The sequence below is a fragment of the Hyperoodon ampullatus genome (assembly GCF_949752795.1).
Source record: "Hyperoodon ampullatus genome assembly, chromosome: 4".
Classification (NCBI taxonomy): Eukaryota; Metazoa; Chordata; class Mammalia; order Artiodactyla; family Ziphiidae; genus Hyperoodon; species Hyperoodon ampullatus.
This window is the reverse complement of record NC_136917.1, coordinates 68,686,827-69,177,647: the sequence shown is the minus strand read 5'-3', so window position 1 is coordinate 69,177,647 and position 490,821 is coordinate 68,686,827. Positions and strand designations below refer to the sequence as shown.

The following is a 490,821-nucleotide window of genomic DNA, read 5'->3' as shown; positions in this document are numbered from 1 at the left end:
CCAATAAGCTGCTGTTCAGACCAGTTTGCTCACTTCTTTGTGTATGTGTATGGGGTGTTTAAGAGAATTCAAAGGCAGCTATGAATGTGGCATTTACCATCAGAGCATCCAGTAGTTTTCAAAACAGGAATGTAATTACATATTTGAGCCAGCAGGGTTTTTTTGTTCTTTCACTGGGAATAAAAGATAAATGCTTTGATACACTTCTGTCTTTGTTTATGTATCAATAGGATGTCTGTAGGATCAGAGAAAGTAGATGGTAGTTTAACTATTTGAGTAAAGACAGCACAAGTCCTAGGATGCACTCATCAGAAAGTACTTTTTAGCTAGTTCAGATAGTAGATATATAAAAGGTATTGGTGGGTTAATCAGTTAGACATACATTTTTTTGTAGACTACTAAAATACCTGAAGAACTCATAGAGTCTGAAGGCAATGGTTATAGACCTGTTTTACGTGTGGCATAGGAGTTTCAGGTAGGCTATTAAATGGTAGCATTAAGAACTTCAGCCCATTTTTTCCCCTTGAAGCTACAACTGAATTTTGTGTTAGACAAGGTTAAGAGTTAGAAACTACTGTTTTAGAGGAAAATGTGAAGACTTCTGAATATGTCTCCTCCTGCAGCCTTACTTGTGGCTGCTGTCCTCACAGATCAGGAACTCATTCCCAAAAATGATGGTGTCTTGTTAACAAATATCCTTTGTTCCACTTTTCTGGGATATGAATGCCAAATAGCAAGATACTCTGCCCACAGAAACAAATGAAATTTACTTGTTTGATCCACAGAATAGGATCAGTGATCCATGGATACTGAATGCAAAAACAGACGTCCCAGACTCGGTACTTGTCAGAATTTCATTAGAATACTGCTAATTAAGCTTTGGGGGTAGAGAGTTGTGGAGATTTTATTCTGGAAGTGTTAACTTAGTCTGAAAAAGGGAAGTAGTTTACAGGATAATTTCATATCCAGCTCATATCTCTAATAACAGAGCAAAAACATTTAAAAGTAAGGAGGCAGTGTGGTTTTGATTTACATATAGTACACATAAGGCATATAACAACTACTACTGTAAGATATGATTGCATTTGCTCTTTTAAAATTAAGTCCCAAGTAACCCATTTTTAAAAGGAGGTCATCACAATTTGGAAAGGAGTGAGCTTTAAGAGTTTATCTGTATGAACAATATAACACAGGTTATTTTTATTTCAAGCACATATTTTTGCTTAAGCCATGAAAACTCCTTTGAGGTTTCTAGAAGTGTTACTAGTCAAGACATTTAAAAGATGACAAGGACTATTTGGGAATTGGGGTGGGGATAGTAGGATGGAAAGTTCCACTCCAAGAAAGGTTCATGGATTGTGAAAGACTGCTTTTATGGCTAAAAGTCTTGCATTCATTCTTCCTTCTGGGAAACAGTGAATTGTGAAGAATGGAAGTTAGTTTTTTTTCCTGAATTTTAAAATCTGTTGATTTTAATCAGCATCTCCTATTAGCTACGTGGTACTAATCTCAGAGGTATGACCTAACTCTTTCAGGTAGTCTTTCTCTATGGCTGTTCCATCGGTAAAGATAATCCCTTGTTTAATCCATGCACCTGTGAGTTTAGCAGTCTTGACATAAATTTCACAGTTGGTGTTTTTCAGAAAATTGAAGATAGGGAAGCACAGATATATTATGTATTGAAACACTCACTAGAAGAGTGGTTCTCAAACTTTAGTGCATCAGATTCACCTGGAGAGTTTGTTAAAACCTAATTGCTCCTGCCAAACAATCTCTGTTCTGAGTGAAATTCCTCCCCTTCACAAATGCAGCTTCCCAGTATAACCCTCTCTTTATGGTGGCCTTTGTCCTTTACTCATGCCTTATCTATTGAGTTTCTTCCACAGGGTACACTTATTTCCATGTCCTCAGATATGAATTCAGATAATGACCTCCCTTCCACATTCCTCAGTGTTTTCCTTTTATGTTAGATCTTCTTCAGTGGTAGGAATAGAACCTAAAGCACACTAACAGAAAAAGAAGTCCAGGAAGACAGCTCAGTTCAGGGACTCAAGTTTGTGTAAAAGCAGAGACTCTAAGGTTCTGTCTCTACCTTTCCTTCTCTCTCCTTTGCCTCTCTTGGCTTGACTTGATTCTTCAGGTAAGACTGTCACTGCATAGTGTGCTCTATGGCTTCTGAAAAAAACAACTCAATCCCAGTAGTTCAACAACGACTGTAGTAAAAAGGTGGTATGTTGATGGCTACAATAACCTCATTAGTTTTCAGGAGCCATGCCCTCTTCTTTGGGTTTGCCCTGAGTCTGGGGTTTATGTAGCCCAGGAAATTAGGGAAGGGCCTCAGCTCTTTGGTCTACATCAGTGGCTGGTTCCTTCTCCAGGTGCTGGCTTGCCCAGGTTCCAGAGGTTGATTCAAAGGTGAACAGCTCGCAGGCCAACCCAAGCCACTGACAGCTTTACTAGCTGTCCAAGCTCTGCAGCCAAATGCTTCATATCCACTCCCCTCCCTGTCTTCCAACCCAGCCATCCCTGACTCAAAGTTTCTGTTCACAGGGTATTTGGCAGTGGATTCCTGATTCCCTAGTCTGCAGCAACTCCATTTGCACACCATCCTGTCCCTTCTCCTTAGGGAAGTATCTCTCCAGAACTCCCTCCCACCCCAGTCCCTGCCCACACTGGGGGGTCAGCCTCCCCCAACCCCAGAACAAGAACCAGCCTTTCCCTTTCCCTTTCCCTGACAATGGTCTTCATGGGAAAATTCAGAAAAGCTCAGTTAGTAGGCTCCAGATCACAGAAGATTCTGCTTTTCCTACAGTATCTAGAAATGCAATAGCCATTTAGAAATGCATTTGGAATGGTAATAGAGTTACCCTCACCAAAATAGGCAGACTACTATACTTTTTCTAAAGAAACTGAAAGCAGTTTGGTTGATTTTTCCTACTATGTTGCACTAAATTCTCAGCAGCTCACCCTGTTACCCTTGAACCATGCCCATGCAATGATAAGCCCCAAAAAGATTTAAAAAGTGTAGTGCAGAATTAACTTCTCTGGAGAAGACATACATTACCCCCAGCCTACAGTAGAGGGAGCCAGTGGGCACTGGTGGTATCGTATCAGATGGAGGGTCATTACAATAGTTCTAGACAGAGATGTCAGGGGAGTGGAGGGTATTGAACCAAGTGAGTAGCAGGAAGAATTGAAAGAGTTTAGATTCAGAAAACATACTGGGAAAGAGTTTTTAAAGACAATAGGACGTAGTGTGGTTAGGAGGAGAGACTAGGGGATGAGGTGAGGATGACATCGAGGTTTCTGGATTGGGCCACGGGTGGATGGTGAAATTGAAACAGGAAGCCGAGCAAGTCCGGGGAAAGGTGTGCATGCGGAAGGAAGATAAAGGAGCTGTTTAGAACATGAGCTTAAGATAAGTTTTAGGGTCTGGAACCCAACACGGCAATTAGCTATTGAACACTGAAATAATTTACCAACACAATCGGGACTAGAGCCTTCTTTAGAAGCAATACTTAAATTATGCTGATTTCGTTCCACAGTTACTGTTTACTTAGGTTTTCTATTTCTTGCTGTGTCAGTTTTAATAATCCTTCATTAAATGTTTATTCCTATGTATTGAAATTTCTAGCAATTCGAGAATGATTTGATAATCTCAAACTTTATACACTTGATATATTCATTTTCTTTTTTACATTTTTTTTTCTCCTTTCTCAACTGGATTTGTTTCTGATCCTTAGAAGAGACACACTTTTGGATTTATCACTTCCATTAATTTTCTCAGGTGTCATGGCTAAAGAAACAAAAATAGAGAAGCAATGCTCTACATTTAATTCTCCCCTTCCTAAATCACATGGAATATGAGTTTTTTCCCTCTTAATCCCAGAAAAGTACACTCTAAGATACAAATCTATGGAAATAATCATTAGTTTCCAAAAGGTATCACTATCTTGCAAATAGCAGGATGTAGATAAAGGAAAAGTCATGCTCCTATCTCCAACAGGCTTAAGTATTCCAAAATATCAAAGATACTCTTCTATTTCTAAAACCATGGCACAACATTAGCTCCTTGGCAGAAAGCTGCACATGAGCTCAGGTTGCACAGAGAGCTGACATGTTCTGTTGGATGAACTTGTTGTACTGGAATAGCTGATAAACAAGAGCCATCTCTTGAACTTAAAAAAATGTTGAAGAAGAAAGTCACCAGTATAGTACAGTGAAAGGAATATTATTTTCTGCTCACTGCAGGAGACCATATTTTTTCGGGGAAGTTGAGTGTAAATATACTGGAAGGTCCTCTTGTGAGAGGAAATAGAAGTGTAGACATGGCTTTCCAGAGAGACTGACCCGGGTTCTCGTCCTGACTCTGCTATTTACTGTGATCACAGCCCCTCTAAGCCTTGCTCCTCGACTCTACTATGAGGATACTATTCACTTCAGAGAGGGGTTGTGAAATTTAAATAAGTTAAAATATGTAAATAGGTGACATATGGACAGTGTTCAGTTGATGTGAGCTCCTTCTCCCCCATCTCTTCTGAATTAGAAATAAGAAAATACTCAACCACTCAGGGCACCGTGAGTGACTCCATCTTCTTGCTCACCCCTCAGGATAATCCATCACCCAATCTTATTGATGTTTTCCTCCTAAGCAACACAAATTTCTACCTCTCTCCAACCAACAGATTAGCTATGACATCAGTTCTGATTTCCAACACTGTGAGACTGACCACGTCAGGCCTGCTCTAATCCTAACGTGATGGTAATAAAGAGTTCGGGATTATAAAGTCAGGGCAGAGGAATGATTCCTGCACCTGGAGGAGGTGGACTCTTCCTTGGGTACTGATGTGGGCCACGCTTTTGGGCTCCTCTCTCCCGAAGGCTCTCTCCCTCCATATCCCCTGAACGTGGTGGGTGCATTCCTGAGGAACTAGAGGGCCACCTCAGAGCTACATCCACTGACTTGTATCCTTTGCACTGTTTCTTTGCTAAGTTCTTCAGCACACCCAAGTGAAGGCCACTTAAAACTAAGTCCAAATCTTTATTCTCTTCTAGTCCTCTAACTCAGACTCGGATTTTGTGGATTAGCCAAAATGATCATATAGCTCACATTATTACAACAGGTTTCTCATTTGTCTCTTTGCCTCTCATATTAATTACGTCATTCTGAAAATGAACCTCTTTAGGTTCATTTTCAGCTCCCACTGTCCTGTGTCTTTAACTCTCTACTCCAGCCAGATTAACCATCTGCACAGAGCTTTTGCTTCCAAGCAGTTGAACATCTCAGTTTCATGGGCTGGTCTGTCCTTGACCTTCCTCTTCAAGAGGAAGCTCAGAATCAACTGCTCTGGGAAGTTTCCTCTGGTGCCACCAGGCTGCATTAGGGGTCCCTACTCTCTGCTGTGCTCACCCACTTGCCCCTGCCATAGCCTCACCACCTACACTGGAGTTACTTGCTTTGTTCTGTGTTTTACACCATTCTGGGAGCACCCTAGGAGCAGTGACTTTAAGCAGGGCTTACAACATAGTGGGCACTTAATGTTGCTGAATGTCTGAATAAATGAAATGAATGATGAACAAAAGAACTGGTTTTTTTTATCTTATGAACCCTATGGACCATGTAGTTTATTTTGTTTTCCATTTAACCTTGACTGATAGGTGAAGTATTAATACTATTAGGAGTATATAGTGCATATTCAAATTATTAGGGCTACCCCTGGATTTTCGCATCCTTTCTCTTTTCCACTCCACTCCAACTTCTTCACCGATACTGTAGTATCAGTACATTTTTGGAACTAAGTGGGAGTGGTGAAATATTTAAAAACTGAACGAATTTGTTTTATCATTGTGAAAAAGCATCTGCCATCAATGCCTTGTCTTGTCAAGTGTCTGAGGACCAACTGCCTCCCAAACCCATGCTCTTATACATACTTTATGAATGAGAAAATGTTATGTAAATATTACTCATGACTTTTCCCAACTGGCAAAATTCTGCTCTTTCTTTATGACACAGCTCAAAAGTCAACTTCTCTGTGAAACTTCTCTGACACCCGTTGCCAAACTCCTTCTGCAGCCCTCTCATCTTTTTTCTTGGGCCACTGGCATTGTTATATATTTGATTTCCCTATTAGTTTAACTGACATACTCATTTTCGTATCTCCAATGGCTTATCTCAGCTGTGAACAGCTAGGAGGTTTCAATATAGGATTTTGGAATTAATTAATTAGTGAAAAAATTAATTATATAGAGAGGAAGGCTGATGATAACAGGAGAATGGATGAATGAAATTACAAGAAAGGGAGCCTTATTAGGACTGGAGCTTTCTGAAATGGGTGATTTGATTTAGTGCTGTAGTGGTAACAACTACACAGTAATAATATGCATAAGATGTATGCCTGAATTCTTGAGACCTAACCTGCAACAACTACTATTTCAATTCAAGAATTTGTTTCCTTCATGCTAATCACTAGGCTATCATTATTTGCAGAAGGGGTCATTTAATAAGTGGTTATTGGTGGCTGTATCCCTAATACTTAGCACAGTGCCTGGGACATAAGAGGTCCTCAGTAAATATAAAGGAGTAGAATCGTGTAAGGGGAGGGAGTGGAAGAGAAGAACGCAGGACGACACCCAAGGACACCGGGGGCTGGGCAGCTGGGAGAGCGCGCCCTCCTTTAAGGCATTTTTTAAAGGTCGGTTCCAGGCGATTTGACCCCCAAACTCGGCGCGAGAAGCAAGTTGGGGGAAAGCGTGTCAGGAGCAGCCCTGGGGCTCCAGCCCACCCTTGACAGAGGACGATAGGGCTGGGGGTGAAATGCTCGAAAAGTCGAAGAGGAAAAGGAGCCAGTGTTTAGTTAGGTGTCAAAGTACTTGGCTTAAGAAATTAGTCACCCGTTTGGCCAAGTCCAGGCACTGTCTGTTATCTCAACTGCCCTTTAAACGCTTTTCTCGGTGTCTTTTGTTCTTTGAGGATTACTGAACAATTCGAACCCACAGGTGCCCACTGTTTTGAGAAAACTTTGTGTCGAAAATTACACAAATTGAAGCAAAACCTCATTTGTTGTTAAACCTGCAGTCTTTTGAGAGGTCCTTTTTCTGAGACAGAAGACTGAGGGTTGACATACTCCTCCATTTAGAGGTCCTAAATGGAGCGGGGGATTTTCCTGTTTAACCCGGGTCACGCCTAACTCTGGCGCAGACCAACTGAAGAAACCTTGATAATTCAGCCCGCCCTCCTCTCCTCGTTCCCTTCTCTCTCTCTCCTTGTCTGCGCCCCCTTCTTACAGTTAGTACAAGTGTTATTATGACTTAGGTCGTACCCTTCAGTCTTCTTTTTGACAGTTCTCAAATTTCACCATTTATTTAATTGGAGGGGGAGGGTCTTGAAAATAAGAACTTAACTTTAACACCTTTTATAGTTTTAAAAACATCTTTCTTCCTTATTTTGACTTCAGTTTTATCAAATGCCAGTCAGAGCGCAGAGAAGACTGGCTGGGGGGAACCTCGTCAGCTCTCTGCGGTTTAGAGGAGAGGCAAGACAGATCTCGCCCTCACGTGGAGCCCCCACCTCACTGAGCAGCGTGCACCTAGCCCTCACGTGGAGACCCCACGTCACTGAGCAGCGCGCGCCTCGCGCTCCGGGGGAGACCCTGCCCCACGGGGCAGCGTGTGCCTTACCCTCACGTGGAGGCCCCGCACCACAAGGCAGCGCTCGCCTGTCCTCACGTGGAGACCACACCTCACTGAGCAGCGCTCGCCTCGCCCTCACGTGGAGACCCCGCCCCATGGGGCAGCGTGTGCCTTACCCTCACGTGGAGGCCCCGCTCCACCAAGGCAGCGTTCGCCTCGCCCTCACGTGGAGACCGCACCTCACTGAGCAGCGCGCGCCTCGCCCTCACGTGAAGGCCCCGCACCACAAGGCAACGGTCGCCTGTCCTCACGTGGAGACCGCACCTCACTGAGCAGCGCGCGCCTCGCCCTCACGTGGAGACCCCGCCCCACGGGGCAGCGTGCGCCTTACGCTCACGTGGAGGCCCCGCCCCACAAGGCAGCGCGCGCCTCGCCCTCACGTGGAGACCGCGCCTCACTGAGCAGCGCGCGCCTAGCCCGCAGAGGAGCGCTTGGGGCCGGGGAATCCGTGTTTATCCTGACAGGGGCTCCCCCGTGTGGCTCCTGTGGGCGGTGAAGTCTGTGACTTGAATGTTTATACTTCCATTCTGTTTTGAGGATGGAAGAAGTTCAGGGTCTTGCCCTCCGGAGCAGAGGAGATACTCTTGTTTTCTTTTTAGCACATTTTTGTCTCTCTCAGAGTAGAAAAAGTTTCCAGGTTTTCTCAGACTAACGTGGACTCTGGCAGAGGAATTCAGTAACATCCATTTTCGAGTAACTGAACTCCTGCCTGGGAAAGCATTTGGGGTAGAATTACCGCAGGAAACCCCAAGGCTGCTGCTGTCACGCGGATGAGGGAAAGGGGAGGTTAAGACCTTGATTAACTGAATACCCACTAGGTGCCAGGCATTTTACGTCATTATTTAATCTTAGAATATCTTAAGTAGGAATTATCCCCATTTTTAAAATTGAAGTATAGTTGATTTACAATTTTAGTTTCAGGTGTACAGCATTGTGATTTGGTTTTTTTTACAGATTATACACCATTAAAAGTTATTACAAGATAATGGCTATAATTCCCTGTGCTGTACAATATATCCTTGTTGTTTATACATTAAAAAATATGGCGTTTTCCTGACATCCTTGCACAGGGGCCATGCTAATCTTCTCTGTATCTGTCCAATCTCAGTATATGTGCTGCCAAAGTGAACACTGCCATCCCCATTTTATAGACAAGGAAGAAGATTCTCGGAAGCACAAGGTCTCAAAATGATGTAGCGAGGGTCCAAACTGTGACCTAAGTCCAGAGCTTTGCACTAATGAGACCACTTACAAGAAGGCAGCATTTCCTGCTCAATTTCTTCTCCTTAGAGATGTCACATTCCAGAGAAATTTCCTTATGTTACAACTCCAATATCCTTATATCTGTATGGCTCATCTGAGTTATGTGTGAGTGTGTCACTTCTGCCTCTGCATTTGTAAAGTGTGTTGCGTTTGCAGATTTCATCTCAAGAATAGTTTTTATGAGTTTTTTTATTTCAGTTTTACTGATGTGTAATTGACAACTAAAATTGCAAGATATCTCAAATGTACATAGTGATGATAAACACTATGAAGGGATTCTCCCCAACTAGTTAATTAATACATCCATTATTATTATTATTATTAGTTAATTCATATAATAAAGTGAGGCCAAGGGAGATGAAGTGACATGCTTAAAATTATTACAACTAGCAAATGGATTTCATTAAGTCTAGTGATGTGAAAGCCATTTTGATTCTCATATCAGGCTGTCTTACATCTGCTTTTATACAGTAGATTTTTAAACATGCGTCAAGTGAGAGCATCACTAAGGTTCCTCCTAACCCTCCAGTTCTGGGAGTTCTGATTTTCTGATTCTTAAGGACTTTCACGTCTTGTCTCCCCTTATCTTCAATGCTCTGGTCTGGGGATGTTAAGGCCATAGAGAGGTTTAAGACTTGCCCTTGGTCACAGAGACAGCCTCTGCCCCACCCAAGCCTGGCATGCAGACTCTCTGACTTGTAGCCTTGCACTGTGGGGTAGGCATTAGCATTTATTTGGCCTCAGTTTACCCCTTTTCTTTGATGAGTGCTTAGAATTTCCTTCTTTTCTTGTCTTGTTTTAGAGAGGCTAACCCCATCCTGGCTTTTGGGGTAGACACCTGACTCTGGCCTGGCTAGTCAAAGTGATTGTTACAAAAACAAGCTATGGTCCAAATTGGGCCAATAGCAGGCAGCTGTAGGTTTCACTAGCACCTTTGAGTGAAAACTGTGTCTTTCATCTGGGCTTGCAAAAGGGGTTTTTATGGACTGAATGCCTGTGCCTCCTCCAAAATTCATATGATGGAGCTCTAACTTCCAGTGTATTTGGAGATTGGGCCTTTAGGGAAGTAACTAAGTTTAAACGAGGTCATAAAAGTGGACATCAAATCCTATAGGATTAGGGTCCTTGTGAGAAGAAGAGACACTAAAATGTGTTATTCCCCCCAGCCCCCAACACATGCACGTACTGAGGAAAGGCCATGGGAGGACACAGAGAGGAAGTGACCATCTGTAAGCCAAGGAGAGAGTCCTTACCTGAACTGAATCCTGCTGAAGCGTTTCTCTTTGACTTCCCAACCTCCAGAACCATGAGAAATAAATCTCTGTTGTTTAAGCCACCCAGCCTATGGTGTTTTGTTATGGCAGCCTGAACTGGGTAGCATAGTGGTAAAAGACCAGCTGGGAGCCACTGGTCATCATCTCTGCCGCCAAGTGAGAAGGCCAACAGAGGGAGGAAGAGCTGTGAACGGGAGAGAGAGTGGGTCTGGACCCTAGACTGTCCAGTATGTGAGCCACTATCTTTGTTTAAACAGCTGCATTGAGGCATAATTCAGATATCATACAATTCGCCCATTTAGAGCACGTAATTCAGTGGATTTTAGTACACTGAGAGATATGTGCAACCATCACCAGCGTCAATTTTAGAATATTTTCATCACTTCAAAAAGAAACCCCATCCCCTTTAGTTATCACACCCCTTCTCCCCAGTCCTAAGAAACCATGAATCCTTTCTGTCTCTGTAGAATTGCCCATTATGATTATTTCATATAAATGGAATCATATAATATATGGTATTTTGTGCCTTCTCACTTAGCATAATGTTTCCAAGGTTAATTCATGTTATGGCATGTATAATTTCTTTCCATGGTGAAATAATATTCTGTTGTACACATATACCACATTTTGTTAACCCACTCATCAATCTGAGTTATCAGCTTTTGCTTATTATAAATTATGCTTCTATAAACATTCATGTGCAAGTTTTAGGGTAGACTTATGTTTTCATTTATTTTGAGTATATATACCTAGGAGTGGAACAGCTGGGTTATATGATAACACTGTTTAATTGTTTGAGGAACTGCCAAACTGTTTTTCAAAGTGGCTACACTGTTTTACATTCTATCAGCAGTGAGTGTTCTCATTTCTTTGCCAACACTTATTATCATCTGACTTTTAAATTCTAGCCATACGAGTGGGTGTGTGAAGTAATATCTCATTGTGGTTTTGATTTGCATTTCTCTGGTGAATAATGATGTCACGCATCTTTCCTTGTGTTTACTGGCCACTATATATCTTTCTAGGAGAAATATCTACTTGGATCCTTTGCCCATTTTTAAATTGAAGTATTTGCCTTTTTATTATTGAGTTGTAAGAGTGTTTATATATCTTAGATACAAGTCCCTTATCAGATATAATAATACTGAAAAAGTTTGAAATGTTGCAAGTTACTGAAATATGACACAGAGACACAAAGTGAGCAAATGCTGGTGGAAAAATAGCACCAATAGACTTGTTTAACTCAGTGTTGCCACAAACCTTCAATTTGTAAAAAGTGCAGTACCTGCAAAGTGCAATAAGGTGAAGCATGATAAGACAAGGTATGCCAGTATTTGAAATTCAGTTCATTTTTGCATATTGAACCAATATATTTTTGTTAACCTTAATCCTGCTTAAATTGTACTTTTAGTACTTGGAACTGAAAGAACGCTAACCAATATTTTTCTCTAGACTTCACCATAACTGGCTTCCCCAAAGTTTGGGATTTAGAAATATATTTAAGCTTTTACATGACGTTATTTGATCCCTGCTCACCTTGGGAGGTGTGCAAAGTGGATATTTTCATCTGAATTTTAAAGGTAAGGAAACTGAGGCTTGAAAGGCTAAATGACTAATCCAGACTTCAGCTTAGTAAAGAGGCATATCTGGAACCAGGAGACGATTAAATTCTAGTGCCCACCCTAAGGAAAAATGATTACTTGTCAACCACAGAAACTTTTTTTTAAAGTCATAATTCTAAAAAGTATGGAAAATAAAATCTCACCCCCCCCCCAAATGGTTTGGAATATTTGTGGTAGATAATTTACTATCTTAGGAACTATACAAACTCTTTAAACTGCAAGGCCAACATCTAAGGAAGCCAATTTGGCATTGCATTTGTAAAAGAAACATAATTATAATGAAAGTTGAAGCAAAGGAAATTAAGTAGAGTGTGTGCTGTACTTGGCATGTATCTAAACACCAAGTTAGGGCCAGTGAGGAAGGTCCATTACTTGGCTTGAGTGTTGAAAAATTTCTTTGTAATTGCTCTCCACTGTAGGTCGTTATTTTTTTACTTAAAAACTGTCTCAACCACGTTTTCACACGTCAGTTGGGTGCCGACAAACATACTTATATGCATTAATAGTGTCAACTTAAAAGGAAGAATTATTTCAAAATTCTCCATCTTACTCTAAACTGAGTCAAAATAAAATAGCTCCACTTAAAAGATAAATGCATTTTCTTTTCATCCTTACTTAAAGGATAAATGTATTTTCTTTTCATCCTTATTCATCTGTGCATTCATCTGTGCATGTTGGATAGTGATGGAAAGTGAGTAGGCAGTGCCAACAGTACTGTTTTGGTCGTCAAATCTCCTGTTAAGGGCATGGTTCACCACTGGCATGCAGTCTACTTGTGGCTCACCCAAAGGAGTGGTAGTGATGGAGGTGGAGGGCTGTAATCTGTTTTATAATAATTTGTAGTAGGAAGGGGTTAGGAAATTCCTCATTCATTAGAGTCCTCCCCTATTACAACTAAAAATATTTTCTAATGACTCCATCTCTATTTGAGAACTAAAAATCCTGTTTATGAGTACGGATTATTGCATATGAAGATTACAAAGTAGAAAGCTTTTTGTATTATTTAGAAATATGTGTAGATACATGTTCATCTATGAACCATTTAGGATGATGGCAGAGAAGGCAGAGATAAAAATGTTAAACCCAAGTTGAAGGCCAAGCTGGCATTCAGAGGGACAATCAACTAAGTGAAGAGGTCCAGCATTCAAAGCAGAAAGGGGAAGTAGGAAAAATAGCTCATGCTTAGTCCACAGGATGGCAAATACAGTATATACTCCTTACCATCACTATCCCATGTCACAGTGACACTTAACGAAATGGGTAAAAAGCTTCCAGGAAGACCCCCAAACTGGAGTGCTTTCCCAGCTTGCTGTCATCTGAGAGTTCTGTGGATGACAGAGCTACTGCTGGGTGTGGGTCAGAACAGCTCAGTCACCAGTTACCACCACTGGGGAACTCCCTTCTTCACTGGTGCTAGGGAACGTAGCCAGCCCCTAGTTGGTCTCCTCCCTTTCCCTTTCTATCACACTTCTATCTTATGGGCTGGGAAAGGAACCAGAAAAAAACATCTGTCTTTATTTTCCTTAGGTCATCCTCCTCTTTCTCCTGCCATACACCAAAGACTGTAAGCTCCTACTTCCCCCTTGCCTTAGGACAGACAGTTCCTGCCCAAAATGGATTCTCAATGGATTTTGTTAAAATGAATTGAATCTGCAATCCATTTTACTGAAATTGTGGCTCTGTTTAGCTCAACGGTAGTGACAATGCAGGACGGTTTTGTGGTAGTTTTTTCTACTGGAGTGTCCACCTCTCTGTTTCTGCTTTTGAAGATCCAGAAGTTGTTTCTTGCCTGCTCTAGCTGAGGCCTTGAGTGTGGATTAAGTGTCTATTTGGCCATTGAAATATGTTTGGTTCAAGTAGCAGTGGCCATTTTCTTGAAAGATCACAAAAGTCTAAGCCAATATAAAGATCACTCAAAAATTTTTAAATGCCCGTTTATAACAAAAAGGAAATGCAAATATTTATCCAGGAAAAATGGCCTCTCCAGTGCAAATTCAAAGAAATACAAATTAAAGCAAATGTGAGGTGCCATTTACAACTACTAAATTAGGAAATATCTGAACATGATAATCAAATAAGCTAATGTGAATCAGATTTATTTTTACAGCTACCTGGGGAAGCAATATGACAATATTAATCAATGTCTACCAATAGGATTTTAGTGAGCACAACTCTACAATGGAAATGGTGGCCCTGAACATAAAAATGTTTATCTTGTAGTCTTTGCTCCTGGTTTTTTTTTTTTTTTTTTCCTGAAAGCATAATGGGAAAGAAATTTAAAACTGTATTTGAAGATGTTGAGAACTTCTAGTGCTGGTAGTGTTACAGACTTGGTTACCTGAAAATCTTCCCACTATAAACATCTTGAAATGATAGGTAAAATATAATAAATATAAGTTAAACTAAATGGATTAGAGTTACATGTGTCAACATGACTAAATTTCAAAAAAGTGATATTAACAAAAAATGTTTTACATACAATAGGATGACATTTATGAAAATTTTTAAATGCTAACTAACATTGCATATTGTTTTTTGACTCACACATCTATTTTTAAAAGTATAAATTCAACCCAGGAATAATACCAACTTCACATTACTGATTACCTCTTGGAGGGAACTGGGAATATTTTATCAAGAATGGGCCTTCGGGGGGCTTCCCTGGTGGTGCAGTGGTTGAGAGTCCACCTGCCGATGCAGGGGACACGGGTTCATGCCCCGGTCTGGGAAGATCCCACATGCCGCAGAGCGGCTGGGCCCGTGAGCCATGGCCACTAAGCCTGCGCGTCCGGAGCCTGTGCTCTGCAATGGGAGAGGCCACAACAGTGAGAGGCCCGTGCACCACAAAAAAAATAAAAATAAAATAAAAATGATCATTTGTAAGGCACATGATGTAATCAGAATAAAGCTAGGCAGTTCTGTAAACATAGATGCCATGGAGAGTCATTCAAAGAAATATCACTCTGAAATCTAACAAATTATTAGAGAATCAATCTAATTCTCTTCTGAGAGCTCTCAAAACGTTATTAAGAGCTCCTTCATTCTTTTTTTTTTTTTTTTTTTTTTTGCGGTACGCAGGCCTCTCACTGTTGTGACCTCTCCCGTTGCGGAGCACAGGCTCCGGACGCGCAGGCCCAGTGGCCATGGCTCAAGGGTACAGCCGCTCCGCGGCACGTGGGATCCTCCCGGACTGGGGCACGAACCCGCGTTCCCTGAATCGGCAGGCAGACTCTCAACCACTGCGCCACCAGGGAAGCCCATTCTTTTTATTTTTTTAACAGTTTTCTAATATCTTTATTTATATTTGGCTACACCGGGTCTTAGTTGCAGCACGCAGACTTCTCTCTAGTTGTGGCGTGAGGGCTCTATAGTTGTGGTGCACAGGCTACAGAACGTGTGGGCTCTGTAGTTGCGGCACGCGGGCTTAGTTGCAGTGTCGCATGTGGAATCTTAGTTCCCTGACCAGGGAATGATCCTGAGTCCCCTGCACTGGTAGTTGGATTTTTAACCACTGGACCACCAGGGAAGACCCAAGAGCTCCTTCATTCTTAAAGCACAGTAAAAGCTTTTAAGATTATCTTTCTGTATATCTTATTCTTACTGTCTCAGAGAATGGTTAGCTACCTGGGAAGCCTCTATTCTCCCTTCCTCCACATGTTTAACTTGACTCCAAGACCAGTCCCACAGACTATCTTTTCATCCCTTCTTTCTCACATTCTTAATTTTCTTTTTCTATTGCCAGTAACTCTAAGCCCTTTCCAATATAAACCACTCAAACATGTTCCAAAGCCTTTTCATTCTTCCTCCTCATTCATTGTCTCAATTCTGCAAATTAAAGGTCCTGGAACTGAATTGGCAAAGAAGGAATTCTTAACCAGTGGAGGAAAGGGAGTGGCTTTGAATACATGCATTAATAATTTATTTTCCTGCTAGTAAAAACAAGTGAAACGTTTATATCTATCTTCTAGGCAAAGAAAGTTATACTATAAAATTCATGTTTAGTATGACAACTATTGATTCAAACTGAAATGGTCCCTATTTCAATAATAAGGTGGGCTAAGTATTTGGATCTTCTTTCCCTACAAAAAACCCCACAAAATTCCATGATAAAATATTAAAAAGTTTTTTGGTTTTTTTTGCGGTACGCGGGCCTCTCACTGCTGTGGCCTCTCCCGTTGCGGAGCACAGGCTCCGGACACGCAGGCTCAGCGGCCATGGCTCACGGGCCCAGCCGCTCCGCAGCATGTGGGATCTTCCCAGACCGGGGCATGAACCCATGTCCCCTGCATCGGCAGGCGGACTCTCAACCACTGCGCCACCAGGGAAGCCCTAAAAATTATTTCTTTAAAGCAGCAGAATGCTGAATAGTAAGGAATTATTGGGCCAGTATCTAAGTGAAGGTGGGAACCAAAGAAGTTGAAACCACAGTGCCCAGAAGGCATTTTCCATATCTGCTCAACATGAGTTTCAGTTCTAGGACCTCAAGAGGCACATCAGACAGCAGACAAAGTTCATGGCCCACTCAGGGTGGGAGTCTAGCAGAAGATCTTCTCAGAAAATGCTGAGAACCTCAGAGAGCTTCACACTATCAAGTAAATTTCATCTGGAAATTGATGTGTCCAAACTCCTGACTTTAGGGCAGTGGTCCCCAACCTTTTTGGCACCAGGGACCAGTTTCGTGGAAGAAAATTTTTCCACGGACCGGTGGGTGGTGGGTGCAGGTTCAGGGGGTAAAGCGAGCAATGGGAGCGGCAGATGAAGCTTCGCGAGCTCGCCCACCGCTCACCTCCTGCTGTGCGGCCCGGTTCCTAACAGGCCATGGACCGGTACTGGTCAGCAGCCTGGGGGTTGGGGACCCCTTCTCTGGGGGGGTATAATGACAATTTCTTCAGTAGAGTAAAGGAAAACAAACAAGCATAAAACAACCTATAACTAGGATTTGCAACACAAATTACAACGTGGTCTAAAAAACTCTATGAGCCTAATTTATAATTGTCCCGGGATAGCAATATGTAGAGTCTAAAAGAATAATACCAAACCAAACCAAAACAAAAAAACAGGCTCATAGATACAGAGAATAGATCATTTATTAGTGTGGGGTGGGGTGAGGGGTGGGAGAAATGGGTGAAGGGAGTCAAAAGGTAAGGAAAAACCCAAAACTAATTAGTATATATAATTACAGTTGAACCAGAATCAGAGGAGCTGAGGTGAGGTTTCTGTGGCTTCCTGTCTTGAGGGACTATAGAAGCTGAGGTTACCTAATCTGTTCCTAAACATCTCGAGTCTGTGAGTGATTATGAACAGCAGGGGTGGGGCTGGGGGTGGGGTGTGTGGGTGGGTTTCCAACCCTTCCCCTTCCTGCTTTTCCCAATAACTTTAGTTTTGGAAAGCCCCTTGTCTGCACTAAAGTAAATCAAGCCTCCTCTTCCGGGGTGTATACCCTGGCCAGGCCATGGGCTTTGTCCACTTTGATCCCAATTTCAGGAGGGAAATGACCCCAAAAAGAGCTGGAATCTAAGAGCTAGCATCCAGTCCAGTGGTGGAGACGAACACACTTCCAAAAACGAGAAAAACTCCACTTGTTCTAAATCATTTTGCTTCCTGTCCAGGATGTGAACAGGGGTCCTTGTTCTCTGTGAGGGGTGTGCAGTTTATCCCGGTAGGAGGTAAAGACACTTTACATTATTTTATTGTTTGTGGAAAATGAACTGTTACCTTCCAGATTATTACACAGGAATCTTACAGTCTTGGTGTCTGAGGAACACACCCAGGGGCAGAAACAGTTCACCAGAGACTGAATTAACACCGAAGTGTACCGGGGCCAAGTGAGGTGATGGAAAAACAAAACGCCAGACAAGTATGTACATAAATGTGGAAAGGGTACCTTTTCTCCAACTTCATGAAGTACTTAGGACTTGATTTTGCAAAGTGCCTTTCATACAAACTGTTTCCAAAACCACTTTACAGTTAACAAAAAGCTCTGTATTAGCCATTTGTTGGTATGCAGTAATAAATCATGGTAGAGGCAGAGGAAAAAGTTACATCCAGGAGATGACATGGCTGTTAACTGTCTGTGGGGCGGGGCAGGTTGAGGATCTGGTGCTAGGGCACCACAGAGCTGATCTAGATAGCTGACTCCACTCTTCCCAGGTGTTATGCAGATCTGTCATGCAAGTATAACTACTTTTTGAGCAGTAACCACTGATTGGCCTCTCAATATTTCTCAGGTTTCTCTCACCTCCCAGTGCTCCCTGCCTGTACAATCTTCAAGGCAGAGGTACCAAACCACACACAATTTGCCACCCATTAGTCAGTTTTAAGTATAACTAAATTGAGGGTGAAGGCTTGAGGACAGATACACATGGTACAAAATTTGGGAAAAGAAATTTAACTAAATTTATCCAAGACCCATTCTCAATATCGAGCCACCTTCAGGCCCCAACAAGAGATTTTCAAACAGTGAAACTCTGTAAAACGGAGTTTTTTCTGGAAGCTGAAATAGAGACTGCATTATTAGTTATACAAGGAAGAAAACTTTTCCGAGCTTTACATTAAGACCAAGCAGTTTCTTTTCAGTGATTATGAAATGGAAACAGTAGATGGCGACGTTGCCCTTATTTTGGGGGGAAAAAGCTGCTTGTTAGAAGCTGGTGAACTGAGGCAAACACATTTAAAATCTAGGTTTAAAGTGTCGTTTCAGTTGTGTTAGAAATGCACACATTGTACCCACTAGAAGCTAGAGAGTTTCCCTCAACTTTTATTAGCTTTTCATATCTTTCTCTTGTTTTGAGGTTGTGCTTTTATATCCCAAGCTGTGGCCAGAGTAGTAGGTGTAGGGAAGGAATTACCCTAACCCCGGGCCATTTGCTCTGACGTCCAAAATACTCATCAAAGGAAGAAGTCAGGAGATGACGATCTATCAAATTATCAGTTTTGAAAAAAGTACTCCAGATATTTGTTTGGAAGAAATGGTAGACAAATCGTAGAGTTAATATACTTCTATGATAGCAAATTTCAGGAACAAATAAAAAAAGAAATGGTAATTACAAACAGATCCACCATTTATTGAGTTTTTGCTATGAGCCAGGCAGCGTGTCAAGTATTTTACGTCTGCCATTATGTAATTCTCAGAAAAATCTGTAAGGTAGGTATCATTACTCCCATTTTACAGAGGAGGCTTTCAGAAAGTTTAAGGATTTTTCCCGAGGTTTTGCAGTTAGTCACTGGATTGGTCAGAATTCAATTATAAGCTTGTCTGACTTTTTACTAACTTCCCTGGACTATGAAAAGAATTTATCTCACTTTTTCTAAAGCCAGTCAAGATAAAGACAAGTTTGCTGTTTCCAGAATGAGCTTTCAAAATTTATATATGAGATATATAAATATGTAAATCTCAAGAATGGGGAATAAAGAAACTTGTGGGGTTAGAGGAAATACTTTTTTCGTAATTGTTAGAACTTCGTGTATCCTACCCAAAACAATCAGATTAAGTTTGTGCGTGGGTGTAGGTGTGAGTGAGTACATACATATATAGCATTAGGGACTGAAAAGGCTGCCTGCTTATTTTTTAATGATATTGTTGCCAATTCAAAAGAGCTATGTGGTGCAAAAATAAGTTTTCACAAACCGCCCACCTCATAAATCAGTAAAAATGTTTCTTAATCATTCTTCTCTTAAGTGTAAATTCATGTCAAGGAAACACTTTTCCCACAGTGACACTAAGCAATAACCTTCCACTGTGGGGTTAAGAGTAACAATGGATAAGCTCACAACCAGTACAGGGAAGCTCATTCAGAGTCTCCGCAGTACAGAATACATGTACCTCCTTTGTGAAGTTAGAACTAATCAGAAGGATTAGAACTAATCAAATCCTTCTGAAATGTCAACATGATAGTACAAAATTCCTTGAGTATGTACTTGTGAAGTTAGTTACAATTCAGATAAGCACAATGAACAAAGTATTTAAAAAAGCCCTTTAAAAGTTGCCTTTGGAATATCTTGAATTTGGAAACATTGGAGAGGCAGAAAAAATGTGCCAATCTAATTCCCTAGTTGGGGTTTGCTCATGCCTTTTAACGTGCAGTCAAGGCCAACCAAACCACTCCACATATTCTTTAATTTACTTCAAGACAGTTTATGAGTCTTTATAGGAAAGGACACAAATCTGGATGGATACAAACCCCACACCTGATACAAGAGTACCGGCCCACCCCTCATGTTTACAAGGTTGGGGGCAAGAGTACAAATGGAAGCCCTGTACCGTATTATCTCATTTTAACGTTATAAATCAAGCTAAAAGCTGTTGAATAAAATATGTTCTATCATTCAAAGTTGACAAGTATACATTCCTAATGTCATGGAAGGAGTCTGGATTCTCATTGCCCTCAAGGTCCTGCCCTAGAACACACAGGGAGAGCCAACTCCTGGGCTGCTTAAGAGACCTTATGTGCATGGGTGTGCACAACTCATTCCGCGTGTCCATATTCTGTCCGTTCTTCTCACAAACACCTTCCCCTTGCCCTCCACCCCTAGGGCCTTATGAACATTGGAAGAAGGACCCAGAGGAGAAGCTGATATGGGTTCTAGAACCTGGCAGGGGCCAATGGGGTGGGAAATTTGGGGACCATGTTTGAGTTGTGGGTGGCTTGAGGGCTCTGGGTCATCATGCTCCCTTGACCCTGCCGACTTTCCACTGCATGGAGAGGAGCACAGCAGAGGACGGTCAGGGCAGGGCACACAAAGCACAGGGCCTGGCTGGGGCTCTCTTGCATGGATCTAAATGCACCGAGTATAAGATACTCCATAATTGTTCAAAAGTATATGTGAAGGTCAGCTTTCTCTGTAGGAAAGGAGATCGCAAGAGGAGACAGAAGACCAAGAGTAGGAAAAATGGCAGGAAGAAGAGTCAAGAGAACATCTCTCAGCAGAGGCAGGAGGCAGGGTAAGGTGATGACTTTGCATGCTCAAGCAAAGGAGTTCAGAGATGAGCCAGGTGACATGGTTTGAGGAAGAGTATCGACCCCTGAACTGTGGAAACAGCATTTTAGAACTCATCTCCTGTGGTCTCTTTTGGGGGTGTACATTTCCGTGACTTGATTCCATGTCCTGGGCTGCAGTTTTGTCTTATGGAGGGGAACGCTGAGCGTTCACTGATGCTGTTGTAGCACCATTCCCACGCAGTAACAGCCTGCTCTGCTTTCATAACCCCCTTGGAGCGAGGCGTCACCTCCCTGTCCTCTTTCCTCTAAGAACTCAGTTGTTTGCCAGACCTCAGGAGGTCATTTTCAAAATCCACATCTCAGAAAAAACACGGGCCTTTGGTGACCACAGTGTTGAGGGAGCCTGGCAGAGGCTTTGCCAGGAGCCAGGCTGTTGATCCTGGCAAGGTTTCTGCCCTGATGTGGACAGAGCACAGGAGACCAGCCTCCCCTCGCTCTCACTCTCCCTTCCTGCTCCCCTGCTGTGCAGTAGGCTTGGGTTTCTGAGACTCCCAGTGGGAGCCAAGCAGCTTGTCTCAGGCCAGGGGTTTGTGGTCTGTGCCCATGGCCTCCCAAGCTAGCCTTAATGTGCTCAGATGAGCTTCACCGCAGACCCACGGCTAGAAGATGACTTAGGGCCAGATGCAATCAGACTCTGGGCCAGTCAGGTCTTAATGAAAACTGGAATATCGCAGATCACACCTAAGGTGTATGTCATATAAAATGAATGTGGTAAGAGGACGTGAAGTATTAACTGGGGTTCTCCACCTCTTTCTACCACAATGCTCTTGCCAGTTGGCCTGAGACCAGAGCCTGGCATTGTCCCCCAGACTGGGAAGGAGTGTCAGGAATGAGCTGGAAAACAAAGACAGCAAGGTCTCAGCTCTTAATTTCAAAAGCCTTGGGTTCAGGTATTTTAGGAGTTTGAGAAAATCAGCCACAACTAGTACCACCTCATCTCCCACCCCCACTAGACAGAGGTGCCCTAGGCTGGGGGAAGGAGTTGTTGATGAGAGAAAGGAAACAAGAGTTTGAATTGACTGTGCACGTGATGATTGTTGAGGAGAGGGAGGACTCTGAACCCAAGCCTATCCTTGTATTTCCTGGGCCAGACCTGGAGAGGAGACACCAATATCCCCAGTAGGTTTCGTGGTCCCAGAGCAAAGTGACCCTGTGAGTTGATTCCCAGAGTTCGGCCTTGGGAAGAAACTCCATGTCCAGTGTGTGCTCTTTGAGGCCAGTAGACCAGGGGAAGTTCATGGAGCCTCCAGCAGGCCCAGGGTCATCCCTCAAAGTACTGTGAGACAGCACCCAAAAGTTTCAGTGGCTCTCTGACTGGGTGATGGAAGAGAGCAGAAAGAGAGCATGCAACCCCTGGGGGCCATGGGTGGCAGGTGAGGCAGGCACAGAGGAACCTGCATAGATCTGACAGATGGAGGCCAGAGGTCCCTGGAGATGCCCACAGGGCTGTGTGGAGGGCTGGCGGCCGTCAAGGGCAATGATAGGAGGAATGTAGGTATCAATGGGACAGTCAGTCATGTGGACTATTTTCCTCTCTGCCTGCCATGGCCTTAGGTACACTCCCCAGCTCTTCCCTCTCTCAGTGCCAGGGTTTTAGCAGTGAGTTTTTATGGGTAATCTTCTATTTATATGTGTGTAATCTTGTACTTTGTTTGTTTTGAAAATTATACTTTAGTATCTTAGAGTCCCTCTCCTAGACTTAATAACTCACTTGGCATAAACAAATAAGCAAACTTATCTGGATCTATCTAGCCTCTCTTATTAGAATGTGTGTGTGGGGGGGGTTCTTGTTGCCTTTTGTCCTTGGTTGCAGTTCCATGAGAAAAATATCCCATTTAATATCCTGTTTCAAGTAGGTGTTATTACTACCATATTACACACAAAGAAAGTGAGGTTCAGAGAAGTAAGGTACCTTCCCCAAGGCCACTCAGCTAGTGGTAGCAAAGGTGGGATTCATACTTCATACCTGCATGTTTCCCATCTTTGCTTTTCCATCACACCACACAAACTTCTCTACTACTAGCCTGAGTCAAACATCAATTTGTATATGAAGAAACAGTCCAACATAAAGTAACCTTTCAGTACACCTGTGCGCGTGCACACACATACACACACACACACACATATAAAATGAAAAGAGTGAATAGAAAGAAAAATCTCCACCCAATCCAAACCAAAACAAAACAGACTCTAACCCCATAAAATAATAACTGTTTCTTTCCATGCCTTTATCCAAAGGCATAATCCACATTGAGCTCTTGTCCTCTCTCCCACCCCTGTCTGCTCTACCTCCTGTATTTCTGAGCTTGGTTGGTGGCAATACCATCAACCACACAATATCCCCCTCAAGTTAGAACCGGGTTGTCATTTTTTCTTTTTTTCACTGCTTTCTTTCTAACTTTCCTCTCTACCAGTGTCAAATTATTAGCCTTCAGAGTTGAAATACTCTTCATAAAACCCTTTTTCTCTATTTCTTCTGTCGATACTTAAGAGAGGTCTTCAGAACTTTTCTTTTTTTGCCTGAATATTCCCCAAAATAATTTTGGAAAACGATGTAGCCCCCATATATTATCAAGCTTCCCTCTAAAATGTTTGTTATACATAAGACACAACACCATAAAACTCCTAGAAGAGAACACAGGCAAAACATTCTCTGCCATAAATTGTACCAATGTTTTCTTAGGTTAGTCTCCCAAGGCAATGAAAATAAACAAATGGGACCTAATCAAACTTGCAAGCTTCTGCACAGCAAAGGAGACCATAAACAAAACGAAAAGACAACCTACGGAATGGGAGAAAATATTTGCAAATGATGCGACCAACAAGGGCTTAATTTCCAAAATATACAAACAGTTCATACAACTCGACAACTAAAAAACAAACAACCCAATCAAAAAATGGGCAGACGACCTAAAGAGTCCTTTCTCCAAAGAAGAGATACAGGCCAATAGGCACATTAAGAGATGCTCAACATCACTAATTATTAGAGAAATGCAAATCAAAACTACAATGATGTATCACTTCACACCAGTCAGAATGGCCATGATTAAAACGTCTACAAATATGGGCTTCCCTGGTGGCTCAGTGGTTGAGAATCTGCCTGCCAATTCAGGGGACATGGGTTCGAGCCCTAGTCTGGGAAGATCCCACATGCCGCGGAGCAACTAGGCCCGTGAGCCACAACTACTGAGCCTGCGCATCTGGAGCCTGTGTTTCCGCAACAAGAGAGGCCGCGATAGTGAGAGGCCCGTGCACCACGATGAAGAGTGGCCCCCGCTTGCCGCAACTAGAGAAAGCCCTCGCACAGAAACGAAGACCCAACACAGTCAAAAATAAATAAATGAATAAATAATTTTTTTTTAAAAGTTGATTTAGAAAATGTTAAATTAAAAAAAAATGTCTACAAATAACAAATGCTGGAACGGATGTGGAGAAAAAGGCACCCTCCTACACTGTTGGTGGGAATGTAAGTTGGTGTAGCCACTGTGGAAAACAGTATGCAGGTTCCTCAGAAAACTAAAAATAGAATTACCATATGATCCAGCAATCCCACTCCTGGGCATATACCCAGACAAAACTATAATTCAAAAAGATACATGCCGGGCTTCCCTGGTGGCGCAGTGGTTGAGAGTCCGCCTGCCGATGCAGGGGACATGGGTTCGTGCCCCGGTCTGGGAAGATTCCACATGCCGCGGAATGTCTAGGCCCATGAGCCATGGTCGCTGGGCCTGCGCGTCCGGAGCCTGTGCTCTGCAATGGGAGAGGCCACAACAGTGAGAGGCCTGTGTACAGCAAAAAAAAAACAAAAAAACAAAAAAAAAGATACATGCCCTCCTACATTCATAGCAGCACTATTCACAATAGCAAAGTCATGGAAACAACCTAAATGTCCATCAACAGATGAATGGATAAAGAAGATGTGGTACATATATACAATGGAATACTACTCATCCATAAAAAAGAACAAAATAATGCCATTTACAGCAACATGGATGCAACTAGAGATTATCATACTAAGTGAAGTAAGTCAGAAAGACAAAGGCAAATACCTTATGATATCGCTTATATGTGGAATCTAAAATATAACACAAATGAACCTATCTATGAAACAGAAACAAAATCAGGATATAGAGAATAGACTGGTGGTTGCCACTGGGGAGGAAGGCAGTAGAGGGTAGGAGTGGGAATTTGGGATTAGCAGATGCAAATTGGTATATATAGAATGGGTAAACAACAAGGTCCTACTGTACAGCAGAGGGAACTATATTCAATATCCTGTGATAAACCATAATGGAAAAGAATATGAAAAAGAATGTGTGTGTATATATATATATTTATATATAAATATATATTTGTATATATATATATAAATATATATATTTATATATATAAATAACTGAATCACTTTACTGTAGAGCAGTAATTAACACAACACTGTAATTCAACTATACTTCAATAAAAAATAACTTAAAAAATAAAATGTTTTCTATAATTTCAAATATTTGCAAAGAATCTAACCCAGCATATTATGAATACTGACACATGGAAAGAAAAACATTTCATTCCTCATTATTACTCTTTAAAGGTATCCAGTAAAGTCTAAATACTAATGATCGATACCCACCATCATTCATGTTAAATAATACATGTTTCAACAAATGGTGTTGGTACAGTTGAATGTCCATGGTAAAAAATCTGAAGCTCAACCCATACCCCCTCATATTTTACACAAGAATTAATTCAAAATTATCGTAGACCTAAATTTAAAACCTAAAACCACAAAACTTCTAGGAGAAAACACAGGAACATTCTAATATTGTAAACCTGGGTTACTAAAGTGATTTCAGATGTAACACCAAAAGCGTAATCCATAAAAGAAAAAAATTGATAAAGTAGACCTTACCAAATTAAAACATTTTGCTCTGTGAAAGGCACTCCAAAGAGGATGAAAAGACAAGCCACTGACTGGGAAAAAATATTTGCAAATCGTATGTCTGGCAAAGGACTTGTAACTCTCAAAACCTAATAATAATAAACCAACCCAATAAAATTGTGACAAAACTATTTGGACACCATTAAAAAAGAAATAAGGATGGCAAATAAGCACATGAAAAGATGCTTTATGTTTTTAAGAAAATGCAAATTAAAACTATAATGTGATACCACTAAATACCTATTAGAACGGCTGAAACTAAAAAACAAAATACAGAAAATAATACCAAGTGCTGGTGAGGATGTGAAGCAAGTGGAACTCTTATGCATTGTAGGTGGGAATGGAAAATGGTACAGCCAACAGTTTGGCAGTTTCTTTAAAGTTAAACATGTACTTGCTGCATGGCTCAATAACCCACTTCTAAGTATTTAGCCACATGAGATGAAAACCTATGCTCACACAAAGACCTGTATGCAAATGTTTATAGACCCTTTATTCTAATGGCCAGAAACTGGAAAAAACCTCAAATGTCCTTCAACTGGTGATGGATAAACTGTGATCTAGCCACACAATGGAATACTACTGAGCAATGAAAAGGAATGAACTATTGGTAAGCACAGTAAAATGGTTGAAGTCAGACCCCCCAAAGGTTGCATGATTCCATTTATAAGAAATTTTGGAAAAGATGACACTACAATACTGTATCAAATATTGATACAGTGGTTACCGATGATTGAAACTGAGGGAAGGATAGACCCCAAAGGGGCAGCATGTGAGAATTTTGGGGGGTGAGGCAGCTGTTCTGAATTTTTTTTTTTTTTAATTTTTTTTTGATGTGGACCATTCCCAAAGTTTTTATTGAATTTGTCACAACGTTGCTTCTGTTCTATGTCCTGGTCCCTTGGCCACAAGGCATGTGGGATCCCAGCTCCCCAAACAGGGATTGAACCTGCACCCCCTGCATTGGAAGGTGAAGTCCCAACCACTGGACTGCCAGGGAAGTCCCTGTTCTGCATCTTGATTGTGATGGTGAATACATTTGCCAAAAACCCGTACAACAGTAACTCCAAAGAGGGACTTTTACTGTATGTAAATTTTAAACATTTATATATACATATATATGAATTACATCTTCTTTAATAATTGTAGATTTTTACACCATTCCTTTTTCTTTTTAAATTTTCATTTCCATTTTACCCCTCCAAGAATTTTATCCTAATGTAATATATTTTTATACTTGAAAGTCTATTATTGATAACCCCAATATACTTCTCATTTACAAAGTATATATAAATTCAAAATTAAGACATTAAAAAAATTCCTTTTGATCATAAGTCTATATGCAATTTAAAAATTCTGGTTGGAGTTATTTCCATCATTTATAGTAGTTCAAAATGGACCAAAACAGCAGAAATATATTTTAAATTTTGGTAATTAATGAATATAAATTTATATAAAAAGACATTTATGTAAAAAGTAAAATTTGGGGGAAAATGTATCTGTTAATAAGATGGATGTTTATATTTTGAATTGTCCCCTTGTTTTCAGCTTCTCTGTCCCCACCCCAAGTCTTTTTACTCTGGCACATTACACCATAGTAAGATTCTTGGTGGTGAGAGGTGCCTTTCTTTCATTATGTGGGAAAAGGATGAGTTGTGGAAGGAGAACCAGTCCAGCCACTGCAGGCATGTTCGAACAGTTTGAAGAAAGAAAGTATATGAAGATGAAAGCTCTGCCTGGGTAGCACTTACATTTGGATACCTGCTGCCTTTGAGTTCAGCCTTCCCTCTGCCTTGGCCATTTCAGCAGCTTTAACCCCCTGTCTCCCTTCTGATCTGTTCCCCACTCAACCATCAGCCTTATCTTTCTGAAGGACAAACTTGACCATTTTCCTCCTTGGCTCAGAAGTTCACTGCCCAAACCTTCCCTCTCCCCTCCCACCCTCCATAAATAGTACCCTCTTTATCTACTATATCCAAACTCCTGAGCTGCTCCTTTCATGATCTGGGTCATGAACACCCCCATTATATCCTTATCTGGCCCCACCTGCTCTTATCACCCTCTCTCCCTTCCAGTCTGAGCATTCTGAGAGCATGTTCCATACATTTCTCAGCTCTGAGCTCCTGAGCCTTGCAGAGTGCCTGTTGTGTAACAGGCTTTGAGGGAGTAGCAGAACACTGAAGTCAGAGAAAGGGAAAGAATACTGGTATTTCTTTCCAAATCACCATAAAATGTTTCAGTGTGGAATAGAAAGACACAGAGAGAACTTACACCTATCAAACATTAAGGTTTATAGGCCCATTTAAAAATGATTGGTTCATGCCTGTGTGGCATTTTAATATTTTTATGGAAAGGATATGCCAGATGTGAGCCTTGCCTTTTTGGGCTGTAAAGTCTGATTGGGAAGGGCCACGTGTGTGTTCTCCCCATTTCTTCACACAGGGTGGGCTCTAAGTATATATTAAATGACAATGAATTGCCAGAGGGTTAGGCTGGTTTGTTAATCTTGGCCCTGGGGTTAACCACGGTGATGTTAATAATGAAATTCCCTTTTTTTTAACCCAGCCCCTTTTCATCCACACTATGACCTAATGTGGCTTTGAAGTAATTTTATGAAGAGGAGAACAAAAAGAATGTTAGTGTTATAAAGTTCCAATACTGTGTTTCCCCTTAATGCATCTTTTAGCTGCACTTCCATTAAAAATGCTTGGTTTTGCAGCAGATGGGGACCTCTCCTGTTCTTCCAAGAAGGAAACCGAGAGGAGGGGGAAACTGCCAAGTCACTTGCAGCCTGTTGATTTGTACAACAGATTCAGCCTGCGTGGGAAGGCTGGACTGGGAATCAAGTTTGTGCCACCAGAAGGGGCCAGATGAGTCTCAGACGGAGGGCAATGTCATGTAGTCAAGTGACAGCATCAGTCACCAGCCCTCATAGTGGGACCAAGGTCCAACCACAGAATGCCAGTGAGCTCCCTTGAGAGGCTGACTGGCATCCTTACAATATTTCAGTTCCACTTATTGTAAAATCCCGTAAGTTTTTTATTCAATTTGGCATCTCCATGGCCCTTCCAGATAATGTGTCATGGGCACATTTGAGGCTTTTGGAAGCCCTGGGGTTTCTTGGCAAGGTGAGTAAAGAAAGCCATTAGCAGAAGCAGCAATAGGTCTGCGAGTTACTTGTCATCCATTGTCAGCCTGTCTTTTCCTTTGGGCTCAGACCCATAATTGCTCTATGACACACAGCTTTGTCAGATCTCCCAAATTACTGAGATTCCCAGCATCCTTAAAGGGCTCAGTGCATAAGAGTATAAATTCTGTTGATGGAATGGCTCTGAAAATTCAACACCCCCCCATTTGTTTGACTTCATCAAGACTCATTACCTGAATGAGCAGGTGCAACCCATCAAAGAATTGGGTGACCTCATAACCATCTTGTGCAAGATGGTGACCCCCGATTCTGGCATGGCAGAGTATCTCTTTGACAAACACACCAGGGAGATGGTGATAACCAGAGCTAAGTCTTAGGCTGCCTTCCATAGCCATGGGAGTGATTTCCCTGGTCACCAGAGCATGCATGTCGGGGTTAACTTTATCTTGTGTATAAGATGTATCAAAACATCTCCTTAGATACTTTCTTTTGTACCCTTCCTTCAAATAATGTGATTTGGTCACCCCACCCTCCCACCCCCCCAAAAGTAGATAAACTTGCTGAATTTTTAGCTGAAAGAAGACGGTGCTATGTACAGATGGGTGGAATCTGGGGAAGTGGTAGGAGTGTCACAGAGAAATAGATGAGTGCTCAGCAATGGAAAAAAAAAAAGACTGGTTCCCTCTCTCCTGTAGCCAGCTGGATATGGTGCAACTCTTAATTATTAAATGCCCTTAGAAGAAAGTGAAGGAAACATAGAGACTTTCTCACATCCTACTTTGACCTGGTGGTAGTGGCAGTTGGGAAGAAAGAGGTAGATTTGGAGAATGGGGGTTGCGGTGGGGAAGGGAGAAGGCTTTCAAAGGGTGGAGTTTCTGATGCCTTAGCCATTCAGGGCCCGGGTTCCTGGAAGTAGGGAGGACACTGCTTTTCTGGGAGAGGAATTGTGCTAAAGGGGACAGATGGGCCTAAATGTATGCCCAGTGGCCTAGGGGCATGTGGCCCATTGCCGTGGAGAAGAGGGAGTGAAGTATTTATTCTAGGGAGCTGTGATAGGAAGAGAACTCTGGCCTGGATCATACCTGTGCCTTCTCTACAATTTCCATCTCTGACCAGCAGGGGTTCCTTGAGAAAGAATTGTGGCCCCTTGAAGAATCACAGCACCATATGTATTGTATGTATTTCTTTAAACTTTCTCCCTTATTCACTCTGAATATCATAGTAAGACCTGGTTTGGTGAAGGAAGCTCCAAGAAGTTGTAAGCTTTTGAGTTAAGGAATAGAAGGCAAAAAATGAGCTGGGACAAGAAATAGACTCATAAACTCAGGTCAAGTTGAGAGGGACCACAGGAATGATCTGTATACAACACTATCACTGTACGAGTAAGGAAAACAACAATGAAAAGTTTCTAGCCTGGGTCACACAGCAGCCAAAGTAGTAGGAAAATCAGAACAAAAGTCCATGCTTAGTGATTGACAATTCAGCATAGTTTCTTCTTCACCAGGCTGTTTTAGCAAAGGGTCCATACTAACCTCTGTGTATGTGTGTGTGTGTGTGTATGTGTATGAGAGAAAGGCAGAGAGAGGTAGAGATCCGTACCCATGGGCCCACAGCATACCCACACACATACTTCTATGCTGAACTATATTAATCCTTAGCAATGACACACTTGGCCATTGGTGGGTTCTCTGATCTCATAACATACACATACCTCTATCCTGGCTCTGGTGATGGACAAATATAGCTACACCTGCTCTTTTGGCTCCTTTGGTGAGGCTGACTCACAGAGTTCACAAGCTGCTGGCTAGCTTAGGGAATGGTTTACTTCCCCAGGAAGAAGTCACTGACTCTTCATACATTTATGGCCCCTTGACTGTTGCTAGGAGAGACCCAGGCTTGTACCCATTCTGGGGCTATGTGTTACATGGTCTTGAGGGTGGGCAGCAATGCAAATTCCTGCTCTGAGTAGGACTGTACTTTTCTGAAACGCTGTTGACCATCTGACCTGCTCTGGCCCTACCAAATTCATTGCAGCAATGGATCTCATTTGGCACCATTCTTAGGGTCTCCTTGTCCTCCATAGACACCATAAAGAAAGATGTGAAATTAGCTTATTAAACACCAATCAGCTATACTATTTAAAAAGATAATTAAAAAAATTCTCCTATGAACATTTATTAGAGATTTTTTTTTTTTTTTTTTTTTTGCTGTACGCGGACCACTCACTGTTGTGGCCTCTCCTGTTGCGGAGCACAGGCTCCGGACGTGCAGGCTCAGCGGCCATGGCTCACGGGCCCAGCCGCTCCGCGGCATGTGGGATCCTCCTGGACCGGGGCACGAACCCGCGTCCCTTGCATCGGCAGGCAGATTCTCAACCACTGCGCCACCAGGGAAGCCCTATTAGAGATATTAATACCAGCCCAGGTACAATTAACACGTGCAGGACCTCACCACACTGCATCTTTTTTTTTTTTTGAATTTTATTTTATTTACTTTTTTATACAGCAGGTTCTTATTAGTTATCCATTTTATACACATCAGTGTATACATGTCAATCCCAATCTCCCAATTCATCCCACCACCACCACCACCACCACCCCACCACTTTCCCCCCCTGGTGTCCATACGTTTGTTCTCTACATCTGCGTCTCTATTTCTTCCCTGCAAACCGGTTACCACACTGCATCTTAATTGTGCTTCTTTTGTGCCAAGAAATTGAGATTTGATTCTTTCTAAACTCTACTATTGGCCGACCTTGCTGGGATTAGGTCATTAAACACCAGTAATTCTCACCTAGATTCTCTGCAGATGCTACACATTAGAGCACTCATTTGTTTTACTGTCCTTCTTTACTAAAGCATCTGTTGTAGGTGGCGTTGTTCCAATCCCACTACTCAACAAATTAAACTTTCCCAGGAGCAAAGAGTAGTTCTTAAAGTTTCCTGAACATCCTTGGCTTCCTCTGGGCACGCTTACTTGGAAACACATCCTGGTAAAAGCTGAAGGGTGACTAATGCTACCAAAAATGGGTGTTCTGAATCTTGCATGGTGGTCTCCCTGGTTTGCACTAAGGGCAGCAACCCACATACCACAAAGAATGTGATATACAGATCGGGATGCAAGAATGTCATGGCAAGGGCACTGTTAGATAATGCAAGAAACGCTAGGAAATTGTAACTATTTGAACCTCACATTGTTCCACCGTTAATTGCTAGAGCCCCAGAGCAAGCACTTCTTCTATTCCCCACAAGAAACATCATCATGGTTCTCAATATTAATGAGTCAGCCATGATGTCTTTATAAAATGTGCTTTTAAAAGTTAACCTCCCTGGGCTTCCCTGGTGGCGCAGTGGTTGAGAGTCCGCCTGCCGATGCAGGGGACACGGGTTCGTGCCCTGGTGCGGGAAGATCCCACATGCCGCGGAGCGGCTAGGCCTGTGAGCCATGGCCGCTGAGCCTGCGCGCCCGGAGCCTGTGCTCCACAACGGGAGAGGCCACAACAGTGAGAGGCCCGCGTACCGCAAAAAAAAAAAAAAAAAGTTAACCTCCCTTAGCCAAGGTCTCCCCGACTCTTTTTTTTTGTTTTTAACCAAGAGTGTTTTCTGACTCCAGCTCATATGTTAATATGACTGGCTTCATTCAGTGACACCTCACTTTCTAAGCTGATTATGCTGCTCAGGTATTGTACTTGGGCTTTTTATTGCATGTGACTTTTTTCCCCCACTGTATTAAGAGTGACAGGGAGAAAAATAACTCGCAATTCTGAAAAGTTACCCAAAATGAACTTTTGGAGAAGAAAGCCCAAACCAATCCTGGATCAGGGTAAAGCCCACAGGTTCCCAAGACTTATATTTTGCTTTCCTTTGATCAAGGTATATTCTAGGTGTGTTCCTGAAAACTTTACTTTTTCTAGAAGGTTTAGGGAGGGAGGGGCTGGTGTGACTAGTAAAAAAGAGCTGTCATTTCTGGGTTGGCAGGGATTAAGTGCTGTTTGGCAGCTATCTGATGATGGAGGTGTAGAAAAAAATCAGCCAAATCACTGAATAAATTAAGTTTGATGCATAACACTAAAGATAGTTGGAGTTCACACCAAAAGAATTTGTTCCACATCTTCTAACCTAGACTTTCTCCATATGGAGAGAAGAAGGAGAGACAATCAATCATCTGAGGGTCTTGACCTGAATATGGGAGAGTTTTACCTGCAGGAAAACCAACGTCAAGCAGGGAATGGAGGTAGACAGATGCTGAGCACCTTCTCTGTGCCTGACTTTGTGCTCAGAGATCTAAATGCCTTACTTCAGTTAACCCCTGCAGCAGTTTTGGGTAGGTCAATAGTAATCCCTACTTAGTCACTGAAGTGAGGTAATTTGCCAGAGTCATGGAAATAGTACACATCAGAGCAGGACCTCAAACCATTGTCTATTTCTGAAGCCCATTGTCTTTGTTCTTTCTTACACTGACTGGCGTTAGCCCAGATATGAAACAAGAAAGGTCTTTTCACATCCACTTGATAGAAACTTCTTCACTCAGGGATGAAGAACATTTAGAACTCATTTTTTTCCCCTAGAATGCCCAGAATTTACCCTCATGAAAACCACAAATCCAAATCATTCCCCCCCACCACCAAATTTAAATAAACCCTGTAAAATAAATAATTTCAAAAGCAGTTTTTATACTGAGAAATGATGATGAAATATTACCCCTTCCTCAAAGGTACTACTATAGACTGAATATTTGTGTCCATCTAATCCCTCCATCTGATGGCATTTGGAAGTGGGGCCTTTGGGAAGTGATTAGTGCCCTTATAAAAAAGACCTCAGAGAGCTCCCTTGCCTCTTCGACCATGTGAGGACACAGCAGCAAGACAGCCATCTATGAACCAGAAAGTGGATCCTCTGCTGCTGCCTTGATTTTGACCTTCTCAGCCTTCAGAACTGTGAGAAATAAATTCCTGCTGTTGATAGGTCACCAAGTCTATGGTATTTTTTTGTTTGTTTTTTATTTTTTTATTTTTATTTTTTTTTTGCATTACACGGGCTTCTCACTGCTGTGGCCTCTCCCGTTGCGGAGCACAGGCTGTGGACGCGCAGGCCCAGCAGCCATGGCTCACGGGCCTAGCCGCTCCGCGGCATGTGGGATCTTCCCAGACCGGGGCACGAACCCGTGTCCCCTGCATTGGCAGGTGGACTCTCAACCACTGCGCCACCAGGGAAGCCCTGTTTTTTATTTTTTTATTTTTATTGGAGTATAGTTGATTTACAATGTTGTGTTAGTTTCAGGCATACAGCACAATGAATCAGTTATACATATACATATATCCACTCTTTTAGATTCTTTTCCCATATAGGTCATTACAGAGTATTGAGTAGAGTTCCCTGTGCTATACAGTAGGTTCTTATTAGTTATCTATTTTATATACAGTAGTGTGTATATATCAGTCCCAATCTCCCAATTTATCCTTCCCCCTCTCCCCCTCTGGTAACCACAAGTTTGTTTTCTACATCTGTGGCTCAACTTCTGTTTTGTAAATAACTTCATTTGTACCCTTTTTTGTTTTTCAGATTCCACATATAAGTGATAATCATATGATATTTGTCTTTCTCTGTCTGACTTACTTCACTCAGTATAACAATCTCTAGGTCCATCCATTTTATGGTATTTTTGTTGTAGCTACCCCAACAGACTAAGACAGGCACATAAAATAAATTTTACCTTCCTCTGCCAATCAGGAGAGAACATTCTTCTAGACCTTGTGATGGGCTAAAGGGGAGCTATATTTTATTTCAGTCTTACAGTGACTTCTCCCTAGAGTTGCTAAGGAGTTCATATCTTTGTGCACAATTTTTTAACGGTTGACTCTGGCAGAAGAAAGAAAACCATAAAACCATCCAGGAGTCTTATGACAGGTGTTCCACTACCTTATTTAAGGATTATAATTTCCAAAGCTGATCTCTAATCAAGCCTTGGCAGAAGGGCCTCCCTCTGGCTGTCCCCCAGAGTGCCTTCCCATGCCTTTGGGGGAATCCTTCATCGATGAGCTGGGGATGCAGTCAGACTGCTAAGTTTTTTATAACATATCAGCCAAATGTTTCTTTCAGAGTTTGACAAATGATTTCTACTCTTTTTTGTACAGGTAGAATGCCCAGAGAAGTGTTCAGAGCCCCCATGAAAAAATCTTTCGGAACACCAAAACTCAAAAAAAAAAAAAAAAAAAGAAAGAAAAAAACAACACTTCAATGGAAAATATCATTGTCATCTGTTTCTTGTTATTTTCTTATCTGTGTCTCATCTTTCATTTTGATAAGTGTGGTTTTATTTTTAGACTCTTGTCTTTCTGACTTGAGTGCTCCTGCTGTTGTTTTCTATACGTTTTCACCACCATTCTTGTCAGTACGCTTTTAGTCGGGGATTGTTTGGGTTATTAACCTGGCTGCTCAAGTTTAAGTGCAGCTGGCATACATAGGGCTGGGTTCGTGCTTAAAGTACGTGTGTGGAGAGTGTTACGTTTGAAGTGGAGTTTGGGGGTTTGGTTGTTCCAGTTACCATTTCCCACGGGAAATGTTTTTGAATACTGTTGTTTTTTGAACCATCCTTGTGGCAGGTCTGATTCATGACTATCAGAACTAGATTGAATTTCTCATCTCCTCTTTTGGAGGAAGTGCCTTTTTATTTGGGAGCAGGTTGGAGGAAGGGTTCATTTTGCTGCTGGTTCCAGAACCAGGATTGGACAAGAGACACAGAAGGCTATAAGGATGTCTACTAATTGTTTTCCAATGCATGTCCTTTCTTTCTCCTGAAGTTACCAGTACTGTTTCCTATAACTTATCTTATTCTGTGTATTGCCAGATCTTTCTATTAGCCCTTTTCCTTTCCTTCTGTGAAAGGATAACCACATGGTGGTGATGTTTTACTGATGCAAATTTCTTGAATGTTTTTTTTCTCCTTGTACGAGGATATGGGGAACAAGATAAGTTGTGGCACTTTGTTTCTAAGAGCCTGGTTCACGCTCTGCACGTGGAATGGATGTGCAGAGCAGAGGAGGACTCTGAAAGCAAAGTGACCATTGGGGAAATCTTATGTTTGGGTTACATCTTCTTTGCTCGATAAAGCCCACATGACTTCTAAATATTATGCATCTTCATTGGAGATGGCAATTAGGAGAAAATATTTTTTCTATCCATTTATCAGATAATTTTGATGCCAAACCAAGCCATACTCTGGGGTAACAGCTTCCTGATGGGCAAACATGTCCCAACAGGACTCACATCAACCTGGAGGAAAAGACAATTTAAGTCTCTAGCTTGGAAGAAATGCATGGTGGCTTAAAGAAATTAATTCCAACAAACTCTATCTTTTGTGGGGCTCCTACCTGGGCAACTAAAAAGGGACACATTGAAATTGTCTGGTATTTTCATGATGTCATTGGTTCAATGACAGCAAAGGCTTTTCCCATGGGGCCAGCCTGTCCTGGCACAGAGGACAACAGTGGCAGTCTTTGTCAGGCTCAGTCATCATTCAGAGATGCTCCTTATTCCAACATGATCCTTTACTCCTTTATTTTTCCTTTAATATTCCATGCTTATCTCATCAATAAACTGTGTGGGCTCTACCTCAGACATATCTCCTTCCCACCACCTCCACCATATCTCCCCTGGATTACTGCTGTGACCTCCTCCAAAAAGGTGGTCTTTTTGCTTGTCCTCATATGGAGGAAGGAACAAGAAAGCTCTCTAGGGTTTCTTTTATAACGGCACTAGTCCCATTCAGGAAGGCTTCACTCTCATGACCCAATCACCTCTCGAAATTCCCACCTCCAAATACCATCACCTTGGGGGTTAGGATTTCAACAAATGAATTTGGTGGATATGGGCAAACACACAAAAATTCAGTTTATAGCAGATTTTCTGCTTTTAAGGACTCAAATGATTACATTGGGCCCACCTGAATAATTCAGGATATCTTCCCCATCTTAAGGTCCTTAGCTTTAATTACAGCTGCAAAGTCCCTTTTGCCATGTAAAGTAACATATTCACAGTTTCTTGGGATTAGAGTGGGGACATTTTGGGGGTGCCATCATAACTTATATTTTCTAAATATTCTATAGTGAATTTTAAAAATATTTTTTTAATTTAGAAATTTTAAAAAGTTATTTAAAAAATAAAAGATTCTCAGACTGAGTTAAAATAATGAGCCAAAAAACCCTCTTTCCAGGAAACATATAATATTAATAAGCACCAACCATGAAATTACTGTTTCTTTGTTGACTGGTTAATATATATGAACATTAATTTTAATTACAGTGTTTTGGTTTACTTATTCATGCATAGAAATGTTAAGTTTATGACAGATGGTTACTATAATTGGCCAAGCATATACTGCAGGATGCTGTTTACTTGTGCTAATTTTATAAATTTTCCTTATTTGATGGGCTGTACATCCAATAACTTTATTATGAATAAAGTACAGGTTTGGAGAAGTTACATTATCCTGAAATGACTTCAATCAATGATAACTTTGGTTTTTATAAAGGTCACCTGATAGAGGTGTAGTGTTTTTTTAAGGAAAATAAATTTAATAGGTTAAGTAATTATTCCTGCGGTATATCATAATTGCAAGTTTCTTACTATCTTTTTTTTTTTTTTCTTTTTTTTGCGGTACACGGACCACTCACTGTTGTGGCCTCTCCCGTTGCGGAGCACAGGCTCCGGACGCGCAGGCTCAGCGGCCATGGCTCACGGGCCCAGCCGCTCCGTGGCATGTGGGATCCTCCCGGACCGGGGCACGAACCAGCGTCCCCTGCATCGGCAGGCGGACTCCCAACCAGTGCGCCACCAGGGAAGCCCCTTACTATCTTTTAAAGATGCTTTTTAATAACCATTAAAAAAGCAACATGATGAGTGATTTCTCTGTTAAGATCATGAATATACATCAAAGGATGAATGAAAATAAGCAATTGTCCTAATACCATGCAAATGAGCACTTGTAGCTTGAGAAAAAAATTGCAGTACAGCCTCACTGGAAAAGTGCCGTATCTCAAAAGTTTAGGTGACCTATATGAGAAAAGAATCTAACAAAGAATGATTATATGTATAACTGAATCACTCTGCTGTACACTTGAAATTCACAACATTGTAAATCAACTATACTCCAATAAAACTAAAATAAAAAATAAAAAACAAACAAAGCCCCCAAACAAACAAAAAAACAGTTTAGGTGACATTGGAGATAGCATACTTTGGAAACCTATGTTAAACGATTTAAAAAGTGCAGCACATACAAAGGGCAAATATGCATGCAAGGAATGTAAATAAAATAGATTATAGGGCTTACCTGGTGGCACAGTGGTTGAGAGTCCGCCTGCTGATGCAGGGGAAACGGGTTCGTGCCCTGGTCCGGGAAGATCCCACATGCCGCAGAGCAGCTGGGCCCGTAAGCCATGGCCACTGAGCCTGCGCGTCCAGAGCCTGCGCTCTGCAACGGGAGAGGCCACAACAGTGAGAGGCCCGCGCCCGGCAAAAAAAAAAAAAAAAAGAAAAAAAATGTGAGTGTAGAGAAATAAAATATGTTAAATCAATATATTATTTAGATATTATACCATATTTAAATAGGTGAGTAACTAAATTGGAAAACAGAAAGTAAACGTTATTATTTTATACAGTTCCTAACATTTATAGATTCAATTTGGCCCTGCACTCACTCTCTCTCTCCCTTTTTAATAGTCTCAGTTGGGAAAATGGGAGCTTGCTTACACTTGGGATTGCCTGATATTCAGGCTTGTATGTTACATAGGAGGCATGATTTGTTTGAGGATTTGTCAGGGGACAGCTATTGGATGGAGTCAGGGCCAGGGGCTCAGCAACACAACTCCTCATCTTGGCTTTTTCTGATTCCAAAATGATTTCAGTTTCCTCTTTTGAAGAGGATCAAGCAATCAGGCAATTAGGTTCCTTGCGGCAGAAATGGCTGCTATTAAGAACACTCTGGAGAGATACCCATGTGTCAATGGCTTTCCCTTCCTTCATCAGCCTTCAAAAAAGACTTGAAGAAGTGAGGGAAGTGGATATTTATAGTTTGCGGACAAGATCTATGCTATAAAACAGAATTGCTTTTACTATCAACAGCAAAAGAGAACTTACAGATATATAAACCTTTGGGGCCTGGTTGATATTATTCCTCTATTTTGTTTTTGCTCTAAAACAAATATGAGGAAAAGGTAGAGACATCAAGTAGATAGAAACAAGTGTAGAACAGACACCGGAAAGCTTTTTTTTTTTTTTTTCTATTCTGAAAACCATTTGTGTGTAGCAGGACCAAGGAGACAAGGGTGAAGAATTAAATCGTTAGGTTGCTGGAGAAATAGTTAGCTGACATAACTGGCATTTGGAGAAGCTGGCTTTTTAAGATGTGAATTAGTTTTATTAGGCTAAATGCATTTATTCTTTCAAAAACATCTTGTGTAATTATTTATTCGACACAACATTTCACGTGCATGTCCTCAATCAGTTCATGAAACAGTTTAGCAGAATATTGCAGGAAAAGCAAAGGATGACAGCATGGAAAGAAACAATTAAAGTAGCTGACAGCATTTAATTTATCTCTTTTACTTAGCTGGGCTATATCCAGGCTTCTTGGGGCCGTTGGGCATAATCCTCGGGGATGATGAATGGTTCTTACTGCAGTTTTCCTTGGTCCTTTGTGAAATGTAAAAGTTTACCTCCTGGGCAGAGCAGACGCCAACGTGCACTTCAGAAACAAAGAGGCCTGGCTGTGGTTTCCCTCTTCTGGGATGGAGTCCAGTGTGCCCAACCCAACTCCATCCTGCCTAAACCAGAGAGATGGGGAGTATGCAAGAAATAATGAATGAAATTGGCAGAGCTCTTGTGAACAGCAAACCCAAGTTGGCTTAGATATTCATAGTAATAGAGGGCACCAGAGGTGGGACTGAGAAAAACTCAGTTCCTTCTTCTTGACATCATTAAAGCAGCTGTATTCTAGGTCCTATGCTTGGAGAGTTCCACAGTTCTAATCCTCATAATAATCCTAGGAGTACGGTAGATATTAGCATTCTTAAGATGAAAGCAACAACTTGTTCTAACAATTAAAGTAACTGATTGAAAGGAGAGCTCAGAGAATTTTGGGAAAACTGAAGAATCAGGCTTAGAAAGAAGATAGAAGGGAATAGTTCCTGGGATCTAGATTGCTGGAACTGACCCACACTGTCATTGGGGTACTGTTTGGATGAATGGAATAATGCTCTTGCATTATTCTGGTCAAGTCTCAAGTTTCGTGGAGAGAGAATCTAACGGGGGCAAGTGGAAATCCTTGAAGTCCTAATATGACTGTATGTGATGGTGGCTGGGTAGTTACCCAAAGTAAAATTGGTATGTTGTCACAAAGCACCGGGAAAGGATGCTGGAAAGGCAAAAAATGCAGATGTGCCACAAACGGAAACTTAGAAAACTTAACATAACTTGACTGATGCCACCCAGTGAATGAGTGGCAGCCAGGATACAAACGCAGTTCTTTTTTTTGCCTCAAAGGCTACCCTTTTCCCACGCTGCCATGCTACCTCTCAGATACCCAGGTGGACAAGGATCATGTAAACCATTTATTTTGTCATTGTTTGCAACAAAGTGACTAAAGTGAAGGAAGAGATGAAGATTGGAGGATGTGGTGAGTAGATATGGGTGGGAAAGGAGAAGATTTGATTTTCTTTTTAACATCTTTATTGGAGTATAACTGCTTTAAAATGGTGTGTTAGTTTCTGCTTTATAACGAAGTCAATCAGCTATACGTATACATATATCCCCATATCTCCTCCCTCTTGCATCTCCCTCCCACCCTTCCTATCCCTGGGACAAAGTGAGAGAGTGGCATGGACTTATAAATACTACCAAATGTAAAATGGATAGCTAGCGGGAAGCAGCCGCATAGAAGATTTGATTTTGTTAGCAAAAGATTTTCACGATACTTTTCTTAAATACCTTCCTATCTAGGTATCCTTGATACTCCTCTCTTCTGGTCTTTATCACTTCTCCTTTCTCTTTCTCCCAGATGCTCTGACAGCTCCTTATATTCTATTTCCCAGGGCTTGGTCCTAGGTCCTCTCTTCTCCATCAACTCTCATCCATACACCAATGACCATCACTAGCTATTGACTAAAGGATAAAGTCCAAATGGCTCAGCAAGTCCGTCAGGGTTCCTCATGTCTAAGCCCCATACTACCTAATAATCTTCTCTTTTGTTCTTTATGGTGCCATAATTCAAGACCCACTGGCCTATCTTTTCTTTGTGTTCCAATAGGCCATCCACGCTATCACTTCCAAGGTTAGTTCATCTTATTCTATACTCGAGAAAATCCTTCCAACTTTCTACCTTGTATCCAAATCTGCCTCATTCTACAAGGTCCAGCTCAATTCTCACCATCTCCAAAAGACCATCTCCAGTAGCTCTACATTTCAATGGCCACTTGCTTTTTCAAGGCAAAGTCTGGGGGACTTTCCAGGCAGTCCAGTGGTTGAGACTTCACCTTCCAGTGCAGGGGGTGCAGGATCAATCCCTGGTCCAGGAGCTAAGATCCCACCCACATGCCTCACAGCCAAAAAACCAAAACATAAAACAGAAGCAATATTGTAACAAATTCAATAAAGACTTAAAAAAAAAAAAAAAGTCTGGGGCATTTGTCTGGGCCCTTAACCACATACCACTTCATAATCTTACGTGGTTATCTTGTTTCCCTGAATTGACTGTAGGCTTTTGGAGGGAAAATCTTTTTAGGACTGGGTAATAACTACCCAACAAATATTCACACAATCAGTTTGTTTCAAAAACAAGAAGTGTGTAATATGTGTTTTACTAAAAGAAGTTATTGGGCCTCTTCTCCCACCCACGACACTACAGAAGCAACAGCAGCTTCAGTTCAGGTTTGGACGGGGGTGTCCCCTCATGTGACAAATCCAAATTATAGTCAGCCTTCCCAAAGAGCTTTCAATCTACTATCATCTTGGGTAAGATCTATGAAGCTCCCCAAGAAGGTGAAGAAAAGCAGCATAAATCAAGAAAGTCCTCCAGAGAGAAGGTAAGATACCTCCAGAGTGACCCCCAGAAATCTGTCCAGATGATGTCCAGTGAAATCATTACTGTGAAATCACCCATTCCTTGGACGAGGCCCAGCTCCCCAGGTGGTCCGTGGTGTTCTGTGGCCATCCACTACTACCCAAGACAGTAGATCTTATGGAGAGTCTTAGAATCCTCTCCCTTCTTTCATTTACTCATTGACTATTTTTTGGCCTTGGCTCTGTGAATTACCAGAATGACTAAGGTACAGATTCATCTCACATTGAGTTCTTAGGTGCTGATACATGACCATGGGTCTTAGACTCTGCCTCAGGCCTTACCTTCATGAATGCACAGGCCCGAGGCTCTAATTTCATCCCTGCATGAATGGGTTCCCTCAGTACAGGGGTGCTGGGGTGTGGAAGGAAGGTGGTAAACCCAGGAGCAGAAACCTAGGAGCTTGAGCAGGCCAAGGGGCTGCTTTTTTGACATGTTTCTCAGGAATTGGCCATTCACAGCCTTCACTGCTATTTCATTAATGGAACTCACACATGTAGCAGTAGTCGTCTGGGGAAGGCTAGTAGTGCTCACTTTCCCTATGGTTTGCTCTCAAAATCGTGTAAAGCGTTTTCCTGTTTTCCTTTGCAAAATGTCTACACTACATCCTGACATTTCATCTGCAGCCCTTACGGGGGTGACTAATATGAGCTGTTGGTTCTTGGCTCTTTCAAAAGTAAGCCAGCTTAATCTAGTAATATCTTTCTTAGGCTCACAGGAAAAGGAAAAGAATGACAATTAAGCAACACAAGCAACTAGTGTGCTTTCCTTAAGTGTTCTTACTGAAACAAAAGTGTATGTGTTTTTTTGCTTTTTTTTTTTAATGTTTTGAAGGTCTGGTTTAAATAAAACATTTAACCCTTTCAAAGTCAGAGCTCTAGTGTGCTTTTAAAGCAGTGCGTGGTTTAGGTGGGGTCTACTCTGTAGCAGCTAGTATCTTGGCATTCTAGTGTGTATACAAACCTCTGGTCTAGAGGAGTGGGTGCAGTTACACAGAGGGTGGGGTGGACAAAACAAAAAGCAGTGCTTGAATCGTGCTTGGAAAACATTTTTGGATTCAATGTGTGCCAAAACCATGGGAACTGGCCTATATCCTCAGGGTTTAAAAGAGATCCAAGCAGGCTGACCATGTAGTGGAAGTATGAATACAGACTACAACCGTGCAGCCAGGGTTCTGGTCTCACCTGGGTGGAAACTAGCAGTACAGTTAGCTCGGTTATGACTCTGGGCCTCAGTTTCCTCACATGTACATATGAGTAGGTTTCCAAAGACCTCTGTAGCTCTGACTTTCCATGGCACTACATCATTCTAAAAACGATTATTAGATGTCTGTGTTCTCCTTCATGTTTGGTTTCCTAGGCATCTGTAGATAGGAGGGCTCTGGCTGTGTTGGTGGCCTGACCTTCCAGGGCTGTAGCTGGTGACTCCAGTAAGTGAAGAGCACAGTGGAGACTATAAACTCTCATGACCACACCAGGACTTCTCCCTAGAGGTACAGACCACTTAGGGGACACGTCCTGGATGCTAGTTATCCCATGCAGTTCAGTGGGAAGGTAATTTCAGGGCCACACTTGGGAAGGAGTTTTATGTGAATATGGAGGTGAGCATATTGTGGCTGTAGGCACGGTGGGAGGAGGAAGAGGAAGAAGAACAGCTGACGGTTACTTCATGCTTGCTGCGTGCTCAGCCCTCCGCTGACTGCGCTGCCTGGACCATCTCACCCTGTTTTCTCAGCCACACTGCAGGGAAGCATCATCCTAGGAAAGAAACCAAGGTTCAGGGACATAGTGTAGCTTGTTGGATTGAGTCCTTCCTTTTAACTCCTCTTTCATTTACAACTAATTGGACATGAATAAAAGTGCCTTGCACATCACACGAGGACACCCAGGAGGCTTCTACCCACCCGTCTGTCCAAAAGTAGGGCAGATAGGATCTCAGAGGGGACAGCATATCCAAGGGAATTGGTGAGCTTGTCCTATCTCCCACTTGCTAAACTCAGGCCGGCCTGATCTGAAGATCTCTTTCTTTTACCTGCAAAGTGATACTGTCTCAGTGGCTGAAATGCTGAATTTAGTGAGCTGCTCATTGTGTTTCAGGACTCTCGCTCTGTACATCAAATGGATCTTCAAAGAGAACTAAGGTCAGAAACGCGTACTTCTTATTAAGCAAGAAAACCATGGCTTTGTATTTATTTGAGAAAGCTATCATGCTAAAAAAAATAAAATAAAATAGAACCATAAGCTAGATATCAAAGGCAGGCTTGGCTGAGATTGCAAAACAGCTGTCACCTTCACTTCCTGTGGGGTGTTAATGAATCACCATCTTTCCTGTCTCTTTAGAAGTAATGATTCCTAAAGTTTCCCCTTTATTTTTTTAAAAAACATGGGCTATATTTAACCTTTCCCAATGGATTTGTCTTTGTCTTTAAACAGTTTCCAGTAATCCCCTCAAGGCCCCAAAGATGTGTGATTTAGACTCTTTCCAAAGTCTTTGGAGCATGAAAGAAAGTGGCTGTTTGAATAAATTATGTACTTTCATTCTCTTGTGGACTATTGTAAATTAGAAGTTCAAATGAGCCACAAGCAGCATGGAAAGAAGTGAACAGAATTGATTCTTTCAAAGAGAAGGGAAATTTTCAGATTTCCAGCCTATTCTTGAGAAACATGAATATTTCTGAACTACTTATCTATCGAACCATGTGAAATTACCATTTTGTAAGTCAAACATGGCCAAATATTGGCAATTCCTCATGGTTCAATTTAACATATGAATTGACTCATTTCCCTTGAAGCATCAAGGATATGAACCAAAAGGTCTGTAGGTCTCAAACTGGTGTTCTGTAAATTTTAGTTGTGTTCCCCACCTTCTACCATAAGCATTTATTCTTGAACCAAGAAGGCAAAACAAAACCTTAGAAGGGACAGATCTATGAATTATCCTGTTTGATATTGTTAGATAATGAAATAGGGCAGATGTTAGAATTTACAGTAAAATCCTTATATATTACCTTAAATTATTTTCAATGTTCATGTGCAAATGTAACCAACATTCACCTACCACAAATAAGGAACAAAATAAAAAGTACTAAACTGGCCTAAATTTTTAAAAGCTCCAAATCTAAATGCTAGTGGAAAAGGAATTCATGTCAGCTGAAGGCCAAATTATTGCTTATTATTTTACTATTACATGTACCTGCTGGACTTGGTTCATATGTCTGGGCTTACATTATTAATTTAGTCTTGTGTGAAGTTTTCTGTAACTTAGCCAAGGTAATTTCTGAGGGGACAGTTAATGAGAAAGACCAAATGGTACAGGATATATCATTAGCATTTAGTTACCAGAGAGGCACAAACTAATCACAGCTGTGTCAGTGCTCACAATAACAGAGTTGCAATAAAGCTCTCAGACATGCCCAAAACGGTTCTTCTTGGAAGGAGCATCTTGAAGTAGTCATTTCCTTCTAGTACATTCTTCTGTGTAAAGCACCTAATGATTTTTTTTTTTTTTCTCTTCTGTGTAAAGCACCTAATGGTGTGGATTCTCGAACTTCCTCCAGAGCAGGTTAAAGCTAAACTAAGAGTGCTGTTGCTCAACATTCAGAGTCAAATTTGGTTCCAGGTAATTTCATATTACAGCACTCACGCTGTACCAGTAACAGATGCCAGATGAAACTGAAGACGCATGTTAAGTTTTAAAGGATGCCTCAAGGCAAATACTTCCCTTATTCCATGCAGCTAATTTCTGGTTGGCTAAGAACAGCATTAAGATCAGTCATAATATTTCCTTGTTTTCTTATTCCTTGGATGAAAAATTTCAGCGCACACATTCTCAAACTTTGTATGGAATTAACTTCAGAGACATGTCTGTTCTCATTTCAGCTGTGTATCAGAAGAGAGTCCCTGTTAAACGATTTCTCCTATCTATACACTTGTCCTGTGAGGACAGTGTACAACACTGCAAGAGACAGGAAGCTCTCTTCCTGTTATTTTTGGTGAAGGTGCCATTTGGCCTGGGGTATGCCTGCTGCATACTTTTGCCTAAAATCTCAAGTTCAGGAAAACCCTAAGAAGGAAGACTCTTTAAGAGAATGTTTCACTTCCTCACAGGTGTTTTAGGGTGCTTTAACACAATGGCACCCAAACCACAGGTGAGGATGAAGTGAAGAGATTCTGAGGTCTCTAGGAAGATGGGTCCTTGGAGGCTTAGAGTCTGCGCAGAAGTGAACAACCAACTGCCTTGACTATGTCCTTCAATTTGAATATGACCTTACATTGTAATTGTCAGTTGAACACTCCTGCCTACTTTTTGTCACAGACTTGACAGCAGTCGCTTGTTTTCTTGTAAATGTGCCTGGCTTTCCTTCTGGTACTTTCATACAGGTCCCTGTAAGCAAAGCCCCCAGCCCCTCCCACAAACAAAACAGGGGTTGTAGTCCCATAAAACTCTCAGTCGGAAAGCTACCCCAAAATAAGCTTTATTGCAAGAAAAGTGTCATATTTGATACACAGACCTACGAAAACAAACAAAACCAAAAGCCATAAGTTTTTCCTCATAAACACTTGATTACAAATTTACACTGTTTGTTTTTTTAGTTATTAGAAAACAAAACAAAGTCCCAAACTGGATCTAACTGGTGACTAATCTTTGGTCAGCACAGGTGTGAGAGGAACAACCCAGAGCCTGCATGTGCTTTGGCCATTTCACATATGAGGTTTGGTCACTGGTCCAGGGACAGGTTCTTGGGTTGAGAAGAACGCGGGGACGTACTCTTATTAGCACATCCTGGTACAATATCTTTTTAAATGACTAAAGCAAACTAAACATCAATTCATTGTACAAACATCTTTCATACACAATAGGCTATGATAAAACGAGACATATGGTGTATAACTACAGTATTAATGAAAATTCTAAAAAAATTGGATTTAAAAAAAAACAACATATATTCCTTGGCTGTACTGCATGATTTGTTTGCACATATGGCAATCCTGAAATAGCTTGAACATAATAAATGCACCATTAATCTAAGACAGCACCAAACACTACAGAACGCCAGGTGTTCCTTTCCGAAGGAACAGCAGTTCTTCAGCTGCCTACAGTACCACAAGTATGCAGCACGCCCTGGGTAAGAATGAGGTGTTGTGGGTAGCACATGTGCTTCCTTGAGGTTATGAGAAGGAAATACAGTACGGTTTGGCCTGCAATGCTACTGGTCTCACAAGCAGTCAAGGTATTTTGCTACAGTGGTTGTGCTTCATCTTCTGTTGCCTGGTGTGTCTGGTGATGTGAAATATCATCACAATGAGCTGCTCTGGCTTTGATCTCCTTTATAAAGGATCTAATGACACATTGATTACACTGCCCGTTCAGCTCTGTGAGGCTTCCTTTAAAACAATCAGATGTGTACCAGTTGGATGACTGGCAGAAAACCAACGGAAACACCTCTTGAATCTACTGAATTTTTTAAAAAGCACCTCTAAAAGAAATAGCTCAAATTTATAAATCTAAAGAAAAACAAGTGAGTTTCCCTTTTTGTTTACATAGTTTGTTCATTTCTCCATATATTACTGCATTAAAAATAAATAAACATCTATATTTTTTTAATTAGCAACTATAGCAAAATACCCAAAGTGTTACAGACTGCTAACAGGAAAAAAAAAGCTCACATTATTTTTGTGCATTTAGTGCCATATGCTGATCTCTTGAATATTTAGGTTTTTTTTTTAATATATTTTAAAGTGAAGTTATATAGAAAATACAGTAACCACGGTTGCCTCTGTACTCAAATCTTTGGCCATACCAGAGTCTAATTATCACTCCCTGTGAGGGTCAACATTCTAAAGTCTGAGACAGGGAGGAAAGAAATAAAAGTCTTTTTTTTTCCTCTTTAAAATTAGTCATTTATTTCTCAGAGGCTTCTGAAGGCTGGCTGTGCAGGGATTTGAGCCTGGAACCAAGTCTGCAAGGGGTTAATAGAGTTGAATCTGCAGCCTCATTCTGAGAGCCTCCCCGAGCTCCCCTAGGAGGTAGTCGTCCTCATTGCTGTCTCCCAGTTTCTTAAGCTCCTTTTTCTTGTAGAGAGGGATGCTAGTGACTTCCAGTGTGTATGTGCCAGGCACGAGCTTCCTCTTGGCCGTGTGCAAGTAGCTGAGCCCATTCCTTTGGTGGATGCGGAAGATGCCATCGTCATTCCCTTGGGAGATGACATAGCGGATGTGGTTGTTGAGTGGCTCAATGGCGGGCATGAGTTCTAGGATGTGCTCCTTAGAGCCAAGGCCGGAAAGGTTGAACTTCATTTTCACGGGGCTGTCCATGTCGACACTCTCCAGGCTGATCTGTTCAACCTGGAGAAAGAGCAGGAAACGATGTGGGAAGAGCTTCGACAGCACAGGTAGATGACTCGAAAGGAGCCTGTTGTCGGGGTGCAGCCACAAGGACGATGTATCTCTGCCCCTCTGCACTCTGCTTGTAACTTACTGTCGGCTGGGAGAAAAGGTCAATTCCACAGAGTATGCCCTGTAAATCTTTATGACTTCTCACTCAGCCTTATCCAGGTAAAGTTACAGGTCTGGGCCTATGGGGAGCACTCATATTTCAAGTTCTTTTTGTTGAGTTTATGGAATATCATGCTTATTAATAATAAACAAGATACAATTTAGGAAATGACTGTAATTTTTTTTTTTTTTCTGAAGTTAAAATGAGAAGTGCAGCTGTTATCTAACAGCAGGGACTGTCCCCAGAGGGCTCTTCACTCTGAAGGCCCAGGTTGATTTTATGGTCACAAACCATGAGTGAGTGTTTTTGCTGGGAGCTGTTAGTGCAGAGGGAGGGACCTGCAGAGTCGTCAGGGCTCAGGTTTGAACCAGCTTTGGTAAAAAGCCAATGGAGCACGGCCCAAATGAACCAAGTCTCCCTCAGTCAGCGGTACGGGAGGTTTAGGAATGCTATTTCAGTAAGACAGGCAAAAAAAAAAAATCAATGCATTGAGTGGGCGCCTGCCAAGAACTTGAGAAAAGTGGTGCAGAAGTGGCCCCATCAGTGTGCAGACAAAATCCTGTCCCCAGAACTATGATGGGAAGGTTTTATGAGCAGAATTTCTGGATTTGTAGTTTGGGATACTTGATGAATATCTCAGTTGCCATATTTAAATACCAGTTAGACACCTCCGTCTCTGCAAGGTAAATGTAATGCTGGCCTATTTATTATTATAAAATAGAACCAGAGACTTTCTGGCTAGCAAAGCCTATCTAGTCTTACAAATAAGGTTCTGAGGCCCAGAAAACTGAAACAAATTGCCCAATTCACACGGCCAGTGAGTTGAAGACTACATTTTTTGATGGGAAATTCTGCAGTAACACTAACTGACAAGGATGGTACTCTCCCTGATGTCTGGGGGAAAACATCTCCAGATACCGGGTACTGTTCAGAGAACATGTAGGATGCTTATGCCAGGCACCATTCCAGGAGCTTCACAGTAATCACTCAATCTTCTTGTCAGCCGTCAGAGGTAATTATTTTTATTCCCATTTCACAGGTGAAGAAATTGAGGTAGAGAGAGGTTAAGTAAAATGGCCCAGGTAACATGGGTAGTAAGTAGGGAGGATCAGGGAACATATTCAAAATCATGAAGTCTGTGGCCCGCCCCTTTAACCACTCTGATAACTACTATGAACAGCAAAGACATAGCAGCAGCAGGCAATTCAGATCTTCAGCTCCTTACAAAATATAAGTTAGGTGGAGATAAACTCTTTATGGGAGGAACACCTGTCTTATAAATATTACAATATAAGACCTAGTTGGCTTACTTACTGAAAATTAAAATCAGCCCAGTGTACTACATATGTACACAACAGAATTGGACAGATTCAAAATAATTTTGGTTTTTGAATCATTTCAAAATAGTTATTTCCTAGAAGGACATATTATTGCCTTCTGGCACAAATCAAAAAATGAAAACATATGATCTGAAACTGTGAATCTTAAAGTCCCCCAGTCCTTGTGTTTTGAGCTAAAAATGCCTCTAATTTTAATTTACTTGTCTCTGCCATAGTGTGTCCATGAATTTAGCCAATAAATTTCATGACAGTTTTAGCTTCACTGAGGCTGAAACCTACATAAAAGTTTACTGCAAAATATACGTGACTCCATATGGATAAAATCTGGTGACAAAACAAAGAGAGGTTACTCACAGCAGTGGGTTTGGGTTCATAAACACTTCTCTTCTGTCTGCTGTCTTTCTTAGAGTAGCCGTTGATTTTGCACTCATAGCATGCTTCCGGGGACAGAGCATTCTCTTCATCCACTTCTGCATCCATTGACAGGTACTGCCCTTTGTTAAATCCCATTCCTGAGACACAGTGGCTATTTGCAATAGGATGCAAGGTGATGTTAGACTTCATTATAATGTTGACTACTGTTTTCCAGAGGTAGAGCAGAGATTTTTCCAAAATAAGAAACCCACAAAGCAAACCCTAAGATCATAAATGTAAAAACCTAATAGTCTTGGTAACTCTCTTCTTTAACACTTAATACGTGAGATTCTCCTTTATTTTGAACAGCAAAATTCTTCTAAGAGTGAGCCCCAAGTTTCCCCAATTTTCTATCCTAATTAGACTGAAGCACTATGTGTAGTTAAATCAAGAAAATAAAAGTAAAGTATGAATTTCCAAAGAGAGTGCCAGAAGTTCTTTTGATTCAAAAGCCTGAAGCCTATGTTTGCTGCTCACAACAAAGCTCTCTGCTTTACCAACTTAGATTTCTGAACTCCAATCCTGGTTAGTGAAAGACTCAGCCAGTTGGCTCTAAATGACCCTTGTCTACACCAAGACTTTTGTTTCAAGCATTATTATGTACCCACAGTGGACATACTAGTCCACGACCCTCAGTGTCTGACTCACACACTGCTCCTTCTGAGGAGGGTGACCCTGACTGACTCCTAAACTCTTATCTTCTATGCTGCCGAGCACTGACTTCCTTGAAGGAAGGATGCAGGTGGCCAGCACCTCATCTGCAGCTGATAGGACTTGAGACAGCTGCACTTGGGAAAGTGTGACTAGCTGGAGGGAACCCAGCCTTGTGGAGACAGTGTCACCCCAACCAGGCGCATCCTCTCTGTGCAACAAAAAACCAGATGAGCAAAGACAGGAACAACTCCTTCCTCAGGGAGCATGGAGCTAGCACCTGCCAAAATTCACAGAAGAATCTGGGGTGAAGCCATTTCCATTTGTACTTCTTAACTCAGGTGTCTCTGACAACACATGAGCCATAGCATTTTTAGACAACTGCTTGTCTCTGGCCTTGAGGGATCCAACTGAATCCACTCAGGCCATTTTAAGAGGCAAGAGAATGATACCTGTACACATGTTCGAGTCTTATGCTCACCACAAAGGAGGTAATCCACATGCCTTCTTCTATGTGCTTCTTCTTCCATGTGCTTCCTCACATTCCCTAAGTGCCCTGATCAATGCTTTTCCCTTGTGGGCTTTTAATCACCGTGCACTCCCCTCCTGAGTGCCAGGCGGCCAGGCGGCCTGAACACAGGGAGGGCAGCCTGAGCTGGACCACGCTAGCCTTCCTGTGTGCGGGGAGGTGGAGGGCCTTACCCCTGTCCCACTCTGTAGTAGCCAGGTGGGCAGCCACAGAGGTAGCCCCCTTCCGTGTTGGAGCAGCCGTAATTGCACGGGTTCTTGGAAGACGAGCACTCGTTCACGTCGTGGCAGGCACTGGAGAACTGGTCGAAGGAGAACCCAGAGGGGCAGGCGCACTTGTAGCTCCCCAGGGTGTTGTAGCAGGAAGCAGAGCCACAGGCATTTGGATTGGAGCACTCATTCTCATCTATGAACATAAAGCAAGAGACTCTTACAAGGGGTAGGGGCAGTGGGGCAAAGAAGAGCCTGAGTTTCAAAGTACCTATGATTTTACAGGGGAGATAGCTCTAGAACCGTATTTTTAAAATGTTTACCCTCATGGTCGATTTGCAAAGCCTATGAAATTTAAAAAAACACAACAAGACCCAACAAATCTCCCTAAATTATGACTTAAACAAAACCTTGCCCCGCCCTTTTATATTCTGTTTGTACTAGCTTTTTCTGAATACCCTGGCAGCCTCTGGGGACAGATATTTGCAGGTTGACTACTGAAGAACTCTTCTATTCTCTTAGCAGAAGGTTACTTCAAAAGCCTATACTTCAGACAGATTCACAGAGACAGAAAGCAGATTACTAGTTGCCAGGAGTTGCGGGGAGGGAGAAATGGAGAATGACTTCTAATGGGTATGGGGTTTCTTTCTGGGGGAATGAAGATGTTGTGGTGTTGACGTTTGCACACTGCTGTGAGAATATACTAAAAACCACTGAACTGTACATTTTAAAAGGTGAATTTTATGGTATGTGAATTAGATGTCAATGTTTTAAAAGCTTCTATTTATATCTATATTTTTATCCATTCTCCCAGCAATTCCCAAAGCCTTCACTATATATGGAAAGAAAAACAGATAAAAAATTTAAATACCTTAAATGAAAATAACTGAAATAAACATTATTTAATTGAACCTTCTGAACCAATAACCTCGTACACTTTTAACACTTGAGAATGCATCAAGTGCAGACTTTGCCTTCTGACATGGGTTTGCACCAAGCCATCAGCTGACATAGGTTTTACTAGTTTAATGACTCACGTTATACCATAAATGGCTGACAGCAAGATAATTACAGGTTGATACTTTCAGCTGCTCTTATCATTTTTACAAATTCAAAGCTTGACTGTGCTTTTAACTTTGGAGATGATAATTTTGCTCTTAACTGTCTGGTTGATACCTATTTTGTGGCTTGACCCCTGTGGGCTTTACTATAATCCAAATGTCACCCTGGGCACCAGTCACATTTGGTCCGTGGAATTCTTTCAAATTCTCATGACTGCATTGGAGCATAGTGTGTCTGTTTACCTAATACCTGACAGGTCTATGTTTCAGCCCATGTGGGGAAACAGGCCCATTTGCAATTAGGTGTACCCTTGGGACACAGCAGCTACAGGGAAGTGCTTATCTGCAGGAGTTCAGTGAGATTACGGAAGATGCAGATACAGTCTCAGTGAAGAGGCCTCTCACACAGGAAATTAAACTTCATTAACTACGTTACAGAGGTTATTGAGAGGGCCGATGTTATTAGGCACATTTCTGTATCGTGATTATAGTTTCAGAATTAAACCAAACTGCCAAATGTAGAATTCTTAATTACTGGATATGAAATGTGCTATGATTGCCTAATATGTACAAGTTCTTAGCCTTCATTTCATGGGGAGAAAGTATATGAATAAATTCTTAATAACCAGGCTACCTATGACATAAATATAACTATTTTATTTCTACATACGAAAGACTTGGAATTCTGCCTCAACGGCTCATCTGCTTTTATAATTAAATCTGACAGTTATATGTGGTATTTCTCTCCTAATGGAGAATGTGAGTTAGGTTATAATTTAACAAAATGATCCTGCTATGAATATAGTATTCGACACTGTGTTAGGTAGAAAAATTACCAGGCAAAACCAATTAGTTGAATAAATTGCTTTTAAACATACCACTGACAAGAACATTTTTAAATAGGTAAAATTTTTGGAAGCACCAGGATAGACTTCACATTTATATGCTATAATCGTACATCACAGCATAATTCTATAGGCTTAGGTAATCTGACTTTGAAAATATGTTCCTGTTTGAGACCTACTTTGAGCTGACTCAAGCCTCACTAAACCATGTTCAAGTTATTTTGAAAAGGACATACAAGGAACTAGAAGTTGCTGACACCACATAACCCAAAGCTTCATATACTAAGAAGTAATCATATGCAAATGTTAATAATGTTCCCTTATTTTCAATTTGGAATAATCGTCATGCTTGCATATATTTGAGAATGTTACCTAAATCTGTACAGTCCACGTACCAGAATGTTATAAATGTTCTGTGGTAACTGGCTGGAAACTTCTGAAAGTATTCATTTGAATTAAAAAAATTTTTTCATTATTAACACTTACAAGAACTATCATTTTTTCTTAAATTGGTAGTAGTATTAACAACATTGTAGGTTTACAATTTAATATTACTTAAGTTATCTGATGCACTAACATTTTTGTCTTTTTACAAGGGACCCCACTTAAATCTGTCTGAAATACTTCATACTATATTCCCCCCTCAATCATATGAATAACTGAAGATATTTCATACCTATAGTGACAGATAAAAACGATTTGTGGCCTTTCGTTTTGCATTTTGTTAGAATGCTTGTTATTTTGCTAACTTGTTGCTTTTATTAGTTCCCAATGGGTTGTTTAATTCTCTTACTGCCATATATTTGAGTTAAAATTCCAACTGTGTTCTGTGGGTTCAAGGCAAGAAAATCAGCAGTTTTACTAGAGACCAGCTGGACTGCTCAACCCTGCACAGAAGAATCTCGAATCTTTCAAATTAAACCCCTGCTTCATCTTACTTACCAGGGGCCTGCTGCTTACAGAGGCCCATTTTAGCAGAGCAAGCTAACAAATTAATTCTTGCAGTTGGGGATATCTGCTTATGTATCTTTAGCTTTGAACTCATCTTTGAAACCACTTATCCCTCTGCCCATGGGGGTCTCTCCTGACTCGAAGGCACACTGGCCTCTGGCTGGACTCCAGCGTGAGCTGCTTTGGGGTGACTGCCTTGCCTGAGTGCCTATTCCAAGGATCCCAGCAAGAAGAACTGGGATACATCACATAGCCCTGACTTTAAGTCAGACCAAATTCAGTGAAAACCTGTGTGGCTATTTTCGCACTAAATGCTTACAGACAGAAACTCCAGGAAACTTAAAAACTTAGAAATTGAGTTGATACTCCATACATGTTCCTATTTCCACTTATGATCACTTTAAAAACAAGAATTTTAGTTAAGCTGACGTGTGTGAAATATTAGAGGATCATTCTTTTGCTTTAAGTTCTGTAGAATTAACCAAGAAGCCCGTGGTGTTAACCAAATAGAGGGTTGGGCCTCATATTTTATAAACAACACAATAAAATCTGTTTTAATCGCTATCTAAAAAAGTACCATTCCCTATGTTCTGAAGAGTGTGCCTACACTTTATCTCTGTTTATGAATCAGTAAATCAGGGCATTAACAACTTCTGTGACATTTTTTTTTCTATGAAGAGAAAAGAAGTAAACTAAACTTATGAAGTTATTTTGATTGACTGCCTAACTCATCATTTTGATAATCCTTTCAAACTCTGTCCTTAACTCCTAGATCATTAGTGGTTTTTGCATTTCCCCCACGAGTGTCTATCTGTGGTGTGGCTAAGCATCTGTCTTTAACCTGGCACAAGGCCACAGCAGACTTGCGATGACTTTCAGAGTTGCTTTCCCTCCTTTGAAATTTGTCTTGATTTTCTCAATTCACTAAACTGTCATTAGAAATTTCTTTTGAGAAGATCACCAAGGATAAAATCAGGTTAATTTATTTAGTGGATTGCTCACAGTAAAATATTTGAAATACACGTGGGGTAATTTAAATGACTACAGAGAAACAGGAAGTACCCCGCTGTTTCTCAGCAGGACCACTGTTCTCCTTTCTGTTCTGCTGTGCCAGCATCTAATGTCACACTGTGTTGGATGGTGCCTCTATGAAGGGCATTCAAATGGAGCCAAGAAATTAGGCATATGCTAACTAAGTTAGCCAGCTATTCAAGTAGAGAGTAAAGTTCTCTTTGATGAATCCCGCCTTAAAAGGAGAATTTCCATGACTCTATCAAGTGCAAGAAAGGGAGCTGAGTGCCTACAGATTTTATTTTATAAACACTTTTGTATGGAGTTTTCAATAGAATTTGCTGTAACTAGTACTTTTTCTACCTTAAAATCCTTTAGCCTCTTCATTAAATATGTGACTGGAGAGCACAGATGAATGGTGCTCATTAAGTTGATCTGAATCCCTTTAGATTTATATGAGGGGGATGGATGGGCAATCCTTCAACCCCAAATCAAAAGATACTAAATTACCGATAAAAACCCTCTGACCTTAGCATGTGAAGATGATGATTCTTGACACCATCTTCAGAAACTTAGAATTACACCTAGCAGAAAATTAAAATTATGAAAGCTCTAGTTGAGTTACCATTTAGGTACTTAACATTTTTACTATGTATATTTTCAAATACACACATGTACAGAGACTAGTTTAATGGATCCCCATGCATCAGTCCTAAGTACTGGTTTTTAAGTTCTAGGGTTTAAGGTCTACACTGAAATGCCAGTCTTTATTGTTTGTTCTTTTTACTCAAAGATACTTTAACGTGAGAAAAGCAGATGCTGTGTAACAAGCGAGTGCTCACCGACACACTGATTCCACTGGTAATGCTGAATATATCCTTGAGGGCAGCCACACCTGTAGCCTCCCAGGATGTTCTGGCAGCCATGCTGGCACCTATGGTTTCCATCACATTCATCAACATCTGCAAAAACAATCCCGGCAAGATCTTTACGTAACCTTTCTTCTACTATTCTTAAATGAACTCCAAACACAGCCTGGGGTAACTATTATCACAGGAACAAACAAATAAGACATACTGAGGGGCTGTGATTTTTCCAAGTCACATGGTTATTAATCAGTGGTGGCGCAGAGAACAGTTCTGAGATAAGAAACCACATCATTCTTATGCTATCCACCAGCCATGCCACGTCAGTGCTCTAAATAACAACTTAATGTCAGCAAATCAACCATAGCAACCACAAATGTTGTGCATTTTGGATGGATTAACTACATACGGTATGATTTATTTGGTAAATGATATAAATATCTTTGCATTATATATTCCAGTAGGTTCAAAAGTGATTGACATATAATCCTCATTTTTGGGAAGATACAAGCACTACAGAAATACCTAAAAAGTATAATGGTTTGCACACAAAAAATTTTATTACCATTCAAGATTAATTAGATGCAAATTTAAAGTATTCTAAATATGTTATTTTTAGACACGATATAGTATTATGACACATATGGAATAATTTCTTTGTTCAGACATGCATACTCTTCTGGAATGACAACTGAGGCTTTGAAACCTACCCATAAAAAGTGAAATGAAATTGGCATGTCTGATGTATGCGTAACAAATTTATATGGATAATTAATAAATGATATCTTATGTGGATGGTTACAAGCCAAACCCACACATGGCAAGCAGCTGTATGTTTAGAATACTTTCAAAGTCTCAATGACTTCGAATACAAAATATTAAAATAGAAAATTTTTAAATTGAATTTTTCTTGGAAAATTAGATACATATAAAAGTCCTATAATTCTTAGAGTATATTAAAAAACTTTGAGTAATTCTTAGAGAATAGTAACAATTTTGAATATATTTCTAGAATTCAAAATCATACATTTCTAAGAATAATTAATTAAAGAGTGACTAATATCAATAAAGACAAAAATTACAATTGTATATAAAAATAGAAAGGGGATGTATATGCTCTCAGAACCTCCGGCATGAGCATTTTGTAAAAGCTACCAATCCTAGTACATTTGTCTCATACGCTAGCACTTGCAATGGAAATACTGAAGAACAATATAATATTTTATTGACCACAGGCAAATTCTTATTTTATTCTCACTTAAATGTTCCCTTGGACTTAATAGGAAATACCTATTGTGACAGAGACTTTATAGGAAATGCCCTTTGTAGAAAAGAGAGTGAATCAGGAGTCTCAGACCAAATAAAATCGCCATCAGTTTTCCCCAGAGCTTTCTGTACATTTTTTCGGTTCTCTATAATTCGTTCTTTGTCTTACACATAACATTTACACATTCAAGTATCATGGAACAGACATCCAATTTTTTTCTGGTATACTCATACACTACTGTAAACTAAATTAGGTACAGAATACTTTTTCAGTTCAATTCTTTTGTAGATCAGTAATTAGGTAAACAGTTACTTTAGAAGCCAATTTGTACTCACAGAATTTTTGTTTCATCACATTAAGGTTTTCCTCTGCCCCCAAAATGATATATGAAAATTTATGAACAAAAAACTCAATTTCTGGGTTTTATTTTGTTAATTTTTTTTTCTTTTGAGATGATCTCAATTTCTTATTGAGTGGCTTGGAAGTTAAAAGAAAACAGTTTGCTCTATTAGAACAAGAATATTTGAGCAAATAAACTCACCTTCACAGTTCAGTCCCGTGGCATCAAGAGAGAACCCTCTTTGGCATTCGCAGCTGAAACTTCCAGGGGTGTTTTGACAGATTCCTTTTGCTCCACAAAGTGAAGGCTGAGACCCACATTCATTGTTGTCTAGCAAAGCACAAAGTGGGAGAGCGTCAAGCTTCCCACTTATTATATGACTCAAATTTTACTACATGAAGTAAAAAGTGAAGTATGAAAGCCTAAGTTTCATGATGTGAAAACAGAATTTTAGGGAAATGTATACCATTATTCATGGTCATGTTAAAGGCAAAAATGGTCAGAAAAAATATATTTCAAGAGATTTGAAATTAGAGCATATTTTGGGTCAATTGAGGACATGGTTTTCGATAGTACAGACTGAAAGTCTCTTAACCTGTGTGTCTTCTAACATAAAAAAAAAAAAAAACCCAGCATGTTCATTAGCATGTTCTAAATTATAGTGAGCCTTTAATCATATTTTATCTGAACAAACATGGTTATATTTAGAATGCAATATAAAGGCATTGCCTGGAATACACCTGGTGTGCATGTGCTTGGACTATACAGGATTTTTTCCTTTGGATATTGTTCTAGTGAAAAAAATATATATTATTAACAACATTTTTAGACCACTAATTATGAGGGATTGGTTTTAATGTAAATACTGAGCCATTATTCTACCATTTTTTAAGTACAGTTTTAGGCTTCTACTAAAAGTTTGCAAAATTTCCCTTTTGTAGTTTTGTCTTACCAATACAAGCAGTGTGATGCTGTGTGAAACCAGGTGGACATTTACAGGTAAAACCTCCCAAAGTATTGACACAGAGGAACTGGCAGTTGTGTTGTTTCGTTTGACATTCATCAAGGTCTGCAATGAAAGAGAAGCCTATGAAAATTGGAGGAAAGTTATCTGGCAAATCAGGAAGCCACCAGGAGTATTTTGTCTAGATTTCTGTTGGAAGCTTTGTAGATATCCATATGCATATGGCAAGGGGTTTCTTTTCACATACTTAAGCAGTATAAATATTATGGGCTACAATGATAGGATGGCTAAGGTGATACATACCACAAAGTTTTCTTAAAATAAAGAACTGAAAGGATGAATCATAATGGTCTTCGTGAACTGTTCTCAAAACTAATATCCAAAGGTTATAATTCTTGTATTTAATGCACAGTTTAGTACATGTCTGGTCACTTATTTCTATTAAAGAAGGGATTAAACAAAAATAAAACAGAATCTGAAAATTGATGAAGGTCTTAACACAAATGCTGAGTCAGGTTCTCAGGATCCAAATGAAAACACCATCATAAATACCAGAAGAAGCAAAAACACAGCATCTATAATTCTAGTCATAAATGGAACTAGTATTTGAACTATACTGACAGAAAACTCAAAATCTGATTTTGGTTGGATTGGAACTTTAAACAACGTGCAAAATTAAATTGACTCATAATGGTTCACTAAGTAGAGCCAAGAGAATAATATTGCTTCCTATTATTCTATTCTATTTGTTTTTTGGTATTTCTTGGAAATAAAACTTCATCTTCTTGAGAATAAACTGTATTTCGAAAATTTAATTAGACAGAAATTTCCTCAGTCCATTATTTTCATACCGATGAGGTTTACTATAAAATTGAACATATGAGTATAGTATTGAAGCTCTTTTAATTATCTAATTTAGTTTGATAATTACTACTAATACTATGTAAGCAAAAATTTAAATTTACCTATTCATTTTCAATCTTCTGCAGTAAACGTGTAATAAAGATAGTTTAGAGAAATGAAATCTCAAGTAAGCAACAAAATAAGTATTATTTTAGTTGTTCAATCTCTTCCTTCACTATAGCTTTCTGTATTATTTAATTTTTTTTTCAGTTTGTGTGGTTTGCTGTAAGAAGCAAACCACTGTAACCCAGGTTTTAATTCTCTCTGCCTCCTGGCATGTGTCCTTTGGTAGAATTTTCTATGAATCATAAAATGGTCACTAGGAAGATGTGCTTTAGTGAAGGTGAGACACACAGTATTATCCCTGATTAGCTGACTTTGAATCTGAAAAAAGAGAGGGTCACAAACGCAGACTCTTCACTCACCTTTGCATGTCTTTCCATCCTCCTGTAGGACATAGCCCCGAGGACAGGAGCACTGGTAACTCCCCTCGGTGTTCTTGCAGATGAAGTTGCAGGGTTTTGGGGACTGTGAACATTCATCAAGATCTAAGCAAAAGTGATGTGAGGATTAAATTATTGGTTAGAAGGAAAAACCAGTCCCTTTCCTCCTTCCATATTCTCACTTCATCTTTTTCTTTTCTTCTTCAACTTAAAATGGAAAATAGAAATGAGGCACAGAACAATTTTCTCTAAAGTAATTTACTGGTTTACTCTGTCGAGCGTGTCTTGGGCAAATATTATAATATCCGGAACAACTGTCTGGGTTCAAAAAAATACACTAGATTTTTTTAGATTGGTGTACTTTGGTTTACAGCTTGAGAATCATAAACTTAAAGGCTAGAGTTTCTTTCCTTTGACACGTGGATGTGGCAGAGATTCTCAAACTCTCTTAGCTGACACTCCCCTAAGAATCTTTTGGCATCACAGACTGTGCTGGAAGTCTTCCACTTCCCCCTTCAGATGCAGTCCTCAACTTGGTCCACCCCGTTTTCGGGCCCAGGAGGCTGAACTGCACAGACACCATTAGCAGGCTCTCCTGCCCTCTGTCTTCAGGCTGGTCCTTAATTCCTCAATTCCCTCCTCGCAAGGTGGGATCAGAGGTCACAGATGTTCTCAAGGCAGGTCTCTGGGCAAAACTTCTTCCCTCTTCTAAGTTTCAATCTTTCCCTCTATCTTTGGCCCAGAGGTGGTACAGCCCCAGCACTCAGCATTATCCCTTGTAGTTTCTGCCCACTCTGCCCACACGTTTATATACTGTCTCTTTGTCAAAAACAAGTCTCCATAAACTGTCCTCATTTGAATATGCCACCTTCTTTCTGCTAGGACTCTGATAGCAAATCACCTCCATTTCCCCCATAAAACACATTGATTGATGCCCACAGAATGTTAAAGCTCATGATTGATAGCCTAGTCTCTATCACTGTCTTGCCCAAACAAGTGAGCTGAATGTTTACTAAGATTTAGTTTGGTTTTTCTTAACCTTTTCATGCCAGGTATGCTTGTTATTAAAACAAGTTGATGAAATATGAAGGAGAAAAGTTTTTTTTCTCTAATGAAAACTAAATGCTTTGGAAAGACTCAGAAAGGCAAGCTACCAACCCCCTCCAATTGTCATAGAATGGTGTCGATGAGACAATAAAATAAATTAGAAAAAGAGATTGTAAAAATGTAGAAGGTCTCTGTACTGAGACTGCTTTGCAACTGGAAATTTTAGATGATGCTTAATTGGTATATTTTATGCAAAAAAACCACAATGAGAAACAAGCAAAAAGCACTCTCTCCATATGCAAACACACAATTTCACAATCAAAAGTCCTATTCTTTCATTAAAAGAATGACAAACAAACGTGCCTTTATACATTTTAAATTAAACATAAAATGTTGAAAATATATTTTTAATAATTTCTGTTTCCCTAATTGCACAGACTTTTTGATGAATTGAACAATTCTGTGTCTCACATTACTAGACAAGGCCTTGGACAACTCCTATGATATTAAGAACCACATTGCTAAAAGGAATGGCATTTTTTAACAAAATGTACATTCCAAAGCTCCATAATAAAGATACTCTGCTGACAGTAAATGACATGTAGGAAACCACCACCCAGATGCAGAGACACCTCGCCTCGCCTTACCTACACACGAGGTTCCGCTGATGTCCGTGGTGTAGCCAACCTTGCAGAAGCACCGGAAGGAGCCCATGGTATTGATGCACTGACCATTGGTGCAGAGATTTGGCATAACTTTGCATTCATCAATATCTGTGCGCCAAAAACCCCAAGGCAAAAACAAATGGAATTTAATACAGATGCAAGAATAAAACTGGTTAGAAACTAAGAGAAATTAAGGAATTGACAGATCACTAAGAACCAACATTCATAATTGTGCTGGTGTAACTTTTCATCATTCAGTCCAGTGGCAACATGGAAGGGAGAGAAAAAAGAGAATCTGAAGTGATAGGAAGAGGTAAACAAAAGGAAGGCTATGTTGAAAGCCCCACTGAAGTCTACTCGTTCTGCAATCTAAGTATGAATTATTTTTTTGGAATCTAGAAAGCTACCCCTCTGAAGTTCAACTAATTTGGAATTTGTGATAGTATACCATGGATTGGCTTTAAATTCATACTTGTATTAGACTGAAGAAAGGGTTTCATTAGCAAAGTAATCAAGCACAGGGTCGAGAATCTGTACAGTAATAGAGGAAAATGATATTTTTAGGACATTAGTATACTGATTGTACCAAAAAAATGGAAACTACTAATCATTTATGAGACTTGCTGGTTCGTAAATATGTTGCAAACAGAATGAGTTCCTGCGTACACTCAAACAAATGTGTTACACACAAACAAACAAGCAACCTTTATTTAAATGAAGCAAGTATAGTTCAGGGGTTATACATGGCCTTTGGGGTTAGACAGATATGTTCCATTCCTTGGTCCATCCCTTAAAAAGGCTGTGATCTTGGGAAAATGATTTATCGTTTAAGCTTTGTGCTTCAGTTTCTATCTTTTAAAATAGGAATAATAATAGATTCTGCCTTTTAGATTTGATATGAAGATTATACCTTTTAAAGTCTCTGAAGCATTAGTGAAAAGCATATACAACCACAACATACTCACACATATTTTAGCTATTATTTTACTTCCTTCAAATTAATCTGAATTAATGTTCACTGTGTTAATAATATGCATGAATTTCCTCAACTCCTTACCTCTTCCATCAGTGGTATATCCTGGGCCATGAGGACATATCTTTTTGTACTGGGCAGTTCCAGGAAGTGGGCAGAGCTCACACTGGTGACCCCAGCCTCGCCCCCCATCACAGCAGCATTCTGACTTTGTGACAAGGTTACGGCTGCTGGATGCCATCTGACACATGGTCTGCAATACCTCTGCAAAGCAGAGTCCCTGTCGATTGTCTGAAATGACAGTGTAGTTAATAGGCATCAATGTCAAGGAACTGACATCTTGGTCTTCAAATTAAATAGGACAATCAATGTTCTCCTTAGAAATACTTTCTTAAAAGCTAAATATTCTTTTAAGACAATGTTTAAGACACTGATTAGAAAGTTTTGTTGGAGATTAATTTCATGGAGTGCTCTTTCACTAAACACAGTTTATTAAATTTAATAATAAGTGAAACTATACTTAAGAAATAGATTTGGGATTTTTCTTTTTTTTTTCATCTGCAGCTAAGTGATAGTAAACTACCATTCCTGTAGAATCCAGATAAAAGGAAAATCAAAGAAAATTACTTCCCTTTAAATAAGCAAATGAGCAACAGGATTTGTTTTTGAAAAGCAAATTCTAGACTATGTTATAATTTTGGTACATATTCAATCTAATCTCCTGTATTTTAGACATCTAAAAGACTGCTCAAACATTGGATTAAGTAGTTTTTTTATTATAAATAAAGGGATTTCAATGATATAAGTAGGCAAAGAGACCTTTTATGTGGTTTTAAGAACCATCCTAATGAACTGTTAATATGAACAGAAAAGAACACTTTTTCTGTAGGTTATCTTTTCTATTTCCAGAAAGGTCTAGATTTAAGACAACAATAGCCAATTTCTTGACTAATAATTTCCTAGGATTTGAAGCAGATGACAGCATTTTGAGAACAATCTGATGTAGTTGAAATGTTCTATTTTTGCACCAAATCCAGTGATGAGTGCTGTTTCTCTGTTTGCCTTAAATTTTACTACTCCATACTTTTACACCTGCTCATAATTAACTAAAATGGTTTATGATGTATGCATGTTATCATTAAAATGTCTGAGACTTATATTTTCCAAAAGAAAATATTTTGTAAAACATTTTCCTGTACCATAAAATAAAAATCAACTTTCACTGAATTTCTGAAATGTGGCATATTCTTTAATATCATTAATATAGCAAAGCTTACCTTACATAGCAAATATTTTCTTTTGGAATTAAATCATCCCCTGATGTAAGTTTTACTAAAGTCACATTTTCCATAGAGCTTAATTAATCTTAATTTTGGAAAGACCATTTAAGATGGTTATTTACATTAAGCATAGATGTAGGTACAACACATACATATACAAATATGTCATTTTAATAGATGTCTACCTTTAAGGAAGAGGTACGTGGATTACTCAGATTGGGGAATCTGTTTAGCAGACAAGGATACATATGTAGAACTCTTCTGTGATGATGTCACAAAACAGATGTTTTATTTACCAAGTAAAATATACTCGTTTATCAACTTACCAAGGCATTCAGTGCCTGAAGAGCTTGACTGAAAGCCTTCATTACACTCGCACCTATAGCTCCCAATAGTGTTAACGCAACGCCCATTTTCACAGATTCCTGGCTTGGTCCTGCATTCATTTTCATCTTTAGAAAAGCAAATAATGTGAATCATGAGTAGACTATAAAATTATAATTTACAAATTTATCTTCTAATGGGTTATACCATATTTAAAACTTCCTCACCAAAATATTAATATGATAGAATACTAATTTATTTTTAAATTTACCTCATCCTTCCAAGATGGGTTCTTTGTTAACAAAGTGTTTTTTTTTCCCTTTCTTTCTTTTCCTCTTCCTCTTTTCGGGGAAGAGGTGATATTTGATAGACAATTAGAAAATTGGCCTCCAAAAGGGATTACTGACAAGGAGAGAAAGAACTTTGGGGAAGAGGATGCCAATTTATGTGATATGAGAGAGAGGCTGAGGGCAGGGGAGGGGGGTAGGTGTTAGGGAGAGCTGGAGAGTAGGGTAAAAGGGCACTTAGGCCACGGATAAAGGACAAGTTCCTAGACTGACTTTGAGTAAAATCACAGGAGCGGAGCAGTGTGTTAAGGGCAGCTAATGGAAGAAGGAATTTAGGCCGTACTGCTCTTTTGGTTGGTGATAAATAAATAAATATATTAGAGCCAAATTGTTTTATTAAAATCCCTATATACTTACTTATTGTGTTTATTTGATATTTTGTAAATTTTGTTTGAGGTATTTTTCAAATCAATGTTGTCAGAAGCATGAGAACTCATGACAATTAAATCCTTCTGATTAATTGCTCCTTTCATGTCTATACTTTTCAATCTTCAATCTGTTAATATTTATTTTGCATGTGCTTGCTTTTTATTAGCATTTTCCTTGAATATCTTGTCCTACCCCTTTATTTTCAATCTAGCTCACATTTTGATTTGGTACATTTCTTGTAAAAAACAATAAGCTGCACTGTAAAAGAATTTTTTAAAGTACATTTGCCTTTTAACAGAAATTTGAACTATTTCCAAACTGATATGTTTGGACTCTTGCCTGCCATTTTATATTATTTTATATTTACCATGCTATTGCCCCCTTCTCTCAATATTTCTTCGATCAGTCTAGTTTTCTCTGCCCTCCTCTCATCCCTAACTCATGTCTGGAAGTTGTAATCTTCTATTCTTCCAGTGGTAACCATGAAACAACTTCAACATATACTTTAATGAATATTTTTCTATTAATATCAAGAGGTATCTGTTTCAAAAGCTTCTGACCATAACGAGTACCTTGGTATGAGTTCTTTCTCTTCTCTCCCTGTGTCACCTGCCATGTTGATGTGGTCGAGAAATTTTGGTTTGTTATGCTTTTGTTTTTATGGACCACCAGCATCTATTTAAACCACATAATCAGGGTTACTGGTTTCTTGGCTTACCATTGTTTCACGTATACTACTACTTCCTCTTGAATTAACTTTAAAAAATATATTGGAATATAGTTTGGTAATCATTTCAGAGACGGTATGTGGGTGATAAATATTCTACAACACGTTTCTGACAATGTCATATTTTTGTTTGCTTTATCACTAGATTGGATATAAAATTTTAGTTCAAAATTATTTTTCCTTAGAATGTTTTGAAAATACTGATGCTCCATTGTTTTCTTTTACCCAGTATTAAGGTTCATTTGTAGGAAATCTGGTTTTGCCCTCTTGGGAGCTTTAAGGATTTTCACTTGTTCTTATTGTTCTGAAACTCACTGTGATATTTCTTGTTAAAGATGTTTTTTTTTCTTTTAGGAAAATTATTGCATAAAGTTTAAAGTATATGCAAACGTATTAAACTGAGTTATGGATTTAAAAAATTGTATAGTGTTTCTTATTTCTAGAATCTGAGGCTTCAAGGTCTACCTTCTTGATCTCATCCTGTCCCTAATGTTGATACCTTTATTTTATTTTATTTTATTTTTTTAATAAGGGTTTTCTACCCTGTGTTCTAGCTTTTTTTATTCATTCATTTATTCATTTATTTATTTTCAGCTGTGTTGGGTCTTCTTTGTTGCTGCGCACAGGCTTTCTCTAGTTGCGGCGAGCGGGAGCTACTCTTCGTTGCGGTGCGCGGACTTCTCATTGCGGTGGCTTCTCTTGTTGCAGAGCTCGGGCTCTAGGCGCGCGGGCTTCAGTAGTTGTGGCACGTGGGCTCAGTAGTTGTGGCTCACGGGCTCTAGAGCGCAGGCTCAGTAGTTGTGGCGCACGGGCTTAGCCGTTCCACGGCATGTGGGATCTTCCCAGACCAGGGCTGGAACCCGTGTCCCCTGCATTGGCAGGCGGATTCCCAACCACTGCACCACCAAGGAAGTCCGATACCTTTATTTTGATTAGTATTTTAGTTGTCTGATTTGAATTACTTTTTTCAAGAAGGGCTTTTGTTGGATATACTGAGTGAGTTCTGCCATGTTTGATGATATATAGTACAGCTTTTATACTTGAAAGATAACTTGATGTATCTTAAAGTCTTGAATTACTTTTCCTTTCACACCTTTGGCACTGAGAATCCCTGAGAGAACTTGACAAAAAGAAATTACAATGGGGACTTCCTTGGTGACGCAGTGATTAAGAATCTGCCTGTCAATGCAGGGAACATGGGTTCGATCCCTGGTCTGGGAAGATCCCACAGGCCGTAGAGCAACTAAGCCTGTGCGTCGCAACTACTGAAGCCCGCACGCTGCAACTACTGAGCCCACGTACTTCAACTACTGAAGCCTGTGTGCCTAGAGCCCGTGCTCTGCAACAGAGAAGCCACCGCAATAAGAAGCCTGTGCACTGCAACGAAGAGTAGCTCCCACTGGCCGCAACTAGAGAAAGCTCGCACGCAGCAACAAAGACCCAACACAACCAAAAAAAAAAAAAAAAAAAAGAAAATTACAACGGATCTCACGTGTAAGAAGTCAGAATTGTAACAGTGTCTTCCATACATGTTATTTCTACCCTTTCATACACTTTGAGAAACATATATTACTCTATAAACATGACTTAGGAGTCTAGGTTTAACTTAGTGTTCAGATCTTGTAAGAACAGTGTTTTCAGATCTTAGAAAAACAGTGTTTTTGAAAGAACCACTGCATAACCAAACCTCTAAGGTGATCTATTTTAACTTTATTAAGTAGTGGATTTTGAATGAAATATCTATTAGATTAAAAGAAACTATGAAATCCAATTATAATCTGATGGGTTGTTGCAGACATTTAAAAATTAATTTAATATTACATACGTAATTCAGGAATTCACTCTTTTGTAAAAAATTAAAATTGACACATAAAGTTGAATTCACTTCAGACCAGTAACCTCTAATCTCAATAGTGTCCCTGGATGTAATTCTTTTTCTACAAATTGGCGTTTATATCCTTTTTCTCTTAAATTTTTGCCCACTAATTTTAGTATCCATCTGGATCTTGTCTGCTTTAATGTTATATTTTTTGTAATTCAAAATGTATAACTGAAACATATCTAAAAAGACCTGATTGCTACAAATCTTAGATTTATTTTCTTTCTTTTTAAAAAATTTTCCTGACAATGCAAACAAATGTTGGGAAATTTCTCTTGAGCATAAGATTTTCCAAGTTGCCACAGAAACCTAGTAATGATAGAAAAGATTAATAATATTTTACAGTTTGCATATTGTATAATGAACCTAATAGAGTCTTTTAATTTTTAATCTATTTGGCTATTTGCAAAGAAAATAATACACCATATTTTTCCAGTTTGATAGCTAAAATTCAGATTTTTCTGGTTGCTGAATACAGTAAAATGATATAATTACCTTATATTCCTCTTGATTCTTGTTACATCATCGATCTTATTACTTTCAAATCATTTCTCTCTCCTAATAATATTCATTACACCAAATTTATTAAATATTCACAGTGCCTTAAGTCACACAAATCATATTTTGCTTTTGCATGCACATCTTGTAACTAATATATGTTATCAATAGTGAGAACTTGGAGTGTAATTTGTTGTGGAAGAAAGCACGCTGGCCTTGGGGAAAAGCTTTTGTATTCCAATATGATGTTGCAATATAAACACAAAAATAAAGAATTAATGGTTAAAAATAGATAAATAAATCAATCTTTTCCTGTGTATTTACTGGCTTGCATATGTACCTACAGAAAACATATTGTATGATTTACAGTTTTCTTTAAAATATGACACATTGTATATATTATTCTGTAACTAAATATTTAGAGGTATTTTTACTTCAGTACATACACATATCTATTTTATTCCTTTTAACTGCTCTGTAAGGTTTCATAGCATTGCCATGCCACATTTATTTAGCTGTCGTCCTGTGATGGGCATTTAGGTTGTTTCCTACTCTTTCTTTTTTTTTTTGGTGGTTACTACAATCAAAATTTAGTGGACATCCTCATGTTTCTTTTCCTATGGTAGATTCATTTTTATTTTTATATTTTTATTATTTTTTTTTGCGGTACGCGGGCCTCTCACTGTTGTGGCTTCTCCCGTTGCGGAGCACAGGCTCTGGATGCGCAGGCTCAGCGGCCATGGCTCACAGGCCCAGCCGCTCCGTGGCATGTGGGATCTTCCCGGACCGGGGCACGAACCCGTGTCCCCTGCATCGGCAGGTGGACTCTCAATCACTGCGCCACCAGGGAAGCCCGGTAGATTCATTTTTAAAAACAACTTTACTGAGGTATTATTTACCGGCTACAAAATTTCCATTTTTAAGTGTACACTTCAATGATTTTTAGTAAATTCCGGAGTCATACAGTCATTGCCACAATCCAGTTTTAAAACGTTTCCATTTCCCAAAAGGATCCCCAGTGACCGTTTACAGCCACTCTCCATTCTGACTCTTAGCACCAGGCAATCACTAATAGATTTAAGAAATACTATTATTATGTTATTTTTTCCCAAATGAGAAATTATTAGTAATCTTCAAATGTTCCTCCAAAAATATCCACATTTTTCCGGGTATTGGAGGTTAAAAAGGGAGCACAGCAGATTCTTAATTAAAGAAAGGGAGCCACTTATTCTCAAGGAGGAGGAAGACTGTGTCATGGGCTGCAGTGCCCCAGGTGACAACACTTTAGGGAATAAGTGCTGAGATACTGGATGGGGTGGCCATGACCAGCTTACATGGCGTGATACTTCAGTACACATCATAAAATCATAACATTTCAAATTCCTGAGGTCATCTTAGAGTCCCAGCCCTACCTCCTCCCTTTATAGATGAATTAACTGAGGTCCAAAAACATTAAAAAATATGGCTAAGTCACAGAAATACCCAGCCTGTAACAGAGTTCTGGAGATTACCTGCCTCATTACTCTTCTCATTCATGGAGTGACACAAAAGCGAGAATATTAACTCATACTTTTAATTTTGCTACATAAGTAAGTAGCATTGTTTCAAGGAGTTTTTCCACACTTCTAAATTTAATGATTTAGATTTACAAGACAGAGAATGATGATAAACAAGAGGGCATATATTCTAGGACAGGCATAATCTCCACTGTATTATCCAGAACCTATTGTATTAGCATGGACCCTGAGATCGAAGAAATCTAGCTATATAGCACAGCCTTGAAACAGCTGGAAAATAGCTGGCTTGCAGTTAGGATGATTTGGGAATAGCACTGTAAATCTGTCTTGGAGTAGGAGTATTAAATAAGAAGACACCATCCCATAAAGCCTTACCTACACAGCCTTCTCCGTCAGGCCTTCGGGTCATCCCAGGCGGGCAGATGCACATGAAGGTGCCAATCAGATTCTTACACATCATGCCCCTAGATTCACAGTCATGTAGCCCTTCAGCACATTCATCCAGGTCTATAAAATATTTTTAACAGGAAAAACATAGAAGTAAGAAATTTTCAGGAACAGGATATTTTTTAGTATTTTTAAGTCACTTTTTTGGTCTTCTGGCTCTTATTATGTAACAGAGGAAGGTGGAGCCCAGTCTTTTTCAACTGTTGGCTGTATTCTAGATTTATAAAATTTCAGCATTGGTCCTAAAGATAAGAAGTTCAGGAAAGGGCTATCTTTGCTTTAATAAGAGCTCAAGAGTGTGACATCTTATTTTTGACTTTATTGGACAGACCATCAAGTATCTTGTTATCTAGATATGGAAATCTACCAGCAATGTTGTCAGATACATTTCTCTAAAGCTCTAAAGAAGACAGCTGAGAACCATAAACTCATTAAAATATATTTCCAGCATGGCAAATAAAGTGCTAACTACTCCCCTGTCTGTGGCCTTACCTTTGCACATTTTCTGGTCTTCCCTGAGGGCATAGCCAATCGGGCATGTGCATTCGTAGGACCCGAAGGTGTTCATGCAGCGGAAAGCACACAGCAGTGGGTTCTGGGCACACTCATTGATATCTGATCAAGAAAAGAGGCAGGCATGTGCTCAGCCTAGAGTTCTAATTACTTGCTCAAATAAACACTGATGTATTTGCACCTAACTCATCCTCCAACAAATAATAACTATAAACTCTGAAAAAAATACAAAAACAACACCTCAAGTGGTTTTTAGTGGTGAGCTGAAAGTCAGCAAACAACAGGCAAAGAATAGGTTCTCAAGTATTTTTTTCCTGTGGATAGCACCAGTCCTGACAGCAGCACCTGGCAGCTAAATCTTCAGTAGAACCTTTCTGAGCCTCTGTCCAGGAGGATTCAGGTGAGGGAGCCTTGGGGCAACCAAGGCTGCTGAAGAATGAGGAGGAATCCCGGAAATGAGAGGACCAGAGGTAGAGAAATACCTTATTCATTTTTTTTGCATAAACACAGCCCAAGTTGCTGACTTAACCATGCATGTGTAGGCCAAAATCAAAGAAGCTAGCCACTAGGGTTTAAAGAGCAGAACTGAAATCTGAACCACTGTCTTCCATAGGTCTGACAGTCCACTTTTATGTTTATCCAAGTTAACTGCCTGCTAAGACAAAAGCATCAATATTCTTCAAAATAATATAACTGATTCCAGAAGACATCATTCACAATATCCAGGGCATAATCCAAAATTACTTAGGAACCAGGAAAATGTGACCCAATCTCATGGGAAAAGATAAGCAACTGACGCCAACTCTGAGAGGACCAAGATGCTGGAATTATCAGACAAGGGCTTTAAAGTAGCTTTTGTAACTATGCTCACTGAGATAAAGGAAAATATGTTTGTGATAAATATAATCATCAAGAGAATGTCAGAATAGTATAAATAAAAGCTGAGACATGAAAAACCCTTTCTATATCAAGAAGAAATAATACTAAAGAAAAGTATCACTTGCCTTCACAATTCATCATGGGCCCTGGCTCAAAGCCTTCGTTGCAGTTGCATTCAAAACTCCCAATAACATTGGTGCACGTCCCATTTCCACAGGGATTGCCAATTGAACATTCATCGGTATCTGAAAAAGAAGAATAAGAAAGTGCCACAAAATCTGGAGAAGGTTTAGTTTTATAGGAGTATGCCCATGAATATCCATCTGGCCTTCACACATGTCCCAGATCTGTGCAGGGCACACATGACTCTTGCAACCCCCCTTGGCCTTGACTGGCTGGCCTTTATGCAGGGCAGAGAACCCCGAGAGATCAAGTGTGCAGTGATCTGAGGCTTCAGACAGCTGTGGCTTGCCCTAAAAAAAAACACAAACCCAGGGAGGGATGTGGTCTTCTGCCACCAGAGCAGAAGTGGAAAGTCATAAAGTAAAATGGATCTCTTTCCCAGTTAGTGGTTTTGGCAATTGTAAATCTCTAGACACATCAGAGTTTGTATATTTGGTTGAAGGCAGAGGTTGGGCAACTCTCGCCATCTTCACATAAACCAGGTCAACTGGAAAATGTAGAATGGGAGAAGAAAGAGCAGTTACTAGCTACTTATCCTGGGTTTGTAAATCCCACTGCCACCCAGGGTGCCTGAGAGACCTTTTGCTGAATATAAGAAAGAAAACAGAACTTTCAAAGTGTGAAATGTGGAGTCAGCACTTACCCACACAGCGTACTCCAGTGTAATCAAGGTTGTAACCCATTGGACATTCACAGCGAAAAGACCCATCTGTGTTGATACACTGACCGTTTGAACAAATGCCAGGGCTCTCAAGACATTCATTGACATCTAAAATACAGAATCACCCATGAACTTTCTTACATAAAAAGATATGCCCAAACTGTATATATCTATTCAAAAGAGCCTTAAAAGTTTTTAAACATATAAACATTTCTTTTATCAGAGAAATATATAAGGTATTTCACATGTTACAACATAGTCTTATGATAAATATAGTGCATACGATAAATATATAATAAATATTGTATTTGTGCATTAAATGCAATATACTATGTTATACAGTAAAATCAGCAGGATTATAAAATAAATGTACAAAAATATACTTATGTAAGACTATAAAAATAAAATATATCAAACCACACCTTCACGGGTATCATGAAGACTAGGAACAGTTCCATGGCCATAGGGACACAAATCCTGGAACGCCACTACAGAGAAAAACACAAACTACCCATTATCAAAGAGCCTCAACTATCAGAGAACTTAACTGATTATTGATAATACATGAAATTAGGCTTACTTCTCCTCTACAAGGCTGTTTTTAATAAGAGTCTTTTTATTTTTATAATTTATTGCAAAAGCAACGCTGAGCATATTTAGAGGTCACCTGAGCTTGTCCAGCTTCTCCCAGAGTGCCACCTATGGAGGGTGTCTGATTCTGTCTGCTTGCTTGTTTAATGTTGGTCAGCCAAAGCGCCTCTCTGCCCATTACACACAGAAGCTACCTCTGGCCTACAGACCAGGCCAGTTCCAAGCCTGCTGGAACAATCGTACCGTTCAGCTGTGCTAACTAGATCTGTGAGGCTCTTGGTCTATTTCTGCAAATGGCTATTGTGTTGACTCAGCTTCTCAAAACTTCACATAAGAGACTGGGAGCCACAGCGTGGGATACAATACCCATGTGGTACTCCCACAGCAATCTGGAATATAATTTTCATCCCCTCCTTGGATCTCTTGCCCTGCACCTCTCAAATTCATTCCTTTCAAAACAAGTAATACTAGCCTTGGGGGGAGAAATGAAATAACGTGGTAACTCCCTGCATGTACACATGTTGAATACAAAAGCTGAAAGAAGTTCCTGAGACTAGGTTGCTCACTGAACCACTAAAGTTTATAAGTGAGGGGATAATTTCATCCTCAAAATATTCATAAATTACATAGTCCAACTGGGTTCTGCCAGACAGTCCCAAACTAGTGCAAACTGGCATTTTATGTAGTTGTTGCTCTTACCTTCATCATCTTTGGGGCACAGCTCACAGGGGTCCCCCCAGCCCTCTCCTGGCATCTTACTACAGCAGCATTTCGCCTTTGTGGTATTGAAAGCTTTGGGTACGGAACACTTTCCATTTTCAAAGTTTGTGAAACAGAAGCTCTGGCGAGTATCTAATCAAGAAAGCAAACATCACAGACCTCCTTACTGGTCATTTTAAAAGATGGAATAATTTGTACAAAACTCTGTTTCCGACAGAACATTTCTCATGGGCTGAACATGTGATGCAGATTAGATTAGCAGTTAAAAGATAGGTCTGGAAATCCTCAATTGCTGATAACACTTGCCAGTTTAAACTGATCGCTCTGTAAAATTATATTTAATTTTTTAAAATATTTACAATATTTTAATAATGTGCTTAGGAAATTTGACAAATTATGCTCAATATTAAAATGATTTCCATGTCTTTTTTTCCCCCACTGTTACATTATAGCCTAACAAAATCAATCTAGGTAATTTTCAGTAGGTTACATCATATCAGAAGCAACTCCTCACCAATGTACAAAAAATCTATGCCAACAACAGAATGAAAATGATGAAACAAGATAACAATTTTTCTTTTAGTATGAAGTTTTTTAAAATGTAGAAATAGAGCCAATAATTCAAAGTACCTTAAAAATTGTACAGTGCATATACATCTGAGACCTACATTTTAAACTTACAGATGATGTATTTGCCAGAGACATATATTTTTAGTGACAAACACTGAATCATGGCTTACTGTCTAGCTTTGAAGTTTAAGGGCCAATTATGACAGAGAAGCCATTTCAAAACTTACCGAAGCATCTCCGTCCATTATCAGACAATACAAAACCAGGGGGACAGATGCACTGGAAGCCCCCAGGAGTATTGGTGCAGGAACCAAAAAGACAGATGTTGGGATCTTCATCACATTCATTTATATCTGCAGAAGAGCAGGATAATTTATTGATTTAATCAAATCAAAACATTGTTTAATATTTGAAAATAAATAATCTGTCCACACTTTAACAGTTCACTAGCCATTGGATATTTAATATGAAACAATACATTGTATTATGTATACGTTTAACTTATCTTTAAAAAATAAAGTGTTACTGCCTCAAAAGTCAAAGATTACATCCAGTTTTAATCAACCTTATGCCCCAGACTCCCAAGTCGGTCTCTAGCTCTCCAGACTTGACCGCTGGGGGTGTTTTTACATCCACCTGCCTACCTGACAGGACCACTTCAATGTCTCACAGGCATCGCATCCTCAGCAATGGTCCCCTTCTATGATGCCCCTCTCAGCAATCCACACTGGGGACCTGGAACCACATTTATTCCTCTCCCTGACCTTTCAACTTTCACATGCAAGCAGCATGTGGCCTGTAATTTCTATCTCCTCTCTACATTCAAACTCAACATCATTTGCCGCCTGGATTATCGCAAATCTCCCAGCTGGACTGCTGCATCTCCTTCTCTCCTCTTCACACTGCCACCAGGGCTGGTTTTCTAAAACACACACCTATTTGAAAATCTGTGCCTGTAGAACTAGTGGAACTCAGACACGTGTTGAGAATTTTATCATTTCCACCTGACCCCAGAATGGTTCCTTAAAATATACAAGGATTCCTTACCAGTGATGTTTGGCCTTTTTTCATTGGAAGTGCTTATTTAATAGGTTATTTTAACTAAATGAATAAACATTACACAATTTCAGGCACATTAGAACATAAGCTCCATGAGGACTTATGTGATGTGACTCTTATGTGATGTGTCTGTCTGTCTGGATCACTGCTGCACCCTCAGCTTAGTCTAGCACAGTGTCTGGCACATTCTACATTCTCAATTTATATTTGCAGAATTTTACTGAGTGAGTCGTACCACATCATTTCTAAAGCAACCTGCAGTGCTCCATACTGCCTGCAGCACAGAGTGCAATCTTCTGAGCTGGCCAATCGATGCCCCTTACCACGTCTGTTTTGCCTCTCTTTTCAAAATGCCTCTCTGTTCCATTTCCTTCTTTGATTAGTAAATTTCTGTCCAACTTTTCAGAGACACCTCAAATGTCACCAATCCTCTGTGACAGGCTTCCTGACATGTCATCCTCTCACCACCACCATCATTATTCACAGCCTCCTACTGTGATCCCACATCCTGAACAGACGGCAGTACAGTGTCTGTCACGCTGAATTGTAAGGATATCTTTACAAAATGGGGTTTCTTATGAAATATGTCTTTTCTCTTAGGCAGTAAGTTACCTGTAGGAAAAAACTTGCCTTTTGTGTTTCCAGCACCTAAAAGATGCTGTGTCCACTGTAATGTCCACTGAATGTCAGGATGGATTTATGTGTGTGTGTGTGTGTGTGAGTGTACATATAGTCACGTTAGGAAGCATTTCATCTAGGAAAGTTGATAGAAGAGATTCTATTGATAGGATGAAGGAAATATTCTTACAGTGAAGTAAGTTAGTTAAAAACCCATTCTTACGACATGTGAAATAGTGATGTTTTTTATCAGTGGATAAAGAAATACTCCTGAGGTTTAAAAAAATGTAAGTGAATCATAGATTTTTTTCACTAAGAAAAATGGTAGCTAAGTCTTTCTGATACAAGGAGACATATGCATTTCTATTTCCTCCTTATGGCTGACACACTGCTGCTGTCCTTGCTCCATAAAGAGATGAATCACAGGGATGTTGAAGAATTGAGATTAAATATAAACAAAGAAAATAAAAGAAAGGATCTTAAACTTTTCAAGGAAGTTTTTGCTAAGATGCTTCTAGTATTATTATTAATTATTTTTAAGTATTAAAAACACTAGACAATCTTACAAGGAACTATACAAATCAGACAAAAAAGGGACAAGATATAAACACCAAATTGGAATGACTAGGGATACCTATTATTTGTAATTATATGGTCTGAAAAGAAATTAAATTTAACTAAGTGAACTGTTTCCTTCAGTTCCATCTATATAAGTCCCTTGAGTGTGAACAGTAGAGCTACTTAGAATTTTTTTAAGAAACTGGGTAACTCAAAGGCAAAAAAAACTCTTAATCCGTTAGAAGAACCACACTAAGATGCTGGTGCTTCTGAATTTCAACAAAACTGTTAAAAATAATTTGTACAAAAGTGAAATAAAGTAACTGTAAAAAGGTCGGTCTTCATCATGTCCACCAGGCAATTCTGGGACTCACTTTTGATGTGGTTACAGCGTTCTTGTACACTAGGAGAGTTTCCACAGAAAAACATCTGTTCTGACAAATGGATTAATATTTTCTGTTTTGACATGTGGCCTTCCCAGGGAAAAAAATGTTTCAACAGCATTGTCAAGATTTTCTGCTTCACATTTCTAGGACTCCAGACACCTTTAATAGCTGTTTTAAAATTGGTTGCCAAAGATTACAATTTTTGTAGACACACTTTAAATTCAGTAAAAAGTCTCTGTTGACATTTGGAAAAAAGCTTAGAATGCACTGAAAATTCTTTGACTAGTATAAGATTTCTGTTAATGAAAAATCCCACATCCTTAAATTCTTTATTCTCACCACTCCACCTTCAAATCATTTCTGATGGTTCAATAAAACAGATGTAGGCAGCTATATGTTTAATTCCTTGGGTCAGCATGCTTACAGTGGTTTGGATTTAATATATTTCCACAGAGTCTATACCAGGTCTTATTATACTAAACAGCTCACGGACTCAAAATAAACGTTAGCCTTACCGATGCAATTCTCGCTTTTTACTTCATACCCTGGGGGACAGATGCATCTGAAGGATCCCTCCAAATTCTGACAGGTGCCAGGAGAGCAAGAGCCAGGAAGGGCAACACACTCATTAGTATCTTTAAAGAGAAACACGAAAAAAATGATTTAAAGATGAGACGATTGTTGCCAAAGGATATTAACATGAATTCAACTCAGGCCTTCTGATCTGCCACGTCACTCTGGGCAAATATGCCCTCAGAGACTTTTGACATATTGAGTATTACTCATTTGGCAAGAGGCTAATTTTCCTTTGTCTACGTTTACTGAGACACGGATAGCCTGAAGCTCTATCCCAATAAAAACACTGCATACGAGTCATTCCCAACTGTTGGCTTATACCTTTTACTAAAATTTCCCATGAAATTTATCTTGGTCATGTAATCAGATGACCAAATGAAATGCAAATGTGTCCCGAAGTTGGTGGGTGGGGGGGAATCACATCATTATTTTACGAAACAAAACAACATAAAGACTGTTTATTATGTACATACTTACCTATACAGTTCTTGCCATCTGGAGTAAGTTCATAGCCTTCATTACATAAACACTTGAAGGAGCCAATTTCATTAAAACACCGTCCATTTCTGCACACCTGACCAAAAAAGGAACTGCACTCATCTACGTCTGTAAGCAAACAGGAGTTAGCTTTTCAGAGAGAGCTCTTAACACATATTCTGTCACAAGTTGCAACTTAAAAACATATTCATTGGTAGACATTTACAAAACCCTACATTACAATTTCTCATCAACACAGAGAAAAATGGCTCATATCATAAAGATCAGGTGACTAATAAGGTCACACAGATCTCTCCTGTAGGCTTAAGGTGAAGCTTTCCATGCTTTCCAATTGAAAAATAGTTCTCATCCTGGAGGTAAGAGGATACCCGGATTTAACTGGACCGCCCGGTTTGCAGGTAACTTTACCTGGAGGTAAGCTGACTATATTTATATTCAAAGGAGAAATAACGAAGCATATCAAAAATACAGAAAAATCAATTATATGAGAAACACTCTAGAATTGCTGACACGTTTTTCCGTCAATTTGAAAAAGAAGTTCTTAAGTGGTAGGTTTTCATTTAAGCTTAGGGTTGATCCCGTTTGAGTAATTTTTTAGTTTGTTTGCAGATTATACTTTGATCAGAGCCATATTTGTATCTTTCATTCTCCCTGGCTGTACAAAGGGTCTGAGAAACTACAGACAAGAAGGTGGTTCAATAAAGTGTCTAGTTAGCTCTAAATTTTTTCACCGTTGCAGAATTTTATAAAATAAAGAAAGCTGAGAGGAATATATATTGGATTAAATTAGGAGGTGGGTTTGAGCTGTGACGGTTCCATTAAGGTAGAAGGCCTGAGTTACTTTCACATACCTTACAGGATAATGTGAATTAAGAGATGTTATGTAGTAAAGTACCAGTATAGTGTCTGGCACATGGTAAATGAAATATTGTCAGTGTTTGTTGTCATATCTTTTACTATCTTCTCCACCAACTACAGGACCCCCTCCTCCTCCTCGAGTCACTTTCAATTTTTATTTCAATCACTGTCTGTTAGAGGCAAAGGCTAAAATTCTGTGCCATGTAGAGAAGACAGTTTTATTTTCCACTGAAAGTTTACAGTTGTTCACAGAGATTAAATAGGTTTCTGAGGGCTGATTTGGAAACCTAGACACCACGCACTCTTTCTGTGGGAAAAGGCATCCCTTGCTTCAAAGGCTGACGGAAAATAAAATTTCAAAACACAACGGGTTTTTCAGTTGTAGATTGTCAGTGTTTGAATGTAAATCAAGAATGGATTTTATGAAATATGAAATAATAACAATGAAACCATAACAGGTCTAACTTTGATCCCATCCAAGGGGTAAAAATAACCCCAAACAATAAATCAGTCCCAATATATTTACTATCCTCTGCATGGCCTTTTCCCTTGAACCGACTGGTTGATTGACATAGTATTCAACCCAGCAGATGGTCTTGTGATTATTTAAGCCAAGAGTGTGACTTCAGTTAACCAGAAATTAGTTAATGATATTACATATCTTTTGGCACACATGTGCAATTTGAATAATAAACATATTTATTCTTTGGCTTTATTCTGTGTTTCAGGATATTGTGTAGAAATGAAAGAGAAGCAATAAAGGACTGAGTACTTACCCAGGCAATCATTATTATGAGTGAGTTCAAAGCCTGGGTAGCAGAGACAGTTATAGGATCCAACGGTGTTTTTACAAGTTCCATTTCCACATGGATGTCTCTCACATTCATCAACATCTACAAAGAAACACTGGCTCAAAGGAATTCAATTTTTTACTAGAAAAACGTAGCCTATTAAACTTTTAGATTTTTTCAAACTACTGGCTTACTTAGATTTTCCTCATTCAATACTAAGAACCCACATTTATTTAAGGAAAGTAAGTATGAGGTAGAGCTAACTCAGAAGTAGAAAATTATAGGAAAAAGTGTCACTTAGTGACTTACAGGAACATATACGACTCAGAAAAGAACTGGACTAATAAGCAAGCAACTATCTCCTTAGTGAGAGGTTTTAATGAATAGGTTCGCTTGTCAACTGTAAGGAAATCAATCTTTTGAAACACTAGAACAATTTGTTCTATTAAGCATTATAAATGCTCCCCCAGAAATTTTCATATCTTAATTTGATCAGCACAACAAAGGTAAACTGTAATTTCCTAAATTTTATGAATTAGTGGAATCTAAATTGAAGAAGTCTATTAGAGTTCAATTATTATCAGCCTTTGAAAAAATGGAATTAATATTTAGAAAGGTCATGGCATATAAGAGAGGAAATGCTAGACTATGAATTCCAGGATGCTGAAAAAAAAAAAAGAGGGTATTACTGTTCCTTAGGAAGGAAGCTTTGTTTAAGAGAGGTATTACCAAGGAGGCTAGCTGACTTTCATCATGGATGAATTGTTAAGACCAAGGACAGATTTTCACCAGATGAATTTCTGAACCATATAGCTCAGGGGGTTTTCTTAGCAAATCATATTCTCCCTTTCAGAGAGAACAGCCAGGAGAAGCATATGTAGGCAAGCAATCTCAGAAAGTTCATGCAAATAGGACTGCATCCTCCGTGTGTCCTTTGCACAAGCTTCCCTAGAGAATTTTTCCTTGGACCATGGGAAATGGCTGCAGGGGAGCTCTTAGGAGGCACTGCAAGAATGGAGACGTTCTCGAGGTGGTCCTCATTTATGGATACGCCATAAAGGATACTAGTTCTGCCGTTCTGCTGTACTGAAATCTGACCTTACGATTCACAAAGATAGTATCTTAAATACCAAAAGAGTAGATGCAATTTAGCTTTTTCTAAACTGAGAACATGATAATTATAAATAGCCAACTTTTAAATTTAATTTTCCTCCTGCAAGCGCAAAGTGCTTCAGTGGAGATGAGCCAGTGGCTGACATCAGATTTAAGTAGTTAAGCTGAGTTCCAAGGTGTCCAGCCCATCTGCTTTTGAAATATTAATCATCAGCTCAGCAAGTACTTACTGAACACAATTATTGCTTAACTAACTGTACATTAGCTACTGGGGCTTTTCAAAGTTCTACTATCTTTGCTTCTAAAAATTGTTTGTAAGAGTTAAAAAGCAAAACAAGCAGATAAATCTCATGTATTCAATGATTCGGGTGAAAGAAGCATATGTACGTATGTGTGTGTTTATATATTCATTTCAAAACTGTCACTCTGCTACTACTCCCTTGTATTCTTGCATTCCAAAAGGCTTTCTTGAGTGGGAATAGAGAGGGGTAAATGGGCAGCTGGTACTGTGGTGATCTCCACGTAACCTTGAGTATCCCAGAGCTCAGGTTAATAAGCATGTGAAAGTCACCTGGGGAAAAAGGCTGTAAACAATGAACCCAAGAACATATTGTGGTGTGTCCTATTTGCAAATTTTACATTGAATAAAACCATAAACAGTTTCACATAGCTCATTTTTTGTAAGACTGTTTCTGACAGAGACTTGGTAGTTACTTGTGGCAAGTGACCGAACTGTAATCTCTTCTGGAGTCTCAGCTCCACGTCACCCCCTGAAACTAATGTCCTCCTTCTTACCCATGCACATCGTCTGGTCCTGAGAAGCCTTAAAGCCATTGTGGCAGATACACTGGTAACTTCCTTGTAAATCCACACACAGGCCATGACTGCAAACATTAGGAATTTCTAAACATTCGTTGCGATCTAGCACAAAAAATAAAACACATGTTATACATATCTGATCTTTATTAAGATTCCTTCATTTTTTTCCACAGGCGCTGTTTCTATAATCTGCTATTAATTATTACAGACAGTCTGAAAATGAACCGTAACAACAGCTGAATCAAAATAAGCAAGGCTTTAAAAGTATCCAAACCTCTTTTCAAAAAATTTTAAATCATGCAATTTTTACATGCTGATTGGTATCTCAAGGACATTATTTTATTTTAGGTCCAATTCCAGGAAAATCCATTGAGAGACCTCTTCTTTTCCTAACAAAAGAATCTAAAAGATATGGTGAAATAGGTTCAATATGAATGAATAGATTTACTTAGAAAATCTTTTCAAAATTATCTTTTTTCTCTTTTTTTAAGTGGAGCATAATTGTTTTACAGTGTTGTATTAGTTCCTGCTGTACAGCAAAGTGAATCAGCCACATGTATACATATATCCCCTCTTCCTTGGATTTCCTTCCCATTTAGATCACCACAGAGCATTGAGTAGAGTTCCCTGTGCTATACAGCAGGTTCTCATTAGTTATCTATTTGTACATAGTAGTGTATATATGTCGATCCCAATCTCCCAATCCATTCTACCCTCCCTTCCCCCCTTGGTATCCATACATTTGGTCTCTACACCTGTGCCTCTATTTCTACTTTGCAAATAGGTTCATCTATACCATTTTCTAGATTACACATACATGTCCTAATAAAAATAACCAAGAGATCACTGAAAAACTCAAAGAGGAAATCAAAAAATACCTAGAAACAAATGACAATGAAAACACAATGACCCCAAACTTATGGGAGGCAGCAAAAGCAGTTCTAAGAGGGAAGTTTATAGCAATACAATCTTACCTCAAGAAACAAGAAAAATCTCAAGTAAACAACCTAACCTTACACCTAAAGCAACTAGAAAAAGAAGGACAAACAAAACCCAAAGTTAGTAGAAGGAAAGAAATAATAAAGATCAAAGCAGAAATAAATGAAATAGAAACGAAGAAAACAATAGCAAAGATTAATGAAACTAAAAGCTGATTCCTTGAGAAGATAAAATAGATAAACCTTTAGCCAAACTCATTGAGAAAAAAAGGGAGAGGACTCAAATCAATAAAATTAGAAATGAAAAAGGAGAAGTTACAACTGACACAGCAGAAATACAAAGGATCATGAGAGAATACTACAAGCAACTATATGCCAATAAAATGGACAACCTGGAAGAAATGGACAAATTCTTAGAAAGGTAAAACCTTCCCAGATTGAACCAGGAAGAAACAGAAAATATGAACAGGCCAATCACAAGCACTGAAATTGCTTAATCACTGAAAGTGATTAAAAATCTTCCAACAAACAAAAGTCCAGGACCAGATGGTTTCACAGGCAAATTCTATCAAACATTTAGAGAAGAGCTAACACCTATACTTCTCAAACTCTTCCAAAAAATTGCAGAGGGGGGAACACACCCCATCTCATTCTACAAGGCCACCATCATCCTGATACCAAAACCAGACAAAGAAAATACCTTTTTTGATAGGAAAGCATGGACAGTTTTTCAGTGCAGGAAGTGTAAAGAACATTGTGCTCAGTGTCAAAGAACGAGTCATTCTCTTTCTTACCTACACAGGCTCCGTTGGGTGAAAGTTTGAAACCTGCAGCGCACTCGCAGCGGTAGCTGCCGGGACTGTTGATGCAGTCGGCATTTCGCTGGCAGAGGTTATCACCGTTGCTGCACTCATCAATATCTGAAAGAGCAACAATTCCGTTTTTAAAACTTCATTATTGCATCAGTATTATATTCACTTAACCAATTGGGTGATCAACTCCCAAATGCTGTAGAAGAAACAGTAAAAATCAGAAAACTGTCTAAAAACCAGTTATGTCTGCCAAACTTTTTTGGATAAGGTCACACATCATTCAGATTACCTTCACAGACCAGGAGCAGGTCATTGTAGCTGAATCCCGTAGGGCATTCACAGCGGAAACTGCCAATCTGGTTAATACACACACCATTTGCACAAATGCCTGGAATCTCTTTACATTCATCAATGTCTGCAATTGAACAGATGTGATCAAATATACAGGGTTCTGCTTAATGTATTCACCATAAAACCTTGAATAATACTATGTGTACACTGGAGTGAAAACACACAGTGTCACAAAAATCAATTTTATATCAGTATGAATGATTTTGTGGGTTATGAAAGCATATAGACCATAAGATATTATATCCTTTGAACAGTGATGAAAAAAAATGAAGTAGCTGGTCAAATATACCAAGTGATATTAGTGTCAATATAGCAAATGAACTTCCTAGGGAATCAAACTTCCTCTTAAGTTACAGGTCAGGCTCCCCAAATTGCTATCAGTCATCTGATAAAGCCAGCTATGTTTTTTAAATTTTATGTCCTTTGTTATACATGCATTGATAATGGACACTTAAAATTATATTGTTTATTTAACCTTTGCGGAAGAAAAGTAGATTGTGCAACAGAAAGCACATTCAGGAGGAAGTGATTTATATAATTAATAATTCTGCAAATTCATAAGTAGATTGGGAGAAAGGAGTACTGTAAAAATACACCCAAAACTTAAACGTATACTTATGAAAACAGACGGTAAAGGTTAAAATAAAGTGGATTATTTACAGTCATGTAATACAATATTTATGAAGAGGAAAACTAAAGTTTCAGCTTGATATGTATGAAATCTTGAGATAGTCACATAACTATCATAACTCAATCACCAGACTATGTTGATGGACTAATCCCACTGTTAACACTTGGTTAGAGGCTGTAAACATGTTATTTCTTTCTTGTCTAACTATATTATATCCAAATACAGATTATTATATTTTATGGTACTTTAAAAACACTGAACAAATTTTTACAAAATGCTACGTGTATGTATTAAAATAAACATAATTTAGAAAAAACTCACCAACAGCTTTTCCAGTGTGAATGTCAAAAGTGAATCCAGGAATATTTCCACATATGGTTTTAAAGTCAGCTTTAAAATATAAACAAAGCAAATGCACTCTTAAAATTCTCAAACTCCTTCAAAATAACATTTTACATAGTATTACTTTTACTGACAGATACTTTTTTTTTTTTTGGCACGTGGGCCTCTCACTGCTGTGGCCTCTTCCGTTGAGGAGAACAGGCTCCGTATGCGCAGGCTCAGTGGCCATGGCTCACGGGCCCAGCCGCTCCGTGGCATGTGGGATCTTCCCGGACTGGGGCACGAACCTGTGTCCCCTGCATCGTCAGGCAGACTCTCAACCACTGCGCCACCAGGGAAGCCCTGACAGATACATTTTATATTATTCACAATGAGACATTTTAATTTCAATTATATTTATTTGATAACAATGCCAGCTTCTGCAAGGAGTGAATCTAGGCATACTTTATCATTATTATTGCTGTTATTCTTATTATTATCATCATTAACTTTTTACTGCTCTGATATTAGAAGTAAATCATTATGAGATTCAAAATATCTACTTTAGGCATTTAAATTCTTTTTTTTTGGATATGGAGGGCTTTAAAAATGATCCGATTTATGTAGATTGAAAAACCAGGTTAGCATACAAATTATAAAAGGGATTAGAATTGCACAAAGGCATAGGCATGCAAAAATAATTTTGTAGTGGTGAAACATGTTAACAATGAGTAATGAATGAGACATGAATTTTGTCTTTTTTTTAACATAAACGTCTATTTGTTAGAATGTGAAATTTGAGGCATCAAAAACAATGCATCAGGCTTCCCTGGTGGCGCAGTGGTTGACAGTCCACCTGGCGATGCAGAGGACATGGGTTCGTGCCCTGGTCCGGGAGGATCCCACATGCCGCGGAGCTGCTGGGCCCGTGAGCCATGGCCGCTGAGCCTGCGCGTCCGGAGCCTGTGCTCCTCAACGGGAGAGGCCACAGCAGTGAGAGGCCCACGTACCGCAAAAAAAAAAAACCGAAAACAACAACAACAAAAAAAACAGTATGGTGCTGGTACAAAAACAAACACATAAATCAATGGAACAGAATAGAGAGTCCAGAAGTAAACCCACACTTATGTGATCATTTAATTTATGACAAAGGAGCCCAGATTATACAGTGGGGAAAACACAGTCTCTTCAATAAATGGTGCTGGGAAAACTGTATAGACACTTGCAAAAGATTGAAACTGGCCACTTTCTTACACCTTATAAAAAAATAAACTCAGAATAGATTAGAGACTTAAATGTAAGACTGGAAACCATAAACTCCTAGTAGAAAACATAAGCAGTATGCTCTTTGACACTGGTCTTAGCAATATTTTTTTTTGAATCTGTCTCCTAAGGCAAGGGAAAGAAAAGCCCTCAGGCAAGGGAAAGAAAAGCAAAAATAAACAAATGGGACTACATCAAACGAAAAACCTTTTGCACAGTGAAGGAAATCATCTACAAAATGAAAAGGCAATCTACTGAATGGGAGAAGATATTTGCAAATGATATATCCAATAAGGGGTTAATATTGAAATATACAAAGAACGGTCACAACTCAATATAAAAAATACAAACAATCTAGTTAAAAATGGGCAGAGGACTTGAATAGACATTTTTCCAAGGAAGGCATACAGATGGCCAACAGACACATGAAAAGATGCTCTACGTCAGTGATCATCAGGGGAAGGCAAGTCAAAACCACAGTGAGATATCACCTCACACCTGTCAGAATGGTTATTATCAAAAAGACCACAAATAACAAGTGTTGGTGAGGATGAGGAGAAAAGGGAACCCTTGTGTACTGTTAGTGGGAATGTAAGTTGGTGCAGTCATTATGGAAAACAGTATGGAGGTTTCTCAAAAAATTAAAAATAAAACTGCCATACAATTCAGCAATTCCACCTCTGAGTATTTACGTGAAGAAAACAAAACACTAACTCAAAAAGATATATACATTTTTATGTTCTCTGCAGCATTATTTACAATAGCCAAGATATGGAAGCAACCTAAGTATCCACTGATGGATGAAGTGATAAACAAGATGTGATACATTGTATGTATATATACACACACACACATATATATACACAATGGAATATTACTCAGCCATAATAATGAATGAAATCTTGCCACTTTCAACAATATAGATGAATCTAGAGGGCATTTTGCTAAGTGAAATAAGTGAGACCAAGAAAGACAAGCAATGTATGACTTCACTTATATGTGGAATCTAAAAAACAAAACAAATGAACAAAACAAAACAGAAACAGAATCATAGTTATAAAGAAAAACTGGTGGTCACCAGAGGGGAAGGGAGTTGGGAGTTGGGCAAAATAGATGTGAGGGATTAAGAAGTACAGATTTCCAGCTATAAAATAAATAAGTCACAGGAAAGTAATGTATCCATAGGAATGGTCAATAAAATTGCAATAACTTTGTATGGGGACATATGGTTACTAGACTTATTGTGGAGATCAATCCATAATGTATATAAATGTCAAATCACTATGTTGTAATCCTGAAAATAATATTGTATATTAATTATACTTCAATTAAAAAAAAGAAAAAAAGAGAAAATCCATTTGCCCACTGAATTTGAGCCACTGAGAAAGGCCGCATATGTCACTTTTCACCATGTCTCTCCTTAATTTCATCATGTTAAATGAAACATTTTAATAAATATACCCTAAGTAATACTGTATTTGGTAACAAATGCATAACCATTGTTTCTTATTTGTCCTATTGGTTCAACTCTTAGTATCTACAACTATTAAGAGTGATCCCTTCTCAGGTCATAAAGGAACCTGAGTGGGCAACAATTTTAAGACGATGTTTTTGCTGTTGCCTTTATTATCGTTTAGTTTTTCTTTCAAAAGAATCTGTGCTTGGAGAAAAATTTTACTGTGTACAGACCAGCTCTCTTTTCTGCCTAAAAGTTTCAGGTAAGTTTGAGGGAAATGATGCATAAGGAAAACTTTGACACTACATTGCTTTTATGTTAAGTTTGTTCATCAAATCCATTTTTTGCATATTTTCCAAGGTTGAACTAAAAAGATACTCACTGAGCTTGCTGGACTTTATAAATGACCACAAATTTTTAAATCAAAATGACACCTTCTAAATATAGCACAATGACACACAATAGTTTCTCAATAAATACTTGTTTTATGAATAAAAGAATAATTAAGCAGCATGGTTTAAGATAATGAGTTTAAATGGGCTAGTGTTATAAATTTTAATTTCAGCAATGGGGCTTATTTTCAGGATCCAGACTCCTACTCAACAGACATTTCAGGAATTAGTGTTTGAATCCCAAGAGGGCTGCTTGAGAAACTGAGCCATATGAGCTCTTGGATATTTTCAGAACGGAGTGTGTCTGCTTTCCGTACTTTTTGCTTTTCCTCTACTGTTACATGTATACCTGTGTCACTGACTCGGCCTTCAGCAGAAGCAGGAGCTGTGTGCTTACCCGTTCCTGGCGTTGGGCATGGTTCACAAGGTTTGTTCCAGGCTTTGCCCACATTGTATGTGCAGCAGCACATCCTCTTTGTCACATTAAAAGGCAACTCATTCTCACAAGTGGTTCCATTATAGCTTCGGTAGCAGAAGCTTTTTCTCATGTCTACATAGAGAAAAACAAGTAAGCCAACCAACACTATCAGCAAGCAACTAATAGCAAACCCCACACACCTGGACACACCAAACTTCCTCGATTAACTCTGAAAATTTTCACGGTCGTTTGGAGGTATCTTAAAATAATTCCTTAAGCTGAACACAAATCGTTTTTAGATAAGCATCTTTCCTGTTTTTAAATAAGGGGTTTCATTTACAATTTTCTTGGGGGGACAAAGTTAATAGGTACTTCTCTATTCAAATGCACTTATTTAATTTAAAAAGGGTTACATGTTAAATTTTAAATGTTTTCTTATTCATAAAATAATGTTCACTTTACATGAATGGAAAATAAAAATTATTTAAGAATATATATTTGTAATATTTGATGAAATTTTCTACCTGACTCATGCTTTGTAACATGTAACTATGTAGCCAAAGTTCAAAAATATGGTACAGACCCAGAAGTTTATAAGACTTCGAAATACTTCACTATTCATAAAGATTTAACTTCCAAACTTTCTGAATAATAATTCTGAGATGTATCTGAGAGATAACTGTTGGCCAGGAAGCCAGCAACTGTGACCTAATCAATCTCAGAGACCTTTACCTACCCATACAGTTGTGGCCTCCATTGACCTGCATGTATTCAGGTGGGCAAATGCAGGTGTAATTTCCCAGGGTGTTGTAGCAAGTCCCAGGTCCACACACACCAGGATGTGCAAAACACTCATCAATATCTAGAGGATGCAAGAATATCCATTAATTAGTAAATATTTTCCCCATGAATTTATATCACTTAAACTACTGAACAAAGCATATGGCTGATTCCCCAAATTCATATTTTTATAGAATTTATCTTATTTTTATAAAATTTAGAATTTAAAGCAATTACATAGGAAATGCCCCCAAATATGCATTTACATGATATAAAATATGTCCTTCTTCTGAAGAATAAAAACCTAACATTCAAAAGTAAAGATGATCAAAATAAACTATTCCAAAGTGGCAAAAAATAACTTAAGTGGCACCTATACTTTTTAATTGAAATTTCATATTCTTCAAATGGAATTGCTTTAAAGCTACTTTCCTCTTATGTCATTGAAAACCAAATATTAGTGTCAACTTTAAACTGAATGCAGTTAGAAAAGCCTTTTTCTTTATAGCTCCTTTCAAAATAGTACCCATTCAGAGATTCTAGAAGTAGCACAGCTGCTGGGTAATTCTCCTTATTAAATCATTTCTTCCAGATGCATTTATCTAACATGTTCCAAAAGAAAGGTTATAATGGAAACAATTACATTACATGTTTAATGTTCATTTTTTAGAAGCATTCATTCATTCATTCCATAAATAAATACTGAGATTCTACTGTAAGCTAGAACTTGTAGCTATAAAGATGAAATAGATGTGGACCTTGCTTCAAGAAGCTCCCAGTCTAGTGGGGAGATAGGCCTCTAAAAGGATGATTACACCGCCATGTGAGAAGTTGGGGATGGAACCAAGAAAGGCATCTGCATAACCTTTGAACTGCTTCATACTATGTTGTCCAACATTTAAAAGTTACTGAAAATATTAGCCAAATGGTTGCATTTCAAACTTACCTATTTTGCTATATAAAATATAACTTATTGGTATTTGAACTAATAACTTATTTTGATACTGAATGTTTTCATACTATTCCAGCTTCCCCCACTTATTACCAACCCATTTACTCAGAGAAAAATAATAGTAAATTGTGGCAAATAATCTGTAAATTAATTTATCTATCATCATACAACTTAGCAGCACTGATAGGAAAAGAAAAAAGCTATGAACCAGTTTCAACATATCCTTTGATAAAATTTGAAGATGGACCCTTTTTCTCCAGGCCTGACCAGTAATTTTGTTTTAAATAGCACTAATAATTTTTAGGTATAAATTTATCTCACCTTCACAGATGCGGGTTTCCTCACTGAGGTAGTAGCCTTGAGGGCACTCACACTGGAAGCTCCCGAAAGTGTTGATACAGTTTCCACCCTGGCAGAGACCTGGTAACTCCTGGCATTCATCAATATCTGCAAAAGAGGAGACAGCTCAGATACCATCATGAAAGATAAGAGTTACTATGAGAGCTTTCAAATGTGTGATACTGTAAGACCTGCAGACTTCCACACATCCAAGTGAATGCACACTTAGATGGGAGGTTTATTCTGACCATGAATTTTCTTGGCTTTGTCATGGAACTTTGCTATAATCTGAGAAGAGTAATTACAGCAAGCTGAGGATGATTGAAGTTGGGGATAATTATAAAAAGAGTTTCTCTGCAGAACAATCACACATCAGGTCACTGCAATGGGTCAAATCTTTCTGATTTACAAATGGTTATTCATCAGACTGGTAATTGTCCATCTGTAATTTTGCAAAATAATCTTGTTGGGACTGTTCCACACTATCTTTTCTACCAGATTTTCTCTAAAGTAAGTTCTTTACCTTGTTTAAATCTGGTGACAATTAGAGGTATGCTTACCTTCTAAGATGATTGTGATGGGGTTAGGTCTGAAGCCTTCACCTCCAGGACACAAAGTGTAATATTCAGCTGCAAAACAATGGAAAAACAGAAATTTGATACCTGTGTGCAAGAGGCTGACAGTGAATTAGCACTTAACAACCGCCAGGCTCAAAGCGCATATCCTAAGGGGTGTATCCACATTTTCCTTAGTGCCTTTTCAAATACGTTATCTTTCAAAGTACATTACATTTTACTTGAAATATGATCATTACTTCATAAATTATATACAAAGTAGAATAACAAAACCCATTTGCTTTTAATTAAAGAAAAAAATTATTTTCAGACAATTTATATCACAACCTTTTTGGCTAGTAAATAAAAACTAAAAGACTCAACAATTCAAAAGTTTCACCTATGTTCATATCAAGACATACATTTCAATTTAAGACATAATATGACTGGACTTGAGGAATACAACTCATCTATGAACCTGAACTAAAACAACTGTGGAAAAGAAACAGGAATGTCCTTTACCTGTGACACCAGGGAGAACTGATATTATCATCATTCATATTGGATTGTGGTTAAAAACTGTTTTTTTCTTTTTAGCATTATCAAGAAAAACAGTAAAAAGAGAGGAATTCAGATTCCTTTTATATGACACACTCTTGGCTGGTTTCAGCACAATCATTGAAAGTAGTCCAGATTCAAAGTTTTGACCCTCACTACCTCCCTCACTCCCTAGCACCAGAAGAAAATGGTAGCTAGTGCTCAGCTACCAGTGTTTCTTTCCTCTTCTTCCGTTCCATACTCACTGCTATTGACAGGGGGGCAGGTCTCGCAGGGGTTCCCCCAGGCCTTCCCCAGAGAGCAGCAACAGGAGGAGCGGCTGACGCCCACCCCAATCTCAGTGTTGCAGGAGAGACTCCCGTCGCCCCGAGGACCGAACTTCAGGTAACAGTTTCCCACTCGATTGTCTGCAGGGCAACACAGGAGTTTAAAATTGTCCTTATCAGAGTAAGAATGCCTTTTTTGGAGAATGGTCACTCAGATGATCAAATTCAAATTCTGTACATTAATCCCCAGAACAGAATAATCTCTTGCTTTCAACTTTTTCAAGACTGAGTTGTAGGAATTAAATAAATTACACTTTGCTACATCTAGACATCCATATAGATCATGGACTAAACAAGATAGTAAGCAATTACTCATCTGGGACATTCTGGACCTTTAATAATATGATTGCAAAAAATGTTTCCTATAATCAATCTATAGCATGAGTTTATCAATAAAGGGAGTGAAATCCAATATGTTAATTTAAAGCAATGTATCCTATCACTGAAATATTGATAACGCCATCTCCTTCCTCTCCTCCCCATAATCTCCATTCTCCCACAGTTTAGTTTCAACTTGCACATTCAGTTTTGCAGGTTTTGGGAAAGCCAGTCTGTAACAACTTTAGGGAGGCTACTTAAGAGATCAATGAATCTCAGACTTTGTCTTGTCTCTATCCATAATTACCATCTAGATCACCTCATTAGTTCCATGACTTTAAATACTATCAAATTTGTGGTTCCATCTTTCACCTCTCCCCTGAACTCAGATCTTTCTGCCATGTGCCTAGTATTTGATTTCTCCTCTTAGATATCTAAGGTATCTTAGGGTTAACACGTCTAAAATCAAACACCTGATACTCTTTCCTCCACATACAAAACCTGCTCCAGGGCTTCCCTGGTGGCGCAGTGGTTGAGAGTCCGCCTGCCGATGCAGGGGACACGGGTTCGTGCCCCGGTCTGGGAAGATCCCACATGCCGCGGAGCGGCTAGGCCCGTGACCCATGGCTGCTGGGCCTGCGCGTCCGGAGCCTGTGCTCCGCAACGGGAGAGGCCACAGCAGTGAGAAGCCCATGTAATGCAAAAAAAAAAAAAAAAAAAAAAAAAACCTGCTCCAATCCTCTCCCAGGCTTCTGCGTTTTCAATAAACAGAAACCCCAATTTTTTAATTGCTCAGGCCCTATACCTTGCAGTCAAACTTTGAATCCTAACTATCATGCCTTATTCAATCCAGTAATGAGGTCTGTCAACCCTATCAAAATATATCTGGAATCTGATGACTTACCACTGCTTCCAAATCACTACAGCCTGAGTTCAAGCCACCATCATCTCTCACCTGGACTACTGCAATTGTTTCCTAACTCATCTCTGGACCCAACTCTAGTCTATTTTTCCCACCATAGCCAGAGTCATCCTTCAGAAGCATTACCTTAGGTCAGGCCAGGCCCAGTGGTGTCCCACCTCAATCAGAGTAAAATCCAAAGTCCTTATTACAGTCTACCAAGTAGTTTTCATCTCCAGCTGCACATTATAATCACTTGGGCAGCTTTTTATTATTTTACTTTTCTCATTCTTTTTTTTTTGTTTGGTTTTGTTTTTGTTGCTGACTCTGGTGCAGACAGAGGTGTTAACTCATGGTTCTGCTCTTACTAGGCCTGTATTCATTCATCCTTCCTTCCTCCTGCCCTCCCATTCTCTCTCTTTTATCCCTGCTCTCCATTCTCATTCCTCATCCCCTACGCAACCATATGAATGTGTTTAATATTAATTTTTTGGTCTGTGCTCCTGCAAAATTAGTATTTTTGTTTTCGTGTGCACATTTTAAATTTCTATAAATGGTATTTTGTCGTATACCTCATTCCATCTTTATAACATCCAATCCGTCAACTCCACAGTATTCAACTGTGATTCTTTTTCAATCTATCCACTGTCCAAATATGGATTCTAAATTCTTGCCGCTGCAAATAATGAGGCACTGAATATTTTTCCTAATGTTTCCGTATGGGCCTGTAAGTTACTTTATTTGATATCTAAAGCCCAGAGAGGAACTGCTGGTTCACAGAGTTTGCATATTCTTAGCCTTTGGTATCAGGAAAAACAGTCCTTGTTATCTGCCATATGCATCCAGTGAACCTTTTTAATTTTTTATATTTGTAAGTCAGTTTGAAAATAATTTTCAGAAGAAAAAGGCACAAAAAACCTTACTAGAGATTTTAATGGGAATTTAATCATAGCTAACTCAAATTTTATTCTATATTTTCTTGGTTTTGAAAAAATATATACCTGAAATGGTCCTATAAATGCCATTAACTGCTTGCCTGTCAGTTGTCACGCATAAACCTGAAACATATTCATTTTGTAAAACTGATTCCACATTTCAAACACATCTGTCCTGGCCAATGTACTGGACAGGGAGCCAGGCAACTCGGGACACTGCTTCAGCTCTGCCACTTGCAAGCTCTGAGACCTTGAACAAATGACTGCACCTCTAGGGCCCTGGTTCCCAAGTCTGTGAGAGGAGGTGGTGGGAGCAGAAGTCTCAAAAATTCCTGTTTCAAAATGTGACTTGGAAGATAAGCAGGATAAAAGTGACCATATATTTTGGTAATCTAGAGTTTCTTAAGGTAAAGGACTACTATTTTGTTCTCAAGTTAATTGTAGTAAATGGTCATCACAAGAGAGTATGAGTATTTAACTCTATGTACTTCTATTCATTTGTTTCATATAGCTTTTGCTTACCAACACAACCCACACCGGTGGGGTTCAGCTGGAAATCGGGTGGACAGTTACACTCATAGCGACCAGGAGTGTTGACACATAGTCCGTTCACACAGTTTATTGGATCTGCACATTCATCAATATCTAGGAAAAACATTTAAAATGCCCACATTAACATCTTTACTTTCCTTGTGCATACTGCTGTTCCAAAGAATTTGGTGGAAATTTTGCAAGTCAGTAGACTAAAAATCTTTAGGAGGAAGTCAGAACAATGAAATAAAAATGAAATACTTGTATACACCTAAAGCAATTTCCATAGATCAGTCACACAGTCACACAGTATTCATGATGATATCATTTAATATCCTTAATAAATAAATAATAATGAAACATTGCAATTCTGAAGAAAAACATTTTACCACTGTTTGCTTAATTAAACTTAAACATATGTATTATATATTTGTACATATATGTGGACATCATAAATATATACAAAGAAATACTTTACTAATTTCGTGTTGGATATTTAATATTAAGTTGTTTATATTACAATGGATCAATTCAATAGTTAAAAATAAATGTATCAGCCAAGGGGGAAAGGGGTGGGGTGTGAGGAATTGGGAGACTGGGATTGACACATATACATTATTGACACTATGTATAAAATAGACAACTGATGGGAACATATTGTATAGCACAGGGAGCTCTACCTAATGCACTGTGGTGACCTAAATGGGAGGGAAGTCCAAAAGGGAGGGGATATCTGTATGTGTATGGCTGATTCATTTTGTTGTGTAGTGGAGGCTAACACAACATTGTAAAGCAACCATACTCCAATAAAAATTAATAAAAAAATAATAAAACAATAAATGTATCAGAATGTAATTTTCTTTTTCAAAAAAATGCATAGCCCAAGGCATAGCAGGCTAAGCAGAAATTTGAGGAACTTCTATATCTAGCACAAAATGTTCAACTAATAAGAACACAATTAAGCCCTTAACTGGTCATACCTGTACAGTTCCCTCCGGTTCTGTCCAATTCGTAACCATCATCACAGATACAATGGAACATTCCAGGCAAATTATTACATGTTCCAAAGACACAAATATTTTGGAAGGAGCATTCATCGATATCTGGAGATTAAAAAAAATAGTAATCTCTTGATTACAAAGACATTTAGATTTACTGTATGACATTAATAAATTATTCTATCTCCTCAAATGTTTTTATGCAGCAAAAAATTTTCTTTTTCTTTGACCAGGGATGTCACATAAATGGCAAGCAACTAATGTTCATATGGGGCAGAAATATGAAAGAATATTATCTTATTTTATTGACAGTATTTTACTGTCTTGGGCTGTAAAATACTTCAGAAAAAAATTGGCCTAGGGCATAAAAACTTTTTAGAAATTAAATATGAACGTGTTAAAGGAATAAGATTGTAAAAAATTAAAGATAAAAACAAATTCAAAGATTATAATAATTAAGTGAAAACAGAAGATGTTTTATAAACATCTACAACATACAAAATATACAACATAAATATTTTAAATATTAAATATATCTTTTAAATTATTTAAGTTAAATTTTTTTTAAACTTTTCTTGTTATGTAATCTGATCTGTTATAATAAAGTCAGTTATAAACAGGGAAAGAAGTTTTTTCCCAGTAGTGTGTAATAAGATCATCCATTGCCCCACATTCCTCCAAATCTCATTAAGATATCCCTATTGGACTGAAATCATAAATTCAGTTTATGGAAGTCTTCCATGAAGCTTTAACTCAAAATAAACAAGAAGTTATTACTCCTCATTCGTATGAAAATGAAGGCATAGTGTGCCTGTACAGCTGTAGAAGTAATCTGTATTTCTACTCATAGGAAGAGGATGGACATTTTTGTACACAAATTACCTCATATCCTGAGAATGCAGACCAGGCATGCCATTTTAGGCTGGACTAGACAAGTCATTCTAAAATGCTGTCTTGAGACAGTTATATCTTAAGTATAAACGGGTCTTTTGGTCATTTATGATTGTCAAAATAAAGCATTGCAACTATCTTATATTTAAAGTATGGTTCAAATTGTGTCTAGAAGTTCAATTGATGTGTAAAGTTGTCTTTACTTGTATTGGGGCAATAAACAAAGTTATTCTTTTTATATAAATCAGTAAAGACTCAGTAAGTTAGTTTATAATTGAGTTGTGTTAATCTATAAATTGAAGTGGAATTGTATTATCAGCCTTCTGCATATGCATTTTACTTTTAAGTGAACTTTATTAGAAATAACTTCCATTTAAATAACGTAAAAGTTGCGTGGAATAAGGTATTTTAAGAGAATACTGTCTTGTTTTTATAAAATTGATGCATATTCAGAAATTTGAACAATACAGAAAAGTGGTGATAGGAAACAGAAAAGATAGAAAACACAGAAAATAAGATAGCAAGAACAAAAATCACTCCAAAATGCTTCTATCCAGAATTATCATTGTAATTGGATGAACACCATTCCAAATATTGATATTTCTCAGTGCATATTCACAGAGAGTAAAGCTGAAACAATTTCCATGCATTAGATCAATTTTTCATTATCTCAGTATCTTCTAAAATGTTTCCTAATGTTAAGAATTGATGAAAACACTAAAACTGTATCATCTTTTGGCTTTATGTTAAAATTCAAACACAATTTTAAGACAGTATTAATGGATTCTATACAATGATGATTAACAATTAGCATCCATATATGCTTCTAACTCATTTTTGTTATTCATATTATTTTCACTTTTTAAATGTTCATGGCATTTACCATAATCTCTACAGTATTTAGTACTAATTCTTTAAAGGAATCAATCATATTTTTATTGTCACTTCTCCATTTATTTCTTGATTAGCTGTTTTTCATTGCTGATAAGTTGTGTGCTTTTCTTGTTTTTGTTTTTGTTTTGTTTTTTTTTGCCCAAGACAAGAAGAGAGAGCCCACAGGTGGTTTCTTTCTGAATTATTTCACTTGTCAGGATATGTCTATTGTCTTTTTTTAAAAATAAATTTATTTATTTTATTTATTTATTTTTTGACTGTGTTGGGTCTTCATTGCTGTGCACAGGCTTTCTTTAGTCGCGGTGAGCGGGGGTTACTCTTCGTTGCGGTGCGTAGGCTTCTCATTGAGGTGGCCTCTCTTGTTGCGAAGCATGGGCTCTAGGCGCGAGGGCTTCAGCAGTTGTGGTGCGTGGGTTTCAGTAGTTGTGGCGCATGGGCTCTAGAGTACAGGCTCAGTTGCTGGCGCAACTGGCTGAGTTGCTCCTTGGCATGTGGAAGCTTCCCGGACCAGGGCTCGAACCCGTGTCCCCTGCACTGGCAGGAGGATTCTTAACCACTGCACCACCAGGGAAACCCTGTCTATTGTCTTTATAATTAACTAACTCTGAGGTATAAGATTCTTGTCACTGTGTCCTGATAACTGTGAGGGCAGCATTCTAATGTGTGTTGGTACTGAATGTTTGTTTTGTTCATGACTTGCCTTTTCTACCTGCAGTTTGAAGAATCTCTATTACTTAAGTTGACAAATTCAATAAGGCTAAATAAAAATGATTTACTTCTTTCTGTATATTCAGGTCCTTCTTCTATTTCAGGAAAATGTTTGGTTGTTTAATACTTTTTTTCTATTCAATTTTTAGGGACTCTTCACTTCAGAAACACCCATTATACTTAAGTTTATGGTCTTTGTCTTTTCTCTAATAGTGTTAATTTATCCTCTCCCCCTTTTTTTTCACTGTGATTATCTCACGTCCATTCTCTATGGTAGTAATTATATTTTCATCTCCTCTGTTCTTTGCTGTGTCTGTTTAATTGTTCTCTTATTTTGCTGCATTGGTCCACGTTTTTTGTCTCCCTTAACTCTGCAATATCTCTTTTTGTCTTTTTTTCTGTTTTTATAATCACTTTGAACTTGTTCAATCATATGTTTTCATTAAGGTTATCTGTGGTACAATATACCTATGCGAAACTGGCTCTTGTTCCTTGAGTAGTTTTCCTCTACTCTGGATTGATTATTTATCTGCTTTTTGTATGCTTTTTTTGTTATTGTTGTTTCCATAGAACACCTGCACAGTTGCTGTTTCAGTTTGTTTACACATTACTTGGTCAGCTCTTTCAAGAGTTTTATATACAGTTGATGCTTGAACAACATACATTTGAACTGTGCAGGTCCACTTGTACATGGATTTTTTTCAATAGTAAATACTACAGTGTATGTAGTACAACTACACTATCTGCAGTTGGTTAAATGTGTGGACATGGAACCGCGAATGCAGAGAACTTGTGAACACTGAGGGCCGACTACAAGTTATACACAGATTTCCCCCCCGTGCTGAGGGTAGGTGTCCCTAGCCCCCATGTTATTCAAGTGTCAACTGTACTCTGATACAGTTTAGATGGAGCTTCTTGACATCCTCCCTTCTTTTTTGATTTGGGCTTTCTATGGAAGACAGCTTGGGGTATGGGTTTCATTATAGCTTCTATTCTGTGGCCCAGAGTTTCATAAGGTGGGGGAAGAGGAGAAATATGGATGGGTGGACCTCCACTGGGCTCTGTGTGCTCTTTGTTGGTGAACCTGGCCCCTGCTCTCTCTTCAGAAATCATACTAAATGCTCTGTATCTGGGTTTACTCCATCTGATGGAGTCCTAACCTGTCCCTGAGGAGGTTCTTGCAGGTTCTGTACTTTCCCATTTTGGTGAAGAATACTGGGAAATGGCCAACTCCAGCAGTTTTTTAAACTCTATAGAAATTCTGAGAATTTATGATTAGAGGTAGATGCTGAGTGGAAAATGTTGATTAGAGGATCAATTCAAAGGGGCATCAATTTATAATAAGATGGGAAAATATCAAGTAATTAAAGTAATAAATTCAGGATAAACTGTCTAGATGTGCCAGATCTCATAGAAGAGAGAAGACAAAACCATGGAGAAACAGGCAGAACCATGGAATTACATTTTTGGGATCTCAAAAGTTGGCATCTGGTTAAATGGAGCAGACGGTGAGCTACATGTGTGCCACTCTCAGGTGCCCTGGCAACTGGGATTTCTCTCCATGGAAACATATTTTTGGAAAGCCAACATGAGAAGGAAGTACAGTAAACAGAAACTATTTAGCATCACCTTGAGGGAGGTTCTGCGAGAAGTTTTGGAAGGCCACAAGTAATGGAACAGAATTATGAAAGGGAAATGTTGTCTTATGTATAAAGGGTTAATTTTGAAATTTTATGTTGGTAAAAGTGTCTGGCTATTTCTAACTTATCCCTTTTCCCACCAATTCTTGTCACGCTGACATGGGTAATAAATCATGTAATTCCATAAACACATTGACTCACAGTTTCTACTAATTGACTTCAATGCTTAGAAGGAACCAGGACTAGGAAAAAAATAAAGCTCATTCTACAGCTGCCCTGTATAAAATGGTTTAGATTCTGCCCAACCTAGCAGGTCAAAGTAGAAGCATGAATACTTTCAGTTTCTAATATCATCTTCCCAGAGCCTACTATTCATTCTCTCATTCTGATTCTCTCCAAATTGGTAGATATCTATGGAAATTTCCATGATCTTTTAGGCACACTTTCTTTCTTCAGTGACACTTCTGGTGGTGGGGCAGAGTCAGGCTCTACTCCAAGCTATGCCAGATTGCATAATTTTTGTTTGGTTGATGCTGGTGAAGTGTGTGTGTGTGTGTGTGTCTGTGTGTGTGTGTGTCTGTGTGTGTGCGTGCGCTGGCATTTACTATTTCTGTTCATTTGATTAGATACTCATGTAGGGAAAGCCTGTAATCTGGTTTCATTTTATAATCTTTGCTAGCAGTTAGCCTGAGTTTTTTTTTAAGGTTTTCTATGAATCACTAATTTTGTTAAAACCTGATGGCATATGAATTGTTTTCAATCCTTTTCCTTTATTTACATTTTCATGTACTTTTATGAACACAATGATGGTCCAAACTCTATGTAATGTAAATTGAGTCTCTAATGTAAAAGAAAATCCAAATTCTTTTTCTTGGAAAGATATTACACTAGTCATGAAGTCCCATTTCTAGGAAAGGGGGTGATGTCATAACTTAGAGGCAGGAGACATGACTATTAAGCAAAAGGTGCAGTTCTTGATGAGTCCCTGAAGAGGACTTCCAGTCCCAGACATACAGACAGTTGACTAAAGCATAAAGGTAATGCCAAAAATGAGCTACTTAGATTTTGATAAACACATTAAATAGCAGTGATTGAGGTACACAATATATTTTAAAAGCTGAACAGTTTATCCACATCTCATTCATTTAGTGATAAAAAAAGAAATAGTTAAAAAAAAAGAAAAACGAATAAGCCAAAGTTCCAACTCTTGGCTCTTGGCCAGGAAAACTTCATAAGAGATGAAAGCCACCTTCATCATTATTCATTCGGCAAAATAATCCATGCTTAAACAAATGACTTTTATGTGTGCAGCATGTGCTGTGTATTCTGCTTCCAGGTGGAGCCTGTTCAGCCCTTTTTGTGGTTTCATTTGCTGTAGTTGATCCAACTTGGAAATGAGTTGGAATCCTGGTGACCCACCTTGGCAGGATCTGCTGTCTGAGGCTGGAGTGAAGCCCATCTCACACTCGCAGCGATATGCACCCGGGACGTTGAGGCATTGTCCATTCTCACAGAGATTTATGTTTTCTGCACACTCATCAACATCTGTTGAAGGAGCAAATTACATCTCTATTAAGTTCCAAATCTCATGACATTTTTTTCTTTGCTCTATAACTAAACCAGTCTCGCTGGCCTGAGTTAGTGCTCGTTAACATGAAACAACAATTATCCATATACACCTAAATAAGGGTATACAACTTGATAGCAGAGCTGTTTATGCCCTAACATTCAATTCCATTATGATGAACAGGAGGAAAGAGGTGTATCTCACATCTGTCTCAGTTCTCTTTAATGCTAATTTGATGCATCTGTGTTATGCCAACATCATTTAGATATAACCAAGAACATTGGAATTAATCTTAAAATGGTGTTATTTCACTTGAAAACATTACAGTATTAAAATGAACAACTTTTTCACTAGTTCAAGTATTTTTAAGCAAGTAAGGGACACTCTATGGGAGTGAGAAAAGTTTCTTTCATGCCATTACAATCTCAATAAAATATTCTATTTTAATTACACAAATGAGTATTATTCATAGAACTTAAAGACAATTTCTTTGATTCTATCAAATGGAAAAAGGGGGGAAGGGCAGAAATGTTTATTGAGGGCCTAACATTTGCCAGGGAGTGTGCTAGCTGCCTGACATTCATGTTTTCACTTAGTTCACCAACCCTGTGAGGTTTACAAGAGGAAGAACCTGAGGCTAAGAGGAGGCGACTGATGCCTGGGAGTCACAGTGATCTAATCTGCGGCTGAGCCAGGGTCTAGGTCCAGCTGTGTCTGATACCAAGGCCATGCCCCTGCCCTCACACCACGGTGCAGAGACATGTTAAGAAAGATGCAGTACCCGAGGTTTAAAAGTAACGAAGCTTTACAACTGAATAAACATGTTTTCTTTTTTTTTTTTTTTTTTGCGGTACACGGGCCTCTCACTGTTGTGGCCTCTCCCATTGCAGAGCACAGGCTCCGGACGCACAGGCTCAGTGGCCATGGCTCACGGGCCCAGCCGCTCCGCGGCATGTGGGATCTTCCCGGACTGGGGCACGACCCCGTGTCCCCTGCATCGGCAGGCAGACTCTCAACCACTGCGCCACCAGGGAAGCCCTAAACATGTTTTCTTAAAGAGGCATTAGAAAACTGTAAGTCTGTGTTTTTGATGTCAATAATTAGAAAGAACTATCTTTTAATTTGGGGTTTAAAGTGTGCACTGAAACTCAACTGAGAAACACCTATCTCTCAAGCTTAAAAGTATCATTCTTTATGTCCAGCAAGATGATCTAGTCTTTTACGTGAATATAATGAGTGGATGTTTTATCCTCAAGGAATGCAGAGTGAATTTACTCACATCCATTAAGCTCTTATGATGCATGTTTCTAAGCTCTTTACTTGTATTATTCCATTTAATCCTTTCAATACCATGTGATAAACTGAGATTTTGATCAACACAATAACTAGCAGTGATTGGGTAGGTCATAGATTTTATTTTAAGAAGCTGTATAGTTTTCCCAACATGTCATTCATTCAATGATATAAAAGAAAAAAGGAAATAGTATTTATTATTATTATTACCACCATGTCCATTTCAAAATGGAGAAACTAAGGACACACAGGTTAAGTCATCTACTTAAGGCTATATGGCCAGTAAGCAGCATAGGCAAGATCTGGATCCAGATGGTCTGACTCAGAGTCTGTATTTTTGACCATTATGTTAATTAATGAATAAAAGGAAATGACAGTCACTAAGAGTACATGATAGTAATAAATGCCATTATTTTAAAAAATTTCCAGGTTTTTGCGTTTAATATAAGCAAAAGATACATATTCACCTTAAGTCAAGTGTAAAAACAGGTAGTGATTTCAGCCTCCTTTACCTACAGTCTTCTTCTGATGATGAAAACATACAGAGTGTTGCATGAAAATCAGCACCTCACCCACCTGAGCAGGTAAATCCATCTCCAGTGAACCCTTCGGAGCAGGCACAGCGGTAGGAGCCTGGGGTATTGACACACTGAGCATTTATGCTGCACTGGTGGGTTCCATTAGAACATTCGTCCAGATCTGCATGTCAAGAGAGCATAGCAATAAAGTTCAGAAATGCAAGTGGAATATTTAAACACCCAGGAAGATTTTCATTTGTCTTAATTTAAATGTAAACTGGCCCCAAACTGGCCAAATGGAATGTATTTTAGTTTACTGGTCAAGTTGCAGTTCTATATAATTTTCTAAGACCTCAGACCTATGATCCAAAATGTTCATGCTACAAACATGGGCTAAAATAATTAGTTCAAGCGTTTTGTGAGCTGTCTAATCAACTAGAATTATAATGTTTAAAAGAAAACCAGGCCTAGATTTCCTTCTGATTTCTACTGAGGGTGAATTTTATCATTGGCTACCTTATCACTAAAAAGGGGGTCAATTTTCAAGATAATACTGAATTTCAGAGCAGGACAATTACCATCAAATTTTCAAGTTCATTTTATAGATGAGGAAACCAAGATATGATTCTTGACCTCATGGAGCCCCTAGTCTAGTGGAAAAGACAGATGTTAAACACAGAAAATTACATTAAATACTGTTATACATGTACCATGAAGAAAAGTTACAAGGTATAAGGAAATAAGGAGGGTGTCTAATTTGGATTGCAGGAATTAGGAAAGCTCCACTGAGGAAGTAATTTTTAGTTAACTTCACACCTGAAGGATGAGCAAGAGTTGACCTGCAAACAGAAGTAGGGATGGGTCTTCCTTGCAGAGGGAACAGCGCGTATAAAAACACTGAGAAGGACAAGAGCTTTGATGTGACAAAAATTAAAGGAGGTCAGAGTGACAAAGCACAATGTAGGAGACCAAGGATGAAGGAAAGTGAAGCTGGAGAGATAGTGGGAAGATGCCAGAGGGTCTTGTAAACCATGTGAAGGAAGCTGAATTTTATCCTAAATTTAATGGATTAAAATGACAATTGTGAAGAAATCAGATCCATGGTTTAAAAAATCTACCTGGCTGCAATGTGGAGAATGGATTGCGGGAGGACCAGAGAGGGAGTAAGCAAACATATGAGGAGGTTCTTTTAGCAGCTAACAGAGAGAAAGGGCTGGGGTGGGGGGCAGATTGAGAGAGAGAACAGTTGTGATGAGAGCAGGGGGATGGAGATGGAAAGGAGTGGATGGATTGGGATGCCATTTTGGAGTAGAGGTGCCTGGACATGGTTAAATCTTTTGTATTAGCGGCAGGCTATTTTTCGATAGCTGGCCAGAGTGATAGATGGACAAGAAGCACAAAAAACAGGAGGCTAGAGGAGAGAAAAACAGTAAACAAATGGGACTAGAAAAATGGGAATGGGGATATAGCTGAAAAGTTGTGAGATTAATGATAGAGAAATGGCTGGACTCAAGTGGGTAGCTAGTGGACTTAGTGACACCATGAGAGAACTTTCCTTAGCAAAGTTATTTAAAAACTATGTTAACTGAAATTCTGGAGTCAGCTCATAAACATTTGACAAATCTAAAACAATTGAGTAGGTAAGAAAGTACATTCAAATTAACTTATGTTATTAATAAGAGATCTTAAAATTATCCTTTAATTCTTGCTGCAGGCTTATCAGGTTTTAATGAGTAATCATGGGGAGGTCGGTTTTGCTTGCTTTAATTTGTAATTTAAATAGACCTGGATAATTTACGAGTTGCAACATGCCTTATTGTTGAGGCACATAAAACACTGAACGTATCAAGCAGCACTATGAATGACATCAAGGGTAAAATCCAGTTCCTTGCCTCACAGCTATAAAGGACTTATTAGACTCTGGTCAAGAACTATACAACTTGGAGAATGGCAACTGTCTTCACATTCTCCTTCTAATCTGGCTTCTTGGAATCCAAAACATTTAGATTTCTCTGGAAGAATAATTCTATTTTCTATTAAGAAGCTGGTATTGACCACTTACTATAGACCTAGGTTATCTGAAAAAAATCTTTTCATTCCCTTAATTTATTTCACTGGGTTTTAAATCTCACTGTTACTCTATGAAAAAACTGGAAAAATATATTAGTCATGTTTCATCCTACAGCTGTTTGGATTTCTGGCTGCACATCAAATAATTTTTACTGAACAACAACACATTAAAAAGCAGATGCCAAGGCATATTGTTGTAATTTGATCATTTATACCAAAGTTAAAGGAAACTCTTAGGCAAGAATTATCTTGCAACGAAAGACAGCCTTTAATTTTCAAGAGAATAAATAAAAATAAGAGGCATGTTCCTATTTAAGTATGTAGGTTAACAACTGTGCAAAGAAGAGCCTCTAGGGATTTTGTGTCTTAGCAAAGGTTATTTACATTTGCAAAATACTCACCAATACATTTGATGCCATTTCCAACCCAGCCTTCTCTGCAGCTACATTTGAAGCTTCCTGGGACGTTTAGACATGAGGCATGCATGTCACAGTTGTGGGCACCAATTTCACACTCATCCACATCTGAGAAACCATAGTTAATATGAAGATAAGATACAACCTAGTTAATTCTACTTCCAAGAGATTTCTGTATAGGCAAAATTTTAAAGTAAACACAGAGAAAACATTAACGTCACTTTTATTTTTAATATGTTTAGACTTCAACAGGATTTGGAAGTTCATGATCCAAATCAAACAAGGCCTTCCCTGAAAGAAACTGCCAGCCAGAATATATAAAAATAATCACTGGAAATGTTATCTGGAAAGTGACCAGATGCTTTTATCAGAATTATGTATATAGTGTCTGTGTATGTGGTACACATACATATGAACATGCAGAGTTCTTCTTTCATTACTTGCTCTTCCCTGGAGGTGTCAGCTTAAGGCCTAGGCTGCAGTCTAAGTCACCCACCACCTGGCTTGAGCAAAATACCACACTAGAGCCTTGAGCAATGATGGACATTTGGCCCAAAGCACTGACCTTGGAGGTTCAACCCCCATCCGCCCTTCAAAAGGCTAAAACTATTTCGTAGAGAACAGGAATAAGAGATAAAATGAATGGGGTGAACAAAGAAAAAAAGCGAAGAGAGGAAATTTGGGCAGGGAGAAGAGAAGACAAAAGCAAATGGAAAGAGAGGAGAGAAGAGCAGAGAAAAAGATGGGGGAAAGAAAGGAAGGAAAAGAGTCTAAATATAAGTTTAGATTAATTTTTGTTAGTTTAAAAGAACTGCAAAACTCAGCAAGCACCTGGGATTCCTCCAGGTCTTTTGGTGCTTCTTCCTTACGTATATCTCCTGTTTGGGCAGGAGAAAGTGAACGTTGCCCCAAGAGCTACCAGGAGCACATCAGAACCATGGGGGCCAGATTCCACACCCATTCTCCCACTCCATGACCAAGCACGCAGCCAGGTCTGCAGCTTGGTAGCTGAGACCATGCTCATCTACCACAGAGAAGAGACAAACGCATCACACATGCTCTGGGCCAGTTACTCATCACATAACTGTCACAACCTGGTGTGGGTGAAAGTACAAGAAATTCCAGGGAACAAATGATGTTGAAGGTTAACCTCTGAAATATAAGAAGCTGAAACACAGGGGATACAAGCTTGAGACCTACCTGTGCATCCTGTGGTCCCCTTCTTTACTGAATACCCCAGCTGACAGTGGCAAATGAAGGATCCCTTGGTGTTCTCACATTCCCCAAACATGCAGATGTTTGAATTTAAGTCACATTCATTCACGTCTAGGAAATTGATTTTCAACACCTTGGTTAATACTTGTTTATTCTAGTAATTCAAAAGCTATGTTTTAAACTGAATAGCGTACTAATGAGATACACAAATAACGTTTAAAATATTATGTATTTGCAGGACACAGTATTACAGATAAATATATTGTATTTAAGGATTTTTTTTTCAAATAATTCTTCCTTTTTGGCTTTCACATCTTCTAATACAATGGTTTGAATTTTAAAAATAACCAAAAAAGCCTTTTCTTCTTAGGTGTGCATGTGTGTGTGTGTGTGTGTGTGTGTGTGCATACTGTACATAAATATTTATCCTGTTCTTATGGTACCCACCAATGCATGTTTTCATGTCCATTGAAGCCATGAAGCCATCATAACACAGACAGCGATACTCTCCAGGAATGTTGGTACACTGCCCACCATCACAGATATCAGGATTATTTTCACATTCATCAATATCTGATGATACAAAATCAAAATCAAATGAAAAACAAGGATGACTTTTATTAAGCTCATGCATTTTTTTCCATCCAGTTCCACAGAAAATATGTGGAGCCAGATTTGTAAGATAAGATTAACCAGATGTACAAAGTCTGTGTATTTTCCTTCCTGTACCTGCGCACGATCTCCCATCTGGCATCAGGGCATAACCTTCACTGCAGCTACATTCATAGCTTCCTTCTGCATTAGTGCACTGGGTGTCACAGCCTCCGTTCATTATCATACATTCGTCAATATCTGTAAAAACATTGCCACCATGTTACTTGTCAGGGATACTTCCTTAAAAAAAAAAAAAAGAGAGTTTTTCTACTTCTTCTTAAGCAGACAATGCTTCAGTGGCTTTGGATTTTTCTCCCCACTATTCATGTTGATTGATCATTGTAACATTAGCCTTTCTTAGCTCCTCTCACTTCCTTTTAGACAGCATTTCATTTGACATTCAGCTCCAGTAACCTAAGATTAAAGAATTCAGATACACCATATAGGACTAAATATATATCTAGAGAGAAATATAGGATGTTTCTTATTATAAAACCAAAGGTTCCTCTGCAAAACCACCAAACCATGGCATCTGCCCCCATTCTTAGATTTGTTTTTAGGACAAAGGACTCCCATCGGCGTCATTATATATTCCGTGCCAGAAGCATTCCTCGACTGACTTGAGAAATACAACTTCCCGACCTGTCTGGCCTACCCTTACCTGTACAGCCCTGTCGGTCTGGCGTGGCCTGGTACCCAGCATTGCAGGAGCACTGATAAGTTCCGATCATGTTTACACATTTTCCATTTCTACAGAGATTGTCACTCAGGGAGCATTCATTAATATCTATAAAAAGATACACAGAGTTAATGTTTTATGAAATCACAACACCACTTAAACTATCAAGAACATGCAGCATCAGAGCAATGGTCTCCAAAGGGCTTTATTTACTTCAGGGGGAAGTAAGATGATCTCTTGCAACAATTCAAAGAAAACGCCAGAATCTATATTTCTCCTAGTTCTATCTACAACAGTGTTCTCCAGTGGAACTTTTTACATTGATGGAACTGTTACATATCTGTGCTGTCCAATATGTAGCTGTTACTGAGTGCTTGAAACATGGATACTGTGACTAAGGAACTGAATTTTTAACGTTATTTAATTTTGATAAAATTTAAATAACCACGTGTGGCTAGTGAGTACCACATTAAACCACATCCACCTAGCACATGCCCCAAATAAAGCTTAATACTTAATCTATGAATTTACACTGGAACCCTCAACTGGTCTTAATTGGATGGTTATGTGTTGTCTAAATAACATGAAGGTTCCTGAGGGAAGACAGCTGGTTCCACAAAACAGAGGGGCTGAAAATAGGGCCCTCAGTTTTTAAGTTTTCATGGCATTGTGTTCACAGGGCCTGGATAGGTGGATTACAGATTATATTGCCTGTTTTTAAGTAAACTAACCCTTATAAGATGGGCAGATGCCTTAAAGAAAACGCCTGCAAAGATCTGTGGAAGAAACTAGTACTAATAATGCAAAAAGAGAAGAGCAAGAAAATGGTAGAGTGACACTTCCTCACACAAGTTACCTGTCAAACACAGTCTAAGGTAAAAATCAGATATAACAAGAAATTCACCCCAAATTCTCAAAATAACTAAGAAGACAATGTGGCAGATTTATGTTTGTAATCATGAAATATTTATTTTGAACATGCAAAAATACGTATTTTATAATGTACATTATGTCATTGAGGGGAACTTTTTTTCCAGCTATAAAACCCATGAAAATTAATTAGCAAAATAAACTGAACTTAGAAACAGATCTCTGGATCACTGGTATCACAACCATGAATAAATATTCTGTAATTATCTGTGTGAAAAAGCTTTTTGAACTATTAAAGTGGAATTAAAAATATTTAAAACCTTTAAATTCACCTTTTAAAAATGTCTGTTTGAAAAAAGAAGCAGGCTCACAGATACAAAGAACAAACTAGTGGTTACCAGTGGGGAGAGGAAACGGCGGAGGGGCAAGATAGGGGTAGGGGTTAAAAAAAAAAAGGGTTATTATGGGATCATACAAAAACATGAATGCAAAACTTCTGAGAGTTGTAAAGCACGATAGAATTTAAAGAATCTTTCATTCAATAAAAAAATTAAAAATTAAAAAAATAAATAAAATGTCTGGTCTATGATTTAAGATTCACGTAATCATTAGCATAGTGATATAAATATGGGTTATAAATAAATACATGAGTAGTCGGGAGGTGTGCTCAAGTTATGTTTTTATTTGGGGGTGTGGGATCTGTCTATTTTAAACTGTTTTATTTGCTTACACTTTCAAGAAAGACTTACTGTGAGGAAAACAATTCCTGGCTAAATCAAAGCTTTAAAGCCTATGGAACGCTTCTTCAAGACCAGCCGTGGTCGCACCTACATCCTCCGCCCCCCATCCCCGAGCTCAGGGCCAGTAAAGAGGCCTCAGTGCTTCTGTGAGGAGGGGGTTGGAGCGTGAGCTCACACACAGGTGAGCAGGCCCTGTGACGACTGACACGGGGCACCGAGTGGGTTCTTGTGCACAGGTGTGTGCACAGGCAAACTATCAAACTTCCAAGGGGAGCAGCTGTCCCATTCCAGCCCACCCGGAGGAGGGAACTACAAGGCCTGACACAGGGTCCCTCCCACAGGGTCCTTTCCAGTGCGCTTGTAACGAAAAAGAGGGGAACTGGGGAAAGCATCTTCTAAAGACACAGCCTGAATCCAAATGTACGGACTCTGAATTCCCGAATTTTAATCTGTTAGATTTCACAGGCCAAAAACAACCAGTTCATGAGAATGACCTCTGATCTTTATGATCTTTACCAGTTGAACTGGGAGGGTTTACGTGCTGAGGAGACAAACTCACCCACACAGTCCTCACGTGACGGTGACAGCTCGTGTCCCAGTGGGCAGTCACACTGAAAGCTGCCCTCAGTGTTCACACAGGTGCCACCCCTACAAAGGAGAGGGTTACGTTCACATTCGTCAATGTCTGAAAGGTAAAAACGTGAGAGCCATTAAAGAACTCTGAGGAAAAAACGTTCACGCACACAGCATGGGAGAAAGATTCATTATCTGAGGCCGTTGTGACTCAAACATGAGACATGGGTTAATAGACGGGATAACGCTCTCCTCACTTTATGATCAGTAGATAAAAGGTTAAGGTTCTACTTTGAAAAGACAGTGAGCTATCAAGGCTTTTACTTGTATGAAATGAGCAGGCTTATGAGAGGTAAAAATAAACAATATTCGCTTTATATCACTCTAAACTCCAGACACCATAAGCCTCTATCTCTAATCAAAGTGAAAGAAAACTCTTAGACTGATCACTTTCTGTATCCCATGAGGTGAGTCCTATAAGTTGCTAAAAATAAAACGATGGGCTAAAAGGTGGGCAATGCCAAGAGTGTTTGTAATAACACACAAGTAAGGAAACGAACATGGGATTCGCATGACAATATAAATTTGGGGGTCACCACCCACTACCATACATTTTCAGTGACTCCCTCCTCAGCAGCTAGTCTGTGGTGACTTCAGATTCTATAAATAAGCAGAACCCAGTCTCAATATCTCACCGCCATTAAGGCACCAAGGGGCTGGGGCTCCCCAAGAGCTATCGAGGAGCGGATTTCCTGTCTGACACTTAGATCTGTTCTCTCTCTCGCCACAGCTCCTTGCCAAGCACGCTGTTCACAGCTCTGAGACAGGCGAAGGTCGCGCTAAGGATTCTGTGCTACACTGGTTTGCAGACCCGAGAGGCTTACCCATGCAGTTCTTCATCATCATGAACCCGCTCTCGTAGCCTTCGAAGCACTCACACTCAAAGCTGCCCGGCGTGTTGACACAGATCCCACTCCCACAGAGGTCAGGAGAAATCCTGCACTCGTCAATGTCTAGTTCACAGGGTTTAAAAGAAATTCAGAAAACCAGAGTGAGATGGGAAGGTGTTAACGAACAGAGAGATTTGGCCTTCCAAGCAAAGGTGCTGGAGGAAGCAGGGGCGAGCCGTAGAAGGATGCGTTTTCAGGAGGTCACCTCGAGGGGGACAGGGCTGCAGGCACATTCCTTTCCCCAACTGCCAAAACTGTCACAGCCAATGGGCAGGTGGGCCCTTTTTGTCCTTAAGAATTCTGGAATTGTGTATTTCTCTTTGTTGCTTAGAAATGATAACAGAAGGATGAACCAAGCAACTGTGATATGAGCCGACCAAGGCAGGTGGCAAACGAGGAAGCAGTGGCCATATGGATGGAGTCCCACACGTGATGCAAAGCCCACGCTGGTTCTGCTGCACTAGCCCACGTGCACCCCTGGTGCAGGCGTGTGAGGGCTGCTGCCTCTGAGCAGGGGTGGCTAGCCGGCCACAGAGACAGCCTCAGAGGCAGACGCGACCACTGAACCCTGAGCCGGAGAACGTGACTATATGGCAGGGCCGTGGAATATGCCCCAACTGTGTTTCTGTGTCATATTCAGACGGAAGAGCCTACTGATTTAATTTTAAAATTAAAAACAAACGATAATGATGGGCTTTTGCGTTTGTCAATTTTTACATACTACAGTAAATAAGAATCTTTAATAGCAGCACTTAGACTCTCAAAAATAGGATTCTCTGAGAAATCTCCCATTTCTGAAATCAAGATTTTCAATAGAGCAGTATGTCTGTAAAATAAGATTAAGAAAACATGACTTGCTTAAATATTTTTGTCAGAGTGGGAAGAATGTTTTTGCCAGCATCTGTTTATTCTCGTGAATTTAAATTTTTAAGTTTTTCTATCACAGGATTTATAAATGGCTAATTTGCATACGTTCTCTTGGGGGGGGGGGTAGTCTCAGCCCCTGCTTTCTCCCAGCTTTTGGTTTTTTTTCTATTGATTTTTCCCAATTGCAGGACATACTGAAAAAATGCAGGTACTTTCTTTTAAACAAAAGTCTTAACAAAATTGATTGATTCAATTAAGCAGGTAATAATACACACACTAATTCTCTTAATTTTTATCTATCAGTATCGAGGAACTGGTGATGAGAGCCGTATGAAGAACACAGAATAAGTTCAATGGAAGAGGAGGGACAGGTTTTGGCTGACGTGATGTGGTGGGAGCTGCATAGTGTAGATTATGAACTCTGGAACCAGATGACTGGGCACAAACCCCACTTCTGTCATCTTCTGGGTGTCGAGGCTTGGGAAAGCCACTTAATTTCTCTGTGCCTTCGTTTCTTTATCTGTAAAATGGGGCATGTAGTAGCACCTGCCTCATAGGAGTAAGTGAACCCATGTTTCTTAAGTGCTGAGAACAGTTCTTGTCTCATAAAGAGGGCAGTATATATGAAAGCTGTTTGCTGTTAAGAATTAGCGTTTTGGAGGAAGTGGCTTTTGAACTGATCCTAGAAGACTGCATAGATAGTCTAACTTTAAAGATGTAGAATAAATAGAAGGGCAAGAGATAAAATGCATAGATGAAGAAAACTAATGCATTTCAGAGAACATCAAGTTGTAGAGAGGCTGATAATGGGTGCAAGTACAGGTGAGATGGGTATGGTTACTGAGGGCGCCAGCGTGGGGAGCAGAAGATGGGCCTTACATGCTGTGAAGAAGGGCAGCCGACCGTGTCCCACTGTCCTTTCACATTGCATCCCACAACACCGCAGTGCTGTCAACAAACTTCTCTCTTATACAGTATAAACGAGGTGAGTTTCAGAGGCATTAAGTGACTTGGCTAATTTCACACCAAAAACAGGGCAGTCAGAACTGGAAAAGCTTCTTTACCTAGGTCTAGGATCATCTAAATCAATAGAAGTTGTTTTGCGGGAAGTTATACAATCCAAGCCCTGCTTTAGGATGAAAAACCTGGTGGTTGTGAAAATGAAGGATCTAATTGGAAACTTACTGGGGTGGGAGACGCTGGAGGAATCTGCAGTGTAGTAGAGACTGCGAGGTGCTGCCCAGGTCCCCCTTCAAGAAGGAAGGACTCACGCATCCTTGCCCTCAGCTGTCGGGACTGCGGCTGGCAGAAAGTCCTGAGGTGAGAACTATCCTCAGGAAGCGCCTCAGCTAAGCGGACCTTGCTCACAGTCACACCCCTTCTTGGGGCAGATGTATGCAAAGATTCATCATGCAGGTACGTAAACACCTAGCCCCTCTGCCCTAACTCAAGACAACTGTGATGTGCTTCCCAGATGCAGAGCTTGCGGGGTGGGTGGGCTGAGGACCACACTGGGACTGCATCACAGCCCACTTCTGCTTCCTTTCCCTCCCTCCCAAGACCAAGCCTTAATAACCTTCGTGCCTGCTAATCTCTGCTCAATCTGTTTCCTGAGGAGCTGAACCTACAGCAGCAATAGTGTAGAAGAAATAGTACAAGTACTTGAGATAGCCATTTTGATGGAAGAATATACATAACTTTTTCACTTGTCTATTGGGAGAGGGAGGTGTCAAAATTAAGTCTGAGGCTTCAATCCTGAGTGAAATGATACTATTAATATACCCAAGGAAGTCCCTAGGCAGAGGAAGGGGGATGGGACAAAGGGAGATGAAAACAAAGAGAAACTGTCCAGATGGAAGTTAGAAATGCAGGAGTGGAACTCAGGAGGACTAGAGAGCTAGAGATGGCACCTAGGAGTCAGCTCAACAGAGGCCATCCAAAAAGGCGTGATGGGGGCTCCCCTGGTGGTGCAGTGGTTGAGAGTACGCCTGCCAATGCAGGGGACACGGGTTCGTGCCCCGGTCTGGGAGGATCCTGCATGCCGCGGAGCAGCTAGGCCTGTGAGCCATGGCTGCTGGGCCTGCACATCCAGAGCCTGTGCTCCGCAACAAGAGAGGCCATAGCAGTGAGAGGCCCGCGTACCACAAAAACAAAACAAAACAAACAAACAAACAAAAAAGGCGTGATGGTAGATGCAATTCTGAGAGGCAGAATGTTGAGAGAGCAGAGGACTTTGGAAAATGCCCAAGGGATGGAAAATGCCAAAGGCAAGAAGAATCTGGGAAGATTAGAGACGGAACATCATAGTCATGATAGGACAACTGAGACGGGAAATACCAGAAGCTAAGAGAGAAGAAAATCAAGGAGGGGGTTGGCCAGAGGTCAAGGAGACTATGCACTGAGAGAAAGATTTTTTTGAACTTGGCAAAGGTTTTTTACAAGAGTATATATATGTGCCTGAAGGAGGGAGGTCAGCATTCAGGGGCTACAAAGCAAATGGTTACTTAAAAGGAATGAGAAGTGAAAGTAGGAAAAGAGTATGGTAGCCTGAGGGAAAAGGAGGGCTGAGGAGATGCTCTGCACTTGTTTACAGGTCTAGGGAAAGAAACCGGTAAAGACGGGGAGATGCCAGAGAGAGAGGAGTGAACTCTGCTAAGAAGGGCCTGGAGCAGAAAGAGGGAAGGAGAGTGAAAGCAGAGAGTTTCGCTGGAAAATTGCAGAAGAACATCACATTTCCTTCTCTGGAAGTGGAGGAGAGAGTAGGGCTGAAAAAGGACATTTTATACCAGAGAAGAGGGTGTGTGAGAAGGGTCCTGGCAATCAGGTTTGACTTCAATAAAGAAGAAAAGGAATGAATAGCGATACGAGAGGGTGTGTAAGTCATAAGAGGTTTAGAAGTGCTGCTAAGAGAAATTTATTAAGGGACGTAAAGAGGTGAATACAAGTATCGCTCAGCAGCTGCAAAGGCCTGGTTGAGGGTGAATGCAGGGACCTCGGTCACCTTTTCTCAGGCTCTCCCCGCCAAGTTCAGCAGCCCTGAGTGGAGAAAACAGTGGTGAGGGGGTTAGGAGTCGGGGATCAGCATGGAAGGCACGGCAGAAAGACAAGACGGCAGAACTCCACAAGACCAGATGGATAGTTCTGAAATGCTTAGGGGGACAGTCTAGGCTGGGTAGGGCCAGGAGTGAATCAGTAGGATCCTATGGAGTAGGAAGCTAGGAAAAAGTCAAGAGAGACACTTCAATGGAGATCATGAATGCGTAGTGGGGGCAGGAGAAAAGGGAAAATTCCAAAGAGAATATGAAAAACGAGAGTTCTGAAAATAAGACCTTGGAGACATACTTCAAGTGTTTGGAATAATTTGTTATATTACCTAATAGAAAAACTTGGAATTTTGTATATTTTCTTAGAGAGAATGGCTATGGATAAGGGTATGGATATGGATTGTGACTGAAGCATAATATTAAGAAAACTGTCCACAGATGAGGAAAATAAGTTACAACTTCTCTATTACAAACCTTAAAATTTGTAACAGAATGTCAAGTTTATACAAGTGTTGATTTAATGGCTATATTCTTTAGTACTCATATATTCTGAAAATCCTATTGTTATATTGTTCTTGTAGGTAGCACAGATATTATTTTCATGCTCTTTTGCAGCTCTCTCACAACAAGTTTGCTGGAGAAGTGGTTTAGGCATCGGGAAAAGGAAATAAAAAGAACAATGTACATATTCCTAGTGAGAAGATGGGCTTTTAAAGGCAGTACTTCCAAATAGCAAAAGAAAGAGAGCCAAGGTTTACCAGTACAACAGAAGAATAGTCTCACCTGTGCAGTTTCTTTCCTCCAAGTCTAGAGCAAAGCCACTATTGCAACGGCACTTGAAACTTCCAATTGTATTCCTGCACTTTCCATACGTGCACATCCCAGGGAATGCTTTGCATTCATTGATATCTGCAGGCAGAACAGAGCTGGAATGTAGAGCCGGTTGATAATAAAAGAGTAGGTCCAGCTTACCCTTAAGCTGAGATGAAGTGAGAGCGTGGCATGGACATATATACACTACCAAATGTAAAATAGATAGCTAGTGGGAAGCAGCTGCATAGCACAGGGAGATCAGCTCCGTGCTTTGTGACCACCTAGAGGGGTGGGATAATGAGGATGGGAGGGAGGGAGGCTCAAGAGGGATGGGATATGGGTATATATGTATACGTATAGCCGATTCACTTTGTTATACAGCAGAAACTAACACACCATTGTAAAGCAATTATACTCCAATAAAGATGTTAAAAAATAAAAGGGTAGGTTCATCATTTTAAGTTAAAAATCGAACATGATGGAAAAGAATGTACTCAAGTAAAAATGGGGGATATCAAATTTTTCAGTGATTATATTGATGCCACACAGGAAGTGTCAATTGTGAAAAAGATTCTGTATTTTTACTGAACAGTTCTGATCCCTTTATTTCTGACCATTTGTTTTGTAAAGTTTAAGGGAGACAGAGAACTTTTTGCAACATCAGGGCTGCATCTCGTCAGGCTGTGCTGAGGAAAGCAGCAGTACAGTAGAAGGCTGTAAGAAAAGTGAGATTAGCTGTCTTTTTTAGTATCTTCACTTCAATACCAACTTGTATAGGTGATTTATACTCCTGGGCCATAAGGCTGGTCACATGTTTTGTTTAACAAAGAAAATAAAGTGCGAAATCAAATGTTTAAGGCAAAATCAATCTTCAGAGAATGCGGAAGGTGAGCTTTAGTGCAAAGGGACCAAATGCGCTGCTGACGGTTACCTTTGTAAAATGGCCTCCCAGTAAGAACGTCCCCTCTGTTAGCAAAACCAGGCCCCCGGGGGCACAGGGTCTCGTACTCCGTGGTGCCAGGTTTGGGGCACTCCTCACACTCAGTGCCCCAAGCCGCCCCAACTGCACAGCAGCAGGCATCCATGCGGAACTTCCCAGGAACAGGATGGATGCATTCATCCTCATCCCACTTCAAGTAACACTGCTCCATGCGGATATCTACAGGGAGAGGGAACCACAGTTTGAGATTAAGCTGTAAGATGCACTGAACATTCACATACCAAACACCTGCTTAGGCCCTGGGATGAGGCCAGGCCCTGGAGACACACTAATGAGCAGGAGACAGAGTCCCTGACCTCCTGAAATGGATACCATAATGACAGTCATTTAAAGAGAGAACAGGTGGGCTCTCCTTCAGTGTTACCTAATTCTCACCTGACACCTTCAGGAAGACAAGGTTCCCTTGGGATAAGATTCCTTCTTATCATCAGCTATGATCCTTTTTTTGTATCACTGACATCAGAAAGAATAAATAACTTTAGCATACTTTAGGGCCACTGAAATATGAGCAATTCCGGGATTAGTGGGGGAAAAAAAGCATTTGAATTACATATGTAAAAAGTTATAAGAGCCTGGTAGAGTAAACCTGTGCCTTTACTACTGAGTTTCATAACAATATTTACATCAGGAATCAAAACATTGTCAACATACGGCCTGTGAATGTTTTGACTGGCTTACATACATTAAATTAAAATATTAATTTTGGAAACCTTTGGATAGTACATGTGCTTTACAGTTTGTTGCAGTCTCCACTACTCCTTATTACCACCTCACTCATTTATGTTAACTGCTTGGCCCCTGCAAGCATCTGAGTTTGGAACTCCTGATTTAGATCAACTTCTATCAGAGCAGTTTATCTCTTTTGTTCTCAGAATATTTTCCATTTTCATATGCCAATCTCTTGAAACCTTCTCACATTCACAGCCACGGTAAATTATTGTAGCAAAATTTAAGTAGTGACAAAAAGCATTTAACAATAAAGATGTTAAAAAAAAAGCATTTAACAAAAGTACAAGGATGAAGAATCCGATATATCCTCTTAGAATATTACAAAGGCATGATTTTGAGTGATGTTACTGAGAATTTATTTTGCTGAGTGATAATTTAAAATCAATGATATCAATTCATATATAGCATCATTTAGTTACTGAAGGCAATTTGATTTCATTAGTTATTTGACCATACTGATACTATTACTTTGTCATCTTCAAAAGATACTTTACGTTTTTCTAAACTTTGGAGATAATTTAAGAATAAAACTCCAAAAAGAAGTTTTCTTTATAATTGGACTTTGGATATTATACTTTCTAAACAATTCCATATGATTTTTTTCCATATGATTTTACAGTCATACTTTGTATCCAAATTTAAATATGCTATCAAAAATTAGTTTAAAATGAAATTTGTGTTAATTATAATAACTAAACTGTATGCTGTTGCAAACTTTTTTTCTTACTACTAATTTTAAAAATGCCTGTTTTTAAAATACCTTAAAGATCTTTGAATAGAATAATTTAAAAATATTTATTATATAGTTTTGGAATAATTTTTAATATATAATTTTTTGAATACTTAGTTAATATATAATTTTAGAATACCTATTTAAATACCTTGAAGATCTTGGAATATAATACTACCATTGCTCACACTTTGTCTACAAGCTTAAATTTCAAATACAAGCCTATGTAAAGTTATTTTACAAAACTAAAAACTTACTGTTTCATAAGATATTGGGAAAAAAATCCCTTAAGTAAATAAAAAATTGTTCAGAGACAACATAGAATCAATAGAAGTTTCTTTTTCAATCATGAAACTTAAGTTTAGTCAAGAATAACACTGATAAAAAAATAAAGTCAGCTAGGCATTTCTATAATACAATGCTGACAGAAATAGCTTCCTTATTTAAAATCTTTAGAAAATAAAGCATTAAGAACATTTAAATTCTGAAGATGGTAAAGGAAGGGGTAGGATCAGTCAATGTTTTCACACAGAAGCCACATAACTTTGCCATGACTTTCCCCACTGTCTTGTCAAGGAGCATAGCTGCAATGGGCTGGTAAATGTTAAACTTCAAACACGAGTCTCCAATTTTTCTTCTATGTCCAAAATATACATAGTTCTCTTCTTCCATTGACTCAGTGTGAAAGACTAAACAGCCTAAAATATCTGATTAAAGAACTTATAATTTTTGTGTGTCTGTGAAAGTAGGGACTCGAAAATATATTTGTACGCCCACGCTCACAGAAGCATTATTCACAACAGCCGAAAGGTGGAAGCCACCCAAGCGTCCATCGACAGATAAGTAGACAAATAAAATGTGGTACATACATACAATAGAACACCACTCAGCCTGAGAAAGGAGAGAAATACTGATACATGCTACAACATGGATGAACCTTTAAGACACCACACTAAGTGAAACAAGCCAGTCACAGGAGGACAAATATCATATGATTCCTTTCCTATAAGGCACTTAGAGTGGTCAAATTCATAGAGACAGAAAGTAGAAGCATGGATGCCAGGGGCTGGGAGAGGGATAAATGGGGTGTTAGTGTTTAATAGGTACAGCGTTTCAGTCGGGGAAGATGCATTTTTGAGATAAATTTGTGAGTATACTAACTTTCTGTATTATACAGAAACCATTTCATTTAAATTCATTCACTTTAAAAATATCCTCTGGTGAGTTTCCCCCAAATATTTCACTTAAAGCAAGTTTTCCAGCTATAGACCAAATAGTTTTGGTCAGGCCACTATCCAAAAAAATAAGAAAATTCATGCTTGGTTTCATGCATAAAACACAAGACAGCATGGACTTACCCAAACACACACGGCCAGTTCCATCCAACGTAAGGCCTTCAGGGCACTCACAATGAAAAGATCCTTTGCTGTTAACACAGCGTCCATTTGGGCAAACGCCAGGAAACACCTCACACTCATTAACGTCTGCAGGGAAATGAAGCAAGCAGAGAGAGAAAGATGTTACAAGTAGAAAAAGCATGTGTAGTCTTACTTCCTGTATAGCATATTCATTCTGCAATACAATGTGGATTATTACTTGAGTTAAGCAGAAATATTCCACAACGAAGCCACCGGGTTTCCTGGGTACCAGCTGTGAAAACTACCACAGCCTTGCCCGTCCATAAACACATCCCAGACATACACCTTTGCCAGCTGTTCTGTACCTTAAAGGCTAGTGATGTCCTCACAAAAATTCACCCAACAGCATAAAGAGGAGAAATGGGAAATTCTAAGCTGTTTCCTAAGAATATTATTCTAAAACATTTGTTGACTACATCTAGTATTTTTATTGAAATTCCAAGGTTTTTGAAAGTGATAAATATCTCCAAAGTGTGAGAGTGAATGTTAATTTTAAATACTGCTCTAAAGACTTACAATGTCATTCAAGAACGCACTCACCTTCACAAGTAACACCTTTAATCCTGGCAAACCCTCTTGGGCAAGCTGTATCTGTGAGAACAAAGGACACATTTTTACTTCATTACAAAAAACACAACTGTCTTAAGCTCAAGAAACAGTATAATGGAATCTAAATTGAACTAAATAAAAACCACAATCTGGGCTTTAGAGGCAAAAGACTCCAGCTGCCCTCTGTTCAATTCAGTGGAGCACATGACATGCTGTGGTAACTCTATCGGTGTTGACCCATATCGAGATTCTCATAATTTTTCCTACAATTTCCTTTTGCTTTCACACTGTCAACCAAATCACAAGTAAACAAAAGATTTAGAGAAAAGAGACATCATGCTCTACCGGGACACATGCAAATAAGAATATTGGAGGATACTGAGAGTCACCCAGTAGCTAAATTCTAGTTGATTCCCTTCCTTATCCAAACTATTCAGAAGGTCTGCTTATAGTAAAAGGATAAACCAAAAACATATTTCAAGAAGTGAATACATTTTACCAGAAAAGACAACATGTTGGGGAGGGTAATGATCTTATGATCTTCCTCATGATGGAAATATACAGAGAAAGAGATGCCTACTGAGGAAGAAGCTTTCTGATGAAAAGCCCAGAAGCCCGCTGGCCAGGCTCCTACCTAGTTCACACCGCTCACAGGGGCTCCCCCAGGCGGCCCCGAGGGTGGCGCAGCATTCGGATTTCAGAGTGGCTCCGTTGATGTTCACCTCACAGCGGTTGTCCTGAATGTTGAGCCAACATGTCCCTTTCAGGCTGTCTGAAAAGGAACAGGAAATAGTGGGGAGCTCTCATCTCTGAAGAAAATAGAACTCAGTTCTATACACCAAAGGCATTATTTAATAGTATTAAAAAACAAAACCATTATTTTAAAAACTTTTTTATAGACATTTACACATACATGCATTTAAATATAGCATATTACATACATGAAAATTAAATATGGTACTGTATATATTTCACATGATATGATAATTAATACAATTATATCTATGGGTATTCTAGGAGCAGCTGCTACTGCCCACGATTTCGTACTGGGATTTGCAAATACAGGGCGTTACTGTTATAAGATCATTACTTGTATGAAAAATATTCATAAGACTTATTCTTTATGGCAGATACTTTGATATTTAAGATTGTATCTAATAACATTCTCCAAATAATCTCCTTCTCTCCTAATTCCCCACCAAATAAACCACACACAATTTCCGTTCTGTTGGAGAGAAGCCAGCACCTCTCCAACTGAAGATAATTCTTTGATGAATAATTTGAAAAAAGAAATCTTAAAGATAAAAAAATAAACATTACTTATAAAACCACCATTAAGACACACCAGGGCTAATATTTGATGTATTTTCTTTCAGGCATCTTTCTATGATACATATGTATAGCCTTATCTCTAGTTCAAAACGTAACACATGTTTATGATAAACTACTTGAAGAAATAGCAGAGAAAATATAAAAATCACCTGTAATCCAACCATCCAGAGGCAACTACTCCTAACTTTTTATACTATGTTTCTACATCAGATTTAAGTTCTTCCTTAAATGCCCATTAAAAAACCAATTTTGAAGCAGAGAAAAGGAATCCAAAGTTGACATGGCAAATATTAATTGGGTAAAATAAATCATATGTGAAGTTTTCCTTGCAGTACTGTGGCTCTCAGTTTACTGTGCATAACATTACCAAGCATCTTGTTAAAATGCAGACTCATAAGTTTCCAGGTGTGTGGCCCAGGGGTCTGCATTTGACAAGCTCCTGAGGTGATCCCTCTGCAGGTGATGTGTAAAACAATTTAACAAAGCTTAATAGCGTAGTGTGGTCACAGTCTTGGAAAACAATAAAGAAAAAGCCTATTCCTACAGTATTTACTTTATTTTTTTTCATTTTTTAAAATAGAGTTTAATTTTTAGAGCAGTTGTAGGTTCACAGCAAAACTGAGCATAAAGTACAGAGTTCCCATATACTCCCTGTCCCCTCACACACACAGCCTTCCCCATTATCAATATCCCACATCAGAGTGGTACATTTTTTTACAGTCAACGACTCTATACTGCTATAAATATCGTGTACAGGTTTTTGGGTGGACATACATTTCAGGTCATTTGAATAAATACTAATGAGTGCAATTGCTGGGGTGTATGCTAAGAGTATGTTTAGTTTTATAAGAGACATCCAAACTGTCTCCAATGTGGCTGTACCATTTTGCAATCCCACCAACAATAAATAAGTTATTGTTGTTCTACATCCTTGTCAGCATTTGGTGTTCTCAGTGTTTTGGATTTTCACCATTCTAGTAGGTGTGTAGTGGTGTCTCATTGTTTTAACTTGCATTTCCCTAATGAAATATTATGTGGGCATTTTTTCATATGCTTATTTGCCATCTGCATATCTTCTTTGGTGAAGTATCTGTTAAGGTCTTTAGCTTATTTTCTAATTAGGTTGTTAGTTTTCTTATTGTTGAGTTTTAAGAGCTCTTTATATTTCAGATAACAGTCTTTTTATCGGATATGTTTTTTGCAAATATTTTCTCCCAGTTTGTGGCTTGGCTTCTCATTCTCTTGACCATATCTTTTGCAGAGCAGAAGTTTTTAATTTTAATGAAGTCTGATTTATTAATTACTTCTTTCATGACTCATGCTCTTGGTGTTGTATGCAAGTCACTATCAAACCTAAGGTCATAATAAATTAATATAAACACAGACATTACACTTTTCACAAAAATTAACTCAAAATGCATCACAGACCTAAATGTGAACTACAGTATTTACTTTAAAACTCATCTAATAATAAGGGCAAATAAAGCTATACTGCTAAAATCAACAATAAAAAAAAAAAAAATACAACCAGAAACACAGAAAGGGAATTGCAGTGAAACTGGCAGGCCCATGAAGGGAGACATTGTAATCTGATTCCCTATGGAACAAGGTAGTGGGTAAGAGGACATTACCTACAACCCAAGCCCTCTGGGACAGAAGATAAAACAAAACAAACAATTCTGTCCTTGACTGAATACAAAAAGTCATGGGGCAAGGATGTGGGGAAGAAATAGGCGGTCCATTTGCTTTTTTCTGTTTTGAGATCAGTTTGGATAAAAACTGTGTGCAAATGAAAAAGATTTGCTCATATGCATTTGTATCAGGTCTCAAATTACAGGTTTTTTATAGGCTTAAACCTGTACATTCCATAGCACAGAGGAAACAGAGATGCTTGTGTAAGACTACTGTGTATTTAAATGATCTTTTAAGGACTGGGTTAATTGCTGATTTATCACCTTGGCTGTAGTCATTTTAAGTAAGATATATTGTAATAATATTTGCTAATATTTATTGAGGTAGCAACAAGCACTATTAAAGGCTTTCCGTGTATTAGTTTATTTACCCATTAAAACAACCCTATAAGCTATGGACAACTTGCAGATGAGAAAACTGAGGCACAGGGGTCAACTAATTTACCCAAGTAAGTTCACCCAGCTAGGAGAGTGTCAGCATCAAGATTCAAACCTGCATTGTATGATTTCAGAGGCTTTACTCTGCTTCTGTAGGCTGGTATTGTATCAACACTGAAAAGTCCCCCAATCCATCCATACACACACATATACAATCCATCTCTATCTCCTGACTGTTTTTTCTCTTGTGTGTGTACCTATATACCTACACACACACACACACACACACACACAGTCACAATATAGACGTAGTTATATAGTCAGAGGTTGGTTAAGATCTCTGAAAAACAATAAAGCAGGGAAAGCAGATAAGCTAGAGGCTACAGTAAAAATCAAGAAGAGAAATAATGGTGGCTTGGACTGGGGGTTCTTGATCTTGGTGGTGAGAAGTGGTTGAAATATGGATAAACGTTAAGTACAATCAATAGGATTTACTGATGGATTAAATGTGCAGTTTGAGAGAAAGGCATCAAGGGTGACTCCAGGATTTTAGAGGCTGGCAATTGTAAGAATGGAGTTACCATTTGACAAGACAGAAATGATTCTAGGAGACACAGATTTAAGCTGAAAGATAGAAATTTGCTTTTAGATATGCTAAGTCTGAAATGTCAACTAGACACCCAAATGGAGACACTGTGCAGATAATTAGAAATACAAATCTGAAATTAGCAGACAGATTAAGGATGGAGAGAGAAATGTGAGTCAATGTAGAGGCCATCTAAGCATGAGTATAAGACAGAGAAGCAAAGAGGTCCAAGGACTGACCTGTGAGACATTTCAAATTGGAAAACAGGAGAAGATGAAAGATTTAACAAAGGAAACTGAGAAAACTGGCCAGAAAAGTGAAAGGAAAAGAAGAGGAGGCCATAAATGAAAAACTTCTTGAGAAGGGATGAGTGATGAACTGTGCTAAACACTGCTAATAGGCTAAGAGGAGGAGCATTGCCCCTGTCGTGTCCATGTAATTTAAGGACAGAACGCAGATCCAAGCCAAAGATGAGGGAAATTGGACTAGATTATGCAGAGCTATCAGATGTGAGCAGTGCAATGCAGCAAAGATTAACCAAATTTATTGTTCTATTATATTTAATCATTTCAACCAGCATACAGCAGTCTCTTCAAGCAGTTTATAGAACAGTTCAAGATTGGTTTATACTTAGGAAGTTTGCATAATATCTTCTAAATCCCTAAATATTCGTTGTATCTAACTAATTCATGTACGTTCGGACAAGTTAAAATTTTTAATTACATCAGGGAATTTTTATCCAGTTCTAAATTTAGAGATTTGGCCCCTACCAAGAACAGCTTGCAGGCTAATTGCTGATTAAAGCCGTTTGACAGTCCTATTAAAAAGTACATTCATAATACTTCCTAAGTATATTTTACTATTAACTCCCTTTTTAAAACTAGAATTCTGTTTTTAATAAAAAAAGAAGAGAAAATGATGTCTAAAATTTTAAAATATTAAGTAAATTTCTTTCTGAGCAGCTTTAGGCTGGGATCTTCAAATTTGATCACAATGAATGAAAACATGTAACACGTTGGCTGAGAAAAATATGGTGGTGTTTAGGTGTCCAACATAATGACTTGGAAATAAAAAGTCTTTGTTCCTTTTCATTAATAACTATAAGGGTAAAGGCCAAAATCATAGGCGTGTTTATGACAAAGCAAAAACTAAGATATCTTTGATGCCCAAGTGGCATACAAGTTAGTTTTCTGAGACATTAATTGACTAATGCTGAGTTCATTTCCTTTGCATAATAAAACGAGTCTATCTCAGTTGGAAACTGTGGCTTAGCAAAAATATTTCTGCCTTACCAGATCCAACCCACACGTCCTCCCCTCAAACCAGGAATTCTGTGAGAAAAAAAAGTAATGCCCTAGGCAGATGGCAGTCTATTTCCTAGTTTGGAGAGCTGAGCAAGGCTCAAATTTCACCAGCTGTACCTCACTGGGAGATGAAGAGTTGGCATTTCCAAAGGGAAGGTTTTCATTGAAACTTTGGACTTGGTGAGTTCTCCTCCTGTGACAAACAGGTACTCTAAGCATCCAGCTAAATATTGCTAGCATCAGACATAATACTGAAAATACTATTGTCTTTGGAAAATACTAAATTGAAAATTGATATTGAATAAAGAACAAACAAAAACAGCCAATTTATTTGGCACTATGTAAAACTGAAACATCTCCCTAACTACTTGGAAGTATATATTTAGTTCCCTTTAAAGGTGGATACTAGGTAATAATATGAAGTACGTATACCTAGCCAGTGTAGCCATAGACACTAGAAGCAGGAAAGGATGACTGGGATCGTTTTTTCCCTTACATATGCTGAATGGTTGCTTATAGTGATAGATCAGACTATTTCATTTTATATATCTCCTATCGTCTTTATCAAAAACTGACCTTATATGTTTTGAGATACATTGAAAGATGTCTTGGAAGTTTTGGAATCTTTCTCTCTTAGAGATTTCCCAAAGCAAGAAAACAGTTATCTTCTCTTCCTTGGAGGTCATAAATTTATGATTGATGGGAGAAATGAAAAAAAACAATAAATTCTTTCTATTTGTTTAAAGTTTAAACTCTTCAAATTCTTGTTAACTGAGTCCAAATGCGATCACATTTCTGTTTACCATTGAAGGTTGTTTATAAAAAGTATGCAGTAAGGATTTGATTGTATTGATGCCTAAGGCATTCCTGGGGAATGAATATAAATATGTGTGTGGTATGGAAATGCTTATAACATATAGCATAATATATATACTTATAAGAAAGGAACACTTCCCAGAATCTAACAAAATTTAAGAGCCTGTCCAGTTTATGCTATCATGTTGTACTCCTATCTTGATAACAAGAGAAAACAACTGAAGTAACTCCTAATTATTAGCTTCCTGTGATCGTGTTCTGTTTTTATCCACAGAAGTCCTGAGGTCTCTGCTTATCTTTGTAGTGAAACTGAAACATCAGCACCACGTATGAATCTTACCAATACAGATCAATCCTGTAGAGCTGAGTTTGCTGCCAGGAGAACATTCACAATTGAAAGATCCAAGGTTGTTCCTGCAGGCCCCATTGACACATGGGTTGCTTTCACATTCATTTATATCTACAATCCAGAAGGAAAAGATTCTGTTAGAGCTGCCATGTGTTTCTGGAAAATATTATTCCAACAAGCCACGCTATGCCAGAATGTCTGGTAAACTTGGCTCTTGTAATTTTAATATGGTTCTATGAGGCATAAAGTGAATGGGGAATGGAGAAGTGCATTTTACCGTGTGAATACACATGTGCACGGCCAGGGACTCAGTAAGACTACAGGAATCAGCTTATTTTGAAAGGGTTTAGCATCTAAATCTTCACTGTTTCACTACAACTTTACATAAATTGGATTCATTTTCTCCTATAATGAGATGTAATTTTCCTGTGGGAAATCTGAATTCTGATTCCATGGAAAGCAACATATTCCTGGGTGCAATGTGTGCTGTGCACAAAAGTGACTGTTTCTGTCATCTGTGGCTCCAAGAGGTTTTGGAAGAATTTTAAAAGCCTGTAGTAGAGATAACATATCACAATGCTGGCTTTAATTCCAAATTTCTGGATACAAATCAGGGAATAAGGGATGAAACTTTAATACTGGGTACAGCATTCTCCTCTAGCCCTTATCCACCTTCCCGTTCACATTTCCATGTTTGGTGTGAGACATTTTTGCGGGCCTCTCACTGTTGTGGCCTCTCCCGTTGTGGAGCACAGGCTCCGGATGCGCAGGCTCAGCAGCCATGGCTCACGGGCCCAGCCGCTCTGCGGCATGTGGGATCTTCCCGGACCGGGGCACGAACCTGTGTCCCCTGCATCGGCAGGCGGACTCTCAACCACTGTGCCACCAGGGAAGCCCCCTGGCGTGAGACATTTTTAAAGCACAACTGATTGTGCTAAAATTAAAAAGAGAAAAAAATCTTTTAATTGTTTTAAATAGACCTTTACCATCATTAATTTGATCTGAGTCTTAAATCAAATCATATACCATAATCTAAACAACTCCTGTTGACGGTCAGAAGTATGACGGTCAGAATTAGAGTATGCCTATGTTCTCAAGTGGTGACTAAACAAAATGTCAAGCCAATAAAGTTAAGTAGTTTAACATGAGTTAATTAAAAATAAATACAAGATTTAGCTAAAGTGTTTAGAAACAATATCAAAGACTGACCTTCAATATAAATTAAACCACTCAATTTAAGGAAGAGAGACATGGATTTCTTTCTGTATTTGGTTAACTATCTGAAACAGGTCAACATACCTCAAGATTTTTTTTGTTGAACACTACAGTTTCCGAGTTCACCATAATACTTATTTTTTTCTAAATACCTCTTTGAATTAAACATGAATACTATATATACCAAGGAAAACATGCAAATAAATAACTAGAAGATTGTAATGTTTACTCTTGAACATCTCAAGTCAAATATAAACTAAACTGGTTCTGAAAAGGCAGGGCTCACTGATTTTCAAGTCTATGGGCTTGAAATGCAAATTTAAAAATCCATGTGGAAAGCAGTTATGTTCCTTCTTTGCTATTTCAAAACTACTAAAGAAGTACCCAGGTATTAAATGAATTCTTCAAGTAGAAATTGTGTGAAGAAATATAAATGCATCTTTCTTTCAGGTCATTTGTAGCAAGAAAGCCTCTTAAAAGAAAAATACAAGAGCAGGTTTTATAAATATAGCACAGATTTGGAATGAAAACATCTATTCCAGAGTACTAAGATTCTTTCAATAAAAACACAATGTAAAAAAGAAATCAGCCAAAAAGCAGCAGATACCTAATCTGAAGACAGATGATATATTACCTACTAATTTTATTTGTAAGAAGCTCCCCCAAAAGAAAAATGTCAGTATCATATACTTTCAAAATCCCTATTTTATATTAAGCAATTATGAACTCAAAAACTATAAACACATGCCATGACAGCTACAAATATAAACTGTTTAATTTTTCTTTAAATACAATGTTTTTATGTTATAAATGTCGTGGAACCAGGAACTGAAACAGTTCACTGTACATTCCTGGAAATAAACTTCAAAGCACATCTGGTTTACATTTAACTAGTTATGTCACTGGAAACACAATCTAAACCACAGTGCTTGCTATAAAAATTTTAACTTTCACAGACTCTCAGAGCTCAAACAAAAAAAGTAAAATAAATTTTCGTAACTTCAGTTTGAAATATCAGAGAAACTTGATCACTGCTATTTATTACGTATTTAAAATAGCCTGTTGAAAACATGAATGACAAGCAAAATTAGTGAATATAGCAAATATATATAGAGAAAGCTAGAATCGGCAATGAATTGGCTGATAATTCCCTGCCTAGTTTTTGGAAATTAGTTTAGAAAGAATAGCATGCAGAGAACTGCTTCAGGCAGACAAATTTATTGTGTGAATGCAAGGCTGGAAATAAGGAGGACACCCAAGGGAAAAAGATATCCATGGCCGGCAGGTCTATTTCTTTTTTGCAAAACACTTAATAAAATGCAAATAACTTAATAGTGGGAAGAAAGTGTAGAAATAACAGTTATTTGGTTGGATTTCTCACAATAAATCATTTTTATTTCCACAAATGTCATAAGGCTAGAACCAAAATATTTCTCTATCATTTCTCTTTTATTTACATAATATTAACTTCTTTCTTATAAATGACAGATAATAAAACATATTTCGTATTAAAGAAAAGGCTCAGGTTTATCAGGAACAATTATCCTTTGGACAAAATAAGTAAAGACCATGTTTTCTAACCATCACTGTTGCCTGATTTGGTATTAATATGGCTTAATATTTATGTAATCATACAATGTCATACTATTAAACACCATTGGCTCCTACTCTTCACTTTTTCACGTAAGTAGGTGAATCCCTTTTATTTACCCTTTGGTATTTCACCTCTCAGTACCCTTCAACTTCATCTTACTCGTTAAAATGGAAGAAATATGCTGTAAATATTGATGATTTGGTATGCAAACCAAACTGAATCAGACACCAACCATTTAGTTCCCTGTTATGTGTCTCCCTCACAATAGCACCAAAGGGTACTGTCGCTATGGACAGGGAAACCAGTCCTAATAATCATCAGCTTCCCAGTTAAATCAAGATGATATCCTTAGCTATTCTTGCTTTCAGAGTTTCCTGACATTTAACAGAAGCTTATCTTCCAAGAGACAATAGATAAAACTGATAAAGGGCAGTGCGAAGGAAGTGTAGAAAGTCGGGAATAAAAACAAAATGGAAGGAAACACAATTCCTGAAATCCCTTCTCCCACCCTCCAAAAAACTCATGGAGTAAATATGGCTAGAATTTTTTTTCTTTTACAAAGTTTCTCATGGCAATTTTGAAGGATAAGAGGTGTTGAGGGGAGTGGGTGCTAGAAAATAAAGACTCGGGTTGAATACATTTAAGAAGCTTAGGCTAAACACATATTATGTGAAAATATTCAAAATTCTTAAGTGTGCCCCCTGTCATCTCCGCTCATCTAGGGACAGGATGAATCTTCAAGTACTTTAGTTGGGAATGGAAAGTGAGCTTTTCTTTGAGCAGCTCCTGCCACAGGTGGTGGATAGGAGGGGAACTCAACAGTTATCAGAACTAAGTTCAGAAAAACTGCATTTTATGCCGAGGTTTTCTTTTTTCTTCCCTTGTTTTCTTTCTTCAGGTTAATTACTGCTTTTCAGTGGTCCCTCAAATTCAATCCAAACTGAGAATTGCACTTTGTAATTGCATTTCATTGACTTCAGCTAAATCGTTTGTGTTCTGGCATCTTGTTTGAGTCCTAACTTGTTTCTGTTCATAAGAATGCTTTGGGGCTTCCCTGGTGGCGCAGTGGTTGAGAGTCCGCCTGCCGATGCAGGGGACACGGGTTCGTGCCCCGGTCTGGGAAGATCCCACGTGCCGCGGAGTGGCTGGGCCCGTGAGGCATGGCCGTTGAGCCTGCGCGTCCGGAGCCTGTGCTCCGCAACGGGAGAGGCCACAACAGTGAGAGGCCCACATACCGCAAAAAAAAAAAAAAAAAAAAAAAAAAAGAATGCTTTGAAGTTAAACAATAAGATGAAGAGAATGTTAACATCTTTTTGCATAATATTACTACTGCAGTTTTCTTGGCTATGAAGTCACTAGGAAACAAATACTTGAACAGATAAAAAAGGGCTACTCCAAATAACTAAAGATGAATTTTTTTTTGAAGAGGTTACTATTCGGAAGTAGTTATTGGATTTGAGAATGTCATGGGACACTTCTGTAGGCCCACACAGTGAGACTTAAAAGGAACAATGACTAGTAGTCATACAACAGAGTATTCTGAAATACACAGTACTTTGATCAAGAAACAAAAACATAATTGAAGGCACTCATTGCTTAGCTGGTATCTACTGAAAATGAGGCCTTTCCTAAGCATTTAACTCATTCATGTAACTTCCACTGAAGAAAAATGAGCTTAAAAGAAAAGGAAGACGTTTTTAAACAGTGATTCACGATCTTTAAGCCCAAATTATAACTTCAAAATTTTCAAATGCAAAGGACAATTTTCTTGGGCTATAAATTTAATTAAGGTGACCATTTTTACTCAAGCCCCAAATATTTTCTGGGCCAACCTCTGAGGTCTATCAATCATGTCATAAATAAAATGCCAAAGTGCTGACTTTGCCATTACAGTGCAGGTTCCCCCAGGCTAATGTGTCACAGTGGTTTTAAAAAGGGAAAAACAAACAAAAATCTGACATTTTATTAGCAAGTAAAACAAATTAACTCCTTTCACTTTTTTTTCCCATTAAATTCAAAATGTTTGTTGATATTTCATCTGAATGGGACAAAACTGATGGTTTTATAAACTGGGTTAGGTGCATGCTATTTCTAAAACTGGCAGATTAGCTGAAAGAGATTATAAAATTTAAAACATATTCAAACAACATTCTTTCTGCTCTATTGCTTCATAACGTACTTGTGGTTCACACATATTGAGGTGCTTACTGTTCACAACGAAGGAAGATGGCTCTTACCTTCACACGTCTCTGTCTCAGTCCTGAACACATAGCCAGGTGGGCAGGTGCAGCTGTAGCTCCCAGGTGTGTTTCGGCATAGGCCATTGTCACAGAGCAGTCTGTTTACCAGGCACTCATCAATGTCTGGAAGCAACCGTTAGAAGACAGGAGACACACACAGTGAAACAAACAGCACAGTGATCAAAATGTTTTATTTTTGTTGTTTGTTTTTTTCCTCACCCCATACCTTGACTCAGTCTCTTCGTATCCAAAGCACATTCCTGATCCTAAGCAAAATATATTTGGTTTTACTCATATGGAACATTCTTATTCTTGTGGCTACTTTTAAGATGTTTTGAAGTTCCCGGGAGGTGTGTAATGCTTTGGAAAAGGCACATTACTACTTTGTTCTTCATTTACTTACTGCCCCGCAGCGGTATTATATTTTAAGCATCACCATAATCTCCCTCATGATTGTACATTTTATCAAATGGGTGAATCACTATTTATTTATCCATTAGTCCATGCTACGGGTTGAAATGCGTCTCTCAAAAAATATTTTGAATCTCTAACCCACAGTACCTCAGAATGTGACCTTATTTAGAAATAGGATCATTATAGAGTAATCAAGTTAAAATAAGATCTTTCAGGTAGGTTGTATTCCAATATAGGTATGGACACCAATGACTGGAGTCCACATGAAAAAGGGCAAATTTTGACATAGGGACAGACACATACAGAGGGAAGCTGATGTGAAGACACACAGGGGAAAGATGGATGTGTGGCTAGAGTGACACATCTAAAAGCCTAGGAATGCTAAAGATTGCCAGCAAACACCAGAGACTAGAAGAGGAAAGGAAAGATTCTCCCCTAGAGCCATTAGAGAGAGTGTGGTCCTGCTGACACCTTGATTTTGGACTTCTGACTTCCCAAACTGTAACAATCAATTTCCATTGTTTTAAGCAACCCCGTTTTGTGTACTTTGTTAGGGCAGCCCCAGCAAACTAAAACTGGAATTTGGCTTCATTTTTATTTTTAAAATCTAGTTTTAATTTTATCAAAATTATGCACGTACCTACTTTAAAGAGTTGAGTAGTGCCATGAACCGTGTTCAATGTGTGAATGCTCACTGAATTTCCCTGTTTTCAGTAGGGTACTCATGTGCTCAACTGTACTTGGACACTATGCTGGAAGCAACTTTGCTTCTGGGGAATAAAAACTAGCTGGTTTGCATATTTTTATAAATGTTCAACAATCTCTGGCTGGTGCCCTTCCCAACAGATATCAAAATCTGTTATAAGTACATGATATTAAATATAGCTTTATATATCCATCTGTATGTATATCTTCAACCCAAGGTGAAATGGATATGTAATAACATAAATCAGTAATAAAACCCAGAGCCATAAACATAGAAAAATGTATTTATTTCTAATCATAATCATCAAGACTTGGATGTAAGAGTCATCAGTGGTTAGATGTAAAAATTATTATATATAATAATTGATGGAATAACATTCGTTTTATAAAAGTGAACTCAAGTGCTCCACGGGAAAATCTAGATTCTTCACAAATTCTTGAACATATGAACTACATATTTGAGTTTTTTCAAACATTCCCTTATAAATTACAAAAGGAAACACCCATCTCAGTTATCATGTTTGGATATGTTGCAGCAACTGATTCTTTATAAGTCAACCTGTAATATTTAATTTTCTTAACTTATTATTATCCACACTGCCTCATTAATTTTTGAATCCCACTTTCTAGTGAAAAATTATGGGATTAAGATATATGCAGATAGAACAGGCCAATAACTGACTCTGTGTCCATTCACTTGGGAAAAAATAATTTAAATATTAAATTGTGCCACTACAAAGTTTGTTACTATGTAACAGCATTTGTTTGGTTCCCATATTTTTATATCTCTGTACTAAAATGGAAACAAGAAAAACTGTAAGATCTCTAGTTTTACTCATTTATTTGTAGTTTGATTTCTCCTATAATCCATGGGATTAAACTATACAAAAGGCTCTTGTATAATAAAACAAATAACTTACCAATACAGTTTCTTCCAGAGGCATCTGGCTCATAGCCACTGTTGCAATTACAACGGTAACTACCACGTAAATTTTCACAAATTCCATTGGCACATATATCAGGATCCAGAGCACACTCATTGATATCTGCATTAAATGTTCAAAGTTTAATGCTCACAGCCACTTACTGTCTGTTGATACATGTATGTCTAGTAAAGATCACTCAAAATACGTAGTGTCTAACCCTGCAAACCCCCAATTTGTCTGCCTTTCAGAAAGGGAAAGGAAATGAAAATAAGGAGTGAGAATAAAATTGAGAGATATGGGACACTTTGTGGTAAGTCAAAAGAAAAATGAAGGGAACCGGCAGAAATTCAAAGCATTAAGCCATGTAATATGCTGGCATTTATGATAAAATTATTAAGAAATTTATAGACTGTTGGCTCAAAACCCAAAGGAAAACTCAACTTGATAGGTATTATAACCATCTAATTAAAAGGCAAAGATTTATTAGGGTGTCTGTATAATTTTATGGTCCTGAAGGCCTGGAATATTTTTATTTTATTATCATTTTTATAGTCAACTAAGTAATATGATACTTATTAAATGTTACTCATTGTTGATAAGTTGAAATTAATGGAGAGGACAGTTCAAATGTGGATGCTTGAGAACACAATGTTTTACAACAAGCCATGAACATGACTACTCTCTGTCACTCATGGGCCGTGGGACTTGAGGAATGATGTGCTTGTATGAGCAACCATCTAGTTGCAATGGGCAGCTGACTCTGTTGGGGAGGCCATATTGAAAGGGAATAAAAAAAGAGTCGGCATAAAATAAAATTTTGGTAACTATGCTCAAATTTTAATCCTAACTACTGTGTTCTAGAATTTGGGGAGCCTTAAATACTCCAGAAATGTCAGTCTTTTAATTTAATTTTTGGGAGAAACATCATTGTAAAAGTTTGCTCCTTTACTCTGGTTTCTGATGTTCTTTGCAAAAAAATGTGACATTTACTGTCAATTAATCTATAATTTGTCTAAAGTCTCCTCAAACATGAAAGTATTCGAATATATATGTAAACTAACGATTAATAGCACCCTACAATTTTATTTTAAAAAAACAAAGGACACTATTAACATATAAAATAACTTTATAAACACATATGTACTTAATATTCAAGTTCTATATCGTAATTTTGTTAATCATAGTGCTAAATTTAAAAAAAAGAAAACTTTAATGAAACCTTGTACTTCTTTGGTTGGACAGAAACATTTTAGTATTCTTAGTCATAAGTAGTCAATTTATTTTTAGGGCAGTATATCTCAAATATCTCTTAAAGATCCATATCAAATATCTCTTACAGATTGTTTTTGTTTAAACCATGTCAGCACCATTATTTAACATTTTTCTTTAAATTGTCTTGTTTTTCTTTTTTTTTTTTTTAACAAGCTCTAGATTCTTCTTCAGTGATGGTATCCGTAAAATCATGGTTGTAGTTTGTAAGTGACATTTTAAACAATACATATTTAACAGATAAATATTTATCTACTATGAAAAATGTACATCTACATACTGATTGATATCATCTAGCTTATAACCATTGTTCTAGGAGATAATTTATTTTATTACTTTATACTGATATATTTTTATAATATTAAATACATCTTATCTATAATATTATAATAATAAAGCTATAAAACTATATAATTATTATAAGATTGAGAATTGAATAGAGCTACCTCTTCCATCCACAGTGATACCTACTCCACTACTACAAAGACCGTGGAATTCAGCTGTAAGATAAAAACAAATAGAGAAATCAAAACCTTTAAACTATATCTGTTCCATACACAAGTCACTTACATAACTCCAAAACTATCATTAAGAATTACCTGCAATAACTTAAAATGAAAAAAGGACCATTTCCTAGCACAAAATTATTTTAAGAATTCCAAAATCACAGGTAAGCATAAAAAAGTAAATAAAAATAACTGTGATTATCACCCTGAATTTCATTAATATATTGATAAACATTACAAATATTTTCTACTTATGTAAACTTTAAAAAAATCTAAATTGTACAACAGAAATTGCTTTTTAGCTTTTCTTCTCCTCTCAATAATAAACTAACAGAAAACACTTATGTAATAAATAGCATTTACCACGTGATGTGCCTGGTGTTGTTCTAGCATTTTGCATCTAATAATTTATTTAATCCTCCCAATACCACAAACTAGATACTGTTATTTTTCCTCTTTTACTCCCAAGAGAGCTTGGATAGAGATGGGAAGTAACATGCTCAGGTCATAGAGATTGTAAGTGGGGAGCAGGCTTGGACTGTCTGTGCTCTACAATAGATATTTCATGTAATAGCCTATTTATAATAGATGATTTAACATCTTTTCTCAGTTATGTGGATCTACCACTCTCATTCAATCAATCTCTTATTGATGAAATTAGGTTTGTTCAACTTTCTGCAATTATAATAAAAAAATACAAAGTTCAATTCTATCACTAGGTTAATCTCTTGGAAGTAAAACTGCTCAAAGTTTATGTCTCTTTTAAGGTGTTTGATAGTCCCCCTCTCCCTAAATATCCCAGGTTACCCTTCTAGCACCAATGTAAGAGAGTACTCATTTCTGTATATTCTCCCCAACACTGGGGAAAATCAATCATTTGTATTTTACCAATCTAATAAATAAAAATGACACCTCTTAAAACTTTTCTTTTAATTTTAGATAGATTGGACATCTTTTTATATGGCACTCTACCATTTGCCTTTCTGCTTTGTGAAGTTCTGTGTACACTGTACTTTTTTCTATAGAGGATTTCAACTTTCCTTATTGATTAATGTAAATTCTTTATAAATTAAATAAAATATTTTTCTACTTTATATGTGTATTTTAGTCTTTGGGGTCTGTTTTGAGAGTCCTTTATCATTACAAGATAACAAAAAGTTTGTATCTTCTACAAAAATATTATTTTGTAACATTTAATGTAGGGAGCTAACTTCATATTTTTTCCAATATTTATCAACAATATTAATTACTTAGTTTAATTTGTTCTCACTGATCTCAATGCTATCTTTATTGTGTCCTACATTTCCACTTATATTCACAACTCATTTTATCAGTCACTAATCTTTTTACCTAGTCTTGTCATCAATTTTTGCACTTCTTTCATAATATGCATAATTCATTTAACATTTTAGGGGAAGACTTCCTTCATTAACTCCTCTTTTTAAAAAATGTCATGCTCAGTAATTCTTCCAGAGGGACTCTCACCATTTTGCTAAGGTTTAAACAGTCCATTTAGGACTTTTAACAGAATTACAAGCCATTTCCTTTGCTGGAATTCATTTCTTCCATCTTCTACCTGGGAAGTTCTTATTCCTTTTTTCAAGACCAAAGTAAGCCTCCACCCCTCTGTGCAGCCTTTCCCAGCCTCCCCAGGCAACTAACTGCTCCTTCCTTTGTGCTCTCCCAGTTCTTTATGTCCCTTTTAAGGCAGCAATCATATTAAACTGTAATTTATATGTTTGCCTACCTATATTTTCAACTATTCCCAACTTTAAAGGAAAAGAGATTGTGTTTATTTCTGATTCCCTACTGTACTTACATCTAGTCAATACAGTTTTCATAAAAATATGAATAAACAAGTCATAGAATAGTCAAAGAATTAAACTGTTTAATGTGCCTATAATTTATGACAACATTCAGAAGTAAATTTATGACTTTTTGGAACTACTGATAGATTCCTGATAGACTGGAACTTCTGATAGACTGCAGCCTAAGACCATTCTGTGTAAAGATTAAAAATAAATAAATAAAACCAGGTTCTCATGAACTTATTATAACCTTGAAAGTGATATGTAAATTTTATGCTATTTATCTTCAGAATGACAGAAGGGATGGAAGATTTTGAGGCTAACATATTCACGTAAAGAATCCATTGTAACAGTCATAATTGGATCATAAAATAAATAAATAATCATAAAATTCACCGTGTGTTCTCTCTGCCTAGAGATCATAAGTAAAAACAAGACAGATCTCTTTATTATATGCTTCACATATCAACACAGATTTGTGTTTCTTTTCTTCCATTAAAAATAAAGACAAAACACTTCAGAGCCGAGGTACTCTTTGGCCAAATATCTAATGTGATATTTCTAGATTCTTTATCAGGTGTGAAACTGGCGAAGGTGACTACCTGAATTTTTAGCAGGGCATGGCTGGCAGGGCTCTCCAAAACCATAGTCTGGATTGGCACAGCAGCATTCAGACTTGGTCACTGCGCCAGGGAAAGGACGGACACACACTCCCTTCTTGATTCCACCATAGCATGTACTGCGCATGTGAGTATCTAAAGGAAACAGAAGAACAATGATTTGAGACAGTGATAGAGACAAAGATTTCAAAACTGAAGGCTTCTTGTAACTTAAGTGGTCACTATATGGGAAGCTTCTAGAAGGCATCTGGCACTTTTCTTTTTCTTTGTATCTTTAGCATCTCATAGTGTTAAGAGATCAACAGATGTTTGTTGAGAGAGGAAAAGAATAAATGCATTATCAACAATTCTTTTTTTTTTCCTCCAAGAAGTTTTATGTGCTACACATGCATCAATTATCCCACTTTTCCTCACGGGCCTGTCATTGAGCCAGATATATTTCCAGAGTTATAAACAAGATTTAGAGCTCTAATCACTGACTACATTTAATATTATTTCTATTTTAGAAGTTCTTATGAACAATGAAGTGCAGTGCAGTTAAACTACCTTGAGATGATACTGCTTGGTCATGAACTTTCTTACTTAAATTCCTGAGTTAGGTGACCTTTCTCTTCAACCCCCAATTTACTGTTGTGACTATGTTTTAATCATTGCAGACTCTCAATAAATCCAGTTACACAAGTAATATTCAATAACTATCACTATGTATCTGTGGCATTGTGCGTGTTGCTTTACAGACATTATCTTGTTGAACATTCAGGTCAACAACTCCACAGGATAGTGATCATTATCCACTTTTTTTTTTTTTTTTGCGGTATGCGGGCCTCTCCCACTGCGGAGCACAGGCTCCGGACGTGCAGGCTCAGCGGCCATGGCTCACAGGCCCAGCCACTCCACGGCATGTGGGATCTTCCCGGACCGGGGCACGAACCCATGTCCCCTGCATCGGCAGGTGGACTCTCACCCACTGCGCCACCAGGGAAGCCCCATTATCCACTTTTTATAGATGAGGAGGTTGAGGTTAGAGGGGTTATATAAGTACCTCAAAGCTGTAGACTATCCACTGTCTGACCTGGGATTCAGACTCAGGCTTGTGTGACCTCCAAAACTTTTCCTCTTTCTACTATGTCCTGTTACACCCCAAAGAAGCATATCCTGCTTAGTTCTCTCATTCTAAATTCTCATAAAATATAATACAACTTTATGAGATGGTAAATGGTGAACTATAAAAAAACTCAGATCATCATACAGGCCAGAGAAGCAGTAGAGCTTTTAAGCAGTCTATTGATGTGGCAATTCCATCAAAGAGATAACCATTATTATAAATATCTATAATTATTCATAACTTGTTGGAAATAACTTTATCTGCTTGTTATGCAAAGTGAGTCACCTATGTCTTACGATGTGGTGATGTTTCCCGTTAAAACAATGAGTTGTGTGGCTGCATTAAACAATGAGATCTGTGTATGCTCAGATAGAAGAAGGTCATAAGATTTTACCACACCAACCCTGGGAAGGGGACGTGCTGTCCCTTTCTGCTTCTGCTATGGCCTGGTTTGGCAGTCAGCTCTGAGTTACACATAAGAATAGAACTCAACACAATGACAAATATGCACAAATACCACATAGTTCATGATTTTCAATAAGATTTTTGTGAGTTCTTAGCATGGTACCACTTATCTCAAAAGGCATCATAGAATGGTCAAAGTTATTTCTGTTTTCATGTTGAGAACATAAGCCAGGAACAATTTTTAGAAGCAAGTTGATAAAAAACCTATGGTACTCACTTCTATTTTTAATGAAGACAGTTGACTTTTTCCTTTTCAAAGACCCCACACTGCAACCTTAGTTCACATTATTCTCTTCAGTGTAACCAAGCCACTGTTCCCAGTGCACAGAATTAGAGGCACCGATACCAGCAGCACCATCAGAACATGCTCACATGAATATTTTGGTCGGTGACGGGACTTAATCCTAAGCTATACCTGTTCCATATGTTATCAAATTTCTCCATGTCTTTTCTTTCTTAAAAATTGGAATTGCTAAAGGATTTTTTCATGGAATTATCATACTTTATCTTTACCAAAGGTAAAATCGGTATGGACACAAGATGCTAGCTGTATTTTTCATTCTTTAGTATCAACTTTTCTTTATAGCTTAAAGCAGCAACTCTAAGACTATTTTTAATGTAACATCACTATTCCGATTTAACAAAACAGTAATAATTGTAATAGTTAACTTATTGGGCATGTTTTATGTGTCAGACATCATTCAAGTTTTACACAAATACATCTAATGTTAACGTATTTAATCTTCAAAAACAACTAGTGAGCAAAGGAGGCACAGAGAGGTAATGTATCTTGCCTAAGGCCTCATAGCTAGTAAATAGCAGAACTAGGGTAAAGAAAAAAATTAACCTTTTACCTGACAGAACTGTCAGTGTTCATGAAGATATTGAAATACTAACGTAACAGGATGTTAAGACGGAAATTTAAGCTGAAATCCCATGGTGCTAAATATCATATAACAAGGTGAATTTTGAGACTCCATCCTGAAGGAAGTAGAGATGGAAAATTGGTTGCCAGGTCCTTAAACCCCTCCCAATACCGAGGATACAGTTTGGAGAATAGCAATTAAGAGAAGAGTTTTTGAGGAGGATTTTTTTGGAAGAGCCAGATGACAAGTTGGGCATGCTTCCATCCTCACCCCTGGTCAAGAGAGCAGAGCTTCGCAGGGAGCAACTTGAAGAGCTTTGTACCCAACTCTGTCAGGGACACGTAGCGCACAGAGGAGAGTGGCTGCTATTCCCACTGTAGAACCTCTATTCACTCGGTTCAGAGGGCAAAGGGTGGCAGGTCCTATGGATGAGACATGGGCCACACTAAGAGAGGTTCCTAAAACAACTACATGGAGGGTGATGAGACACCATTAGATCTCTGTCTCAAGTGGACTGCAGAAAGACAAGACGTTGAGCCAGGAGTGGCCACCAGGAGAAAAATGCAGTGTCTGCATCTCGGCAAGGGCAGGCCAACGCCCCTGACAAAATCATGAAATCACCCACGAGGAAGAAATTGGCTTTAAACTCGTGTGAAGCCCAGAAGTCTTGAAGCCACCCTAGGACACTGTCACTGCTTCTGCCTTCTCACCTTTCCTCCTGCACTTGAGCCTGTGGAGTCAGAAATGTCTTCCTCACGAAGGTCTGAGCTTGGAAGTCATAACTTCAAATCAAGTTCGAATATTAACTATTATATGATGCTGGACATTCTAATTGCTAAATTCAGATTATTTTCATTACCTAAAGTAGTCATATAAATTTTTGCTATCTAAAAATAGTAAAGTAAGGGGGTGCCTGAGTTTTCTCCCTTACTTATTGGATAAACTGCTCCCATTGAATAGTTAAAAATGTATTTTTAAAGAATTGAAAAAAACAAAATACAGTTGCCTTTTGTTCATATTCTGCCTGTGAGTCATGCTTGTTCAACATACTAGTTACAATAGTAGTTTAATTTTCTGAAAATAAAAACCCACATCTCACTATCTAGGGAAATAAAAATGAACAAACAAAATCTAAAATTAAAGTGTTAACTCTAATAATAATTCATAGTAATGATTCATTTCTAACCTCAACAATCAATGCATCTGAAAGCATTTCAAAAGGCAGAAGACATGAAGAAAACATCTAACATGTTAAGGAAACAGTAATATATAATTTTACACACAGAACAAATAGTGTTTTTATTTTTAAAAGTTTAAGTAACCACAATTGTGAAAAACAGGAGGTTTCCCAAAAATTTCTAATGCTTCTTCTGTATGTGGACAAGAGAAGGAATATTTGTGTTTGAACACTGAATTCCTAACAACTACTTATATGTCAGTTGCTTAAAAGAAAAATCATTTCTCCCTCCAAAACTGGTTTTGTATTCACCATAGGTTTCAGCAAAATCATTTAGATAAAGGAAAAAAGCAACTGAAAATATTTTAGCTCTCTAAGCAGCAAGGAGCTACATTCTTCTAGTTACTGTATTTGAAATAGCCCTGAACAAGTGCTGACAATCTTGTAAGCTGAAATAAATCCTAGATTGGATAGAGTGGATGAAACTTTAAGTGGTCAGATTATTTCCATCTGCTGTTGCTTCTTTTTTTTTTAACCTTCAGAATCCAAATGTTTTGATTCCCATAGGTAAGAATAAAGTAAAACCAACTATGTCTGAGAAAGAATTTCATTTCTCTCAAATATACTTTTAAACCAGTGAGTATGTCTGCCTTCTACTATGTGACCTGAAAACAGATGGTGCACAATGGCTAATTCACCCTAGAAGTTTCATGAAAGTGCTTTGGAGAGAATACGGCATTCAACGTATTTTTACAACACAATCACTCTGCTCTTGCTATCATTAGGACACGCTGGTTGGGTTTCGAAATGCCAATGACATTTTCATTTTACCTGCCTCTTTAAAGCTGATGCCTGGCAACTCAAAAGTATCCAAGAGGAATTCTGAATGGTTTCAAATAAAATATACATTCTCTCTCATACTCTTCCCAGGTTTCTATCATTAGTTACACAGTGATGAAGAATAACTATTTAGAAACATTTCTAGCTTTTGATATACGTCGAAGTTCTATTGTATAAATTATTTACATTTAAAATTTTGTTTGGGAAAAAAAGCAGACTCACAGATATAGAGAACAAACTAGTGGTTACCAGGGGGGCAGGGGGAGAGGGCAATATAGGGGTAGAGGAGTGGGAGCTACAAACTGTTGGGTATAAGATAGGCTCAAGGATAATTGTACAACATGGGGAATATAGCCAATATTTTGTAATAACTGTAAATGGAAAGTAACCTTTAAAATTGTATAAAAATAAAATTAAAAAAATTTTTTAAACTCAGATGGAATAAATAAATAAATAAATAGATAGATTTTCTTGGGATAAAAACAAGAGTTTATTTAGATATAACTACAGTACCCATTTCAAGTCTTATTTGTTATTAATTATAAAATATAAATCCATTGTATTTAGAGATGTGGTTATCTAACACTATGAAGAATGCTGGTAAAGGACAATTTTTTTTTCCTTCTCCAGCATTTCTGACTTGCATCTCATCAGAGGCTTCTGAAGGGAGCTAGCCAGGTTCTTTGTCCATTTTTTTAAAACCATTTTATTGATATATAATTCACATACAAAGAATTCACCCATTTAGAGTGTACAATTCAATAGTTTTTAGCATATTCAGAGTTGATCATCATCCTAGATGATTTCAGAACATTTCACCACCTCAAAAATGCCTTTGGTGACCAACCCCTTCTCCCACCACCCTCACCCTCTCTGCTCTAAGCAACCACTAATCTGCTCTGTCTCCACAGATTTGACTTTCACAAATATTTCATTTGGAGTCGTACGCTATGTGGTCTTTTATGTGTGGTTTCTTTCACTTAGCGTAATGTTTTCAAGTTCATCCATGCTTTTGTATGTATCACTACTTTATTCCTTTTTACGGCTGAATATGATTCCATTGTATGGATATATCTTTATCCGTTTTTCAACGATCATTTGGTCAGTGGGGCCATTACAGAATGTTTCACTTACCAACACACACGCGTCCGTCCACACCCACAGCCAGGCCTGGGGGACAGTCACAGCGGAAGGACCCTTCATTGTTGATGCAATGCCCATTCATGCAGATTCCTGGGGTCTGGCACTCATCAATATCTGCCCAGAAGGAAACACAAGCCGGGCCATTACTGGGTAAATTTAACTTTACTACAGAGTTCACCTGTTGCCACCACTCTACATTATCAACATTTTGTTTTCAATTTTATAATTTGTGGATGAACACACAGATGTGACAACAAATCTTATACACAAATGCAATTCTTTCAAACATATTTTTCAGAAAGACTGAGTGAAAGTTGCCTCATTTTACCACTTAGAAGAGTCTCACAAATTCATTTTTCAGTATTTATTTGGCAATTCAGCTTAATATTAAATGATATTTAACTCAAATTAGTTAAGTGAAACAAATTCTTCAAACTGAGGTCAGTGTTTGTATTTAACTTTTAGTTACACACACATAAAATTCTAACTAGATGCTGTTTTAATTTTAATTCAATTAGTTCATAATAACAAAATAATTTGGGGTCTCCCTTGTAATTTTCAATTCAATTGCTTGAATTTATGAACTGTAACCCACCATTAAATGGTTTTCCCCCAAAGGGAAACAGCCTTCCAAACATGGGGCTGCCAAATCATGAGCATTCAAAATTTATGGATTACAGCATTTGTAATTAAAAAATTAATAAAAAGTTCAATAAAGCAGGAACTGGTGAGGTTTAGGTGATCTTTATATGTGTACTTAAGTTTCTTAAGAAATGTTAAAATGTTACATGCTGTAATGTCATGCTACACTCTGGAACAGAATGCTAATCTCATATCCTGTGATTAATCCAAGTCAGCTAACCTTGAGATGACATCCCATGCATGAGTTCAATCAGCAAAGCTATAATATTTCTATTTAATACTGAACTCCCCTTTCCTGAATAGTCAAGAAACTACTTTTATTCAGAAATACAAGAATTGGGCTTGATTTTTCACTCTCTACTGTCCCCAGAATTTCACTGAAATTACAGGGATTGGTTATGAGCATTATTTGGTATTCAGATAAGTTTGTATAATTGAAGGCAGAAAGCATTCATGGAGTTAATTTTGTCTAAAAGAAGAAAACTGTAAATAACTTGTTTTTAAGTAAAACTGCAAAATTTGTTCCATCTTACTAAATTCCAATTGTGAGTATAAACATAATACAGTCTTATTTATTTCCAAGAGTCATACATTTTGCTTCCTAAAGTTATCGCTAGAGCTTGGCCTTCAAAAGGGTTTTATAAACAAAACAATTGCTAGGAATATTCAAATTACTTCTTCACGAAATCAATCTAAGATTTTTAGGTAATGATATAGTAACAAATGATCCGTGGATTAGCTTATGGAAAAGATATAATGCAAAACCAGTAATGAATGACAGTGGAAAATCTAGCTCTGAGAACACAAGATTTTTTTCTTCCTCTTTTTTATTGAGGCAAAGAGTAGACAGAAATTATTTCTATATTGTCTTTCCCAGACTTGCGAGAACCAATCTGTTATTCCCTTAATTCTTCCTATGCCATTATTATTTTTGTAAAGATATTAGTGTTCCATAAACCACAATGTATGTTTTTCTAGGAAACTTCAGACACCTGCCGTACTGAATTAGCAAGAGATGTGAATAATACAAAATCCACATGAAGAAACTGAAGTAATTCTTGCATGATTGATTCAAATAAAAAAGATGGTTTCAATCATGGTTACTTTCCTATCTCAAAGCCATACATACCAGTGCAGTAACGCCCATTTGGAGCCAAGACAAATCCTGGTTTGCAGATGCACTTGAAGCTGCCATCTTCATTAATGCACATCCCATTCAAACACATGTTGGTAGTTGTACATTCATCATGATCTGCAGAAGGAGAATGTGAATTACACCACTGGCCTTGAGGAAACCAGTTCCCCCTCTTTCTACAAACAATCACTAGTCATATTCTACTGCATAAGTGAGGCATGTGGTCATGGATTTTTTTTCTTATGAATGCCAACTGACTGAGGGCAAATAGTGTAGAAAACGTGAAGGACCTTTAGTGTAAGGGACATAAAGAAAAAGAATTAAGGAGCCTTTGTGCTTAGTTTCTATTAAAACCACATGAGTAGTGTTTTATTTTGATTACCAAAAAAGTTAATATGATTTCAGGGGATGTTTATATTGTATGAGAGAATAAAGCAATGACAACCTCACTGCAAGTGAAATGATCTGGACTTTCATTAGTTGGTGAAATACATGTTGCTGTGCAAATAGAATATTTCTGTGGAGTATTGATATTTACTACACTGTTAGACATCACCAGGACCAAAATTTAGAGATTTGATTATCACATATGTCAAACATTTTTATGTTTCCCCAGATTGGAGGTGGGCCTTTTCTATTTTGTCAGTGTTATAACCCGAACATTCAAAATACAGTAGGTGCTAATAATTACAAAGAACAACTGCTACTTACAATTAAACATATGCCACACAGAAAATTTCCAGAAGTAGTAAATTATTCATTTGTTATGACATTTCCAAAAAACCTGTCCCTTCACTTTAACAGTCTTATGTTAAATGTATTTATATTTTACCTAAGTCATCTGAACAACTCTCACATATGTGTTGTGTGAGCTTTCATGAAAATAGTATATATGGTTCTAAATAAAAATGTATATCCTTTAAAAAATATTTTGCAAGGGAGCAGGCAATTTCCATACCAACACAGTTTTTTCCATCTGTAGTTAATTCAAAGCCAGCATTGCAAATGCACTGGAAACTTCCATCTGTGTTCACACATCGACCATTCTTACAAAGAACCCCATTCTGGATGCATTCATCAATGTCTGGGAAAATTAACAATAGCCAAATATTAGTCTTTTAAAATAATTATAGACAAAGACAATAAAACAATAAATGTAATTTTAAATATCTAGTTTATTTTTACATGTAATATTCAAGATCATGTTGCTTCTTCAGCAAAATTTTCATTTCTCACTATAGCTTTTTTCTTGGATACGTAGGTTTATGCAGTTTTACAGCCCTCACTTATAATAGCTGAAGAGGGAAAGAAAGAGAAAAATGAAATGGATGTGCAGTGAATGTCGGAGAGGGTGGACAGTGCAGCTGGAATTACCGGTGCAGTTGCTTCTGACATAGTGGTTGAAGACCTAAAAGTCAGAGCAAGTGATATCGCTTATATGTGGAATCCAAAAACAATATGGCACAAATGAACTTATTTACAAAACAGAAACAGAGTCACAGATGTAGAAAACAAACTGATGGTTACCAAGGGGGAAAGCAGGGGGAGGGATAAATTGGGAGATTGGGATTGACATATACATACTACTATATATAAAATAGATAAGTCGTAAGAACCTACTGTATAGCACAGGGAACTCTACTCAATACTGTGTAATGACCTATATGGGAAAAGAATCTAAAAAAAGAGTGGATATATGTATATATATAACTGATTCACTTTGCTGTACAGCAGAAACTAACATAGCATTGTAAATCAACTATACTCCAACAAAAATTAATTTAAAAAAAAGTCAGCAAGGATTTGAGTAAGAGTGAAGTAACTACAGAATATCTGGATTAAGAGCTACATGACAAAAATTGCTGGAATAAAGTGATTCAAGTAACTGCCAGGGGATGAATAGGAAATGAAAAAGAAGACAAGCAGAGTCATCTGCTAAAAGAATTCTGGGATGAATCAGCAGTGAGGGAGAGGTTTGGACGAGGATGGTGGGCATAGCAAGGAAACTGTGAATAAAGAACAGGTTAGGGGCTTCCCTGGTGGCACAGTGGTTGAGAGTCCGCCTGCCGATGCAGGGGACACGGGTTCGTGCCCCGGTCCGGGAAGATCCCACATGCCGCGGAGCAGCTGAGCCCGTGAGCCATGAACGCTGAGCCTGCGCATACGGAGCCTGTGCTCCGCAACGGGAGAGGCCACAATGGTGAGAGGCCCGCGTATCGCAAAAAAAAAAAAAGAGCAGGTTAGATTTGGTGTCCGACTATGTGTGAGGTACAAAGAAACAGTAGTTGAAAACGACAATAAATTTTAAGCTCCGTTAATCAGAGAGCAGTAATGCTACTGATGTTACTTGGAGAAAGGAAGCTGTGATCTAGGGAAGGAAGAGAAACCGAATTTTTTTTGTGAAGCCACATACCACGTTGCCTGTGTTACACATGCAAAAAGTGTTTATGTTTGAAGAGAGCACTTTGAGGGTAGCATAAAGTAAATCTGTAATAATGTAACAGCACTTATTTCGTTCCATGTCTTATTTTAATAAATTCATTTTTAACCTCAACAGCCTGGGTCACTATATTTCATGGAACATCATCATATGTGAAAGCAAACTGCCTTACCAATGCATGCTTGCTTGGTGGGAGTCCTCTGGAATCCAGCATGACATTTACAATAATAGGATCCAGGTGTGTTAACACAATCTCCATTAGTGCAGGGATTCGATGTGCATTCATCAACATCTGTGAGTAGCAAAAGAAACCATTATAGACTTCACTCCATTTCTAGAAATGTTTGTTTAAAGTACATTTAGGCCTCCCAAATTTGAGAGAAGGCCAGTCAGTGGTAATAGTCTAAATATCAGAGTATTTATAAATGAATAAAAATTCCTTTCTTCAACTACAGAGGCCAGTCTGGAGATTTACAAAAATAACACCTATTGGAGAGTACAAGGGAATTTGCTTTAATCAAGAAATAACAACTTTTCAATTTGAGTAATGCCCAATGATTAAAACCATGGACTTGGGAAAGACACAGCCACGGTTCCAATACGCTAGAAAATGCTTATTATCTAAGTAATCTGGGCAAGTTAATAGCCTCTTTAAAGCTTAGTACAGAGTCAGAAGATAATTAAAGGTTTTTAAAGATATATATTTATATTACATGTTGACACTTCTACTAGTTTTAAAAAAGAGACAAATTATGGAATTTTTTGTTAATTATTTTTTGTGAACTCAACTATATATATGTAACTATGTATCAAGGCTTGGATAATATTTTGAAGTAAAAAACAAAGGATGGGGTTAAAAAATGGAAATTAAGTAAAACAAAGTCTATTACATTCAGTAGCTTCTGGTTTCTTTAGGATCTTAAAATTGGCACAGGGATTTTTTTGTATGAAGCCAAGTTTTACGCAAATACTAGTTCTGGTCCCAAGTGTGAGAAACATCACTGCTTTCCTTCAGGTTCTCTAAGCCTTGATTAAATGCAAACCCATCACAGAATTCAAGGACTGCACAACCAAGCAACTGACTAGACAGTGAAGATTAGTCAAATCCCAGAGAAATCAAGTTTGCCAGTGTTAGAAAAAGTTTAATTCATCTTCTTTCAGCAATGCCCACTAAATATTATTTTGAATGCTGCAGAGTTAAAAACCTGGCTGACTGGTTAGGCATAGTGACTTGCCATTTCATATACATGAGAAGCCATTAACATATACAATTTCAGCTAAATTGGAGAACACAACAATAAAGTCAATTCACAGGTTTACCATTTTAATAGACAGATTACTCCTTTCACAGATGTTCTTAAAAGAGGAACTGTACTCTACCAAACTCACCAGCTTCACTGATATATACACTCAGACTGAATGCAATTAAACCCTCTCTGGTAAAGGAGGAAAAAAAAAATCTCATAGGAAATAAAAACGACAAAGGAAAACAGGATTAAATACTTTTTCAATTCATCCAAAGATGCCTTCAGCACATTAAGACTCACATTTATGCTTTTGGTTGATAAAATCAATTCACTGAGCCAAAGGAATGAAGCAATATGAGAAAAGACAGAGCTTAGAGCATTAGCAAGCATATCAAGCATAACTAATGGTCTGTCCAACTGGCAACATTACCTTCAATAGGCAATGCTGAAGATCCCTTAAATTCTCTGTGTACCCAACATCGAAATGCAACGATTAGAAAGGTGTCATAGATGTATCTTTCTAGAAGCGTCATTGTAAAGCTCTGTTCTAGTGAAGAACATGAGAGACCATGCACCCAACCCCCTCTTTTTAGGTAAAGCTTCTGGGAAGCAGGGTCACTTTACAGGACCTTTTCCTCCCCTTGAGAACCTGTTCCCAAGGTCCCTCGTTGCTATGACAGTTCTGCCAGTTATTTTGCCATTTACAGCCCTGATTCATTGTGGTTTCCTTAGCCCCTTAGGGACCTCACCAAGGTTACAGCACACAGAGAAGATATAGTACTTCACTTATTTATTTCTTCTTCGGAAGTGAAAACAATCACCAAAAACTATTAGTGACTTCACAATTCCATATGATTTTAAAATCCCATTTGTTTTTTTGTTTGTTTTGTTTCCCAGGATTATTTTAAGATTTTAAGTTTTAGGCTAATCACAAAAGACCACTGCCACATTCTGAAATGTATATTTCATGCTTTTCCTTTACTCTGAGTCTCAATGCCTATTACCTCCAAATGATCACCTTTGTTTTGTCTTGTATAGAGGAACAGAATTTAAATATTACAGTCTGTACACTTTGATTCCTTCCTCTGTTTTCACTGAGGACTGAATATTTTTAAGCAAAATTCATAAGGATTTTAAACTCCTAAAATAAATGAAGTAATTGAGAAACACTGATTAACAAAATGCTTAAATTCTCAGATACTACTGGGGTAAGAAATGTCTACCCTTGAAAAGTACTTTATATTCCAACTTAGAAAACACTTTTAATTTTCAAGGGCTGTAAGATTACCTTTGCTCAACAGAAACATATTATTTCTTACTATTCCAAAATAGAATTTGAGTTACAAACTCACCTGGGTACTAACATGAACTAAATGGAGGTCTTTGGCTAATTTTTACAGAAAATATTAAACTTATGGCCTATTTTTATTTGTTGGTTGATGAATCATGCAGCGATACATGAACAGCAAATATTAATAGCAAAACAAAAATAGTCAATCAAATTTCAGTTTGATAGATTGTAACTGCTTATGTATGTGCAAGAGGGGATGTTTTGTATGTTGTATACTTATAATCATATTTTCTGGCAGTAAAATCATTCTTAAGTCATATAAGTAGAATAAATATATTATGTCCTGGTGTTCCAAAAATAAACACGTGGTCTGTCACTTAAACAAGCTCCAAGTAGTATGTGCTAAGGCAGGACTGATGCATATGGTTAAACCCTGCACAACCCTGGGGTGTGCTATTTACTTAGATTATGTGAATGGTACCCTCTACAGTTGGGCGGTGCAAAACCTGTGCACCTGTATATAGGGACCCTGGGCTAAGCTTTATTTAATCATTCTGATCTTGTATCTCTGTACACAGTTTAGAATGATTGGTTTTTCCAAAGCATCATATTTGGCTTACATTTTTTTCACAGTCATAGTGCACTTAGATGTTTTCAATTTTACTTGGGAAAATTGTGATACTACCTGTCTCTGTTCCTGGCCTCTCATCTATATTTTATAACAGAAGACCTGAACCCAAATCTGGTATTTAGGGTTATGCTAATTACAAAACACATACATGATTATTTGCTAATAAGATGAATAAATAAAAGAATAACCTCAAAACGGTTCAATCCCCATGGTCCTAAAACTACCCTTAAAAGATCATCAAAACTCTCTTCATTGCCAAATACAACAGTGGTTTTGTCCTCATTGTATTTGATTTTCTTGCTGCACTTGACACTTGACACTCCTTTTCTCTTGAAAGCATACCGTTTCAAGGCTTCAGTGACATGTATTTTCAAGATTATTTTGCCACCTCTCCAACATTATTACTAATGTTGCTGGTACACAGGGTTCCAGCTGTACTACTCCTGTTATCTTTTTACTCTTCCTGTTGTTCAGCCTGGCTGACAATATTCACCCTCATGGTTCTAATAACCACCTGTATGTTACTGACTACTAAATCTCTAACTCTAGTCCTGAACACTCCTCTTAGCTTGAGACCTCTATAATTAAGTATCAGACACCTAAAACTCAACATGCTCAAAAAGAGACTCATCAACCGCTTCCTCCCAAACTCCACCTTCTCTTGCATGTTAATGATGCCACCGTATATCCAGTGTTGCTAGGCTAAGAAGGAGGGAAAGGGGGAAGCAGAGACAGAAATCACAACATTTAGGATCAGAAGGGGAAGGGGAGTCTTGAAGTGGTCCAGCTCAGCAGTAGGTTAAGGGAGCACATGGAAGAGCATGCACACAGGAGAGACCATTTGGAAATTAGCTTTACTTCAAAAGGCTTTTTAAAAATCATATTCAGCCCAACTTGTTCCTGTAGTCTAAAAGCTATTAGAAAACCAAGAATTAAAGAAGCATGAGCTTACCTATGCAATCCCCATTTGCATCCTGCTTGTAACCCATGTTGCATTCACATCGGTAGCTAGAAACAGTAGGTATGCAGCGTCCGTTTAAACAGAGATTAGCATGGTGCTTACATATATCTATTGTCTGGTTCAGAATAGCTATGGAAAATTAGAGCACAAATGATATTTCATCATTCCAACATGGATTACTTTTCTTAAAGTCGATTTTTAAGAGGATATTTAATAGTATATTATTTAGGTGTACATATCAAAAGCCCACATTATTCTATATTTTATTAAAACTTTAATGTTGAGAATCTAAAAACTATTCTTGAGACACATGGTTGTAACTTGCATTTGTTAAGCTACACATCTGGAAACTTTGCCCATAATGGTGTCTTTTTTAAATTTCAGGAATGTTCTACTGTACATTTGAATGCTTTCCATTTCTTTTTTTATTTTGTATTTGAATATTCAGATATAGTAAATAGGCAATATGCCAAAAAGAATAAACATAACACTGTAGGACATCATTAAATATTATTAGCAAGAACAGTTATTTTAAAAAGAATGAACTTAAATGTCAAGCACACCAATGCCAATTCTGGCAGTTCTCAATTTCTTAAGTTATTCAACGAAAGAGGGCGAAGAAAAGAAAGATATTTCATTATAATATTTGTATAGGCACAGAGCAAGACTTATTCAATTTATCTCAGTTGAGAGATGGTTCTGGAAAACAATTCAAAGGGTGTATGATCAGGGCAGCTGCAAGCACCAAATGAAATATACTGGAACCGAAAAACGTGATCTTTAATGGTGTCATCTGGACTTGGAATATTACCACGCTCTCATCTCTATTTTCAAAGAGAACCTGGGTCACTCATTCTTTTCTCCAATTTAGAAAGTTTATGGAGCATAAAAATAATACTTTCCTAAGATTCTGTTTTACTATATTATGTTTTAGACCTTGAAATAAGTTTCTGCACACACACACAGACACAAACATACTTTGGAAAAAAAGTTAGATATAAAATTACTTAAGGTGGAAAACCAAAGAGTCTACACACAAAGTGAACACTCACTTAGTCCAGTGATGATGGGCCCCTGTCCCCCGGCCCCTACACCGGCTCCCCCAACACCAGGAGAAAAGCCATTGCCTCCAGGAATGGGAATGAAGCCTGTCCCTCCTGGGCCATAGCCATTGCCATTGCCACTTGGAGCAAAGCCACTCCCCCCAGTGCCTCCAGGTCTGGAACCAGCACCCCCTGGAATCCCTCCTATTGGAAGTCCATCCATGCAAAGTCTGCGATATTCCTCTAAAAGAGAAGAAAGTACAGTTAACCATAAATAAATGGATTTCTGCATAATAAAGGCAATTTGTGTACTGTAATAATCATTTTAGGTTATCCTCACTTGATGATATGAATAAGTAAGTTATTATCTTAATAAACATTTTCAATGCTAGCAGTGGCAGAAAAAGATACAGATGTTTCAGAAAAAATTAAAATATGTATACCATATTTTAACTGAGTTGCATAACCAAAGAATTATCTACACATTTTGATTTTATGTCCCTAAGTGCAACTCATAAAATTCCAGATATAACTGTAAATGCAAGAAATTTACTTGAATGGATGAAAATTAAACCTTTAAGTAATTCATTCTGTATATTTGGTTTTACTTAAATCTCCATCAGTATTGTACCTACACATTTTTCCTACCTCTTCTCTTCTCTTTAAGGGATTAATATGGCTTCAGAATAATTTTTTTCTAATGTGGATTTTTAACAGAAGACAGTATTTAGTAAACTTTTAAATCTGCTCATTATTTGTCCGAGTATCAAAGCTGAGGGAAAAGAAGCAAGAATATAGTGATTGCCTTATTTCCTTAACCATTCTCAGAATTAGGGCACTATATAAGAAGAAGTGAAAACTATTTAGCTCAAGCAATTGTTTGAGTACTGACATTACTATTATATACTACTAGTGGAACGATGAGTTTCCAAAATTATATACTATGCATTAACTCTACTTTTAAAAATTTTTTACTATTCGATTTTGGAATTTCACAGCTTAGAGATTTAGGAAGAATGTGCCTTAATTTTTTTCTCCATAATAGTACATATAGATACATATCTTTATAAGCATATTTCAAAAAGTGTTATTATTTTTCATAGTATTTATAATATAACATGAAGATAATATAATAACATATTATCAACATACCTTTACGTGATAAACACTAAATGTACTTTACTATTCATATTATATTAACAAGAGGAACTACTTCTCATTCATCTTAATTTCGCAGTATAGCTTCAGGTATACAGCAGTTAATATAGCAAAGTGAACGAGACGTATCCTCCTACCCTTGTATTCTTAATTTTTAAGGTCATTAGAAAAGAGAGGACATATCTTTAAGGACTGGGACACTATAAGCTAAGGGCATTCCTGAAATAAAGTATAAATGAAGGCCAAGTTTTGTTATTCAAGCTTCAGATAGAAGATTAGGAGGTTTTAGAACTGAACTGAAATACTGACATTCCAGATAATTATTAAAACTTCTTGCTTAAAGTCAAGTAATGATCAGTTTTTAGGATTTTTTCTAATATTAACAAAATGGATATAATAAAAACTGATCCCAATAACCAATGCCACCCTAACCCTCACAAAAAAACACCCAAGTCATATTGAAGACACTAATAGGAATGCAAACATGACTTGTCTTTAAGGGAAACACTAAAGTACATTATTGTTACTAATTTTCCTAACACTGTCTGTCCTGAGGAACTTGCAGCCAGCAGCTCACCAGAGCCTCTGATGGGACAGGCTTCAGGAATGGTTCCAACACCCCAGCAGCGGCCGGGCTCACAGCAGCATTGCATTTTTGTCATTCTGCCTGGAAGCTCTTGTGCACAGCGACCATTCACCAGGCCGGAGAAACATGTGCCTGTTCTCTGATCTGAACATATGAAAATTAAATAGAAGACATGACAGAATTACCTGGGGTTCACATCAATTATTTCACATGTTAGGAGATGCTAAGCGAAGGGAATTATTTTACTTAATTTCTATTATATCTACTCATTCGTTTAATTTCTATCACATCTATTCATTCCTTTACTTATTTACCAAGCAAATATTCACTGAGCACCTATGCCATGGCATACAAAATGAAAGATGTGAAGCAGATATGAACCAACACTGCAGTGAGAAGCCACACCCAGACAGACCCAGAGCTTGAAGGAAAGCGACAACCCAGTCTCAGCCTAGACTGGTCAATTAGTCACCCAGCCAACCTGCAGACATGTACTGTTGTTCGCTACTGAGACTTTTGTGGTTATTTGTTACCCAGTAGTATCCACCTGATGCAGGTGCTATTTTAGAAAGGTTGAGCAGAACAGCTCCTCTGAGACAGTGACATCCGAGAAGAGACTTTAATAAGATGAGAGCATGAGCCACACAGTTACCTGAAAGAGGGGCATATGCGAAAAACGAGGAACCCATGTGACTGGAGAAGAGCAGGCAGAAGCGGGGGTGGAAGACCCTGAGTTCAGAGGCGTACAGAAGGCAAGAGTATGCACAGCCCTACAGACCATGAGGGAAGGACTTTCGGATTTTATTCAGAGAGTCAAAAAAATGTAAGTCTAGTTTCACTATATATTATTTAACTTTTATCTAGATGCTTCCAAGAAGTTTTGTCTGTGACAAGAAGAAAACAGGAGCTGCATGTCACTGATGAAGATGAAACCATTAATTACAAATAATGTTATTAATAGGGAAGGCCTAAATTTTTTACACTAGATATTGAGTTTAAAATAAATATATTATTTCCTCGAATGGTCCAAAGTATACCTCAGGTTGCTTCTACGTTATTGTTAAAGAATTGGTTTGAAAGTACTCCATGTAAGAATCAGAATGCCTTCCATTTCCCAAAAGAAACCCAGTATGCCCAAGAGCAAAGTACTAAATGTGATGTATGTGTGCATACTTAAAGGCACTGCAGACATTTCATAAACGTTACAAGCTGGGCTTGGATAGGCTGTCACTGGGAATAATTTCACAGAGAGGTTTCTACTCCCAAGAATGATCCAGGAAAATAGTTTTTAGGATATTCATTCCAGGAACTCAAAGTATCATATTCCTAGATTTACTTGATTGCTACACTCCTCAAGAATAGGATGCAAATTAAGATAAGAAAGTCCTAAGCTCTTTACAGTAATCACTCTTACAAAACACATTCAGGGCTACATGGTACATTTGACTGTATTGATCTCTTCAAGGCTCTGTAAGGAGGAGGCTGTACCATAAGATTTGGAAAAAAAAAAAAAAAAAGAAGAAGAGTCATCATGGCTTTTAGTCAGGATACCTAGGTTTACATCAAAATATTATTACTGTTGATTCTGTAACATATCTTTTCTTCTTTATGGAACGGGGCTGATGGGAGAATTAAATAAAACAATATATGTTCTGTTTCCAGCAGAATGGTGTATTAGCTACCCTGAGTGTCTCTCCCAATTGAAACACCCTGGATAAAATATGAGAAATTATTTTTAAAAATACATCATCTTGCTGACATCAAAGGAAAAAAACAGAGTCTCAAAATGAAGTGAAAACAGGAATCTGAGGAGGTAAGTGCACACCTAGCTTTCGGTTTAGGGCTTCTGCAAAACTCTGGAGATTTTGATTTTCAACTCTGATAATTTCACAGGGGGTTAGAGCCTAAGATATAAAAGCCCAGATTCACCTCGTTAATGCAAAATGTAATAGGAAACTCCCTCATAAAGTAGGAGTCCCAAACAGCTATATCCTTGTTATGTGGCTAATGTAGAGGAAGGCAGCTAAGAGACTTGCCTGTTTATACCTCAGTGCTGGGTGAAGGAAAAAAAAGATTCTTCGTAAAAATATGAAACCAAAAGCTCTTTCTTACATAGACAGCTTTGATGTCAAAACATTAAGTTTGTGTTCTGAAAAACTTCAAAGGAAGAATATAACATTAAAGAGGTCTCCAGGTAGGGATATTCCAAGTAACTCGCAAAAACCAATACAATTGAGGACTTAATACTGACATAGGTCTCAAAGAATTCCCATAGATAAAGTTCTAGGAAAAAAAGGAGTAGCTAACAGTAAAGTAGCTAAATAAGTAAGTAAATAACGCACAGAGAAACAAGGCTCAATGAACAAAAACTAGCTGAATAAACAGCAGGTTTCAGATACTGGAATGGTCAAACCAATTCTGAAAATCATTGTTTTTGATTAATGATGATTCATTAAATATTAATTAATAGTGAAATAATCTTTAATCTGTTTAAGGCAATTAAAAATCTAAAAATGAGAATAGTAAAAACAAGCCCATAAACAATGAAAGAAAAGATGTAAAAGACTTCAATGAAACTTCTATAAATGAAATGATCATAACTGAAATAAAATGCTTAGTGACTATATTAAGCAGTGTATTGCACATAGATGAAAAGAGAATTACTGAGCAGGAGGATATAGCTGAATATATTATTTTAGTGTTGTTCAGAGAGTCAAAGAGATGGAAAATGTTGAGAAGAGGTTAAGAAGTATGCAGGTGAGGGTGAAAAGGTAATTTGCATCTAATAAGAGTACTAGAAAGTGTCATACGCAGACAGTTGTGGGGAGGCAATAGTCAACAGATACTAGTTTACAACTTTCTAATGATGTTGCAGGACAACCTCAGATCTAGGAAGTCCAATAAATCCAAAGTAGGAAAAATAAAAATAAATCCACAGCTATCCATATCACTGTGAAACTGCAGAACAACAAAGAAAAGGTGAAGATCTTAAAAACAGCTAGGAAGAAAAGACAGATTATTGGCTAAGGAATGATATTTAAATCAATCACCGACTTCTTAATAGCACCAGTGGATGCTAGAACACAATAGAATAGTATCTTCTGTATGCTGTGATAAAATAACTGTCAACCTAAAATTCTGTACCCCAAGAAACCAAAGGGAAATTAAGTTCATTTTCAGGAAAACACAAACAGAGATAATTTTCTACCAAAAGGTTCTTGCTAAAGGAAATTTTAGAAGAGGTGTTTTAGGTAAAAAGGAAAATAATTCCAATGGAAGGTTTGAAATGTATGAAGGAATAAAGAGGGAAAATATTGTTAGATACATGGACAAGTACTAAAATATCAAACATTAATAATAATGATTAATTTGTTGCAAACGGGGAGTGACAATTGACTAGAATTTTTTAAATTGGAAGGGCAAGATCAAAGTGTAACCATTCTAATATTCTTTCATTTTTTAGATGTGGGTAAAAATACAGATTAATTCTAGGCTTTAAGTTACACATGCATCTTCATACAGCTAGGATAACCACTAAAACCACAGAAATAAACTACATATTTCTAAACAATAGAGGAAAAAGAATGGGGTGTGGAAGAATGGAAGGCAGGAAGCCTGAATAAATCCAAAAGAAAGCAAGAAAGAGAAAGTAACAAAAAGGCAAGATAAATGGGAAGCAAAAAAGAAGATAATAGAAATAAAAGCAAATATATCAGTTACTGTAATAAACACAAATGAATTTAAATCTCAATTTAAAAGACAAAGGCTTTAAGACTATGCCCCCAAAATTTAGATTTAGGCTGTTTAAAGAAGCACATTTAAGACAAAAGGAAGCAGAAAGATTGAGAGGAAACATATCCAAATGGAATATATTTAAACCTTCCTCTCCAACTCACAAAATGTGATGCCAAATAATATGAAATAAAATGAACCAAGAGAAAATATTTAGAAACAGACCAAGAAGAAAAGAAAAAAAACTTTAGAGAATCAATATACATCAATAAATGGTTCAATTCACCAGGAAAATATAATACTTTTAAACATTCATCAGCTTATAACATAGCATCAAAATACATAAAACAAAAGCTTAAAGGGCCACATGGAGAAACTGAGAAATCCACTACCAAGGTGGAACATTTATACAACTCTTTCAGTAACTGATAGACACAGTAGATAAAATCTAACAGCTCAAGAGGAAATTTGAACAGTACAATTAACAAGTTTGGCCTCATATCTATCCAACAACTGGAGAAAACACAAAACTTTTTCAAGCCAACATGAGAGATTTGCAAACCAGGTAAACTCCTTATACCTCTAAACAACTCATGTGTCAAATACAATACCATACTGAAAATAAGGTAATATGTTAAAAAAATGAGTAGGGGCTCATCAGGAATCTGTACCAGTCTCAGATTTTGGGAGTCTGCAATGTCACTGTGAGGGCTCCACAAATTTATACTTACACTGAACACTGCAATGCAAATGAAAATGCCTCATAATATATAGGCACTACTATGGTTCCCACTGATGGAGATTCCACTGTGACTAATAAAATACAAATTCATTTAAAATTATTACTAAATATCCAGTAGTTTTTTTTTCATTATGTATTTTCTCAAAGATATTGGGTTATCGTCATGTGGCTCTGAACACATTTTTGATATTAAAGAGGGGGTCTTCAAATTCAATAAACATAATTAACTTCTGTCCTACACAGTTTGGAAACCTCTACTCAGTCTTATAAGATGTGTTGGAGGAAACCATGTCATTGTTGAGAGGGTGGAGGGGCAGAAAGAGAAGACTGGAAAGTAAATCATAACTTTTCCCCATAAATTCTATAATTAGTCTCTTCTAATAACATCAGGGAGGTAAACAATCTACTTCCAATCCTTTGCATCAAAAACATATCAGGATGAGATACAGACACATGTAGTGTGATGTCTCACAATTAAGGTCTCTCCAAAAATACATTTCAAAAGGAAGACAGTGGCTGAGAGTTAGGTTCTTTCCTTTGCATATCTGAATTGCACGGTGCTTAGAAAGTACTGTGTTGGAAATGTGCCATATGGAAGAATAAAAAGGGGCACCCTATAGAACTAGCTAAGAGTTGTCTAGGCACATCATCCCTTGAAATAGGGAATTATTAGGGGCAAAGGCAGAAGAAGCATATTTATTATACCATTAGGAAAAATCCTTCTAATGCTTGGTATATATTTAACTGTAGAATTGATATGTCATAAGTAACAAAAACATGTCTAGTCCTCTAATAATCTCTCCTATCACCCTCGCTACACTCCCAGAAGAAGATTTACATCAAGTCTTATTTAAAGCCACACTGAGGAAGAGGAAGCAATCCGTCTCCTCTGATTAAAATATAAATCTATCTTGAAACAAAATAATGGTACTCTTATCAGAGTTTGTTTCATGTCTTGACATTTAGTCTAAACTTGATTTAAGTGAACTAACAGTTAATTATACAATGTGATGAAAACTTGGTAAAAGATGGGGGTGGGGCTTACCTTGAAAAAAATATGTCTCCTGTTGAATGAGCTTTGCTTATTAAAAATGAAGGGGTCAGCCAGAAAACCCTGATGAGGTTAGCTCAGGTCAGAAGACTAGCGATAGTAGGTGTTCAGTAAATAGAAACCATTGTCTCAGACATCAGCTCCTGATACTGGAGGCCTGAACTTGCCTTGCTGAGAGTCTGGCGCCAACCTAAGTTCCACTCGATTAATTCTGCAGATTGCTATTCCTAAAATACTTTCATGTTGCTTTTGTGTTTCTATCATACAAGACTAACTAGAACTAGGAACAATGAAAGAAAGAGAACGACTGTGGCTCCTAGGTTTACTTCTTCCTTTAAAATAGTGAAGTTTGTATTCCTCATTGTCTAACCTTCTCTTTCTAGGACATTCTTTCTTAATTAAAACTACTACCCCTGTTCCACCAGTTGCCTTTTATATGATTTTGTGGTTAAAACTTGAACACTATACAGTTTACTGTTTCATCCCTGTCTCCCTTCCTCCATTAGTTAAACATTTTTAGGAATTTTGGTTTATCCTTCAAGCACTTGTTGCAAATGCATGCACACACATGTAATCAACACCCATCATCACATAGAGTGCTGCACAAGGACAGCATATCCTGACCATCACTCTGTATCACTGTCAGAAGATCTTCCTCATTTCGCTTAAACAGTCTTCCCTCATTGTCTTTTGTCTCTGTGCTGCTCAAAATTCTTGATGGGCTCCACCATCCTCAGGATCAACCTGCTACTTCTTAGCACGGCAGTTAACGAGCCTCAGCAATAGAGTCTTCATCTTAACCCATCTGTCCTGTTTTGTCTCCAACTACTTTCTTACTCAGCTCTCTTTCCCAGACAAGCTCTCCTCACCGTCTCCAAGCCCCCTCACTTTCAGCATCTGTACTGCTGCTGACACCTTTCTCTTCGCTCAGTGCAGTCTTATGCCTTGTTTAGCTGCCATCCATCTTTCAACGTCTCTATCAGTACTCACTTCCTTGAGAATTTTAACTATAATAATCAGGACTTTCTTTTGGACTTACAGCATTTATTGGCTAAGAAATTATTTAGCAATTAACGACCCACTGCCTCAAACTTTCTCTTACGTTACTACTTTTCACATTATGTTTTCAGGTTTTGTTTTCTCAAGAATACTCCATGGCAATACTGTGCACTGAAACTTTTGTAAAGCTCAAGGAAATGCACAAGGATACTGTGGCAACATCACATTACCTTAAGGACTTCTAAATGCTTACTTTCATTTTCTGAACTTCACTTGCTGCTGACTGGCACTTTCCAGTCCCCCAAATAGGGTCCCTGCTAGTTCTGTGTGCACAACAGTAGCTGGTACATTAACCTGCATACAGAACTTGCTCACGGCTGCTTGTCAATCGTTACTGACAATCGTTACTGACTCGTTGACTGCCAGTCACTCTTCTTGCCTATATTGCAACGTGGAAATTAGGTATTAATAATGCCATGAATATTATAATGACACTGAATTACTAAATGATATAAGGGTCATTACGTTGTGCTATTAAAAATGCTTCTAAGAAAAAAAATATTAGGTAGGGGTTGACTCTTTTTCGAAATGACATATGTTAGTACTCTTTGTTAAAAAGGAGAGCTGTTTCTAGGGCTTCCCTGGTGGCGCAGTGGTTGAGAATCCGCCTGCCAATGCAGGGGACACGGGTTCGAGCCCTGGTCTGGGAGGATCCCACATGCCGCGGAGCAACTGGGCCCGTGAGCCACAACTACTGAGCCTGCGCATCTGGAGCCTGTGCTCCGCAACAAGAGAGGCCACGATAGTGAGAGGCCCGCGCACCGCGATGAAGAGTGGCCCCCGCTCGCCGCACCTAGAGAAAGTCCTCGCACAGAAACACAGCAAAAATAAATAAATAAGTAAATTAAAAAAAAAAAATTCTAAAAAAAAAGGAGAGCTGTTTCTAGAATATTTTTTAAAACTTGATGGAAAACAGGAGATAAAATCAAATTAAGAATTTGATTTTTATATTTAGCATAAAATGAAATGGGAAAACTATCCTCATTTATAATTAAAATGCCCCGCTAAACTCTCCTGCCATATAAAGCTATTTCCTACACATAAAAGAAAAAGGCAGTTTATTGATGCTTTATAATGTTGTATAGATTCAAGATGTTTTGATTAACTAGAATAAGGAATTAGGGCAGCATTCAGCATGTGCCACTCTTAAAATAAAGGTGCAGATAACATGCAGTTTCTTACTTAAGAAAAAGCTTTGAGTTCATCCAACTCATTATTGTTAGCATACATGTGGTTACAAAATAAACAGCATGGAAATATTTATGACATATATAATTCAATCATAAATAAATTCCATCTAAGAAAATACAGACTCAGATTTTAAAAAATCAAAACCAAAGATCTCTTACATATTAAAATGCTAGATTTATTTTTTTCATATGTGAAAAACACATACTTATTCCAAATGAAACATAGTTATTCAAAAAATTTTTAAGCTGCTTATTACTTAATTTTAACATTGGTTTTGCAATTTTGGAATGTCATTCTCCCCTCCTTAGGGGCTTTCCTCTATTCCTGGGTCAGGATATTGATACTGAAATGAATAGGGACTCATGGTTAGCAAAGAACTCACTGTGCCTCAGGCCTCTGGAGCTCAAGCAGGCTTTCTCACCTTCTGAGCATTGGGGACTGTAACTCAGTGCCATCATATCATGTCCAGCAGGATGCCAAATGATGCAAAGCAGTTATTAACCAACATTAAATTCTTACATTCAACGTCATCTCATTCATTCATTTGCTGGTTTGCCTATTCATTCAGAAAAGATTTACTGAGCCCAAACTTCTAAGGAAGGGACTACATAAGGCACAGGGGACAGAAAGCTGCATAAGGCAGGACCTAATGGCGCTCAGAGTCTAGCCAATGAGTAAAGCACAAACACCTGTGACACTGTGATAAACCCAGAAATGAAGGAAATAAAAAATATTATGGGAAGGGCGGATTGACTTTGCCTGACAAGAAAATGTGGGTTAAACAGGGATGGCTATAAAGAAATGTTATATCTAAGTGGGTACTTAAAGGATGAGTTGGGTTTTAACAAGCATAGAAGGGGGAAATCAAGATGCTTCAGGCAGAGGAAGTACTGTGGGCAGTGTGCTCATGTACTGCAATAAGAGAAACATGAGTGTGAGGTAATAAGTGGTTAGAGATGAGTCCTGAATACAGGCTGGGTCAGGCTCTAAAGGGCTTTGAAAGTCCAGTAAAGGCTGAGAACTTTATATAAAGAAGCAAGAGATAGAGTTTACCATGATTTAATGGTAAACCAAATATCTGACATTGAAGAAAACAACCTCAGAAAATCACTGGGGATCTTGATCATGATTATCTGAATATGATGAAGAATATGCTTCCTTTTCAATGCAAAAAACAATGCATTGGGCTTCCCTGGTGGCGCAGTGGTTGAGAGTCTGCCTGCCGATGCAGGGGACGCGGGTTCGTGCCCCGGTCCAGGAGGATCCCACATGCCGCGGAGCGGCTGGGCCCGTGAGCCATGGCCGCTGGGCCTGCGCGTCCGGAGCCTGTGCTCCGCAACGGGAGAGGCCGCAGCAGTGAGAGGCCCGTGTACCACAAAAAAAAAAAAAAAAAGAGCATGTGTTGACTAAAGAAAGACTTAGAAATTTAAGAAATGAGAGAGAAAGAAACAACTTAGAAATCTGATATAAAACACTAACATTTGTTAAGGCAAATTCTGCCTTCTTACTAGTTGGTCTAGTTGTACAGTTCATTCCCAAAGGCCTTCAATTACTCCACATTATCTACCAAATAAAATATATACATCTTATTTGGCATTTTCAGAACTTCATGGTGATAATCTCACTTATGTCTCCAGCCACATTTCTTCTAGCCATTTCTAGAATATAAGTTTCCTGAAGTCAGGGTCTATGGCATCCAGCCAGTGATGTTCAACGATGACTAGCAAACTGACATTTTCCCAACAGAGCTGAGTTCATGCCTATTTCAAGCTGATGACTGCACATATGTGTGTATGTGTATGCACATTCTTTTCCTATACAGTTTAAGAAAATTAAGCCAAGTATAGGTAGTTCTACTAATTTTCAATTCTGTTAAACTATGTTAAATGAATCAGACTTACTATGCAGTGAGCCAACTGGTAACACTGACCCTAAAAACAGTTAATTTGCTCAGTTTTATAGACTTAACGCCTCTATAATGTTTTACCTAGTGTAAGATAGAACTCTGATTCATTCGTGAAGAACAAATAATTGTTATTCAAATCTCATAATACTCCAACGGGAAAGGGAGGCTCCAAATGGACATTGTACTTTTCAAAGCAGACTGTCAGCGTGGTGGTAGAGAAACCACTCATGCTGGAGACCTTGATATCTAGGCACAGGGTCTCTGTCACCTTAAAGCAGATAAGGAGACAGTGTAGAACCATAGTAACACAGGTGCAGGGAGACCTGGATTCAAATCGTGGCTCCATTTGTCAGCCCTGAAACATCATGTAAGTCACTTTACCTCTCTAAACCTCAATTCCTTCATCTATAAATCAGAATAATTATGCCTATCACACAGGGCTATTTTAAGGAGTACATCCTCATTCTCCTATACCTCCTCCTTCCCCTAATGATAATAATAGAAGTAATAAGAAATATTTTATTGAACACTTACTAGAAGAAACTGAAGTACAGACAGGTCAGTAGCTTACCCAAGGCCCCACCACTATGTGATAATGAGGTGATACAGATGTCCAGTGCCTTACACGTGGTATGTATTTCATAAATGGCAGCTGTCAATTTTACTACCACTACCATAGCTTCTTCTTTGACTGCTATTGCTACTTTGCTATTACTATTTACGATGACACCATAGTATTCTGAAGGCAGGATCTCCATTTCTCATGTTTGCTGTTGCACGGCCATAGCATAGTGCTTGGCATATCAACACATTTTATCCAGTGAATTCAAGACTTTTTACTGGTGGCCTAGGACTTCTAGCTTACATCCTGAACCCTCTGTTATTTCCTCTCTTCAACCCAGTTCACTTGGACATCCTTTGGATTTACAAAGTCCCTGGAAGTTAGTTGCTCACACACCCTCCCAGTGGGGATGGGAGACAGTCATTGCCCAGACGGTCATCCTCCAGCAAACCAAGCAACTCCTGTCTTTGGGTGCTGGTTTTATTTCCCTAATTCCTGTACTATAGGAATCTTTAGTGCTCTTAAAGTTGAAGGCTTGTTCAAAAATAGATGACCTACACATGACTGTTTTATCTTTCTAAACAAAAGAGAACATGAAAATATATATGCCTTTAATTAAAATATGCTTAAAACAAAATTAAAGGTATTGATTTCTTTTTTGTAATAACTATTTTCACTAGAATAAACACATGCTAAGTAAATAAGACACTGACTACATTCATGATTCATAGCAATGAAAGAACCCTTAATTACTACATTTTGTCTCCCAAAGTAGATTTTTAAAAATCTTTCTCATGCCTTTGTGTCTGTAACACTTGGCAAGAGCAATGTCTTGAGGAAATCTTTCTTCATTTCAGAAATGGCTTTGACAACATAAAGCAAACTCAGATGGCTTCTGAAACTGAAGTTTTTGCAAAGAGCACCTGGTCGATCAGTCCCTCAATAGTGGTACCGTTTATTTTAAACAACTCTTCCAGCATTTTCCCAGTCATTTTATAATCGTTGCCATCTCCGTACCTGTTTGGGCTGTTCTGTCATTAGAAAGAAACAGTGTATTGTGCCTTCAAAACTACAAGGCTTACCGATGCACCGAGAGCCATCTGTTGAGGTTACATATCCACGTGGACAAATGCAAAAATAGCTTCCCACGGTGTTGGAACATTCGCCAGTTTCACATATCCCAGGAATGATGCTGCACTCATCAACGTCTAATCAGGGGAAGAAGGAGAAGATGACTGAGAAAGGCCTTCATTAAATAGCTTTTAAAAGGGATTTTTTAAAAAGAGTATGAGAGCACTCATGGTTGATTAGGTCAGATCATATAACCCTGAAGATACTCTTGTTTCAGGCCCTAAAGAATTTCTCACACATATCTATGGGAACTGAGATGAAAGTAAACTCCCATGGCAGTAAAACAAGGCCAACTAAAGCAAAACTCTATATCCTTTTTTTTTCCCCCAAATGCAATTTAAATTGGAAATAAGTAAAGATGTAAGTGTTTTAGTTTCCATTCTACATCAATTAGGGAATTATCCTACTAGAGACTTTAAAAAAAAACACGTGCATGGATGATATTTTAAAATATGAAATAACTACATTTAAAAATTTATAGCTAATTTTCACATTAATTATTTGAACCAATGGAGGGTGGCAAGCACTTTTTTTTTCTATTTGGCTTCAGGATACGTTTTTGTACTTACATGTGAATATCGGTATATTTGACATTCTGGAAATTAAGTTCAAACCTAAAATAATACAGTAAAATGGCAAAGGGCAAACTTGGGTGGCTTTGGGAAGTGTCCAGTTTCCCTATTGTGCCTCCCTGCACTTATCCATTCAGTTTACTCAATGTTAGGACTAGTCTACTCCCTTTCACATTAATGAAAGGTCTGCTTTCTTTTAAACCGTCCCCAAACCAGAAAACTTGTCCATTTATATAAGCTTTAATGTACTTTTCTTTAGTTCAATAAGCAGAGAGAGGTGGAAAGTCAACAAAGCTACAATTAGGTACACTGGAAGCTACTTGTTAATACATTTAAAAGGAAATGAGCCATTGTGAGGAGAATCCAGCCACAGATGCCTGGGAGTTAGCTGTCCTTTTTAAGGAACAGAGCTAGCAAAGATCAGTGAATACAGGGAACAATTATAAAAGTCATAAGCATAGATGATTACTGAAAAGTGAACCTGAGCTTTTAGTTTTTAGTTTTTTTAGATGCATATATATATATACACACACACATATATGTTTAAGTGTATCAACAGAAAGCAAAGGAAAAATTATATGCTAATTGTAAATTCAAGGAAATAAATTTTAAACCCCACAATTAAAGAATGGTTGACAATGCCTTTCTTAAATTCCTCTATTGCTCTATTCATTCTTTTTTCCCGCCGTTTACTGACAAGTCATTCTTGCCTACAAGCTGTATCATGAAATAACTATATGCTTGTGTCTTCTTGGAATGTTCTTAAAAAAAAGTTACCAGATTCAGACTTTTCTGAAATAATATCTTCATTAGAGGCTTAACAGTTAGCCACTGAAGGCACAGTGGTACAAATCATAATCTACCAATTCCCCTAGAGAGCTCAGAATTCTGACATGAATTGGTTACATGAGAAGCAAACATATAATGTGGTGAAAGAGTTACCATCAGATTTAATCCAACAAAATGAAACCATATGTGCAAAATTAGGGTCTGCTGCATCCTGTGTTGCTATCTTAGTGCAGGGCATCTTAATAAAACCGAATGTGGATTCAGAAGAGAAAGGAAACTAGAACAGCTATACTCTAATCACCAAATAAACTGATAATCACTTCTAGATAAGGAAGACAAAAAGAAAAAGAGAATAGCACACAGTAAAGCAGCAAGCTCTGCAAAAGTGAAGGACCAAAACTTTCCTACTGATCCTCTTACATCTAAAGTTATGCCAACAATCAAGGCACTTATGGAGCCCAGGACTGATCCAAATTCTTAAAAATTAGGAATCTTCATTTAGTCCTTAATTTAAGCATTTACTCTTATTTTCAGCCATTTCCTTTCATAATAAAGAACTTCTTTGTGCTCTACTTCCAAATAGCCTCCTGACAACAAAAAGAGTAGAAATTGAAAGATGTTTGCCATTTTTCTTTTTTAAGTGGAGAAAAATAACCCTGGAACATAGAAGAACACATGGAGTGATATTAAATTTGTGGGGCTTGTGTTAAATATTTTATTTACAAAACCTCCATGTTTCACAATTCTCCTTAGAAGTAAGTAAGAACCTTGAGAGGTTAGCTTCAAAATAATTATATGTAAAAGGTTCTCAGTAAAGTATTTAAGAATTCTATATGAACAATAGGAATATTTTTCATTTATTTTTGGGCTAGGCTCCCCCTCAAATTTTAATAATTAAAAAATTTGGTGTTTTGTTTTTTTACTGATCAAAAAACCCTGCCCTTCGATGTGCCCAATATTTATTCATCAATTTAAATTTAGCATTGACATTTATGTTAACAAGGATGCATGCATTTAGCTCTTTTGTAATAATAGTTTTTCAAGACCATAAGTCACAATCAGATTTGCAAGTAGTATCTTCACAAATACAAAGCATACATTGCCTATGTAGGTGCAAACAAGTAAGCCTAATAGGGACAAGGCTATTCACAGGAAAAGGCAGTCTTAATGGGAATTCATTTCATTCATGTTCTGCATACCTAATATGCTTCTGTCCATCTCCCCTTGAACTTTTTAAAAAAAGTTTATTTATTAGTTTGGAGGCTTTGGTCTGCAATAGAAAAACTGATCCAAACTGACATAAACCAGAAATTTAATAGCTTGCATATCTGGCAGTCCAGAAGTGGCAAGGATTTTAGGGTTGTTTTAAGGCAATGTCTCTTGCTCGGCTTCTCTGAGATCTGCTCACCTATCTCTCCTCTGTGCTTTGATGTCATACTTAAGGCTGACTTCCCTGATAGAAGCAAAATGGTTATAGCAGTCCTAGGCTAGATCTTTGACTGGGACATCTAGTGGAAGAGAGGGTGTCTCTTCCAGTGGTTCTCTTCTAAGAGGAGGATAACTTTTTCCCAGGAGCACCCAGCAAATCTTCCCTTTTCTCCTAATATCCTGAACTGAGTCGCATGTTAACTCTTTTGAATGATTCCTCTAGCCAGGAAAATGTGCTCATTGACTTAGGCCTGGAGTCCTGAACTAATTACTGCTGCAAGTGGAATACAGTTAGCTTTAGACTAATAAAAAACAACAAAAACAAAAATAAAAGCCAAAAATAGCATGGGTGAATGCATCTGAAAATACAGCATAGTTGAACAATGGAAAGTGTACCAGCACGGTTGGGAAACTGATGAAGATAAGCTTAGCTAGTCAGCCACATGCTGAATCCTGAATCCATATGAGAGCTTTCCCAAGAACTTTGGCTTTTTTTCTGAAATGATTTAAGGTGTCTATGAAGAGGTTTAAATTAAACAAGAACATTTCATAAGCAAATCAATATTTCAGAAAGACAATCCTTGTGTTTAATGTAGATAGACAATAAAGAGTCCAGTGATGAATGATGAGAGCCTGAAGTAAGCTTTACGATGAGGGAGAGAACTCATATTCAAGAGATTCTAGAGGGAGAATCCAACAGGACTTTGCCACTAGATAAATAGCTCAGACTTCTGGCTTGATTGAGAAGGGAGCTAATGGCAGTGCTATTAACAGGAAATGGGATACAGAGGGAAGAACACATTTTGAGGTTTGGGACATCTTGAACAAGACATGTTGAAGAGAAATAGGCAGAAATTCCAACTCTTCAGCTAAAAATTTGAAACTCAGTAAAAAAAGTAAGGGGTAAAGATGTATATTTGTGGTTTATCACCCACTCTGCAGATTGCTTTTGAAGTTGTAGCAATAAAAGAGATTTCCAAAGAAGACACATAAATGAAAAGAATTGCATTTAAGGAGGGAACTCTGAGAACCACCACCATCCAAGGGAAAGTCAAAGGAAGAGAAGCCAGTACAGGAGACTGGGAGGAAGAATCAGGGAAGGTAAAAGCAAGAGTATGATGACGGGATGGTAAGGAAGAACTCTGTCAAAAAAGAGGAAGCTTTAAGTGTGCCATGGAGGGTAAAGAAAGAGAAGGATTGGAAAGTGTTTGGTAATTTGAAGAAGTGGAATACAGGTTTTTTTGGGTTTTTTTTAAAGGAAAGTAGATCTAAGCAAAACCATCTGACAGATTTCTGACTGCCAAACCACATAACCTCATATTTGTCAACCAACATTTACAACATTCACTGTAACTCTTACTCTAAGCAGAATATAATGAATAATTTGGTAAGTAGTGCTAAGTGTGATCTCAGATATCACTGAATTCTAAGAACATTGCCCTAGAGATTCTGTCAATTCCAATATTTACATGTCATACATAAAAGCAGTCCATGTAACAATTATGTTACAGAGAACTTAGAAAAAATAAAATAAGAAATTTTGTTTTAAAAAAGTGCTCATAGAATATTTTCTTTCCATCCCATGCCAAGGAACCACATGTATTTGGCATATTCCATATAACATTTCTTTTGGTATAGAAAAAAAGTAAATATTATTTCTCTTCTATGTACACTGAATTTTTATGAATATACTATTTGAAACTAGGAAAACTTATGGCTAAATTTTAAATACAATAAGTTGCTGTTTCAAGCTTTTATAGGGACAACAGGCATTTTCAAAATGATAAAATAAGTTGTAATGGAAAAGTAATGTTTGCTTTACCCTTTTCAGATATTGAAAGAATAATGTATATCAATTGCACTCAGAATTTCACTGTATCTTTATAAAGAGCTTTATCAAAATATAATAATTGCACGGTAATACAGTCATCCACCTAAAGTACAAAATTCAACAATTTTTGGTATTTACAGGGTTGTACAAGTGTCACTACAATTTAATTTTAGAGCAATTTCATTCCTGCCAAAGTAATTGCACCCCATTAGTAGACACTCTCCCTACTTCCCTCTAAGCCCTAGGCAATAGCTAATCCATAACAAATAGATTTATGACTTATAATAGCTAAGCTGTATCTATATATTTGCCTATTCTGGACATTTCATATAAAGGAACCATAAAGTATATGGTCTTTCATGACGGGCTTCTTTCACTTAGCATGATGTTTTCAAAGTTCAACCATGTTGCTGCAAATGTCAAAACTTCATTCCTTTAATTGCTGAATAATATTCTATTGTATGGATATACCACATTTTATTTATCCATTCATCAGTTGATAGATATTTGAATTCTTTTCATTTTTTGGCTATTACGAGTAAAGCTGCTATGAACATTTGAGTACTACTTTTCTCTGGACATATGATTTCATCTCACTTGGTATGCACACCTAGAAGTAAAATGGCTGAGTCATATGATAACTCTATGTTTAACTTATTAAGGAACTGCCAAATTGTTTTCCAAAGCAGCTGTAATATTTAACATGCTCACTTGCAATGTATGAGGATTCCAATTTCTCCACATCCTGCCAACACTCATTATTACCTTTTCTATTTTAAGGATGTGAAGTGGTATCACATTATACTCTTGGTTTGCATTTCCCTAATGACTAATAATGTTGAGCACACTTTAACGTGCTTATTGATTGCTTTTATATGTCTTCTTTGGAGAAATATCTATTCAATTACTTTGCCAGCTTTTAATTAAGTTATTTGTCTTTTTAAAATTGAGTTGTAAGAGTTCTTTATATATATCCCATATCTGATACATGATTTGCATATAAATTTCCATATGAACCTTAGGATCAGATTGTCAATTTCTGCAAAAAAGCCAGTTGGGATTTTGACGGGGACTGTGTTGCATCTATATAGATCAATTTGAGGAATACTGCCATCTTAATATTTAGTCTTCCAATCTACAAACATGGGATATCTTTCCTTTCACTTAGATCTTCTTTAACTCCTTTCAACAAGGTTTTGTAGTTTTAAGTGTACAAGTCTTTCACTTCCTTTGTTAAATTTGTTCATAAGCATTTATTCTTTCGGTCCTATTGGATGAGGAATTCTTTTCTTAGTTTCATTTTCAGGATGTTCACTGCTAATGTATGGAAATACAATTTTTGTGTGTGTGTGTGTGCGGTACGCGGGCCTTTCACTGTTGTGGCCTCTCCCGTTGCGAAGCACAGGCTCCGGACGTGCAGGCTCAGCGGCCATGGCTCACGGTCCCAGCCGCTCCGCGGCATGTGGGATCTTCCCAGACCGGGGCACGAACCCGTGTCCCCTGCATCGGCAGGCGGACTCTCAACCACTGCGCCACCAGGGAAGCCCTACAATTCATTTTTATATGTTGACATTCTATAGCAGCAACCTTGCTGAACTGTTTATTGGGGCTAATTATAGCTTTTTAGAGGATATCTTCTCCACTTTAGTGGATACCTTACTCATTTTAGTCGATCCCTTATCCACTGAATGCGTGTCATCTGCAAATAGTTTTTCTTCCTTTCCAACCTGGATACTTTTTATTTCCTTTTCTTTCCTAACTGCCCTGGCTAGAACCTCCACTACAATGTTGAATAGAAGTTGTGAGAGTGAACATCTATTTTATTCCTGATCTTCAGGGAAGCATTGATTCTTTTGCCAGTTAGTATGATGTTAGCTATAGTTTTTTATATATGTCCTTTATCAGGTTGAGAATGTACCCTTCTATTCCTAATTTATTGATCATTTTTATCATGAAAGGGTGTCGTATTTTTTTCAAATATCTTTCCTGCATATATTTAGATGATCATATGGCTTTTGTCCTTTATTCTACTTATATGATATATTACATTACTTGATTTTCAGATGCTGAACCAACTTGCATTCCTGGGATAAATCCTAATTGATGATGTATAATCATTTTTATATGTGGCTGGATTTAGTGTGCTCATGTTTTCTTGAAGATGTTTGCATCTACATTCATAAGAAATATTAATGAAAATGCTATTCATTCTTTATAACTCTCAATTTTCTCTCTTTAAATCAAGTAACTAGATTTTAATTCAGCATCTACCATTCATTCATGAACTCATTAAGTAATTGCTGATTAAAGTCCTTTGATTTGTCATATAACGTGTATCAGCCATACATAATCTCTAATCATCATGAATTTATAATTTATTAAGTAGGTAAATTTAAAACAAGGCATGATATGATTGATTCCACCATATAAGATTAACAATATGCTACTTCAATTTAATTATGAGAAACAGGAAAAGTTCTTGGAGGACATAGTAGTTGATAAAAGACCTTAAAGAATGGGGCAGAATTTAAACAGGCAGAGAATATGGGAAAAATTATAAGCCAAAAACTATGGATGAGGAATGAAGAGTTTCCCATGAGCTGCGGGTATTTATAAGGAGTAGAAGATACAACTAGAAGGTTAGAATGATATTCTCAGGAATCTTTCCTTGCTCTGTAGCAATGAGGAGCAACCGAATCACTAAGCAGGAGAAAGGGAATAAGAATATTACTTTTGGGGGACTTCTTTGGTGGTCCAGTGGTTAAGAATCTGCCTTCCAATGCAGGAGACACGGGTTCGATTCCTGATTGGGGAACTAAGGTCCTACATGCTGTGGGGCAACTAAGCCTGCACACTGCAGCTACTGAGCCTGCGCACCACAACTAGAGAGCCCGTGTACTGCAACTAGAGAAGCCTGTGTGCCGCAATGAAGAGCCCACATGCCACAACGAAGACCCAGCACAGCCAAAAAAAAAAAAAAAAAAAAGAATTATTACTTTTGACAATGCTTTGTGCCAGTGTTGATAAAGAAGAAAGTGCTAGGATAAAAATGGGGTCAGAGACAGATATGGTCTAAGCTCCAGTTAATGAGGGTGGGACTAGGAGAAGAAAGAATAAATGAAAGGGAGACCTTCAAGATGGCAGAGGAGTAAGATGTAGAGATCACCTTCTTCCCCACAAATACATCAGAAATACATCTACATGTGGAACAGCTTCTACAGAACACCTATTGAACACTGGCAGAAGACCTCAGACTTCCCAAAAGCCGTGTGGCTGACAAGGTCTTGGTGCTCCAGAAGGTGTCAGGCCTTTGCCTCTGAGGTGGGAGAGCCGAGTTCAGGACTTTGGTACACCAGAGACCTCCCGGCTCCACGTAATATCAAATGGCAAAAGCTCTCCCAGATATCTCCATCTCAACACAAAGACCCAGCTCCACTCAACGACCAGCAAGCCACAGTACTGGACACGCTATGCCAAACAACTTGTAAGACAGGAACACAACCCCACCCATTAGCAGAGAGGCTGCCATAAATCATAATAAGGTCACAGACACCCCCAAACACACCACTGTACGCAGTCCTACCCACTCGAAAGACAAGATCCAGGCTCATCCATCAGAACACAGGCACTAGTTCCCTCCACCAGGAATCCTACAAAACCCACTGAACCAACCATAGCCACCGGGGGCAGACACCAAAAACAATGGGAACTCCAAACCTGCAGCCTGCAAAAAGGAGACCCAAACACAGTAAGATAAGCAAAATGAGAAGACAGAGAAACACAGAGCAGATGAAGGAGCAAGGTAAAAAGCCACCAGACCAAACAAATGAAGAGGAAATAGGCAGCTACCTGAAAAAGAATTTAGAGTAATGATAGTAAAGATGAGCCAAAATATTGGAAATAGAATGGAGAAAATACAAGAAACATTTAACAAGGACCTAAAAGAACTACAGAACAAGCAAACAATGATGAACAACACAAAAAATGAAATTAAAAATTCTCTAGAAGGAATCAATAGCAGAAAGACTGAGGCAGAAGAATGGATAAGTGACCTGGAAGATAAAAGAGTGGAAATTAACCACTGCAGAGCGGAATAAAGAAAAAAGAATGAAAAGAATTGAGGACAGTCTCAGAGACCTCTGGGACAACATTAAACGCAACAACATTCAAATTATAAGGGTTCCAGAAGAAGAATAGAAAAAGAAAGGGACTGAGAAAATATTTGAAGAGATTATAGTTGAAAACTTCCTTAATATGGGAAAGGAAATAGTCAATCAAGTCCAGGAAGCACAGAGAGTCCCATACAGGATAAAACCAAGGAGAAACACGTCAAGACACATATTAATCAAGCTATCAAAAATTAAATACAAAGAAAAAATAGTAAAAGCAGCGAGGGAAAAACAACAAATAACATGCAAGGGAATCCCCATAAGGTTAACAGCTGATCATTCAGCAGAAACTCTGCAAGCCAGAAGGGAGTGGCAGGACATACTTAAAGTGGTGAAAGGGAAAAACCTACAAGCAAGATTACTCTACCCAGCAAGGATCTCATTCAGATTCAATGGAGAAATTAAAATCTTTACAGACAAGCAAAAGCTAAGAGAATCCAGCACCACCAAACCAGCTTTACAACAAATGCTAAAGGAATTTCTCTAGGCAGGAAACACAAGAGAAGGAAAAGACATACAAAAACAAACCCAAAACAATTAAGAAAATGGTAATAGGAACATACATATCGATAATTACCTTAAATGTAAAAGGATTAAATGGTCCAACCAAAAGACACAGACTGGCTGAATGGATACAAAAACAAGACCCGTATATATGCTGTCTACAAGAGACCCACTTCAGACCTAGGGACACATACAGACTGAAAGTGAGGGGATGGAAAAAGGTATTCCATGCAAATGAAATCAAAAGAAAGCTGGAGTAGCAATTCTCATATCAGACAAAATAGACTTTAAAATAAAGCCTATTACAAGAGACAAAGAAGGACACTACATAATGATCAAGGGATACATACATAATGCACTACATAATGATCAAGGGATCAAGAAGAAGATATAACAATTGTAAATATTTATGCACCCAACATAGGAGCACCTCAATACATAAGGCAAATGCCAACAGCCATAAAAGGGGAAATTGACAGTGACACAATCATAGTAGGGGACTTTAACCCCCACTTTCACCGGTGGACTGATCATCCAAAATGAAAATAAATAAGCAAACACAAGTTTTAAACGACACATTAAACAAAATGGACTTAATTGATATTTATAGGACATTCCATCCCAAAACAACAGAATACACTTTCTTCTCACGTGCTCACGAAACATTCTCCAGGATAGATCATATCTTGGGTCACAAATCAAGCCTTGGTAAATTTAAGAAAATTGAAATCATATCAAGTATCTTTTCTGACCACAACGCTATAAGACTAGATATCAATTACAGGAAAAAAACTGTTAAAAATACAAACACATGGAGGCTAAACAATACACTACCAAGAGACCATGGTAGAAATCAAAGAGGAAATCAAGAAACTACCTAGAAACAAATGACAATGAAAACACGACGATGCAATACATATGGAATGCAGCAAAAGCAGTTCTAAGAGGGAACTTTTTAGCAATACAATCCTACCTCGAGAAACATGAAAAATCTCAAATAAACAACCTAACCTTACACCTAAAGCAATTAGAGAAAGAAGAACAAAAAAAGCCCAAAGTTAGCAGAAGGAAAGAAATCATAATGATCAGATTAGAAATCAATGAAAAAGAAATGAAGGAAACAATAGCAAAGATCAATAAACTAAAAGCTGGTTCTTTGAGAGGATAATCAAAATTGATAAACCATTAGCCAGACTCATCAAGAAAAACAGGGAGAAGACTCAAATCAATAGAATTAGAAATGAAAAAGGAGAAGTAACAACTGACACTGCAGAAATACAAAGGATCATGAGAGATTACTAAAAGCAACTATATGCCAATAAAATGGACAAACTGGAAGAAATGGACAAATTCTTAGAAAAGCACAACCTTCCGAGACTGAACCAGGAAGAAATAGAAAATATAAACAGACCAATCACAAGCACTGAAATTGAGACTGCTATTAAAAACCTTCCAAAAGACAAAAGCCCTGGATGAGATGGTTCACAGGCGAATTCTATCAAACGTTTAGAGAAGAGCTAACAACTATCCTTCTCAAACTCTTCAAAAACATAGGAGAGGGAGGAACACTCCCAAACTCATTCTACAAAGCCACCATCACCCTGATACCAAAACCAGACAAATATGTCACAAAGAAAGAAAAGTACAGGCCAATATCACTGATGAACATAGATGCAAAAATCCTCAAAAAATACTAGCAAACAGAATCCAACAGCACATTAAAAGGATCCTGCACCATGATCAAGGGGGTTTATCCCAGGAATGCAAGGATTCTTCAATATATGCAAATCAATCAGTGTGATACACCATGTTAACAAATTGAAGGAGAAAAACCATATGATATCCCCAATAGATGCAGAAAAAGATTTCAACAAAATTCAACACCCATTTATGATAAAAAACCTCTAGAAAGTAGGCATAGAGGGAACTTACCTCAACATAATAAAGGCCATATATGACAAACCCACAGCCAACACTGTTCTCAAAGGTGAAAAACTGAAACCATTTCCATTAATATTAGGACCAAGACAAGGCTGTCCACTCTCACCACTATTATTCAACACAGTTTTGGAAGTTTTAGCCACAGCAATCAGAGAAGAAAAAGAAATAAAAGGAATCCACATTGGAAAAGAAGAGTTAAAGCTGTCACTGTTTGCAGATGACATGAGACTATACATAGAGAATCCTAAAGATGCTACCAGAAAACTACGAGAGCTAATCAATGAATTTGGTAAAGTAGCAGGATACAAAATTAATGCACAGAAATCTCTAGCATTCCTATACACTAATGATGAAAAATCTGAAGGAGGTATTAAGGAAACACTCCCATTTACCATTGCAACAAAAAGAATAAAATACCTAGGAATCAACCTAAGGAGACAAAAGACCTGTATGCAGAAAACTATAAGACACTGATGAAACAAATTAAAGATGATACAAACAGATGGAGAGATATACCATGTTCTTGGACTGGAAGAATCAACATTGTGAAAATGACTATACTACCCAAAGCAATCTACAGATTCAATGCAATCTCTATCAAACTACCAATGGCATTTTTCACAGAACTAGAACAAAAAATTTCACAATTTGTATGGAAACACAAAAGACCCCAAATAGCCAAAGCAATCTTTTGTTTGTTTGTTTGTTTGTTTGTTTGTTTGTTTTGTGGTACGTGGGCCTCTCACTGTTGTGGCCTCTCCCGTTGCGGAGCACAGGCTCCGGATGTGCAGGCTCAGCGGCCATGGCTCACGGGCCCAGCTGCTCCGCGGCATGTGGGATCCTCCCTGACCGGGGCACAAACCCATATCCCCTGCATCGGCAGGCGGACTCTCAACCACTGCGCCACCAGGGAAGCCCCCCCAAAGCAATCTTGAGAAAGAAAAATGGAGCTGGAGGAATCAGGCTCCCTGACTTTAGACTATACTACAAGGCTACAGTAATCAAAACAGTATGGTACTGTCACAAAAACAAAATATAGACCAATGGAACAGGATAGAAAGCCCATAGATAAACCCATGCACATATGGTCACTTTATTTTTGATAAAGGAGGCAAGAATATACAATGGAGGAGAGACAGCCTCTTCAGTAAGTGGTGCTTGGAAAACTGGACGGCTACATGTGAAAGAATGAAATTAGAACACTCCCTAATGCCATACACAAAAATAAACTCGAAATGAATTAAAGGCCTAAATGTAAGGCTAGACTATATAAAACTCTTAGAGGAAAACATAGGCAGACATAAATCACAGTAAGCTCCTTTTTGACCCACATCCTAGAGAAATGGAAATAAAAACAAAAATAAACAAATGGGGCCTAATGAAACTTAAAAGATTTTGTACAGCAAAGGAAACCATAAACAAGACAAAAAGACCACCCTCAGACTGGGAGAAAATATCTGCAAACAAAGCAACTGACAAAGGATTAATCTCCAAAATATACAAGCAGCTCATGCAGCTCAATATCGAAAAAACAAACAACCCAATTTAAAAATGGGCAGAAGACCTAAACAGACATGTCTCCAAAGAAGATATACAGATTGCCAACAAACACATGAAAGGATGCCCAACATCAGTAATCATCAGAGAAATTCAAATCAAAACTACAATGAGGTATCACCTCACACCAGTCAGAATGGTCATCATCAAAAAATCTACAAACAATAAATGCTGGAGAGGGTGTGGAGGAAAGGGAACCCTCTTGCACTGTTGGTGGGAATGTAAATTGATACAGCCACTATGGAGAACAGTATGGAGCTTCCTTAAAAAACTAAAAATGGAACTACCATATGACCCAGCAATCCCACTACTGGGCATATACCCTGAGAAAACCATAATTCAAAAAGAGTCATGTACCACAATGTTCATTGCAGCTCTATGTACAATAGCCAGGACATGGAAGCAACCTAAGTGTCCATGGACAGAGGAATGGATAAAGAAGATGTGGCACATAGATACAATGGAATATTACTCAGCCATAAAAAGAAACGAAATTGAGTTATTTGTAGTGAGGTGGATGGACATAGAGTCTGTCATACAGAGTGAAGTAAGTCAGAAAGAGAAAAACAAATACCATATGCTAACGCATATATATGGAATCTAAAAAAGAAAAAAAATGTTTTTGGAGAACCTAGGGGCAGGACAGGAATAAAGATGCAAACGTACAGACGGACTTGAGGACATGGGAGGGGGAAGTGTAAGCTGGTACAAAGTGAGAGAGTGGCATGTACTTATATATACTACCATATGTAAAATAGATATTTAGTGGGAATCAGCCTCATAGCACAGGGAGATCAGCTCGGTGCTTTGTGACCACCTAGGGGGGTGGGATAGGGAAGGTGGGAGGGAGACGTAAGAGGCAGGAGATATGGGGATGTATGTATATGTATAGCTGGTTCACTTTGTTATAAAGCAGAAACTAACACACCATTGTAAAGCAATTATACTCCAATAAAGAAGTTTAAAAAAAAAAAAGAATAAATGAAATGAATATAGATCCTGAAAGTCAAAGCGAGAGTACAGGAAAGGAACAATAAGGCTTCATTACTGAGCTAATATTAATAAAGTCAGTGAAGTAAAGAAACTATATTTTTGGCAAAGTTGATGGTTTCAGCATTAACATTTCGAGCTAATAATATGTAGAAAGCAGCTGAAAATTCAGGCTAAATCTTCAGAAAGTTATTGGCATCTATCTATGGATAAAGACAGTTGAAACCATCAATGTGAATAAAATCAGTGAGATTAGAATATAAAGGGAAGAGAAGAGAACATAAGAGAGGGTGTTAAAGATAGTTACAGAGGAGGTATATTCACTTGAAGGAAGAAAATCAAGCAAGAATAAAGAAAAAGGAAAAAGAGGTCACCAGAATTATTGAAAGGCCATTTAAATTTTAATCAAGTCAAGTGTGGTAGGTAGAATAATAGCCCACCAATGACATCAGAGCCCCAATCCTGGAGACCTATGAATATGTTAGTTTACATGACAAAGGGGAATTAAGATTATTAAGTGATTGGTCTTGCAATGGGGAGAGGACTGTGGATTATCTTGTCCTGGCTGCAACATAATCAAGGGTCCTTTTGAACAGAAGAGGGAGGCAGAAATGTCAGATTCAGTGAGAGGTTTGAAGATGTCACACTGCTAGATTTGAAGAGAATGGAGGCCACTAGCCAAGGTATGAGGTCAGCTTCCAGAAGCTGGAAGTCAAGAAAATGGATTCCCCTCTAGGAACTCCAGAAGAAATGCAGTCCGGTCACCACCTTGATTTCAGCCCAGTGAGATCCATTTTAAACTTCTGATCTCCAGAACTGTAAGATAATAAATCCGTGTTGTTTTAAGCCACTAAGTTTATAGCAATATGTTACAGCAGCGATAGGAAACTAATACACCAAGGAATTATATTTAAGAAGAAACAGGGTAATCAAGAATAGCAAATGTTGGGGCTTCCCTGGTGGTGCAGTGGTTGAGAGTCCGCTTGCCGATGCAGGGTTCACAGGTTCGTGCCCCGGTCCGGGAAGATCCCACATGCCGCGGAGCGGCTGGGCCCGTGAGCCATGGCCGCCGAGCCTGCGCGCCTGGATCCTGTGCTCCACAAGGGAGAGGCCACAACAGTGAGAGGCCCGCGTACCGCAAAAAAAAAAAAAAAACCACACAAAAACAAAAAAAGGCGAATGTTATGAGGGATTCAAGAGAATAAAGGTAATTTTACGAAAGGATAAGAAACAGGTGCTACGGAACTTAAGACTGCTGGTACAAACTAAGCTTTTAGGCGACTGTAGTGAAGAAAGTCAGAAAAAAATGGTATAGTGAGAGGTGACCAAAGAGATGGAGGAGAGAGCTTTTGTGTTAATGTGGTTTAGGATGGTCTTGATTGTAGGTAAAGAGTAAGAGTCAAGAAAGAGAAGAGATGCAAGCTAGAAAATGAATTTATTAATAGCAAGAGTTAGAAGGAGTCTAGAAAGGTGATGGAATTAAGCATGGAGCTAGAACATTCTACTCTGGAAAGATGGGAAGACACTTCATCAAAGGCAGGGAAAATGGAAAATGAGGATGTAGTAATAAAGGGAATCTGAGGTTGAATAAGTTCATGTCAAATAGCTTCAGTCTACAGAATAAAATAGAGCACAGATGTTACAAAACTTTAATGTGCATAAGAATCACCTGGACAGCTTATTAATCATGCAGACTTTAACTTCTAGTCAGGATTTTTGGGTACTCCCCTTCTGCTCCAAACACAGAACAAAGACAGATAATATACAAAAAAGGACAAAACAAAAAGAGCCAGCTGGTTTCAAAATACAAGATGAAAATTTCCTTGGACCAGAAATAGCATTGCTAAGCTGTAACTACAGCTGAAACCAGGGGTTTGCTGGACTCCTTCCCCAGAAGCTGGCTGTGATGGGCAGGAGATCAGAATTATCCCTGATGACAATATGGTGTGATAAATACCAAAGCAGGAGTAGTGCAGAGTGACAAGGGAATGCAGAGGAGAAACGGGTCAGGAGAGACTTACACAGGAAAGTGACAGTTAAACTGAAACATAACAGGCAAATAGATCTAAAACAGGATACAAAAATGAAACAGAGTATTGTTATCCAAGCAGAGAGAAGAGGGCACAAAGACAAGGCAACAAAGAGCACGACTTGAAGAACAAGTAAATGTTAATGTGTCTGAATCACAGACTGCATAGAAAGAAACAAGCCTAGAGATGTAAGCAGAGGATGACATGCAGAAACTCTGTCTCGAGAACAGGAGACTCAGGAGGGATATGACCAAATCTGTGTTCTAGAGAAATCATCGTGGCTGCAATGTGGAAAAAAGATTGAGAAGAACAAGTAGGAGATAGGGAGACCTCAAAGAAAGCTGTCTCAGTAATCCAGAAAAGAGACCGTGGTGATAAAGGCAGAGTGAAGTGGATGGATTCAAAATATATTTAAGATGTGGAATCCATCCAAATTCTTGGTGATAAAATGGTTGTATCAGGAAAGGAAGGTATTAAGAGTGCTATCCAGATTTATGCCTTGGGCTAGAAAGTGGACAGTTGGGCCAATCACTGAGACAAGGGACTTGAGAAATGCTGGTAAGGTACACACAGTGAGTTTGAGATAACTGGGGGGCATCCAAAGCATACATGTCTGGTACGCAGCTGCATACAAAGGTGGGAAGCTCAGGAGAGATCTGGGTTCCATTTCTGGGAGCCAACTGCATATAGATGTTGTTGTTGGTTTTTTTGGGGGGCGGGAGCGGCGGGCAGGAATGTCGGGTAACATAAGAAATGGGGAAAGTCCACCTAGTGAGCTGGTTGAAATTAGCTTCACTTGATTGGTAGGGATATTTTCTAGGTTACAATGGGTTCTAGAGTAAGTCAGAAGAAACAAAGAATGACTGTAGATAATCCCTAAGTGTGATGTGAAAGGAAGGAAAAGAGAGGGCAGTGGCTCAAGGGAAAGATGGAAAGGAAAGGATATTTTTTTAGGATCATGGAAAACACCACGACCCACTGTACATCCAATGTATGGAGGATTAAAGCTTGTTATCTACTACGTAATATCAATATTTTTGTGTTATTTCAGGGTTTTACTATAGTATGATTATATATACCTTCTTTGTCCCTTTTCCTCTAGTTATTGATCTAGGGAAGTATATTTAAAATATTCTGGGGCTTCCCTGGTGGCGCAGTGGTTGAGAGTCCGCCTGCCGATGCAGGGGACACGGGTTCGTGCCCCGGACCGGGAAGATCCCACATGCCGCGGAGCGGCTGGGCCCGTGAGCCATGGCAGCTGAGCCTGCGCGTCCGGAGCCTGTGCTCCGCAGCGGGAGAGGCCACAACAGTGAGAGGCCCACGTACCGCAAAAAAAAAAAATAAATAAATAAAAATAAAAAATAAAATATTCTGTGTGATAACATTAATAGGCAGTAAAGGAACCTTTTAAATTAAGAGTTTTTTTGTCCACTTAGGCAAAATAATACATTTTCTTCTACAACTGTAGCAATGTAATGCATGGTTCCTTTTTGGCCTGAAACCAAGACTGCATCTTTCTAAATACTAATTTGGAGTAACTCAGGCATGAAGTAATGGCAGCAAGAGGCAATTCTATCATAGTGTTTTTAAGACTGCAACAACAATTGGAGAGCTATTTGTACTTCAAAATACATGAAAATTTCTGATAACATAGTCAAACAATATGAGTTTAAATTTTTGGTCTGCATCCCCAAATGATATCTCTTGGGAAGTGTAGCTATCTACCAGCAGTGGTTTTTCCTTTTCTTTCTATTTTCTTTTCTTTTTCTTTTTTTTAATTTACTCAGGGTGGCAATATTTTGTTACCTTTTGTTAGTCCAAGACAAAGAAGACCAAATTATTTAAAGGCTGCAAAATACTGAAGGCTTAAAAGGATGACATTGAGCTTCTGTAAAAGAATATTTCTAACAATTGAGTGATGAACTGTTTAAACCATGTCTTCTAAAATCTTTCTTTCTTCCAATTTTCTCTGCCCTCCACAATTACCTTAAAAATTTTAATATAGAAAAATTAAATTGAAAGGATCTTTTAATGTTGAGTAAAACCTACAATTTTAACAACATAAAAGTCAGGAAATTCCGAAGTTAAATTCACTATAACCATTTTGACTTGGCAAAGATACAAGCATTTAATATTTTCTGTTCCCATTTTTCCTTTTTAACATCAGTACATTAAGACATAATCATAAAACCCTCGGGGTTTTTAAATGTATTTTGGCATAATGTAGTAGGAACCTTAATTTAAGAAATCTTGATCTTTCATCAATAATTTGATGATGCATCAAGGCATTTATTTTGTATTTTCTAAATAAATGGCATTAAGAGAAAATGTGTCCTACCTTCCATTATAGAATTATTATATAAATATTCATTAGCCTCTGTGCTTTTCATACTTATTGCCATAAAAGGAAATAGATTCAGCAAAAATGGTATGCCCAGTTACTAAGACACATACTATATGCAATTCTTATAAAAAAAGTTAATCTTTGAATTGTTACAGTTGTATTTTCCTGGGTTTGGCTGATTTCCTTATTCCCCTGATAGATTTCATTCATATATATCCAGTTTAAATTCAATATGTAACTGTACATACACTGAACTGCACAGACATATCTGTGTATGTGCACAGATTGTATTGTGTAGGTGTAAGTATGCAGGGGTCACTCCTAAGGCTCACTCAGCCTGTAAAGCACACAATTTGATTTGCTCAAGGAGGTGATGGAGTTGCATAAATCCAACAACTCATCCACTAGCATTCTGTGTGCAAAGTGGCAACTTCAAAATGGCTCACTGGGAAAACTCACCAAGACTGATTGGACCTCACTGGGGTCACACTCTGGGCTGACAGAGCACAGACACATTTGCACAACATATTGAATGACTGCTTTATGGTACAAGACAGAACTGTCGCTTATCCACAGGAAGTAATCTGGACAATTCTCAAGGACACTGAAGCACCTCAGGGGTCTTCACTGAGATTCTGAAAGACCTTCATGTTTGGAATTCACTTTTCTTTAAATTACTCACAGGATCTGTCTGATGATTTATGCAAAAGTTAAACGTTTGCCTGTAGACTTACAACTATAAGTCATGAAGTTGAAATGTTTTCAAATAAACTGAGAATATATGTGGTAATGAGTATTTGAAACCATAAGGGTGCAAGCAGAAACCAACTTTTTATTTCTCCCACTGCCATTTTGCACATTTTCTTTTGACCAGTTCTTTCCTGACCCTAGGAAATTTCAGGCAGCTCCCTCAGGTTTTCCTACTCTTTTCAGATGAACAAAATGTCTGCTCAAATGCAACAAACCACATAGTTCTAATTTCTCATCCAGTTAACGCTTTTCCTCCTTCCCAGTTGGAGCCTGCGGAGGCTTAGAAGCCTTCAGCAGTGGAGGAGATGTGGTTGTCTTTTTTCCTTCTATTTTCCTATTCCTCCTTCCCAAGACAGCTGCTATTATGAGTTCTTTCAATGCTGTAGTGGGGAGGAGAGAGGACAGGTACTGGTAACAAAGATTTTACTTGGTTGGTGGAGATGTTATCTCACAGATTTTTCCTTCTCAATATCCTTTGCTGGTTCTTTCTCATCTCCTGGACCTCTAAGTGTTGAAATGTTCTAGGGCTCAGCCCTTGGATTCTTCTCTATCAAAATGTTCCCTTTATTATATCTATCTATTCTCGTGGCTTTAAACATCAGTTACAAGCTGAAGACTCCCAAATTTATATTGTGAGCCTCGACCTTGCTCTGGACCTTAACCCATATATGCAACTACAAATGGCTACCTGAATGTCTAACAGGTGCCTCAAATTAACCATCTAAAGCTGAGGTCATGGTATCTACCCCCCCACCCAACTATGTACCACCCACAGATGTTCATCTCATTAATGGGAACCGTGTGACCTCCCTTCCGAAAACCTTGGAACTACTCAATTCTTTTGTTTCCCCAGCTCACAAGTGACCCTCAACAAATTCTGTTGGTTCAACCTTCAAAATACATGAAATTCAACCATTTCTCATCACGTTTACCAATAAACTCCTGGTCTAAGCTATCATCAAATCTCACACTACTGCAATAGCTTTTTAATTGCTCCCCCTGCATCCACATGTTCCCTTATCATCTTTTTACCACCCAGCAGCTAGAGCAAATCTTTTTAAATGGAGGTCAGAATATTTCACTCCTCTGCTCAAAACTCTCCATTGACTCTCGTTTTGAGAACTCAAACTGAAGTCCAAAGTACTTACCTGGGCCTGCAAAGCCCCATAAAATCTGGCACCAGACTGCATCTCTAAACCTGTCACTTCCTAGTTACAGTCCTCCTTACCCCTGTGCTCCAGTCACACTGGCCTCTTTAACATTCTCTCCATCCCTCAGGCATGCCCCTGCTTCAGAGCCACTGCACTTGCTGGTCCCTGTCAGGCATCCACCTCCCCACACAGCCATGGTTTTCCCCTCACCTCCTTCACACCCTCATTCTCACCCAGCTTTGATTTTCTGATGGCTTTTTCACATCTGACAGACATGGTGTAGATTTTTACTTGTTTACTGTTTGTCCCTTGTTTTTATAATGTAACTTGCGCGAGAGAAAGGATTTTTATGTGCTTGTTCACTACTCTTTCCCCAGGGTCTAGTAGTGTGCTAGGAACTCAATAAATGTTTTTCTGAATGAATGATTCTGGCATCAGTGCCCTCTGGGCATGGTGGCTCCAAAGCCTAATACTTTTACTGATATTTTGGGAAACCTCTCAATGCTGAGGTCTCTCACTTCTCACCACTGATCCCAGGGATACCTCCTCTACCTGACCACTTGTAACTCTCTCATCAGCCCCAGTTTTCTGACAGTTTATCCCCAGGCTAGGATCACCCACCCTACAGGAATCCATGTGGCAAGAGCTCTTTTCAAGAACACTCAACCTATTTCCTTTCTGTGGGTCCTCACTTGGGAGGTGGGAAACTCATGTATCTTTTGCCTTTCAAACTCTAGAAATGCAGAGCAGAGACTCTTCAGATCTGAGTTGGGCTCCACTTCTTTTGTTCCCCCTCCTACACTCTAGTTCACGGGCAACACTTTCCAAAAAAATCCTCACTACTCTTCAACCTCTTTAAGGATTCTCTCTTTTTACACAGCCCGGAGTTGAGGGATGAAGCAATGAAGGCAGAACAATCTTCCCCTTTCTTTTCTCCCTCATCTCACTCCATTGTTCACAAGTTATGCAAATGATAAAGACAGTAGTTACATATAATATAGCAATATTCCTAAAAGAAAAACACAATCAAATTTTAATTAACTTCTTAAAGAGGAGCATGTCCTAGAATATATTTTACCATAAAATCCACATACTTTCTTGATTCCAGATAGAAATATTAATACTCGATTAACTAGTCACTACAAATAGAGTGTCCACACTAGTACACAAGATTTATATAAAATGCAACATCATACTATTTGGAAAAAAACCCATCAACATAAACAATCTTCTATCTTGAAGCTATAGGGAATATTTTTAAATGTAAAATCAAGTTTCAAACAAATGCCAAAATGCTATACTTCCTGTTTTTGTTAGTTAACTATAAAAAATATTTTTTCTATCATATGGTAAATTAAGGGGAAAATATTCCATGTGGTAGGAAAAGTTATAGTAATCTAATTTGTGATTAGCTGTATTCTATGAGTTTGTTAAGACGAATTAATTTTCTAAGCCAACAACTAAACATTCACAATATGGATTTACTAAAGTATTCGATGAGAAATTTTTAGCAAACTTCAAATGTTTTCTATTACAAAATACCTTCAATGGCTTCCAATCTGTTGTGCTTAGAACCCAACAAAACAAGAAAGCAACCTTTGATATTTTTTCCCAACATTATTGAAAGGATTTTCTTTCTTATATGCCTTCATGTTAAAACAGAACCTATTTATGTATAAGCATATAGCAGTAGTTTTAGAAGAAGTTTGCTCATATTTTTGTTTGAAATTTTTTATTTTAAAAATAAAATACTGGGCTTCCCTGGTGGCGCAGTGGTTGAGAGTCCGCCTGCCGATGCAGGGGACGTGGGTTCGGGCCCCGGTCTGGGAGGATCCCACATGCCGTGGAGCGGCTGGGCCCGTGAGCCATGGCTGCTGGGCCTGCGCATCCGGATCCTGTGCTCCGCAACGGGAGAGGCCACAACAGTGAGAGGCCCGCATATGGCAAAAAAAAAAATAATAATAAAAAAATAAAATAAAATAAAATAAAATACTAACTGCAGTAGCATACACATCCCTTCTTTTTGAGTGCTGCATTGATTCATAGACCACATACAGGTAGATGCTTAAGAGTAGAATGACCTGGAATGATGTTCATGATGTCGACAGAAATTTTCTTCTAATTTCAGGAATGACCAGGTTTCTAATTACAGTCTAGGTGACAGCAGAGAAGAATAGAAAAAGAGCAATACTATAAGAAAGGGTGGGAAGAAGAGGAGATAACAACTGGAGATAAGAAAGATAGACCTAGAAAGAAAGATAATAGAGCTAAATTTATTATGATCTTATTAGCAGCCCATTCCTTTCCTTTTGGAACTCTCTGGCAAACATAATGGTGACCCTGAGTTTCAGTTTGGAGAACACATTTTCGGAAGTAAAACAGCTTTGTGATAATAATACTAATAAATATAATGATGATAATAATAATAAATCTTACAATGTCATTTCTAAAATTCTAGTCATTAAAAATCACATCTCCATACCAACTGCTATATCCTTGAATCACTTATATTACTTTTTACTTAATGTATTTCTATACGCATACTCATTTAAAAAATTTAAATGAGAGGATTTTTAGGGCACTGAAAATAGTCTTTATGATACTGTAATGATGGATACATGTCAGTTTTCATTTGTCCAAATCCAATGTGCAATACCAAGAGTGAACCCTAAGGTAAACTACAGGCTTTCGGTGATTATCATGCATCCATATATGTTCATCAATGTAACAAAGGTACCACTCTGGTGGGGGATGTTGATAACGGGGGAGGCTCTCCAGTGCTGAGTCAAAGACTATAGGAGAAATGTCTATACCTTCTTCTCAATTTTGCTATGAGCCTAAAACCACTCTAAAAAATAAAGTCTCTACAAAAAATTTTAATTTGAACTTTGTTATAATGAATAATACTTTCAGGAATAACATTCATAAACACATAGTTTTGATGCATTAGTTATGGTTTTTTCCTTAAGACATTGTAATAGATTATAACTATTAAAATAAAACTTGTTTGTCCATGATCCACCTAAAATCATCTAACCAGTCACTAAGAAAATAGCTATAAAATTAGGTAAAGGGAAGACAATTTGAAATAGGGCAAGAATAGTGATAACCATGATAATCAAGAACAGGGGTTGGCAAACTGCAGCCTATTGCCTGTCTTTGTAATGAAAGTTTTATTAAAACACAGCCACACTCATTCATTTATGTATTTAATGTCTATGGCTGCTTTTGCATTAGGGTGGTAGAGTTGCATATCTGCAACAAAAAGTGACTTCCATCTCCAAAAATATTTATTATCTGGCCCTTTACAGAAAAAGTTTGTCAACCCGTGATCTAGAAGGATTCTGCACTCAAGAGTGCCTTGAGTTTGCTTTAATTTAAAGAAATGAAACTGGAAATCATAAGCATTTGGGTGAGGTTTATGAGACAATGAAAGTTCCTGAGGTCATTTGGGAAACCACTCTCAAAAAGAAGGCCCACTCCCTGTAATAGAAGATTGGAAAACGAAGGTCAACACAAAGTTTTAAGTTAAACTGAAATGTTAAAGGATGTATCACTTTTATTATCTTCTCTTTTCATTTTTTATTAACTAGCAAATAGTACTGATTTTGCTGGAGAAGAAAGTCTTCACCATAATCCCTAATACATATAAAAACAAAATGAAAAGCTGTTTACTTCTATGGGATATGAACTATTATGATATTCTATCACAAATTGGAGAAGGGAAATTTTGATTTATAGTCACATACTCCTGGTAGCATTTCCAAGAATTTGGAAGTTGAAACCTAAAGCTGAAAAATATGTTTATGCTTCAGATTAGCATCAGCTACAGCTGGTTAAATCAAGCCATACTAAATTTAGTATGATGGTGTACAGCTGTTAGTAAACATTGCCCAAATTGTCTTCTGCCAATCACCAGAATTCAGCCACGCTAGATTGTACAAATCCGCAACTTTGCCCTGCATTTGTCCTGTGTGCACTGCTGCTGGACTGGAACAAAAATATACCTCAGACAGCTTTCATAGTTAAACTGAAAAAGACATGTTAACATGTGAAATATGAAACCACCGTCCATCAGGAAAACCAAAGCTTAAACAGAAAACACAGTAACTCATCTAATATCCATATGATGACACTGAAAGAAACTTGCACATACTATAACTAAATTTATTCATTTGTTTGTTTATTTTAAATTTTGTGTCCTTGAAATAAGAGCTGCTTAAAATAGTTGTGTTCTGGAAGTAAGTAAAACAACAGGTACTTGGAGAAACAATTTACTTGACCTTTTGACCAATACAGCAGGAGACTATAGTTAAAATTTTCAAAATCATTCATATTATCCTTAAATATAATTAATTTACTAAAATCTAGCAAAGGCAGAGTATAGATGAGAAACCCTTTACACTGAAATATGAAAGGATTACATTTAAGAAAAAGAGAGATTCCTAATGTGGGACTATGAAAGAAACACAGCTTAAGCATTACCACAGCTTTGTTTATTTATATCTTGACTAAAATGGAAGCTCTAAAATTAATTAGCAGCTCATAAAAATTTTCACCAGTCCTTCATACATTTTTCCATGCCCGGGTGGTGAATGTAGTATACACAAGGTCAGTAACTGACAACACTTGTAAAAAATGCACTCATGGATCAAGGTATTATATTTCAAATTTTGTTACATTTTTACCTGACTACACAGGACATTTCTTTAGAGTAGACTAATTTCCTTCAGGCACTGAGCCATGGTAATTTGTGAGATAGCTTTTCTTTCTCTCTCTCTCTCTCTTTCTCTCTTTCAGTACAAGCTAAAGATACATATCGAGAATATTGTAAACCCAGCATTTTATTTTGTTTATTTTGGCCTGCATTATTGCCTTTACATTTCTACTATAAAACAGCAATGATTTAGTAAAATGAATAAATGAGCGAGTACATTTGAGTTTATATCTTTTTTTTTTCTAATGTCAAAGTTCAAACTGTTCACCTGATCCTTTCATTTCAGGGTGGAATAGATTTTTCTATCACTAACACACACCTACTTTTGTGGCTCTGAGAACGGTTTTTTGCAGGCTCTCAATTTTTTCAGTGATCTTCAGCAGAAAGTGAACCGCAAGAATCATGTAAATTACTTTACCATGTTTTTCATATTTTTTTTAAAAAGGGATTTAAATATACAATGGCACTGGGGAAACACTGGTTCCACCATTTGGGAAAATTTCCCTGAATCCTCTAAAATACAATTTCCTGACCATTGTGTTATGCTAAATAAATAAAAGTCCCCTGGGTCTCCAATATCCATTTCTGTAATTTGGGTGAAACTGGGGCTAGAGGAGTAAAAACTGGGTGAGATGTCAGGAATTAATGGATAATCTTAAATCCCCAGTTCCATGTTCCTTCATCATGATGATGGATTTGAGTCCATTTCATTGTTTGTTAATACTTTGGTCAGAGTAGGCAAATATATGCTCTAGTAGGTCAATTTTGTTTTGTTTTGTTTAAGATTAAAATAGTTTATTTATAGGAAACTGTACTACAAGTAATAACTGAAACATTATATTAGAACTCTTTTACAATTATTTTTTTAAGATCTCAAATCACATGGTTTATCAAATCTTTTATAATTAAATTGTCTGTGCTATATATCCCTGCCTTCTTTAACAAAGACCTAAAAAAGGCCAAATGCTTTCTTTATTTTATATAATACTCATAAAAACCTTATGTAGAAAAGACCATTATTATCTCTACTGTAAAGATAAAGGCATTAATTTGTTTGAGATCACACAGTCCCCACATGCTGCTGGAGCATAGACCCTGACATTTGGGCCCCAAATCTTGTACTATTTGCTCCTATGCTCTCTTTTCTCTCCACATTTATTTCCTGAATTGTACTTGAAACTTAAATTGTCATTTCTCTCTACAATTTTCCTCTTGTTCTTGTAATGAAAACTTTAAAAAATAAATTTCTTGTAAAAGAAAGTTAAATTGTAAAGCATTTATACTCCAATAAAGATGTTTAAAAAAATCACATAAAAAAAAGTTAAAATGTGACTTGAATATTTCTAATTTTGATTCAAAACCTAGATCACAAGCTAAAGAATATCTTTTTGTTAAATAATTTTCTTTTGGAATATGTATTTTTCACAGACTTCATGTCTGTAATGATGATGCTACCCATAATGCTGTAAATAAAGAACTCTTTCTCCTTCAGGCTTTCATGGAAAACTATGTGTGCAACTTTCCATGAAAACCATTTTATTTAGGTTTAAATTAAGGGAGAGATGTCACTTCAGTAACTCAGTATGAAATATTGCTGTGAGTTGCCTAAGATTGCCAAAGTAGTGCCCAAGTAACTTAATGCATGCATTTTAATAGCGGAAGTCATTTGTGGGAAGAAGCTGAAAGAGTTTAGACTGGCAACTTCTGATAAATACCCTAGAAAGTGATATGTGCTGATTTTGCCTCAAATGTCAGCCCCAGGCTGCTGTTTGGCTGCTCCTCTGGACTTCCTATCATTCTTGCCTGCTGGCCTCACTTTCTTGGATGTGACATTTCCATTCATGAGACACATGGGGGGCTTCTAAAGTCAAAATTGAAAACCCCACTGCTAACCTGGTCCATATGCCCTTCCCAAATGGTTATGAAAGCATAAATGCGTCAGATTTCCATTTTAGATTTTAACTCTTAATATATATGCAAAAAATTTCTAAGCCACTCAAGGCTCTGCCTCCCAAGATAAATGCATCATGAAAAGCAGATTCTTAGTGCAAAGAACTTTTACTATCTATTCATTTGATTACAAGTCACTGTCTACCTTCTATGGGGGGGCAGGGAGAAAGAGAGAGAGAGAGAGAGAGATAGAAACACAGTGACCCTGTTGGATGTCCTTAGCACACATAGGAAGCAATGGCAAGTTGAGCCAGGCTTTAATTCTCAAAGCTAGTAGTTCCATTTAAATAAAGTTTCCATTATTGTCCCTGTGTTATAAAATTAATACTTTTGTTTCCAGGGGAGAGGGTATGGGGAACTGGGATGAAGGAGGCTGGGGACTAAGATCAGGTTAACTTAGGACGATGAGCTTTAGCAATCTTTGTCAGTGTGCTGGCCTTGCCCAGAATTTAATCCTGTTCTCAAGGAGGAGTTTGGGTTGTTATAGGCTCCATCCCTTCTATTAATATGCCTTAAAAATGAGACTGAATATTGAAGGTTGTTGCCAGGAAAATGCTATGCTTAAGATGAGGTGATGCTTCAATAGCCAAGATACGGAAACAACCCAAGTGTCCATCAACATATGATGGATAAAGAAGATATAATGGAATATTACTCAGCCATAAAAAATGAAAATTTACCATTCGCAACAACATGGATGGAACTAGAGAGAACTATCCTTTCTGAAATTAGTCAGAGAAAGACAAATATTGTATGTTATCACTTATATGTGGAATCTAAAAAATAAAACAAATGAATGTATATGCAAAACAGAAGCAGACTCAGAGATATAGAAAACAAACCAGTGAATATCAGTGGAGAGAGGGAAGGTGGGAGGAGCAAGATAGGTGTACGGTACACAAACTACTATGTATAAAATAGATAAGCAACAGGATATATTGTAGAGCACAGAGAAATATAGCCATTATTTTGCAATAACTTTAAGTGGAGTATAACCTATAAAAATATCGAATCACTATGCTGTATACCTGAAACTAATTTAATATTCTAAGTGAAGTATATATCTCAATTTAAAAAAAAGAGTAGGTAATGCTTAATGCTGTGGGAAAATATAAATAAACTGTAACATGTGCAAAACAAAAACAAACAAGATATGGAAATGTTTGCAGTATCTTTGCTTCTCCTGTATGATTTCTTAATCTGTATTATGAGCTCAAAGCCTCGAGGAAAAGACCTAAGGAGTAATTTAGAAGATGGGAGTCTAGTCCTGTGAGCCACAGTGGGCTCACTGATCGCTCAGCAGATGTTTCTCTGAAAGGCAGCACACAGGCCTGGGATGAGGGGGGAGGCACCCTAACTGCAGAGTGTCAGGCTCTTTGTTCCCCAATCAGGCATCAAACAACAGTAGGTGGAAACAAGGCTCAGCATGCTAAGCCTTGTGACCTAAGCTGCCTACACAGACATCAATCCTAGTGGAAATGTGAATGAGTCACCCTTTGATAAATGAAGGGATCAAAAAGAGAGGTAGATATCCCTCCGGAAAATCAGCATATGTGTGTCTGCAAGTATGGTGACCACTACTCACAACAGGAAGAACCAGAAAACGATGCCCATCAGTGAGAAAGTGGATAAACACACTAAGATAAAACCACATAATGGAATATTATATCCTATTCTAAAGAATGAATTAGAACAACATGCAACTCTATAGATGAATCATTTCATTATAATAAAAGCTCCACACAGATCAAAATTTTTTTGTAAAATTTTAAAAACTGAAATAATAACTAACAATAATAAGTGAAATATCTATAGGTGTAATACAACCATCTAAAAAAAGCCAGAAAAATGTAGAACCCGGATACAAAGTGTGGTTGAGGGAGCACCATGATCGATACGGGTTATTATCCTGGCCCTGGCTTTTATTTTTGGTAGTTTCATGGGTGCTTATTACATTATCTAAAGCAACTAAAAAAAGCAGGCTATGACACCCGAACATTGGGAGGACCCTTGGACACAGGGTCTGAAATGACACTGACACCTGGAGGTGGCATCATGGTCCCACATTAGTATGAGGATACAGAAGAGCCAGGCAATGAATGAAGCTCTGGACCAGGTTCAGGTCACAGTGGGTCCACTGGGTGAACGGACCCAGCCAGTATTCACTTCCCAAGACCTCAAATGTCTAATTAGTCAGAACACACCTATTAATTGGCACAACTGGCACAGACAGCGCTTGGCCTGTAGGGCAAGAGCTATTATAGTGAGGAAGGCCAAGTGGAAGCCTCTGAAATTGCTCCACACTTTAAGATAGGGAATCAAAGAAAAAAAGAAAGCAGGGTTTGGGTGGAATAGTAGTGAGATTATGGCATGAAACAAATACTGTGATGAATAAAATTCTGTGCAACTGAGAGAGAGAGGGAGCATAGATATGTAGGTAGATGTGTGTGTAGAGAGAAAAGAAACCCTGAAATAGACAAATGCAATCACCATAAAGTAGAGCTAGATTGACCTGTTTCCTACTTTAAAAGTCCTAACCTACCTATTTACAAACGAGCAGCCTGTGTTTTGACTCCTGCATCAGCTGTGATTTCACTGGGCCAGGAAGCTCATTTGCAGTTGATGACCAGGATTTTTTCAGCTTTTTGTTTAAAGATGATTTAAGAACATCTTTCTTCACAATACAACTACCACATACACCCTTTAAAATAATACTTATATTTTTGCCAAAGCAAATTATAATCAGCTTCATTGTATTAACACCCTGACCTCTTCCTCTTTTACAATTAATTTCTCTAGACCTCTGCTATTGACTCCCTTCTGTGAATAAAGACAGAATTAGTTCGGTTCCACTTTTCCCTACTGTTGTTCTCCTTCCCCTGCAATTTCAATTCTAAAGTCATAAAGAATGGGTTATTTTAGCACAGTGGTACATAATAAACTTTCATTTTAATAAATAGAAAATATAGCAAAATCTCCACAGCCAGTACCAGGAGCACTTAAATGGGTCTAACTCTGGCCTTGCTGGATTGCAGGGCATGACCACAGAATGCAATGAGCAAACAGGTACCCCTGTTGCTGCTGCTGTCTTCATGAGTTTCCCCCTGTAAATACAGTCCATGGGCTGGAGTGTGTGCTGCCCGGTCACCCAACTTTGCTTGCTCAACAGAGCTTGCTGAGAGTGAAAGCTCTGGAATGAATCTAGCAGGTTGGAACCCTGGCTCCATGGTTTCCTAGCCACTAAACCTTGCAAAAGTCACTCAGACTCTCTGCGCCTCAGTCTCTTCTTCTGTAAAGTGGGTTAATAATAGTAACCAACCTCACAGCACTGTATTATGATTTAATAAGAAAACCCATGTAAAGTGGTTTAAGTATAGTCGAGAATAAATTAAGTGCTCCATAAATATTAGCTTTTATTAATATGTTATTTTGGTGCAAATTACCTGCAGGCAGACTCAGACAAAAAATTACTAATAATGCACAATAAAAAGTGTTGTGATAGAGGAATACCTTATTTGTTATGAGAGCAGAAAGTAGATCTGAGTTTAGCAGCATGGGCTTTCTTATTTAAGGGGGAGGGGATTTATGTTTTAACTACAGTGTTGCAAATTTCTTAAGAAGATTTAAAAGATCGTTCTGTGTTTTTTAAATTAATGACCTAAAACGTTTTCCAATGTTTACAGTCCCCTTATTTGAATCTCAATTTTTAATACGTAGTTTTCTTTGGGAGAAATAGTCAATGAATTTATTTATTATTTATTTTAAAGTTAATACACTTTTGGTAATATGAGTAAAAGTAAGTACCTTTCAGTTTAGCACAGACGTTTATTTTCCACGGTTTATCAGAGTTGGAACAGCAGCTAAGGATACTGTGCCAACAACTTTCATGAGTTTCATGAGCATAAGTAAATACATTTGTTGTCACAAATCCCAAACAACTAAATACTGTGGTAATGGAGCAAAGCTGAAGACTCTTCAGAATAAATCACAAACAACTATTTGACATGTAAAGGGCCACTGAGGGGAAACTTTCCAATACAATGATGCTATTTTCCTGCCTTCCATTTAAGCCAGGAAAGAATAAGTAGCTCAAGGAATGTCAGAGAAGGTATAGTCTGGAAGGAGGGATCATGCAAGGACATCTGGTACCTACTTGTGCTTTATCCAAGTGGACTGAAATTCAAAATAACATATTTTATTATAAAAAAGAAAAATGTGGACAGTCTTCTGATACACCATTTCATATTATATTGATATGTTCTGCTTTTCTTCTTCATTTAAATTAAACAGACATTTAGATGAATGAATCTTTGAAAAGAGTAAATAACTGGAACAACTTTCTTTCTGGATGTGAATAAATAGTTTATTCCACCAAAGAATAATTTTGCCCACTGTATGACAGAATTAAGAAAAGATTTTGTAGCCAATCTGGCCCAGGAGAAATAAGACATGACTTTTGTAGACATGAGAGGTTTTATTGAATCTGGGATACTAACTTAGTGATGGGGGAAAATAACTGATTCTTTTACAGACAAACAGAGAGAGAGAAACATATATTCCTTTCTGCTTTGGACTCAGATTCACTGCTCGGACAGTAGCCTATAACTGAACACAAGAAAAAACAATCCACCTGACTAATGATGTGAAACAAAACAGGCCTCACTGACAGATATAGAGTCACAGGTTTCAAACATTAAATTAGGAGATGAATGCTCCCTTACCATTTTTATTTTTCATTTTAGTATAAACTATATATGTTGAAACTTCCAGTAGAACAAGCCTTTTAGGATAAGATTTTAGTTAAGAAGATATCCCAATGAACAAGCAGAAGACAGCTCTTTCTTTTAAATAGAGAGTGAAGGTTCCTGACCTCAAAAGCATTTCCTGCAGGTGACGAAATAGGGACAATGACACAAAAATCTAAAAATGCTAAACTGCACTTAACGTTTGCGCTCTTGGTCTTTGAATTGCAACCAAAGTAAAATAAGATTATTAAGAAAGTGAAAAAAAAAGTCAGATGAAGGAAAAATTCCCATCATGAAGATCACTGGCCTCTTTCCAAATACAATTTCAACTCTGGCCCCGTATTTTCTTTTCTTTTGGACATTCAACCCAAGTAAAAGAACTTAACTTATTATCTAGCCTGTTCCCAATTAATCAATATAGCTTATGATATATCAGGCACTGTTCCAGGCTCTCTGGTACAGCATGAACCAAGACAGAGTTTTTGTCCGCAATGATCTTACTCAAGTGTTGAAGTGAGATGGTCAATAAACAAATACACATACAAAAAAATCAATAACACAATTTTTCAAAGTTATTAAGCTGACTTTGCAGTTTCTTGTTAATGCTACCACCACTCCCCTAATGACATATTCAAAGCTCTAGAGTTACCTTTCTTATTTCTGAACAGATCTAGTAACTTACAAACTAAAAAAGATTTCTTTGGAGAATTTCATTGCCATGTGAACAGAAATATAAAATGTGCTATAATAGAAATAGGGAGGGCATCATTTGAAACTAAATCTTTTAGTACTTCTATATTTACATTCATTGTAATCCACATAAAAAATTAAAATCTTACCTATGACAGTTGGTCAAAAGTAATTGCTATCATCATATTTTTATTTAGAACAAACAGTAACTTTAAACTTATGGCAACACTTTTGCATTGATACTACATAAACTATATGTAAACTGACTATAATTCAAAACCTGTAACCGAGTGTAGCAACAGTTTATAGTCTTTCCAGATATATTATGCCACCAATTACACTAAATAATTTTATGTAAGGAAATACCACTTGATCTTTTACATAAAGAAACACTAGAACCCAAAGAAAATTGATAATACTCACTTTTAAGATCTATTCAAATAAACATGACTTAGACACAAAGTAAAGGCTTCATAAAACCTTTAGCTTTCAAATTCTAATCACCACTTCCTCCAATCCTACTATTCCCCACCAATCCCAAGCATTAAATCACATAATTTTTTCTGGGCTTTGGTTAAATGGATTTGGCTGCCTGGGCAGGAAATAAGGAAAGAGACGACTGGATTCAGGGCTCCAGGTGGTGCCTACATTACATCAATAGCCCCCTTTCCTAAAGAACATAGACAAGTGCAAATAGAATTGCACTGACTTTCGCCAAACTGTGTCCTGGTTCTATATGTTGTTTTGACGAAACGTGCTGTAGGAAAGGCTCATTCCAATTCAACTAAGAAGTAGTACATTGTTGGATGATTAATGGAAATGTCACAACCACTCTCATCAATCGGTGGCTGTGTCTTCTCACCTATAATCAAACACTCTCTTTGTTCCTAGGAACTAGTCTCTACTCAATTTTAATGTTTGATATAATTTCATAAGTGAAATAGAAAACTATTTCATTAAGGAAAAAATATAAATGGCTGGATTACTCCCGTTCTCACTACAACATAGAACCTGAGATAACAAATGTAAAATGATCATTGGCTCTTTTTCCAAATCAACCCCATTAATTACACAAACTAATACAAAACTACTCTAAGGTTATTCCTTCACTTTCATATTAAAATAAATAATTAAAATTGTGATTAAATCCTCCAAAACTCAAAATGAAGTCATGTTTTTCTTGGATTCAGAGTCAACCATTAGACATGTCCTCAAAATAGAGACCCTTACCTTCACATTTCTGAGTAGTTTCACTCTGCTTGTGACCAGCAGGACATTTGCATTCAAAAGAGCCCACTGTATTGATGCAGTTTCCTCCCTGGCATATCCCAGGAATAGCCTGGCATTCATCAACATCTGTAAGAAGAAAGTATTTTCAATATAGATATCACTGATTTTCAGAATATCTATGTCTATTTGTACATACATATTTCTTGAATGCATAGAAGATGTTCGCTTGTTCTCAAGAGAATGAGGTGTGAGGAGTCAGGATCCTTTTGTATGCATGCATTTTTACTTACATAAATGGTATATGTTAAAGATCTCATTTTGTTTCTTGATTTTTTCTTTTAGAATTTTGTTTCTACAATATTGTTATGTGGGTAACCAATCCCTTGCTTTGATTTGCTGCAGAACACTTAGTGTGTTTACTCTCCCGGCAATGGGCACTCAGCATCCTCCAACTTCTCACCACCTCAGGTGAACAAACAGATAATATGACTAGACCTACATCTATTGAAGTAATTTAATTCATAGTTTAAAATCTTTCCCCAAAGAAAACTTCAGGTCTAGGTGGCTTTGCTGTTAAATTCTTTCAAACATTTAAGAAAGAAACAATACCAGTTGTACACAAATTCATACAGAAAAGAGAAGACACTGCCCAACCCATTTTATTGAGCTGGCATCACCCTGAAACCAAAGCCAGACAAAGACATCATAAGAAGGAAAACAAGAGAAGAATATCTTTTTGGAATAGGCACACAAAAATTATTAGCAAGTCAACTTTAGCAATATATAAAAAAGTTAATACATCATGACTAAGTGGAGTTTATCCCAGGAACTAGGTTGTATCAACATTCAAGCATAAATCAATTCATCATATTAACAGATTAAGGAAAAGAAAACATATGAGTATATCATAGATGTGAAAAAAGCAATGACAGAGTTCAACACTCATTCATTGTTTTAAAAATCATGGTAAACCAGAAATACATGGGAATGTCCTCAACCTGATAAAGGGCCTGTGCAAAAAAAACTAGAGCTAATATATTATAGGAGATTGGGAAAAATTCTTTTATTTAGAGTTTCTGAATCTTTCATTTTATATCTATGTAAATTTGCCTTAATTTCTCTTTGTGTAAAAGGTAATTCAGTATATTGTTATGATGAACACTGTATAAAAAGGAAATATAATATATAAGCTTATGCAAATTTACCTTACCTAGTCAAACTGACAGGCCAACATAACAGATTTATTAATATTACATATTTAATTACATAATAACATATACTCATTGTAATAAACATTAAAGATGCAGAAAAATAGAAAATTAAAGAGATAGCCATTGATATAAGTTAGTAGTCTGTTCTTTTAGACTTATTCATACACACATTCAGAGTGGTGGTCCATTTATTTCACAAGAATAAGATCACACTGTATGTGTTGTTCTGCATCGTTTTTTTTTCCATTAAAATATTTTGTCGGGCTTCCCTGGTGGCGCAGTGGTTGAGAGTCCGCCTGCCGATGCAGGGGAAATGGGTTCGTGCCCCAGTCTGGGAAGATCCCACATGCCGCAGAGTGGCTGGGCCCATGAGCCATGGCCACTGGGCCTGTGCGTCCGGAGCCTGTGCTCCGCAACGGGAGAGGCCACAACAGTGAGAGGCCCACATACCGCAAAAAAAAAAAAAAAAAAAAAAATATTTTGTGGATATATTTCTATGTCAGTATCTATTTATCCTATTATTTTTTTGGTAAGCCCACAAGTTTGGTGTATCTTAGTGTGTAAATTAGGGAATTTAAGTTTACAAAAGAGCTTAGCATCCTTATTATTTCTTCCTCACTTTAACTATCTGTCTATAAAACTAATTACAATAGTCCAAAGTATTTTTATCCTGAAATTAATGTAGATATCATTGTCTTATTAAAGGATAGCTGATCCAAACAGAAAGCAACTAGAATGAAATACATGACAGGAGGTTTATATCCTGAACAGTTTAATTTACATTTCAAACTGTATTATTTTTAAAATGTACTACATTTCCACCCTCATTACAGTGTGGTATAAAACATCCCTAGAAACCTCTTTTCCTGGCAGATAAATCAGAGAAAGAATATCTCGGTATAAGCTAAAAAATGAGGCCAAACCTATAAATCCCTTAATACTATTCATAAAAGCTTTGACTACATATTTAGTCGATTCAGTAATTTTTCAAAGGAAAAAGCAATCTGACTTTACAGGGTTTATTTTGTAATTGCCTAAAAAGTACTTTCCGAGAAAAAAATAAAACTTTTATTTTTGAAATACCCTAGAGTGAGCAGCTATACAGAATTAATTTCTTTTGGGTAGATCAAGTTAATCACTAAAATAAAAAAGAAAATTTTAAAGAAATCTTATAGAAATAATCAACATGAACCTAGAAGCACACATGAGTGCTCCCTATAAAAAGAAAAGAAGCCAGCCTCAGACCTCCAAATTATGCAAGAGTTTCTGCATCTTCCAAGTGCTAGCATAAGGAACTACTAACGTCTGATTAGTTTTCCACTGTCCAAGTTATACAGATGGGTTTCTGTTCCTCCCTTCAATTCAGGCACAAACTTACTATTTCTTTAAATGCTGGATAACTTCAAATCACATGTAAGGATTTTACAGAATAAAATTGAATCTTTTGAAACTTAAACCTTATATAATCCCTTCAGTCTATGTCTACTAAGGTTATAAATAATGTAGCAAAGCAATAGTAAGTCTAGTTTATGAACTCATTTATTCTCCAACTTCTTCAAATAAACTTGCCCTAAGAGATTAAACTGATTTTATTATATAAATTAGCATTAGATGGTATATTATTTTTAGTTGACATTAAAATGTGAAAAAATATGTGCCAGTGCTACAGGCATATAAAAATGGTTCATTTAATTTATATCTGTGGGAACTAAGGACCAATTCCTATTACTGTATTAATAGTGCATGATTTTTTAACTTGGCCTGTCCCCAAATTAGATACATTTTTAAAATTTAAGTTCTTATTCTACACTCCACAGATATTCATTCATAGTACTTCTACTTCTACAAAAACAAATGCCAATCTTTAAGTACAACAATTGAAGAATAGGTCTGTCTCTGACTGGAGCCTAAGACATACAGGGTGTCTTGGCAACCGTTCAATGTGGTTTGATTCGGCCAGAATACCTATTCATGTATTCACAAAATTCCAATGTTGAATAAATGATCATCCTAACAAGCAAATATTGGTAACTTACTACCTGTAGGACTCCGAACTAAAAAGAAAAACAGAGCATGGTTCTGTCTCAATCTTCCTTATCTCAACAAATGTCATCATTGTTTATCCCGATGTCAAAGTCAGAAACCTAAGAGATAAACTCGGCATCCTCTCACTTGTCTCACTTCATTCCATCAGTAACAAGTGCTTACTGCCCAGATATATCTCAAATCTTGGCCCTCTGCCTCTATTCTGGTCTCAACCTCCATGATATATCACCTGTACTGCTGCAGGAAACTTCTAACTGGTTTTTTTTGCTTCCACTCTGGCCCCCCAGAGTTGATTCTTTACAGAGCAACTAAAGTACTTTTATTTACATATGTGTAAATCAAAGACAGAAGTCTGTAGACACTGCCACACTGTTTTCTGGTCTATGAGTTGTTCTACAGAAGTTTGAGACCAGTTAGGATATTCCCTTTAACAAAGATATTTGCTTATTCTGTCTTATTATGCCCACAAATTTTTCCTTATCTTCTCTTTCTTATTGAACTTTTGTGCCTTCCAATCTGCAAACTGAAGCTTTTATCTCTTTTAGAAAATTTTTCTATATTATATTTATGCTTTTTTTCAGTTCCTTTCTTCAGCTTTCTTTACAACCTTTCTGCTGACTTCACTACCTTTCTGCTTCTTTACAATCATTATTTATTGTCCTCAGACATTGTGATTTGTGATTTCCTCAAGGTTAACCTTTGTCATTGAATTTTTTCAGTTTTATGTATGTTTGTATGTGTATGTGTAACATTTGCCTTTCATTAGGTAAAGTTTCAAATCCTTCTTCAGTTTCTTGAGTGCTACCAATGCACTATCTCTGATTGTCCTTTCTGAACTCTTAACAATGCTTCTTTGAGCACCTGTTAAGAGAAGAACCATATTATTTTTCACTTCCTTGAGATAAAAGAGTATATGAACTTTGTGTTTATTTAGGTAATTCTTCCATGAAGCATGTTCCTCTGCCTTTTCCTTATGTTACTTCTCTCCTTTTTAAGCTTTTATATGTAAGCCTTTTCTCTTTAGTACTCACCTTTAAATGGGGCATTTCCTGCTGAAGCAAAAGTGGAGAAAGCCAAGAAGAAACAGGTTGATTTGAGAACTTCTATAGGGACTCCTGCAGCTTCTTACCAAACCCTCTCCACTTTCTTTTCCTCCTGGGTATTAATTTTAAACTTTCAGGTAGTGGTGTAGCTCCCACCTCTGCCCTTTCAGATACAGACTCTGCAAGCTGCTCACTAGTGGCTCCCAAATCCTCTTTTCCTTCCCCCTCCTTTACCTAAAGGAGCGTCTCTGGGTTGGAAGGCTGGCTAGAGGATATTAGAAATGGCTTGCCACCAAAGACTCTCTTTCCATATGCCTTCAGTTACTCCGAGGGCCTGCAGTAGAATACCTCTCTTATGGGGATATACTCCTCCTCTCCAAGAGACCGTCCACAACCACTCAACAGCCTTTCAGGATGCTAATGCTCATAGCAAACACATAGAAGATTCTCCCTGTCCCCATGACTTCCCAACAACTGCCATGTATCCATCACTACTCTGACCTGGAGGTTGCAGAGTTTTATTTTAGAAGGGCTTGTTCTCTATTATTCCTTCCCTTGTTAGTTTTTGTTGAGTTAGAAGAAGGGCAATATCCTGCTATTTTCAATACGAGTTTCTATAATTGACTATGCTTTAGGTAAATTTTTTGGATTGTTTAGGAATGGCTTGTGTTCACATAGTGTGAACTACAGTTAAACTTTGCAATGATCTGGTTAACTTGGTCAATGCAGACAGACAAGATAAATTTGTGTTTAATAATTTATACTAATCAGATGAACCAAATCTCCTTTTCATTTTGTGCTATACAGAAGGCCTGCAAATAACATTCTACTGAGAGCATCTTCCTCTCAGGATACACCTGAGGAACTAGCCATGCCTGCCTGGTTTCAGATAAGATTCAACTTCTCTACATGATTCATGTGCAGTCTGATTGAAGGATTAAATATTTCTGAATACTAATCCCATTTGACAAGAACAGGTACGAATACTTGTTTTGCAGGGACTGACTCAGGGTCTATACTGCTCTTTCTTTATTTAAGTCCCTGTCTTATGTCCTAGGTAGGTCCTGACTCTGTCACATATGTCAGAATTTCCATGCCTCTCACACTGCTTGGAATGGAGCAGAGGCCCAGCATCAGTCTATTACTATTGTCTATAATAAAGCAAAAGCTGGATTTAAATAAGCAAATTTCTTCTGCCATACTTCCAGTTTTGAAACATCTGGAGTAGTTTAAAAGCCTAATTTCTAAAAATCAAGCAACATAAATTAATAATTATACAAATTTTAATATATTTTTAAAAATTTTAATTATACTCTATTTGAAAATCTAAAAGACCCAAAGTCAAGTACTATTCTTAAATAAAATACCCTTCTAAATAGAGTGAATGTGTAAGATAGTAAAGATTTAAAAAGAAGAACCTATTTGTAAAAAAATAATACAACATATGCACGTGACAGTTTATGACATATTTATTTAAAGTTTGTAGATATTCTTGGAAAAGAGCTTAATGCCACTTTTATTACCTTTAATTCACTCATTTTTATGCTAGCTTAAATTTTAAGGCTTATGTGAGCCAACTTTAGTCCTTCAATGTTTAATAAAGTGAAGAATGTACAAGACTAAATGTAGATTAGACTTAGGCATACGGGCTAGAACTGAAATGCTCTATATATGAAAGAAGTCAAGAATCATTATGATTGACCTCATAGTACCCTAGGAAGGTATACTCTTCTGACACTGCTTATTTGAGTACAGAAAGTCTTGACAGCAACAGTGAAACGTAAAAAAATTTACTAGTTTCCTCACAGCTTAGTTTTTTTGGGTTTTTTTTGCTGTTCGCGGGCCTCTCACTGTTGTGGCCTCTCCCGTCGCGGAGCACAGGCTCCGGACGCGCAGGCTCAGCGGCCATGGCTCACGGGCCCAGCCGCTCCGCGGCATGTGGGGTCTTCCAGGACCGGGCCACGAACCCGTGTCCCCTGCATCGGCAGGCTGACTCTCAACCACTGCACCACCAGGGAAGTCCCACAGCTTAGTTTTTTTTAAGTATCATCTTAATTTTCTGTTGGCCCTCATTTTTCACATTTATTTGGTTTACTACAAGACCTTATTTCATCCCCTCCGAAGCCATAGATAAAGTAATTCACTAATTGCATCAGCTACAGGATAATTTTATGTTTAGAACTTCAGAAATGTCCTCCCTTGGCTAATATAAACCATGTTTTAAAACCAATATTAAACTGGCTATCATCTGCACAGCTGAAATTTATTTTTAACTCCACAAAAATTTTCAGTTACCCTATAAAAAAGATCACTATTATAAAAAAAGTATGACATGTGTGTATCATGTTTTATTATCTTATTTTTTTACGCCCTATTATCTTCCAAATTAATTTGGCAGAGTATTTGGGAAACAGTCTAGGAATTTAAAGGAAAAAATGAAATCACAGTAAGATGGAGTCTTAAAATAGCCTGAACTGAGGATCAGTGTTTAATTGAGAACTTTCTGACGATGCCATGATTTTGAAATAAAGCAGAACTTTTTCAACTTTTCCAGACCTTTTAACAATGTGGCAAATTTCATTTTGCTCCTATAGCTGTATTAATCCATTATACTCTTGGGCAAATGGAGACCAAAACTTATCTCTACTACATAAACAAATTCAAACAAATAAGCCTTCAGACATTACTCAATCCTGAAGGACATTCAGGAAGTTTGAGATCAGATCACACACTTTTCGTAATTGTGTTCAGAAAAACTAGGCCTCTCTGACAAAATACCAAGGTAAAGAAGCCTAAGTACAAATATAGAAGACGAGGAGAGTCAATAATTTGCGATGTTTTGGCTGAAGTTGAGGGCTTTTCTCAACCTGGACTATTTCTACGAAACAGTGGTTTTGGGAAGTATTTTAATATCAATTCCATTTATTAATTCAAAAGATATTTACTGAGTATCTACTGCATGTTAGAATGCCTCAGACACATTAATGAATGAAACAGATTTCTGCCCAAATGGAGCTTACATTCTATCTGGGGGACAGTAAAAGCAATAAAGACCATAAGCAAGTGCGTTAGAAGGTGATAAGTGCTAGAGAATAAACAAAAATTATTACTCTGGTAAATCTAGTCAGTATTAATCTAGTAGATCTATACAGCGTTTTATCTTTAATAGTAATCCATTAAATTACATAAATTATACAGTAATCAATATCTAATCTAGGAATTCTATGTAGTATGGTAAATACTATATACTATATAGTATAGTGTATCTTTTATAGAAAAAACTTGCTTTATCAGGAACGTTATTATCCATAGACAGTGACAGATTCTCCCAGCACACTGAAAGGAGCCCAGACACATGGGTGACTCTGTACACACAGGCTGAAGGCTAACTCACCTTGGCAAGCTCCAGTGCGGATGTTGGGGATGAAGCCCCGCCGGCAGGGCTGAGGCTGGGCAGGACACATCTCACAGGGGTGGCCCCAGGCCCGTCCAATGGTGGCACAGCACAGAGTCTTTGTGCAGACAATGCCTGTCAGCTGCCCTTGGCACATCTGGTTGTTGACCTGAGTGAAACATGGGCCTGTCCTGTAATCTGGAATGTGAAAGAAGACAGAAAGACAGGTTTTATGATCACACACCAATCTTACACCAGGACCTCCAAATACATAAAACAGAGACTCTTCTGATGAAAACATCGTGCGACAAAAGGCCAATGTGTTTGATTTTGAAAATTCATAATTTTTCAATATTGAGAAGTGCATTACAAGAGTTCAATGTATTCTACCCTAGACACTGTAAATAGATGGCTCAAGGGCTGTGTCTGGGACACAGATGTGTTTTCTTGGCCGCCTAATGTTTTAAAAGAATTTAAATGAGTAGCCAACATTTTTAAATGGGGAAATTTCACATGAAATTTATATTTCTGGCTTTTCTTAAAAAGTTGGAAGTTCTGGCCATGCTAGGCCTGACATGTTGCATGGCAGTGGTGGAGTGAAGTGCGTCCCCTCTATGACACCACCACCACAGCCACCCAGCCCTCTCCACTCACTGGTGTGCACCACCTGTGCCCTGATGGCACCTGCTTTAATGACTCCTCTTTACCTAGAAAAATTTCTTCTTTGACTAGGTGGTCAAGAGTTCAGAAAATCAAAACAGAACCAATGAAGATATACCCTTCCATATCACATCTATATTTGGGCAGTCCAGATTGTCTATAATCATTTAGTTCTAACAATTGATTTGTTTCCTTGTCAGTCTGTTTAGTTCTATGTGTAGCTCAGCTTGGAAGACAGTACTAATAAGGCCCATGGTCATGGATTCTTTCCAAGTTAATATTATATGATCTCTATTCTCTAGAAGATGATTGTACAATTGTCCAGCTCGGTTATGATGATGATAAAAATGTTAGCAAATGTGTGTCACTTATGATTTACACGCAGACTCTTCTATGAATATTAAGGACAGCTATTATGACCCTTGGGTCACAAAGTGGTTCATGGACCAGCAACATATGCATCACTCAGAAGCTGGTTAGAAATGCAGACTCAGGCCTCATACCAGACACAATGACTTAGAATATGCATTTAACAAGATATTTAGGAGATCCATACACACCTTAAAGTTTAAGAAGGACTGATCCAGACTACAAGCAACTTGAAAGCTGGGCATTTCTATTATATCTCTCTTCCTGCTATAATTTACTTAAATGACTCTTTAAGATGATCAGTATATGTATACTATTTTAAGCAGAACTGAATTATTAATGGATTTTTAAGTTGTTGCTTGTGTTTTGAAAGACAGAAAATCAGAGAAAAGTCAGTTTCCTGAAGACTGACCAATTAAATGATTAACATTTGTTATAAACTTACAACAGAAATATGTGAAAAAGTTTTTCCCCTGTTTACAGAGATTTGTACGCATGCAGTTTATTAACTCTTGGGAATGTAAGAAGATAGTCAGGATTTCCTGATGAGCCTTAATGCGAATGACATAATTCCATCTGAAGGGGAAAGCCAGAACAAGTTTATTTCAGATTTTTGTAAGAACAAAACAATGTTACATTCAATGGAAGAACAGTCAATAATGTTGGTAAGATTTTTATGAAAAACTGTTACTGGGAAATATCAAACTTGGATATAATTTAACAGTCAAAATGCTAAACAAGAACAACTTAGATATCATCTAAATGCTACAGTATGACAAAAATACACCTTAGAGCCACATAAAATTTCTGTTTTTTAGTGAAGAATGAGGCTTTGTCAGATAGAAGAACGTTTTAAAAGCTCAATATAAAGGGAAAAAATCTAAAATAGGTAACTTTTTTAGCAAGCTGGTTTAACATTCTGTTACTCTGCAGCTGAACTTCAACAAAAATAGCTCATTTTAATCCATTACACAAGAACAACAGATGTGCTGGCTGCAAATCACGTTTTTGAAGAAGACAATCTTTGTATTATACATGTAGATATGTCAACCTTGTAAAGAAGCATGCTTCCCATACCACAAATTGCCAGGTCATAAATTTTTTAAACCTACTCTATTGTCCTTCAGGCAACATGTTATTTTGCCATTTTAAATAAATATTAGACTTACGATAAATTGTATCACGTTCTGAACAAGTAGGGAAAAGCCTACTTTTCACCAAGTTTCTTTTTCTGTTTTTTTTTTTTTGATAGATTCATGTATATATACCTACATTCACATTCTGTACCCTTTTAGGATTCCCAGAGAGAAGCCTGCATAGCCTCTCTCATAATCTCATTCTTAAGTAAACCAATTTGTCAGGAAATGCCTTCCTTCTAACTACAGCACCTTCTTAAAATTATGTCCTCTTAGTCTGATCTTCTTGGAGAAGAGGACTATCTGGACAAGGATAGCTGTTTGTCCCTGCAAACGACCTTTCATGTTAAAGGCCTTGATTAAGCCAACCCCAGACTCCCCTTCCTGGGAACAGAGTTTACCATTCCTTATTTCTTCTACCTATATTTCCCTTCATTAAGACTGTGCTTCAGAATCTATTTTCTTACATGGTTACACTTTGCTTTCTGGTTGGCAAGTGCTTACCTTAAAATTGAAACTTACAATGTAACCTATTTATTCCAGAATTACTCACATGTAAAATGTGAACAAATATTAGATACTGAAAAGAGATTTAAATTTCCTGATCAGATTAAAAAACATTCTGTCCCAGACATTACTAGCATTGTAATTATGGTCAAAGAGTACTAAGAGACCTTAATTAAATGTTATGATTGGCCATACACTCATCATGTTTTCACTTCGGGTAAAATATTATTGTATACCATGCTAACCATTCATAGGTCAGGACACACTTGCAGTGTGTAAACAAAGGATAAAAGGAGTGAAGTGCTTAACACGTGGTATGCTGGAACCAGTGGGTTGGAAACAGATATTTTCCTCATTACTATATGACCAAGAAAATTTTGTTAAAAATTATCCTGTGAAACACAAATAGTGCTATTTTGGTTTTCAAATATCTAACTGCAATACGGCATAGTAATTGGCTTTATATAATTTCACTTTTTTCACATGACGCAATTGGTATAATTAGCAAACTCATCAAAAACTTAAATTCATTAAGGTATAACTTATACATCATATATTCATCTGTTTTAAATGCACAATTCAATGATTTTTCATAAATTTTATTGAATTGTGCAACCATCACCACAATCCAACTTTAGGACATTTGCATCACCCCAAAAAGATTCCTTGTGCTCATTCCCAGCCCCCAGCAACCACTAATCTTTCTGTCACTATAAATCTGCTTTTTCTGGACAGTTTCATAGAAATGGAATCATAGGATAGGGGATCTTTTTTGTCTGGCTTCTTTTGGTTAGCATAACGTTCTTGAGGATCATCCATGCCATGGCATGGGTCAGTACTTCAATCCTTTTTACTGCTGAATACTATTCCACTCTATGGATATACCACATCTGATAACCAACCAGTGGCCTTTTGCTGGGCCGTATAGTGAGCACATGTTTAACTTTTAAAGAAACTGTCAAACTGTTTTCCAAAATGACCCCATGGTTCTATATTCCTACCAGTAATGAGTGAGAGTTCCAATTCCTCCACATCCATGCTAATATGTTCTAGTTTCTATCTTTATTATTATAGCCTATGTTACCATTTTACTTTAAATAAATACAATTGAACATAGTTGGGAATTTTGCTATATTTCACAAGTCCTCTTAATATAACTAGAGATGTTAAACAGTGATAGCTAACCAAAGATGAGCATTATTGTCATATGGACCAGAAAACCTTTGCAGAGGTTCCCAGAAGGTAAAGACAAAAACAGGTCTGCTGGGGATTTGGGATTGAGGGAGAATTTTTTTTTTTCTTATTTATTCTTTTTGTTTTGTTTTGTGGAAGAGACGAGGATTAGTAAAAGTCAATGGGAGACGCAAGAGGGAAGGGATGTGGGAACAGATGTATATGTATGTCTGATTCACTTTGTTATAAAGCAGAAACTAATAAAAAAAATAGCAAAAAAAAAAAAAAAAGTCAATGGGAATGACCTAGTTGAAAGGGAGGGTTTCTGATTACCATAGAGAATAATAATTTCTAGTATAAGACCCCTAAGGAGTCAGGCTGAGAGTGAAGCCAGAATTTGTGTGGAGTTATCCTTAGACAGAAGAAGAAAAGCACCGTTCTTGTAACCTGAGGGAGGAATGGCAGGATGCACAGAGATGTAGGCATGTTTATATAGTAGAGGAAAATGAGCAATGTCCTCTCGGATACCTTCTCTTTTCTTTGTAAAACAGGAGGTGGGACAGTAGGTCTTTGGCAGAGGTTGGCTGGGGTGTCAGATCTTGGAGGCTAACTGAGATGGACACTGCAGATACCAAGAAAGGGAGCTGACCTGAGAACCCAGCAGATTCCCAGGTGACAACAGCCCCTCTCTATGGTGGAAGAATAAGATGAACTTATAATGGGACCCATCTGTCTGTTTTGTGACTTTTTCCAACAGCTCTAGGCAGCTGAGAAGCTCACTCAGAGATAAGGCTTCATCTAGGATTAGGGTTTTGTCTGTCAGAGAAGAAAAAAATTCAGAATGGCAAGGGGGTGTAAGGTGTTGTTAGACATATTTTGAAATTATAGACTATGGAATCTAAGCTGGATAAGCTGGGAAGCGAAAAAAGGAATGGACTTACAGATTAAGAAGTGGGAGAAAGCAGTAAGATCAATAGACTAGGTGTTCCCAAGAAGCCCCACATGAGGTGGGAAATTAGTCACAGTGATAGCAATGCATCAGCTGTCCATGTGGCTGTAGTAGTATTTATTTAACTGTCCGCAGAATGCAGTTAAGGTTCACAGCTGCACAGATGTACACTCCATAATTTAGGAAAGCTACCCACAACTACTGTAATGTAAATGACATCCCCTGGAGCCGTGCAGTCAAATAATGCCATAAAGATATCCAAAATTCCATTCATCCCCACTTTAGTACACAAATAATTGCCTGATCCCAGAAGGCGTATGAAAATACGTGAGATTTCCCATCAAGCTGCACAGTCTTTGGACTTAAGCGAGGAGGCATTTCCATTCCTTCCATTCTCAGGAACCAAAGAAATGCAACACGCAATAAAGTGATCGTCTTGTGTGGGAGCTGCAGACATGAGTGAGTACAATGAAGAACTATGGAGGGGGCTTCCCTGGTGGCGCAGCGGTTGAGAGTCCGCCTGCCGATGCAGGGAACATGGGTTCGTGCCCCGGTCCGGGAAGGTCCCACATGCCGCGGAGCGGCTGGGCCCGTGAGCCATGGCCGCTGAGGCTGCGCGTCCAGAGCCTGTTGCTCCGCAACGGGAGAGGCCACAACAGTGAAAGGCCCGCGTACCGCAAAAAAAAAAAAAAAAAAGAACTATGGAATGTGTATAGTCTAAGTCTAATGATCCTGGCCATATGACAGCCTCCTTTGAGTAATGGAGTTTTTGACATAGCAATTACAAATAAGGTTTAGTGCATTCCATTATGGTTCTAATTGAGAATCTATCTAGTCAGTCTGCCAGCTGAAATATCTGATCACAGATATAACTGGAGCATGCAGAGAAGGCAGCCACTCTAATTATAGTTTCCTTAGTCTCAATAAAAATTGCTTAAATGTCTGCTGGTCCAGAATTCATGCCAGGTCTAAATATTCAGAGTTAAGTAAAGTGAAATAAGATAGCGATTGTCTTCCATGATGGAAAAACATCTGTCACCCTCAGGAAATTTTAGAATTAACTACAGAAATGTTTAAGAGAATCAAAGCCATTAATTTAATATTTTTGCTCTTAGGAACTTGTGCAAAAATTATGTACCTGTAATGTTTTGTTTTGTTTTGTTTTTTTTGCAGTACGCGGGCCTCTCACTGTTGTGGCCTCTCCCGTTGCGGAGCACAGGCTCCAGACGCGCAGGCTCAGCGGCCATGGCTCACGGGCCCAGCCGCTCCACGGCATGTGGGATCTTCCCGGACCAGGGCATGAACCCATGTCCCCTGCACCGGCAGGCGGACTCTCAACCACTGTGCCACCAGGGAAGCCCAGTACCTGTAATGTTTAATAGCATCTTGCCCATTCCATTAGATTGCCTTGTAACCAGAGTTTAAAATAAATAATTATGTAATTTATTTAGAGTTGTGATTTTTATGTTAAAATGTGACTATGCTTATACACACAACAGGATCATTTAAGTGAACTTCAGATTTTTATAAATTTGTAAGTTTGAGTACTTAGACATTTAGATCTTTATTAGGTTTATGAGAGTAACTTGAGTACTTACAAAGGTTTTTAAGTTGCACAACTGAAGTATTTAAGGGAGATATTAGGTGTACTTAATATATTAAAGCAGTTTAAAAGGTAGGGAGGTGTTTCATTAACTACATATGAAAATGGAACCAAATACTATTTAAAGACCTCTTAAAGTGACCACTAAAATCTGCTAGACTTATTAGTAGATGAGTGATATTTATACGCCGAATTTAAAAGCTCAAGGAATATACCCTAAAGAATTGAAATCAGGGATCTGAAGAGACATATGGACAACCATGTACACAGCACCATTATTCACAATAGTCAAGAGGTGGACACAACCCATGTGTCCATTGACTGATTAATGAATAAATGAAATACATACAATGGAATACTATTCAGTCTTAAAAAGTAAGGAAATTCTGACACATGCTACAACATGGGTGAACCTTAAGGACATTATTCTGAGTAAAGCAAACCAGCAACAAAAGGAAAAATACTGAATGATTCCACTTATATGAAATGTCTACAGTAGTCACACTCATAGAGACAGAAAGTAGAATGGTGCTTGTCAGAGGCTCGAGGGTAGATGTGGAGTTAAGTGTTTAATGGGCTCAGAGTTTCAGTTTTGTAAGACAAAAAAGTTCTGTGGATGGATGGTGGTGATGGTAGCACAACAATGTACATGTATTTAATGTCACTGAACTGTACACTTAAAAATGGTTAAGATGGTAAGTTTCACATTACATGTATTTTACACAATTAAAAAATATTTTTAAAAAGCTCCCGGAATGACCAGGGTTTTGAAAGTATACTTAAATAAAGCAAACCTGAATTTTTAACACCAAAACAAATAAACTTTGAGTCTTTTTCATATACAGAGTCACCACTGAGGGCACTGAAACATCCCCCTTCCACACTGCTCACCTGCTTTGGGATGGACATTTATGCTGTTTACAACTGAGCACAAGTGCACACAGTGCTGCATGGGTCTTCTTCACTACATAGCTTGGCAGATTTTCTGTAAGGTCAGTTCTGAGGTCTGGAATTGCTGGGTCAAGTAGCCACTTTGAAAAATATTACGGAATTGCTCTCTGAATAGGTGGTACCAATTTACACTCTATTATTTCCTCCCACTCCTTCCAACCCTGAGTAGAAGCAAACGGTTTAATTTTTATTAATTTAATGAGTGAAAAATGGTATCTCATTGTTTTCCCTGAATTATGACAGGGCAACTCATTGTCCCTACGTATTGACAATCAAGAGAAGAAAATTAACTCTGTGGCAGGCACTTTATAATGACCCTTTCTATAAACTATCTCACTTTATTTTGATGCACTAAAAAAGTATTTTTGTCATTTTTACACATGAAAAAACTAAAAATCAGACACTAAGTTATATGTGGAGAATCAAAGAGCTGGTAAAAAGAAATGTATGGATACCAAGGGGGAAAGGAGAGGGGAATGGGAGGAACTGGGAGATTGGGATTGACACATATACATTACTGATACTATGTATAAAATAGACAACTAATGAGAACCTACTGTATAGCACAGGGAACTCTACTTAATGCACTGTGGTAACCTAAATGGGAAGGAAATCCAAAAAAGAGGGGATATATGTGTATGTATAGCTGATTCATTTTGTTATACAGTAGAAACTAACACAACATTGTACAGCAACGATACTCCAACTAAAATTAATTTTAAAAAAAAGTGAAGCTGACATTGGACTTGGCCATCCACTTCATACCAAAGCACTGCACCATGCATGATACATTCATGAGACCCCAAGAGCGAACATCCACGGTCTCAGCTTTTGGTAGCTTTGCCTTCTCCTAACAGACCAAAGTCCTTTAGCATTTAAATGAATATTGTCACCTCTCCACAAATGCCTCCCCCCATCCAATGTACAATCTCCTAATTCCCAATGAGCAAGCCTGGTCTTGCTTTGTTTCTGATTTCTCCCAAAGATGAGTCTCCATCTAGCCAGATTAGGTTAGGGAGAAATTCTCTCTCTTACACTGAGAGAAACATTAAAGACTTCGCTTCTGCAAATAGATGAGTAACTATTTTAATTACCGCAGTTGCATTGCATTTTGTTTCTAACATAATACCGTTATTTAATATTTCAGTGGAATGTGGGCTCAGCAAATAAGGACCCCTTTCACCACCCTCTACAGTCTTTCAAAGCACAAGGCTACTGCTGACATCAAAGAGCACTTGAAGAATGAAGAGGCAGGAAAGATAATTAGGTACTGGCCAATGATGCAAACAAAATTGCTATCTTTGATGTCACGTTTCATAAGGATGAGGGCCATCAAAGATGTGGTCCTAAAACTCATGGCCTATGAACTTAAAGTGCACTCTCCCAAGAGCAAAGCCAATTAACTTACTTTAAGGATGACAAAAATTGCTTAAGATTATAAACTAGTAAGATTATTTAAGCAGAAAGATATTGTCACTTCTGAAAAAGAAAGTTAAAAAGACGGGCCTCCCTGGTGGCGCAGTGGTTGAGAGTCCGCCTGCTGATGCAGGGGATACGGGTTCGTGCCCCGGTCTGGGAGGATCCCATATGCCGCGGAGCGGCTGGGCCCGTGAGCCATGGCCGCTGAGCCTGCGCATCCAGAGCCTGTGCTCCGCAACGGGAGAGGCCACAACAGTGAGAGGCCCGCGTACCGCAAAAAAAAAAAAAAAAAAAAAAAAAAAAAAAAAAAAGACAAAAATATGTTATCATGAGTTAATAAGGGAACCACAGACATAAATGATTAACACAGAAGATGGATAATATGCAAGTCAAATCAACAAAGTACCAAATTTTATGGTAGCTAAGAAAAACCTATAGTATAATTAAGTAAGCCTGAATAATTTCAGGGAAAGGTAATATGGGCTCACAAAACATTTATCTATTATCAATAAAGTCAGAAACAGAATCAATGGAAACCAATGTTTGAACAGATCTTATACATCCCTTGCACCAAATACAGTGAGGTCATAAGACTGGATTAAAGCAGCAGTGAATAAAATATTAGGCACAGTTTGATGACAGAGTCTTTATGTAATAATATGGATGTAATGTACTGTTTTATTTCTGAAATTTCTGCCTAAATCAACTCCTCCTGAGCCATGTAGGCAGCTATATACATGCACTGAGTCAACCAAACGTCATAAATCACAGTTTTCCCAGGAAACATGTCGCACTATATGACTGGAAAACCAAAGCCCTTCTCTATGATTCTGCCCTGACATAGAACTTCCAGTATAACATCTAACCAGCCAGGGCGGGGCTGGGATTTCTCCTGAGAAGAGAGCAAATGCCATGTGATCCATTTAATGGGGTTTTAACTATTTGGGAGTTTTAGGGAAATGCTGAAGAGCAAAAAAGACCATAGGTCATAAGGCCTTCTAAAAGGACACAGGTAGCATCTATCATTAGATCCATTTGACTTGCAAAGGGGGAGGCCCTTCCTCTGGGACTAGCCACATGAAGAACAGCAGAGAGTCCCCAGACCCTGCTGGCAGGGGTGGTCCAGCATAGGTGGTGGTCTACACTGGTAAAGTGAATCATTCCTGGCTCTCTAGTTGGAGCCTGTACCTGTTCCTCGTACATCAGGACCAGGAGAGGCTCAAGAGCAAAAGATACCCCTGTGACCTCTCAGCAGGAAGGTTACAGTACTACAATAGCAGCTCAGTAAAATAAAAAGGACCATATCTTACACAGCCTGCAACTTTGTAACCGCTGGAGAAACCCAGGTAGCTTGACTGGTATAGGTATTAAGGGAATTTGCTTCATGAACAGACAAACACATGTTAAAAGACTCAAGTATTTTTTTGGTTCAAGAAAGTAAATCCTTTCAATATTCAGACTCAACCAAAGAACAGAAAAACAAATGGTCACTGTCTCAAGCTAAATTAGTTGTCTAGAAGATCAGACAGAAGAAATAGCTTACAGCACAGAGCAAAATTTCTAAGAAATTAATATCATAAGTAAAAGATGAGACTTGGAGGACAGAGATTGAAGACAAGAATGTAAATAATATGAATTCCAAACTAAGATTTTTAAAAACCCAGTAGAAAATAAAGAAATAATAGGAAAAAAAGAATCCCTAAGCTTAAGTGAAAAGTAGCTTTACATCTTTTGGTCACAGGGTGAAGTAAGTCAGAAAGAGAAAAACAAATATCGTATAATATCGCTTATATGTGGAATCTAGAAAAAGGATACAAATGAACTTATTTGCAAAGCAGAAATAGAGACACATAGAGAACGCACATATGGATACCAGGGGGAAGTGGGGATGGGATGAACTGGGAGATTGGATTGACATATACACACTACTATATATAAAATAGATAACTAATGAGAACCTACTGTATAGCACAGGGAACTCTATTCAGTGATCTGTGGTGACCTAAATGGGAAGGAAATCCAAATAAGAGGGAATATATGTATACGTATAGCTGATTCACTTTGTCGTACAGAAGAAACTAATACAACATTGTAAAGCAACTATACTCCAATAAAAATTTAAAAAATAAAAATAAATTGCTCATAGAGTCCTAGACAAGAATAATGGGAAAAAAAGATATATTAAAAAGAGCCTCACAAAATCTCTGAATATCTGAACCTTAAGACTAAAAGGAAAAAAAAATCTTTCCATCTCTAGAAAGAAAGAACAGGCTATCTACAAAGAAGATGGACTAGCCTAGCATTAGTCTTCCCATTTGTAGTATAGAGAGCTAAAATACAGTGAAACAACATTTACAGGTTATTAATTTATAATTTTTGAGAAAGAATTCTTGAAACAGAAGAGCTATATGGTAAGACAGTAGCCTAAAATAACAATGTCTGGAATTGGGGAATAGGAGAGGTACTTGCTATAATGAGGACTTGGAAATAAATTATTCCTAAGATCTCAACTTGGGACTGGGAGATGTGAACAAGTAAAATGTCTAGGAATGAGAGGAACAGGTATTTTTTAAATTTCTATACCACAGAAGAGTTGTAAGAGAGGAACAGATGTTTCAATACAATGGTAATCACTAGTTTAAAGAATACAGAATTTCTTAATTAAGGAACAAGGGCAGTGGAAGCAGAGGAATGAAATGTAAGTGATTAAGCCAAAAATGATAGCAAAGGGGAAAAAAGGAGAACTACAAAATATAATGACTTTTATACATAAAGTAAAATGATGGGAATAAACCAAATATACTGAAATCTCAATAAACACAAACATGCTTAGTTTTTAATCAAACAAAAAATCATTTGTAGATCTTATTAAAATAACAAAATTTAGCTCTATTCTGTCTATAAGAAAACCATCAAAATGAAATGATAAAAAGAGTAGAAAACAGGACAAAGAAAAATCAGGGAAAACATAAATGATATAAAGCTGAAGTAGTAATAATCAATATCAAATAGAATGGAATTCAAGCACAAAAAGCAATACCTGAGTCCAAAAAAGAATATTTACTTAAGGTTGAAAATTACAATTCATTAAGAGGATATAAGATTTATACACTAAAACTATAATGAAATATCAATAGCAAAGTTTCAGTAAAACAAGCATAAAGTTATAAGAGGAATATTTTCAAATCTGACAGAACAGACAAAAAATAAATAGGGATACAATCAAAAAGCTTGCCTCCATAGATGGATTTACAATTTTGTACCATATAAACAAAAAACGTGATTTTTTTTATTATTATGGGACATTGATTAAGGTAATCAAATACTTGGTCATAAGCACACCATCATTTCAGTGAAATGCGATACATCCTCGGGGGGTTACACTGAATATTTTCTCTTCCACAGTGTGAAAGTCTGAATCAGCTCCTTGCATAGGAGGATTTTAAGTAATGTGGCTGATGACATTCACAAGAAAAGAATACCTTGTGTGTTTTTTTTCTTAAAGGGATCACAACCAACTTTTTAAACTGTAGAATCTGTGACATGAAAAAGTACTTTAGAGAAAGAAACTTTAGCAGTTATAAATTGCATACCACTGTGGTTTGTTATAATCTGTAACTGTGCTGTCCAAAACAGTAGCCACTAGCCACATGTGGCTCTCTAAATTTAAACTTTATATTTAAATTAAATAAAGCAAACATTCAGTTCCTCAGTCACACTAGCCACATGTCAAGCGCTTAAGAGCCACATGCGGTTAGTGGCTACCATACTGGCAGCACAAAGAACATTTCCATCATCCCAGAAAGTTCTACTGATGCACACAGGAGTAGCTGTCTCCCAACACCATGAGGAAACAGAGAATGAGACAGCCTTTGGCGTTGAGGCAAGAGTTCTTTAAGAGGTTATGTTTGAAGCTATAAATCATTCCTATCCTTTTTCAGTGCCTACCATGAAGTCTGTGCAGTACATTATGCCCATCATTTAAAGTATCTGTACAATAACTTTATTTGGTTGGCATAAATAGCTTTTCTATACAGATGATGACAGTAGGCTCAGATAGGTTAAATAAAATAAAATAAAAATTAAGTAAAATTGCCCAGAGTCACAAGACAGTGCATGACAAAGCCAGAATTTAAATGACAAATGTATCTGATCCCCAAACCCATGTCCTTAGGCACCACAATCTGCTACCTCTCAGTGGCATCATCGTTGGGGGGCAGTGTCCTGTGTTTGTTCAGTGGTTCTCACTCTGCATTAAATGCTCTTTACTGTAGACATTTATTTTTTCCCCTGGTTTTAAGACTGTAACCCTTTTATTTAGCTAATAAGTGAAGTCCAGCTTACCAAATACTTCCCTGGACACTTTGATATGCCTCCAAAGAGAGCCACCATGTCTCAGATGGCTGCGTGTCCAACTGGATTTAGCCTTTCCACTACTCTCAGTGAGCAAGTACTTCTCAGCTATGGAAATTCTCTTTCAGCAGGCACTCTATGGCATGATGACCCAACCAACTTCAAGTCATACCAGCAGCTTCGCTTCTGTTCTCTGAGGAGGTGGACTATGAAGAAGTATCCCTTCAATGCTGAGACAGGCTGCAGTGCTGGAACTGTAGACATTGCTGGCCAAATGCCCAAGAAGCCACACACAGTATCTATAGAAGGTGAAACACTGCTCTGCAAACTTCCAAAATAATCTGCACTATTAGGTAGGTGCTGGGCTTTGCTGCCAGCTTCCCAAAAGGTTTCCAGGCCATTCTAGAGGAGGCATAGAAAAGTATTTTGAGAACTGTATAGCATTATTTAAATTTTAATTATTTTCAATAACAACTTTTAAAGATAGAACACCCTTAGAGATTATCTGATCATGTGATGAAGAGATGAGGAAATAAAGTCCAGAAAGTTTTGGCAACTAGCCCCAAGTCAAAAGGATTTGATGTAACAGCTTGAGCTTCCTGATTCATTCTCCTGCAGTACTCAACATCAAATTAGAGGCTTACAGTTGATGGAATCTGGGGTGTCAAGGGCTCTTCATGACAAAATACACCCACTGAGTTGAGATACAGAAATACGGTCTAACTCAATAATTCCCAAGATGTGGTCAATGGAACACCAGTTCCACAGAACATTCGGAGTATTTTGTCAAAAAAGAATTCTGTGATCAAATATATTTGATTTAAAAAAAGGAAAAATGTGTGTATGTGCAGGTGAGTGTGAAACTACATGATTTTCAGGAGCCCTCAGTGTACTTGTGTGCATTATTAACTGCCAAGAGGAGGGTATAACAGGCAGTGTTCAAAATTTATTTGCTCATAAAATACTTTCATTCAATAGCATTCCTCAAGACTAGAGTAGGGGGGCGCTTCCTGGGTGGTGCAGTGGTTAAGAATCCACCTGCCAATGCAGGGGACACAGGTTCGAGCCATGGTCCGGGAAGATCCCACATGCCATGGAGCAACTAAGCCCGTGTGCCACAACTACTGAGCCTGCTCTCTAGAGCCAACGAGCCACAACTACTGACCCCGCATGCCACAGTTACTGAAGTCCATGTGCCTAGAGCTCGTGCTTGGCAACAAGAGAAGCCACCGCAATGAGAAGCCTGCGCACCACAACGAAGAGTAGCCCCCCGCTCACTGTAACTGGAGAAAGCCCACACGTAGCAACAAAGACCCAACACAGCCAAAAATAAACTAGAGTGGGATGAAATAAATGCACTTTGGCAAACACTTATCTAACCTTATCAAAAGATGAGTCCCTTGTCGTATTCTCAAACATGACTGCCTGGAATAGATTTAATAAAATGGTATCTTTTGTGTAACTGGCTTTCCTCCAGATGACATCACTACTACCATAAATATCATGGAGAACTTTAGAAATTTATGACATGACTGTAGCATTCAAACTTTCTTAGCAGTTGCCAAACTATTGCCTAAACTGCTAATAATACTGAAATATTTATAAGTGATCATAGTTCAGAGATTCTGTGTTTCCTTGCATTATTGTTCTATACATCAAAGATCACATCTATTCTTCTAGAGCCTAAAATCTGATGTCCCATAATCAGTGGAAAGCACACAGTCCCACATTCCTGTGTAGGATGTCGTTGGCAATGTGAGGAAATACACATATAAATAGTGATATGAACAGAGGTATAAAGTACTATATCACTACTATAAATACGTTATATACTTTTTACTTTTCTGACCATCAAAACAACACCATGACTTAGGTACTATTATTATGCCCATTTTAGGGATGAGCATACCGTGGTACAGTAAAGTTAGGTAACTGGTCCAAGGTCACAAAGATAGTAAGTGGCTGAACCAGGAAAAAAAAAAAAGATGTGATAGAGTCACACAATTAGCTTTCTCACATTTCTTTTTAAAGCAACTAATGATAATGGGATAAAGTGTGTACACTTACTCCACACAGTATTGAGATTTTCAAGCAGTTTATCTTCTACCTGGAAACCTTCAAAGGTGAACTGTCATATTTTGGGGCTCTAGCATTATATGCATATAGAAGCACTTAACACACTAATTAAGAGCACAGGATTGCAGTCAGACAGCTCTGGATTCACAACCATTCACCTATGCTTCACAAACTACTCACCTATAGCCTTGAGTAAGTTACTTTAACTCAGTTTCCTTATTTGTAAAAATGTGTATAACAAGAGAACTTTACTTAGAGCTTATGATGTGGATGTCAGCCTGCCATGAGATAAAAACTTCCAGTACTTAACACAGTGCCTGGCTTTTAATAAATGCGCAGCTGCTGGTGGCTGGTCTCGTGACTGTGGCTATTGTGGCTATTAGTAAACAATTTTAGAGCACTCTCTAGTTTACAGCACACTTTTCTATGCTTTATTTCATTACGGCCAATACAGTGACATTGCAAGGTGAAGGATGAGGGAAGCAGAAAAGCCACCTCCACCTTTGCTCCTCATAATTATATATGGATACAATCTTCCTGGATGTGAAAGCTGGAAGAAACCACTTGTATGGATAGCAGGATCCTTCCAAGAAATAATATACTTCCTCACGGAGTTATTTTCTCTATTAAAGTTCCCTCTTTCCCAAAGATCTGTTTGAATCAAAGCCAGGTTTCACAGCCTGAAAATTAATACTGTGCAGCCAGAAATAAATTATTTTGAAAAGAGAAATACCAGACCCACATAATTTTACTCAGTGAAAAATAATCTCCCTTTTTACCTTGCCAGAGAGTACAATGGACAAATATAACAGCACAACGTTTATCCATTAATGTGGTCTGTAAAAGAAAGCACCCCTTTTGATTCCTGACTCCTAGCCATTATTCCAGCAGTACTGCTCCAGCCTGGCAACAAAAGCACCATCATCAATTTGTGATTATCCATGACATTATCTGGTTTTCAGATTATCCATTTCTACCTGCAGCCTCTACCTCCTTGCCAGGAGACTATGCCTCGTGCCACTGAGAGCAGGCCCTCGGTAGGGAGGAATCATGGCACAGAATACAATGAGATTGTCAGCATCTGAGCTTATGGGAGAGGCTCTGACTGACTAATGATGAAGATCAAAGAAAACCCCAGCTATATGTCCACATGTTTCCAAACTTCGCTAACATTCCAGATACAGAAACACATCCTGACACTTAAGTAAATTTTAAAATTTCCAACCAGATGTTTGCTAGGTTAAGTATGTGTCTCTGATTGACTTCAAAAATTAGAAGATTATGATTCCTATTTTATATTATCTATTTATATCTTCTGTCACTAATTAGTAAAGGAAATCAAACTTTAAATTTCCTACTAGAAAAAAACATCTTCCTTGAGTACTCACACATTTCATATTATCTTTTTTGGTATATAAGCATTGTGCTTATCAGATTTCTACTCAGTAAGCAAGTCGTTCTAATTCCTGGGTCATTACAGAATGTTTGTCATAATATATAGACAGGAAGTAATAAACCCCACAGGGTTTCCTTAATTAATCATACATTTTGAGGGCAACTAAACTGTTTAACAAAAAGGCTCTATTTTAATTCCTCATAAATTTGAATAGTTGAGATGGATTTATAGAGTTCATGAAAATCACGGTCAAAAGATATGATGAGCTATGTAGGGAAAATGTGAACCTATTTGGCTTGTTCTGCCTCCAAACCTATTTCCCGCTTAGGAGAAAGCTCTATTGTGTGAGTTTTGGTGGGAGAAATGATGCAAAGGTACATACATATTCAGAAATCTGTCTCAACAGCAGGAGGACAGGGGAGGCATCAAAGGACTAACTAGGTACTAACCAGCCAAGACCTCAGCTGATTTTTCTGCTGTCAGCTTCCCTTGGCTCTTACCTAGTCTCCAAGTTTCCTTCTCTAGACTGCCCATAGATTCTATATCTATCCTCTCCATACATACAATTTGTTATTATTTTTAATTAAATGAGCCAAATTTGGTTTTTGCGTTTTGCAGTTAAGACCTCTGTTTCAGGTAGCACGTTATTCATCGTGGAAAATATTAAATAAAATTAAATATGTTAACTAAAATTTAAGACTCCACATAATTTTTTCCATCTGTACTCTTGTAGGTAGGATGTGAAGTTCATGGGCAGCTATCATTCTTTGCGGGGATGTCCATGTTCTGATTAGAATTTTAGAACATGGCTATATTAATAATATGCCCTGGAGCTCCAAATCTTTAATCATTCCCATGTCACCTGCAAATATTAATAATTAAGATATTTAAATGATGCTTAACCCTTAAAAGGTACACATGCTTGTTTTAGTAAAGATTCTTCAAAATCATTATAATGTGAAAATCTGCTCTTGTCTAATTTATAATAACTTGCCAAGGTGTGGAAACAGCTAAGAGGTTTTTAAAAGACAGGAACAACAAATTAGACAGGCTGCACTGATTTAGGGTTGACAAGAATAAAAAGCACTTTATGAAAGGTGACATCCAACAAGTTATGGAGAGAAGGAATACCAGCTGAAAACGAGATCCAGCCTTTTGGAAAAACTACCTGGGACCGGCTAACTCTTTAACTTATCTTGGAAGAGACTCACAGTCCCTAAGCAATCTGTTAATTTGGGGCAGCAGACTTAAAGTCTGCCTGTTTCCAAGTTCTGAATTTTTACTAATTCTTTGTTAAAATTGTAATGAACAACCCAAGACAGGTAAGTCTGTGGGATACATAAAGTATAATGACTTTGAACCCATAAAAGTTTCCCAAGCATTGAAAAATAAGTTGCCTGGGGGAAAAGACCTCAGAAGATATTAATATTTTGTATGAATTGATGGTTCTTAAAACATTTTATTTTAACTGATAATAGCTGGAAAAATTTTTAAGTGTATAGTAATTTTCTTCAATAATATAATTCTTTTTATAGAGTAGATGAATCTGGTTGCCAGTAGAGGCTACTTAACAACATTTCAATCCTTCTGCTTTGTATGACTTGACTGCTATGAGGTAACATTTCCACCATATATGTGATGGAAGCCTGTGAGTGACTGGGCTGTCTAATATACTCCCAGAAACTGAACTGCATATGGAATGGGCAAGGAGGAGGGGTGCGAGAAAAACTAATTGTTTAATGTAAAACTTCGTTCAATTTTTATTTTTGTATTTTCATAGAATTACAGCTTTTTTCATGCCGTTGTATTATCTATACTTGAGCACATTCATGCTTGTTCATATTCTCTCTCTTTATGTATTCTAGGTCCTTTAAAGTTACTATTACTTAAGCATTAAGCAGATACAGAATATTAAATATTTTAGTATACCTACATATTAGATACTTTTAAGTAGAAATCATAAAAGAAGTTAGTAAAAGAGAATTAGTTAAAACTAAAATCTTATATATAAGAAAACTCACCATAACCAAAAATTCAAAAGCAAACAACAGTCTAAGAGCAGATAGCTGAGCCATATAAATGTAAAAATAAATAAATAAATATAAATATATATATATATATATATATATACACACACACACATATATAGACATTAATTCTGTTTATGGTTTATGTAGGTATGACATATGTACATGTACATATATATATCTATATGCCATAAACAAAGAATTAATATCCAGAATATATGAAGAATGCATGCAAATCAAAAAGTAAAGATGAACACCTCTAGAAAGATAGAGAAAAATGTTAATACACAACTCACAGAAGAGAATACAAATGGTTGATAAATAATGAAAAGATATGCAAACATACTGAGAGAAACAAAATTAAAATGAAGTATAATTGGACACACATCAGACAGGCCAAAAACTGTAGCAAGCACTGTTCCAAGCATCTTGCATATTTTGTGCTGTTTAGTCCTCATGAAAACTACAAGGTATGGCTATTATACCCTCATTTTCCAGAAGAGCAAAGTGAGGTACAGAGAGGTTGGGTCAATAAGCTAGTGAGTGGTAGTCCATGCAGCCCAACTTCTTAACTTGACAACACAAAGTATTGGATAATACTGGATAAGACAACTCTGGCTAAGAAAGGACCATGTTCATGGTCAAGTGAACTGTTGTGGAGAGAAGTCTAACAACGTGTAACAAGTTGAAGATGCATACATCCAATCTTGTTTAGTCAAGAGAAACTCTTACATACATGCACAAGGAAACACTTTAAAAGAAGTTCATCATAGCACTTTTTAATTAGGAAAAATGAGAAAGAATCTAAATGTTTATCAGTGAAAGAATAAGTAAACTGCTTTACAGTTACACAAATGGAATACTGCAGAATAGTTTAAATGAATAAACTAGTTCTGTATGTATTAACATGGGAAGATCTCAACAACAATGTTCAATGAAAATAAGTTAAAGGATACATGGAGTCTGATAGCATTTATGTTCATTAAACATGTAAAACAATGATATATATATATATAATTTGTGGAAACACTAAATGTAGTAAACGTATAAGGTGAATGGAGTAAATACACTATAAATTATGACAGTGATTACCTCTGGAAAAGCAAGAGAGAGGAAAAAAAAGAACAAAGGAGATTTCAATTTACCTGTAAAGATGTATTTCTTTTATAAAAGAGAGGGAGAAAGAGCAAGAAGTGATTTGAAGCAATTTTTTTAAAGTTAGTTTTCTTTTCATTTGGTGGTATGCACATGGAAGATTTCTTGAAATGTCTTTTGTTATATTCCAGACTTTAAAATTTTTCCATAGTATTACTCTTAAAAAGATTACTTAATTAAGAACAGAGCATTCCTGAGTGATTAGACAGAATTATGTCCAATTTCCAGGACTAAATCAAACTTATCATTTAAGTACAGAATCTATTTAGAGGCATTTCTCAGAGTTTATTTAACTGCAAGAGATCAGACATATCTCACTAATGCCCATATATAAAAATAACTTTAGGGTTAGAATGTTATGTTATCCGCCCTATATTCTTTTACCCTACAATTTTAATACTTAGACTTCTCTTCTGAGGGCTATCAGAGACAAGGCAAGTCATAGAAGAGAAAAACACAGTTGTTCTTATAAACCCAGAAGACATAACATCAAATGCAAGTCTTCTTAAGAAAAATTAGTATATCATGACTTTTTATTCCACACAACTGTACACCTACCATAAATGGAGTACAATAGGAAAAACTTTCACAATCTCAAGATAACCCTGCTGACAATGAAAGAAAAAGTTAAAGTAAATGATAAACAATTAGGAAAAATATTTCCTAAGTGGAAAAATGATTGGTCACTATTACCACATTAGTATTTTTAATGGAAGACAGATGATTATTCAAAACAATGACTCTCCTAAATAATATTTAGTCATATAAAAAATTATTGTTCACAACACTCCACTTCCGTTGTTCTTTTATCTTCAAAACACTCACCTCTTTCTTATTTCAGGGCTTTTTCCCGTGTAATCTCCTTTTCCAAGAACTTTATTCCTTCAGTTCTTAAAATGGCTAGTTCCTTTTCATCCTTAAGGCCTGTGCAAGTCACTAGTACCACTCATCAAAATCCAATTTTTCCCTCTTTTCAGGCACATAGAAAACTGTATATACCTGTATTTTTAAAAATTAGGTGTTGCTATGTCATGTGACCTTTTCTGGCCAATCATATAACAGATGTCACTTTCAGGCAAAAGCATTTAAGGGCCAGTCTTCAAGTCATCATATCTTCCTTCTTTGCTTTGGTGACCATGGAGACATGTTGAGATAGAGTCCCCTTCACTCTGAATCCCTGAGTAACTATGATGAACAAAGTTCCCCTGATACCTCACACTGGACACTTGGTTACATAGGGTGAAAAGAAATTAACCTTTTTTTACTAAGTAAACAAACCACAGAGACTTTAAGGTTGTTACCGTAACATAACCTAGGCCATCTGACTAATCCAAGGTCTCAAATTAAATGGCATCTCTAAAGAGTGGAATTTCTTACACAATCATTGAAATTGCTTTAATCCATTATCTCAGGAAACATTTTGTTTCCTTCAGAGAATTTATCACAATATATTTTTAAGTGTATTTTTTTTGTTGTTTTAAATTTTCCAAACAGACTGTAAGCACCATACAAAAGGTATTTTAAATGTCTTGGTTATAGTGGTTTCCCTAGTACTTAGCACAATGACTAGTAGATGATATCTTCTTAGTAAATATATGCTAAATGAATGAATGTTTCACTTTATTTTATTTAAAATAACATGTTAGGTACTTTACAAATTTTGATACACAGTTAACATGCTTGGGCAAGAAATTCCAATGACAACAAAGGTTAAAATGCACAAGAACTTCTCACAACACATATGAAAGTTCTGAATTTGCATATCCTATTACTTAAAAGCTATTTTACCTTTGGGACACCACTGCTCCAATTTAGACAACATCAGTTAGAGAAGACTTCTTGATTTATCAAAAAAATAAAAATAAAAAATAATTCCAGTTAAACTCAGATGCAGTTCATGTAAACAGAGTGTAGACTTAAACTTAACCAACATATTAAAAAGTCATAAAAGTTATAAAGATGACATTTTATTGAAGTTGTAAAGAACACATATACTAAGCTGGAGTCCTTACTCTCCTGCTAGAAATTTAATAAACGTTTCAGTCATATTTATGACCATTTCATTTTCCACATATCTTTTGTTGCCAGGATAAAACCTTAGGAGTTCATGCTTCAATAAACTCAGACTCAAGAATCTATTACAAAAATGAATTTTAGGCTGGCATCCACTGAAGCCCTAAATCTTCTCATTCAACTGCCAGGATGTAAGGTAAAAACGGTTGCTGTACTAACAGTCTTTGTCAGCTGCCATACTTTTGCCAGTGACTATCAAGCATGGATTGTCGGTAAGCTGCAACCTATCATAAATTTTGTGGGAGATTTTAACATGCCTGGAGGTCTCAACTCAGTAACATTTCAAGGTCTAGCTTCAGACAAGGCAAGATGCCACTGATAGGAAGCAAGTTTAAACTAAATATGGTAAAAAAGGAACATTTCTATACAATCATGCTAGATCAGAGTCAATAATGGCAAGTACACCTGTGGCAATTTAGCTGGATTTGTACTCATTAATAAGTATTTGACCAAGATAGCCCATGAAACACTTGACCAAATTTTATTTGGAATATTTGTTCTCATACATTTAGCTATATTTTCCCCGATTTGGATTTTAAATGCTTTTATACTCTTGTTTTCATATTCTTCCATTTAAAACATTTTTTTTCTTTTTATACTACATAAGAAATGTTTAATGCACTCAGGAGATACATCTCTCTAATACCATAATGAAGTTAAAAACTCTGGCTTTCTAGTAAATGTGTTTGTATCTATGCCTTGTAATCATGATTGATAAATAACAGATGAATTCATTTTTAAAAGGAAAATAATTATGGTTCTTAATAATAATAAAAATAGTAGCAAATTTACTCCTATACTCAATAGACACTTGAGGAAACAAATGTTCTATGAGGGTAGGTACTACGTCCAAAGCAATACAGCAGCATAAAAAACAGTAAGTGTGTGTGTGTTATTAGTTATAATGCATGACCAGGAGAACGATATAGTATACAGACTAGCAGTATAGCAGAGAGAATACACATTAGAGTCAGAAAGACCTGGGTTCAATCTCAGTGCCAACATTTGCTAGCTTCCTGACACTAATTTATTGAAAAAATTCATGGGAAGAGTCTTTCTACATAGTAGGTGCTCATTAAAAAATAGCTATTTACCATAACATTATTTAAACATGACTTCAATAATTTTCTGTTAATGGTCAGCATTGCCCAAGCATTGTATGATAAACATGCATTATTTCTATAAACAGAAAAAATAAATCATATAAAAAAAGTAATTTTATAATGTTGACAATTTGAGATTAGAGCCATAACTAGATCAAGTATTAAAAAGGAAAGCTGACCAATTTCGTATCAACTTTATTTCAACATATGTTAGCTGTATAGATGGTGAGAATGGCTTGTGAAAAAAAAGAGAGAGAGAGAGAGAGAGGTCAGGAGAACTTGCACTGGCATTTCTACTGAAGACAAAACCAACAAGGTTAGGATGAATCATGGAAACCTCAGTAAATGCAAAAAGAAACAAAATAGAGAATAATAAAAATCTCCAAACTTTTCCTTAAAATTCCACAACTTATTTTCTTAAACAGAAACTGGAAAACCAGAGTTTACTCCTTCATACTTGCAGGTATTGTATGTACTGTGAAGTGGAGATATCAATGCTAGTGCCCACATGGAGACATGAAGTATAGAGAATAATGCAGTGCAATCACATGGGTTGTGTATACATGTCCTTGCCACACTCTCACTTCGTCCCAGCTTAAATATACACTACCAAATGTAAAATAGACAGCTAGTGGGAAGCAGCCGCAGAGCACAAGGAGATCAGCTCCATGCTTTGTGACCAACTAGAGGGGTGGGATAGGGAGGGTGGGAGGGAGATGCAAGAGGGAGGAGATATGGGGATATATGTATATGTATAGCTGATTCACTTTGTTATAAAGCAGAAACTAACACACCCTTGTAAAGCAATTATACTCCAATAAAGATGTTAAAAAAAAAATCACATGGGTTTATGTAGCCAGGGGACACACATTATTTTTAAGTTCACCCATCTATAACCAGATATGCAAGTTTACATTAACAGTAACAAGCATATGAAAAATAGCAAGTTTTCTACTCCACTGATTACTGGCTTCTATGAAAAACAAACAAGTTACTCATCAATTCCTTAACCACTAATGCAGAAATCTTGGAATGCACTTTTTCCTTCCAAGTAGAGTGCTCCCGAGTTTTTGCTGATCTATTTCCATATTGATTTGGAAATAGATTTGATCCAATACTCAGAAAAACCTTTACCATATGTAATTTCTTCAAATGCTTAACTGATGAGGATAACACCCTACATCCAAAGAAAACGGTAACATGAGATAGACAGAGATAAACTCCTGTTATAAATTTTGAGTTAAGAAAAGGAGAAAATTGGGCTTCCCTGGTGGTGCAGTGGTTGAGCGTCCGCCTGCCGATGCAGGGGAAATGGGTTCGTGCCCCGGTCTGGGAAGATCCCACATGCCGCGGAGCGGCTAGGCCCGTGAGCCATGGCCGCTGGGCCTGTGCGTCCGGAGCCTGTGCTCCGCAACGGGAGAGGCCACAACAGTGAGAGGCCCACATACCGCAAAAAAAAAAAAAAAAAAAAAAAAAAAGAAAAGGAGAAAATTATCTTCAAAAAAAAAGGAAAGGCCTTTTTTTTGAAAGGATACATAGAGTCTGTACTAGTTTTTTTTAACATCTTTATTGGAGTATAATTGCTTAACAAAGGTGTGTTAGTTTCTGCTGTATAACAAAGTGAATCAGCTATACATATACATATATCCCCATATCTCCTCCCCCTTGCATCTCCCTCCCACCCTCCCTATCCCACCCCTCTAGGTGGACAGAAAGCACCGAGCTGATCTCCCTGTGCTATGCAGCTGCTTCCCACTAGCTGTCTATTTTACATTTGGTAGTGTATATATGTCCATGCCACTCTCACTTCATCCCAGCTTACCCTTCCCCCTCCCTGTGTCCTCAAGTCCATTCTCTACGTTTGAGTCTTTATTCCTGTCCTGCCCCTAGGTTCTTCAGAACATTTTTTTTTTTAGATTCCATATATATGTGTTAGCATACAGTATTTGTTTTCCTCTTTCTGACTTACTTCACTCTATATGACAGTCGCTAGGTCCATCCACCTCACTACAAATAACTCAATTTCGTTTCTTTTTATGGCTGAGTAATATTCCGTTGTATCTATGTGCCACATCTTCTTTATCCATTCATCTGTCCATGGACACTTAGGTTGCTTCTATGTCTTGGCTATTGTAAATAGAGCTGCAATGAACATTGTGGTACATGACTCTTTGTGAATTATGGTTTTCTCGGGTTATGTGCTCAGTAGTGGGATTTCTGGGTTGTATGGTAGTTCTATTTTTAGTTTTTTAAGGAACTTCCATACTGTTCTCCATAGTGGCTGTATCAATTTACATTCCCACCAACAGTGCAAGAGGGTTCCTTTTCCTCCACACCCTCTCCAGCATTTATTGTTTGTAGATAATTTGATGATGGCCATTCTGACCGGTGTGAGGTGATACCTCATTGTAGTTTTGATTTGCATTTCTCTAATGATTAGTGATGTTGACCATCCTTTCATGTGTTTGTTGGCAATCTGTGTATCTTCTTTGGGGAAATGTCTATTTAGGTCTTCTGCCTATTTTTAGATTGAGTTGTTTGTTTTTTTGATATTGAGCTGCATGAGCTGCTTGTATATTTTGGAGATTAATCCTTCATCAGTTGCTTCATTTGCAAATATTTTCTCCCATTCCGAGGGTTGTCCTTTCATCTTGTTTATGGTTTCCTTTGCTGTGCAAAAGCTTTTAAGTTTCATTAGGTCCCACTTATTTATTTTTGTTTTTATTTCCATTTCTCTAGGAGGTGGGTCAAAAAGGATCTTGCTGTGATTTATGTCATAGAGTGTTCTATGTTTTCCTCTAAGAGTGTTATAGTGTCTGGCCTTACATTTAGGTCTTTAATCCATTTTGAGCTTATTTTTGTGTAAGGTGTTAGGGAGTGCTCTAATTTCATTCTTTTACATGTAGCTGTCCAGTTTTCCCAGCACCATTTATTGAAGAGGCTGTCTTTTCTCCATTGTATACTCTTGCCACCTTTATCAAACATAAGGTGACCATATGTGCGTGGGTTTCTCTCTGGGCTTCCTATCCTGTTCCATTGATCTATATTTCTGTTTTTGTGCCAGTACCATACGTCTTGATTACTGTAGCTTTGTAAAATAGTCTGAAGTCAGGGAGCCTGATTCCTCCAGCTTCATTTTTCCTTTTCAGGATTGCTTTGGCTATTGGTGTCTTTTGTGTTTCCACAAAGATTGTGAAATATTTTATTCTCGTTCTGTGAAAAATGTCATTGGTAGTTTGATAGGGATTGCACTGATCTGTAGATTGCTTTGGGTAGTACAGTCATTTTCACAATGTTGATTTTTCCAATCCAAGAACATGGTATATCTCTCCATCTGTTTGTATCATCTTTAGTTTCTTTCATCAGTGTCCTGAAGTTTTCTGCATACAGGTCTTTGTCTCCTTAGGTAGGTTGATTCCTAAGTATTTTATTCTTTTTGTTGCAGTGGTAAATGGGAGTGTTTCCTTAATTTCTCTTTCAGATTTTTCATCATTAGTGTATAGGAATGCAAGAGATTTCTGTGCATTAATTTTGCATCCTGCTACTTTACCAAATGCATTGATTAGCTCTAGTAGTTTTCTGGTAGCATCTTTAGGATTCTCTATGTATAGTATCATGTCATCTGCAAACAGTGACAGCTTTATTTCTCCTTTTCCGATTTGGACTCCTTTTATTTCTTTTTCTTCTCTGATTGCTGTGGCTGAAACTTCCAAAACTATGTTGAATAAGAGTGGTGAGAGTGGGCAACCTTGTCTTGTTCCTGATCTTAGTGGAAATGGTTTCAGTTTTTCACCACTGAGAACAATGTTGGCTGTGGGTTTGTCATATACGACCTTTATTATGTTGAGGAAAGTTCCTTCTATGCCTACTTTCTGGAGGGTTTTTATCATAAATGGGTGTCCTAGTTTTAAAACTGACTTTTACCAATTTGAATAACCTTTAAAAAGGTCACTTTCTAAAATATACTGGAATTTTCTTAAGAAGACACTTGGTTTTTCTGCAATGCAATCAAATGTTCTCAGGACACTGAGAACTATGCTCCAAGCAGTGAGACCTTGAGATTCTACAATTTACTGAGAACAAAAGCAGGTTCCACTAGTAAAAGCACTGCTGGCATGCTTCCTTGCAAGATCGGGTGGTAACAGAGTTTAGGGAATAATCCCATTCTGTCCACACAGGAACTGGAACAAGTGAAGACTGCTAGAGCTACCATGTCACAATGCTACCAGAGCCAAGTACAAGCCACAAGCCTAATGATTTTGGCACAATACTGGCATTTATGTCATAGACAATGTTCTTACTCTTTAATAGAGCCAAAATTATTTCTTCCAAAATGGTTCCAATATCCGATGGGGGTAATTGTCTAATGTTTAACAAACACAGTGGGGAAAATGCAGCAACAATAACAAATCAAGAAAAAGCCCACCTTGATGAATAAAGAAATTTTGCCACTAGTTTTAAAAGTTAAAAAACCAATCTCTGAATGATGAGCATTTTTTTTCCTCAACCTGATTCTAATTAAATGATACTAATTAAATTCTATTGAGGGCATTGATGCCAAGTTTTTAGAGATATTCTTTTGAGCCATTCTCTCCTTGTCACAATCCCTTCTAATAAACACCATGATCACTTTGAATTTTGATCTATGACCTACAAATTCTCTGAAGAATTTGAATTTGAATGAAGTTTCTCCTCTCCTAATACCAGTAAAAGGTATTGAGATTCATGCCTAAATGACAGTCAACGTTTTCCCCCCATCTCATTTTGTCAAACTCAGAAATACTCAGAGACTTAAAACGGCTGTTTTTGAAAATATTTTTTAACAGTTACGGTTGTTAAAAAATAATGTTGGGGGGCTTCCCTGGTGGCGCAGTGGTTGAGAGTCCGCCTGCCGATGCAGGGGACACGGGTTCGTGCCCCGGTCCGGGAAGATCCCACATGCCATGGAGCAGCTGGGCCTGTGGGCCATGGCCGCTGAGCCTGTGCGTCCGGAGCCTGTGCTCCGCAACGGGAGAGGCCATGACAGTGAGAAGCCCGCGTACCGCAAAAACTAAATAAATAAATAAATAATGTTGGGGATCAGATTAACAGAGCTCTTCATGCTGCCATTCTCTTCTTGTGCATTCTATGCAGAGAAATTTGTCTTTTAAATATTTCATTTTCTAATTCATCAACTTTCTTCCTTTCTGGCCACTTTTTAAAGAAAGCATCTTTATCCATTAAATATTGTTATTCCCTCTCTGATTCTTTTCTTGGGCTAGTTCCTTCCTTTCAGCAATGTTACTCCATCCTTAGGCTTTACTTTTCACCTATTCTTCTGAAATCAGACCATTTTTGCTAATGTTTACTGGACAAAGTTGTCTGACTGTCTCATGGGTGTCTTAGGTATGACATGTCTTACCCTGAACCTCCTGTCATTTCCTAGAGCTCTGGTTTTCTCTCTGTGATCATCACATCAGATAAGGTCATCAGCATTCACACAGTCATCCAAGCTAAAACCCTTACAGTAATTCTTGACACTTCTCACTCTAGCCCCAGATCTGTCACTAAGTCTTGTCCATTCTGCTTTGGAAATGTCACTGGAATGCACAGCCTCCCCTTCAGTACAACTCTGATGCCTTAGTTGAGGCCCCCTGCTCTCTCCTAGACCATTTCAGCAGCCATCCTTCTTTCAGTGTCATTTGCCTTCAGAGTTTATTTTCTTCCACATCTAAGTTAAAATTTTCTAAAGTACCAACCTAACAAAATATTTTTGCTGGCTTCCTGTTAGTATATGATAAAGTCCACATTTCTTTTTTTTTTTAAATTAGTTTCTTCTTTATAACAAAGTCCACATTTCTTAACTTGACATAGAAGGCCCTTTTTGTATGACTGTACACCATTAATGTTTCTGAACCTTAGGCTGTAAGTAAGGATACCACTCATTAGAGTTGTGAGGTTTCAATGACATGATGCATGTCAAGTGTTTACCCAGTTCCTGAAAACTACTGAGTGTTCAAAAATGTTAGCTGTTATTGTTATCATTATTACCTTTTTCCTTCATAACTGATAAATTCCTCAACCTCCCATCCCCAAATTACACCCCACTCTAGCCATGGTGGACCAATTTTCTCTTCCCAAACATGCCCTTCCTTTTCATCTTGTGTCTGTGTACTTCATGTTCTCTCTGCCTGGATTTCCCACCATAGAACTTAATGGCTAGAATTCAGAGTTGAGAGATAGTCCCCCCTTTCTTATCCTCCTACCTTATTTACTATATACTCTATACAGTGTATACACATTACTATATATATTGTAAATACTGGCAGCTGCCCCTTCTGTATAGATATAATAGTTCTTGACTGAGAACTGAGAGGAAGAGGGAGCCCCATTTCATGAGCCATACCTGCATGGATTGGAGTTTCCATTACACTGCACTGAGGGGTGGGGAAGGAGGAAGCAAGTCATGGCTCAAGTGACACAGACCCTTGTTGTTTTTACCTAGATTTAATAGGTCTTCTTGAATAAGTGTGTCTTTGTTTGCTTGACTCTCATAAGACACTTCAAAAGGCAGGAATGCAAGGGAACTTCCTCAACATTTTATGACAACAGGTAACCTGTTGCAGGCCATCTACAAAAAACCCACAGCTACATCGTACTTAAGGGTGAAAGACTGGTTGCTTTCTTTTTCCTTAACATCAGGAATAAATAGGACAAGGGTGTCTGCTCTTGCCAATTCTATTCAGCACTGTAGTGTAGGTTCTAGTCAGGGCAATTAGGCAAGAAAAGGAAATAAAAGGCATGCATACTAGAAAGAAAGACATAAAACTATCTCCATTTGTAGATGACAAGATCTCATGTATATATAAAATTCTAAATTATCCACTAAAAAATTAATACATTCCTCAAGGTTGCAGAATACAAGATCATTACACAAAAATCAACTGTATTTCTATACACTAGCAATGAAAAATTAAAAAGTGAAATTAAGAAAACAGATCCATTTACAATGGCCTCAAAAAATAAAATACTTAGGAACAAATTTAACAAAATTTGACACAAGAAGTATAAAAATCATACTTCAAAAATACAAAGCATTGTTAGAATTAAAGAAGATATAAGTAAATAAAAAGATATTCCATAAAATAAAGGAGAAAAAAGAACAAATTAAGCAATTATTTTAAGACATTTTGGGATACCCTTTCCTAAATGTCTTCAACAAATGAGAGTAAGGTAGGGAAGGAGATTCCTTGCTTTATCTTACGCTGATAATCAGCCTGATGGGCAGGATTTCTAGGGCAGCCTGACGCCAACACCTAGAACACCAAACACCATACACAAAAACTTAACATATGACATGTGTGCATGTGTTATGGATGAACACACTCAAGAAATTCCAGATTCTCAGAGATTTGTGGGCCAGATTTCCTTGGAACTGTGAGTGGAATTTCCTAGATTTGGTTTGGTAATCACCATAAATCTAATCCAAAATGAATGAGGAATAAAGCAGAGGGCCAGATAGTTCACTCCAAACTTCTCATAAATGCCCTGAGTCAGGAACTACTATGCTTACTAGTTAAGTAACTACTGTGTTCAAGCTTTTGCTTTAGTGTCATCCTAACGGGCAATAAGATAGTCTGTGACATCCAGAGCCACTCTGTACAGAACAAGGTCACTGCAGCCCCCAGACAGGGTAATTCAAAGCACAGTAATTTAGAACTCTGCATTTATTACTGCAAATTTCTTTCAATACAGTGTTCAGAGAAAGAGATATGTTTTCTAGTTCATTATTATGTCTTTGGGCTAGCAAACAGGGTTAGAGCTATAGTTCAAGATCCTTTGTAATGTGATATTTACAATAAGTAACACAGAATCTCCTAAAAGCTTTTAATTGAATGATTGGATGTATATGTTTCATAATTCTAGTAATTAAATAATAGAAAATATTTTTAGGCATTTGTACCAAGCAATGTACCAAGTTCTTTATATATTGGAGTATACCTTGTGGACTAACCCATAATGCAGAGCTCCTTACTCCTAGACCAATCCCTACCTTTCCAGCATTCATCAGCACCAAACTGGCCATGCAGCTAGCATCTCAGGAAGAGGATAAGACCTAAGAAAGTCCTGTTAGGAAGGAAAAGCAAAAGGAAAGGCTGACCCCTCTGTGCTGAGGAGTACTGTCAGAGGCAGGCTGGAGAAGCACAGCATGAGAAGTCCAGGGCAGGGACAGTGTGTTAGATACAGTAAGGGGAATGCAGAGGGCACAGTACATCTGCCTTCTTTTGGGACTCCAGGAAGAGGTCACCTCCCAAATCCACACCAATCTGAGGATAACCAAAATGGCTCCTGCACGGCCCCACAAGGACCTTGAAATTATTGGAGAATTTGGCCAGGATGTTTGCAAAATCCTACACTCATGATCATACCTAACAGATAAGCAAAAACCCTTCAAACATCTTGCTGCAGAGTTGAGGATTTAACTGGGATTCCCCAAAGTCCTTTCCTCACCCCCTCAGCTCCTTGGCCATTATCTGCTCAGCTGCTCTTTCATCTTGTCTGGTTCCGGCTCTAGGTTTTTTCCTGAAGTGCCCTCTGCCTGAAAAATGCTGCCTGGTATTCCCCGGCCCTAGTCAAGCCCTTCAAACTGTCTGTTTATCAAACAGCGTTTCAGATACCAGCTCCTTCACAAATCATTCTTAAAACAATTACAAGTAAGAGATCAAGTTCCTTGGCTCCCACTCAAATACAGGGACAATAAACTATACTTTTTTAGTTTGCAGAGTCATAAGCAACAGGAAGTACATAGTTGTGTAGTGAGAAATAAATACTTATAAATGCCAGTAATTATTTTAAAAAGAGGAAATATTATAACGTATGATACGAAAAGTATGTGATATGTCTCTTTGTACATCTCGGTATAATCTACACTACTATAATCTCACTATGATCTACAAAACTATAATGGTATCTTTGAATAAGCTACAGAGTTTAAGCAAGATATGATGTCATAAGGTTGCTTCAAACAAGTGAGATTTTCCTTAAAAAAGACCTAGATAATGCTTTTCATTTTCTACTTATGATTTTTAAGGTATATTGGGTTTATTTCTTAGTTTACCACATAGTAACCAAGCCAAGATTATAAACATTATAATTGAAGCCATTTTAAACATTGTTGACTCAATCTTGCCCCCTGCAGGGAGTGTTAACATCTTACTGAGGTCACTGAGATTTAAAAATTTGTGAAATGGAGAAAACTTTAAGATAAAGTTGACTCTTTTCAAATCCAATTTTGCCACATCAGAGAGAGGGAAAGCCTATTCTAATATTGTTAAAACATTATAAATCTGTTCAAAATAACCCGATAGTAAGTTTTATTCAGAGTGGCTTTATTTGGGGCTCTAAATGTAAAAACTGAGTTGTTGATAAAATCTTGACTATATTTTAATAAATGATTTCTCAGACTTGTCATAAGAATATTCTGGGGTATTTTGTACCTACCTCACGCTAGACCAGTGTTCTACAAACTTCGCCTTACAGTGGAATTACTTTGGGAGCTTTAAGAAATAAATGCTGATCCTTGGGTGTGGGTCCCATTGTTCAAGATTCTTATGTAATTGATCTGGATGAAGCCTGGGTGTCAGGATTTTAAATGCTCCCTGGAAATGTAAATATGCCATGATGGTTGAAATTCATTGAATTTGGAGCACTAAATTTGAGTCTCCAAGGTATAGGCATAGGAATCAATATTTTGGAACAAAAAACTCCAGGTGATTCTTATTACCAACAAAGATAGGTAAACAGTGATCTAGCCCAGTGTCCTCACATTTCAAACAAGAAATTACTCATGAATTGACTTGCTTAAGAGCACAGTTAATCTGTCAAATTCTAATTAAAATCTCTCTGTGACAATCAGAACTTAATTCTTTTTTCTTAAGATGAAAACAGTCATGTTCAAAATTTGGAATGTGCCATGTATGCTATTTCTAAGTCAGATGAAGACATTCATATTCAGCTTTGTCCATATGGAAGAATTTTGCATGCATTAAACCATGACATTAAGTATGGTCATGGGAAACACAGTCTTTAATCCACAAAAGATGAGGCACCCATAGAACCAGTGTTTCTTGGTACAATAATGTGTACTTAATAAGCCACCACAATCTTACTTGTAAATGTCAACTGCAATATCACAAATCATATCATCTTCTATCAGAAACCCCTATAACCTGGCTTTCTCTGTGACTTTAGATTGATTTCAGATCAAAAACTTGTAAATGTGATATCAACTTCCTGGCAAACACAGGAGATTGAAACCATATCACAGAATCTCCCTTTCCCACTGCTAATATAAACAGCAATAAAAAAGGTAAAATCTAACAAAAAATTTCACTCTCAGCACCTAAAGTAGGAAATAGGCACAAACTCCTGCTATAATATTTGAAAATGGCAGCCAAGGAATGAAATAGGAGACTGCTCCTCCAAATAATACAGGGAATGAGAATGATTCATCAATATCCTATGAAGTCTCACTAATTCTCCCTTGAGAGCTACTGTGGGTTCAACTTATGGAGAAATTAGGGAAAGTTTGGAGGAGTAAAAGTCCCTACCAACCAACATAATAGCTCATCAGAAAGCAGAAAAACAGAGAGGAACCAGCCATTGTGATTTCTACCAGATGGGAGGAAACCAGACAGTGAAGACAGGATGATCCTCACCACACAGGGTCAATTATCCCGAGTACTCAACAGGAGAAGAGGAGACCCATGGACAATATGGAAAAAAGATTCTCAGGGAGCAGGAGGCTGGACTGAAGTCCCTTATGATGACAATAGCAAGGAGAAACTACTGCTGGAGAATGATAGGGCAAATGGGTGAAATCAGCACCAAGCACGATTCTCTGAAATCAAAGGTACACCAGGGACTATAGCTGAAATGGGAGGAATCACTCAAATTTCAGGGATATCCTCTTTGAAAAGAGAATATTCCCATGACCATACAGAGTGATCCTAGCACAAGTCATACAAAGAATATCCTCAGAAAGTGCAGAGCACAGATCCTTTCATCAAAGCTGCCCAAACCCCAGCTGAGGTCTTCCTCTCCTCTTCTGGGCTCAGAACACCAAGTACTTGAATCCCTGGCTCTCGAAAAGGAGCAAGGACAGGAAGACAACTCTTAGGTAATTTTGGAAGGGAGAAAAGGAAAATTCACTTTTACCAAGTTAGTGGAAATAGAAATTCTGGACAGAGCTGCCCATTTTAAGCAAGCATAAGATAAAAAGAAACGGGACAGGAACTTTCTAACATACTATAATTTTTTTTTAAGGCACAAAGCAGATTAAGAAAACAAGAATACTCCATTATAGGAAAGAAAGAATAATCAAGGAAATAGAAAATAGTTATGCATCATTAAGTATAACGTTAGCTACAGCTTTTTTGGAACTGCCCCTTTCTCACATTGAGGGAGATCTCTTACTCTCTAGTTTGTTGACAGTTTGTGTCAGGAATGGATTCTGGATTTCGTCAAATGTTTGTCTGCCTCTATTTAGATAATCATGTGATTTTTAAAAATTTGTTAATACGGTGACTTATACTGATTCTTTATTCTGGGATAAAACAATTGGTTATTATATACACTCTTTCAATATACTGTTGGTGCACTTTGCTGAAATTCAGAAATTTTGTATCATGAAAAATATTTGCAAGCTCTTTTCTTTTCCTGAAATGCCTTTCGCCGGTTTTGGTTTCAAAGTAATCTGGCCTCATAGAATGAGTTGGGAAGTTTTAACTCCTGTTTCTTTTCTAGAAAAATTTTTATAGGATTGGCATTATTTCCTTCTTAAATGTTCAGCAGAATTTACCAGTGAAGCTATCTGAGTCAGGATTTTTCTTTATAAGAAGGTTTTTAACTACAGGTTCAATTTCTTTAATTGATATAGGGATATCTATGTTATTTCTTCTTGAGTGAACTTTGTTGATTTACATCTTTCAAGAAATTACCCACTTCATTTTTATCAGCTTAAAGCTGTTCATGGTATTGCCTCATTATTCACTTATCAGTAAAATCTAGAGTGATGTTACCTCTCTCATTCTTGATATTGATAAGCTGTGTCTTTGCTTTTTCCCTGTCAGTGTGGATAGTGGCTTATCAATTTTATCTTTTCAGTGAACCAGCTTTTGGTTTCAATGATTTTCTCACTTCTTCTGTTTCCTACTTCATTTATTTTTACTCTGAACTTACTTCTTTTCTTCTGCTTATTTTGGTTTAATTTTTCTTTTAATTTTTTAATGAAAAAGCTGAGGTCCCTGATTTGAGATCTCTCTTCTTCTAATATAGACCTTTAGAGCTATAAAATTCCAAGTATTCCTTCAATGGCATCTCACAAATTCTGATATATTGTTTTCATTCATTCAGTTCAAAATGCTTTCTAATTTCCCTTTTGATCTCTTCTTTGATCCACGGATACCAGAAATGAGTTACACAGTTTCTGAATGTTTGGGTATCTTCCAGAGATCTTTCTGTTACTGCTTTCTGATTTAATTCCATTGTGAACTAAAAAGACACTTTGCATACAGCTTAAAGAATCTGTCAGGCTATGCCTGGGTTCTCTCTGCCCACAGCACAGCCTGGAAAAACTCTCAAGCAGCAACCTGGGAAAATCTAGCAGAGTCCTTTCACGGATCACTTTCTGTTGTTACTTGAGGTCCAATATCTCGAAACCCATTGTTTCATATATTTATTCTGTTTTTCAGTTCTTCTCAGGCAGGAGGGTTAATCTGGTTCCTGTTAGGCCATGTTGGCTGGAAATAGAAGTCTCAAATTTGTTTTAAGTATTATGAGTTTTGAATAAATATTTTACCACATCTTACACATAAAGAAACTCTGGGTATAAGCATTCAGAGGTATAATCAGAAATTTATATACCAAAAAGATTTCCCTAGGCCAGATAACAAAAGAACATAAAAATAGCAAGCCATCTCTTTCATTCTATTGGAAATGTGTACCTATCTATCATTCTCATACTTAACAATTGATACAATATATTTCTAAAGTGTAGAAATACATGACTTTTGCAATTTTGTGTTTCACTCGAAATAAAGTTGTAGTTAAGTGTGTGAGTTTTGAGGTTATACCACTGTATTCCAATCCTACTTTCTCCATTTATTAGCTGAGTGAATTTCAGCAAATTGTTTTACCTCCTCGTGCCTCAGTTTTCTCATTTGTAATATGATGTTAAAAAAATGATATCTTTGGGTTGCTATAAGTATTAATTTCTCTAAAAATCTTATCATAATCCCCAGTATTACATAATTTTCCATTTCAAATTAATACTACTTTAATTTATGCAGAGATAAATCATAATCTGACTGAAAACACTATACATACAAACATAATAGATTCATTGCTATTACCTACCTGACATGCAATGAATTCTCCTGAATGAGGTCTTTGCCTTCAGCCTCTCCACCCTCCATTTCTTTTTGTTTACCACTCCAGACTGACCTTTATAGGGAACTCCTTTCAAGATTAGAAGTCCTTCATAATCCCTCTCCCCAGAGCCTACTGCATAGAGGGCAGCCTCTTGACTTTGGCATTCCAGACTTTGGATATTAAGGTCCAAGTTTATTTTTCCAGCCTCATCTTCTACTCTTCCCTTTCACTGTATCTTAGAGCCACACTGATGAATAAGCATCCATGAACACTCAAGTACCTCAACTACATCTGTACATTTTTCATTCTATTTTTTCTACTTGGAACCGCTATTTTTATGTAGTCACATACACGGCCTGCCTTTTATATACTGTGTGGAGCAGAGGGAACACAAGCCAACTTAAGATTAAAATATCTGCTCTTAAAAAGCTCACAGCCAAAAAAGTAAGCAGTCACAATGCAATGATGAAGAGAGCTAGTCTAAAGGAATGGGATATATGGCAGGTATAGTAAAAAAGAAGAGCATGCCTAATTTTTGCACCAAAGGTAAGGTAAGGCAGGGAGGCAGGTGGTGGTCAAGGCAAGCTTCACATAGAAACTGTTCTCTGGACAGTCTGAAGACCCCTCTGACCTACTCGTATTAGATTTAGCAATATACTAGCCCATTGATTACAAGTACCTTGAGTGAAATAAACTACTATATATTAGTTATACTGTGAAATGCTTGGAACAAGACTTCGTGCATAGAGCAGGGGGAGAGTAAAGAGTCCAGTTAAATAGTGAGTAACTACTAATAGCAACACTGGTGCTTACAGTAGAAACATGTCAAAAAAAAGATGAGCAGGGTGTAAAAATTCAACTGCATAACGGGCAAGGCAGTGATTATGATATATAGTATTTTTCATTGACCTGTATTATCACAAAAAATCCACACAAAAATTACATTGTTCACAACGTATGCACTCTGACCTAAGACATTCTGAGTGATGCTGGGACAATCTTCCTCATCCATAAACACAATTTTGTGTAGGAGAGCATATCATATCTTGGTTTTATTTTTCATAATTATAGCTTATTATTTACTGAGCACTTACTCTGTGCCAGACACTCTCTAGGCACTTTATCTTTCATTTAATTCTCATACCAAGAATGCGAGCCACTCTTAAAACATGCTATTTATTCTGAGTCCTTACACTATCAATAAAAGCAGCATTAAACTTTATGTGTATGATTTAAATGGTTGACAAAATCTCTTTATTCCGTATCTGAAAATCCATTTTTGAATATTCCGCTGTTATCTTTTTGATAACTGGGGAGTTCAGTTAAAAGAGATTAGCATCAATAATGATCATTTATTGGGTGCCAAGTATTGTATCATTAAGTCTCAAAAATAATTCAAGGTTGACACAGTAGACACCTATTATATATTCAGAAACACAGATCAGAGAGGGCAATCACATTTCCAAGGCCACACAGGTCTTAATATTAAGGTTTGATTCTGGCTATACCCTGTGTTCCTAAAACACAGCAAATATCACTCAGTAGATGCCTACCATGTGCCAGGTGCTCTGCCTATTATGTGTTAAGAGCTTATTAACATAGTATTGCTTTTAATCTTCCCAACAACTCTATAAGGTAATTGCAGATCCATAATCTTTTATCTGAAACCTGTGCAGACAGGTGTTATTTAAGAATTTTTAGTATTTGAGAATTTTTTTTTAAATATACAGTGATATAACATAAACCCCTCTCCCCACCCATGCACATTTTGTTATTTATTGCTTTTGGCTAAATCCTATGTAATAACCTTTCATTATATTTAATTCATGTGTGTGTGGTAGCTTCACCTAGTTTCCATACCAGCTAAAACTCTAATGTCTTCGGACCTGATGCTGAAATAGGAGAACAGGAAAGTATTTATGGAGCTACACAAATATAAAATATTTGAATATTTTTATTTTGTATTGCAGGTTCCTCTGCCTCTAGGTAGACAAACCAAAAGCAAACAAAGATACACATAAATAAGGGCACTTAGAGCTGGAATAAATGAAAATACTCACTGGTTTAACTCAAAGGAGTTTTAGAAATAAAGCATCAGGGTCTAACAGGCTGCCAACACATTCAATCTTACTGCATAGAGCAAAAGAGCACAGGCTTAAATCGAAGAGTGAGAAACGGAAGCTTGGCCTCTCCCAGATCAGATTAATCAATGAACTGATTTTCTCCAAAACTTAAGAGCCGTCCTTTACACAGCCCAGCATCCCCACTCTGAGTTTTAGCTTTCCATCTCCCTTTGCTATCATTCTTCGTTCCGTTCTTCTTTTCCTTCCCTTCCACTTTCCACTGCCTGCTTTTTTTCTCTCTCATTTTCCTTCCCTTGTGTTCTTAATGGCATTCAAGATAAGGATGTCATCTGAGCTACTGCCAAAAAGTTCAGTTCCCACAGATCTTCTGGTATTTCTCTGATGCCCATTTAAGGCTAAGTTTAGCTTAGAGAGTGCAAGGTTATAAAACGTTCTTAACGACCTCAGGAGTGCAGAACTGTGTGTGTGTGTGATCGTGCAGGAGCGTGTGAGTTTGACATCTGCGGCTGGTAATGTTTTCTCTGTTCCTTGTAATTTCATTCTCACTAAATCTTCTGAGTGCAAGAAAAAGGGAGACCTCTTATTTCTATAAACCGACATCAGCTCAGTAACTGTGGTAACTGGTAATTAATTGTGGAGTTTAAATAATGTTATTCAGTACAAGATTCCATCATGCTATATCGTATAATATTAACACAGGAATTAGTCCGATACTGTTTTTCCCATTATAATGAGTGAGTTTGTTTCATTCAGATTAATTGCAGGAAAACTTCTGTAATTCTCCCTTAATCAGGAACCATTTCTGAGCTCTCACATAAATTTGTTACTACTCCCATTATAGTATTTACTATGTTGTATTTTATTTTACTGTTTTTTTTATTTTTTTTATTTTTTTTATTAGTTTCTGCTTTATAACAAAGTGAATCAGTCATACATATATATCTGTTCCCACATCCCTTCCCTCATGCATCTCCCTCCCTCCCACCCTCCCCATCCCACCCCTCCAGGCGGTCACAAAGCACCGAGCTGATCTCCCTGTGCTCTGCGGCTGCTTCCCACTATCTATCTACCTTACGTTTGGTAGTGTATATATGTCCATGCCTCTCTTTCGCTTTGTCACAGCTTTTTAAGCAGATGACTAGTTCTAGTCTTTAAACAGATAATTTGCTTCTCATTAACAGGGAGTATACATTGTTTGTAAGTTGAACTCCACATACTTGGCCTAATACTAAATAAGTACGTAATAGATATGTGATAAATAAATATTTATAAATAAATTTATTTTAGTTACCATCCTGTATGTTCTAACTTGTGGTTAAAAAAATAAAATTCCAATAGGAATTTTAGGAAATTCCTAGGAAAAAACTATAGATATTTATAATATTTGGAAATGGGGAAGACTTTTTAAACATAATACCAAAGGAATTAATCATAAAAAGCCTTTTTGGAGGGAAATGAACAGAACATATGAAAAGCTTTAAATTTTCACATATTCAATGACTCAGTAATTACATTTCTAGGATATATTCTAAGAATAAAATCAAAGATATAGATTTATCTACATAGATTTTTATCACAGCTTTGCTAAGAAACAAACCAATAAAATCACAAGAGAACCTGAAAATGACCTTAAATGTTAAATGTTAATTAATAAAAAATGTAATTACAGTAGACAGCTATATCACCATAATTGAATTTAAGGTCTGAAATCAGATGGTTGGAGATCCTCCTCCTGTTCTAATACCCCCAATGTTACCATAAGTTTGAAGTGGGCAAAACTTCCTCATCTGTGAGACAGAGAAAATAACTTTACAAATATCATACAGTTGTTTAGAATGTAGATACCTAGCCCTCATTATTACAACATGCAGTGTAACTATTACAATCCATAATCTAATACAATGTTGTTCATAACCTAAAAGAAGAAGCAGGACATAAGTACATTTCATGTTACAGAACGTGAAATATTCTTACAGTCGATTCCATAAGAATGGAAATAGCCCGTTCTTTGTAAGCAATATATGTGTGGTAGAAGAAAGGACTCAAAGTATAACCCAAATCTTAAAAGTAATTAATTCTGACTGGAGAAAAATCATAAATAATTGCATTTCTTGTTTTTCCTTGTCTTATTTTCTAAATTACCTTATAACAAACACGCGTTACCTTTAGATAAGAACATTACAATGGGAGGAATTTTTTCTAAAAGTACTGCCCATTCGTTTCTTGGAAGTATCAAATCCACTGCATATAGAATTCTGCAGAATTCCAGTCTGTTCTCTCACCACACTCCCCTGTATTCCTGGTCACATTATTAATTTACTATGCTACTTGAATGTCTATAGGCTAAACAAACCCACCCTGCATACTTTATAATAAATTCCAAGAGTATGGAATTAATGTTGATTAATAAATGTATAAATTATTTCTGCACAAAGTTTGGTCTGGTCTACATAATCCCCAGAATTCTGGAAAGCCCTAATTTGCCAATCTCCACGCTCGTTCTTGGAGAATCTGGATAAGGTCTCAGTAGGTTTAATAACAGTCATTGTTACTTTACCAACTGAAATGTGAGTGGATGAACAAAAATGTACAGAATAATTCAAGACTTTAAGGTGCCATCACACAATCCTGAGCAGTAAGTTATAACGGATGCCTTTAGAGAAGTCACCATCATCACGTTCCCCCTGAATTACACAGTAAGAGAGGCACTACACATCTGTTAAATGCCCGCTTAGGCAGGAGCATAATAACGCAGAGTTTAAACAGCCAGGACTGACAACGGAATTCCGTCTCACGATGGAGGGAGCGAGCGCACACCCTGTGACTGGAAGTATTCGAGCAGAAGCTGAGTTACTCCTCCTCAACATGTTTTTAGACACTGAGTTCATGCGTTAACTGGATGATTTTATGAAAGTTATCCTGAAGGGAAATCTGTCCATTTTACATTTCACATAAAGGCGTGATACTTTAGATTTTATAAACTTTAACATTTGCAACTTGATCTCACTTTTTTTTCTGATGCAGATTCAGATTAACAAAAGGAACTTTTCTTTAAAATATTAGTAGGTTAAAAGGTAAATTTCCTATCCTCCTTTTTAAGGTACGATTTACTGAAAGATGTACATTTTAAAGGAAACATCACTAAGCATAAGGGTATTTGAAATTTTACCAAATTTACACACTTTTTAAAAGGAAGTCATGTTTACATGTTTACTATTATAAACTGTTAAAAAACAATTGTTTAACAATTTGTAGTAGTAATTTATGCATAATTTAAAAGGGTCTAGGATATATTTCTAACAGATGGTCTTTATATAAATAAGCATCAAGGAAAATTCCATTACAAAATACGATTTCAACAACCATTTAAGGTATAGAAGTTGAAACAGGGACCTGGGGCAGGCCATGTTTATTTTTATTTTTTAAAAAATACTTATTTATTTGGCAGCATCAGGTCTTAGTTGTGACACGTGGTATCTTTCGTTGTGGTGCGAGGGCTCTAGAGCGCGCGCGCTTACTTGCTCCGCGGCATGTGGGATCTTAGTTCCCTGAACCAGGGATCGAACCCACATCCCCTGCATTGGAAAGTGGATTCTTAACCACTGGACCACCAGGGAAGTCTCCAGGCCACTGGAGTTTATAATAAGTAATCACTGTACTTAGTCCAGAAATCCCTCAGGTAATTTCATTTCTTGCCTGCCTGCCCCCTCCAAGTTTCTACTGATAAATAATAAGGTATATTTTAAGTGTTAGAGAAAAAACACCAAGTCTTGATATATAATGATGAATGCATGTCTATGTATTTTCAGGTTTATATTAAGTACAATATTTATCTTATTTCAAATGTCATCTTTATGGAGAGAGAAGCAAAAAAAATTGAATATTGTCATGTGCCTTGGACATAGCTAAGCTGTCTGCATTTTACAATCAGCATGGGACCACAAGAACTCTTTCTTCAATGTTAAGTATAAAAGGTCATTGTACATATCAGCAAGAATGAGGAAAGAACTCCAAAAAGGCTCAGCTTACCCAGCACCAAGACTCAAGTTAAATACCACAATCATGCCAGCCATTGGTTACCAGTCAGTCTCTGTCTCCAGTCCGGAAACCAGTCTGCCAGAAGCCCAGATAGCAGAAAAAGCTGCCATGTTTATCACACTACTGATCCCAAGAGACCAATTTAAACAGAAATTATATGTGTTCTACATTAAGAATGAAAAGTATCCCTAATTTTACAAAACAGTTTTTTCTAGGAGAACAAAGAACATATATTTTGAAAATTCAATCATTGAAAAAGACAATATGAACCATAAATGTAAACTGGGCACATGGGCCTATTCACTAACCTCAACATAAATAAATTATTCCTTTTGTAGCTAAGCAGACAATGTTTCTTGAGAAAAATTATGAACTCCACTTTCAGTGGGATTAGCTATTACACATTAAAAATTCAATTGAAAATATCTTTCAAAAGCGTTAAAGTTCAGAGTTGCAACCTAAGAGTGGAAATTGCTAATTTCTTCTTTGGAAGAAACAAAGTTTTAGAACTTTCATCTGAAGGTTAGTACTTAAAAAGATTTTTAAGAAACAAACCCATGTTTAAAAAAAAAATCCTTCAGGCCAATGCATTAACTAATAAATTTTGTAATTCTTCTGAAAACATGCTACTGTACATGTAAAATATATGTTAAGTCTTTACTGAATTTCCATAAATTTAGTAAGGACTAACAAACCCAATGAATGAATAACTGTTGCAGAATAACGATGTAATGCCTGGAAGGCTCTTTCTCGAAACTACACAATTCCTTTGCCAATTAGGAATTGAATTTGAAATCTGCTCAAGATAAAAGTGCTACAAAGTTTACATGACCTCCAGAAAAATGAACATCATCTCCACCAATTATAACTATGTTTGAAATTATAAATTTAACTATTTTCCATTCTATGGTGTTTAAATAAACTTATCATCTCGGAAACTTGTTTTATTCCATTCTCAACAACTTATCATTTTATGCTAACATTTCACAATTAATTTTTCTTCCCAAAATAAAAGCATCTGGTGAAGACGTTTAAATTTGTCCTAAGTGTAACTATAAACTCTGTCATTTGTGGAATGTACTTCGGTCCCAAGAAATCTCTATTACCTTAGGAATAATGTAAATATCTTAATGTACATATACATACAAGTGTATGTTAAAAGGCTGCATATATCTTACTTTTCAAACTTCACCATATAATTCTAATTTCTCAGCTTCTTCTCAAGCTTCAACCTGAATACCAGGATTAAGTTTTTGTCAGTGTAATGGATATAATTTTAAAAACACAAGGTTTCTTTGCAATTCAAAGCCTCTATACATATATAAACCATCACCACTACTTATCTGTAACATTTCAACGACATAGCTTCATATACTCAAAGTTTCACAACAAAGAAAGCACTATACAACTTTAGATGCTATGAAAGCCCTGGGAAAATCAATTGAGTATTATGTAATTATGAATGATTATGTAATATTGATTTTAGTTTAAGCTTATTTTACTTTTATGGTTCAGTGCTAAACAGTTATCACATTTTATAAAATTTACCTTCTTTGATATGCCCTTTTGCTATCAGAACATTATTAATAGTTCACTTATTGCATCAACACTGGGGATTTTCAGTAGTCTACAGGTCACGAGTTTAACTGCTATTTAAATTATGGTAAATTGGTTTCATATTGGCTTGACCGACAGTTTACATGGATAAGGTGGACAATGCTGGATGCCTACCCAGCAGCCATTCTCCTACCCCTTTCCTCCTGCCCAACACAACTTCTACTGGGTTGATACCAAACTCTCCTTTTCAGATAGATGACTTTGAGAGGCTTTCATCATCTCCTGCTCCAAAGACAGGTCCTGGTAAGTCTACATGGAACATATTAATACCATTCCTCTTACCAGGGACTGGTTCAAAAACTCAAGCTTAATCCAATCAGCATATGGAGTATTTCTGAAGGCTAGTATTGGCCCATGGTTAAAGGAGAGGTTTTCTCTCTCTAGATGTGAACAAGAAAGCATGTTCCCTTAGTTACTGCTGGCAGTCATTTCACAACCATAAAGAACTGGAGGGTAGGGCAAAACTGACAAAGGAAGGCAAGGCCAAGAGAAGTAGAACAACAGAATGAAAGCCTTGATCATGTCCTACCTGAAGCCCAGTGACTCTGGAATTTCTGTATGCAATGTAATATATTTCCTTGTTGGTTAGGGCAATTTATTTCAGATTTTTGTTGGTTTTGCAGCCAAGAACATGTTACATTTTTTTTTTTAACAGAGGCCGCACTGCCAACAGTGACTCCTAATTTGAATTAACTCCAGGTTATTAGGATCTGCCATCAGTCACTCACTCAGAATTACTCTAGAGCCGGAGTCCCAGAGTTGGCCTCCTGAACTGAGTTCACTCTGGTGGAAAAAAACTGAGACATTTTAACTGCTATTAGCTATATCTCAAAATCTGACCATGCAAGTTATAGACATAATCAAAGAAGAATGAAAATATTATTTCGTTAGAAGTTTTTTCATCAGGTAATAAAAAATTACACATTTACAACAAGATAAACTTCTCCGAAGGGAGGTTCTCTTTTCTCTTCTTACCTCTTTCACACTGTGGACCAGTGAATCCATAAACACAAGCACAGCGGTTGGGTCCAATACAACGTCCACCATTCTGACATCCATTTTCACAGACGGCTGCACACAAACACAACAAGAAGCTCACTGTACAGTAAATGTCCAAGTACAATGTAGTAGTGTAGAAATGTAGCAATAATGGATCTTACCTCTAAAACACGTCACATCATGCATTTAAGTAAATATATTTCAGTGTATGTTGAGACCAAAACCTACATAATTCATGTAAATCACGTTGTTAAGCAAGCATTTGGTAAAAGTTTTTTTTTTAATCAGAATCACAAGGATTGGCTGGCTCTAATGCCCATAAAGTCAGAATACAATGATTCAATCCACTATTTCAGTTCTATTAACACTATAATCTATTTTCATAGGTAAAAGGTGACTGAAATATGAAGGAAAATGATTGTAGATTTTAGAGAGCAGAGAGAGGGAGAAAAAGAAGCAGAGGAAAATGCAATATGAAAAAATAAAGAGGATATGGCAATAAAAAAGAAAAAAACAAAGAAAATGAAGCCCAAAAAGAAGGTAGAATAAATAATTAAAAGGCAAACCTAACACGAAAAATGGGGGAAAATACTATCAATTCAGCAGTAAAATACCAAGAGAAGTAACTAATGTGTCAACTTATACAAAGAAAGAAAGGGGAAAACCTCACTGTGTCAACACAAAAGGTTCTTTCTTATGAAATTAACCCACAGTTCAAAATCTGTAAGTAATGATGACAAACGCCTGCGGCACACACTTTCCCTCCTCTGGACTTGTGACAGGGAGACCAGAATTCCGAAGTCAGGTGGCCCAGAGGGAGCCAGAGAGTCAGAAAGGAATCTGAACTCTCTCCCCACTGCACCTCCCAAGGGGAGCAACTCAGCAGCCAGGACCCAAGACAAGAAAGTGTCCTAAAAAAATCACCCTTCAGATTACTTGAAAAATAAGTATTCCTGTGAAACATAATGAGGACAGCTGAATTCAAGAATCTCATCTCCTGCAAGAGAAAATACCAATACTACAAGCTGTGTCATAACCTACCCACCTGTTGAACAGATTAACACTGTCCTCACAGAAGTAGAAGAGGATTACATTCTATGACCGGTGCCTCCAAAACAGGACTTAAGACACGAAAGGGCAGTGACAAGGCAGAGCACATTTACGTGCACTTCAAGTGAGGGCCATATCAGAAATGGGAAGCTCAATAAATAAAGTGATATCTAAAGATGCAAGAGGGTTGCTATTTCCTTACCAGGAACATGCAGCTGGATTACCTACCATCATCCAGAGCACACAGAATGATTTCTCTTCTGCTCATAGTAGCAATACCAAAGCAAACTTTGAAACAAGACACCTTCGTCTTAAAGCATCAGTGTGCCAATGGTCTTAAAATTCTTTGTCTGCATCAGGCTTCGCACCAAAGCAGACTTCTTTGTATGTCTACACAGGAACGTCTCCCTAAGAACCACACCTTTCCGCTTCTTCACTTGTCCCAAGCTGAGTTTTACTAGAAAGTCCAATTCATCACTGCCTTGGAAAAACAGTTGGGCAGTAAGTTAGATGGATAGATACACAGGATAAAAGATGCGAAATAAAGGTCATGAGAAGCATGAGAAAGATGGAGGTGGACAGGAATGTGGAAGGAACAAAAATCTGTCAAGAGAACTCTCGGTAGGGTATAATTTCACAGAAACAACCATAAGGATTTGAATATTTTGATTGTTAAAGGTATACTGCAAATGGGTAACCTAATGTAATTAATGTAATCACCTAATGTAATTAATTAATATGAAAGGAATTTTCTTTAAATACTATCAAGGTGTAAGAAATGTAAATGAAAGTCACTGTCCCAGACACGTTCTCTCATTATGCATATGCTAACCCTTATAATGTGAATGGGAAAACCCATCCATGACTGTCACTCAGGATCTATCCCTCGGGAGGCGGAGGGCGGGCTTCTCTCAGGGTTTTCCAAGACAGAGCTTCCAAATGCCAGGGAGGAGAAGAGGGCTGGATGAGCCTGGAGCATCTCCTGGAGACAGATCGCCCAGTACACATGAAATCCAGGCTAACCTACACAGGTTAGACTAACAATGCCTCTCTTCTCACTGAATTTTTTTTTTGGTGTGGAAAACATAGTTATTATTCATAAAAAATTATGTTAACATGCAACATGGCTTTTTGTTACTTCAAATGAAAAAGATTTTTTAATTTATCAATTTTAATTTTTAATACAGTAAATATCAGCACGTATAACCCATTTAAACAAAAAATCTTTGGTGACTTCAATAATTTAAGGAAGTACCAAGGGTTCCTCTGAACAAGAAGGATGAGACCGGCCAATACAGCCATTTGCTTCTATTCCTACTCTCACCTGAGAGAGAGATCTTCCAGGAGAGGGACCATAAGGAGTTTGCCTTTGTTTCCCCCTCATTTACTGTAGTATTTGATGAACTGAAGATTCTCAAAAACTCCCAAAATATGTCAAAATCTCGCAGGATTCTTCCCACCTTTTTGGGAGGTGGAACAATGCAGGGAACAGATGAGGAGTTCTGCTGTGCTCAGCACATCCCAATCACGTCATCCTTCCGATTCTCAGCTTCCCTGCCTATAAAGTAGAGTTAATAGTCCCTACCCCAGAGGAGTTTGAGGATTAAATAAAATGGTGTAAAAAACAAAGTTCACAGTGGCTACACATTAAAGTGTTCTACAATCTTAATTCCCCTTCTTTTTTATACTGCAAAGAATCTGCATGAAAAATAAGACTTGTTCTACAGCAACCAAAGTTTACCCTGAAGAGCAATAGCCAAAGAAGAGAAGCAGGCAATGTAGATATAAAAGTGGACCAAAAGGAAAAAGAAGAGGTAAATTCCTTCTTTTGAATAAATTAGGATAAAAGTTATTTTATAAAGTAACAAGACATAATGGCAACAAATTTACCTTTCAACTGCAGTTGGAAAGAAACTTGTATAAGCCTAAATTTCCACCACGGAAAGAATGCTGACCACCCAGGAAGAAAAAAAAGTGCTTACACCTAGTGTGGGACAAAGCAAAAGGCAAGGAATTAGAAGACTATGGAAAGAAATATGAGCTGGTTTCTTAACTGCCTGCCATGATCTGGGGAGAAAGGAGAAGCAAACACTGTTTCAAGCTGGTCAGCCTGTCATATAGAACCCTGATCATGACTGCCAAAGCCTGAATATTTTTATTCAGTAAATATTTACTGAGCACCTACTCTGTGCTAGGTAATATGACAAGTGTCTGTTATTACTAGACGGACTCCTGTACCACTCAACATAGGTACAAACACTTGGACATAAGTCAAATCTGAAATTATGGTAGTCACTTCTACACAAACGTATGGGATAAAAACAGACGCTAAAGATGGCGGAAGAGTAAGACGCGGAGATCACCTTCCTCCCCACAGATGCACCAGAAATACAGCTACAAATGGAACAACTCCTACAGAACACCTATTGAACGCTGGCAGAAGACCTCAGACCTCCCAAAAGGCAAGAAACTCCCCCACGTACCTGGGTAGGGCAAAGCGGAGAGATTCCCGCACAGAGAATCGGTGCCGACCAGCACTCACCAGCCCGAGAGGCTTGTCTGCTCGCCCGCCGGGGCGGGCGGGGCTGGGAGCTGAGGCTCGGGCTTCGGTCAGAGCGCAGGGAGAGGACTGGGGCTGGCGGGGTGAACACAACCTGAAGGGGCTAATGCGCCACAGCTATACGGGAGGGAGCCCGGGAAAAAGTCTGGACCTGCTGAAGAGGCAAGAGACTTTTTCTTCCCTCTTTGTTTCCTGGTGCGCGAGGAGAGGGGATTAAGAGCGCTGCTTAAAGGAGTTCCAGAGGCGGGCGTGAGCCGCGGCTGAAAGCGCGGACCCCAGAGACGGGCGTGGGACGCTGGGCTGCTGCTGCCACCGCCAAGAGGTCTGTGTGCGAGCGCAGGTCACTGTCCACGCCCCCCTTCCAGAGAGCCTGAGCAGCCCGTCCCCGCGGGATCCAGGGTCGGCTTCCCCGGGAGAGCGCACGGCGCGCCTCGGGGAGGTGCAACGTCACGCCGGCCTCTGCCGCCGCACGCTAGCCCCCGCACTCCATGCCCTTCCCTCCCCCCGCCCCCCAGCCTGAGTGAGCCAGAGTCCCCGAAGCGGCTGCTCCTTTAACCCTGTCCTGTCTGAGCGAAGAACAGACGCCCTCCGGCGACCTACACGCAGAGGGGGGGCCAAATCCAAAGCTGAGACCCGGGAGCTGTGAGAACAAAGAGAAAGGGAAATCTCTCCCAGCAGCCTCAGAAGCAGCGGATTAAAGCTCCACAATCAACTTGATGTACCCTGCATCTGTGGAATACATGAATAGACAACAAATCATCCCAAATTGAGGAGCCAGGAGTCAGTGCTGTGCCTCTGAGGTGGGAGAGCCACGTTCACGACACTGGTCCACAAGAGACCTCCCAGCTCCACATAATATCAAATGGCGAAAATCTCCCAGAGATCTCCATCTCAACACCAGCACCCAGCTTCACTCAACGACCAGCAAGCTACAGTGCTGGACACCCTATGCCAAACAACTAGCAAGACAGGAACACAACGCCACCAATTAGCAGAGAGGCTGCCTAAAATCATAAAAAGTCCACAGACACCCCAAAACACACCACCAAACGTGGACCTGCCCACCAGAAAGACAAGATCCAGCCTCATCCACCAGAACACAGGCACTAATCCCCTCCACCAGGTAGCCTACACAACCCACTGAACCAAACTTAGCCACTGGGGACAGACACCAAAAACAACGGGAACTACGAACCTGCAGCCTGAAAAAAAGGAGACCCCAAAAACAGTAAGATAAGCAAAATTAGAAGACAGAAAAACACACAGCAGGAGAAGGAGCAAGATAAAAACCCACCAGACCTAACAAATGGAGAGGAAATAGGCAGTCTACCTGAAAAAGAATTCAGGATAATGATAGTAAAGATGATCCAAAATCCTGGAAATAGAATAGACAAAATGCAAGAAACAGTTAACAAGGACCTAGAAGAACTAAAGATAAATCAAGCAACAATTAGAAACACAATAAATGAAATTAAAAATACTCTAGATGGGATCAATAGCAGAATAACTGAGGCAGAAGAACGGATAAGTGACGTGGAAGATAAAAATAGTGGAAATAACTACTGCAGAGCAGAAGAAAGAAAAAAGAATGAAAAGAACTGAGGACAGTCTCAGAGACCTATGGGACAACATTAAACGCACCAACATTCGAATTATAGGGGTTCCAGAAGAAGAAGAGAAAAAGAAAGGGACTGAGAAAATATTTGAAGAGATTATAGTTGAAAACTTGCCTAATATGGGAAAGGAAATACTTAATCAAGTCCAGGGGGCAGGGAGAGTCCCATACAGGGTAAATCCAAGGAGAAATATGCCAAGACACATGTTAATCAAACTGTCAAAAATTAAAAACAAAGAAAACATATTAAAAGCAGCAAGGGAAAAACAACAAATAACACACAAGGGAATCCCCATTAGGTTAACAGCTGACCTTTCAGCAGAAACTCTGCAAGCCAGAAGGGACTGGCAGGACATATTTAAAGTGATGAAGGAGAAAAACCTGCAACAAAGATTACTCTACCCAGGAAGGATCTCATTCAGATTTGATGGAGAAATTAAAAAGTTTACAGACAAGCAAAAGCTGAGAGAGTTCAGCACCACCAAACCAGCTTTACAACAAATGCTAAAGGAACTTATCTAGGCAAGAAACACAACAGAAGGAAAAGACCTACAATAACGAACCCAAAACGATTAAGAAAATGGGAATAGCAACATACATATCAATAATTACCTTAAATGTAAATGGACTAAATGCTCCCACCAAAAGACACAGATTGGCTGAATGGATACAAAAACAAGACCCATATATCTGCTGTCTACAACAGACCCACTTCAGACCTAGAGACACATACAGACTCAAAGTGAGGGGATGGAAAAAGATATTCCATGCAAATGGAAACCAAAAGAAAGCTGGAGTAGCAATTCTCATATCAGACAAAATAGACTTTAAAATAAAGACTATTAGAAGAGACAAAGAAGGACACTACATAATGATCAAGGGATCAATCCAAGAAGAACATATAACAATTGTAAATATTTATGCACCCAACATAGGAGCACCTCAATACATAAGGCAAATACTAACAACCATAAAAGGGGAAATCGACAGTAACACATTCATAGTAGGGGACTTTAACACCCCACTTTCACCAATGGACAGATCATCCAAAATGAAAATAAATAAGGAAACACAAACTTTAAATGATACATTAAACAAGATGAACTTAATTGATATTTATAGGACATTCCATCCAAGAACAACAGAATACACATTTTTCTCAAGTGCTCATGGAACATTCTCCAGGATAGATCATATCTTCGGTCACAAATCAAGCCTTGGTAAATTTAAGAAAATTGAAATTGTATCAAGTATCTTTTCCGACCACAATGCTATGAGATTAGATATCAATTACAGGAAAAGATCTGTAAAAAATACAAACACATGGAGGCAAAGCAATAAACTACTTAATAACGAAGTGATCACTGAAGAAATCAAAGAGGAAATAAAAAAGTACCTAGAAACAAATGACAATGGAGACACGACGACCCAAAACCTATGGGATGCAGCAAAAGCAGTTCTAAGAGGGAAGTTTATAGCAGTAAAATCCCACCTTAAGAAACAGGAAACATCTTGAATACACAACGTAAACTTGCACCTAAAGCAATTAGAGAAGGAAGAACAAAAACACCCCAAAGTTAGCAGAAGGACAGAAATCATAAAAATCAGATCAGAAATAAATGAAATCAAATGAAGGAAACGATAGCAAACATCAATAAAACTAAAAGCTGGTTCTTTGAGAAGATAAACAAAATTGATAAACCATTAGGCAGACTCATCAAGAAATAAAGGGAGAAGACTCAAATCAATAGAATTAGAAATGAAAAAGGAGAAGTAACAACAGACACTGCAGAAATACAAAAGATCATGGGAGATTACTACAAGCAGCTCTATGCCAGTAAAATGGACAACCTGGAAGAAATGGACAAATTCTTAGAAATACACAACCTGCCAAGACTGAATCAGGAAGAAATAGAAAATATGAACAGACCAATCACAAGCACTGAAATTGAAACTGTGATAAAATATCTTCCAACAAACAAAAGCCCAGGACCAGATGGCTTCACAGGCGAATTCTATCAAACATTTAGAGAAGAGCTGACACCTATCCTTCTCAAACTCTTCTAAAATATAGCAGAGGGAGGAACACTCCCAAACTCATTTTATGAGGCCACCATCACCTTGATACCAAAACCAGACAAGGATGTCACAAAGAAAGAAAATTACAGGCCAATATCACTGATGAACATAGATGCAAAAATCCTCAACAAAATACTAGCAAACAGAATCCAACAGCACATTAAAAGGATCATACACCATGATCAAGTGGGGTTTATTCCAGGAATGCAAGGATTCTTCAATATACGCAAATCAATCAGTGTGATACACCATATTAACAAGTTGAAGGAGAAAAACCATATGATCATCTCAATAGATGCAGAGAAAGCTTTCGACAAAATTCAACACCCATTTATGATAAAAACCCTGCAAAAAGTAGGCATAGAGGGAACTTTCCTCAACATGATAAAGGCCATATATGACAAACCCACAGCCAACATTGTCCTCAATGTTGAAAAGCTGAAACCATTTCCACTAAGATCAGGAACAAGACAACGTTGCCCACTCTCACCACTCTTATTCAACATAGTTTTTGGAAGTTTTAGCCACAGCAATCAGAGAAGAAAAGGAAATAAAAGGAATCCAAATTGGAAATGAAGAAGTAAAGCTGTCACTGTTTGCAGATGACATGATACTATACATAGAGAATCCTAAAGATGCTACCAGAAAACTACTAGAGCTAATCAATGCATTTGGTAAAGTAGCAGGATACAAAATTAATGCACAGAAATCTCTGGCATTCCTATATACTAATGATGAAAAATCTGAAAGAGAAATCAAGAAAACACTCCCATTTACCACTGCAACAAAAAGAATAAAATATCTAGGAATAAACCTACCTAAGGGGACAAAAGACCTGTATGCAGAAAATTATAAGACGTTGATGAAAGAAATTAAAGATGATACAAATAGATGGAGAGATATACCATGTTCTTGGATTAGAAGAATGAACATTGTGAAAATGACTCTACTACCCAAAGCAATCTACAGATTCAATGCAATCCCTATCAAACTACCACTGGCATTTTTCACAGAGCTAGAACAAAAAATTTCACAATTTGCATGGAAACACAAAAGACCCCGAATAGCCAAAGCAATCTTGAGAACGAAAAACGGAGCTGGAGGAATCAGTCTCCCTGACTTCAGACTATACTACAAAGCTACAGTAATCAAGACAGTATGGTACTGGCACAAAAACAGAAAGATAGATCAATGGAACAGGATAGAAAGCCCAGAGATGAACCCACGCACATATGGTCACCTAATCTTTGATAAAGGAGGCAGGAATGTACAGTGGAGAAATGACAGCCTCTTCAATAAGTGGTCCTGGGAAAATTGGACAGGGACATGTAAAAGTATGAGATTAGATCACTCCCTAACACCATACACAAAAATAAGCTCAAAATGGATTAAAGACCTAAATGTAAGGCCAGAAACTATCAAACTCTTAGAGGAAAACATAGGCAGAACACTCTATGACATCAATCACAGCAAGATCCTTTTTGACCCACCTCCTAGAGAAATGGAAATAAAAACAAAAATAAACACATGGGACCTAATGAAACTTCAAAGCTTTTGCGCAGCAAAGGAAACCATAAACAAGACCAAAAGACAACCCTCAGAATGGGAGAAAATATTTGCAAATGAAGCAACTGACAAAGGCTTAATCTCCAAAATTTATAAGCAGCTCATGCAGCTCAATAACAAAAAAACAAACAACCCAATCCAAAAATGGGCAGAAGACCTAAATAGACATTTCTCCACAGAAGATATACAGACTGCCAACAAACACATGAAAGGATGCTCAACATCATTAATCATTAGAGAAATGCAAATCAAAACTACAATGAGATATCATCTCACACCAGTCAGAATGGCCATCATCAAAAAATCTAGAAACAATAAATGCTGGAGAGGGTGTGGAATAAAGGGTGTTCCTCTTGCACTGCTGGTGGGAATGTGAATTGGTACAGCCACTATGGAGAACAGTATGGTGGTTCCTTAAGAAACTACAAATAGAGCTACCATATGACCCAGCAATCCCACTACTGGGCATATACTGTGAGAAAACCATAATTCAAAAAGAGTCATGTACCAACATGTTCATAGCAGCCCTATTTACAATAGCCCGGAGTTGGAAACAACCTAAGTGTCCATCATCGGATGAATGGATAAAGAAGATGTGGCACATATATACAATGGAATATTAGCCATAAAAAGAAACGAAATTGAGCTATTTGTAATGAGGTGGATAGACCTAGAGTCTGTCATACAGAGTGAAGTAAGTCAGAAAGAGAAGGACAAATACCGTATGCTAACACATATATATGGAATTTAAGGGAAAAAATGTCATGAAGAACCTAGGGGTAAGACAGGAATAAAGACACAGACCTACTAGAGAATGGACTTGAGGATATGGGGAGGGGGAAGGATAAGCTGTGACAAAGCGAGAGAGAGGCATGGACATATATACACTACCAAACGTAAGGTAGATAGCTAGTGGGAAGCAGCCGCATAGCACAGGGAGATCAGCTTGGTGCTTTGTGACCGCCTGGAGGGGTGGGATAGGGAGGGTGGGAGGGAGACGCAAGAGGGAGGGGATATGGGAACATATGTATATGTATAACTGATTCATTTGGTTATAAAGCAGAAACTAACACACCATTGTTAAGCAATTATACTCCAATAAAGATGTAAAAAAAAAAGATGCTAAACCAGGTTAAAATGTTACAAAGAGGAAAGAAACAAAAGCCTATTTTTCTACATGAGATAATATAAATCTCTACTATGGCGCTACCTTTTTCCTCTGTCTTCCAGGTTACCCTGCTCTCCCAGTTTTCCTCCTGTCTCACTGTCTACTCTTTCTCACTCTTTGCTGGCTTCTCCTTTCTCTTCTCCACCTCAAAATGTTGGGCAGCAATCAAGGCTCTGGCTTCAGCCCACCTCTCTTCTCTACCTGCACCAACTTCCTAGTGATCTTTGTCTAGGCCTACAATTAAAAGATTAACCATATAAAAATTCAATCTATATGCTCCCAAAGTCATATCTCTATTTCTGAGCTCTCTCCTAAGAGCTGAGTTCATAGATCTTTTCACTTGGAAGTCTAACAAACTTCTTTAACTATCAAATCCAAAAGAGAACTCTTGATATCTCATGCTCTTAGCCCCACCTGACCCCAGTCCAACCCACTCCCCACTCAGTCTTTGGAATATCAGGAAATGGCATCACCATTCAGCCCAGAGCTCAACCCAAACCTTCTAGTTGTCATTATGGATCTTTGCTTTTTCTTTCAGTCTCATTCACCACACCCATTCCATCAGTACACACTTCCTTCCATAGATTCTACCTCCAATGCAAGCTTAATCCAAACACTTATCACATCCTCAGTTACTAGAGCATCATTTACCAGCACCACTGCACTAGCCTCCTAACTGGCCCCTTCATTTTCTCTCTTGCCTTTTCTACAATCCAGTTTCAACACAGCAGCCAGAGTGATTTTTTTTTTAATGTTAATCGGATTGTATCACTCCACTGCTCAAACTGCACCAATGGGTTCCCATAATATTTGGGGGATAGTCCAAATTTCTTTCCTTGGTTTATGAGGCCCTACACCTTTGTCTCTGAACTCATCCCCTGCCATTATTTCTTTCCCTCACTTCAGCCACATAAGTCTTCCTCTTGTTTCAAAAATGTATGTTCCCACCACAGGTCCTTCGTATTTGCTTTTCCCTCTTTCTAGAACACTTTTCCCATAGACCTAAAAGCACAGACTCAGGTCTGTGTTCAAAGTCACCTTCTCAGAGATTCCCCAGTTAAAAAATAGCAGAGAACTGCTTATTCTGACCCAGACTCTCTCCCCCTTACTCTCATTTATTGTTCTAGAACTTCTCATTCCCTAAATTTGTATTAGGCATTTCACTTTTCACCTACTTGTTACCTGTCTTCCCTACCAGAAGGCTCTAAGAAGTTGGGCATCATCTTGCTCGTCACTGATGTACTCCCAGCACCTTGCACAATGTGGGGCATACAATAGTTATTCAATAAACATTGCTGAAGGAAATGAAAGAGTACTTTCTAAAGAACATTTTCTACATTTCTGGGAAAACAGCTAAGCAATTTTAAGGTTTTTATAATCCTCATTTTTTTTTTTTTTTTTTTTTTTTTTTTGCGGTACGCGGGCCTCTCTCTGTTGTGGCCTCTCCCGTCGCGGAGCACAGGCTCCGGACGCGCAGGCTCAGCAGCCATGGCTCACGGGCCAAGCCGCTCCACGGCATGTGGGATCTTCCCGGACCGGGGCACGAACCCGTGTCCCCTGCATCGGCAAGCGGACTCTCAACCACTGCGCCACCAGGGAAGCCCTATAATCCTCATTTTAAAAAACATTTCCAGGACTTTTCTGGGTTCACAAGCTGACACTGTTACACCCTCCTCTTTACTCCCAGTAATACTCTCTCTATATAAGACAACTTAGAAAGCATCCTCCTTAAACCATTTCTTGAGCTGACATGTACCAGTTATCATACCATCACCTTCTTATTTGCTGGGACTAATGAATTTTTTAAGTTATATAACTTTCTTGAACCAAATGTTCTATTACCCATGAGTAAAGGTTAGGCAAGGATAGTTCCGTCCCATGAGATATCTAGGGAACAAATTTTCAGATGTATGATGGTCTTCTGGCCCAGTGCTTTTTTGCTTTCCCCTGCTGAAAAGTGTGGTGACATCAATATGGCTTGCCACAGGGGCAGAAGAACATAAAAGCACCTCCTACAGGATGGGGAAACTACTTTCCGTCACCTCATTTCCCATTTCTGTGTGAAGAGCAGGGAAGAGACATACCTACAAGAGCTCTTTCTGTAGAACTTTCAGGAAAATACATACATACATACACACACATATCCCAGACAGGTACAGCAGCTGAATTCAGGCAAAAGTGGCTAGTTTTAGGATAGGTTTGACGAAATACTCTGAAAGACCAGTTGAGACAAGGCTCTTCCCCTGCAATTCTAAAGGAATTACGATTTTTCTCCCTAAGGAGTAAAAGGTTGAGTTTCAAGAAGCCTAACAGTGCCTCTTCTCTGGCTATTGAATTCTATTAAATAGGGATACAATCAGATCTCCTAATGTTTTTGTAGGTGTAAAAAAAGGTATAAATCTGCTTTGTTATAAATAAAATAGACAAATTATGCTGTATAGCACAGGGAACTCTACCTAATGCACTGTGGTAACCTAAATGGGAGGGAATTCCAAAAGGGAGGGGATATCTGTCTGTGTATGGCTGATTCATTTTGGTGTGCAGTGGAGGCTAACACAACATTATAAAGCAACCGTACTCCAATAAAAATAAATAAATAAATAAATAAATATGGTGTTCATAGTAGACTTTTTTAAATAGTTATAATCTGGAGTCCATTGTATAAAATTTGGAAAATGCTTGAATGTATGAAAAAATACAGAAAAAAAATCTTTTACGAAAAAAGAAATTTTGTTACAATCACTGATCCACTGTTGTCCAGCTGTTTCCTGCTCTCACCTGGTCAACCCTAGCCTAAAAAAAGTTATTACATTGGCATCTTCTATTCTTGCAAAAAACTGGCCTCAGTGCACGGTGTTCTCTCAGATTCCTTAAGATTCCATTTCCCAGGCTCAATCTCAGGCTAGCTCAACAGCTTTTCCCATACCTGAGAACCACCTACACAAGGGGTCTGCAAACTATGGGCCACAGGACAGATCTGGCTCACTGCCAGTTTTTGTGCTGTCCATGAGTTAAGAAGGGTTTTTACAATTTTATATGGTTGAAAAATCAAAAGAAGAATAATATTTTTGTGACACATGGAAATTATATGAAATTCAAATTTCAGTGTCCAGAAAGTTTTGCTGAAACACAGCCAAGCTTTTTTATTTGCATATGGTTGCTTTTGCACTACAATGGCAGAGTTGAATAGTGACACGGATCACAAAGTGTAAAATATTTACTATCTGGCCTTTACAGAAAATGTTTGTCGACTCCTGACCTTAAGAGAATATTTTTCTTTAAATCAATTCACATGTTTATTTTAAATTATTTTAAAAGAAAACTTTATAGCACTTATAAATGGAAAACTAAAATTACCCAAACCTGAAGGCAACCTCAAAAATAACATCAAAAGCCACAAGGAGATACCACTTTGTATCCATTAAGATTGCTACCACCAAGAAAACAGAAAAAACAATTGTTGGTGAGGATGTGGAGAAATTGGAACCCTTGTGCACTGCTGGTTCCCACCTGTAGTAAAATATAAAACGGTGTAGCCACTATTGAAAACAGTATGACGGGCAGGTCTTCAAAAATGTAAAACAGAACTACCATATGATCCCTCAATTCCAGTTGTGGGTATATATCCACAAGACCTGAAGCAGGGACTTGAATGGATGTTTATCCACCCAGGTTCACCACAGTGTTATTCGTAACCAAAGGTGGAAGTATCTCAAGTGTCCATCAATGGACAAATAGATAAAAGCAAAATATGATATGTACACAAAATGGAATATTATTCAGCCTTAAAAAGGAAGAAAATTCTGACACAAGCTACAACATAAATGAACCATGAACGCATTATGCTAAGTGAAAGAAGCCAGCCACAAAAGGACAAATACTGTATGATTCCGCTTATATGTGGCACCTAGAGCTGTCAAATTCATGGAGACAGAAAGTAGAATGGTGCTTGCCAGGAGGTGGGGTGAGGGGAAATGGGGAGATGGCATTTAATGGGTACAGAGTTTCAGTCTTACAACACAAAAAATGTTCTGTGGATGGATGTTGGCGACAGTTGCACAACAATGTGAATGTACTTAATGCCACTGAACATATACTTAATAGTTAAAATGGTAAATTTTATATTATATATATATTTTATAATAATTTTAGAAGTTTTTTAGACTGCAACAAAAACAGAATAAGGTTAGTTTAAAACAAGCTAGATATTCTTGCACATCTAAGATGTGGTCTTGCTATGTTAAAATGGTTAATGAACAATTCTTAGGGAGGCCTTGATGATTAGCAGCAAACCTAGACTCTGCACCTGATGAAATGCAAACGGAGTGAAAAGGGACTTTCTTACTATTTATGATTCAACTTTTGTTAATATCATGTCCTTCTACTCATCCATACTTAAAAATATGGGGATTCCTGTAAGAGTCCCACAATTTTGGAAACACTAACCTAAAGTATTCCCCAGTGATAAGTCAAAATATAAGAGGTATCATCCTTACATTCTTGCTAAAAGGTTGTTTTTGATTATAATAGGATATTCTCCAGTGAGTAAAGAACTTTGCTGGATTAAAGCTCCCTCTTTCACAATGACATGATTTTTAAAAAATCACTTCACAGCCCTGTACTGTGGTATTAAATAATAAAATATATTTGAGAAAAGGACAATTTATAAGATTGGCTCTGCTAGGGTTAAGTTTGGGATATCCTAAAAAGAGAGAGAGATCACAGCGAACGTTACCATTTTTTTCAGAAAGGTATCCATGCTTTATGGAACTAGGTAAAAGAAAATCAAGTAAATATTTACCTGTGATATACGTCAAATTTGATAAAGCACTAGTAATATTCAACAACATCAATACTCTAAAACAAAAATTTTTAAAGAACTGGAAAAAATTAGGTATTCAGCTATAAGGTATGTCTTTTCTACATCAAAATATGTTTAGGGCTTCCCTGGTGGCGCAGTGGTTGAGAGTCCGCCTGCCGATGCAGGGGACACGGGTTCGTGCTCCGGTCCGGGAAGATCCCACATGCCGCGGAGCGGCTGGGCCCGTGAGCCATGGCCGCTGGGCCTGCGCGTCCGGAGCCTGTGCTCCGCAACGGGAGAGGCCACAACAGTGAGAGGCCCACGTAAGGCAAAAAAAAAAAAAAAAAAATGTTTAAAGGAATTTAAGATCCTTTACAAGACCTTAAGTTATGACTCAGTATCAAATGCCCACTCAATCAAATTATTTCTAATAAATCGAGTCTATCCCAATGTTGCTTACGTTGTCCACAATAAGTTCCAATATATCCTTTCTGGCACTGGCAATGGTCATCTGCACAGGTCCCACCGTTCATGCACCTAACGCTGCACTGCTGAACTGCAAAGAACAACAAAAAACATAAAATTATCGATCACTAGAATTATAGTGTCTGTGAGAGTTATAAAACTATACTAAATACCCAATTAATGACAAATGTATTCTACGGAAGTAAATGTTATGACCCAAGCATACCTTTATTTATTTGTAGTAAGTATGCACATGAGCATATCTGTTACAACATATGTTATTTAGTATATATTTAAAATCTATTACACTTTCAATGTTAAAAGAAGGAAATATAAGGTGACTAGAAGTGTAAGTTCTAGGATGCAGGAAGCACTCATGTATCCATTCAGAATGCGGTGGCTGAGGCCTGGCACTGCCATCACCCAGTGCTTAAGCAACTGCTTCTCTTTCTCTCACGTCAAGTGTTTTAACAAGGTCTGCAGGTTCCACTGGAAAATATATCTCAAATCCATCTTCTCCTTTCTGTCGCCATTGATACTGTGTGGTTCAGTATCATCTCTCACCTGGACTGTTGCAGTAACCTCCTGATAGGTTCCCTAGCTTCTACTCTTACCCTCTTCAAATTCTTTCTCTGCAGAGCAGCTACAGTAATCTTTTAATAATATAAATGGCATTGCTTCATTTTCTTATTGAAACCGTTTCAATGATTCCCTGTTGCATTTGGGATATAATGCAACCCTTCCATGACCAAGGAGGCTGTGTATTATCTCCACACATTGGTAGTAACTGAAGAGATATACGTAAACAAGTTCACCCAGGGTAGACAGAACTCTTGGGAATACCTAACTGTGACTGTAAGGCTAATAGAGAAGATACAGAAAGGAGACTAAGAAATAATATCAAGAAAAGGAGTATTGTGAGCCATGAATATTTTACAAGTGAAGGGAAAAGAAAGCATTTCAAGAAGATACTGATTCATGGTGCTAAATGCTTTGTGGAGCTGGAGCATCATGAGGACTGGAAAGGAGAGAAAAGTTCCTGATGGAAAGGCAGCCAGTATTACTCAAGGCCAAATGAATTCAGGGATCCCCTATTAAATTACGTACCATAAACTGAGGGTCAGCCAGTGATTGTTCAGCTGCCCAGGTAGAGGAATTAAGAAACTGAACTGTAAAAATATTTCTCCAGATTTGGGTTTTTTGCTGAGGGTGTAGTTGAGAAAACTAAGAGAACAGGATAATGAAGATATGGGGAATAGTATCGTCCAGGCAGTCAGACAAGGGAGGTTCAGGAAAGTACTGGAAGAAATTTGCTAATCAGGGTAGAAAGTCTTGATGAATTCTAAATAACAGGTTTTCAAAGGTCTGGAAAATGACAGATTATTTTCACAGAAAACGAAACTAGAGCATTAATCAGAAGTTTCATCATCAGACAATGACATTTGTTATATGAATCTTGAATCTTATATTCCTCAATCAGATAGATTATCTATTACCTTTTCTTAGGGAAAATTTGTAGAGAGAAGTATTAAAAATATACCAACTTCACACTAGTTTGAGGCAGACAAAGATTTAATTATTGAGCAATTAAATAAATAATATCTGCTTCCACCTTGCTATAAAATATTACCTTAAACACTGGCCTAAAAGATTAATTGTGGACCTTAAAGACCCAAAAATTTCTACTTAGGTCATGAAAAACACAATCTTAGCCCACTGTTATTGTGATCTTACAGAGCTGTTGGGAGTCAGTATGTGTAAAGCAAAATAGCTAATATATGTAAAACATCTGGTCAGTACACAATAAATATCTGTTGTCATCTCAATCCTCTTATCCTTTCCCTTTAGTTAACCCACAAAACAGGATATGAGCCACAGGAATTAAGCAAAGGCAAAAAACAGAGCTGAGGGTTTGAGACTACAGGCTTAGGCATCAGAATCCCTGGCTTCAAATCCATGTTACTTTGGGCTAGTTAAACTTATATGCCTCATTCTCCTTCTCTGTCAATCGGGTAATAATAGTATCTCATAATATTCATGTGAGAATTAAATAAAATGATATAGTTAAACACTTAAAACAGTACCTGCAACACGGTAAAAACCCAGTAAGTTATAGCTATTACTCGCAAAGAATTACTTCTCCACTAAATCCAGGCTCTTTTACTGAATAGACACATAGCTTCTGGACCAGTATGAAATTATTTTTCTTAATGAAAATCACTCCCCCATTACCCCTTAGTTGTTGGTGGCAACAACTAAGCCACCAAAGATTTTTACTCCAAAGATTACTACTGACCTAGTTAGTGAGGAAAATTATCATGGGTCTATATCCTCATTGAAAAGGACATTCAGTATTGACTCAAAAGCTTACGGATAATGCAGTAAATAAGGTCACATATTAAAAACGTACTTGATTTTGATCCACAGGTTGGTGATATTTGGCCGCTGGAACAAGTACACATGTTAGGACGGGAACAAAATCCATCTCCACAACTATTTCTACAAATTGCTGTAGAAAGCAAAACAGGGAAGTGAACGAACAATTAGGTAATAAACCATAGTTTACAAAATAAGAAAACTATAGTTAAAAACAATAAACCTGAAAAACTAAGATATAAAATATATGATATATTATATACAATGGAATATTACTCAGCCAAAAAAAGAAATGCAATTGAGTTATTTGTAATGAGGTGGATGGACCTAGAGCCTGTCATACAGAATGAGGTAAGTCAGAAAGAGACAAACAAATACCATATGCTAATATATATATATATGGAATCTAAAAAAAAAAAAAAAAGGTTCTAACGAACCTAGAGGCAGGACAGGAGTAAAGATGCAGATGTAGAGAATGAACTTGAGGACACGAGGAGGGGGAAGGGTAAGCTGGGACGAAGTGAGAGAATGGCATGGACATATATACACTACCAAATGTAAAATAGATAGCTAGTGGGAATCAGCCACATAGTACAGGGAGATAAGCTGGGTGCTTTGTGACCACCTAGAGGGGTGGGATAGGGAGGGTGGGACGGAGATGCAAAAGGGAGGGGATATGGGTATATATGTATACGTATAGCTGATTCACTTTGTTATACAGCAGAAACTAACACAACATTGTAAAGCTATTATACTCTAATAAAGATGTTAAAAAATGTTTTTAAATATGTGATATATAATGCCTAATTTCAGATATACAACAAAATTACCCATTGTAGACAAGCGAATAAGTCTCTTAAGTATCCTTATGATAATGTTCACACAAATGAAGCTACTTCAAGTTCCATAATCCTAATCATTCAACTCTTATCAATACAGGTCACCTTTTCCATTCAAGGGAAAGAGCTTATACTCAGAATTCACTGTGAGAAGACAGTCTTGGTCCTAGGAAGCTGGGAGGGTTGAGGAAACCTAGAGGTCCTGCATACCTTCAGAAAACACAGCCAACTCTGTAAAGGACCTTCACGGAGACAGAGAATGTGAAATTGGCTGAGCTGGAGACTCCACGCTCTAACTACTTGGCCAAGCCCCAGGGGTTCCATGCACATTCCTTCCCGGCTGGTATCTGACCTGCCCCATCATCAATCTTTGTTCCCCTTAATAATTCTCTCTCTCCTTCCTCCAGCCTTTCTTCTCCCATTTTACCTCCACAACCTAGCCTATTCCTGCTGCTCAGAAAAGCTGCTGCGACATTTTGATGGAGGGAGAGTCAAAGCCTCCTGCAGCTATGACCTCCAAGGTATGAGGGTCATCAGAGCAAAGAATGTTAGGCTCACTGACACAGCACATACCACAGATCCTCAAAATCGGTAGCCCAGTGCCTTCAAATGGGAAGTCTCTCCCATATTTAGAGCCAGTTCATTTAGGAGCTGAGAGATTTATCTCTATATCCACAAGTGAATTCTCTGTGTGCACACAGGCAAGTGCTTTAATGCTCCATGAGTGGATGCATGAAGACAGGAAGAGGAGAGTCTGGGAATGCCCTGAAAGTAGCTATAAATATGTACGCAAATGTGTGTATGTATCTTTCGCTAGGGAGGGGGTCTCACAACTTTCAAAGAGATCTGAGCCCCTCAATATGTAATGTAAAGGGTGTGTTCTATAGAAATGAACTAAATAAATGTTGTTCTTCTCCGGATTGCCTTTTGACACCCACATAATATGGCCATCATCTCTATTACCACTCCCTATAAACGAAAATGTCATAAATTACAGTGTGAAGATAAAAAACAATTTTAGGCAAGAACATGGCTTCTGCCATGGAGTTGACTATTAATTCTTAAAATGTGCTAGATTTTCTGATCACCAATAACTTTCCAATGACAAATGTTTACTAAAACATTGTTTTATCTCAAAGCCCCCTTACCCTCAGTAGGTAGACATTTAGTCTAGGCTTACATTATATACAAAGTGCCCCTTCCTAGGTCCTAAACCCAAAGAAGGTCTGATGGGCCGGAGACTACTCATCCTCAGACGGATCCCTGTCATGGCCACAGGTGTACCCTGTATATCCGTGAACCCATGAGAAGCAAGAATGCTTAGGCTCTTTCTCTTCACACTCATCTCAAACTATTGTACATCTCATCTAAATATCTGTCCCTCCCACAATTACAAAAACGATGAGGCCCAGAAATACCAGAGGGGAAAGGAGAGAGGACCTGGGTGTTGGGATTTCAGTGACACTGGGAGAAGATGCATGGCACAGTGGAGAGTAAATGAATGGTATGCAAGAGGTCTGAGGTTGAGTTCCTGCCTGCCATTGACCCACTGCAAGCTCGGAAAAAAACCCACAGCTTCTCTGGGTTTAGTTTTCTCATTGGTAAAAATAAAACAAAAGGATTATACTGGAACGTTCTGATGTCTCTTCGGGTCTCAAATGCTATGATTCTGGGCCAACCCCTTCCCACTGTTATTCCACTGATCAAAATGCTCTTCATAGTATAATCTCACAACAAAAAAATTAATAAGCAAACTTTTCCGTTGCTTCATGTTCTAACAAGATTTAAAAAAAACAAATGGGAAGTGAGAAAGTCAATTTCATCCTTTTGGAAACAAATATTTGGAAGTTTGGAAGTACTTCAGTGATTTTTGCAGGCCACAATTAAGAACAATAACAACAAGACGCAGACTCAAATCAAAATGCGTTGTTTCCAGTAGTTTGAGAAATATATTTTTATTTTAATATCTTCTCATGAAGCCTGATTAAGGCCAACCAGATTAAAATTCTAGGAGTTGATCATTTTAATATCTTTCTGTAAAGAAAAAATGTTGATGTATAAATGTATAAGGAAATTAATCTTTGGTCCTCCTTTTCTATTTGTATTTCACTTATTCTCTTTTTGTAAGTTTCCTCAGAGCTTTTCTTTTGCTAAATGATGGAAATTCAATAAATATAATGAATAATTTTTATCATAAGAAAGTCATGGAATGAAAATTCTTTTTTTATTGACGTCTAGTTGATTTACAATATTAGTTTCAGGTGTATAGCACAGTGATTCAGTATTTTTGCAGATTATACTCCATTATGTTATTACAATATAATGGTTAAAATTCCCTGTGCTATACAATATATCCTTGTTGCTTATCCATTTTACACATAGTAGTTTGTATCTGTTAATCCCACACCCCTAATTTGTCCCTTCCCCACTTCTCCCCTTTGTAACCACTAGTTTTCTGTATCTATGAGTCTGTTTCTGTTTTGCACATACATTCATTTGTATTATTTTTTAGATTCCACATATAAGTGATATCATACATTTTTTTTCTTTCTCTGTCTGACTTATTTCACTAAGCATAATTTTCTCTAGGTCCATCCACATTGCTGCAAATGGCAGAATTTCATGGAATGAAAATTCTTAATTTTGACATTATCATGGTTTCAATTTAGTTATTACCTCCATATACTACAGTTTTAAATGTCAGACTAATTGAACTAGTGAATTTAATGCAAAATATTAAGGTAAAATTTAGATGAGACCCATGCAAGAGAATATAAACGCATTACAGTCTCCCTCTCTTTTGTGCACTATTTTATAGTCTTGGGTGTTTGAATTACCTTTTAAATGTGCTAATAAATATTTTTGTAGATATCTCTTGACACAAGTACTGTAAATGTTTCTTGGAGATATAAAGATCATTTCAAAGTTTATGCTTTTTATAGATTTATGATACATGTACATTCCAGTGTATTTCATAAGCACCCAAATACTTGGAGTATCAGAAATGCGGGCTACAATATTCACTGTTACGTTGAGATTTCCAAAGCTGATTTTCTAAACATGTAAAGAGCACACTGTTACTCAAAGACCAAAAATATATTTAAAGCTGACACTCAGAGGGCCATATATATACATATACTTTTTTTTTTTCCTACTGCAAATATTCTGGAAGGCTCTGTTCTCTGGAATTCCCATTCCACACTGATCCAATAAAATCTGACTTTACAGATTTTCAACACGTACCATAAACCAATCCCTTCTCCTCGGCTACTCTCCAACTCAATAATGGCAGTCACATTCATTACATTTAGTGAGTCAGACTTTCCACAGTGCCTAAGTCACTCCCGGCTAGTATGGCAGGTGTGTGGTGAGTGACTTAGCTGTTTCAGGATTCTAGGAACCATGTAAGTTTAAAGCAGGCACAGTAACACCCTACTGGTCTGAAAAAGTAAATGCACCCTCTACAAATGCCTCATGTATATGACTTATGTGCTGGAGGGAAAAGAATCCAATACCCTTCCATTCTTTTTAATAAAAGTAAAGGCTTATAGTCAAAAGGTTTATTTAAAATATTTATGAATCACCCTAAAGAACACAGTTGTTGCTTCCTGTTTTTGCCTCATTACTGGATATTGTGGGATTTTTAGGGTAGAAATAATAAGAAGCTAGTATTCACAACACTTGAGATATCATGCCTTTTTAAAAACTGCACAGAAATAACATCAAGTGTCTATCTCAAACCCACAAAACCAATAAATATAGAGTCAGAGATGCCACTACATCCTTATTATCCCTTGGCTAGTGTGGCTTGCCCTTTTTCTCTCTTCATGTGGCATAATTATCTTTTCCCTGGAGAATATCGAGGTCAATCTAAAGTCAAGACTGTCTCTAAATAAATGTGCTACGACACCTGGCTGTCCTCCCAACAAGGCAAATGTGGCTGTGCTATATAAATACACAAGAAAAGGCCAGTCACACTTCAACTCACAAATTCACAGGCATGTGAAGTAAGACATCCCATAGTCCACCACTGTGAGGCTGATAATGGTAACTAATGACTTCTCCAATTAAAACTTGGAGAGCTGGGTATACACTTTGGAAACTGAATAAAATAATCAAAACTTTTAAGGTCAGATATGCAAAACTTTTGAAGTTCTAAGACTCACACTTTGGAAATCTACTGTACACTATGAGATCTGGGATCTGGAAATCCTAAATTTCCTAAATGTCTTCCAAAAATTAAAAAAAAAAAAAGTCAAGCCATTTGGAAGAGTTCTCTCTTTTAAAATTTTTGTTAACCTGGATCAACTCTAAATCTCTGAGAGTGCTCCTTTCATATCTATGTTAGGTGACTGTTGAGATGAAACCAGAGATAATAAAGCGGTTTTGTACAGAGGCCTAAGAAAGCTTGATATTCAGAAGGCCTAAACCTCCTGCAGAGTCAAAAGGCAGATAATTTACATAATCACATTGTGGTCTTATCTGCTCTCCTTCAGGAAAAAGTGGTGTGGGTTATCTGGGGAATTGCTGTACTCCCCCTTCAGTTTGTATTAATAGACATAGAAAGATAAAACTTCCAAGTATCTTTGAAACCTTTATTATTATTGCCCTTCAACAGAGTCTACAAGTGAAGTCTAAACCGAGGCAAACTGGCTGCTACTTCCCCACCATTCAAATGGGGCCGCGCGTCCTAATTATTACTGCTATGTGGCCACCGGATTCTAAACGCAAATGTGTGTCCAAACGACTGAATGCAAGAGGTCGGCCCTGAGATGGGGCCGAGCGTGCTGCCCCAAACTGCGATCCCAGCCTAGCACTCACGGACAATGCATTGGTTTCCTCCAGGGAGCGTCTTCCATCCCGGGCAGCAGTAGGAGTGGAACCTGGATCCGCATACGTTGGGCCTGCGATAGACAAGTGAAGTAACGCACACTTAGAGAGGGGTGAGGTAATACATTAGCAGTTTTCGTAACATTTATGGGACAACCAACAGACCAAAACTACGCGTCAAATTCTTGGGGCTTGGGGCTCAGACGTGGAAGTAAACGAACTAGACACTGGAATGAGGAGGGTCAGAAATGTCGAAACATTGCCTTTCATCCGCCCTCCGTTGCTACCTTTTTAAAGAGCGAAAAGAAACAGGGAAACATATAATTTGCTACTATTCTAGACTCCGGATGCAGAGAACAAAGGGAGCACTCCGTTTCAAAAATCCTTGCCCTCGTCCCCAAATCCATCCCTCCTTGATCAACTGTTACTTTGGCCCCGACATGTCAAGGATGGCGAGTCGGAAGGTGGAGCGCTCGGCTTGATGATTAGAGTGAGCTGTAAGCCCCGCACACGTCCTCAAACAAAAGGCTCGGGAGTTGCGCCCCCGACGGTGGGGAGCAGGCAGGCTTGACCAGCCCCAGCGCGGCGCGGGGCGGCCTCAAGCGCGCCTTCCTTCAGGAACTTGTTCCCGCACGGTGGGCTCTGCAGGCGCTCCGCGATCCGCACCCGGGGGCCTCCGACCCACCCGCTGCCCAACCCCCCGAGGGAGTTTTTTTTTTTTTTTTTTTTTTTTTGCCGGCCGAACTGCGGAGGAAAAGGGGGAGGCGCTTCTGGGAGTCTTTGGGGTCTACTGGTGGAAGGGGCACCGGCTCTAGCCGCCAGAACTGGGTTTTGGGAGGGGGTGGGATGGAAAGCTGCCAAGCCGAGGTTTCCCCCCGTGCCGCCTGCCCACCTACCCTCGGAGCACGTCCTGCTGTCCTCGCCTGCGGACGCGGCTGGCCGCCGCGACGCCCTCCTCCCGGTACTCGGGCACTGCGAACCCGCCTTCAGAGCCCGCCGCTGCGGGCCTGACCTGTTGCGGCGGCGACTGGGGCCGGGGCGGCTTGGGCGGCGGGGGCTGGGGCTGGCCGGCCGTGCCCTGCGCCCAGAGCGCCACGCAGCCCAGCCACACGAAGTAGGGCTGGAGACACAGCCGCCGCCGTCTCCCCATCGCGCGCGCTGAGAGCGCGCGGACCGTGGTCCGCTGAGAGGAAGCGCTCGAAGACAAAATCTACGCGGCCCGAAAAAAGTCAGGTCTAACAAGGCTTTCGTCGGCTCCGAGACTCCCTTGAGCTCAGGCTCCCTGCTCTAGTGGGAGTCCCGGACCGAGCGCCGGCCCGCTGACTGCCGGCGAGGCGCGAGCTCTAGAGAAGCGGGCGGCGAGGCGCGGCGGCTGAGCGGCCGGCAGCCCCGCGCGGTCCACGTTGCATCCCCCGGGCCGCTGCCCCGAGCGACTCCAGGACCGCCAGCAGGCGGGGGCGGGAAATTACAAAAGTAACCCGAGCAGCCGCGGCGTAAAGTTACAAAGAAAGCGGACCTCAAAAGAAAAAAAGGGCCTGCACGCAGCGACTCGGCGGATTCCCGTGCGCTCCGGGCACAGATCTTGGAAAGCTGCAAAAGTCACCAGAAAGAAGCCGGAAAGCAAACAAAAGTCGCCCCCCAAAGAAAAGGAGGGTCTTCTCCCGGCTCGCCCGGAGTTCCACTGGGCAGCGACGCGCCGGCGGCGGCCGAAGAGCCGGGCGGAGGTGCGCGGGACCGGGGCGAGCCGCCGGTGAGAGGGAGGGCGGGAGGCTGGACGCCGGGGAAGATGCGGCGGGCGAGGGCTAGGCGCGGGGGTTTTGAGGCCCGGCGGGGCGCTGGGCGGGCCGGCGGGCGGCGGCTGTCAGTGGGGGCTGGAGCGCAGCCGTCCACACGTGGGGCGCAGCCCTGACCGAGGGGCCGGCGCAGAGTGGGCGGAGACAGAGTAAGGGGGCGATGGGGTGGGGAGGAACAAGGGGAGCCAGGGGCTGGGGGAGGGGAAGAGGAAGGAAAGGGGTAGGGTGAAGGGAGGGGAAAGGACTCAGATTGGGGAGAAGGGGGGCGATCCGGAGAGGAAGGCCAGGGTTTGGAAAAGGGGCTTGGAAAGAGGGATTGGCGAGTTTGGGTACGAGAGGAAATGAGCGGGGGATGGGGGCGAGGTTAGGGCGAGGAGAGAAGTGGGAAAGAGGAGGGAGGGCGGGGGGGCCTGGAGGAGGGGGCGAGGCGCTAGTCGACTTTGCTTCCCGTCCCCCTCAATTGGCCGCTAGCTCTGTTTTGACTGCCTGTACAAAGCGAGCAGACGACGGGGGAGGGGGCAGTTAGGGACCGGATTTGGGAAAGGAGGCTGCAGCCCCTTCCCCTCCCCCTCCGCCCTCGCTGGGCCACGGAGCAGGGACGAGGGTCTCTAAACGTGCCTGGCTTGGCTAGACCCGCAGCTGAACTTCCCCACCAGGCAGAGGCCACAAGGTTGAGGATGAGAACGGGTCCTCCTGCAGGGACCCAGACCCAGACCCGGGGTTGGGGGATTCTCAGTCAAGCAGGACTAGAGACTCCCGCGGGAGTTGGCTGCAACCTCCATACGAGGAGGCCGGGCCCTCCCCATCGCCCTCCTACCCCCACCTCCCCATCGGGAGCGGCGTCAGTCTGCGGAACCCGCAGAGGGGCTGGGCGTTTCCGGATTGAAATGCGCCCTCCACCTCCAAGACCGAGCTCACGTAGCCGCGGGGAGCCTTGGCAGCTTGCAGGCGCCGCGGTCCTGGGGAGTCCGTACAGGGGGTGTGCTTCGGGGTGAGCCCTGCCAGGACTCTGCATGAGTTCGCAGCCAGAGAAGAGTTAGATCCCCAGAAGTGTGTTTGGGGGGGACGCGCATGGTGGGTAAATGGATTTGGGGGCATATCCCTGGTTCCTGTCTTAAACTTCTGATTAATGGTTAAACGCTAGCAATTGGTGCATCCACTGGCTGGCCACATGCCCTCTGGATCCGTAGAGTAGCCTCTGTGCTCACCCGACTTTGGGTTCTTCCTTTGTGGCCCTGATTTCATGAGATTTCTGTGAAGCCCTAGTTGTCTCTCAGCATTTCATAATTAAAAATCTAACACCCCTGAAAACTGGGACTGGACATCCAATCATGGTTTAGGATATAGCACGAGACACCAATGTCTGGATTATTCAGGCCTAGAGAAACTTACTTTAAAGATTTATATACCTAAAGATTTTTTCCTGGCCCACATTGCCCAGATGTGCTATTTGGCAGCCAAAATTCTCTGAGAATTGGCATAGCTCCCTCCTTTTTTCCCCAATGTAGTTAGGCAAAGACTTGTAAGGTAGTATTCCTTCTTACAGTATTCTCATAAGGAAAAGTAGGAGCAACATAATTTCATGTGGGACACCAATCTGTTCAAATCCAAAGAAACTAAAGACAGCAAGAGAGGTATTTGTCATGCCCTGTCCTTCAAACAAAATCATTTTAATTAAAAGAGCTAAATAAGGGCTTCCCTGGTGGCGCAGTGGTTGACAGTCCGCCTGCAGATGCAGGGGACATGGGTTCGTGCCCCGGTCCGGGAAGATCCCACATGCTGCAGAGCAGCTGGGCCCGTAAGCCATGGCCGCTGAGCCTGCGCGTCCGGAGCCTGTGCTCCGCAACGGGAGAGGCCACAACAGTGAGAGGCCCGCGTACCGCAAAAAAAGAAAAAGAAAAAAAAAAGAGCTAAATAAAGTATCCCCTGGGTTAAAGCAGTGTTTTAATCATACTTTTTAAACATTAAATGGGTTTAAAACCCATTAAATGGGTTTTTATTTAATACTTAAATAGTTTTGTGGTTCATTTCTGTCTATCGTATCAAATCCAAATGCTCTAAAATTACATAGGCATTTATCCTTAGACTTACCAATTCCAATTTAGAAATGTATTTAAAAGATAAAACAGGCAAAAAATGAAATGATGAATTCTATAGTCTGTTCATTGCAGCACTGTTTATAATGGCAAAAGATTAGAAATACAAAGTTCCCATCCACAAGAAACTGGTTGAATATGGTTTAATCCATTCGGTAGAATACTATACAGCTGTAAAAAATGAATGAGGATCTCTCTATACGCCTATGAGTGATCTCTAGAATATACAATTCAATGAAAAAGAAAAACAAACAAACAAAAAACCAAACTGCAGATAGACTAGGTAAATCTATTGAGACAGAAAGAAGAATAAAGGTTACCAAGGGCTGAGGTGGGAGAAGGGAATGAGGAATCATTGTTTTACGGGTATAGAGTTTCCATTTAAGGTGATGAAAATGTTCTGAAAATTAATAATGTGACAATGATTGCACAATATTTTGAATGTACTTAATGCCTCTGAATCGTATACTTAAATATGGCTAAAATGATAAGCTTCATGTTGTGTATATTTTACAACAATAAAAATTTTAATGTAAGGTGCAGGATATTGTATACGGTATGCTACCTTTGGGGGGCAAACATGCACATGCATGTGTGTGTGTGTCTGTGTGTGTACACTTTTAAAAAATAGAAGTATAAACCATATCTAATAAAAATAGTTATCTTAGAGAAAGAAGAGGATGTGAAGGAATAGATAATGATGGAACCTCTACCTTTCCAAATATGCCTTGTTTTATAGTTCTAACTTTGGAGCCATGTGTATATCTTATATAGTTAAAAACAAAATGAAATTTAAAAGAGCTATGCCTAAAATTTGAAAAGAAACTAAAACAAATGAACCTGTTTATCACATTAGTGGCATAAATGGAGAGAATTATTATTTAAAGTGACATTTAAATACAATATTTGGACTGTACATCTTTAGTAGGATGTAACCTAAGGATGAAATGAACAAAAAGAAGTCTGAAATTGCATTCTATGGTGGTAATGTGAGAGAGAGAGATTGGGAAGGGGGAGAGAGAAAGAGGGAGATAGATATTAGAAATCATGATTTCAGCATAAGAGAAAAGAGATGAAATATAAAATGAAAGTAAAAACACTGCTAGTTAAATTGAATTAAAATGCCAAGATGTAATCAGAACTTACATCTATCATTAAAAAATATGTATTTCCTGGTCCTATGCATTGCAAAGACCTGAAAGTAGTGACAACCCAATAGCAATAAGCACCCATTGTGCTCAGATTGTGGTCCCTAAATACCATTTCCCCATAAAAGGAATGAGGGCTCCTTTGGGTAGGTGGCTGATTTCAGGTCTGGGGCAGGAACTATGTAAAATGGGTCTGGATTTATCTATTTTGTCATATTTGAAAGCAAGGAAATTATCAAACAATTTTGGGTCATATCAAAAGGAAACAGGACCTAACTTGAAAAAGATTCCACTGACGAAAGATGGGAAAACCCAAACATCACAAAGAAAAATGACTGCAAAGGACTGAAATATATGAAATGTGTAAATATTCAAGAATTACAAATGATACTTTAAACAAAAATTAATTGGTCACTTTGGAGATTGTTAGGGCACAGCTTATTCTAGAAACATTGATAAATAAAATAATCAAACATTTATTTTGCCTTTGCTGGATAGACTCAGAGAAAGTATTTTTTTAAAAAATTACAGTTGTAAACACAGGAATGATAGAATTTTAAAAAATTACAACTTTGCAAACTCTAATGAAATAATGGATCCAGGCAAGAGTTATTAACGGCTACTAAAACTGTAAAGTCAAGGATTCTCGATTGGGGGCTATCTTCTCTCTGGAGGACATTTGGCAACATCTGGAGACAGTTTTTACTGTCACAATAAGATGGTGTGTATGGGGCAAGAGTGTTGAGGGTACCAGGGATCCTACTAAATATCCTACAGTGCATAGAACAGTCCCCCATAACAAAGTATTATCTGGTCCAAAATAGCAATTTATTTGAGAACCCTCGCATTAGATGAACAGTCAGTGGGGACCTTTTTAATGAATGATTCAAGCTGTTACCCACAGAACCTAGTGATTATTGCTAACTTCTAAAAAATAGGATAATCAGACATTATGTGTCTGCTTAAGTGGTACAACTAGAGGCACACAGAACTTCCTGTGAAATATCTTTGTCAAAAAAAATTGAACCTAAATGTAATCATAACTTTATATTTAATAATATAAATTTTCAGTTTCTAGAAACTATGGAGGGCAGTAAAACACATTAAAAGATACCTCAAGAATACAGTCAACCAGATCTAGAATGTGGGAAATACCACAGGACCAAAGTTTTTCAAATAAATGACGTGAGTATAGAAAAGGGAGGGGAGCTCTTTTGATCCAACAATCACATGCAATGTTTGTACCTTATCTGAGATTGTTATTTGAACACAGGTGTAAAACAAAATTTTGAGGCAGTATGCGGGGGTGGGGGTGAAAGCTGATTATTAGCTAGTAAAAATTTATTTTCAATTTTAGGGAGTGTGAAAATGATATCATGGTTATATTTTTTAATAATATTTTCTGATACTGACTAAATTCTTTATGGGTGAAATGATATGATGCCTGGGATTTGACATAAAATACCACAGGAAAAACACAGGCAGCATTCTAAAAAGATGGAGTAGATGTACTTTCCTCTATTCCTCTTGCTCAGTATACTTAGCTGAACATCCTGGACATTATGTATAGAAAAAAAGAGTAAGAAGACTCTGATCAGTGGAGAGAAGATGGCAGACTGGCCAGGGACCTGAGTCACAACATGAAAGTGGATTTCTTGGGTTTTTTGTTTTTTGTTTTTGTTTTTTTGCTTCATACATTGTGGACTGGGTGCTGGAGTAGGTGACAACCTGGAAATGCCAACTGGCACAGACCAAAAAAAAGCATCCAAGAAAACCCTGAATTCTCTAGCCAAAGGACAGGAAAGAGGCATACTAGCCAGCCAGAAAACTTGTAGATGATAACTGCTCTATAACCAGCCAAACATCACAGAAAAAAAAAAAAAAAAAATGTGGTCACCCGCAACCAGCAAAGGCCAAGTGAAGACTTTAAACTTTCATCCTTGCCAGGCTGTAACAAGGTGTCCTTCCCCAGAGTAGTGTCAGAGAAAGCCAAATAATGGGCCACTCCATCCCCCTGCTGCCCCCACGGTGCCAGTGGAGAACCTGGACTTCCACTCCCACCTAACAGTAATGAAGTGCCCCTGTCTGCTGGGATGGTATCAGAGGAGTCCTAGTAGAGAGTCAGGACCCTTATCATTGCCCATCCCCATGGGAAGCCAAGGAGAGCCATGTGGGGAGCAATAATAAAGCATGTCTCTCCCTCCCAGCCAGGGTGGTATAGCAGAAATTTAGTGGGTAGCTAGTACTCCCACCCCTGCCCAGCAATAGTAAAGTGCTCCTCACACTTCAACTGCGTCAAGAGAGGCAGAACATGGACTTCTCCTGCCATCTAATAGTAATGAGGCAGCACCCTTCTCTTTTCACCCCCAACCCCGTACAGTATCAGAAAAGGTTGCTAAAACAGATGACTTAAATAAGATCCAAAGGATCATAACACCCAAAATGTCCAGGATTCAATTGAAAATTACTCCTCATACCAAGAACCAGGAAAATCTCAATGTAAATGAGAAAAGAAAAGTAATACTCACCAATGCTGAGATGATGCACGTGTTAGAATTTTCCGACCATGGCTTTAAAGCAGACATGATAAAAATGTTTCAAAGAGCATTTGTGAACATGCTTGAAACAAAGGAAAAAGAAAAAAAGAAAGCCTCAACAAAGAAATAGAAGATATAATGAAGAACTAAATGGAAATTTTATGTGAAAAATTCAATAATTAAAATTTAAAAGCTTAATAAATGGGTTAACAGCAAAATGGAGAGGACAGAGGAAAGAATCAATGAACTTGAAGGTGGAATAATAGAAATTACCCAAACTGAACAAAAAGAGAAACTAGATTGGAAAAACAAGCAACCAGAGTTTCAGGTTCCTGTGAGACTATAACAAAAATATTTAACATTTTGTCATCAGAATCTGGAAGAGGAGTGTAGAGCTTCTAAGAAACTACTTGAAGAAATAATGGCTGAATATTTGCCAAATTTAGCAAAAGACATAAACATACAGATTCAAGAAGCTGAATAAATCTTAAACAGTATAAACGCAAAGGAATCCACATCAAGATTTCTCACAGTCAGACTCATGAAAATAAAAGACAAAGAAAGCAGCAAGAGAAATGACACCTTACTGATACGGGAAAACAATTCAAATGACAGCAAGTCTCTCATCAGAAACCATGGAGGTCAGAAGGAAGTGTCACACATTTCTCGAGTGCTGAAAGAAAAGAATTGTCAATGCAGAGTTCTATCCCCAGTGACAATATTTTTCAGAAAGAAAGGGAAATCAAGATGTCAGATGAAGGAAACAAAAAGGAGTTGTCTCCAGCAGAGTGGGGATGTCCCCTCTCACCACTCCTGTTCAATATTGTACTGGAATAAGAGAAGAGAAGGAAATAAAAGTTATACAAATTGGGAAGGAAGAAATAAAACTGTCCTTATTTGCAGATGACATAATTGTCTATCTAGAAAATTCTGAAGAATCAACAAAAAACTCCTGGAACTAATACATAGTTATAGTAAGTTTGCAGGATACAAGGTCAATATAGACAATTTGGTTGCTTTCCTGTATATCAATAAATTATTGGCAAAAAAATTAGATATACATCTAACAAAATATGTACAAGATCTATATGAGGGAAACTACACAACTCTGAAGAAAGAAAAGAAGATTTAAATAAGTGGAGAGATATTCCTTGTTCCTGGATAAAAAGACTCAATACTGTTAAGATGTCAGTTCGTCTCGACTTGATTTACAGGTTCAACACAATGCCAATTAAAATACCAGCAAGTTATTTTGTAGATATTGACAAACTGATTCTAAAGATTATATGAAGAAGCAAAATACCCATAATATCCTACACAATATTGAAGAATAGTCAGAGGATTGACACTACCCAACTTCAAGACTTACTATAAAAGCTATGGTAATCAAGATGGTGTGGTTATTGGATACATGGGTGTTTATTATATTTCTGTCTCTAATTTTGTATATATTTGAAGGTTTTCATAATGAAAAGATTTTTTTAAATGCTACATACTTGTTCCTGAGAGCCTTTTTCAACTGCCCTTTTCTCTATGTTTTGTCCCTTCCCCTAATAACCAAAACTTTATCTACACTCTAGGTTTTATCAGTTTTCCTGATTTTCTGTTTCTTAAATAAGAGATTTCTGCTTTAGTCATTATTATCTTATTTATGTTTTCCTTGAAAAAATGCATGATTTAATTTTGTAGCTTTTATTCAGATTTATTAGTCCAATGCTTAATTTATTTGTTTAGATTCCTTTTTAATTGCTTAAATGTGTAAAACTATGAGTGCTCAACTTCAGATAATCCCTAAATTTTTTGATATAGGATGTATTCATTATCTGTATTTTATAAATTTTCTTCATTTTTCATTCTGAATTTGAAGTATTTAAGAGAAAGGCACATACTTTTCTGTGGCTAGATATTTTTCTATTTATGATTATTATTTTCTAGTTTTATTGTAGTGTATTCATGGATCATGGTCTCTTCTTCATGTATTTGTGTATATATTTGGAAATGATCTGTGTTCTTTATATAGCACTGGTTTTGTAAATTTTCCATGGAAAGAAATGTTAAATTTTCCATGAAAAGAAGGTATATATCTTTCATGTTGTAGAGTTTGAGGCATATCTGTCAGCTGGAGTATAATTATATTATTAAAATTCTCTGTATGCTTATTTTGATGTGTAGTTGGTCTGTCATAAGCCTACAGGAGCAAGTTAAAATCTGCTGCTAATACTGTGTTTCTATCCACTCCTTGTTTTCCTGCAGTTTGTGTTTTCATCTCTTATTATAAATGTACACATTTATGGCAGCTCTATTCTCATTGTAAACTGTATACCTCATACCTATAAAATGGACCTCTACCTTATCTAACATTTGTTTTGGATTTAGTCTTGGTGATACTGATACTTTCAATGAAGATTTTTTTTTGTTACTACATATTTGCCTATCATGTCTTGTTTTCCCATATAATCTGAATCTTTTAGCTCTGGATGCTTCTTGTGTATTCAACAGATTGTTTGGTATTTTTAAAAATCAAATCTGATCATCTTTGTGTGAATATATCCTTTTTACATTCGATGTCAAAACAAATATATTTTGTTTTAATTTTTTCATCTAATTTTATGTTTTAGTTTTGTTTCAAATGCTTCCCTTGTCTTTTGCCTTCTTGTGCATGGATTTTCTTTCTGTTACTTGGGTTAAATGTATACAGTGTGTACTTTCCTTGTCATAATTTGGAAGGATTATATCCTCTTTTTAGATATTGCCAGTGAAACATTTGTAAGTTTATATATTTTATCTAACCACTACCTCTTGATATAGCAACTTTAGACAGCATTTGTTGATGTTCCCTGTGAAATTTTAGATAATTAGCACACTGCACTTTCTCCTAACTCTTTTCTCTTTCTCACTTTCTGCTTTTGTCAATTGTACTGTTATTTTAGTTCTGGTGATTATCTTTATAACATATAAATAATATACTTACACTACTACTTGTCAATTTGTTCACTTTGCTATGTTTATTGATTTATGACCAAGAAAGATGAGAAATGGATACATTTTCTTTCCCCCAGTTTTATTATTTTCACAACTTATGCCAATTTAACCTTTCTCTCCCCAATCATGCATCCTATAATAGTCTTTTTTTTTTTTTTTTTTTTTGCCTGCATAACGTGGCTTATGGGATCTTAGTTCCCCAATCAGGGACCGCACCTGGGCCATGGCAGTGAAAGCACTGAGTCCTAACCACTGGACTGCCAGGGAACTCCCTAGTCATTGTTATATATTTAAATTAATCACATATTTGCTGTGATTTCTCCTATCATTTCTTACTTGGGTAGAATATTTTGCTGTTGTCATTTTTTTTCAAGATTCACAAATATATATTTCATGATTTGTTTGCTTGGTTTTAAAGCTATCTGCCTACTGTCTGAGAATGTCTATCTATTGACTGTATATTTGGATAATTACTCAGCTTGGCATAAAGCATAACATTTTGGTGTCACATAACCCCTTCATTAGCTCTTTGTAGATTACTGATGCATTTTTTAATGGCATTTAATCTGGTTTTAAATCAGTATGTGGCCAGCCTGATCCTCCCCTCCCACTTCCACCTCACATTCAGCCTGATTTTTCTCCCTGGAAAATGCTTGCATTACTTTTGAAGTTTTATGAACTTACCTAATACATGTTTCAGAATATATCAGCATTTATTATTTTTTTCTTGCAATATGATATAATATTTTTCTACAGATTCAATTCTTACTATTTTCTAGAAAATTTTCTTTTTCTCTGTCTTTAATTATCTTTTCCATTCTGCGTGTCGGTTTCCTGACTTCAATGACAAATATTATTTTTGTTTTGGTCTATTGTCCATTTACATTTTTATTATTATTGAAACATAGTTGGTGGACAATATTATGTTAGTTTCAGTTGTACTACATAGTTATTTGGCATTTATATGCATCATGAAATGTTTGTTATGTTAATGTAGTAACCATCTATCCCTATACAAAGTTATTACAATGTTATTGACCATATTCCTTATGCTGTATATTACATCCCCTTGGCTTATTTATTTTATAACTGGAGGTTTGTAGCTCTTAATCTCATTCACCTTTACTGCCTACCCTCCCACCCCTGAGCCCCCTGGCAACCACCCATTTGTTCTATGTATCTATGAGTCTGTTTTTTTTGTTTTGTTTTGTTTGTTTTGCTTTTTAGATTCCACTATAAGTGAAATCATACGGTGTTTGTCTTTCTGTGTCTCACTTATTTCACTTAGCATAATACCCTTTAGGTCCATCCATGTTGTCACAAATGGCAAGAATTCATTTTTTAATGGCTGAGTAATATTCCATTATGTATGTTTGTATGTATGTATACCACATCTTCTTTATCCATTCTTCCATTGATGTACACTTAGGTTGCTTCCATATCTTGGCTATTCTAAAAAAATGCTGCAGTGAACATTGGGGTGCATATATCTTTTTGAATTAGTTTTTTGTTTTCTTTGGGTCAATACCCAGAAGTGAAATTGCTGGATCATATGACAGTTCAATTTTTAATTTTTTGAGGAACTTCTGTACTGTTTTCCATAGTGGCTGCACTAGTTTACAATCCCACCAACAGTGTACAAGGGTTCCCTTTAATAGTTTACAATCCCACCAACAGTGTACAAGGGTTCCCTTTTTTCCATATCCTTGCCAACACTTGTTGTTTGATGTCTTTTTGGTGTTAGCCATTCCGATAGGTGTGAGGTGGTATCTCACTGTGGTTTTGATTTGCATTTCCCTGATGATTAGTGATATTGAGCATCTGTCCACATATCTGTTGGCCATCTGTATGTCTTTTTTGGAAAAAAAATGTGTATTCAGGTCCTCTGCCTTGCTGTCCACTTACCTTAATCTCCTTCTTTTCCTCTATGTTCATCGTGGTTATCTCAAACCTTTTTTCTTTGTTAGTAATTTGGTTATAGGCCAAGTCTAATTTGCTAAATTTAGTCTTTTTTTTTCTGTTTAGTTTGGTTTCACTTCTGTATTTATTTCTTAGGTCTTCAGTTTTCATTTTCCTTCAGCTTTTGTTTGTCATCTCTAAGGTTCTCTGCTTCTATCAAGTTTCATATTTTCATTATGTTCTTCCTCAATACAAAACCTTTCTAGGGAAATTTTTTCTATTTCTTCAATTTTGCTTTTGTCTAGATAAGATTGTCATCTGTGGCATAGATTAGTAGCAGCCTACTCAGTATCCATCCTTCCCTATTTTCTTATTTCCAGACCACTCATTTTATTTAAGGCAGTAATGTACCCAGCTAAAAGGCAACATTTCCAAGACTCACAGCTAAAAGCAGTTGATGCATTTCTTCTTAGTTTCCTACCCCCACGAGGACACTTAAATCTTCCCATATTTTAGCTTGTGCAGTTACAAGTTTTGTGTGTTGGTTCACCCTTCTCTGTGTATGAGGGTCTTAGTACAATTTTTTAAAAAGCAGCTTTTCATTAACATTTCTTGCCTACTGTGTGTGTTAGTGAGTGTGTTGGGTGCTTCATGCTAGTTACAGTAATTTGTTTTACTACAGTGAACCACAAGGATTCAAGTAAACCTCCTTCTTTTCTCTCTCTCTTTCTCTCCCTCCTTCCCCAACATTTTGGGTTGCTCATTTTGGATTGTATGGCATGAAGCTCAGTCCTTTCTTTTAATTGATATTGAGGTATTTTGGCTGGTTTGCTGCTAATTTGTTACTATATCACTAGGTTTAGGGAAAAGGAGAGTTTTAGACATTTTCATTCTACCATCTTAACTTGAAAATCTGTATGAGTACTTTAAATAAATTTTAATCAAAGTAATGTAAACAAATGGTAACAAATCAAATCATGCAAAAATATTGTGATAAGAAACAACTGAACTCAGCTTCACTGTGGCTTTACACAAACCTTACTCTACAGAGGCACTTTTTTCTTTTTCTTACACACTGTGAAATGCACACATTTTAAGTGTAAAGTCTGATGAGTTGTGACAATTGCACATACCCTGTGACCCCCTCTATTAAAATATAGAACATTTTTATCACACAAGAAAGATTCCTTTTGTAATTTTGCAGTTAATCCCCACCTCATTCCTCCATCCCAGAGGCAATTGGTGTATGGGTTTTGTTTCACCATAGGTTAGTCTGCCTACTGTAGAACTTCATGTATATTGAATCATACAGTAGGTAGTCATTTATATCTGGCTTCTTTCAACTCAGCATAAAATTTTTGAAGATTTTCCGTGTTGTAACATGTTTCAGTGGTTTGTTCCTTTTTATTAGTGAAGAGTACTCCATTGTCTGTTTATATTCCGATTTGTTTATCCATTCTGCTGACGATGGGCACTTAGGTTGTTTCCAGTTTGGAGTGACTACAAAGAAACCTGCTACAGACATTATTGTACACATCTTCCTATGTCTACCTGTTTTCATTTCTCTTGAGTAAAGGACTAACGTGGAGTTTCTGGGTCTTAGAGTAGGTGTACTTTTAACTTTATGAGAAACTACTAGAACAATTTCTAAACTGGTTATACCATTCTACACTGCCTCCAGCAATATATGAAAGTTTTGACTACTCCATATGCTCAACAGCATTTGGTGTTACTGGTTGTTTCACCTTTTCCATTTTAATGATTTTGCGGTATATACCACTGTGATCTTAATTTGCATTTCCCAGGTGACTAATGATTGATGTTAAGCAATTTTTCTTGTGCTTATTAACCATTTTTATTTCTTCCTCCATGAAATGCCTGTTCAAGTTTTTTGCTGATTTTTTATTCATTGTTTTACTTTTTATTATTGAGTTGTAGGAATTGTTTATATATTCTAGATACAAGGGCTTTATCAGATATAGGTATTGCAAATACTTTCTCCCAGACTGAGGCTCAGATATGTTTTATTAATGGTGTCTTTTGATGAGCAGAACACTTATATTTTGATGAAATATGTCTATCTTTTCTTTTTTATTTCATGGAGAGTGACAACTAGCTAAGAAATCATTACCTAACCCAAGCTAAATCAGTTTGTCAAGTTCTACAGAAAAGTCTGCTTGGATTTTGACTGAGATTGCACTGAATTTGTAGATCAAGTTTGGAGAATGGAATTTCATCAATATTGAGTTTTTACTGAGTCTAACACTCCATGGGCATGGAACAGCTATTTATTTGGTTCTTCATTAATTTCTCATAGTAATATAATTTTCCAGTTTTATGTGTCAATTTGGCTAGTCAAACACTGATCCATATGTTGCTGTGAATGTATTATACTGATATTTTGTAGACTTAATTAACATCTATAATCAGTTTAAATAAAGATTCTCCTTGATAATCTGGATTGGCCTGATCCAATCAATGTAAAGGCCTGAGGAGCAGAATTGAAGTTTCCCTGAGGAGGAAGAAATTCTATTTGTGGGTTGCATCTTCAGCTTCTGCCCAAGAGTTTCCAATTTTCCCTTCCTAACAGCTTTCCCTGAGAGTTTCAGACATAACTAGCCAGCCCCTACAATCACATAAGCCAGTTCCTTACAATATATCTCTATCCTACTGATTCTGTTTCTCTGGTGAAACCCTGACTCTGAGACACTTAGCATATAGCAGTAAAGATGATTTTTGAGTATTGACTCAAATATTTACCCTTTCTTCATTCCTTAGGTGGTGGTGTTTTTCTCACCTAACAGGACACAAGCCTTTGGTAAAGGGAGTACTTTCTGGGATCTTTCAGGGGACATAGTGTGGGGTGAGCAGGACACACTTGATAAATACACGTTAGCTCTCCTGTATCTTGAATTCTGAATTCTTTCCTCTCTGTTATACCAAGGAATTTCTGACATTTCAATTTTATTTAATGAGGACCACTGTTGAGAGTCCATATCTTTGTTTACCAGCACAGCAAGCAATTAGAACCATATCTATCCCCTCAAAATTGAAGACTGAATTCAATGTCTGTAGAACATGTATCTTTATCAAGACATAACTAGGTGATGAATTTAATTGACATTGTGTATCAGCAATCTTCATGGTCAGATCCCAATTTTGGTCTTTGGGTTTGATAGTTCTTTGGCTTTAAGAAATAAGATTATTTTAGCAAAATTATAGACACTTCTTAGTTTTCACTTTTGGTTTTGACTGAGAACTTAGGGATTTCTTGTACATATTCCTTCCTTTAATACATTTGAGGCCTTCAGAAGTAGCCACACCATTTAGTAATCTTTGAATTTCTCATGCTCTTTATACTGTTCATTTGCCCTGGTAATGAGTTTCACCAAAGCCTTGACCTCAAGTGGTAGTAGATAACAAATGAGCAATATGATGATTAGTTATTTGCCTTCAGCTCCCGCTGGGCCAGAGTTCCCTACTGATTCCTGATGATCTGTTACCTGGAAAATGGTAAAATAGAAAATAAGCTAAAATTCTTAGTCGCAAGCTGAAGAAACTGACTATCCTAAGCAGGAAGGAATCTTTTAGAAGGAACTTGGATAGCTCACAAATGTGATAAGAATTATTCAGTGAGGCTCAAGATACAAGCAGACTCAAGAAGGAAGTATAACCACTATATTTTAGCAGGAATAGGCCTTCGATCACCACTAGATATTATTGCAGCTACCCTTAAGGATTTATATCATCCCCTTCATCTTTACATCATTCACTTCTGATTCAGAGTTCTGGAACTGTGTGTCCAGTGGCTGAGTTTAAGCACTGGCCCACATGGCCTCTGGGGGAAGACATACCTATTTGTCTTTTGCAGTTGAAGGCATAGAACTGCACCCCACCAATATTGCACACAATAGGGAATACTCCCCCCAAATGACGTAGGTTGAATAATATTCAACCAAAAGAAAACAACCACACACAAATTTAAATAACAATTTGTCCTGAAGTCCTGAAAACATATTTATTCTGACCTATAATTTGTTGGTATTATTTCTTGGCAAGATGTCTCATTTGTTTGTTGGCGCCTACCTCTTCCCCTCATTTTTACTGCTCCATTGTTTTCTGTCAGTCAGGGTGCTGAAAAGGATTAATGCCAGTCCAATTCTCCTGCCTTTGCAAGTGAATTGGATCTTTGTTGTTCCTTTCTTTCTAGAAAATGTGGTAATCTTTATTCTTATTTGAGGTTCAGAAACTTTATAGGAGGGGTCTTTTTTTCATTCATTATGCTGAGTGTATCATGGGCCCCTTTGACCTCGAGAATGATGGTATTCTTCAGTTATTTGATTATTTACTTCCTCCATCTTTTCTGTTCCCCTTTTCTGAAATACCTAGTAGTCAAACACTGTACCTTCTGGAGATTCTCTATTTAAATTTATCAGAAGCTCTCCTCCATGGGTAAGCTTCTCTTTCTGTTCTTTTCACTGTTGTGAGTTTATTCCTTTTTGCATTTTTTTTCAGTCAGGTCAAGGGAGGGATGAGAGCAAATTCTTATTTTTGATCTTCCTGTAAAGAAAGTGTCTATGCATTAATAATAATCCCTTTCCTTGTTCAGTATTTGTTGAAAACATTTTCCCTGTTTGACTGTTATCTTTTACTTTACAATTGTGTTTTCTTTTTTATTTACAAAAGTTTTAAAATCTGTCAATTAAAATTTTTTTCTGCCACACATTCTTCAAAACTTAGAAAGCACTTCCCTAAATAGAAATTTGGAAAAAAAAAGAAATTTGATTATTGTTTTGATTTTCTTATATTTTCTGATATTTGGTGAGCTGAATGCCCAGCACTAATTATTAAATACAACACCCCTTCTTAATGATTTGTGGTGTTTTATAATATATTTTTATATGTATTAGGGCCTACTTCCTTTTATGTATTCTGTCTCATTACCCTGTCTACTTTTATAACAATACTACACTGTTTTAATTCCTTTAGATTTATCAGAAGCCTGGGGGCTCTCACTGACACCAGTTCCCTTGCAACCTTCTTTAGAGGAAGATAACTTCTTTTCAAACCTCATAAAAAAAGGGGGCAGTGTGCAAGTAAATGCCCTCCTTGTTCTTCGCTGCTGCTATCAAAACATCTCTCCTTCTATTTTCAGAGTCCCCAGTTCCTTTGATGCGCTTACCATTGGACCTTATCTTCCCCTGTTTCTCCTCATTGTCCTCTTCCAATTCTTCATCGTTCCTTGTCGTTTATTGAAGTCTTGAACTCCTAGATTAATCTCTTCTTGTCCTGTTCTACTACTGTCATAATTCTCATGGAACAACATCCATGTCAATAACATATTCAATACTCTAGTCTCCCAGGTTCTAGACTTCCTTATTTTCAATGAACATTACATCCAACCTCAGGTACTCAGTCCCATGGTCACACATTAAACAATATTACCAGTAACTATACCATCGTTGAAATAATTGTTTTAAACTTGCTATTATCCTCTTATCTTCACTTGCTATGCCAGCTCGCTTACTCTAATGCCCCAATGCAACAGTTCAACATCATTGAAATTACTGATCCCTTATCCCCCCTTTATACTTTTCTCTGTACTCTCTTTTATTTCACTTCTTTCCTTAGCCAGTTTACATTCCATGGATCTTCCATGCAAATACCCTCAACTCCTTTGCCTCTAACCTAGCAAAAACTTAATCTTGATTAAACTGTACATCTTGTATCGGCTTCCAAAGAATGGAATACTTCTCTGGAATAGTGTAATACAAGAGAACTATCTGCAATGATGAAAATGTTTTATATCTATGTCAGTTCATTTTCCTACTTTCAATACAAATATTTAATGCTTTCTCCACTCTCTTAAACCTTCTGCACCTCTCCACATTTCTCCCTCTATTTGCTGATGATCTCACTTATGCTTCATTGAGGTGATAAAACAAATGAGAACCCCTTCATTTTCTCACTACCAAATCTCCTCAGCTAACTGCATCTGAACTTCTTTGCCTCACTTCTACCTCTACTGGAAAAAGTGTCCATTTTTCACTCAGAGGCCAACTCCTCCATTTAATGCTTTGGAACTCTTCTCCTCCAGGCTCACGAAAAACCTCACTCTTCTAGCTTGTCCCTCTGTTCAGCACCAGCATTCCACCATTCTTAAGTTATCCCTCATCTTAAAAAAAAAATCTGCTTTGTCTCTGTGCCTCATTCTAGATATTATATTTCTTTTCTATTCTTCACTGCTGTCCCTGCTTCCTCATCTCTACATATTTATTTAGCAACTGATAACCAATTTATTAAAATAGTTGATTTAAGCATCTGCAGCAGTGACCTCAATCTCTACTCTTGACTCAGTACAGATGGAGGTCTCTGAAGGACTGTTCAAGTCAGTGAGTCACTTGAGAACTGTGATCTGGAAAAGAATCCCAACTCTTAGAATGTTTCACCACAAGGAATTTTTCTTGTAGTGATCCTGAGTGTTGCTAGGCATACCATCTGGTCTCTTAATTTTGAGGTCGTTTTCCTTTGCATATCTAAACAAGTCAGCACAGAGTTTCTCCAGGGATTTTATGTTGCTGTTGGTTAGGGTAATTTTAATTGGGTTCCACAAGTGTCTTTCCTTAGAAGTCACAGCTCCAGTGCTGCTTCCTAATCCACTTGTTCCTTGGCAGAGGGAACTGTGGTAAGTCAGGAGGAGGGGATAGGACTTGAGCTTTGCTGAAGCTACAGCTACATCAGGGGCACCCTATTAGTTCCTAAACCCAGGCCAATTAAGGGTTTTTCTTGGGTACCATTGTATAGAAACTATTCCTTTTCAGTGTTGCCAAATGAATACTAAGTTACCAAATCCAGTGGGTATGAGTCTGTGTTCATTTACTCCTACTCATTTAATAATTTTACTTTACTCAATCCCAACCTTTGAAATAATTGATCACTCCCTCTTTCTTGAAAACTGCTCCTTACTTTTATCCTATAGCACTGCATTCTCCATGTCCTCCCACCTTACCAGTTACTAATTTCAGTCCTGGCACCAGGCCTCTAAACAGACCTGGCAATTGACTTTCTCTGAATACATTCCCTCCCTAGGTGATATCTTCATATACTAAGAATAAGTTTAATATCCCAGAACTAATTCTAGTTTTCCTTAATCTTCATTTTTCCAAGTTGTCATTGCTACCTTGGGATGAATTAAGTTGTGACTAGTAGAAATTCCAACCAAAAGCAGATTAAAACATAAGAGTACACAGAAGTAAGGCTGTGTGTTGGTAATGGCTCTTAGCTGTAGACAACAGAATTCACTGTGCTTGTTTTATCAATCAGATGCTTATTAAAGGATATGAGAAAGCATACAAAATCATTGGAAGAAGTGGAGGAAGAGGCTGAGGCTCCAGGAAGAATGCCCAGTATCATTCTCTAGAGCTGTTTGTTTGTGTTTGGTTTTTCTGCTACTGCCACCACCACTGTCCCCTTCAGAACCATGCCTCTTCTGCTGTTCTCCTGCCCTGACGACCTTGGGCACTGAACACACTACTTCTGCTGCCAGCCACTGAGAGATGCCTCCACCCTCTGCCCATTTCCTCATGCAGTTCTTTTCCTCTTCAGTCCTCCTTTGGGTATGTTTGGTTACAGAGGTGAAGTCATGGTTCTCAATGACCAAGGCAAAGGAAATTGAGACAGATGGTGGTTTCTCCATTGGCAAGGCAAGACTCACAATGTAGGAAACTATTAAAATCTAGAGAAGGAGTTCAAAATATATTGGGCAGTCACAAATGACAGACATCCACTGTGGAGGGCTTAAAGGCATTGCTTACAAAGATTTTTCACTCCTTTATTATTTTTCTTGGTTTTGCCCTCCTCTGTGTGTCACTTTTTCTCCCCCCGTGTAGCTTCACTAGGAGGGCTGCAGTGTTCTAATTAGCAAGTTAACTTTTTGAAAGTCAACTTGGTGTCAGGCAGCGTTCTAGGGGATGGCCTCTGCCTAACAGGGAGTGAAGTGAGAGTGTCTCAAGTAACTTCTGATTAAGAGAAGCCGTTTTTTTTCTCTGAAGCTTCCAGTAAAATATGCATCCTTCTAAACCAGGTCATAGGACCTTTCTTGATACACCCTGTCTGGTGAGCAAGTGGGAGTAGCTGATTGGTCTAAGCCAGTCTTGGGCCATCACTGGCCTGAGTGAGGTGAGCTTCCCTTGAGGACATAGGCCATTTGTGGAAGAAGTGAACACAAGAACAGGATAAAGAGGAAATGAATGCTGGGTGACTCCACAGAGTAAATTTACGTTTGCATTCGCTCTATCTAATTATCATTCTAGATGAACTTGAGAACTGCATTGACTTCTATAGAAATTGTATTAATCCAGTAAATAATTTTAGAAGAAGGGGCATCTTTATAAAATTTATTCTTCTCATTCAAGAATGAGGGATATGTCTTTACTCGTTGTTATTCTTTATTGCTCATAAAAGGTTTATAATATCTTTCACATGTACTTCCTTGCAAGATTTTTGCCAGGTACAGTAGTCCCCCTTATCCGTGCATCCAGTTTCACTTACCTGCAGGCAACCTCGGTCCAAAATAGTAAATGGAAAATTCCGGAAACAAACAATTTATAAGTTTTATATTTTGTGCTGTTCTGAGCGGCGTGATGAAACCTCGCTCCATCCTGCACTGTTCCGCCCCGGATGAGAACTATCCCTTCCACCAGCGTATCCCACCCATTGGTCACTTACTGTCCACGCGGTCATCAGATCTACTGACTATTGCCGTGCTTGTGTTCAAGTAACCCTTATTTCACTTAATAACGGCCCCAAAGTGCACGAGTAGTGATGCAGGCAATTCCACTATGCCAAGGGAAAATCGTAAAGTGCTTCCTTAAAGTGAAAAGGTGAAAGTTCTCGACTTAATAAGAAAAGAAAAAGCTTCGAATGCTGAGGTTGCTAAGGTCTCTGGTAAGAAGGAGTTTTCTATCCGTGCAATTCTGAAGAAGGAAAAAGAAATCGCTGGAAGCAGATGATCTTCCTTCCTTGACAACAGAAGGTGAGTACAAGCCTAACGCTAAGTCACAATGCTTACGTCATTCACTTCACTTCATCTCATCATGTAGGCATTTTATCATCTCACATCATCGCAAGAAGGGTGAGTTACAGTACAGTAAGATATTTTGAGAGAGCACATAACTTTTATTAGTGTATTGTTATAACTGTTCTATTTTATTATTGTTGTTAGTATCTTACTGTGCCTAAACTTTATCATTGGTATGTATGTATAGGAAAAAACAATAGTATGTATAGGATTGACGCTATCTGAGGTTTCAGGCATCTACAGGGTGTCTTAGAATGTACCTCCTGTGGATAAGGGGCACTACTGTAGTTTTTATTTTGGTGTTATTGTGAAAACAACTTCTAAAAATATTTTCTTTTTGATATGTATATTATCAATTTGTGTATATTAAATGAAATCATTCTAAATTACATATAAGTAATTTTATAAATCCTAATTATTTATAAAAAATCCTGGCATTGTAGAATAAAATTTACATTTAGTTTCTGTTGATATTGCCAAAAAAGTAATACTGTGCTTTTATTTCTAAAAAATAAATTACAAATTTTTTTCTTTCATACATTATTAAAATGATATTAATCACGAGAATGATATATATCAGCTATCAAAGTTTTGCTATTTATTTAGTGATACTAATGCAAAATTAAGTTTAATAAGATTACTTCTATTTTTTCACCATTAAATAAAATATTAAAATTGGCTGATACTCTTTATTATGTTAAAGAAAGATTTCTATTTTTATTGAGTACTTTTAAAATAAGCTGCAATCAGTGAATCAAAAGACATAATATTTTAAATTTTATCAGTCTGATAAATATTATATGAAGAGGCTTCCTAATATGGAATTACCTTCTAACCAGAATTTAAATCCTTTCATTAAATCTAGTCATTATTACTCTCTAAATATTTACCCATTGAATTTTTATTTTTAAAACTTTAAAAGGGAACACATGAAACCTCTGTTTGAGACTCTTCCTGGTGTAGAAACAAGGGTAAGATTCTTAGGAATACGTTAATATTGGCATATACTACGGCTTTAACTTATATTACTGAAATATTCATCTTGAAAATGCTCATTTTCCACTTTCTAAGTTATCTAATTTATTTAAGAAACCAAACCATTTATCTAAATAAAAACTTTAAATTACTGCACTCACTTTTATATTATTTTTACTTTTGTATGCCTTTTCCAAAATCGTTTTTGGCTATTATATTGGCACAATATGCAGGAAATTGATTTAATTTTTTTTCTGAAACCATGTAAATATAGTCAATAAAAACTCTATTATCCACTTAAATTTATTTATTCATCCATTTATTTTTGGCTGTGTTGGATCTCCGTTGCGGCGAGCAGGGGCCACTTCTCATCGCGGTGCACGGGCCTCTCACCATCGCGGCCTCTCGTTGCGGAGCACAGGCTCCAGACGCGCAGGCTCAGTAGTTGTGGCCCACGGGCCTAGTTGCTCTACAGGCTTCAGACGCGCAGGCTCAGTAGTTGTGGCCCATGGGCCTAGTTGCTCCGCGGCATGTGGGATCCCCCCGGACCAGGGCTCAAACCCGTGTCCCCTGCACTGGCAGGCGGACGCTCAACCACTGCGCCACCAGGGAAGCCCTCTATTATCCACTTTAAAAGAACAGTGAATAAGCAAGTTTTTACTTTTTCCCCCCCATCAACCAAAGGAATTTCTTAATTCAATTAAGAGTATTTCCCTAGGAAAAATGAAAATAGATGCAAGTGATATTAAGTTGCTAATAGACTTACATGTTTAATTTTTAAAATTTTTGAATTAATTATGGATTTGTCTGAATTTCTTTTACACACTCCCATTTTCTTTTACTTCTGTCCTCCTTCCCTTCATCCCTCTGGAATAGTGAAAGTTTCTTATGAAAGTAGAGTCTGGCAGTTTCAAATTTCCAATCTTTAAACTATATTAGGCAATTCATGGAGTGAATTTTTGAAGCCAATTGAAATAGCACATTTAAGATTCTTGGATGAGGAAACCCTTTATAAATAAGATTTTCCTGTTCAAATACAGAATGGCTCCCTGATCATATGAAGAGTAACTTAAGCTACTATGTTAAAGGATGTTCATTCTTAAAATACTTCTCAAAAGTCCGCTTTAAATCCCTTTCTCAATATATAAAGCAAGTAAAATTTTTCCTATAATTTTCCTTATACTTATATTAATATCTTTTTAGTGACTTTATCACTAAGATGATATTTTTAAAGTTTACTGAAGACTTTTTAAAGTTTAATTCTCTTAGTGTTTCAGAAGAACAACATAGACTTGGCTACCTTTGGTGTTACACTAGATTTTTTTTTTCATTCAAAAGTGGTATTGAGATATTTTTACCTTCTTCCATGTAATGATTTTTTAAGATGACCTTGGAATTGACATAACAACAGACCATTATGGGTTTTACTAGGGTTACCATCTTAGTGTTTCTCTACTTTTTCTCTCTCCAGCCTGAATTTTGCTTTGCAGAGTTTCCAGTTTCTTAACACTCCATTTTTATGACTTTGTTTCAAACTCACTTTCCCCTCAAACTAGATACTACTTAGCCTTCTTAGCAACCATCATGCCATAGTAAATCCCTCTTTATATAGACACATTTTTATATATAACCAGACTGCACAAGTCATCTTCCTCACACCCAGCTCAGACACAATATCCCCCCTCTTTACAGCTTCTAAGATAAAATCCAAACTTCTTAGAGTGTATTCCAAGATATCAACTACCCTATCTCATATTTGGTAATACCCTTGGCCTGGATTTTCTACTTCTGTGAAATAAGTGAGATTTCTCTCTAGTCCTACATGTTATTGTCCAATCATAGTTATTATCATCATCATTGATTACTAACATGGATCTTTACACTTATGTTATTGTCTCCAAACTTCTGCATGTGTCACTTTACATAGAATATAACTTTTCTTTCATCTCTAACAAACTGCATTTTAAAATGTATCCACTCTACACTACCTTTACTAATTCCTCTAGAAAATATTTTTGCCTACTCTAAAGACTTAGACATAAAACTCTTCCACAGAACTGTAATTAGTTTGTACTGGCTTGTAGTTTGCTTCTTATATGTGTGCTTATATAATTGTATTTTTTTAATCGATGAAAGAGAGCTCTCCTGTCATTTTGGACCTATGGCTTGGTATTAAAGAACAATTGAGCATCTTTCTCAAGGATTCTGATATTATGCACTATATTCTGTCACTGTTTCTAAGTTGTATGTCTTTTCAATGGCTTATATAGACAAATAAGCTTCTCTAATAAATTGGAACTCTAATTTTTTAAAAAAGTAAAAAATTGAAGTAAACAAGCCCTTAGGAGTCAAAAATATTAACACCATGAGTGATTTCCCAGTGGAGCCACATAAAAAATGCCTACGGTTTAGGACTGAATGTCTGATAGCATGATTAATGAAGCACGTGTACTCTGTCTTAACTATATTTACACTTTTGTGAAATGTAATCTTGGATCACATAGAGTCCATAAATTAAATAGCAAAAGAAGATTCCAAGATGAAATCATTTTATTACATAGGAACGCTTAATTTGTCAACCTTGAAATCCCATAATGCTGTCTTTTTATTTTTCAGTTTTTCCATTTGCTTGTTTTGGTGTTTAGCCCAATGAAAGATATCTCAGGAGACCATATTTTACAAGTGAATGCAAACATATGAAGCAACTTGATGGTTTGGAGTTTATATTTAAGCAACTTTGTATTATCCTAGTTTAATTATGTTACCCATAATGTAGACAAGCCATATTTTTATTAAAAGGGGGAAAAAAAAAGGCTGATCTCAGAAGCACAGAAACTAGAACTGGTGGGTCACATGAATCTATAGAATCAGCTCTGCTAATTCCATACAGATGTGCTAGTGCATTCCTGTAAATTTTCAGACTGAAAAGGAAATGTTAGTTACACCCTTCCCCTTTACAGCCTAGGGTAAAATATTGCGCATATTGTACATATGCTTTACTAACAGAAAAAATAAAAAGACCAAAATTAAGAAGTAGTCGCTTTGGGCTTAGCATTTTACTGTAAACATAAAAGAACAAGTGTGTTTAAAACCTACATACAATTCTTGTGTGGATATCAGTCCCCATATTTCAAAGTATAAAAGTGGAATTTGTATTTTTTTAGTGATTCAGTTATACATATATATATATATTCTTTTTCAGATTCTTTTCCATTAATGGTTATTACAAGATATTGAAAATAGTTCCCTGTGCTATACAGTAGGTCCTTGTTGTTTACTTATTTTATGTACTGTAGTGTGTATCTATTAATCCCAAACTCCTAATTTACCCCTCCTTCACCCCCTTTCCCCTTTGGTAACCATAAGTTGGTTTTCTATGTCTGTGAGTTTATTTCTGTTTTCTAAATAAGTTCATTTGTATCATTGTTTTTAGATTCTATATATGAGTGACATCATATGATATTTGTCTTTGACTTACTTCACTTAGTATGATAATCTCTAGGTCCATTCATGTTGCTGCAAATGACATTATTTCATTCTTTTTTATGGCTGAGTAATATTCCTCTACATATATATCTTCTTTATCCATTCATCTGTCCATGGACATTTAGGTTGCTTCCATGTCTTGGCTATTGTAAATAGTGCTGCTATGAACATTGGGGGTGCATGTATCTTTTCGAATTAGAGTTTTCTCTGGATATATGCCTAGGAGTGGGATTGCAGGATCATATGGTAGCTCTATTTTTAGTCTTTTTAAGAAACCTCCATACTGTTCTCCATAGTGGCAGCATCAATTTACATTCCCACCAACAGTGTAGGAGGGTTCCCTTTTCTACACATCCTCTCCAGAATTTATTATTTATAGACCTTTTGATGATGGCCATTCTGAGTGGTGTGTGATGATACCTCATTGTGGTTTTGATTTGCATTTCTCTAATAATTAGTGATGTTGAGCATCTTTTCATCTGCCTGCTGGTCACCTATATGTCTTCTTTGGAGAAATATCTATTTAGGTCTTCTGCCCATGTTTTATTTGGTTGTTTGTTTTTTTGATATTGAGCTGTATAAGCTGTTTGTATATTTTGGAAATTAATTTTATTTAAAACCTACACAGAATTCTTTTGCAGATATCAGCCCCCATATTTCAGCATATAAAAGTGTAATTTGTATTTTTAAAGAGTGATTGAGGGAAATAGTTTATTGAGAAAATTCATATCCATTTCTAACATGACAAATAATATAGTTGTCATGTGGACATGTTTACCTTTGGAGAATTGATATGATTATACTTCACCATATTAACAGGGATATAGACCTCCCAGAAGGAATTACACAGTGACTAAGATAGCACTCACTGCATTACCTGGAATCCTTGACTGGCATTTCTATATTCTCCAGGCCAATGCATCCAAAATGGCTTATTAGCTAATAGGCCCATCTACAGATGGACCAGTGGCTCCTGGTCAGGCACTGAAGAAATCTTTAATGTCTGTCTTGATTTTGCTTTGAATAGGGGAATTAGAAATCATCTAGTCCAGGAGAGGCAAATACATAGTATGAGTCCTGGCCCTTCACCTCTCATAACCTTCTTTCCCACAGAGCCTGAACTTGACTATTGAATCTTTTTCAGTACAGCACTATGGTTAGCCATTACTATTCAAACAGAAATTGGCACACGGGAGGAAAACTGTTTATATTCCGTGATTTAGTCCAGTGCTCTAATTTTCTGTAGAGTAAACCGAGGCTCGGAAAGACTGGTTAGAAATCACTTGGCTAGTAAGTGGCAGGAATAGCACCTGAGTCTCTGAATTTAATCTTGAAGACTTATATTCCAATAGTTCTCTGGTGAAACGATATGGCGATTTCCTAATAATCATTCATTAATCAACCAATATCTAAAGGCAACTGAGACCAGGCATCCTCTGTTAAAATACTCTGCTATGGGGAAAACCATCATTCTAGCTACGGAACAATGAATAGAAGAATAGAAGCCTCTTGCGATTAGTTACTAGAAGAGTTTTCAAGGAGTGTAGAGCCAGGGAGGGCAGATGACTCTGAGTCAAGGTTAAAACATTTCAGGGACATGTAGATAGCAAGTCTTGTAAGAGGAGAACTGAATGGAACTTTACAGGGTCCTGTTTTAGAACCCGCATTAGGGACTGTGCTTGTACCATAATGTCTAAAGATAATTCAGCAAGGCCTGGGAGAGAGACTTGATTCTGTTGCTCAGTCTGTGAGAGCTTCTCAACAGGAAACAAAGTTGCTTGGCACTTACGTTTAAATTTGAGAGACACTGACAACAAGCCTTGTAAAAACATGGTGGGCAACACAGTTTCAAAACTCATCAGCTGGAGCAGGTTAGTGCGGGGGCCACTGGTGTCTAAACACTGCTTATAAACCCCAGATAGACCTTGCCAGCCAACACAATTTTGTCAGTAGCTGCTTGGCTGACTCAGGGAAGCCGGAGTCCCTGGGTGTATGACTCAGCATCTGAACCTCATGTGGAGCAAGATGCTGGCCCAAAACTTGGCCTGGCTGGTTCCTCACAACCAGTCCATGGTGCCTGCCAGAGATCACACCCCTGATTTGCTATTGTTGAGGCCTTGAAGCATAAACTGATCTATCTAGAAGAGCCTCATATGAATAGGACATGTTCATAATCAAACTGAAGTCTTCTCTGGACTTTGGGAGTTTGAAAGGTTCTCACATTTCAAAAAGTTAGAGAGAGGGTGTAATACATTTTATGGCAGAGTGCACAAGTCTTCTACATTTACAGGAATTGGAAGGGGTTCCCTTGATGCTGCTTATAGATGTGAGTTGGAAACATAGGGGAGGCTTCATGTAGGAGAAATGGAGAAGGGAACCTGACTCAAAACTCTGCTTTCCTCCTCCTCCTTGAATATGGATGCTATTGAATGTACCTGCGTTGCAGGTGTAGTACTTGCCCCAGTTTTATATTTCTAAATGCCTTGGTGAACCCAGCAGAGTAAAGAGAGATTCAGAAATAGTCCTACACTCTACACCCTAAAAGAACCGGGGGGATTGGTGGGTGAATGGACCATGAGTGGGTGACTCTAGGTGCCACAAGGAAATATGGCAGTCTTTCTAACCAGCAGGAAACTGTAGTAAAATACAGTGGATCTTCCCAGAACAGGTTTTGAGGTAGAGAAAATGGTTGTTCTTTAAGCTAATAACCAGATTTCATTTTACTGAAACTTCTAGATGAGCATTTTGTGTGTGTGTGCAGAATGGGATCAGCATGTGCAACACTGTATGTCAGGGAGGAATGAGAGAGGCTGAGAAAGATACAGACATGCGACATGTACCTTAGACAGTAGAGCTTTGGGGGAAATGGGGATATTGGATTGGCCGGTGGTACTGGCAGAAAACAGGTGGCACATTCAAATTAGGGTAATTTGAAGCGAGTTTAATTAAGGGACTATTGATTGAGATGTATGCAGTATGTAGGAAAACCATAAGGCACAGTGCAGAATCCCTGCATTAATTTTAAAAAAAGACATTATTATCATTCCCAGATCCAAAGGGAAGTACCAGTTATCAGAACCTGGGGTCTGTGAGCCCCATGATAAAACAGCTGCCTATCAAGGGGTAAAACCTTCTATCTTAGGATGTGGGATAAAGACAACATCCAGACTGGGGGATCTCAGTCTCTTACTCTGTTCTTACTTCTTGCTGAAACTCCCCATTGGCCGCAGAGCAAGGAAGCCCAATGATGCAGTCAACACAAGTCCACCTTCTAAGGCACAGAACAGGGTGGAGAAAGGTGGAGATAGAATCTGAAGGGGAAATGGAAGGCATTCAGAACTGATCTTTGAAGAGGATGTTTAGAAAGCCTTGCTATATGGTGTGGGATTTAAACCACTACCCTATCTCCCCATGAAAATGTCAGTAAAAATCAACCTTACTCACCAGTGCTTCATGGAATTAGGTATGTATGTTTGATGAAGGGTTTTATGAGTTTAAGTCAGGTCCCACATGAGGTTTAGCTGACAAAATTCAGTTGAATTTGGTTACTCATATTTGAGAGATATTTAGCCAGCAGTGTTTTTCTTAAGAAATAACAGTGAATTGTTCTCAATTTTGACTTAAAGAAAATATAATAAGAAATTCTGGAACTCTTTTCCTATTACTGGTAAAATTAAGTCAAAGCATTAAGTTGGGGCTCATGAGCTGTAGAGGTTCTTGGGCTTGTGATTAGGGTGCTTTCACAGATGCCTCTCAGTACCTAAAATAGTGCATTGCACAGAAGAGGTACCCAATTTTTTGGCCTGAAATAAACAAATGCATGAATGAATAAATCGATTGAGAGGTTCTTGATTCCAACTAGTGCCTGCTTCTGACAGGAGAAGCCAGGGGAAGTATTGATAACATGCCCCTTTCCAAAAGCAAACCACTTCCTTTCTTTTGATTTTTCCTTCTTGAGTTTTCTGTTCACCATGTGGAGACAGGAGAGTTGAGCAGGCATGGAGGCCTGTGGTGCTCAGATGCCACAATGCCAGCCAGAAACAGACAGGGGAGGGGTAGCCCTGCTGAAACTGTGTGGACTAAAGTCCAAGGAAAGGTGTCTCATTGCTAGGAAGGCTGTGTGGCTTTCCTTCCTAGCTGAACCAAGAACCTAGCCACCTACCACCCTACTGCAGAAAAACAGCACCCTTGTAAACCCACGATGTGCTTTAAAGGAGGGAGCCATTTCACTGTATACTGGGGTGGACAGCAAAGGAGGACGCTTCGTAAAGACTTTGTCATTGAGTCTGATTTTACTGCCTATGTCATCATGATACTACGCTCTGAAAATTCTGTTACATAGATACGGTATCTGAGTATACTGACAGTCTATTATTTACAACTATTTCCAATGATGTTACATTTTCTTAACAACCCAGTGCTTGTCGATGAAACACAGTGAGTCTTTGCACATACTATGGCAACAGCTTTTCCACTGCCCCTGTGTTCCTTCCTGCCATTGTTTTTTCATCAATACAGATGTCTCTATATTTTTGCCAATTTATTTGATTGTGTGTGAAAAACTAATCTAAATACTTAAGAATTCATTCTCCTGTTGTATATGTGTCAAATGCTTTATGAAACAATAAATCAACCTAGGCGAACATGTTCAATTTATAAACGTCCTTACCCTTTTTCCCATGAACCATGAAGACTTTGTATGTCTTTGTCTAAGGACTAATTTTTCAAGTATGTCCAGAGTGCATTGCTCCTGAGACTGATTTACCAGATGATGTTATTAATTGTGTTTTTTTGGTATCTCCTATACTTACTGCCTTAATACCTGTTAGTGTTCGTAAGTTCATCTCTAGAAGCATCTGTACTCTTTTCATGTGCAATGTTGTAACTTACTTTCAGAGAACTTTTTAATGAATTATTAATGTTAGGATAATGGATAAGTCAAAATTTCATTTGTATAAATATTTTTCAATTTCATTAAGCTGATCCATTTACATCAAAGGAAGTTGAGACCCTCATTGTTATGTTTTATTTCAGAATGATGTAACTTAGTAGAGTCCATAAAATATTGTGTTTCCACAAACATAAGATGCTCAGATTTAAACATTTTAACATTTTTAATGCCAGGAGGTATTCCACAATAGATATGTGTGGTTAATAGGGTAGGGGCTCTAGGGTTTGTTTTTTTTTCCCATAAAAGTTGTTTTTAAATTGGTTGTTACCTCTTAGACTCAAGGAAATGTGTTATTCTGTACTTTTTTTTTATTGCATAAAACATACTGTAATATGTACCTGGGTATTCTAATTTTTGAGTGATGGTGTAAAACTTTGCAGTGCTTTTCTTCCCTTCTCTTTCCTCCTGTCAGTATAATCAACAATTGAGGTTCAGGAGGTCTAGTATGGTATTATTGCTATTTTGTCATGAGAATAACTGACACTCACGCATCTGGTTCTTGTTTTGCAGATGCCTCACATGAGTCCTGGGAGAGTGTTTCTTTCTGACACCTCCCCTTATTAAGTCTCTCCTTCTGTGAGCAGGTGTGAGTTTAAAAAAGCCACCATCTCTGATATCTATAAACTCAGAATTTGGGGGAGGAACTGTGAGGGGTGGAGAGGCATAAACAGCACACTTTGGGTGCTGATTGAAAGTGTGGGAAAGATGCAGGATAGGTTCCCAACCTAGTCTAGCTCCTCTTTATGTGTCTATCCAGATGGTTCATTTTCCAAACCAGAAAGTTCACAGGGAAATCTTCTTAGTGTGCCCGGGGGTCCCTTACTTCTCATTTTCTCATTATGAGGGTCAAGGAGAAGCAGGGTAGGACAGGACATTAAGGAGAGCTACTCAGGAGACTAGAAAGCCCATTTAATCTGTTTCACAAAGTGTAGGTTTCCTCTAGGGAAGTCCTTAGAACATGAAGAGGCAGCTGCAACTGGGTAGTTTTGATCACTTGTTCATCTCCTCAAGGGCAACAAAGTATATTTCTTGGGAGATCATAGCCTCTGGGCTATAACAATCATGCATTCACTAATGTACGAATTTTATTCAGAGCTCATCAGACCTTATGTGAAGTATCTCCTTGGACCCACCTGTGAGGGCTCTCATCCCTAAAACATCATCCCATATTTTCATCTTCACCAATTTTTCTTAACCACCCAGCTTAAAAAACCAACCACTCGAGCTTCCCTGGTGGCGCAGTGGTTGAGAGTCCGCCTGCTGATGCACGGGACACGGGTTCGTGTCCCGGTCCGGGAAGATCCCACATGCTGCGGAGCGGCTGGGCCCGTAAGCCATGGCCGCTGAGCCTGCGCATCCGGAGCCTGTGCTCCGCAATGGGAGAGGCCACAACAGTGAGAGGCCCGCATACTGAAAAAAAAAAAAAAACCAACAACTCCACCAGGTCCTTCTGACTGAGGGACTCAAGGCCTCAGGTCTACCCCATCATTTGCACAAGTCCATTGTACCCAGAGAAAATAGAAGACAATCCTCAATAATCTGACTGAGTCACAGGTGAGTTCACCTCAAAGTAATTGACTCAGCTTTAAAAAATACATAGAGGCAATGCATTTCACCTCTGACATATAAAGAGCTTGGAAGCTGGTACTCCTATTCTCAAAGAAGAAAAATGCTGAACTAAGTGAAAACCAATGACTTAGATCCATTGGAAAATTGGGGTCACAGGACACACTGCCACTGGGAAATCTGGAGAGTCAAGGTGAATACAGAAATTCACAGTCACAATCAGCTTACTATCTGGAACAGACGCCACTGGAGCCATAAACTGGTAGGAACACTTAAGTGGTAATGCATCTTAATCTAACTGACCTTTATAGGTACATCGCCCAACAACAGCACAATTCACATTTTTCTCAAACTTGCATGGAACATTTTGATGAATTGGTGGAGGCCAAGTATGAACTAGCTTGAGAGAGAGAAACTCAGTAGGACCCAGTCTTGGGGGGGACCCAATACTTTTGTGTTTATTACCTCCAGGGACCCTACCCTGTTCTCAAGGTGAAGATCTAAGAAAAATCCTCTCATGTTTCTGGCAGGAGGAGGAGAAAAGTAGCCATTTGGAAATATGCCCACAGTGTTCTCTGTAGCAAAGGCCTACTATCCACAGGAAAGGACTTTATCAGATCTTATCTGACCTGGGGAAGGGCAGTTAGCCAAACCAGCTCTCTCTAGTTCGCCTGTCTAATCTCATGGGAAAAAAAAAAAAAGGCTATGAAAAATTTTTGAAGATCACAACACAAGGACTTACACCCATTCAAGGAATGAGATATTATCAGAAGATTACAGAACACTTCAATTTCCCTCATCTTACTGTCATGTTACAAGGGCCCCAGAGAATCAAAACAGGCAAAACTGACAGAACTGCAAGGAGATACAGACAAATCCACATTATAGTTGGAGATTTCCACACACTTTTTCTTTCCAGCAACTAAAAAATCAGGAAGGATGCAGTTGAACTAAAAAGTATCATTTATTGACTGGATCTGATTGACATTTATAGAACACATCACCCAACAACAAAATACACACTTTTCTCAATCTTGCATAGAACACTCATCAAGATAGACCATATTCTGGGTCATAAAACATACCTTAACAAATTTAAAAGAATAGAAATTATTCTGAGTTTTTATTCAGATTGCAATAGAATTATATTAAATTCAATAAGAAAAAATTAGCTGGAAAACCCCCAAATATTTGGAGATTAGACAACACGGAGATCTACAATAAACGGGTACACAATAGCAAATTCACAAGTCAAAATTCAAAGATCTAATTCTTACAAATTTTTTTTTTTGCCTGCAAATTTGAAAGGAAGAGACAATGTGAAATTTTACCTTCCTCTTTTGACCAGGCACCACAGACAGAGATCTGGGAGAGCTGTCTTTGATAAGAATTCTCACCTTTTTCCAGCCTCCACCAGTTTTCCCAGGATCCCATATGCTGTCTCTGGAGTGAGCAGAGCGTCACAGTGGGCCTCATCCTGGTCACCAGAAACTGAAGAGGAGGAAAAATAATTTTCCCTCCACACTTTATGGTGAGTGTCGAAATTTTGTGGCCACAGTGGAGAACTTTTAACTTAGATAACCTTATCCATTTATGTGGTACCTCAGAGAAAAAGTTCTCCACTGTGGCCACTATAATTCAAGATTATCTTTGGTAAGGTTAACCTGCTTATTCAGCTTAAAAACAAAAGTTTATTCACCTGAGGCCTAACAGCTGAACCCAGTTCAGCTTAAGTCGGGCCCAATCTGTTCCCACACCTGGTCCGATTTCCAAGCAAGACTCAGTCCGTCCCCAGACCCAGTCTGGTTTCTAAGTCAGACCCAGTCGGACTCAAGCTGGTTTCTGGACCTAGTCTGGAAAAATAAATACTCAAAGTCTGAAAGCTCATAAAATAACACAAAGCTGCGAAGCTAGAATCCGAGAAGGACTTCCACACGACCTCCGGAGTCTGCGAGAAAGCAGCGAGTTTGAGGGGCTCAACAGGTAAGTCTGTTTGCTCGGTGTTCCTGAGGGCCCTTTGAGGTCTCCTTCGGTTCCCTCTTCTGACACCCAAACCGTTAAAAGAGAAACTAAGGGGCTTCCCTGGTGGCGCAGTGGTTGAGAGTCCACCTGCCGATGCAGGGGACACGGGTTCGTGCCCCAGTCCGGGAGGATCCCACATGCCGCGGAGCGGCTGGGCCCGTGAGCCGTGGCCGCTGAGCCTGCGCGTCCGGAGCCTGTGCTCCGCAACGGGAGAGGCCACAGCAGCAAAAGTCAGTTTGAGTCTAGCAGCATCCAATCTAACAGATATAAAAGGCACTCTGAAGAGATGTACAAACTGAAAGACTTTTATAGGCAGAAGGGAGCAGGGACTTGGAAGTTATATGAGGCAAAAAAAAGCAGGTTGGTTAATTGCATAGTTACTTTCCTTAGAGGATGGCAGGGGTCTATCAGGCAGATTACCTACCTAGGGCTGATCAGGTGTTCCTGATGGACTGGTTTAAGATTCCGTTTCTGAGAGAGCTGAAACTATAACTAAGTCTTGGTTTGGTGATGTGGGGCTTAGCATAAGTGACTGCATTTGGGGCCTGTTGTCTTTTTTTAAAACAGAACCAAAACTGCCATACTTAAGATTAGGGCTAAAATTTGTGTCCTTACTATGTGCTAGGCATTATCCTAAGAGTCATACAAGTGTTTAACACATCTTTATCCTCACAACAATCCCCAAGAGGTTGGTATTTTTATTATTTCTATTTCTGAGATGAGAAAATCCCAGTACAGAAAGGTTAAGTAATTGTCCATGGTACATAGCTAAAGGCAACAGAGGCGGAATTTGAGCCCAAAAGTCTTGATCCCGAACATGTACATTTAACTGCCTTGGAAAAGTCTCTGCATGTGTGCAAGGTTTTCTGGGTTACAAACACAGAAATGAAACTGCTGGATTACAAGGTATGAGCCTTTTACTATTTTTAGAGTTACTGTACCAGTTTATATTTACACCATCACTAAATGCATGTTTTGGGCCCCGGTCCTCTCCTCGTGCGAAGGGGAGCTACTCTGCATGATCTGAACCGGTTGTCTGTACTTGTTGATCACTCAAAGCCCAGGAGGTCTATGCCTTCAGCTACACTTACCACATCAAGTTTTGTTTTGTTTTATTTTGGTTCTATTATAATTTTTGGAACATGGCTATCTTTCAAATTTTTCTCTTTTACAGGTAATCTTTTTTTTTTTTTTTTCCTTTTTTTTTTTTATTAGTTTCTGCTTTATAACAAAGTGAATCAGTCATACATATACATCTGTTCCCACATCCCCTCCCTCATGCATCTCCCTCCCTCCCACCCTCCCCATCCCACCCCTCCAGGCGGTCACAAAGCACCGAGCTGATCTCCCTGTGCTCTGCGGCTGCTTCCCACTATCTATCTACCTTACGTTTGGTAGTGTATATATGTCCATGCCTCTCTTTCCCTTTGTCACAGCTTACCCTTCCCCTTCCCCATATCCTCAAGTCCATTCTCAAGTAGGTCTGTGTCTTTATTCCCGTTTTACCCCTAGGTTCTTCATGACATTTTTTTTTTTTTAAATTCCATATATATGTGTTAGCATACGGTATTTGTCTTTCTCTTTCTGACTTACTTCACTCTGTATGACAGACTCTAGGTCTATCCACCTCATTACAAATAGCTCAGTTTCGTTTCTTTTTATGGCTGAGTAATATTCCATTGTATATATGTGCCACATCTTCTTTATCCATTCATCCAATGATGGACACTTAGGTTGTTTCCAGCTCCGGGCTATTGTGAATAGAGCTGCAATGAACATTTTGGTACATGTCTCTTTTTGAATTATGGTTTTCTCAGGGTATATGCCCAGTAGTGGGATTGCTGGGTCATATGGTAGTTCTATTTGTAGTTTTTTAAGGAACCTCCATACTGTTCTCCATAGTGGCTGTACCAATTCACATTCCCACCAGCAGTGCAAGAGTGTTCCCTTTTCTCCACACCCTCTCCAGCATTTACTGTTTCTAGATTTCTTGATGATGGCCATTCTGACTGGTGTGAGATGATATCTCATTGTAGTTTTGATTTGCATTTCTCTAATGATTAATGATGTTGAGCATTCTTTCATGTGTTTGTTGGCAGTCTGTATATCTTCTTTGGAGAAATGCCTATTTAAGTCTTCTGCCCATTTTTGGATTGGGTTGTTTGTTTTTTTGCTATTGAGCTGCATGAGCTGTTTATAAATTTTGGAGATTAATCCTTTGTCAGTTGCTTCATTTGCAAATATTTTCTCCCATTCTGAGGGTTGTCTTTTGGTCTTGTTTATGGTTTCCTTTGCTGTGCAAAAGCTTTGAAGTTTCATTAGGTCCCATTTGTTTATCTTTGTTTTTAGTTCCATTTCTCTAGGAGGTGGGTCCAAAAGGATCTTGCTGTGATTTATGTCATAGAGTGTTCTGCCTATGTTTTCCTCTAAGAGTTTGATAGTTTCTGGCCTTACATTTAGGTCTTTAATCCATTTTGAGCTTATTTTTGTGTATGGTGTTAGGGAATGATCTAATCTCATACTTTTACATGTCCCTGTCCAGTTTTCCCAGCACCACTTATTGAAGAGGCTGTCCTTTCTCCACTGTACATTCCTGCCTCCTTTATCAAAGATAAGTTGGCCATATGTGCGTGGGTTTACCTCTGGGCTTTCTATCCTGATCCACTGATCTATCTTTCTGTTTTTATGCCAGTACCACACTGTCTTAATTACTGTAGCTTTGTAGTATAGTCTGAAGTCAGGGAGCCTGATTCCTCCAGCTCCGTTTTTCGTTCTCAAGATTGCTTTGGCTATTCGGGGTCTTTTGTTTTTCCAAACAAATTTTGAAATTTTTTGTTCTAGTTCTGTGAAAAATGCCAGTGGTAGTTTGATAGGGATTGCATTGAATCTGTAGATTGCTTTGGGTAGTAGAGTCATTTTCACAATATTGATTCTTCCAATCCAGGAGCATGGTATATCTCTCCATCTGTTTATATCATCTTTAATTTCTTTCATCAGTGTCTTATAATTTTCTGCATACAGGTCTTTTGTCTCCTTAGGTAGGTTTATTCCTAGATATTTTATTCTTTTTGTTGCAATGGTAAATGGGAGTGTTTTCTTGATTTCATTTTCAGATTTTTCATCATTAGTGTACAGGAATGCCAGAGATTTCTGTGCATTAATTTTGTATCCTGCTACTTTACCAAATTCATTGATTAGCTCTAGTAGTTTTTCGGTAGCATCTTTAGGATTCTCTATGTATAGTATCATGTCATCTGCAAACAGTGACAGCTTTACTTCTTCTTTTCCAATTTGGATTCCTTTTATTTCCTTTTCTTCTCTGATTGCTGTGGCTAAAACTTCCAAAACTATGTTGAATAAGAGTGGTGAGAGTGGGCAGCCTTGTCTTGTTCCTGATCTTAGTAGAAATGGTTTCAGTTTTTCACCATTGAGGACAATGTTGGCTGTGGGTTTGTCATATATGGCCTTTATTATGTTGAGGAAAGTTCCCTCTATGCCTACTTTCTGCAGGGTTTTTATCATAAATGGGTGTTGAATTTTGTCGAAAGCTTTCTCTGCATCTATTGAGATGATCATATGGTTTTTCTCCTTCAACTTGTTAATATGGTGTATCACATTGATTGATTTGCATATATTGAAGAATCCTTGCATTCCTGGAATAAACCCCACTTGATCATGGTGTATGATCCTTTTAATGTGCTGTTGGATTCTGTTTGCTAGTATTTTGTTGAGGATTTTTGCATCTATGTTCATCAGTGATATTGGCCTGTAGTTTTCTTTCTTTGTGACATCCTTGCCTGGTTTTGGTATCAAGGTGATGGTGGCCTCGTAGAATGAGTTTGGGAGTGTTCCTTCCTCTGATATTGTTTGGAAGAGTTTGAGAAGGATGGGTGTTAGCTCTTCTCTAAATGTTTGATAGAATTCGCCTGTGAAGCCATCTGGTCCTGGGCTTTTGTTTGATGGAAGATTTTTAATCACAGTTTCAATTTCAGTGCTTGTGATTGGTCTATTCATATTTTCTATTTCTTCCTGAGTCAGTCTTGGTAGGTTGTGCATTTCTAAGAATTTGTCCATTTCTTCCAGGTTGTCCATTTTATTGGCATAGAGTTGCTTATAGTAATCTCTCATGATCTTTTGTATTTCTGCAGTGTCATTTGTTACTTCTCCTTTTTCATTTCTAATTCTACTGATTTGAGTCTTCTCCCTTCTTTTCTTGATGAGTCTGGCTAATGGTTTGTCAATTTTGTTTATCTTCTCAAAGAACCAGCTTTTAGTTTGGTTGATCTTTGCTATCGTTTCCTTCATTTCTTTTTCATTTATTTCTGATCTGATCTTTATGATTTCTTTCCTTCTGCTAACTTTGGGGGTTTTTTGTTCTTCTTTCTCTAATTGCTTTAGGTGCAGGGTCAGGTTGTTTACTCGAAATGTTTCCTGTTTCTTAAGGTGGGATTGTATTGCTATAAACTTCCCCCTTAGAACTGCTTTTGCTGCGTCCCATAGGTTTTGGGTCGTCGTGTCTCCATTGTCATTTGTTTCTAAGTATTTCTTAATTTCCTCTTTGACTTCTTCAGTGATCACTTCGTTATTGAGCAGTGTATTGTTTAGCCTCCATGTGTTTGTATTTTTTACAGATCTTTTCCTGTAATTGATGTCTAGTCTCATAGCATTGTGGTCGGAAAAGATACTTGATACAATTTCAATTTTCTTAAATTTACCAAGGCTTGATTTGTGACCCAAGATATGATCTATCCTGGAGAATGTTCCATGAGCACTTGAGAAAAATGTGTATTCTGTTGTTTTTGGATGGAATGTCCTATAAATATCAATTAAGTCCATCTTGTTTAATGTATCATTTAAAGCTTGTGTTTCCTTATTTATTTTCATTTTGGATGATCTGTCCATTGGTGAAAGTGGGGTGTTAAAGTCCCCTACTATGATTGTGTTACTGTCGATTTCCCCTTTTATGGCTGTTAGTATTTGCCTTATGTATTGAGGTGCTCCTATGTTGGGTGCATAAATATTTACAATTGTTATATCTTCTTCTTGGATCGATCCCTTTATCGTTATGTAGTGTCCTTCTTTGTCTCTTCTAATAGTCTTTATTTTAAAGTCTATTTTGTCTGATATAAGAATTGCTACTCCAGCTTTCTTTTGATTTCCATTTGCATGGAATATCTTTTTCCATCCCCTTACTTTCAATCTGTATGTGTCTCTAGGTCTGAAGTGGGTCTCTTGTAGACAGCATATATATGGGTCTTGTTTTTGTATCCATTCAGCCACTCTGTGTCTTTTGGTGGGAGCATTTAGTCCATTTACATTTAAGGTAATTATTGATATGTATCTTCCTATTCCCATTTCCTTAATGGCTTTGGGTTCGTTATTGTAGGTATAGTCCTTCTGTTGTGTTTCTTGCCTAGAGAAGTTCCTTTATCATTTGTTGTAAAGCTGGTTTGGTGGTGCTGAGCTCTCTCAGCTTTTGCTTGTCTGTAAAGGTTTTAATTTCTCCATCAAATCTGAATGAGATCCTTGCTGGGTAGAGTAATCTTGGTTGCAGGTTTCTCTCCTTCATCACTTTAATTATGTCCTGCCACTCCCTTCTGGCTTGTAGAGTTTCTGCTGAGAGATCAGCTGTTAACCTGATGGGGATTCCCTTGTGTGTTATTTGTTGTTTTTCCCTTGCTGCTTTTAATATGATTTCTTTGTGTTTAATTTTTGACAGTTTGATTAATATGTGTCTTGGCGTATTTCTTCTTGGATTTATTCTGTATGGGACTCTCTGTGCCTCCTGGACTTGATTAACTATTTCCTTTCCCATATTAGGGAAGTTTTCAACTATAATCTCTTCAAATATTTTCTCAGTCCCTTTCTTTTTCTCTTCTTCTTCTGGAACCCCTATAATTCGAATGTTGGTGCGTTTAATGTTGTCCCAGAGGTCTCTGAGACTGTCCTCTGTTCTTTTCATTCTTTTTTCTTTATTTTTCTCTGCATCAGTTATTTCCACTATTTTATCTTCCACCTCACTTATCCGTTCTTCTGCCTCAGTTATTCTGCTATTGATCCCATCTAGAGTATTTTTCATTTCATTTATTGTGTTTTTAATCGATGCTTGATTCATCTTTAGTTCTTCTAGGTCCTTGTTAACTGTTTCTTGCATATTGTCTATTCTATTTCCAAGATTTTGGACCTGGGAAATAGAATCTTGGATCAGCTTTACTATCATTATTCTGAATTCTTTTTCAGGTAGACTGCCTATTACCTCTTCATTTGTTAGGTCTGGTAGGTTTTTATCTTGCTCCTTCACCTGCTGTGTGTTTTTCTGCTTTCTCATTTTGCTTATGTTACTGTGTTTGGGGTCTCCTTTTTGCAGGCTGCAGATTCGTAGTTCCCGTTGTTTTTGGTGTCTGTCCCCCATGGCTAAGGTTGTTTCAGTAGGTTGTGTAGGCTTCCTGGTGGGGGGGACTAATGCCTGTGTTCTGGTGGTTGAAGCTCGATCTTGTCTTTCTGGTGGACAGGTCCACGTCTGGTGGTGTGTTTTGGGGTGCCTGTGGCCTTATTATGTTTTTAGGTAGCCTCTCTGCTAATGGGTGGGGTTGTGTTCCTGCCTTGCTAGTTGCTTGGCATAGGGTGACCAGCTCTGTAGCTTGCTGGTCGTTGACTGAAGCTGGGTGCTGGTGTTGAGATGGAGATCCCTGGGAGATTTTCGCTGCTTGATATTATGTGGAGCTGGGAGGTCTCTTGTGGACCCGTGTCCTGAAGTTGGCTCTCCCACTTCAGAGGCACAGCACTAACTCCTGGCTGCAGCACCAAGAGCCTTTCATCCACCCGGCTCAGAATAACAGTGAGAAAAAGTAGAAAGAAATAATTAGTAGAAGAAAGAAAGAGAGATTGAAAGAAAGGAAGAAGGGAAGTAAGGAAGGAAGGAAGAAAGAAAGAAAGGAGGGAGGGAGGAAGGATGGAAAGAAAGGAAAGAAAGGAGGGAGGGAGGGAGGAATGAAAGCAAAAGGAAGAGTGAATGGAAGAAGAGAGGGAGGGAGGGAGGAAGGAAAGAAAGAAAGACAGGAGGGAGGGAGGGAGGGAGGAAGGAAAGAAAAAGAAAGTGGAAAGAAGAAGGGTGGGAGGGAGGGAGGGATGGAGGAAAGAAAAAGAAAGAAGGAAAGGAGGAGCGGAGGGAGGGAGGGAGGAAGGGAAGGGAGGAAAAAAAGAAAGAGCAGGTAAAGTAAAATAGAATAAAGTATGAAATATAGTAGCGTTATTAAAATTAAAAAGTAATTATTGAAAAAAAACACGGACCGAAAGAACCCTGGGACATATGGTGGAAGCAAAGCTATACAGAGAGAATCTTACACAGAAGATTACACATACACATTCACAAAAAGAGAGCAGGGGGAAAAATCAAAAATCTTGCTCTCCAAGTCCACCTCCTCGATTTGGGATAATTCGTTGTAAAAAGAGGAAAAGGGCGAAAAGTCTGAAATCTTGCTAAGTCCACCTCCTTAATTTGAGATAATTCGTTGTAAAAAGAGGAAAAAAAAGGGGGGGAAAGTCTTAAATCTTGTCCTCAAGGTCCACTTCCTCAATTTGGGATGATTCGCTGTCCATTCATGCACTCCACAGACGCAGGGCACATCAAATGGACCGTGGAGCTTTAATCCGCTGCCTCGGAGGCTGCACAGAGAGATTTCCCTGTCTCTGCTCTCACAGCTCCCGGGTCTCAGCCTTGGACCTGGCCCCGCCTCTGCGCGTAGGTCGCCGGAGGGCGTCCGTTCTTCGCTCAGACAGGACGGGTTTAAAGGAGCCGCTGATTCGGGGGCTCTGGCTCACTCAGGCAGAGGGGAGGGAGGGGAATGCCCTCTCCTCGCGCACCAGGCAACAAAAGGGAAAAAAGTCTCTTGCCTCTCCGGTAGCTCCAGACCCTTTCCCCGGACTCCCTCCGGGCTAGCACTAACCCCTTCAGGCTCTCTTCCTGCCGCCAGCCCCAGACCTCTCCCTGCGCTCCGACTGAAAGCCGATACCCGAGCCTCAGCTCCCAGCCCCGCCCGCTCTGGCGGCCGAGCAGACAAGTCTCTCGGGCTGGTGTGTGCCTGAGGGCACCGATCCTCCGTGCCAAAATCTCTCTGCTTTGCCCTCCACACCCTTGTTGCTGTGCTCTCCTCCGCTACTCCGAAGCTTTCCCCCTCCGCCACCTGCAGTCTCCGCCCTCGAAGGGGCTTGTAGTGTGTAGAAACCTTCCCTCCTTCACGGCTCCCTCCCACTGGTGCAGGTCCCGTCCATATCCTATTGTCTCTGTTTATTCTTTTTTTCTTTTGACCTACCCAGGTATGTGGGGAGTTTCTTGCCTTTTGGGGGGTCTGAGGTCTTCTGTCAGCGTTCAGTAGGTGTTCTGTTGGAGTTGTTCCACGTGTAGATGAATTTCTGATGTATCTGTGGGGAGGAAGGTGATCTCCGCGTCTTACTCTTCCGCCATCTTCCTCCGGCTCCCTACAGGTAATCTTAACTGTTACAACTTTGAGTAGAGAGCATCCTCAACTTGGACCTTCAATTCTATTCATCTTTCACTACAACCACCAATATTTCTTTTCTTAGAAAAAATTTATTGAAGTAGAGTTGATTTACAATGTTGTGTTAATTTCTGCTATACAGCAAAGTGATTTAGGTATACAAATATACACACATTCTTTTTTATATTCTTTTCCATTATGGTTTAGGATATTGAATATAGTTCCCTGTGCTATACAGTAGGACTGTGTTGTTTATGCATTCTATATGTACTAGTTTGCATGTGCTAACCCCAAACTCTCAGTCCATTCCTCCCACACACCCGCCTTGACAACCATAAGTCTGTTCTCTATGTCTGTGAGTCTGTTTCTGTTTCACAGATAAGTTCATTTGTGGCATATTTTAGATTCCACATATAAGTGATATCATATGGTATTTGTCTTTCTCTTTCTGACTTACTTCACTTAGTATGATAATCTCTAGTTCCATCCATGTTGCTGCAACTGGCATTATTTCATTCTTTCTTATGGCTGAGTAGTATTCCATTGTATATCTGTACCACATCTTTTTTATCCATTCATCTAGACATGCCCTAGATGAACATTTAGGTTGTTCCATGTCTAGACTCTTGTAAACGGTGCTGCTATGAACATTGGGGTGTATGTACTTTTCGAGTTAGAGTTTTCTCTGGATATATGCCCAAGAGTGGGACTGTTGGATCCTATGACAATTCTATTTTGAGTTTTTTGAAGAATCTCCATACTGTTTTCCATAGTGGCTACACCAATTTACATTCCCACCAACAATATGGGAGAGTTCCCTTTTCTCCACATCCTCTCCATCTGTTATTTGTAGACTTTTTCATGATGGCCATTCTGACTGGTGTGAGTCTGTACCTCATGGTAGTTTTGATTTGCATTTCTCTAATAATTAGTAATGTTAAGTATCTTTTCATGTGCATTTGGACATCTGTATATATTCTTTGGAGAAATGTCTACTTAGTTCTTGTGCCTATTTTTTAAATGGGTATAACCACCACATATTTCTTAAAACTCTCTCCCTTTGTTCTACTTACCAAGGATTCAACATGTCTTTATTGATCATCTTCTGATGAACAAGACACTGTGCTAGATACAGGGCAAACAAAAACAAATTAGGCAGAATTCCTTGCTCTGAAGAACTTAGAAAGGAATTAGCCACATAAAAAACTAATTATAATGAAATTTGATAAATACTGGAATGGAAGTATAATCTCATGCTATGAGAATATACATAATAAAGCATTTCTTTTTGCTTTAGGTGGGGCTTAGGGACGGTGACATATATGCTGGGAATTCAAAAAGAAGTAGGATTTTTTTAAACTTTGAGGAGAAAGTGAAGGTGTTTACTGAAAGGGAGGAACATAAACAATTGCTTGAAGGCCTGAACATTCATAGCATATTCATGAATCAGCAAATAGGGTAGTTCAGATGGTGGATGATGGGAATTGGGAAATAATTTACAGATTATATGACTGAGAAGGTAAGTTGGTCAAAACTTTGGAAGTGGTTGCCTGGAGGTGGCAACTGAGAGGAGAGAGAGAAAGCATCATAGCTCACTACCACCTTCCCAATTCAGCTTTTATTGGTTCTGTATGCAGTTTAACTTCACATATCACTTTTTCACTTAACAGCTCTTGAAAACTTATACCACTTTTTAGATAATGACTCCTTTTTTTTCCAGTATAATGACTTTTTCTCCTAAAATCCACTAAATAAACATACTATGCAAAGTTATATTTCAGCATTATTTCAAACAAAGGCACACTTACACATTTATTTTATACCACAGTTTCTACTTAAAGAATATTACTTGGAACGAATTTGAAATGCGTGCTACATTTGGATGAACCTTAATGTTTTGCTTTGCCTATGGATGCCAAGTAAAAGGAATTCAGACGTGTCCTCTTCTGCTACTCTTCATTCTTGTGCATGTATACGATTTCCTCATGTTTGGAAGCGCATATTTTTCTACCCAAAGATTCCAGTCTTTTCCATTTACGTCAAAGCCTTTCATATCAGATAGTTATTTTAGGGTTAAAGTCTCACGGGAAAGAGAATTGTCAAGTTCATATGATGCTAAAATTAAATGCTTGCCCAATATTCAAACAAGTGACTTTCCTCTACCTTTTTTTTTTCTTTTTTTACAAGTTTATTGGAGTATAATTGCTTAACAATGGTGTGTTAGTTTCTGCTTTATAACAAAATTAACCAGTTATACATATACATATATTCCCATATCCCCTCCCACTTGCCTCTCCCTCCCACCCTCCCTATCCCACCCCTCCAGGCGGTCACAAAGCACCGAGCTGATCTCCCTGTGCTATGTGGCTGCTTCCCACTAGCTATCTACCTTACGTTTGGTAGTGTATATATGTCCATGCCTCTCTTTCGCTTTGTCACAGCTTACCCTTCCCCCTCCCCATATCCTCAAGTCCATTCTCTAGTAGGTCCGCATCTTTATTCCTGTCTTACCCCTATGTTCTTCATGACATTTTTTTCCTTAAATTCCATATATATGTGTCCGCATACAGTATTTGTCTTTCTCTTTCTGACTTACTTCACTCTGTATGACAGACTCTAGGTCCATCCACCTCATTACAAATAGCTCAATTTCGTTTCTTTTTATGGCTGAGTAATATTCCATTGTATATATGTGCCACATCTTCTTTATCCATTCATCCAATAATGGACACTTAGGTTGTTTCCATCTCTGGGCTATTGTAAATTGGGCTGCTATGAACATTTTGGTACATGACTCTTTTTGAATTATGGTTTTCTCAGGGTACATGCCCAGTAGTGGGATTGCTGGGTCATATGGTAGTTCTATTTGTAGTTTTCTAAGGAACCTCCATACTGTTCTCCATAGTGGCTGTACCAATTCACATTCCCACCAGCAGTGCAAGAGGAACACCCTTTATTCCACACCCTCTCCAGCATTTATTGTTTCTAGATTTTTTGATGATGGCCATTCTGACTGGTGTGAGATGATATCTCATTGTAGTTTTGATTTGCATTTCTCTAATGAGTAAAGATGTTGAGCATCCTTTCATGTGTTTGTTGGCAGTCTGTATATCTTCTGTGGAGAAATGTCTATTTATGTCTTCTGCCCATTTTTGGATTGGGTTGTTTGTTTTTTTGTTATTGAGCTGCATGAGCTGCTTATAAATTTTGGAGATTAATCCTTTGTCAGTTGCTTCATTTGCAAATATTTTCTCCCATTCTGAGGGTTGTCTTTTGGTCTTGTTTATGGTTTCCTTTGCTGTGCAAATGCTTTGAAGTTTCATTAGGTCCCATGTGTTTATTTTTGTTTTTATTTCCATTTCTCTAGGAGGTGGGTCAAAAAGGATCTTGCTGTGATTGATGTCATAGAGTGTTCTGCCTATGTTTTCCTCTAAGAGTGTTATAGTGTCTGGCCTTACATTTAGGCCTTTAATCCATTTTGAGCTTATTTTTGTGTATGGTGTTAGGGAATGATCTAATCTCATACTTTTACATGTCCCTGTCCAGTTTTCCCAGCACCACTTATTGAAGAGGGTGTCCTTTCTCCACTGTACATTCCTGCTTCCTTTATCAAAGATAAGTTGACCATATGTGCGTGGGTTTATCTCTGGGCTTTCTATCCTGTTCCATTGATCTATCTTTCTGTTTTTGTTCCAGTACCATACTGTCTTGATTACTGTAGCTTTGTAGTATAGTCAAGTCAGGGAGACTGATTCCTCCAGCTCCATTTTTCGTTCTCAAGATTGCTTTGGCTATTCGGGGTCTTTTGTGTTTCCATACAAATTGTGAAATTTTTTGTTCTAGTTCTGTGAAAAATGCCAGTGGTAGTTTGATAGGGATTGCATTGAATCTGTAGATTGCTTTGGGTAGTAGAGTCATTTTCACAATGTTGATTCTTCCAATCCAAGAACATGGTATATCTCTCCATCTATTTGTATCATCTTTAATTTCTTTCATCAGTGTCTTATAATTTTCTGCATACAGATATTTTGTCTCCTTAGGTAGGTTTATTCCTAGATATTTTATTCTTTTTGTTGCAATGGTAAATAGGAGTGTCTGCCTAATGGTTTATCAATTTTGTTTATCTTCTCAAAGAACCAGCTTTTAGTTTTATTGATGTTTGCTATCGTTTCCTTCATTTGATTTCATTTATTTCTGATCTGATTTTTATGATTTCTGTCCTTCTGCTAACTTTGGGGTGTTTTTGTTCTTCCTTCTCTAATTGCTTTAGGTGCAAGGTTAGGTTGTTTATTCAAGATGTTTCCTGTTTCTTAAGGTGGGATTTTACTGCTATAAACTTCCCTCTTAGAACTGCTTTTGCTGCATCCCATAGGTTTTGGGTCGTCGTGTCTCCATTGTCATTTGTTTCTAGGTACTTTTTTATTTCCTCTTTGATTTCTTCAGTGATCACTTCGTTATTAAGTAGTGTATTGCTTTGCCTCCATGTGTTTGTATTTTTTACAGATCTTTTCCTGTAATTGATATCTAATCTCATAGCATTGTGGTCGGAAAAGATACTTGATACAATTTCAATTTTGTTAAATTTACCAAGGCTTGATTTGTGACTGAAGATATGATCTATCCTGGAGAATGTTCCATGAGCACTTGAGAAAAATGTGTATTCTGTTGTTCTTGGATGGAATGTCCTATAAATATCAATTAAGTTCATCTTGTTTAATGTATCATTTAAAGTTTGTGTTTCCTTATTTATTTTCATTTTGGATGATCTGTCCATTGGTGAAAGTGGGGTGTTAATGTCCCCTACTATGAATGTGTCACTGTCGATTTCCCCTTTTATGGCTGTTAGTATTTGCCTTATGTATTGAGGTGCTCCTATGTTGGGTGCATAAATATTTACAATTGTTATATGTTCTTCTTGGATCGATCCCTTGATCATTATGTAGTGTCCTTCTTTGTCTCTTCTAGTTGTCTTTATTTTAAAATCTATTTTGTCTGATATGAGAATTGCTACTCCAGCTTTCTTTTGGTTTCCATTTGCATGGAATATCTTTTTCCATCCCCTTACTTTCAGTCTGTATGTGTCTCTAGGTCTGAAGTGGGTCTGTTGTAGACAGCATATATATGGGTCTTGTTTTTGTATCCATTCAGCCAATCTGTGTCTTTTGGTGGGAGCATTTAGTCCATTTACATTTAAGGTAATTATCGATATGTATGTTCCTATTACCATTTTGTTAATTGTTTTGGGTTCGTTATTGTAGGTCTTTTCCTTCTGTTGTGTTTCTTGCCTAGATAAGTTCCTTTAGCATTTGTTGTAAAGCTGGTTTGGTGGTGCTGAACTCTCTCAGCTTTTGCTTGTCTGTAAACATTTTAATTTCTCCATCAAATCTGAATGAGATCCTTGCTGGGTAGAGTAATCTTGGTTGCAGGTTTTTCTCCTTCATCACTTTAAATATGTGCTGCCACTCCCTTCTGGCTTGCAGAGTTTCTGCTGAATGATCAGCTGTTAACCTGATGGGGATTCCATTGTGTGTTATTTATTGTTTTTCCCTTGCTGCTTTTAATATGTTTTCTTTGTTTTTAATTTTTGACAGTTTGATTAATATGTGTCTTGGTGTATTTCTCCTTGGATTTATCCTGTATGGGACTCTCTGTGCCTCCTGGACTTGCCTATTTCCTTTCCCATATTAGGGAAGTTTTCAACTATAATCTCTTCAAATATTTTCTCAGTCCCTTTCTTTTTTTCTTCTTCTTCTGGAACCCCTATAATTCGAATGTTGGTGCATTTAATGTTGTCCCAGAGGTCTCAGTTCTTTTCATTCTTTTTTCTTTCTTCTGCTCTGCAGTAGTTATTTCCACTATTTTATCTTCCACATCACTTATCCGTTCTTCTGCCTCAGTTATTCTGCTGTTGATCCCATCTAGAGTATTTTTAATTTCATTTATTGTGTTTTGAATTGTTGCTTGACTCATCTTTAGTTCTTCTAGGTCCTTGTTAAATGTTTCTTGCATTTTGTCTATTCTATTTCCAAGATTTTGGATCATCTTTACTATCATTATTCTGAATTCTTTTTCAGGTAGACTTCCTATTTCCTCTTCATTTGTTAGATCTGATGGGTTTTTATCTTGCTCCTTCTCCTGCTGTGTGTTTTTCTGTCTTCTAATTTTGCTTATCTTACTGTTTTTGGGGTCTCCTTTTTGCAGGCTGCAGGTTCGTAGTTCCCGTTGTTTTTGGTGTCTGTCCCCAGTGGCTAAGGTTGGTTCAGTGGGTTGTGTAGGCTTCCCGGTGGAGGGGACTATTGCTTGTGTTCTGGTGGATGAGGCTGGATCTTGTCTTTCTGGTGGGCAGGTCCACGTCTGTTGGTGTGTTTTGGGGTGTCTGTGGACTTTTTATGATTTTAGGCAGCCTCTCTGCTAATGGGTGGCGTTGTGTTCCTGTCATGCTAGTTGTTTGGCATAGGGTGTCCAGCACTGTAGCTTGCTGGTCGTTGAGTGAAGCTGGGTGCTGGTGTTGAGATGGAGATCTCTGGAAGATTTTCGCCGTTTGATATTATGTGGAGCTGGGAGGTCTCTTGTGGACCAGTGTCCTGAAGTTGGCTCTCCCACCTCAGAGGCACAGCACTGACTCCTAGCTCCTCAATTTGGGATGATTCGTTGTCTATTCATGTATTCCACAGATGCAGGGTACATCAAGTTGATTGTGGAGCTTTAATCCGCTGCTTCTGAGGCTGCTGGGAGAGATTTCCCTTTCTCTTCTTTGTTCTCACAGCTCCCGGGTCTGAGCTTTTGATTTGGCCCCACCTCTCCGTGTTGGTCGCGGAGGGCGTCTGTTCTTCGCTCAGACAGGACAGGGTTAAAGGAGCAGCCGCTTCGGGGACTCTGGCTCACTCAGGCCGGGGGGGAGGGAGGGGCACGGAGGCGGGGCAAGCGTGCGGCGGCAGAGGCCGGCGTGACGTTGCACCACCCCGAGGCGCGCCGTGCGCTCTCCCGGGGAAGCCGACCCTGGATCCCGGGACCCCGGCAGGGACAGGCTGCACAGGCTCCCCGGAAGGGGTGCGTGGACAGTGACCTGCGCTCGCACACAGGCCTCTTGGCGGCGGCAGCAGCAGCCCGGCTTCCCACGCCCGTCTCTGTGGTCCGCGCTTTCAGCCGCGCCTCACGCCCGCCTCTGGAGCTCCGCCTCTAGAGCTCCTTTACCTCTCCTCGCGCACCAGGAAACAAAGAGGCAAGAAAAAGTCTCTTGCCTCTTCGGCAGGTCCAGACTTTTTCCCGGACTCCCTCCCGGCTAGCTGTGGCGCATTAGCCCCTTCAGGCTGTGTTCACGCCGCCAGCCCCAGTCCTCTCCCTGCGCTCTGACTGAAGCCCGAGCCTCAGCTCCCAGCCCCGCCCGCCCCGGCGGGCGAGCAGACAAGCCTCTCGGGCTGGTGAGTGCCGGTCGGCACCAATCCTCTGTGCGGGAATCTCTCCGCTTTGCCCTACCCAGGTACGTGGGGAGTTTCTTGCCTTTTGGGAGGTCTGAGGTCTTCTGCCAGCGTTCAGTAGGTGTTCTGTAGGAATTGTTCCACTTGTAGATGTATTTCTGGTGTATCTGTGGGGAGGAAGTTGATCTCCGCGTCTTACTCTTCTGCCATCTTCCCCGGAAGTCTTTCCTCTAACTTTTTAAGGATGATATTTCACCCCTCTTCCTCAGCCATCATCAATCTTCCTCCTTGTAGAATATAATAAAACTCATTACATTACTTTATATGTACAAACAGTATTTATTCACTGTTAAATTGATTATTTTTATAAACATGTTTTTATTATTCAATTGATATATTATCTGAGAAAAATGTTGGATATATTAGATTGGTATGGACACATCACATGTTTTTATATTTAACAACTTTTCACTTAGTGGCATTATTTTTAGGAATAATTTAAGGCCATTACAGGAGGAATAGGTGCATTTGGATTTCACATAAGACCTCGTTTGTGAGAGCACAACTAATTAAAAAATTGCAATCTATTTCTATAGGTTGACAAGATTATGCCTGTTATATCTGATTGCAAGAAAATAATTCAATTTTAAACACTGAAGCAAAAACAGATAATTTATTGGAAAAAAAATTGTTTCAGTTATTTCATCAAAGAATGTTCTAAACAACCAGTCTGAGAGGGTAACGGTGAGCGCTGCTGGGCATCCCAGTAGCCAGCAATCCAGGACCATCTTTTTATTTGTCTAGCTGTTCTTGTCTGCTTAATTCTTGTCTATCTCTGCACCAGATTCAAATTCCAAGGAGAGATATCTAATAGCCATGGACTGGTTTATTCCTATACTTCAGTGACTACTTTGAATGGGAGACAGTTTCCCAAAGTAGGTTTTTTAACTATAAAAATGAGGAAAGTGCTTGATATAGGAAAAACAACAGATGCCCACCAGATTTTATCAATACCCTACCAGTATGTGTACACAGACACACACACACACACACACACACACAGACATATTTTCCTCCACATGTAAATATTTAAAAATCCCTTCAGCTGACATAATGAATCTATCTCCAACAGAAAACACTCTCAGCACTGTAGAGCAGACTAACCAAATGATAACCATTTAGTGCATTCAGGTTCAAGTCTGGAATCTCTGGATTATCGATCATCCTTGTTTCTGCAGCTAGTCATAAGGCTTTACCAGCTATTTATGTCTTCCCTTCGCAACCCTTTGTATGCGTTGTTGTGGTTGTTGTTGTTTTTCTAAACACCTTTTAAACAGTGGCGACCTTCTGGTGAACAGTCACATGGGACATAAATATTATTAGCCCTGGTCTATTCTGAGAGCTCCATTCAGGCAAACTATTGGCCAGTGTCTATGCATGAGTGTAGAAACTCTTCTTATGTTATCTTTCTTTAAAAAAAAAAAAAAAGGAGATAAGAAGAGGTGCAATTCAAAAGACTGCCCATTGGAAAGATTGTCTTTCTCCACTGTCTTCCAGGGCCACAAGTAAGTAGGACCATAATTCAATAGAAGCTTATATTAGCTGTTGGAGAAAAGCTTGGTGAACCATCTGAAAACCAAACCAGATTTCATCCTCAGTCATCCAATCAAAAGGAGTTGCCAATAAATCTATTGATATGGGTTTAGGAAGAAGTTCATCTTTGAAATGTTTGACATGATAGAAATCTCTGAAATTCTCCCACGTGGCAGACTACTTGCTATTCACCGAAATAATTATTCTTTTATTCTTCCTGGAATTATTTCCAGGTTATGTCTAGCAGCTTCCTTTGTAGTTAGTTAGGTGTGATCATGTGACTGTGATCTAGCTAATGAAATGTAAGCTATCAATACCATTTTCAGGGGAAGGTATTTAAGAAATCTTGTGCTGCTTTTGCAGCCTTACATCTTCCCTGCTATCATGTAGATGCAGAGGATAACAATGTTCTAGGGAATGGCAGAGATTTAAGAGGCAAAAGTGCTGAATCTCTGAGTCACTATGTGAATGAATGCCACCATCCAGGAACACCCATACTTGACTGTCAGATGAGCAAGAAATCCACTGCTATTGGGTTAAATGCCTGAAATTTGCATGTATTATGGAAATTAGTATATTAGACCTTGGATTGAGGAACACTGATGTCTTGCATTTGGCCCTTCCTACTATAAACCTTTACCCTGTGGGCCAGTGAGCTAGTGTAGGGATTCTGCCAGTGGCCAAAGATGTCCATTCAAATACACACCAATAAGCTATGAAAATAATCATTGGATGGGTTTGCTGTTCCACTGGCCTTGGGCAAGTACTCCATTTTGGCACTTATCCTATTAGCCTTACTCTGAGTGTCAGACCATGATGATTTAATGGGTTTCTGGAACTAAGATTAGCTCAGTATTCAATACTACCTAAAAGTTTTGGTGATTCCCTTCCTTGGTTTTTCACAGTGCAGAGTATCTTAAGTTTCTTTGGGGAGGACTGGGAGGAAGGACTGAGAACCTATGTATGGTGTTACTGTAAATCCTTCCTTAACATGTGTGATTTTGACCATATTCAAGGGCCTCTAAGTTCGGAAAATGGGCTCAGAGACCATGACTCTGTAGTGTGGATAGCTTAAGTTGGTCTCTAGAATATTTTTGATTATACAGATCTAGTAAAATCTTACTACCTATTACTTCTATGGTTCCATGATTAACACACTTCAGCTAGAGGTCTCTGTGGGTCTGGCATTCTTGGAACTAGCATGATCATGTTGACTCTGTTTTTGATATGAAAACCAGGGATGACATTCGACTAGTACGCACCGGAACTTTGTAGTGGCCAGTATCCATTTTGATTCTTGGTGCCTGTGCTCTATTGCTCATTAACTATTTTGAGTTTACCCCTGATGATAAAGATGTATACTGTACTTCAGCCACTATCTGAACTGGCAGCCCAGAGATCTTCCCATTCCTATTTTTATCAAAAACCCAATTATGATGGTTCAGGACTAGTTGGGACGATATGTTTATCTCAGAGTATATATATTATAGAAAAATTAAGTTACATTTCTCACATGGTTTTAAATGTAAAAAATTGTATCAATTACAATAATGTAAATTTTATTAAATATTATAAACCAGATTATTTAATTAAATGCTACTAATAAAAACTTTCCACTCTTCAGGTTCCCAGAAAGAAATATAAGATTGGCCACCATGGAAAAGCCACACTTTGCTGATATTACTTGCATGTGTTTGTGCAACTTTTACAAGTTCAGTAATTCAGATCTTTTTTTCTCTAAACATTTCAGTAAAAACTAATATTCCAGGAAGCTCTGAACCCAGTAGTCTGCCACTTACCTTCATGTACACATATACCCTACTATGAGATGCATACAGAAAAGATACAGGCACAATTGGAGGCTCACTAAAAATGTTTTAAAGTCATTCCTAGTGCATCTATTTTTTTTTCCAGTTATTAAGGACTTTGTAATATGTTGAGAATCAAAAAGGGGGAAGAATGATGAGCTTGAGGATCATGATAAATGGTTGAAACTTTACCCTTAACTTTGGGAAATTGGAAATACAATGGATGGGTAAAATGATTACTAATCGGCAATAACCCTCCTTTTTCACACAGCTAAGAAATAATGATCTTGGGGACTTCCTTGGCAGTCCAGTGGTTAAGACTTCACCTTCCAATGCAGGAGGTGTGGGTTCGATCCCTGGTCAGGGAGCTAAGATCCCACATGCCTCATGGCTAAAAAAACAAAACATAAAACAGAAGCAATATTGTAACAAACTCAATAAAGACTTTTAAAATGGTCCACATAAAAAAAATCTTTAAAAAAAAAGAAAGAATGATCTTGAATAGAATTGAAGCCAAAATACCATGAGGTTTTACTCCTTCTGCTGTACCATCTTGCCTGCCATGGGTTTCACAGCTCATTACATCAGTCTGGACTTACGTAGTCAATAAAATGATGTTTGCTCCAGATATTACAATGGATTTACAATAGTGGACTTTGAATAAATATTATTTTTCATTGATATTCCAGTTCTGAGTAATCAGGGAAAATGGTGAGATTGTGGCTAATGCCCAGAGGCTGCAGTACTGAAAGTAAAATCTAGTAGAAGCCGTCCTTAGATCTCAGATTGAGTAGCGTGTACCAATACAACATGAAAAATCATAGATCCTGTGTGTTTTTCTTTAGTGCTACACAAGAGTGAAAGAAATGACATAACTTATCGGATACTCAAAGGAAAGGTAAAAGGATTTGTTTTTCTGGTATTGAAATTTCTCTGTGGTTAAAACACCAGTTTTACAATGTTGTAGAACAAACACTGTGAAGACTTTGTATCTTACCATTGGCATGACAGTTTTGTCACTCTGTGTGGGAATGTGAAACTGTCATACAATATTACTTCACACAAGATTAACAACCCTCACTCCTTTGTCAAGACAATACCTGAAATAGAGAATCAACTTTTTTTTTTCCAGTTAAGCTGGACAGAACAATGAAATCTGAGTGATTATCATTGTCTTTTCTTTTAAATAGGACCAAATATGGTAGTAGTCTTTGAAAAGTCTCTTTATGTTCAACTCCAGGCAGCTCAGATCTTCTATAAAAACTCCAGCACTTACTGAGTCCCCTAAGAGTGATCAACTGAAGATGTGTAATATGAAACTTCTGTGCAAATTGTTAACTTCCCTCAGATGGGGCAAACCACAGTGTCTTTTAATGCACTAATGGTATCAAAATGCATAAACATCAAATGCAACTGCACTCTCACATTTGATACCAATCTGGTATTTTAATAATGAATTTAATGCAGGGCACGAGGGAAATTATAGCATATCCTCACATCCAGCTTACTACTGCTTGACAATTTCATAAAGCCTTCTTTCAATCAAACCCCTCTTCCCAGGTTTGAATAATAAGATCATAACAAAGAGATAAGGCAAAAATTAGAATTTAGGACTCCCCCATATTAATGACTAATGGATTTCCCATATCCCATTAAACACTTTAACCATTGCTCATTTGCTCACAGGGAATATTACTTTCCCTCTAGTCTCAAACGAAATATAAATAATAAAAATACTTTAGGAAACTTCTTTTCAGGATCTGCTCTTAACTCATATTAACACTCATGGAAAGTTATGCAACTACTGGACTTTGAAAGACAAATGGAACCTTTAAACACCTTTTTTTTTTTCTTTTTTTTAATGCAAAGTTCCAGCTATGAGATTTGACCATAAAAAAGCCTTCACAATATTGTGGTTCAAATGCTTTCATTCATAATTTCATAACTTTCATAAATATTTTATATTAAAATGGAAAAATTAATACCCTATACTTTTCCTAAGAACACATCTTAGTTGCTAAAAATTTTACAAAATTAAAATGTCAGACTTGGAAGAGTCATACAGATACACAGTCTTCCAGACAAACAAAGTTTTCACTTATTTCCTCATAGTTCACAAAATGCAGAAGAGAGAAAATTGTTATTTTAAAAATATACATAGTAGTAGAATTTCTGTTGCTATAGTGTTTTTATAACAATGCTAAAAGGGAACTTCAAACCCTTCATATCTCATCTTTTTAATAAATGAAATGAATCCAGAATTTCCAGTCTTATCGCATCTATAACTTCCGCCACATCTATTTTAAGAATGAATTAACCCAACACCATTTGTATCCTTTCTCTTCCATATCTTTTAAGCTAAAGCATACTGAAGAATTGACGATTCTAAAAATATTTTCCCAAATTAGATATATTGATGATATACTTGATTCTAAGATATGTTATTGGGGTTGCCGGTGAAAGTAGCTATCTTGTAAAATGGAATTTGGTGACATATTTACAAATGTTTCACGTTTGTCAATTGCACAATAATTTTCCTACTTAGGCTTCAGAGAAAACATACAACATCCACTTAAACTTTCATTTCTACTTGAAGCGCAGAAGAATTCTCAGAGAAGACAAGTTTGGAGGTCTTTGCATTTTCAGTACAAATGTGCATTTCTCTTCTGAAATAGTGTATGATTTCAGGCCTCAATTTTAAACAACAAAAAAACCATTAGAATGAAAAGATGAAATGTGTGGTCAACCAGGGGCTGACAATGTGAATTTCAGGTTTCCAGAAAACCAAAAGAAAACAAGGGATTTTCCTGAGAAAAATTAGGCTGAATGTTTGTATATAAAGTTTATTGTTTATAACCCCTGGGTGTGGTAGAAGGGTCAAGAAAGCTCCATTCTTTTCAAAGGTGGTAGATTCTTATTTCTTTAATATCAAATGACAAAGTGCAATTTCAAAATGTAGTAAACCTATCTTCCGTATTCCATAATGTTTTATCCTCATCAGTCTGCTAGGCTACTTCTGGCTTAACATAAAAAATAAATAAATAAATAAGGTATTGCTTTAGTATAGTAGTAGAACTTGAAGGTCTTGGGGCCAGGTATGAGACTCTAGAAAACAAAATGGAAGAATATCTTATTGCCTACAAAATGTGTCTACCTATGGAGTGGAAAATAATAATAGAAAAGCACCCAAACTTATGAATCATTCATTCATTCAGAGGTTTTTTATTGCTTACTGGGTACTAGATAGGCTGACATTGAAGAGCATACAGTCTACTGCCTTGGGGATACTGACAAACAGGCAGTTACAACTTGACAATGGTCTTTTCAGAGCTTCAGACACAGCGCTGAAGTTTGAGCAATCATGAGGCTTCTGGCGGAGGCATTATCTGAGCTGCAGTTAGAAGGAGGGGTAGATTTAGCTAGGGGAATAATTGTATGGAGAAAAAGACATTCAAAGCACAGTCCCTCCTCTCCCCCAGGCAAAGCCTCAGGCACAAGGAAACAGGATAGTTTGGGGAAATGCAGGTGGAACTGCAAAGCAACAAGTGTCAAAAATGACACTCCATTGGCAGTAGAGGACTACATTCTATATGGCCTTGAGGATATGCTAAGGTACATGGACTTCTTCCTAAGGCAGTGGGTAGCCATTGAATAATTTTAAGCAGAAGAATGATCTGTTTTAAGAAAGTCATTTCGGTGTGCTGTGGAGTCAACAGGCATACTGTTGAGGGTGGAGCAGAGCGGGGTTGATGTTCCAGAGGGCTTGAGGGGCTACTGCATGCAATTCATGTGTGATATCATGAGGGTCTGCTCAAGGGAATGGAGAGAAGTGGACAGCTTCGAGAGGACTGGTGAGGAGGGGAGAGGTAGGTATCTAAGTCAATTCCATTTATTTGCTTTGGGGGACCTGGCTGATAGTATTGAGAGAGGGAGTGCAGGGGAAGGTTGGGGCTCACGAGGCATGTCTGAAATAGAGATCGCATTTGGGCACCACACTGCCTTGCTGTACATTCAAATGAATTTAGCTGAATCTGTCTGAGGGAATAGCTGGCCAGGCCCAAAGCTTTATTTCCGTTGCTAGACTTAGACTAACAGAGGAACGTTGAATTATTGGCCTCTGTGAAGCCACTGACTCCAGAGGAGAAATTCTCCCTTCAGCAATGTTGGGCAGTAGTCCATTTGGAACAAAAAAGCTGGAAGAGGAAAAGACAAAAACTTCATTTGGATATTGTAAAAGGAAAGAAGATATTTCAAAATTGTCTACGTAAAGAGGAGTTAATACAAGTATTACACTCTGTAGCAAAATCTGTTTTATGTATAGTCGTTAAATTGTAAAGAAAAGTTATTTATGTGGACAGTTTACACAGTTTTTGAGTTTGTGCCTTGATTTACAAAAGTTCACTTTGTAGACTTGTTTTCCTCCATTGTTTTGCTAAATGTAATTCTCAATTCTGTGCTGTTTCCAAAAATTATTAGTAGTTTAATTAGTCATACCTAATTTGGGGATTCCATTAGTGGCAGCATCCCTGCATTTAATTACTTACTATCTGTTGAATGACTCTATTTGTTTTGGGGCATCTAAGACAGGGAAGGTCCTTTGGGAGCCATGAATCCCTGAAATTACATACAAAGCTTGTGCATGGGTAGTAGACACCTTTGTCAAACAGAGAGTGCACTGGAGTTGGTCCTTGGACAGGCATGGGGTCAGGCTTTTCCAGGTCTCCGTTGTAAATCCTGTGATGTTGCCTCCTTTCTCTTTTCTCTCATTTATATTAGCTTGAGGCAGAGATTTTGGCTCAATATTATCTGACTTTCTGATGTATTTGGTTCCTGGCTGCAGGCAGAAAGGGTCTCTTTTAACAAAGCCATATATTCTTCCCTTCCTGCTTTCAGACGGGCTAGCGCTGATGAAGTGGCTGTCTCTTCTAAAGTAGTGAAGCAATTTTGTCTCACTTGGCTCATGATTGCAGGTAATGGAAAATAATTCTGTCTAATTTAAGGAGAAGGAATTTATTAGAAGGATATAAGGTAGGAGACAAAGAGAGGCCAGGAAGTGGGAGCACAGGCAGGGTCTCGCCTCTGAAATGCTCTGGTTAGGGCACTGCCACCGGCCCTACGTCTACTGTTGACAGTGTACTGGCAGTAAGGCTATTAGCACTACTCATCCCTGCCACTGACACTGCACCATAAAGTTCATCTCTGCGTCACTCACTGGAGGTACGAAAGCTGGGGAAAATAGCTCAGCACCTGAGACTAGGCACATGTACCTATGGTTGCTGCTGAGGCAAGACGAGGGCATACCTGGCTTCCTGTGTATCAGGAGGTGGGCCATGTCTCTCTCCAGGGCTCACACAATGAGGATCCCTCCTAATTGGAAGGGGTTTGTGTAGCCAACAAATGACAAATATTCATTACAGTTTATTCTTTTGGCTACCTCTATTTGTTCTTCTGCACATATTTACATTACAAAATACCTTCACCCAACATAATGTAACTATTCCACATACAACTTAAAATGTGTTTCTTCCTTCTGCAATGGTAGGAAGCCCAAAGTGACTCAAGCTCCAAATCCAGAATCTCTGGGTGATGTCTATTTTCTCTAGTTTTGTACAATCCCACTTCAGAATTCTGCCACTAGTGACAGGAATTACATCATTAATTACTCCCAACAAACCTCCTCAAGAAAAGGAAACTTTATTAAAATGTGTAGATAGGGCTTCCCTGGTGGCACAGTGGTTGAGAGTCCACCTGCCGATGAAGGGGACACGGGTTCGTGCCCCGGTCCGGGAAGATCCCACATGCCGCGGGGCGGCTAGGACCGTGAGCCGTGGCCGCTGAGCCTGCGCGTCCGGAGCCTGTGCTCCGCAACGGGAGAGGCCACAACAGTGAGAGGCCCGCGTACCACAAAAAAAAAAAAAAAAAAAAAAAAAAAAGTGTAGATAAAGCCATGTCTCAACAGGGAAGAAAAAAATAGGTAGAGGCATTAGTCTTTGTTTCTGCAACTGGCCTTGAGGCAGTAGCTGGTATTTATAACTTTCTTCCTCCACCAAGCCTTTCTGTTTGCTTTGTACTCTGCTAGCACCTCAGCTGGCTGGGATTCTTTACCCAGTGGGGTCACTCAAACCTTCATTCCTGAGGGATCTAAGCTTTTGGTGGTTCTGCCTGAATAGATTGCCAGTCTTTGATTAACCTCAAGCCCTGGACTTGGTAATATGAGAAGGTGTTCTGTTTATTCACCTCCCTGCTTCCATTGTATAACAGCAATCCTATTTTTCCTTGAGAATTAGAATCAATCAAACCAGGCTAAAATTCTCTCTCTCTCTCTCTCTCTCTCTCTCTCTCTCTCTCTCTCTTTTTGCCTGTCTTCATAATGACATAAGGAGTATGAAATGGCCCAGTGGAAGTCTCACCTCCATTAAATGCTGAAAGCATTCCTCTATTTTCTATTATCTCCACACCAGTAGCAGAGCCTGGAGATGATGGAATGGAAAGAAAAATTTTGTGAACTGTAATTTGTAGTTAGGTAATTGTGAATAGCACCATCTTTCCAGCCCTTGATTCCTGGACTGATACAACTTGGCTTTGGGAAAAGCAGGATCACTTGCTGCTGGCTGGTTCAGAATAGTTACTGCATCTACAGAACTACACCATGAATTTTCAGGGTATTTCTCCTACATGATGACTTAAATCAATCTACACTAGCCTATTCCACCTCTTTTTGACTCTAGATGTTGGGCACATGATAAAACCAATGTATCCAGGGGTCTTGTTTAATGTAAAGTAAATGCCTTGGTCAGAAGCAGTGTTGTTTAGGAGGCCAAGACCTGGTTTACCTTGATGTGGACAAATGCCCATTAGCTTTTATTCTGTGGATAGTGGTGGATAGCACTAGAAATCCTAGGTTCTCAGGAATTAGTGTTGGCTCTCAGACAGTGTCTTATATTTCTCTAAATATTTGAATTTTTTCTTTCCCTATGACACAGTTAACTTGGTAAATGCCAAAAGTCACGCAGTTAGTAAGTGGTGGAGCCAGAATTTGAATTCAGGTAGACTGACTCCCAAATACAAGCTGTTATCTCTGGGCAATGTATCTCTTCTCTGAAATATGTTACTTACAATTTTATTATCCTTCAAGATCACTAGGCCCTTCTTTATTAATAGAGGCTTGGGCCTGTTAAATTACCTTGTTCTAGGAATTAGGAGAGAGGTCAAGAATTTAATTTGTATATTGGTAGTCTTTTTTACCAGACCCTAAAAGTTTTTCAATTATATAATTCAAATAAGACTTTAGTGGGTTGTCCTTCTATTTCAACTCCAGAAACCCCATGGTTGATTTATCATTGCCAAAACTACCTAGGTTGGAATGTTCTGATTGCTATAGTAACTATGCCTTTTTTCCCTCTGAGGATTAAATGCCACTTAATGGACATCTTGCTAAAACCAAGGAAACTGATTCATTGGGCATTTCTCCCAGTAGCATCCCCAAGAGAACTATTATGAAAATACCTTTCCAAAATGCTGGTGCTATTCTCACTAATGTATAGCTTCTTGGTGAAAAAAGTGAGTTCTGGGCCCTCTCAGGGAATGTAGAGAGTGAATTAGTTCACACATGGTAAATCCACTATGGTCTTCCTATTTTCTGAAGTATTTGCATTCCTTCCTTTTTGACATACCAAGGAATGTCTGGTATTTCAACGGAAAGGATATGGAAAAATAAATCCTCACTATACCTGTAGTTGCACTAGATAGAAAAACTTTTAAATTAAATTATAAATTTTATAAAAGCAAGTGCATGTACACACTTTCAAAAGCCAGGGAAGAAAGTAAGGCTTATGACAATAGACAGCAGCTTTCCCCCATTTCTGCTTTCAGGGATGAGGATTATCAACTATTAGCTCCTTCTTCTGCTATATTTCGAAATGATCTGCTTATTTAAGTATTTGGAATTTTCTTGATTTTTCAGTTATAGATACTATCTATCACTTCCAATGTAATTATAGCATAATTTTTGGTTAAATCAATACTGAATGTCTACATTCCTTTGACTATATTAATATTGTTATCAGCTGAGTTTATAGTGTAGTGAAATTTTACTTTTTGTAAAGCCCTTTGTTTTTCTTGGAGTTGATAATGAATTCTAATATTTTTGCTTATTTTATATATACTCATTGCTAGCAATCACCAAATTCTTCAGATATATGGAACTCCTCACAATAAAATCATAAATCAAGTACAATGGATAATCTATCAATCTCTTTTTTTTTTTTCTGAGCAACATCCCTTTTTGATCTGTCTGTTCTGCAATGTTTGTTATCTAGACCAAGTGCACATTTGTCATCCCGGGGCTTTTTGTTACACTTAAGCTGGGGATTCTCCTTACATTGCCCATACATTGAATCTCATTTCCTGGATGCCCTACCTTCCTTCTTCTTAGTTTACTCTTTTGTATTGGTGAAGCATATCCTACTGAGAAAAGATTTTTATAGGCAAATTTTCTAAGATCCTTAATCTGAAAATGCCTTTATTTTACCCTTACATTATCTTCTAGCTTCCAGTCTGATGCCATTATATTTTTTCATCTTTTTTGTACCTCGCCTCTTGAAGTCAATAGGATTTTTAAAAAATCAGCAGTGTCTGGGATTTCTTATGAAAATTTTTAACCATATAGAAAATTTGAAAGAATTTTACAGCAAATATTCATATACTCTAACCTAGATTCTACCATGAACATTTTAATATGCCGTCTTTATCACGTATCTGTCCATCTAGTCATCCTTCTATCCACCCATTAAACCATCCTCCTTTTCTGGTGAATCTAAGTAAGTCGCAGAAATTAATATACTTCTCTTCAAATATTTCATCATGCATATCAACTAGAGTTCAGTATTTGTTTACAGTTTTTGTTTTGTGGTAAAATTTTCATGTGATAAAATGCCCAAATCTTAAGCCTGCCATTAGGTGAGTTTTGTGCAACCCAAACCACTATCAAAGTACAGAACATTATCATCACCATAGAAAGTTCTGTCATATCTTTTCCTAGTCAATGCCTATCCCTAACTCCTTGAGGCAGCCATTTTTTTTTCTTACCATAGTTTAGTTTATCTGCTCTAGAACTTCATGTACATGGAATCATGTAGTCATTATTCCTTTGATTCTGATTTTTTTTTGATCTGCATGTTTTTGAGACTCATCCATGGTGTTTCACATTTCTTTTTATCATGAAGTAATTGTGTTAGTTTTGGTCCTCTGAGAAGCAGGATTAGATATGCAAAAGAGTTGAGGGAAATACTTGTGAAGGTTAAAGGGAAGGGGGTCAATGTAAGTAGGAAGAGCCTCCGGACTGTTGTGTGGGTCTGACACTTGTGATGTAGAGGAGGATAGAAGGAGCAATGGGTAGGAAGACTGCAGAGTATCTCTGAGAGTTTCAGGCAGGCCAGTGGGGAGTCCTCAAGCCGGAGTTGCCTGTTAAAGGAGTCCCATGGTCTCCATTATTATACCTACCACATCCAGTCATCTACTAGAAGCAGCCATGAGAAACATAGGAGTTGATCCAGAGGGGGATTAGCTGGGGCTGTCAGTGAGTTATGCCTACCGCAGCAGATCTGAGTGGTGTCTATTCATGACCACCATGGTAGCATTCCATTGTATGAATATAACACAATTTGTTTATTTATCCTTTTAGTGATAGAAACCTAGACTGTTTCAAATTTTTTGCTGTTAGGAATAAAGTTTCTATCAATACTCTTAAACAATTCTTTTTATATGCATATATCTTAATTTCTCTATTATAACTACCTATGGGTGGAATTATTAGATTACAGGCTTGGGTGTTTGTTTGTTTTTATAAAAATTGCCAGAGATTTTCCCAAAGTGGCTGTATAATTTGTCACTCTTACCAATAATGTATGAGAATTCTAGTTGCTCCATATACTAACATTTAGTGTTTTTAACTTTAGCTATCTTGTAGATGTGTAATTGATCTCATTGTTATCTTACTTTGCATTACCCAGATGTATACTGAACACTTTTTCATGTACTTTTTGATCATTAATTTATCTCCTTTCTGAAGAAGACCATTCAATTTTTACTTTACTGAATTGAGTTGTCCATGGATCATACTGTCTTAACATGCATCCCCCTAATTCTCCTTCAAACACTGTATCACAAAATTAAGTGTGAGCAGATAACTTTTGGCCTACTTAATTCAAAATTTTAATGATGTGAACTCTAAATCTTTCTCTAGGAAATGATATAACTTTAATTTTTCCAAAAAATAGCGCATTTTCTTTTCTTTAGTTGAGAAATATGTCAAAAACCTTTATGGGTTTCAGTTTCCATCTGTTCAATATAGCAGGTGTGAACTTGGTGGTTGCCACTGAGGGGATACTGCTTGTTTGGAGGATAAGTCAGGCCTTTCTGGAGTTGTTTGTCTACATAGTGGCTTAATACAATAAGAGTTTATTCTTTTTCATAAATCTGCGGTATGACTGGGAAAGTTCTTCAGCTTAACGTAGGGTTGGCTGGGGCACTGGGATTGTTAGAAAGTCCAAAATAGTCTCATTTGTATGAACAGCAACCAGTAGTGGCCCCTTGCTGGGAACTTAGCTGGGGCCTCAGTTGTCCTCCACCTGGGCCTTCCTGCATGGCTTCTTGGACGTCCCCAGTATTGGATTCCAAGAAGGAGCATTCCAAGAGTGTAAGTCTTAATGTGCAAGCACTTACCAAGCTTCTGCTTACTTTACTGGTGCTAGCATCCCATTTGCCAGAGCTAGTCACATGTAAGGCCAGAGTCACATAGGGAAAAGACTCCTGGGAGGTGTGCTTCACTGAGGGTCATTGAAGTTTACCACAACTTTCCTGAGGTATTCCTTGCTCTCATTCTCTGCTTATGCAGCTATTTCTTTTTACCTTGATGGCTCTGTTTGTGATTCCTTCTACAATCTAATTTTAAATCTTTTTTTTTTTTTTTTGCGGTACTCGGGCCTCTCACTGCTGTGGCCTCTCCCGCTGCAGAGCACAGGCTCCAGACGTGCAGGCTCAGCGGCCATGGCTCACGGGCCCAGCCGCTCCGCGGCATGTGGGGTCCTCCCGGACCGCGGCACGAACCCGTGTCCCCTGCATCGGCAGGCGGACTCCCAACCACTGCGCCACCAGGGAAGCCCTAAATCTTTTTTTTAAGTTAATTAATTTATTTATTTTTGGCTGTGTTGGGTCTTCGTTGCTGCGTGCGGGCTTTCTCTAGTTGCAGCAAGCAGAGGCTACTCTTCGTTGCAGTGAGCGGGTTTCTCCTTGAGGTGCTTCTCTTGTTGCGGAGCACGGGCTCTAGGCGTGCGGGCTTCAGTAGTTGTGGCAGGTGGGCTCAGTAGTTGTGGTGCATGGGCTTAGTTGCTCCACAGCATGTGGGATCTTCCCGGACCAGGGCTCAAACCCATGTCCCCTACATTGGCAGGCAGATTCTTAACCACTGTGCCACCAGGGAAACCCCTAATTTTATAATCTTCAAAAAATTATCTTTCTTATTTTTTTGTCTCTATCCAATGTTTGAATAAAAGTTTAAAATTCAAACACGTTTTAAAACAAATATAAGTTAAAAACAAAAAAGTGATGTGAATATAAGAGAGAAGGAGGAGGTCCTAATTTTTCCCCTTTTCTTACATTAACATCTTAAATTATCCCAGCATTAAAATTATATATATCTTTAAGAAAATATATCTTGGTTTTTTGTTTTGGTGTTTTTATTTTTTACCTTGAAAATATTCAAGATGCTTGGAAGGAGTTTATTTGAGAGTGGTGGTGATTTCCTCCTCTCTTTAAATTAATTTTTCTTAAGTTTGAAATTATAGAGTGGTGGCAATCAAAGTTTTTTTGTAAAGCTTTTTACATTAATAAAAAGCCATACTCATTTATATTATACAATGGTAAAGGACCTTAGTAATAGTGAATATCACTGTTTAAGCACTTTCTGTTTTGGAGTGGTGATGGTAAGTGGTAGAGATAGTGGATACTGAGTACACCTACTTTAGCAATAGGGTGTGAATTATTTATATTGAAATGTATACCATATATATTTCAAATATAACTTACTGGATAATCCTAACCTCCCCATTTCCTCACCAAAGATTCACTGTTGATTCAAATATCTGTCACTACAGTCTTTAATAAACTAAACTGGTAGTATTGAATTTAAATTAACAGTAAATTATAGTTAAAAACCAAGGGTAGAAGCAATTGATTACTCTGACCAACTCAATATCAAGGATGCACTGGTAACAAGCCATATTGAAAAATGTATGAGAATTCTAATTAGTGTCTCACAGCTAAACTATGTATGGAAGCCAGTTGACTCAACACTTTTCTTCAGAATGCAATATAATTCTTTAAGAAACTTATTTTTCTATTCTTCTAGAAAAAACATTAGAATATGGAAAATTCCAGCACTCTGGGAATTTTACTCCTCAACCTCTGGAAAAACTACTTGTGCCCCCAAAATATGTTAGAAATATCCCAACTTCAGGGGTGGTCTGTTCCATTTCTGTAAAAATACACACACATACACACACACTCCAAACTGTCTAACCTTCAGCATCGGAAAGGATAATCTACTTTGGGAAATTGGTTATAAAACCCCAAATGCACTGAGGTTGAATAGCTGTGAGATAAATTTTAATCTCACTAGTCAAACTGTGGCTTGTTCTTGATGTCATTGGAAGTGATATAAAGTGTACTAGTCCCACCACAATAAAATGTTCATTGTTTCTGAATTCTACTAATATTTTGAACTATGAAAAAAACGTATTCATCTAAGAAAGTGATTGAGGTGAGCTAGGACAAACTGAAGTGGTTTTTGAGTCCCATTTTTTTATGTGAATGGGGACCCAATGGATGTGACTTTCATTTTCCCACTTCTCAGTGACTGGGTGGTTGTTTCCTCCTCTTTTTTTCCCAGGAACTGATCAGTATTTTTAGTTTTTTTTCCCTGAAGTTTTTTTTTTTTTTAAGTTAATATAGAACCTGTGTGTTTAGTCACTATTCACTAAAAATCACACGCCATATACACTACAGAGATATATTCGCCTGATTTCAAAATGTAAAGTCTTCTTGACATTCTTAAATGAAGGAAGCATTTAACTTTTGAATTAGTTAACAACAACCCCAAGTGAACACTTTTAAATGAAAAATCAACATTTGAAAAAAGTCGCAAATATACAGTCATTATAAAAAACTTGAAAAATATGATTGAAAAAAAATAAAAAGTAATTTAAAAGCTCAGGAGCCCATGAAACACACTATTAATATTTTCGGCTATATCTATTAGGACTATTTTTAAGTAATATATATAAGGCATAGGATAATTTATTGAAATAATAATTTTTCTTTTGTCCTTTTGCTGTAGGCAATTTCTTCTTTCATTTTCCAAGATAGTGGCCAAATATTTTTTCCTTACCTTAAGAAGTTGATAATGGCTTTTGTGTAGCAGAGCCAGAAGTAAAAATTGCCAGACAAAAAACAATACATGTTGAGAGCTTTTATTAAAGGTGGATTCATGGAGAAGTGAAATCAGATTGGCTAAGTGGAGGAGGACTTCCAGGAACTGTGCAAAGCTGGGGAGGAGCTTCACCTAGGACTGGATATGGGGAAAGATGTATGAGGCCTTCTGCGCCCTGCTCTCCTCCCAGGACTCCAGGGACTGTCGGGGCTTGTAGGGGACTGGATGAATGGTTTCCTCTGAGGCTGGGTACCAAGTACTATGGTGCTCCATCTTGGTACTGGCCCTGGGCTCAAACTCGGCATCTCACCAGCAAAGTCTTTGACTTCAGGGTACCAGGCAGGATGGGACGATGAGCACAACTGCAGCAACCAGTTTGGACTACAGACCAAGGGGATTAGAGCAAGGGGAGCTTTCCTAAATGTCCTGGCCTACATATGCTTCTGGGCTTCTTGCATAAGCCTAAAGGGGAAGAAGGCCCTACAAACTTGACTAAATAAAAATCCCCACAGTTCAAGTTGGTGGGCATTTGGAGGAAATACTGTTTTAAAGACACGTATGTGACATTTTAGGGTAAAATTCTGATCCACTGTATGTAAGAGTCTAGCTGGGCCTGCACCCCGGATGAGTCACAACCCATGGAACTGCAAACATTTGATTGGGTGCCCCAATATGACTGAGATTTCCTTCCATCTGAGGATCCAGGAAGTAATTTAAGTTTATTTGAAGAAAATAAAGAAGCTGTGCTATTTCTTGAAACCTAGCAGAGTGGTTCAGAGTGGAAACTCTAAATTGCTATATAGGTTCAAGTCATGTCTCTGCCATTTAGGATCAATGTGACCTTGGACAACTGACTTTGCCTTTCTGTTACTTGGCTATTCTATCTACAAGATGAGATCAATAATAGTACCCGTGTCATAGGGTTGTTTTCAGGAATGAATGAGTTAGAACAGTAGAACAATGTCGGGCACCTAGTAAGAGCCTAATAAACATTAACTGTTGGTGTTAACTTTTGTAGTGGCCTGGGCTTGTTCCCACTACTTGTGGGTCCACATTCAGGATTGCTGAGCATGTTCTGCAGCACCCATCTGTTCCAAAGATTCATTAGAACCCTCAAAGGAGGTTTCTTTGAATCAGTATTTTTGCCCTTGTTGGTAAATTGTTGGGCTGAGATGAAGCCAGCTATCAGAAGGCATTGTGGCTTCTCGGTCCATTAGGAGACAGTAATGAGAGTGAGGTAGAAAGGATCTTAAAGAATGCTTAAAAACCTCTGTGGTCAGAGGGAGGTAAAGGAAAGAAGGGAAAGCAAATGCAGCCTTTTTAGTATGCGCTTATGACATGACTTTCTCTAGGATTCTTAGATTACAGAAGAAATGTAGAAGGTAAACTCTAAGAGCTCCATATGCACTTTGAATTTCCACAAAAACAAAAGCTCTTCTTAGAGAGTGAGAGGTACCCATTGGCTGCTGTTGCTCTGGGTCTTGGGGTTAAAACACACCAGAGGTACTGCTGAGAGCATGGGCTATCTTACTGGGCCAGGAAATGAGGGAAAGTGTTCTGCTGTGAGGGTAATAATAAATTATTGAAAACTGAAGGTTTCTTAAAGGAAAAAGCCATTTACCACCTTCTAACATACCACAGGTACCCATTTGAAACGTGCCTTGGGCATTTGGCTGAGATGCAGCGGCAAGCATGGTTTCCTGGGCTGAGAAATGGTGAGTGATGGAAGAATTTAGGCACAGTGGCAGTGGAATTCCTTCTGCTGTTTCACTCTTAGGTGTCTTGTTTACTGCAGATTTTTGGTATATAAGCATTAACAAGTTAAGGAATTTCTTTTTTATTTCTACTTCAAGGGTTTTGTTTTTGAATGGGTTTGTATTTTATCAAATGCCATTTCTGTATTTGCTGGTACAGTGGTGAACTACAGTAATGGGTTTTAAAATATTAAATCAGGCTTGCATTGCAGTGATGAAGCTTACTTGGTTGTGGTATATTGCGTTGCATATATTGTTGGAATCAGTTTGCTCATATTATATTAGGGCTTCTTAAATGTATGTTCCTATGTAACATTGGTCTTTAATTTTATGTTTTTGTGCTATCCTTGTCAGAGTATGGTATTTGAGGCTATACTCATCTCATTAAATGATTTTAGACTCTTTCTAGAGTTTTAATTCTCGGAAACAGTAAGTGTAAGAGAAGAATTACCTTTTTCTTGATATAAGTTAGAATGTGCCTGTTTATCTTGTCCTGGTAGGAATTACTCTTGTTATTGTTGAAAGATATTTAGCTCCTGATACCATTTCCTGAAAGGTTAAAGGCCAATTCAGGTTTTTAATTTTTATGAGTTAATTTACTTATGGTCGGATTTTGGGGATAATTGCTTATTTCATTCAAGTTTTTAAATTTATTGGTTTAAAGAGATTCATGGTTTTCTCTTGTGATTTGTTTTATTAATGTCTCTTTTTTGCATTTATTCTTCTCTGTGCATTGTTTTAGGGCTTTCATCCCATTTTCCTTGATCAATATTATAAGAGGTGTATTTATTTTATGAATTATTACAAGAGGATTGCTTTTAGACTTGTTTCCTATTTTTTTCTTTTTTAAAAATTTCATTAATTTTCTACCTACTAAACATACTTTAGAATTTTCTTTTACTAAGGGTCTTTAGGTACCAAACTTTCTTAGTATTCATTTGCCTGAAAATGTCTTTAGTTCACTTTCATTCCTTTTTTCTGTTTTTTATTGACGTTTAGATGATTTACAGTACTGTGTTAGTTTTAGGTGTACAACATACTTATTCAATATTTTTATAGATTATACTATAACATTCTTATAAAACATTGGCTATATTCCCTTACTTTCATTCTTAAAAGATATTGGCTAGTTTTATACTTCTAGGTTGACACTTATTTTCTCTCTGTGTATCAGCTATTCATCTAACAGTTGTTCATTTGGGAATAATATGTCTTTTGTTTTGTTTTTTAAATTCTGGTCGTTCTTAAAAGTTTCTGTTTTTCTTTGGTGTTTGAAGTTTCATTATGGTAAGTCTAGAGATATGGATTTCTTTTTATTTATCCTGCTTGACATTTTATAGGTATTTTGAATCAGAGCGTTGATGTCTTTCATCAGTTCTGGAATATTCTCAAATGTTGTTATCTTCAAATAATTATATCTGGCCCCTCCTCTTTTTTCCATATGGAACTGTCTTGATATATGTTAGTCTTCTTACTCTATTCTACATGTCCCTTATTTTCTCTTTGCCTCTTTGTGGTACATTCTGGATAACTCAGATCTATCTTCCAGTTAATTATCTTTTGAGATATGTGTAAACTGATATTAAATCCATACATTTATAATTTTTACCATTATATTTTTCATTTCTAGAAGTTTTACTTGATTCTTAAAAAGCTGCTTGGTCATTGCTTGTAGTCTTAATATCTGCAGATATTTTCATTAATGCCTTTTATTTCTTTAAACATGATGAGTATAATGTTTTCAGAACCTGTGTCCTGATATTTTTAGTTTCCAAAATTCCGGTATTTCTGGCTCTTCTGTTTGTTCTTTTTGCTTGTTCTTCCTCAGAGAGCTTTATTTCTTTGTATGACTAGTTACTTTTGACTATGATTTGATCATTTTTATTGTCAGTTTATTTTGAGAAATTCTTTGAGCCTAGGATCTAGGTGATCCCTCCAGATAGGACTGTATTTGCTTCAGCTAAGCTGTGATAGCCTTATAATTCTTGGATCACTCTGAATTACATTTATGAATTGGGAAATTTTGGTCTGCCTGGGTAGGAAAGGTTCAGGCTGAAGAGGCTACTTTCCAGTCCCAGATTTTTAACAATAATCCACTCCCCTCCTTTCTTAGTGTCTATATAGAGGAGAGTTTATTTCTACTCACCCTTGAGCAGTTCACAACTTGAGAGTCAAGTTTTATAAGCAGAGGAAATTTTCTCCCCTTAGATTCCCCCTTTTGATTGGGCTTTGAAGCTTATCCTTATCTCTTACTCCTGCCTATATAAGGCTGTGAAAATCTAGGTTTAGAGCAGCATCTGGGAATTGTTTACTTTTCTGCCAGCTTATCTGTGCTTTTATGAAGATTATTTTATTTTTAATCTAAGACTTTCAGTTGATTTCAATGAAAGGGTGATCCAACTACTTAGCTTACTATGTTAGCAGAAACTCAAGTGTTAGGTATTTATCTTAATGTGTATAAGAAATCATGTAACTAGCATATCAAATCTGTGATTTTACTGATATTTTACATAGTACAATATTCACTAAAATAGGAGTGGATTTAAAATTGATTGAAAAGTATGTAGATCAGGCATAAATCATGAAGATGGTAAGCCACATGACTACTGTATTGACAAATGTAAAGAGTAGGTTTCCATCGATGGTGAGAGCAGATGCAGAGACTACTGGGGTATGTTAGATAAAGCTGACATAGTCAAAGGATGGAGAGTGAAGCCCGAGCAGCCACAATTAAGAACAGAAAGAAAAGAAACATTTCTCAGGTCAGGTAGATATATAAGCTCCTAGACCTCAAAATCTTCATCAGGGTGTCAGACAGTTTCACGTGGTAACACGGGTCATTGAAGATCAAATCAGAGCTTCTGGAAGCTAATCTGCCTCCTCCAGGTCTACCTTAAATATGGAAGGCCAGAGCCATTTATAGGTAGGCTGGTTTGGCTGTGTGTTGGATATCCCCTTGTCATGAGGTGCCAGGTGCACCTCATCAGTCTCAGTGTTGTGCATGTACAATATGACTGCAGAGCACATTTTGGTAAAGAACACTCAGGTCAGGAACACAGCCCCCATCTATCACCTTCTCCCTAGCCCAGGCTACTCAAATCTGGTTCAGGGATGTTTCTGAGCTCAGTGCTATGGCACAAGATCAAAGATAAGTTGCTCAGACTTCTCTGACTACAGAGTCCTTACAGGAACAGCTGAAGTTTTAGAAACACAGGTCTAGTAGAAATAGTTTGTCAGGAATTATGGGTTATCAGGCAGCACCACAAAGGGAAAAGCTATCACACTCAAATTAGCATAATTTGAGAAGAGTTTATAAAATAGACTAATTACAAAGGGGTGTGTGTAGGGGGGTAGTAGTGGGGAAAAATGAGGGAAAGAAAGGACAGAAACCTGGAGCTAGCAGAAACAAGCTTTCACCACTCCTAGAGCTGAATGGACAATGGGAAGAGGATATTACCAAAACCTAGAAGGAGAGACTATCTTATAGAGCAGCCACCTAGAAGAAAAAAGTGACCTTCTGTCAAGGGACATAGGCTGTGCAAGGTGAAAGAACAGAATGGGAATTAGGAAAACAAATACTCTGGCCTCAGTTTCCTCCCACTCTCAGTTTCCTACTGGCCTCAGTTTCCTCCCACTCTCAGTTTCCTACTGGCCAAACCAAAATGGAAGCCAGAGGACTTGGGAGCCCATTGGTATAATCCATGCCAGTCAGCTTCCCTAGATAGTGAGCAAGGTGGAGAAGGGTGGAGATTAGATTTGGAGGAGGAATGAAGTCAAAGATTTCTGGCATATCAGAACTGACCTATAATCCAAGATTAGTCAATAACTGCATCAATTTGTAAATCAACTGAAATGTCTAATGCTTCACAAGTGTAATCATCAGTAAAATTTCTTCACTCTTATTTCAACAAGAATTTATTCAGTGTGTCACTCATACTGATTTTCTTCACATTTTGTAGTTCAGTCTTTCTAATTTCACCTACTTTATGCTCTTTGGATGTTATTCTGATTATAGTTCTTTCATACTTTCCCAAAATATACTAGTTTTCCAGGAACTCTGCCACTGGCCTATTTTTTACTCCTCAAAATTTTTGAACTGTCTTGGATAAAATCCATGTAGACAGAGTATTTATTGATATTGGGTCATGCTAACTCATTTATCACTTCTGTCTTACTGACTTTGAACTCAGTGCAGTGTGGTATAGAGCCAGTTGAGAAGAATGTTCACTAGGGCTTTACCCTTTTCAGGAATCATGTCAATAATGATTGTATGGTGACTTTTATTGATGATTATACTACACTTGTGTGCATAGATGAATAATATATAACTTGAGGTACTTTGGACAATTTATTTGCTAATAGAATTCTTAAAACTTAGAACGTTTGAATATTGGACTGTATTGGGTTTCCGAGAGGAAATCGTAGTTTAAATGAAGTGGCACCAATAGACCATGTTGTGCAGAGGCTCACATAAAGAGGAGGCACAAAGGACTTAATATTTTTTGATCACTTACACAGGCCAGTTGATATGTTAGGTATTTTACACATGGCATTTAATTGAATCACATAAACATTGCAAGTCATCAGATTATCTGACCTGAGAGAAACATATTTTAAGCTTCCAGAAAAATATTATTGGATAGCATTTTAAGGTCTTTACAACCAAAATAAAGTAAATATTTGAGGTAGGAGTCTCTCTGCCCAGTGGTAGCCCAGGAGTCTAGTTACTATTCAGTAGAAAGGTTTAAGTGTCCCAAGACACTTGAGGATAGCAAGTGCCCTGGATGATTTTAGTGGTCTCTCTGTTGTTCTGCCTGTCTTCCCAGAGGTTATTCCATTCCATTGCTATACTATTACCTGTGTTTGTTTGTTTTTTTAAATTCAGTCTAGCCACATAAAATCCTCAATATGCCCCTATGAGGCCCTAAATGACCTGACTCTCTACTTTCCTAGCTTCAATTCACATCATCTCCTCTCCTTATACTACCGTTGCCTGGATCATTCTTACCAATGTCTATTTCTGAAAAGTTCCCATCCTTCTTTCAGGTTTCAGACTAAATGTCACTTCTTCAAGGAAGCCACCACTTGCCCCTCCACCTCAACAAGGTTCCCTGGTATTCTCTCTAATAGCATCTTTCATTTTTCCTTCAGATTTCTTTTTTTTTAAGATTTAATTTTTTAAAATTTATTTTTGGCTGTGTTGGGTCTTTCTTGTTGCGTGCAGGTTTTCTCTAGTTGTGGTGAGCGGGGGCTACTCTTCGTTGTGGTGCACAGGCTTCTCCTTGCAGTGGCTTCTCTTGTCGAGGAGCACGGGCTCTAGGCGTGCAGGCTAGTGGCACGTGGGCTCTAGAGCACAGGCTCAGTAGTTGTGGTGCATTGGTCTAGTTGCTACGAGGCATGTGGGATCTTCCCGGACCAGGGATCGAACCCGTGTCCCCTGCATTGGCAGGCGGATTCTTATCCACTGTGCCACCAGGGAAGTCCCTCCTTCAGATATCTTACTGCACTTTGTAAGTATACATTTGTTTCTGTGGTTGTTTTCCTAACGTCTGCTTTTCCCATCAGACTGTATGTTCCACGAGGTCTATTTTGTTCATTGTGGTATCTCTATACATGGCCTAAGGCACTAACTAGGTCAATAACCTGTGCCAAATGAGGGAATAAATGACTAAAGTGCAGTCCCTGTCCTCAAGGCATTTCATGTTAGAGGTGGCAATGTAAAGAAATATCATCCCTGCACTGTGGTAAGTCCTGGGAAAACTGGCATGCAGTAACACACATATAACATATCAGGAGAGCCCTGCATGTAGGCTCAAGCCATTGGTCCCTTGGAGAAAAGAATGAACTCTTTCTTTTCAATAAATACCATATTGAGTATGTGATAACTCAGCTAGTGACAAGGGACTGAATGGTAGAGACACTCAAATGTGATGAGGACATAGTCACAGCCTTCCTGGCATTTGCATCAATTTACATTACCAAGGACTAAGTAAAAAGCTAAACGAAATGAAATGTAAAATGTAATTAGGATCAGCCAATCTTGAGAAAAAAGAACAAAGTGGGAGGTGTCATGCTCCCTGACTTCAGACTGTATGACAAAGCTACAGTCATCAAAACAGCATGGTACTGACAGAAAAATAGATACATACACCATTAGAAGAGATTAGAGATCCCAGAGATAAACCCACACACATGGTCAATTAATCTATGGCAAAGGAGGTAAAAATATACAATGGGCAAAAGACAGTCTCTTCAATAAATGGTGCTGGGAAAACTGGATAGATACATGTAAAAGAATGAAATTAGAACATTTTCTCATACTACATACAAAAATAAACTCAAAATGGATTAAAGACCTAAATGTAAGACCAGAAACCATAAAACGCCTAGAAGAAAACATAGGTAGAACACTCTTTGACATAAGTCATAGCAATATTTTTTGGATCAGTCTCCTCAGGAAATGGAAACAAAAGCAAAAGTGAACAAATGGGACCTAAGTAAATTTAAAAGTTTTTGCACAGCCAAAGGAAACCATTGACAAAATGAAAAGACAACCTACTGAATGGGAGAAAATATTTGCAAATGATATGATCGATAAGAGGTTAATATCCAAAGTATATAAATAGCTCATACAACTCAATACCAAAAAAGCCAAACAACCTGATTAAAAAATGGGCAGAAGACCCGAATAGACATTTTTCCAAAGAAGACATACAGATGGCCGAGAGGTACATGAAAATATGCTCAACATTGCTAATCATCAGAGCAATGCAGATCAAAACCACAATGACAGGACTTCCCTGGTGGCACAGTGGTTAAGAATCCACCTGCCAATGCAGGGGACACAGGTTCGAGCCCTGGTCCCATAAGATCCCACATGCCACGGAACAACTAAGCCCGTGAGCCACAACTACTGAGCTTACACTCTAGAGCCTGTGAGCCACAACTACTGAAGCCCGTGTGCCTAGAGCCCATGCTCCTCAGCAAGAGAAGCCACCACAATGAGAAGCCCATACACTGCAACGAAGAGTAGCCCCTGCTCGCCACAACTAGAGAAAGCCTGTGTACAGCAATGAAGACCCAACACAGCCATAAATAAATAAATAAATACATACATACATACATACATACATAAATTTATAACAAAACAAAACACAATGATATATCACTTCACACCTGTCAAAATGGCTAACATCAAAAAGACCAAAAATAACAAATGTTGGCGAGGATGTGGAGAAAAGGGAACCCTCCTACACTGTTGGTGGGAATGTAAATTGGTGTGGCTGCTATGGAAAGCAGTATGGAAGTTCCTCACAAAACTGAAAATAGAACTACCACATAATCCAGCAATTTCACTCCTGAGTATATATCTGAAGAAAACAAAAACACTAATTAGGAAAGAAACATGCACCCCAATGTTCACAGCATTATTTATGATAGCCAAGATGTAGAAGCAACCTAAAGGTCCATCAACAGATGAATAGATAAAGAAGATGTGGTATATACTTATATGACAGTATATTACTCAGCTATAAAAAAGGATGAAATTTTGCCATTTGCAACAACATGGATGGACCTGGAGCGTGTTATGCTTAGTGAAATAGGTCAGACAGAGAAAGACAAGTACTGTATGTTATCACTTATATGTGGTAACATTTTTTTTAAAGTGTTCCATGTGTCTATTACAAAGTCAAGGTTTATCCTTAGAATTTAATAACTGATGAGGACTAAATTAAAATAAAAGTTTTATCATATCCATTACATTTACTAAATCATTCTCAAGTGTGTATACAGTTGTCCCTCAGTATCCATGAAGGATTGATTCCAGGATCCCCCACAGATACCAAAATCAGAGGATGATCAAGTCCCTTATATAAAATGGTGTAGAATTTGCATATAACCTATGCACATCCTCTAAATATAAAAAGTAAATCTAAAGAATAAAAAATAAATCTAAAAAATAAAACAAATGAATATGACAAAACAGAAACAGACTCAAAGAGAACAAACTAATGGTTACCAGTGGGGAGAGGGAAAGAGGGAAGGCCAAGACAGGGGTAGGGGTTTAAGAGATACAAACTACTATGTATAAAATAAATAAGCTACAAGGATATATTGTAAAGCACAGGAAATATAGTGAATATTTTATAATAACTTTAAATGGAGTAAATCTATAAAAATACTATGTTGTATACCTGAAAGTAATATAATATTGTAAATCAACTATACTTTAATTAAAAAAGTAATGGGATCCATGCTTATACAGGGCTTACCCACATAAACCCCCCATGGGTAATCTTCTATACTCTCTGTTTACCTTTCTGCTAGTTGATCGGAGAGGACCCACAAACACCTGAAGGGTTGAACTTGAAGTTCTGAATGACCACACAGAATGTCCCCCCACCTCCCAATGAAAACTCACACTGGACTGTGGTATGAACTAGAATAAATATATATTGTCTTTAGCTACTGAGAAAAAATGTAATTAGGATCAAAAGAGGTGTATACATTGAGCTGTATGGGTAGTAAGAGAAGGGAACAGGTCACCCTGAGGGGGATTCTTGATGGAACAGCCCTTTGAAGTTGACCTTGAAGCATCAGCAGGACCTAGGTAGGTGAGATTGAGTAGTGGAGTATAAAGGGAAAGATTCATTATAGGCAGAAGAAATTCGGGAAGAAAAGGTACACAGAACACTATGGAGGTGGTTTGAGGGAAGGAGTTGTCTTGATTCAGCTGGGAATATTGGTTAGGGTCTTAGGTAGGCAGAATTCTAAAATACCTACCCCTTCAAAGATTTCTTTTTCTAATCCTTGGAACCTGTGAATATAATGAGATATCACAATTATGAATGTTATTTGCATGGGAAAAGGGACTTTGCTGCCTTTCAGCTTTCACTTTACCTTCTTGGTGGTCTTCAGTCACAGCTGCAGCCTCCAAGCTGGATTTCCAGGAGTCTGTCCTCCTCTAAACTTCTGCTCAAATATAGAGAGAATCTCTTTCTATTTTTTCCATTAGCACAGTTTACACAGGCTGAAACTTCAAAATGACTGGGGAAAAATGAAAAATATAGAGACAGTATAAGCAATACAGCCATTTTGGTGTGCAAAGCACACAATTCTGAGTCGATCACTACAGAGTGCACCACTTTGCATTCTGTCTGGAGTCAAGTGCAGGCACCCATAGTTTTCAGGAAACTTCTCACATCCTGGCTCTCACATCCCTGTGGTTACAACGATCATAATGCCTACCATTTGGGCAAGGTCCTATAAAGATATTAGAATAAACATTGTCTTGTAAACATTGATCTTAATAAACAAAGACTTCATTGTTTTCTGATTTAGAGAACGGTACTGTTTTATTGTGTAACACTTGAAAATGAGATTAAATTAGAAGGGAGAGGAACTTCCCTGGTGGTGCACTGGTTAAAAATCTGCCTGCCAATGCAGGGGACACAGGTTCGAGCCCTGGTCCGGGAAGATCCCACATGCCACAGAGCAACTAAGCCCGTGTGCCACAACTACAGAGCCTGTGATCTAGAGCTTGCGAGCCACAACAACTGAGCCCGTGTACCACAACTACTGAAGCCCACGTGCCTAGAACCCGTGCTCCACAGCAAGAGAAGCCACCACCATGAGAAGCCTGCGCACCACAACGAAGAGTAGCCCCCATTCACAGCAACTAGAGAAAGCTCGCAGGCAGCAACAAAGACCCGATGCAGCCAAAATAAATAAATAAATAAATAAATAATAAATAAATATATTAAAAAAAGATTACATTGGAAGAAAATTAAAAACCCCATAATCTCACCATCTGTTTATACATAGATATATTTTTTAAAACATAGAATAGTACTATTTGGATATTAGCTCTCTTCTCTTAATTACAGACTGGATAGCTCGATTTTTCTTCCATCATTAAGATCAGGGGAGATGGAGTAACTTCTATGTCCCTTGGGACCTCAATTCTTATATCCTAAAGTCAAGAATCTAAAACATTACTTCATCCACCTGTTAAGCCTCCTCTTACCACAGAGGTGTGGCTTTGTTGTTATTGGCCTTTCAGCAGAGGATGCAAGCATGTTTAATTTAGTCAGCATAATGTTTAAGACAGTTGAATTTAAATACTTCTAAGTAGAAGTGTGTACTGCCAGAATCACACATTCACTTCACCTATCTAGCTCCTAATGGCATTTGAGATTGTGACCATCACCTTAAGAAGATCATCTAAAACAAGGAGTAATCTAAAATAACAAAATAACTAGTCTTCTTACAATATGAATTATATAATTATCTAATAGGAGATTGTTCCCTTCATATAAACCCACTCTCCCATTATATATTAGGGAGGAAATATTAATAAAAATAATGGCCCATTATGGAAGAAGAAGGCCACAACTGTGGCACAGATCTGGTTCAAATTTGAAGGCTGTGAAGTGGTCCTCCTATACCTATGCCTTCAGAGTTCTCTATCAGCTGCCAAGAGAGAGACAAAAGTTTTCATATCCTACAGGTCTATGTTAAAATACTAATGGTTGTGGATGGAGTGACACACAAAGGCACTGATGTGCACTAACATATACTGAAGTTTAGTTGATTATATTAGTACATGTCATCTAGGATAACAGAGAGCTAGAGGAAATGGAACCCAAGATGAAAGAACAAAGGAAGAAAAGGTCCAGATTGTGGTGCACTGTCTGAAGTTACATCCAAGCTGAGCCTCACAGTGAGGGACTTAAAGAGGTTAAATAATGAAAGGGAAACAACCAGGAATGCTAGACATAAATCTCACTTACTACAGTGTTTTACTTGAATTCAGTTCTGTTTCCCAGGCCTTTACAGTTTGTTCTCCAACCCTTCTGGTCAAAAGAATCATTATTCCACCAGTGATGATAATGGTTCCAAAGAACAAACTATCAGATGCTCCCCATCCAACCCTCTAGTTTTGAAATATGCCAGAATATTCTTGGTTTGTGCTAGGATGAATAAATGGATGAGGGGAATTAAGCGTTACTGACTGGAAAATGATTTTTTAAATGCAGCCAAAGAGGCATAATTTTCTTTGTTCTCAAGAGGTCATTCAAAGAAGACTGAAAGACAAAAAGATTATCTTTCTTCTAAAGGGACTGTAGCAGGGGCATTCCATAAAGAGAGTCCATTAAAGCTATTTGATATATAATGTCCTTTTACTGAATATTAGTTAAAAATATTAGACATATACAATTGCGATATTTTCTTTCACAGTTTAAAGTTTTTCTGGATTATACTTTAAAACATTATGTTCTCTTGGGACATTTAAAGAATTTTTAGTGAAACATCTTAAATTAATCATTTTGAATATTTTCATCAAATTGGGTTGGTTATTTTACTCCAAATTATAAATTAAAAAGAATGTTTTTAGAGCTCAAATTTATGTAATTCTAGCTCAGTTTTCCTTGGGATGAACCTGCATGAAGTATATTCTCCATATTTTTAATTATTATTCTATTATTTTCATATCACATTTGGTTTTCATACAGTCTTCTAGAGTCTAAAATAAACAGATTGTGTTTCTGTAATCTATAATTGTCTTTGTGTAATATTATAAAAACCTTTTTATTTTTCATTCATTTTAAAAATTCAAACAAGTCAATCCACCAACTTACACTTCTTTAATCGAAAATCAGTAATAACAATGAAATTTGCTTTAAAAATCATCTTTACCCAGGGCTTATTTTCCTAAGAGGTCATATTTTCTGAGCATTTTAAAAAACTCCTATAGAAGTAATATCTATATATTACTACATAGCTACATGTGTAATACTATGGAAGGCGAGTTTCAATGTGCATTGTAGCCATGAAATAGCTTGCTCATTGATAGCAATAATCCAGAATATATTATAGTATATTACAGGAAAAACTCAGTTTAATTCTTTATGTTAAAGAGAGCAATATAATTTAGAAGAGAGAAAATTTTCCTCCTACCTCCTCACATTTATTTCTAAATTTCATGACACAGGATAAGTTTGTCACCATGTGTTGGAAACATTATATACAATGGAGGACTTCTGTTGTAGAAGCTGCTCACTCATACTTGCTCCTTTTCCTCCAGGACACACAGCTGTCCTGTGTATCTTGCTGTTCTTTGCAGTTTAATGTCTCCAGGCAACTGAATTCCATCTAATGCCACATGGATAGAATTGATGTATACCTCTTTCAGACCTGGTCCATTAAAACCTCTTGTACTATTTCCCATTCTTATTCTCTTCATCAGTTTCCTGGGTGTATGCAGAAAATCCAGCAGGGGATTCCCAGGCCTTAAGGAAAGACTGAGTCACATAATGGGAAAAACCTTGGTTCCTGGATGATGCTGACCAAGAACTCAGAATTCAACTCTGTATGAGTGACAGATGAACTTATATTTTGTACACCACTGAGATTTGAGGATTTATTTACTAGTTAATTTACTTACTCTAGCTAATACAGATTAGACACAAGGATTAGAATCTCTGATATGAAGTTCTGAGATCTTGAATTTCACTTTTTCAGTAAACTTACATCAAAGTTAAGGAAACTGGGTTTCTACCTGGCTATGGGCAATTTGGTTTCTCTTTCCAAGGGAAAACTGGTAAACTTAGATATGTAAAAAAAACTTTTTCATCTCTCAACAGTCAGTAAAAATTAAGAAATATAAAAAACATATACTAGATCTAAATCAATATCAAGAATTATTTAAGAAAAGGAGAAACTCAGCAAAATAAGTTAAATTGACTGCAGTCAAAAATAATCTTATTTTTCAGTAAGTTGTGTGCAGAGGAATATTAACCTAAATCCACGCACTGCTTGTGGTTCATAGGAGATGAAACAGCGCTATTAGAATTCAATTTGGTTCTCAGAGGCAACCAGAGCAGAGCAAGAAAGCTGAACATTGCCTGGGTGTTCATTAAATACATCAGGACATTTTGCTCCCTCGCATATAAGTTTCAGGTTTAGTTTCTTTAGAGGGGTGAGAACTTAAAGAGAGTTGTGATGGAATCTGAGTGCAGAATCTTTCTGCATTTTTGTTCCAGTCTTATTCCATTTTATCACTTATACTTAAATTAACAATATATTTTTTATAGTGACTTGCCATTATTGAAGAATTACTTAACTAACTTTCAAAGAAGCAATGATTTTTTGCATTCATTTTTCACTGGTTTACATAATATTTGACAAAACTTTGTTTTCATAGTCACAGGAATAATAGGTTTTGTAGCAGAATGATTGATTCCTGGTAACCACCCATGTGGTAGAAGCCAAATTGTGTGACTATGGTAGAGATTGGCTTTGTAGCAGTGAGTGTTCAGCAGGATACTGTAGGAGAAAGGCTACTACTTCTTAACATTAAGCTTGGGAAAACGGTCTTTAAGGAGAGGGTACAAGGAGAAAATTTCTTAGGAGAGAACACTGGGTGCTGTGAATAGCCATCTCTCCTCTCAAAGGTGTAGGGATGGCGCTGTATTGCCTCTTAAGTATCAGATGTAGAGAGGAGGTTTTAATGAGACCATTCTAAGAGTGAAGTCTTACTCTCACCTGTGAAATCCCTAGAATGAGTGATATCAGGCTTCATGCTGGCAATTAGCAATGGAGAGTGGCCTCATTCAAGGTCTTGCTTTCAGATTTTCTTGGGGCTAGGTAATGTTACCCATGAATAAGGTGTGGAGATGAAAGTCAACACAAGGAAGGTCCTAAGGGGGCATCCTAGACTGAGGGATGAACAGATTTTTGCAGAAGGCAGCTGAAGATACCATCATATTTCTATGAGCTGAGAAGGGGCTACAGAAAGGGCAGAAGATGCCTTAATTGTAAATCAAAGTTTTAATTATTAAAAGGTTCTGGACATTTTAACGTCTCTCTTGAGACTATTTCTTCCAAGGACAGGGAAAATCTAGCCCCACCAAATAAAATTAAGAGACAGTGGGAGACAAAATAATGTTTTAATATTATATCCCCAGAATAAGTTGTGTTTCAACTTATTGAATACAGTTCTGCCCAATACAGCATTAAATGCTGGTTTTCAATAATCAAATACATTAAACGGTCTAGAATAATGATACATACTTAGAAGTCTATCACAGGAATAAACCTACAGCATCTATTTATATTTTCAAAATTTAATTGTCATTTTACTTTCTTAAAAGTTCAAATATTGAACTCATTGGATGTTATATACAGAATAGCCTGAATGACTAGTCAAAATAGCCTAAGTGAATAAGATAAAACTAAATGTCAGTGACTAATATCTAAGATAAGTGGTTTATTTTTCATTTCTAATCCAAGATAAAACTAAATGTCAATGACTAATATCTAAGATAGCTGGTTTATTTTTCATTTCTAATCCAACTTTTTTTCATATCTTCATAAAACCTACCCTCTTCACCTCTAGTAGCATCATATTTTTTTATGTTTGAGTCCCATTTTTAGTATGATTATATCTGCTGAACATATGTCTTGTATTTCAATTAGACATTGAGGCAGAACCTCACTATCATAAATATCTCATAATGATAACCTCTTTTCCATTAGTGTCTTGGGATAATCTGTCATTGTGTAGACTTACTATGTTTAAGTACAGTTACAGCAACTTTAAGACAATGTTTTATTTCTATGAAACATCTGCATCTTCTCATTCACAGTTACTTGCTGGCTCCTTGTTTATTTATTATTTTTTAATTACCCAGAGGCTATCCATGGCAATTTGCCTCTATATTTTCCTAGTGATAAATCCTAATACTTAAGCAATCTCATATTTGAGCACATTAATTGCATCTTTGTTAATAGATTTCTTATCACAATACGTTTCTTATATTCGTTCAGGTGCCAATTTCTTTAATTTCCTTAATAACAGAGGATTAATTGCTGCTGTTCTTCTTGCTAATATAATTCCTTATTTTATAACTGACTTGGAAGTAATATTTTCTTTTTATTACTAGGTGAAGGATCTAATGTACACTGTTAACTCTAAGTAGATTAGAATCTCAGGATTTGCATAAAGTGAAGTATATAAATCTAGAAAAGAAAGGTAACGTAAAAGGCAGATGTCTACAGACATGACCATCAGAGTATGAATCTTTGTGAACTTAGAGTCTGCTGGAGAAGGAAGGGACCCAAAAGCACAGGGAAAGCATAGACAGGACACCAGGGCTCACTTAAGAGAAAGGAAGGTTTACAGCTTTTAAGAAAACGGGATGACAGAAAAAGAGAGGTGGGGAAATCTTTAACAATTCAGATACACAGATTACAGGTTCTGAAATTTATTTAAGGGACATGAATCTAAAATTTGTGAAAATATTCTACCAATAGTCATGATTTTAGGATTTTCTTCGCTCTCATCAATTTTCCTGTTATAAGTAGAAGCTTTATCATTTTGAAAGGAAATGGAACATTTATGGAACAGAATAGGAGACTGTAGGTAAGTTGTAATTGCTCAGGCAAGAAAGACAAGCAGGGACTCCTCTGGTGGTCCAGTGGTAAAGAATCTGCCTTCCAATGCAACAGGCGCAGGTTCGATCCCTGGTCGGGGAACTAAGATCCCACATGGCACAGGGCAACTAAGTCCGCACGCCACAACTACTGAGCTAGCGCATCTCAACAAGAGAGCTTGCGTGCTACAAAACTACAGAGCCCACGCACTCTGGAGCCCTTGCGTCACAACTAGAGAGAAAAAACCTGCACGCCCCAACTAGAGAGGTAGCCCACCGAAACTAGAGAGAAACCCGTGTGCGGCAACAAATAAAAAGATCTCGCATGCCTCAATGAAGATCCCGCATGTCGCAACTAAGGCCCAATGCAGCCAAAAATAATAAATAAATAAATAAATAAATAAATAAATAAAAATTAGTTAATTTAAAAAAAAAAGAAAAGCAAGCAGAATTTGCAACTTAAAGAGCACTATTGACAGTTAATTTCAAGGGGCACAATGGTAAAATGGAAAGGGTGTGGAGTAGAGTTCTTATAGCTGCTCTACAGCAAATTACCCAAAGCACAAGCTGAGTAAATTGCTTAAACTTTCTGGACCTCAGATGCCTCAGGTAGAAAATGAGAGATTCCGTCTAAATATCTTTAAGGTCCTTTAAGAATGCTTTTTGAATCATAAAAGAAAACATTGCAGATCTTTATCAACATGCATTTACAAGATGTTCTGTTAGAACCCTAAAAATGTAAGGAGATTATTTAAAGAACATGTACACAGTGGCACCACAGATTATTTAAAGAACATGTACACAGTGGCACCACAGTGTAAATTTATTCAGACCATGTAAATTATTTGTGTCTTACTGCTTATATAAGATAGCACTACTGGTCAAACCTGTAACTCTGGCATGACTTTTTACTTGTAGTTATGAAAGTGGACTATCTCACAGTGCTCCCATCTTATACAATGAGATGGGATTCAACTTAGTACAAATTTCTTTGTGGAAAGTTGCTGAGTCCAAAAGGTGATGATTTGGTTATTCATTCTTGACTTCAAATTTGTGTGTGTGTATGTGCTCACATGTGCATGTGTGTGTATAATTTCTATTATGCATCTATTAGAATAACTAAAATCACAAACACTGACAACGCCAAATGTTGACAAGAATGTGGAGCAATGGGAACTCCCATTCATTGCTTTTGGGAATGCACAATGGTACAACGACTTTGGAAGACAGTTTGGCAGTTTTCTTAAAGCTAAATATACTCTGACCATAGGATCCTACAATCATGTTCTTTGGTATTTACTCAAATTAGTTGAAAACTTGTATCTACACAAATATTTGCATATGGATGTTTATAACAGCTTTGTTCATAATTGCCTCAAATTGGAAGGAACTAAGATGTCCTTCAACAGGTGATTCAATAAATAAACTATGTTATATCCACACAATGGAATATTATTCAGTACTAAAAAGAAATGAGTTATCAAACCACAAAGACATGGAGGAATTTTAAATACATATTACTAAATGAAGGAAGCCAATCTGAAAATCAACATACTGTATGATTTCAAATATATGATATTCTGGAAAAGGCAAAATTGTGGAAATAGTAAAAGTATCAGTGGTTTCCAGGGGTTAAGGGAGGTGAAATGGATGACTAGGTGGAGCACAGAGGATTTGGGGAGCAGTGAAACTATTCTATATGATTCTATAATGGTGGATACACGTCACTGTACATTTGGCAAAACCCATAGAACTACAGCACCAGGAGTAAACCCTAATTTAAAACTATGGACTTTTATTGACAATGGTATCAATGTTGGTTCATCTGTTGTAATAAATGTGCCACTTAGGTGAGGAGATGTTGATAGTTGGGGAGGCTATGTATGTCGGAGAGGGCATATGAGAATTCTCTGGTTTTTTCTCTCAACTTTGCTGTGAACCTAAAATTGCTGTAAAAATAAATTATATTTAAAATAATTTCTCCATTTTAGTAAATGGAAATTCCATCCTTATCCTTGCTCAAAAAACCACAACAAAAAAACCCTAGAACCCTAGCACCAAAGTCATTCTTGATGTCTATTCTGTTTATATACCATATCCTATCCATCAGCAAATTCTGTTGGCTCTATATTTAAAATTTACTCAAAATCCACCTACTTCTCACCACCTCCACTGCTACCACCGCAGTCCAACCCATCACAATCTGTTGCATGGATTATTATAAAATCACTTTCTAAAAGGTCTTCCTGTTTTACTCTGCCCATCCTTCCCTAAAAACCATAAATGTGTCCCTCTTAAAATAGATTAGACAAAAAAAAAAAAAAAATTGACAGGTATAGAGAAAACATTTGACAAACCAATCACCATTCATAATAAAAACTTTCAACAAACAAAATAGAACTTCTTTAACCAGAAAAAATACATTTACAGAAAACCTACATCATACTTAATGGTGAAATGCTGAATGCCTTTCCTCTAAGATAGGGAAAAATACGAAGATGTTCACAGTCACCACTTCATTTCAACATTATATTCGAGGTTCTAGCTGGTGCTAGATTAATTAAGCAAGAAAAAGAACTAATCATTCAGATTGAAAAGGAAGAAATAAAACTCTTTATGCACATGACATAATCTTATACCTAGAAAATTCTAAGGAATCTATTTTTAAAACCTACTAGAATTAATAAATGGGTTCAAATAAATGGGTTCAGTAAGTTTGCAGAATATAAGATCAATACACAAAAATCAGTTGTATTTCTGTATACTGGCAATGAATGATCCTAAAATTAAATTAAGAAAACAATTCCATTCACAGTAGAATCAAAATATGACCACATCATATTTCAGTTCAGAAACCTCCAACAATTTCCTTCCATAGAGTAAAATTTCAGTGTGCTCATCATGCCTTGTAAGGCTCAGCAATGATCTTACTTCCAGCTACTTCTCTAACCTCATCTCTTTCCATTGTCCCTCTCATTCACTCTGCTTCAGTCCCATTGACCTCTTTTCTGCTCTTCAAGTATGGCAGGTGTGCTGCTTGGAACTCTTGCTTCTCAGATAGCTGCATGGTCTGCTTCTTCACTTCTTCCTGCTACTTCATCTTTGCTCAAATGTCAATGTATTAGAGAGGGTCTCTCTCATCACAGACATAAAACAATACCCCTACCTCCATCTTCATTGCTCTTTATCCCCTTACATTTCCGTACACACGCACACGCACACACACACACACACACACACACACACACTTATTATCCTACAGTATTTCATTTTGAAAACTTTCAAGTTTATAAAGCTGCACGAAAGGTCAACCAACACCTTGTACTGTTCACCTGGTTTTACCTACTTCCATGTGCATTTCCCAAGAACAAGGTCATTCTCTTAATAATCACAATAAAATTATCACACTCAAGAAAAATTATATTGGTCCCATGCCATTATCTAATCTTCAGTCCATATTTAAATTACTCAGTTCCAATAACTTTATATCTATTTTTTCTTCAATCTAGGATCCCAGCAATAATCACGTATTACATGTTATTATATCTTTAGTCATCTTTAATCTAGAACAGCTCCCCAGCTTCTTTTTGTCTTTCATTTTATTAGCAATTTTGAACATACCCTTTAATTTTAATGTGTTTAATCATTTTCTCATAATTAGAGTCCTATTCAACATTTTTGGCAGGAATATCACACAGGTAATGCCCCTGTGTCAAGTCAGGAGAATGTGATGCTGCCTCATTTTCCTCATTTTCTTGCTTGTTTATCTTTCTCCCCATTAGAATATAAACTCTATAAAAGCTGAAGGTGTGCCTTCTTTGTTCACTCTTTCATCCCTAGATCTCATAGGTGCTTGGTAAATATTGGTTGAATCGATGAATGAGTCCCCAACCCACCAGATTTGTATCCAACAGGACAGCTGACTGCCCCAGTTTGCCATCAGGCAGTAGCAGGCAGCAGGCCCACTGACTTGATACCCCACATACTGAGATGGCTAAGAGGTCCTAGAATGGGGGGCTGCCTCAGAATCTGTGATATCTGTTTAGACAAACATTGTTGATCATATGTCTAAACGTATGTATATCCATTTTTACATTACATTCATATGCTACTCTTCATCTCTATTAGGTGCATACTAAATGGATACATAAAAGGTTTTTTTTAATAGGTTAAAAAGTAAATATAGATAGAAATTGTACTGTTTTCTTAACAGGCCCCGACAACTTGTTTTCCCATTCCTGGGAGGGGGGCGTTCCACAAACTTCCTTTTGAAGAGCACTATTTTTACCTTTCCTTGTGCAGAGAGGTTTTAGTGTTTTGAGTGTCCATAGGAGTCTCTTCACTGTTCAGAATTTTGAGAGGGGTCCCAAAATTCTTAGCAAGCTTCTGGAAAATTGTATGTTGCCTTGTCCTGTCAAATACCAGTCGTATCTTTTGAGGCCTTCCTAAGAGACTCATAAAAGTTGCTCAAACTTGATAATATTTGCGATAAAGATGCTCAGAATCCCAATTTTTGACTTCTAGACATTCAGCCAGGAAATTTCTTTAGTTCTTGGAAAATGGTAAATTCTCAGAGGATAGCCCTTCCAGACCAGGCTTTAAATGATGCAGCTCAAAATGTTACAAGGAATCTGAATCATCTAGCATGCCTTTGAAAATCAGTCCCATAATTATCTGAAGGGCTCCTTTAATTAAATCCATGTTTCAGGATGCTTAATCCAAACTGAAACATTCCAGAAGTGTACTTACCGAAAATAATATATTGTGACTGTTTAAACCCCTGTTGCTTTAAATCAGCTACACTATAGTTGGTCCTCCGGTATCAGGGTCTTTGTTGCCAATTCAAAGTCTCATTTAAGAAGGATAGCTTCCCAAAGTGTAATATCAATTCATGTTATTGTTTCTTTACAATTTTTTTGCATGGTATGTCCATATGTACCCTCCTTTTCTTATGAAATTATGTAAATTATGTTTGTCTTCAAGGCATTGGAAATTTACATTTTCCGTATGCTTTAAAGTTATTCTTCACTACAATTCTGTGATTTAAGGCACTGTTGCTTAATGAATAATCAAATCACCTTTGAAGGTGCAAAGACCAAGTCTTCCAGAAAAGTTGTCTCCTTCCTTGTGAAACACAGATTTTCTGGGAAAGTAGGATTTTGCTTCATCTCCTGACTCATGTGTCCTTCAATATGCGCAATGTTATTTACAGCGGTTGGGTGTCCGGTGAATGCATCACGCCATTTGTTTAAATTACGGAAATTTTTTCTTAATATTTTTCTTCATAACATTTTTCAATAAAAGCTTAACATTTTGAAATTTCAAAATGCTTCGATGATATACATTTACTTCAAATGAGTGTACAACTCGTAAGGGGACGAAAGATCCAGTCAGTATTATAAATTATGTTTGGCAAATGTTATTGGAGAACATTTAAGATATTTTAGCAATAATTCCACTCAATCTTTTATTTGGGACACATTATCATTTTCCTTGTGAGTCTGTGACTGATTAAAGGTCTTTTGGCCCATCTCATTAGGCAGAAATTGTTGACCCTATAAACAAGACATTTTAAAAGACAGATGTCCAGAGATTCATAAGCAAAAAATAAAAAAAGAAGCCATGAATTTAAAAGCATACACACACTCATATTTTTTACGTATAAACAACAGCTGTGGTTGTTGGCATCTGCTCCGGGTGTGCAGCATTAAACTTTACAGTTTTCTAAGCATCTCAGGTACCATTTTATACCATTCAGTTGTATCCAGCTTTCCATTATTGCTGGCAGTACATCCTTTGGAATGTCTGCTCTACTCAGGGGATGATCTGGTGCCAGCCTCTCATGGAGAAAGAGACAAAAAAGAATCTGTAATTTAAATAAAAAATAATTGTATAATAACACTGGCATGGAGGCAAATATCCTTAAAATCTTCATACCCTGAACAGAACTCCATTTCAGAAGGGTGGCGTTTTCCCAAAACATTTAAAATGATAAGGATCCTCAGAGAAAGATACCTTCCCTTAACCTCAGTCAGAAGTTACTTGGATACTAAGTCAGTAAAACATCTTAGAGACATCTAAGCATGTACTTTTAAAATTAAAAGCTGGCTTTGCTCAAAGTAAACTGAGACAGAAATGGTCTTGGATATATTTTCCATAGAAGCACCTGCTTTCGGTACAACCACACATAGAAGGATTTTGGCACAATAAACTGTCTAACCTATTCAAGGGATGATAATCTGGATACTGTTCATGGCATCTTTTAAAGGCAATTTTTAGTGTTCTGTCTAGACTTATGTTCCAAGGTCAGCACAGTCTTCGAAAACTGTTTTTGGTTGAAATCAGAGAAGGGACAAGGAAATTCAAATTAAAGCCTCCCCCTCTTTAGTGAGGCTGTGCCTCAGACTACAAGGCTTTTGGGGAGAATACCACTGTAAGTGGCCAAATACGTCAATATGAGCCAAAATGAATTGCCTTTGTGACCAGGATTACCCTTGTGATGTTACCTCATAATACATTTTAAAATCTAAAAAATATATATTTTTAGCTTTGATGATTGAAACATAGGAGGATGGCTCAGGTCATTTGATAAAATTATATTTCAATTATTCTGTCTTGTTTATGAAATATATATGTGTGTCTTTTTTCTGGCAATGTAAACATCTTTTCAGTTTATTAATTTTTGATTCACTAATATTGGGAACAATCTTTTAAAACACTCTATGGGATACTTGAAATACTAATGATAATTAATTGTGTTCCCTGACATTAATTGCACCTTGTCACTTGGTGACTGTGAGTGACCCCTAGAAGCTTGCCCCTGCCACATCAGAGCTGGGCTCTACCTGAGCAGTGTGTATCTAACACAGTGATGCTTCGTCCATTCAACTCTGCAATTAGAAAGTTGAAGCTTGAGATGAACTTTCTGTTAGATTTTTAATCCAAGCCTAACAGATGTGAATGTGAAAAGAAAATCTAAATTAAAAATCTTTATGCCTTTAAGTAGTTTTCCTGGTATTTAAAACAAACACTGATTATCTATATTATATGTACTGGTCATGTACTTTACTTTTTATCTGTTTTAATCCTTGATCCAACCCCATTTTACCTATGAGTATACTTAAGCTAAGAGTTGTTAAGCACCTTAGCCAAGAGCATCACCTAATTAGTGCTAAGTACTAGGTATTAGACTTGAATCAAAATCTAACTGGCTCCAAAACTAAGACTCATGCTTGTGAATTATGGTGCTGTGCTACCTATACAATGCTTTTTATTTTTCCTTTGACATTACCATCAATGTTGAAAAAAGTTTATGTTCTCCTAAATAAGGTGCTTTTTTAACTCTAAAAACATATGCAAAATTGTACATATATGTAGGTATATGCACTTCTTCTAGGAACATGGAACATAATTTCTGTCAGGTTCTCAAGCTTATCTGTGACTTAAAAATGAAGAACACTAGAGCAGCATTTTAGTAACTAGCAAAGAGTGCCTCTACCCCTCTAAACAAAGAATCAGATACATCATTAAGGATGTTTAAAGAATATGTAATGTATGTACAAACTATATGTATAGCTGATTCACTTTGTTATAAAGCAGAAACTAACACGCCATTGTAAAGCAATTACACTCCAATAAAGATGTTAAAAAAATTACACACTGACATGTGTATGAGAAAAATGCGTGGTTTGTTACTACTTCTACTTATACCAGTAACATTTTATAATTTGTTGCAATTATGGTGTCCTTCAAATTTTAGATTTAGATTATGTCAGCCAAAACAAAACTTTGTTCCAAATTAGAAGTGATGGAAAATATGTAATTTATGTGCAGAATGTTACTGGGAGACATATTTTCTTCATGTTGTATACATTAGCACTAGGGGAAAACATGACATCCTTGTTTGGAAAGGCATAGCACTGCACAAAGAGGAAACTGATGAAACCAAAGGAAAATAATTGATAAATCTTGAGTGCTTCTGTTGTAAGCCAGATGTATCAAAAGTAGTATTTCTTCGATAATGAAAATTAGGAAGAAAATAAAGTTAAATAGTGCCTTAAGAGATGTACAAATGATTGTAATTGAAGTTTATTAAGAGTGATAATATGCTATTTTTATGATTATGTCAATACTGGCATTATATTACATTCCTTGTTCCAGTCAACTTAATCTGCAAGACATATTTTCTTCTCACTGCGATCATGATCGGTCTCCACTTTGTTCTGTACCTTTAGATTCTCCTTTTATCAATACATAAACATGATCTAACTTTTCCCATCACATGACCCTCCCCTTAATAAGTCTTCAAGATATTGAGCTCTTTTCCCTTCCTTTGATATCCATTATGAATCCGACTCATTATTGCAACACTCATCGCTAGGGTTATCCATAATCTCCTCAAAGCTGCCTTCTATTGTCAATTTTTAGACTGCATCTTAAATAGTGGCTCAGAAACATTTGATACTGTTAAACATACTCTCCTTAAAATTCTCTCTTTGTTTTTGTAGCACTACTTTTTCATGGTGCTTCTTCAAGTTTGGTCTTGGCTGCATTTTAGTCTCTTGTCATGGGCTCCTTTTCTTTTGCTAACTCCTTAAATGTTGGTGTTCCTCAGGGTTCTACTGCTAACCTTTTTGTCTTTTCTCATTCTGTACTCCCCTCTTCCACCCTCACATATTATTCCAAACCTTGGTTTCAACTACCACCTAAATTATGAAAACATTTTTTAATAAAGAGGACCATTTCATAATAATGAGGAGGTAAATTCATCAAGAAGACATAAAAATCCCCAATATTCATGCATCTAATAAGAGTTTCAATATGTGTTACATAAAAATTGATAGAACTGCAAGCAGAAATAGATAAATGCACAATTTTAGTAGGAAAATTTAACAGTCTTTCTTATTAATTAATAGAAGCAGACAGAAAGTTAGTAAGCTCGTAGAAGACTTCACCCAACTTGACCTTGACACTGACTTTTTAAAAACAACTCATTGAATAATAGTAGACCATACATTCTTTTCAAGCACACACTGAACATTCACCAAGATGGTCAATGTGCTGCATTATAAAATAAATCTCAATAAACTTAGAAGGATTGAAATCATAAAGAGAATATTCTCTGATCAAAGCAGAATTTTTAGGAATCAATAACAAAAAAATTTGGAAAATCCTCAAATATTTGGAAAATAACACACCTTTATTTTTTTTTATTTATTTATTTATTTTTTTTTGTGGTATGCGGGCCTCTCACTGCTGTGGCCCCTCCCGCCGCGGAGCACAGGCTCCGGACGCGCAGGCCCAGCGGCCATGGCCCACGGGCCCAGCCGCTCCGCGGCATGTGGGATCCTCCCAGACCGGGTCACAAACCCACATCCCGTGCATCGGCAGGCAGACTCTCAACCACTGCGCCACCAGGGAAGCCCGGAAAATAACACACCTTTAAATAAGCTTTTGAGCAAAGAAGAAATCACAAAAGATATTAAAAGTATTTTGACTGAATGAAAATACAGCATATCAAATTTTATGGGTTACATTAATGCAGTTAGAAAAAATGTATATTTAAATGCTTATTAGCAAAGAAGAAATATCTAAGATCAGTGATCTAAACTTCTACCTTAAAAAGCACAATAAGAGGAGTAATTACATCAAAAATAAATAAAAGGAAAGAAATAATGAGAAAATCAGTGAAGTAGAAACAAAGAAATGTAAAGAAAATAAATGAAACCCAAAGGTGGTTCTTTGATAAAAGCAAAAAGTTGATAAACTGTTAGCTAGACTGAACAAGAAAGAAAGAGAAGACACAAATTACCAGTATCAGACATGAAAAAGGAAGCATCAGGATGTATCTTACATTAACAACAATAAAAATAATACAGCAGTACCATAAACAACCTTATACACAAAATGGGGCAACTTAGATGAAATGGAAAAAATTCTTAAACAATGCCAATTACAAAATCTAATATAAGAAGAAATAGGAAATCTAAACATTTTGGTATTTATCTAAAATATTGAATTTGTAACTCAAAATTTTCCAGCACACACACATGACTCTAGGAAAGATGGCTTCACTGGTCAATTCTACCAAATATTTAAAAAGAAACTGTACCAATCCTGTTAACACTGTTTGAGGCAATAAAAGAGTTGCGGACCACTTACCAACTCATGAGTTCAACATTACTCTCTGTCCAAAACCAGATATTACTAAAAGAACAGAAAACATTAGACAAATATCTCTCCTGAACTTAGATATAAATATTCTTAATAAAAGCAAAGTATACCTGCTAATATATTAAAAGGACAATATATAATGGTCATATGGAGTGTATTCCAGGAATCCAAGTTTTGTTTAGCTTTTGATAATCAATATAATTCATCATATTAAGAGCCTTAAAGAGAAAGTCATATGACCATATCAATAAATGCTACTTGGAAATATATTTGACAAATTCAATAACCATTTACATTAAAAACTCTCAGCAAACTGGGAATAGAAAGGAGGTTTCTCTAACTATGTGAGTATATGACATGTTAATTAGCTTGACTGTAGTAATAATTTCACTATGTATACATATATCAAATCATAATGTTGTACACCTTAAATACATACAATTTTTCTTAAAATATATCTATACCTTTAAATCTATACCAAACTAATAGGTAGAAGATGTATCTCATTTTAGCTTTTAAAATTTGTGATAGTGAACACAGTTTTCTTATATTTATTGGCCATTTGCATTTCTTTTTGTGAAATGCCTCCTCATATACTTTATCTTGTTTCTATTGAGTTATTCATCTATGTCATTCTGATTTATGAAAGATCTTTATATATTAAAGAACTTATATCCTTTTCTATCAAAAAAAGCTCTTTCTCATCTATCTCATCTATGAAAAACTTAAAGCTAACATCACATTTATTAGTAAAAAAACTGAAAAATTTCCCATAAGATCAGGAAATGGCAAGTAGGTTTATTCTAAAGACTTCAGCTCACATTGTACTGTAGATTCTAGCCAATGTAATAAAGTAGGACAAATAAGTAACAGGCATACATATTGGAAGGGAATATTACACAGATAACCCAAAGAAATCTACCAAAAAACAAAAAACAAACAAAAAAAACAGCTACTACAACTATTCAGTGCATTTAAAAGAGTTTCAGAATACAAGATCAAATTGCAAAAAATCAGCATATTCCTATATATTAGCAATGAACAAATGGAAAATGAAATTTTAAAAATACAATTTTAAAAAGCATTTAAAATGTAAAATAGGGAAAAACATAATAGCATTTGTGCAAACCTGCACAATGGAAAATATGCCAAACAAAAAAAACACCCTTAGAGAAATTTTAAAATGCCTAAATACATGTAGCAATATATCATGTTCATGAATTGGAAGGCTCAATATTGTTAAAATGTCAGTTTTCTTTAAATTGATCTATAGATTTTATGCAAATCTGATCAAAATTCCAGTAGGATTTTTTTTGTTAGAAATTGACAATCTGATTCTATCATTTATGTGACTATGTAAAAGGACTAGATTAGCCAAAACAATTTTGAAAATGAAGGACAAAGTTGGAGGACTGATTTCAAGACATTATAAAACTGCAGTTATCAAGGAAGAGTGGTATTGGCATTAGAATAATCATATAGATCAATAGAACACATGAGTAATTCCAGAAAGAGATCTGCCCATATGTGCTTATTTTATTTTTGTAAAAGATTCCAATGTAATTCAAAGGGGGGAAATGTCCTCTCAACTAAGGGTGCTAGAACTGAATATCCATTTTGGAAAAATAATTAACTGTAAGCCTTACCTCATATTATACTCAAAGAAACCAAAAAAAAACAAAAAAACAAAAACTCAGAATGGATCTGTACCTAAAAGTATAGAGTGGTTTTAAAAACATCTGTGAAGTTAACCTCCTTTCAAAATGCTGAGTCTTCTTGAATATAGACCAGCTTTGAATATGACTAGACTTAGCAATTTACTTTAAGAAGAGAATGTAGGTGACTGCCTGACTTCTGAGTCAAGGTCATAAGATGTATGACATCTTTCTGGCTCTTTTGTTCATGATGCTGTTTAAACCCAACCACCATATTGTGAGGAAGTCCAGGCCACATGTAGGTGTTCTGGTCAATAACCCCAGCTATGATCCCAACTGATAGACAATATAAACCACCAGGCATGTGAATGAATGAACCTTCAGGTGATTTTCAGCCCTGGCCTTCCAGCTGTCCCAGCTGACACTGAGTAGAGCAGACATAAGCAATTCTCACCAGGCTTGGCTCAAATTGCAGATTCATGAGCCAAATGAATATTGTTGTTGTTCAAAGCCACTAAATTGTGGTATGTTTTATGCAGAAATAGACAACTAGAACAATGTAAAAGCTAAACTATAAAACTTTAAAAAGGAAAACATAGGAAAATATTCATGGCTAGGGTTAGGCAAAAATTTCTTAAAGGGACACAAAAACATAAATCACAAAACGACAATATTGATATATTGTTCATCAACAAAATTAAAGGACTTCAACTCTTCTAAAGACACTGTAAAGAAAATAAAAAGGCAAAATTTGTAATGTATTTATCTGAAAAATTATTGATGTTTTCTAGATATTGAAGACAGTAATTTTTATGTAGAGGGCCTTCCATGAAACTCCAATTTTTATCACATATACAATTTCACATATTATAAAGATATTCCTGGATATTTGTAAATAAAAATTTTTCCAGAATATAATATAGAAAAATGTACCAATAGAATCAACTCAAACTCAGCTTTCTCAAATATAGATAGAGCAGTCTCTCTGTTGTCTACAGGGAATTGTTAAGCATGAATGAAAGAAGAATTTTATTTTCTCCAGGGAATATCTACATATTAATAAAAAATTTTATATGCTTTTTCAATAAATAGTCTGGAATAGAGTTTCTATCCCTGAGGACAACCCAGTCTCTGGAGTATATTCCTCAACTGTAAACCTCACTTAAAGGACTAATTTACATAGTTCATGGATCAGAATTTCTATAGAGAATTGTGAGAGCCTCCTATAAGAGCTGGGCAAAAAATTCAAATCAATTCCAAATGTTTTATGCTTCACTTAGTGTTTATCTTGAATTTTTTATTCATTACTGAGAAGAATTGGCTGTGTATACATAAAAAGTAATATCTTAAGTATCTAAATTTTAAAATATATGTGCCTTGTGACTGTTGACAGGCTAGTCTAATGGCATTTTGAATTATGTTTTTATTACATGCTTTTATTAAGAACTGCTTAAGTTCACATTTCATTATTAGTTAGGCATTTCATGTTGTCCATGGTTAATATGTGTTTATGTTAATGTTAATATAATGTTTACTTTTCTAGGGATAGGAATTTTTTCTGTTGAGATGAAAACTATAAATGACTGTTTACATGAAAGTGGAAAAAAACGGAAAGTGGAAAATTTTACTTGGTTCTAAAAATTTTTGGGAAAATAAGCATCTATGTTTAGTTAAGAAGGCTTTTAAGTGGAATGATTTGTAGAATGAATCCCTACAAAACCAGAAACTTCAAAAACAGAAACCAGATTAGAAGAAATGATACATACTGCTTTTAGGTTGATGGCACAAAAAAACCTCACATTCCATGTATCTGAAATACCCTGGACAGGTTCTTGGCTGCCCAATCCCCCACTCCTAGAACGCTGACCTCACTTGGCATCCTCCTCCCTATCCCCAATCAGTGATAGCTTGCTACAACCCACTACAAGGCACTCTGGGCCCCACAAGGCCTCTATTTCCTACCCACTTCAGCAACCACTATTGCCCTCTGCCTATAACGGGGGCCCGAGTGTAGACATGAGAGAAGGCTGGTATTTGGGGGGGACATAGCAGTGGCTGTCCCCACCCTGGACTGGCAGTGCTATAGGGGGTTCAATGGGTGATGTAGTAGGGGTGAACCACTCACTTGTCCCTGGTCCTAGTGTGTTCCAGTACAGAGGTTGTATTCCCTTGGGTGTTGCTCATCTATTTATTATGAGTTGGTGAAGTGGAAGGTGGGAAGTGGAGATTGACTTTCCCAACCCTGACTGGCAGGGGGAGAAACCTAGCAGTAGGTAGGCTGCATGTGCCAAACCATAGGACAGGCTCTGAGATGATTGTGAGGATCTGCATTCACCCAGCGAGTAGTCCCATGCCTGATACTAAATAGCAAACGAATTGCAAATGTGTGATACTAAATAGCAAATGAAAATCACAATGATCAGATAAAAGAGAGATTCTGGAAGAAAGGAAAATGATATTTTAGTAACTTTAATGTTACCTTTATTCCTACTTTGGGAACAAGGATCCCCATATTTTCACTTTGCAAAGAGCTTCACAAATTATGTAGCTGATCCTGCTGAGATTCTTTGGTTCTATTAATCACATGAAGCACAGGAGATACGGCCTTGGGTCATGTAAAGTGGGAAGTTTGAATTGATACTCCTGTGTAAGTCAGGACCACTAGAAGGCCATGCTGTCAGTGAAAAGGAAGACTGGGGGAAAATGTCCATGGTAGCAAAGGGAGATAGTAAGAACAATCCTTTATCTCAGCCTGGACTTAGGGTAGGAAATAAAAATTTTCTTGGGCTAGTTTTAAAATATAGACATGCTCCCATGCAGATTTTGGGTTTGAAATATTTCCACTTTAGAGTTAAGGGAAACTACAAATCAAGAAATTTACTCCATGATCCCAGAGTGGTAAGGCAGTGCCTAAGGGCACCTCACAGAAGCAAACAAAACTCTTTAACTCAGACCAAGTAGGATTTCCATAGGGAAAACCCAGACATTCAAACATGAGTTCACAATCCAAAATTATAAAGCACAATAAAGAAGAGTAACTAAAAATAGAGCAGAGTGAAACACAACAAGACAGTCTCCCAAGAACTCCTAACATTGAAATTATCTCATATACAATGTAAAATAGTTATATTCAAATTATTTAAATAGATGAAAAACAATTATGCATATGAAAAATGCATAAAAATCTGAGAAAAGATAACGTATTACAAAAAACACATACATGCAAAATAACTTAATAGAGCTTCCACAAATAAAAGTATATCATGAAATTAAAAAATAAAAATACAACTCTTGAAGAGGTAAAATAGAAGAGTGGACAGAGTTAAACTAGAATTCAGAGCTTAAGATAGTAACTAGAAAGCTGCACTGCAGGAGGAAAAGATGGGAAATATGAAAATATAATTATACAATATGCAGAAGGGAATGGAAAGGTCTAACATTTGTCTTCTTGGAGTTCCAGAAAACAGATTAGGGAGAATAGGGGGAGAGTCAATTTCAAAGAGATAATAGTTGAGACTTTTGCAGAACTGGTGAAATGAAGAAGCATAAGAATCAAAATGAATCCCAGTAAAATATAAAAAGGAATATACACCAAGATACAATGTATTACAACTGTAGCAAAACAGAGAAAAATTTAAAAAGTTAAAAACACTCAGAGAAAAACAGATTATCTGCAAAATCTGTTTAGAGTGACAGCAGAATTATCAACAGAGAGCAGAGAACAGCTGTCAAAGGAGGACTTCATACTATTTTACATTATTAGAGAAGAGTGTGGAAACAAAGTCATTATCAGACAAACAAAATAAAGGACATTACTGGGACTTCCCTGGTGGTCCAGCGGTTGAGACTTCGCTTCCAATGCAGGGGGTACGGGTTCAATCCCTGGTTAGGGAGCTGAGATCCCACATGCCTTGTGGCCAGAAAACCAAAACAAAAACAGAAGCAATATTGTAACAAATTCAATAAAGACTTCAAAAATGGTCCATGTCAAAAAAAAAAAAAATGACATTACCTATAGACACTTACTAAGGGAACTCCCAAAGGACACGTTTAGAAGGAAGGGAAATAATTCCAGAATGAATGTGCTAAATCCAAAAATTAACAGTGAACATACAAATTAAAATAGGTGGATAAAAACTTTAAAAATGACTTTATAAAGCAACAATGATAATATCCATTGGGAGCTTATTTGAAATATAAGATAGAACTAAGCTAATAAGCTATAAATTAGGAGTGGGGTGATTGGAACTGAAGTGTTTTAAAGTCCTAATATTGTATCAATTAGCTTTTATTAAGTATATATTGTTAGAAATAAAAATGGTCACTTAATACTTAAACAATTAAATTCATAGGAAAAGCTAAATAGTCATTAATAGTCACTACTGAGTGACTGAAATGGTAATCACTCAGTAGCATAGTGTGGTGGTTAATTTTATGTGTCACCTTGTCTAGGCTGTGATCCCCAATTTTTGGTCAAAACTCAGTCTAAACGTTGCTGGGAAGGTATTTTTTATATGTGATTAGCGTTTAAATCAGTAGACTTTGAATAAAGTAGATTACCCTGCACTTCTTCCAATCAGTTGAAGGGCTTAAGAGCAAACAATGAAGTTTCTGGAAGAAAAGAGATTCTCAAGACTGCAACATAGAAACCTGAAGTGGGTTTCCAGCCTGCTTCCCTGTGAAATTTGGGCTCAAGGGTACAGCATCAACTCTTGAATTTGCATCCTGCCCTACAGATTTTGGACTTAATCCCCCACAGTTGTGTGTGACTCAGTTCCTTAAAATAAACCTCAGTCTCTCTCTCTTTCTCTCATCAGAGTGGGACATTTTAATACACTTGTGTCTCAGTATTTCAAGTATCAAGCAGACCAAAATTAGTATCGTTATAGACAATTAGAGCAACATAATCAACAATAGGACCCTGTGCCTGACAATTCGGATGTATACATTCTTCTTAAGTACACATGGAATGTTTACAAAAATCAACTGTTGGTTAGGTTCATAAAGCAGATCTTATGATATTAAGAAACTGGTATCATAAAGGCCACATTTGACCACAGCACAATTTTAGAAATCCATAAAATTACCTCAAATACATTTGATTAATTCAAAGCATAGTTTTTAATAACTTATGAATTAAGGAATAAAAAACAGAAAATATTTGGAACTAAGTGATAATGGAAATACTCTTTATCAAAATTAACGGAATATTGCCAAAGTACTTGTAATTTATAAACTTCATATATATAATAGAAAAAGAACAGAAAAAAATAACGAGCTATGTGTTTAAACTTAACAAGTTAGAAGTACAACAGAATAAATGAAAAGAATAGAAAAATAATGGAGAAAGTAGGAAATGACATAGAAAACAAAATTTCCCTTGGATTTATATGGAAGTAACATATTTGCTGATCAAGAATAGTTGAATACTAGCAATTATGGTTTAACCTAAATACAGTTGAGACAATAAACTGTAAACTATGAAGCCTAAAGTTGATCCTTTGGAAATACGAGCAAAATGGAAAGAGAATGGCTGTGAGTATGAATGAAGCAAAGCTGGAAAAATCTCTTCTTGTCACTTGTTATTTGTGTGACATTGAACAACTGACTATCTTGACCCTCAATTTTCTTAATAGACAAGTGTGAACAATAATAATCTTCTAACTATTATGTAAGATTTTAACAAGACGTAATATGCTTATAACATTTCTTATAGTTTATATATATATTTAGTTCCCTTCCCTTTTTCTTAAAATACAAGATACTTTTCATTCATTCATTCATCTTTTCTTTCAACAAGCAGAAACATCTGCTAGGTTTTACTTCTTGTATTAAATTAAAAAACAGTATCTTTAAGTTCATTTTTCTACAGCTAAACCTCAAAGAAAATAACACGTGAATACAGATGATTTGTAGAACATTATAATTAATGATTTGCAGAACACGTTATAATTAATAGCATTATGTTCAACCAAATTATGTTGCTAAGAAGCTATTGTTCCCAACCTAGCAATGAGATACCCTCTTGTTGCATTTTACTACGGATTAAGAAGAAATAAAGAGGAGAACACATAGCAGAAGTAAAGACCCTCAAATATGGACTTTAATCAGGAGTTAGATTCTAATTCTGTGCCAATTGGATAGGTTTCCTCCCGTCTTCACTGTGTAGCTCTCCATATGTCTCCAATTTTAAACAAAGCCACTCCCAACAGGAGCTCTACCTCAAAGAGGCCTGAGAAATGGCTGAGTGTCAGAGTCTTCAGGGTACTTAAAATACATTTGCTCTGACAGGATCTTGAACACCTGCAGTTATTTCAAAGGAATTTTGATCCAACAATAATTCACATAATTTATCATCTGGAGATGCCAAAAATTCTTTGAAAAACTGTGCCGTGGTTAGCAAGAGGAAAAAAAAAATGATGGTGGGTGGCAGTATTTTCACATAGGATGTTTTTACAGGAATCATTAAATTCTTATGTTTTTTCTTTCTGGTCTTTGTTGCCTTGTGGTTGAACCATTGACTGTTGATTTTATTTTGAACTTTATTGTGTGTTTACAGTTAACACAATGGAACTATTCTTTTATTTCAAAGGATTTGGGTTTGCAGTTTTGTTTTTATCTCAAATGAGAGAATATCTGGGAGTCTAGCCTTAATAATATTGATCATTTTTAGAAATTCCATGATTTTACACTGAGATTGAAAATATTTAGTGAATAAGTGAAGAAAGACATTTAATCAGAAAGACTAAAGATTTGGATTCTTTACAACCACAGTCATAAAATAAATGTCTTTCATCCTGATTGAGGGTACTGAACAAGCTGGAGCAGCCAGGACACTGTGTTGTGATTCCCTTTGTGAAAACAATCAGCAGTGCTCAGGAAAAATATCTGTGGGGAGAGAGGGACAGTCTGGACATTGTGGATTATAGAGAACCATGTTTGATTAAGAGAAATTAGGAAACTATTGGATCCACTCAGCATTCAGAATGAGTAAGAGAATTAATACTTTCATAAGCAGATGAATGCAAAGTGTAGTTAATTGTAACAAATCTGTAAAAAGTTTCCAGGTCATCATTATGGAAAACTTACTTAGAAAATGTGCTTATAAAAGTTAATTTCTTCTAAAGTCATGTAATGAGTATCTTTGTATTAAAAAGAAATACTAATACCAAATAGAAAGAAGGCAGTTGGTGCTATCATCAAACTGTTTTAAAAACAAAAATGATTGATTCTGTTGAAAGGTACTCTCCTCCTTCTCTCATAGCAGCTGAATCTGATTTTTGAGAGAAGTCTAATTTCTCCTTTGGGCTGGCCCGCAGTGGAAACCACTGTGCACAGTGTTGTAGCTTTTAAGGTGAAGGCTGAGTTTCTTTGAGAAAAAGGAAAAGTTCTACATTTTTCTCGATCTCACGTTCTTCCTGTTTAATAGAAATGATTCTTCAGAAGATCAGAATTACCAAAAATCAGTGTCCTTTCAATCAGTTTAAACACCTGAGTAGTATTTCCGAGTCTTCATCCTGAAACACCTGGATTTCATTGATTTCCATAAATAAATCAGGATTCAGAAAGGGTGGTTAAAGGTTGTAGTGTATGCAAAAATAAAGTGCCCATTTTCAGATTGGATCAACTTGCCATAGAAATTATTACCAGCTCTTTGAAACCTCAAGATTTGGCTTTCCTGCTTGGAAAAAAAAATAATGGCATGACACGCTCCTGGGAGATTTTGTTCAACACCCCAAAAAACCAAATTATACCCATAGATGTGAATGAAAAAGCATGGATGGCCTAAATGGATCTCTCTTCCAAATGGGTAAAAGGAATTAGGCAGTTGAATATTGAAGCAACATATTTAAATAAGTATTTCTTCTTCATCCTTTTTTAAAGTCCAGATTGACTGACCTACCAGAGAGCAGAATTGAAGAATGTTGTGGTTTTACTTGGGATGTGGGTTCAAAAGCTTTTTGCTGCTAAATAGTATAGGTAATTTTTATTTTATTTTATGATGGAAAAATAGGCTTACTCTGAGTAACCCTGTTAGCAAAAACGCAGTCCAATTTTTCAAATGGATACTATTGAGTCAAGTGCTCTAAGTTAATCTTCAGTTTGCTGGCTTCAGAAAAAACATACCATGTCCATTCTGAAATGGAACAAACTTTAAACACAGCTTTCTCTTGTGCTCCTGGGTGGTTTGACACAGTTCTAAACTAAAGACTTGTGCACTCACAGCATGACCAAGACTACCTCCCCCTCTCCTGCTGCTTCTTTATGGTGGCCCTTGATTGCAAACCTGCTATTAGTGACTTCTGGAATCCTTAACCCTTTCAAAGTAGTTTTTTCTTTCCTCTCTTTCTTAGTTTGCTCCATATTTCAGTGATGGGTCTCAGAACTTCTGATTTTTGTAGACCTGTCATGTGACCAAAATGTCCATAGGCTCCAGTGATGCAACAGTGGAGTTTATTAAATTTTAATTGTTAAATTGTGCTCTTATTGTTATTAAGGGCCTGCCTTACAGTTTATGAACAAGGGTGTTGGTTCAGAGAGTGGGGTTTAGAGCCAGATAACACTATTTGACTGTAAAATGAATGTCTCATTAGTTTTGTTACTTTTAGAATGTTTTGACCTCTCATTAGATTTCTCATCTGGAAAAGAGTTGCGAATGAAAGCTACCTCAGAAAGTTGTGAAGATTAAATAAGCCAATGTATACAAAGACCTTTAACTGTGCTTGTCACATGTGAGCTCAGTAAATGTTAGCTCTCAGTGACTAAAGGCAGAATGTGACTTTGAAGATGTGCGATAGAGTAAGTTTTTCAAAATTTAAAAAATTCTCAGAATCCTGTAGATTATTGATTAAAACTATTGTATCTAGCCATATTGATGGATACCATTAAAGACTGAGATATGAGGTATTTAAATTTTTTATCTGTATGGTAGAAAATGATTTTTAAAATTTTATACAGATTTAAGAAGTAGATAAAACAGGCTTATTATAAAAGAATGGGCCATATGAAAGCATTTTTTAAAGAATTATGAATAGATATCAAATGAAAATGTTCCGTCCTAGGTTTGTGAAATCCAATGATACTCTGAGATATGCAGGAAAATAGCTTATTGCTGCCCCATAGTGGCAGTTAATGTCAGTGCAGTCTCCTCCCCGCAGGAGGCCAATGGGGCTCCATGAGAATACAAGTAACAGAGTGCTACAGAGGTAAACAACCTACTCTAGTCTTATCAGTGAAGACCACTGGGGAAAATAGATAAGAAAAGGAACAGGATTCTATCCACATAAGAAAAGAAACAGATGGGAATTCCCTGGAAGTCCAGTGGTTAGGACTTGGTGTGCTTTCACTGCCACGGGCCCATGTTCAATACCAGGTCAGGGAGCTAAGATCCCTCAAGCTGTATAGCCAAAAAAAAAAACAAAAAAAAAACAGAAAAGAAAAAAGAAACATATGTGTCATAAAAAGCCATCCTGGGATCCTGGGAAGTATGTTGCCTGGGAAGGTGCCATTAACCCAAATGCCATGACAGAATGACCCTAAATTGCTTGTGAGTCTACATGCAAGGCTGTGCAGATTGGCCCTTACAAACCTTTGCCTTTGTTTGCTTTCTTCTCCCTTCCTTCCTTCCTTCCCTCCCTCCCTCCCTCCTTTCCTTCTTTCTCTTTCTTTCTTTCTCTCTTTCTTTCTTGCTCTCTTTCTCTCCTTTCTTTCTCTTTCTTTCTCTCTCTTTCTTTCTTTCCTTCTCTCTTTCTCCTTTCTTTCTCTCCTTCTTTCCTTCTCTCCTTCTCTCCTTTTTTCCTTCTTTCTTTCTTTCCTTCTCTCCTTTTCTTTCTTTCTCTATTCTCTCTCTTTCTCTTTCTTTCTCTCTTTCTTTCTTTCCTTCCTTCTCTCCTTTTCTTTCTCTCTTTCTTTCTCTTTCTCTTTCTCTCTCTCTCTTTCTCTCTCTTTCTCTCTCTCTTTCTTTCTTTCTTTCTTCCTTCCTTCCTTCCTTCCTTCTTTTCTTTTCTTTTGTTTTCTTTTCTTTTCTTTTCTTTCTCTATTTTTCACATACCCAATGTAGGTATACTTGGAAACCTGGTAACCTGGTGACATTTCAAGCCATTATATTAAAATATATATACATATACTTTATTTAGAAGGGAGGCTGAGCTTATAGGCCAAATGCATGCCACTGAAAAGTTCAGCTACCTTATCCTCTTCTCTGCCTTCCTGAGCAATTCAGCTCTGCCTCAAAACTTGCATTTCCTACTCAGCAAGCAAAAGTTATATGATTAACTAGACTACCCATTCTTAGAAGGCAATTTGTGATCCACTATTTTTTCTAGAGAATGACCATTATCCATGCCAAGCAGCTTATCTGAATAGTCACTCCCTACATACAGATCTTTCTTTAACAGGAGTTCTGGTGGATGGATAGTTTCTTCATCTTATTGTAATTTCAATCAGTTATTGGCAACTGCTAGATATTGGTGTCTCAGATATTACCTGGCTCTGCTCTTTTCAGGCTTTTAAACTTGTATTTCACTAACTTCATTGTTCCAACATCCAGTATGTTGTCCAGTTTGGTCCATTTTGACCGTGTGGTATCATCTCTCCCCACCATGCTTTTCTCTCCATTCTCCTGATGTTGCCAAGCTCAAGCCCTAGTGACATCTAAATTTTTCCACAGACTTAAAACTCACTTCCCTCCCACCCACCATCAAGAAAAATGTGATAGAGTAGAGATAGTGTATGCTTTGGAGTCAGAAAGACCTTGGTTTGAATTCCAACTTCACCACTTACTTTGCCGTGTAATCTTCAGCAATTGATCCTGATACTCTTCATCTTAAAATGACAAAATAATTTACTCAGAGAGTTATTCCTACATAAGAATACAACATACTGTTGGGTACAATGTTGATACTTAGTGAAATGCCAGTTTCCATTTTCCTTTCTCTTCTCTGTGGAGGAATTAAGAGCAGGACAGTGGAAGCTGTTGCCTTGGTTACAGTTAATAAAGGAGTGCATTTTAAATAGTAGAAAATTTAAAGCAACAATGTAAATGACTAAAAGATCACTTACTTGTTATTACATCAGACACTTATGACTCTAAACAACATCAGTGATAGAATATTTCTCCTTTAAAAATCTTTTTTGGTATATATTCTAAAGAACTGATGCTGTTGCTATTGAATTTCAACAGTTAAGTTCAAGTTATGGTAGCTTCAAATTAGCACATTTGTATTACTTACCTTTTAATAAACATTGACTTGTATGTAGCCATTAATCAAGAGAACTTCCTGTTTTATACAGTCTGCCCATGACACATGCAAAGTAAGCTATATACCTTTGTTCCTTTAATACATTCATAGCCAGTAGTAAGAGTTCAAGGATGCTTCAGATATGGTTTGGATCTCCCAACCCTGTCATATTACATGTTCTTGCATTTATTTATTTTTTAAAAATTTATTTATTTTATTTTATTTATTTTTGGCTGCATTGGGTCTTCATCGCTGCACACGGGTTTCTCTAGTTGCGGTGAGCGGGGGCTACTCTTTGTTGTAGTGTACGGGCTTCTCATTGCAGTGGCTTCTCTTGTTGCGGAGCGGGGGTTCTAGGCGCGTGGGCTTCAGTAGGTGTGGCTCGCGGACTCTAGAGCGCAGGCTCAGTAGTTGTGGCGCACAGGCTTAGTTGCTCAGTGGCATGTAGGATCTTCCCAGACCAGGGTTCAAACCCATGTGTCCTGAATTAGCACGTGGATTCTTAACCACTGCACCACCAGGAAAGCCCCATGTTCCTGCCTTTAAACAGTAGATCTAAAGTAAACAATGGTAGCCCAAAGTCTGTAAAGATAAAAAAGTGAACTTGAGTTAGTTCCATTGAGTCAGTCTAAGTGAGCGTTTGGAGTTTTTAATCTGTGTTTAAATTTTCTAAAATTATTGTGAAATAAAATCTTTATGAATTGCCAAACTTACATTTATGTTTAAGCTGTAACTACCCATAGAATATTGATTACTTCATGTGAAAGAACATTTTCAGAATTAAAAGTAATAAAATATGTTCTTCAATCAACTCAGTGAAGAGAGATTGACAAATCTGGCTAAATTTGCTATTGACTAGGAATATGCAAAAATCTCAGTTTTGATAAAGCTGCAAAAATTAAGGCTCTTAACAGACACTTTAATGTTAATATTCATTACTGTGGCAGACCAATACATACATAATATATATATATATATATATATATATATATATATATATATATATATATATATATGATATTCCCTTTTTCCAGAAATACATTTAAAGACATTAAGAAGGTTATCTGTCTACATACATATATGACTGATATAATATTGATTTTGATTTTAATTTTTTAGTGGCATAATTATAGCACAATGTTATGGAAAAAAATCTTAATTGCAGCTTTTCTTTCCTGTATATTATCATTATTTACTTTATTTCATGGTTATTAATGAAAAAAATTTTGTGATGAAAAGGAAGTGGTGCTAAAAAGTGATTGCCTTTGCATGTCAAATGTGGCATTGATCCATCTTAACTCCAGTCCTCTCTTCAGTTATTTTATACATTAATGTAGTTATATTTCTTGAAGCACAGATCTGATCATGCCATTTACTTGTCAGATATTTTCTGGGACTTATTCTTTCATGTAGAATAAAATCATATTAAACTCCATTAGCGTGTGGCATTCACAGTTCACCACCTCCTTGAGAACATTATCCCCCCATCTTCTTTTCCTGTGTCCTCTGCTCCAGCTACTTGCAAGTCCTCACATAGGTCCTCTCAAGGCCTGTCTCCCCAGCTGCCCCTCCTCTTTCTGTATTTTCTAATTCCACACTGGACTAGGATTAGCTCTATGCTATCCACTCATATAGCCTTTCTTAATGTTCTCAGGGAAAAAAATCATGCTCTTTTACTCTGAGTTCTCATAGTTCTTTGAGCTATGAGGATTCCTCTTCTGAATTTTTATATCTCTCACAGTATTTGTACATTTCTACTTTTACAGTAATTTGCATATATATATATATTTTTTTTTCTCTCTCTCTCTCTCTCTCTCTTAGAGTAAAAGCTCCCAGAAAGCAAACTTCATATCTTATCTAATTCAGAGAACCATCATGGTTGCTTGGATAAGCATGCTGCCTCTTGGGCTTCCTGTTTCCCCTTGCTGTACATGCTGAGACCTTCTAGTTTGGGGATCTTCACTTAGCCTGGGATCTGAGAAAGCTCTGAAATTCAACATAAAATTGTGTGTTTACATGTGTAATTGTTACATTAAGTGAGCTGAAGTCAAAGGGATTTAATGAACCACCATTCTATCAAACATTCCCAGGGGGCTAGTTTTTCTTGCTCTTGGATAAAGTTTTTGAAAATTTTATAGATTTTCTGGCCCTTTCCAGTCATAGCTACCACAATGTTATTGTAGAAATTGCAAAGTCCTGACAATGCTAAATTTTACCTGAGCCCTTTGCTACTGAAAAACAGTGATGGCTAAGAAATTCCCACACTCCTTTGTGTTCTGGGAAACAGCATTTTGCAAATTACCACCTTTCCCCATCTTACTTAGAGAAGAAAAATGGATGCCCCCCCCCCTTGTTTACCTATGACAAGGCCAGACACAGAGCCTGCAAATTCAATTTCTTTACCTTGTAAATGACTGGATGAACCACTTGTCCCCACTGATGTATAGGAACAAAACCCTTTATTAACCAAACTTGGTTAAGTTTCTCTTCTTCCTCTAGGTCCCTGAAGTTTGATCCATCCTCAGTTTGAGCCTCCTACAACCTCTCCTGAGAGTAGGCTGGCTTCAAATGAAACATCCTTTGACCTGTTCTCCAGTCACACAACACTTTCATCTCACTTCCCAACGCCTGGTTCTTTCTAGCCTTGTTTAATCCTTCCTATAACAGAAAAACTCTTTGCCTAAACCTTGAGATGTTGGCAGAGCTCATGGTCAGAGAGTTCTCCCTGTTGCAATAGTCCTTTCCTCACCTTGCAATAATCCTTTTGAATAAAGTCTTTCATTACAAAATCCAGATTTTTAAATATCTGACATTATAGTCCAGTGTAACAATCAAAACTGCAAACTCTTCTCTAATTTAGAACTTCCTTCTGCCCAGCTTGGTACTACTTTAGGTCTGGACGGTCTGTTGGCTTCTTTTCTCCTTACTTTGTCAGCTCTTTACCTCTTACTAGCTGTCCAGGGGAGACAGAATTTGTGGAAGGCACTCCAGCAGATATCATCAGGATTTGTTATTGATGATCTCTGGGCTTTTTTCTCTTGGCTTTTATTTTATTTTTTTTATTTTTTGCGGTACGCGGGCCTCTCACTGTTTTGGCCTCTCCCGTTGCGGAGCACAGGCTCCGGACGCGCGGGCTCAACAGCCATGGCTCACGGGCCCAGCCGCTCCGCGGCATGTGGGATCTTCCCGGACCGGGGCACGAACCCGTGTCCCCTGCATCGGCAGGCAGACTCTCACCCACTGCGCCACCAGGGAAGCCCTCTCTTGGTATATTTTTGTGAGTTTCTTGGAAAATTCCACCACTGGGAATATTCAATGCCTTCTTCCCTCCTCCAGTCAGCCATCTCAGCCTCTAGGCCTCAGAAGTCCGTCTGGGACTTGTGCTTTCCAACTTCCTTTTGCCAAGACAACACTTTTGGGTGGAGTCCCTTTCAAAAGGACCCCAGGCCAGTTCCTTCTTGTGTTGCCATTTCTTGGGAGAAAAGTCACTCGCTCCAAGTGCACCCCATTTTCTCTCTCTGCCTCAGTCACTCAGTGTCTTTATATTTCTGTCATGGGATAGAGCCTATCTCCTATGTTTCCCAAGTCCTCTGAATGGATCCCTTGCAGCTTTCACTTGACTCTGCCCATTCCTCTGCTCTCTTCCCCACATGAAGCAATGAGGGAAATACCGCAGCCCCACCCAATTCTCTTCCTTTGTGATAACATCCTCCTCCTCCCTCAAAACTCTTATATGACCTCAAGCTACATGGTGAGCAAAAGATTTCAAAACCAGTTTTTGCAAATCCTGCATAGGTGGTATAGGAACTTTGGAATATGGGGGTCTGTGACACTTACTTTTGGGCCTTGGCTAAAACTATGTAGAAAAACGTCCTCTTACACATATTACAGTGTATTTTTTTTTCTGGTCAAAGTGGTCATCAGCTTCTCAAAATAGTCTCCAACCCAAAGAATGGTAAGACTGATTGGTCATAGCAGATGGCCTGCCACACACTCTCACATCTTTCATGTTGTTTGCTCAGCCTCGCTGCTCTTATCCCTTTCTCAGTTTAAAAATTTCTTTTTATCATTCAAGACTTAGTAATGATTCCCTCTCTTTTCTGAAGCCACTCCTTTCACTGTTCCCTCCTGTGGAGCAGATTCCTGCCTTCCACGTGCTTTACCATCAGCTTTATCCACATCTCTGCACAATACATCACTTTTAATTAATTTTTAAATTTAATAAATACTGACTGCCCTAGGTGTGCCAGGACCTATGTCAAACTATGAGGACACAGTACGGAGTAAGGTCCCTATTATCCCTGGCCTCATGGAGCATTATTTCTCCTGCCACATCAGGAGCTTAGAGACAAGGGTTTTCTGTTCATTAATATTTCACCTTCAATATGTGCCTTGTGGGAAATATTTTATATATATATATATATAATTAATTAATTAATGAACAGATACACAAAACCTTTAATGTGTCGACTTTGTTAAAACTCATCAGCTGAATGCAAACTATTATATAGAGAATGGGTAAACAACAAGGTCCTGCTGTATAGTACAGGGAACTGTATTCAATATCCTATAATAAACCATAATAGAAAAGAATATGAAAAGGAATATATATGTATATATATATATATCTGAATCACTTTGCTGTAGAGTAGAAATTAACACTACATTGTAAATCAACTATACTTCAGTAAAAAAAAAAACAAAAAAACTCATCAGCTGAAAAGATAACTGTCTCAGAAGAAAGAGAATAGGCTCATGAGGCCTGAAAGAAACTTGTGAAAGTAAGCTCGTGAAGCTTGTGAAACTATATTGAAGGCTCAGAATCTGCTGGCCTAGTAGCTTGGTGTGATTGATTGCCTCTGGGGCTGTTCCAGAGAGGTACAGTAGGAGGAAGGCCTGCTCATACATTTTTGTCACATTCTCTTTTTTTTTTTTTTTTTAAACATTGACTAATTTAATCCTCACATCCACAGTGGCATTGGTACTTTTGTTTTTAATTAATTTATTTATTTTTGCTATGTTGGGTCTTCGTTTCTGTGTGAGGGCTTTCTCTAGTTCTGGCAAGTGGGGGCCAGTGCGCGGGCCTCTCACTATCGTGGCCTCTCTTGTTGCGGAGCACAGGCTCCAGATGCGCAGGCTCAGTAGTTGTGGCTCATGGGCCTAGTTGCTCCACGGCATGTGGGATCCTCCCAGACCAGGGCTCGAACCCGTGTACCCTGCATTAGCAGGCAGATTCTCAACCACTGCGCCACCAGGGAAGCCCCTGTCGCATTCTTTAGCATCTAAAACTATAGGGCACTGTTGATAAATTGTTTTGGTACTGCATTTACTCAATAAATACTTAGTATCTACAACATGGGAAAATGTGTACTTGGCAACAGTGAAGATCAAAGAATAATAAACAAATTGTCCTAGAGGAGTTTACAACTTGATGAGGAAAAGAGAGGCAAAAAGCTAACTGTATGGTACAAAGCAAAATATATGTCCTTGGGAAAGCGTAAACAATGGTATGGGAGCCTCCAGAGGTGGAAAGTAATCGCTTGGATTATGGTTCTGGAGAAAAGAAATTCTTCATAAAGATGATGCCATTGTAGCCAGAACTTGAAAACTATAAATTGTGAAAAGCAGAGCTCTTCAGGCAGAGAAGAGCAGGAACAAAAGCAGGAAGATGGGAAAGTACAGTTTATGTTATTGATCTGTGAATATTTATATGTGTACATTTCTCAACACTAAGCATTTCCCATGTAGCGTATGTCATTTGTTCTTAAGCCCTTACTTTAATCCTTAAAGAATAGAGTGATATCTTTAGAATTTGTGATGCCCCTGATGACCCCGTAGACATTATAGAAAGTGTGCAAAGATTTTGGGACCTCAGGGACTTGTCCCTTTCTTTGGTGTCTGCTTTTAGTGAGAAGCAAAACATGTGGATACATTTCTTATTTGAAACCAACAAACTATTTGCAGTAGTTTTCCTGTTATAGCTAAAAGTCTTATCATGTTTTAAAGTTGCTGTTAACTTTACATATAGATGCACTAAAAAACCAGTATGTTCTTGGGATCACATTTAAACTCAGCAACTACCAGCTGTCTGCACTGCCTGGGAAGGGTCACAACTTTATTGATCACATATTTGACTCAGAATCAAAATAGTTTTCCTTTTAACTTAGCCTTTTTCTCCCACATTTTTATCTGCATTCTCATGTTGAGTTTTCATGTTTTTGTCAACCACCTCTCCCTAGGTGTCTTTTTTTTTTTTTTTTTTCTGGGCATACTTCCACTTTGTAGGCTGTCTGAATAAAGCCAGGAAAATGCTTGCTTGCCTGGTTTATTTCTCTCAGTCTTTAAATCTGCATGGATTGCTGCTCAACTGATAAGGCTGATTCCAATTATTCATTAACCCCACTATGGTGTAGCAGTCATTGGGCCAACTAATTTACACTGTTTATTTTACTAATCCTCATCATAATCCTTAAAACAGATAATCCTAGTCCACAGTTGAGGAAACTGAGGCTCAAAGAGATTAAGTAAATCCCTTAGCAAGGGTCATGCCTGCCCTTGAAACCTCTTCTTTCATTGCACGGTCTTTGAGCTTCAAGTTGTGCAGTTAAATTAGGGTATTTTAAAACAATTTGCCATAAATTTTAAAACTTGGTGAATACTTATGAGGAAAATATATTTAAATAACTATTCATATATAATAAATATTCATTTTGTTTAGACTACTGCCATAAATGTTAATACTATAGATCATCTCTCCTTTTCATATGTTCCATCTACCACTATGCTCAAATAACAGCACTGGTGAAATACAGCTCAGAAATTGCTTAGACTTATAGGCTGAGCATAGAGACTCTTCTAGCCCCTCTCCCTCCTCTACAGATCAGGAAACTGAGGACTGGGAAGGCTGAATTCTTGTCTGAGATTACATAGATGGTGGCAAAGCATGACTAGAAGATGATTTCTGACCTCTGCTACAGGACTTTTTGTGACTAAAGCATATGGAAATTCTTATTTGAATAACCTTAAGTCTTCCAATTCATGAACACAGGATGTCTTTCCATTTATTTGTGTGTTCTTTAATTTCCTTCACCAGTGTATTACAGTTCTCAGTGCACAAGCCTTTTACCTCCTTGGTTAAATTTATTTCTAAGTATTTTATTCTTTTTGATGCTATTGTAGAGGGAATTGTTTTCTTATTTCTTTTTTTTTTTGTATAGTTCATTGTTAGTGTATAGAAATACAACTGATTTTTGTGTGTGGATTTTTTGTCCTGCAACTTTACTTAATTCATTTATTAGTTCTAACAGTGGTTTTGGTTTTTTTGTTTTGTAGAGTCTTTAGGGCTTGGTATATATAAGATCAAATCTTCTGCAAACAGATAATTTTAATTCTTCCTTTCTGATTTGGATGTATTTTATTTCTTTTTCTTGCCTAATTGCAAGGGACAAGAGTGGACATCCTCGTCCCTGATCTCAGAGAAAAAGCTTTCAACTTTTCACTGTTGAATATAATGTTAGCTGTGGGCCCATCATCTATGGGCTTTATTGTGTTAAGGTACATTACTTCCTATACCTAATTTGTTGAATGTTTTTGTCATAAATTGATGTTAAATTTTGTCAAATGCTTTTTCTGTATCTATTGAGATGATCATGTGATTTTAATCCTTCATTTTGTTGATGTGGTATATCACGTTTTTTAGTTTGTGTATATTAAACAATCCTTGCATCCCAGGGATAAATCTCACTTGATCATAGTGTATGATCCTTTTAATGTGCTGTTGACTTCTCTGTGCTAGTATCTTGCTGAGACTCTTTGTATCTATGTTCATCATGGATATTGGCTTATTGTTTTCTTTTCCTGTACTGTCTTTGTTTGGCTTTGGTATCAGGGTAATACTGGTGTCATAAAATGAGTTTGGAAGTGTGTACACTGTTGGTAGAAATGTAAAATAGTGCAACCACTGTGGAAAAGAGTATGGAGGTACTCCTAAAAATACAACTACCATATGATCCAGAAATCTCAGTCCTGGGTGTATATCCAAAATAATTGAAATCAAGACACATGGATGGACCTGGAAGATATTATGCTAAGTGATAAGTAAGTGAGAGGAGGACAAATTTTGCATGATTCCACTTGTATGAGGTATTTAAAATAGTCAAACGTATAAAAGCAGAAAAAAGAGTGGTGGTTGCTAGGAGTTGGTGGGGAGGAGGAAATGAGGAGTTGTTCAATGGATATAAAGTTATGGTTATACAAGATGAATATGTTCCAAAGAACTGCTGTACAACATTGTGCCTGCCTATTGTTATCAATATGATGTTTTGCACTTAATATTTTAAGAGAGTAGATCTCATACTAAAAAAAAAAAGGAATTTTTATGTAGACAAAACTCAATTCAGTGCAACTCAGTTGTGAATTATTCCAGAATTAGCTATAAAATACATATAAACATAAAGTACATGGTTTTTCTCCTCCATTCTTTTGTCTTATTTACATGTTGTATCTCCTCTTCTTGGTCTGTCTAGATCATCTCTTTCATTTGTTCTTTTGTATGGAATTCTCAATCTATTCCCACATTTTCTCCCTGGTATTCAAAACTATCCAATTGTTTCTTTATATATCAAGCTCAATTTATTTCTAATTTATTTGTTTTTGATAACTTCCATAAAATGTATTTAAATTGTTCTCTATTCACCCTTTGATGTGGTTTACCAGTGTGATATTATATCATTAGTGACGCTTTTGGAATTATCCTTAATATTGGATTTTTCACCCATCCTTTTGAGTCTTTCTGTGTTACTTCCTATGTATTTAATATTAGCTGTCATTTTATCATTTTTATGTAATCTATCACCAACTATCTTCCATTTCCATAGAGTAAACACCATTGGTATATTTCATCTTTACTAAATATTAACAATATAGCTACTGTGGCTAAAAAGTGAGCTGTGGCTTCTAGTTCTGTAAAAAATGTCATGGGTATTTTGATAGGGATTGCATTAAATCTGTAGATTGCTTTGGATAATATGGTCATTTTAACAAGATTAATTCTTCCAATACAAGAATACAGAATATCTTTCCATTTCTTTGTATCAATTTCAAATTCCTTCATTAACGTTTTATAGTTTTCAGAGTATAGGTGTCTCATCTCCTTGGTTAAGTTTATTACCAGATATTTTATTTTTTTATTGTTTTATTGCTTTATCTGGCAGATAGTTAGTTCATTATTAGGATAGAGCAACAGATGTCTATATATTAATCTTGTATCCTGCAACTTTACTGAATTCATGTATTAGTTCTAATAGTTTTTCTGGTGGAGATTTTAGGGTTTTCTATATATAGTATCATGTCATCTGCAAATTGTGACAGTTTTACTTCTTCCCTTCCAATTTGGATGCCCTTTATTTCTTTTACTTGTCTGATTGCTGTGGCTAGGAACTTCAGTACTATGTTAAATAGAAGTGGCAAGGGTTGACATCCTTGTTTTGTTCCTGAATTTAGAAGAAAGACTTTCATCGAGTATGATGTTAGCGGTAGGATTGTCATAAATGGCCTTTATTATGTTGAGATATGTTCCCTCTATACCAACTTTGATGAGACTTTTTATCATGAATGGATGTTGAATTTTGTCAGTGCTTTCTCTGTATCTACTGAGATGATCATGTGATCTTTATCTTTCCTTTTGTCAATGTGGTGTAGCACATTGATTGATTTGTGAATATTGAACCATCCTTGTGACCCTGAATTAAATCCCACTTGAACATGGTATATGATCCTTTTTATATATTGTTGGAGGTTCCTCAAAAAAGTAAAAATAGAAATACTATATGATCCAGCAATTCCACTCCTGGGTATATATCCAAAGAAGGCAAAAGCACTAATTCAAAAAGATACATTCACCTCTATATACATAGCAGTATTATTTACAATAGCTAAGATATGGAAGCAACCTAAGTGTCCATCAACAGATGAACGGATAAAGAAGAATGAATGGTGTATATATATATACAATGGAATATTACTCAGTCACAAAAAAGAATGAAATTTTACCATTTACAACAACATGGATATACCTGAACTACATTATGCTTAGCGAAATAAGTCAGACAGAGACAAATACTCTATGTTATCACTTATATGTGGAATCTAAAAAATAAAACAAATGAATAAATATAACAACACAGAAACAGACTCACAGATATAGATAACAAACTAGTGCTTACCAGTGGGGAGAGGGAAGGAGAGAGGGGCAAGATAAGAATATGGGATTGAGAGATACAAACTACTATGTATAAAATAGATAAGCAACAGGGTTATATTGTACAGCACAGGGAAATATAACCATTATTTTATAATAACTTTAAATGAAGCATAATCTATAAAAATATCAAGTCACTGTGTTGTACACCTGAAGCCAGTATAATATTGTAAATCAATTATACTTCAATAAAAAAAACCTAATTTCTTATTCATACCATGTTACATATTTATCTGATATAGCAATTATCTCTTTCATTATTTTAATCTTCAAATACAAAGGATTGTAGGAAATTTAGAAGTTTGTGACTCTCCCTCTATAACTCTTACTATATATTCCAATAGATTAAGGCAACTTTCAAATAGATTTTCAACTTTATTATCATTTTCTTAACCTAAAAGAAGTTGCATCAGAATTTTTACAATAAATTCACAACTGGCATAGGTGATAATTATTCAGATCTGTTTTCTTACTTGGCAAGGGTATATTGAGATATCATTAATTTTTTTGTGTCATTTCTTAGAGGCTTTTCCAATTTTCAAGCACATCTGTTGTAACAAAAGGAAAAAGATTTACAATAAACTAAATTCCTAGAATTGCAAATGAAATCACCAAAATACAAGAAGTGAATTTTGGATCCATGCAGAACCCTATCTTTTCTGTTCCATGACTCTTTCAGAATATCTCTTTGCTTAGTGCTTTGGGTAACCCTCTTGGGTAGGGTTTTTGTTTTTGCTTTTTTCCTATCAACATCAGACTTAAAACACAAATGGCACTGAGTAGGCAGTTAATAAAATATATCACATTTATTGGTGAAATGACTTTGAATGAAATGTTTTCATCTAAAAATATGTGTAAGGACTGACTTAGGGAAGGTCATTGCAGGCTATTAAACACAGGAATTCTAGGAGGTGTAATACATGAACAGTTATTTAGAAGACTAAAAGTCAGTTTTAATTGGGAATATGGTAATCATTATATTTATTATTTGATATGAATTATGTTAAAATTGTGCCTGAAAATTTTTGTCAAGCTTCCAAACTGACACCGTTCAGATTAATCATTGTAGGAAGGAGAGGGTACAAAGACCAAAGCTCAGCCTCTGAAATGTTCTCTGAGCTGAACTTGTGGTGACTTTCAGCTTTCATCTCCATGGTCTGTCTTGCAACCTTCTAGCAGTGAGTGCTGAATTATTGAGAGAAATTTAACATTCATGTTTCTGAAGATAAACACAGGCTTATATTTTCAAACTCATATTTCAGATACAAAAAGGTCAGAACTCAGTTGACGCTTAGGACAGATCTAGGATTTTTCTTGAGTTGTTGACGTGTTTTCTTTTTTTGTTGTTTGTTTTCTTTTTTTTTTTTTTTCAATTACAAGCCCAAGGAAGAGGTAGCATTCAAGTGGTGTGATCTCAGGGATAACTAGGAACCCTTCTCCCCTTCCCAGCTTACCCAAATTTCCCCCATCTGCTCTCTCTAGTACTTGAAATTCCCTTAATAAAAAACCTAGATTTAAATTCCACACTTGAAGATAAGAGAAGTGGGGATTAAAACACAAATACTCCCTTTGAAAGAGAACACATTGACTTAAAGTCACACTAAAATATCTGGTTATATCAGATCCTTGACTCAAAGCAGGTTTTGTTGTCCAGGTAAGAGAAGAAGTGAACTTCATAGAAGGAAATACGTGTTAGCAGAGTTTTGTAATGAACACTGTTTCCTCTTTTTCACCTTCCTTAGGCAAATTCATTTCAGCTACATTCAAGCATAGTTCCCTTTCTTTCATTTGGTAAATAGAGTATTCCTCTTTTTTTTTTTTCCCCGGAACAGTCTGCTCTGAAATATTGGGTGCTCTTAGTGCATCTCAGTCTCCTAGTTTGGAAAAGATTACAGAATAGAATACTGAGAATGTGTTTGGCATTGTTGAGCCTGTGCTTGACAATCTGTAAAGTGTCATGGAGAAACTTATAGATGCCTGAAGATGAGATTTTTTTTTTGAAATTCACAAGAAAGTAAGTTCTTCAAACTTCTTACTGGTCTTGAGAAACATTCCAGAACAAATTATTAAAAGGTTGGCTGTATGAGCTAAAAAACATAAATGGTAATCACTGGGTTTATGAAAAAAAACATGACCAGTTTTGGGTTCATTTTTTTTTTTTGACTGTGGGTCAGGGGCCCGGTATAGCCATAGTGCTCCCTAATCTTAGTAAAGCATTTGATAGATTCTCAAGTTACTAGATGGAGAAATTTGAGATGGAAAATAGTACAGTTAGGTGGATTTGTAAATTGTTGGGGAACCATGTGCAAAGATCACTGATTAAAATTAATTTATGTTATCCTTGGCCCTGTTCTGTTCAATATTTTAAAATATGACCTTGATAAAGTTGTAGATGATGTGAAACAGCAGAGTGATCTAGTATATCACATGATAGAATCAATGTTTAAAACTGATTGGCTGGCATTATATACTGTCAAGCTTATAGTGAATAGGAGTAATTTAGTACCCCAATCTCACTGTACAAATTTAATATGAATCACATGTGGGTTAAAAGCAACGTATGTGAGAAGATTTATGGGTAAAATATTATATGCAGAACAAGTATGATGACAGACCTGTTTTCCTCTACACAGGTCAAACCATATAATACAGCTCAAGACTTGATGTCACATTTTAATTGGAACACAGATAAACTATAGTGTGTCCAAGGAGCAAGACTAAAGTAGTGAAAAATCTTGCTGTTCATATTATGAATATTTTCTGTACATAAAACTTAGGTGTTGCTATCTTCTTAATTCTCTGTCATGTGGGAACTGTCATTTGTTGAAGAACCATGAAAATATTCTTGAATTTTTGTCAGTGCTGGGGACAGTGATCATTTCTAGTATCATTCTCTCTCTCCATCATGGACCATGGAAAGTCATGGAATACAGCTCTGATGAATTAGAGAAAGCATTCTTTGCTTTCCTAAAAATGAAGACAGAAGAAAAGAGAGAGAATGCCTGGATCCATTGTATATCAAAAAACACTGAAGTAATCCAAATTTTAAGTTTCATGTTGAACTATTAAGAACTCTTATTGAATGGTAGGAGCCAGTGATTTCCGCCTTTTTTCCTAACACATTAATGGTAACTTTCATTTGATCTTTTTTCTGTATCATTCCATTGTTAATTTGAAGGCTATCTGCATATACTCGGTACATGTTAAATGAAATTGTTAATTGACTTCTTTTAAATTTATACCTAAAACAATAATGACTTAAATATTTTTCAAAGACGAAGGACTTATTTTTCATACAAAGACTGTAGAGAAGAAATCCTGGGAATTTTGAAGTGACCGTTTGTAGACCTGCAAAACCAAATTCTGTTTAAAGAACTAGAGTCTGAAACATTTGGCTTGGGTATTTCTTTAACCTCTGTCAAATTTAAGGAACTTTATTTAAAATACAATTTGGAAGCACATACTAGCCACTTCATAGCACAAAAAGGAATAGAATGGTGAAAAATAGCAGCAGTTATAGAACTTATTCCAGAATCTACAAGGTAAAGTATTAGCAACCAGAAGGGATAAAGTTACACATCCTTTTGTTTCTGGCACCAATATGAGAAGAAGTAGAAACTGGGAAAATAAAAGAATAAGGTCTTCGCAATTTTGTGGCTTGGGTTACTAAGCACTTACAATAAATAAAGCTTAAAACACAAGCACATCATCTAAGACAGCTATGTATTAAAAACCCAAAGAACCTTCAGGACTGAGGGACTTTTTCTCCAGAGACTGAACTAAATTATTTTGTAGGAATAAAGTACTCTGAATGACTCGCTAATTCAGATCATTTAAACAGTCATATTTGTTTGTTTTCACCATAACTTTTAAAGTACTCAATTGTTTGGTTGATAAGATAAAAACACAAATCAAGGGGGAGCCAATCTGAAGCGTACAATTGATGTTTTTGTGTTCTTTTGATATTTAAGTGCTCATCAGGGTCAGAAATCAAATGATTGATCTGGATAGTAAATTCTTCTGATAGCTACCAAATCTCCCCAAAAGAAAATGTTTTGCAATTCACAGGGGATAATTAACCTATGATTAGAATATAGAGAAATTTCTAACCTTCAGTGTGATCAAAATGATATGAAAGTTGGTGATTGAAGAGACATTTTAGTTGTTACTGCTGCTTAGTAACACTTAGATAGGATCTCCAAAGCAAATGAAAATAAATGTGAGCAGAGCTTGCAACTTTATTTTTATGAACTGGATTACTTTGGCTATTGGCAGTTGCAAGGTCTGGTCAGAGAGAAAGGAGAATCCGTGGAAAACACCTGAAAAACCTGTCAGTGTGAGAGAATACAAATGTAAAAGCATCCTAGAAAGCGATGAAGATAATATTGTCATACAGGGCAAGCTTCTAACTCTGCTGTCATTTTCAACTACAAATTGGCACTTGCCTTTGGCACTTGCCATCTGCCTCTACAAGGATTAAATCATGTGCTGCTGCAGCTTCTGACTTTCAACACCCCCTGAAAGGAGTTCAGGGTGGAGAGCAGAAATGAGGCGCTCTGTGCCCTGGGGAAAACTTGCAGAACTGGTCTTCAGATAGATATTTTCAGGAGCCGATTTTACGAGCCCAGTACTTGTATCTCCTCATATCTAGAAAAGCACTAAAATCCTTTATGGTGATGTCTGCACCTCGTGGCTAACAGTAATCCTCAGGAGACTAGCAGAAACCTTCTGCAAGAAATTTGTGCTTGACTGCACGTACTCCCCCTTCACCAAAATCACATATATACTGACTCTTCCCCCTACCTCTTTGGAGCAGTTTCTCAGAGCTATCTGAGATGCTGTCTCCAGGCTATAGTCCTCATTTTGCCCCAAATAAAACTTAACTCACAACTCTCACATTATGCTTTTTATTTTTTAAGTCGGTATCATCATTGGGAGACACTGGAAATAACACATGAAGATCAGCTGTGGGACTACTTATCTCAAGAAATTTCATTCTTACCAAATGCAAATATTGTAGAGAATAGATAAAAATATTCCCTAGTGAGAAACTACTAGACTTATTCTTGGGTTGCCAAGAAAGAAAGAATTACAGACAACACTCTGAAAAATGATAAAAATGTTACTATTAATTAAAAATATTTTAACTTCCAAATATTTCTGGGAATTCTAATTTGTTAGAAACTGTGATAAGTTTAGTATACCTATAGAAGTAATTAAACTCAGTGGAAGACAAATGAGAAATTTGATTCAAATTAAAAATTACTTGGTGACTGTCAGCAAACTCATATCTGATAATTCCCAGATGTACCGTATTGCAAAGATAAGTGTGCAGTAGAATTCTTGATCAATAGGTATCTTGGATCTTGAGAAAAAAATTATCTCATGAACATGCAGATAATTTTCAATTAATCCCTATTTTTCAACATTTAAAAAAAGCTGTGAGGCATACACACAGCTGATTATAACCCCTTTTCAACATTTCTTACAAACATTGTCTTATTTTCTTTTATAGATTTGTTTTCTCTTTATGCATATCTAAACAATATAATTTAGCTTTGCCTTTTTGATATTTATATAAATGGAATCATAACGTATGCATTCTTTTGTTTCTTGCTTCATTTGCTGAATCTTACATGTGTGAAATTCATCCATGTTCTGGGGAGTACCTGTAGTAAGAGTTATTATTTATGCATATTATCCTTGTATGACTATATCTTAATGTATTTTTTTCCACTCAACTATTATTGGACATCTAGTTTGTTTTCTAATTTCTTGGCTGTTATGATCACTTATCCTTTATGAATGCTCTATATATCTTAGATCACATGTGCATAAGTTACTCTAGGATATCTCCCTAGAGTGAAATTGCTGAGTAATAGAATATGCATACTTGCAGTGCTATTAGATGACTCCAAATTTTATCCAAAGTGGTTAAACCAGTGGACATACATTGTAGCATTGTAAGAGAGTTCCCATTACACCCCATCCTCACTAGCATTTGATTTTGTCAGACATTTTAATATTTGCCTATTGAGGAAATGGTGTCTCATTGTGGTCTTAATTTGCATTTCCTTACACATAAGTTTGGACACTTTTCATGTATTTATTGGCTATTTGAATTTTCTCTTTTAGATGTGTCTGTTCAGGTGTTTTATCTATTTTGGGAGGCATCTTTTCTTTTCCATTTTGATTTATAGAAGTTCTTAATGTATTTGTGATACTAGTCCTTTGTTAGTTTTAAGTACTGCAAAACAAACAAAGCCAAACTAAAAACAATCAGTGACTTATATTGTTTTTCACTCTCTTTATGGTGTACACTGATGAAAAATATTCTTAATTTTAATGTGGTCACATTTGTCAATGTTTTCTTTGAAAATAATGCTTTTTTTCTTGCTTGAGATGCTTTCCCTACCCTAAAATTATTAATGATTCTCCTATGTTATCTTTTTAAAGCTCTCACTTTTCTAGTCTCTGAAAAGGTTTGTATAAGGATTAAATTTGTTCCTTACATTTTTGGTAAAACTTTCTGAGAAAGCCATTTCCCATCTTTGTAGGAAAATTGTAAACTATTGACTCACTTTATTTAATGATTGTAGGACTGTTTAGGCTGTTTCTCCTTGAATTCATTTTTTCAAGTTACATTTTTTCCAGGAATTTCCTGTTTCTTCTACATTTTCAAATTTATTGCTAAAGTGATCATAACATTCTTTTTTATTATCTTTTTATATTTGTAGCACTTATATCTTTAAAAATCTTGTTATTGAATATTTATTCTTCTTTTCATTGGTCTTTAAATAATTTCACAATACTTTGTCAATTGTTGTTTTCAAAGAACAAACTTTTGGCTTCATTTTTCTCTATATATTTTTCTTCCTTTTCATTAGTTTTGGGCTCCTCTTTATTATTTCCTTTCTTTTTCTTTCTTTAGGTTTATATTATTGATATTTTTCATACATGAGCTATATGCTTAGCTCATTAATTTCAATTATTCTTAATTTTGTTATTAACATCTTAGGCTATATATTATCTCCTAAGAACTGTTTTAGATGTATCACAAAATCTTTGGTGTATTGTATTTTCATGATTATTTGATCAAAATATTTTATAATTGATTTTATAATTTTTCCTTTATTTATTATTGAGATGTTTCTTATTTTCAAAAAATGCTGTATATTTTCAAATATTATATTCCAATATTCTGCTTGACAATATATATTCAGTTTTGTAAATAAATAGATAAGTAATCACTTTGACACTTAAGATTATTGAGTTGGAGAAAAATTAAGATGACAAATTAGAGAAATTAACTTACTTTACTTTGGCTTCTCATGTATGTTATCACTGTAAAAAATGTAAAGATCAAATCACATGTAACCCAGGGTTGCACAAACTCTGATCTCATCCTCATTGTCTCCATGCATCTGCTTTTCTGACTTTATTTCCCATCCATCTCTAATCCCTGAAATCTATTGTCTGGGCCCTCTGAATACCAAGATTAGTCAGCAATAAAATTCTTTATTCTTTACTGCTGTTTCATGATCATTCTTCTCATCTTGCTTTTAAAATCACTTTGCTTCTCACGTCATTAAACTATATCAGACAGTATCCCTCTTTGTTGATTTCATCTATAGTTCCCTTGGTCACTCTTTTCACAGTGTTCAAAAATTTTTGGTTCTTAACTCATTGCCACTTTCTCCAACACCACTCGTCAGAATTTTTGGTGAAATAAATATCCTCATAGATGATCTTTCCAAAATTCTGCACTGTAGGTTTCCTCATCTCGCTCATCCATTGGTCTTGTCATCAACAATGCCTTGGCTCTTAGTCCTTTGGTCATACCCTTGACCTTGTTATTAGTAATAACTTTCATAATATCATTTTAAAGCATCTCACTCCCCCATAACTATTCCTCTTTTCTCCTTTATTTTCTCCAGGAACCTGAAGCAAAGACTGTTTATGTTCCATATGTCCCCTTGGCTCAAATGTGTTTACCTGAGATCATGCTTCTCAGCATACTGACAGCACCCCATCTCAATCATGTGTGCCTTTCTTCTCTCTGTTTCTCTTCTTTTCTGAAGACTTTCTTGGAGAAAAAGAACTTATGTCATGGGAACTTCTCCCACTATGTGTAGGCACACCCCAGAAGTTTAGGAGAATGGCACATAATATTCCCATGGAAAACCTTTAGCCAATGGGGATAGAGTGAATGAATAAGATCCCAGTCTCCCTGTCTCTGATAGGACAATTCTGAGGCACATCCTACATGGTTTTCAGATTGTTCCCTGTGAGACCAAACCCTGGTTGCCCAGCTTTACTGGATTTACTTGCTTCCTTGTCTTACTTTCCCATTTTCTCATTTCTTCACTTGTGTTTCCTGGAATTGCCTGCACACAAGTCCTTGCCCCAAGGTTTCAGTTGCTCACTTCATCTTTTCATGTTCTCATTTTTCTTCTTACTCATTTTAGATTCAATGGTACCAGGTTTTATTCACTTCTTGAATATGGCCTCAATTCCCTTCCCCTTCCCAGTCTTTGTTATATTGGCCTGAACAAACCTTGACCTTTGTTTGATTTGAATCTTAGACTACTGTTTATCCCTTTCTCTGATTTACTATGACAAATCTGGAAGAATATATAATCTACTAATTTGTTTATCTGTCTGTTGCCCCCTACTAGAATCTAAGCACCATGAAGTCAGGAATTTTTGCCAGTTTTATTTCTGTATTCAAAGTGCCTAGAAAGGTGGCTGGTACACAGTACAGGCTCAATACATATCTGTTGAATTGCTGGTTAAGTTTGGAATCACTCCCATTATACTCTTTTATAGGAAGTGTTTTAGGTAGCATGGGGCTCAGAGTTATCCTCAGATGGTTCCCGAGGAGGACAGCATCTTTCCATATATTTCCCTTTTTTTACTCTCACCTTCCTCTTTCACATCTTCTTATAACAGGTGATAGAATCATGACTGAAAAATATGTGTGTGAAAAGGATTTCTTTGTACAGGTGTTGGTATTTGTGGAATTACTTTCAAATCTTTAGCATCTGCCAAGGTGATTTTCCTCCCTTTTAGGATGGATCAAAATGTATAAGTAGCTTAGAATAATTCAGTACATATTTTTCAGTTGTGTAAATGAGGAATAGCACTGCGTTGCACTGATTTATAATGTTCTTTTCATGTAAAATAGTAACAATAATTTTTTGAACACTTACTATATAACAGGCACTACTGTAAATGCTTTACATATGTTGATTCATTTAGTATATAATCAATTCTATGAGAAAGATGCTATTTTACTTTTTATATGAGGAGGAAGAATTGCAGAGCGATTATTGAATGATTTTCCCAAAGTCTCATAACTAGAGAGTAAGGGAGCTGGTATTCTGTATGCTGAACATCAAAACCAGGTTTTTCTGATTTCAAGCTCTACGCTCTTAATTACTGTTCTGTACTACTATTCTCTTTTACTTCACATAAAAATAAAATAGGACAGACAGTGTGCTAGTGGACATTTACAATGTGCCAGGCATTATTTTATGCATTATATGAGAAAGCTCCTGAACAGCAACGTGTAGTTATAAGAACATCGGATTGCAAACTGAGAGACTAGATCTGTCTCTGTCATCCCTGGAGCCACAGACAAGACATTTCAGTTCTCTGGTCTTAATTATTTTCATCCATCCAACCATATGTTGGATGGATGCCTGGAACAGTGACAGATATTGGGAAAACATTAATGAAGGAGAAAGTGTCAAAATACTGAGATGTCTAGTGGAATAGTCGAAAGTGGCCAATGAATACACAGTGCAAAGGTGCTGTGACAGAGGAAAGTATGGGATGCTTTTGAAAGCATGAGGAGGGATGTGAAGTGGGGAGGATATTTCCTCTGTAAAATGAACTGAGTCCCCTACCAGTAACCCATTATACTCCATTTAATTAGGGAGGAGTCTCAGAGCAGGCAGTCATACCTCTTTGCCTGGAGTTAATATCTGCAGGAATTTAAGGACACATTTTGGCATTATCACTCTATACCTTTAGTCTTTTCTCTTTACCCAAGGCTGGGCCATCCCTTTCACCCTATCTTAAGGCAGTCTTTTTCACGTGTAGAGCCCCTGCATTATTACCACCCTGCATTCCAGTAAAAGATTGCCAGTGTCTGTTTTCCTCCCTGACCTACTGATTATGACTCTCAAGAGTTGCAGGCTGTAACTATAACTCTTTAACTAGCTTCTTGGTGATACCCCAGAATCTACACTGTGCTGCCAAACTACCTCATAGTAGAAACCTTCATAGAATAAGACTCTTTGGATTGTCAGAAATTAAACCCTCTAGGAAAGATCTAAACCATTAATGAAAATCAGCTTTAAGAGTAGTGTTACATGATGTGCCATTATTTTTATTTAATAATGAGCCTCTTAAATAGTATCTTTGTTGTTAAAGTGGTTCAATTTGAAACCAGTTTCTCTGTCAAAAGGGGAGCAACTAACTAGTTTAATACCTCTACTGGCAAAAGTTCTTATGGACCTGAAGCTTGGGCCTAAGTTTTTGCAACATTAATCTTGGAAAATGTTGTCCACTTGTAGAGATATTTTAGGCTTCTCTTGAGGAAAGCTGGAATGTAGTTACTTCCCATCATGTAACTCTTTCATTTTGGGGGGCAACTTTAGATGAGCAGAGGTCATGTATGCAGCTTTTGTCAGCAGACTCCAAGAGGCTATCCCTAAGTGTTGGTAAAATATTAGATGACAACCCTTTAGTTACCCCAGGATTCATCCTTATTCAGATTTAGAAAGTGGGTGCTTTTCTAGATTAAGTCACCATGTAAGAAATCAGACTACTCTGAAGAGACCATGTGGGAGAACCTGAGAATGAATAAAGAGGGAGAAATGCCCAGCAGAGCCCAGCCTTCCTGCCTCCCCACCAAAAAGTATCTTAGATTCTCTATTAGTGGATGCTTAATGGAAAAAAAGATTCAACAGTCGAGTCCTGCTTGGATTTCTATCACAAAAAAATCATGAAATATCGCAAAATCATTAGTATAGCCACTAAGTTTTGGGATAGATTGTTATGCAGCAATAGATAACCAGGACACTATTGAAAACACGAAAAGAACAGACACTAAAGGAAGTGCTATTGAATTAAGTATTAAACCCTCAGTAAAGTCTCCAATTGCAGTGTTCACCTAAATATCCACTGTTTCAATTCCCAAATGATCTCTGTTCTTTAGGCTTGAGTCACAATGAACTCTGGGCTCTTTCAAGCCACTGGTCAGTTAACCATACGTATTAGGGGAGAAGAGTAAACTGCATACCCCTTGACCCTCCCCACCACAGATTGGTCATCATTCCATGACTTCAATATCCAGATTCTTGACTCTTCTGACACTCTGCCCTCATGATTATATAACTCCCTTAATTTTGTTTAATTTATCTCCACTTCTCTCTAGCCATTCACTGGTAGTATTTGTCTTTGACCTAGTTATTCTTGAGAAGTATTCAATCTCATCTCCTACTCCATTCTCTGATCACAACTCCTTTCTCACACACCTAAAATATAAGTATTCTCCAAAGTTTGATGTTAGTTTTACTCTTCTCTTTACATTATCTCTATCTAGTGACTTCATCATTGTGATGAAGTTAATGATTCAGGTCAAGATTTCTCATATCAAGTTTAAAAATACATGTTCCTGCTGTCAAACCTCTTATATTCAATATGCCATGAATCTTACTTTTCTTTTCTTAACATCCCTATTTCTGTAAATTTCACTACCAGTTTTCTAAACTCTGGATTCTAATCCCCAGGCAACCTAAACTCTTTCTTTCCTGGATCTGATCCCTTCAGCCTCATATGATTTCTCTTTCCCTATTCTTTTCACCACTCCAGGCATCCTATACTTCCCTCAGTTTCTTGAATAAACCGCTCCCAATTAGAGTCCCTTCCACATACAACTCCTTTTCTTTCCTAGAATGTTCTTCTCCCTTTCTTCACGTAGCTATTTCCTACTCATCGTCTGTGTCTGTCACTGTTACTTGTCTCCTTAACAGCCCTTTCCCTCTTCCTCTTTACTAATAGAAATCTCCCCCACAAATTTATTCAAATACTGGTTGCATACATACTTCATGACGTTTTCTCTATGTGCAAAGTTGAATGTTTATTAATAATAAGTCCATTATGGTAATTCTGTGTTTGTCACCAGTTGTTGCTTTGGGCATTAGCACATGAATAATATGTATCGGTCAGGGTATATTCAGGAGACAGACACTATATCCATTATTAGAACGGAGAGTTTTAACATACTGATTAACTAGGTATTGGAGAACTGAAAAGGCAAAAAAGGGATATTCAGGTATCATGTAGGAAATAACTGCAGGAATAAAAAAAGAGAGGGCTTCCCTGGTGGCGCAGTGGTTGAGAGTCCGCCTGCCGATGCAGGGGACATGGGTTCGTGCCCCGGTCCGGGAGGATCCCACATGCCGCGGAGCGGCTGGGCCTGTGAGCCATGGCCGCTGAGCCTGCGCGTCCGGAGCCTGCGCTCTGCAACGGGAGAGGCCACAGCAGTGAGAGGCCCGCGTACCGCAAAAAAAAAAAGCGAGAGAGAAAAAGTTGGAATTATTAAACTTAAATTGCAAATATGGGGGCTCCATGCAGCGGGGCCCCAGACATCTGCAGAGTAGATGCTGACAGGCTGGTGCTAGTGTTTCTGAAAGAGTGTAATGAAGTTGGTTCTGGTACTGTGGCAAACAGCAAATTGAAATTATCTTGCTGCTTCTGCGGAAACAAACTGCTGCCACCAGATTGAGGAAACGTTCTCCGGGTCGCCCTGACAAGAACAGAAAGCAAACAGGAAGGACAAATTGCCTTCTCTCCTCCAGCCTCACAGTCTCTCTCTAGCACCCTCTATTGGCAGAGCAGGACAGTTAGCAAGAATTCTTTGTTCCCAAGCATCATCCATGCTCATTTTCCTTTTATGCATTTTTAAATGCCATTGCTTTGGATTGCTCCAGACACAGACTCCTCTCATAAGTTCATAATCCTCTCCATCCTACATGGTCCAGCTTATGACCTACAATGTCCATTATACTTTCCAATTTAATGTGACCTTTTCCTTTGCTGATTTGCATGCCTCTCTTATGACGTTTATTTTTCTGTCTCCTGTTATATTTAGTTATGTGCATGCCTTGACTCAGACAGTAAAAGCATGGATTTGGAGTCAGATAGAGCAGGGTTCAGATCCTGAATCCATTACTTAGTAGTTCTGTGACCTTGAGTAAGTTATTTAAACTCTCTAAGTCTCAAATTCCACATGTATTAATTTATAGGCACAAGGTTTTTACATAATCTCTGCTCAATAAAATTCTTTTAATAAATAGAGTTAAAAGGATCTTGGTATATTTTAGTGATCGCCCAGACAGTATTACATTCTATCTAAATGTTAATTGTTTTACATAATATCCTTACATATTAATAATCAAGGTATAAACATGTCACCAGAAAGATTTCTCTGTAAATTTGGTGAATTAAAATGGAAATAAACAGAATGCATTCTCTTCTTTCTTGAAGAGTTAATACTCCTAGATTCATTTTGATTCTTTCCCAGAATGACAGGCTGGAAAAAATGTCTCATTTCAAGGATGATAGACCATTAAGGTTCTAGCCATTGAACATTTCTACACAACAATTTTCGGTGCATTTTCACCAGTTAAAGTCAAAGTCCTATCATCTATAGCTTTAAAAATGATAAATAAGTCATAAAAATATTTAACAAAGGTTAAAAGAGGCCATAATTTTTTGTTATGTTTTGTTCATAACACATATGCTTAGAAGAGTCTTAGGAGAAAACAGAATTCTGATAATGTTGAATTTGGGGGATCCAAAGAAATCCTAGGGATTTGTTGGTTAATCTTTTGTCCTTTCCGAAATTTGCTATTAATCAGTAGAAATAGAATTTTCTGAACATTTCTCCAGCTGTTTCAGATTGGAAGTGGTGCTGTCCTGCCAAAGTCTGGCTCTGTAAGAGCCCATTGCATTTAACAACAGTGAAAAGGAGGGGAGGAAAATATCACCAACCTGGATATGAGCCAAACTGAAAGGGAATTAAATTCCTGCTTTTCTATTCTTGTTATGGACACTACAATAATGAAAGTTTTGCATAATCTAAAAGAAATTTAATTTGCCTAAAAGCCTAAGCTGTTTCTAAAATATGGTGAGGTAGGGTGAGGGGTTAGGGTAAAGGAGAGTTTTGGAGGTAGATTGGAAAGAGAAGGATGTCAAATATTAAAACCTAAATTGTATATGCATAGTTTAATGGGGCTTTGAAAGCAAAACTTAAATCTCCCTGATGCTTTAGAGTTTTTCAAGAGTGAATTGCATCTTTCCTAAAAGCAGGTTTAACCTCTAGTAATGAGGATATAATCTAATCTCCTGCAAGGACTATATTAGGAAAATAAAGGTTGTATTATTCCACATGGTTTGAAAGTGAATGGAAATTCTACCCCCAGCTCCATCAAGATTGGCTTAACCACCAATGTAAATGACTCTTATTTGGTTATTGATGTCATATGCTAATGCTTTTCGTGGCAAAAACAGGCAACCAGTTCAGCTTTGCAGTGAAGCAGACACAGACCTCAGTGCTGTTACAAACTTGGTGATCATGGGAAAGTTCCTTCATTTCTCAGCCTCAATGTCCTCTTCTGTAAAGAGGCAATAATGCACAGGTTGCAGAGTTGGGAGAGTCCTGTAATGTGCCTGATACAATTCCTATAACACTGAGGACACACTCTGTAAGTGATAATATTATTGCTGTTATGTTTTGTAGTGTTCAGGTCTGAATTATAAGTCCTAAGGAGGCTCTGATAAAAAAAAGTAATAACACATTTCTACTATACCTAAAATGACAGATGCTTAATGCATTCTCTTCTGTAGAAGCGAATTAAACTAATACAAAGTTATCACCCACTTCCACTCTGATACCTCCATAATTCTGAGTTACCATCACTGAAGTTATTCCTATTTACTTGTCTCTGTCAGATCAGTAGCAGGGAAGACAAAGTTGATCTTCCTTAGACCTCAGATATTCTTAATATTGTTATGGAGAAAACAGCAAAAAATGACCCTTACCAGCTTGGCAGTTTCAGGAGGAGGCAAAACTATTAGACAAAAAGCTTTTCTGACTGTGACCTTTATTTTGAAACTGCACTGGAAATTGTAGAGCTTTCCTCTTCTATTCCATTATCCCCCTGAAGTTAATTGAAGCTAAATTACATAGTTCAAACTTAGACGAGGAGACTCCTAGGAAACGTTTTCAGCTCTCTATAATGTATTATTCTACATGCCAACTTTGAGAATTGCAGAACTGAATAACTAAAGTTCACCGGGTCACAAATAAGGTAACATAACATAATTAATTCTTTACAGTTTAAAACTGGTCATCTATCCCTTGAGTTCTTGTTTCAGGTCCAACGAGGAGTAGCTAGGAACAGATGGGGGAATCCCAATTCTTTGTAAATAAGATGATTCTTTTATTCTGTTCTGATTCAGGTATATGCCTAAAGAAATAAAGGCCAAGAGGTGACTTCATTGTACAAATGAAGGAATAAAACTTGTTAACTGTCTTTCTACAGCTTTCCAGTATTGCTTCCTTGTTCTATTCTTTATTTTTACTTGATCATAATTATTCATTCTTACCAGAAGGATATTTTAATCATGTCAAAGTAATTTTTCTCACCCCTTCTTCACCTCCCTCTCTTTAATCTCATGGTTGACTGGAAAAATGAATAAATAAATTCCTAAGAGGCCAAACCCAGGGTCTTTTGATGATACAGAGGGAATCCAGATGTTCACCCTGCCCCTCACCTCCTATAAGGGTTTTCACAGCATTTGTTGCTGGTAGTAATATGTCTCCTAAAAGAGAGGAAATTCTTTTATAACTACAGGTAATATTAAATTAAGTTTCTACATTTTGTTTGAAGTAGCAGATGAAAATCCTATCTTTTAGTGCTGGCTTGTTACCTCCTCTGACTAGATTCTGTATGTTCTCATAGGTGCACTATATCAATATGATGTCATTTAAGAATGACTTATATTTGAGACTATTCATTTCTTTTCAAGTCTATTCTTCTGCGCCTCTAATTAGTTACATGGGCACATTGCTCTGTTCTGCTGCCCTTTGAGAGCAAGGTAGACACCAGGGTGATCACCAGAACTTTAGGTAGTAGGATGCAGTTTTGTTCAATAGGATTAATTTAACTGTGTGGAAATTATTTATTTCTTGACTAATTTCAGACAATTATATCTCAGAGTTAAAATAGACTACTTTCTCCTAACATTTTTTTCCAACTTTAAAGCATATATTTAGGAAATTTATTTATGAAATATGCTTATGGCAAGGAATAAGAGCATTCATAAAACCCACATACATTTAGTAATTCTCTGGCTCCATGAACTGTTTCCTCATATGATCTTACACTAGAAAACAACTGAATGAGCAAGTGGATCTTGCCCTATATCTGAAAAGTTAAAGTGAAACACAGAAAGTTTAAAAAACGAAATTCTTACCACCATTTCCAAGGTAAAGCACCAGACTCTACCCTGTAGAAATTAAAGCCCAATAAATAAACAAAGAAGAATGAATGAACTCTAAGAATTCCCAGAAAATAAAGAGGGCAGGATAGAGAGATAATCCCCAAAGCAGAATACTCCTACTTTGGAAGAGAAATTTGAACAGGAAAGTCAATAAAGTATATTAGTTTAGTAGCTGATTTCAGGAGACAAGAAATTCTGAACCCATATTTTATGGATGAATGAAGTTCTGAAATTTGAGATAGGACTTCATGAATTTCAGGGCAGCAAATAGCCAATGCAATTACAGCTGGGACCCTTGCTTTAAAAAAGTCTGGATTTTTTAGTGGGTTAATAATGGTAGCAATTCTTTTTTTTTAAGACAATTTTTTAGAGCAGTTTAAAGTTCACTGCAAAATTGAGAGGAAGGTACAGATATTTCCCATATGCACACTGCCCCCCCCCACCCCAAGATGCACAGCCTCCCTCAGCAGCATCATCCCCAGAGTGTGGACATTTGTTACAAATGATGAACATACACCGACATGTCATAATCACTTAAAGCCCACAGTTTACATCAGTGTCATTCTGGGTTCTGTGGGTTTGGACAAATGTAAAATGACATGAATCCACCATAATAGTATCGCACAGAATAGTTCCACTGCCCTAAAAATCCTCTGTGCACCCATGTCCCATATTCATCCCTCCCTCCCCTTCCCCAGGCCCTGGCACCACTGATCTTTTTTACTTTCTCCATAGTTCTGCCTTTTCTAGAATGTCCTATAGTTGAAATCCTCTTCAGATTGGCTTCTTTGACTGAGTAATATGCATTTAATGTTTCTCCATATTTTTTTCATGGCTTAATAGCTCATTTCTTTTTGGCCTTGAATAATATTCCATTGTCTGAATGTACCATAGTTTATTTATTCATCACTGAAGGACTGAAGGACATCTTTTGGTTGCTTCCATTTGGCAATTATGAATAAAGCTGCTATATGCATCTCTGTGCAGGTTTTTGTGTGAACATAAGTTTTCATTTCCTTTGGATAAATACCAAGGAGTGTGATTGCTGGATCATCTGGTAAAACTATGTTTAGTTTTTTAAGAAAGCACCAAAATGTCTTCCAAAGTGGCTGCACCATTTTTGCATTCCCACCAGCAATGAATGAGAGTTCCTGTTGCTCCACATGCTCACCAGCCTTTCGTGTTGTCAGTGCTCTGGGTTTTGGCCATGCTAATAGGAATGGAGTGGTGTCTCATTGTTTTACCTTGCATTTCCCTGATGACATATGATGTGGAGCATCTTTTCACATGCTTATTTGTCATCTGTATGTTTTCTTTTTTTATTTTATTTTTTTGAATTTTATTTTATTTATTTTTTATACAGCAGGTTCTAATTAGTTATCTATTTTATACATACTAGTGTATATATGTCAATCCCAATGTCCCAATTCATCCGGTAGCAATTCTTAAGATAAAAATCTTTTAGAAATGTACTGTTGGTTTAGATTTTATATGTTTCCCTAACTGACTACGGAAACTTAATGTATGGTATTCTATTTGCAGAAAAAAAGAAGAAAAAATTAAAAGAATGTATAAACTATCCAAGGTAAAACAAAATCTCTGTCCAAGTTTTTCTGAAAATATAGGTTATTTTGAAGAATAAAAGGTTTCGATTATTGTACTCTGACTCTGCCAAGAGAGCAAACACAAGCAGACAGTTGAATTTATGAGACTGTCAGTGTCGTTTTACTTAAAACAGAACTTCCCTCCCATATCTATTCTCACCCTCTGAGATATGGGATTAAGATGCTATTCTCACATTCTGGGATAAGGGATTAATAGTTCTCCACTGTTATTTCTCATTCTTTATAGCTCTATCGCAATGCTCCATAGAGAATATAATATTACATGTAAAACTACAGGAGAAATTTCATCAAAGAATTAATGAACAAAAAGATGTAGGAAAAGAAAACCCTATGAACCATAGAATACATTTATAAAGTCTTTGTGTCATTTATTTAAATACTTTATATGATTAGAAATAACACAAGGAGATTCTGTAGAAAGTAATTTTTGAACTGGACATGTCAATCACATGGAATGTGCCCACAGCCCTAGCTGAGAGTGCAGCCATGACCAGCTACGTCCTGGAACCTGATGCCCTTCCCAATGACCACAACTGATTGGACCAGGTTTGGGCACCTGACCCAAGGGCTACCAATCCATAGATGGGGAAGAAACCCTTTACTTTGTCAAGCATAAATAGGTCAGTCCAAATAAAGACAGCGGTAATTATCTAGACCTCTCAGATGCTTTTTCTCTCAGGAATTTGACCTGGGAGTATGAAAAGAATCAACTAGATAGAAACAGGAATAAAAGTAGATTGATAAGGAGTAAGACATGGAGATCACCTTCCTCTCCACAAATACATCAAAAATACATGTACATGTGGAACAACTCCTACAAAACAACTACTGAACACTGGCAGAAGACCTCAGACTTCCCAAAAGGCAAGAAACTCCCCCCATACTTGGGTAGGGCAAAAGAAAAAAGAAAAAACAGAGACAAAAGAATAGGGATGGGACCTGCACCTCGGGGAGGGACCTGTGAAGGAGGAAAAGTTCCCACACACTAGGGAGCCCCTTCACTGGTGGAGATGGGGGGGTGGGCAGGGGAGAAGCTTCAGAGCCACAGAGGAGAGCACAGCAACAGGGGTGCAGAGGGCAAAGCAGACAGATTCCTCCACAGAGGATCAGTACCAACCAGCACTCACCAGCCTGAGAGGCTTGTCTGCTCACCCACTGGGGTGGGTGGGGGCTGGGAGCTGAGGCTCAGGCTTCAGAGGTCAGATCCTAGGGAGAACACTGGGGTTGGCTGTGTGAACACAGCCTGAAGGCTAGTGCACCACAGCAAGCCAGGAGGGAGTCTGGGAAAAACTGTGGACCTGCCAAAGATGCAAGAGACCATTGTTTCGGGGTGTGCGAGGATAGGAAATTCCTTCCCTGTCTGCCCACAGAAGGCCGAGCATTGCCTAAACGAGCTTGAGATGGGCACAAGCTGCAGCTATCAGCTTGGACCACAGAGACGGGCATGAAACACTAACGCTGCTCCTGCAGCCACCAAGAATCCTGCATGCAAGCACAGGTCACTATCCACACCACACCCCACCCCCACCCCTGGGAGCCTGTGCAGCCTGCCACTGCCAGGGTCCCGTGATCCAGGGACAACTTCCCTGGGAGAACACACGGTGTGCCTCAGGCTGTTGTAACGTCATGCTGGCCTCTGCCACCACAGGCTTGCCCCACATTCCAATTATAACTACTGTACCCCTCCCTCTCCCTGGCCTGAGTGAGCCAGAGCCCCCTAATCAACCGCTGCTTTAACCCCATCCTGTCTGGGTGGGAATAGATGCCTGAGGGCAACCTACATGCAAAGGTGGAGCCCAAACCAAAGCTGAACCTGAGGAGCTGTGCAAACAAAGAAGAGAAAGGGAAATTTCTCTGTGCAGCCTGAGGAGCAGCACATTAAATCCCCACAATCAACTTGATGTACCCTGCATCTGTGGAATACCTGAACAGACAATGAATCAACCCAAAATTGAGGTGGTGGACTTTGGGAGCAACTGTAGACTTGGGGTTTGCTGTCTGCGACTGACTTGTTTCTGATTTTCATGTTTATCTTAGTATAGTTTTTAATGCTTGCTATCATTGGTGGATTTGTTTATTGGTTTGCTTGCTCTCTTCTTTTTTTAATTTTTATTTATTTTTTTAAATAATTAAAAAAATTTAATTTTAATTATTTTATTTTATTATTTTTTAAGTATTTTTTTCTTTCTTGTTTTCTCCCTTTTCTTCTGAGCCATGTGGTTGACAGGGACTTGGTCAACCAAGACACCATGGCTCTGGTGTCAGCCATGAGTCTCTGAAGTGGGAGAGCTGAGTTCAGGACATTGGACCACCAGAGACCTCCAGGCCCCAAGTAATATCAATCACCGAGAGCTCTCCCAGCAGTCTCTGTCTCAACGCTAAGACCCAGCTCTACCCAATAGCCAGCAAACTCCAGTGCTGGATGCCACCTGCCAAACAACTAGCAAAACAGGAACACAACCCCACCCATTAAGAGAGAGGCTGCCTAAAATCATACTAAGTTCACAGAAACCCCAAAACACACCACAGGATGCAGCCCTGCCCACCAGAAAGACAAAATCCAGGCCTACCCACCAGAAAACAGGAACCAGTCCCCTCCACCAGGAGACCTACACAACCCACTGAACCAACGTTAGCCACTGGGGGCAGACACCAAAAACCACGGGAAGTATGAACCTGCAGCATGAAAAAAAGAGACCCCAAACACAGTAAGTTAAGCAAAATGAGAAGACAGGAAAAACACACAGCAGGTGAAGGAGCAAGATAAAAACCCACCAGACCAATAAATGAAGAAGAAATAGGCAGTCTACCTGAAAAAGTACACAGAGTAATAATAGAAAAGATGATCTAAAATCTTGGAATAGAATGGAGAAAATACAAGAAACGTTTAACAAGGACGTAGGAACAAAAAACAAAACAAAACAAAACGAGGATGTAGAAGAACTAAAGAGCAAATGAACAACGATGAACAACACAATAAATGAAATTAAAAATTCTCTAGAAGGAATCAATAGCAGAATAACTGAGGCAGAAGAACAGATAAGTTACCTGGAAGATAAAATAGTGCAAATAACTACTGCAGAGCAGAATAAAGAAAAAAGAATGAAAAGAATTGAGGACAGTCTCAGCAACCTCTGGGATGACATTAAATGCACCAACATTCAAATTATAGGGGTCCCAGAAGAAGAAGACAAAAAGAAAGAGAATGAGAAAATATTTGAAGAGATTATGGTTGAAAACTTCTCTAATATGGGAAAGGAAATAGTCAATCAAGTCCAGGAAGCCCAGAGTCCTATACAGGAAAAATCCAAGGAGAAACACACCAAGACACATATTAATCAAACTATCAAAAATTAAATACAAAGAAAAAATATTAAAAGCATCAAGAGAAAAGCAACAAATAACATAAAAAAGAATCCCCATAAGTTTAACAGCTGATCTTTCAGCAGAAACTCTGCAAGCAGTGGCAGGACATATTTAAAGTGATGAAAGGGAAAAACCTACAACCAAGATTACTCTACCCAGCAAGGACTTCATTCAGATTTGACAGAGAAATGAAAACCTTTACAGACAAGCAAAAGTTAAGAGAATTCAGCACCACCAAAGCAGCATTACAACAAATGCTAAAGGAATTTCTCTAGGAAGGAAACGCAAGAGAAGGAAAAGACCTACAAAAAGAAACCCAAAACAATTAAGAAAATAGTAATAGGAACATACATATCAATAATTACCTACCTTAAATATAAATGGATTAAATGCTCCAACCAAAACATATAGACTGGCTGAATAGATAAAAAAAACAAGACCTGTATATATGCTGCCTGCAAGAGACCCACTTCAGACCTAGGGACACATACAAACTGAAAGTGAGGGCATGGAAAAAGATATTCCATGCAAATGGAAATCAAAAGAATGCTGGAGTAGCAATTGTCATATCAGACAAAATAGACCTTAAAATAAAGACTATTAGAAGAGACAAAGAAGGACACTACATAATGATCAAGGGATCAATCCAAGAAGAAGCTATAACAATTGTAAATATTTATGCACCCAACATAGGAGCACCTCAATACAAAAGTCAAATGCTAACAGCCATAAAAGAGGTAATCAACAGTAACACAATAATAGCAGGGGACTTTAACACCCGACTTCACCAATGGACAGATCATCTAAAATGAAAATAAACAAGGAAACACAAGCTTTAAATGACAGAGTAAGCAAGATGGACTTAATTGATATTTATAGGACATTCCATCCAAAAACAACAGAATACACTTTCTTCTCAAGTGCTCATGGAACATTCTCCAGGATAGATCATATCTTGGGTCACAAATCAAGCCTTGGTAAATGTAAGAAAATTGAAATTGTATCAAGTATCTTTTCTGAACACAATGCTATGAGACTAGATATCAATTACAGGAAAAAAATGTAAAAAATACAAACACATGGATGCTAAACAATACACTACTAAATAAATAATAAATAACAATAAACTACTAAATAACCTAGAAAGAGGAAATAAAAAAAATACCTGGAAACACATGACAATGAAAACACGATGACCCAAAAGATATGGGATGAAGCAAAAGCAGTTCTAAGAGGGAAGCGTTTAGCAATACATCTTACCTGAAGAAACAAGAAAAATCTCAAATAAACAACATAACTTTACACCTAAAGTGATAAGCAAAAGTAGAACAAAAATACCCCCAAAGTTAGCAGAAAGAAAGAAATGATAAATATCAGGTCAGAAATAAATGAAAAAGAAATGAAGGAAACAATAGAAAAGATCAATAAAACTAAAAGCTGGTTCTTTGAGAAGATAAGCAAAATTGATAAACCACTAACCAGACTCATCAAGAAAAAAGGGAGAAGACTCAAATCAACAGAATTAGCAATAAAAAAGGAGAAGTAACAACTGACTGCAGAAATATAAAGGATCATGAGAGATTACTACAAAAAACTATATGCCAATAAAATGGACAACCTGGAAGAAACGGACAGATCCTTAGAAAAGCACAACCTTCTGACACTGAACCAGGAAGAAATAGAAAATATAAACAGACCAATCACAAGCACTGAAATTGAAACTGTGATTTAAAAATATTCCAACAAACCAAAGCCCAGGATCAGATGTCTTCACAGGCGAATTGTATAAAACATTTAGAGAAGAGTTAACACCTGTCCTTCTCAAACTCTTCCAAAATATAGCAGAGGGAGGAACACTCCCAAACTCATTCTAGGAGGCCACCATCACCCTGATACCAAAACCAGAAAAAGATGTCACAAAAAAAGAAAAGTACAGGCCAATATCACTGATGAACATAGATGTAAAAATCCTCAACAAAATAGTAGCAAACAGTCCCAATAGCACGTTAGAAGTATCATACACCATGATCAAGTGGACTTTATCCCAGGAATGCAAGGATTCTTCAATATATGCAAATCAATCAATGTGATACACCATATTAACAAATTGAAGGAGAAAAACCATATGATCATTATAATAGATGCAAAAAAAAGCTTTTGACAAAATTCAACACCCATTTATGATAAAAACGCTCCAGAAAGTAGACATAGAGGGAACTTACCTCAACATAATAAAGGCCGTATATGACAAACCCACAGCCAACATCAATCACAGTGGTGAAAAACTGAAACCATTTCCACTAAGATCAGGAACAAGACAAGGTTACCCACTCTCACCACTATTATTCAACAGTTTTGGAAGTTTCAGCCACAGCAATCAGAGAAGAAAAAGAAATAAAAAGAATCCAAATCAGAGAAGAAGTAAAGCTGTCACTGTTTGCAGATGACATGATACTATACATAGAGAATACTAAAGATGCTACCAGAAAACTACTAGAGCTAATCAATGAATTTGGTAAAGTTGCAGGATACAAAATTAATGCACAGAAATCTCTTGCATTCCTATATACTAATGATGAAAAATCTGGAAGAGAAATTAAGGGAACACTCCCATTTACCACTGCAACAAAAAGAATAAAATACCCAGGAATAAACCTACCTAAGGAGACAAAAACCTGTATGCAGAAAACTATAAGACACTGATGAAAAAATTAAAGATGATACAAATAGATGGAGAGATATACCATGCTCTTGGATTAGAAGAATCAACATTGTGAAAATGACTATACTACCCAAAGCAATCTACAGATTCAATGAAAGCTCTATCAAACTACCAATGACATTTTTCACAGAACTAGAACAAAAAATTTTACAATTTGTATGGAAACACAAAAGACCCGAATAGCCAAAGCAATCTTGAGAAGGGAAAACGGAGCTGGAGGAATAAGGCTTACTAACTTCAGACTATACTACAAAGCTACAGTAATCAAGACAGTATGGTACTGGCACAAAACAGAAATGTAGATCAATGGAACAGGATAGAAAGCCCAGAGATAAACCCACGCACATATGGTCACCTTATCTTTGATAAAATAGGCAAGAATACACAATGGAGAAAAGACAGCCTCTTCAATAAGTGCTGCTGGGAGAACTGGACAGCTACATGTAAAAGAATGAAATTAGAACACTCCCTAATGACATATGCAAAAATAAACTCAAAGTGGATTAAAGACCTAGATGTAAGGCCAGACACTATGAAACTCTTAGAGGAAAACATAGGAAGAACACTCTTTGACATAAATCACAACAAGATCCTTTATGACCTACCTCCTAGAGAAATGGAGATGAAAACAAACAAACAAACAAAAACAAATGGGACCTAACGAATCTTAAAAGCTTTTGCAGAGCAAAGGAAACCATAAACAAGACGAAAACACAACCCTCAGAATGGGAGAAAATATTTGCAAAGGAAGCAACTGACAAAGGATTAATCTCCAAAATATACAAGTAGCTCAATATCAAAAAAAAAAAAAACCCAATCCAAAAATGGGCAAAAGACCTAGATAGTCATTTCTGCAAAGATATACAGATTGCCAACAAGCACATGAAAGGATGGTCAACATCACTAATCATTAGAGAAATGCAAATTAAAACTACAATGAGGTATCACCTCAAACTGGTCAGAATGGCCATCATCAAAAAATCTACAAACAATAAATGCTGGAGATGGTGTGGAGGAAAGGGAACCCTCTTGCACTGTTGGTGGGAATGTAAATTGATAGAGCCACTATGGAGAACAGTATGGAGGTTCCTTGAAAATCTACAAATAGAACTACCATATGACCCAGCAATCCCACTACTGGGCATATACCCTGAGAGAACCATAATTCAGAAGGAGTCATGTACCACAATATTCATTGTAGCTCTATTTACAATAGCCAAGACATGGAAGCAACCTAAGTGTCCATCGACAGATGCATGGATAAAGAAGATGTAGCACATATACACAATGGACTATTACTCAGCCATAATAAGAAACGAAATTGAGTTATTTGTAGTGAGGTGGATGGACCTAGAGTCTGTCATACAGAGTGAAATAAGTCAGAAAGAGAAAAACAAATACCGTATACTAACACATATATATGGAATCTTAAAAAAAAAAAAAATTGTTCTGATGAACCAGGGGCAGGACAGGAATAAAGACGCAGACGTAGAGAATGGACTTGCACACATGGGTAGGGGAAGTGTAAGCTGGGACGAAGTGAGAGAGTAGCATTGACATATATACACTGCCAAATGTAAAATAGATAGCTAGTGGGAAGCAGCCGCATAGCACAGCGAGATCAGGTTGGTGGTTTGTGACCACCTAGAGGGGTGGGATAGGGAGGGTGGGAGGGAGATACAAGAGGGAGGGGATATGGGGATATAAGTATACATATAGCTGGTTCACTTTGTTATACAGCAGAAACTAACACAACATTGTAAAGCAATTATACTCCAATAAAGATGTTAAAAAATAAATTAATTAAATTAAATTTTAAAAAAAATAATAAAAAATAAATAAAATACTTGTTTTGCCATTTATACCTCTACTAGCACTAATAGTTGTAGGGTAATTGTTAATATTCCACATCTTTTGTAATTTGCTGAAAATAATAAATAATACTTATGATTTACCTACTAGTTATTAGTAAGAGTAATCTCTTTCAAATGTTAATCATTTGCCTTACTATCTTTTGAATAATTCCTGTGTCTCATCCAGTTATCTTCATCTTACTTTAGGGTATTTTCCCCTCTGTCAAGTGGTTTAATATCTTTATAAGTTAATAAAACTAACAATCTGTCACATTTTATTTCAAATACATTTTCATATTGTTTGTCATTTAAACAAAAAGTAGATTGATACAGAGGGAGACGTACATATTCAGAATAGCTGTGAAATGGTAATACAGCTGGTGTAGCTAGCAAGAGCTGCCTGGATTGACGAGACCATCAGATTCAGTATCATTGAAACTGGGCTCAGATTTCTGCGAAAATTCCTTCTCTCTTATTGTCACACATATCCTTATAATAAACCTCCATTGCAAAAGCTAGCCTAGTCCTGAGATCTTGCAGTCAAAATTACGTAAATCAAGCAGAGAGGGTGATGACTGTCAAAAAACCAACATTTACAGAGCTTTGTGGTTATGCAGAGCACTGCTATGGACTGGGATGCCAAGGGGAGCTTATTATATATGTGCTCTTATTTGAGAGATGGAAAATAAACAGTATGAAGTACACTAAGTGCTGAATACTTGACACTCACCAAAAACCCTATTGGAAAGGATCCTATTAGTACTAGTGTACTAGGTAAGAATGCAGGCTTTGGATGACCATGTACTTGAATACAAATCCCACCTGACTGCCATTTGTTGGCTGAGTAAAGTTGGACAACTTATTTAACTCATTGATTCTCCAAGAGTGGTCTCCAGACCAGCAGCATCAGCTTTTCTAAGAACTTGTTAGAAATTCAAGTTCTCAGGCCCTGCTCTATACCTATTGAATCAGAAACTCTGGGGGTGGGGACAATTTTTATCTTAACATGTCATCCAAGAGATATGATGCACAGTGAAGTTTGAGAACCACAACTTAACCTCTTTTTCATGGGTCCTTGTTATGTGTTGTTAGGAAGGTTAAATGTTCAGGATGTATAATAATGGGGTCCAGAAATAGCAGCTAATGTATCACTGTTATCAAAATGCAGAGGAGATGGTTGTACCTGAGCTGAGCTTAAAGGGTGGATAGGATTAGGTAAATATGGAGGAGGAGGAGGTCATACTAGGAGGCGGAAAGTTATACAGTGTTTTCAAGGGTCAGTGACTAGAGATTTCATCAGAAATTGGAGTCAGGTAGATTCTGGGCATTGTTTGCAAGTAGATAGATAAGGGTTCAAATCCCTCCTGGTCCCATTATGTCCTCTGTGATCTTGGAAAGTTTACTTAACTGGAACACATTTACTTAAAATTGGGATAATAATAATAATTCTCTTAGAGGATTATTGGGAAGATTAAATGAGATAATATATTTGATGGCCATACCATAATCTGTGATATTTACTAAATACTAGCTATTGTTGTTATTATCATTATTATCTGTTCATTGCTAAATTCTTTCTTATCTCTTCTATTGGTTTTCTGTTTATCTGCTTACTTTGGTTTTTGTTTTTTAATAGTTAATTCCTCCTTATCCTTCAGGACTTAGCTTAAATGTCTTCTCCTTAGAGACTTTCATGATGAAATAGGGTAAATAATAAGCCCCCTCCCTTTTCTCTATCTTGGACCCTGCTTTTTTTCACCTTTCTTTATTTAAAGTGTTCTCCCTAATTAGCAAGTAAGGACCTTTGAGTGTGATATTTATCCTCAGAGTAGTGCTTGGTATATAGTAGAACTCAAAAAATATTTTTAATAGATGAATGAATTACTATAATTCACATAAATGTCCATGAGAGTTATGCCTACCTATGGCATCTTTGAGCAAGTATCCAACTTGTGTCAAGCCATTCTCCAAAACATATCTCTGTTCTACCTGTGGCCCAAGGTAGATGATGAAAGGGGCCGTCTGGAAGGAAGAAAAATGGAAAAATGCCATTTTTTTTCTTTTTGAGATTATTCTGTGATAGTGATCAAAACAAAGTCATCCTGATACATATTTACCAAAGATGACAACCTGTATGTTTACTTTTTACGCATGTTTCTGGCTCTTCTTTCTTATTTGGTAAATTCCTCAAACACGTATTTATAAGTTTCCCTGGAAAGGTGTTCCTTTCTTTTAGCAGGTAGCAATGGTTTAAATTTTGTTAATTCCTACTGAAATTTCTGAAAATGCAAAATCAACAAATCTCAAGCAAAGGCCTTTTTGAAAAGCATGTATTTAGGGGAGATATTTATATCCTGCTGTAGCTGAGACTATTTCTCTTATTCTTATATTTCCCTTCTCTTTACAAAATTTTGCAAGATTATTTTAATAAATTCAGACCATTTGTACATTAACACATACCATGCATTCATGGTTAGTGTAAAAGTACATGTTTAATTTCCTAAAAGATTAGCATATAAGAAAGTATACAGTGGTTACATTATTCTGAATAACAGATCAAACCTTTTAAAAGGTTCAGTGGAGTATGAGAAAACATATGTTTTTCTTTCTTAGTGAATTTTTTATAGAAACCTAACCTTCCCCTGTGCATAAACCAAGATACTGTTTCATGTGATTCTTGTTGTCTTCCATAGGTAGAACACATTTGAGGTGGACATGTACAAGTGACATACATTAAGACTCACATTTGAGGCATGGGAGTCAGTTCTCAGAAGCTCAAGGCAGCATAGGAAGGGGAGATGTGGGGCCTGGTAATGGAACTTCCCCCTGGGAGGACAGACACTAGGGGAACTGGGACAGTAGCTGAGATATTTTCTGGTCCTTGCTCTGTGCTCTGAGAGAAGTGTATGGCCAACTCTATGCAAAGACCCTATTTCCAAATAACATCACATTGACAGGTACTGAGAGATGGAAGTTGGACATGTCTTTTCTGAGGGTCAGTATTCAACCTGTCACACCCAGATTCTGCTAATTTTAATATCTTATACAACCATAGTATAATTATCAAATGAAAAATTGACATTGGTACAATACTATCAACCACAGATTTATTGGAATGTAGTAAGTATTTCCACTGTGCAGGAAAGTATTATCTTACTGATCTCAGTTGCTCAAATCTTGTACATTCAAAGAAAGGCCTGACTTCAGGACAGGCCCTTGACTGGCTACTAGAAATTAACCTCTGACATTACGTTGATATGTCTTTTTACTGGTGATGTCAATCTTGATTACCTGATTAAGGTGTTATTTGCTAGATATCTCCACTGTAAAGTTATTATTTTTCGCTTTGTAATTAAATATCATTTGCAGGGGTAGGGGAGGGAGATACTTTGGGACTATGCAAAATCAACTGATTTCAAATATTGGCAACTAATGCACATTTTTAAGAAATGTGATGTCAGCCTCCCAGAAAGATATCTCAGAGTCAATTCAGTTCAAGGTCAACCTCTGGACAAAAGCAAGAAGAGAGGGAAACTGGGCTACCAAGTGGGATAAGACTACGGAATTTTCAAGTAAGCTTGAGGCAAGAGCAAATGAAATTTAGGAAACAAACTGATGCATAGCAGTCAGCACTGTGTCACCCAAACACTGTCTAAGAAAGATTTGTTTGGGGGCAAAAGTAGGGCGACCTTCAGCTGATGTGGGGTATTTTTACCATCTGGGTAAGACCTGGCCTAGGAACAGCTGTGACACAGGGGCACTTTGGTCGCTCCACTGAGGAGAGCTCCCAACATTGCTCCATGTTTTAAACCACGTGTGCACCCACTGAATTCCAAACCACACTCTGGGCTGTCATTCCTCTTCAGTGTTACAAGCCTTTGACATCATGAGTCATGTATCAAGCTTTTCCCAGCAAAGCACCACCATAACATGGCTGGGCACATCATGACTTTTAGGAATGGCTAGTAGGAGGGAAAAAGGAGGAGAGTAGAATAATTTTTTAGATCTTGGCATAATTATAGTGGAAGATTGTAAGGACAAATAACCAACATAAGGTTTTGATTTTCTGTTTCTTTTGTTTGTGATGGGCTGTCTTTCCTATTATTAAGAATAATGAAGAGTAATCCTCAAATAAATATCTTTTCCGTTAATATAATATAACAGGTATTTGGTAACTTTAGGACATAAAAAGTACATTTTGGTGAACAATTCAAGGTTCAAATGACAGGCTCTACAATGACTATCTCAGATGTGTTTCTTTGTAATTATTCTTTAAAACTCAGGAAATTTATTCAGTAATCAGTCCATCACAAATCAAGATCCTTTTATTTTCAAGCATGAATAATGTTTTAAAATTTTTTTGGTTTTTTTTCTAATAGGGATTTTAGATTTACAACAGGGAAATACACATGACATAGATAAAAGGAAAAAGGAGGAAAATTAGGATGCTTTTCACCCATGTTGTTCCTTTCAAGTGGCCTGTAAAGAAGGGGTTCAGTGATAGAAAATGGAAAGACTTTGTCCAGGTTTTTGATAGGACCCACAACTTAAATTCCCATCATGGGTTGCAGATATGATATCTGTACTTTTGATATTTCTTTCACTAAGAAAATGATTACAAAATGCACGCTCTTAATCACACTTTAATTTCTTCAACGAGCACTTGGCAAACAAAGATAATAGTGTCGTTTTGGATGCAATTCAGCTATCTGATGAATGTTAAATCAAAATTTGTTTGATCTAATTCCTCTTGCTGGCTCAGCTGATAAGTTAATTCCAACCGATTGCCATGAAGGCAAGCATCACAAGCCTTAGCCTATTGTTGGAAGACATGTTCTTGGCAAGAAATAACCCCACATCTGTGAAGTCTATAAGCAGGTCCTCTTTTTTTTTCTTTCATTCTGAGATCATGTTTTTCTATTTCATTATACCTAGGTACATATCCAGTTGGAATTCAATCTCTGTGGCCTCATATACTTTTATTTGGATTGATGGATGTTAAACATGGGTTTGAAACTGTTATCTGAGTTCCTTTTTGGTGCTAACATTCCTTCAGTCAGCTTCGGTTCTCCAAACCAGTACTTGTTCAAGCCCATGTTTCATTGTAAACATAGAACCCTTGATCAAGAAGAGAACTTTTTATTTTCTATAAGCAAATATTTCCCTCCCCGCCTCAAATTCTAGCCCCTCCATGTTTGGCTGAGTTGTTTGTATATATGAAAAAGTCTTTGCTGCAAAATTTCGATGCAACTCTGGAAAGTCACTTAATGAGAGTGTTTTCATTCATAAAACAAAGGGAATAGAATAGGACTAGATCATTTCTAAAATGGTTTCAAATTCTGAGGACTTTTAAATTGAGAGCTTTTAAATATAGTGTGTGATTCGAGAGTTTATTCCAGTGGTATTATCTGTATTCTAGATACTGTTGTTTTTTTAATGTCGTGCTGTCAATGTAAATAATTGTTTTTCAAGTAATGATCTCATTGCAGCTACAGTTACCTAAACTTGCCCTAAGCAACTCATGTGTTCCATACCTTTTAAGATTTGCCTTTTTTTTCTTTTAATCTTATTGTAAACCATGTCATCAGAAAGTATACCTTTTACTTAGATTGCTTTTGGAATTCAGGGAATGTTTAATAATAATTTTAAAAATATGAGTACCTCTTGTACTTCATATCTATTCTTCATTCAAATCTATATCCAGCCATATAGAATTATTTTTCAGTTTCTTACATGTTCTGCATACTTTCATCCACTTCTAAGCTTCCAAAATAATCTGAAAAGCAGAAGAATCATCACAAAGCAGGACCAAAAAAGGGATAAAACCCTTTAGATTTCTTTTTGCAATAAACTAACTACACTTTTTAAAAAACCTGTCATATATTTAAGTGCTTGTCAAAATGTTGTTATTATATATTTAGAATAATTTGGGAAGAGGTAAAAAATAATGGAGACATCCTGGATGTTTGAGGGTCCTTTGATAGAATTATATTAACTAAATTCAAACATCAGTGGTGCGACATCCCTGGCGCCCGACCCACACAGATTTCTCCCTTTAGAAGGTGGACATCTGGTGACACCAGCTTTTGGCTTGAAGCAGTTGCCAGGGGAGTTTCAACTACAATTCCACAGGATTCCTTTACAGGCTCTTTATGGTCTTGCTTTTTTCCTTGCTGGCATAAACACATGACATACATTCTACATTGATAATTAGTGTCATCTGGCTTGGAGCCTCTGCTTTTTTCCCAGTTTCTGGTGTTCTTTGCATTATTGCCTCTTCTCCCGTGTTACATTTGTCACATTGAACCATCTCAGATAATTTTAAAAAAGAAAACATTCTGAATTTCTATTCCTTTTGATGCTTCCATTTCTCCTTAAATTCAGCATTTTTCTTTAAAGGTATATATTAGGATTTCTTAGAGGCCATTCTAGTCTCACTGGTATTTGCTAGATTCACCATTTGCATATGGTTTCAGAAAGCTTCTTGGGTATTTACATGTACATATTTACTGAATATAAAGGCCTTTAGATCAGTGATATGATATGACTATTTAAGGTCAGTCAAAATACAAATGTCATAAAATGCACCACACTGATCACACTTTGGTTTAATTAGTTTTGTTCTTGTTGTTCTTGTTGTTATTGAAGTATAGTTGATTTACACTGTGTGTCAGTTACTGCTGTACAGCAAAGTGATTCAGTTATATGTTTATATACATTTTTTTATACAGCAGGTCCTTATTAGTCATCAGTTTTATACACATCAGTGTATACATGTCAATACCAATCGGCCAATTCATCCCAACACCACCACCACCACCCACCACTTTCCCCCGTTGGTGTCCATACATTTGTTCTCTATATCTGTGTCTCAATTTCTGCCCTGAAAACCAGTTCATCTGTACCATTTCTCTAGATTCCACATATATGCATTAACATACGATATTTATTTTCTCTTTCTAACTTACTTCAATCTGTATGACCCTCTCTAGATCCATCCACGTCTCAACAAATGACCCAATTTCATTCCTTTTTATGGCTGAGTAATATTCCACTGAATCTATGTACCACAACTTCTTTATCCATTCATCTGTCGATGGGCATTTAGGTTGCTTCCATGACCTGACTATTTTAAATAGTGCTGCAGTGAACATTGGGGTGCATGTGTCTTTTTGAATTATGGTTTTCTCAGGGTATATGCCCAGTAGTGGGATTGCCGGATCATATGGTAATTCTATTTTTAGTTTTTTAAGGAACCTCCATACTGTTCTCCATACTGGCTGTATCAATTTACATTCCCACCAACAGTGCAAGAGGGTTCCCTTTTCTCCACACCCTCTCCAGCATTTGTTGTTTGTAGATATTCTGATGATGCCCATTCTAACTGGTGTGAGCTGATACCTCATTGTAGTTTTGATTTGCATTTCTCTAATAATTAGTGATGTTGAGCAGCTTTTCCTGTGCTTCTTGGCCATCTGTATGTCTTCTTTGGAGAAATGTCTATTTAGGTCTTCTGCCCATTTTTTGATTGGGTTGTTTGTTGTTTTAAACAGCATGAGCTGTTTATATATTTTGGAGATTAATCCTTTGTCTGTTGATTCGTTTGCAAATATATTCTCCCATTCTGAGGGTTGTCTTTTTGTCTTGTTTATGGTTTCCTTTGCTATGCAAATGCTTTTAAGTTTCATTAGGTCCTATTTGTTTATTTTTGTTTTTATTTCCATTACTCTAGGAGGTGGATCAAAAAAGATCTTGCTGTGAATTATGTCAAAGAGTGTTCTTCCTATGTTTTCCTCTAACAGTTTTATAGTGTCCGGTCTTACATTTAGGTCTCTAATCCATTTTGAATTTATTTTTGTGTATGGTGTTAGGGAGTGTTCTAATTTCATTCTTTTACATGTAGCTGTCCAGTTTTCCCAGCACCACTTATTGAAGAGACTGTCTTTACTCCATTGTATATCCTTGCCTCCTTTGTCATAGATTAGTTGACCATAGGTGTCTGGGTTTTTCTCTGGGCTTTCAATCTTGTTCCATTGATCTATGTTTCTGTTTTTGTGCCAGTACCATATTGTCTTCATTACTGTAGCTTTGTAGTATAGTCTGAAGTCAGCGAGTCTGATTCCTCCAGCTATGTTTTCTTCCCTCAAGACTGCTTTGGCTATTGGGGGTCTTTTGTGTTTCCATACAAATTTTAAGAATTTTTGTTCTAGTTCTGTAAAAAAATGCCATTGGTAATTTGATAGGGATTGCCTTGAATCTGTAGATTGCTTTGGGTAGTATAGTCATTTACACAATATTGATTCTTCCAATCCAAGAACATGGTATATCTCTCCATCTGTTGGTGTCATCCTTAATTTCTTTCATCAGTGTCTATAGTTTTCTGCATACAGAAAGGTAGGTTTATTCCTAGGTATTTTATTCTTTTTGTTGCAATGGTAAATGGGAGTGTTTCCTCAATTTCTCTTTCATCATTAGTGTATAGGCACGCAAGATTTTCTGTGTCTTAATTTTGTATCCTGCAACTTTATCAAATTCATTGATTAGCTCTAGTAGTTTTCTGGTGGCATCTTTAGGATTCTCTATGTATAGTATCATGTCATCTGCAAACAGTGACAGTTTTACTTCTTCTTTTCCAATTTGTATTCCTTTTATTTCTTTTTCTTCTCTGATTGCCATGGCTAGGACTTCCAAAACTATGTTGAATAATAGTGGTGAGAGTGCACATCCTTGTCTTGTTTCTGATCTTAGAGGAAATGCTTTCAGTTTTTCACCATTGAGAATGATGTTTGCTGTGGGTTTGTCGTATATGGCCTTTATTTATGTTGAGGTACGTTCCCTCTATGCCCACTTTCTGGAGAGTTTTTTTTTATCATAAATGGGTGTTGAATTTTTGTCAGAAGCTTTTTCTGCATCTATTGAGATGATCATATGGTGTTTATTCTTCAATTTGTTAATATAGTTTATCACATTGATTGATTTACGTATATTGAAGAATCCTTGCATCCCTGGGATAAATCCCGCTTGATCATGGTGTATGATCCTTTTACTGTGTTGTTGGATTCTGTTTGCTAGTATTTTGTTAAGGATCTTTGCATCTATATTCATCAGTGATATTGGTCTGTAATTTTCAGTGTCTTTGTCTGGTTTGGTATCAGGGTGATGGTGACCTTATAGAATGAGTTTGGGTGTGTTCCTTCCTCTGCAATTTTTGGGAAGAGTTTGAGAAGAATGGGTGTTAGCTCTTCTCTAAATGTTTGATAGAATTCACCTGTGAAGCCATCTGGTCCTGGACTTTTGTTTGTTGGAGGATTTTTAATCACGGTTTCAATTTCATTACTTGTGATTGATCTGTTCATATTTTCTATTTCTTCCTGGTTCAGTCTTGGAAGGTTATACCTTTCTAAGAATTTTGTTCATTTCTTCCAGGCTGTCCATTTTATTGGCATAGAGTTGCTTGTAGTAGTCTGTTAGGATGCTTTGTATTTCTGCAGTGTCTGCTGTAACTTCTCCTTTTTCATTTCTAATTTTATTGATTTGAGTCCTCTCCCTCTTTTTCTTGATGAGTCTGGCTAATCGTTTATCAATTTTGTTTATCTTCTCAAAGAACCAGCTTTTAGTTTTATTGATCTTTGCTATTGTTTTCTTTGTTTCTATTTCATTTATTTGTGCTCTGATCATTATGATTTCTTTCCTTCTGCTAACTTTGGGTTTTGTTTGTTCTTCTTTCTCTAGTTCCTTTAGGTGTAACATTAGATCATTTATTTGAGATTTTTCTTGCTCCTTGAGGTAGGCTTGTATAGCTATAAACTTTCCTCTTAGAACTGCTTTTGCTGCATCCCATAGGTTTTGGATCATCGTGTTGTCATTGTCACTTGTCTCTAGGTATTTTTTGATTTCCTCTTTGATTTCTTCAGTGATCTATTGGTTATTTAGCAACGTACTGTTTAGCCTCCATATGTTTGTGTTTTTTACGTTTTTTCCCTGTAATTGATTTCAAATCTCATAGCATTGTGGTCAGAAAAGATGCTTGATGTGATTTCAATTTTCTTAAATTTACTGAGGCTTCATTTGTGACCCCAGATGTGATCTATCCTGGAGAATGTTCTGTGCACACTTGAGAAGAAAGTGTAATCTGCTGTTTTTGGATGGAATGTCCTGTAAATATCAGTTAAATCTATCTGGTCTATTGTGTCATTTAAAGCTTCTGTGTCCTTATTTATTTTCATTTTGGATGATCTGTCCATTGGTGTAAGTGGGGTGTTAAAGTCCCCCACTATTATTGTGTTGCTGTCGATTTTGCCTTTTTTAGCTGTTAGCAGTTGCCTTATGTATTGTGGTGCTCCTATGTTGGGTGCATATATATTTATAATTGTTATGTCTTCTTCTTGGATTGATCTCTTGATCATTATGTAGTGTCCTTCATTGTCTCTTATAACATTCTTTATTTTAAAGTCTGTTTTATCTGATATGAGTATTTCTACTCCAGCTTTCTTTTGATTTCCATTTACATGGAATATCTTTTTCCATCCCCTCACTTTCAGTCTGTATGTGTCCCTAGGTTTGAAGCAGGTCTCTTGTAGACAGCACATAGATGGGTCTTGTTTTTGTATCCATTCAGCAAGCCTGTGCCTTTTGGTTGGAGCATTTAATCCATTCACGTTCAAGGTATTTGTTGATATGTATGTTCTTATGACCATTTTCTTAATTGTCTTGGGTTTGTTTTTGTAGGTCCCTTTCTTCTCTTGTGTTTCCCACTTAGAGAAGTTCCTTTAGCATTTGTTGTAGAGCTGGTTTGGTGGTGTTGAATTCTCTTAACTTTTGCTTATCTGTAAAGCTTTCGATTTCTCAGTTGAATCTGAATGAGATTCATGCCAGGTAGAGTAATCTTGGTTGTAGGTTCTACCCTTTCATCACTTTAAGTATATCATGCCACTCCCTTCTGGCTTGTAGAGTTTCTGCTGAGAAATCAGCTTTTGACCTTATGGGAGTTCCCTTGTATGTTATTTGTCATTTTTCCCTTATTGCTTTCAATAATTTTTCCTTGTGTTTATTTTTTGCCAGTTTGATTACTATGTGTCTCAGCCTGTTTCTCCTTGGGTTTATCCTGTATGGGACTCACTGCGCTTCCTGGACGGGGTGGCTATTTCCTTTCCCATGTTAAGGAAGTTTTCGACTATAATCTCTTCACATATTTTCTTGGGTCCTCTCTCTCTCCCTTCTCCTTCTGGGACCCCTATAATGTGCATGTTGTTGCGTTTAATGTTGTCCCAGAGGTCTCTTAGACTGTCTTCATTTCTTTTCATTGTTTTTTCTTTATTCTGTTGCGCAGCAGTGAATTCCACCATTCTGTCTTCCAGGTCACTTCTCTGTTCTTCTGCCTCAGTTATTCTGCTATTGATTCCTTCTAGTGTAGTTTTCATTTCAGTTATTGTATTGTTCATCTCTGTTTGTTTGTTCTTTAATTCTTCTAGGTCTTTGTTAAACATTTCTTGCATCTTCACGATCTTTGCCTCCATTCTTTTTCCGAGGTCCTGGATCATCTTCACTATCATTATTCTGAATTCTTTTTCTGGAAGGTTGCCTGTCTCCACTTTATTTAGTTGTTTTTCTGGGGTTTTATCTTGTTCCTTCATCTGGTACATAGCCCTCTGCCTTTTCATGTTGTCTATCTTTCTGTGAATGTGGTTTTTGTCCCACAGGCTGCAGGATTGTAGTTTCTTGCTTCTGTTGTCTGCCCTCTGGTGGATGAGGCTGTCTAAGTGGCTGGTGCAAGTTTCCTGATGGGAAGGACTGGTCCATTCTTTTTTTAAAATATATTCTTTTACATTATGGTTTATCATAGGTCATTGACTATAGTTCTCTGTGCTATATAGTAGAACCTTGTTGCTTATATATTCTATATATTAAAGCTTACATCTGCTAACCCCAACCTCCCACTCCATCCATCCCCCTCGGCAACCACCAGTCTGTTCTCTATGTCCATGATTCAGTTTCTGTTTCATTTATAGGTTTATTTGTTAGAATCATAAGTTCATATTTTAGATTCCACATATAAGTGATATCATATGGTATTTGTCTTTGTCTTTCTGACTTATTTCACTTAGTATGATAATCTCTAGTTGCATCCATGTTGCTGCAAATATCATTATTTCATTCTTTTTAATGGCTGAGTAGTATTCCATTGTTTATATGTACCACATCTTCTTTATCCATTCATCTGTCGATGGACATTTAGTTTGCTTCCATGTCTTGGCTATTGTGAATAGTTCTTCTATAAACATGGGGGTGTATGTATCTTTTTAATTTATAGTTTTGTCCAGGTATATGCCCAGGAGTGGAATTGCTGGATCATATGGTAATTCTATTTTTAGTTTTCTGAGGAACCTCCTTACTGTTTTCCACAGTGGCTGCACCAACTTACATTCCCACCAACAGTTAATTACTTTTTCTTAATGCCCTTTTTTTCCCTAGGAATACTGCAAGCTCCGTGAGGTCACAACACTTTTCTTTTGTTTTCATTTGGTTTGGTTTACTTCTGTATCTCCCAGTATCCAGCACAGTGCCTAGTACACAGTAAGGACTCATGGAATTCTTGTTGTTACTGAATGCTCGTGATGCTGATATTCAAGTAACATCAAACAATGATAAACATTTATTGAGATTACTATGCATAATACATTTGATACTATTGCATAATACATGGATCATTAAAGAAAATCTTTAATGCATGTTTGCAATGAAAAAAAATTAAGGAAATTAAGAAAATATGCTTTTCTCCTCAAATGATATTCCCATCTTCTAAAGCCCAGCATCTGAGTTATAATGGGCCACATGTGAGAGATGGACATAGACAAAGGCAGAGGCCAAAGCCAGACCGGAGGTTAAATAAGAGATTTCCTCATAAGACCAAGTCCTCCAAAAGGCAGCATCTTCACTGATTACTGAAACTGTCCCTCAAGGTAAAGAAAAAAACCAACAAACAATGAAACAAATGGAGGTAGAAAGTGAGGGTGTATACCTTAGCTCTGCATAAAGCAGAATAAGGAAAACAGTCCCTTGAAAATTTGTAATCCCTATTCTGCACTCATTCAGGTTGGAAGTCAGAATTCATGCTTGCCTGTGTGACACTTAAAAACAAAACAAAACAAAGCAAAACTAGACTTGAAAACATTATTTAAAGTGGTTCTAGATTGATAGTGCTCCCAGATGTCTGCCAGAAGCAAATGCTAACCCTTTTTGGAGATAATAAATTTTAAACACATGCTTCAAAGAATTCTCCCAGATTATAGTTCATAAATACATTATTTCACCATTAAAAAACCCCACTATTTCACAAGAAACAAATTATTAAGAGTGAGAGTCATGGAAACAGTAAAGCACAGAATCAGATTTGCAAGGGTTGAGATATTAGAAATAAAAACTATATGATATAAAGTATACTCACTATGTTTAAATGAATGAAGAAAGTAATTAACATATAATTAAAAACAAGAGAATACAAGATTTAGATAGTCATATTTGAAAATGAATTAGATGAAAATTCTAAAAATGAAAAATGAAATTAAACTAGAAACTCATTGGAATAACTAAACAGAAGATTTGACACAGCTAAAGATAAATAATCAACTTGAAGACCTATATGAAGAAAGTATTCAAAATATAGTCCAGACAGAGAAAAGACACTGTATCAAAGAATTGTTAAGAGACATGATGGACAAAGCAAGAAAATTCAGCACACATATAATCAGACTTCTTGAAGGTACAACTAGAAAGAATGAGTGAGAGGCAACTGTCTTTAAAAGTAGCTGAAAAATTTTCCAGAACTAATGAAAGATACCAAGACACAGATTCAGGAGGCCCAAGTCTGAAATAAAAGTGACTAGAAAGAAACAATGTGTAACTGGTCTTGTCAAAATGCAGGATACCAAAGGCAAAGGGATTTTTAAAGTAGACAGAAAGAAAAGGAAAAAAGCCATTATTGAGTAACACCTAAGAGCAGAAACTCTGGAGTCAAGAAGTCTGTCTTCAAATACTGCCTCAGACCCTCACTAACTGGGTAACATTAGGCAAAAGGGCAAACTCTTTGTGCTTTAAATAATTAATTTATAAAATAGGAATAACATTTACAATATCTACATCAAACTCATAGGGTTGTTATAAGGATTAAATAAATTAATACTTGTTAAATACTTAAAACAGAGTCTAGCATGTGGCAAATGCTAGATTACTATTGTTTAATAAATAAAATTTAAAAATACAACAGAATAACAATTAAACACTGACTTCTCTACATCTGCAATGGAATATAACAGAATAATATATTCAAAGTTATAAAAGAAAATAACAATACATCTGGAATTGTGCAACGAGAAAATGTTTCTATAAATGCGCCATGCAAAGGTATTTTTAATCAAAAAAAGAATAAACAGACAAACTCTAACAGTCCAATGACCTTGCTAACAGTCCTTCTAAAAAATGTACTTAAGGAAAAATAAAAGGGATCCCAGAAGAAAGGTCTGAGATCCAGAAAGCAATGATGAATAACAACAACAAAATAGTACACAAGAGGGTAGACTTAAACAAATGTTGACTAGTTAAGAAAATAGAAATAATTTCTTAAGCAACATGGAATAAAATACTGGTTAACAACAGCATACAATTACAAATGAAGTGATAGGGGTTAAAGCATTTTTGAGATCCATTTACTCTTTGAGAGGAGGGTAAAACACTACCTGACTCTACAAAATGCAAAGGTAAATATGTAAGTTAAATATGGAAGATAAAATTTCTAGGGGAACCTAGAGACCACTCAAAGAATAGAACTAGAGTGTATCCTAGGAAGAGACAGAGAGTGCCTGATTGCTTGGAGTAAAATCAAGCCTCTGCAAGACCTGAAGTAAGACCACCCCTCTCTAGGACATTACTGCATCACTTTCAGGTAAGACCACGCTTGATAGGACTCTGGGCCTCCATCAGCAGGAGTCACTGGCAAGAACTGACCAGCTCCTGACCCTCAACTCTTGCAGCTTCTGTAGCAATCACAGCCTCTCTGCCTTGGGATCATTGGGCTTAATGGTATTTAGCCTTTCATCTCTATTCATGTCAGTCACCACACAAAACAAGAATTGGAAGGTCATCTCTCATCCACCGTATTCTAATTCCCATATGACTTCGTATACTGCCTTTATTGCGTCCCATTTTCTGAAGACTTCCACCTCTTCTATGAACTTTCCCCTCACATTCCTGCTTAAATTAAAACCTGGTTATTCCTTGGTGATCTTGCTTCTCATTTAGACTGCTCCAAGGATGGACATTTCTTTTCACACTCCTCATATCACTAGGCCTGAAGGTCACATGGGTGTTTTCCTAGATTCCTTATTCACAGACCCCTCTATCTTAAATCACAGGTCATCAGATTAAACCATTTACTACTTGAACTAAATGCAGTTACCTACTTCCTCTTTAGCAGGGACATATCCCTCCATTCCTTGAAAATTTTAGCTCCTGGATCACTCTCTACAAGTTACTATAAATGTAAAGCCCAAATCTCAGTGGATTATTTTTATTCAGAGTTAATTTGGAGATGGTGGGGAAGAGGGAGACTCTGCTCCACGTGGTCATTCACTGATTCAAGCTGATGTATGCTCTATCGTCTTCACCATATGACTTCCAAGGACACTGTGGAGGTCAAAGTCCTAGTGGCAGACAGAAAAGGGAGGGAATAGGATCATGAAAAATGTTTTTCTGAGGTATAAAGGGAAACTGGGAAAGATAGACTGGAGGAGAGTATCCAGGAAGAAGGTAATGAGTTAGTGAATAGCTAACTAGTTTCTGCCCTAGCCTCTTCTGACACCAACTCTCTCTCTCTTTTTTTTTTTTGTTCTTCCCACACACGCATCTTCACTAGAAGCAGGTAACCCAAAGTCCCATTCATTTACTGCATCCATTACAAAGGTCTGGATCTTTAGGTGCTGCACTGCAGAGCTCTATTCATCAGGTCTAAACATGGCTCCTGAAACCTATAAACTAAAGACAGATTTATGGTCCCTACCCTTCCAATCCATCCTCCAACACACACCCTACACAATGTTGAAATAGGGACAAGATAATTACAATTCAAATTTCCACTTTGAAAAGGGAAACTCATAGCCATGATGAAAGCCTGAGGGGTGAGCACTGTCAGAGCCTTGACCTTTGGTGAATGGAGTTCCTCTATTAGGCCTACTCTGCTCTCTGGTAGGAATGATTTTGTTCATTGTTCTTTGTGACCTCTAGTTCCACTTTTTGGGTGGTTTGTCCTTGCCTATTATCTTCCAAGGCCACAACTGAAGTGGATTTAAGGGACTATCAGTTCTGGGGCTGTAAAGCTTTTGTAGCTCCCTCCATTCTGGCACAAATTTGGAACCCCAAGAATTGTTTTGTGGCCCTAAAATTCAAAACCCTTTTCAGTTGAGGTTTGTCATTTATTTTGTCATTACAATTCCCTTGAAAACTTAGTAGGCTTTGAATTGATTTGTTATCATTAATTTGTGTGTCAGTAAACATACCCACAACCTTCCCTAGACATACTAGTCAAGCCTGGTGTCTGCTTCCTTGCTTCCAGGCCTCTCTCTCAACAAAATGGCACCAACTGTGAAGCCAGTAGTTTAAGGGGGAAAGCCACACCCTTAATCTGATCATTGCTACAGAGTTGAGTTTTAATGGGACTTTGTTGTTCAAGGGCTTTTTGCTTTTATTTCCTGTGTTTGGAGTTGGTAGCTGTGAGCTTTGCAAGCATTTTGAGGCCTCAAATCTCTATTCCCTTCTATTGCTGCTTCTCAACAGCCAATTCTTGCCTAAGTTTATTTCTTTCTTCTGAAATATTGCTACATGCATCCAGTAAAAATCAATACACACCTCTAACATTTTTCTAAAACTTTCTCACCTTTGAACCAAAGATTCAAAGGTAGTTGATTTGCTTTCTAAGTAACAGAAGATGTCAGTTATTAAGACGTTTGTCACAGCACAGCAAGGACCTCCATCTTTCTAGTGTCTAATTATATCATTGTCAGTTGGCCATTAAGCTGATACCATATGTTCCTACTGTGATCTGGACCCACTGCTGCTCTGATGTCATCTTTCACAGCTTCCCTGAGACTCATCATACTCTAGCCACACCGGCCACACTGGCTTTTCAATATTCTAGGCACCCTCCTAGTTTAGAGCCCTTGCTTTTGCTATTGTCTCTCAGGGTTTAGAATGTTCTTCTCCCAGATATTAACATAGTAGGTTCCTTTTGCGGGTCTTTACTCAAAAGTCACCTTTTTTGTGAGGCTTTCCATAGCCACCCCACTACCAATCCATTAAATCATCATTTTGTCACTCATTTTATCCACAGTTTTGGCCAGTGTGACACCTTCAAACTGGCTCTCTGTACTTTCAATATGACCCCACTAATTTTAGAAAGCTTCTTTGTTTCTGGCACAAAAAAAATGATCCAGGCTTACATAATGCCTTCTTTACTCTTTTTCCCAATTTTGAAATTAATATTTCTCCAAAAAGTCTGATCTTTCAGAGGATGAAAATAGAGTTCAAAATCTGGGTGCTATGGGTACTCATCATTACTGAGCTGACATTGCTTTTAGACTATCAGTAGACAATTTCAGTTTTAGGGAATTGTTTTATAATTAGTTTTAAATTTTTCAAGTAATAATCCATTTTCAAGATTCAAAAGTTAAAATTGTATAGAAATATACACAGTGTTTTGCTTTCATTCCTGCTCCCTGGATTCTATTTCCTTACCCTCTACAATTGACCTTTGAACCACACTGGTTGGAACTGTGTGGGTCCACTTATACACAGAATTTTCTTAATAGTAAATACTACAGTACTACACTGCATGATCCACGGTTGGGTGAATATGCAGATACCATAGAACCATAGATACAAGGAACCATGGATACTGAAGAACCATGCATAACTTGGGCTGACTATAAGTTACATGCGGATTTTTTTTTTTTTTTTTTTTGTGGTACGCGGGCTTCTCACTGTTGTGGCCTCTCCCATTGCGGAGCACAGGCTCCGGACGTGCAGGCTCAGTGGCCATGGCTCACGGGCCCAGCTGCTCCTCAGCACGTGGGATCTTCCCGGACCGGGACACAAACCCGCATCCCGTGCATCGGCAGGCGGACTCTCAACCACTGCACCACCAGGGAAGCCCCACATGCGGATTTTTGACTGCATGGAGGGTGACACCCCAACTCTGGTATTTTTAAAAAGTCAGCTGTGTATTGATGAGTTTCTTTCTCATACTTATCCCTTTCCATATTACTCTATATAACCCTGTCCCTACAGATAAACAATTTTATTAGTTTCTTGTTTATCCTTCCATTGTTTCATTTTGCAAGCACACATATGAACGTATTTTTCTTTTTTCTTACGCAAAATTTGGCATAAGATAGACACTCCTCATACTTGCATAATTTGCTTAAGAAATGGAGGCAATCTCTCCACATCAGTGCATACAGATCTTCCTTTTTAAAAAACTGCATGCTGTTGCATTGAGTAGCTGTATCATAGTTTATTCAACTAATTATTTATTGCTGGAGACTTGGGGGTTTTTTTTCCAATTTTTTGCTCTTACTAAAGTTGCAGTGAATATCCTTATGCATATGTGATTTCATACTTGTGAGGATATATCAGTAGGATAAATTCTTGGAAATGGGGTTTCTGGGTCAAAGATATATCTGAAATTTTGTTAGAGGTGGCGAAATTCTCCTGCATAGGAGTACCATCATTCTGTTTCCCACCGACAATATGAACTTTTGGATTTCTGCCAAGTTGATAAGTAAGAAATGGTACCTTGCTATATAGTTTTACTTTACTTTTCTCTTCATATGAGTGAGATTGAGCATCATTTCATGTGTTTAAGGGGTATTTTTCCTCCTATGAACTCACTGTTCATATCTTTTCCTCATAGTTCGGTCAGGATTTTTAGTCTTTTCTCAATTTCTAGTGGCTCTTTACACACTAGGAAAATTTACCTTTGTCTTTGGTAGTCGTTGCAAGTTTTTTTCTTAATTTGTTATTTGTCTTACAATTTTCTTATACTATTTCTCTCCAGTTCTTGACAGGTATAAGTTTTTAATATTATGTGTTTTCCTTGTCAGTCTTTTCTCTTATGGCTTTTAAACTTTATATCATATTTAGGAAGACCTTCCCTAGTTGAAGGTAATAAGACAATTCACTCAAGTTTTCATATCATATTTTAAATGGTTTTCTTTTAAAATTTTATATCTTTATTCTTTTTTGGAGGTTTTCCTGGAGTATGTAGTGAGGGATGAGTCCAACTTTATCTTTCTCCAAGTGGCTATTCAGTTGTTCCAAAACCAGTTATTTAAAAGTACGTCAGCAGCTTATTGATATGAAAAGCCTGATATATCATATTCTTATTTCCCATATGTATCTGAGTCTGCTTCTGGAATTTCTATTCTGTTCTCTTGGTCTACCTGGTTATTCATACTCAGTATAATACCATTTTACTTACTGATATTTTATAGTATGTCTTAGTATCTAGTTGGGCCAGTCCTCTATTGCTCTTTTTCTGAGTTTTCCTGGATACTATTGTTTATTGTTTATTCTTCCATAAAAGCTTTAAAATAAAATTTTCAAGTTCCAGAGAAAAAAATTTTTTAGCACTTTTATTGGGATTTTGAGTCTCTTTTTATTATAAGATATTTAAACTAAAATGGTCAGACTGAGTATTCACATCTCAGTTCTTGAAGTTCTTAACTGCTTAAAAACAGAGGCTCTTCTGATTCAAATCCCAAAGTAATAATCATATAAAACTGATCTTTACTTAAGGCCCTGAATATTTCTGGTACCTATGATTCCAGATTTTTCCATTTATAGACTTAAAAGCTTTCTGGAAACTTTGCCTTTGGTGGTCACTTGCGGGCTAGGAGTTCACTTTGCAAGGTCACTTTGTCAGCCTTTTTTCCCAACACTCTGTACAGTTCCAAGTTTTAAGCTTTTTAAAATAAAACTATTTTCTCTTAAAATGATTAAAAGTGCTCTAGGGAAGAACCACTGGTTTGGAGGTCTGTATACAATTGTATAATTTTTGGCTCAAATAACTTCTAGTTTGCCTGGAATTTTAACAATACTTACGAGGTTTTGCACATTAAATAGACTTTGGGCTCTTCAGCTGAGGAGTCCTTGTTGACTGATTTGAATATTCTTGAGAGATCTACACCTGTGAATAGCAGTGGAAGAATATATTTGTCTCTCTACAAAAGACTCCATCCTGAAATTTAAATTGCATTTTTTTAGAGAAGTTACTTGAAAACATATAAAATATTTTACTAATATGCAGAAATACTACCATCCAAAAAGAAAAAAATCTCAGCCATATATGAGGAAAAGCTCTCATAATACCTACACTTCTCCCATACTGCACATATATAATTTTTGTGATTACTAGCTACACTATTGAATGGGGTACCTTAGTAGACATTATGTGCAACATGGGTGAACTTGGACTTATTATAACAATTCTAACTTATTCATTTCCTGACATCTGTGGTATCCTATGCAGTTATGGTGAATGTTGGTTTCCTTCTGGCAGTTTTTAAAGGAAAAAAAGACCACAGAAATTTTGTAAAAAGTGACCAAGGTCTAATTATGTGTAAGAGTTGTATGGAACTTTGAATACTTACTTATGAGTGTGACCAGATTTCACACCATTATTATTAATTCATTTATTTATTCAGCACCTTTGTCGACAGCTTCTTCTGTGTCAGGCAATGAGGCAGCACCCAGGATACAAAGATAATTTCCACTATAGACAAACTAAAAACCAAAGTGTTGGGAGTACTTAGGCACATAAGAAATACAGTAACTAACTATAAAACAAAGTAATAAGAACTTTTCAAGCACTCTCATTTAATATTTATAACTACCCAATGACTTAAATCCTATTAAAACCTCCATTTTATAGATGAAGACTGTGATGGATTTAGCAATGTCAGCTATAATTTGGAGGCGTGCTCAAAGCATAAGGAGAGCACAGAGTAGTGGGGAGCTTGGAGAAGTAGGGTGTGGTGGTCAGATGCGTCTCTGTGAGAAAAAATTTTGGTGAGCAATCTAGTGGGCTCTATTCTAGGTAATGTGATATAGAGAAGGCAATCAGTAAAGAAATATATAGTATGTTGGCTAAATATCACACATTGATAGGCTGGATATAATTGAGTCAAGGGTAATTAAGATATTTCTTCCTTTGCTTCTTGCTTAGATAATTGGTAGGATAAATTGACTAATGGAGATTATAACTGTGGAAGGTGAAATGGATTATGGTGAGAAGATGGTTTCTTACTTAAATATAATTTTAGATTTTTCTAATTTATGATTTATAATTCTATAAATATTTTACTTTTATGTTGTATATTTTCTTTGTTTATAAGAAAAGACAATTATAATGTTTTAAAATACTTTCATTTCTTTCAATTGCACTATTTTAAAAAAGCTTAAAGAATTATCCAGAATCAAGGTAAAGGCAGTTGCAACAGGCAGAGTTGGAGAGCCCTTTGAAGAGGCTCCTTTTCCTCTGTGTCATGAACAGTTTATGGACACACCTTCTACTTATTTCACTTTTCCGATCCAGAGTCATTATTTAGTCCTCTCACCAAACCCCATCCAGCAGACAGAGTGCAAGAAATCCTTCCCTGTTGTTGTTAGTGTCCACACAGAGGTCTTCTCCTCAGTCAAGCAGCTAGGATGGGCAGGCAGTGATGTGGCAGGGTGGGGAAATCTTAGATCTAAAAGTGCTCTGCAGCAGCTGCTGGACAATTGTCTAGGAGGTAGATACTGCAGTGATTCTAAACTGACTTGGAGGTGACGCAGATTTACTAAAACCTTGGGGCATCAGTTTCAACTTTAACTCCTACTGGAGCTGCCTTGATGTCATCACGATAAACAGTATTATATAAAAATACCAGAATGATTCCATGGTACAGAGTATACATAGATCTTAGTGGATATTTAATAAAGGTTAGGTCCCTGAGACACAGATGAGGAGATACTTCTTGGAGCTTCCCAACCCTATTCCTTCTTCCTGGGCACCCAGCTAGACTGTATTCCCAATCGTCCTTCTAGTAGGGTGTAGCCATGTAACAGGTTCTCACCAATGGATATAAAGGAAGAAATGGGTGTCATTTAAGAAACAGGTATAACTTCTCCAGGCTCTCCCTGCCTATTGACTGATTGCAGATAAATGACCATGAGGCCCCAGGGGAGGGTGAATACTCAAGGTGGAAGGAGGCTTTGTTCCTGAATCATGTGTGAAGTCACCTGCCCACAAGGAATATAAATTTTGGTCTTCCATGAGAAGGGCACTTATCTTAGGTGAAGGACCCAGAAAGATTCTTTAGAGGAACTAATATTTAAGTTAAGACTAGTTTGAAAAAGAGTTAGACCAAGTGGTCTAAGTAAATTTTCAATCAGTTTTGGATTTATCTACCCCAAATCAAAATTTCATGAAGGATATTTTTAAATCACTCTAAGAAGGGATGTGCTTTGAAATAAATAAAGTTGACCAAAAAATACCCTTCATGAAATTTCTAGGTGGTATAACAATATTAACCAATGAGTAGTCATTGAATAGAAAGGGGGTATTTTAAAATATATATATATATACTAGTGTTATTCACTTGACAATCATAAGCCTATTCTGTTCTCTTCACTTATTCAACTTTTAAAACATTAAATATCAAGTACTGTATTAGATCTTGAGGATATAAACTGTGAATAAGACAGAGGCTCTGCCCTTACGGCACCTACAGTCAATTGAAAAGGAGAGCTATTATGCAAAGAATCACAAAAATGGAAATATACAGACAAACTGAGATTAGTATGAAGGAAAAAAACAGGGAGGTATGAGATACTACAAGGGTTTCTGATCCAGTCTTGGAGGTAGTTACGAAGTGCTCTCTGAGGGAAAGTGATATTTGAATTGGGATCTGACAAGTGAGCAAAAGTTAATGTGATGAAAAGAGAGGTGAAAAATATTCCTCCGATTGCTGGGGAGGTCTGAGCAAGGAGGAAGGAAGAGAAGTCAGTAGGCCAGAGTAGTTACAGCAGTATAATACAGGAGGGGTAAGCTGCAGCAAACGAGGTCAGAGAGAGATGATGTGAGGCCATGTGAAGAATTTTGCTTGATTTGAAGATTAGTAGGATATCACTGACTACAGTATAACATTTTTGTTATTGTTTTGTTTTGAAAGTTTATTCTGGTTAAAATGTGGACAAGAATTAGAAGGAATTAGAGTGGATGGTGGGAAGACCAGTGAGGAAGCTATTGCAGTCCTATAGGAAAGCCAGGATGGTGGCTAAGCCCAGGGTAGGCTGTGGAGTTGGAGAAAAACAGATGGATTAAGAAGATATTTTTAAAGATTGAATAAACAAAGCAACCAGTAGTGGCATGGAAATAATATTTTAGAGAGTTCATTTTAAAATTTCTGATTTGTTGCCTAAAATCCATGGAATAACATTAATAGAACTGAAAATATTTTTCATGATCTTGATATTCCATCCAATCAATTTGTTCACTTTCCTCTGAATGTTCATACATTATTTCTGCATGTGTGTATCTTAGATATTTTCTAGACTTTCTACTTGTCTGTCTTCAATAAAAAACGATTTCACCAAGTAACCTAAAACTACAGTTCTTTAAAATTAATTGAAAACTTTACAGTAGTTTTCTTAGTATAAAGCAGATAGAGTTTAAAGCTCAGAAAGGGGATTCTGGGTTTAGCATGGAAGGATCTTGCAATAATGTATTCCAGATGAAAACACACAAGATTGGAAAGCCCCAGTCCCTGAGGACTCTTACTTCTCAGTTCCCTTTCTGTCTCCCAACCTCAACTCTCCACTGTGAAAATGGAGAATTCCTCCAAAATTTCTAGAATTTCTAATGCTTTTCCTGTATTTCCTCAGAATTCCCAAGTGAGAAAGTATCCTACTCTCATTGCCTTCTTTTTTGCTTACCAAAACTGCACATATACATCTTTTGAACAACCATCTTTTAAAAATTTACTTGCCCAAATCCTGAGTTCATATCCTATGCCTCACATTGTTATTTCTCTTCCCACATGTGAACCTTTTCTTCTGATTATTTGTACTTAACCAATTTTATTAAGTGTTTCTCATTTTGGAAGATTATTTATTTACTATGTTTGGGGACCTAAGAACTAACTCAGGCATGGAGAAATTTTTAAAGGTGATTGAGAAATATCTCCACAGATAGCAGAACAGCTATGAGGTTAGAATGATGTAGGTTCATCTACAAATAACATCAGAAAAATGAACTTGAGTTACAAAGTTTCAGCAGGGATTCCTGGAGGTGGACAGAGAATTAAGAAAATAATAGTACTAAAGTCAGGATATGAATTAAGCCAGTATTCTCCACAATAGTTTTTGACTTTTATGTCTTCATCAGATGAAAATTCTACTGCATAGGAAGCAGAAGAGGTGTGTATCAGCTTCACTTTTAGGAAAATGAAAAATTTAACATTACTTTTTCATTTTCTTGACAGCAGAAAATTGAAAGTAGACAGATAATATGTACATACGTGGATGATGATTAAAATTTCATCTGTGCATAGCTGCTTCAGTCCAACTCACTTCTAATCAACATAAAATTGGAAGACTTTGCACTTAACTGTGGCAGTGGGTCCTAGAGAAGCAGATTGAAATAGAAGGAAAAGTATAAAGTGGTTACATGTAGTACCCCTGCATCTCTCCCTTCCCAGAGGGTTGAGGTGCAGGCTGATTTTGTGGAAGCAGGGCAAGCAATTGCCCTTGGTATGCCTCATTCAGAATGTGTTGTATTCTTGGCTATAGATGTGGCTTTGAAAGGGAAGAGCAAACTATAAGACACTGCAGCTGTCATCTTACTTGACTATAATGAGACAATAAGCAACATAACACAGGCTCTTTGTTGAGTTAAGAAAAGCATTTCCATGGGTATTATTTTGAATTGTGTTCCAAAAATTCCATTGTGAAGTGCTGTTTGTTATTCAGAAAGACTCTTACCACAAACCGTATTACAATTTAATGTTTATAATTATAGTTCCCCTTTTTCTTAAAGGTTTCAGCTTCAGTCAACCACCCAATATAACATTCTTTTCATGGCAAGGCATTCTGATTTGGAAGAAGAGGAGTACCTTCCCATTCTAGGCAGACTGCTTATGAGCAAAGGGAGGGATGACTGGTGTAGGGAAGGTGAGCAGACGATAATGGTCTAGGGATCATCCTGTTATTCATTCCTTCTTCTACCCAGTCCTCAGGAGCAGTAGTCCAGGAGCTAGTGATTGTGGGTCTTTAGAGCAGGGGTCCCTAACCCCGGTGCCACGGACTGGTACCAGTCCGTAGCCTGTTAGGAACTGGGCCGCACAGCAGGAGGTGAGCAGCCGGTGAGCGAATGAGGGAAGCTTCATCTGTATTTACAGCCACTCCCCATCACTCTCATTACCGCCTGAGCTCCGCCTCCTGTCAGATCAGCGGCAGCATTAGATTCTCATAGGAGCTCAAACTCTACTGTGAACTGCGCATGTGAAGGTTCTAGGTTGCATGCTCCTTGTGAGAATCTAATGCCTGATGATCTGAGGTGGAGCTGAGGCTGAGGCTGGGCGCTGGGGAGCAGCTGCAAATACAGATATCATTAGCAGAGAGGTTTGACTGCACAAGACCATAATAAATCAATTGCTTGCAGACTCATATCAAAACTCTATCAGTGAGTGGCAAGTGAAAACAAGCTCAGGGCTCCCACTGATTCTGCATTATGGTGAGTTGTATAATTATTTCATTGTAATAATAATAGAAATAAAGTGCACAATAAATGTAATGCGCTTGAAGCATCCCCAAACCATCCCCCCAACTCCGGTCCATGGAAAAGTTGTCTTCCACAAAACCAGTCCCTGGTGCCAAAAAGGTTGGGGACCACTGCTTTAGAGTATTCAACTGTCCCATTAAGGAGGTAGGGGTCCAGAGTGGGGTAGACAACCCCAGACAAGAGTAATTTGTTTTTTTAATTTTATTTTTAAATTTTATTGAAGTATAGTTGATTTACAGTGTTGCATTACTTTCTGCTATACAGAAAAGTGACTCAGTTATACATATGTATTCTTTTTCGTATTCTTTTCCATTATGGTTTATCACAGGATACTGAATACAGTTCCCTGTGCTATACAGTAGGACCTTGTTGTTTATCCATCCAATATATAATAGTTTGCATTTGCTAATCCCAAACTCTCAATCCTTTTCTCCCTTACCCCCCTACCCTTGGCAACCACAAGTCTGTTCTCTATATCTGTGAGTCTGTTTTTGTTTCATAGATAGTTTCATTTGTGCCGTATTTTAGATTCCACATATAAGAGATATCATATGGTATTTGTCTTTCTCTTTCTGACTTACTTCACTTAGTATGATAATCTCTAGTTGCATCCATGTTGCTGCAAATGGCATTATTTCATTCTCTTTTATGGGTGAGTAATATTCCATTGTGTTTGTGTGTGTGTGTGTGTGTAGTAGGTACGTGTGTATGTGTATATATATATATATATATATATATATATATCACATCTTTTTTTCCACTCATCTGTCGATGGACATTTAGGTTGTTTCCATGTCTTGGCAATTGTAAATAGTGCTACTATGAACATAGGGGTGCATATATCTTTTCGAATTATAGTTTTGTCTGAGTATATGCCTAAGAGTGGGATTGAACCTCCATACTATTTTCCATAGCGGGTGCACCAATTTACATTCCCACCAACAGTGTAGGAGGGTTCCCTTTTCTCCACACCCTCTCCAGCATTAGTTATTTGCAGACTTTTTAATGATGACCATTCTGACTGGTGTGAGGAGGTACCTCGTTGTTGTTTTGATTTGCATTTCTCTAATAAATAGCGATGATGAACATTTTTTCATGTGCCTGTTGGCCATCTGTATGTCTTCTTTGGAGAGATGTCTATTTAGGTCTTCTGCCCATTTTTCGATTGGGTTTTTTGTTTTTTTGTTATTGAATTGTATGAACTGTTTGTATATTTCAGAAATTAAGCCCTTGTCGGTCGCATTATTTGCAAATATTTTCTCCCAGTCCATAGGTTGTTTTTCATTTGCTTATGGTTTCCTTTGCTGTGCAAAAGCTTATTAGTTTAATTAGGTCCCATTTATTTATTTTTGCTTTTATTTCTGTTGCCTTGGGAGACTGACCTAAGAAAACATTGCTACAATTTGTGTCAGAGAATGTTTTGCCTATGTTCTCTTCTAGGAGTTTTATGGTGTCTTGTCTTACATTTAAGTCTTTAAGCCATTTTGAGTTTATTTTTGTGTATGGTGTGAGGGTGTGCTCTAATTTCATTGATTTACATGCGACTGTCCAACTTTCCCAGCACCACTTTCTGACAGACAACAGTAATTTGTTAATTTGCAGTAAAGAAAATAATTTTCTAGGTTTTTTTAAATAAGGGAAGGTTATTTTTCCATATTTACATAAAAGTAAATAAATTCCTATTTAAGTCACTCTCAACCTAGATGTTATAAAATGAGGAATAATGTGACGATAAGAGTCAGCCTACAGAGTGGACTCCGTTCCTACCATTTGTTTGCAGAAGAGGAGAAGGCAGGGATATAAAGCAGTGATTTTCTCTGAGATTTAGGAAGAGTAGGAGCCTTTTACTGAATCAGCAAAAATGTGAAGGAGACATACGTAATTAATAATCTTACACACACGCACATATCTTAGTTGGATAAACCTTGAAAAACCCTTTACGCCAAAGCCTTGCTTAAGCTGGCCTTCTGCCCCATGGGCCCTGCCTTCACTGTGGTAAGAATGTTGATGGGTTTCTATATAGATGAGATAACATTTGGGATAGACTTTGTTCTAAAGCTGTCTTCCAGATGTCCAATATCTAAACCTGCACTAACTGGTTTTCAGGGTTTAAAATATATTAAAATGGTTATAATTTATATTCTTATATTTTGAAGGAAAATGTTTATAAAATTTTAGTGCTCTCCCAATCTAAAAAATGTGAAACAATTTACGATACAAAAACAAAGACTCTATAGCGGTGTCAGGAAGAATAGTTTTTAATGCATTTCAACACTGATGTGTATATTTCTGATAATTCTATAAAATGAAGGGAATCTTTTGATGATGATGATAACATTCCATAAGGAATACACTAGGTACACTACAGTGTATAGATTTAATTAATTTATTGTCTTTTATTAAATCATTCATATTCATATTTTCTTTCCTACCATGACCAACTTTTTTAGGACATGTCTAATTTACTTTTACAGCTCCCTTGATGTTTAATATAGTAAATTATCAAATAATATTGGTTGAAGAAATAAATTTATTCTTACACTGATACCTGCTTCTTTTTATGTATTTGTGTTATGGCTAACAGAGACATTCTGTGGACCTTAGAATATCCTAGAGGAAATGACAAACTAGCTAATCCTTAAGAAAACTTCATCAACATTTTCTTCTTAAAATTTTGCACTCAGGTGGGCTTTATAGAATATTCTATTTTCTTTTCCAACTATGAATTTATGTTCACTAAAAATTCCCATTTGCCAACTAGATTTAATTTGATAAATAATTTTTAAGCTTTCACCAAGCAGTTTTTAACTTTATATATTACAAAAATACATTAAAATCTATTCATATTTGGGTTGATAATGTATCTTCTTGATCTAACCAGAAAAACTAACCAGTCAAATATGTGATTTACTTTCATAATTTTGCCCCCAATTCAGTTCTTCATTAATATATGTATTTGCCAGATCCTAGGGTAAATTTCCAGATAATATTAATTTAAAAAAATTAGTCCTTTCTTCTTTGGGCTTATTAAAAAACACCCTGGTTTCCAGATATTGTTGCAAAGCTGATGACCTTTCATCAGTTTCCTTATACAAATGTGAATTTTTGAAAATGTTTCAGGATTTATGTTCCCATCAGATCAATACCAATAAAGTAGGTATTATCCTTATTCCACATACCATGTTATAATGAACAGAGATGGCCTTATATGTGTAGTATAAGATATAATTATCAGATGACACGTCAGGGACAGGCTTTTTTTTTTTTTTGTATCAATGTCAGTATCTTTATTGTGATATTGTACTATAGTCTGTAAGATGTTATCACTGGGGAAACTGAGTAAGGGGTACAAGGGATCTCCCTCTATCATTTCTTACAATTTCATGTGAGACTACAATTACCTCACAATTAAAGTGTATTTAAAACACAAGTTAATGAATACACAAAAAAGTATACAGAAATGTGTAAACTGAAACAAAATCCATTAAAAAATACATTTTACCAAAAAACAGAGAAAAGGATGAACATGAGTAAACAAATGAGAAATCTCAGCAAAGATATGAAAACTATAAAAAGAGCCAAGTGGAAGTTCTAGAAGTGAAAAGTCAAATATCTGAAATGAAGAATATTCTTGATGGACTTGACAGCATATTGGAGCCAGAGAAGGAAGGATCCCTGAATCTGAAGACAATTAAAAGAAATTATACAATCTGAAAAATGGAGAGAAAAAAAGTATTTTTTAAAATGAACAGAGCTGCAGGGAACCGTGGGATGATTCCAGACAGGCTCTCATGTGTGTAACTGCAGTTCCAGAGGCAGAGGGAAAAAGTATTTGACTAAATAATGACCAAAATTTCCCCCAAATTGGTGGAAAACAGCAATTTAGAAGGCCAAGAATCCTTTTTTTGTGACACCTTTGTGTGATTTTGGTATCACGGTAGTGGTGGCTTCGTAGAATGAGTTTGGGAGTGTTCCTCCCTTGGCTATATTTTGGAAGAATTTGAGAAGGATAGGTGTTAGCCCTTCTCTAAATTTTTGACAGAATTCACCTGTGAAGCCATCTGGTCCTGGGCTTTTGTTTGTTGGAAGATTTTTTTTTTTTACAACTTTATTGGAGTATAATTGCTTCACAATGGTATGTTAGTTTCTGCTTTATAACAAAGTGAATCAGTTATACATTTACATCTGTTCCCATATCCCTTCCCTCTTGCATCTCCCTCCCTCCCACCCTCCCTATCCCACCCCTCCAGGCGGTCACAAAGCACCGAGCTGATCTCCCTGTGCTATGCAGCTCCTTCCCACTAGCTATCTACCTTACGTTTGGTAGTGTATATATGTCCATGCCTCTCTCTCACTTTGTCACAGCTTAACCTTCCCCCTCCCATATCCTCAAGTCCATTCTCAAGTAGGTCTGTGTCTTTATTCCTGTTTTACCCCTAGGTTCTTCATGACATTTTTTTTCTTAAATTCCATATATATGTGTTAGCATACGGTATTTGTCTTTCTCTTTCTGACTTACTTCACTCTGTATGACAGACTCTAGGTGTATCCACATCATTACAAATAGCTCAATTTCATTTCTTTTTATGGCTGAGTAACATTCCATTGTATATATGTGCCACATCTTCTTTATCCATTCATCGGATGATGGACACTTAGGTTGTTTCCATCTCCTGGCTACTGTAAATAGAGCTGCAGTGAACATTTTGGTACATGACTCTTTTTGAATTATGGTTTTCTCAGAGTATATGCCCAGTAGTGGGATTGCTGGGTCATATGGTAGTTCTATTTGTAGTTTTTTAAGGAACCTCCATACTGTTCTCCATAGTGGCTGTACCAATTCACATTCCCACCAGCAGTGCAAGAATGTTCCCTTTTCCCCACACACTCTCCAGCATTTATTGTTCCTAGATTTCTTGATGATGGCCATTCTGACTGGTGTGAGATGATATCTCATTGTAGTTTTGATTTGCATTTCTCTCATGATTAATGATGTTGAGCATTCTTTCATGTGTTTGTTGGCAGTCTGTATATCTTCTTTGGAGAAATGCCTATTTAAGTCTTCTGCCCATTTTTGGATTGGGTTGTTTGTTTTTTTGCTATTGAGCTGCATGAGCTGCTTATAAATTTTGGAGATTAATCCTTTGTCAGTTGCTTCATTGCAAATATTTTCTCTCATTCTGAGGGTTGTCTTTTGGTCTTGTTTATGGTTTCCTTTGCTGTGCAAAAGCTTTGAAGTTTCATTAGGTCCCATTTGTTTATTTTTGTTTTTATTTCCATTTCTCTAGGAGGTGGGTCAAAAAGGATCTTGCTGTGATTGATGTCATAGAGTGTTCTGCCTATGTTTTCCTCTAAGAGTTTGATAGTTTCTGGCCTTACATTTAGGTCTTTAATCCATTTTGAGCTTATTTTTCTGTATGGTGTTAGGGAGTGATCTAATCTCATACTTTTACATGTCCCTGTCCAGTTTTCCCAGCACCACTTATTGGAGAGCCTGTCCTTTCTCCACTGTACATTCCTGGCTCCTTTATCAAAAATAAGGTGACCATATGTGCGTGGGTTTATCTCTGGGCTTTCTATCCTGTTCCATTGATCTGTCTTTCTGTTTTTGTGCCAGTACCATACTGTCTTGATTACTGTAGCTTTGTAGTATAGTCAAGTCAGGGAGACTGATTCCTCCAGCTCTGTTTTTCGTTCTCAAGATTGCTTTGGCTATTCGGGGTCTTTTGTGTTTCCATACAAATTGTGAAATTTTTTGTTCTAGTTCTGTGAAAAATGCCAGTGGTAGTTTGATAGGGATTGCATTGAATCTGTAGATTGCTTTGGGTAGTAGAGTCATTTTCACAATGTTGATTCTTCCAATCCAAGAACATGGTATATCTCTCCATCTATTTGTATCATCTTTAATTTCCTTCATCAGTGTCTTATAATTTTCTGCATACAGGTCTTTTGTCTCCTTAGGTAAGTTTATTCCTAGATATTTTATTCTTTTTGTTGCAGTGGTAAATGGGAGTGTTTTCTTGATTTCACTTTCAGATTTTTCATCATTAGTGTAAAGGAATGCCAGAGATTTCTGTGCATTAATTCTGCTACTTTACCAAATTCATTGATTAGCTCTAGTAGTTTTCTGGTAGCATCTTTAGGATTCTCTATGTATACTATCATGTCATCTGCAAACAGTGACAGCTTTACTTCTTCTACTCTGATTTGGATTCCTTTTATTTCCTTTTCTTCTCTGATTGCTGTGGCCAAAACTTCCAAAACTATGTTGAATAAGAGTGGTGAGAGTGGGCAACCTTGTCTTGTTCCTGATCTTAGAGGAAATGCTTTCAGTTTTTCACCATTGAGGATGATGTTGGCTGTGGGTTTGTCATATATGGCCTTTATTATGTTGAGGAAAGTTCCTCTATGCCTACTTTCTGCAGGGTTTTTATCATAAATGGGTGTTGAATTTTGTCGAAAACTTTGTCTGCATCTATTGAGATGATCATATGGTTCTTCTCCTTCAATTTGTTAATATGGTGTATCACATTGATTGATTTGCATATATTGAACAATCCTTGCATTCCTGGAATAAACCCCACTTGATCATGGTGTATGATCCTTTTAATGTGCTGTTGGATTCTGTTTGCTAGTATCTTGTTGAGGATTTTGGCATCTATGTTCATCAGTGATACTGGCCCGAAGTTTTCTTTCTTTGTGACATTCTTGTCTGGTTTTGGTATCAAGGTGATGGTGGCCTCGTAGAATGAGTTTGGGAGTGTTCCTCCTTCTGCTATATTTTAGAAGAGTTTGAGAAGGATAGGTGTTAGCTCTCCTCTAAACATTTGATAGAATTCGCCTGTGAAGCCATCTGGTACTGGGCTTTTGTTTGTTGGAAGATTTCTTATCACAGTTTCAATTTCAGTGCTTGTGATTGGTCTGTTCATATTTTCTATTTCTTCCTGATTCAGTCTTGGCAGGTTGTGCATTTCTAAGAATTTGTCCATTTCTTCCAGGTTGTCCATTTTATTGGTATAGAGTTTCTTGTAGTAATCTCTCATGATCTTTTGTATTTCTGCAGTGTCAGTTGTTACTTCTCCTTTTTCATTTCTAATTCTATTGATTTGAGTCTTCTCCCTTTTTTTCTTGATGATTCTGGCTAATGGTTTATCAATTTTGTTTATCTTCTCAAAGAACCAGCTTTTAGTTTTATTGATCTTTGCTATCGTTTCCTTCATTTCTTTTTCATTTACGTCTGATCTGATTTTTATGATTTCTTTCCTTCTGCTAACTTTGGGGGTTTTTTGTTCTTCTTTCTCTTATTACTTTAGGTGCAAGGTCAGGTTGTTTATTGGAGATGTTTCCTGTCTCTTAAGGTGGGATTGTATTGCTATAAACTTCCCCCTTAGAACTGCTTTTGCTGCATCCCATAGGTTTTGGGTCGTCGTGTCTCCATTGTCATTTGTTTCTAGGTATTTTTTTATTTCCTCTTTGATTTCTTCAGTGATCCCTTCGTTATTAAGTAGTGTATTGTTTAGCCTCCATGTGTTTGTATTTTTTACAGATCTTTTCCTGTAATTGATATCTAGTCTCATAGCATTGTGGTTGGAAAAGATACTTAATATAATTTCAGTTTTCTTAAATTTACCAAGGCTTGATTTGTGACCCAAGATATGATCTATCCTGGAGAATGTTCCATGAGCACTTGAGAAAAATGTGTATTCTGTTGTTTTTGGATGGAATGTCCTATAAATATCAATTAAGTCCATCTTGTTTAATGTATCATTTAAAGCTAGTGTTTCTTTATTTATTTTCATTTAGGATGATCTGTCCATTGGTGAAAGTGGTGTGTTAAAGTCCCTTACTGTGAATGTGTCACTGTCGATTTCCCCTTTTATGGCTGTTAGTATTTGCCTTATGTATTGAGGTGCTCCTATGTTGGGTGCATAAATATTTACAATTGTTATATGTTCTTCTTGGATTGATCCCGTGATCATTATGTAGTGTCCTTCTTTGTCTCTTCTAATAGTCTTTATTTTAATGTCTATTTTGTCTGATATGAGAGTTTCTACTCCAGCTTTCTTTTGGTTTCCATTTGCATGGAATATCTTTTTCCATCCCCTTATTTTCAGTCTGTATGTTTCTCTAGGTCTGAAGTGGGTCTCTTGTGGACAGCATATATATGGGACTTGTTGTTGCATCCATTCTGCCAATCTGTGTCCTTTCATGGGAGCATTTAGTCCATTTACATTTAAGGTAATTATCGATATGTACGTTTCTATTCCAATTAATTGTTTTGGGTTCGTTATTGTAGGTCTTTCCCTTCTGTTGTGTTTCTTGCCTAGATCAGTTCCTTTAGCATTTGTTGTAAAGCTGGTTTGGTGGTGCTGAACTCTCTCAGCTTTTGCTTGTCTGTAAATGTTTTAATTTCTCCATCAAATCTGAATGAGATCCTTGCTGGGTAGAGTAATCTTTTTTTTTTTTTTGCAGTATGTGGGCCTCTCACTGTTGTGGCCTCTCCCGTTGCGGAGCACAGGCTCCGGACGCTCAGGCTCAGCGGCCATGGCTCACGGGCCCAGCAGCTCCGTGGCATGTGGGATCTTCCCAGACTGGGGCACGAACCCGTGTCCCCTGCATCGGCAGGCGGACTCTCAACCACTGCGCCACCAGGGAAGCCCTGGGTAGAGTAATCTTGGTTGCAGTTTTTTCTCCTTCATCACTTTAAATATGTCCTGCCAGTCCCTTCTGGCTTGCAGAGTTTCTGCTGAAAGGTCAGCTGTTAACCTTGTGGGGATTCCCTTGTGTGTTATTTGTTGTTTTTCCTTTGCTGCTTTTAATATGTTTTCTTTGTATTTAATTTTTGACAGTTTGGTGAATATGTGTCTTCGTGTATTTCTCCTTGGATTTATTCTGTATGGGACTCTCTGTGCATCCTGGACTTGATTACCTATTTCCTTTCCCATATTAAGGAAGTTTTCAACTATAATCTCTTCAAATATTTTCTCAGTCCCTTTCTTTTTCTCTTCTTCTTCTGGAACCCCTATAATTCGAATGTTGGTGCATTTAATGTTGTCCCAGAGGTCTCTGAGACTGTCCTCACTTCATTTCATTCTTTTTTCTTTATTCTGCTCTGCAGTAGTTATTTCCACTATTTCATCTTCCAGGTCACTTATCCGTTCTTCTGCCTCAGTTATTCTGCTATTGATCCCATCTAGAGTATTTTTAATTTCATTTGTTGTGATGTTCATCATTGCTTGTTTCATCTTTAGTTCTTCTAGGTCCTTGTTAAATGTTTCTTGCATTTTCTCTATTTCCAAGATTTTGGATAATCTTTACTATCATTATTCTGAATTATTTTTCAAGTAGACTGCCTATTTCCTCTTCATTTGTTAGGTGTGGTGGGTTTTTATCTTGCTCCTTCACCTGCTGTGTGTTTTTCTGTCTTCTCATTTTGCTTATCTTACTGTGTTTGGGGCCTCCTTTTTGCAGGCTGCAGGTTCGTAGTTCCTGTTGTTTTTGGTGTCTGTCCCCAGTGGCTAAGGTTGGTTCAGTGGGTTGTGTAGCTTCCTGGTGGAGGGGACCAGTGCCTGTGTTCTGGTGGATGAGGCTCGATCTTGTCTTTCTGGTGGGCAGGTCCACATCTGGTGGTGTGTTTTGGGGTTTCTGTGGACTTAGTATGATTTTAGGCAGCCTCTGTGCTAATGGATGGGGTTGTGTTCCTGTCTTGCTAGTTGTTTGGCATAGGGTGTCCAGCACTGTAGCTTGCTGGTCGTTGAGTGAAGCTGGGTGCTGGTGTTGAGATGGAGATCTCTGGAAGATTTTCGCCGTTTGATATTATGTGGAGCTGGGAGGTCTCTTGTGGACCAGTGTCCTGAAGTTGGCTGTCCCACCTCAGAGGCACAGCACTGACTCCTGGCTGCAGCACCAATAGCCTTTCATCCACACGGCTCAGGATAAAAAGGAGAAAAAGTAGAAAGAAAGAATTAGTAGAAGAAGAAAGAAAGAAAGAAAGAAAGAAAGAAAGAAAAGCAGGGAGGGAGGGAGGGAGGAAGGAGAGAAGGAAGGAAAAAAAGAAAGAAGATAAAGTAAAATAAAGTATGATGAAATATAATAAAGTCATTAAAATAAAAAATAATTAAGAAAAACAAACAGACAAACAAAAATGGACGGATAGAACCCTGGGACAAATGGTGGAAGCAAAGCTATACAGACAAAATCTCACACAGAAGCATACACATACACACTCACAAAAAGAGAAAAAGGGGGAAAAATTATAAATCTTGCTCTCAAAGTCCACCTCCTCAATTTGGGATGATTCGTTGTCTAAAGGAGGGAAGGAAGGAAGGAAAGAAAGAAAGAAAGAAAGAAGATAAAGTAAAATAAAGTAAGATAAAATAAAATAAAGTTATTAAAATAAAAAATAATTATTATAAAAAAATTGAATAAAAAAAGGACAACAAAAAACGGACGGATAGAACCCTGGGACAAATGGTGGAAGCAAAGCTGTGCAGACAAAATCTCACACAGAAGCATACACATACACACTCACAAAAAGAGGAAAAGGGGAAAAAATCATAAATCTTGCTCTCAAAGTCCACCTCCGCAATTTGGGGTTATTCGTTGTCTATTCATGTATTCCACAGATGAGGGTACATCAAGTTGATTGTGGAGCTTTAATCCGCTGCTTCTGAGGCTGCTGGGAGAGATTTCCCTTTCTGTTCTTTGTTCTCACAGCTCCCGGGTCTCAGCTTTGGATTTGGCCCCACCTCTGCGTGTAGGTCGCTGGAGGGCGTCCGTTCATCGCTCAGACAGGACGGGGTTAAAGGAGCAGCCGCTTCGGGGACTCTGGCTCACTCAGGCCGGGGGGAGGGAGGGGTACGTAGTGCGGGGCGAGCCTGCAGCGGCAGAGGCCTGCGTGACGTTGCACCAGCCCCAGGCGTGCCGTGCGCTCTTCCGGGGAAGCTGTCCCTGGATCCCGGGACCCCGGCAGTGGCGGGCTGCACAGGCTCCCCGGAATGGGAGCGTGGACAGTGACCTGCGCTCGCACACAGGCCTCTTGGCGGCGGCAGCAGCAGCCCCAGAGTCCCACGCCCGTCTCTGGGGTCCCCGCTTTTAGCCGCGGCTCGCGCCCATCTCTGGAGCTCCTTTAAGCAGCGCTCTTATTCCCCTCTCCTCGCGTACCAGGAAACAAAGAGGGAAGAAAAAGTCTCCTGCCTCTTCGGCAGGTCCAGACTTTTCCCCGGACTCCCTCCCGGCTAGCTGTGGCGCACTAACCTCCTGCAGGCTGTGTTCACACTGCCAACCCCAGTCCTCTCCCTGTGCTGCGACCGAAGCCTGAGCCTCAGCTCCCAGCCCCCCGCCCCGCCCCGGCGGGCGAGCAGAGAAGCGTCTCGGCCTGGTGAGTGCCGGTCGGCACCGATCCTCTGTGCGGGAATCTCTGTGCTTTGCCCTCCGCACCCCTGTTGCTGCGCTCTCCTCCGTGACTCCGAAGCTTCCCCCCTCCGCCACCCGCAGTCTCTGCCCGCGAAGGGGCTTCTAGTGTGTGGAAACCTTTCCTCCTTCATGGCTCCCTCCCACTGGTGCAGGTCCCGTCCCTATTCTTTTGTCTCTGTTTATTCTTTTTTCTATAGCCCTACCCAGGTACGTGGGGAGTTTCTTGCCTTTTGGGAGGTCTGAGGTCTTCTGCCAGCGTTCAGTAGGTGTTGTGTAGGAGTTGTTCCACGTGTAGATGTATTTCTGGTGTATCTGTGAGGAGGAAGTTGATCTCCGCCTCTTACTCTTCCGCCATCTTCCCCGGAAGATGTTCCAGGCTAACTTTATAGAGCTTTGTTTAGTCACCTTCTGGACAAAAAGCAGGTGAATTTTCCCTTTTTCTTAAAACTTTGCCCCCTATAAAAATGCAAATACACCGTAAGTGTAGTGCTTGAAATTCTCAGCCATTTTTATTTTTCTGTAATAAAGGAAAACAAGTCTCCATACATTTAAGGTGTAAGGTGTAGCACAGAAAGCTAAAAAGGACTTAGAGAATCCTGTGGCCAAGGATAAATGTCAAAGACAGAGAATCCTGTGGCCAAGGATAAACGTCAAAGACTGTCTCTTACCTCAGTTATAGTTATCAAGATCAAAACACCATGCTTATTCTAGTGACCATACTCTGCAATCAGTTAACAAGTTAAGCAGTAACCTTTTCCTGGAGTAACATAGAAGATGCTTGTTACTTAAAATGCTAGATTTCAGTAACTAGAAGAATAAATGAAAGTCATGGTTGAATAACTATGCAGAAGTTGGAAGCAGAGTCCTGGTGTATATTAATTGTGTGGCATGTAAAATGGTTCTAAGGAACAGCTGTAGAGTAATGGAAAGGGCTAAGATGAATATAATTCTGTTGGGATGAAGCTCAGGTATTGCAGGAACAAATGCCAAAATTTTTTCCATACAGGGATTAATTACATGGTCAACAGCTGGAATTTACAAGGAGGCTATTTTATATTAAATAAAATAGCAGGCAAGCTTGAACTGCATTCCCACAAAAGCCGTAAAATGGGAATACCAAGAGAACTGGCAAATGTAATCTTTCACCTATTTTTTTAGGCACAGCTGTCCATACACAGGTTGGGGAGATGGAAATTTGTGAGTAGCCAACTGTGTGCCACATTGGAAAGATTCAATGTGAACAATTTTATGCAGCTATTAAAACCAAAACAAAACAGACAACCAAAAAACTTGTCCCTTTACAATGAGAATTGTCTCAAATCCACTTGAATTTGAGTGGGGACAATATATATGTTTCGCCACTATTGTCATTTCCATTCGCAAAGGGAATTCTTCCATTTATTCTTTGGCTGCATGAGCTTACTTTGTACATGCTGCCTCCAAATCATTGGAAAACCAATCAGTTCTCTAAATGCCCATCGACAGATGAATGGATAAAGATGTGGTACATATATACAATGGAACTTGTAAGATCTGAAAATGTGGTATAGAATCTTCAACAGTGGAGATCAAAGAATGATTTACAATAACTTTAGCTGCATAACCTGATTTATCACAGTTCAAAAAGTCTTCAGCCCCACTATACTTAGAATTAAATACAAACTCTTCACTATTGCCTACAAACCCTTTTTGCGTGCTATGCCTCTTTCCAACCTTATTTCCTAACCCCCTTTCCTCTCTCACTACAGGGAGATACACTGGCCTCCTGCCAGTTCTTCAAAAGGCTCCTTCCAGCCTGGTGGAATGTGGTCGCCTCTCCCTGGAATGCTGTTCCCCCTGCCCTTGGTATGTTTGTCTCTTTTTCATCCTTTTGGTCTCAGCTTACTGCCTTACTACCTCTTCAAAGAGGTCTTCTCTGACCAGTCTTTACAAATTAGGTCTCCTAATTTTATCAGAGTTCTATCCTGGTTACCTTTATATATCACAAATTGAAATTATTTGTTTACTTCTAGAATATCTCCCACTCTGAACTGCAACCACAGTGAAGGTTGAAAGTGCCTTCTGAATTCCTAATACAGGTCCAAACATTCTACACTGCTTTTAAAAACTGGATCATAGAATCTGGTTGTGAGATAAGATGAGCGTTTAAAAAATTCAGTAGAATAGAAAATATCAGAACACATTGCAAGGTATGAGATAAGTACTTTTTAATGAAAATAGTGTTTCTGAAGTTGGAGTATGTATGTGTGTGCGTGCTGGATCATGGTATAAAGTGTGGGCCTCGGGAAAAATAAAGTAGAAGCCACAGGAAAAAAAATGTTCAATAAATATTCATTGAATTAATGATTTTTTTTTCAAATGGAAATGCCTGTCTACAAGTCTTCCCATACTTAAGACTGTTCAGAGTAGGAAGATGCTGATGTGGCTTTTCAAAGGTACTAGAAGGTCTTTGCTCAAGAAAAGAAAGCTTGTGCTAGTTGCCATCTGAAATTGCTTAAACTTTCCATTATCATTGCAGAAGTTGTTGTGACATGCAACACTTAGAGACTTACTGATTATGTGTACATTAGTATTCTTAAGGTCCTTTCCCAAAAGGAAGTTTTGATGGAAGGAAAGACTGAGGGAAGAGCATGAGGCCTTCGGGGAAAACAGTAACTTTTGGAATGGGGGCATATTGTCAGTGGGGTTGAAGAATGTAGAAAGTTAGTCAAGTTAGCTTACTCCAAATATTTGTCTGCTTCACAATTGGCAAAAGCAGGGTCCTAATGCTTCCTGTGGTCAGCCAGAAAAGTGTAGTGGTGGAAAGGAAACCAAAGTGTGTGTTTTAATTTACTTAGTTATATGAACCGATCTGCTGTGGTCCCATTGAGCTGTATCTGGTTAGGTCACTGGCTTCTAGTTCCCATGCATTCCACATATTATAGTGATATTAAAACATATTTGAAAATTTCAGTTGAGCATCCACATTTGAAATAAAGGAGAATGGAGAATAATATTCTTTTATTCAGTAGTGTAACTCACTTCAGAGACTTGAGAATTCTTTCTACCCGACATGGTTAAATTTAAAATATTTCCAAAATTTCTTACAGATCAGAAAGAAAAAACAAAATAAAAAAATAATTAAAATGCTTTAGCATTGTCGTCAAACTGGGAGCTCAATATTATTAGATTTTCCTTTGGCGTTCAGCTTGCTGGGGGAAAGTCTTTACTCACATTCCACCTGAACAACCGTCATCAACACCCACTTTCTTTTTAAAGGAAAACATTTACTTTTGTGACTTGGTCATAATGAAATACAAAGGACCTCTTTGTGTGTGGAAATGAAACTGGGTGTGAGCCTTTAAGGAAAAATTAACGAAGGATGTGTATGTGTGGGTGAAATTCCCAAGTCTTGCTCAGCTGTTCCTGCCTGCCTCCTACTGCCTGCACAGAAACCCAGCTGCCCTGCACAGCAAGGCCCAGATGGTGTGTATCAGGGAACAAAACAGCACCTCCAGTGGCTCACAGATGAGGTGTTCAGACAGTGCTAGGCAAAGGCTTTTCACAGTGCTAAGCTACACTGCCCTGTCCAGAGAGAATCTCACCCAGGCAGCATCTAACAGACTCTTTCTACAAGAATGTCTTCTATCTTCCTGAAATTTTTGCATCCTATTTAGATTTCCAAGCCAAATGACTGCTTGCAGTAAGAGTAAAGCAAATGGGGATAACCTAGTTGACGTGAATTATGTGACCTGGGAGAACTTGGGGTGGGTTTGGTGCATTTGTGAATACAGTAGTTTAGGAGGACAAGCCAAATGGTGCAAAAATATAAAAAGGAACAGCACCTTTAAGTCAATTTCTGGAATTGGCTAGGAGACTCTTGGAAGCTTGGTCCCTAGCAGTTCCCCCATTCTCCATCCCCTCTAATGCTTTTCCAGTCTTCAGCTTTCTCTCTGTCACCCTCAGTTACCCCCAGCCCACTGGATCTTTTTTCTCAGCCTGTAGACCCTTGTGGTGTAGCCTATCCTGAAATCAACCTTTGTTTTCCCCCACTGTCCTCTAACTTCTTTCACTTGCAAATTTCTTAAGCAAGTGGTTTGTACCATGTCTCCACTTGTTGAAAAGCCACTGAGGTCCCACCATGGTACCAAGAGTGTGCAACAGAATTTCACCAAATAAACCTATATGCTTAAAATTCAATGGTCTTTTCCTAGCTTCAGTGCTTCTTGTCCTTTCTGAAGCATTCGACACCATCTCATGCTGTGCTTTGAAAATCAGTCCTCTTTGATTTCTTTTTAATTTTTCAAAAATATTGTGATCAGTTTATCTCTCTCTTTACCACCCGTTGATCTGTGTCTTTTGTTACCTTCTTTTTTTTTTTAACTTTCACTCTACAGTCTCTCTGTGCTATCTCCTGTAACTCCAGATTAATCTTCGATTAGGCCACGCTTCTTACTTGCCCTCCCTTCCTCTGTCTTACACTTCTATTCCCACTGTCTCGGCCATAGTGATTCTTTGAAAACATCTGATAACAACTCTCCGCTCAAAACCTTTCAATGGCTTCCTATCTCAGGCAATCAAAGCCAAATTCCTTACAATTATTACAAGATCCCATGAGATCCGGCCCAGGCTATATCCCTGAGCCAAGGCTCCTGACTCTATCCTCTGCTCACTCTCACTGCACTCACTCCTTCAAGGCCTGCCTCAGGGTATCTTCACTTGCTGCTTCCTCTTCCTAGAATGATATGTAGGTGGCTTGCTACACAGGCCCCAGCATTTAAAACAGATCCTGTTACTCCTTATCCTCCTTTCCTGCTTTTATTTTCCCCAAAGGACTTATGATTACCTAACACAGTATTTATTTTTCTCATTTATTTTATTTTTTTCTCCCCCAAACATTGTGTAAGCTACATGAGGATAGAAATGTTTGAATGCATTGTAAACGGTCATATTCTCAGTGGCTATCATAGTCCCTGGTGTATAGGAGATGTCCAGTAAGTATTTGCTGAATGAATAAATGAATATTCAAATATCTTTAATGTTGAAAATCAACAACCATAAATGTGTGGGTCTATTTCCTGGCTCTCTATTCTGTCTATGTTAATCTATGTCTATCCTTAGGTCGACACCACACTGTCTTGTGGTGAATCTGTATAAGTCTTGAAATCAGATACTGTATGTCCTGCAACTTTGTCCTTCTTTTTCAAGATTGTTTTAGTTTCTCTAGTTCCTTTGACTTTTAAAAAAAAATTTATTTTATTTATTTATTTTTTATACAGCAGGTTCTTATTAGTTATCTATTTTATACATATTAGTGTATATATGTCAATCCCCATCTCCCAATTCATCCCACCACCCCCCCCCCACCACTTTCCCCCCTTGGTGTCCATACATTTGTTATCTACATCTGCATTTCTATTTCTGCCTTGCAAACCGGTACCATTTTTCTAGATTCCACATATATGCGTTAATATACGATATTTGTTTTTCTCTTTCTGACTGATTTCACTCTGTATGACAGTCTCTAGGTCCATCCACATCTCTACAAATGACCCAGTTTCTTTCCTTTTCATGGCCGAGTAATATTCCATTGTATATATGTACCACATCTTTATCCATTCATCTGTCAATGGGCATTTAGGTTGCTTCCATGTCTTGGCTATTGTAAATAGTGCTACAGTGAATTTTGGGGTGCATGAGTCTTTTTGAATTATGGTTTTTCTCTGGATATATGCCCAGTAGTGGGATTCCTGGGTTATATAATAATTCTATTTTTAGTTTTTTAAGGAACTTGCATACTGTTCTCCATAGTGGCTGTATCAATTTACATTCCAACCAACAGTACAAGATGATTCCCTTTTCTCCACACCCTCTCCAGCACTTATGGTTTGTGGATTTTCTGATGATGCCCATTCTAACCAGTGTGAGGTAGTACCTCATTGTAGTTTTGATTTGCATTTCTCTAATAATTAGTGATGTTGAGCAGCTTTTCATGTGCTTCTTGGCCATCTGTATGTCTTCTTTGGAGAGATGTCTATTTAGCTCTTCTGCCCATTTTTCGATTGGGTTGTTTGTTTTTTTAATATTGAGATGCATGAGTTGTTTATATAGTTTGGAGATTAATCCTTTGTCCATTGATTTGTTTGCAAATATTTTCTCCCATTCCGAGGGTTGTCTTTTGTCTTGTTTATAGTTTTCCTTTGTGGTGCAAAAGCTTTTAAGTTTCATTAGGTCCCATTTGTTTATTTTTGTTTTTATTTCCATTACTCTAGGAGGTGGGTCAAAAGATATCTTGCTGTGATTTGTGTCAAAGAATGTTCTTCCTACGTTTTTCTCTAAGAGTTTTAAAGTGTCTGGCCTTACATTTAGGTCTTTAATCCATTTTGAGCTTATTTTTGTGTGTGGTGTTAGGGAGTGTTCTAATTTCATTCTTCTACATGTAGCTGTCCAGTTTTCCCAGCACCACTTATTAAAGAGACTGTCTTTTCTCCATGGTATAACCTTGCCTCCTTTGTCATAGATTAGTTGTCCATAGGTACATGGGTTTATCTCTGGGCTTTCTATCTTGTTCCATTGATCTATATTTCTGTTTTTTTGCCAGTACCATATTGTCTTGATTATTGTAGCTTTGTGGTATAGTCTGAAGTCAAGGAGTCTGATTCCTCCAGCTCTGTTTTTTTTTCCCTCAAGACTGCTTTGACTATTTGGGGTCTTTTGTGTCTCCATACAAATTTTAAGATTTTTTGTTCTAGTTCTGTAAAAAAATGCCATTGGTAATTTGATAGGGATTGCATTGAATCTGTAGATTGCTTTGGATAGTATAGTCATTTTCACAATATTGATTCTTCCAATTCAAGAACATGGTATATTTCTCCATCTGTTTGTGTCACCTTTGATTTCTTTCATCAGTGTCTTATAGTTTTCTGAGTACAGGTCTTTTACCTCCTTAGCTAGGTTTATTCCTAGGTATTTTATTCCTTTTGTTGCGATGGTGAATGAGATTGTTTCCTTAATTTCTCTTTCTGCTCTTTAGGTGATAAAGTATAGGAATGCAAGGGATTTCTCTGCATTAATTTTGTATCCTGCAACTTTACCAAATTCATTGATTAGCTCTAGCAGTTTTCTGCTGGCATCTTTAGGATTCTCTATGTATAGTATCATGTCATCTGCAAACAGTGACAGTTTTACTTCTTCTTTTCCAATTTGTATTTCTTTTTCTTCTCTGATTGACAGGGCTAGGACTTCCAAAACTATGTTGAATAATAGTGGCATGAGTGGACATCCTTGTCTTGTTCCTGATCTTAGAGGAAATGCTTTCAGTTTTTCACCATTGAGAATTATGTTTGCTCTGGGTTTGTCATATATGACTTTTATTATGTTGAGGTAAGTTCCCTCTATGCCCACTTTCTGAAGAGTTTTTGTCATAAATGGATGTTGAATTTTGTCAAGAGCTTTTTCTGCATCTATTGAGATGATCATATGGCTTTTATTCTTCAATTTGTTAATATGATGTATCACATTGACTGATTTGCGTATGTTGAAGAATCCTTGCATCCTTGGGATAAATCCCCCTTGATCATGGTGTATGATCCTTTTACTGTGTCATTGGATTCTGTTTGCTAGTATTTTGTTGAAGATTTTTGCATCATATTCATCAGTGATATTGGCCTGTAATTTTCTTTTTTTGTAGTATATCTGTCTGGTTTTGGTATCAGGGTGTGGTGGTTTTGTAGAATGAGTTTGTGAGTGTTCTTCCTCTGCAATTTTTTTGAAGAGTTTGAGGAGGATGAGTGTTAGCTCTTCTCTAAATGTTAGATAGAATTCACCTGTGAAGCCATCTGGTCCTGGACTTTTGTTTGTTGGAAGATTTTTAATCACAGTTTCAATTTCACTACTTGTGATTGGTCTGTTCATATTTTCTATTTCTTCCTGGTTCAGTCTTGGAAGGTTATACCTTTCTAAAAATTTGTCCTTTTCTTCCAGATTGTCCATTTATTGGCATAGAATTGCTTGTAGTAGTCTCTTACGATGCTTTGAATTTCTGCGGTGTCTGTTGTAACTTCTCCTTTTTCATTTCTAATTTTATTGATTTGTGTCCTCTCCCTCTTTTTCTTGATGAGTCTGGCTAAAGGTTTATCAATTTTGTTTATCTTCTCAGACAACAACCTTTTAGTTTTATTGATTTTTGCTGTTGTTTTCTTTGTTTCTATTTCATTTATTTCTGCTCTGATCTTTATGATTTCTCTCCTTCTGCTAACTTTGGGTTTTGTTTGTTCTTCTTTCTCTAGTTCTTTTAGGTGTAAGGTTAGATTGTTTATTTGAGAATTTTCTTGTTTCCTGAGGTAAGATTGTATTGCTATAAACTTCCCTCTTAGAACAGCCTTTGCTGCATCCCATAGATTTTGGGCCATCATGTTTTCATTGTCATTTGTCTCTAGGTATTATTTGATTTCCTCTTTTATTTTTTCAGTGATATCTTGGTTATTTAGTAAGCTATTGTTTATCCTCCATGTGTCTGTGTTTTTTACATTTTTTTCCCTGTAATTTATTTCTTATCTCATAGCATTGTGGTCGGAAATGTGCTTGATATGATTTCAATTTTCTTAAATTTACTGAGGCTTGATGTGTGACCCAAGATGTGATCTATCCTAGAGAATGTTTCATGTGCACTTGAGAAGAAAGTGTAATCTGCTGTTTTTGGATGGAATGTCCTATATATATCAATTAAATCTATCTTGTCTATTGTGTCATTTAAAACTTGTGTTTCCTTATTAATTTTCTGTCTGGGTGATCTGTCCATGGATGTAAGTGAGGTGTTAAAGTCCCCCACTATTACTATATTACTATCCATTTCCTCTTTTATAACTGTTAGCATTTGCCTTATGTATTGAGGTGCTCCTATGTTGGGTACATATAAATTTATAATTGTTCTATCTTCTTCTTGGATTGATCACTTGATCATTATGTAGTGTCCTTCCTTGTCTCTGTAAGATTCTTTATTTTAAAGTCTATTTTATCTGATATGAGTATTGGTACTCCAGCTTTCTTTTGATTTCCATTTGCATGGAATATCTTTTTCCATCCCCTCACTTTCAGTCTGTATGTGTTCCTAGGTCTGAAGTGGGTCTCTTGTAGACAGCATATAGATGGGTCTTGTTTTTGTATCCATTCAGCGAGCCTGTGTCTTTTGGTTGAGCATTTATTCCATTCACGTTTAAGGTATTTATTGATATGTATGTTCCTATGACCATTTTCTTAATTGTTTTGGGTTTGTTTTTGTAGGTCCTTTTCTTCTCTTGTGTTTCCCACTTAGAGAAGTTCCTTTAGCATTTGTTGTAGAGCTGGTTTGGTGGTGCCGAATTCTCTTAGCTTTTGCTTGTCTTTAAAGCTTTTGAGTTCTCTGTCAAATCTGAATGAGATCCTTGCCAGTTAGAATACTCTTGGTTATATGTTCTTACCTTTCATCATTTTAAATACATCATGCTACTCCCTTCTGGCTTTTAGAATTTCTGCTGGAAATTCTGCTGTTATCCTTACGGGAGTTCCCTTGTATGTTATTTATCATTTTTCTCTGTTGCTTTTAATAATTTTTCTTTTTCTTTAATTTTTGTCAATTTGATTACTATTATGTGAATTTGATTATTGTCTCAGCCTGTTTCTCCTTGGGTTTATCCTGCCTGGGACTCTCTGTGCTTCCTGGGCTTCGGTGGCTATTTCCTTTCCATGTTAGGGAAGTGTTTGACTATAATCTCTTCATATATTTTCTTGGGTCCTTTCTCTCTCTCTTCTCCTTCTGGGACCCCTATAATGTGAATGTTGTTGCATTTAATGTTGTCCCAGTGGTCTCTTAGGCTGTCTTCATTTCTTTTCATTCCTTTTTCTTTATTCTGTTCTGTGGCAGTGATTTCCACCATTCTGTCTTCTAGGTTACTTATCCTTTTTTCTGCCTCAGTTATTCTGCTATTGATTCCTTCTAGTGTATTTTTCTTTTCAGTTATTGTATTGTTCATCTCTGTTTGTTTGTTCTTTAATTCTTCTAAGTGTTTCTTCTTTAATTCTTCTAGGTCTTTTAAGCATTTCTTGCATCTTCTTGATCTTTGCCTCCATTCTTTTTCTGAGGTCCTGGATCATCTTCACTATCATTATTCTGAATTCTTTTTCTGGAAGGTTGCCTATCTCTACTTCATTTAGTTGTTTTTCTGGGGTTTTATCTTGTTCCTTTATCTGGTACATAGTCCTCTGCCTTTTCATTTTGTTTTTCTTTCTGTGAATATGTTTTTTGTTCCACAGGCTGCAGGATTGTAGTTCTTCTTGCTTCTGCTGTCTGCCCTCTGGTGGATGAGGCTATCTGAGGTTTGTGCAACCTTCCTGATGGGAGGGACTGGTGGTGGGTAGAGCTGGGTGTTGCTCTGGTGGGCAGAGCTCAGTAAAACTTTAATCCAGTTGTCTGCTGATGGGTGGGGCTGTGTTCCCTCCATGTTGGTTGTTTGGCCTGAGGAAACCCAATACTGGAGCCTACCCAGCCTTTTGGTGGGGCTAATGGCAGACTCTGGGAGGGCTCATGCCAAGGAATACTTCCCAGAACTTCTCCTGCCAGTGTCCTTGTCCCTGTGGTGAGCCACAGCCACCCCCCACCTCTGCAGAAGACACTCCAACACTAGCAGGTAGGTCCAGTTCAGTCTCCAGTGGGGTCACTGCTCCCTCCCTGGGTTCTGATGCGCACACTACTTTGTGCGTGCCCTCCAAGACTGGAGTCTCCACTTCCCCCAGTCCTGTCAAAGTCCTGCAATCAAATCCTGCCCATCTTCAAAGTCTGATTCTCTAGGAATTCTTCCTCCCATTGCCGGACCTCCAGGTTTGGAAGCCTGACCTGAGGCTCAGAACCTTCACTCCAGTGGCTGGTCCTCTGTGGTATAAGTGTTTTCCAGTTTGTGAGTCACCCACCCAGCAGCCATGGGATTTGATTTTATTGTGATTGCACCCCCTCCTACCATCTCACTGTGGCTTCTCCCCTTTCTTTGGGTGTGGGGCATCTGTTTTGGTGAGTTCCAGTGTCCTCCTGTCGATGATTGTTCAGCAGTTAGTTGTGATTCTGGTGTTCTCACAAGAGGCAGTGAGTGCACATCCTTCTACTCCACTGTCTTGAACCAACCTCCCTTTGCCTTTTCATATACATTTTATAATCAGCTTATTAGTTTCTTTAAAAAGCCATCTAGGATTTTGATTGGGATTGCATTAGTATAGACATATATATCTGTAGCTATATAGATCCAATTGCACACCCACTGGAGTGTAAAGTTTAAAAAAAGAATACTAAGTGTTGGTAAATGTATGGGGCAACTAGACCTCTTACATGTTGCTTGAGGAATGCAAAATTGTACAGCCACTTTTGAAACTGGTAAAGCAGCGTATTATGAATTATACATATAATTACCAAATGGTCCACCAATCTCACTCCTAGGTATTTACCCCCAAAAATATAAACATATTTCTCAAACCTGCTTGAATGTATTTATGAAAGCATTATTCATAATAGCCCCAAACTGAACAACCCAAGTGTCAATCAAAAGATGAATGGATAAGCAAGTTAAGTAATACTGTACATTTTGATAAAATAAGTGAAACCTGAGTAGTAAAAAGGAGCAAAGTATTAATACACTGAACAGCATGGATGAATCTAAAACACAGTATTCTAAGTGAATGGAGCTACAGACAAGAGACTGTACATTTTATGATTTAGTTGATGTGAAATGTCCATGAAAGAGACATCTATAGAGATAGAAAGTGGTTTAGTGGTTGTGTGGGACAGAAGATGGGGTTGGGATGAACAGGCAATGGGCATGAAGAATCTTACTGGGGTGATGAAAATATTCTAAAACTGATTTATGGTGATGGTTACACAACTCAGTAAATTTATTAAAAATCATTAAATTGTACCCTTGAAATGAGTGAATTTTGTAACATGTAAAATAAGTCACAATAAAGTTGTAAAAAAATTATGCTAAAGTAATTATAACAAACACAATATACATACTACATGATTCCATTTATATGAAAAAGCTGATCTATAGTTACAGAAGGCATATAAGTGGGGGTCATGGAAGGAGGTTGACTTCAGAGTGCCAAAAGGAGACTTTTTAGGGTGTGGGATCTATTCTATATCTTCATTTGGGCAATAGTTACATACCTCTATACAATTACCAAAATCAAGTAAACTGTGCCTTCAAATCAGTGCATTTTATTGAATCTAAATTATATCTCAATAAAATTGGAAAATAACCCACATAATAGCTATATGTAGTTAATTGTGCAATTTTGTTTTAATTATTCTTAACACTTTTTACTGCATTTAAAACTTCCAAGTTCTAAAGCCCTTAGTGCTTACTTAAGATATATTTATTTCATGTGACATTAATTGTTCAGATAAGATGACAGAGTAAGAAAAATTTCTGGAGACTATCATTATTTAAAATTAAAATTTCATGAAATTATCAAAAGAAGAAAACAAGAAAACCTACAGACTTTTCTTAAGCAATTGACAAGATTAAAAATATTCCAAAATTTAGTACACATTTCTATATATTTCCCCCACACTCAAAGTAATTGAAAAAAAATATTACACAAGAGCAATAAAATCTAATTTGAACTCCAAAGCAACCCAAATGTCCCTCAGCAGGAAACTGAACAGATAAATCATGATATATTCATATACTTGAGTACTGCTCGGCAATGAAGACAAATTACTGATAAACACAACAAAATCAGTTGCTGTCATAAATATTTTTAGTTAAAGAAGCCAAATACAAAGGTTTGCATACAATGTGATTCTATTTATATCAAGTTCAAGAACATGCAAAAATGAATCTATAGGGATAGAAATCAGAATAGTGGTTGCTTCTGGTAAGGAAAAGATTGACTAGAAAGGGGAACAAGAACTTTCTAGAGACATGAAAATCTTCTATATCTCAATTGAGGTGTTAGTTACATGAATATATATATATATGGATGTATACATTTGTCAAAACTGTGAATTTTACTATGTATGTGTATACCCCAACTTGAAAAAAAAAGTTTCTCATGAGACTAGGTCTCTAATGTTTAGTAACTTACAAGGAAACATAAAGTGTGAGGAAAACTATGCATAATTAAATTGTATCAGTCTATTGAGAAAGTTGTAGAGTATAAAGAAAAATTCAGAAATTACATAACCAGTCTTTAAAACAGACTGCATATATTGAGTTTTAGGTAAGAATTATTGGCCATTTAGAGAGGGAACGTAAATTATAGCTACAAAAATGGACAGAAGAGATTAAATTCTGCTAATGAAAAATCCAAATTAGACATTAGAAACAGAATGTGGGAGAAGTAAAGACAGATGAGAAGACTTTAGAGGTCAGATATTAAAGACAATTTTTAAAATTAATACAAAATAGAACAGAATCAATATTCAATAACAGAGTTAAAATGTTCTTAGATGTTTAAAAATCAATGATACTGTGAAATGAAAGCACTTACCTGTCTTAAATAAAATAAGAATTAACTAACTCCAAAATATGGCTCAAATTCAAAGAAAAGGAGAGTCTCTCAAATGTGCAAAGGAAAAGTGAGAAAAAGATTAATTTCAAAGAGGATGAAACATATACAATGATATGGGAAAAATTACATTTCCTTAAGCAGCTGACATGACAATTTCTTTTGAGGGAGATTTGCCTTTTTTGGGAAATACTTGATAGGAGGGGGGTTCTAAGAGTGAGAAATCATCAGGTTTCATGAGGCTATAAGCAGCTGGTGGGAATTGGCTCTCCTCAGAGAAGACATGTGAAAATAAGGAGGAAGAGAAGCAGCAGTAAGATTTCTCACTGACTTTGCAACAGAAATAATGAGAGCCAGAGCACAACAAAATGGCATTCTTAAAGAACTGGAAGAAAATAACTTTCAGCTGTTATTTAAATACCCAGCAAAAATATCTTTTGAAAGTGAATGAAGATATTTTCAGAAACAAAAGCAAGATAGTTTGCTTCTAGAAGATCTAAATAATAGTTATTCAAGCAGAAGGAAAATAATCACAGAGGGAAATTTTAAAACACCAAATGGAATAAAGAGCAATGGAAAGAATAAATAGGTGTATAAGAGAAATGAATATTGAGTGCCTATTGACTATACAAAACAATGACAGTGATAACAATGTTTTATGAGGTTTACAATATATGAATGAAAATGCTGTCACAATAATGCAAAGGGAAAGATAGAGTTAAGGTATTTTAAGTTTCTAGAATAATAGGAAAATTGTAAAAGTAAATAACTATTTTAGACTATAGTGTAAATAAAGAACTTCTATAAATAATAAGAAACAGAAGAAAAGCAACCCAATAAACAAATGGGCACAGTGACTTTATCTGGCACTTCACCAAAGAGGATACCCAAATTGCCAATAAACATGAAAAGATGCTCAAATTTCTTAGTCATCAGAGAAATGCAAATTAACTGAGCAGAATAAATAAAATAAAAAGAAAGAATATTTAAAGAGTTGGTAAGGGACTTCCCTGATGGCACAGTGGTTAAGAATCCACCTGCCAATGCAGGGGACATGGGTTCAAGCCCTGGTCTGAGAAGATCCAACATGCCGTGGAGCAATTAAGCCTGTGTGCCACAACTACTGAGGCTGCATGCCACAACTACTGAAGCCCATGCGCCTAGAGCCCGTGCTCCATAACAAGAGAAGTCACCGCAATGAGAAGCCCGCGCACCTCAATGAAGAGTAGCTCCCACTCGCTGCAACTAGAGAAAGCCCACGCACAGCAACGAAGACCCAACACAGCCATAAAGAAATAAAAAAATACAAAAATAAATAAATAAATAAATAAATAAAAGTAAGTAAGTAAGTAAATAAATAAATAAATAAGAGTTGGTAAGAGTTGCCAGATGAATTCTCCCATATTGCTGGAGGAATTGTAAATTGGTACAACTGTATTGAGAATAATATGCTAGTACCTACTAGAGCTGAATATATGCCTACTCTCTGACCTAGCAATTCTACTCCCAGATATGCAGCCATTTTCTTCCGATATATTGTAAGGTATGAAGGTCAGCTACATTATTTGCAGTGTCAAGTGAAAAATGAAAATGCAGCACACCTTGTTCAAGGAGAGATTATTATTATTGTAGACTGAAAGCTGGAAGCTTTAATACAAATCTTTCAGCAGATTAGGAAGACAAAAATAATTAAGGATAGCTCAGGAACTGAATAATTAATATGGTAGATATCTTGGTCTTTTTCAAACACACCTGTATGCACACACATGCATGCACGCACGTGCACACACACACACACAGACACATACCCCTTCTATGGCAGTAGCCATAAAATATTTCTAAATGTCACATTAAACTTCAAAAGATAACCAAAATATTCTAAGAGAGTAGAAGCTATATATAATACATTCAAAAATATTCTCTTCCCTTAATGGAATAAAACCAGAAATAAATAATAAAATATCAAAAGTCTCACCACTTGTAAAAATTTTGCCTTAAACCATTTTGAATTTTATTAAATTAAGAACAAAGTTTCACAGTATCTTCAAAATAACAAAAAGAAGACACTACATAGTATTATGCCCAAAGGAAAATTCATAGATTTAGAAATGATTCTAACTTTTCTAACTCTAGGAATTATAGAATAAGGAAAAGATTTGCAAGCATTAATAAGACATTAAATATCTGAAGTTTGACAAAAATACAAAATAGTCAGAATTAGAAATAAACAGATAAAACAAAATTAATACATATGACAGATAGTTAATCTAATCAAGGAGAAAAGAAAGCAAACATAAAATTAGGAGATAAAATGGGGAAAGAATAGAGAAAATACTGCTAAGTTTTAGGAAATACTTTATTTAACTCTACACATACACAAAATTGAAAACTTGGAAGAAATGTTTGATTTTCTAAAAAACCAAGATCAACTCTCATAAAAGGTAGAAATATTTAATGAAATGGAGAATGTTTTTAGAGTGCCATCCTTTCTTCCAAAGCATAAGAACAAAATGCTAACAGGTGAGTGCACTGTGGAATGGATGACTCAAATCTTATTTAAACTATTCTGAAAAACAGCTCTCAATTCTTTTTATGAAGAAAGTCAGCATAGCAATGATACTGAAACCTGATGAAGGGGATATAAAAAAAGGAAAATTAAAGACTCACTTCTTTTATGAATATTTGTACAAACATCCTAAATAAAACATTAGCAAATAATATCCAGCAACAATCAATCAACAAATAGGATACAATTATTATAGTTGATCATAATCATGGTAAAGGAAAAAACTATCATTTCCCCAGATGGTGAGGACAAAAAAAAATTTTAATTTTTTTCTGATTTTTCTGATAAAAATCTTATTAAATAGGAAGAGCAGTCTACCTTTTCTGTAATACCTTATGGTCATTTTCAACTTAGAAAATTTTATTATTTATGTAATCAGGTCCATCTTAGAAAGGCACTTCTCACTTTAATACTGAAAATGCATTTACCCCTTAAACTAGTGACATTGCTTATTAGACCTGTCTTACAGAGAAACTTTCATATTTGAGGAAGGATGTATATAAATAAGGATAGTTATTGAGTCTCTTTTGTTCACAGATTAAAAAATGGAAAGAGCTAACCATTCATCATGGGGAAATAATTAAATAAATATGGTTTATCTGTAATTTGGAATAATAAAAGCTCATTTAAAAGTATGAGGTAAAGATGTCCAAAACATGCTGCCATGCAGTACTTATTTAATTAAATACAAATTTTAATAAGGGTATTAACATATTCTAAGGGACTCTTAGGGCCTCTCAGTCTGAGAGAAAAAGATAACTATTGGTTTCCTTTAAGTAAATATTCAACTTTAGTTTTAAAAACTAAATTAACTAAATCAGAGTTGTTGGTATTTTTTATGCAAAAGTGTCCTATTAAGAAATACATTTTAATACAACATGTTTAAGAAATAATATAAAATAATTGTTTTATACACTGATTGTTTAGAAAGAGAAAGTAAAAAGTGGCCAAGACGACATTAAGTTTGGAAAGTAATGGAAGAACAGAGAATAGTAAAGAAAATGACTGGAAAAAATGGAGTAACACAGAATGAGGGAAGGAAAGAGGCATATACCAGAGACATTTAACACCAAGAGTTATGTCAGACTTGAGGAAATCACCAAGAACCAAAAATAAATTCATCTGAGGGAATAATGCAGAAATAGAAACACAGTCAGGGACATTTCCATCTTGTGAGCATTTTAGAATTTTATGCCAAGAACTGAAAGCTGTGTTTCATATAGAAAACCCTACATACATGTGTGAATATTTTTAATAGGGTAAGTTAATCTCTGCTGTGCCAACTAAGAAAATGACCTCTAGCAATGCCTGTTTTATGGACTGAGCCTGTCGATGTTTAGAGAAGATTCTAGAAAATGCTGAGGAACGTGGGGAGGAGTTTATAAGCACTGTTAGAGCCCGTATTTGTGAACTGACTAGATGATATTTATTTTCCCTCATGAGACAAGCTTCTCTTTTATTTATTATCTGTATAATTATTATTAGAATTAAAATTATTAAAATTAATTATTAATTATTCAGTTGTGGAAGTAAGAGTATTCATATATTTGTCTCAGCATAAGTACAAATATATATTTATTATATTTATAATATAAATCTGTGTGTGTCTGTGTGTGTATGTGAGAGAAAGAGAGAGAATTGAGCGCTGTAAAATGTACATCCCACAAGAAATTTTGGTGTTATATTTTCACCTAGACCATCCTCAGTGGCCTCACCGAATAAATGCTGATGTTTTACAAAGACAGACATTATTCTATGATGGTCTCTGTTTAGTTATTGTACCATGGCGATGATGGCATGATGGCAGCTTCACCTGGCTGTGATCATACTAGTCCCAAATCATCACAAAACACTGGGGCAATGGCCCTTTAACTGTTGGCCTATAAGATAGTATTTCTAGATTGTAATAATATTGCGATTATCGATAAGGCAGTTCTTACAAACTTGGAGAAGAAGGATTTTGTGGAAAGGGAAGTAGCAGAAGAAGACAAAGTAAATCCTACCTAACATTCAGTGAACATTTACTATAGACCATGCAATTATTAAGGGGTTTTGTAAATATGAGGAGATTACAACTACTGTTCTCTTCTTACCAATGAGGTAGCTGTGCCACAGAGAGGTCAAAGACTTTCCTAGGGGCACACAGCTAGTGAGGCACAGAGCAATTAGGAATTAGAACCCAAGTCTGGTTCTAGAGTCTGTGTGTTTGACTGTAGGTTATACTGCCTCTCAAATGGGAACAATCTTTGTAATGAGACCAAACTGGGGAAGAATAATTTATAAACAAAAGTAAAATGCTATGGAGAAGGCAGTGGGCCAGAGAATCATTATGCTTCACACTCCTAACCATTCTCTAGAAGAAACTTGTGCGGGTGTTCTGGCTTACATAGAGCCAACTTATTACCAAGCAGATTTAACTTATAAATAGTATGAGCAAATCATTTTTATATTTTCCTCTTGTTGCTCTATTCTAGGACACTGTCTTGGGAACTCTTATTCAGTGTTGTGGAATTTCTTTCTGATACGTAATTGCATGTAGCTGTCTCCAGTATACCTGGAGAAGATGCTCAGAAAAGGGGTAAAAATAACTTAAACACCAAAGGTCTACTAAACTCTTAATCTCATGTGAGTATAAAAAAACTAAAGGAAAAGTTATATAGCTTGTAAATTTCTAAAAAATATATATAAAAATTTGATAAACATAAACCTGTGTATATATATAGAGATTTATATTTTAAGAATATTAAATATTTACTAAGTCCCTAGCTTTTTTTTTTTTATTATTGATGAGAAGTTTGTTTAAATAATGATGCACAGTAAATAATCATTTTGGGCATTTGAGTGGAAGACCAAAAATTTGTAAGAACAGATTTATACAGAAAAATAAGGTAAATAAAAAGTATTATCACCCAGTATTTGCAATGGGAGCCATTAAAGCCAACTCCTAATCAAGAATTATATTTTACATAGGAAGCTGCTTAGTTACTGATGTAAGAAAGGCAAGCAATGAGGGAAAGAAATGCTTGCTGAGCAGGGAGCAAGGTGATCATCAAAACTTGAGCTGATTTTTCAAGAAAAGTTGCTTTACAAAAGAAAAATTTTGCAGGAAGATGGACAAGATGACCCAGGAACTCTTTTGTGGTTCCAAGAACTCTGCGTTTTGGATTTTGCCTTTGCCTTCCATGTTATTTGTCTCCTCTTCTGGGCTGTGTTATTCCAGGCTCCCCATACAGCGAGGCCCATCAGGTTAAGTGTGGATATGGATTATTCCCATGGTAAGACAGTTTCCCAATCCCAGTCTAGAGCGGTTTAAAAAGTGTGAAAGGGGTGCATCCAACTCATTTCCTTCTGCATTCCTAAAGCCTGGGAAAACTCCAGAGCCATCTTCTAGGCATAGTAAACCACACCCCAACCAAAAATTGATTATGGGTTTCATGACTTGTAGATGCATCATGAATTTAAGGAATTAAGGTGGTTCCTTGCTTTCTGGAACATGGCAATTGGACATGACTTTAGTTCAATGTAACACAAAAATTATTTTGTGTGAGAACACAGCATTCTCTGTAGTGAGTTTTGTTCCTGGCAAAGGAATATATCATGTAGCTGGCTTGATCCTCCAGTCCATCTGGAGGGAGTGGTAACCGAAATGAATGTGCTGGAGTCTGTGTCTCCGATGTTGCGTGTTTTCTTTTCAAACATCCTATTTCTTTAAGGGAACAAATGTTTTCTACACAAAGGCCGCCTCTGCCTCCCTCCTGGCTGCTCAGGTTTCTGCCTGCCTTTTGGTTCCTGTGTGGCTAGTGATTTTTCAGGGTCCCAGAGGAGGACTCGTGCTAGCTGTTAGGACTGAACAAACAATCCCAGCCGACGCCAGAACAGAATGTCAGCACACTGCTTTCACCGTCACAAGCTTCAGCTCTGTTTCAGTTTTCCCCGCCAGATGAGATATAATATCAAACATTGAGATGCTGCCAAACTCAACAGCAACACAGACTCACAATAATCACTGCCTCCAGGTGCCAGGCCTCGTACCAGGCCGTTTACTGAATCACGATGCATGTCGTCCTCACAACAATACTGTGAGGTAAGCATCACCACTGCAGCTTTACATTCAAGAAAATGGAGGTTCAGAGACCCAGAGAGGTTAAGGAAATTGCTCATGGTCATGGGTCATAAGTGGCTGTGTCCCAATGTTTCAGTGGTATGCCACTCTTAGCTTTCCCTTTGTCTTGTCCTTAAAAAAAACTAAAATTTGATTTACTTCTTGATCTAGACCCTGCCTATCTTTCATTCCCACTGAACCAACGTTTATGGAGCCTCTGCTACCTGACAGGCTCTGTGCCAGGCGCCAGGGAAAGAGGTGAACAGAGTAGACACATCCTGACTGAATGGAGCTAATCTTTCCAGCCCCGTCTGTTAATACTCTCCACATGCAGCAAATCTTCACACCACATGGCTTGAAGCCGCTGACTGCCCCAGTCTTCTCTCACCTCTGTTTCTGCACTGCTGCCCCTGCTGGAATGCCCTCCCCTGGGGTCCTCTGCTTTGCCAGCTCCTACTTTTCCTTACAGACACACTGCACATAACACTATTCCATGCAGCCTTCCTTGAACTCCTGAAGTAGAGTCAAGGACCTTTCCTCTATGCCTGAGCTCCACAAGGTCAAATACCACTGAGCGTATCCATTTGTGTATTATCTACAGCTGCTTTCATGCTACAATGGCAGTTATGTCATTACAGAAGGGGATGGCAAGCTTTTTTTGAAAATGGCTGGATAGTCAGTGTCTTAGGCTTTGCAAGGCAGATCGTCTCTATCATGAAAATCCTGGGAGGTGAGAAAAGTCCAGTCTCTAACCATGAACGGTAGAATGGCCCCTAAACCTGGCTTAGTGGATTGCATTTCTTAATAGCTTATTTTAAAAATCAGAGGTTAGAGTATGCATAGCTGAGAATATAAGAAGTGGATTGTACTGGGGAAGCAAGAAGCTCACCATGAGAGGAGACTGTATGATATTTTTGTCAGCATCTTCAAGAGGCTTATCCTCTCATCTGTGAAATCTCTCTCATACACAAAGTTTTAAAGAAACTTGGAACTCAAAATGATGAACACTCATAGTTATTTATTTTATTGACCCATTTATCTATCTACCTAAGAAGGGTTTAATGAGCATCTGCTACTTCTAGATTCCCTGGCGGGAAATGAGTACATAGCAAATAAGGCCACCCTTTGTCTTCAAGAGACCCCTTAGTAGTGTAAATTTCATATACTTATCAAAGCTGTAGAAAGAAAAACTTTTAAGGTTAGTTTTATATTTATTTTATCCATGCCTCAAATGCCTCTCTCTTTTAGTCATTTTGTAGTAACAATCCTGTTTCATGAGTTCTGTAGGCAATTTTGTAGATTTTGACATGTTTTTTCTTTAGCTTCTGCTTTTTCAGATTTACCTATTCTAAATGTTTTAGTCTTCTGGGAGTGGTTGCCCTCTTTCTCCTAGTTTTGTTTATGTAGAACACATGGCTGACCTTTCAGTCTGCATGTTGAGTGTGTGATCTCAGAGTATTTCCCCAGTGGTTTCAGATCCCTTTTCTAGGTTGTGATTGATAAGAGAATAGATCTTGCTTGACTTTTCGCTCACATAAGTTTCTAAGACTCTCTTTAGTTTTAACTCATTTGTCTGGCTACTAGCTACTTATAGTATGTGGATGGAATTCATAATTATAGAGATTATCCTAGGGAATTCCTCTTCTAAGAAATCTAGGAAAATTATTTATTTTATTTTTTTAAAGTTTATTGAAATATACTTGATTTACAATGTTGTGTTAGTTTTCTGCTATATAGCAAAGTGACTCATTTATACATGTGTATATTCCTTTCCATATTCTTTTCCATTATAGTTTATCACAGGACATTGAATGTAGTTCCCTGTGCTATAGTGTAGAACCTTGTTGTTTATCCATCCTATATATAATAGTTTGCATCTTTTAATCCCAAACTCCCAATCCATCCCTCCCCCACCCCCATATGAAAATTAAATGAAGTGAGTTTTAATACTTGTCCTTGAAGACAACTGTCACCCAAAGAAGGATCTGTTCATCTCAACCCTTTGCTTCCTGTTCATAAATCAGTATTCTCTTCATGAAAAGCATCTCTACTGTGGTTTCAACACCACTTCTCTATGTTGAACACCACCATGGGGCTTTCTTAAAAAATATTTGACAGTTGGTGCTATATGGGCACCTACCTCTTGGGACAGACACTGGCCTTGGATGACTGGGAGGACCTGAATGACTTTTACATGCACACTGGCTAAATGTTAGACCTGTACCCCACAAAGAGGTAAAGGGACATGATTTCTGCAGGAGGGTTTTTTTGTAGTCATTGATTTTTCAAACTGTTGAAAAATCAGAAATATTCAGTTATATCTCCTATAAAGGGAAACATTGTAATCTTCTCCTCCATACCCTAACCTATTTCATTGGTGAAAAAAAAAAACAGAAAAAATCAGATCTTAAAATATACCTTTCATACTCCTCTTTCATCGTCTTCCTTTCCTATCAAAATGCTCAGATTTGGGAATCTCTTTAGACTCTATAGTCACACTGAAAACACTCAAACATTTATCTTTGGTTCCCTTCCAACTGCCTGTAAAGCATTGTTAAAGTAATAATCTTTTTAATTAGATCTCTTTTACTAGAAAAGCCGTCCAAATAAACTAGAAGTGAAGATTGCTATATTTTTTTTCTCCCTACCACCTGCCTGCTGGTTGTTATTACCAACTCTAACATCCTACTCTAGGAAGTCTCCTACTCTAGGAAGCTTCCCATGAATTATCCTGTCTTCTCACCTTTTCACTGAGCACCTCTCTCACACATACATCCTATGATTGTTGTGTTTAAATCTGTTTATAAAAATTATTTAAATATATTTTAGATATATTTACTGTATTCATTTATTCAACAAATATTTATTGACCACTTACTATATATCAGACCCTAGACCACGTTCTAGATGCTCAAGATATAGTGTTGGATAAGACATCAAACACCTTGTCCTATGGAGCTCACATCTCAGTGCATTGATTCATATGGTAGTAGTATTGTCTGTGCAAAGGTAGGGGATCCATCTCTCCATACTTAACTTCTTATATATTACTTTATGACACATAGTAAATTAATGTCCAATAAATGCTAATGGTAGTTTGGCTCCCACTGTGGTTTTTGCCAACTACAGCCATTTCACATTCTTCCGATATCAGTACCCCATATTTTTCTTGGGAAATGCAGAGAGGCCTCATGGTATAGAGGTTAAGTATTAGCCTCTAGAATCAGACTAGAGAAATCCTGATATGACTATTTGCCAGCTCTATTACCTGGGTCAAGCTACTTTACTTCTTAAGAACTCAGCTTCCTCCTAAGTAAGAGAGTGTCAATAACAGAAACAGCCAGCTTCATAGGGTCTCTGAGCTCCCTTTGGGAGCCTATTTTGAGGATCTTCCCTCCACACCTTTCTTAGGGCTGAACATGTGACTCTTCCCCAAGACTTTAATTCTTATAGCTTTTCCATCCCAAGGGCAGTGCCCTAATGAGTCTGTTAGTTCCTGCTGCTTAAGTCTCCAGAGCTGCCCTGGTTGCCAATCTTTCCAAGCCATGATCTTCAGCTCCTCATGGATTTCAAGAGTTACTTCATATCCTTGCAATAAAATCTCTGTGCTCTTAAGTTAGCCAGCATCTGTATCAGTTGCTTGCAAAGAGAGAACCTGGAAGCTGATATAATACAATGGTTCGCTGTGGTCCCCATCTGTGCAGCAGACTGAAGTTCTCCTCACAGGGTGAGTGATTGTTTTGCCTCAACTTTTTAAATTTAGGGAATGGATTACATAGCCAAACTGTTGTAGTTGATATACTGCAGTGGTAGCCCCAGTATTGCTAATTCCTTTTACTCTTTCAAATGTTTGAACCTTTGACTCTTACTTTTACCCTATCAAAAAAATGTGTGAAGCCGAGCACTGAAAAGTTTTAATTTGTACCAAGATTTTGAAGAGAACAATAATGTCAAACAGAGTCCTTCTTCCTACTGTCCTTGGGGGAAGATAGGAGTCAAGCAGACCTGAGGCCCCACTGACACCACTCATGTGAGTGTTGCTGGGATATTACATCTGTCCTGGGCTGACCTGGTAACTTCATCTGATATACTCCAGAGGCTGGAGATCGCTTCCTCACTGACCTCTTGGAGAGAGCATTTTCCCAAAATTAAGGTTACTCCTAGGCTAATGGTCTGTAGAACTCCAAGAGACAAATAGTCTCTTTATGAGGAAGAATTTCAGGTTCATGATCAAATTCTTTATTCTTGGGTGAGAGTTTCCAGAATGGTTTCACTAAATCTCATAGGAGAGTATTAACAGGAGAAATTGAAGATTGGCTCTGTATTAGTTTCCTATTGCTGCTGCAACAAATAGCAGAAAATAAGAGGCTTAAAACAACACAAATTTATGATCTTATAGTTCTAGAAATCATAACTCCTAAAATCAAGGTGTCAGCAGAACTTTTTTTTTTTCTGGAAGTTCTAAGGAGAATGTTTCCTTGCCTTTTCCAGCTTCTGCTTGCATTTCTTGGTTTATGTTCCCTCCTCCACCTTCAAAGCCAGCAAGGGAGCGTATTCAAATCTCTCTGTCTCTCTGACCTCTGTATCTGTCATTACATCTCCTTCTCTGTTACATCTCCTTCCATTGCATCTCCCTCCCTCTTTGCCTTATAAGCAATTTTGTGATTACACTTTGTGCCCACAAATAATCCAGCATATGAGATGGAGACCTCTTGAGGAGGGGACATATCAATATCCTTGCCTTAATCATATCTGCCAAGTCCCTTTTGCCATATTCACAGGTCTGGGGATTAGGACGTGGACATTTTTGTGGGGACATGCTTCTTCCTTCCACTGGCTCCGTTTCAGTGGAAAGCCAGATAAGCAAGTGTGCAGCTTTAGAATACAAAGGAGTTACTGAAAAAAGGAAGCCCAAAATGATTCACCAAGCAGCAGCCCTACCCTCCACAATATACTGGATGGCTACATTGAAGAGTCACAAACAATCCAGGTTCCCTTCAGTAATTAAACATACACACACACACACATACACACACACAAATAAGAAGTCCTGTGCAGTCATTTGTCAGGTGGCTACAGATCTTGATTTACTGATGTGCAGACAGTGAAGCATGCAGGTTACTAATCATCCTGTTCTGCATGCTCCCATACAAGTAAAATTATTATTATAAATCATGTGAGCATTTATGCAGTGAAAGAGAGAGAGATGTCTAAAGAATGTTCATCAATATGTGAAACCTTGATTTATCCCGAGGGGTATGATTTTTGCTTATTTTTAAAGTTCTGTTTTGTATATTTTTCATTTGTTTTAATGTTTTAATAATATCTTTCTTCCATAAACAGTGCCTTTCTGCCTTTTTAAAAAGGCAGAAAATTTATGGAGCAAGAGAGTAGAAACATCTTTTGAATCCCCGAAAAGTGTAAAAAAGTTGAACTGTTGTGGATTGAAGTCCTGGCATCCGGTAAAGGAGGTGAAGAAGGGTCAGAGGAGAGAGACAGCACAGGCATGGTGGATGAAGGAGCAGCAGGCGGGCACCAGGGAAGCAGAGGCAGCCTTCAGCAAGGGACAGCAAAGTTAGATTTGGCAGCTGCAGCTAGAAATCATGCCAAGAAAAGGTGGACTAAGGCATGAGTGGAGGGAATTGGGACTGGATAGGAGTCGAGCCAGACATTAAAGGGGGAAAGAACAAAGAGATTTGAGTTAGGGGCAGTGCAATGGGAGTTGTGGTGGTAGATACAACTTTTTGCTCCTGATGTGCTATTAGCCCAGACCCTTAGAAATGAGAGCAGAAAAGGTACTTGGTGTCTCTTTTGCATTCCTGTCCTTCTATGGATTGATGGACAGTTACAGACCATTTGGAGGGCAGGAGGGAGGGGAAAGAACAGGGAAGATGGTGTGTGAAATCCAGGCAAAATAATACATGTGAGACTGTGAACCCAATAAAAATTTTGGAAAACTTAGGGAACCAATTTTTAGTGTTTTCCATGATCTGGAGCCAATGGTAATGTCCTCAGGCATGTGCACATCTGCCAGCTGACGGAGGGGCAAGCAGATTGTTGGCTTAACAGACTTTGGTTTTTGCATTTTGGGTCAACGACTATTTGTTGTATATATCATGGGTTATTCATAAAGTAGAAAAACGATAATCTTTTATAAAAATCATTTGTCTTACCATCCTCAGATAGTATGAAACTGCAACAACAACAAAAGCTAGCAATGAGATTCTGAATAAAGATAATTCTAGGAAAGGCAATGCTATTTTTCATATGTTCTACACACCACAAATCACACAGAGAAACAAATAGCAACTAACCTTGGTGTTCTCAGATTGCTAGTGGTTCTAGATTCTTAGGGCTTCTGTCCTACCTAGTGGTGTATTAGACACAACGTTTTGTGGTTAGGTGATGCTACTTGGTGTATGATGGCACAGTGGGTCCCCTCTTTTCTGACAGGTGTACTAACTAGATGGCACTTCATACCTCACCATCCATGAAAATGAATTCAGTAGTTCCTGTGATGCTGTAATTTAGATTTTGTGCCTCTGCATATCCATCAAGAGTGACACAGCATTGCCTGTGGCTCGATTGCCTTAGACCCTCCACGAACCATGGCAAGCTCTTATTCCCATTCTTTTCTCTTTCTTTCATTCCTTTCCGGCTCAGCCAGCCCCACTATCACATTTGGTCTGAGTATATGTGAGGCTGGAAGGTACCCAAATTCCACCTGGCATCATGTTTTCCTTCTTCCTTGTATTTCTCAAAGTTGTAACAATACCTTTATTTGTGTGGTTATTTTATTAATATATGGCTCCCACACTAGATTTTATTCAACAGGTTTCACAAGGCAAGTATACATCTGTGCTTGATCACCACTGTATACCTGGTACTTAGCACAATGCCAGGCACATTGTAGAAACTTAATAAATACTTGTTGAATGAAAAAATGTTATGTCATATGCCTTCACTATACTGTGGCTGGGACAAGAGGGTTTAACTCACAGGTTTCTTCCATCCCTCCCTGGTAGGGAAGCTCTATGGGGAGATTATAACTTCAAGATAACATAAGAAATCCCTTCATTTTAGAGATAAGGAATTGCAAGTCAGAGTAGTTTAATTCTTATTCAAGGATCTAAGACACTCACTGCTGAGCCCATTTCATCAAGAACAGTGGTTGTGTAAGTCAAGGATGGACTTGGCAGAAGAATCAGATCAGTTTGGCCTTCAGGCCAGAACTCCATTCATTAGATCCTGATGTTTCTGGCACAACATTAACCAAGAATCACATCGAAAGACTTATTTTCTGATTGCCTAGGCTAAGAAATTAATCTTAACAGTTTGAACAGATAATGATTAGATGAACCCCAGTTGGAGAAGTTTATTAGGAAAGAGTTGGCAGTGGAACAAATAACCTTCTCCTTAATCCCTGAAACCAGGCGACCATCAAACTATACATCCTCAGTGATTAAGCTATTCAGGCTATAACATATAAACCTTCTGTGCCTTACGCTCCTGCTCTCTGGAGTGATTCGTGTCTGTAAAGATGCTGCTGCTTCGAGGAAAATGTGAGCCTCTCTGATGACAGTTGTTGCAACAGGACAAAAGCATTTTTAGAATTATTGCTATTATCTCATGTGAGAGATGCTGACAGTCTCTCTCCATCTTGCCCCCATAATCCCATTAGATTTCACAAACCTTGCAAGGGCAGCCTTGAGGCCACGGCTGAGATAAAGTACTTTCAGGAATGTTTCTTTTCTGCAGCTAGAATTGTGATTCATATTTCAAGGGATTTGTAAAAACAGATCCTGTCCACAAAAGATAGAAAATCCTAGAGTTGCAGCAAGGTAGTAAGGGACTTTAGAAATCATCAGTTTTTTCCCCTTCCATGTATATTGCATGCAAAGAAAAGGTTTTATGAAAATAGATAGATAGATGATAGATAGATAGATAGATAGATAGATAGATAGATAACAAAGCCATAGGTTCCCTGGGAAAAATAACTCTGTAACTTTCCTAATAACCTTTTAATTTGTCCCAGAATCTTCTGATACATGCTATATGAGTAAACGTGAGCTATTATAATTCTATTTTTGTCCTTCCCCTGAGGAAGTCTCTGCTAGCGTGAGTGGCTGAAGCCTGAGCAAGAATTTGTTGCTATCAATTTGCACTACTCCCACTGTCCCATCTGTTAGCAGTGAGGGTAGATGTCATTTTTCAGACTTTTTTTAGCTAGAGATCCTCAGAACTTAATAATAGGGGAAAGAGCCAGAAGTTATATAAATAAATACAACCAAGTCTAGGGTTATTTGTTGGCTAAAGTCCTAATATTTGTATAATCATATCCCTAGTTTCCCTCCCATTGCTCAATATGTCACCATTTGATTACTTTTAGGTTTTCTAACAGGGAGTAGAGAATGGAAGAGAGACATAGGGTGATTTTTTTCTATTTTATTCATTTCATTTTTATCACTTTCTTGTGGAATATCTCTTATGGGTAAGAAAGTCATTATGCTCTGAAGGAATGATGAAATAAAAAAAATATGTGAAGAAAAAATATCCAAGAGCTTGTAGTATCATAACATTAACACAAGGCAGCTAAGAGTAATACAGATAGTTATAGTCATTTCTGGCTGGGGTAGATGGTTATAGAAAATAAAATTGGACCTGGGCATTAGAAGTGCCTACAAAATAAAATGAAAAGGAGAAAAAAAAGTCCTGAAAACTGCTGGTGGTGATGGTAGTAGGAAGGGTGGAAACTGCGGTGGTGAAGCTGGTGGTGGTGGTGGTGAGGGTGGCCGTGGCCTAGTGGTGAGGGTAGTGGAGACAGATGGAGTGTGGGTGCTGCAGATAGTGATGATGGTGTGGTCACCATGAAGGTGGTAGGGATGGTGCTGAGGGGAATATTCCTCTTCAGTGACACTTGCTATTATCTGGAGAGGTATTCCACCACATGACAGAGAGAAGAGACCTGGTGTGGTGGCAAGTGAGGAAGTGGAAAGAGACCCCTGCCATCCCTAAGGGAAATTCACTGTGGTCTGTGCTGTCCCAGTACCTAATTTCACAGCACAGTCTGCCTTTGACACAAATCTTGTGCTATGAGTCAGACACATCGTCTTTCTTCAGTAAGTGTTCTAAACTGCTAGTTTGTATTTCTAAGTACCAGAAAATGGTTTCAACAGATGGAAATACCTTAAAAGAGTGGGTAGGGTAAAGCTTAACACAGAGGTGTTCTTTCCAGTTGTGTATAATGTCGATTCTTTTGTGATTACTAGATTACTAGCTTTTGAAGTGTGATCAGCTTCATTGCCAATATATTTGTAAAGTTCTCACAAAAAAGACATTACCTAAGTTCTTTGTCAGTTCAGGAGAGCAGTGTTTAATCCAAAATGTGCAGCCTGATGCCAAGGAAAATGTTCCCAGTAGAGACTGGAGCTGCATTGGCTCCGTACCGTTTTTGAACTCAAATATGGAACACGATGTATTTCATTCTAGGAGTGAACAAAAAGCATGTTCTTTGCATAGTAGAAGTTGGTCTCTTTCTGCCTCAGTCTCTTTCTCATTTTATCAAGAATTTTACCTCTCTTTTTTCCTAATCTCCCTTGTCTAATGCAGATTCTCCAAGGAGAAAAAAAGCCCAATATGACACTATTTTGTAGATTGTCATTTGAATGACTAATAAAGGGATAAAATTTATTTGCCATCTAGTCTCTCCTCTGTAGCCCCATGGCTGTGTGCTCGAGGTGTTGCTGGTGTATTTCCAACAGCAACATCTGGCTCTCTGGCAGTCTGCTCTGCTAACTGTGCTGACCCATTGATGGCTCTAGAACTGTTCAGAAACGCTGAACAGGTTGGCCAGAATATGTGGAGGCCAGAGGGTTTTTTGGTTCATCCTCCTGGGTACTATTTATCTGTCAGTCCCATTTCACTCAGGAATTTACTGTACTTGTCTGTGTCTATTTGAAATGAATAAGGAAACTCCTCATTAAAGACTGGGATTTATATGGCCCTAATGGGAGCATTCCCAATGCTGTATTTAGGAAAGTGGAGGAGCTTAGCTATTGGTTGAATTGTCCTTAAAATGTCAGTTTTCCCTAAGATGGTTTCAGAGTGTTACACAACAAGTAGAGGCCAAGATGGAGGCTTTTTTTTTTTCAGGGGCTTATGGAAAGGGGGGATGTGTATAATGATCGCTAATAGAAATTAAAGTTTTAGAGATTTATGTCAAAGTTCTCAAGGGACAAAGTTCCTAGTAGAGAAACAAAGTATGACTGAAATCCAGTGGAAAGGAGCCAGACAATATGAAGAGGGAAAGGGAAAGGAAGTAGGATTATGAAGCCTGAAATGGGAATTGAAGTTTGAAAAAGGAGAAAGATTATTGAATATGAGGTTGTGATGAATCAAGAAAAAATGCATGTTAATGGTAATATAAAGTGGTGAGCTTTGAGAAGAGAAGCAAAAGAAAAAAAATCTGGTTTAAAACAAACTTAAAACATAGGGAAGAGATGTCTGGAAAATCGAGAAAGGTATCTTAAAAGGAAAAAGATATATGGGAAATGAGACATAGATTTATCAAGCTAAGAAAGATGTAAACAAATGAATATTAATAAGTTCATTTAAATTGGATATTAAACTATGATGGATCACAACATTTTCTCCAGAATGTAAATTCACATCCTGCTCTTGAAAAGATAATCTATACAAATAACACAAGAGTATGCATTTATTCACTTGGGTAAGTGATTTTTGTCCTTGGTTCAGTTGTACATGAGAATATCCACATGGAAATAAAATGCTTTCTTGGAATCATGTGGAAAGGGAATGAACAGTACTAAAGCTACCGTATGGTTTACTTCATGTACAGATTTATGACATTAAAATTCATTATTATAATAGTAGCCAACACTTACATAGAGTTTGCTGTATGCCAGTTACTGTTCTAAGCAATTTTGTTACATTAAGTCATTTGATCCTTGCCAACAAATCTATGAAGTAGGAATTGTTTTATTGCCCCTATTTATGAATTGGGAAACTGAGGTATAGTAAGGTTGAGTAACTTGTCCAAGACACAAAGGTGGTAAGAGATAGAGTTAAGATGTAAACCCAGGCAGTTCAGCTTCAGGGTTGGTTTCCTAACATTCTGGCGGTTGATGGTGAATATCAAGCTTTTTTGTAGAGATCCCTGACCCATGTGCATCTAAAATGAGATTAATATGTTTATTTTCATTCAAAGTTAATAATGGGAGGAAACTTTCCAGGTTGTAGGCATTAGGCTACAGCTATTGCTGTCTTCTCTGTTCCCAGTACAAGTTATTTAATCAGCATGAAAAGTAGATATAGTTTGCATCATACCACATAAAAGCACTAGATTTTGACATGGTAAACAGAAGAAACATTGCTTTGTTAAAGCTTGTATGATGTCTAGAAATGAATGGTTCTGCCATCAACCCCCTCAGTAAAGGCCATCAGTGCTTCAGTTTGTTAATTAATGAAGTGATTGTGAAAACCCTCAGACAAGTGACCAAATCTGCGTTGCTGATTACTTATTGATAGTTCCAAAATGGTTTAAATACCTCTACTAGGTGGAAATGGTGGTTTGCTGATGTACTTTGTATAGTCTTTAAAACTTATAGATAACTGGCCTGGTAGAAGTGCAAAGTACGCTTCTCCTTTACAGTCCAGCCAGATTTAACAAAAGGCCTGAGCATCGTAAACCTGCAGACAGTAGGAGTTCCGGGACAGTGGGGGGAAATAGAGCCTTGCTTATAAGCCAGCTGTGCGGAGGGCTGGACTCCAGCTTCCCATCACGGGTGTGCAGCCCAAAGAATGTTGGCTGCCTCTGGGGCCAGCTGGCTTACACAGAGGCTGTGCTCCTGGAAATCCTGAGATGTCTGAGCAGAACTCCAGCAAATAGAATTTTGGTTAACAGAGGAGAAATCTCATCAGCCAGATTTGAGTCAAGCTGTTTTTCAAAAGCTTGCTAACTTTAACACGTGACTGATGGGGCTGTCAAATGGGCCTCATAATACCTACCTTTTAGGGTTATTATGAGGCTTCAGTTAGATAATTGATACAAAGCACTTAGCACAAAGCTTGTCTCAAGCTAAGAACTCAATATCTGTGTTGTCATGCTGGTGGTTTTGAAGTTTCTTTTCTAAGATCCCATGCCCTTGGTGCCACCTTCACCTTCTGATCCATCTCTTTTTCATGGTTCATGATGGTGTATGACACACAGGGACAGATTCCTGCCCAGGGAGCCAATGGAATATTACCACATAATGGCAGGGACGTGCAGCACTCTGCATGCACATAGCTCGCATGACAGCACCCGTGGCGGTTTCTTACTGCAATTCCCGTGAGACTAGAGCCCGGGTAGCCTCCAATTCTATCTAGAAGGGCAACAGGGCAAATGGCTTCCCCAGACGGGCCAGCCAGAAGAAATGTCTCTCCCTTCCAAGAACTTTGTGAGTGATGTTCAGTCCCGTGACCAGACCATTTGCCATGCCAAAGTAGACTGGTGTGGCTTGTGGCCAGTGCTTCTGCTGGTCCCTGAGTAAAGGAGGCATCACCTGATGTTCCTTAGATTTTGCTGGAACTCCTTTGGGCCAGGCTGGGTCAGAGGGCAAAAGTGAGAGGACTTAATGAGTTCAGTACTCAGCAGAGCTGGTCTGCCTGCTAGTGTTGGGCCCAGCCAGTCTTCTGTTGTCCCCAAATTCTCCTTACCCCAGTGACCTGAGATGTAGCAATGTTTTTCTCTCTCATTTTTCCCCTGTTAAAATTTGACCAACATTAAGCTGGCTCTTCTGTAAAGAGGGTGACAAAGAGTTCCTGGCAAACGTAGAGTAGCTTGTATAATTTACATAATAAAAATCTCCCATATAACATGAAGTAAAATTTGGAGGCAAAACATGAAGTAAAGTTGATTCTTTGGCAAATGATATTGGTCAAAAACTAGTGAGGAGTCCAGACTCTGCCTTATAAAAACAGTGATTTAAACTCCACCTAATACCCCTTCAGTCAGTAATTCTGTCCTGGCAGTTTTCTTAGTGGCCTCAGCTTGGGCATTGTTTATTCCCTGTTCAAAATATTGGTTGCAAAGCCTAAAATAAAGTATGTATTATTGTTTTATTGATAATGTGCTATGTTCTAGAATTACTCACCCAAAGATGATAAAAGGAATGATGATAAAAAGGAATTAGACTTACTGGCTTAAGTGAAGATCAGAACCAAACTGAGGTAACAAAGAATAAGAGCTCTGCATTTTCAGCATTTCCAAAATGAAGTATCTGTCTATAACCCTATCTGGATAGGGACCGGCAGGTTCTGGGAAGAATATTAAGCTGAATTTGTTGCAGTCTTATTTCCCAAACTGCTTTAAAAACACTTCCCCATATGTGCTGCCAAAGCTTTGCATTTAATGAATTGTCCAAATCTTTTTGCCATATATCCTGTGTAGCTGTTGTTGATGGAATACATGTTCCCGATATCTGAGGAGACCTGAGAGCAATGCCTACATTGCCAGCCAAAATTGCCTTATAAGATAATCCTCTTATAATGTTCATTTTGATTTTTTAAAATAC

General features: G+C 37.7%; 1 protein-coding gene across 1 annotated transcript; it reads right to left on the bottom strand.

Moving 5' to 3' along the window:
* Positions 1 to 48,010: 48,010 nt before the first annotated feature.
* Positions 48,011 to 276,934, bottom strand: FBN2 (fibrillin 2; the record flags this gene model as incomplete). The annotated part of the gene is made up of 65 exons (XM_079704022.1): positions 48,011 to 48,385; positions 50,231 to 50,402; positions 51,644 to 51,875; positions 56,390 to 56,509; positions 58,222 to 58,350; positions 58,973 to 59,089; positions 60,313 to 60,435; positions 62,025 to 62,150; positions 63,100 to 63,306; positions 64,622 to 64,747; positions 70,332 to 70,463; positions 70,896 to 71,018; positions 71,921 to 72,040; positions 72,622 to 72,747; positions 73,062 to 73,127; positions 73,930 to 74,082; positions 74,748 to 74,873; positions 77,657 to 77,776; positions 78,195 to 78,323; positions 79,850 to 79,966; positions 81,773 to 81,898; positions 83,529 to 83,654; positions 83,836 to 83,961; positions 84,850 to 84,918; positions 88,358 to 88,510; positions 89,115 to 89,240; positions 90,432 to 90,557; positions 91,010 to 91,078; positions 91,807 to 91,968; positions 94,564 to 94,686; positions 95,553 to 95,675; positions 101,123 to 101,248; positions 103,140 to 103,262; positions 105,553 to 105,675; positions 106,768 to 106,893; positions 107,230 to 107,355; positions 107,512 to 107,634; positions 108,098 to 108,223; positions 110,285 to 110,410; positions 111,183 to 111,311; positions 115,943 to 116,068; positions 116,904 to 117,131; positions 119,790 to 119,915; positions 120,390 to 120,440; positions 121,033 to 121,170; positions 126,846 to 126,965; positions 131,901 to 132,026; positions 133,943 to 134,068; positions 135,664 to 135,717; positions 138,134 to 138,286; positions 143,739 to 143,861; positions 145,519 to 145,641; positions 146,483 to 146,608; positions 148,137 to 148,256; positions 152,086 to 152,223; positions 153,147 to 153,380; positions 154,873 to 155,025; positions 166,207 to 166,332; positions 199,644 to 199,769; positions 207,338 to 207,535; positions 252,412 to 252,507; positions 267,735 to 267,830; positions 270,150 to 270,248; positions 275,776 to 275,858; positions 276,681 to 276,934. The coding sequence occupies 65 exons, from the start codon at positions 276,932 to 276,934 to the stop codon at positions 48,011 to 48,013; spliced, it is 8,739 nt and encodes a 2,912-aa protein (XP_079560148.1).
* Positions 276,935 to 490,821: the final 213,887 nt, after the last annotated feature.